The 469768-nt window shown below is 43.1% G+C and overlaps 7 protein-coding genes across 11 annotated transcripts; 3 read left to right on the forward strand and 4 right to left on the reverse strand.

The window, feature by feature from the left end:
* Positions 1-3908: 3908 nt before the first annotated feature.
* LOC127569519 (succinate--CoA ligase [ADP-forming] subunit beta, mitochondrial-like) lies at positions 3909-87137 on the forward strand. Its single transcript, XM_052014242.1, has 11 exons — positions 3909-4040; positions 7049-7232; positions 14570-14669; positions 17606-17768; positions 30041-30169; positions 35145-35283; positions 41317-41478; positions 49800-49942; positions 69954-70074; positions 81732-81820; positions 85861-87137. The coding sequence occupies exons 1-11, from the start codon at positions 3909-3911 to the stop codon at positions 85933-85935; spliced, it is 1437 nt and encodes a 478-aa protein (XP_051870202.1). The 3' UTR covers positions 85936-87137.
* Positions 87138-98988: 11851 nt separating this feature from the next.
* On the forward strand, positions 98989-139150 carry LOC127569811 (uncharacterized). Its single transcript, XM_052014734.1, has 6 exons — positions 98989-99180; positions 105756-105852; positions 117310-117787; positions 127579-127728; positions 133900-134039; positions 138694-139150. Exons 1-6 carry the CDS (start codon positions 99068-99070, stop codon positions 138913-138915), a joined length of 1200 nt encoding a protein of 399 aa, XP_051870694.1. The 5' UTR covers positions 98989-99067; the 3' UTR covers positions 138916-139150.
* Positions 139151-144702: 5552 nt separating this feature from the next.
* On the reverse strand, positions 144703-246702 carry ace2 (angiotensin I converting enzyme 2). The gene is given in 16 exon segments (XM_052014428.1): positions 144703-146974; positions 151913-152107; positions 153171-153287; positions 173348-173470; positions 174795-174893; positions 178470-178614; positions 182541-182599; positions 182601-182768; positions 184035-184207; positions 189172-189269; positions 191533-191641; positions 208418-208530; positions 208616-208759; positions 215101-215194; positions 220879-221037; positions 246511-246702. Coding segments are annotated over 16 exon segments (2124 nt in total). The 5' UTR covers positions 246694-246702; the 3' UTR covers positions 144703-146829.
* A 33711-nt stretch (positions 246703-280413) lies between these two features.
* Positions 280414-294691, reverse strand: cltrn (collectrin, amino acid transport regulator). Its single transcript, XM_052014411.1, has 6 exons — positions 294525-294691; positions 293777-293835; positions 287743-287825; positions 284557-284673; positions 284277-284471; positions 280414-281470 (listed from the first exon to the last, which is right to left on the reverse strand). Exons 1-6 carry the CDS (start codon positions 294616-294618, stop codon positions 281320-281322), a joined length of 699 nt encoding a protein of 232 aa, XP_051870371.1. The 5' UTR covers positions 294619-294691; the 3' UTR covers positions 280414-281319.
* A 14829-nt stretch (positions 294692-309520) lies between these two features.
* On the forward strand, positions 309521-337289 carry zrsr2 (zinc finger (CCCH type), RNA-binding motif and serine/arginine rich 2). Its single transcript, XM_052015310.1, has 12 exons — positions 309521-309606; positions 310343-310419; positions 313492-313561; positions 315432-315540; positions 320384-320470; positions 323006-323044; positions 328110-328225; positions 331945-332158; positions 333377-333432; positions 334923-335032; positions 335660-336536; positions 336918-337289. The coding sequence occupies exons 1-11, from the start codon at positions 309572-309574 to the stop codon at positions 336532-336534; spliced, it is 1788 nt and encodes a 595-aa protein (XP_051871270.1). The 5' UTR covers positions 309521-309571; the 3' UTR covers positions 336535-336536; positions 336918-337289.
* A 145-nt stretch (positions 337290-337434) lies between these two features.
* On the reverse strand, positions 337435-390922 carry ap1s2 (adaptor related protein complex 1 subunit sigma 2). Of its 5 annotated transcripts, none has more exons than XR_007956294.1 (6): positions 390839-390922; positions 377179-377357; positions 373647-373755; positions 371153-371290; positions 352727-352827; positions 337435-344605 (listed from the first exon to the last, which is right to left on the reverse strand). XR_007956294.1 is itself a non-coding variant. In XM_052015311.1 (5 exons), exons 2-5 carry the CDS (start codon positions 377355-377357, stop codon positions 344558-344560), a joined length of 474 nt encoding a protein of 157 aa, XP_051871271.1. In that variant the 5' UTR covers positions 390839-390922; the 3' UTR covers positions 337435-344557. The 5 variants fall into 5 exon arrangements, 3 of the variants coding, with proteins under 3 accessions (XP_051871271.1, XP_051871272.1, XP_051871274.1); XR_007956295.1 differs by lacking the exon at positions 337435-344605 and adding an exon at positions 347026-350189; XM_052015311.1 differs by lacking the exon at positions 352727-352827.
* Positions 390923-396565: 5643 nt separating this feature from the next.
* LOC127569589 (lysosome membrane protein 2-like) lies at positions 396566-458180 on the reverse strand. The gene is made up of 12 exons (XM_052014363.1): positions 457895-458180; positions 452656-452813; positions 450728-450872; positions 440342-440542; positions 433472-433563; positions 428216-428335; positions 424890-425059; positions 414808-414926; positions 410258-410331; positions 403100-403151; positions 397175-397336; positions 396566-397053 (listed from the first exon to the last, which is right to left on the reverse strand). The coding sequence occupies exons 1-12, from the start codon at positions 458015-458017 to the stop codon at positions 397006-397008; spliced, it is 1464 nt and encodes a 487-aa protein (XP_051870323.1). The 5' UTR covers positions 458018-458180; the 3' UTR covers positions 396566-397005.
* Between the last annotated feature and the right edge of the window lie 11588 nt (positions 458181-469768).

The raw sequence follows: 469768 nt of genomic DNA on the forward strand, positions 1-469768 counted from the left end.
ACAGCCCTCCAGTTCTACTGCTTTCGGTGCTCTCAACATGACCACCTCTACATCGTAGACTAGGCAACTGTGTCCACAACGGCCACCTTGAACTTCCAGTTGTGTGTCAATTCAACTCCCTTTCCCATTCCTACACAGACCTGTCTGTCCTCGGCCTTCTCCACTCCCACGGTGAGGCCAAATGCAAACTGGCACCTCATATTCCACTTGGGTAGCAGATAGCCCAATAGTATGGACATTGAATTTTCCAACTTCAGGTAACCCATGCTGCCAGTTTTCCTTTCCTCCTCTTACTGGCCCACCTAAGTTCTCTCTCCCTTTGCTCACCTTTTCCATTCCCACCCTTGTTACATAGATTTGTTACCCACCCCCCTGGTTCCACCAGACCCGAACCCACACACCTATCCACCTGGATTTTTTCTCCCTGGCCTACCCTTCCTAATCCCTCCCCCATCTATTTCTGTTTGCCCATCATAACTCCCCTATCTGTTTCCACTTATCAACTTCCAGCCTCTGTCTCAACACTGCCCCCTCCCCTCCTCCCAACTGGCTCCATCTGCCCATATATTATTTTCCCTTATCTGATTCCAGCTATCATCCATCAATCTCTTGTCTAAACTGCCCCACTTCCTCCCCCACCTGGATCCATCTGCCTATCGACCCCCACTTCACCTACTTCCACCTGTCACCCCTCCCCCTCACCTCTTTATACTGGCTATCTCCCTTTTACACTCTCAGTCCTGATGCAGAATCTCGACCCAAAACATTGACCATATTTTTACCTCCATAGATGCCACTAAGTTTATCCAGCAGTTTGTTTTTTGCTGAGTGGAATAACGTGTACCTGTTTGGCAATGGATGTCACATGTATAACCTGTGGACAGCTGAGTGATTGCAACTTTGTACCTCCCTCCGTACCTCCATCTGCAAATAGATTTTTGACTTCCATATCAGGAGACCACAGTCGGTGCAGATTGGTAATAACGTCTCCTCCTCACAGATAATCAACACAGGTGCACTCAAGGATGCATGCTTAGCCCACTGCTCTACTCTCTCTACACTCATGACTGTGTGGCTAGGCACAGCTCAAACACCATCTATAAATTCGCCGATGACACTACTGTTGTTGGTAGAATCTCAGATGGTGATGAGGAGGCATACAGGAGTGAGATAGATTGTCTGGTTGAGTGGTGTTGCAACACAACCTCGCACTCAACGTCAGCAAGACCAAGAAATTGATTGTGGGCTTCAGGAAGGGGAAGTCGGGAGAACACACACTAGTCGTCATTGAGGGGTCAGCAGTGGAAAGGGTGAGAAGTTTCAAGTTCCTGGGAGCCAACATCTCCGAGGATCTATCCTGGGCCCAACACACTGATGCATTCATGAAGAAGGCATGCCAGTGGCTCTACTTCGTTAAGAGTTTGAGGAGATTTGGTATGTCACCAAAGACTCTTGGAAATTTCTATAGATGTATGGTGGAGAGCATTCTGACTGGTTGCATCACAGCCTAGTATGGAGGCTCCAATGCACAGGATCGCAAGAGGCTGTAGAGGGTTGTAGACTCAGCCAGCTCCATCATGGGCACAACCCTCCCCACCATCAAGGACGTCTTCAAGAGGTGGTGCCTTAAGAAGGTGGCATCCATCACTAAAAACCCTCATTATCCGAGACAAGCCCTCTTCTTGCTACTACCATTGGGGAGGAGGTACAGGAGCCTGAAGACCCACACTCACCAATTTAGAAACAGCTTCTTCCCCTCTGCCATCAGATTTCTGAATGGTCCATGAACTCATGAACACTACTTCAATATTCCTTTATTTGCACTATTTATTTATTCTGTAATTTAATGTAATTTTATGTCTTTGCATTGTACTGCTGTCATAAAACAATAAATTTCACAACGTATAAGTCAGTGATAATAAATCTGATTCTTTGTGCATTTTACCTGGCGTCTTGCTCATCTTGCTTCCACTGAACCATTTCACCACTGGCAGTAAGTAACCTGCAGGCTGGTTTTAAATGGTTATGTTGCACCTGATCTACAATCCTCCTGGGCTTCAGATCGAATGAGTAGGTCATAATATGCTCCATGTTGACCTTCCTGACTTGGATGTCTCTCTGTAAATCATCTGGAAGGGCATTAACTGGAAGTGAGAAACAAATCTCTTGCGACTGACCTCACACATTGCCCAATGGGTTTGACTTATATTGCCTATAATGGGTCTAGTTGAATAGATTTAGAACTGGTCAAGAATAATATGCAGCCAATCTTCACCACTGGAGCCTCTGTGCCTACCCTTTCTCTAGTTCTGACATGATACAAGTAATGTTGTGCATGGTCACTGACTCCTCTAAATAAACCCAGGTGTGGTCCAGCAACATTTGAAGCACTGGTTGAGCAATTCAGTAGTTTCACGGATAGGCATTTGTTAAATGAATTTAATTGTAGATGGCTTATGGGTTGCCCCTGTGTTTTCTTGTTCAACTTTGTTGTCTCTTGGCTGTTATTCTGGGTGGGATACATACCCCTAACTGATCTTGTCAATATTACAGTGTGCAATTCTGCATGCTAAAGATCAGAAAAGATGCTTAGCAAGTATGCTGGAAACTTTTATCAGGGTGTTACCATGGATGAAAGATTTAAGCTGTAGGAGTAGATTGTTAAAGTTTGAATGTCTCTTCTTGGCACATAGAACATATGAACTTGCTTATTAGGAACAGGAGCTGCCTGCCATCACTCATACCCCTCACCATCATACCCTATCCACCTACTACCCACACACTTCACCCACTGGATTCTCTCCTACCTCTCCATCTGGCTTCATCAGCGCATCATTACTCACCCAACCAATTACCCACTGACCTCTGTCTCACTCTTCTCCCTCTCCTCTTTATACTGGCTATCTACCTTCCTGGTCCTGATGCAGGGTTTTGACCCGAAACGTTGACAATTAAAGTCATAGAGTAATACAGCACAGCAACAGGCCATTTGTCCTAACTTGACAATGCTGACCAAGATGCCCATCTAAGCTAGTCCCACTTGCACATGTTTGGCACATATCCCTCTTACACCTTTCCTATCCATGTACCTGTTCAATTGCCTTTTAAATGTCGTTATTGTACCTGCCTTAATCGCTTCCTCTGGCAGCTAATTCCATATACGCACCTCCCTCTGCATGAAGAAGTTGCCCACTCAGGTCCCTGTTAAATCTTTTCTCTCTCATCTTAAACCTATGCCCTATAGCTCTTGATTCCCCAACTCTGGGGAAAAAGACTGTGTGCATTCACCCTATCTATGCCCCTGATGATTTTATACCCCTCTATAAGGTCGTCCCTCAATCTCGTACACTCCAAGCCTGCCCAACTTTTCCCTCGAGTCCTGACAGCATCCTCGTATATCTTGTTTCCCCGTCCTGCAGATACTGCTCAACCTGCTGTTTTCCTCCAGCAAGTTGTGTTTCGAACCAGAGAACCTCTACAGCTTATCCCCATGGTAATCCTGGCCTCAGTCTATCAGAGAAGTTCTCTTTGTCCTATCCATCCTGCCTCCATCTTCTCTGCAAATTAAACCCAACCTGTTTTTCCCCTCTCTTTCCCAGTTTTGACGAAGATTGTTGGCTCTGTTCCTCTCTCCACAGACGCTGCCTGACCTGCTGAGTGTTTCTGGCACTCTGTTTCAAAAGGGAGTCGAACAAGTATTAAGACGAGGGTTTCAGACAAAAAAGAAAGGACCTGGGAGTCCTGCGCAAGAGCTAGCCCGGGGCTGAGGGGCCGAATGGGCTGTGCGCGTCCCCGGCCCACTTCCCGCGTCTCCTTATTGGTTGGCTACAGGTCCCGAGCTCGCCTGCGCAGGAGGAGGGAGGGGGGCAGTTCTGCGCATGTGCCTTGCCGCTGTGTGAGGGTGCGGGATGGCGGTGGCGGTCTGCCGTCAGTTGACAGCTCTGGCTGCCGGCCGTTGTGGCGGCGGCGGCAGCAGCAGCAGCAGCAGCAGCAGCAGCAGCATTTGCTGCACCTGGGCCGGCATCCACCACCGAGCCAGGGTGAGTGTCGGGATCCAGACTCCCGCCGTTGGCGGCAAGGTGAAAGCGCGGCTGATGGACAGCGGGTGACATTGGTGGGCCCTGGGCGACAGGGTCTGAGCCCGTTGTCGTGTCCCAGAGTGGGATGACTGGGGCTGGCTGCAGGGTAAATGGGGCAGAGGGAATGGTGAAGTGTCACTGAGAGCTGGTACTAGGCTTGTTCTCCTGTACTACCGGCGTTCAGCTCAACGCTCTGGTTTTGCTTACCCTAAGAAAGAAAGGATGTACACATATACCTCTTCTGATGCAGGTTCTGCAGTTCTTTTTTGCTGAGCTATGGTAGTTATCATCATGGATTTTCTGCACCTCACACGCTTCTCATTGTGCATCGCAAGTAAAATGTGTAGGTGATTTCGGGTATCACCAGTGTGTTGGTCCTTGAAAGGTGAATGGAATCTTGAGACACCTGAGCTGGACTGTTCCAGTGTTTTCCTTGCTATCCTCTGATCTTCATTACACCTGGTTGGGGAATCAAAAACTAGAGGGCATAGGTTTAAGGTCAGGGGAAAGAACTTGAGGGGCAGCTTTTTCACACAGACGATGGTGTGTATGTTGAATAAGCTGCCAGTGGAAATGGTTGAGGCAGGTATAATAATGATATTTAAAAGATATTTGGTTAAGTACATGGATAGAAAAGGATTAGAGGGATATGGGTCAAATGGAACTAGCTTAGATGAGTATCTTGGTCGGCATGAGTAGTTGGGCTGAAGGACTTGTTTCCATGCTGTATAACACTGACTTTATGAAATTGTCCAGAATTCTGTGGTCTGTGTACTACTTACAGTAAGTCCGGTTTTCCTACTCAGCTCATAGTTGATCAATACCTTTGCATTTAAAATCACGAAATGTGTTAAAATCCCTCCATGGTCTGATCTCCCTCTACCTCTGTTACTGCTGCAGTCCTCTGAATGCAGTGTTTCTGCATCTTTATGTTTTCTAATCGTCCACAAACTCATTCCCTGAATTGTCAACATTTTGGGTCGAAACCCTGCCTCACTGATGCTGCTTGACCTGACGAGTTCCTCCAGCAGATTGTTGTTCCTCTCTTCCCAAACACTTGTTGAAAACCTTCTCAGATGAAGCATTTGGCCATATGTGCTGATGTGATTTGGGCAGGTTAATTGAGTGGGTTAATTTATGGCAGATGCAGTGTAATGTAGGTTATGAAATAGGCAGATTTTTATCTGAATGGTGATAGATTAGGAAAGGGAGAGGTGCACCAAGACTTGTATGACCTTGTAAGCCAGTTGATGAAAGTAAAAACTGAAAGACCTGTTTCTGTGTTGTATGACTCTATGATATGTCATTCACGTTAATGCCTGCTGCATCTGCATGCTTACTTTCATTGAGTACTAGCATTTGTTGTATGTTTTGGTAACAATGGCCTTGACAGTGAGAGAATTTGTGTGTAGGAGCAGGGATGCCTTACTGTAATTGTGGAAAGCTTTGATAAGAGTGCATCTTGAGGATTATGTGCAGTTTTAATCTCCTTTTCTGAAGGAGTTATATTCACCAGACTCATTTCCTGGGATGGATGATCAGGCTTGTATCAACTGGAGTTGAGAAGAATGAGTGGGGGACCTCAGTGAAACTTAAAATCCTGGTAGCATTCAACAGACAAGATGCAGAAAGGATGCTTTGATCGCAGGGGAGTCTGGAGCCAGGGGTCACCTGGTAAGCTATTTAGGACTGGGGTGAGGAGAAATCTCTTCATCAGAGAGTGGTGAACCTGTGACATTCTCTACCACAGAAGGAAATCAAGGCCAAATGATTAATTATATTCTATGAGTTAATGCAGGAACAGGGTACTGAATTTGGATGATCAGCCATGATACTGAATGGCAGAGCAGGCTTGAAAGGCTGAATGGTCTACTGTTTTCTATGTTTGGGATGTTTTATTACATTGAGTTGCTTCGTAAATGCAAACTCTTTATCTAACACAGTGAGATTGATTCCTTTTCTGTGACGCATTAGTTGTTTACTGTTTCAAGAAAACAATGTACCATTTCATGAAGAAAAACTTTAATGTACCTAATTCAGATTGCAACATGCAACTGACTTTTGTAGCTGTTTGAGTTCCTTCATCAGCTGACTAATTTAGTTTTTTCATAACTTTGTTTTTTAGTTTTTCTTTCATAGCTTTTTATTGTGGCCAGCAAAAAATTAAAAGCTGCTTATTAAGTCACAAAATACTCAGAAGGTGTATAGGAAGGCATGTGGGAATGCCACCATTTTCAGGTTTTCCTTAAAGTTCCACACCAGCCTGACAGTATTTTGGGAATACCTTCACCAGAAGGATTACAGCAGTTCAAAAAGTCATTCACCCCCATTCTCAAGGCGATTTCAAATCATGTGTACTGGCCTTGATGTTACCAGATGCCATATTCATGTTCAAATTGCTGTTTTCATCTAATGTAAGGAATTCTTTTTAACCAACCACTTCTAAAATATTGGCTTCAAACTTGTTTTCTCAGGTTTATTTTTCTCCTAAGTTGTAAAGTTGAAAGTACTTTCAATTTACTGAAGTGTTTCCCTTTGGTGCTGCTCCGCGTAATCTAATATCTACCAGTATCCCCTTGTTTTTATTTAATGCTAAAATAACTGAAAATAACAGGTGGCCAGCTATTCTCAAGGTCAGCGGTCATATGATGCAACATTTTGTGATGTGTTAAAGCAGTGCCCTTCTTTTAACTCTAAGTATGACCTGGTGTATAATAGTGCCGTCATCAAGTTCATTTGTGCAAGCTTGAAAGTCAAATTTGTTAAACTAATTTTTTATTCTGAGTTGTACTGTTTAGGTAGGTGCAGTAATAACTGTCAAACTCCCCCAGGCTGCATGTTATACCTGTAAATTGATTTTGATAATGATAAATATCATTTCTGAATATTAGAAGTTTTTAGTTTAAAATTTGTACAAATTATAATTTATGATTTTTTTTATTTCAAATGATTTGGTTCAAATTCTTTAGGGACATGGTGTATCTTCTGGATTGTTTTCAGTCCTTAGCTTGTGGCACAATCAACAGCAGCAAAGGAATCTTTCCTTGCATGAGTACCTAAGCATTCGATTACTGGAGGACGCTGGCATCTCTGTACCCAAGGGGAAAGTTGCCTCTACACCTGAAGAAGCATACAATGCCGCTAAAGCAATTGGTATGTTGGTAACCACTGCATTTAGTTTGAAACTATTTTTGTTTGTTTGTAAAATAGTGGTGTAAATGTGATTGATGTAAATGTGAACCTGAATGACATTTGACAACAGCCTTAAGTCTTTCACTATTGTGGAAATTTTAAAAAATTGTCAGAGAAGGTATTAGGGGTCATTGTACCAACATGTACCATCACAGAGCAATAGAATGCAAATAGTTAAAAACAAAATATTCCACAAAATGCCTACTAGGCTGGTCAACAATTGCAAAAACAAATTTTGTTGCATATTAGTTTGTATATCTCATCAAGAATGTCTAAAAGTCAACTGCACTGATTAGAACTGAATAAAAATATTTAAGTGAGTCCTTCAACCTCAAGTGAACGACTTTGCGGTGTCATGGATTTTGACACTGACAGAAGCGCTACAGAATAAAGTGAAAGTTTCCTAAACTTGATTTCCCCTTCATGATTTTGCAGCAGTAGATTAAATATGATGCTAAATTAACTGCTTTGCTGCTCTTGCCTGATTTGATTTAATTTTATTAAGTTGTCTGAATCCATTTAGAAGGATAATTCTGCATAGTGCTGAGTAAACTTTGTAAATAATTTAGATTTTTGTTGACACCCTAAACGAATTGGGTTAAAATAATCTGTAACAGTTTGAATCTAACTCAAAGTCAGTTAAGATAACGCTGCAAAAAATATGACCTCAACCAGTGTTTGAAGCACAATAACTGGTGATGATTTGGCCCGGAAAATGATAGTTATTAACATATATCTCTGTACCCTCCCCAGAAGTCAAAAAGGCAAAGGCCACCAAAAGAACCTTGAGATAATAGCTTTCTTGTCAAAAGAATTTTATATACATAGAATGCTGCTCAGTGCATTTTCAGTGGAATTTCACTTTTATCCTTATGTTTATACTGATCAAATTATGCATTTCAGAAACATTTGTCATGATTTAGATACCTTCGTACAAAGAGGAACAATATAATAATTTGAATTTATCCATGAAAACATTTAACTTCAGCAAAACTATATTATGCAGATATTTATAAGATGTTTTACTTAGGTTAACAAACAATGGTGCAATGGTTTGTATTATTCTCACCTATGAGAAAACGTAAAATTAAAAAAAATATATTGTTTATGCCAGGTTTTGCAATATACCTGTAACTCCTGTGCTCTCACCTGCTGTTCCCAACCCCCCTGCCCTCCCACAACTAGCTCTGAAAATCAGTCTACCATATGACCTGAGACAGGTGTGTGTCCAGGCAGTTGCAAAGAAGCAGCAGTTGGAGAGAGTAGGGCTGCAATCTGAAACACCTTTCTCTCATCATAGAAGCTACCTGATTTGAGTATTTTCAGGATTGTGTTTTACTTTTAGATTTCCAGCATGTACAGTGCTTTTCTCTTGAAACTTTTTTTTAGGTTGCTTCTCTTCTGGGGATTTAGAGAGGTGATGGGTATGGCGTAGAGGAAATGGGAAAGGTTAGCGAAAGAATAGAAGGGCAATAAAAAAAACATTTTTTGTTCTTCTTGGCTTAGTGCTAGCATCTTATTTTCTGAGTAAGAAGGTGCTGGGTTAAAGTCCCACTGTGGATTCTAGGACATGGATTGGTCTCAGTACTTGGAATGCTTCGTTTTTGGCAGTGTTATCATTGGTGTGAATTAATAAGATTCCTCAACAATATTATAGTAGGAGGAGTGAGGTCACCCAACTGCACAAAGGTTTCTGCTCATTTGAATCCCCTCCCCCTCCCACTGATGATTCGAAATCGATGATCTCTTATTTTTGACTCCCATCCAAATGAAACAGTCTTTCCCTGATAGGTATATCAAAACTCTTAGTTTTGTTTTCTGGGCAAAATGATAGTTGTATTGCCTGGTCAGTATGCACTTTGGGAAGTTGTGAAGACAAGGAAAAACTATTCTGGAAATGCAAATTATTTATCTGTTTCATCACTTGGTGCACATTATGTGTGTTGGATCAATTTCAAGATGTGCAATCAATAACCAAATTTCAATTTAAATTGTAAACAAGATAAAGTAATTCCTGGCTTGGGTCATGGTTATTTTGAACTTGCAAGCAATTTGCTCACAGTACAGTTTTACCTGTGGGAGAGTCGAATTCGTAATGTTAGAGTGAATGACCTTGCATTTATTTACTTTTAGGCTATCCAACTTAATGCCAGTGAGTATAAAGTGCGATAAGAAGTGATTCTTTAGTTAATGTGTATTTTACATATCAACAACTGGACCAATTGCATTGTATTGAAAACAGAAAACCATGATTTTAATGAAAGAACGCACCTGAAAAGTCTTTTCATTCAGGCTTAGTTTGCTGTGTGATTTGGAAAGTTTAGGATTCAACCTTAATTCCAAAGGCTTGAATACTGAATGAACTTGACTGAGTGGTATGCTATTGTACACGTTGTCTGTAAAATTGGACATTAAGTATTGAATTGGGGGTTTGTTTGTACCATCGGATGGATATAAAAAGATGTCCAGTTTGAGGGGCAGGGGAATCTTTCAAGTGCCTTTAAAACTTTTGTCCCTAATCCAACAAAAATCAGTAACTGATCAGTGAATTTATTGTGTACAAACTAGCTGTTGTCTCCATTATAATGGAAGGAAATACGGTAATGGTTCATTATCTTCAAAGTGCTTTGAGGTAATCTTTGAATGTCCAAGTCTGTATTACAGATGATTTTATCCTATGTATTTCCAATCATTTGTTTTTGTTTGTGGCTCTCAGAGAAATTCTAACAATCAGCCTGCTTGGTTGATACAGACTAGAATTTTAATAAGAAATTAACAACCTTAAATGTAACATGAGGAAAAGAAGCAGGAGCTGACCATTGTTGCAGCTCTCCCATTCAATAAGATGATAGCTAATTTTGTGCAACACACAAAATGTTGGAGGAATTCAGCAGGTCAAGCAACAGTTTTGGAGGGAAATAGACAGTCATTGTTTCAGGTTGAGACCCTTCATCAGGACTGGAAAGTATGTAAAGGTGGGGGGAAGGGGTGGAGCAAGAGATAGTGGGTGAAAGATGGATACAGATGAAAGGAGGGTGATAGGCAAGTGAGAGGGGGGAGAGTGGGAATAATGTAAGAAGTTGGGAGGAGATGGGTGGGAAGTGATAAAGGACTGAAGAAGATGGAATCTGATAAGAGAGGACAGTGGACCATGGAATAAAAGGCAGGAGGTGAGGTGGGGGAGGGGAAAGAGAAGGGGTGATGGGGCCGGAGAGATAAGAAAAAAAGGGGGACAGGGGAGTGGTTACTGGAAGTTGAAACGTCAACTGTCCATTTCCCTCCATAGATGCAGCCTGACCCACTGAATTCCTCCAGCATTTTGTGTGTTGCTCTAGATTTCCAGTATCTACAGTCTCACTTGTGTCTTCATGGCAAATTTTGTACCTACATGGCCACTTTCCTACACTGAACTAATATTTAAAGTACAGAACGGATTACCTAGGGGAATCTTTTTTTATTATTTGTGAAGTTACAGCAAGACCAGTCACTTCCAAGTTGCTATTGTAATGATGTCTGCCAGTAGAAAACATTTTTCCTAGTATCTTCTCCATGTTGGTCCAAAACAAAGTTTTGAAGGAATGGCATTTTAGCATCACCCTAGTGTCAGAAATTGTGGGTTCAAGCCACACTGCATAGATTTGAAACCATAATCTAGGTCCACAACAATATTGAGGAAATTCTGAACTGTCAGACTTGCCTTCAAAACTCCAGGTGAACATAAAAGAACCCAAGACACCAAAGAGTAGAGAAGATTTCCCCAAGTCCTGCCCAATATTTATCTCTCAACCAAAATCACAAAGGCAATACCTGACCATTACCACAGTACTGTTGTGGGAGATGGCAGTGTGCATTACTCTTGTATTTCCTAGGTCACAGTATTAGATTCTAAAAGTACAATGCCTAGGAATTGAAGTTTGCCCCTATTTGCTGCACTAATCGTATGCTGCGCATAATATAAGCACTCAGTGGATTTCCAGAGAAACCTTGAGTAATGAATCAAAAATACGTTAATGTAGCAATATGGTATTTTGCACAGATTGATGTGCAAAAATGGAATCTTGGATTCCTGTTGTGAGTTTTGCTGTGCAGACTTAAAAACTTGCTGTGGATGACTATAAAAAGATTAAGAATACTTTTAAGAGGGAAATCAGGTGGGCAAAGAGAGGGTATGAGATGGATCTGGTGTAAGGTTAAGGAAAATCTCAAGAGGTTCTCTACCTATGTTAAAAGTAAAAGGGTGGCCAGGGAGAGAGTACATCCCCTTAGAGATCAGCAGGGCCGCCTGTGTCCCAAGCTGCAGGAGATGGGTGGGATTTTTAATGAATATTTCTCCTCTGAGGAGGAAATCATAGTTGCTCAAGAGATAAGGGAAACTAGTGGAGATATTTTGGAGAGCATTCATATTACCAGGGAGGAGGTATTTGCAGCCTTACAGTGCATTTAGGTGGATAAATCCCCAGGGCCTGACTGAGTACATCCTTGGACTTTGTGGGAGGCTAGAAGAGAAATTGCAAAGGCCCGAGGAGAAATTGCAGAGGCCTTGTGGAGATTTTTGCTTCATCGTTAGCCACTGGTGAAGTTCTCGAAGACTGGAAGGTGACTAATGTTGTTCTGTTCTCTAAGGAAGGTAACAAGGACAAACCAGCGAACTAGAGGCTGGTCAGCCCGACGCCAGTAGTGGGGAATTTACTGGAGAAAATTCTGAGGGACAGGATCTACCAGCATTTGGATAGACAGAGTCTGATTAGGAGGAGTCAGCATGACTTTGTGCGTGGAAAGTCGTGCTTGACAAATCTTTTAGAGTATTTTGAACAGATAACCAAAAATGGTGGATGAGGGTAGGACAGTGGATGAAGTCTATTTGGACTGGAGGCCGGTGACTAGTGGTGTGCCACAGGGGTCAGTGTTGGGACCATTGTTATTTGTTATTTATATAAATGATTTGGATGCAAGTGCACAAGACTTGATCAGTAAGTTTGCGCATGACACAAAGCTAGGATGTGTTGTTGATAGTGAAGAAAGTTTTCATGGATTACAGGGGGCTCTTGATCAGTTAGGGAACTGGGCCGAGGAGTGGCAAATGAATTTTAATACAGATAAATATTGAATTTTGGAAAGTTAAGCCATCGTAGAACTTGTACTATGAATGGTTGGGCACTAGGGAGTGTAATGGAACAGAGGGGTCTAGGAGTAGAAGTGCATAGTTCATTGAAAGCAGTGTCACAAGTAGACAGGGTGGTGAAAAAGGCATTAAGCGTGCTGGCCTTCATCAGTCAGGGTGTTGAGTAAAGGAGTTGGGATGTTATGTTGCAGTTGTCGAAGTAGTTGGTGAGACCGCACTTGGAGTACTGTGTACAGTTTTGGTCACCCTGTTATAGGAAAGATGTAGTTAAACTGGAAAGAGTGCAAAAAGGATTTACAAGGATGTTGCCAGGACTGGAGGGCCTGAGTTACAGCGAGAGGTTAGCCAGGCTAGGTCTTTATTCCTTGGAGAGTAGGAGAATGAGGGGTGATCTTATGGAGGTTTATAAAATCATGAGGGGTGTAGATAAGGTGGATGGTAGCAGTCTTTTCCCTTTGAAACAAAGTTACCATCAGTAAGAATAATAGAAAATGCTGGAAACGCAGCAGCTCAGGCAACAAATGTAGAAAGACAAACTGAGTTGAGCAAACAGGAGGGAGAAACCTATTTAGCCCCTTCTTTGCCATTGTATCATTTGTGTAATTTTTCCATGTCACCATTAGTATGAATGATAGAGAGTAGAAACAGACACTTGCCTTCACACTCTGGGCACTTCTATGCTCAGAGACAGGACTCTGAACACATAAATCAGTGTGGGCAATCGTGCTGACCATCTGAGCTGCAGGAAAATTTTGTTCCACAATAATCAGTAGTCTTGTGGTCAATGATTTGATTAGTCATGCCAGTTATACCTGATGAACTTCAGCAGAGGATAGGATAAGCAGTGGGCAAGAGATGGAGCTAAGCAATCTCATAATAATCAGATCGGAGCTTTGCCATATACATTTGTGGATGAAGTATAACAGTTAAACAGCTAATCACCATGACCAGTCCTCCTTCGTTGATAACAGAGCCCAACACGTGTGCAAGAATAAACGTGAAGATTCAGCAACCATCTTCAGCCAGAAGCGTTTAGTGATCTGTCTCAGTAGCCAGTGTTCATCTAATTTGTTTCACTCAAAGTCCAAGTGCACTGGATACAACTAACGCCATGAGACTAAACAACATCTGACTAGTAAGGCTAAAGATGTGCTTCAAAACAAGCTACTAGGAAGGCTTGAGGAGAATGGTTTTGTGTCCGGATATACAGAGTGTTTTGTATGATCAAATTTAACCTGTAAATCATTGAGTATCCTCATAAACAATCTGATGTGATTAGAAGAGATCAATCGGGGTAGCCCCAAAGTTGGTTAAAAAAAAATTGCATATTTATCTCTTCAACCTCTTTCTGTATCAAATGCCTGATTCTTTTTTGAGTTGTCAGTTGGAATGCTTCTCTTGGTTCCTTGATAATTAGCAACTACTATGTACAACCTTTAAGTCTAACTTATTTATTCCTGCAGAAGCTAAATACTGTAATTCTGGAAATCTGACCCCCACCCACAGGAAATGCCTGCAGTACTTAGCAGGTAAAGAAAAAAGGCTGAAATTCTCCTCAGATGCTGTTTGACCTGCAGAGTATTTGCAGTATTTTCTTTCTATTTTAATTGTGCTTCCTTGTTGCAGTTTGAGTCTGTCCCCCACCACAGAGGGAGTTATTATAAAAATGTTATTAGATTTATTTTTATCAGAGTCTCTTTGAATTTTGAATGCCTCTAAGCTCCAGTAGCCTTATTTCTCCAATATAAATATTTAAAGTTGGCAGCAACCTTCTAGACCTTTTCATGCTTAATCTAAGATATTGATTTAGGTATCCTTCACTGGCCAGTACCTCTGCCTCTACTCTGAAAAGATGGCCAAAACTCTGCAGCATGTTCAAGGTGGGCTGAACTATTGATTCATATGATGGAGATTTGTCTTCACATGCTGCTGTTGCATACTATACCAGTACATTCTCTGATTTTTTTTTTTGTGCTGTTACGTAGCTCAATGTTGGTATTTATCGTCAAAGATGTAGTGCAAGATTTCAGCCTGTATTAATGAGTGAGCTAGATGCATTTTGACACCTGTTGGTCCTCTCTGCCAAGTAGGTAAGCGAATATTCAGCCCAGGGTAGCTTATAAGTAATTCAGCACTTTTTGAGCCTGTACATACAACCTTTTATTCTGTACCACAGGTTCAAGGGATCTTGTTGTAAAGGCACAGGTTTTGGCTGGTGGCAGAGGAAAAGGGACATTTGAAGGAGGTCTGAAAGGAGGAGTTCAAATTGTTTATTCGTAAGTATTTTAAAACAGATCACAGTTGTTTTTTCATCCCTCTAGCATACATTTAAGGTGTTGGGTGTAGAATCTTTTGTTTTTCTATACATGCTAAAAGAGCTGTCTACCTTTAGTGATATTTGGATGAGTTTTAAATGTATGTGATTTGAAAGAAATAGAGACAATTCCTTGCTCCCAACCTAAATATTCTACTAAGTCCATATTGAGCTGTACTGTTGACTTTTGATCAGGTACCTTTTCTGATTCCAATCCTGAATCTTGTTGTGCTGGTAGTTAGTAACATTGCCTTCTATTTTGATTTGCACACATGAAAGCTTCATCTACTGTGCTGTTATCCAAATTGTTAATGAATTTATATATTATGTACATATAATAAATCATAAGTAGCAAATCAAAGGTTTGGTTCCCGATGAACCGATGTTTATCTTTCTTCTAGCCTGGAAATGTTCCATTTAACAATACTTCCTATTCAGTTTTTAAGTTGCCTATTCTGTTATCACCAGACACAGTGTAAATCACACATGATTACTTTCAGAAACCTTGTGTAAGCTGTATTTACATTTTTAAATTAAATTTTAAATTTAAAAAAAAATTATTTACAGCGTAGTTACAGGCCCTTCCGGCCCAACGAGTCCACGCCGCCCATTTTAAACCCCAAATTAACCTACCCATATGTCTTTAGAATGTGGGAGGAAACCGCAGCACCTGGTGGAAACCCACGCAGACACGGGAGAATGTACAAACTCCTTACAGACAGCAACGGGAATCAAACCCCGATCGCTGGCGCTGTAATAGCGTCGTGCTAACCGCTACGCTACTGTGCTGCCCATTCTGATGAGAATTGTATTCTGATGGAATATGTTTATCTTGAGCTTTGATAGCCCTTTTGAACATGGTTCATTGTACTCTGACATTTTTTTCCCTTTTCCCTCCCTTCTATTCTCCTTCCTACACAATTAGCTTTCTTAAATTCATAACTTTGCCTTCCTACTATTTCTGTTGGCTAATTCTAAATATTGTATCACATTCTCTCTTTACTACAAGTTCTCATATCTGCTCTATTTCATTTCCCTTAACTAGATCCAGAAGTATAGCCTCCCTTGTTGGGCATATTAGATCAGAAAGGCATCTGCAAAAATCCCATTTCCTTTCATCCACTAGGTATTATTTGGGGCTACCTGAAATCCCACGTGATTATCGTTTAGCATATTAACTAATTTCACTTCTGTCTATTTTTCTCACTTCTCTTCCTTGCCTCCATTTGGTGATCTGTTATGATGCAGCCCTTCTGAATCTTAACCTCAGTTTTCTGTTTCTTTGTAAATTAATTTCTGCCACAGATTTATATGCTGCCAAGATTTATGAATTGTATTTTGGGTGGTGTTATTATAAGCAATTGGTAAGGATAGGCAGCAACACCTCCGCCACAATTATCCTCAACACTGGTGTCCGCAAGGCTGTGTCCTCAGCCCCCTACATTACGCCTATAAACTCACGACTGTGTGCCCAGATTCTACTCTTGCCTCCATCTACAAGTTTGCAGATGACACCACTCTCGTGGGCTGGATCTTGAACAAGGATGCAACGGATTACAGAAGAGAGATAGAGAGCCTATAGTGGCATGGTTCCCTCAATGGCAACAAAACAAAAAGAGCTGGTCATTGACTTCAGGAAGTGGGGTGGAGTACACGGCTCTTTATGTATGAGATGGTGATAGCTGAGAGCTTCAAGTTCCTTGGTAAATATCACCAAAAGCTTGTCTTGGTCCTACCATATGGACGCTGTGGCCAAGAAAGCACACCAGCACCTCTGCTTCCTCAGAAGGCTAAGGAAATCCTGCATGTCCCTGATGACCATCTCCAGTTTTTATAGATGCACCACAGAGGGCACCCTATCCAGATGTATCACAGCATGGTCTGGCAACTGCTTTGCTCAAGTGAGCAAGAAATTGTAGAGAGTTGTGAACACAGACCAGTCTATCCCCTCCATTGACTCTGTCTACAGTTCCCGCTGCCTTGGGAAAGCAGCCAACGTAATCAAAGACCACTCCCACCCTTCTCATTCTCTCTTCCCCCCCCATTGGGCAGAAGATACAAAAGCTTGAAAACATGCACCACCGGGCTCAAAGGCAGCTTCTATTCCACTGTTATAAAACCCTTGAATGGACCTCTTGTACAATAAAGATGAACTCTTGATCTCTCAATCTACCTCATCATGGCCATTGCACCTTATTGTCTACAGGCACTGCACTTTCTCTGTATCTGTAACACTATATTCTGCATTCTGTTATTGCTTTTCTCAATGTACTTATTTTTGGAATGATCTGTCTAGATCACATAAAAACAACAGGTTTTCACTGTATCTCAGTACATGTGACAATAATTTATCAATTACCAAGTCTGGAATGCATAAATTTTATTAATCATGCTGTTTCTATTGGAGTAAAAGTGATGAAGCAGTCCAGTCTTCATCTTTGAGGATGATGCATTATGTGAATGTTCAGGCTCACCTTTTCTGTAATCCCATACAACTACCCCTCTCTCCCACACCTGTGATCATGCCCTGTTAATTTGTCACCCCAGGCTCTGGCCTTCTGCTGCTAGCCTTCAATTAGTTAATCTGGCTGGTTGCTTGGAAGAAGATTGGATATAAAAGTGAAAAGGAGGGTCTGCTGTTAAAGTCTTCAGCAGCTTTGCATTCTTGGGTTCCTCTGATATCCCAAACCTGCCTTTACCAGAGACTTTTGTTTGAGCAGTGTAGGTATAAAGGAGAAAAATCACTTTGTCAGGTATTCTATTTTAAAAAGAACTACAGAGTTTTTATCTTATTCATTCTGTGGAGTTCTGAAGATATCTTATCAATATTGAGTATGTTTGTACAATCTTCCTGAACATATTGCAATGAAAGATGTTAATTGATGTCTTTCTTCCCAGTCCAGAGCAAGCCCGGGATATTACTTCCCAAATGATTGGAAAGAAGTTATTTACCAAGCAAACAGGTGCAAAAGGAAGAATATGCAACAAGGTATTGATCTGTGAGCGAAGGTACCCCAGAAAAGAATATTACTTTGCAATAACATTGGAAAGGACATTTCAGGTGAGCAGATGGCCAAGACTGTTACAAAAAATCTGGTGAATTTTCTTGCTGTAGTGCTTCATTCACATAAATTTTCTGGTTACGGAATTTATACGGTTATGGAAGCTAGGGAATTCAGGGAAGACAATACTATTGTCTTGGAACATATCCACATTACAAAAGAGGAGGAGCTGCAGGTCTTGAAACACATAAAGGGGGATAAATCCCTGGGGCCTGACCGAGTATATTCTAAGACATTGTGGGAAGGTATGGAAGAAATTGCTGGGGCCCTGGCAGAGATATAAGTATCATCATTAGTCACGGGTGAGGTACCAGAAGATTGGAGGGTGGCTAATGTTGTGCCTTTATTTAAGAAAGGCTGCAAGGACAAGCCAGGAAACTACAGGCTGGTGAGCCTTGCATCTGTGGTGGGAAAGTTACTGGAGCGGATTCTGAGAGACAGGATCTACCTGCGTTTGGAAAGGCAAGGACTGATTAGGGATAGTCAGCATGTCTTTGTGCGCGGGAGATTATGTCTCACAAATTTGATTCAGTTTTTTGAAGAGGTGACCAAGAGGATTGACAAGGGCAGGGCAGTAGACGTTGTCTACATGGAATTTAGCAAGGTCTTTTACCAGATTCCGCATGACAGGGTGGTCAGGAAGATTGGATCACATGGGATCCAGGGTGAGCAAGCCAATTGAGTACAAAATTGGCTTGGTGGAATGTGTCAGAGGATGGTGGTGGAGGTTTGTTTTTCAGATTGGAAGCCTGTGACTAGCAGTGTGCTGCAGGGATTGGTGCTGGGTCCTCTGCTATTTGTCATCCATATTAATGATTTGGATGAGAATGTAGTTGACGTGGTTAGTTTGCAAATGACACCAAAATTGTTGGTATAGCAGACAGTGAAAAAGGTTATTTAAGATTACAACAGGGAAAGTGGGCCCAGAAATGGCAGATGGAATTTAACTGGGACAGATGTGAAGTGATGCATTTTGGTAAATTAAAGTAGGGTAGGACTTGCACCGTAAATGGCAAGACCCTGGAGGGTGTTGTAGAGCAAAATGATCTAGAGGTACAAGTACATAGTTACCTGAAAGTGGAGACACAGACTGGGTTGTGAAGGCATTTGGCACATTGGCCAGGGCATTGAGTACAGGAGTTGGGAAGTCATGTTACAACTGTACAAGTCATTGATGAAACCAAGCTTGGAGTATTGTGTGCAATTCTGGTTGCCTAGCTATACAAAGGATATGATTAAGCAAGAGAGGATGCAGAAACTATTCATGAGAATGTTACCAGGACTGGAGGGCTTGAGTTATATGGAGAGACTGGATAGGCTAAGACTTTTTTTTCCCTGGCATGTAGGAGGTTGAGGGGTGATTTCATAGAGGTTTATAAAATCATGAGGGGCATAGATAAGGTGAATGGTCGCAGTCTTTTTCCTAGGGTAGGGGTGTCTAAAATTAGAAGGCATAGGTTTAAGGTGAGAGGGGAAGAATTTAGAAGGGACCTCAGAGGAAACTTCTTTACACAGAGAATGGTGGGTGTATGGAACAAACTGCCCAAGGAAGTGTTGAGGTGGGTACAGTTACAACATTTAAAAGATATTTGGACAGGTTCATGGATAGGAAAGGTTTAGAGGGATACAGGCCAATGGGACTAGTTCAGGAAGGCACATTTATCACCATGGATGAGTTGTTTCCGTGCTGTATAGCCATAAAGGTGTCGGTTTAACCCATTGGCTCCAATCCCATCAGTCCCATTTTCCTCTCCTTATTTTCCTATACACCAACAACTTTCTACCCCCCCCCCCCCCCCCCCCACTCTCTCATATGCCCAGTTTTATGCTTGCTGACAATCCAATTTCCTGGACACGAAACAGTCTTTGTTATATTCCTCCACCATGGTTGCCTTTCTTTTGAAGGCATTCTTCACTTTCCAACTTTCTCCCTGTGGATTTAGAGAACAATATCTGAAATTGATATTTAACTGTTCCTGATCTGTTATTTCTTGAGGCTAACATTTTTAACAATTTTTTATATAATGAACTTTTTAATGTAAAGGAGGGGGGAAAATACCACAGATACAGGAGAATAAATTGGAAAGCAAGATTATGATTTTGATTGTTTAAAGCACGTTGTCAGTGCTGTGAGGTAGTTGCTGTTTATATTTCCTGACCCATTCAAATGCACTGTAGTTAACTTTGCTTGTTCTGAACATTTTCTATGTTCCTATGATTGCTTTGGTCAAAAAGAATGTGGTTTTGCATAGGTGAGATTTCATAGCTTTAAAATTATTAAAGGTTTTGAGAGAAAATAAGAATAGATTATTGTACCAGCTGGTCATTTGGGAACAAAGATGTTACCCTTCATTAAAAGAATCATGAGAAAAATCAAGCAAAAAATGAAAAGAATCCTGTAATAAAGGAAAAATATTGCAGATACTGTACATCTGAAATTTAAAAACAAACAGAAATTGTAAATGTATGCAATCCTTGACCCAAGAGGTTCAGTTGCTGAGTACATTCAATCATGGATTTTTTAGATATCAAGGGAAAAGAGACACTGAAGTAAAAGATTAAGCATCATCTTGTTGATTGGTGGAGTGGGCTGAGTGGTAGAATGGATTACTTCTATTTCTTATGTTATGTGATGTCCAAGTCCCGATATTGTACCGCTGGAAGGGAACAGCAGATATCCATCTCCTGTGTTGCCCTTTTAGTTGGTCAACATTGTGGATTCGTGAAGTTAATTTGAAGAAGTCTGCTGTACAGTTGCTGCAGTACATTTTGTGGATGGTATATACTGCACTGATGCTCTACCAGTGATGGAGGAGTGAATGTGCAGAGTGGTAGATAGTGTGCCAGTCAAGCAGGCTGTTTGTCCTGAATGGTGTCAAGTTTGACTGTAGGTGCTGTACCTTTTCAGGCAAATGGAATGCATTCTATCACACTTCTAATTGTACCTAGTGGATTACAGAAAAACTTTGGAGAGTCAGGATGTGAGTTACTCATGACAGAATATTCAGACTCTGACTGTCGCCACATTATCTGTAAACTTGTCAACACTGGCACCCACCAGTCCCATAGTATTGATGGTGGGGATCTCCTGAAGTGGTAATACTATTGAATATCAAGGAGAAGTGGTTAAACTGTCTGTTAACAGATGATTATTCTTTAGTATTTAAGTACCACAAATGTTACTTTACACTTGTGCCTCAATATTATCTCGGTTTTTTTGCATGGTCACAGACTGCGTCATTATCTGAGTAGTTCCAACTCTGAACATTGTGCAACCATCAGCAAGCCTCCTCACTTCTGACCCAATGATGGCAAGGAGTCATTGATAAAGAGGGCCCAAGGGACCTGCTTACGGAACTTGTGCGACGTGTCCTAGGGGCTAAGTTGTTGGATCGCCAACTGAAGCTCTCTTTATTTGTGCTACATATGACTCCAACTAATGGAGAATTTTGCCCTTGATTCCCTCTTGCCTTCAATTTTAGCAAGGGTGCATTGATGTTAAACTCAGTGCATTGCTACTTCAGTGTCATATTTACTTCACCTCTGCAATGTAACTTTCATAGAGTCAGCCAGCACAGAAACAGGCCATTCGGCCCACCACATCTACGCTGACAAGTGTTCACTCATCCGTATAAATCCCATCATCCAGCACTTGCCTCGTAGCCTTGTGTGCCTAGACAATTCAAGAGCTCATCTAGGCACCACTTAAATGCTGTCAGCGAATCTGCTTCCACGTCTCTCTGTGGGACTCTTGTGTCTATGAAAGGACAAGGTCTGAAGGCATGTGTATGTGGTCGCACCCAAGTGTAACATGAAGTTACTTACAAGTGCTGTTTGATAGTGATGAAGGAATTGTCAATTGTGCTTTGATGATTTGTAGGTAGACCACCTGAACAATAGTAGGCTGACTTAGTCTTGTGTCATTATAGACAGAACAAACCAATTCAGTTTTTCACTTTGTCAAGCATATGCCATTGTTATAACCACTGCAATAATGTGGCCAGTAGTTTAGTTAATTTTAGATCACATTTTCAGCAATACAGCCAGAATGTTATTGGGCATCCAGCTAATTACACTGGAAAAATAGTTGTTTATTCATCAGATAAAATTAGTTATATGATATTATTACAGCATGGAAACAGGCCCTTTAATCCACCAAGTCCTTGTTGACTATCAAGCACCCCTTTTTTACACTAATGCTATGTGAACCCATTCTATTCTCCCCACAGGAATTAGCTGAATTGACTATCTCTGTTGAAGGTGGGGTCCTGAAGAGGAGCCTGAGATTAATTATTTATCTTATGGGTGAAGACCTTTGCAGATATTTTCAGCTTTTATGATGGGCCCCCAAACCAGAGAGAACAGGGATACTTATGAAGTCGCCTCCTTCAGTTTAATTCAAAGTTGAGTTTATTGTCACATGCACAAGTACGTGTATGCAGATGTGCAATGAAAAACTTGCTTGCAGCAGCATCACAGGCACAAAGCATCGCATAAGCAGCATTCACAAGATAAACATAAATTAAACACAATTTTTACAAGAAAGAACACAATTAGAACAAAAAAAAACAAATTTCATTGTAGTGCCAAGTGATCGAAGTGGTTATCGTGTTGCTAAACTCCTAGTGATTACGGTTGTGCTGGTTGGTTCAAGAACCGAGTTGTTTGTGATTGGCTGTACCAGCACTTGGAGCCATTCCAATGGAGGGGGTCCTGTGCCATCCCTGTGGTGTGCACCCTGAGGTGGGTCTTTTGCGTCAGCTAACTGAATAAGCTCTTTTTAAACTTTATTCTTATACATGTGTCTAGGATCTGGGTGTCACTGGCAAGGTAGTCATTTATTGTCCTTCCCTAATTGCCCTCAGGAAGATGGTGCTGAGCCACTGCCTTGAACTGCTACTGTCCTTCTGGTGAAGGTGCTCCCACAGTGCTATTATGGGGGAGTTCCAAAATTTAGTGACAACTAAGGGCCAACAGTATATTTCCCGGTCTAAGTGGTGTATGATTTGAGGGAAAGCTGCTGGTGGTGGTGTTCCCTTGTGCCTCAAGCCCTTTGTCCATGCTCCAATTAACAGCTTAATGAAGTTCAACACATCCACATCAACAGTGCAGTAGGACACACACCTGGCATTCTACCTTGGATATAGAAACCCATGTGTTCATGCCCAAACCTATAGCCTTGATTCAGAGATACACATTTGACAACTTAGCCAAACTAACAAGAAGGGAATGAATTCGTATGAGTTTAAACATAGTTTATGCTGATCAATTTCATTATCAGTGGGGAAGTATATTTGGGAGTAGAAAAGTGTGTGGTTGTCCCCTTATTCAAAAGAGGTAGTAGGGATAGTCCAGGGAATTACAGACCAGTGAGCCTTACGTCTGTGGTGGGCAAGCTGTTGGAAAGGATTCTTAGAGATAGGATCTATGAGCATTTAGAGAATCATGGACTGATTAGGAACAGCCAGCATGGCTTTGTGAAGGGAAGATCATGTCACACAAGCCTGATAGGATTCTTTGAGGAGGTGACCAGGCAGATTGATGAGGATAGTGCAGTAGATGTGGTCTACATGGATTTTAGTAAGGTGTTTGACAAGGTTCCACGTGGTAGGCTTTTTCAGAAGGTCAGAGGGGATGGGGTCCAGGGAGGCTTGGCCATGTGGATTCAAAATTGGCTTGCCTGTAGAAAGCAGAGGTTAGTGGTGGAGGGAGTGCATTCAGATTAGAGGACTGTGACTAGTGGTGTCCCAGAAGGATCAGTTCTGGGACCTCCACTTTTCGTGTTATTTATTAATGACTTGGATGAGGGGGTAGAAGGGTGGGTTAGCAAGTTTGCAGACGACACAAAGGTCAGTAGTATTGTGGATAGTGTGGAGGACTGTCGAAGATTGCCGAGGGATATTGATAGGATACAGAGCTGGGCTGAGAAATGGCAGATGGAGTTCAATTCGGAGAAGTGTGAGGTGGTACACTTTGGAAGGACGAACTCCAAGGTGGAGTACAAGGTTAATGGCAGGATTCTGGGGAGTGTGGAGGAGCAGAGGGATCTGGGGGTTCATATCCACAGATCACTGAAATTTGCCTCACAGGTGGATAGGGTAGTTAAGAAAGCTTATGGGATGTTAGCTTTCGTAAGTCGTGGGATCGAGTTTAAGAGCCGCAAGGTAATGATGCAGCTCTACAAAGTCTGGTTAGACCACACTTGGAGTACTGTGTCCAGTTCTGGTCATCTCATTATAGGAAGGATGTGGAAGCGTTGGAAAGGGTGCAGAGGAGATTTACCAGGATGCTTCCTGGTTTGGAAGGTATGTATTATGAGGAAAGACTAAGGGAGCTAGGGCCTTACTCTTTGGAAAGAAGGAGGATGAGAGGAGACATGATAGAGGTATACAAAATATTAAGAGGAATAGAAAGAGTAGACAGCCAGCACCTCTTTCCCAGGGCACCAATGCTCAATACAAGAGGGCATGGCTTTAAAGTAATAGGTGGGAAGTTCAAGGAAGATATCAGAGGGAGGTTTTTTACCCAGAGAGTGGTTGGTGCATGGAATGCGCTGCCTGGGGTGGTGGTGGAGGCAGGTACATTGGTCACATTCAAGAGATTGTTAGATAAGCATATGGAGCAATTTAAAATAGGGGGCTATGTGGGAGGAAGGGGTTAGATAGTCTTAGATGTGGTTTAAAGGTTGGCACAACATAGTGGGCTGAAGGGCCTGTATTGTGCTGTACTGTTCTATATTAGCTGGGTTTGTTAGAGATGAGATGTAAACTTAAGAAAAGGAGAATAACTAGTGAAGAAGAGACTGGAAGTCTCTTTGGAACTAAAGTTGTATCATTTTAGGGATACCAATTGTTTGGGCCTCTGTTGTACCATAGCACTTGCAGTGAATACTATAATGACGTTAAGTATAGTTGGGACACAGAATTTATGAACATAGAACATTAGAGCACAGTACAGGCCCTTCACCCCACAATGTTGTGCCGCCATTTTATCCTGCTCTAAGATCTATCTAATCCTTCCCTCCCACATAGCCCCCCATTTCTCTATCATTCCTGTGTCTATGTAAGAGTCTCTTAAATGTCCCTAATATATCTGCCCCCAAAACCTCTGCCAGCAGTACATTCCATGCACCCACCACTCTCTGGGTAAAAAAAAATTACCCCTGACATCCCCCTTGTATCTTCCTCCAATCACCTTAAGATTATGTTCCCTCGTGTTAGCCATTGTTACCCTGGGAAAAAGTCTCTGACTGTCCACTCGATCTATGCCTCTTATCATCTTGTACACCTCTATCAAGTCACAATGCAGAGGTTTTTTTTTCCTATTACTTGCCACTAGGCAGCAGCACAGCACTTTTAAATAGAAAATGTGCAATTTGTGTGTACAGTGTGAAGTTGTTGTTTTGTAAGTGTTGAAAGCAAATGGAAATGCTATACAAAACCACAGAATCTAGAAGCACTCAGCAGGCCACCCGGCATCAGTGAGGATATAAATAGAGTAGGTATTACAACTCGGACTCTTCATTGGGTCCAGAAAAGTGAGTAAGCAAGTGTACCTTAAGCTATGGAGAGGTGGGGGCAAGGAGAGAACTGAGGGAAAGTCTGCAGTAGGTGGAGACCAAAGTTGTGAAGGTAACAATTACTTTAATAAATAGTAGTCACAGACATAAAAATAAAATAGTCGGACAGAAACGTACAGCTAAAGGTTGAACATAGAGAGGTCAGAGTAGGAGGTGGAATGGAGAATGAAAGTGACTGGCCTCCTACCCCTGACCCGAGACACCAAATTTAATGGGGAATTTATTATAATACTGCAGGACTTCATTAAATACTAAGTAAAAGTGTTCTGGGGAATTAATAAGAATAACATCTAATAGTCTGGAAAATCCAGCAGTCCAACACCACCAAAGTCCCAAGCATGCTGAGTGATTGGAGTTTTACTGTATGTTCATGTGATCAGGATAGATTTTAACTTTGGGCAGGTGATGAGCTTATCTACTGAAGATTGGTAATCTTGGTTTTTGCATTACATTGTATAGTTGTCAAGCTTGAGTCTTATGTTCCAAACATGCAGTTCATCTTCTGTTTAAGAACTGATTGCTGCTTGTCTTGCAGTTTGTGCACTAGAATCTAAGCATAGTGGCTTCAGCCCTTAATGGAAATAAAACTTCTCTTGGCTGCTGGACTGAGCTTAACATAAGATACAGTGCTGCCTCTTTCTATTCCTAAAGAAAACCTGCTCACCATTTGATTTACTGGCCCTAAACCTGTCTATCGGAATGCATTTTTCACTACCCAGGTACTTCAGGAAGCTAATTAACTAGGCTAATTTTGAAACCTGCAGATGACTTTTCATTCCTTTGAGCATTCCTTGTCTTGTTTCCAAAGCAAAGTCATCTTTGGCTGCGTCATCAATGACTTTTCCTCCAAAAGGTCAAAATTGTGTTTGTTGCTGATGATTGCAGCATTCAGTTCCCACTGCAATTCCTTGGAGAATTAAGCATTGTCTGCATGCAACAAGGTCTTTCAGGTTTGGGCTAATAAGTGGCAATTAAGTACAAAACTCCATTTAAAGAAATCTGACCACCTTTTCTTGACGTTCATTGCCTTTTCAAATCATCCACCACTACCATTGACCAGAAACTTAACTTGACCAGCCACATAAGTGCAGTACCTTAAAGAGCAAAATCAAGGGCTAGGTATTCTGTATTGAATGGCTTATCACCTAACCACCACCATCCTCCAAATCCTTTGCAAGCTCCTACAAGAAATAGGTCAGGAGTGAGATTGTTTGCAGCTTTAGCATCATTCAAGAGTCTTGACACCATTCAGGACAAAGCAACCTGCTTGATTGGCAGGCCATCCATCACCAATGACTTTTGCACTCTCCATCACTAACACGATGTGGCTGTGGTGTGTAACATTCCAATAGATGCAGTGTAGCAAATTACCAAGGCTCCTTCAAATGCAGCAACCAACCAAGAAACCTTTAACACCTAAAAAGACCAGGAGAGCAGATACATGGACAATGCTAGCGTATTAAGAGTTTCACTCTAAGTCATAAGCCTTATTGATCTGGAAATCAATTGCCTGCCTTCCTTGTTGCCAGGCCAATATCCCAGACATGCCAACCTAATCTAAATCTGAAAATGGCTTACCACTGTCTTAAGCAATTATGCAAGATAAAAGCAGACAATTTTTAAATTTTTAAAAAATTTTTTTAAAATTTTATTTATAGCGTGGTAACAGGCCCTTCCGGCCCAATGAGTCCGTGCCACCCATTTTAAACCCAAATTAACCTACCCGTACGTCTTTGCAATGTGGGAGGAAACCGGAGCACCCGGAGGAAACCCATGTAGACACGGGAGAACGTACAAACTCCTCACAGACGGTGACGGGAATCGAATTCCGATCGCTGGCGCTGTAATAGCGTCACGCTAACTGCTACGCTACCATGCTGCCCCAAATGCTGGAAACACTCAGCAGGTCAGCCAGCATGTGCAGAGAGGGGAAAAAAAAGCAAATGTTTTGGATTTCATCAAAACCAGGAAAAGTTAGAAAGGAGTAATCAATGCTAGCCTTGCTTATGACACAGCATCTTCTGATTAAAAATAAAATCAATACTGCAGTGAAAGAGATTTCACCTGGTCAATAGTTAATCTGTCCCAGAAAAGTGCTTAGTTAACACTTTACAAGAAGAATATTGAACTTGAAATGACAAGGTGTAACTGTGGTTTTGTGTGTATCTATCGTAGAAACATAGAAAAACTACAGCACAATTCAGGCCCTTCAGCCCACAAAGTTGTGCCAAACATGTCCCTACCCTAGAAATTACTAGGCTTACCCATAGCCCTCTATTTTTCTCAGCTCCATGTACCTATCCAACAGTCTCTTAAAAGACCCTATCGTACCCACCTCCACCACTGTTACCGGCAGCCCATTCCACGCACTCACCACTCTCTGAGTAAAAAACTTACCCCTGACATCTCCTCTATACCTACTCCCCAGCACCTTAAACCTATGTCCTCTTGTGGCAACCATTTCAGCCCTGGGGAAAAGCCTCTGACTATCTACCCGATCAATACCTCTCATCATCTTATATACCTCTATCAGGTCCCCCCCCCCCATCCTTCGTCGCTCCAAGGAGAAAAGGCCAAGTTCCCTCAACCTGCTTTCATAAGGCATGCTCCGCATTCCAGGCAGCATCCTTGTAAATCTCCTCTGCACCCTTTCTATGGCTTCCACATCCTTCCTGTAGCAAGGTGACCAGAACTGAGCACAGTACTCCAAGTGGGGTCTGACCAAGGACCTATATAGCTGCAACAATACCTCTCTGCTCCTAAATTCAATTCCCCGATTGATGAAGGACAATACACCATATGCCTTCTTAACCACAGAGTCAACCTGCGCAGCTGCTTTGAGCGTCCTATGGACTCGGACATGTAAATATAAAACTTTGTTATCCCATGCATTACAATAATGAGCCAAGTAACTGATGCCATTCTTACGAAGCTAATGTCAGATTAGCTCAACTTGGGCTGTACTTCTTACCTGATGTATCTATCACTCTCCTGAGGTTTCTGCACAGTTAGCACATTAGAAACAATGAATACCATTAGTCTCTGCTTTTCTGTCAGTAAACTTTGTACTGGTGGCTGGATAATGCCTACCAAGTTTAATGTATAATTTGGTTGTTGCTGTTGGTTTATGATATACATTTCCTGTTCTGTTAGGTATTTTTCCTGCCTCTAATTCCAGATTTGTGTGCAAATACAATGAGGTTCCTCAGAGCACCCCATTATTGTGAATTTTATTCTAGCATCTAGCACAACCATAAATGTTGCAAACAATTGAAATGTTCTTGTACAACAGCTTTTAATTACAAAAGTCATCTGGGCCATCTTGAATATAACTGAATTAATTTGGAATATAGTGGTTATGTTACTGAAGTATTATTCCAGAGGATGTGACTCTAAGCACCCTGCCCTCAATCACAGTTTGAGAATTTGAATCTGGAAGTAATCAAAATCAGGTTTATTATCACTGACATATGTCCTGAAATGTGTTGTTTTGTGGCAGCAGTACAATAAAGACATAAAAATTACTATAAGTTACAAAAATAAATAAATAGTGCAAAAGAGGAATAATGAGGTAGTGTTCATCGGTTCATGTACTGTCAGTAATCTGATGGCAGAGGGGAAGAAGCTGTTCCTGAAACATTGAGTTGTGGGTGCCTGTACAAAATAAAAATGAACTGTAAAAATAACAATGAAGCTGTACAATTGTGGTTAAAAATCTAACATTCACTCGTTTCTTTAGGGAAGGGCACCTGCTCTGGTTAACTGATCTGATCTTTGTGCTTTCATCCACATGCCAATGTGGTTAACGCTTAACTTCCCTCTGAAAGTGACCGATTAAATCAGTGTTTGTGTCAAGCTGCTACAAGTAATATGCATGTGGAATGCAGTCGATCAGGCAAACCCACCATATTGGGGCAACTAGGGATGGAATAATCCAGTAGCAAAATACTGCAGAAGCTGGAATTCTGAAGTGAAACATAAAACGTTGGAAATCCTCAGCAAGTCTGACAGCATCTGTGGAGAAGGAAAAAGACGATGTTTCAGGATGATAATCTTCATTTCTGAAATATTAACTATTTCTCAATAAATGCTTCCTGACATGCTGAGTATTCCAGCATTTTGTGTTTTATTACAGTTGCGAATAAATGTGCTAGAATCACCTTTTTTTATTATTCTTTTGCAGGATTTAATGCCCATCCCTAATTGCCCTTGACTTGAATAGCTTGCTAGGCTTTTTGAGAGGTAAGTTGAGAGTCGACCACATTGCTGTGTTGGTCTGTCATACATGGGTAGGAAAGGAAATCAGTTCATTATTTCCTGAAGGACATTTAACAAGCCAATTGGATTATCATTGTCCTTGTTATCTCACTAGCTTCTTATTCTGTAACTTATTTAATCAACAAAAATTAAATGGTGAAATTTGAACTCAGATCATCAGGCTAATAACTTAACCACAATGACATTGTATCCATTGCAGATTTTGAAGGCAAAGTAACAAGGTGTACTTAATAAGTGAAGTAGCCACTGGTGCTAATTCTGATCGATAAATACCAGATAGTTTGTATATACTCTGCTTTAGAAAGATCCAGCACGATGTTCATGGGCTGCACTTAGTTCCTTGTCCAAATGTAATTCTATATACTTCCATAGTGACTTTTGAGATTTCTGCTAATTTTTTCCCCACTTCTTTAGGGGCCAGTATTAATAGGCAGCGCCCAGGGAGGAGTTAACATAGAAGATGTAGCAGCGGAAAATCCTGAAGCAATTGTGAAAGAGCCTATTGATATAATTGAAGGTGCCAAGAAAAAGCAAGCTGTCAAGGTAATGCACAGAAATTCCAGACATGAAAACCAAATAGATTTCAGATAGCTGATGTTACTTTTGAACCAATAATTGTACTGCTACTTATTTTGAATACAGGGAACCCTATACTAACAGTCACCTATATATAAAAGAAACATTTACAATTCCAAATTATTTGCAATGGGATTGATAGAAACTGCAGCTTCAAACCACAGTTGCCCTTTAATCCTCAAATCCCAGTTACAAGTTTAAAACATTGATATTCAGCGAAACGATGGTGGTTTTAAAAGCAAAACCTTTGTTAACAGTGATCAATGTAGACAGTATGCATAAAGAAAAGGCAGTTCATCTCTAGGATTGAAATATTCTGTGCAGTCATTAGAATAGAGGAATTTTGCTTTGATTAAAAGCAAAAGTTGGTAAATGTGAGGTCATCCACTTTGGAAGGAAAAATAGGAGATCAGTTCATTATTTAAATGGTGAAAGATTGCAGCATGCTGTTGTGCAGGGAGACTTGGTAGTGCTTGTGCATGAATCGCAAAAGGTTGGTTTGCAGGTGCAACATGGAATGTTGGCCTTCATTGCTAGAGGGATTGAGTTTAGGAACAACTGTACAGGGTACCTGGAGCACTGTGTGCAGTTCTGGTCTCCTTACTTGAGGAAAGGTATACTGGTTTTGGAGGTGGCGCAGAGGAGGTTCACCAGGTTGATTCTGGAGATGAGGGGGTTAGCCTATGAGGAGAGATTGAGTCACCTGGGACTATACTCACTGGAATTCAGAAGAATGAGAGGGGATCTAATAGAAACATATACAATTATGAAAGGGATAGATAAGATAGAGGCAGGAAGGTTGTTTCCACTGGTAGGTGAGAGTAGAACTAGGGGACGTAGCCTCAAGATTCGGGGGAATAGATTTAGGTTGGAGATGAGGAGAAACTGTTTTTCCCAGAGAGCAGTGAATCTGTGGAAATCTCTGCCCAGGGAAGTAGTAGAGGCTATCTCATTAAATATATTTAAGGCACAGTTAAATAGATTTTTGCATAGTAAGGGAATTAAGGGTAATGGGGAAAAGGCAGGTAGGTGGATCTGAGTCCATGGCCAGATCAGCCATGATCTTATTGAATGGCAGAGCAGGCACAACGGGCCAGATGGCCTACTCTTTCTGCTATTTCTTATGTTCTTATTACACCTTGTGTAAGGGGATTTTTATTACTCAAAAGTTAGGAACGGGTGGGGGGGGGAGGGAAGGGTTCTGTCATCTGTGGTGGTAATTAGTTTGAAATTGCAGGAGGTGAGTAGAGAATTTAGAGGAAATTGAGGAGTGGGACAGTAGAAGTAGAAGTCGGGTTTGCATAAAGCCAAATCGAAGTTCGGTATGAGCCTCTGCCTATAGAAGGTCTCATTTACTGCAGTGGAAATATCACCATTTGAACAAAAGCCATGTTCCACACTTAACCCAGTACTTGTGGGGAAAGTTAAATCATTCATCACTATGTTACAAAGAAACTAAGATCCCAGTTTTTAGTTCATTGTTTAAAACAACAATGCAGGAAGATAATGTTATGAATTTCACCGACTCATGATCTATTTGTGTATCTGATGTAATATACTCATTAATTAGTATTATAACAATAAAGGGGAGCATACTTTCAAGAGTAAAATGGAAAAATGTTTTTCAAAAGCAGGAAAGACTGCTGAATTTGGGGTTAAGTGATTTATCTAAAAAATCTTAACCAAGCTTTATCTTTATTTACTTTCCCTATCCTGCTCTGTTCTCAATTTTGATTTCTGGGAGTTTGGTGGGGCATGGGGGGGAGGGATACCATCTCATTCATTTTTGGTATGTGGGCATTGCTAAGCAAGGCTGTGATTTATTGCCCTTCAAGTAGTGATGAACAATCTTCTTTAACTGATAAAGGTTGGGAATTCCAGGACAATGAAGCAATATATTTCCTAGAATGGATGGTTCAAAATTGATGTGGAATGGAGGGAGGCAGAGGACTGCAGGTGGTGGATTTTCACAGGAACCCGTCTCCCTTGTCCTTGGGGCTAGAGGATATAGGTTTAGGAGGTAATGTTGGTCTAGTTGAGATGAGTTACTGCATTGTATTTTGTGAATGGTCCACACTGTAGGCACATTGCACTACTGGTAGAAGGAATGAATATTTAGAGTGGTGAGGTTGGGGGAAGGTGTGTTGCCAATGAAATAGGCTACATTGTCAAACTTGTGCTGTAGCAGCTACCCTCATCAAGGTAAGTGGAGAGTATTCCATCACACTCTTGGTTTGTCTTGCAGATGGTGGAAAGGCCTTGGTGTCAGGAGTTGAGTCATTTTTACCACAGGATACTGAGACTTAAACCTGTTCTAGTAGCCACAGCATTTGTGTGCCATACTTTTGACCCTCAGGATGTGGATTGTGGGGACTCAGTGATGATAATGCTATTGAATGTCAATGATAAGTGGTGAGACCTTCTCTCTTGGCAGTGGCTGAATATTACTTGGCATTTATCAGCACATGCCTGAATGTTGCTTAGTACTTTCTATCTGTAGAACTACCTTTTTGCGGAGCTGTCAATGGAATTGAACATTGTTCAGTCAGTGACTATTCCTACATCGGAACTCTGATGAGCAAATGTTTTTCTCCTTTTGCCGTGAACCTCCATATGGACCCTCTCTTGAATATACAACCAAAATGAGGCAATTGCGGAACCTTTTTGGTTTGGAAGAGTCCATTCAGCTAATTGTGTACATGTGCTTGGTTAAAAAAAAACAACTTGATTTTAAAGTACTCATTCTAGTTTTCAAATCTTTCCATGCCAAACCATTTCCCTAACTCTGTAATCTTCTCCAGCTGTGCAATCCTTACAACTTCCCCTTAATTGATTGATTAATTGTGGTTGTCTTCAGTTGCTAAGGTCTGCTTTGTAATTCCCTCCCAATGCCTTTCTGCCCCTCTGGGTCTCTACCCCTCTTTTTTTTTGCCTTTCTGATGCTCCTTAAAACCTACCTCTTTGACTGAGCCATTAGTCACTTGCCCTAATCTCATTTTGGCTCAGCAGCAGTTTTTGTTTGAGAATGTTGCTGCAAGGATTCTTGGGATGTTTTGTTGTATGAAGGTTGGAGCTCAGACCAGTCCTGTTTAGTCCCAAGCTACAACATAACCCTGATTCTTGAGCACCTGTTTAATAAATACTTATGGAATAAGCTTCTTATCAAGTACAGTGCTCCAGATCCCACAAACACTGAGTGGAAAAAAATTCTTCTTGTCTTCCTTTTTTAAATTGTTAACTGATTTTAAATGTTATTAACTGAAGCTATTGACCATCTTATCTTGGGAAAAGAACTGTCCTATTTACTCTATCAAATGCTCTTTTTTTATCTTGGCGATTTCTGTTCAGTCATCTGTCCAAAATTTAACCAACTCTCCTGCCAGTTTGAAGGATATGGTAACATTCTGGTCATCAAATTCTTTCAAAATCCCTTTCTGGCAACTTTCCTGGAGAATGGTTCCCAGAATTGGCAAAGTGGGAAGATGGTCAATGGGAACATCTACAGAAATTGCACATAAAACTAAATTTGCACTGTCTACTGCACACCACCATCCCAATTTCAATAGTTTTTATTTTAGAGAGAATACAGATTTCTATCTCTGCCCTTAATTACCCAAGATGCTTTACAGCCAATGATACACTTTTCAAACTAATTGCTTCAACACAATACCTAACAGCCAGTTTGCATGCACATTGGGTTTTTGCCTCGTATTAGTTGAGAGAGAAATGTTGGTCTTAGCACCAAGAGGCTATCTGTGCTCATTCCCAGACTAATAATTTGGGATCTTTATGCCTACTTGATTTAACATCTCTTCCAACAAGACAGAAGCCTAGAAATTCTTCAGCACCTGGAGAGGTGAGTTAAATGGAGATGAAAGAGACTGCAGATGCTGGAATCTGGAGCAATAAAACAAGCTGCTGGAGGAACTCAGCTGGTCAGACGGCATTTGTGGAGGGAAATGGACTGTCAACATTTCAGGTCGAAACCCTTCATCTGGACTTTCCTTCCACAGGTGCTGTTTGACCTGCTGAGTTCCTCCAGCAGTTTGTTTTTGCTCAAGGTGCATTAAGTGATGGAATGTGGCTTTTGTGAGGCTTTTGTCTGAGTGCTTGGAATAAAGTAGCTATGGCATAGTTCACAGTTGTGGGACAAGGGGATGACTGCATGGAAGAGGCTTGGAGGCTGTGGGGAAAGTCGGGAACAGGGACCTCGAGTGTCAGCTTGGGACATTGGGGGAGGGGCAGGAATGGCTGATGTGTGTGGGGAGTAGACTGGGGAGATGTTTGAAGTTCAGAGGTGGGGTTGTATCAGATTTCATGTTGGGTGGGGGTGCATCCAGATCTGTTCATTCACATAACCCTAGATTCATAGTTATGTATGGGAGGAGGTCCTGACTGAGGGCTTCAGCAGCGAGTATGTCTTTAAAGGGCTCCAGCCTGCACCCAGTCCCGAGTACCAGCCTTGAGTTCATCATCTTTGTTTCGTTGAAGCAAGGTTTGGATGTTGTGAGGGCCTGCATCTGCATAGGGAACCTGCTGTCATGGACCATGTATATGTGAGTGGGTGTCTTCACATGTCTGTCTGTCATGAAGACCTAGAAGCAACATCACAAAAACTTGAATAATTCAGTATTTCTCCTTTCTCAGTTAGCAGTTGAATTTCCTATGAAATTCTCATCATGTGGCATCTCTGATTTCTAAGCCAAAATATTCTCTGAGCTTGGTTTATTTTTCTGAATTAATCTGATATTTGAATGCTTTCTTTTCTTATAAAAGAATTTTCAACTATATAATTAAAATGAAATATTTACTGTGTAAAACACAAACTCAGGTGAGGTGTAGGCCTCGATTGCTGGAGACAGCTCTATCTTGCAGTTGAGATTGCTGTAAAAGTTATACAACTTTAGTACTAAATTCTCCATTTAAAATGTAATCTTTCCAGCTTGCAAAGAAAATGGGTTTTCCTCCTAATGTCGTAGAAGATGCAGCAGAGAACATGATCAAATTATATGAGGTGTTTGTTAAATATGATGCCAGCATGGTAGAGATAAATCCTATGGTGGAGGATGCTTCTGGAATTGGTAATGTATTCTCGGTTGCTTCTATTTTAGCTTTGCTTTACCATTGGGATTTGATGCAAAGAGGCCTTTACACTAAAAATATCTCATTAGTGCTTTAGTGAGGATAAATGGTGTTTCGAAAAGTTGCAGGAAATTTTGGCAAAGCTGCAATTTTGTGCCATGATTTTCTAGGATTTTTGAATTGCAGAATAATGTATTAGCACATTTGTAGGCAATTCTGAATCTTGGGAAGAATTGATACAATAAGATATCCTAAACATTATCATCATCTGCATTCAGAATGTAGTTCCTGATTAATTGCATTCTGCTGAGAAATCCAGCATTTGAAGTGGATTAGCAAAAAAAAAAGTACATTTGACCTCCATTCGATAGGTACTCTTGAACTTGCGCAGGAACAGTGTTACCGACTCTTCTGTCCTTTGAGGTCCTATTTTGCAATTTACAACAAGGCTAATGATTTGGGTCCCTTAACCAAATGACATTATGCAGGTTGTGTGTTATACCCAATACAAATTATATCACTATATTATTGATATTTACAAATAACTTCAACTTTCAAAGCATTTAAATTATTGAAATTTTAAATCCCTATATTAGTTGCTATGTACATGTAGTTTTGCTATAATGCATGTTTCCATATCGCAAACGTTATAATGTGATTGATGGATTAGGGAACGCTATTTGCATTATGTGGGTCACATTGGTTACACTGTGATCAGGAAAACCTATTTAAATCTGTGCTTTGAAGGCAACTTCAGCCTGTTCTGCTTTAATGCGACTTTCTATAATGTGAGGTTTCTTAGGACTGTAACTATTGTGTTATTGCAGAACTACCTGTACGTAGGTTCCTCACATAGTCGGTCTAAGCCAAATATCATAGAACCATAGAACACAGCTCAGAAAACAGGCAATACGGCTCTTCTAGTCTGTGCAGAAACTTTATTCCGCTAGTCCCATTGACCTGCACCCAGTCCATAACCCTCCAGACCTCTCCCATCCATGTATTTATCCAATTTATTCTTAAAACTTAAGAGTGAGCCCGCATTTACCACGTCAGACGGCAGCTCATTCCACACTCCCACCACTCTCCAAGTGAAGAAGTTCCCCCTAAACCTTTTCCACTTTCACCCTAAAGCCATGTCCTCTCGTACTTATCTCTCCTAATCTAGGTGGAAAGAGCCTACTTGTATTTACTCTGTCTATACCCCTCATAATTTTGTAAACCTCTATCAAATCTCCCCTCATTCTTCTGCACTCCAAGGAATAAAGTCCTAACCTGTTCAATCTTTCCCTGTAACTCAACTCCTGAAGACGCAGCAACATTCTAGTAAATCTTCTCTGCACTCTTTCAATCTTACTGATATCCTTCCTATAGTTAGGTGACCAGAACTGCACACAATACTCCAAATTTGGCCTCACCAATGTCTTATACAACCTCACCATAACATCCCAACTCCTATACTCAGTACTTTGATTTATGAATGCCAGGATGCCAAAAGCTTTCTTTACAACCCTGTCTACCTGTGACGCCACTTTCAGGGAATTATGTATCTGAACTCCCAGATCCCTTTGTTCCTCTGCACTCCTCAGTGCCCTACCATTTACTGTGTACGTCCTACCTTGATTTGTCCTTCCAACATGCAACACCTCACACTTGTCTGCATTAAATTCCATCTGCCATTTTCTGGCCCATCTTTCCAGTTGGTCCAGATCCCTCTGCAAGCTTTGAAAGCCTTCCTCGCTGTCCACAACGCCTCCAATCTTAGTGTCACCAGCAAACTTGCTGATCCAATTTACCACATTATCACCTAGATCATTGATATAGACAACAAACAACAATGGCCCCAGCACAGATTCCTGAGGCACACTACTAGTCACAGGCCGCCAGTCTGAGAAACAATCATCCACTACCACTCTCTGTCTTCTCCCACACAGCCAATTTCAAATCCAGTTTACAACCTCTCCATGGGTACCTAGTGTCTGAACCTTCTGAATTAACCTCCCATGTGGGAACTTGTCAAAGGCTTTACTAAAGTCCATGTAGACAACATTCACAGCCTTTCCTTCATCTACTTTCTTGGTAACCTCCTCGAAAAACTCTACAAGATTCGTTAAGCACGATCTACCACGGACAAAGCCATGCTGACTATCCTTAATCAGCCACTGGCTGTCCAAATACTTGTTTATCCGATCTCGCAGAACACCTTCCAATAATTTACCTACTACTGATGTCAGGCTCACCGGCCTGTAATTACTTGGTTTACTTTTAGAGCCTTTTTTAAACAACAGAACAACATGAGCTACCCTCCAGACCTCCAGCACCGCACCCATGGCTAAGGACATTTTAAATATATCTGCCAGGGCCCCTGCAATTTCTCTCAAGGTCCGAGGAAGTATCATGTCAGGCCCGGGGGATTTATCTACCTTTATTCACTATAAGGCAACAAGCACCTCCTCCTCTTTAATCTCTATATGTTCCATGACACTACTGCTTGTTTCCCCTCCTTCCATATACACTATGCCAGTTTCCTGAGTAAATACTGATGCAAAAAAGCTGTTTAAGATCTCCCACATCTCCTGAGGCTCCACACATAGATGACCACACTGATCTTCTAGGGGACCAATTTTGTCTCTTACTATCCTTTTACTCTTGTAGAAACCCTTCAGGTTTACCTTCACATTATCTGCCAGAGAAACCTCACGTCTTCTTTTTGCCTTCCTGATTTCCTTCTTTAGTACTTTCTTACATTTTCTATACTCTTCAGGTACCTCATTTGTTCCTAGTTGCCTATACCTGCTATACACCTCTCTCTTTTCCTTAACCAGGTCGCCAATATCCCTTGAAACCAAAGTTCCCTATGCCCGTTAACTTTGCCTTTAATCCTGGCAGGAACATGCAAACTCTGCACTCTCAAAATTTCGCCTTTGAAGGCCTTCCACTTACTGAACACATCCTTGCCAGAAAACAACTTATCCCAATCCACTCTTCCCAGATCCTTTCTCATTTCCACAAAATTGGCCTTTCTCCAAATTAGAACCTCAACTCGAGGACCAGACCTGTCCTTATCCATAATTAACTTGAAACTAATGACATTATGGGCACTGGACCCAAAATGTTCACCTACACATACTTCTGTCACCTGACCTGTCTGGTTCCCTAACAGGAGATCAAGTATTGCATTCTCTCTCGTTGGTTCCTCTGTATATTGATTTAGAAAACTTTCCTGAACATATTTGACAAACTCCAAGGCATCCAGCCCTTTCACAGTGTGGGAGTCCCAGTTAATGTGTGCAAAGTTAAAATTCCCTACTATTACAACTTTCTGTTTCTTACATCGGTCTGCTATCTCTCAACAGGTTTGCTCCTCCAATTCTCTCTGATATTGGGCAGTCTATAATACAACCCTATTAGTGTGGTCACACCTTTCCCGTTCCTCAGCTTCACCCATATGGCCTCTGTAGACGAGCCCTCCGGGCTGTCCTGTCTATGCACAGCTGTGATATTTCCCCTGACTAGTAATGCCACTCCTCCCCCTTTCATCCCTCCCCCTCTATCACGTCTGAAACAACGGAACCCCGGAAGATTAAGCTGCCAGTCCTGCCCCTCCTGCAACCAAGTCTCACGACTAGCAATAATGTCATAATCCCACATACCAATCCATGCCCTCAGTTCATCTGCCTTACCTACAATACCTTTTGCATTGAAATAGATGCACCTGAGAACATTTCTATCATATACAAACCTTTGATTTCTGTCTGTACGTGCAGTCCTCGCATGACCTTTATCCTCCTCCATCTCACTATCTGCTCTAACGCTCTGGTTCCCCTCCCCCTGCAATCTAGTTTAAACCCCCTGGACCAGCACTAGCAAACCTACCCTTTCTTACATCAACTGTAGCTCATATGCCACTGATTGTGGTACATATTGCCTGCTCTTTATTCTCATTGTCCACTGATGTAGGCAAGTGATCGGTGGCATAATCAATTCCTGTTTGTCCATGTGAACCATGCTGTCCTTGCTGATCTTGTGTGCCATGTTCCTTCATCATTATCTTATGACATAGGTCAAGTCCGCTCGCTTCCAATGCAAACAGTTTGTCTTAGAAGGCAAGATTTATCATTCCCTTCTGAGTTGTAAACTCCCCCTCAAACAGATTCCACCATCCCTCATTTTATCTTGAAAGTTTTCTTCCCACTATTTGTGTTTTGGAGGATAACCCAAAGTCAAAGTTGAGTTTAGTGTCATTTGCACAAGTACATGTATGCACAGGTGCAATGAAAAACTTACTTGCAACAGCATCACAGGCACATAGCATCACATCAGCAGCATTCACAAGAAATAACACAAAATTTTACAAGAAAGAACACAACTAGAACAAAAGTGAGTCTATTTTAGTGCAAAGTGATCCAAGTGGTCATAGTGTTGCTGAACTGTAATGATTAATGTAGTGCTGGTTGGTTCAAACACCAAATGGTTGAAGGGAAGTAGCTGTTCTTGAACCTGGTGGTGGGGGACTTCAGGCTTCTGTACCTCCTGCGCAATGGTAGCTGCAAAAAGATGGCATGGCCCAGATGCTGGGGATCTTTGATGATGGATTCTGCCTTCTTGAGGCAGTGCCTCCTGTAGATACTACCGATGGTGGGGAGGGACATGCCTGTGATGTATTGGGCCGAGTCCACTACTCTCTGCAGTTTCAAGTGTTCCTGCGCATTTGAATTGCCGTACCAGACCATGATGCAACCAGTCAGCACACTTTCAATAGTACCTCTGTAGAAGTTTGTTACTGTTCAGTAACACCCGAATCTCCCTAACCTCCTAAGAAAGTAAAGGCGCTAGCACAATCACAAGGAAAGCACATTTCTCCACACTTGGTTTCATTGTTTTCAGGGAGTGAAGTAAATACTAATCCCGTACAACTAAGTTAGAGTCATGATGAAGGGTCTCAGCCTGAAACGTCAACTTTTTTTCCCTCCATGGATGCTGCCTGACCTGCTGAGTTCCTCCAGCACTTTCGGTGTATTCCTCCAGATTCCAGCATCTGCAGAATTTTTTGTTATGTTACAGTATTTTCTTTGAGCCAGTTTTTTCCTTCACGATCAACAGGATTAAATGCACTGGCAGAGATGTAGTTATAATAGATTTTGATCTTTTGCCATTTGTCTTGATCTTTATCCTCACCTTCTGGGACATGTCTTCTTCACGTTACTATCACCAGGAAGGAGGTACAGGAGCCTGAAGACCCACACTCAATGACTTAGGAACAGCTTCTTCCCATCCACCATCAGCTTTCTGAACAGTCCATGACTACTACCTGGTTATTTTTTTGCACTATTTATATATTTTGTAATTTATCGTAATTCTTCTGTCTTTGCACTGTAATGCTGCCGCAAAACAACAAGTTTCACGTCATACAAGTCAGTGATAACCTGATTCTGACAGGTTGCCCTTTATTGTAAATAACATTTCAAAAGATTGATACCTGTTAAGTGAAGTTGATCTAGGCATATTTATAGCAAACATTGCATTACAACTATCAGCATATTAGAGTGAAATGTTCCTGTTTAATTATTGGAAAAAATGCAGATATTTGAGTTTAAAAGAAACAAACTTTCAAGTGTATTTTCTTTATTTCAGCATCTTGGTCAATAATTCTGTTTCTAATTCTATTGTTCAATTGATATTGGGAAAATGTTGCAGGGGGCTCTATTGAGAGCTGTTAAATTTATTAATGAGGACCAGCACGCATCATACAAAATTGTTTATTCAGACTCTCACTAAAATGGTGATGCTAGTTCTCTGCCTCAGTTCTAAACTTCTGCTTTAAAAGTAAAGTGGTTCCTGTCACTAGACCTATTTTTTTCAGCTAGCCTAGACTAATTGGCTGCAGTTCACTTCTTGGCTAATTGGCTTCTTCCTAGACTAATTGGCTGCAGTTCACTATGCGATGCAAGCAATTTTTAACAATTGAATGTTTGCTCACATACTGCTGTATTAGTGATGTAGTTTCAACCATTGCTGCTTTTTGCTTCTAGTAATGTGCATGGATGCAAAAATCAACTTTGATTCTAATGCTGCCTTCCGGCAGAAGGGTATTTTTGCCCAGCAGGACTGGAGTCAAGAAGATGCACAGGACAAGCAAGCAGCTGATTCAGATCTCAATTACATTGGATTGGATGGAAATATTGGTTGTTTGGGTAAGTGAAGTGGTTTGAATACATTATTAGTATTTATCATTCAAATGGTTTGTGTGTGAAAATCACCTCAGTTTCCATTGATATCATGTAACATGATCAGCATTCAACTCTAAATCCAAACAAATGCAAAACTATTTGCATGGAGTCATGCAGAGCAAATTCTTCATGACTTGCATTTTGATTTATTGCTGCTTTCCCCCTTTTCCAACTGTGGTGTTAGATAAGAGGAAAGGTGTATCTTTATTGTAACCTGGTTAGTCCTCTAAACTGAAAGTAGATGCAACATTTGAAATTGACGTGCTGGCTCTTGCCCCACCCCTTCCCCTCACCTCTTCATACTGGCTATCTCCCCTCTATTCTTTCAGTCCTGATAAAGGGTTGCGACCCGAAATGTTAGTTGTCCGTTTCCCTCAACAGATGCTGCTTGACCCGCTGAGTTTCTCTAACAGTTTGTTTTTTGCTCCAGATTTCAGCATCTGCAGTCTCTTGTGACTCCATTGTTCATAATTTACTGTGAAAATGCATAATGGTGAACTAATGCAGATATTACTGACTGTGGTACACTTCCATTCCATCACTTTAATAGAAGTAGCATTTTGCCAACTAAAACAATATTCAAATATAATGAATATTGTGCAGTTCCTATATCTGCATTATAGCATGGACTAAAAAGTTAGGGCAGTCTAACCAAACTTATAATGGTACAATATCTTAATCACTGCCAAACAATCTCTCTAACATTGAACATTAAATATTACATGTGTAGAATCTCCTTGTGTAGAAGGCATTGAGTATGAGAGTTCAGATGAAAAAACAGACTGCTGGAGGAACAGCGGGTTGAGCAGCATCTGCAAGGAGGAAGGTATTGTCAATGTTTTGGGTCAATACCCTGCATCATGACTGAGAGTGAAGAAGGGAGATGGCTGGTATAAAGAGAGAGGGAAGGGTGAGACACAGTCTGTGAGGTGATAGTTGGACTGGGGAGTGGTGGATGATTATGGGGAGATTGATCCAGGTGAAGGAGGCAGAGGGGTGGAGTTGGGAGGCAGGCAGCTAGGTGATAGGTGCAAGCAGACAAGGAAAAAGCAAAGCAGAAAATAAGCCAAGAATTGTATTTGCATCTCTATTGCTTAAGTAGATTCTGTCATTCCACCATCTTTTAGCACTGCTGTATTCTCCTTAATTAGTGCTCTTGCCTGTCTCTTCATCTTTCCTGAACACCTTGTATCCAAAAATATTTAGCTCCATTCCTGCCCTTTTTATTAAAGCCAGTTCCCTGTTGCTACACACTATCATAACCCTACATGGCTAAGTGCACCTGTATCAACCTTGTTTAATATGCTTTTTGAATTTACGTGCACTGTAAACTTACCTTGGATTGCTTTGTAATTAAAACAGAAAGGTATTGGAAATGCTCAATGACCCAATAGAGGGTCTTTGGCCTGAAACGTTAACTCCATTTTTCTCCAGAAATGCTGCCTAATCTGTTGAGCATTTCCAGCACCTTCTATTACTTCTGTTATTTCAAATTTCTAGTATTTGCATAATTTTGCTTTTCTGTTAGACCTCTGTGTACTGTTTTTGTCTAGTTTGATATAAAAAGAATCTATTTCTCACTCTGCTAAATATCTCTCCCAATCCATTCGGCATCATTTTTTTTCCCTTTTTCAGTGGTACCTTCCCGATAGAATTTTGGATATTAAAGGAATCCAAGGTTATACTGTAGGTAAATAGAGCTGAGGTAAAAGATCAACCATGATCTTATTGAATGACAGAGCAGGCGTGAGGGCCCAAATTCTATTCCTTTTGTTCATAATCAATGGCCATGGCTCAGATTGAGCCATCTGAATGGGGAGCATGGATATCTTATCACACACTAAGCCCAAATCAGAGAGGGAGAATCTGAGTGGGAGATGGACAGGGGGAGGGGTGGTTGATTCAAGAGGTGGGATGGAAGGGGAGGGAATTTCAGGGAGAGAATTCCATGCTCTGTCAGAGGCCTGGATAGGGTTGAGTCCTTGAACTAATTGTGAAGTGCCTCAACTCTCTACTTTTGAGCATCTTTAGTGTTCATATGGGCCTTGCATACACTTGACAACAAATGAGCATTATTCAATGTTTGAGTCACTGAGCATAGGAAGTGCCTCCATGCATTAGTGTAATGTGCACAGAAGTGCAGGGAACAACTTTAGATTGTAGTTTTCCACTCCAATTGGAAATAGCCCTCTGTTGGGCATCCCATTCTGTTACTAACTGAGCCACTGCATGTTTGAAAGCTGATATATCATAATCATACAGCATGGAAATGGACCCTTCGGCCCACTGTCTGTTCTGACCATCAAGCATCCATTTACACTCATCCCATTTTATCCTCCCCATGTTTCCGTCAACTCCCCCCAGATTGTACTCCTCATCTACACACTAGGGATTTTTTACAGTGACTAATGAACCTACCAGCCCACAGGTTTTTGAGATGTGGGAGAAGACCCAAAGTAGCCGAGGTGGTTGCAGGGAGAACACAGATAGTGCCGGAGGTCCAGCTGGAACCTGAATCTCTGGAGGTGTGAGGCAATGGTTCTACTGGCTGTGTCACCCATAGTGCTAGCTTTTAGTTAGTAAAGCTATCCAGATTTACTCGGCAATGTTTCCTTTGCTCTTAAGCCCCACACAAATGAGCATCCCTCTTGGCGGGAAATTAGATTAAGTAAAGGAGAAGGGAGTAGAAAGATGTGTGGAATAGACAAGATGAAGATTGGTGAAGGAGGCTTGTTTGAAGAATAGACTGGTTAGGCTGAAGGGCATGTTTTTGTGCTGCGAGTTCTGTGATCACTTAACTTATGCATTGTGAAAGTGCAGTAGTGCTTGGTGCACATCTGAAAGGAAACTTGCTGACCTTCCTCCAATATTCTTTGTCACTCCTTGCAACGCTTCCACTCAGGTTTACTTCCACAGATTATGATTGTGGGCCAGTACTTCACCCAAGTACCCATATCTCACATCTAAACAACAGATTACTCAAAATCATCCATACGTGTGTTCTTTCTAATGGGGATCCTTTGAGTGGTAGTGACATTTTTTTTGTTGATACATATCTGTCGTAATACCCCCATGACCCAGGTGAGATGCACTAATTTTGCATGGACAAAGAAGCAAACCTGGGGTCATCTGCTCTGTGTTAATTTGGATCAATGGTCATCCAAATGTTTTGCTTTGTTTGAGATTCCCCCCACTGAGAAAACATTCTCTGTGCCAATTGTACTGAATTCTTTTAACACTTATAAAGACTTCGATTAGATTATCTCCCAAGGTGAATGTTTCTAGGGAATCTGTACTGAACACATATTATGGGAAAAACAGTTAAACAACTAAATGTACAGCAATTCTCCAGATTGAGTCTGATTATAGCCAATGTTCTGCCAACCTTTTTGGTTGCTTTTAGTATCTGTTAATTTGAAAGTGTGGCAACTCACCGTCCAAGCAGGCGAACCGGCTCGACGGTCGGGGCGCGCGTCGTCGGAGCGGCAAGGCCCAAGATGGCGCTCAGCTGCCTTCTTCCCCGAGCGACGGGGGAGAACGTGAGCACACGAAAAGACTCTAATGACGTAGCGCGTACGTCATTTCCTCTCTCAGAAGGCGGGAACCGTTTCACTTAAAAGGCCCGTGCATGGTGGGAAATAAATCAGTCTTGTTCTACAGCTCACAGACTCGTGTCTTTATTTTTGCATCGTGGTAGCAGCCGCTACCTTGGTGACCCCAATGGTCCAAACAGATTTTGGACCCTCACAATGACTGACAACGCAGCAGCCAACGCAGTGGCATTCAAGCTGCCCACCTTTTGGATGCCTCGGCCCCGCGTGTGGTTTGACCAGGCCGAAGCCCAGTTCCAACTTCGCCAGATCACCTCCGACTCCACATGGTACTACCACATGGTCAGCTTCCTGGACCAGTCTCCTTCATCCAGTCTCCTCCGGAGGAAAGCAAGTACCCGGCTTTCAAGGACCTTCTCATTCGGACATTCGGCCTCTCCCGTCATGAGCGCGCTGACCACCTGCTTCATCTTGACGGCCTGGGGGACAGATCTCCATCGGCCCTGATGAACGAGATGCTGGCTTTGGCTGAGGGGCACAAGCCCTGCCTGATGTTCGAGCAGGCCTTCCTCGAACAGCTGCCCGACAACATTTGCCTGCTGTTGGCTGACGCCAATTTCAGCAACCCACGTGAGGTAGCTGCCCGGGCAGATGTCCTGTGGAAGGCCAAATGCGTGAGCAGTTCGTCCGTTGGACAAATCGCCAGACCACTTGCCCAACGCCTACCTAAACCAGCAGCCGAGCGACCACACCCCAGAAACACAGACGACAACACTGACGACCAGCTGTGTTTCTAACGTCAGAGGTGGGGCGCGGAGGCCCGTCAATGCCGCCCACCCTGCAAGTTTCAGGGAAACACCAGGGCCAGCCGCCGCTGATGGCTACGGCGGCTGGCCACCAACACAGCCTCCTATTCGTTTGGGACATCATTTCCTCATTGATACTGGAGCAGAGGTCAGTGTTCTACCCCCAACCGGCCGTGACACTCGTAGCAGGCAACAGGGATCCGTCCTCAAAGCCGCAAACGGCACAACGATACGGACTTTCGGTACCCGTACAGTCCAATTACAATTCGACGACAGCCGTTTTACTTGGAACTTTACCCTTGCCACCATCGCCCAGCCACTCCTGAGAGCCGACTTCCTCCGGGCCCACAGCCTGTCAGTTGACCTGCAAGGGAAACGGCTAGTGCACTCCAGAACCTTCCCAAACCTACTCTCTGGGAGAAGCCAGCCTACCAGCCCTGCGCCTGGACTCCGTTTCCCTGTCTAGCAACGAGTTCACCAAGCTCCTAACCGAGTTCCCATCGGTTCTGGCACCTCAGTTCAAGAATTCAATGCCCAAACACGGGGTGCGGCACCACATTACTACGACAGGGCCACCCCTTCACGCCCGAGCACGACGACTACCTCCAGACAAGCTGCACCTGGCGAAGGAGGAGTTTCGCCGCATGGAGGAGCTGGGGATCGTTCGCAGGTCAGACAGCCCCTGGGCCTCCCCCCTGCACATGGTCCCCAAAGCCACCGGCGGGTGGAGGTCCTGCTGCGATTACCGCAGGCTAAATGACACCACCACCCCAGACCGCTACCCTGTCCCTCATATCCAGGACTTCGCGGCAAACCTACACAGGGCCCACACCTTCTCCAAGGTGGACCTTCGTCCGGGGGTACCACCAAGTCCCCGTCCACCCTGACGACGTCCCCAAAACTGCGCTCATCACTCCGTTTGGCCTCTTCAAATTCCTTGGAATGCCGTTCAGCCTTAAGAACGCCGCACAGACCTTCCAGCGGCTGATGGACGCAGTAGGCCGCGACCTGGACTTCGTGTTCAGTTACTTAGATGACATTCTCATCGCCAGCTGTAACCGCCAAGAACACCTTTCCCACCTCCGCCAACTGTACTCCCGCCTCAGTGATTTCGGCCTCACTATCAACCCGGCCAAGTGCCAGTTGGGGCTCGACTCTATTGATTTCCTTGGCCACAGAATCACCAGCGAGGGAGCAACACCCCTACCCGCTAAGGTAGATGCAATCTGCCATTTTGCCCGTCCCAACACGATCAAAGGCCTGCAGGAGTTCGTTGGGATGATCAACTTTTACCATCGTTTCATCCCTGCAGCAGCCCGTATCATGCGCCCCTTGTTCTCGCTGATATCTGGCAAGTCTGGAGGTAGTGGCTGCCTTCATTAAGACCAAAGAAGCCCTAGCAGACGCCGCGATGCTGGTCCACCCCAGAAAAGACGTCCCAACCACCCTCACGGTGGATGCATCCAGCACCGCGGTCGTTGGGGTACTGGAACAACTAATCGAAGGCCGTTGGCAACCCTTGGCATTTTTCAGCAGGCACCTTAGGCCACCTGAACTTAAATACAGTGCTTTTGATCGGGAGCTACTAGCGCTGTACCTGGCAATCTGGCACTTCCAGTACTTTTTAGAAGGTAGGCCTTTCACTGTGTTCACTGACCATAAGCCATTGTCGTTCGCCTTCTCTAAAATCTCTGATCCCTGGTCAGCCCGCCAGCAGCAACATTTGTCCTACATTTCCGAGTTCACAACGGATATCCAGCGTGCCTCCAGAAAGGACAATGTTGTTGCTGACGCGCTCTCCAGACCGAACATCCACAGCCTGTCCCTGGGTGTAGACTACGCGGCCCTGGCTGACACACAGCAAGTCGACGACGAGCTGCCCAGCTACAGAACTGCAGTCCCAGGCCTGCAGCTCCAAGATTTCGTAGTTGGCCCAGGTCAGCAGACCCTCCTGTGCGACGTCACAACTGGTCAGCCCCACCCAATAGTTCCTGCAGCCTGGCGGAAACGCGTTTTCGACTCGGTACATGGGTTGGCGCACCCGTCCATCAGATCGACTGTCCGACTAGTCACCAGCAAGTTTGTCTGGCACGGCCTCTGCAAACAGGTCAGTGAGTGGGCCAAGACCTGTCCGCACTGCCAGACATCAAAAATCCAACGACACACCAGGGTCCTGCCACAGCAGTTCGAGCCTACCTGTAGAAGGTTCGACCACATTCACGTCGACCTCGTTGGTCCCCTGCCAGTTTCAAGAGGAGCATGGTACCTTTTTACCATCGTGGACTGGTTCACGAGGAGGCCAGAGGCAACCCCTCTCTCAGACATCACAACCGATTCCTGCGCCCGGGCGCTGCTCACAATTTGGGTCTTGCGCTTTGGTGTTCCGGCCCACATCACTTCAGACAGAGGCGCCCAGTTTACCTCTAGCCTATGGTCTGCATTAGTGAACATGCTAGGGACTCAGCTGCACACCACCATGGCCTACCACCCTCAGTCAAACAGGTTGGTAGAACGTTTCCATCGCCATCTGAAATCAGCCCTGATGGCCTGCCCTGAAAGGTCCTAACTGGGTCGATGAACTTCCTCGGGTTCTGCTCGGCATATGCACTGCCCCCAAGGAGGATCACGCATCGTCAGCCGAACTCATGTACGGTGCACCCCTGGTCGTCCCAGGGGAGTTCATACCCACCCTTAGGGGGCAAGAGGAACAACCCGCGGCAGTCCTGGGAAGACTACGCGAGAGGCTTGGCAGCTTGGCACCGATCCCCACTTCGTGACATGGTCCATTCCCAAGCTGTGAGCCCAAAGAACTACGAGAGAAGTTCATTTTCGTTCGCAGGGGCACACCCCGGGCACCGTTGCAACAGCCACACGATGGGCCGTTCTGGGTCGTCAGAAACAATGGGTCCACCTTTATTTTGGACATTGGGGGCAAGGCAGAAGTCTTCACAACGGACCGCCTCAAACCAGCTCATTTAGACCTACAACAACCAGTCAAGGTCCCAACACCGTGACGCAGAGGCTAGCACAGCCCGCGAACTTTGGGGACCATATCGCTGGTTCTGGTGGGGGGGGTGGTTTGTGTGGCGACTCACCGTCCGAGCAGGCAAACCGGCTCGACGGTTGGGGCGCACGTCGTCGGAGCGGCGAGACCCAAGATGGCGCTGGGCCTTCATCTTCCCCGAGCGACGGGGAAAGAACCCGTGCGTGCGAAAAGACTCTAATGACGTAGCGGGTACATCATTTCCTCTGTCGGAAGGCGGGAACCATTTCGCTTTAAAGGCCCGTGCACGGTGGGAAATAAATCAGTCTTGTTCTACAACTCACAGACTTGTGTCTTTATTTTCGCATCGTGGCAGCAGCCGCTACTAAAGGATAATTTGTACAATGTAAGTTTTCCTAGGTTAATTGGAACTTGGATAGAAAAGAGACCTTTGGATGTGGATCATGTGTATCTAGAAGGGATTAGTTTAATTTGGCATCATGGTCAGTACAGACATTGTGGGCAGAAGGGCCTATTCCTGTGCTGTACCGTTCTATGCACAGACCAAGAGAGAGCGAGAGAGTGGAAAAAGTGGAAGTGTTGGGCAAATTTGTAACAATACTTTGCCTGGATTGTATTATGGGCCAGTTGGATTGAATGTTCTCCTCCTGCTATGATTTCTGCATCTCATGAATTCAGCAATTGTATGTCACTGTGAATGATACTGGATTGATGAAACAAAATTAATATGGTGGAATCTTTGTTCAAAATTGTGAACAAGAATTCTTTGATTTCTAAGGAAGAGCAATAAGGTGGGTGGAAAGTCTTTATGTTAGCATTGAGTAGTTTATTTTACTTCCATGACTGAGGTTTCCTTTTTGAGTTTTTTTAACAAGCTGTCAGACAGAGAGATTGGTTAGATATCATTGGTGCTTTTTTTTGCAGTAAATGGTGCAGGGCTGGCAATGGCCACAATGGATATCATAAAGCTTCATGGAGGTACACCTGCCAACTTTCTGGATGTAGGTGGTGGGGCCACATCTCAGCAAGTGACAGAGGCATTTAGACTAATTACTTCAAACAAAAAGGTAAGTGGAGGTGAATAATCACCCTTCATCACCACCTTCCATTAACTGATTGAATTTAGCCAGGAGTTTTACTATCTTAAATACTCTCCTGTTCTACAGGCAATCCAAGGAGTCATTTTTTCCTTTCTGGTGTGCAGGTGTCTGAGCATGGCAAGGGGCTAGGGGTATCCAATCTACAAATACTCGCAGAAGTACCGAAGGAGAGTGAAATATGGCCCATTTAACTCGCTCTCCTCTCTCCCCTCCCACTTCAAAGCTTGGTAATATTGTCATTTTATTTAGCAACTAATTTTGGGTGGCTCACAAGAACAGTCCATCACATGGAATTCTTTTGAGGCCTCCATGGCAACCCAATGAAAATAACAACTTGCCAAATGTCAAGATTCCATTGCTTTACTGCTGTACTTTGTAGATTTACTTAAAATATTTACCTGGCTTTGAAATAATTAATTGAAAGATAATGGATGAGCAGTAAAACCAAATAGAATTAAATGGGGTTGGTATTTCTAAATGGAAGTCTCAGCTTTTCTTGTCTAAAGTACTTTGCTCCTTTTTCTACACACAATGATTGAAGGAAGTACAATAATGTAGTTTTCTGATTTGTGCAAAAGGTTTGGTAACTTTCCTTTGATCACAAAGTGCATGTCACTACTATTTCAGAAAGATGAAGATATTCTTGCCAATATTTTCCCCAATGCCCATGACTTGCTGTCTGTGAAAGCGGACAAGAGGCGATTGCCACTTTTTTTTTTGCCACTTCAGGTGTCTGAATATTGCACGAGCCATCTGGGTTAGATTATGCATTTCACGTGATCATATTTTAAACAGGCATCTCAAGCTTAATCACTGGTGACATTGGAAGATTGTCTGGGAAGTTTAGTTAATGAGGTGTTTAATAGTCATTTTATACCATTTGGATAAATTTGTGGAGGTATCCTTTTGCCTGCTATTCAGCTGTCTTGATACTTTCCGTGTGGGGATTCAATTTCTCTGCTCCACAGCTACTACAGGTGTCAGCTTACTTCAGTTGGTCATACCTGTGCCTTGAAGTCAGATGATGAAAGATTCAACCTCCACTTCACAAAGTTGAATGCATAATTTCAGCTAACATTGCACTGTCACTGATGCATTAAACTAAAGGTTCATCTACCTGCTCAGACGTGCACACAAGACTCTTGTCAAGGATGTCTTGGCCAATACTTAAATTTCAACCAACCATTGGTATTATGGGGACATGCTGTGTGCAAGTTAGCTACTGCATTTCCCTCAGTTACTACACTTCAAGAAGTACTTAATTGGCGGTGAAAAGCACGTTGAGACATCCTCTGGAGAAAGGTCCTTTTTCTTTGATACATTTATTTTTGAGCTTTGACGTCTAGGAACTCCTTCCTCATGTTGCCATCCATCCATTAAGAAAGTTGTTGCATATTCTTCACAATCATTTCTGAAGAGATATTAACTTCAGGAACTTCTGATACAGAGTTTGCATTTTGAGGCAGAATCCCTGTGCACTGTGGATTCTGTTAGTAACTAATGGAATGACACCTTATTCTTGCTAATTTACTGTGTGAAATTTTAATCCAGAGTAGTGAACTTGAATTTGTGGCAGATCTGATTTTAATTTTCATTTACCTGTCTTTCTTAACAATGAATATCTTTATATAACCACTATCTGACATTCTTGACCTTAAATTCCAATTGACCCAGCCTGCAAAGGTGGAAAATTTCTGGATTTCATGCACCCTCTATGTTCAAGTAAGGCTTCCAGATTCACTCCAGTTCAGGCATTATATTTATTTATTGAAGGGATATGAATATTACTGGTAAGGCTAGCATCTGATGATCCTTTCTGACAGCCTTCATGAAGATGGTGGTGAGCAAGTTCAAGTGGGTTTACGGTGTCCATGCGTCCAGATTTGGCATGTAATTAGATCTGGAGACGAGTAGCCTTGTGAAGTTCAACTGGGCATTGGTGAGTAAGTGCTGCTGGATAGCACTGATCATGTCAGCCTGCATCACATTGCTGATGACTGACAATAGGTTGATGGACAGTTTAATAGCTGGATTCAATTTGTCCTGCTTTATATGAACAGGGCATACCTGGACAATTTTCCATATTGTTTGCTAGATCCCATATTGTAACTGCAGTGGAACAAATTGCCTCAAGCCACCACTGGTTCTGGAGTGTAAATCTTCAGTATGACAGCTGGGATGTTGTCTGGTTCAGTAACATTTGCTGTATTCAGTGCTGTCAGCTGTTTCTTGATATTCTGTGGTAAAGCAAAAATCTCAGGAGGGAGCTGCAGTAAATCAGTTATTCAACACTTGGCTGAACATGAAGGTTTAAACATTCCAGTTCCCAAATATTCTGATGAAAGGTCATCAACCGGAGGCATTTATTCTGTTTCTCCCTACGCAAATGCTGCATGATTTGATAATTGTTTCCAGTATTTTCTGTTGATTTTCAGTCAGTGCTGAAGTCCTGCAGCTAGTGCTTTACTGAGTAGAAAGTGGCACTAAAGCCTTCACTCAGGAATTGCCTAGTCATGGACATGCCTACTGGCAGGTCAGTGGCGCATTACAGCACATTTGTCCCATTAACTAAATTTATGCCTGCGAGATGCAGAGCGTGCATCTCCAGATCGTTCATCCAGATCTCGGAATTTCCAGTCTGGTAACATATCCAGTATGCTACTTTACAGAAACAAAGGGACAGTGGAGGGTTGAAAACAATAAATGGTCATCAGCACCAAGGCCACATTTTAAAACTCATTTGTGATCGATTTTCATCTGCCCTGCTCCATAAAAGAAACAAAAATCTGTTGAATGCTCTTTACCTGAAGTCTGGGAATTGAAACCCTTGAAGTTGTCCTGAAGTACAACAGAATCAATCTGAACCATTGAGGTATATGGAAGATGAGCTTGCTAGTGCTTTTTATTTAAAGATGGATTGCATTTTGGACGGAAATGGTTCTGTTTTTGACCTCTCTCCATGGTCTGTCAATCTGCTCACAAGACTAAAGGTAGCAAATATAACCCCACTATGTAAGAAAGGAGAGAGAAATGAGGAACTAAAGCCTGAGATCAGTGGGGAAAAATTGTGATATCTATTATTAAAGGAGTGTTTAAGAATGGGGCCAGAACAACATGAGCTTAAGCAAGGGAAATCATGTTTGACAAATCTGGTGGATTTTGATGTTGTACCTAGCAGAACACACAAGGGAAAAGCAGTGAATGTATTATATTTAGACATCAGAAGGTGCCATGCAAAAGTTTATTGAACAAAATTACACTTGGGGTTGAGGTAATATATTGGCATGGATTGAACATTGGCTACAGACAGTATTGGAATAAACCTGTTATTTTTATGTTAGGAGGGTGTAATGAATGAGGATTGGTGCTGGGGCCCCAGCAATGATATGAGTGTGCAGAGTGTAATATATTCAGGTCTGCAAATGATGCAAGGCTGATTGTCAGTGTAAGTTGTGGGAAGGATCTAGAAAGGCTTCAAAGGAAATCTAGACAAGTAAATGAGTAAAGAGATGGCAGGTGGATTGTGGAAATGTGCAAGATCATCCACTTTGGTACAAAAAAAGTTTTGTTTTTAAAATGGTGAGAGATTGAATAGTGTTTAGTGTTCAGAAGGACCTGGGTGTTCTTATGCAGAAACCACTCAAAGTTAAACATCCAGGAAAAACAAGCAATTAAGAAGGCAAATAGTGTGTTGGTCTTTACTCTTCTGCTCAAATCCTCTTGTAATAAAGTTGTCTTAATGCAATTATGTGGGGCCCCAGTGAGACTACACCTGGAGCACTGGAGACATTTAGTCTCCCAGGCTAAGGATGGACATATTTGCAATAGGAGTGCCATATTTGCAATAGGAGTGCCAGTAAGGTTCACCAGATGGATTCCTGGAGCAGGGGAGGTGGGGGAATGTGTTGTACAAGGATAGATGAAACAGATTGGGTCTGTGGTCTCCTGAGTTTAGAAAAATGAGAGGTGATCCATAAAATACATTGTGTACAGCACAATACAGGCCCTTCGGCCCACCATGTTGTGCCGACCTTTAAACCTTGCCTAAGACTATCTAACTCCTTCCTCCCACATAGCCCCCTATTTTAAATTCTTCCATCTGCTTATCTAGTAATCTCTTGAATTTGACCAATGTACCTGCCTCCACCGCCGCCCCAGGCAGCGCATTCCATGCCCCAACCACACTCTGGGTAAAAAACCTTCCTCTAATATCTCCCTTGAACCTCCCACCCATTACTCTAAAGCCATGCCCTCCTGTATTGAGCATTGGTGCCCTGGGAAAGAGGCACTGGCTGTCCACTCTCTATTCCTCTTAATATTTTGTACACCTCTATCATGTCTCCTCTTATCCTCCTTCTCTCCAATGAGTAAAGTCCTCACTCCCTTAGTCTCTCCTCATAATGCATACTCTCTAAACCAGGCAGCATCCTGGTAATTCTCCTCTGCACCCTTTCCATCAGATCCACATCCTTCCTATAATGAGATGACCAGAACTGAACACAGTACTCCAAGTGTGGTCTAACCAGAGTTTTGTAGAGCTGCATCATTACCTCGCGGCTCTTAAACTCGATCCCTTGACTTATGAATGCTAACACCCCATAAGCTTTCTTAACTACCCTATCCCACCTGTGAGGCAACTTTCAGGGATCTGTGGATATGAAACCCCAGATCCCTCTGCTCCTCCACACTACCAAGAATCCTGCCATTAACTTTGTACTCTGCCTTGGAGTTTGTCCTTCCAAAGTTTACCACCTCACACTTCTCCGGATTGAACTCCATCTGCCACTTCTCTGCCCAGCTCTGCATCCTATTGATGTTCCTCTGCAATCTTTGACAATCCTCTACACTATCCACAACACCACCAACCTTTGTGTTGTCTGCAAACTTGCCAACTCACCCTTCTACCCCCCCATCCAGTCATTAATAAAAATCACGAAAAGCAGAGGTCCCAGAACCGATCCTTGTGGGAGACCGCTAGTCACAGCCCTCCAATTTGAATGCATTCCCTCCACCACAACCCTCTGCTTTCTACAGGCAAGCCAATTCTGAATTCACACGGCCAAGCTTCCCTGGATCCCATGCCCTCTGAACTTCTGAAGAAGCCTACCATGTGGAACTGTGTCAAACAAAAAAAATTCTTACAGGATCACTGGTTTGATGCAAGGATGATGCTTCCCCTTACTGGGGTGTCTTGGGGCCAGGTTCTCAAAATAAAGGGGCTGGTCATTCAGGTCACAGATAAAATGAATTTCTTCACTCAGAAGATAATGAACCTTTGAAATTTTCTACCCAAAAGGCTGCAGAGACTCAGTCGCTGAGTATATTTAAGACAGATAGATATTTGGATATTAGGGAATATGGGATTAGTGCAGAAATATGATACCAAGCTGAAAGATCAGCCATGATGATGATTGGCAGAGCAAGCGCATGGGTCCAAATGGCCTATTCCTGATTTTCCTAGGTGTCCTGGTGCATGATTCACAAAAGGTGAGTATGTGGGTACAGCAAGTAATTAGGAAAGCTAACAGAATATTGCTAGGGGTGATGTGCTTCAATTATATAGGACATTGGTGAGACCATATCAGGCACACTGCGCAGTATTGGTCTCCTTATTTATGGAAGAATGCTAATCCATTGGAAGGAGCTCAGTGCAGGTTTACTAGATTAATAGAATCGTAGATACACAGAATAGTTACAGTACACAGAGGCCATTTGGCACATTGTGTCCCTGCTAGAGCTCTACCACGGCAACTCGCCAGTTCCACCTCCAGATCCCTTCTCCATAGCTTCTGAAAATTTTTACTCACCATATACAGTGGCATGCAAAAGTTTGGGCACCCCTGGTCAAAATTTCTGTTCCTGTGAATAGTTCAGTGAGTAGAAGATGAACTGATCTCCAAAAGGCAAAGTTAAAGACGAAATATTCTTTTCAACATTTTAAGCAAGATTAGTGTATTATTTTTGTTTTGTACAATTTTAGAGTGACAAAAGGAAAGGAGCACCATGCAAAAGTTTGGGTATCCCAAGAGATTTGAGTTCTCAGATAACTTTTAACAAGGTCTCAGACCTTCATTAGCTTGTTAGAGCTATGGCTTGTTCACAGTCATCGTTAGGAAAGGCCAGGTGATGCAAATTTCAAAGCTTTATAAATACCCTGACTCCTCAAACCTTGTCCCAACAATCAGCAGCCATGGGCTCCTCTAAGCAGCTGCCTAGCACTCTGAAAATTAAAATAAATGATGCCCACAAAGCAGGAGAAGGTTATAAGAAGATAGAATGGCAGTTAACAGGAACGGTGGAGGTGAAGTTGATGTCTGGAAGACCAAGAAAACTTTGAGAGAACTGCTCGTAGGTTTGCTAGAAAGGCAAATCAAAACCCCCATTTGACTGCAAAATATCTTCAGGAAGATTTAGCAGAGTCTGGAGTGGTGGTGCACTGTTCTACTGTGCAGCGACACCTGCACAAATATGCCCTTCATGGAAGAATCATCAGAAGAAAACCTTTCCTGCGTCCTCACCACAAAATTCAGCGTCAGAAGTTTGCAAAGGAACATCTAAACAAGCCTGATGCATTTTGGAAACCAGGCCTGTGGACTGATGAAGTTAAAATGGAACTTTTTGGCCGCAATGAGCAAAGGTATGTTTGGAGAAAAAAGGGTGCAGAATTTCATGAAAAGAACACCTCTCCAACTGATAAGCATGGGGGTGGATTGATCATGCTTTGGACTTGAGTTGCAGCCAATGGCACAGGGAAGAATGAATTCAATTAAATACCAGCAAATTCTGGAAGAAAACATCACACCGTCTGTAAAAAAAAACTGAAGATGAAAAGAGGATGGCTTCTACAACAGGATAACAATCCTAAACACACCTCAAAATCCACAATGGACTACCTCAAGAGGCACAAGCTGAAGGTTTTGCCATGACCCTCACAGTCCCCCGACCTAAACATCATCAAAAGTCTGTGGATAGACATTAAAAGAGCAGTGCATGCAAGACAGCCCAAGAATCTCACAGAACTAGAAGCCTTTTGCAAGGAAGAATAGGCAAAAATTCCCCCAAACAAGAATTGAAAGAATCTTAGCTGGCTAGAGAAAGCATTTACAAGCTGTGATACTTGCCAAAGGGGGTGTTACTAAGTACTGACCATGCAGAGTGCCCAAACTTTTGCTTTGGGCCCTTTTCCTTTTTTGTTACTTTGAAACTCTAAAAGATGGAAATAAAAAAGTAATCTTGCTTAAAATATTAAAGAAATGTGTCACCTTAACCTGATTTCCAAAAGGCATAAAGTTAATCTTTTACTCGCTTAGCTATTCACAGTGACAGAAATTTTGACCAGGGGTGCCCAAGCTTTTGCAAGCCACTGTATTATTCCAGATCCCTCTTGAAAGCCACAGTAGAACCTATCTCCATCAAATCTGCAGGTAGTGCCTTCTAGATTCCAATCACGTTTCTTAAGAAAATACTCCTCATGTTACTCATAATGCTGTTCCCCTTTACTTTATACCTGTGACCTCTAATCCTCAACCCCTCCACCAACAGGAAAAGCCTACTATTATCCAGTTGCACCAGATGACTCACCATTTTATACATTTCCATCAACTCTTCCCTAATCTTTGTGCTCCAAAGAAAGCTGTCCCAGCCCCTCTAGAATAGCCTTGCAATGGACAGCGTATCTAATAGCATCATGGAGTCAGAGATGTACAGCATGGAAACAGGCTATTTGGCCCACCACGTCCACACCAACCAATGGGCACCAATCCTTACTAGCCCCCATCTCCCAGCACTTTCCTTGTACCCTTCTATGCCAAAGCAATTCAAGTGTTCATTTAGAGTCTTAAATGCTGTCAGCGATCCCACTTCCACCACTCTTTTGGGCAATACATTCCAGATACTTGCCACTCTCTGGGTGAAAAAGGTTCCGCTCACATCTCCTCTGAATCTCTTCCCCCTTATTTTAAATATGCATTCTCTTGTTTTGTCAACCTCTGATACAGGAGAAAAGGTTTCCTGCAGTGTATCCTACCTATACCACTCGTAATGTATACCTCAATCATGACCCCTCTTAATGTCCTTCACTCTAGGGAGAACAGACTCACAGGTTCTAGTGACCATAATGTCATTAGTTTCAAGTTAATTATGGATAAGGATAGGTCTGGTCCTCGAGTTGAGGTTCTAATTTGGAGAAAGGCCAATTTTGTGGAAATGAGAAAGGATCTAGGAAGAGTGGATTGGGATGTTGTTTTCTGGCAAGGATGTGTTCAGTAAGTGGAAGGCCTTCAAAGGTGAAATTTTGAGAGTGCAGAGTTTGCAAGTTCCTGCCAGGATTAAAGGCAAAGTTAACAGGCATAGGGAACCTTGGTTTCGAGGGATATTGGTGATCTGGTTAAGGAAAAGAGAGAGGTGTATAGCAGGTATAGGCAACTAGGAACAATTGAGGTACTTGAAGAGTATAGAAAATGTAAGGAAATCAGGAAGGCAAAAAGAAGACATGAGGTTGCTTTGGCAGATAATGTGAAGGTAAACCCACAGGGTTTCTACAAGTATATTAAAAGGATAGTAAGGGACAAAATTGGTCCCCTAGAAGATCAGAGTGGTCATCTATGTGTGGAGCCTCAGGAGATGGGGGAGATCTTAAACAGTTTTTTTGCATCAGTATTTACTCAGGAAACTGTCATAGTGCATATGGAAGAAAGGGAAACAAGCAGTAGTGTCATGGAACATATAGAGATTAAAGAGGAGGAGGTGCTTGCTGCCTTACAGCAAATAAAGGTAGATAAATCCCCCGGGCCTGACGGGATATTTCCTCGGACCTTGAGAGAGACTAGTGTAGAGATTGCAGGGGCCCTGGCGGATATATTTAAAATGTCCTTAGCCACGGGTGCGGTGCCGGAGGACTGGAGGGTAGCTCATGTTGTTCCGTTGTTTAAAATAGGCTCTAAAAGTAAACCAGGTAATTACAGGCTGGTGGGCCTGACACCAGTAGTGGGTAAGTTATTGGAAGGTGTTCTGAGAGATCGGATATACAAGTATTTGGACAGCCAATGGCTGATTAAGGATAGTCAGCATGGCTTTGTGCGTGGTAGATAGTGTTTAACAAATCTTGTAGAGTTTTTCGAGGAGGTTACCAAGAAAGTAGATGAAGGAAAGGCTGTGGATGTTGTATACATGGACTTCAGTAAAGCCTTTGACAAGGTCCCACATGGGAGGTTAGTTCAGAAGGTTCAGACACTAGGTATCCATAGAGATGTCGTAAACTGGTTTCAAAATTGCCTGTGTGGGAGAAGACAGAGTGGTAGTGGATGATTGTTTCTCAGACTGGCGGCCTGTGACTAGTGGTGTGCCTCAGGAATCTGTGCTGGGTCCATTGTTGTTTGTTGCCTATATCAATGATCTAGATGATAATGTGGTAAATTGGATCAGCAAGTTTGCTGATGACACTAAAATTGGAAGCGTTGTGGACAGCGAGGAAGGATTTCAAAGCTTGCAGAGGGACCTGGACCAACTGGAAAAATGGGCCAGAAAATGGCAGATGGAATTTAATGCGGACATGTGTGAGGTGTTGCATGTTGGAAGGACAAATCAAGGTAGGACATACACAGTAAATGGTAGGGCACTGAGGAGTGCAGAGGAACAAAGGGATCTGGAAGTTCAGATACATAATTCCCTGAAAGTGGCGTCACAGGTAGACAGGGTTGTAAAGAAAGCTTTTGGCATCCTGGCATTCATAAATCAAAGTATTGAGTATAGGAGTTGGGATGTTATGGTGAGGTTGTATAAGACATTGGTGAGGCCAAATTTGGAGTATTGTGTGCAGTTCTGATCACCTAACTATACGAAGGATATCAGTAAGATTGAAAGAGTGCAGAGAAGGTTTACTAGAATTTTACCAGGTCTTCAGGAGTTGAGTTACAGGGAAAGATTGAACAGGTTAGGACTTTATTCCTTGGAGCATAGACGAATGAGGGGAGATTTGATAGAGGTTTACAAAATTGAGAGGTATAGACAGAGTAAATACAAGTAGGCTCTTTCCACCTAGATTAGGAGAGATAAGTACGAGAGGACATGGCTTTAGGGTGAAAGGGGAAAGGTTTAGGGGGAACTTCTTCACTCGGAGAGTGGTGGGAGTGTGGAACAAGCTGCCGTCTGATGTGGTAAATGCAGGCTCACTCTTAAGTTTTAAGAATAAGTTGGATAAGATGGGAGAGGGTTATGGACTGGGTGCAGATCAATGGGACTAGCAGAATAAAGTTTCGGCACAGACTAGAAGGGCCGGATGGCCTGTTTTCTGTGCTGTAGTGTTCTATGGTTAATATAACTTCTCTAGTTTCTCCCTGTAACTGAAACAGTCCATCACAGGTAAGAGTTGTATCTTCTCTACACCCTCTAGTGCTAGCACACCCTTCCTACAGCATGGTGCCCAGACCTGCATGCAGTACTGCTGTTGAGGCCTAACCCAAGTTTTATACAGTCGGCACATAACCTCCCTTCTTTTGTATTCAATACTGCGATTAATGAAAGTCAGTATCTTTTATGCCTTCCTAATCACGTCATCTACTTGTGTTGCCACCTTTAAGGATCTCTGGACTTGTATCCCAAGGTCCTTCTGTTCCTCAATATTCCCTGGGACCCTACCATTCATAATACTCCCAAAATGCATCACCTCTCATTTTTCTGGATTGAACTCAGTCTGTCACTTTCAAATGATTTCACCAACACATTGATATCACCCTGTAGCCTAAAACTACCCTCCAGAGTCAACAGCTCCACTAATCTTCATGTCATCTACAGACTTGCTGATTTTACCTCCTAATTCCATCTCCAAATCATTCATGTATATTACAAACAACAATTGAGGAAAGGTTGGACAGACTATGTTTGTATCCATCAGAGTTTAAAAGAGAGGTGACTTGATTGAAGCATAAGATTGAGGAACCCTAACATGATGCATGTGGCAAGGATGTTTTCTCTTGCAGAAGAACTTGGAACTTGAGGTCAGTGTTTAGAAGTAACTGGTTAGCCACATGAGACAGACAAGGCAATTTTTCTTCTGAGGTGCATGAGTCATTGGAATACTCTTAAAAGTAGAGGAAACAGTTGGTGTATGTTTAAAGCAAAGATAATCAGAGAGGTGAAAGATTCCATGAGTAGACAGGAATGTGGAGTCACTTGCAATCAAATCAGCTACGATCTTATTAAATGGTTGAGACAGGCTTGAGGAGCCATATGGTCTACTGCTACTCCTAATTCTGTGTCTGTATTTCTTATTTTCAGAAGTTCTGAATGAGGAAACATTGATACCCTCCCACAAACAGCAATTGAATTGACTTAATCAGTGTTTAAGTTGATCAGATGAAACAGGGCAGACCATGTTAAATAGAGGTCCAAACATAATAGCAGAACAGCAAATAATATTGTTGATACTGTCTTTATAAGACAGTTTCCCCTGTTTGCCACAAGTAAAGCCATTAATCCTGCAAGTGCTGCTTTAGTTGTAATTTTTACTGTTACCTTCAAAGAAAGTCAGCAGCTGAGTTTTCTTTTGTCAAAGTTCAATGTTCTAAGTCCTCCAAAACATTAGTACGACAAAGCTGTTAACTGTAGCATTTTAATACTGTTGCATTTGAGAAATTCGTGATCAATTCTAGTTTTTAGTCTTGAGAATCCATGTAATATTTTGTGTTTGTATAATTACACAATGATTTATAGCCTAATCCTTTCCCTTTTGATTGATACTGAAGTATTTTTCATTCTGATTAAAAATATTTAAATATTAACAATATTTAAATCAAATGATGTGTTTTTTGTTTCAGGTAAAATATTCCAATTATGATTTTTTTTTACAAAACCAACAAATGTGATCTAGGCATGTCTGATTTACTGTTCAAACCAATCATCTTTTATCAGGAAAATTAATTCTTCTTCAATCCACATAGAACATAGAGCAATACAGCACAATACAGGCCCTTCGGCCCACCATGTTGTGCTGACCTTTAAACCACGCCTAAAACTATCTAACCGCTTCCTCTGACATATCCCCCTATTTTAAATTCCTCCATTTGCTTATCTAACAATCTCTTGAACTTGACCAACATACCTGCCTCCACCACTACCCCAGGCAGCACATTCCATGCACCAACCACTCTCTGGGTAAAAAAATCCTCCCTCTCAAACCTTCCCACCCATTACTTTAAAGCCATGCCCTCTTGTATTGAGCATTGGTGCCCTGGGAAAGAGGCGCTGGCTGTCCACTATTTATTCCTCTTAATATTTTGTATACCTCTATCACGTCTCCCCTCATCCTCCTCCTCTCCAAAGAGTAAAGCCCTAGCTCCCTTAGTCTCTCCTCATAATGCATACTCTCCAAACCAGGCAGCATCCTAGTTATTTCCTCTGCATCCTTTCCAATGCTTCCACATCCTATCTATAATGAGCCGACCAGAACTGGACACAGTACTCCAAGTGTGGTCTAACCAGAGTTTTGTAGAGCTGCATCATTACCTCACGGCTCTTAAACTCGATCCCTCGACTTATGAAAGCTAACATCCCATAAGCTTTCTTAACTACCCTATCCACCTGTGAGGAAACTTTCAGGGATCTGTGGATATGAACCCCCAGATCCTTCTGCTGCTCCACACTACCCAGAATCCTGCCATTAACCTTGTACTCCGCCTTGGAGTTTGTCCTTCCAAAGTTTACCACCTCACACTTCTCCGGATTGAACTCCATCTGCCACTTCTCAGCCCAGCTCTGCATCTTATCCATGTCCCTCTGCAATCTTCGACAGTCCTCCACACTATCCACAACACCACCGACCTTTGTGTCATCTGGAAACTTGCTAACCAACCCTTCTACCCCCTCATCCAAGTCATTAATAAATATTACGAAAAGTAGAGGTCCCAGAACCGATCCTTGTGGGACACCGTTAGTCACAGCCCTCAAATCTGAATGCACTCCCTCCACCACAACCCTCTGCTTTCTACAGGCAAGCCAATTCTGAATCCACACAGCCAAGCCTCCCTAGATCCCATGCTCTCTGACCTTCTGAAGAAGCCTACCATATGGAACCTTGTCAAACGCCTTACTAAAATCCATGTAGACTACATCTACTGCACTACCCTTGTCAATCTGCCTGGTCACCTCCTCAAAGAACCCTATCAGGCTTGTGAGACATTTTCTTCCCTTCACAAAGCCATGCTGGCTGTCCCTAATCAGTCCATGATTCTCTAAATGCTCATATATCCTATCTCTAAGAGTCCTTTCCAACAGCTTGCCCACCACAGACACAAGGCTCACTGGTCTGTAATTCCCTGGACTATCCCTACTACCTTTTTTGAATAAGGGGACAACATTTGCCACCCTCCAATCCTCCAGTACCATTCCCGTGGAGAACGAGGACTCAAATATCTCAGCCAACGGTTCAGCAATCATATGCTGCTAAGAAATTCCAGCATTTTCTATTTTTATTCAATTTAAAAACAGGCTATCTCTGCATAACAAACAGGTTCTGCTTTTACAGACGTCCATAAATTGATTTTATTCCATAGTTCGGAAAATACACAAAAATCACTCAGTATGGTAACAGCATTGTAATGAATGATGTCAAAAGCACAGAAGACTGATAAGAAAGAAAATTGCTAAAAGTAGAGAGAGAGAAAACTAGTTATGCCGTTCATAGAAACGAACGTATGTATGCAAGTCAGACTTTTGAATTTAACAATATTATGGGAACTCAACCATATGTATGAGTGTCTAGAAGTTAGGCATTCTTAACCTGGGGATAGCCTGTAGATCATTGACTTTAAATTTTTACTATCTATTGGTAATTTAGCAGTATCAGGTTATGCCCTGGAAAGCATTGAGGATTTTCTGTTTTTATTTCAGATTTCTGCACTTCCTACTTTTGTGTGATCTATTTACCATCTCACCATGCCTGAGAAATGCAAGAAATTATTTCATGCAAATTGATTTTTTGTTGAAGCACTATCATAGTTGGGCAAATGCAGAAGTCTGGCTGATACTGGGTTAAAGAAAAACCACTAGCCTTGCTTCTAATTCAGCTGCAAACACAGATGGAACCCAGTTTAATGAATCAGCTAAGTTTTACCTGGGTCTTCAATTTTGGTTCTTGTTTGTTTGTTTTTCATAAATATTGTGTTGTACATCTTTAACATGGCTCCGCAGGAAGAGGTATTAACTGGAGAGCCTATCAAGGGTTGTCATCAAGTGTTGATTTGTAAATGACTGAGGTATAACCAGGAAAATGGCAAGGGTAGATTTTTTAAAAAAAGAAAAAACTAAATTAGATTAGGATCTGTATTAAAAAAAATAAAGAGCTCCAACTGCTTTGCTTGGATTGAGGCTATTTTCATACCCTGAATGAATATTTGCAACCAGACAAGGAAATTTTCTGAGGTTTGGGAGCTGAGTCATTGTACAACCCGTGATCACATGCTTAAGCAGGACTGCACATGGGGAAATATTCCCTGATGTGACACCAATTATCCGTTTCTATATTTTTTTTCTCTCGATGACCATTACCATTCAAATAATTGTTCATTTTGAATTAATATTAAACTTTTAATTGTTGGTACTTGATGTAATCAATGCTGAATGTGTATGTTGTTCATATTATAAACTGTCCCTTTTGTCCATTTTATTATTTCTCAGAAGAAATTAGCTCATTAAATTGTATTGATAATGAGCTTTGTGATTCTCCTGAATACCAGTCACTCTCAGCAACTAGCATTAACCAATTTGTTTAAATTACCTTGAGTGGCTGATAGGTAAAATTGCAAATGTTGAAAGATACATTTATCTTAAGTTCCCGCTTGTGTTACTACACAGTGGTTGCTTGCTTCTTGTTCTGACAGCTGTGTAAGATAACTATTGAAGGAGAACCAAGTTCTTGTGCATCTGTTAAATTTTCCAGCACTTTACAATTTTGAGATCAACAGTACAGGGAAGATGCATTTTCCTTGGATCATTGAACGGAACCTGTTAGAAAATATTTCTGGTCCCAATTTTGTAAAAATAATGAAGTGCTCCTTAAGCTAGTATCTCTCAGTGTTGCTGGTGTAGATAGAATCTATTTACTTCTTGGTATGTTTTCTGTGAAACTTAGACTAAGGGTTATTTAATTGTTTCTTGCATAAATAGTGGCCCAATGTTTATACAAAGTAATCCACAGTTCCATGCAAATACATGGAACATAGAAAAACTACAGCACAATTCAGGCCCTTCGGCCCACAAAGCTGTGCCGAACATGTCCCTACCCTAGAAGTTACTAGGCTTACCCATAGCCCTCTATTTTACTCAGCTCCATGTACCTATCTAACAGTCTCTTGAAAGACCCTATTGTATCAGCCTCCACCACTGTTTCCAGCAGCCCATTCCACACACTCTGAGTAAAAAAACTTAACCCTGACATCTCCTCTATATCTACTCCCTAGCACCTTAAACCTATGTCCTCTTGTGGCCACCAATTCAGCCCTGGGGAAAAGCCTCTGACTATCTACCCTATCAATACCTCTCATCATCTTATACACCTCAATCAGGTCCCCCCTCATCCTCTGTCTCTCCAAGGAGAAGAGGCAGAACATGCCAAACAAAGATCCCAAACTGCCACATATCTAATCACTACTGCCAAATTACTACATTCCAGCACTGGACTTATTTCTTGTGCCAACTAGCAATGGAGCTTCCTGCAGATTCTCAACACTCAAGTAAGCAAGTCTTCGCTGAACCTGGCTCAGCAACCCCATCCATTTCAATGGAGATGAATGAGGGAGAAAGATCAAGTTTTACATAATGTACAATTTTTGAATTGAGTTAGTTTAAATCATTTTTTTCATATTTAAAATATTAATTTTAAATGATCTTTAACTGTCAGACATTCATAAGCATTAAAGCAATATGGCAGCTTTTACAGTTTAGCCCAAGGTGAAGCTTAAAGAGACTTGGCCGTCACAAGGGCAGGAGTGGCTGCTTGAGGTTCCAGGGTTTAGATGTTTCAAAAGAGATAGGGAGGGAGGTAGAAGAGGTGAGGGGCTGGTGGCATTGCTAATCAGGGATAGTATCACAGCTGTAGGAAGGGAGGACATCATCGAGGGATCATCTATTGAGTCAGTGTGGGTGGAAGTCAGAAACAGGAAGGGAGCAATCACTCTATTGGGAGTATTCTATAGGCCCCCAAATAGCCACCAGGACACTGAGGAACAGATAAGTAGGCAGATTTTAGGTGCAAAAAATATAACAGGGTTGTTGTCATGGGTGACTTCAACTTTCCTAATATTGATTGGCACCTCCTTACTGCAAAAGGTTTAGATGGGGCAGAATTTGTTAAGTGTGTACAGGAAGGATTCCTGACACAGTATATAAACAGGCCAACTAGAGGAGAGGCCATGCTGGATCTGGTACTAGGCAATGAGGCTGGTCAGGTGACAGACCTCTTAGTGGGCAAGCATTTCGGGAATAGTGACCACACCTCCCCAACTTTTAGCATAGCCATGGACAAGGATAGAAGCAGACATCATGGGGAAATATTTAATTGGGGGAGAGCAAATTACAATGGTATTAGGCAAGAAATTGAGAGTGTAAATTGGGAACAGATGTTCTCTGGTAAATGCACTGCAGAAACGTGGAGATTGTTTAGGGACCACTTGCATAGGGTTCTAAATAGGTTTGTCCCACTGACTCAAGGAAAGGATAGCAGGGTGAAGAGGGTGAAGGAACCATGGTTAACAAGAGAGGTGGAAGGTTTAGAAGAGAGGAAGAAGGAAGCTTATTCAAGGTTTAGGAAGCAAAAAAACAAATCAGGGCTCTTGAGAGTTATAAGGTAGCCAGGAAGGAGCTTAAGAAGGGACTTAGGAGAGCTATAAGCGGGCATGAGAAGGCCTTGGCAAGTAGGGTTAAGGAAAAACCCAAGGCATTCGACATGTATGTGAGGAACAAGAGGATGACTAGGGTGAGGGTAGGACTGCTCAGGGATAAGGGGGGATAAATGTGTCTGGAGGTGAAGGAGGTAAGGGAGGTCCTAAATGAATACTTTGCTTCAGTGTTCACTGAGGAGAGGGACTTAGATGAAGGGGATGTTAGCGAAGAACAGGCAAATGTGTTGGAGCATGTTGACGTTAAGAAAGAAGCAGTTTTGGAGCTACTAAAAACCATTAGGATAGGTAAGTCCCCAGGGTCAGATAGGACATACCGCAGGGTACTATGGGAAGCAACGGAAGAGATTGCTGGAGCTTTAACAATGATCTTTGAGTCCTTCTGGGCCACAGGAGTGGTACTGGAAGATTGGAGGATGGCAAATGTTGTTCCATTGTTCAAGAAAGATAAAAAAGGATAATCCTGGGAATTATAGACCAGTTAGTCTTTTGTCAGTCGTGGGCAAGCTATTGGAGAGGATACTTAGGGACAAGATTTGAGCATTTGGAGATGCATAGGCTTATAAGGGATAGTCAACATGGCTTTGTGAAGGGCAGATCATGCCTCACGAGCCTAATAGAGTTTTTTGAGAAAGTGACAAGACATTGATGAAGGTAGAGTGGTAGGTGTGGTATATATGAATTTTAGCAAGACATTTGACAAGGTTCCCCATGGTAGGCTCATCTAGAAGGTCATGAGGTATGGGATTCATGGAAAAATTGGCTGAGTGGATTTGGTGTTGGCTTGCCCACACAGGCAGAGAGTGGTTGTTGAAGAGGAGTATTCGACTTGGAGGTCAGTGACTAGTGATGTTGCGCAGCGGTCTGTTCTGGGACCCCTGCTCTGTGATTTTTATAAATGACTTGGATGAAGAAGTGGAAGGGTGGGTTGGTAAGTTTGCAGATGACATAGAGGTTGGTGGTGTAGCAGATAATGCAGAAGGTTGTTGTAGGTTGCGATGGGATACTAACAGGATGCAGAGCTAGGCAGAGAAGTGGCAGATGAAGTTTAATCCTGAGAAGTGTTATACTTTGGAAGATCTAACTTGAAGGCAGAGTACATGGTTAATGACCAGATTCTTAGCAGTGTGGAGGAACAGAGATTTTGGGTTCCAAGTACACGGATCCCTCAAAGTTGCCACACAAGTTGATAGGGTGGTTAAAAAGGCATATGGTGTGCTGGCCTTCATTATTTGGGGGATTGAGTTCAAGAGCATAAAGGTAATGTTGCAGCTCTACAAGACCCTGGTTAGACCACATCTGGAATATTGTGTTCAGTTCTGGTTGCCACACTGTAGGAAGGATGTGGAAGCTTTGGAGAGGATGCAGAGGAGATTTACAAGAATGCTGCCTAGATTGGAGAACACATCGTGTAAGGAGAGGCTGAGCAAGTTAGGGCCTTTCTCATTGGAGATATGGAGGACGAGCAGAGGCTAGATAGAGGTGTATAAGATTATGAGGGGCATAGACAGAGTGGACAGCCAGCATCTTTTCCCCAAGGCAGCAATGGCCAATACTAGGGGTCACCTGTTTAAGGTGCGTTGAGGAAAGTTCAGGGTGGATGTCAGAGGTAGTTTTTTTTGTATAAAAAGAGTGGTGGGTGGCCTGGAATACACTGGGGTGGGGGTGTGGTTGGTGGTAGGAGCTGATAGAATAGGGTCATTTAAGAGACTCTCACACATTGAAAGAAAAATAGAGGGTTATTGGAGGTGAAGTAGAGAGGGTGATAGATGGAATGTGGGTAAGGTTTATATAGGTTGGCACAATGTCGTGGGCTGAAGGGCTGTACTGTTCTAAATCATTTCTGTGGGATTTAAGATTGGGATGCCAAGCTTCAATCAGGGCTTTCCTGTGATTTCCTTGAAGTTCAGGCTCTGGTCCAAATAAAGGTAAGAATTGATGTAGCCAGGAGGCAGACATGGGCAGTGAACTGTTTCATGGAAATTCCTGGTCGTTAATTCCTTGAAGAAATTAAATCATTTTTTCAGGAAACATTAATGGATGGTCTATTAAATTTATGAAAGACTTGATTGATTGAGTACAGAGTAGTAGCTTCCATTTGTGAAGGAAATCAAAACTTGGGGCCCTAATACATATGGATGTTCACCAATCAAGCATAGAAGGAATTCAGCTGAAACTTCTTTACCCAAAAGTAGTTAGAATGTGGAAGTAGCTAATACAAAGAGTGCATAATGCAAATAGCAGATGTGTCATATATTTGAAGGATGTGTTTTATACTTGTGTACATGAAGGGGAAGCTAGATACATATATAAAAGGAACATAAGGATTTGCTGACTGGATTAACTGATGTAGTGTGGGCGAATATTCATGTGGACTGTAAAGCCCAGCACAGATTGGTGGATGAAAGGATTATTTCTGTTACACATTTTATATAGGGAAGTGCTCCCTGGAGCACAGACTTGGGAACTATTTATTCTGGCCAGAGACAGATTTGACAATAACATAATGGGGATAAAGTTTCTACTTCCTGTGTGTGTGGATTGTTCTTTAATTTCAGCAGAAATGAAATTTGCCAACAGGTTGCTAATTCTCAATGGCAGTGTTCCTCTCAGGTGTGGAATAATAGTAAATCTACTTCCCAGTTCCTCTTAAAGGTTGCAAGTTGTTTGGACTGTTAATTCAGAACACTTTGTAAATAAAGCATTTCTAGTTTTAGATGTCATGGAATATTAGATTATTAATTAACATGGATAGTAAATGTAGTGAATAATAGTTGCAGCTTGCAATTCAGTAAATTGAGTATTGAATGATGCCATTCAGGCTGAGTATATAGGGATAATTTTAGATTACATTCACATTAGTTTTTGCTCTTGGAGAGCACACATCCATTTTCCAGGCATGCTATTCCAGCAGGTAAAACATAATTCTGGGATGCAAATTAGAAATATATCTTCTGTGTGTTGCCAAAACATGGTGTATAAAAAGGATCATCACCAATGAACAAAGTAGAACTTTTGATATAACTATGCTGAATCACTTTACTCGGGTGATTTCATCATTACTTTAAAAAGGTCCCTTCTTTCTCTAGGTAGTCGCTATTCTGGTAAACATATTTGGTGGCATCATGCGCTGTGATATAATTGCTAAAGGTATTATTCTAGCTGTGGAAGACTTGGATTTGAAGATCCCTATAGTTGTGAGATTACAAGGTGAGCTTGATAGTTTCCACTAGCTGAAAGGGGCACTTGACTTTGAAATAGCTGCTTCCCATTTTTTATTTTCAAAAACATATCTACATAGGTTGACACTTTCATTGGTAAATCAGTGAATGGACACAATTAGAGTTATACAGCAGAGAAATAAGCTCATCAGCCCACCACATTCATGCTGACCTTTTTGCCAATCTATCCCAATCCCATTTGCCCACATTAGGACTGTATCCTTAGTGCCTGTCTAAATTTCTCCTGGACATGCTGATTGTATCTGACTCCAACACCTCATCTGACAGCGAGTTCCAAATATCAACCATCCTGTAAACAAAGAACTTTCCCCTCAAATCCCCTTATACTCCTTCCTCTCACCTTAAACTTCTGCCCTCTTATTTTTGACATAACTAATCACAAGGCAGCAAGATTCTGATGATCTACCCAGTCTATGCATATTATAATGTTATACAAGTCTGTCAGGTCACCCCTCAGCCTCCTTCATTCCAGGGAAAACAAACCCAGGCTATCTACTCTATCCCCATAACTGAAGTCCTCCAATCCAGGCAACATCTAGGTGAAGTCCCTTTGCACGCTCTCAAGTGCAATCACACCCTTCCTATAGTGTGATGACCAGAACTGCACACAATACTCTAACTGCAATCTAACCAGTGTTTTGTAACATTGCAACAGAACATCCCAACTTCTATATCCTCTGCCTTGCCCTGTAAAAGGCAATCATGCCATATACCTTCACCCTGATCACCTGTGTTGCCATTTTCAGGCAACTATGAACTTGAACCCCAAGGTCTCTGTTCATTTACAGTAAATGGTAAGGCATCATCTCCATTTGACTTCCCAGAATGCATCACCTCACACTTGTCGGGATTAAATCCCATCTGCCAGTGCTTCACCCAACTGATGTATATCCTGCTGTAGCCTGGGACAGCCTTCCTCACCATCCATGTCATCAAATTTCGTGTTGCCTGCAAACTTACTAATCATACCTCCTACATTCACATCCATGTCATTAAGTATCACCATCACTGCTCCCTGCAGTACACCACTAGTCACATGCATCCTTTCACCACTACCTTCTGCCTCCTATCACCTAGCCAATTTTGGATCCAATTAGCCAGCTTACCTTTGGATCCCTTGTGTCTTAACCTTCTGGACCAGCCTATCCATGCAAGACCTTGCCAAATGCCTTGAAGTCCATATAGACAACAACTACTGAACTACTGCCCTGTTGCCTTCAATCTGCTTGCTCAACTCCTCAAACGTTGATCAAATTAGTAAGGCAGGATTTCTCGTGCACAAAGCCATGCTGACTACCCTGATCAGCCCCTTCCTTTCCAAATGTACACAAATCCTATTAAATAGGGTTTTCTCTAATAACTTTCCTACCATAAACACAAGGCTCACTAACCTATAGTTACCAGACTTATCCCTGCTGCCCTTCTTAAGGGAAGAACATTAGCTATCCTCCGGTATACTAAAATCAAATTTCATGATATCTTTGCCCACTTTAATCTTTCTTCCCACCCTTGACTTGGCCTTTGACGTTGCTGGTGTTGGGGCCAGTGTTTTATTTGAAAGGAGTAACCTTCTGTTGGAGTCTTAAACGCAAAATTGAAGTGGAAGTTGAAACTTGCACCGTGTTCCAGAGAATCAAAGTAAATTGTCAAAATTGAATCCATTTCCACAAACAAACCTTTGTGATCACAGTGAGGCTGGGTCATATGTTTAAGCAATGTGATGTGATTCATGGTTAAGCTTGTAGTGTAGCAGCTGTTTGCTTGTGTGCATGTGCGTTCTTTTAATATGCACCTTACGAAAAAGTTAATGTTCTGCTGGAAAAGTATTCAGTGGTCATGTTCAAATATGAGAAGTTTTAAAATTCAATACATTTTGTTTTATTCTTCCAAAGAGCTAAAAGATAATTGTAAGTATTTTACCTGAACAATAGAGCTCGTGTATTGCTATTTTAAAATTGCCTCTGAACTTTAATCCCTTCGAGAAATCCACATTTATCAAAGCAATTTCAAATATTTAAAATGTTGTAATATCTTTCCCTGTCCTTTTATCACATTAACTCTTTTGTTCCTGCATCATCTTGCACTAATGCTGCCTTCCATGCATTTTAACTCTTTCTTCTATTCCCCATTCTACTCCCTCCAGCCTGCACTCACCCCCAAATAATCAAATGTGCTAAAGACTGTTAGTTCATTTCCTAATGGGCTTTGGTAGACCATTTTCTAAAACTGTTGACTTACTCCTGGTTCCAGGTCTCCCTTACTTTGTTCAAGCAAATCATATACTCTTTAATATGTTAGCCTGGTTAGTCTACAAATTTATTGACAGCTTGGATAAAAATCACTTCTCAATAACCTTTTACAGGTGCTTGATTGGTATGAAGAACTTACTTCTACCACTGTTCATTGCACTAGCCTGCATTTTTCACTACCAGTATCTTGTAAGAAAACTGAATTGGAGTTACAGCCTTTATACAGCACAGAAAAGGACTCAACTCATCTATGCTTGCTAAAGTACCTATTTAAGTTAGACCCATTTGCCTGAATTTGGCCCATATCCCTCAACCCTTCCTTTCCATACCTGTTCAATTGTCTTTAAAATTTTGTAATAGTACCTGCCTCTCCCACTTCCCCTGGCAACTTGATCCATATACACACTGCCCTCTATATGGAAAAACTTGCCCCTTTAAATCATTCCCCTCACCTTAAACCTATGCCCTCTAGTTTTAGACTCTGCTACTGTGGGGAAAAAAGACTGATCATCTCCCCCATCTATGCCCCTCATGATTATCTAAACCTCTTGTGTCACCCCGTAGCCTCCTTTGCTCTAGGGAAAACAGTCACAGCCTATCCAATATCCTCTTGTACCTCAAGCCCTCCAGTCCAGGCAAAACATTGTTGCGAATCTTTTCTGCATCCTCTACAGATTAATTACATCTTTCCTTTTGCATGACAATCAGAACTGCACACAATACTCCAAGTGTGGTCTAACCAACGTTTTGAATTGTAAAATGATGTCCCTACTCTTGTACTCAGTGCCACAGCCCATGAAGGCAAGCATGCAATACACCATCTTCACCACCGTCTACCTGTGTCACCACTTTTAGGGAGTTATGTACTTGTACCCCTAAATCTCTGTTCAACAACAGTCCTCGGGGACCTGCCTTTCACTGTGTATGTCCTGGCCTTCACTGTGTACCACTTTGCATTTGTCAGAGTTAAATTCCATCTGCTATTCCTCTGCCCACTTCCACAATTGATCAATGTTCCTGTTGTAACCTAGGACAACCTTCTTCACTGTCCACTACATCACCAATTTTGGTGTTAAATGAAAACTTGCTACTCATGCATACTACATTTTTATCCAAATCATTAATATACAGGACAAACAACAGGATCTAGGACTGATTGGGGGTTTTCCTATTGCAGCCAGAAAGTTGAGTCAGAAAGTTGTAACTTCTAACCATTGTTAGAAGTAGCTGAGATATTAAACAGAGGTCCAGTCTGTTCTTTAGCATTGATGTTAAAGTTCCTATGGTATTTTTTGGAGGAAGAACATGCAAGAACAAAAAAGACCCACCTGATGTAATCCCACCTTCCAGTGGTGTAGCCCTGCAGGTCACAATTCTTCAGGTACACTTCCAGGTATTGCTTAAATGTAATGATGGGTCTGCCTCCCCCAACCTTTCAGGAGCCGAGTTCCAGACCCTTGCTGCCCTCTGGGTGGAAGCAATTTTCCTCCATTCCTTTCAATTCATTCTAATACTTTAAACCTGTGCTCCTGATTTTTGACACTTCCACTGAAGGAGATGGGTCTTTGCTGTTTAGAACAAAGGACAGTACAGCACAGGCCCTTCGGCCCATGATGTTGTGCTGAACTAATTAAGCTAATGACACCTAACTAAACTAATCCCTTCTGCCTGCAAGTGATTCCTATCCCTCCATTCTCTGCATATTCATGTCTAGGAGCCCCTTAAATGCATCCATCATATCTGCCTCCACCACCATACCAGCAGCACATGTACCCACCACTGCATAAAGAAACTTGCCCCGCACATCTTCTCTGATCTTTTCCCACCTCACCTGGGGAAAAAAGACTGCCTGAATTTTATAAGTATCTATTAGGTCTCCCCTCAGCTGCTCCAGAGAAGAAAACCCTAGTTTACCTGTACAAACGAGACCTGTACAAATGAGACGGTTTGCATCTAAACTGGAGGGGAACCAATATCCTCACCAGGAGGTTTGCTAGTGCTGCTTGGGGGGGGTTTAAACTAGAGTAGCAGGGTGATGGGAATCACAGCAGCAGGGCAACATGTGGTAGGGTTGAGAACAAGAAAGATGGCATGACAAGTAAGATTGAAAGGAAGGACAGTAGGGGACTGATGGGCCAAGACGTGTTTATTTCAGCGCTAGGAGTATTATGGGTAAGGAGGATGAACTTTAAGAGCCTGGATCAGTACATGGAATTATGCTGTTGTTGCAGTTAGAGACCTGGATATGTGAAGGACAAGACTGGTTCCTGGGTTTCATTGTTTTAGACATGAAGAGGGAGGGGTTGCACTACTGATAGGGAAGAATATCACAGCAGAGGACATATTGGAGGGCTCATCCAGAGGCAATTTGGGTGGAGCTCAGAAATAGGATAGGTGCAATTACGCTGATGAGATTATGCTATAGGCCTCCCAATAGCCACCAAGAGGTGGAGGAACAGATATGTAAACAGATTATGGAAAGGTGCAGAACCAACAGGGTTGTCATATTGGGGGACTTTAACTTCCCCAGTATTGATTGTAACTTCCTTAATACAAGTTTAGATGGGGCAGGATTTCATCAGTGCATGCGAGGGGGTTCTTGAAACAGTATGTGGAGAGTCCAACTAGAGGAGAGAATATACTGGATCTAGTTTTGGGATATAAGCCAGGCCAGGTTTAGGTCCTAAACGTAGTCATGAAGAAAAAGGAAGCATACACAAGGTTTAGGAAGCTAAAAATCAGACTGGGCTCTTGTGGGATATAAAGATAACAGGAAAGTGCTCAAGCAGGCAATTCGAAGCCAAAAGAGGCCATGAAATTTCCTTGGCGAGCAGGGTCAAGGATAATCAAGGCATTTTACACATATTAAAAAGAATAATTAAGGAGGAGAGGGTAGGTCTACTCATGGGTAAAAGAGGGAATTTGTGCTTGGAGTCGCAGCAAATGGCTGAGGTACTAAATGAGTACATTGCATCAGTATTTACTGAGAAGAAATTGGAGGATAGTGAAAACAGAGCGGGACATTTTGAGATTGAGGAGTTAGTGCCAGGTCTTCTGAAAAGCATTAAGGTGGATATGTCCCCAGGGCCTGATGGCATATATCCCAGAATATTGAAAGCTGCAAGTGAGGAGATTGCTGGGGCTTTGACAAGGATCTTTGTATCCTCACTAGCAACAGGCAAGGCCCTGGAGGACTGGAGAGTAGCAAGTGTGCCTTTGTTCAAGAAGGGAAATAGGGATAATCTAGGTAATTTTAGGCCAGTGATCTTCATGTCAGTGGTAGGGAAGCTATTGGAGAGGATACTTAGGGATAGGATTGATGCACATTTGGAAAGGCATGGACTGCTTAGGGACAGTCAGCATGGCTTTGTGCAGGGCAGATCAGGTCTTACAAACTTGATTAGTTTTTTTTTGAGGAGGTGACAAAGGTACTTGATGAGGGTAAGGCAGTGGATGTTATCTGCATGGACTTTAGCAAGGCATTTGACAAGGTCCCTCCTGGTAGGTTGATTCAGAAGATAAAGATGCATGGGATCTAGGGTAAAATGAGAGTTTGGATTCAGAACTGGCTTGTCCATAGAAGACAGTAGGGGTGGAAGGCTGTTATTCTGGCTGGAGGTCAGTGACCAGTGGTGTTCCACAAGGATCAGTGCTGGGACCTCTGTTTATGATATACATCAATGATTTGGATGAAAATGTAGATGGGTGGATTAGCAAGTTTGTGGATGACACCAAGATTGGTGGAGTTGTGGACAGTGTAAAGAATACAGCAGGATATAGATCAGTTACAGATATGGGCAGAGAAGTGACAGGTGGAGTTTAATCTGGGCAAGTGTGAGGTTTTGCATTTTGAGAGGTTAAATGAAAGGAGAAAGTATGCAGTTAATGGTAAGCCCTTAAATAGCATTGAGATTCAGAGGGATCTTGAGATCCAGGTCCATAGTTCACTGAAAGTGGCTATGCCAGTGGATAAAGTGGTAAAGAAGTGTATAGAATGCTTGCCTGCATTGGTAGAGGTATTGAGTACAAGAGCAAGGAAGTCATGCTGCAGCTATACAAAACTTCAGTCAGACCACACCTGGGGTATTGTATGCAGTTCTGGTTGCCCCATTATAGGCAGGATGTGGAGACTGGAAAAGGTGCAGAAGAGGTTTACCAGGGTGCTGCCTGGATTAGAGGGTGTGAGCTGCAAGGACAGGTTGGGCAAACTTGGGATGTTCTCAGAGCATCAGAGGCTGAGGGGAGACCTGAGAGGTTTTTTTAAATAATTGAGGCATCAATAGGGTAGGCAGTCAGAATCTGTTCCCTAGGGTAGAAATGTAAAACACCAGAGAACATGCTTTTAAGGTTAGGGGATGGGGAGTTTAAAGGCAAAGCGAGGGACTGTTTTTTTAAAAATCACAGTGGTGGGTGCCTGGAATGGGTTACCAGAGGTAGTAGTGGGATCAGGCAGTTTGAGGCTTTTTGATAGACATACGAATATGAAAGGAAAGGAGGGGATATGGATGATAAACAGGAGGATGATATTTAGTATAAATCGACATCACAATTGTCATAACATCGTAGGCAGAATGGCCTGTCCAGTGCTGTGCTGTTCCATGTCCTGCCTCTTCTTATAACATGCCGTCTAATCCAGGCAACATCCTGGTAAACCTCTTCTGCCCCCTCTCCGAAGCCTCCACATCCTTCCTATAATGGGGTGACCAGTATTAAATGCAATATTCCAGATGTGGGCTAACCAGAGTTTTATAAAGCTGCAACACTACTCTTGAACGCAATGCCTTGACTAATAAAGGCAAATATGCCATATACCTTATCATCGCATCAACCTGTGCAGCCACTTTCAGGGAACTTGGGAGTTGGACCCCAAGATCCCACTGTACATGAACACTTAAGGGTCCTGCTATTAACTGTGCACTTCCCCTTCACACTTGATCTCCTGAAGTGCAACACCTCACATTTGACTGGATTAAACGCCATCTTCCATTTCTCCACCCATATCTGCAACTGATCTCTCTTCCGCTGTATCCTTTGGCAATCTTCTACACTATCCACAACACCACCAATCTTTGTCATCTGCAAACTTACTAACCCACCCATCCACTTTTTCATCCAAACCATATCACAAACAGAAGAGATCCCAGTATAGATCACTGCAGAACACCACTAATCACAGACCTTCAACCAGAGTAAGACCCGATGACCAATACTCTGTCTTCTATGGGCAAGCCAAATCTGAATCCAAACAGCCAATTTACCATGAATCCCATGCATCTTAATCTTCTGGATGAGCCTACCATGAGGGAACTTGTCAAATGCCTTACTCAAATCCATGTAGACTACATCCACTGCTCTACAATCGCCTTTGTCACCTCCTCAAAAAAACACTCAATCAAGTTTGTAAGATATGACCTGCCCTGCACAAAACAATGCTGACTGTCCTAATTAGGCCATGCTTCTTCAAATGTTCATAAATCCTATCCCTAAGAATCCTCTCCGTTAATTTCCCTACCATTGACGTGAGACTGACCAGTCTATGATTTCCAGAATTATCCCCAGTTCTCTTGAATAATGGAACAACGTTAGCTACTCATCAGTACCTGTACTACCTCAATGCACTCTGTACTAACTCAATGTAACTGCACTGTGTAAAGAATTGACCTGTACGATCGGTATGCAAGACAAGTTCTTCCACTGTGCCTCGATACAAGTGACAATAATAAACCAATACCTCATCTGTGGCTGGAGAGGACACAAAGATCTTGGTCAAGGTCCCAGCAATCTTATCTCTTGCCTCTCAATAACCTGGGGTACATCCCATCAGACCTTGGGGACATCCACCTTAATATTCTTCAAGAGACCCAACGCTCCCTCTTTCCTTATCTCAAAGTACCCTAGCATATTAACATACCCCACACTGATCTTTGTAATCCCATGTCTTTCACCTTGGTGAATACCAATGCAAAGTACTCATTTAGGACCTCACACACATCCTAATCCTTATTCTTCTTGACTAAATTCATAAACTCCCTTGTCATCCAAGGCTCCCTTGCCTTGCCATCCTTGCCCTTCCTTCCTGGAAGATACCCATCCTGTACTCTCTGCTGTTGGTTTTTAAATACCCTCCAAGTCAGATGTGGACTTGCCCAAAAACTGCTGTTCTCAATCAACTCTCCCTAGCTCCAGTCTAACAATCTTGTAATTTGCCCTCCCCCAATTTAATACTTCCTTGAAAAGTCCATGCCTTTCCTTATTCATAGTGATCACAACTCCTTAAGTTTTAAGCTAGCTGTTTCCTAAGTGTTCTCCCACCAAAAGGTCAGACACCTGGCCAGGCTCATTTTCCAACACTAGGTCCAGTTGAAGTCACCCACTGCAACAGCTCTGCTGTTTTTACACCTTTCCTTAATCTGCCTGTATATCTGCATCTTAAATGAGACTTTTTTGTTAAAAAAAACACCTCAATTAATTCTGCCTTCAACCTCTTCTGCAGAAGTTAGGCCCAGCCTGTCCAACCTTTCTTCACAACTACAATTCTTCAGCCTTGGCAACATCCTCGTAAATCTCCTCTAAACCTTCTCTGGTGCAATCACGTCTTTCCTTTAATGTATACAGAAGATCTAATTAGTGGCATAAGCAGTTCAAGCACACTTGTATTCTTTGCTTTGGCTAAGAAAGGAAAACATCCCATATGCCTTTTTAACCACCTTATTGATCTGATTTGAGAATAATGGACATAAGGAACCCAAAGATCTTGGATTTTCACACCATAAGAACATAAGCAATAGGAGCAGTAGTAGGCCAATAGTTCAAAGCCTCAGCCATTTCTGCATTACCCAAGATTAATTCCCCCTTCTCATCTTTCAAGGGCTCTAGATTACTTTAGCCACCCTTTTCCACTTTTATAATTGTATAAACTTTTACTATTTGTTTTTAATTTTGTGCTGGTTTACTTTTACAACCTATCTTCCCTCTGTTGCTTGCTTAGTGGTTCTTTGTTGCTTTTAAGTTTTCCCAATCTTCCAGTTTCCCATTGCTCTTAGTGACTTTGTATGTATGAGCTTTTAGTTTGATGCCTTCCTTTATTTCCTTAATTATCCAAGGCTGGCAATAATCTTCCATTTTATAACTTATAGAGTCAATCACCATTCGGCCCACCACATCCACAGCGACTAATGGGCACCCATCTGTATTAATCCCATCTTCCAGCTCTTGGCCTCTATGTAGCCTTTTGTGCATTGGCAATTCAAGTGCTCATCTTGATGCTGCTTAAATGCTGCCAGAGACTCTGCTTCCAGCACTCCACTCTGTGCATTCCAAGTACTTACCACCCTAGGTAAAAGAGGTCCCCCTCTGAATCCCTTCCCTCTTACCTGAAGGTACATCCTCTAGTTTTATCTGCCTCTGATAAGGGCAACATTTTCCTGCAGTCCATCCTATCTATACCCTTCATTATGTGATCAGTCCCTGCCTTTCTAAAAGATCATTAATCCTGTCCCTCAGCATTTGTTCCAAAACCTTCCCTACTACTGATATTAGGCTCACAGATCTAAATACCAGCCTTTTCCCAACTGCCCTTCTTGAAAAGGAGGACCACACTTGCCATCCTCCAGTCATCTGCTACCTCACGTGGCAGTGAAAATTTAAAAATCTCAGCCAGAGCCCCAGAAATCTCTTCACTTGCCTTCCACATCAGCCTGGGATAAATCTCATCCAGTCCGGGGGATTTATCCACCTGTAAACCCACCAAGGCATAGAGTACCTCCTTACTGATGAAGACTTGCACTAGAATTTCACCTTCCCCTTCACTGAGTTCTCCAACTACAAAATCCATTCCCTTTGTGAAAACTGAAAGTATTAATTTAAGACTTCTCCTCTATAGAACAGTACAGCACAGGAACAAGCCCTTTGGCCCACTATGTGCCAAACACGATGCCACTATTAAAGTAATCTCTTGTCTGTACATGATCCATATCCCTCCATTTCTTTCATGTTCATGTGTCTGTCTAACAGCTTCTTAAATGCCACTATTGTATCTGCTTCCAGCACTACCCCAGACAGCCTGTTCCAGGTGCCTGCTACTGTCTTTTTTAAAGAAAAAACTTCCCCCGCAAATCTATAAACCTTCCCCCTTGTCCTCTAGTACTTGACATTTCTACCCTGGGAAAAAACTTCTGACCACCTACCCTATTTATGCTTCTCATAATTTTTATAAACTTCTGTCAGGTCTCTCCTCAGCCTTCGATGCTCAAAAGAAAACATTTGTCCAACCTCTCCTTATAGCTCATATCCTCTAATCCAGGCAGCATCCCAGTAATCCTCGTCTATACCCTTTTCAAAAATTTTTACATCTTTCCAGTAATGGGGCAACCAGAATTACACACAATACATCTCTTGGTTCCACATACATATTACCCCCATTGCCCATAATGGGCCCTACTCTTTCCCTGGTTATTTTTTTGTCCTTAATATACTCAAAACTCCTTAAGATTTGCTGTCTGCCATTGATACATGAACCCTCTTTGCCTTCCCAATTTCCTTTTTAATTGTCACCCTACACTTTTTATACTCTTGACAGTTTCTATATTTCTGTAGTATAGTTCTCTAAACCTGCTATATCCTCCTTTTTTCTCTTTATCCAACCCTTGATATATAGGGTTCCCTGTACTTTTTACCTTTGGCTTTCACCCTTACTGAAACATATTCCTTTACACTGCAGCATCTCCCCACATGCATTGCCTAGCACTCAGTTAAATTCCATTTGCCCAACTGGCCAGACTACCTCTAACTCCCTCTGGTCTAAGGTTTTATTCCTCACTATCAATCACCTGCCCTGTCATATGCACTCATTGGATGTTGCATTTCCTGCATTACAGTGGAAACCTGTATAGTGGCTAAATTATTGGACTGGTATGCAGTGGCCTAACTTATAGATCTGAGGATATGGATTTGAATTCCATATAACAGATGGGTAATTTAAATTTGTGATTTAGTAAACCTGGAGTAAAAAGCTGCATTGATGGTAACCAGGGTACTGTCAGATTGTAGTTTAAACTAGACTGTACAACAGTTGTCCTTCAAACAAGGAAACCTTTCTTTGCTGACCTGTGTGCTCCTCTGGACTTGCAGCAATGTGATTGACTCAACTGCCCCCAGAAATGGCCTAACAAGCCACTCAGTTTCGGAAGCAGTTAGTGATCAGCCTTCCCAATGACACTTGCATTCTGTGAACTAGTAATAAATATTTCAAAGGTATCTAGCTGACTGTAAAGCATTGTGGGACATCCTGAAGTTGTCAAAAGCTCTATGCAAATGTAAATCAATATTTCTTAGGGAAAAGTGTGGTAATGGTTCAGTGTCCATTATCTTCTCACAGGCACGCGAGTTGATGATGCCAAAGCATTGATTGCTGCCAGCAATCTCAAGATCCTAGGCTGTGATGACTTAGATGAAGCTGCTAAAATGGTAAGCAAGAAATGGGGAAACAAATCATTCCTTGTATCCCAATAGGCAATGGATTGAATGTGTTGAAAGCAGATTCTTTTCACTGACTTGGGATCAGCCTGACCAAATGTTCCACAGCTGATTTGTTCTGCAGTTTTTCTAGCTTGCAGACTGTTCTATTAATATCATAATCAGGACATTCATGCTCTAGGGAATAATTATTTCTGTAATATTAGCAACAATTAAACATCAGGAACACTTTCATTTAAACTTGTGTAGTTTTGAGATTGTCCCCATTTCATCACTGCCTCTTTGCCCATTCCTTCGTTGAGTTTTTAAAATTCCATTTGAATATTAGGTTTCCCAAACCAATTTATTTTCTTTAAAATATGAAACTTTGTATAGCATATAGTCCATTCATTTGTTTAAGTTCAGAATTCAGGAGAGTAATGATTTATGTGACCCCAGCATTATCTTATATGACAAGGAAGATGGCACAGTGCAGTAATTCATGCTGCTGCCTCACAGTTCTAGCGACTTGGGTTTGATCATGACCTTCAGTGCTGTCTGTTAGTTTGCACATTTGCCCTGTGGCTGCATGCATTTCCACTGAGTCTTCCCACATGCTAGATTTGTGCTGGTCAGGAGGTTAATTGGTTACTGTAAATTACCCATGGGTGGGGAAATGTCAGGCATGAGAGACAGGGAGAATAGGTTACAGGGAAATAAATGGGGAACTGGATTGAGTTGCTGCTTTAACAGCCAGGATGGGCTGAATGATCTCTTCCGATGTTGTATGTAAATATGAGAAAGCAAAGAAGAGCTCTCTAAAATAATTAACCAACTTAGAGTCAGAGCAATACAGCACAGATACAGGCCCATCGGTCCAACGAGTCCATGCCAACCATGGTGCCCACCCATCTAGTCCCAATTTTGTGTTCAACCCATAACCCTCTAAGCCCCACCCCTGCATGTACCTATCCAAGAGCTTCTTAAATGATACTATAGTATCTGCCTCAACCACTTCCTCTGGCAGCTCGTTCCATATACTCACCACCCTGTGTGGAAAAAGTTATCCTTTTAAGTCTTTTCCCTCACACCCTAAATCTATGCCTCCTAGTTTTGGACTCCCCTACCTTGGGAAAAGACTGCTACCATCCACCTTATCTATGCTCCTCATGATTTTATAAACCTCTACAAGGTCACCCATCATTCTCCTATGCTCCAAGGAATAAAGACCTAGCCTGGCCAACCTCTCCCTATAACTCAGGCCCTCTAGTGATGCTGCTTTCAATGAACTATGCACTTGTAGGTCCCTTTGTTCCATTACACTCCCTAGTGTCCTCCTATTCATTGTCCTACACTGGTTTGACTTTCCAAGATGCATCACCTCACACTTCCATATTGAAATCCATTTGCTAGTCCTCAGCCCACTTCCCCAACTGATCAAGAACCCCCTGTAATCTACAATAACCTTCTTCACTAACACCACCACCTAATTTCATGTCATCTGCAAACTTACTGATCAAGCCTTGTTCATTTGCATCCAATGCATTTAAAAAAGCTATGCTGACTCTTCCTAATCAGACTGTCTATCCAAATGTTGGTAGATCCTGTCCCTCAGAATTCCCTCCAGTAAATTCCCCACTACTGGCATTAGGCTGACCGGCCTGTAGTTTCCCAGCTTGTTCTTGCTATCTTCCTTAAAGAAGAGGATAACATTAGCCACCTTCCAATCTTTGGGAACTTCAGTGCCCAACGATGAAGCAAAAATCTCCACAAGGGCCTCTGCAATTTCTCCTCTAGCCTCCCACTAAGTCCTAGGTTGCACTCAGTCAGGCCCTGGGGATTTATCCACATTAATGTGCTATGAGGCTGCGATTACCTTCTCCCTGGTGATACAAATGTCCTCCAAAACATATCCACCCGTTTCCCTCATCTCTTGAGCACCCATGATTTTCTCCTCAGTAAACACTGGCTACCCTTTTACTCTTAATATAGCTATAGAACCTGTTGGGATTTTCCTGAACCTTAGCTGCCAGATCCATCTCATACCTGCTCTTTGCCCTCCTGATTGCCCTCTTCAGAGTATTCTTCGTCTCTTTGTAGTCATCAAGGGATTCACTCATCCCCAACCTCCTTAAACCCAATGTATGCTTCCCTTTTCTTGACCATAGCCTCAATATCTCTCATCAGCCAAGGTTCCCTAAACTTGCCAGGTTTACCCTTCACCCCCAACAGGAACATGCTGCTCTTGGACTCTTGCTATCACACTCTTAAAAGTCTCCCACTTGCCATTCATCGTTTTTCCTTCAAACAGGCTCACCCAATCGACCTCTGCTAGATCCTGCCTATAGCATCTGTATCCTGGAATACAGAGCTACCATCCCTTCTCTCAGCCATGTTTCTGTTATGGCTATAACATCCCAGTGTTCAGAGCCAATCCACGCTCTGGGTTTGTCCACCTTACCCGTCAAACCTCGTGCATTGAGATAAATGCAGTTTAACTGGGTATTCCTTTCCCTGCCTTTACTGTGCCCCTGGCTATCCTGATTACTAAACTTGCTCTTGCTGGCTACTGTTTTATCCCATGACTTGCTCCTGCTCAGAGTCTCTCCCCCCCACCCCAATCTAGTTTAAACCCTCTCATGTAACACTAGCAGATTTCCTACAAGGATATTGGTCCCCTTCTGGTTCAAGTGCAACACATCCCTCTTGCACAGGTCACCTCTACCCCAGAAGAGATCACAGTGGTTCAAGAACCTGAATCCCTGCCCCCTGCACTAGCTCCTCAGCCACCAATTCATTTGGTCTATCATTCTATTTCCAACATCACTAGCAGGTGGCACTGGGAGTAATCTGGAGATCACTACCCTCAAGGTTCTGCTTCTTAACTTCTTACCCAACTCCCTGTACTAATTCTGTAAAACCACATCCCTTGTTCTACTCATGCTGTTTGTACCAACACTACAATGACCTCTGGCTGTTCACTCACCTCGCAAGAATTCTCTGTAGCCGCTCAAAGACATCCTTGACCCTGGCACCCAGGAGACAATGCACCATCCTGGCATTTCTGCAGCCACAATCTCCTGTCTGTCCCCCTCACTATTGTGTCTCCTATCACTATATCCCTGTCTGACTGCACCCTTTTCCTCTGATCCTCAGAGCCTACTGAGGATCAGACTACTGCTGCTAGCCTCTGAAAGAACATCCCCCTCAACACTATCCAAAGAGGTATACCTGTTAGTGAAGGGAATGGTCACAAGGGAACCCTGCAGTGTCTGTCTATTGCCCTTACTTTTCCAGGTAGTCACCCATCTATCTGAAGCCTGTACTTTGGGTGTGACCATCTTAGTGAAAGTCTAATCTATGAAGCCCTCAGTTTCCCAGATAATCCCAGTACATCCAACTCCAGCTCCAATTCCTTGACCCAGTCTGTCAGGAGCTGCAGCTGGGTGCACTTGCCACAGATGTTGTCTTCAGGGAGACAGTGAGGTTCCCTGACATCCCATATCTTGCAGGAGGAGCATTCCACTTCCCTAACTGCCATCTTGCCTACAGTGAATCAAGTGCTAAGGATCAACAGCAATATAAAACCTTAGTTGTGCATCCTCACTATAGTATAGTGCTACACTTCCAGTACCTGGGCTACTTACTCAGCCTCTTCACACTGAAGCCTCTTGAGCCTCAGCTCCATTCTTCTGCCCCAATCTCATAATAGCCACTCTGCTTGACCCTACCTTTTTTTATTGGCTGTTGTTAATTAGCTAATTAGCCAATCAATTATTAATTAATAATTAGCAAACTTTTTTAAAAAATTCCTGTAAAGTGAAATTCACAAGCAATCCCCAAGACCGACCTGTTTTAAACTCTCCCGCTCTCATCCCAGGTCCCAACTCCTGTAAGGTTAAACACGCGGTTTGTCGTAGGATTGTTGTTGAGAACTGATTCTTTTTTTTAACTTTATTTTAAGTTTTCCATAATCATTTTCTCTTTGTACTTTGTCCAAAGTAAAATTGTTTATTAGATGAAGCCTTTTAAAGATTCCTCTTTATTTGCAGGTTGTAAAGCTTTCAGAAATCATGTCATTGGCAAAGGAGGTCCAAGTGGATGTCCATTTCCAGCTGCCAGTTTGAGATGCTTATTAAATAAATAAATTCCTGTGGTGTTTCACAAAATTTTGTTTAAATCCCTTGTGTCTTTGTGAAGGGACCCCTCTTAGCCAAGTTTCAATATTGTACACATAAGGTTGACTTATAGCACAATGTTGTTAGGCATTTTGTTTTGTTTGGCATGCTGTGCAGACAGGGGTAAGTCTTTAAATGATTACCTATGTTATTTAAAGTTTGCATGCACATTCAGTTTCACTCCAAACTTCAGCGCTGATATAGAACATGGAAAACCTGCAGCACAATACAGGCCCTTCGGCCCACATAGTTGTGCCGAACATGTCCCTACCTTAGAAATTACTAGGCTTACCCATAGCCCTCTATTTCTCTAAGCTCCATGTACCGATCCAAGAGTCTCCTAAAAGACCTTATTGTATCCGCCTCCACCACCATTGCCAGCAGCTCATTCCACGCACTCACCACTCTCTGAGTAAAAAACTTACCCCTGACATCTCCTCTATACCTACTCCCCAGCACCTTAAACCTATGTCCTCTTGTGGCCACCAATTCAGCCCTGGGAAAAAGTCTCTGACTATCCACACGATCAATGCTTCTCATCATGTTGTACACCTCTATCAGGTCACCTTTCATCCTCTATCGCTCCAAGGAAAAAAGGCCAAGTTCACTCAACCTATTTTCATAAGGCGAGCTCCCCAATCCAGGCAACATCCTTGTAAGTCTCCTCTGCATCCTTTCTATGACTTCCACATCCTTCCTGTAGTGAGGCAACCAGAACTGAGCACAGTACTCCAAGTGGGGTCTGACTGGGTCCTGGATAGCTGCAACATTACCTCTCGGCTCCTAAATTCAATTCCACGATTGATGAATTCCACAATTCCACCGTATGCCTTCTTAACCACAGAGTCAACCTATGCAGCTGCTTTGAGCATCCTATGGACTTGGACCCCAACATCCCTCTGATCCTCCACACTGCCAAGAGTCTTACCATTAATACCGTATTCTGCCATCATATTTCACCTACCAAAATGAACCACTTCACACTTACCTGAGTTGATCTCCATCTGCCACTTCTCAGCCCAGTTTTGCATCCTATCTATGTCCCGCTGTAACCTCTGAAAGCCCTCCACACTATCCACAACACCTCCAACCTTTGTGTCATCAGCAAACTTACTAACCCATCCCTCCACTTCCTCATCCAGGTCGTTTATAAAAATCACAAAGAGTAAGGGTCCCAGAACAGATCCCTGAGGTACACCACTGGTCACCAACCTCCATGCAGAATACAACCTTTCAACAACTACTCTTTGCCTTCTGTGGACCAGCCAGTTCTGGATCCACATTGCAATGTCCCCTTGGATTCCATGCCTCCTTACTTTCTCAATAAGCCTTGCATGGGGTACCTTATCAAATGCCTTGCTGAAATCCATTTACACTACATCTACTGCTCTCCCTTCATCCATGTGTTTAGTCACATGCTCAAAAAATTCAATCAGGCTCGTAAGGCAGGACCTGCCCTTGACAAAGCCATGCTGACTATTCCTAATCATATTATACCTCTCCAAATGTTCATAAATCCTGCTTCTCAGGATCTTCTCCATCAACTTATCAACCAGTGAAGTAAGACTCCCTGGTCTATAATTTCCTGGGCTATCTCTACTCCCTTTCTTGAATAAAGGAACAGCATCCACAACCAGCCAATCCTCCCGAACCTCTCCCGTCCCCATTGATGATGCAAAGATCATCGCTAGAGGCTCAGCAATCTCCTTCCTTGCCTCCCACAGTAGCCTGGGATACATCTCAGCTGGCCCCGGTGACTTATCCAACTCGATGCTTTCCAAAAGCTCCAGGACATCCTCTTTCTTAATATCTACATACTCAAGCTTTTCAGTCTGCTGCAAGTCATCACTACAATCACCAAGATCCTTTTCCATGGTGAATACTGAAGACTTCATTAAATACCGCTGCTATTTCCTCCGGATCCATACACACTTTCCCACTGTTACACTTGGTAGGTCCTATTCTTTCATGTCTTATCCTCTTGCTCTTCACATACTTGTAGAATGCCTTGGCAAGTAGGGTTAAGGAAAACTCCAAGGCATTTTTCACTTATGTGAAGAGCAGAAGGATGATGAGAGTAAAGGTAGGACCGATTAGAGGCAAAGGTGGGAAGATGTGCCCGGAAGCTGTTGAAGTGGGTGAGGTTCTCAATGAATGCTTCTCTTCAGTATTCACCAAGGAGAGGGGCCTTGATGATGCTGAGGACAGTGTTGGTAAGGTTAATGTTCTAGAGCATGTAGATATCAAGAAAGAGGATGTGTTGGAGCTGTTAGAAAATATTAGGACAGATAAATCCCCAGGACCTGATGGAATATTCCCCAGGCTGCTCCGCGAGGCAAGGGAGGAGATTGCTGAACCGTTGGCTAGGATCTTTGAGTCCTCGTTGTCCACGGAAATGGTACCAGAGGATTGGAGGGTGGCAAATGTTGTCCCCTTATTCAAAAAAGGTAATAGGCATAGTCCAGGGAATAAATAGACCAGTGAGCCTTATGTCTGTGGTGGGCAAGCTGTTGGAAAGGATTCTTAGAGATAGGATCTATGGGCATTTAGAGAATCATACTCTGATCAGGGACAGCCAGCATGGCTTTGTGAAGGGCAGATCATGTCTCACAAGCTTGATAGGGTTCTTCGAGGAGGTGACCAGGCAGATTGATGAGGGTAGTGCAGTAGATGTGGTCTACATGGATTTTAGTAAGGCATTTGACAAGGTTCCACATGGTAGACTTCTTCAGAAGGTCAGAGGGCTTGGGATCCAGGGAGACTTAGCGGAGCGGATTCAGAATTGGCTTGCCTGTCGAAAGCAAAGGGTTGTGGTGGAGGGAGTGCATTCAGATTGGAGGGCTGTGGCTAGCGGTGTCCCACAAGGATCGGTTCTGGGACCTCTGCTTTTCGTGATTTTTATTAATGACTTGGATGAGGGGGTAGGATGCAGAGCTGGGCTGACAAGTGGCAGATGGAGTTCAATCCAGAGAAGTGTGATGTGATATACTATGGAATGACAAACTCCAAGGTGGAGTACAAGTTAATGGCAGGATTCTGGGTAGTGTGGAGGAACAGAGGGATCTGGGGGTTCATATCCACAGGTCCCTGAAAGTTGCCTCACAGGTGGATAGGGTAGTTAAGAAAGCTTATGGGATGTTAGCAGTCATAAGCCATGGGATCGATTTTAAGAGCCGCAAGGTAATGATGCAGCTCTACAAAACTCTGGTTAGACCACACTTGGAGTACTGTGTCCAGTTCTGGTCGCCTCATTATAGGAAGGATGTGGAAGCGTTGGAAAGGGTGCAGAGGAAATTTACCAGGATGCGGCCTGGTTTAGAGAGTATGCATTATGAGGAGAAGCTAAGGGAGCTCGGGCTTTACTCTTTGGAGAGAAGGAGGATGAGAACACAAGATCACAAGACAAAGGAGCAGAAGTAGGCCATTTGGCCCATCAAGTCTGCTCCATGAGCCAAGGAAAAGAAAAAAAGAAAGGGAAAAAAAAATGAAATAAAAACTATTCCTTGCTAGCCCCAATTTCTGGCCTTATCCCCATATCCCTTGATACCTTGACTAATTAGATACCTATCTATCTCCTCCTTAAATGCCTCCAATGATCGGGCCTCCACTGCTGTATGTGGCAAAGAATTCCATAATTTCACTACCCTCTGGCTAAAGAAATTTCTCCTCATCTCTGTTTTAAACATGTACCCTCTAATTCTAAGATTGCCCTTTGGTCCTGGACTCACCCACCAAGGGAAACAGCTTGACCACATCTACTCTGTCCAGTCCTTTCAACATTCTAAATGTTTCTATGAGGTCCCCTCTCATTCTTCTGTACTCCAGTGAGTACAGTCCAAGAGCCGACAAACACTCATCATATGTAAGCCCTTTCATTCCGGGAATCATCCTCGTAAATCTCCTCTGAACCCTTTCTAACATCAGCACATCCTTCCTAAGATATGGGGCCCAAAACTGCACACAGTATTCCAAATGAGGCCTCACTAGTGCCCCGTAGAGCCTCATCATGAGGAGACATGATAGAGGTGTACAAAATATTAAAAGGAATAGATAGAGTAGACAACCAGTGCCTCTTTCCCAGGGCACCAATGCTCAATGCAAGAGGGTATGGCTTTAAAGTAATGGGTTGGAAGTTCAAGGGAGATATCAGAGGAAGGTTTTTTACCCAGAGAGTGGTTGGGGCATGGAATGCACTGCCTGGGGTGGTAGTGCAGGCAGGTACATTGGTCAGATTCAAGAGATTGCTAGATAAGCATATGGAGGATTTTAAAATAGGGGTTATGTGGGAGGAAGGGTTTAGATAGTCTTAGGCGAGGCTTAAAGGTCGGCACAACATTATGGGCCGAAGGGCCTGTATTGTGCTGTACTGTGCTATGGTTCTATGGTTTTCCTTAATCCTGCCCGCCAAGGCCTTCTCATGGCCCCTTCTGGCTCTCCTAATTTCCTTCTTAAACTCCTTCCTTTTAGCCTTATAATCTTCCAGATCTCTAACATTACCTAGCTCTCTGAACTTTTTGTAAGCTTTTCTTTTCTTGACTAGATTTATTACAGCCTTTGTACACCACGGTTCCTGTTCAGCTGGTTGATGCTGAAACATAACTGCATCACCAAGTCTGAAATGATCCATGCTTTCCATAACCTGCCATCCAACTCAGTAACCTGTGCTTACTGTTTAAAACCTCACTAACTATGCACATGTACTCATAACAAACACAATTTTTCTTTGGAGGCATTTTATGGAAGCCATTTGAACAGTCAAGCCTTGAGTCTTTACATATTCTTCCTCTGCAAAGCACCAAAATTAATGAACTTTGCTAACATCCTCCTGGACAATTTTTATTAATCAATGATTCATCCATTATTTGGTGATGAAGTGGAAAAATGATCCTTTCTGCAAAAGAGGTTGGTGTTCAACTATGTTGCTGCTGTATTTTTTGACTCAATAAAACAAAATTACTGATATTTGGGAAAAAATGCTTGAAATGTACCCTTGTGTATATTGGAAGATACTTCTGCAATATGATGTTTAAGCCTCGTGGGCTAGAGTTGGAGTATTTATTTGAATATGCATTATCAAACCAGTTATTGCATTCAATAAAGTAGTTCACTTCTGCAAAAACATGCTTGATAACCAAGTTTTTCGATGCAAATTGTTGACATTCAGTACCCATGAATGCATGTTTCTGTTTTGTGGCCAGTCTAATTACCACATTGCCATGTTTCCTTCTGCATGAGGTTTGTGAAGTATAGTTTGTACACCCCAGAAACTGCAGTATATTCTATAGTTTAATTGTCAGTGTCCTTCACAGTCCATATCTTAGCTTATCTAGAATTATTACCTGTACCATTTTCTAAGCTCTGATCACTCACTCCCTGTCCACACCAACTTTTGTCAGTGTCTGGTTACCCAATGCCTCAAAATGTAAAAAAAAAATCCTTCTGCAGTTGGCCATCACAATCCCTCAAGTGTTCGCTGTACTTAAAATGCAGAAATAGAGATTTGGTTGAGACGAAACTGTTCAGATTTTGTACTACTTAAGAAATAGAACCAGGAGCAGTTCACTTAGTCTCTCACACCAGCTCTGACATTCGCTAGGGCCATGGCTGATCTTTTACCTCAGCATCACTTTTCTGTGTGGGCTGCATTTCCCTTGATAGATTTTCAGACATTAAAGGAATCAGTCTCTAAGACAAGATCCCTGAAGGTGGCAGTGCAGGTAGATAATGTGGTTAAGAAGGCATGTGAAATACTGGTCTTCATTAGGTGGGGCATTGAATACAAGAGCAGGGATGCTGTGTGTGCAATTCCAGTCACCACACGATAGGATGGATGTGATAATGCTGCACAAGGTGCAGAGGAGATTCACTGGGATGTTGCCTGTGCTGGAGTGTTTCAGTTATCTGGAGAGGCCAGGTCTGTTTTTCCTGGAGCAGAGGAGATTAAGAGGGGACATGACTGAGGCATATAAAATTATAAGGGGTAATAGGGTAGACTGCATGAAACTTTTCCCCTTATCAATGGTGAATAAAGCTAGCGGACATAGATTTAGAGTAAAGGGGAAGAGATTTAGAGGGGATCTGAGGGGGACCTTCTTCACCCAGAGAGTAGTGAGTACCTGAAATGCACTGCCGGAGAGAGTAGTGGAAGCAGAGTCACTGACAACATTTAAGAAGTGTCTCGACAAGCACTTGAATCGCGTAGGCATAGAAGGTTACGGAGCAAGTGTTAGAAAATGACAACTTTTGTACTTAAATCTTCTTATGATAAAGGCCAACATAACATTTACCTTGCTAATCACTTGCTGTATCTGGATGTTACCCTCCAGTTATTTGTGTACAAGGACAACTAGGCTATATAAATGTCTTCTGTGTAGAAGATGGGCACAGACATCTTCCAGGGCTGTCAGCTGGTGCTTCTGGCAGAAGGTTCCCATGGAGGACTCTTTAAGGACTGGAGTCCAGTCTCTGAATACTTACAATGCCAGCAGCGTAGTCTGCCTGCTCCTCTATTCTGAAAGGGAAGTCTTTGAGTATGGAGTTTGGGTGACCTCCTTAATGACTGTGAGAACATCCCCTAGCAGCAGTCCAGCAATGTCTGAATCTGTATTTCAGCTCACAGGAAGTCACATGTCAGTGAGGCTGTCTTGCTGACATGCAGCCTACGTAGACTTTGTTCTGCAGAGAAATCTTGCTCTGAGCATAGGAGTGAACTCTGGATTACAAGCCTGGCATCCCTGGCATCCATATCACCAGCAACCTCACCTGGTCCCTCCACACTGATGCGGTGATCAAGAAAGCACATTAGAGTATGTGCTTTTCTTAGGCATCTGAGAAGATTCGGTTTGTCCACAAGGATTCTCGTGAACTTCTACAGATGCGCTCTAGAAAGTTTCCTGATGGGTTCCATCTCAGCCTGGTATGGCAACTGCTTTGCTCTGTACTGACAGAACCTGCAGAGAGTGGTAAACACTGCCCAGTCCATCACAGGCTCGTCACTTCCTTCCAACCAGTCCATCTCCACAGTGCATTGCATCAGGAAAACTAACAATATCGTCAAGAACGCCTGCCACCTTGGCCATTCCCTATTCTCTCTTCTACCTTCAGGGAACTTACATACAGGAACTTGAAAGCCTGGACAATCAGACTTAAGAACAGCTTCTTCCCCACTGCAATCAGACTTCTGAACCGATTACCTCTTTCAAATCCCCATATCTCATAAAGATGATGATGGCTTCTGTGTGGTCAGACAGTCAACTTCCCAGAAAAAAAATCATAGAAATTGATGTGTCTTCGGTGGGGGAGGTTGAGGTCAAAAGTACTCTTTCCTTCAGACTCAATGCTCGCCCACCTTCAGTAACACTCCCACAAAGCCAAATAGTTGTTCACATTAACTTACAAACCTTGGAGACACAAGAGACTGCAGATTCTGGAATCTGGAGCAACACACAAAAAGTTGGAGGTACTCAGCGGGTCAGGCAGCACCTTTGGAGCAAAATGGATAGTCGACATTTTGGGTCGACACCCTTCATTTTCATCATCCAACTTACAAACTTTTATCTCGGAAAAATCCTAGAGATTGTCTTTGAAAACACATTCCATGATTTATATATTATTTATAAGTTCTAATAGTAAGAAAAGAGGAAAATAAAGGGAAGTAAACATTTTCATTGTAAGTTTCATAATTTCACAAGAACTCTAGAGTATCAATTTACTCTCTTAGACAATTGTAAATATATATGCAACACCTCTCCAGGGAAGAGAGTTATCTCAACTGGATGGTTACTTAGTAATGAATAGATGAGTGACTAAATACAATTTTGGGAGAAGGTAAGTTGAGAAAACTGGAGGAATGTTTTAAATAATATAAATAAACAATTCCAACCAAATAAATGTGTGTACTTTGCAAAGGAATGTTTAATTTGGAACACACTGGATATTTAAAATCCATGATGAGTTTCTGGAACTGATAAGGGATTTGAAAATGATTTAGAGTCACCAAGTTGTAAAGCACAGAACCAGGCCCTTCAGCTCACCAGGTCTATGCTGACCTTTTTGCCTGTCTATACTAATCGCATTTGCCCACATTAGGACTGTAACCTTCAATACCTTGCCTATTAAAGCCTGTCTAAATGAATATTAAATGCAGTGATTGTATCTGATTCCACCATTTCCTCTGTCAGGCCCTGGGGATTTACCCACCTTGATATGCACCAATATCTTTAACACTTTCTCCGACCTGACAGACATTTTCCAGATATCAGCGTACCTCTCCCCCAACTCTTCATCCTCTATTTCCTTCTCCTTGATGAATACCAGCGAAAAGTATTCAGTCAGGACCCCACTCAGACCCCCATGCTTCACGCATAGATTTCCCTTTTGGTCCTGTAAGGAACTCGCTCTTTCCTTAGCTACCCTCTTGCTTTTAATATATTTATCAAAGGTTTTGGGATTCTCCTTAATCCTGCTTGGCAAGATGATTTCATGTCCACTTTTTGCCCTCCTAATTTCTTTCTTACATTCCTAAAAGCCCTGAAAGCCTCAAAGGGCTCACTCGAAACCAATTGCCTATACCTGACATACACTTCCTTCCTACTTCTGATCAAAGCTTCAATTTCCTTTGTTAACCAAAGTTCCCTAATCTTAGCATTCTTGCTGCTTTCTCTTAAAGGGACATGCTGACTCTGAACTCTTATTATCTCATCTTTGAATGTCTCCCACTGATTGGACATTTTTCCCACTAGAAGCTTCTCCCAATCTACTCTCACTGTTGAAATCAGCCCTCTCCCAATTTAAGACCTTAAACTCTAGTTCTTACATTATCCTTTTCCATGACTACATTGATATTTACTGAACTATGGTCAATGTTTCCAAAGGGTTCCACCATCCTCATTCCCTAAGGTCAAGTACAGCTCCTTCCCTAGTTGGATTTGACAAACTGCTTTAAACTATCCCTTTTAAATGTATTTTATAAACTCCACTCCATCTAAGCCCCTTGCATTAGGGCAATCCCAGTCAATACTGGAAAAGTTAAAAGTCCCCACTCCAGCTCTCTATTCTTTTGTGATCTGTTACATTGAACAGTACAGCACGGGAACAGGCCCTTCAGACCACAATGTCTGTGCTGTTTCTGATGTCAATTTAAACTTCACATCCGCTTTCACATGGTTTATATCCCCCCATTCCCTGTCTGTTCATGTGTCTTTCTAAATGCTTCTTATGTTGCCATCATATCTGTTTCCACCTTCACCCCTGGCAGTCCATTCCAGGTACCTATCACTCTCTGTGTAAAAAAAATTGCCCCATAAAATTTCCTTTAATTTTCTCCCTTCCCACATTTAGTCTATGCCCCTATGCCCTCTAGTATTTAACATTTCTACCCTGGGAAAAAGACTCTGATTGTCTACCCTATCTATGCCTTCCATAACTTTGATCGGGTCTCTCCTCAGCCTCCGACACTCCAGAGGAAACAACCCAAGTTTGTCCACCCTCTCCTTATAGCTGATACTCTAATCCAGGCAACATTCTGGTGAACCTCTTCTCCAGAGCCTCCACACCCTTCCTGTAGTGGGGTGACCAGAACTGCATGCAATACTTCAAATGTGACCTAATCAAAGTTTTATACAGCTATAACCTGACTTCCTGACTCTTACATCCAACACCCCAACCGATGAAGACATCTCGTCAGGAGGAGGGCTCTTGGAGGTTGCTTTCCCTGCTTCCTGTTTTCCAACCAGCATTGTGATTCCCTGGGCAGATCAGTTTCCTCTGTTGGGAATTATCTGGGGATTGTTTGAAGTTGAAATTTCTCATTGGCCTCAAATGTTGCTCTCAGAGTCGGGGGGGTGGGGAGTGGGATGGAAGTGGGAACAACCATGCTTGTTCCATATTAACATGAGATGTTTAGTATCCCACAGGGAAATTGCTGAGGTGTTAGATCAGCATTTTCTTGATGGAGTTATCCCCTTTTCTGGTTTGCTTTTCCAGTGGAAGGTGATGCCGCTGCCTTTGTTCCTTGAACTGGCCATCTCCTGTCTCTTGTGCTAATGTCAGATCACCTGGACTCTGAGCTATGATAGCAGGGAGGAGTTGAGTCCATCACTGTTGTGATTGTCCATGAGGGTCCTGATATTCTGTGGACATGTGGAAGTTCTCTTCTCAACCCCTTCCCCCTCCCCATCCTTCTCCAGGCCTCTGCTCCCCTGCTCTCCCCCCAGCTGCCACCACTCTCTCTCGGCCACGACACCTCCACTGGACAGCTGCTATATTCAAGGTCACTCCATGGCCTATAATTGTCCTCCCACCTCCATCGCAGCAGCTACACCAGCTGAGACCTGCAGTCTGGTGCAGTCTTACCCTACTGAACTTCCCCCAGAAAACCTGAAGAACTTTGGCCACCCACCCAGGACCACGGGGTCAGCTGTGGCAGCTTAGACTACCAACTGGCCAATGGGTGTCCTGCACCTAGAGTACCAACTGGCCAATAGGTGCCCAGCACCCAGAGTACCAAGTGGCCGATGGGTGCACAGCAACCAGAGGACTGACCAGCAAATGGGTGCCCAATACTTAGTCTACCAACTAGTTATTAGGTGCCCAGCAACCAGAGTACAACAAGCCATTGAGTTTCCAGCACCGAGAATACCAGCAGGTTATTGGGTGTGGTCACCCAGAATACCAGCAAGTCAATGGGTGTGGTCATACAGAAAACCAGCAGGTCAATGGTGTGGTCACACAGAAAACCAGTAAATCAATGGGCGTGGTCATGCAGAGTACCAGCAGGTCAATGGGTGTGGTCACACAGAAAACTAGCAGGTCAATGGGTGTGGTCACCCAGAATGCCAGCAGGTCAATGGGCATGGCCATACAGAATACCAGCAGGTCAATGGGTGTGGTGAAACAGAAAACCAGCAGGTCATTGGGTGTGGCCATACAGAATACCAGCAGGTCAATGGGTGTGATCACGCAGAATACTAGCAGGTTGATGGGTATGGTCACATGGAGACCTAGCAGGTCGATATGCCCTGCCACATGTTTTGTCAACAGATATGGCAGTTCATCCTGCAGGAGCTATTGGAATACCTGACAAGGTTGGTTGGTTGTACTTGAGACACAGTCCCAGAACTGAAGTGTTGCAGTATTGCTGAGAGAACCAGGGATGTATAAACTGTGAGGGCAGAGTGACAGGGAGAGGGAGAGTTGAACGTGTATCTGACCCTCCTGTTATAGTAGAGCTAGAATATCCATAATGTTGTGGGGAAATAGGCTCCAGTTAATCAAAATTTACAGGGGTATCTTGATCAGCTGGTTAAGTGGGCCGAGGAATCGCATATGGCTTTTAATCCAGATAAGTGTGAGCTGTTGCACTTTGGGAAGTCAAACCATGATATACAGTGAATGGTAGGGCCCTGGGGAGAGGTGTGAACAGAGGAACCTAGGAGTACAAATACAGAGTTTGCTGAAAGCGACATCACAGGTAGATGGTGGTAAAGAAGGTGTATGGCATGCTGGCCTTCATCAGTCAGGGCATTGAGTATAAGAGATGGGATGTTACATTGCAGTTGTTCAAGACAGAGAGACTGCACTTGGAATATTGTGTACAGTTTTGGTTGCCCTGTTATAGGAAAGACATCATTAAATTGGAAAGAATGCAGAGAAGATTTATGAGGATGGTGCCAGGACTTGAGGGCTTGAATTATAGGGAGAGATTGGGCAGGCTCGGACTTTATTCTTTGGAGTGTCAGAGATTGAGGGGTGACCTTAGAGAGGCGTATAAAATCATGAGGGGCATAGCTAGTGTGAATACACTCAGTCTTTTTCCCAAGGAAAGGGAATTAAAAACTAGAGAGCCTTGGTTTAAGGTGAGAGAGGAAAGATTTAAAAGGGATCTGAGGGGCAATTTCTCCATGCAGAGGGTGGTGTGTATATGGAATGAGCTGTCAGAGGAAGTGGTTGAGACAGGTACAATAATAATATTTAAAAGATATTTGGACAAGAACACAGATAGGAGGGGTTTAGAGGGATTTGGGTCAAATGCAGGCAAATGGGACGAAGTTGGTGGGCACCTTGGTCTGCATGGATGAGTTGGGCTGAAGGACCTGTTTCCGTGCTGTATTATTCTATGACTCTTTGTCTCTCTTGAGCCAGTTGTTGAAATAAAGCCCTCAGAAAGATCAACTCAGTTTTGCTACAAACAAAGCAACCACATTGAGCTGTGTGAAGAGAAAGCAGCTTCACTAAGTCCCATTGTGACTGCGTCGTCCTCTGAAACATATTTTCCACTTGAAACTTTATTGGTGTAATTAAGTATGACTTTCTGAATTAAAAACTGACACAGATACCATTCAGGAGAGGGAAAGAGCTGATCATTTTGTTCAGGTCAGTGTGGGAAGGAAATACCAAACAGCTACTGACCAACAGGGAAACAGCAATAGCTTATGGCACTGGGGTTTTACGTCTCAGCCACAGAGGCACTGCAGTAAGGGTTGGGTGACCTGGTCAGTCAGTGGAAGTCATGCCTCAATGCAATGACCCAGGGATAGGGTACAGAGTAGATGTAGGGTTCAGCGAAGAATGAAAGGGAAACCGGCATATTAAGATTACTGTAATCACGCAACCTCAAGGAAACATATTTCCTCAATCACCACAGAATAAGGAATTCTGGTTTCCTTCATCATTTACCAAAACTCCCCAGTCAGGACTTCCGCAGATCAGCAGTAGTGTGGTGGGAGACACCATCCCACAGAGCAGGAAACACCTCTTGATTGAACGAGGTTCTGCTGATGTTCATTCAGGGGTCAAGAATGTGGTCTTAATCCTTCAAAGAGGTCAAAGAAACAAAGAAATTAAGTTAACAGAAGTATTTTCTTACAAGCAGAAGTGAAATTGCATGACTTTGCTTCTGGCCAATCCCGTGGTAATGACGTGTGGGAGTCCTGGAGAAAAGGGAAGAGTGGGGCTGAACTCTGCCAGATCAGCAAGGGACAAAGTGCTCTGACGAGAGGGAATCAATGCTAAGGCTTGTGGTGTGAGGCAAGGTTCTGCTGCACAGTGGGAACGAGCAGTGATTGCCTCTCATTGAGCAAAGATGTCCCAGTGCCCTAAAGGAGGAGCTGTGATCCACCACAAGGTGGTGGATGGCAAACATCGCTACAGGATTCAAGAAGTCCTACACTGCAAGGGCACACATTCCCCATTCAGGTAAATCATCTGCTAAATCATTAGAAGTGTAAAGCAAAGGATCAGGGACAATTTGCGATTTCTTCTAAGTAAATGTTAAAAGTAATGTCTTAATTGGTAATTGGTCTACTATTGTCACATGTACCAAGGTAAAGTGAAAAGATTTTGTTTGTGTGCCCTCTAGACAGATCATTCCATACATAAGTACATCAAGGTAGTACGAAAGGAAAACAGAATGCAGAATATTGTGTTACAGTCACAGAGGAGATAGAAGCTATCCTTGACCCTCGTGGTTTGTGCTTTCAAGCTTTTGTATCTTCTGCCCGATGGGAGGGGGTAGAAGAGATTATTCTATAGTTGTATACTTGCTTTTAAAATATTAGATGATTTAAAGATAGAGAAATACTCATTCCACATGAACTGGCTAAACTGGGCACGACACCCTTGATTAAAACTTCCCATTGTACAGTGTACACGGTCATTGTAAATCTCCACTCAGTGCCATTCTGCAGCCTTCCTGTTCAATGACTCACAGCCTGGGTCAGCCACAGGAAGCAGTGCTTTAACAGTGTTACCATGGACAGACCTGAACTATTTAGAGAAGTCACCTCACGTCCTTCCAAAGTTCAGCAGCACTCAAAAGTCCTGGGGAGGGCAGGGTTAGGAATTAAACTTGTTACCCGGGGTGCTTCAATGGAGATCGGCTCAGGGAGCGGAGAGTCTGAAGGGAGGCAGAGGGCAGAGATGTGTGACAGAGTTCCAGCCGCTGCTGCTGGTTCGATCGCCGTCACTCAATGTCTCAGTCTCTCAATCATTCCAACAGCACCAGCTGATGTCGGCCAGACATTGTAGTCTTCAGCTCTCCTGCAGTAGGGAGTCCTTAGAGCTCTCTGCTTGGGGAGAGGGGATGGTTTCCTCAAGCAGAGGCCCCAGGGCACCTGGATTTGCTTGCACTGTGGTTCAGGGAGTGCCCATGTGTGGTGTCTCTGGCCCACTTTGTGCAACCTGCCCCTGCATGGGTCACTCCCTCCCTGCACAGAACGGAAGGCTTTGTGGCAGCACCATATTCCCAGGCAGAATGCCACACTGTGCCAACTGGGGCTTCCACTGGGGCAGCTAGCACTGGGCCCAGATGGGATTGCTGATAGGGAAAGGGCAGGCCTGGGGAGGGGTCCCTTCAGTGCAGGCTGGAGCTGCAGGAATCAACCAAAGACCCCCAGCAAACTATCAAGGCCACGGAAGGATTCAGGATGAGGTGCAGTGCATGGGCACTTTTCCTGAGTAAAGTTGGGACCCTTAAAACCAGGTCTTGTTTAATGAGGCAAAATCCTACAGTACAGACGACAGACATTCAGCTCATCATACCTGTACTAACACTTTGAAGGAACCATCCAATGAGTTCCACACTCCAGCTCTTCCCCCAGAGCTCTGCAACGTTTTCCAAATATTTATTCAATTCTTTCTTGAAGTTTTCTCCCCAACAATCTTGATGCTCTCCAGGAATACTACTCACAGCTACAATCAGTATGGATCAATAACAGCATCTCCTTCTTGCTGACCATCAACACAGGTGCATGTCAAGGCTGCGTGCTTAGCCCACTGCTCTACTCTCTTTACAATAATGACCATGTGGCTAAGCACAGATTGAATACCATCCATAAATTTGCCAACAACACCACTGTTGTTGACTGAATCATGTGTGGTGATGAATCAGTGTACAGGAGTGATATGGAACATCTGGTTGAGCGGTGCCACAATAACAACCTCACACTTTACATCAACAAAACCAAGGAGCTAATTGCTGACTTCAGAAAGGGGTAGGAGACCAGAGGGCAGGTGGACAGTGGCTCCTTTCTCATCTACTCTCACCATGACCTTGTCCTAGTGTTTGCTTGTCTTCATTCCAAAGTGGTCATTGACATTGATGCAGTTTCCTGCTCCCTTAATGTACCTGGACTGGAACGTTAGCACATCCACAGTGTATACCTTCCCTCTGCACAGGAAGGTTGAACAGCAGGTTAGCCTTCAGAAGCAACAGTGGTGCTTCACTTCCCTTCTGCTTCAACATTCCCAAAGGAACATCAAAATGCCCATTACCTGGGAAGTCTACAGGAGCAGGCATTAGACCAGTCCCTAGGCAGCACTGAGAGCCACCTTCACCTCAATAAATGGGTCCAACTCATGGTATCAGAAACGATAAAAAGGCCACAGAGCTTTCAGACATAGCCTAGACTGACAAGAAAGCTCAATGAATCCTCTTCAATGTGGTCCAAGAATAGCACCCTTCTGATCATGGTGTCTCCCCGATCTGCAGTGACATACTTCATTTATAACATTTATAGTAAATAAAATTGGTACACAGCTTTCTCTACACTCATTGAACCATTAATTCAATGAATTTCCTTACAATATGTCAACACCACTCACGTTTTGTCCTTAAGCAATGTACCCGTGAGTGTTTGAGAGGTTTTTACACAGGGTCTTAGCCCCTCAGTGTCTAGTGCTGGAAGGACCCTGAACTGCAGTCCTTCCGCACAAAACCTTTGTGTCACCTGCACCAAGCTTCAGCGCATCCCTCAGCACGAACTCCTGCAGCCTGGAATGTGCCAGTTGGCAACATTCCCCTACGGACATCTCACTGTGCTGGAAGACAAATAAGTTTTGGGCAGACCAAAGGGTGTCTTTCACCGAGCTGATGATCTTACAGCAGCTCTTGATGTTTGTGTCTATGTGTGTCCCTGGGAACAGTCCATAGATCAGAAAGTCTTGTGTTACGCAGCTGCTTGGGATGAAACGCTACAAGGCACCTTATATCCTGTTCCAGATCTTCTTTCAAATGCACGGTCCATAAAGAGATGAGTGACCATCTCCTTCTCAATGCAGCAGCCATCCTGAGCAGGGTGCATTGGGGATGATACTTCAACTGTACAGGAAGGATTTGACTGGAGCCAGCCGTGAGATCTTGGTGCTTGATGGTGAGTTCTGGTGATGAGGCATTCTGACAGATGATTTTGACAGTCTTCTCGGAGAACCACCCTTCAAGATCCATCATGTCCTTCTCCCACAGGGCCTGCAGGATATTCCATGTTGACCACAGCCCAGTGGACCTGTGGTCAAAGGTGTTGACGACCAGACGATCTGTATGACGACCAGATAAGTTCTGTCCTTCGCAACACCAGGGACAGGTGTTTGCGGACTTTGGTTTCAATAACAGCTTGATGCAGCCACACACAAAGTGGCCATCATGATAAGGGTGATGTTGGGTATGATTTTCCCCCATTCTCTGGGGACTTTTTGGATGTGATTCATCTTGAATCCCCAGATGAACCAGATGGCTTGAATGATTGACAGGGTGGAAGAGCAGGGAATGGGCCATACCAAGTACACCAATACTGAGAGCACCTTCACACCTGATGACCAAGTTCTTGCCGGTCATTGAGAGGGAACACTGTTCCCAGAGTCTGTGTTTGTTAGACCTTGCTTATCCACTCCAGGCAATCCTTACCACAGTCCCAGCTCCTCTGAATCAAATGCCCAGCAGCTTCAGCTAGTCAGACCTGATGGTGAAGGGGATGATGGATCAGTCAGGCCAGTTGCCAAAGAGCATATTCTCACTCTTCCTGTGGTTGACTCTGGGCCCCGATATCAACTCAAACTGGTCACAGATGTTGATAATCTGCATGCTGACAGTGGATTTGAGCAGAAGCCGGTGACATTTTCTGTGTACCAGGAGGTTTTGTTCTGAGTTCCTCCACTGCCTGGCATTGTCACCCTACTTATGCCCACGTCCTTTCTGATGGATTCAGCAAAGGGTTCTATGCAGCACACAAACAAGACGTGGGAGAGTGGACAACCCTGCCTGACTTGATGGGGAAACTATCTGTCTCCCACCCATTGATTTGGACTGCACTACAGATATCTGTGTAGAGCAGTTGGATCCAATTTCTGATTTCCTCCCCTAAACCCATTTTGGGGAGCACGTCCATCATGTATGTGTGTGATATCCCGTTGAAGTCTTTCTCCTGGTCCAAGCTGACCAGGCCTGTGTCCACCGCCTTGTCCTGCACAGAGGCGATGGTATCTCTGAGCGGTGCAAGGCTATCAGAGATTTTCCTGCCAGGTACATCACAGGTTTGGATCAAACCTGTCCCAGAGCAGACTTGACCCAGTTGGTGATGACCTTGGACAGGATCTTGCAATCTACATTCAGATGGCTCTCCAATTCCTGATGTCCTCCCTCTTCCCCTTCTGCTTGTGGATGAGGGTAATGATGCCCTTCATCTTGGATTCTGAAATGCTGCCAGCCAGAAGCATAGTGTTGTACACTTCCAGCAGGTCTGGGCCCATCCATTCTCACAGAGCCAAGTACAACTCAGCCAGTAGGCCGTCGCTTCTGGGAGTTTTATTTAAGCCAAAGGAATGGATGGAGCCAGTCAGCTCCTCCAGGGACAGTGGCTAATCCAGACTCTCCTGTTTGCTATTGTCTAAGATCTCCATGATAGAGGACAGGAAGTTCTGGGAGGCTGTGCTGTCTGTGGCCTTTGTGTCATACAGATCAGCAGAGAAGGATCTGCAGATCCTCAGTATATCTGTGTGTGAGGATGTTACTGAGCCATCCTCTTCCTTCAGTCTGTGGATCACAGAGCTCCCCCGTGAACCTTTTGGAAGAAGAAGTGAGAGCACATCTCATCTTGCTCCAGGCAGCGGACTCTGGACCCGAAGATGATCTCGGAGGATTCTGAGGTGAAGGGTGATGTGTGGTGAAGGGGTGGAGAGGTGAGAGAGGTGTGGAGAGGTGAAGAATGACTCTTCATCTCTCAGAGTTCCTCTCTCACATCCACCAAAGCACAGCCCACTTATTTTTTAAATTCAAAAATAAACTTTATTCATAAACATATATACAGGTAACACAAAATATACAAAATCAGAGCAAAGGTTTCTTTATGTCCTCAAGGAACTGAATGCAAGGTAAGAGCAAATTGCGATAAATAAAGAGGATCAAAACTGGTGTAATATATGCCTTTAATATGGCAGGAGAACTAGTTGAGGGGAGAAAGATCAGAGAGCTGCGATGAATGAGTGTTGAAGCTCCTATATTTGTGTCTGAGATTTGGAATTATAGAGTAATACAGCATGGAAACAGGCCCTTTGGCCCAACTGGTCCATGCTGACCAGGATGCCTATCTAAGCTCATCCCATTTGCCCGTGTTTGGCCCATAACCTTCTAAACCTTTCCTATCTATGCCCCTCAAGATCACCCCTTAGTCTTGTACACTCCAAGGTATAAAGTCCTGGCCTGCCCAACCTCTCCCTGTAACTCAGGCCTTTGAATTCTGACAGCAACCTTGTAAATCTTCTTTGCACTCTTTCCAGTTTAATGACATCTTTCTTATATCAAGGTGACCAAAACTGTACATAATACTCCAGGTACGGCCTCACCAACATCTTGTACAACTGCAACGTAACATCCCAACTCCTACATTCAATGTCCTGGCACAATGTCCCAACTCCTATACTCAATTTATCCGACTGATGAAGGCCAGTGTGCCAAAAGCCGCCTTCACCACCCTGTCTACCTGCAATGCCACTTTCAGGGAAGGATATACTTGAACTCCTAGGTCCCTCTGTTCTAAAACACTCTCCAGTCCCTGCCATTCTCTGTGGAAGTCCTGCCCCCGAATCCTGGCAACATTCTCATAAATCCTCTTTGCACTCTTTCCAGTTTAACGATGTCCTTCCTATAAAAGAGTCCCCAAAACGGTACACAATACTCCAAGTGCAGCCTCACTAACTCTTGTACAACTGCAATGTAATGTCCCAACTCTTGTACTCAATGTCCAGACTGATGGAATACAATGAGAAAGAAAGCAGTTTGCAGGATAAACTGAGAAGTTCCCACTTGTAATGGCCACCAACATGTAAAATGCAACAAAATAGTTTTGGTTTTTAATTGAGAGTCAGGGCATAGCTTGAACACCTTCCCCACTTCCACGAATTCTGCAATGGGGTATCCCGTACTTGGGGACATGTCAGGCACCAGTGCAATGGGACAGTCTCGTCCTGGGAGAATGGTTCACTTCATTCTTAAAGCACAGTCGGCAAATGCATGCCAGCGATGACTGCACTCACCGAACCCAGAGCCCCACTACTCATTGCATCCTGCCCAACAGCAGCCCTCACAGGCATCCTCTCCATCCTGAGCCCACGATGAGTCCCAGCGGAAGGCAATGATTTGCATCACCCTTCCTGACACACAGCAGCATGCATGGCATGATGTCGCAATAGTATGGGGGCTGTGTCCCTTTGAGTGTTGGGACTGGGTGACCCAGCTTGCTGTCAGACATCAGCACTCCTCAGATCTGTCAATTACATCTGTGTAATCATTTCACAATCTGGAATACTCAGGGTCCAGAGGGGCTGAATGTGTACACTGTCTTGCAAATAAATTTGGAATGTATTTCCTGTATCCAAATCTGTTCTGAAGATATTACCCTGATGAATAAAAGTAACTCATGGTCAGTGCTGAAGTGTAAATCTAGTGTTACTATGTTGTCATTGAAGTGTGAATCTGGTGTTACTGTGTGGTCATATTTCAGGAGAGGTGATCACTTGCTGCAGGTGAACGAGAAGAATGTGTCGGATTTCCCACCTGAGACCCTGGCTGAGTTACTGAGAGAGAAATCCACACTGATGGTGAGTTACGGAGAGAGGGGGAGAGAGGGAGAGAGGGAGAGAGGGAAGGAGAGAGAGAGCACAAAGGAGATAGAGAGAGAAATCCACACTGGTAGTGAGTCACGGGGGGGGGGGGGGGAGAGAGGAAAGGAGAGAGAGAGAGAGAGAAAGATGAGGAGAGAGAGACAGAGGGGGGAGAGATGGGGAGAGGAGCAGAGGGAGAGGGAGAGAGAGAGATGGAGAGAGGGAGAGGAAAGAGTGATAGAGACAGAGAGAGTGAGCACAAAGGAGCTACGGAAATCTACACCACTGGTGAGCAATATATGCTTATATTTAGAGAGAAGAGAGAAAGCGGGAGGTAGCAAAAGAGGAAGGGAGGGGAATCCACATTAGTGGTCAGTAACCGAGAGAACAAGAGAAAAATCCATGTTGTTTGTGCATCATGGAGAAGGAGAAAAAATGTGTCTGGGAGAGAGTGTGGAATACCCACTGCTAGTTTGTTATTGGGTGAGAGAGAGGGGAAGAGAAAGAGCAATCCAAACTGTTGGTCAGTTATTGAAAATAGAGGGAGAGAAACAGAGATAGATAGTTGGATGGAGAGGTAGAGAGACAGACCGATAGACAGAGATTGATAGATAGATGGGGAGAGAGAGAGAGAGAGATAGACAGCAATCCAAACTGTTAGTCAATTATTGAAAATAAAGAGAGATAGAAAGATGGATAGAGAGATAGAGAGAGATAAATGGAAAGAGGGAGCAAGAGCAATCCAAACTGTTTTTGACATTGAGAGAGTACAAGAAATGGAGATTGCATGGGATGGTAGGATGAGCGGAGGGGGCAAGGAAAAATTCACACTGTTGGTGGGAGGGAGGGAGGGAGGGAATCACAGCTGGTGCAGTCCAGAGAGAGTGAGTGAGAGAGAGAGAAGATATGGCTGTGAGCTACTACTCCCACTTCCTCCTCAGATTCACATTGACCAGGTTAGCAGGGCTTCTTGTTGCCACACCCATCGAATGCTGCCTTGTTGTCACAGTCCAACATTCTCCTCTCACCTCTGGGATTCAGCTTATTTGACAATGTTTGGAGCAAGGTTATATCGAGGTCTGGAGCAGAGTTCCTGGCTAAAACCAAACTGAGCATCAGTGAACTTGTTACTCTTAGAGTCATCGAGTCATACATCACATAATAGGCCCTTTGGCCTACCATGTCCATGCTGACCATCTGTCTATACTGAATGAAAAACATGATGATGTTGAGGAACTCAGCATGCCAGGCAGCATCTGTGGAGAAAAGCAAGTTGTCAACGTTTTGGGTCAGGACCCTTCTTCAGGACTGAAGATAGGAAAAGATAGGAAATCCAGTATATAGGAGGAAAAAGTAGAGCAGTCTCATTTACCAGCAGTCCCATTTACTAGCACTAGGTTTGCAGCCTTCTCTGCCTTGGTGATTCAAGTGCTTGTCTAAATACTTCTTAAATGTTGTGAGAGTCTCTGCCTCTACCACTCTCTCACCTCGGAGGGGAAGAAGTTCATCTACATATACCCTCTGAACTTCTTACCCCTTTCCCCAAAACTACGCACTCTGGTTTTAGATCTCTCTGTTCTCTACTACCTACCCTTTCTATGCCCTTCATAAATTTTGTTCACTTATGGCGGAGAGGATGACTGTTGGTGATCCCTTCCCTCACTTTGTTGACAATAGATTATAAACCAGAGGGCTGTAGAGCAGAGGGACCTAGGAGTACAAGTGCATAGCTCCCTGAATGTGATGTCACAGGTAGACAGAGTCATAAAGGGACAGGGTGGTGAAGAAAGAGTTTGGCACGCTGGCCTTCATCTGTCAGGGCATTGGGTATAGAAGTTGGGATGTACAAGACATTGGTGAGGCCACATTTGGAATACTGTGTTCAGTTTTTGTCACCCTCCTACAGGAAAGTTGCCATTAGGCTGGAAAGAGTGCAGAGGAGATTTACGAGGATTGCCAGGGCTCGAGGGAGTGAGTTATAGAGAGAGGTTGAGCAGGCTGGGAGTTTATTCATTGGAGTGTAGTAGAGTGAGGGGTGATGTTATAGAAGTGTATAACATCATGAGGGCCATAGATAGGATAAATTCACACAGTCTTTTTATGAAGATTGGGGAAGCAAGAACTAAAGTGCATAGGTTTAAGGTGAGGGGGAGAGGTTTAATAGGAACCTGAGGGGCATCTTCTTCACCCAAAGGGTGATCCACATATGGAACAAGCTGCCAGAGGAAGTGGTTGATGCAGGTACATTAACAACATTTAAAGGGTACTTAGACGGGTACAGAGACAGGAAAGGTTTAGAGGGATAGGGGCCAAATGCAGGCAAGTGGGACTAGCTTATACGGGAATTGTGGTCAGAATGGACCAGTTCGGTTGAAGGTCTTGTTTCTGTGCTGTATGACTCTATGAGTCATACAACTCTTGTTTCTATGACTCTTTGACCAATCAGAACCAGGCAATCACCTACAATATATCCTCTTCCTCATTATCTGTAACAGTTAATGAAGATCTTTGCTCACCTCTTATTTCAGAGTTACTCATTGTCCTTTGGTGACATTATCCAAAAACATACGGTTCACATTTATGCTGAGGACATCCAGTTGAATCTCATCACTACCTTTCCAATCTGGTGATTGCTTTTAAATAGTCAGACTGTATGTACAATATCAAATACTTCATGAGGCCACATCTTTAGTATTGTGTACCATTCTGGCCTCTTTATCTCATAATAGATATACTTGCCATTGAAGGAGTGTGGTGAAGATTTACCAGACTGGATCCAGGGACGGTGTGCTTGCCATAGGAGGAGAGAATGAGGAAACTGGGCCTGTATTCTCGTGAATTTAGAAAAATAAAAGAGATCTCATCGAAACTTACAACATTCTTAAAGGGCTCAGCAGGCTGGATAAGTGGAAGGTGTTTCCCCTAACTGGCGAGTCAAGGACTGGGGGGACACTGTTTGAGGATAAGAGCTGGATCATTTAGGACTGAGATGAGGGGAGTGGTGAATCCAAGAGGGGTGAACCCTTTACCTCAGAGGCCTGTGGAGGCCCAGTCACTGAGTTCATTCAAAACTGAGATCTGTTGAAAGGTCACTCTGTTCCTCTCTCCACAGTTGCTGCCTGACCTACTGAGTCTTTTCAATATTTTGTTTTTTATTTCAGATTTCCATGGTCTGCATTTCTTTGCTTTGTGACAGTATACTTTATCTCCATTCAACACCAGCATCTTTTGTTTTAGATGTAAAGTGGAGGAAAAAATGTGAGAAGGATAATCAGACAGTTGTCTATAAAGGATCAATAATAGTCAGTACCAAGAGATGTTTTGCATAAAGTATGGACGTTATAAAGGATGGGCCTGTATAGAAGGTCCAACAGTGTAGGGGAAGGGCACTTGTGGTGGGGGCTGTGAAGAGAGAAGGGATAGATAACAGGTGGCTATTTAACTTTGACTAGGGGATTAAATCAGCAATCCCAAACATTGAGCTGGATGAAATCAGTTATCCCACACAGTGAGAAAGGGTGAATCAGTAATCCCACACATCAGCAGGTTGAAATCAGCAATCCTATAGAATCAACAGGGATGGAATCAGCAATCCCATGTGGTCAGCAGGCAAAATAAATAATCCCGCACAATCAACAGTTGAAATCAGTGATTTCACGTAGTCAGCACGGGGAGATCAGTGATCCTACATTTCAGAAAAAAGACATTAGCTGTCCTGGAGATTCAGCAGGGTGAAATCAGCAATCTTATTGAATCAACAGGGCGAAATCAGCAATTCCAAACAGTCAGTAGGTTGAAATCACCGATCATACATGATCGTTAGCATTAGGCAAATCTCTGTGCGTGTGCTTGTGAGTTTCACCTTGCAGGAGTCTAAAAGAGGCACATTTGCAAATTGTTAATAGTTGATTGGCTAATTAATAGCAGCCAATAAAAAGAAGGTAGGGTCAAGGGGCCATTGTTGGAGTGGACCAGTGTTGGAGTGGGGGACTGAGGCTTTGGCTCAAGAGGGTTTGGTGTGGTGGAGCGGAGGCTAAGGTAAGTCTATAGTAAGTTTCCTTCTTTCTTTGATTTTTCCTTTAGTGCCAGGCTAGAGTAGTTAGAATGGCTCCAGGGCTGATAGTGTGTTCATCTTGTGAGATGTGGGGGTTCTGGGAGACCTCCAGTCTCCTTGATAGCTCCTAACACACCATGTTAGGGAACTGGAGCTGCAGCTAGATGACATTTGGCTCCTATGGGAAAAGGAGGAGTTCATAGATAAGAGCTACAGGGAGGCAGTCACTCCTAAGCTGCAGGAGGCAGGTAGCTGGGTGACTGTCAGGAGAAGGACGGAGAATAAGCAGGTAGTGCAGAGTACACCTATGGCAGTTCTGCTCAATAGCATGTATACTGTTTTGGATACTGTTGGGGGGGAACCTACCGGGGGAAAGCCACAATAACCAGATCTCCGGCACTGAGCCCAGTCATGTGGTGCAGAAGGGAAGGGGGGAGAAGAGGAGAGTGGTGGTGACAGGGGATTCAATAGTAAGGGGGGTAGACAGGAGATTCTGGGGACATGAAAGAGACTCCTGGATGGTACGTTGCCTCCCGGGTGCCAGGGTCTGGGATGTTTTGGACTGGGTCCACAGCATTCTGAACGGGGAGGGTGAACAGCCAGAAGTCGCGGTACGTATTGGTACCAATGACATAGATAGGAAAAGAGATGAGATCCTGAACAGGGAATATAGGAAGCTATGTAGGAAGCTGAAAAGCAGGACCTCAAGGGTAGCAACCTCTGGATTGCTGCCTGTGCCACATGCCAGTGAGGGTAGGAATAGATTAATTTGGCAGAGGAGTTGGTGCAGAGGGCAGGGTTTCAGATTTGTGGATCATTAGGATCTCTTCTGGGGAAGGTGTGACCTGTACAAAAGAGATGGGTGACACCTGAACTGGAGGGGGACCAATATTTTTGCGGGCAGGTTTGTTAGAACTGTTGTGGAGGGTTTAAACTAGTTGTCAGAGAGATGGGAACCCAAGTGACAGGTTAGAAGATGGTGCATTTAGTGTACAAATAGATGCAACATGTAGAAAAACTGTGAGGAAGGATAGGCATTTGAAAGGGCAAAATTGCAGTCAGTTGGATGGGCTGAGGTGTGTCTACTTTAATGCAAGAAGTATCGAGAACAAGGCTGATGAACTTAGAGCATGGGTAAGTACATGGAGCTATAATGTTGTGGCCATTACAGAGATTTGGCTGTCACAAGGGCAGGAATGGCTGCTGGATATTCTGGGGTTTAGATGTTTCAAAAGGGACAAGGATGGAGGTAAAAGAGGTGGGGGAGTGGCTTTGCTGATCAGGGACCGTATCACAGCTGTAGAAAGGGAGGACATCCTGGAGGGATTGTCTACTGAGTCAGTGTGGGTAGAAGTCAGAAACAGGAAGGGAGCGATCACTCTATTGGGAGTATTCTACAGACACCCCAATAGCAGCAGAGACACTGAGGAGCAGATCAGGAGGCAGATTTTAGAAAGGTGCAAAAATAACAGGGTAGTTTTCATGGGTGATTTCAACTTCCCTAATATTGATTGGCACCTCCTTTGCGTAAAAGGGATAGATGGGGCAGAGTTTGTTAGGAGTGTTCAGGAAGGATTCCTGACACAGTATGTGGACACACCGACTAGAGGAGAGGCCGCACTGGACCTGGTACTAGACAATGGGCCTGATCAGGTTTCAGATCTCTTAGTGGGAGAGCATTTTGGAGACAGTGACCATAACTCCTTGACCTTTACCATAGCCTTGGAGAGTGATAGGAGCAGATGATATGGGAAAGTATTTAATTGGAGAGGGGGAATTATGATGCTATTAGGCAGGAACTTGGGAGTGTAAATTGGGAACAGATGTTCTTGGGGAAGTGCACAACGGAAATGTGGAGGTTGTTTAGGGAGTACTTGCATGGGGTTCTAGATAGGTTTGTCCCATTTAGGCAGGGTAAGGATGGAAGGGTGAAGGAACCATGGTTGACAGGAGATCTAGAATATCTTGTCAAGAGGAAGAAAGAAACTTACCTCAGGTTTAGAAAGCAAAGATTGGGTAGGCCTCTGGAGACTTACAAGGTAGCCAGGAGGGAGCTTAAGAATGGACTTGGAGAGCTAGAAGCGGGGATGAGAAGGCCTTGGCATGTAGGATTAAGGAAAATCCCAAGGCATTCTACACGGATATGAAGAATAGGAGGATGACTAGAGTGAGGGTAGGAATGATCATGGATAAAAGAGGAAACATGTGCCTGGAGTCAGAAGAGGTAGAGGAGGTCCTTAATGAATACTTTGCTTCAGTATTCACCAGTGAGAGAGACCTTGACGTTTGTGAGGATGGTGTACAACAGGCTGATACACTCAAACATGTTGATGTGAAGAAAGAGGATGTGCTGGAACATTTGAAAAATGTTGGGATAGATAATTCACTGGGGCCAGACAGGATATATCCAAGGTTATTATGGGAAGCAAGGGAAGAGATTGATGTGCTTTTGGCGATGATCTTTGTGTCTTCACTGGCCACGGGAGTAGTGCCAGCTGATTGGAGACTGGCAAATATTCCTTTATTCAAGAAAGGGAGTAGGGATAACCCTGGGAATTACAGACCAGTGAGTCTTACTTCAGTAGTGGGCAAATTACTGGAAAAGATTCTTAGAGGATTTATGAGCATTTGGAGAAGCATAGGCTGGTTAGGGACAGTCAGCATGGCTTTGTGAGGGGTAGGTCATGTCTCACGAGCCTGATTGACTTCTTTGAGTATGTGACAAAGAACATTGATGAAGGTGTGGTGTACATGGATTTTAGTAAGGCATTTAATGAGGTTCCTCATGGAAGGCTCATTCAGAAAGTCAGGAGTCAAGGGATCCGGAGAAACTTGGCTGTGTAGATTCAGAATTCGCATGCCAATAGAAGACACGGTGACTTGGTAGATTGGATTTAAAACTGGCTTAGCCATAGAAGACAGGTAGTGGTGGAGGTGTGTTATTCTGACTGGAGGTCTGTAAACAGTGGTGTTCTGCAAGGATCCATGCTGGGGCCTTTGTGAGTTGCATTGATGATTTGAACAAAAAATGTAGGTGAATTGATTAATCCTTTAACAGACAACAGAAAATCGACAGAGTTGTGCCAGTGAAGAAGATAGTCAAAGGATTCAACAAGATATAGATCAGGTATGGGCAGAGAAATGGTAGATGGAGTTTAATCCAGACAAATGTGAGGTGTTGCACTTCTGGAAGTCAAATGTAAGAGAAAAGTGGCAAGACAGAGGCATCTTGGGCTGGAAGTCCACAACTCCCTGAAAATGCCAACACAAGTAGATAGGGTGTTGAATATAAAAGTTGGGAAGTCATGTTGCAGCTGTATAAAACTTTGGTTAATCCACATTGAGTATTGTGTGCAGTTTTGGCTGCCGCAGTACAGGAAGGATGTGGGGGCTTTGGAGAGTATGCAGAAGAGGTTCACCAGGATATTGCCTGGGTTAGAGAATATTAGCTATAAGGAGAGATCAGAAAAACTGGGATTGTTTTCTCTAGAGTATCGGAGGCTGAGAGGTGACCTAATCGAAGCACATAAAATATAGAGAGGGATAGACAGGGTAGATAGAGTTTTTTTTCCATAGGTGGAAATGTCCCCCCAGGTTGGGTGAGACTAGAAGTAGAGGTCATAGGTTTAGGGTGAAAGGTGAAATATATAAGGGGAATCTGAGGAGAAACTTATTCACTCAGGGTGGTGTGAGTATAGAATGAGCTGCCAGCGGAAGTGGTGGATGCGGGTTCAATTGTAACATTTAAGAGAACTTTGGATAGGTACATGGATGGGAGGAGTTTGGAGGGATATGGTCTGGGTGTACGTTGATGGGACTAGGCAGAAGATCAGGTCAGCATGGACTAGATGGGCCAAAGGGCGTGTTTCTGTGCTGTAGTGCTCTATGACTCTATGACAGAGGGTGGTGGCAGACAGAGCATATTCTGCCTGGAGTTCGGTGACCAGTGTGTTCTGCAGGGATCTGTTCTGGGACCCCTGCTCTTTGTGATTTTTATAAATGACTTGGATGAGGATTTGGAAGGGTGGGTTAGTAAATTTGCTGAGAATACAAAGGTTGGTGGTGTTGTGGATAGTGTACAAGGTTGCTGTAGATTACAACAGGATGTTGATAGGATGCAGAGCTGGGTTGAGAAGTGGCAGATGGAGTTCAACCCAGAGAAGTGTGAAGTGATACATTTTGGAAAATTGAATCTGAAGGCAGAATACAAGGTTAATGGAAGGACTCTTAGCAGTGAGGAGGAACAGAAGGATCATAGAACCCTCAAGGTTGCCACGTTGGTCGATTATTGGTATTGGTTTATTATTGTCATTTGTACTGAGGTACAGTGAAAAGCTTGTCTTACAAACCGATCGTACAGGTCAATTCATTACACAGTGTGGTTACACTGAGTTAGTACAGAGAGTATTGATATAGTACAGGTAAAAACAATAACAGTACAGAGTAAAGTGTCACAACTACAGAGAAAGTGCCATGCAATAAGGTGCAAGGTCACAACAAGGTAGATCGTGAGGTTATAGTCCATTTAAGGGATTTGTTCAATAGTCTTATCACAGTGGGGTAGAAGCTGTCCTTAAGTCTAGTGGTACGTGCCCTCAGGCTCCTGTATCTTCTACCTGATGGAAGAGGAGAGAAGAGAGAATGTCCCGGGAGGGTGGGGTCTTTGATTATGCTGGCTGCTACACCAAGACAACGAGAGGTAAAGACAGAGTCCAAGGAGGGGAGGCTGGTGTCTGTGATGCGCTGGGCTGTGTCCACAACTCTCTGCAGCTTCTTGTGGTGATATATCCAGATAAGATGCTCTCTATAGTGCATTGGTAAAAGTTGGTGAGAGTCAAAGGGGACAAATCAAATTTCTTTAGCCTCCTGAGGAAGTAGAGGCACTGGTGAGCTTTCTTGGCCGTGGCATCTACGTGATTTGACCAGACCAGGCTGTTGGTGATGTTCACTCCCAGGAACTTGAAGCTGTCAACCCTCTCGACCTCAGCACCAGTGATGTAGACAGGTGCCTGTACACCGCCCCCTTTCCTGAAGTCACTGACAAGCTCTTTAGTTTTGTTGACATTGAGGGAAAGGTTGTTGTCATGACACCATTCCACTAAGCTCTCTATCTCCTTCCTGTACTCCGACTCTTCGCTGTTTGAGATACGGCCTGCAACGGTGGTATCATCAGCAAACTTGCAGATGGAGTTAGAGCAGAATCTGGCCACACAGTCATGAGTGTATAGGGAGTAGAGTAGAGGGCTGAGGACGCTGCCTTGTGGGGCACCAATGTTGAGAATAATCGTGCCGGAGGTATGATAGGGTTGTTAAGAAGGTGTATGGAGTGTTGGCCTTCATTAGTCGGGGTATTGAGTTCAAGAGCCATGAGGTAATGTTGCAGCTCTATGAAACTCTGGTTAGACCACACTGGGAGTATTGTGTTCAGTTCTGGTCACCTCATTATAAGAAGGATGTGGAAGCTTTAGAGAGGGTGCATAGGAGATTTACCGGGATGTTGCCTGGATTGGAGAGCATGTCTTATGAGGATAGGTTGAGTGAGCTAGGGCTTTTCTCTTTGGAGAGGAGGAAGATGAGAGGTGACTTGGTAGAGGTGTACAAGATGATAAGAGGCATAAATTGACTGGACAGTCAGAGACTTCTTCCCAGGGTGAAAGTGGCTAACACAAGGGGGCATAATTTTAAGGTGATTGGAGGAAGGTATAGGGGGGATGTCAGAGGTAAATTTTTGCACAGGGAGTGGTGGGTGCATGGAATGCACTGCCAGCAGAGGTAGTGGAGGCAGATACATTAGGGACATTTAAGAGACTCTTAGATAGGCACACAAGTGATAGAAAAATGGAGGGCTATGCGGGAGGGAAGGGTTAGATAGATCTTAGAGCAGGATAAAATGTCAGCACAACATTGGGCTGAAGGGCCTGTACTGTGCTGTAATATTCTATGAAATAGAGATCTTGCATTCAGCCAGGTGAAATCAGTAATCCAATGCAGTGAATTGGGTAAATTGATGATTTCCACATAATAAACAGGATGAAATCAGTGATCCCACAGTCAGATGGACAAAATTGATCCCACATGGTTAGTAACATGATCTTGTAGAGTCAAGAATAAATTCAGCAATCCGACACGGTTAGCAGGTTGTACTTAGAGATGCTAGTCCGTCTACAGGGTGAAATCAGTGATCCCACATGGCCAACCATAACAAAGGCATTCCAATCTGAAACATTAACCCTATACTTCCTTCCACAGATGCTGCCTGACCTGCTGAGTATTTTCAGCATTTTCTATTTCAGATTTCCAGCATCTGTATTTTTTTTTGATTTTCATGAAATCAGTGATCCCATGTAGTCAACAGGATGAACTCAGTGGTCATATGCCGTCAGCAGAGTAAAATCAGTCATCATGTGAAGTTGACAGGGTGAGATTGGTGGTCACAGGCCGTCAGCAGGGTGAAACCAATGGCTACATACAGTAAGCATGGTGAAGTCAATGATCACATGCAGTCAACAGGGTAAAATCGGTGGTCACATGCAGTCAGCAGGATGAAATACTTGCTCACATGCAATCAGAAGGGTGAAATAAGTGAGCCCATGAAGTCAACATGCTGAAATCAGTGGTCATGTTCAGCCAACAGGCTGAAATCAGTGATCCCATACAGTCAGCAGGATGAAATCAGTAGCCATATGCAGAAAGCAGAATGAAATATTTGCTCACATGCACTCAGCAGGGTGAAATCAATGATCCCATGTAGTCAGCAGGATGAAATCTGTGGTCACATGTGGTTAGGAGGGTGGCATCAATGGTCGCTTGCAGTCAGCAGGGTGAAATCAGTGATCCCATGCACACAGGAGGGTGAAATCAGTGGTCATATGTAGTCAACAGAATGAAATATTTGCTCACATGCTTTCAGCAGGGTGAAATCAGTGGTCACATGCAGTCAGAAAGGTGAATTATCTGCCCATGTGCAGTCAGCAGGGTGAAATCAGTGATCATATGCAATCAGAAGGGTGAAGTAAGTGAGTCCATGAAGTCAGCATGATGAAATCAGGTCATGTGCAACCAGCAGGCTGAAATCAGTGATCCCATGTAGTCAGCAGGACAAAACCAATGGTCACATGTAGTCAACAAGGTGAAATCAATGGTCATAGGCAATCAGCATGGTGAAATTGGTGATTACATGTAATCAGCAGGGTGCTGAATGTTAAGCCTATAAGCAGATCGTAAGATTCTACTGGCCTTGCACTCTGACTGCCAGGACAGCAGGGTTTGTGAGTTTAGCCAATGGTGATTACAGACACCCAGAAACTGAAACGTATTCTGATGTCTGAATGCTGATGTTCCAGGCAACCTGAATGGGGAAAGTCATGCATTAACAGCAAACTTTGTTTCTGTAAGTACAGACTGTCCACCGTCCCAATAACAAGGCTGAGTCTGCTGAGCCTGGGGAAGCTGCCGGTGTGGTGTACTGGCCGTATGACAGGCAGAAGATGGAGCTCCAGTTCAGCTTGGACATGGTTCGGATGGACGGAGGCTGTGTGCCCCTGGAGAATTTGGCTGCAGCCCACAGCAATGATAAAGTGCTGCCTGCTGATGTCAGAGGGAAGGACAAGATCTGCCGCCATCCAGAAATACGCTCCAAACTCCCAAATACCCCGCTGCCCAGCAGTGCCAGAGAGAAAAATGGAGGGGTAGTGCATGACAAGGACAAGGCATGGGGATTGTTGGTAGCACTCAATCATGCCACAGTTTCCATCATGCAAGCACGGGGTCCCCATTGCTCCTCGGGAGTAGTGTGCACAGAGTGCAAGAAGAAGGATTGTGAAATACATGCTGTTAATGTCGGCTCCGAGGTCAAACCAGAAGTCTATTGTCTAGAAGGTTGGTGATTCTGTTACGACTAACGTTCCTGCACTAAATGGGAGATACTTGGGCAGGATGATGCAGTGCTAATAAGTCATAACTGGGTGCATCTTCAGTCCTAATTGTTGACTCCAAAACCTGAACAAGCTTGGTGATGTGTAGCACCCCACAGAACACAGATCATTACAGCACAGGAACAGGCTCTTCGGCCCACAATGTCTGCACCGAACACAATGCCGAATTAAACTAAATCTCTTCTGTTTGTACATGATCCGTATCCCTCCATTCTCTGTATATTCAGGTACCTATCTAAAAGCCTCTTGAACACCACTGCTTCCACCACTAACCCTGGCAGCCCATTCCAGGCACCCATCATGCTCTGTGTTTTTTAAAAAAAGAACTTGCCCTGCATATACTCTTTAAACTCCCCCCCTCCCCCCACCCTTCTCACCTTAAATGCACATCCTCTAGTATTTGTCTTTTCTACCCTAGGAAAAAGATTCTGACTGTCTACCCTATCTATGCCACACATAATTTTATAAACTTCTATTAGGTCACCCCTCAGCCTCCAACACTCCAGAGAAAACAATCCAAGTGGGTTGTTCAAATGGTAAATGGGCAGGATGATGCAGTGCTACTAAGGTGTAAATGGCTGAATTTTCAGTCTTAGTTGTTGGCTGCAAAAGTTGAACAAACCTGGTGGTGTGTAGCACTCAGTTCAGGGTAGACCCATGAAGCAGTGTATGGGAGCTCTAGTAAAGATGGAAAGTGGCTGGCTGGTAACAGTAAAAGGTTTCAGATGGACAGGGGTCAAGTGAGAGGGCATGAAACATCTAGGATGCAGCACTGGGGTCCTATGTGGGAGGTTTAGAGCAAGTGTTGACCTCTCAGTCCTGCTCCATCACTTAATGTTCTGATGGCTGATCTGACTGTAAGGTTAACTCTGCATTCTCACCCACCCCAGTAACCTTCCCTCCCCTTGCTTATCATGAATGCAGCTGGAAGTACCATAGGCAAACGGATGTTCTGTAGCGGTGTGGGGGTGGAGTCCACCTTGTTCCCTTGCCCTCACCTCTCCCTGTTGCGGTATTGCTAGCTGCCTGCTTTGTCCTCAAGCCTTCTTTGCATTCCTTGACCATTCTCAGGGGCAGCCCTAAGCAAGCTGTCCGTGAGCCAACACTCTCTTTCTCTTGATGACTCCTATGTTAGAGTCCCAGTCTTATCTGGATAATTGTTGAAATAAGGACTGGTAGCCATATAGTCATACAGCACGAAACCAGACCCTTTGGCCCATTGAGTCCATGCCAACCATCAACCATCCATTGAAATAATCCTACATGAATCCCATTTCATTCTCCTCACAGTCTCATGAACTTCTCAGATTCTACCCCTCCCCTCCATATTTAGGGTTAATTTACAGTGGCCAATTAACCCACAGACCCACACGTCTTTGGGATGTGGGAGGAAACCAGAGCACCCGGGGGAAACCCACACAGTCACAAGGAGAAGGTGCAAACTCCACAAATGCAGCAGCTGAGGCCAGAGTTGAACCGTCACTGAAACTGTGAAGCAGCAGCTCTACCATCTGCTCCACTGTGCTGTGTTGGTGAAGCCTTGACAGTGTGTCCCAAAAAAATGTCTCCTTATATCTTTCAGAAGTTGCCTTCAAATCTCCAACAGCGGGTGAACAGTAAGAGGTGAATTGGCTTTGAACCAGATGCTGAATGGTCTTTGCCAAGTCCAGTTTAGAGACAATATGCTGTTAGAATTATCAGAAGGCTTTTGACAAAGATTCACCACAGCTTCTTTCCCAGTTGAAAATTTAGTGGCAATTAACATCCCAATAATTCTCCGACAACTGCTCCTAAAGAACATCTCAATCCTCTACTGGGATGTGTTTATACGAGGTGCCAGTGGAACTACCAATTCGGCAGGTAACTCCCAGGTTCACCATCCTTGTGACTCCAATGCCTACAGGTGTTAGAACTTGGGTTTAGGTGTAAGATTGTTGTCACTTGACAATTTACAAACTTATTTCACAATAATCAGCAGAATGACCAGGACAGTTATTATGTTGTTCTGATACTTACTTTACTGTTGATGAAAATCACTGGCAACATTAATAACATTTGCAAGTGCATTGTTAAACACAAAGGTGAAAAACTGCAGTGTTTAAAAAAGATCAGATAGTTCAGGATAGGAGAAATGCAATTTCTGTTCAACTGAATGGCCAGAGTTCAAAACTAAATGCTATGTTCTGCATCTCAGATCCCAAATTGTTAGTTTAATTCTTTTTTCTCTCTCCTCTGCCTCATTCATCTCCCTCTATTTACACCTCCTCAGGCAGGTCAGCTGTGATTAATAAGTGTTTGTCTCCCTCTCTTAGATGATACCCACACTATCTGTATCACCTGGACAATCTTGGGCTCCACCCAATCGCAGATATTCCCTTTGTTCTCTTGATCCCTCTTTGCTGCGTAAAGCACACTTGTTTTCTTTCTTTCCCAGTTCTGATGAAGGCTCGTGGACATGAAATGTTAACAGTTTCTCTCTCTCCACAGATGCTGAGTATTTTTAGCATTTATTTTGCTTTTATTTTGTATTTCCAGTGTCTCTCTAAAGTCCAATTTCAGTCAGTTTAACTGAAAGTATGATCTATGTGGTAACTCGGGTTCTGAGGAAAATATAATGAGCGATGTGTGATCATGAAAAGAATGCCACTTGATGGTGCAGAAAATCATTGCTGCCAGTGGAACTGTGCTACATGTCTTTGTGGCATGTTAAAACTTGCCCATTACTATGAGGTTCAGCAGTTCCTGAGTTATCACATTTCTCATTGTACACTGTGTCTGAGGAGCTTGCAAAAGGAAGTATCAATGGAAGTCAAACCAGGGCAGGACTTTCACAATGAACAGTAGGGCACTGGGAAGTGTTGCAGAACAAAGAGTACATGTACATGGTTCCCTGAAAGTGGCATCACAGGTAGACAGGGTGGTCAAGAAAGAATTTAACACACAGGCCTTCATCAGTCAGGGCACTGAGTATAGGACTTGGGTTGTTATGTTACAGTTGTAAGAGACATTGGTGAGGCTGCACTTGGGGTATTGTGTACAGTTTTGGTTGTCCTGTTATAGAAAGGACGTCATTAAGCTGGAAAGAGTGCAAAGAAGATTTATGAGAACGTTGCCAGGACTCGAGCGTCTCAGTTATAGGGAGAGGTTGGGCAGGCTAGGACTTTATTCCTTGGAATGCAGGAGAGTGAGGGGTGACCTTATAGAGGTGTATAAAGTCATGAAGGGCATAGATAGGGTGAATGCGCACAGTTTTTTTTCCCCAAGGAAAGGGGGTTTGCATGTTCCTGCCAGGATTAAAGGCAAAGTTAACAGGCATAGGGAACCCTGGTTTCAAGGGATATTGGCGATATAGTTAAGAAAAAGAGAGAGCTGTATAGCAGGTATAGGCAACTAGGAACAAATGAGGTACATGAAGAGTATAGAAAATGTAAGAAAATACTAAAGAAGGAAATCAGGAAGGCAAAAAGAAGACATGAGGTTGCTTTGGCAGATAATGTGAAGGTAAACCCAAAGGGTTTCTACAAGTATATTAAGAGTAAGAGGATAGTAAGGGACAAAGTTGATCCCCTAGAAGATCAGAGTGGTTGTCTATGTGTGGAGCCTCGGGAGATGGGGGAGATCTTAAACAGTTTTTTTGCATCAGTATTTACTCAGGAAACCAGCATAGTGTATATGGAAGGAAGGGAAACAAGCAGTAGTGTCATGGAACATATAGAGATTAAAGAGAAGGAGGTGCTTGCTGCCTTAAAAATTTTTTTTTAATTTATTTGCAGCGTGGTAACAGGCCCTTCCGGCCCAACGAGTCTGCGCCGCCCATTTTAAGCCCCAAATTAACCTACCCATACGTCTTTGGAATGTGGGAGGAAACCGGAGCACTCAGAGGAAACCCACGCAGACACAGGAGAATGTACAAACTCCTTACAGACAGCGACGGGAATCGAACCCCGATCGCTGGCACTGTAATAGCATCACGCTAATCGCTACACTACCATGCCGCCCATAAACCTTTATTCGTACAGCGAATAAAGGTAGTTAAATCCCCCGGGCCTGACATGATATTTCCTCAGACCTTGAGAGAAATCACAGGGGCCCTGGCAGTTATATTTAAAGTGTTTTTAGCCACGGGTGCGATGCCAGAGGACTGGAGGGTAGCTCATGTTGTTCTGTTGTTTAAAAAAGGCTCTAAAAGTAAACCAGGTAATTACAGGCCAGTGAGCCTGACATCAGTAGTAGGTAAATTATTGGAAGGTGTTCTGAGAGATCGGATATACAAGTATTTGGACAGCCAAGGGTAGTCAGCATGACTTTGTGCGTGGTAGATTGTGTTTAACAAATTTTGTAGAGTTTTCTGAGGTGGTTACCAAGAAAGTAGATGAAGGAAAGGCTGTGGATATTGTCTACATGGACTTTAGTAAGGCCTTTGACAAGTTCCCACATGGGAGGTTAGTTCAGAAGGTTCAGACACTAGGTATCCAATGGAGAGGTTGTAAACTGGATTCGAAATTGACTGTGTAGGAGAAGACAGAGTGGTAGTGGATGATTGTTTCTCAGACTTGGAGGCCTGTGACTAGTGGTGTGCCTCAGGGATCTGTGCTAGGTCCATTGTTGTTTATTTTGTTACATACCAGCAACAAAAGAAACAGACCGAGGCATGTATAGGTGTAGAAACTATTTTATTAATAACTACTTGTAATAATAAGTTAAGTTAAATGTTAGATATCAAATATAATTCCCAAAACTAAACTCAGTGTGTGTGTGGCAAATTCCAGGAATAAGTCTCAAAGTTCAGTTCAGCAAGTAAGGTGAAATGTGAGCAAAGGCTTTTGCAAGACCACCGTTGACTGAAGAGAAAATGTAGAGAGAGAATATAGAGAGAATTTACGAAATCCAAATGTTCCACGATGGAACCCATATGACACCTCAATCACTGATGATCTCCATTGCTCTGTTCCGAAGTACCTGCCACCCCGAGAGGCATTAGAGACATGGACATCCACAGAAATACCTGTTTCCCTCTACAGGTTAACTACAAAGTGGACTCCATTGGATTGCTCCAATAATCCATACGTGGATTGTAGTGACAGACACAGTTATTGTTCTTCATCCATCGATACAGAGACCAGCAGTCAGTGTCTCTCTCTCCCTCTCTCTCCTTCTGACTCACTGAACAGACATCAGCACGTTGTTATCTTCTTACTGTCATGATGACACCACACACACACACACACACACACACACACACACACACACACACACACACACACACACACACACACACACACACTACTCTACTGTACTATATTTAAAAGGACGGTCACCAAATAGCAACTTAATCCTATATCAATTAATTCTATATCAATGATCTAGATGATAATGTGGTAAATTGTGATGACACTAAGATTGGAGGCGCAGTGGACAGCAAGGAAGGCTTTCAAAGCTTGCAGAGGGATCTGGACCAACTGGAAAAATAGGCCAGAAAATGGCAGATGGAATTTAATGCAGACAAGTGTGAGATGTTGCTTTTTTGGAAGGACAAATCAAGGTAGGACATACACAGTAAATGGTAGGGCACTGAGGAGTGCGGAGGAACAAAGGGATCTGGGAGTTCAGATACATAACTCCCTGAAAGTGGTGTCACAGGTAGACGGGGTTGTAAAGAAAGCTTTTGGCATCCTGGCATTCATAAATCAAAGTATTGAGTATAGGAGTTGGGATGTTATGGTGAGGTTGTATAAGACATTGGTGAGGCCAAATTTGGAGTATTGTGTGCAGTTCTGATCACCTAACTATACGAAGGATATCAGTAAGATTGAAGGAGTGCAGAGAAGGTTTACTAGAATTTTACCGGGTCTTCAGGAGTTGAGTTACAGGGAAAGATTGAACAGGTTAGGACTTTATTCCTTGGAACGTAGACGAATGAGGGGAGATTTGATAGAGGTTTACAAAATTATGAGGGGTATAGACAGAGTAAATGCAAGCAGGTTCTTTCCACCTAGATTAGGAGAGATAAGTATGAGAGGACATGGCTTTAGGGTGAAAGGGGAAACATCAGGGGGAACTTCTTCACTCAGAGTGGTGGGAGTGTGGAACGAGCTGCAGTCTGACGTGGTAAATGTGGGCTCACTCTTAAGTTTTAAGAATAAATTGGATAGATACATGGACGGGTGAGGTCTGGAGGATTATGGACTGTTTGTAGGTAAATGGGACTAACGGAATAAAGTTTCAGCACAGACTAGAAGGGCCGAATGGCCTGTTTTCTGTGCTGTAGTGTTCCTTGGTTCTATGGTTCTATGGAATCAAAAACTAGAGGGCATAGGTTTAAGGTGAGAGGGGAGAGATTTAAAGGGGACCTGAGTGGCAACTTTTTCACACAGGATGGTGAGTATATGGAACATGTTGCCAGAGGAAGTGGTCAAGGTGGGAACAATTACAACATATAAAAGACACTTGGATAAGTACATGGATAGGAAAGTTTTATAGCGATATGGGCCAATTGTGGGGAAATGGGATGAGCTTAGTTGGACATCTTGGTTGGCATGGATGAGTTTCTCCGAAGGAGCTCTATGACTCTATCAGCTAAATCCAGGGCCATGCTTATGTTGGGGAGAGTTTGAAGAAGAGGGAGGGAGGGTCAGGCATCATGTCTTGGGTCGAGAAACAGAACAGGGAGTTGGTGTTTGATCATGGAGTTGGTTCAATTGGATGGTCAGGGGTCAGTTGAGAACATTAATTAGGGAGTCAGGGCTGGAGTCAGAGTATTGGGGAGGTGGTGTGGAGTAGAGTCAGGGAGGGACTAAGGAGTTGGGGATACTACATGGAAACAGGCCCTTCAGTCTAGCCTACACTAATCCCATTTTATTCTCCTCACATTCCCATCAACTACCCCCAAGTTCCACAACTCAGCTACATGCTGGGGGCCAACTAACTAAACAACCTGCACGTCTTTGGGATTTGGGAGGAAACTGAAGTACCCGGAGGAAGCCAATGTAGTCACAGTGAGAAAATGCAAATTCCACACAGGCAGCACCTGAGGTCAGGATCGAACCTGGGTCTCCGGTGCTGTGAGACAGTGGCTCTACCAGCTGCACTACTGTGCAGCCCATAAGATTGGTGGGTGAGGGGTGTTCAGTTGCTGCCCAAAGGGGAGAAGTTATGGAAGGGGTTCTTAGAACCATGGAATCATGCGCATAGAATCAGGCCCTTCGGCCCAACTGGTCCTTGCCAACCAAGGAATAAACTCCTAAAAGGTTCTTTCTAAATGAGCTTCCCAGCTTTGGGCTTGGACCTGGTTGGGGAGTGGTGTTATTAAAGCACGATTGTTTTGAGACCTCCAATGAGAGATGGACCTCAGAAACACTTGCCCTAACTTCCCAGTCAGTGCTCGAGAGGAATAATTTCTTCTTGGGCATCTCATGCTGAAATCACATTGTTTGGTCAGCGGAAAGTTCCTAACTTTCCACTGACCAAACGTTCCAGTGCAACTGGAAGTTCCTAACTCAATTTCCCAATTGAACCCAGAAATCCTTACAAACCCACACCACTGAAAATAATAACTGATTTTCACACATGGAATTCAAACAAAAAAACGTGTCAGAAATAGATAAATGCTTTGCAACTGGAATTGCTGTGTAAAGTTGTGTTGTAATGGGGGAGCATAAGAACACAACAGGTACCCTTCATCATGAATTCAAGCTCAGCACAAAAGTTAGTTTGGTCTTGTGGCAGGAATAGGCTTGTCCCTTACTTGAAAAATAACAACCCAACAAAGTGTGGAGGCTGATGAGAAAGAGGAAAGTGTGGGCTCAGTTAAATGAGACAGTTAAGAAGTGTTAATCAGGAGGAGTGCCTCAGGCAGGAACTATTATTGAGGTTAGACGGAAACTTCAGTTTGATGGTTGAGCAGGAATTGGTCTGGGCTCGTACATGACAGGGGTATCTGCTGCATCTCCATGGGTCTCATTACATGACCGCTTGTCTCCACAGCTGCTGTCAGTCACCATCTTCAGGGGTTTTGCTCATTAATTCACCTCATTAATTGGAAAGCACATTGGCTCTTAGTTACAGGATTCAGTGACTGTCAAAAAACTTTTCAAAATATTTTCTAGCTGAGAAATTTTCAAATAAAATTAAAACTATATGTCCCGATGCAGGGCTTTGACCCAAAATGTCAAAAATTGCCTCTCCACTCAACAGCAACCCCCCCCCCACACAGATGCTGCTCAAACTGCTGAGTTTATCTAGCAGATGTTTGTTGCTCTGGATTCCAGCATCTGCATTCTCTGGTGTCTCCTCTCTGAAAACTAAATGTACTGCTGTCAGTGTGACTCGTCTCTCACATTGCCTGCTGCCCACTTCCACTGGGGTCCGTGTCAATCTCTACCCTCTTGTCTTTTACAAGCCAGGGTGTGTGCATGCAGATTTCCCACTCTGCTCCAACTTCTGTGGCTGTGCGCCTTCCATTACTTTAATGAAATACTTTCACAAGATCACAAGAGATCACAAGATCACAAGACAAGGGAGCAGAAGTAGGCCATTCAGCCCATCGAGTCTGCTCCATGAGCTAAGGAAAAGAAAAAAAGATAAAAGAAATGAGAAATGAAATAAAAGCTATTCCTTTCTAGCCCCAATTTCTGGCCTTATCCCCACATCCCTTGATACCTTGACTAATTAGATATCTATCTATCTCCTCCTTAAACGCCTCCAATGATTGGGCCTCCATGCTGTACGTGGCAAAGAATTCCATAATTTCACTACCCTCTGGCTCAAGAAATTTCTCCTCATTTCTGTCTTAAACATATACCCTCTAATTCTCAGATTGTGCCCTCTTGTCCTGGACTCACCCACTAAAGGAAACAGCTTGACCACATCTACTCTGTCCAGTCCTTTCAACATTCTAAATGTTTCTTTGAGGTCCCCTCTCATTCTTCTGTACTCCAGTGAGTACAGTCCAAGAGCCGACAAACGCTCATCATATGTAAGCCCTTTCATTCCGGGAATCATTCTCGTAAATCTCCTCTGAACCCCTTCCAACATCGGCACATCCTTCCTAAGATATGAGGCCCAAAACTGTGCACTGTATTCCAAATGAGGCCTCACTAGTGCCCCGTAGAGCCTCAACATTTCCCTACTTTTATACACTATACCTCTTGAAATGAATGCCAACATAGCATTGGCTTTCCTTACTGCCGATCCGACTTGGTGGTTAATAATGATCTAAAGTGAGCACAGAAGTAAAGGAGGTGAACACCAGTGCCTTTATATAAAAAATGAACATCAGAATTTATACTTTGTTCTTTCAGCACTATAAGGATTTCTTCAGCTCCCAAGGTCATGTGACTCTAGTGGGAAGGAATTCATCTTGCATGTGTTGGGCAGTTTTGTAACCTTAGGCTACACCTTCTGTTCATTTACCAGCATCTCAAAAACAAAAATACCACAGAATTACTGAGCTCTTGTAGAAATCCGAGTGGAGCTATTAAGAAAGCTTACATAGAGAAAGGGCCGCTGTGCACAGAATCGCCCAGAACTGATCAGAGTGCTCAATGCATGTATTAGGTGCATAATGGCTGTTGCATCCCCCAATATTACCTTATGGTTATGTCCGTTTTCAATAAGGAAAAGTCATTTTCATGAAATATTAATCTCCTAGACATGATCAAGTTCTTAGTGCCACAATCCCAGTGCCTCGCAAATATCAAAACCTATTGTTAACAATCATCTCTTTTCTTTCTACAGAAGGGTTATCTCCCACCGAGTGCTGTGGGATGATAATGAAAGTAATGAACAGCGACTATCCATTTTTAATTCATAACGAACGAGATCAGTACCTTCGACCTGGCAGCAACAACAAAAGAATAGTTCTTAGTCGGCAGAATTCTGAGTCTGGTAAGTGGTCTCTTTAAACTGCGTGATAGACAATCCAGCAGGATTACTGTATCTCAACAATGTTATTGGATTTCATAGGTAGAGAAATTTCTCATCTCAGCTCCTAATGGTTGCCCACTTAACTTGAGACCATGCTGTCCATTTCCAGCCTCTCAATCCTTCAGTGCAACTTCTTCTATATCAGTACAGTCACCTTGGCTTTAGGAAACTTCTGAAACCATCCTCGATATTCTTGGAACACCTAATTAATTCCATCTCGGACTACTTTTTTGTTCTGCAGTCTCTTGTGTCTCTACTTTTTAGTTCTATCCATTTCATGGTGAATGCTAAGGACAGTGCTCAGTGACCCCTGAGTATTCCTGCACTCCAGAGGGTAAACCTTCAATCTCCCAATCTACCTCATTGTGGCCCTTGCACTTTATTTGTCTGCCTGCACTGCACTTTCTCTGGAACTGTAACACTTAATTCTGCATTCCGTTTTCTTTATACTACCTTGATGTACTTTTGTAGGGTATGATCTGTCTGGATGGCACACAAAACAAAATTTTTCATTGTATGTCAGTACGCTTGACAATAAACCAATGCCTTACCATACCCAGACAGCAGTGTTGGGAAGTCTGAAGGTTGATGCTCATAGTCACAAAGAAGATTGTACTTCCCAACCTCTGCAGCATTATTCCTGAACGCTTGTTGCCTCCTGATCAATCCACAGCCCCCATCCTCAATGATGATCCTCTCCCCTGCCTTCCTCAGCACCGACCTTCACCCCATCATCATTGCTCACATCCTGCCCAGACAACCAGTGCCCACCCTTGACCTACTGGACATGGTCTCAGGTCCTTGGGCACTAATGGTGAACTATGACCTGAGCCCCTGTGGTGCTTCTCAGTAATACCCAACTACTGCATCCATTCAGCGAGTCCGATATTTGTGACAGCATTTAAATGGCCCTATTCAGACCACATTTGGAAAATCGTGAGCAATTCTGGGGTTCTTATCTAAGGAAAGATGTGCTGCCCCTGGAGAGGGTCCAGAGGAGGTTCATAAGAATGATCCCGAGAATGAAAGGCTTAACATATGAGGAGCATTTGATGCCTCTGAGCCTGTACTTGATGGCATTCAAAAGGATGAGGGGGGATCTCATCGAAATCTAATGGCTGCTGAAAGGCCTGGATAGAGTGGGCGTGGAGAGGATGTTTCTATTAGCAGGAGAGTCTAGGATCCGAGGGCACAGCCTCAGAGAAAAGGGACGTCCCTTTAGAACTGGGAAAAGGAGGAATTTCTTCAGCCAGAGGATGGTGAATCTGTGGAATTCTTTCTCACAGAGGGCTGTGGAGGCCATGTCATTGGGTGTATTTAAGGCAGAATATAATAGGTTCTTGATTGGTAAGGGGGTTAAGGGTTACGGAGAGAAGGCAGGAGAATGGGGTTGAGAAAATAATCAGCCATGATTGAATGGCGGAGCAGACTCAATGGGCCAAATGGCCTAATTTTGCTCCTGCATCTTATGGTTGTATGGTCTTACATCGTGCAACACATCCTGGAGAGATCAGCGTCTGACAGGAATCAGGTGCTGCTGCATAAACGTGGAAGAGAGGTGGCTCCCATGATAGCAGTGGCCATCATGTGCAATGTAATGTGCCCAGTGGGCGGCATGGTAGCATAGCAGTTAGCGCGATGCTATTACGGTGCCAGCGATTGGGGTTCAATTCCCGTCGCTGTCTGTAAGGAGTTTGTACATTCTCCCCTGTCTGCGTGGGTTTCCTCCGGGTGCTCCGGTTTCCTCCCACATTCCAAAGACGTATGGGTAGGTTAATTTGGGTTTAAAATGGGCGGCGCGGACTCCTTGGGACAGAAGGGCCTGTTACCATGCTGTAAATAGAATTTAAATTTAATTTAATGACCAGCAGTGTTTGTGAAGTGATAGGAGGTGATGGTATCTTGTTCCTAATGTTCCACGAGGCTCCATCCATGGTCTATGCTGGCTTAGAGGCTAGAAACCGGATCAACACGAACCTCTGCAGGGTTTCGACTGGAAATATCATCAATTCATTCCCCCCCCCCCCCCCCCACACAGATGCTACCTGACCCACTGAGTTCCTCTGGTATCTTGTTTGCTGCTTTGGGGTTTCTCCAGCAGATTGTTTGTTGCTCCAGATTCCAACATCAGCAGTTTCTTGGATCTCAAGTACATGGTTCCCTGAAAATGGAGTCACAGGTAGACAGGGTGGTGAAGAAGGCTCTTGGTACACTGGCCTTCATCAGTCAGGGCATTAAGCATAGAAGTTGGGATGTTATGTTACAGTTGTACAAGATGTTTGTGAGGCTGCATTTGGAATATTGTGTTCGGTTTTGGTTGTCCTTCTATAGGAAGGATGCTGTTAAGCTGGAAAGAGTGCAGAAAAGATTTAAGAGGATGTTGCCAGGAATTGTGGGACTGAGTTATTGAGGGGTTGAGCAGGCAAGGACTTTATTCATTGGAGTATAGAAGAATGAGGGGTGATCTTACAGAGGCGTATAAAATTATGAGGGCATAGATAGGGTGCACTTAGTGGGAAAAACTGATCATGTTCTGAAATCACAAAATAAACATCAGAGATGGGAATCACAGCAGCCGGGCAACAGGTGGTAGGGTTGAGGCCAAGAAAGATGGTATGACAAGACTGAAAGGAAGGACAGCGAGGGACAGGCTAATAAACGTGGTGGGTCTGATGAGCTACAATGTGTTTATTTCAGCGCTAGTAGTATTATGGGTAAGGAGGATGAACTTGGAGCCTAGACCAGTACATGGAATTATGATATTGTTGCCATTACAGAGACCTGGTTGCATGAGGGACAAGACTGGCTGCTCAAGGTTCCTGGGTTTTATTGTTTTAAACATGATTTGGGAAGGGAGGGGGTGGGGTAAAAGAGATGGAGAGGTTGCACTACTGATAAGGGAGAATGTCACAGCAGCACTCAGAGAGGACATACTGGAGGGCTCATCCACAGAGGCAATTTGGGTGGAGCTTAGAAATAGAATAGGTACAAATACACTGAGTGGATTATACTATAGGCCTCCCAATAGCCACAGAGATAGAGGAACAGACATGTAGACAGATTATGGAAAGGAGCAGAAACAACAGGGTTGTCATAGTAAAGGACTTTAACTTCCCCAGAATTGATTGGAATTTCCTGAATACAAGAAGCTTAGATGGGGCGGGATTTCATCAGTGCATCCAAGAGGGGTTCTTGAAACAGTATGTGGAGAGTCCAACTAGAGGAGAGAACATACTGGACCTGGTTTTGGGGAATGAGCCGGGCCAGGTGACAGACCTGATAGTGGGTGAACATTTTGGGAATAGTGACCACAACTCATTATGTTTTAAAATTGTTATGAGTAAGGATAAAATTGGATCTTGCAGGAAGGTACTAAATTGGGGGAGGGTAAATTATGACACAATAAGATGGGAGCTAAGAGGCACTGACTGGGAGCAGCTGCTGTCAGACAAGTCCATGTCTGACATGTGGAAGTTGTTTAAAGACCAGCTGATCAGAGTTCAGGATCGGCATGTTCCAGTAAGGAGTAAGGACAAGGATGGTAAGGTAAGGGAACCTTGGATGAACCAAAAGATTCTAAACTTAGTCGGGAAGAAAAAGGAAGCGTACCTAAGGTTTAGGAAGCAAAAATCAGACTGGGCCCTTGCAGAATATAAAAATAGCAGGAAAGTGCTGAAGCAGGCGATTAGGAAGGTCACAATGGACCATTAAATGTGCTTGGTAAGCAGGATCAAGGAGAATCCCAAGGTGTTTTATACTCGAAAAGAAAAAGAGGATAACTAAGGAGAGGGTAGGTCCACTGAAGCGTAAAGGAGGGAATTTGTGCTTGGAGTCTGAGCAAGTGGCTGAAGTACTAAGTGAGTACTTTCTGTTGGTATTTATCGAGGGGAAGGATTTGGAGGATAGTGACAGCAGAGTGGATCATGCTAATGTGCTGGAACATATTGAGATTAAGGAGAAGGTAGTGCTGGGTCTTCTGAAAAGCATTAAGGTGGATAAATCCCCAGGGCCTGATGTCCTGAACATCCCAGAATATTGAAAGAAGCAAGTGAGGAGATTGCTGGGGCTTCGACAAGGATCTTTGTGTCCTCAATAGCAACAGACTAGGTCCCAGAGGACTGGAGAGTAGCAAATGTTGTGCCTTTGTTCAAGAAGGGAGATGGGGATAATCCAGGTAATTATAGGCCCATGAGCCTCATGTCAGTGGTAGGGAAGCTATTAGAGAGAATACTGAGTGATAGGATTCATGCACATTTGGAAAGGCATGGCCTGCTTAGGGACAGCCAGCATGGCTTTGTGTGGGGCAGGTCATGCCTTACAAACTTGGTCAAGTTTTTTGAGGAGGTGACAAAGGAGCTTGATGAAGGTAAGGCAGTGGATGTTGTCTACATGGACTTTAGTAAGGCATTTGACAAGGGCCCTCATGGTAGGTTGATTCAGGAGATGAAGGTGCATGGGATCTAGGGTGAATTGCAAGTTTGGATCCAGAACTGGCTTGCCCATAGAAGACAGAGAGTAACCGTGGAAGGTTGTTATTCTGGCTGGAGGTCTGTGACCAGTAATGTTCTGCAAGGGTCAAGTGCTGGGATCTCTGTGATATATATCAATGATTTGGATGAAAATGTAGATGGGTGGATTAGCAAGTCTGCAGGTGACACCAAGATTGGTGGAGTTGTGGACAGTGTAAAGGACTATCAAAGAATACAGCAGGACATAGATCAGTTACAGATATGGGCTGAGAAGTGGCAGATGGAGTTTAATCCGGGCAAGTGTGAGGTGTTGCACTTTGGGAGGTCAAATGAAAGAAGAAAGTATACAATTAATGGTGGGGCCTTAATGACATTGAGTTACAGAGGGATCTTGGGGTCCAGGTCCATAGTTCACTGAAAGTGGCTACGCAAATGGATAAGGTGGTAAAGAAGGTGTATGGCATGCTTGCCTTCATTAGTAGGGGTGTTGCAGCTATATAAAACTTCAGTCAGACTGCACTCAGAGTATTGTGTGCAGTTCTGGTTGCCCCATTATAGGAAGGATGTGGAGACTGTGGAGAGGCTACAGAAGAGGTTTCACAGGATGCTGCCTGGATTAGAGGGTATGAGTTACAAGAACAGGTTGGACAAAATTAGGTTGTTGTCCCTAGAGTGTTGGAGGCTGAGGGGAGACCTGATAGGCTTTTATATGGAGAGTGGTAGGTGCCTGGAATGGGTTACCAGGCGCAGTAGTGGAATCAGGCAGTTTGGTGGAGTTTAAGAGGCATTTTGATAGACATATGAATATGGAGGCATATGGATGATACACAAGAGGAGGACATTTAGTATAAATTGGTGTCAAGATCAGCACAACATCGTGGGCCAAATGACATCTCCAGTGCTGTACTGTTTTATGTTTTATATGGATCAAGTCTGACTGTGATGGACAATCTAGATATACAGTACACTGACAAACACATTTTGGATTTCAGAGATGAAATACAGTGGATTACATAGAACAGAGAACAGGAGAGCACAGAAATAGGGCCTTCAGCCTACCATGTCTGTGTCCAACACAATGCCAAATTAAACTAAATCCCTTCTGCCTGCACATGATCCATATGCTTCCACCACCACCCCTGGCAGCCTGTTCTAGACACCTACCTCTCTCTGGGTAAAAGAAAAACTTGTCCCGCACATCTCCTTTAAACTTTCCCCCCTCATCTTAAATGCCTGTCCTCTAGTATTTGACTTCTCTATCCTTGGAAAAAGAGTCTATCTACCCTATTTATACTTCTCATAATTTTATTAACTTCTATTAGGTTTCTCCTCAGCCTCCAGAGAAAACAACCCAAGTTTGTCCAACCTCTCCTAATAGCTCATACCCTCTAATCCAGGCAGCATCCTGGTAAACCTTTTCTGTACCCTTTCTAAAGCCTCTGCATCCTTCCTGCAATGGGGCGATCGGAAGTGCACGCAATACTCCAAGGCAGCCTAACCAAAGTTTTATACAGCTGTTATTGCACTATTGGTTGTGAGTTAATCTTTTCTTAAATAGTCGTGCCCACTTTGATCTGAAACAAGATGTAGAGACAAAATAGAGGAAATGATCCATTCTTGTGGCAACATTCTGGTTGTGACCAACTTCCATTCCCCTTCACAGCCCAGGTGACTATCTTTTACTACAAGTCCAATAACATTCCAAAGGCATATTGTGGAATACCAGTTGTGCTGAAATTCTCCAAGACCAGCTGTTTCCTGATGTGTCAGAGTGAGGGGTCCAACGTATTGCTCAGAATAGAGGTAAGTGATCATGGAAAAGATTTTAGAAGTGTGCTTTAGCTCACAAGCGACTGCAGATGCTGGAATTTGGAGCAACACATAGAACGCTGGAGGAACTCAACAGGTCAGGTAGCATCTGTGGAGGGAAATGTATGACAGTCCATTTCCCTTCATAGATACTGCCCGACCAGCTGAGTTCCTCCAGCACCTCCAAGCTAACGAGTTCTAAACCAAACCAACATATAAAACTAATATGAAGGGAATTGTCTGCCACATATGGAGGTGGCCAAAGTACTATCATAGAGTCGTGTAGCATGGAAACAAGCCCTTCAGCCCATTGAGCCATTAACCACCCATTTGCATTAATCCTATTCTAATCCATTTCATTTTCTGCACATTCTCATTAACTTCCCTCAAATGCTACTACTCACCTACACTCTTGGGGAGATTTACAGCAGCCAATTAACCTACCAATCAGTACGACTCTGGGATGTGGGAGGAAACTGGAGCACCCAGGGGAAGCCCACACGGTCACAGGGAGAATGTGCAAATTCCATACAGACAGCACCCGAGGTCAGGATTAAACTGGGATCAGAGGAGCTGTGGGGCAGTGATTCTCCTAGCTGCACCACCCTACTGCCAAAATGGACATCCAAATCAACAGATCCATTCTCCGAGAGTCTGAGGTTCCAATGCAAGTTTTTAAATCTTTGAAAAGATTTCTGCACTCTGTACCCCTATAATAACATGACCAGAACTCATTAGAGTATTTTCTGTAGGAAGTGGCATGACATGGTAAGGATTGTTCCATATCTCCATGCACTTGAGAAGGTTGAGGTGAGCCCATTGCAGTACTTCTAGGAGTTGTTAAGGAGGGAGTCCAGGATTTAGACCCACTGACAGTGAAGGAACAGTGATTTTGAAGCCAGAATAGTGGGTAACTTGTAGGTGGTGGGGTCTCCATATGTCCACTGCCCTTGCCCCAGGAAGTTAAGCTGGTAGGTTTGGGATGTAGTATCAGAATAGCTTTGGAAAACAACCATAGTCCACTTTGTAGATGGTACACACTGTGATCCCTTATTTTTAAAATGTTCTGAGGAGACATTGAACAGACTGGGACTGTATTCTGTAATGTTTAGAAGAACGAGACGAAATCTCGTTGAAATTTATAAAATTCTTCCTGGACTTGACAGATTGGGTGCGGGGAGGATGTTTCTCCTGGCTGAGGTGTCTAGAACCAGGGGGGACAGTCTCAGAGAAAGGGACAGGTTGTTAAAGACTGAGGTGATGAGAAATCTTTCCTCAAAGGGCATTCTGTGGTGGTTCAGTCACTGAGTTCATTTAAGACAGGAATCGATTGATTTCTAGATACTCAACTAATCAGGGATGCAGGGATAATGCAGGAATATGGTGTTGAGGTGGATCAGCCATGATCTCAATGCATGGTGGAGCAGACACAAAGGTCCCGATCCCCTACTCCTGCAATTTTTGCTCGTGTGTCTTATACTTATAGAGTGGTAAAGTCATACAGCTCGGAAACAGGCTCTTTGCCCAACTGGTCCATGCCAACCAAGATGATCCATCCAAGCTAGTCCCATTTGCCAGCATTTAGCCCATATCCCTCTAAACTTTTCCTATCCATGTTCCTGTCCAAGTGTCTTTTAAAAGCTGTTATTGTACCTGCCTCAACCACTTCCTCTGGCAGCTCATTCCACATACATATAACCCTTTGGGGAATAAAGTTGCCATTAACTCTCTCCCCTCTCACCTTAAACCTATGCCCTCTAGTTCTTGATTCCCTAACCCTCGGAAAAAGACAGTGCATTCACCCTATCAATGCCCCTCATGATTCAATACACTCTATAAACATAGAACATAGAAAAGCACAGCACTGGACATGCCATTCAGCCCACGACGTTGTGCCGATCTTGATGCCAATTTGTACTAAATGTCCTTTTCCAGTGTATCATCCATATCCCTCCATTCCCTTCATATTCATGAGTCTATCAAAAAGCCTCTTGAATGGCACCAAACTGCCTGATTCCACTACTACCCCCGGTAACCCATTCCAGGCACCTTCCACGCTCCATGAGAAAAAACTTCCTCCATCTAACCTTAAAAGCATGTCCCCTGGTGTTTGATATTTCTACCCTGGGGAATAGATTCTGACTGTCTACCCTATCTTTAAAAATCTCTTTCGGGTCTCCTCTCAGCCTCTGATGCTCTAAGGAGGACAACAGAAGTTTGTCCAACCTCTCCTTGTAGCTCATATCCTCTAATCCAGGCAGCGTCCTGGTAAACCTCTTCTGCAGCCTTTCCACAGTCTCCACATCCTTCCTATAATGGGGTGACCAGAACTGCACACAATACTCCAAGGGCAGTCTGACTAAAGTTTTGTACAGCTGCAGCATGACTCCTACCAATGAGGGCAAGCATGCCATACACCTTCTTTACTACCTTTTCCATTTGCATAGCCACTTTCAGTGAACTATGGACCTGGACCCCAAGATCCCTCTGTATCTCATACTTTCTTCTTTCATTTAACCTCCCAAAGTGCAACACCTCACACTTGCCTGGATTAAACTCCATTTGCCACTTCTCTACCTATATCTGTAACTGATCTATATCCCTCTGTATTCTTTGATAGTCCCATTTGATAATCCGGTATGTATATAGGTATATGAGGTCACATCTCAGTCTCCTATTCCCCAAGGAAAAGAGTCCTAGCCTGTCCAACCTCTCCTTATAATTCAGTCCCTCAAGTCCTGGCAACATCCTTGTAAATCTTTTCTGCACTCTTTCCAGTTTAATAACATCTTTCCTATGGCAGTGTGACCAAAACTGAACACAATACTCCCAGTGCTGCCTCAACATCGTCTTGTACAACTTGCAACATAACCTCCCAACTTCTATACTCAGTGCCCTGATTGATGAAGGCTAGTGTGCCAAAAGCCTTCTTCATCACCCTGTCTACCAGTGACTCCACCTTCAGGGAACTATGTACTTGTACCTCTAGGTCCCTCTGTTCTACAACACTCCGCTGGGCCCTGCTGTTCGCTGTAAAAATGTCCTACTTTGATTTGCCTTTGCAAAATGCAACACCTCACACATCTGAATTAAACTCCATTTGCCATTCCATGGCCCACCTACTCATCTGATCAAGATACCCCTGTAGTTTTTGATAATGTTCATCATTGTCCACTATACCACCTATTTTAGAGTCATAGAGTCATACTGCACAAAAACAAACCCTTTGGCCCAATCCCTCTAAACCTTTCGTATCCATATTATTAATCCAAATGTCTTTTAAATGTTGTTATTGTATCTGCCTCAATTACTTTTAAACTATATCTCCTATGTATTCAATTCTCTAGCAGTTTCTGATTCAGTTATGTGGGCATTGGTGAGACCATATCTGGAGTACTGAGTACAGTGGAGTCATGGTGTGTTACAGCACAGAAACAGGCCCTTCAGCCCATTGAGTCCATGCCAAACACCCAACCATGCTAATCCTACACTAATCCCATTTTATTCTCCCCATATTCTCATCAGCTCCCCCCAGATTCTACCATCTACCTACACACTAGGAGCAATTTAAAGCGACCAATTAACCTACCAACTCACACATCTTTGGGATGTGGGAGGAAATCTGAGCACCTGGAGGAAACCCACCCGGTCACAGGGGGAATGTGCAAACTCCACACAGACAGCTCCCGAGGTCAGGACTGAACCTGGGTCACTGGTGCTCTGAGGCAGTGGCTCTGCCCGCTTCACCCCAGCGCCACCCTTTAGCTAAGATGCAGAACTACCAAGGACCAATTAAGAAGAGGAATGAATAAGCACACTTTGTTCCATTATTGCTAAATCTGTTCAGATTTTCAGACACTCTTCTGCTTTTTAGACCGACAATGTTTCACTTCTTTGGTAAATATCCAAATATTGGTTTTGACTTTGCTCACACGTTCTTGTAACAGTTCAGATGCTGTTGAGTTAGTCCTACCTCCACTGACCAATCCTGCTGTGTCTGTCTGTAGTCTGATGAATCATTCAGAAAGCCTAACTTTAGTCCAGTAGGTCTAAAGGCATTCAAAGGAATTTGACACCAAACCACAAAAAGATTTTAGAGCAAATGACCAAAGTCTTCCTCAAAGACACAGGTTTTATGAATAACTTAGAGGAGCCAGAGGAGGAGGAGGGGAGAGAGATTGGGGGGGGGGGGGGGTGAGAGAGAGAGTGAACGGGGAGAGAGGGGGTGTGAGAGTGAGTGAGGGGGGAAGAGTGAGGTTGGGGGGGCGGGGGAGAGAGAGAGAGATGTAGAGGTTCAGGCAGTGAATTCCAGCATTTAGGGTCTTGGAAAATAAAGGCTCAAGTGGAGCCTCAGTGGAGGCATTACATTAATGGATGATTAAAAGGAGGGCAGAACTGGCACAGGTTGGATATTTAAGGAGGTTGTTGGAGGGGATGACAGAGGGACACATGGATGAGAAGGGGAAACGTGGGGCTGCTGGACACCAGTGAAGGGGAGGGTGGCAGGGTCTGTAAGAACAGAGACGGATTGGGAAATGAGCAACAGAGTTGGAGTGAAGTTAGTAGTTAATGGAAGGTGGCTAGTCATGGATGAGAAAAACTATCGGTTTCAAGAAGTGACTGACGGGCAGATGTCCTTCAATCTCAGGAATGTACCTCCGAGTTGCTGAAGCGGATTCCAGAGGGGAGCCCACAATGGCGCTTCATCTTCTACATGAAGGAACGGCAAGACGGTACTCTAAGCTTTGAGTCAGCACAATACCCAGGCTGGTTCATCAACAACCAGTGGACCCAAAAGAGGGCTGAAATGAAACAAACCATGGAAGAAACATTGAATGCAGATTTCATCTTTATTTTGTTAAAAGTATGAGAGTTAGCACTGGTGAATGTAGATAATAAAATAACATGAATTATCCTGCCAATATACCTTTGTGGACTCATGACAATGGCACTGAATATTCTGTCAGTGGTTCACCGTGGACCTGGTCCACTGCTCAGACATTGCCATGATACCTCCCTACCCCACCAATCCAACAGGTGTCCCAGGAAGCAGAGCGTCTCTGCATGTCAAAAGGGACTCCTGCTGCCCTGCAGAATACCCAATGGTCTCCAAGAGCTCACCAGCTGCCAAAGGTTTTATTACAGTTTTTAAATGTCAACTATTCAAATAGATTTAAATACTTAATAAGTAATATTTATTAAACAGACTTAAAATGTTCATCTAAGTCCAGCATTATTTTAACGTTTTTAAGTAGTTGCCAGTATATTAAAGTAAACAAAACAGCTACAGATCATCCCTAGATAAAGAACCTGCTTTACTTATCAGATTCCAGCACTGCTAGCCCTTAGTGTTACAGAGAATGTGGAATGGGACAGCACTGTTGTGCCACAATGTTGTGCCAATCTTGATACCAATTTTAACTAAATGTTCTTTTCCAGTGTATCATCTATATCCCTCCATTCCCTTCATGTGTCTATCGAAAAGCCTCTTAAACACCAACAAACTGCCTGCTTCCACCACTACCCCTGCTAACTTATTCCAGACACCTACCACTCCCTGTGTAAAAACTTGCCCCTCACGTTGCCTTTAAACTCCTCCCCGCCCCGCTCCCAAACTTAAAAGCATGTCCTCTGGTGTTTGACATTTCTAACCTGGGGAAAAGATTCTGACTGTCTACCCTATCTATGCTTCTCATTGTGTTTAAAAACTTCTATCAGGTCTCCCCTCAGCCTCCGAAGCTCTAGGGAGAACAATCTAATTTTTCTAACTTTTCCTTACAGCTCATAACCTCTAATCCAGGCAGCATCCTGGTATGGTACAGTAGCGTAGCGGTTAGCACGACGCTATTACAGCGCCAGCGATCGGGGTTCGATTCCCGTCGCTGTCTGTAAGGAGTTTGTATGTTCTCCCGTGTCTGTGTGGGTTTCCTCCACGTGCTCTTGTTTCCTCCTACATTGCAAAGCCGTATGGGTAGGTTAATTTGGGTTTAAAATGGGTGGTGTGGACTCGTTGGGCCGGAAGGGCCTGTTACCACGCTGTAAGTAAAATTAAAAAAAAATTTAAACCTCTTCTGCAGCCTCTCCACAGTCTCCTCATCCTTCCTATAATGGGGTGACCAGAACTGCAACTCCAAGTGTGTTGCAGTTTTATATAGCAAAACATGAATTCCTTACTCTTATACTCAACACTCCTACCAATGAAGGCAAGCATGCCATATACCTTCTTTACCATCTTCTCCACTTGCATAGCCACTTTCAATGAACTATGGACCTGGACCCCAACATCCCTCTGTATCACAATTATACCATTAATTGTATACTTTCTCCTTTCATTTGACATCCCAAAGTGCAACACCTTACACTTGCCCGGATTAAACTCCATCTGCCACTTCTCTGCCCATATCTGTAACTGATCTATGTCCCGCTGTACTCTTTGATGGTCCTTTACACTGTCCACAACTCCACCAATCTTGGTGTCATCCACAAACTTGCTAATTCACCCACCTGCATATTCATCCAAATCATTGATATATATCACAAGCAACAGAGGTCCCAGCACTTGACCCTTGCATAACACCACTGGTCACAGACCTCCAGCCAGAATAACAACCTTCCACGGTTACTCTGTCTTCTATGGGCAAGCCAGTTCTGGATCCAAACTTGCAATTCACCCTAGATCCCATGCATCTTCATGTCCTGAATTAACCTACATTGGAGGACCTAGTCAAATGCCTTACTGAAGTCCATGTAGACAACATCCACTGCCTTACCTTCGTCAAGCTCCTTTGTCACCTCCTCAAAAAACTCGATCAAGTTTATAAGGCATGACCTGCCCTGCACAAAGCCATGCTGACTGTCCCTAAGCAGGCCATGCCTTTCCAAATGTGCATGAATTCTATCACTCAGTATTCTCTCCAATAGCTTCCCTACCACTGACATGAAGCTCACTGGCCTATAGTTACCTGGAATGTTGTGCCTTCTTGAATGAAGGCACAACATCTGCTACTCTCCAGTCCTCTGGGACCTCGCCTGTTGCTAGTGAGGACACAAAGATCCTTGTCAAAACCCCAGCAATCTCCTTACTTGCTTCTTTCAGTATTCTGGGTTAAATGCCACCATGCCCTGGGGACTTATCCACCTTTTCAGAAGACCTACAACTACCTGCTCCTTATCCTCAATGTGTCCCAGCACATTAGCATGCCCACCCTGCCTTCATTATTCTCCAAATCCCTCTCCTCAATAAATACTGACACAATGTACTCATTTAGTATCTCAGCCACTGACTCTGACTCCAAGCACAAATTCTCTCCTTTATCCTTGAGTGGACCTACCCTCTTCTTAGTTATCCTCTGTTTCATAATATAAGTATAAAATGCCTTGGGATTATCCTTGACCCTGCTTGCCAAAGACATTTCATAGCCCCTTTTGGCCTTTCTAATCGCCTGCTTGAGCACTTTCCCGCTGTCTTTATATTCTACAAGGGCCCACTCTGATTTTAGCTTTCTAAACCTTAAGTGTTCCTACTTATCTCCCTCCAGCAGCTGTCTCTACCTTCGCCCTCCCCTCCCACCCCTAACCTCACTCCATCTGCCTCTCATTATTATTTTTCTCTCCCTCCATCTATCATTCACTGTCTCCCAACTCCACCCTCTGTCTCTCCTACTTGGCACAACCGGCCCGTCATCTTTTCTCCCTCTTTCATCCAATCCTGTCTCACCACTCCCCTTCTCCTCTTTATACTGGCCATCTCCCCTCTCCACTCTCAGTCCTGATGCAGGGTTTCCACCCAAAACATCAACAATTCCTTTCCTCCCACAAATGCTGCTCGACCTGCTGAGTTCTTCTAGCAGATTGTTCTTTGCTCGAGATTCCAGCATCTGCAGTCTTTGGTGTCTCCAAATATGTAGTTGTCTCCAATGTGCACCATGACCTCACCAACAGCAGGGAGCAACAACCTCCCCATGCCTCAGGAAACCGACTCAGGAGGTGAGGGGCACGAGTCCTGACAGAAAGACCATCACAACCAGGAGCAGTGCAAATCATAAAAATAGAAGCAGGATTCGGTCATGCCTGCTCTGCCATTCAATGGGATCATGGCTGATCCTTTATCTCAGCATCACCTTCCTCCTCATCCCTTGATTTCTGTTGGCCTTTGTCTTTAACATACTCAGCATCTGATCCTCTATTAGAAAGCTGAGGCAAGTCCAGCAGTTAAAGCGAGCAGGTTCAGTAGGCAGGACAGGCAGGGGCAGGACAGGGAGCGAGGAAGGTCTTGTAGACTAAACTGCTTTTATTTTAATACAAGAAGCCTGACATGTAAGGCAGAGGAACTCAGGGCATGGAACTCAGGGCCTCAAACTGGGATATTATAGCTATTACGGAAACATGGTTGAGGGAGGAGAAACACTGACAGCTCAATGTTCCAGAGTACAGAGTACAGATGCTGCAGAGGTAAGAGAGAAGGGGCAGTTGCGTTTTTGATTAGGGAAAACAACATGACAGTACTTAGCGAGGATATTTCTGGGGGAACATCCAGTGAGAACTGTAAGGGTGGAATTTAGGAATAAGGAGGGGGGGGGAATTATACTGATGGGATTTTATTATAGGCCCCCCCAATTGTCAGCAGGAATTAGAGGAGCAAACATGTAGAGAGATCACAGATAGCTGTAAGAAGAATGGGATTGTAATAATAGATGATTGTAATTTCCCTAATATTGACTGGGATTGCCATAGTGCTAAGGGGATTAGATGGGGCAGAATCTGTTAAGTGTATCCAGGAAAGTTTTCTCATGCAATATATAGATGGCCCGATTAGAGAGGAGGCAACACTTGACCTCCACTTGGGAAATGAGGCGGGGCAGGTGACTGAAGTGTCAGTGGGTGAGCACTTTGGGATAGTGACCATAATTCCAATTGGTGGCTTGTAGGTGACTGCCAGGCTGCAGTCACCTACAAGCCATCTATACATTTGTCCAAGGGAAGGGTACCAGGTCATTTATAGACAGGTGCCATGGTTTCCACCTAAGTATTATTTGATTTTGCTCTGTTATAAATAAATCTCAAGGCACTAGCAACATTCAAAGGCATTCTCACTTAAGACATATAACATCTTTCAATGTGTTACCATCAATCACACTGGTGTAGCAGCTGCTGGCATCTGCCTGTGATATATCACATATTAAGGGTGCTGACATCATGCATTACATGTCAATGAACTCAAATAAAATCTTCATCCCCATTAAATCAGTGAGGGATGCTTTTCAATAAAACTTATTGCCACACTACAACAGGCGAGATGATTCTGAAATATTTGACAGATGCCATAGCTACCATATCATTCTGGTGAATGTGACCTCTAATGTGAAGCTGATTTCTATTTTAGGATTTTTCTCCCTGCTTGCTCTTACAATGCTTGTAATGGGAACCTCAATGTCCCATAGAGTGAGGGACTCTATGGGACATTGAAAAATATGAACAAAATGTCATGGTGAGATGAGGCATCTGCTTGGTGTTGCTTGTTCTCTGGGAGCCCTCCTTAAAAATCCTTAGGGGATTAAGAGTGACTGATACAGGTGAAAGTGCATCAGTTGTAAGTGATTGCTTGTGCAGGAAAGTGTGACACTACACAGACCACATGTGAATTGAGGGAAGCATGGTGTGTTCGTCACTGAGACTTCATCACTTCTGCCTCATTATGCACCTTGAAATGGTCAATTGGACCACGGCTCAAAATGAACCTCAGCTGGAATTTCTTGGCTCAAGATGTTAGCTCCTCAGTGCCTCTCTTTCCCCAGTACTGTGCCAAATGGATAACAATATGATGATGTGAATTACTCTCAGCTGCATCAGCTACAGTGGGGATTGGCAACTATCAGTGTGGAACAGCAGTACAAACCATTGAAGTCTCAACCACTTGGAGGTCCTTTGAGGAAAGTCTCTTTTTGTGCAGACTTCTTTAAGCAAGGTGCTCCTCATCAGGGCACACACAGCTGTTGTAGCAACCCAAACATCGCTGAGTTTATCCTGTGCAGGATTCGAGGGAAATTAAGATTTCTTTATTAGTCACATGTACATCGAAACACACAGCAAAATGCTTCTTTTGCATAGAGTGTTCTGTGGGCAGCCTGCAAGTGTCACCATGCTTCTGGTGCCAACATAGCATGCCCACAACTTCCTAACCCGTACATCTTTGAAATGTGGGAGGAAACCGGAGGACCCGGAGGAAACCCACGCAGGCACGGGGAGAACTTACAAACTTCTTACAGACAGCGGCCGGAATTGAACCTGGGTCACTGGCGCTGTAAAACGTTACGCTAACCACTACACTACCATTATGAATCCTCAGGTCTCTCCTAGGTGGCTTCTGGTGTAATATGTTAGTGGTGTGATCAAAATTTGGCCACGGAGCACCTAAGAAACAGGCCCTATGTGTCTGAACTTATCCACCATAAAGTTTTTCAAGTGCTACTTAACAATGGGTGAATGTAATTGGTATATTATTGTCACATGTTCCAAGATACAGTGAAAGTCTTTTGTTTGTTTGCCATCCAGACAGATCATTCCATACATAAGTACATTGAGATAGTACAAAAGAAAAACAGAATGCAGAATATAGAGTCACAGTTACAGAGAAAGTACAGTGCAGGTAGACAAATAAAATGCAAGGGCCATGACGAGGTAGATTGATAGATCAAGAGTTCATCCTTATCATAGAAGAGGTCCATTCAAGAGTCTCATAGCAGTGGAACAGAAGCTGTCCTTGAGCCTGGTGTTCTGAAGCTTTTGTATCTTCTGCTCGATGGGAAGGGGAAAAAGAGAGGATGACCGGAGTTGGAAGAGGTCCTTGATTATGTTAGTTGCTTTCCCGAGGCAGCGAGAAGTGTAGACAGAGTCCATGAGTGGGGGGGGGGGCTGGTTTTCATGATGGACTGAGCTGTGTTCACAACTCTGTAATTTCTTGTGGTCCTGGACAGAGCAGCTGGCATACCAAGCTGTGATGCATCCAGATTGTAAAAGTCGACCTGCGCGTTGTAATAAATCAGACAAAAGCAGGACCAAGGAGCATACAAAGAGTTCTTTATTGTTTCATGTTAGTGGGAGTGGGGGTACATGGAGGAGCAAACAGTCAGTGCTGCTCTTCCCTGCATGTGGCCTGACTCAAGGAATACAGGGTGCTAACAAATTTAAATACATTGTTCTCCAGTGGGTATCCACCTACGCACAGGCATGCCCATATTTGGGTATGCTTGATCAGCTCACACTACCATTGGTCAAGCTGAGGTTGCTGTGCGCAGCTAGACAGGTTAACACACCTTTCACAGTTAGTCTCGAAAACAACCCTGTTCTTGTGGCCTTGAAGCTCAGCACTTCTTACCACACCAAGCAGAGACTTCACGAGCAGACATGTCTCAAGCTGTTTACCAGTAGAGAGAGAGTAACCCTTTGTTCACCAGAGCCCCCTTTCCACTGTCTTCTACAAGATAGGATGCTTTCTATGGTGTATCTGTAAAAATTGGTGATGGTCATACTTAGCCATAAAACAATATATATTCACAAGGACAAACCAAAGATTTGGGACTCTGATATACCTTTATTTGTTTGAAACTATTATTGAATGGTCACAATGAAAGGAATGCACTGGTATAAAGGAGCAGAGCTGAGCACTAGTCATAATCTGTGGTGGGAAAAGTGCTTTTAAACTTTGCTTGGACAATCTCCTTAGGATTTCATGTTATGGCTTCATGTTACTTCATCAACCTCTACAGCACAAATTTGGATCACAGAATCAAATCAAAGGACTCATAGGATATGTCAGCATTTTATCAACAGTCTGAATCTTCTCCAGTTTGCTATAACAAGGAGCTCTCATTGAATGATGGAAGATTTTCAGAAGATTGTGGGAGATGGGTCCAACCCTGGCAAAACTGAGAGCTGAGAGGTTCTGGCACTGTTTTGCCAGGTGTGTGAAGTACAAGCAGACCTCTCAGCCTCAAACTCTTCAAATGCTGCCATTGGTGGTTACATCTACCCCAGGGTCACCAAAAATATCACCAAATTCCACAGTATTTGAACTGCAGTCACAATATCAGATGGCTTTTTGAATAATATAATCAGGGCAGGTATCCTGCCTAATAAGGATCCTTCCTGTTGCTGCAATTCAGAACAGATCTTTTTTTTCCTTCCTTCAAGGTTCAAACGACACTATTGGTAGGATTATTTTACCATTTTTTGGGGGGCTTAGTGTCACTGGCAAGACCAACATCCCTAATTTCCCATGAGAAGGTGGTGGTGAGCTGCTTTCTTGAACCCCTGCTGTCCTTCCGGTGAAGGTGCTCCCACAGTACTGTTGCAGAGGGAGTTCCAACATGTAGGCCGAGTGTTTATGAGGAATCAGTGATATATTTCCAAGTCAAGATGGCGCACAACATGGAGAGGAAGTTTGGATTCTGCTACCTTCTTGGAGGTAGGGGTCATGTGTTTGCGAGGTCCTGTTAGAACGTTCCAGATAAAGGAACAGAATACCTACACTACTTTTCAAATGTGGTCAATCGCTTATAGTTGTTTACATCTAGATTTCTCGGGGGCATGTCTTAGGGATAAACTTCAGCAGCTTGCAACATCTAAATTGATAATTGTGCACTAATTCTGTACTGGAAATAGCAGGTCAATTTGTAATAATCACATCTGTTTAAAAGCTTCAATATAATTTGTATGTGTTCAAAATCTAGTCGAAGGATATTCACCGAGTCTTGGAACGAGAGTGAAATCTAAACAAGTGGTTCTTTTACATCTCTGTATTCACTGGCTCATCTGACTGGAAAGCTTCATTCTTTGTCCCTCCTGCCATCTTGATCTTCTCATCACAATTTTCATCTTTGGTCTCGTGAAGTTCACCGCTCTCTGCTTCTGCATCTTGTGCTTTTGCTTTCCTGTAATCAGAAAACGAAGAGTATATGCTCAGAACAGACATATCCATGTAATACCCAGAAAGTAAGCACCGCCAGTCTGCCTTCGAATTTGAAATGAACCCAATGACCAACAGATTAGATCTGTAATCCAGTATTCAAGAAATACCATTTCAAGGTCTCAACCACAATAATCAGTAATCAGCTGACTGCATCTGTAATGTGTATGTCTGGACTGTGAATATTCACCAGGCAAGTTTGAGCTGTTCATTTGGTGAAGAGTTGTGAATGCCATTAAACATTGTGCAACCCCCACTGCTGATCTTATGCTGATCTCCTACAGAGATCAAATGTTTTCTCATCCTTTGCTGCCCACTTCCACCCTGTTCTCACATTCACACAGTCCACCTCTGACTCTAGCCCTCCCTTTCTTCGCTCCTCTATCTCCATCCTAGGGGACAGCTTCAATTACACGCTTACCAACTCTCCCAGCTATCCTGACAAACTTTCCCCCCACCCTGCCTCCTGGAAGGACTCCAGTTTCTTCAGCTCTGTTATATCTGCTCTGACGATAAAACTTGCAAGACCAGGGCCATCCATTTTTCCTGAACTGTGTATGTTCCCCTACATAGTTGACAGGTCTTCCAACCCCATCTCTTCCGTCTCACACCTTCTCTCCCCACCCAGACCAGGAATAGGGTTCCTCTTTCCCTCCCGTTCCACTCTGCCACTTTCCACATTCATCCTCTACGACTATGCCGTTTTCAACGTGATGCAACACAAGGTGCGTCTCCTGCATTCTGAGGGACCATCTCCTTTGTGACTCTTGGTCCACTCTTCCACCTCCACCAGTACTCACTCTCATTCCCACAGTACTTTCCCATTAACCACAGGAGGCACAACACTTGACTTTTCATCTCTTTCCTTCCCACCTTCCAGGTGAAGCAGACATTCGCATGCACTTCTTCCAATTCAGTGTCCTACATTTGGTGCTCACGATGTGGTCTGCTCTACTTTGGAGAAACTAAGTGCAGGCTCCGAGGAAGAGCATCCGATCTTTTGTTTGGGCAGATTATAGTCCACAGGACTCAAAACCAAATCCACACTTTCAGATAACAAGCCATTCCATTTTGTGTCAGAACTAGCTAGTCCTGAGATAAGGTTATCAAGCAGTAACGTTAACTCTGTCCTCTGCCTCTTGACTTTCTGAGTATGTTCAGAATTCTCTTTCATTTCCGGTATCTGGCAGCTGCAGTGTCCTGTATCTTGGTTCGAGCATTGTGTTTTCTCTCCGTTCTCTTTCATCGCCTTCTTTACATATGTACTTCCAGACAGACCAGCTATAGCTAATAAATCTTCACCACCCTCTCTCAGCTGGCACCACCACCACCGTTTGCCATCTCCTATCACATCTCTTGTTCTCCCCAACCCCTCCCCCTTCTCTACAATTTTCTTTTCTAACCTCTCCTAATTCTGATGAATGGTCATAGAGTCAGAGTCATACAGCACAGAAACAGGCCCTTCAGCCCACTGAGTCTTTGCCTACCATCAAGCTCCATTAACACAGTTCCTACACTAATTCTATTTTATTCTCCCCACACTCCCGTCAACTCCTCCCCACATTCTACCACTCACCTACACATTCGGGGCATTTACAATGGACAATTGACTTATCAACCCACATGCCTTCAATGTATGGGAGGAAACTGGATCAGTCCAGGAGGGATTCCTGACGCAGTATGTTGACAGGCCGACTAGAGGGAATGCCATGTTAGATCTAGTTTTAGGAAATGAACTGGGACAGGTGAAGGATCTATTGGTGGGTGAGCATTTGGGGGACAGTGACCATTGCTCCATAACCTTTAAAATTGTCATGGACAGGGACAGGTGCAGAGAGGACAAGAGGATTTTTAATTGGGGAAGGGCGAACTATGAGGCTATAAGGAGAGAACTTGGGAGTGTAAATTAGGATGTCCTTTTTGAAGGGAAATGTACTATGGAGATGTGGTCGATGTTCAGGGATCTTATGCAGGATGTTAGGGATAAATATGTCCCAATGAGGCAGAGAAGGAATGGCAGGGTGAAGGAACCGTGGGTGGCAAGAGAGGTGGAACGACTAGTTAGGGAGAAGAAGGTAGCATACATAAGGTATAAGCAGCAAGGTTCAGACAGGGCCCGTGAGGAATATAGAGTAGTGAGGAAGGAACTTAAGAAAGGGCTGAGGAGAGCTAGAAGGGGACATGAAAAGGCGTTGGCTAGTAGGGTTAAGGAAAATCCTAAGGCCTTTTTCAAGTACGTGAAGGGTAGGAGGATGGCTAGAGTAAAGGTAGGTCCGATTAAGGACAAAGGTGGGAGAATTTGCCTGGAGGCGGCAGAAGTGGGAGAAGTTCTCAATGAGTACTTCTCTTCGATATTTACCAGGGAGAGGGGTCTTGATGACGCAGAAGGGAGTGCTGGTAGGGGTAATGTTCTCGAGGTTGTAGATATCAAGATAGAGGATGTGTTGAAGTTGTTAAATAATAATAAGACAGATAAATCTCCGGGGCCTGACGGGATTTTCCCCAGGCTGCTTCGAGAGGCTAGGGAGGAGATTGTTGAACCGCTGGTAAGGATCTTTGAGTCCTCATTGTCCACAGGGGTGGTGCCGGAGGATTGGAGGGTTGCAAATGTTGTCCCCTTGTTCAAAAAAGGTAATAGGGATAGGCCAGGGAATTATAGACTGGTGAGTCTCACGTCTGTGGTGGGTAAGCTGTTAGAAAGGATTCTAAGGGATAGGATTTATGAACACCTAGAGAATCATGGACTGATTAGGGACAGCCAGCATGGCTTTGTGAAGGGAAGATCTTGCCTCACAAGCCTGATAGAGTTCTTTGAGGAGGTGACTAGGAAGATTGATGAGGGCAGTGCGGTGGATGTGGTTTACATGGATATTAGTAAGGTGTTTGATAAGGTTCCTCATGGTAGGCTTTTTCAGAAGGTCAGAGGCCAAGGGATCCAGGGAAGCTTGGCTGTGTGGATTAGGAATTGGCTTGCATGTAGAAAGCAGAGGGTTGTGGTGGAAGGAGTGCCCTCGGATTGGAGGGCAGTGACTAGTGGTGTCCTGCAGGGATCGGTTCTGGGACCTCTACTTTTTGTGATATTTATAGATGACTTAGATGAGGGGGTGGAGGGCTGGGTTAGTAAGTTTGCGGACGACACTAAGATCGGCGGTGTTGTAGATAGTGTGGAGGGCTGTCGGAGCTTACAGAGGGATATTGATAGGATGCAGAGCTGGGCTGACAAGTGGCAGATGGAGTTCAATCCGGAGAAGTGTGAGGTGGTACACTTTGGAAGGACAAACTCTAGGGCAGAGTACAGGGTAAATGGCAAGGTACTTGGCAGTGTGGAGGAGCAGAGGGATCTGGGGGTTCATATTCTCGATGGGCCGAATGGCCTGCTTCTGCTCCCTTATCTTGTGATCTTGTGATCTTGTGATATTCACAGTTCATTGAAAGTTGCCTCACAAGTGGAAAGAGCAGTTAAGAAGGCCAAAGGGATGTTGGCTTTCGTAAATCGCGGGATTGAGTTTAAGAGCCGCGAGGTGATGATGCAGCTTTACAAAACTCTAGTTAGGCCACACTTAGAGTACTGTGTTCAGTTCTGGTCGCCTCATTATAGGAAGGATGTGGAGGCGTTGGAGAGGGTGCAGAGGAGATTTACCAGAATGCTGCCTGGATTAGAGCGTATGGAATATGAGGAGAGGCTTAAGGTGCTAGGGCTTTATTCACTGGAAAGGAGGAGGATGAGAGGAGATATGATAGAGGTATATAAAATGTTGAGAGGAATAGATAGAGTAGACAGTCAGCACCTCCTTCCCAGGGCACCAATGCTCAAGACGAGAGGGCATGGCTTTAAGGTTATGGGTGAGAGGTTCAGGGGAGATGTCAGGGGGAGGTTTTTCACCCAGAGAGTGGTTGGTGTATGGAATGCACTGCCTGGGGTGGTGGTGGAGGCAGATACATTGGATAAGTTCAAGAGCTTGTTGGATAGGCATATGGAGGAATGTGAGATGGAGGGATATGCGGGAGGAAGGGGTTAGGTAGTGTGAGAGTGGTTTGATGGACGGCACAACATGGTGGGCCGAAGGGCCTGTTTTGTGCTGTATGGTTCTGTGGTTCTATGGTTCTATGGTATAGTCACAGGAAGAATGCGTAAACTTCACACAGACAGCACCCGAGGTCAGGATTGAATGTGGGTCTCTAGAACTGCAAGACAGCAGCTCTACTAGATGTGCCACTGTGCTGCCTGTCAAAGACAACATTGACTCTCTCTCTTTCTCTCTCTTTTCCCCACAGATGCTGTCTGACCAGCACTGCTACTTCAGATCTCCAGCACCTGTGATGTTTTGCATTAGGATTTCAATACCCCATTAGTCCTTACTGTTACTATGGTTATTACTGTTCCCCAGGGTCCTTGTTTATCCCCAGACTCCTTGCTATTCCCCATCAGTCCTTACTCATTATCCACACTCTTCTCCATCGTCCATATTGTTCCCATAGTCTCCAATGTCTGTAACCATTACAATTTTGCATTACTAATGTTGCAGCAGATTCCTTTGCTCAAATGTCCATGCTTACTATTTATCTACAGTCATTACACCTACTTACTGCAGTACATTTTCATCTTTTGCTACTGACGTTTATAGCACCTACTTAGAAATAAATAAAACCATTTTTACACATTTATATAGGAATGCCCCTTTACTATATATCAGATTCGTTTGTTAATGGTATTTAGTTATTTCCAGGTTATTTTCTGTTATGTAAAAAAGTTAACATCTAATGTAACTCATTTTCTATGGCATTTGCTATTACCAAAACACTCATCATTGGCTTTAGTGCTTACTATCAATAGCATTCATCGTCATTTGGAGTTCTTTCTCTCGCAATTACTTCCAAGAATACTCATTTCCAGGGTACTCACAGTTTCCTAGCTCTGTATCCAGTAACAATCAAGATAACTAGTCCGACGCAAACCAGGCTGATGATAACTCCAAACACGATGAGCCAGATGGTGACGGGGGGCTCACTCCTTGGAGCAAAAGTGGGTGGAATCCCAACAAATTCGAGTGTGTCGTCGCTTAGTAAGAATGCATTGTTGAATCGATTTCTGTTTAGCCTGTGACAGAAAGTAATTTGTGCTCAGTCTCAGGCATTGTGCAATACATTTTCAATATGTGCACCTGGCATAAAAAAGGCAATAACTTACATTCATTTGACAACTTAGCTCACGAAGACACTATAGGTAGTTTAATATCAGTCTGGAAATGAGTGTGCACAATGCTCTCATGCAAAAGTAATTGGTAATGGTTTATTATTGTCATATGTACTGAGATACAGTGAAAAGCTTTTGTTTGCATGCCATCCAGACAGATCGTTCCATACACAAGTACAATGAAGTAGTTAAAAAGGAAAAACTGAATAGAGAATATAGTGTTACAGTTACAGAGAAAGTGCAGTGCAGCTAGACAAATAAAGGGCAAGGGCCACAAGATAGATTGAGAGATCAGGAGTTCATCTTTATCATATGAGAGGTCCATTCAAGAGTCTGATAACAGTGGGACAGAAGCTGTCCTTGAGCCTGGTGGTACATGCTCTCAGGTTTTGTACAATCTGTCCGACAAGAGGGGGGAAGAAGAGAGAATGACCGGGGTGGGAGGGGTCCTTGATTATGCTGGCTGCTTTCCTGAGGCAGCTGGAAGTGTGAACAGAGTCAATGGAGGGGAGGCTGGGCAAATTCCTCACATCATTTTACTTTAGCTATTTATTTGAAATGAGCAAAATGAAGATGTTGGCATGAGCGTCAAACATTTGAACAAACATATCCCCCACAGTTTGATTGTTACACCAGATGTCATTTTGACTTTATTCTGTACTTCCTCCCATTTTTTGTCTCTTTGGCCTATGGGCCATATAATGAGTGAGAAAGCAACCAGGCAATAGGCATGCTCAGTGAGTGGGAGAGAGGGTGCAGAGTGCAGATCATTGATGGATCCATCCTTTCAGTTGGAACCCTGCACTCATATTCAACTTATATATTTTAATGAAAGATACAAGGAAGAGATGCTGTTGTATTAGCCGACCACACTGGTGGACTCTTACTGCGGAACTGGCCTGATATTTTGCAGAACGTGCCATATACGAATAATTATTCAGCCCCAAAGAGGAGCTCCAGAAGGTACCTGATGGCTTGCTCCACTTCAGCCTTTGGAATGATGTCTGTGATGTTCTTTGGGTTGGCAACAAAGAAATAAAATGAGATCCTTTTTGTTTCATGGAATATGTGTACATTTTCTGCCCTGTGATAAAATAAAGAAAAGGACCAATTAAGCAAGTAGGCCATGATTAAAATTAGCAGATGCCTCCACCACATTCTCAATAATACTCACATATTCACACTGGCTAATGTACAAACTGGAGGCAGTAACAAATTGTTAGTGGGACTGACCAATAGCCTGCTCCAATCACAAAATGGATTCAGATTGGTCAGCTGTCTAATTCGTCAGTTCAGGTTAGCTCATTCAGTACTTCACTCAACTTGGTTGCATGTTCCTGTCCCTTTCTGGAGACTTGAGCATAAACTCCAGCCTGACAGTTGAACTTGGCATCACTGGATGAGATGTGAAGGTGGACCAAATTTCCCAAACATCTGAAAACCCAGTGGGATTTCAAGAAGAGGCTGCAGAAATCACAGCCCATCTAAGTGCCAGCTCAGACACTGGGTAGGCAGGAAGAGGAGTCTTCATGTTCTGTGAATCTCTAAGCCAGTGTGTGGGGAGTGAGGGCATTGAAGGTAGGTGGTAACTTGCTAGAGAGCAACACCAGCACTGCTGCAGGTAACCCTAAAGCTGAAATCTCTTCCACTCCCTCCCAGCAGATCTTACTCCCTATGATCTACCTTACTGCTTCCCCTCATCACAATTCTACCAATTACCCATGTCTGTAGTGAACCTATAGCTGGGGGGAAAATGTGCAGCAGCAGTTCAATGTCAGTACATCTTACTCCATGGGAACAGTGAAATCAAGAGTGGTAAAGCACACCAAGAATTGCTTGAATATAGGGATAGAACATAGTCTAAGACCACATCACCAGACATCTTAAAGTGCACCTTGTACTCAGTTGAAAAGTAAAAGAAGGTTAAAGGAATGTTGGGCCAATTAGGGATACCATCTTGTGGAGGCAGAGGGCATGTCTGAGGTCTTGGCTAGATACTTACCTGTGTACACTAAAGAGGACGATGTTACAATGGGAGGGCAAGGAAAAATATTGGATCAGATAAAAGTAGATAGAGTGGATATGCTAAACTGATTGGTGGCATTTAAAATTAACAGGTCACCTGGTCTGGACAGATACATTCTAAGGTACTAAGTAAGGCTGGCATGGAAATAGCACAAAGTCCAACCTCAAGCTCCAGTTTTCCTTGGATGTGGAAGCATGCCAAAGAACTGGAGGTTGCAATCTCATTCATTAAAGGCATGAGCAATAAACTTGATAACTACAGGCTTATGTCTCTGATGGGAAACTACCAAAGACCATTCTGGAGGAGAAAATGAATTCTTGCTTGCAGAAGCATTGATTATGAAGGGACTCATAATGTTAATGGGAAATCACAAATGCCTAACCTTTGAGGAAGTAATATTGATGAAGGTGGTAAATGATACCTTCCAAAGGGCATTTGATTAAGCATAGATTTATTGGGAATATAGTGGATGATATTATTAAAGAGACAACAGTATTTAGGGAATGAATTAATATAGGGAATGGAATCAGATAAGGAGAAAATAGATATGTTTCCCAATGGAAGAGAGTATGGAATGGGATCCCCAGGAACATAAATGACCTTAAATTGGCTACAAAGATCACAATTTTTGAAATTTACAGATGATACAAAACTTGGCAATGTAATAACCAATGAATATATTAGCAGCAGACCATGAGGGAAAAAGACTGAGACATGGACAGACACTTAGGAGAAGCAGTTTAAATTAAACTTTTGGAGAAAAAAGGTGGTATTGTCGATAGTGAAGAAGGTTATCAAAAATTACAAGGGGATCTTGATCAGCTAGGTAAGTGGGCTGAGGAATGGCAAATGGAGTTCAATCCAAAATAATGCAAGGTGTTGCATTTTGGGAAGTCAAACCAGGGTAGTGGTGACTGGTAGGGCCCTGGGGAGTCTTGTGGAACAGAGGGACCTAGGAGTACAGCTAGATAGTTCCCTGAAAGTGGTGTCACAGGTAGAGAGGGTGGGAAAGAATGTGTATGGCACGCTGGCCTTCATCAGTCAGGGCACTGAGTATAGGAGTTGGGATGTTATATTGCTATTGTACAAGATGTTGGTGAGGTTGCACTTGGAGTATTGTGTACAGTTTTGGTTACCCTGTTATAGGAAAGATGTCATTAAGCTGGAAAGAATGCAAAGAAGATTTACGAGAATGTTGCCAGGACTCGAGGCCTGAGTTATAGGGAGAGGTTGGGCAGGCTAGGACTTTATTCATTGGAGTGTAGGAGACTGAGGGGTGACCTTATAGAGGTGTATAAAATTATAAGGGGCAAGGATGGGGTGAATGCGCACAGCCTTTTTCCCAGGGAACGGGAATCAAGAACAAGAAGGTTTAAGGTGAGAGGGGAAAGATTTAAAAGGAACTTGGGGGGGGGGCAACTTTTTCATGCAGAAGGTGGTGCATATGTGGAAAAGCTGCCTGAAGAAATGGTAGAGGCAGGTATAATAACAACATTTAAAAGATACTTGGACAGGTACATGAATAGAAAAGGTTTAGAGGGATATGGGCAAACGCAGGCAAAAGGGACCAGCTGGGACCAGATGGACCAGCGACCACCTTGGTCAGCATGGACAAGTTGGGCTGAAGGGCCTGTTTCTGTGCTGTGTGACTCTATGACTCGAAACAACATGGAGAGAAGGTATAACCTAAACAAGGTGTACTATAACAGGAGGAAGTTTCAAGATCAGAGACAGCTGAGGGTGCATATTGCTGCACATTGCAGGCCATGGTATAATGGGATACTTGCTTTGTAAGTAGGGCCAATGAACCAATTAAAGAGGAAAGCATGCTTAGCCTTGACGAATCACTAGGTAGGCTTCAGCTGGAGTATTGCATCCAACTCCACATACCTCAATGTCAGAGGATATCAGGATCCTGGAGAAGGTGGGGAGCAGCTTTAGCAGAATGGGGCTGGGCTGAGGGGTTTCAATCACATGCTGAGACTGGAGAAGCTAGGATTATACTGCTCGGAGGTAGACCCAATAAAGATGTTCAAATTTACAGGGTTTTTCAGCGAAGAGAAACTGTTTCCTCTGGTGTGGATCAGTAACCAGAGGCAACATGTTTAAATCAATAATTGAGGAGAAACTAATTCACACAGAGGGCTGATGAGATGCAGAATGCAGTAAGGATGGGGAAATCAAATTGAATAGGAACTTTCAGCAGACAACTGAGGAAATAGCTGGCAGGTGAGCTGGTAAATTTACTAACTTGGGAGAACTGCTGTAGGGTCATTTTTACCTGCTGCTGCCAGATTATAAAATAAAATAAGATAAGATAAGATAAGATAAGATATCTTTATTAGTCACATGTACATTGAAACATACAGTGAAATACACCTTTTTTTTGCATAGAGTGTTCTGGGGACAGCCTGCAAGTGTCGCCACACTTCTGGCACCAACAGAGCATGCCCTGACCCATACGTCTTTGGAATGTGGGAGGAAACCGGAGCACCTGGAGGAAACCCACGCAGACACGGGAGAACGTACAAACTCCTTACGGACAGTGGCCGGATTTGAACCCAGGTCGCTGGCGCTGTAAAATGTTATGCTACCCGCTACACTACTGTGCCTGCTGAACAAGTTCAGTATGTGGCCAGAGGAAGCTTAAAGCAGCACAGTGGCACAGCAGGTAGTGCTGCTGTCTCACAGCTCCAGAGACCCAGGTTCAATCTTGACATCCTGGTGCTGTCTGTGTGGAGTTTGCATGTTCCCCCTGTGACTGTGTGGGTCTCCCCCAGGTGTTCCAGTTTCCTCCTACATCCCAAATCTAACCTAGGCTGGTAAGTTCGTTGGTCACTGAAGATTGCCCCTAGTATGGGTGGGTCATTGGTAGGCCCCGGAATTTGCATTGTCCGAACAGTGTAAAATGTTGTTGCAGTAAAAATCCCATTCTGAACTCCACTCTAGCGTCATAGCTGTTGAAAATCTTCATCCTCTGCCATTGCAGGTGTGTTGTGAAACCACAAACTCCCCATCATATTGCACAGCATGGCTATTTTGATCTTGCTCCTTTTACTCTTCCTTTGGCATTTCGTCTCTATATTTTTGCTTCTGATTTACACATCTTCTCCTGTGTAATCTGCAGGTTGATCCATAGGCAGGGCATTTTGTTTCCTGTGTGAACTCATGTCGTTATCCACAGCCCCTGTGCAGCCTTTCTATCAGTTTATCTATCTATCTATCTATCTATCTATCTATCTATCTATCTATCTATCTATCTATCTATCTATCTATCTATCTATCTATCTATCTATCTATCTATCTATCTATCTATCTATCTATCTATCTATCTATCTATCTATCTATCTATCTATCTATTTATTTCTTTTGTGTAATTATGTTAACCCTGCTTCCTTTCCCAGGACTGACTGGGAAGTTGGCCTGGAAGTCAACATCTTCATCTGTCCCTGCATGGTTTTGTATGCTCTGTGAGCACCAAGAGCCAATGTGATAGCGAGTGCTTCCTTCCTAATCAAACTGTCTGAGTACAATGAGCCCCCAAATGAGTTGGGCCACTAACCTCTCATTCATTGGCTTGAATTTACTGCTTCTTTTACTGAATCTTGTAAGGAGATGATCAACAGGTTCACCTGTTTCCTGCATCAGCTTTGGATCTATTGATCCAATGATCTGATTTCACCTTTTGTGAGGCAGCAGCTCCAACTCTACCTTAAGCAGTGTACTTGTGCCTATAACTGTGCAGCTCCCTATTCATTCTTGTAGTAGTAGAACAGCTGCACTTCTTGTATATTATATTATTGTATATATATTATATTATTGTATGTATATATTGATTATCCCAGCACCATTAGCATTCATATTGGTTTATCTTTTTAAATATTGTATATATATTATATTATTGTATATATATATTGATTATCCCAGCACCATTAGCATTCATATAGTTTATTTGTTTAAAATCTACACCATAAGAAAATCTACGGTGTAATAAAGGGCAATGTAAAGAGACAGACAGTAACTTACACAAAGTCGGTAAGCTGATTTTTATATTCTTCCTGGTATTTTCTCATGAAAATGCCACAGTTTGATTGGAAAAAATATTTTTCACTTGAATCCCACGGTATACTGAAATCAAATTACAATACATTGTTAGCATTCTCCCCCCATCCTTTCAAAGGTTGTAGCAAGACAAACAAATATTATTATTGGAACTAAATGTGTCAACTACAGCATAATCTAATAAACTTCTAACAAATAACTTATTACAGAACTAGCGCATCCTATCAAAAAGATAGGCAGGTGGGCAGAGGAGGGGGGTGGCTCTGTTGGTAAAAAAATTAAATTAAATCCTTAGCAAGGAGTGACATAGGATCAGAAAGTGTAGAATCCTTGTGGGTAGAGTTAAGAAACTGCAAAGGTAAAAAGACCCTGATGGCCTCCGATAGTAGCCAGGCTGTGGGGTACAAATTACAACAGGAGATAGAAAAGGCATGGAAAAGAGACAAGGTCATGGGGGAGTTCAATATGCAGGTAGTCTGGGAAATCAGGTTGGCACTAGATCCAAGAAAAGGAATTTGTAGAATGCCTAAGAGATGTTTTTTTTAGAACAGCTTGCAGTCGAGCCCACTAGGGTAAAGACAATTCTGGATTTGGGTGTTGTGCCATGAACCAGATTTGGTTAGGGAACTTAAGGTAAAGGAACCCCTAGGAGGCAGTGATCATAATATGATAGAATTCACCCTGCAGCTTGAGAAAGAGAAGCTAAAAGTGGATGTATCGGTATTACAGTTGAGTAAACTAACAAGAGAGGCATGAGAGTGGAGCTGGCCAAAGTTGATTGGAAGGGGACCCTAGCAGGGATGATGGTAGAGCAGCAATGGCAGGAGGTTCTGGGAGTAACTCAGAAGACACAGGATCATTTCATACCCAAAGTAGAAGAAGCATTCTAAAGGGAGGACAAGGCAACCGTGGCTGACAATGGAAGTCAAAGACAGCATAAAAGCAAAAGAGAGGGCATACAATATTGCAAAAGTTAGTGGGAGCTAGAGGATTGGGAAGCTTTAAAAACCAACAGAAAGGCAACTACAAAAGCAAGAAGATGAAATATGAATTGTAAGCTAGCTAATAATATAAAAAAGCTTTTTCAGATTATAAAGAGTAAAAGAGAGGCGAGAGTGGACATTAGGCCACTGGAAAATGAAACTGGAGTAATGGAAACAAAGAATGGACGGATGAACTGAATAAGTATTTTGCATCATTCTTCACTGTGGAAGCTATCAGCAACATGCTAGAAATTTGAGAGAGTCAGGGGGCAGAAGTGAGGGTAGTCGCTATTACTAAGGAGAAGCTGCTTGGGAAGTTCCTGAAAGGTCTGAAGGTGGACCAGATGAACTACACCCCAGGCTTCTGAAAGAGGTAGTTGAAGAGATTGTGGAGGCATTAGTAGTGATCGTTCAAGAATCACTAGAGTCAGGAATGGTTCCAGAGGACTGGACAATTGCAAATGTCGCTCCACTCATTAAGAAGGGAGGAAGGCAAAAGACAGGAAATTATAGGCTGTTTAGCCTGACTTCAGTGGTTGGTAAGATGTTAGAGTCCATTATTAAGGATGAGGTTTCCGGGTACTTATATGATAAAATAGGCTGAAGTCAGCATAGTTTCCTTAAGGGGAGATCTTGCCTGACAAATCTATTGGAATTCTTTGAGGAAGTAACAGGCAGGATAGACAAAGGAAAGTCAGTGGATGTTGTTTACTTGGATTTTCAGAAGGCCTTTGACAAGGTGCTGCATATGAGGCTGCTAAACAAGATGGTATTACAGGAGCGGTACTAGCATGGATAGAAGATTGGCTGACTGGCAGAATGCAAAGAGTTGGAATAAAGGTGGCCTTTTCGTCAGCTTGTGCTTTTGATGGAAAGGTTAATTGTGAAATGGCTCAGGTGATTTTACTGATAACTATTATGGCAATTAAAGTAATTACACTTGTCAGCAAAATAGGCAACTGCAGATGACTCACATGTAATTCATGTAACCAAGGCCAATATATTCCATCTATAAGTATGTCCGGCTCATAATCAAGTGATGTAAAATGACACTGGTTTTGATGAACTTTCACTGCACTGAGTCACAACGCACTGTGGTGAGCAGGGGTGGGAGAGAACAAGAGTCAATGAGCTTTTACCCTTGGTGGGGTTGAGGAGGCATATTGCTTCAATGTGAAAGAGTGCAAGGGATTCATGTTGGATTTATTCAAAGCTGCAAGGAGCAGACAATAAAACAAAATCTAAGAATTGTGGATGCTGGAAATCTGAAATAAAAACAGAGTAGAGACACAAGAGAATGCAGATGCTGGAATCTGGAGCAATAAACAATTTTCTGGAGGAACTCAGCAGGTTGAGCAGCATCTGTGGAGGGCAAGGAATTGTTGACATTTCAGGTTGAAACCCTGCATCAGGTTTCAACCAGAAATGTTGACAATTCCTTTCCTCCTACAGATGCTGCTCGACTTGCTGAGATCCTTCAACAGATTGTTTGTTGATAAAAACAGAGTATGCTGGAAACAGTCAGAACCAGTTCTGATGGAGGATCATTGACATGAAATATTAACTCTGTTTCTCTCACCACAGATGCTGCCTGACCTGCTGAGTATTTCCAGCATTTTATGGTATGGGTATTGAAGATAAGGTTGCAAATTGTCATTTTCTCATTTTAGTCCATAAATGATTCTTGTTTGCTTTTGTAGCTGAATGCTGGCAAGTAACCCCTTATACACCCAATTCTTTACCATTTATCACTGCCTAAAACAAATAATTTTATTTAACTGTCTGCAGTCCAAATATGCACACAAACCTAAACCCTAGAGAGCCAAAAGCATTATTCATATTTGAACCACAACCTGCAGATGAATGGGGCTAATTTTGGAACTGTTAAGAAAGTAAATCTTACAGCATTTTCTCCGACGGGCGGCCTTCAGACTGATCCTCACTTTAAATGAATCTTTTAGATCTGAAAAAGGAGGGTAGATGTCCAAATAATCTAATTCAGACAATAGAACAAGAACTTAAAAGTTAAAATCTGAAACACACACATGCATTTGCTGCATTTAAATTGTACAGAGTGTTCAGTTCTTCCTCTGAAAGCCTTCTGTTCTGTCCCACATTTCCTGAGCCAGGATTCATCATCCACACAGAATTTCCCATCCATTGTAAGTTCCCATTGCCCCCACACATCCCCTAGATCCTGTCACTACAGCTTACCTCTCAATTTTACCCTCTACTGATCCTCCAGTGTTGAAGTTTGCCCATTCCACTTTCCGCTACTAAACCTATTGACAACAGCTGTTGCTGTTGGGAAAGGCTGAATAGAGTCATACAACATGGAAACAGGCCCTTTGGCCCACTATGTCCATGCTAACCATTGTTCCTCAATGCTGACTCTCCAACAACAACACTCCACCCCTGCTCCCAGTCCACCAAACATTGGGTCATTATTTCCCAGAAGTGGCCAATGGAGATGTTAGAGTAAATATAGCATGGAATCAGGCCCTTCAGCCCAATTTGTCCAACCAAGGTGCCCATCTAAGCTAGTCCTATTTACCTGCATTTGGCCCATATCCCTCTAAACCTCTCCTGTGCATGTAGTTATCCAAATGGCTTTTCATAACCTCCAAATTCACAATCCCCCAAGCTCCAACCATTGCCCCATCTTCTACAAACTTCCCAACATCCAACACTGGACTGATCTGTGCAGGGAATCTTTTCTATTGAGTATGGAGGTCCTGCCCCTGCACTCCCCCCTCCTGCAGCCCATCCCCAACGATCCAGTTTTCACAAGCCCCACATCAGCAATGAAAACTGTAGAGTTAGTAACCACACAGAGCTTGTTGTTTTACTAACCACTTCAACTTACATGGGCTCCAATTGGTGTCCCAACCAACCACTCTCCCATTCTTTATATTATCTTCCTTCAGCCAGGCATATAAGGGTTTGAAATAGTTCAGAAGAGGGCGTGCATTCATTCTGGTCTGCCAGTTACTCCCAAAGAGCTTTGGTCCATGGTTTAGACTTCCCTAGTTTGAGCATGTTACTGGAAGAGACAACAAAGACAACCAGGCCTTTACTTGAGTGAATTCTATAGTTTTATATTCTTTCATATTAAGGTTTCTAATTAAGTAAGCAAAATTTAGGCAAAGCAGTTGAGCAAAGAAGGAGTTGTTAGCAAAGCTGAATGTAGTCATAGTTGTAGAACTAGTTGTAGAACGTACCCTTCGGCACATCATGTCCACATCCTTGGATAAGAATGTACAAGGCATGGTTAGTAAGATTGCAGATGACACTAAAATATGTGGTGTAGGCAGTGAAGATGGTTATCAGGAATTACAGAGGGATCTTGATCAGCTGGGGAAGTGCGCTGAGTAATGGCAAATGGAGTTTAATTCAGATAAGTGTCAGGTGTTTTACATTTTGGGAAGACAAATGAGGGTAGGAGTTTCACAGTGAACAGTAGGGCCCTGGGGAGTGTTGTAGAACAGAGGGTCCTAGGAGAGTGCAAGTATATGGTTCCCTGAAAGTGGGTGTAGCAGGTAGACAGGGTGGTGAAGAAGGCTTTTGGCAGGCTGGCCTTCATCATTTAGGGCATTGAGTATGGAAGTTGGGATGTTGCAGTTGTACAAGACACTGGTGAGGCCACAATTGGAATATTGTGTTCAGTTTTGGTCATCCTGCTATAGGAGAGATGTCATTAAGCTAGAAAGAGTGCAAAAAAGTTTTATGAAAATGTTGCCAGGACTCGAGGGACAGACATAAAGAGAGGTTGAGTAGGCTGGGCTTTATTCATTAGAATGTAGGAGACTGAGGGGTGGTCTTATAGAAGTGCATAAAATCATGAGGGCTATAGATAGGGTCAATGTGCACAGTTGTTCTTCCAGGGTTGGGGAATCAAGACATAGGTTTAACCTGAGAGGGGAGAGATTGAATAGGAACCTGAGGGGCAACTTTTTCAACCAGAGGGCAGTCCGTACATGGAATGAGCTGCCAGAGGAAGTGGTTGAGGCAGGTACATTAACAAGAATTAAAAGACATTGGATAGGTACATGGACAGGAAAAGATTAGAGGGATATGGGTCAAACACAGGCAAGTGGGACTAGCTTAGGTGAGCACCTTGGTCAGCATGGACCAGTTGGGCCAAAGGGCCTATTTCCATGCTGTTTGACTCTATGACTCTATGAGAAACTAATGGTAGGGGAGGAAACACATGCAGAGAGGGTCTTTAAACAAGAGAGTGAAGACTTGAGGCTGAGAGATTCTGGTAAAGAATTCCAAAGCTTAGGGTCTGGTCCTATGAAGATACTGCCACCCATTGTGCAGTGAAGGGCCTGTGGGATACTTAAAAGGCTGGCTGGAAGAACACAAAGTATTTTACAACCAGTGTAGGTTACATGGGAACAATGTGACAATTTGAAAATGAGGAAAAGAAATTTGTGGGAGTTTAGAAAGAGGAGGCCTGATCTTATTGAATCAATCAAGATATTGGTGTTCGCATTGGTTTATTATTGTCACATGTACCAAGATATAGTGAAAAGCTTTTGTTTGTGCACCATCCAGACAGATAATTTAATACATAAGTACAATGAGTTAGTAAAAAGGAAAACAGAACATGGAATAGAGTGTTACAGTTACAGAGAAAGTGTAGTGCAGGTAGACAAATAAAGTGCAAGGGCCATGACGAGGTAGATCAAGAGATCAAAAATTCAGATTTTAGTGTAAGGGAGGTCCGTTCAAGAGTCTTCTAACAGCGGGATAGAAGCTGTCCTTGGGCCTGGTGGTTCACGTTCTCAGCTTTTGTATCTTCTGCTTGATGGGAGAGAGGAGAGAAAATGATTGGGGTGGGAAGTGTCCTTGGTTATGTTTGCTACTTTCCCGAGACAGCAGAGTTTAACAGGATGGATGCTGTGAGGATGTTTCTCATGGTGGGGGTAGTCTAGAATCTCAGGATAGGGAAACACCCACATGACTAGGATGAAGAGGAATTACTTCTGTAAAATGAGTGGGAATCTTTGGAGTTCTCTGCTCCACACAGTTGGGGAAGCTAATTTATTAAGTACAGTCAGGGCTCAGTTCAAAAGGTTTCTGGTCTACAAGGGTTATGGGGACCTGACAAGAAAGTGAAGCCATTGAATGAAGGAGCAGGCTTTGTGGCTGTATGCCCTTCTCCTGCTCCTTTCATATGTTCTTAAATATGAGCAATGTTGATCAGCAAGGAATGAATGTTCCCATTGCTGCCATAGCCAAGAGATGGTCTCACAGACCACCAGCATGTGGGTCAAGACCATTTTCATCAGATGGGAATGGGTGGCAAGCCTAGATGAAGGGTGGTTGAAGGAAGGCCAGTTGGGTGAGCTCTGTTAGAGGATGGAGGTAGGTGTGGATGATCACTTCAGTAACAGAGCACACAGAAAATATGACAGAATTGCAAGGCAACAGTCTCAGTGGGATTGAGGGGAGGAAAGCTCAACGTTAGCTTGTGTAAGATATCAAGGCTGCAAACAGTATGGACCATAGAATGGTTATGGCACAGGAGTCCATTCAACCCATTGAGTCTAATACTGGCTCTGTGTTGGAGCAATCTGCTGGTCTCACTCCTCTGGCCTCTCCTAGAGTCTTGCAAATTCTTTCTCTTCAGGCGTTTTATCCAGCTCTCTCTTGAACACTGCAATGGATCTGCCTCCACTATTGTTCCAATAGTCCATTCCAGAGTCTACTATTCCCTGCTTCACATCACATTTGGTTCCTGCCTCCTCCACCAATGGCACTAGTTACTCTCTCCCTATCTCATCAGCCTATTCTCTTCATAATTCAAAGTATTTCTGCCAGAACCTCTTGTAACCCCTTTGTTCTCAGGAGAATAACTCCAGCTTCTCCAATATCTCCACATGAGTAAATTCCCTCATCCCTAGAAGTATTTTGGTAAGTCTCTTCAGCCCCCTCTACAAAGACTTCACAACTTTCCTAAAGGTATCCAGCCCAAACTAAACATTGTGACTTGCTTGCTGTTATACTCCTTGCCTCTGCTTATAAAGCCTTGGGTCCCATATGCTTTCTTAGCCCCCTTCTCTCCTTGCCCTGACACTTTCAACAAATTGTGCACTTACAAAACCTAGATCTCCTTAATTTTGCACCCCTTTTAGAATTGTTCCCCCTGGTTTATATTGCCTCTTCTAGTTCTTCCTGCCCAAAAGGAAACATTTCACATTTCTCACCATTAAATTTGTGTATGATATATATAAATGATTTGGACGAAAATATAGGTGGGCTGATTAGTAAGTTTTCCAACAACGCAAAAATTGCCGGAGTTGTGGATAGTGAGGAACGTTGTCAAAGATACATCAGGAATAGATCAATCGGAAATGTGGGCAGAGAAATGGCAGATGGAGTTTAATCCGGGTAAGTGTGAGATATTGCAATTTGGGAGGTCAAATGAAACAGTGAATGGCAGGACCCTTAGGAGCATTGAACTATAGAGGGATCTTGGGGTCCAAGTCCATAGCTCCCTGAGAATGATAACACAAGTAGATAGGGTAGGAAAGAAGGCGTATGGCACGCTTGCCTTCATTGCTCAGGATGTTGAGTATAAAAGTTGGGAAGTCATGTTGCAGTTGTATAAAACTTTGGGTTAGGTCACATTTGGAGTATTGTGTGCAGTTCTGGTTGTTGAATCACAGGAAGAATGTAGAGGCTTTGAAGAGGGTGCAGACGTGATTCACTGGGCTATTGTCTGGATTAGAGAGTACGAGCTTTGGATTGTTTTGGATTGTAACAAACTTGGATTGTTTTCTCTGGAGTGTTGGAGGCTGAGAAGAGACCTGTTAGAAATTTATAAAATTATGAGAGGCATAGATAGGGTAGATAGTCAGTCTTTTAATCAGGAGGGAAATATACAATACTAGAGGGCTTGGAACGCACTGCCAGGGAGGTGGTGTGAGCAGATACAATGGCAATGTTTGAGATGACATTTAGACATGAATAGGCAGGGAATGCATTCAGGGAATGGAGGGAGTGCATTCAGATTGGAGGGCTGTGACTAGCTGTGTTCTGCAAGGATCGGTTCTGGGATCTCTGCTTTTCAAGATTTTTATTACTGACTTGGTTGAGGGGATAGAAGGGTGGGTTGGCAAGTTTGCAGATGACACAAAGGTTGCTGGTGTTGTGAATAGTGTGGAGGATTGTCGAAGATTGCAGAGGGACAGTGATAGGATGCAGAGCTGGGCTGAGAAGTGGCAGGTGGAGTTTAATCCGGAGAAGTGTGAGATGGTACACTTTGGAAGGACAAACTCCAAGGCAGAGTACAAAGTTAATGGCAGGATTCTGGGTAGTGTGGAGGAGCAGAGGGATCTGGGGGTTCGTATCCACGAATCACTGAAAGTTGCCTCATAGGTGGATAGGGTAGTTAAGAAAGCATATGGGATGTTAGCATTCATAAGTCGTGGGATCGAATTTAGGAGCCATGAGGTAATGATGCAGCTCTACAAAATTGTGGTTAGACCACACTTAGAGTACTGTGTCCAGTTCTGGTTGCCTCATTATAGGAAGGATGTGGAAACGTTGGAAAGGGTGCAGAGGAGATTTACCAGGATGCTGCCTGGATTAGAGAATATGGATTATGAGGAGAGACTAAAGGAGCTAGGGCTTTACTCTTTGGAGAGAAGGAGGATGGGGGGGGAGACATGACAGAGGTATACAAAATATTACGAGGAATAGATAGAGTGGACAGCCAGCGCCTCTTTCCCAGGGCACCAATGCTCAATACAAAAGGGCATGGCTTTAAGGTAATCGGTGGGAAGTTCAAGGGAGATGTCAGAGGAAGGTTTTTTACTCAGAGAGTGGTTGGTGCATGGACTGCACTGCCTGGGGTGGTGGTGGAGGCAGGTACATTGGTCAAATTCAAGAGATTACTAGATAAGCATATGGAGGAATTTAAAATAGAGGGATATGGGGAGGTGGAGGTTAGATAGTCTTAGGTGAAGTTTAAAGGTCGGAACAACATTGTGGGCTGAAGGGCCTGTATTGTGCTGTACTGTTCTATGATTCTATGATTCTATGAATGGGGGGGGGGGGAGCGTTACAGATCATGTGCAGGCAGATGAAAATTGTTAAAATTGGCATCATATTTGGCACAGGCACTGTCCGTTCCATCAGTCAGCCTATATCTCCTTGATATCTGTCACTATCTTCCTCATAGCTCACTGCACGTCTAAATTTGTATAATCCTCAGTTCTGGTTCAGCTTCAGACTATGGAAAAGGATGGAGTCCATGGGAGAGACTGTGTAAAGGGTGAAGACGTTGGTTGCAGTTTTCCTAATCTTTCACTGGAGAAAATAAAGTTCATGCAAGAGTGGTTGTGCAGGCAGTGTTACTAACCAGAGAAAATGGAAGGGTTCAAGTAAGGTAGAGTTGTGTGGCATCAAGATTCATGTGGCTAATCATGCTTTCAGATGAAATGGCTGAGGGACAGTATGCATTTGGGAGAGAAGAACATGGGGAAAGGATATGCCATGCATTTAGTGGATGTGATCAAGAATGAATTTCTCCCAGGTGTTTGGAAATTGATTCTTTGTCTGCTGTGTTAAGTTCCTGCTTAAGTTGTGATTAGCTGGAGGCATTTTCAACCATTACTATTAGTAATAAAATCAACTGTACAGAGTAATGTCCAAGGTTTAGTTCAGAAGGAGGAAAGATAAAGAATGAGTCAACCTCAAGTGCTCTTGGGAAACCCCCATAATCTATTTAAAAAGGCTTGAAGACAAATGGTTGATACTGAGAGTGCCCAGGGTTCCTGCCTACTGTTGCAAAACCAGAGCAACAAAAAAGAAAGTAAAATTCACAACCAACAACAAATTATGAAGCAAGTTAGTTACATTTACAGAAAAATGAGAAGAAAATAATGCAGAAATAGGCAATTTATAACTCCAAACCTAAATTTCAATTAAATAAGGTGAAAACATATAGATAAAGATTCAAAAACTTAAGAAAAACAAATTCATTTACCTTTCCACCACCCACTAGCATTGACTTTGCTAACTGGGGCTCCATCAGGTTTTATAATATGTTCCACCATGAGTACTAAGAAAGTCCTAGAGTCATACAGCACAGAAGTGGGCCCTTCAGCCCACCACATCCATGCCGACCATTTTGCCCATTTACACTAATCCCATTTGCCCCTATTAAACCACATCCTTCTATGCCTTGTCTATTTAAGTGCCTGTCTAAATGCATTCTGGGATAGATTTCATCCTGCCCTGTGGATTTATTCAACCTTATGCATTCCAAAGACATCTAATACCTCCACGTTCCTAACACTGACATGCTCCAGACTATCAACTCCCTCCCTGAACTCATTATCCTTGATGTCCTTCTGCTTGGTGAATGCAGGTAAGTATTCATTTAGGACCTCGTTGACATCCCCTGGTTCCACACATAGATTACCCCTGTGATCCCTGAGGGAACCCACTCTTTCCCTGACTATCCACCTGTTCCTATTATACTTTACAAAATGACTTAGGATTCTCCTTAATCTTACTTGCCAAGGATATTTCCTGGCCTCTTTCTGCCTCCTAATTTCATTCTTAAGTAATCTTCTACACCCTCAAGGAACTTGCTTGATTGCCTATACCTGTCATTTGCTTCCTTTTTTTTCCAGATCAAACCTTCAATATCCTATGTCACCAAGGTTCCCTAATCTTACCATCTTTTCCTTTCACCCTTACTAGAACATACTGGCACTGAACTCTTACTAACTCTCTTTTAAAAGACTCCCATCTGTCAGATTTTATTTTACCTGCAAGCATCTGCTCCCAGTCTACTTTCACCAGGTCCTCTCTTGTGCTATCACAATAAGCCTTCCCCCAGTTTAGGATTTAACTTGAGGACCAACCATATCCATTTCCATAACTTACGGAATTACTGAATCACTGTTTCCAAAGTGTTTCCCACCTGATACACCAACTGCTCAAGTTCATTTCCTAAGTACAACCCCTTTTCTTGTAGGACTTTCTATATATTGTCTCAAAAAACTATCTTGGATGCACTTATCAAATTCTGCCCCATCTGAGCCCCTAACACTAAGTCAATCCCAGTCAAAATTAGGCAAGTTAAACTCTCCATTAGTATAACCCCAGCAAAGTGATCTCCCCCCCTCTTATTCCTAACTTCTGGGCAGTGATGAGCAGTCACTCTCACCTTATCTTGGGAATTCAGCTCTTTTGTCCATGTATGGATCAAGAGTGAAATGAAGCCTGGAGCCAAGTGGTCCTGGTGGAATCCATCCTGAGCATTGGTGATCATGTTATTTTTGACCTGGTGCTGTTTGATGACCCATTCTGTTGATTAGCTGTTGGTTAAGATTATATCAAAAAATGGGAATTGGCTGGAATATAATAATCCTATTGTTTGGGCAGTGTATACTCAGGCAGTTTTACATTTTGTTGGGTAGATGCTGATGCTGAACCTTTACTGGGATGGTTTGGCTGGGGATTTTATTTAGGCTAATTAGCCACATAAGTGTGTGGAGGTGATATTGCAAAATAAATAACAGGCAATATCACTGCTGATTGCATTAGATCTCAGTTTGGAGTTGTTGGACAATCCCTCCAGGATATCGTCTCCACATACTGCTATGATGGTCTTCCTAATCAGTATGCCACTTCCTCTCCTCTTTTGCACCTACCTCTGTCACCTTGAAACTTCTATACCCCAGAAAATTAAGCTGCCAATCCTGCCCCTTTACTGAATCACATTTCTGTGATTGCAATAACATCATCATCACAAATGTGGATCAATGCTCTAAGCTCATCTGATTTACCTGTGAACCTCCTTACATTAAAGTAAATGTACCTGAGCTTGCCAGTCCTCCCATTCTCTCTAACCTGCCATTGTCTACTCTACCCACTGGACTTCCTTTACTTATCCTCTACATCTGGGTTTATCTCTCCACCTGCCACACTACTACTGAGTTTCCCATCCTCTGCCAAATTAGCTTAAAACCTCCTGAGATCAAACCTCTCTGCAAGGATATTGGTCCCCTTCTAGTGTGGACATAATCTGTCCCCCCCCCCACCCCAAAAGTGATCCCTATCATCCAAGTACCTACAGCCCTCCCTTCTATAACAGCTCTTTAGCTGAACATTCACCTGTCCTATCCTATTTCTACCCTTACTAGCACATGGTGCAGGAAGTAATCCTGAGATTACAACCCGAGAAGTCCTGTTTTGTAACCTTCTGCCAACTCCTAAAATTCACTCTGTAGGTCCTCGTCCCTCTTCCTACCTATGTTGTTAGTACAAACATCTACTATAACCTCTGACTGTCATCCTTCACCCTTCAGAATGTTCTGTCCGCAGTCTGAGACATCCCTGACCCTGGCACCAGGAAGGCAACAGATCATTCAACCGGCTCCTGCTGTGGTCTTGTCACCAATAGTTACAAGCCATTGCATTAATAATAAGACGGCTCCATGATTGCTGGTTCTGTCCTCACAGGCCTATGAAAATGTAAATACCTGTAGGAAAAGCTTATTGACAAGATCTTAGGACACTGATAAACTGAAATTCCACCCCCCCCCCCCCACCAAGCCCTGAAGCAGCTTTGTGGTGCTAATGATTGGATATCAAACGTCCCCATGTTGGACAGTTCATGGTTCTGCAGCAGGCAGAAGGGAAGGCTGTGTTGATCATATCTTCACAGGTATGATTTTTGGATTATAAAATAATGAGGATTCAAGGAAGAGGGAACAGCCTTCAAAGAGCTGCAGATAAAACTGTTCACATTTTAAGAGATTGTCAAGGTGAGTTCTATCCAAAATCTCCTAGATTAAAGAGTGAATAATATGTAGAGTTAAAGAATGGCTTGCAAGGGAACTGCAGACTGCACAGCATTAAAGAGAGGTGTATGTGAGTATATGCCATGAGTTACAATTATAGGTTAAGTCTATGCAAGTTAAAAATGCAGAATACAGAGGCCATATTAGTTTGTAATATTGTACTTCATATCTTCAGTAATTTCATATAACAGTTTAGGTCATATTATTTGTAAAAGTTGTATTTACATTATTTTATTGGCATCATTTGCTCAGTTTTAACAAACTTCTGAAAATAGTTCTGGGTTGAGCTGCTTTATGAACCTCAGCTAGTTTTAATCCACCTACTTGGGTTCAAACTCAGAGGACAGACAGCACAGTGAGCTGCTGCCTCACTGCTCCAGTGACCTCGGTTCGATCCTGACGTCTGGTGCTGTCTGGAGTTTGTATATTCTCTCGTTAGCTCCTCTGGGTGCTCCAGTTTCCTCCCACATCGCAAAGACATGTGGGTTGGTAGGTTAAATGGCTGCTGTAAATAGCCCCTAGTGTGTGGGTAAGTGGTAGAATTGGGGGGGGGGCAATTAATGGGAATGTGGGGAGAATAAAGTAGGATTAGTGTAAATAGTTGACACGAACTTGAGCGTATAAGCTCTGAGCGAGGTTGAACAAACTTGGGTTGTTTTCTCTGGAACGTTGGAGGCTATAAAATTAGATAGAGGTTTATAAAATTAGGAGAAGCATAGATAGGGTAGACCGTCAGAGTCTTTTACTCAGGGTAGAAATGTCAAATACCAGAGGACATGCATTTAAGGTGAGAGGGGGAAAGCTGAAAGGAGATGTGTGGGGCAAGTTTTTTTACACAGAGAGTGGTGGGTGCCTGGAATGGGCTGCCAGGGGTGGAGGTAGAAGCAGATACAATGGTGGCATTTAAAAGGCTGTTAGACACATGAATATGCAGGAAATGGAGGGATATGGATCATGTGCAGGCAGAAGGGATTTAGTTTAATCTGGCAACATACTTGGCACAGACATCATGGTTGAAAGGCCTGTTCCTGTGCTGTGCTGCTCTATGTTCTAACTGCCTCCAGAGCCATAGCATTTTTATAATTCTATGATTGTGTAATCATTCAGTTTGCAGATCCTGAAAGTCTTGCTCGACAGGTCACCTGGAATGTGGTAGAGGGAGAAGGTTTGCAAACACTTAGCACACCTCTGGTTTATAATGAGGGGAGGCATTTTTGCAGTATTTGCCTTGGTGTTGCCTGACAGGTAGAGTTCTGACAAACACACATCGCTGCTCTCTGCCCACATGCGGAGTGTGTGGACCATGGGCAGCAGCAATCCATCCTGAGGAATTCAGCATGTAGTTCTTTGTAAATCCTTTGGTGCTCTCATGTATTCTCAAGTAATTGGCTGAGCTTCATGTTAACAAACTCCATGCAATTTCGTGGACCAATTTAAGATGTCACAGTGGGGCAGCAGGTAGACCCACTGCCTTAGAGCACCAGAGACCTGGGTTCAATTCTGACCTCTGGCACTGTATGTGTAGAGCTTGCATGTTCTCCCTGTGACTATGTGGGTTTCCTCTGGGTGCTTCAGTTTCCTCCCACGTCCCAAAGATGTGCTGGTTGCTAGGCTAATTGGCTACTGTAAGTTACCATTAGTGTGTAGGTAAGTGGTAGAATCTGGGGGGGAAGAACATGGAGAGAGCAAAATGGAATTAGTGTAACTGGGTGATTTAGTGGATGGTGTGGATTCAGTGGGCTGGAGGTCCTGTTTCTGGTCTGTATCTCTCTATGAGGAAAATTATGGCTTCCGATCCTCATTTAAATATTGTAACTAGATGTCCAGCGAGCCTTAGCAAACAGCTGGAAAAATGAGCTAATGAAGTAATAGAGTGTGTTTCTAATCATATGAATTGACATCCATATTTCTGTTTGCTTCTGCCTATTTTGTTTATTGCAACCAATCAGCACTACAATATCACACCAGCAGCATGTGCTTCGCACCAAATGTCACCACTGCAGTGTACCTAGGGGCTTCCGTGCAAGAGCATGTCATAAGCAAGGAAGACTGCAGTGCAACTGCATGTCTGCAGGTGTTAATTGCTGAAAGCAATTCAAAAACAATATCATAGCATATAAAATCCTTGCACTACATGTGAATTTCTAGACAGATTTGTTTTCAGAACTATCATTGATATATTTCTTTGCACTGAAGCATCTAAACACATCTGTCCCAGGACCCACAGTGATTGACAATTTACCTGAGCTTTGTGCCTGCTTCTGTAGCATTGGTGATATCACACTTGTACAGTTCACCAGTATGGTTTGCAGTTTCACACAGTGCTTCCTGGAACTGGAACTGGTAGATGGTCCTGGTGAAATACCTAAACAGAATAGCAGGGGGCATTTTACTTAATGGAGCAAATAAATAGTACAGTACCAACAAGACACCATTCTACATAAGCTTGTTCTTAATAGATTTGCATGTTCATTAATGATCCATCTGGGATAAATCTGGTGCTCGACCTGCTGAGTTCTTCTAGCAGATCATTTGTTGCTCCAGATCCCAGCATTAGGCGGCATGGTAACGTAGCAGTTAGCGCGACGCTATTACAGCGCCAGCAATTGGTGTTCGATTCCTGTCGCTGCCTGTAAGGAGCTTGTACGTTCTCCCGTGTCTGTGTGGGTTTCCTCTGGGTGCTCCGGTTTCCTCCCACATTGCAAAGACGTACGGGTAGGTTAATTTGGGTTTAAAATGGGCGGCGCGGACTCGTTGGGCCGGAAGGGCCTGTTACCATGCTGTAAATAAAATTTAAATTTAAATTTGCAGTCTTTTGTGTCTCTGAACCTGAGCTTATTTGCTCATCAGCAATACATGGCAGTGATGACTTATCACAAGCTATGCAGCGTATGGCTGTATCTCCCAGGAAGCTGATAGACTATTGCTGCAGTAAACATGCTTTTGGGCACTGGGAAGAGAGGAGACATGGAACAGTGAAGAACTGAGAGCGGTGTTCACCGTGGTTCTCCTCAGTCAGATCCTAGGGCCAGGAACAGCTTTGGATGTTATCATCATAATATGGCCATTGCCAAGAAGAATATTTTATAATAGCATTAAAAAGACAATAACAAAATTTAAAATACATTTGGACAGGTACATGGATAGGAAAGGTTTAGAGGGATATGGGCCAAATGTAGGCAAATGGGACTCGGCTTCGATGGGAATCTTGGTCGGCACGGACCAGTTGGGCTGAAGGGCCTGTTTCCATGCTTTATTACTCTGTGACTCTATGACTGGAGCAGACAAGGGGAAGTTACAGCTTGTCAGGAGTGTGTCCCCAAACATTGTTCAAATGGAAAATTTAAGAATCAGATCTTAACTTGCTTTTCCACAAGTGGGAAATTCAAATTATTTCAGTTGGACATCTGTCAATACTCCACCACTGTGAAGTACGTATATCAAGAATCTAGGAATCTCTCATCAAGCACCAAATATCTTGAAAAAAACTCAAATTAACAAATGATGAGAAATATTTGGGCAGGGGTGAATGTGAGCCTGAAATAGTGCAGATGGTAAGGTCATGTCATGGTAAGAAGGTTAGGTGTCATTCAAACAAGATCTTTCACAACTAATTCAAAGACTGGAGACATTAATCAAGGCTCAGTCTGTACCTGGTGCCTGGGAGAACAGCAACCAAGTGCACCTACCTTATGAAGGAGTAGTCATTGGCGATATGGAACAGAGCAGCTGGATCACAATAGGTTTCATCGTGGGGGAGAGGCTCAACAACACCAACAATCTCTCGTCTAAAGGAAGGTGAAAATAATTAGGTTTTTCAGAAGAATAAGAGACAGGGCCACTCCCAGAATGACACAGCAGAGAAAGCCATTCCACCCATCTTACCCAAACTGGCTCCATGGAAGAGTTTTCCAATTAGCCCCACTCTCCTGCCTTTTCCCCAGAGCTTTGTCGCTTCAAGCATTTATTAAATTCCCCTTTGAACATTTTGTTTGAATCTTCTCCCAAAACTCTTTCAAATACTGTATTTAGATTCTAACAGCATGTATAAAATATCGTTCTCTTTGATTGCCTCTATTCTATTGTCAGTCACCATTAAGGTTTAACAGACTGCCCAGGGAATTATCTCATATTTGTTCACTCCATAGACTCCTTCATGTTTCTGAACATCTCTCTCTACCCTAAGCCTTCTCTGCTCTACAGAAACAAACAATCCACATAATGGAGGTTCCTTATCCCAGTGACCGGATCTGGATGCAGTGCTCCAGCTGAGGATTAACAATAGTTTATAAAGCTTTAAAGCAACCCATGCACTTTAGTCTCTGCCTCTGTTCATAGTATGGGGAGCTGTGGCTCAGAGGGTAGAAAGTCATGGGTTCAAGTTCGACTTCAGAGATCTGAGCATTAAAACTGAAGCTGTCACTCTACTGTAATACAGGAGTGCAGCACTGTTGGAGGTGTTGTCTTTCAGGTGAGAGCCTTACTTGCTTTGTGAGGAGAATGTGAAAGATCCCATGGTACTTCTCCAGAGATGACTTGCAGTATACTGGTTGGTCAACATTGGTCCCAGACAGCACATAGTCAAATGTGAAAGTGTGCAGAGTTGTGACTAAAAAATTCACTGGTGCCTTGCAGTGGTTCTGGTCTGTTGCACTGGAACTTCCTGATCATCAGGATTATATTGCTTGTATAAATTAATTGGCATGATTACCCCACTCTACCATGCTGACTACATTTCATAAATGGCTCAGTCCTGTAAAGTACTTTGGGAAGTTTTCAAACTGAAGTGAAAGCTGCTATAAACACATCATAACACATCTTAGTTTTAAAAACTTGGAGCTCATTTATTTTGTTTTAATAGCCTTTTCGATGTCCTGTCACCTTAAAAGACTTTAAAGGCTGGTTTCAGGTACATCAAGTAATCAAGCACCCAAATAGCCTAACAGAACATTATAATTTATTGCTAGGGAAATTGAATACAGAAGTAGGGTAATTATGTTTCACACGAGTAGAGACGCTGCCTCATAGCGTCAGTGATCCATGTTCAATCCTGACCTCAGCTGCTGCCTGTATGGAGTTTGCATGTTCTCCTCATGTCTGCGTGGCTTTCCTCTGGTTTCATCCCACATCCCCAAAACATATGGGTCAGAACCTTCAAAGGGTACTTGGCCACTGTAAATTGCCCCTAATAGACAGATAAGTGGTAGAATCTGAGGATTGATAAGAATGTAGGGAGGATAATTTACAGGGAAAATCAGTGGGGGAATAGAATTGCTTTGTGAGATGGCATAGCCTCGATGGGCCAAATGGCCTCCTTTTTGTTATAAGGAGAGATGGGATATGGAATGTTTCAATTATATAGGGTATTATTAGTGAGACCACATCCAGTGTACTGCCTACAGTATTGGTCTCTTTATTTAAAGAAAGATATTAATGCGGCTGAAGCAGTTCAGGGAAGGTATAAGAACTGATGCCTTGAATGGACAGGTTGTCTTTTGAGGAAAGGTTGGACAGATTAGACTTGTAATTGCTGGAATTCAAAAGAGGTGGGAATTGATTGAAACATATAAGATCCTGACCAGGCGGATGACTGTATAAGTTCCCATGGCACTGTTTTATAGAAGAGCTGTGATATTATCTCACTGCACTGGGCCACATATCAATGATATCCCTAAATCTTTGACAGGTTAAAGATATTACAGTTGTGGTTTAGTCGACATTACCTGGAGCAGACATTATGGCATTGCTCTGTGTGGGAGTCTGTGAGTAAATTGATCGCCACATTTCCTACATTGCATCTGTGATTACTCTTCATTGACAGAAAAAGTGTTTTTAATATCCCACCAATTATTCAACTTCAAAGACCACTAAAAACAATAAGTCCTGCTTTCTATTAAGATGAAAAGTTCTACCCAGAAAGGGGAAAAAAAATCCTGCCACGATGGCACGAATTAGAAAAATATAAGAAAATAAAGATTTGGATGTGAATTTAGATATTTGTAACTTAGTTTGTTTTAAAGGGGTACAAAATTAAATGATTATCAAATGTTGACATGGGAAATATCCCCAGGGTTTCTACAATGGAGAAGGTAAAACAAATAATTAAAAGGGGATGGATATTGAACCAGACTCATTGTGGTAGCTCTGATAAACTCAGATGCATCTAAAATACTTTTTGTTCTGTCCACACATGGTGAGTGCACCCCTGAACATTCCCCAATGTTTTCTGTGTTTATTTCAGCTCAGTAATTGAACCCTTGTTTAAAATACTGGTCTTGAGGAGGTGGTTGGAGGAAGGAGAAGTGGTTCAGGAGGGAAGTTCCAAAATTAGGATTCAGGCAGTTGAGAGCTTTGATACCAAGACTGGTGTGAAGAGAGGAGTGAATGAAGAACAGATCACAGCCAGATACACACAACACCACAAGTTCCAGAGGTGACAGTGGGCCAGGCTTGTAGGTGAGACCACTTTATTCAGCAATAAAGTGAGAGTCAGTACAGGAGAGGTGACAATGCAATGGGGTAAAGAAAGGACTAGAGTTTGTCACCTGAAGAGGTCCCTGGATGTTTTGTAGCCAATTGCATTCACCTTCTGAGTGTGATCACTGTTGTAATTAAGTGTAATGGCTAATGTAAGCAGAGGACAAAGAGCAACACAGCAATGGGCAAATATTTGAAAAGCAAAAAGCTACAGATGCTGGAAATCTGAAATTAAATCAGGAATGGAGATACTCAGCAGGGCAGACAGCATCTGTGAAGAGAAAGACAGATTTAACAGTTCAGGTCATCAGCCTGAAGCATTAACGCTTTTCTCTCTCCACACATGCTGCCTGAGCCATGGAGTATTTCCAGCATTTTTTCTTTCTATTTCAAATGACCAAGTAATATTTCATTAATGATAGTGGTTGAGGGGTAAGTGTTGGTCATATGATGGAGAACTCCCCTAGCCTTCAAAATTGTGCCACATGAACAGTTTCACCTACCCAAGGATTCAACTAGGACCTAGGACTAACATTTCATTGCAAAGACAGCACCTCTGAGTGTACAGCACTCCCTTTTTACTGCACTGGATTGTTAGCTGAGAGTTCGGCTCGAGTCTCTGACTCACTTAGCCGTGGTTGACACTTAAACTAACCATGTTTCCAGCAAGCTGTCTTGAGAGACATTGCATCAGCAACCACTCATGCTTCAAATGTAGGCTTCCCTGCTTGTACCAGACATATTTCTTACTTCATTAGAAAACTCATTCCAGCATGTGCCCATATAAAGCAGAGCCTATTTTTTAAAATTTAAAAAAGAGAGAAATACATATTGACCAAGAGGAATTCAGAAATCAGATTTAAGCATTGAATGGCATTAGAACTCACTTCATTTCCCAAAACTTTTTCATCCACTGATCTTCGGGTATTTCTCCTCTGAACAATTTCCACCTCCACTGCTCCATCATGAAAGTGAAAGGCAAAGTGGCGACTATAGTTAGGGCTTGCTTCAGGAGGAAATTGATGTCAGTTTCTAGAGAAGGAGATACCACAACTGTCACAGTTCTCTGGCAGCTGTCACTCTACACATTAATCCTCACCCTATGTCCCAATTCATATCATAGATATGATTCATATCATAGATATTCTAATTATTTTTTTAAAAAAAGAACATAGGAGAATGAAGGGTGATCTTACAGAGGTGTATAAAATTATAAGGGGCGTAGATAGGGTGAATGCACTCGGTCTTTTTTCTAGGGTTGGTGAATAAAGAACGAGAGGGCATAGGTTTAAGGTGGGAGGAGAGACATTTAATAGGAACCTGATGGGCAACTTTTTCACCCAGAGGGTGGTCTGTATATTGGGATGAGCTGTCAGAGGAAGTAGTTGAGGCAGGTATATTACCAGCATTTAAAGGGCACCTAGACAGGTGCATGGATAGGGAAAAGTTTAGAGGGATATGGGCCAAATGAAGGCACATGGGACTAGCTTGATGGGGATCTTGGTCAGCATGGACCAGTTGGGCCATAGGGCCTGTTTTCTTGCTGTATGAATCTATGATTCTATTCTGTCTACACTTCTCACTGCCTCGGTAAAGCAGCCAACATGATCAAAGACCCAACCCATCCCAGACATTCTCTCTTCTCCCCCCTCCTATCAGGCAGAGGATACAAAAGCCTAAAAGCAAGTACCACCAGGCTCAAGGACGGCTTCTATCCTGCTGTTATAAGACTATTGAATGGTTCCCTAGTATGCTAAGGTGGACTCCTGACCTCACAATCCACCTCGTCATGGCCTTGCACCTTATTGTCTACCTGCATTGCACTCTGTAACTGCAACATTTTATTCTACATTCTGTTATTGTTCTTCCCTTGTACTACCTCGATGTACTGACGTGATGAAATGATGGATAGCATGCAAAACAAAGTTTTTCACTGTATCTCAGTACATGTGACAATAATAAACCAATTTACCAATTTAGATATGAACTGTGATTAACAAGCATTGATCAGCTGTAAGTCTCTGATTGCAAAGAGTGTTTGACTAACTCTAAACAAACATAGAAATCCTATGTACCTTCAAATGTCTCCATTAGGAAGTATATACGTGAGTTGCATGAGGTTTTACAGAGTCATATTCTTCTGGATTCTAGCTTTACACTTTGCTTTGTTCACTCTCTTACAAAATGAATCGGACTATGTGCTGGTGTATGGTAGTGTAGCAGTTCAATTATTGGATCAGCAATCAGGTTCAGAATTCAAATTCTAACATGACATCTGAAGAATTAAATTCTTTTAATTCAGTTATCTAAAATGGAAGGCCACTATCATGAATGGAGGCCTGCAATAAGGCCAATTGACCCTTGGAATATATCTGGGCCCACAACCAAGTGGTTGGCTCTTAACTGGCCAAGCAGGCCACCCAGTTCAAGGATAATTAGGAACAGCAATAACTGTTTTTACTAAATGCTAATGGGGTCCACATCCTGAATGAATAGGGAAACAAATCACGAAGGGAATGATTCAACAGATTCCAGAATCTTGGGTCAGGGTAGTTAATCTTGTAGAGTCTTGTAGCTAAATCTGAGAGACACAAGTATCACTTTCCTGGGGAGATCACTTCATGGAAAAGTGACTGAAGCCACATTGGTGACAAGGTCAAGTGTAACGGTAATATCTGGAGACGGAAAACGGAAATGTCTCTTTGGCTCATTCAGGAATATTGAAACTATTTATATTGACCAACACTGAATTGAGTAAATTTGGAATTCAGGAATACAGTTTGGGATATTTTTGTTAAATACCAGAAGGACTTAACTGAGGCTTCCTTTGGTTTTTATGGAGTCATTTAATCAGTTTCAATGTTTGAAATGTTTGTTTCCTTTATGTTTATCCACCTAGAGTCATGGGGTCATACAGCACGGAAACAGGCCCTTCGGCCCAACTCATCCATGCCGACCAAGGTGCCCACTTGTCTGTGTTTGACCCATATCCCTCTAAACCTTTCCTATCCATGTACCTGTCCAAATGTCTTTTAAATGTTGTTATTGTACCTGCCTCTGGCAGCTTGTTCCTTATACAGATATAACAGTATCCTTATTATATTAATTGGACAGATTGTCCTTCAGGACAGCTGCTGGTATATAAATACCAGAAGGAAAGAGTGCAGAAAAGATGTACAAGGATGTTGCCAGGACTTGAGGGACTATGTTGTAGGGAGAGGTTGGACAGGCTAAGACTTTATTCCTTGGAGCTTTGGACACCGAGGGATGATCTTATAGAAGTGTATAAAATCATGAGGGGCATAGATAGGGTGAATGTCCACAGTCTTTTTCCCAGGAAAAGGCAATCAGAAACTAGAAGTCATAGGTTTAAGGTGAGAGGGGAGTGATTTAAAAGGGACCTGAGGGGTATCTTTTTCAGACAGAGGTTGGTCTGTATAAGGAACAAGCTGCCAGAGGCAGGTACAATAACAACATTTAAAAGACATTTGGACAGGTACACGGATAGGAAAGGTTTAGAGGGATATGGGTCAAACACAGACAAGTGGGCACCTTGGTCGGCATGGATGAGTTGGGCTGAAGGGCTGTTTCCGGCTGTATGACCTATGACTCTATGACTCTAAGTGGATAACTTAAAGGAAACCAAACATTTCAAACATTGAAACTGGTTAAGTGACCCCATAAAACCAAAGGAAGCCTCAGTTAAGTCCTTCTGGTATTTTAAATTTGGGTGTTTGTATATAACAAGTGATATTGATTCCAATTGTCTGATTTTCTGCAATTGACTGCAATGAGAATATCTGGTTGAGTATATACTGAGCAATTTAATTATGAGCCAATATCAAAGCATCCACCTTGGGTGAATTGCTCGGGTGGCAGTGGGTCAGTTCTACTGACCTCATCATCTCATTTGGGAATAGGAAGAGTCCACATCCTGATACTAATTCCAGTTTAAGGGGTTAGCCATTCAAGTCAGAGATGAGGAAAATCTTCTTCAGCCTACAAGTGGTGAACCTTTGAAATTCTCTGCCCAAGAAGGTTGTGGAGGCTCAGTCCTTGAGTATCTTCAAAACTCAGTGACTTAAGTTCGATAGAATTTTGGGTATCAAAGGAATCAGAGGATATGGAGTGGATGTAGGAAAGATCAGTATAGGACATATACAAACATTGAAACTCTTGAACAGGAGTGGAAAACCCAGCAAATTTTTTCTCAAGTCCCCTCAACAAGAATTTCTCAATCATAAAGTTGATCCAAGTTAGACATTTCTTTGTCAGCTTTGCAAAATAATGTGTCTGATCTCCCTCAAGACACTGACAAAAGGGAGCTACATAAATTGTCATTCTCTCTTCTCCCCCCTTCCATCAGGCAGAAGAAACAAAAGCTTGAGAACATGTACTAAGCTGAAGGGCAGCTTCTATCTTGCTGTTATCAGTCTCTTGAATGGACCGCGTATAAGCTTGGTCCCTCAATCTACCTTTTCATGGGAGAGTGATTGAAGAGAAAATGATCAGGGTGGGAGTGGTCTTTGATTATGTTGGTTGCTTTCTTCTGGCAGCAGGAAGTGTAGACAGTCAATGGAGGAGAGGGCAGAAGATACAAAAGGTTCAGAACACATACCACCAGACTCAAGGACAGCTTCTATCCTACTGTTAGTAGATCTCTCACTCTACCTCGCCATGGCCCTTGCACTTTATTTGTCTACCTGCACTGCACTTTCTCTGTAACTGAAACACTATATTTTGCATTCTGTTATTGTTTTTCTTTTGTACTACCTCAATGCACTTATGTATGGAATGGCACACAAACAAAAGCTTTTCACTGTACCTGGGTATATGTGACAATAATAAACCAATTACCCATTACCATTTACAACTCAGCAATATTCGTTTTGAGTATGAAATTACTATAGCTCAAACACAACATCTGGATATAATTTTATAAAGAGTTGGGTACTTACCTTTATTTTCAATAATAAAGAGTCCGGAAGAAGACCGAGAGATTTTCAGATGCTTCGGGTGCTGCGGAGAGTGACATGATCTCCCCAACACCCTCGTGGAAACCCTCATTGGCTCCATCTCGGAATAAGTATGGCTGGTTCGCATACTCCATGTCATATTGAATATGTCCCATTTCATGGTGGACAGTTAGGAAGTCTTCCATGTTAACTTCAGTGCACATTTTAATCCTGCATATTACAAAAATATGTATTTAGTATTTTAGGCTTACATATCTCTCCCCATTTCTTTTCATAGTGGGAGAATCTCCTGTGCGATTCCACTGTTGAGTTCCGGCTTTTATGCACCACTGTCACTTCCCCATCAAGTCATTAATAAGCTCATTTTTGGCACAAAGAGTTTATAATAGTAACCAAGAAGCAAAAAATTGAGGACACTAAATCTGAGGAGAAAAGCAGAAAATGCTGGAAATGCTCAGCAATCAAGCAGCATCTGTGGAAAGAGAAAAACTGGATTAATATTACAGGTTATTTTGTAATATTATGTTCCTGTGCTGTACTGATGAGGTGAATAGGAATGGAACCATGTGAGTGTGGTGTCACACGGCACCATGACCTTGCACCATAATATCTCTCTAATCTCCTCTAGGATTACAACCCTAGATGTCTGCCTTCTTCCAGTTCTATCCTGTTGATCATACCTGCTCCTTCATTGTGGACAGTGAAAGAGTTCTCAGAATGGCTCAGAATTCCCTCCTGAAATCTCTTGATGCTCTCTATCTTTCCTCCTTCCAGACACTCATTAAAATCTATTTCTCTGGTTCTTTTGGTTGATTAGATTTCTTTGTATGATTCAGCATCAGATTTTGTTTAACACGTGAGGTACCTTGGGATGTTTCTGCTATCATAATGTTGCTGACAGTCTGGACAATGCTCAGAGTGTATCCAGGGATAGTGCTGGAGTCAATGGCAAGGAAAGAAGTCCATGGTGATGAACAAACACAATAAATATGAGTTTCCCATTTTTATTTTAAATTTAAATCTTTAAAATTTTATTTACAGGGTGGTAACAGGCCCTTCCGGCCCAACGAGTCCGCACCGCCTATTTTAAACCCATGTTAACTTACCCATACGTCTTTGGAATGTGGGAGGAAACCGGAGCACCCGGAGGAAACCCACGCAGACACTGGAGAACATACAAACTCCTTACAGACAGCGACAGGAATCGAACCCCGATCGCTGGTGCTGTAATAGCATCGTGCTAACCACTACGCTACCATGCCGCACTTTTATCAACCACACTTGCACATGAAAATAAAGGAGCTGTTTCTCTAAATGTGTTACAGCCTAATATAATGTAAATTAGTGATTAGATCTCCCAGAAATGTCAACTACTAAGCTAAGAGAGGGACATTTAAAGGAGATGTGTGGTGCAAGTTTTATTCTGTTTTATGTTCTATGGAGAATCCATTATTTTCCATTCTACACAATCTGTACCTGAAGTCCTCTCCATTGCCCATGTCCCAAGCTGTTGGATGACAGACAACCTTGCGGCCATCAGTAGGTTTCTCGATCATGGAGTAGTTCCAGAAGTTGTCATTCATAGGTTTGAAGCCCAAAGACTGGAAGAATTTATCAGCCTCCTGAAACATTCTTTTTGGTTTCCATCCCTGCAAGGAGAAGGAATCAGGTATCATTAGCTGGCTGGTCTCATTTCTTAGTTCAGCTGGTCATTGGCTATGTTGTTGTCTCAGGGGTGCTCGTTGTAGAAATCTGAACAGTGATATAACCAGTTCTCGAATACCTTAGTACCCCTAGTACAGGAGGAGCATGCTGTAAGTGAATCCATTACCCAAAATCCCACATACTTTAATTTTGGTTAATATCTTCTTCTGTAGCATCTTATTGAAGGTGTTTTGAAAGTCCAAATATACCACATAAATTGGTTCACCTATTTATTCCTTCTCCCTCCTTTCATTAACAGTGTGATTATATTTGCTACATTCCAATCTGTGGGAAGTATTTCAGAATCTACAGAATTTTGGAAAATGATAACCAGAGCATCCACTATCTCCATCACCACCTACTTCAAAACCCTTGCATGCAGGTCAGCTGTCCAGGGGATTTGTCAGCTTTAAGATCCATTAGCTTCTCAAAATCTAGCTTTTTAATCAATGCTTATGTATTTGAGTTCCTTATTTACTCTAGACATGATCCTTCACCATTTCCCAGAATAGTCTGTGTCTTCATCTATGATCATAAGGTATATGTTTAATTTCTCTGCTATTTCCTCTGACTCAGTCTGCAGGGAACCCACATTAAGTTCACTTCATCTTTTTGTTTTCACATATCTATAGAAACTTCCATAATCTGTTTTCATGTTTCTGTCTGGCCAGCTATCATGGTCTACATTCTTTTTACTTATATCAATGCCATGGGTCTCCTTTGCTGAACTTTGAAGTTCTCCCAATCCTCAGGGTTACTGCTTTTTGGAAAGTCTTCTCCTTTGATCTAATACTGCACTTAACCTCTTTAGATAGCCACAAATGGATCACTTTACATGGGCTTAGTTATATTGTGCTGTATTTGATATGATATAATTAAACTCATTAGTGACAGAGAAATTCTGCTGTTTATCAGTGTTATGCTGCTGATCCAATTAATGTTCACAGACTCACCAATCCTCCCCAACGTACTTCTCAACGTACAGAGAAACAGTTTTAGAAACCATGCTTTTAATGTAAACATGTTTAATGTTTAATGTTAACATTAATGTTTAATGTTAACATTAAACATTTACATGTTTAATGTAAACATGTAACCATGCTTTTAATGTCTCATTTATTTCAAATTAAATGTTAATCTTGTTGTAACCCATATGGATGGATTCAATGCATCAGATGTGTCTGGGCAGGACCCCTGCATTCTTTGCCATGTTGTCTAATTTCTTTATTGTGCTCTGGCTTAGGGATGGACAGTGATGCAGCTGGTAAAGTCTGTGTGGAGTTTGTACCTTCACCATATGACCACATGGGTTTACCTCAGGTGCTCTGGTTTCCTCTCATATTCCAGCAACATGAGGGTTGGCCACAGTAAATTGCCCCCAGTGTGTGGGTGAATGGTAGAATCTGGAGGACGTTGATGGGAATGTGGGGAGAATAGAAGGATTAGTGTTGCTTGATGGTCAGCAGCAATTTCATGGGCCAAATGGCCTGTTTCCATGCTGTAAGATTCTATGACTAGTGATCCCCGAATAGGAAGACTATGCTATATTTGATATGGTATAACTAATGACACACCCACATTGGAATGATGTGTCGCATTTGATATAGTAGAGCTAACTCCATTAACAAGTCTAAGAAGGCATTCTGGATTGCATATGGTAATACTAAACCCTGACCTGGACCACCTTAAGGATCTTAAGGAAAAATACCACCACAAAATTCTCCAAAAGCACTGGAAGAACAAACATAGAGTCATAGAGTCAGAGTCCTACAGCAAGGAAACAGCCCTTAGGCCCATCTCGTCCATGCCGACCAAGATGCCCATCTAAGCTGGTCCCATTTACCTGCATTTGGCCCATAGCTTTCTAAACCTTTCTTATCCATGTACCTGTCCAATAGTCTTTTAAATGTTGTTAATGTGCCTGCCTCAACCACTTCCTCTGGCAGCTCGTTCCATATACTCACCACCCTTTGTGGAAAAGTTGGCCGTCAGGTCCCCTTTAAATCTCCTCTCTCACCTTAAACCTATGCTCTATAGTTTTTGATTTCCCTTTCCCTGGGAAAAAGACTGAGTGCATTCACCCTGTCTATGCCCTTCATGACTGTATACACATCTATAAGGTCACCCCTCAGTCTCCTACGTTCCAAGGAAAAACATCCTACCCTGCCAAATCTCAGTGATTGAACATCAATGTCCTCTCCCACACCATACTGAGGCCCTAATTAGATTCAGTCAAGTCGACTGGGTATGCCACATCATTGGCATGGAGACACAAGAGACTGTAGATGCTGGAATCTGGAGGAAAAAAAAACAAACTTCTGGAGGAACTCAGCAAGCCTGGCATCTTCTATGGGGGGGGGGGGGGGATGGAAAGTCAATATTTTGGATTGAGATCCTTCATCAGGACTGGCAGTAGAAATCACAGAGGGGCAGCAGTGAGGGAGGGTCTCACAGGACTCCTGTCAAAGTCAGGAGGATAAGAGAGGAGGATTAGTCTCGATGAAGGGTCTTGAACCAAAACGTCGACTGTCCATTTCCCTCTGCATCATTTTGCATGCTCAACACCAGACTTCTGAGACAGATTTTCTATTCCATGCCCTGGGAAGAGATTACCAGATGGACAAAGTGAAAGATCCAAGATGTTCTCAAAGCCTCCTTGAAAAAATGGATCAGTGCTTCTGGCAACCCTGACCTGTGGCTGCTCCAAGTGGAGGAGGAACATTCAGGAGGCATTGACAGCTTTAAGTCCATGCTTAGGGAGCAGAGAACCACAGAATATATGGCAGAACGAATGCACCACCTCACAGACTTCCCACTCACCCAGCCGATCTGTGGAAGAATCTGTGGTTCCCACATTGGCCTCATCAGTCACTCAAAACCCAATCGCAGAGTTGAAGTAAGTCATTCTCAATCCTGAGAGGTTGGCTAAGAATGAGATAAGTTTAATAGAAGGCAGATGGTCGCTTCTAATCAGGGTGATGGTTTTGGAGGTATTCTTGATGAGGAGGAGATTGATAGCTAAGAGGACATTGTTGCTATGGAGGTTTTTGATGAGGTACAGGAAGTATATATACTACTTGATGATGTTTCTCTAGGTAATATGATGGAGTTAACCCCCTGAAAAGGCTTCTGTTGTTGATAGTTATAGTAACTATAAAATTTCTGTACATCAGCTCCTCATTAAGGTAAATATTTTGTTAATTAGCAATGATCTTGGCACCAAGGGGAGGAGTCATAGAGCACTACAGCGCAGAAACAGGCCCTTCAGCCCATCTAGTCCATGCCGACCTGATTTTCTGCCTAGTCCCATCTACCTGCACCCAGGCCATATCCATCCAAACCCCTCCCATCCATGTACCTATCCAAAGTTCTCTTAAATGTTACAATTGAACCAGCATCGACCACTTCCGCTGGCAGCTCGTTCCACACTCGGACCACCCTCTGATTGAAGAAGTTTCCCCCAGATTCCCCTTAAATATTTCACCTTTCACCCTAAACCTATGACCTCTAGTTCTAGTCTCACCCAACCTGAGGGGAAAAAGCCTGTATGCATTCACTCTATCTATACCCCTCATAATTTTGTATACCTCTATAAGGTCTCCCCTCATTCTCCTGCACTCCAGGGAATAAAGGCCTAACCTATTCAACCTTTCCTTATAACTCAGTTATATCCTTGTAAATTTTCTCTGCACCATTTCAAGCTTATTGAGATTGTTCCTGTAGGTAGGTGGGACCAGAACTGCACACAATACTCTAAATTCAACCTCACCAACATCTTGTACAACTTCAACATAACATCCCAACTCCTGTACTTAATACCCTGATTTATGAAGGCCAAAGTGCCAAAAGTTCTCTTTACGACCCTATCTATCTGTGATGCCACTTTCAAGGAATTATGGATCTGTATTCCCAGGTCCCTTTGTTCTACCGCACACCTCAGAGCCCAACATTTCACTGTGTAAGTCTTATCCTGGTTTGTCCTCCCAAAGTGGAACACCTCACACTTGTCTGCATTAAATTCCACCAGCCCATTTTTCTAGCTGGTCAAGATCACACTGCAAGGTTCGATAGCCTTCCTCGCTGTTCACTATGCCCCCAATCTTGGTGTCATCTGCAAATTTGCTGATCCAGTTTACCACAGTAATATCCAGTTATATCATTAATATAGATGATTAAACAACAAAGGACCTAGCACCAGTCCTGGCAGCACACCACTGGTCACAGGCCTCCAGTCAGAGAGAGACAACCATCTACTACCACTCTCTGGCTTCTCCCACTAAGCCAATGTTGAATCCAATTGCTACTTCCTCCTGAATCCTCTCAGAGTTCTCAGAATCCTCTTAGAATTCCCATTGGAGTATGGGAATTGTTGATAATATTACAAATATTCTTATTTGGACTTGTCAAGGTAAAAGGAATTGAAAGCTAAGTAAATCTGGAAACGATAGTAAGGGCTAGGAAGACTAATGAAATGAATTCTGGCTCCAGGAAATGTCTAGCTGGGAAGAAAGGTGAATTTAAGAGAATGCAATGATTATACCAAAAGGACAAGAAAGGTCTCGCTACAGTTAATGGGAGGTCCAGCAGAGGTGATAACCCTGCTATAGAAAGGATACGTTGCATTTGATTGGGCATAAATAAACCCATTAACAATGTCTGTTTGAGAAGAATATGCTGGATTTAATATGGTGTAACAAAACTATGAATGACCCTGATACGGGAAGAAGAATTCTTTATTAGCTATGGATTAATTGAATCCAATGATATTCCCAACGTAGAAAGGATATTGGATTTAACTAATAACTAAATCCATTCATACCAACAGGATATCAAGGACATGCTATGTTTGAAATAGTTTAACTTAATCCAATGACACCTGGGTCTAGCAAGGACATGGTAACCAACTTACCTGTTCTACCATTGCAGATGTCACATCTATATCTTTCTGTTCTGGGAATGGAATTGACCAACTATATAGGTTTCCCCAAAATCTTCCCCACATGTCACCTGAAGATAAAACAGAATTTAGATCAGATTGTCATTAAGATGGTATGAAACTAATGGTTAAGTACAAAACCCAGAAACAGCCACAGGAAGAGCCTGATAAAGTTCCCCTGTTAACTGATGCCGGGCCTTCACACAACCTGACTGAGTTTTTATTTCATTTTGTGTTTATCCATGGTTCAGAAGGGCACACATTAAAGAAAAAAAGGACCTGCCTTTATGTGTCCCCTTTGATGACCTCAAGCCGTCCCAGCCAAGCCAGCTCAAGCCAGCTACAGGAACTTAATTAATTGTTTTTTTATAAATTTTTTTGCGAGCTGTTGCATGTTGGGAAGTTAAGTGTGAGGTGTTGGAAGTCTTGTACTAATTACAATCAAAATTTTCAAACAAGAAGTATTTTTTTGAAAATGAATTTTTTTCTTTGTAGTCCTTTTAATTTGGAAATTGCTCTGACATTTCACAGGAGCATTATCCTACAGAATTTGACACTGAGCCACAAAAGGAGATATAAAGGCAGAAGCTTATCAGAGCAGTGGACTTTAATGAGACCCTTGCAGGGAGGGAGAGAGTAGAAAGGTTTAGGGAGTGAGTTTCAGAGCTTATAGCCTTAGGCACTGAAGGTATGGTTGCTAACAGTGGGGCAATTAAATTCAGGAATGATTGAGAAACTGAAGTTGGGGGAGTGAAGGTATCTTGGAGGAAATTACAGAGATATAAGGGGGTTAGACCATGGAGGATAAGATCTCTAAGCTCTTGGCATTGCTTAACCAACCATGGATAAAGGATAAACAGTGTTACAGAGGTGAACACGGGCAATAATGGGAAAGATACAGATGGAAGATCAGCTCACCATCAATTATAACAGCAAGGTTGCAAACACTTCTGATAAAAGTCACTGGGTGAAAATGTGAACCATGTTTCACAGCTGCTGAAGGGCATCACATGAATGAGAAATAGACAAGGGCCAAACATGGATCCTTGGGGAACATCAGAGGTAAAGGAGGAGATGTGAGGAGAGAAATCATTGTAGGTAGTACTCTGACTACAACCATGTAGATAAATGTGGGACCAGATAAAGATGATTCCACCACTGAACAATGTGGAGAGGTGATGGAGGAGGATGACATTGTCAAAGAGTGTCATAACCACAAAGGCACGAGTGACTTTGATCAGAGACTTTCAACACTGTGGAGGTCGCCTTAAGTAGAGAGATTCAAACTTGGACTTCTGAGTAAGGTGAGTGTGAATTTGGAAACTTTAGGACATCCAAGGGCTGCAAGAAAGTTTGGAATGTTACCTCAGAAAAGGGGGGGAAGCAGCAGAGTCAGTTGATCAAATAGTCTCAATCCAAGTGAAGCCCAAGGGTTCTTGTACATAGTTTGTGAGGATGGAGAGGACACTGATGAAGAGTTATTTGCATGAACCTGAAACATTGAGTTTCAACATAATATCATAAGCTGCTGTAAGTCAACTATCACTGGCCATTGTACTTTGGGAAATATGACAGTACAATGATGTTCAATGACTGCATAAAAAGATTCTGATGAAACTGTGTACTATACCAGGATAACGTATGAGCAGTGTTGTTTGGAGCAACACTGTCCCAGCAGTCACAGGTTTAGTTAGATCTGTTTCCTCTACCAGTGCCTCCTTGAAAGTCATCATGGAATTGATTTTTATCATCCAATGCTATAACCTATTGTTATCAGAAAGCTGAATTTGGAATCCGCTTTGTACTGTGAACAGTTAATATTTGAGATAAAAAGAATGTGGTAACCTCATGGTTTCAGTTTTAATGGATATTGTTTTACTTCAGTTCTGCTGCTTGCACCAGGCAAAGGTTGTATGGTCAAACACAAAAAGACTCCCGGTTACAGGCCACTTACAGAAACAAATTAAATCAAAGCAGTAAATATAAGTCATCATTTGGAAATTAAAACAGTGGCAGTTCTGCAGCGCTTACTGGTGACAGAATGTTTCAGGTTAACTGCTGGACACCCTTTGATCTTCCAAGCATTAAATAATATTTCACTAACAAGTGGTGGCATATTTCCCCAAGGTGCAATTATATAAACCGAGGCTTGACTTTGGTGTATAATTTTGTTTCACAATCTAATTGTTCATCAAACCTTGGGGCATAAGGAATCCAAAGAAAAATTTTGCAACTCTTTAGAATTTGAACCTACATCTGAATATTACTGTTTTGTCAGGCTGATCTCAAGTAATCGTGTGCTTATTCATTCTTTAAACAACAAAATGATCTTACCCAATAAATGAGCAGGAAGGCATCCTACTGGACTGATATGTTGTGGCCCAAAGGTATCGCTGAGCTTCGCTCTTACATATGCATGCAATTCCTTGTACAGAGGCATTACCTAATGGTGTCAGAGGAGTAGATTGTAGTTATTAGTATGTTAACTGTCACGTGAGTCATTTATTTAAATACACAAAGCTCAGCATGCAGTAACACACACAAAATGCTGGAGGAACTCAGCAGGTCAGGCAGCATGGAGGGAAATGAACAATCAACTTTTCAGGTTGAGACCCTTCATCAGGACTAGAAAGAAAGAGGGCAGAAGCTAGAATAAAAAGGTAGAGGGAGGGGGAGGAGTATGAGCTGGCAGGTGATAGGTGAGTCCAGGTGAGAGGGGGAAGAGGCAGTGGGTATAGAATATATAGAAAGTAGAGGCTATACTTTTTTATTCATAATCTGCTCTGTGCTTCAGATGGCTGCTGATCTCCTTAAGATGGCCGCTGGGCCTCCTTCTTCTTCAGCTCGAGTGCAGGAAACTCTTAGTGCAGGAAACATATAGCTCATTAAAGAAATAGTTAGCCCATTCCTAGGGAGACACTTTTGATTTAGTGTAGTTCATTAAACCGATGGTTAGCTCATTCCTAGGAAGACACTATTGATCTATTGTGTAGCTAATGGTAGTTAGGGTTAGTGCAACTAATGATTCTGTAGCAGTTCTGAAGCTGATAGTTTTTTTTAACTGATAAACCAGATGCCAGCGAGTCTCAGAACTCATAGGTTATAGGGGCACATTGTAATGTTTTATAACCATTAGCCTTGTAGCGAATAAGTCTAGTATTGTTTTATAACTGATAATTCTGTAGCCTAGTACCAGAACTCCCAATGCCCATAAATAATTGGGGCACCCTGTGATTGAGTCATAGTTCTGTAGCCTAGTACCAATACTCCCAATACCCATAAATAATTGGGGCACCCTGCGATTGAGACAGGAAATGACTGTGGCGAAAGACAAATGGTTGTGAGCCAGGAGACAACTGTGAAAGGAGGTAAATGGTGAAGGATGAAACTGTGAAGATAAGAGAGAACATGATGGATTGTAACAATGTAATTGAGCTAAGAAAAAAGATATAAAAAAAGGCCCTCGTGCTTTGCTCGGGGGCAGTCAGAGAGGGCAGTAGTCAGAGGGTGACTAGTAACTGACTGTCTGACTGTCACAACTTTTTTTTGCAAATAAAAGTTTAACTTCCTGAGGAATCTTCTGCTTCTCCTGGTCATCTACTTATTGCGGGTAACCACAACAAATTTGGTGCTGCGAGCAGGGTCGGAGAGAGACTCATAAGAAAAGAACAACAAATCAAGGACACTTCCTAGTCCCTAGAGGACCCCCACGAGACCAGCAGAGTAAAGGGTACGACCCAGAAAAAGATAAGCATTTTCGCTGTGAATTTGGACCAAAACTCTGTTGGGTGTGGGAGGTCTCCGGACGCAGAAGTGTTAAACGATTGTTGAAGGGTCTCTCCGATCCAAAGAATCTGGCATAAATTGGAATTAAAGGAGACTCAGAGGATTGATCAAGAAAACTGCGCAGTGGGGTGAGTAGAATAGAAATTGATTAAAGTAAAAATTCCACGTGGTGTTGGTAAGTCCCTGTGGATACCGCCTTGCAGGGACGAGGGTCTGAACGGGCAGGGCCCCTGTGGATACTGCCTTGCAGGGAGCAAGGGTCTGCATGGACAGGGTAAGAGAAGTCCCTGTGGCTACCACCTCGCAGGAGACAAGGGTCTGAATGGACGAGGTGTAAAGGAAAGTTCTGCGGATACCACCCTAGGAAGAGGTCTGCACGGGCAGAACAGAAGAGGTAAGAATCTTTTGATAAATTGGGTAAGATTAAATAATACAAAAGCTGGCAAATTGGGCAGTAAAAGTTATAGAGTTAGGTGTAGAAGTAGTATAGGAAACAATAGCGCTAACAAGTGAGTTGTGAGATTCTGAGAAACACCCTGTAAAACAACATGATGGGAAAAGGAACTGCAGTTGAAATATTAAGTAAAAAATTTCCAGTATCTAAAAGTGATATCACAAAAATTTCAGAAAAATGGGAAAAGAGAACTAAAGATCTAGTTACGAAATGGCCAAAAGAGGGAATTTTTGACTTAAGTCTGTGTGAGGAAATGGAGGGGTTAATTAAAAACTATAAACCAAAAGACAAATCTGAAAAAAAGAAACCAGAAGAGGGAGCAGGAGGCGGAGGTACTAAAACACTTTAGGATGGGAGGAGAAAGAGTAAGGAAAGCATGTCAGGCACCAATAGTAACTAGACAGGGTGCCAAAGAGTTAGAAAAACAACTCCCTATAGAAGAAGAGGAGGAAGGGTCGACTCTATATCCAGATTTAAGAGGAAGAAAAACCACCTCCCTATCCAGAAGAAGGGAACCTGAAACAATGCCCGGTAGTGAGAGAACTGCTGGAGGTAGAAGGGGGAAGAAAGAAATCTAGGGAGAGAACAAAAAGAGAAGCGAGGGAGAAAAGCAACCTCGGAAAGGCTGACGTGGCAGAAAATACAAATAGAGGCAGAATCAGAGAGTGGCGAGGAGTCAGAGGATGAAATAGAAAGCCAGGGATCGGGAAGAGACAGAGTGGGATTACACCCCCTACTGGTAAAAGGAGGAGGACAGCCACAGTACATTTGGTGGGGTCCCAGGACCGGGAAGGGTTAAAAAGATGCATTACTCAGTATATACGAAGGAGCGGGAAAATGGATTAGAGCCTTTGAAGGCAAGACCACAGGACGTTTACTGGCAATGGGTGACTTGAAGGCACTACTGGTGAAGGTAGTGGGAACCTTGAAACTCAGAGAACTGATGATTTCAGCTGGCTTAATGAATGTGGCGGACAACCCAAAGGTTGATGGAAGCGGTTTTGACCGAGTGAGGCAGAGGGTATGGAGGGCCCTCAGAGACTGCTATCCACCCAAAGTGGCCCCCAAAGCTTTAAAAGGGGATCCACTGGGAGAGACTGAAAACCTGGCAGTGTACCTAGAAAACCAGTTGAAAAAGTGGAGACTGGAAACAGAGCAAGAGGTGGAGGGCAACCAGTTGATGACCACATTGTTTTGGACTGCTATTGTAGATGCAATGCCCCCCCAAGTCAAGTACAGACTCAAGAAGGTGGTAGGGCTGACATCAATGTCCCGCCAAGAATTTAGGGACCATGTAGTCCATGCAGTTGAGAAATACTGAAAAAACAAACAAAAGCCGATTGAGCGGCAGGAGGAGGTGAAAAGAAAGCGGACACAGATGCAGCTCGAGGAACTTAAAAAATAAAAAAAAAGGCAAAATGGTGTTGCCAGCAACAACTGATCTGATTGTGCCGACCGAAATGAACGAAGCGCCAGCTCTTGCAGGAACCTGTTAAACTGCTATACAAGGACCTGAAAGCCCCATGATAGTAACAAACGTCTTTGGGGGAGCTTTTCCGAAAATGCCATATCAGGGACAAAATAAGTTTTGACAACAGGCCAAACAGGACTGGAAATTCCAAGGAAGAGGACAGAGAGGTAATTGGCAAAAAAGGCCAGTGAACAGACAGGTTGAAAGAGGGACAGGAGGATTGTGTTGAGGATGTAATCAGACAGTGTACATCAGGAGAGACTGTCCTTACAAACCTTGACCTGCCACATTTCATCAGGAAGCAATGGGTAGAGTGCAGCAGTTTAATGATAATCCACCCCTAGCAGGTCCTACTGGACCTGTGAACCCCTATGGAAGGTGCTAGGGGTGCCCAGGGAACCCGGGTGGGAAGGGACAGTACCCAATGTTAACACGGGACGCAGAAGAAGAGCTCATTGTTCAGATCATTCTAGAAGGGCATATAACACCAATGATGATAGATACCGGAGCCATGTACACTGGTGTACAGCCACAATATCCTTACCACCTTCCCATGTCAGGAAAGGTTGTTAAAACTTTAGAGTTCTCGGGAAAGCACAGTTAACACGATTTACAGCTCCAGTGAGTTTAAAGATGGGAAATAATGAAATAGTTTTACCGATTTTAGTGTTAAAAGGAACTCCGATCAATTTGTTTGGCAGAGATGCACTGCTAAAACTGGGATTGAAATTAGAATGCACCCGAAGGTGTTAAGCATGGGAAAAGTAAGCACTCAGCTAGTGATGCAGGCAGCTGAAAGAGCGAATGTATATTGGATAGGAGACATAGAAGATCAAGTCTGGAGAATTTGGAGAAAATGGAAAGAGGGAGCTCTGGCAATATTACCTAAGGCCAAGCCACCTAAGACTGAGTTGTATTGTACAGTGATTTTTGATGAGACTCAGTGTAAAGAAATAGAGAGACAATGGCACAATGAAGTAAATACTCAGCAGCATTTAAAAGGTGAGGCAATAATAATAGGGAAACAGGGAGCTGCCTTGCAAATAAAACAAAATGCATTTCTGGAGAAATGGTACAGGGTGCCAGGAGCTGCACCCCATGTAACACTGTTAGTAAATGAGGGATACCAGTCCAAAGATTTGGGGCCCATGGTGAGGCAAGCAGGAACAACTATTGATTGGCAGATAGTGACACCAAGGGTTTGGAAGTCTGGGGACGATAATTATGTCAGAGTAGCAATAAACATAGAGATGGTAGGAAACCCTAAGGAGGTCGAGGTAACCCCTCAACGACACATGACATTGCTGGTAGAAGAAGAGGGCCAGCAGAAGGATAAAAGGCTGGAGGCACTGCCAGTCGTTTTATGGTCCCAACACGATACAGATGTAGGAAGAGTAAAATCAGCAAGCTCAGTAGAAATAAAACTAAAACAGGGAGTGATTCTACCTAAAAGACCACAATATCCCCTGAAACTAGAAGCAGAGGAAGGAATAGCGCTAACAATACAGGGATTGCTTGAGGTAGGAGTGCTTGAAAGCATGAGTAGCCCCTGTAATACTCCACTGTTGCCTGTCTTGAAAGCAGATAAGTCCAAGTGGAGACTGGTACATGATCTGCGAGCAGTGAATGAAGTAGTGGAAGATTGGCCAGCGAAGCAATGCCGGTATTTGTTTGCTTTCACTTACAGAGGTAACCAGTATACTTACACTAGGATGCCACAAGGATTTAAGCATTCACCGCATATTTTTAACCAAGTATTGAAGGCAGACCTAGAGGGTATAACATTGGAAAGTACACTGATACACTATGTGGATGATTTATTGGTTTGCTCCGAAAGCGAGGAACAGTGCGAGCGGGATACTCTGGCCTTGTTAGAAGGATTGGCATGTGGAGGTCATAAAGTATCCAGAAAGAAGCTGCAGTTTTGTAAATGGCAGGTGGAATATTTGGGTAGATTAATATCTAAGGGAGCAAAGTCGATAGTGCCGGATCAAATTGCAGCGATAACTAAAGCTCCTAAACCTCAGACAGTAGGACAGATGATGACATTTTTGGGAATGGCAGGATACAGTTCAGACTGGATTGGAGAATATGCTGAAATTGTGACACCACTGATGAAAATGATGAAGGAAGCTGGACATACAGACTTGAAGGGTGTTCTGCAGTGGAATGAGGAGGCAGAAATAGCTTTTAACACTCTTAAGCAGGAATTGCAGTCAGCCCCAGCGCTAGCTTTGCCTGATTGTGGAAAGGTCTTTCATCTCTATGTGTCAAACAGACAGGAAGGTTATGTTGCAGCAGTGCCGACACAGGAGACGGGTATAGGGAGAACAAAACAGCCAATAGCATATTATAGTGCGAGACTGGATGAGGTGGCACAGGGATATCCACCTTGTTATCAGGGACTAGCAGCATTGTACGATGCTTATGAGAAAGCATCATCTGTGACCATGGGTTATCCTGTGATTCTGTACATGCATCATAAGGTAGCAGAATTATTGGAAAAGGTAAAGTTTGTACTGACACCAGCTAGGATAGTTGCGTTTCGGATGTTATTGACATTTCCAGACATAACTATACAAAGGTGTACCATAAGTAACATAGCTGAGTATGTTCCACTGGGTTATGAAGGAGAGCCTCATGAGTGCGTGAGGGATACGATTATATTTGTCAAATTAAGAGTGGACTTACAGTCAGAACCATTGGATGATGTAGATAAAAAGATTTTGTTTGTGGATGGCCTTACTACAGAGACCACAATGGAAATCATGCAGGGTTTTCAGTGGTGCAACAGGATCAGTCTCAGTTTAAAACAATTAAACTGGAGGCTTGTCCGCAATCCTGTTCAGCTCAATTAGCAGGCTCTGACAGCAGCATGTGAGATGATGGAGGGTGAGAAAGATGATATCTATATGGATTCAGTATATGCTCATGGAGTATGTCATTTGTTTGGAGCAGTATGGAAACAAAGAGGGTTCAAGAAAAGCAGTGGAGACCCTATACAGCATTGTCAGCAAATTTTAGATTTAATAACAGCGATGATGAAACCTAGAGCGTTAGCTATTATAAAGTGTCAGGTGCATAAGAAGGGAAATGACATGGTGACAAAGGGAAATCAGGCTGCAGATGAAGCAGCCAGGAAAGCCCCTGGATGTTGTTTGGCAGTTGTTGCACCTCAGGTGAGTCTGAGTCCAGAACCCGTAATGGAGGACATAATTGAAATGCAAGGTAAGGCAACTCTAGCAGAACAAGCAATGTGGAGACAAAGAGGAGCCAAGCGGAACCAGGAAGGCTTATGGAGCACGGATGACGGTTTGTTGGTAGTACCCACCCCTTTGTTGACTACCCTCATTTCAGAGGCATGTGGGCTAGACCATTGTGCAAGGGGGGAAGTGATGAGAAAGATAAAAAAGGAGGTGTCTGTGTACTGTTTGGGGAACATTGTTGTACTTTCATACCAAATAACACCAGCCCGGAGGGACCCTTTGCTAAGGCAATGAATAAACTGAAAAATTTGAGGGAAGAAGTTAAACAGAATGCAAGGTTTAGACATCAGTTTTTCGACTGGCTGGAAAGTAAGTTAGGTGGTTGGGGAGCCTGGTTAACCAAAATTGCAATGGTTGCGGGTATAGCATTGCTTATGTCTGCACTTATTTTGTGCTGCTTCCTTCCACTCTTTAAGTCCTTTCTAGTGCACGCCACAGCGAAGCAGTTTCCGATACTTCAGGCAATGGCTGAGTCGAACCCCCCGGAGAAGGAAGTTGCAACAACATACCTCTATGATCTGACTCGGGGAGGTGTGCTGAATGATGATGATAACACTGCGGACGACAATTATGTTTATGTTGGAAATAGTCTGTGAGGGCCTCAGGGTCCTTTTCCCCGTCTCTGCTACTGAGGGATGGGTTTTTGGCCCTCTGGCCCAGGAAATAGAGAGTGGATCCATGGGACCCGTGCACAAAAAGTAGAGTATACTTGTTTTTGGGATGATTGGTTTTAGCTTCTAAATACCGTGCCCTTTTGAATTCTCTCTCTATGTGAGACCATTAGGTCTCAAAGGGGGGAATATTTAGAATATATAGAAAGTAGAGGCTATACTTTTTTATTCATAATCTGCTCTGTGCTTAAGATGGCTGCTGATCTCCTTAAGATGGCCGCTGGGCCTCCTTCTTCTTCAGCTCGAGCGCAGGAAACTCTTAGTACGGGAAACACATTGAAGAAATAGTTAGCCTATTCCTAGGGAGACACTTTTGATTTAGTGTAGCTCATTAAACCGATGGTTAGCTCATTCCTAGGAAGACACTGCTGATCTATTGTATAGCTAATGGTCTTTAGGGTTAGTGCAACTAATGATTTTGTAGCAGTTCTGAAGCTGATAGTTTTTTTTTAACTGATAAACCAGATGCCAGCAAGTCTCAGAACTCATAGGTTATAGGGGCACATTGTAATGTTTTATAACCATTAGCCTTGTAGCGAATAAGTCTAGTATTGTTTTATAACTGATAGTTCTGTAGCCTAGTACCAGAACTCCCAATGCCCATAAATAATTGGGGCACCCTGTGATTGAGTCATAGTTCTGTAGCCTAGTACCAATACTCCCAATACCCATAAATAATTGGGGCACCCTGCGATTGAGACAGGAAATGAATGTGGCGAAAGACAGATGGTTGTGAGCCAGGAGACAACTGTGAAAGGAGGTAAATGGTGAAGGATGAAACTGTGAAGATAAGAGAGAACATGATGGATTGTAACAATGTAATTGAGCTAAGAAAAAAGGTACAAAAAAAAGGCCCTCAAGCTTTGCTTGGGGGCAGTCAGAGAGGGCAGTAGTCAGAGGGTGACTAGTAACTGACTGTCTGACTGTCACAACTTTTCTTTGCAAATAAAAGTTTAACTTCTTGAGGAATCTTCTGCTTCTCCTGGTCATCTATTTATTGCGGGTAACCACGACAAGGGCTGAAGAAGATGGAATCTGACAGTAGACCATGGAAAAAGGGGAAGGAGGTGGGGAACCAAAGGGAGAAAGATGTAGGTGATGGACAGGTCTTGAGGGTGGGGAAGGGGGAAAAGGGGCCAGAGGGATAAGGGAAAACAAAGGGGGGGGGGGGAATAGAGGGTTACCAGAAGTTGGAGAAATTGATGTTGATGCCATCAGGTTGGAGACTACCAAGATGGAATATGAGGTGTTTTTCCTCTAATCTGCGCCTGGTCTCAACTTGGCAGTAGAGGAGGCCGTGGACAGACATGTCAGTGTGGGAATGGAAAGTGGAATTAAAATGGCTAGCCACCGGGAGATCCTGGCTTTATGGTGGACAGAGTGAAGGTGCTCAACGAAGTAATCCCCCAATCTGCGTCAGGTCTCACCGATATGGAGGAGGCTGCACCGGGAGCACTGGATGCAATAAGTGAGACTGATGGATTCACATGTGAAGCACTGCCTCAACTGGAAGGGCTGTTTGGGGCCCTGAACGGCAGTGAGGGAGGAGGTATAGGGGCAGGTGTAAAACTTTGCAAGGTTGCAGGGATAGGTGTCAGGAGGGGGAATCGGTGGGGACAAGCAGACAAGAAAGTCGCAGAGAGAGTGATCCCTGTGGAAAGCGGAGAAGGGAGGGGAGGGGAAGATGTACCTGGTGGTGGGATCCCATTGGAAGATGGTAGAAGTTGCAGAGAATGATGAGTTGGATACAGAGGCTTGTGGGGTGGTAGCTGAGGACAAGGGGTACCCTATCCCTGTTATATGGGGATGGGGTGAGGGCAGACGTGCAGGAAATGGAGGAGATGTGGGTGAGCGCTGCATTAATAACAGTGGAGGGGAAACCCTGTTTTCTGAAAAAAGAAGACATCTCGGATGTCCTGGAGTGGAAAGCCTCATCATGAGAACAGATGCAGTGGAGGCGGAGGAACTGGGAGAAGGGGATGGCCGCTTGGCAAGTGACAGGGTGGGAAGAGGTGTAGCCGAGGTAACTGTGGGAGGTCAGTGGGTTTTGTCAAAGATGTCAGTAGATAATCTGTCTCCTGAGAGGAGACAGAGAGATCAAAAAAGGGGAGAGACGTGTCAGAGATGGACCAAGTGAATTTGAGGGCAGGGTGGAAGTTGGTGACGAAGTTGATTAAATTGATGATCTCTGCATGGGTGCAGGAAGCGGCACCAATGCAGTCATCAATGTAGCGGAAAAAGAGCTGGGGAGCGTTAGGGGTATAGGTTTGAAACATGGACTGCTCCATGTAGCCAATGACAAGGCATGGCATGGCTGGGGCCCCATGTGAGTGCCCATGGCTACAGCTTTAGTTGGAGAAAGTGGAAGGAGCCAAAAGAGAAGTTGTTAAGGGTGAGTACCAGTTCTGTCAGACAGAGGAGGGTGGTGGTGGAGGGAAACTAGTTGGTATCAGTATGGCAGTGATATTTTTGTTCTGGACCATGTTTAGAAGGCAGAGCATGTGTTCTTGTAATGGTGCCAGTAAATACAATATTGATATCGATATGGGTGGCCACATGGAACTGTGCTGCTGACAGGAAGTCCAGATTATATTTGAGATCATTAATATATTACAGATTATCATGCCCACCAGCCATTGTAACTTACTCTAAGCATATACAGCCCAGTGCTGTCCAACGGAAATCATTGCCCAGTCATTGACTATGAAGGCGTATGGCATGCTTGCTTTTATTAGTCGAGGCATTGAGTTCAAGAGTCAGGAAGTTATGTTGCATCTTTATAAAACTCTGGTGAGGCTACATCTGGAGTATTGCGTTCAATTCTGGTTGCCCTATTATAGGAAGAATGTGGAGGCTTAGGAGAGGGTGCAGAAGAGGTTTACCAGGATGCTGCCTGGATTAGAGGGCATGTGCTATAATGAGAAGTTGGACAAACTGGAGTTGCTTTCCCTGGAAAAACGAAGGCTGAGGGGACACCTGATAGAAGTTCATAAAATTATGAGAGGTGTAGATAGAGTGCACAGCCGGTATCTTTTTCCCAGGGTCAAAATGTCTAATACTGGAGGGCATGTACATAAGGTGAGAGGGGGAATGTTCAAAGGGGATGAGCAGGGCAAGACTTCTTTACACAGAGAGTGGTGGGTGCCTGGAATGCGCAGACAGGGGTGGTGGTGGAGGCAGATATAATAGAGGCATTTAAAGTGACTCTTAGATAGATACATGAATATACAACGAATGGACGGATATGGACTATGCACAGGTAGAAGGGATTAGGTGCCATTAGCTTAATTAGTTCGGCACAACATTGTGGGCTGAAGGGCCTGTTCCTGCGCTGTATCTTTCTGTGTTCTATAGCTATCATGCAACTGTTTAAATCACTTGCACTAATTTTAGTAAAAATTATTTATTTTTCTTCTTTCAAAAGAGATGGGTATTAACGGCAAGCCCTGTATTTCTTTTCCATCTTTAACTTCCCTTGAGAAGGTGCTAATAAGACTGTGGTACAACTAGTGAAAGCACGTCCACATTGTTGTTGGTGAAGGATTTCTAGGATTTTCACATCAGGATGTTGTGTGCTTGGAATGAAATGTACAGGGACCTGCTGCCCAGTCCATCTATGGAGTTGTCAGGTGTTATTGAAGAAACCTTGCTGAGTTGATGCGATGCATTTTATAGATGGTACACAATGTGACCACAACCTCTAGTGTTGGAGTGAGGCAGTGCTTAGGGTGGTGGAGAAGATGTCGGTCAGGATGTACCAAGGTTGGAGTTGTAACATGTGGGGCATATATAATATCAATCTTTACCTCAGAAATTGGACCATGTAACCAGCTATGATCTCTGCTGTTGAAATATTGTTTAGTGTGGAACTTGCAGAGAGTCTACCTGTCTCTGTGGAAGGCTACATTAAGAAAAATTCTTTTTTTCTTTCAATAGACTACTCTTGTTTGAATTACTGACTATTTTCCAGCATTTTAGAAGGAAAGATATTGAAATATAATGAATTAAATTTAGATGCAACCTCTGAAGTGGAATACCAAACCTTGGTGTGAACCCAGTCTTTGAGATAAGATTAGGATGTGTGCCGAGAGATGTGAGGTTCAAACAAAAGAGGGCCCAGTGGAACACATAAAAGGAAGTAGAATGAGTGCGGAAAGGAAGTAGAATGAGACTACCAATGAGACAGGGAAGTTATGATAGGATAGAAGAACCGTGGTGTACAAGGGCTATAATAAATCGAGTCAAAAGGAAAAGAAAAGCTTATAAAAGGTTCAGAGAGCTAGGTAATGTTAGAGATCTGGAAGAGTATAAGGCTAACAGGAAGGAGCTTAAGAAGGAAATTAGGAGAGCCAGAAGGAGCCATGAGAAGGCCTTGGCAGGCAGGATTAAGGAAATCCCCAAGGCATTCTACAAGTATGTGAAGAGTAAGAGGATAAGACGTGAAAGAATAGGACCTATCAAGTGTAACAGTAGGAAAGTGTGTATGAATCCGGAGGAAATAGCAGAGGTACTTAATGAATACTTTACTTCAGCATTTTCCATAGTATTCACTATGGAAAAGGATCTTAGTGATTGTAGTGATGACTTGCAGCAGACTGAAAAGTTTGAACATGTAGATATTAAGAAAGAGGAGGTGCTGGAGCTTTTGGAAAGTATCAAGTTGGATAAGTCACCGGGACCAGATGAGGTGTACCCCAGGCTGCTGTGGGAGGCGAGGGAGGAGATTGCGGAGCCTCTAGCAATGATCTTTGCATCACCAATGGAGATGGGAGAGGTTCCAGAGGATTGGAGGTTTAAGGATGTTGTTCCCTTATTCAAGAAAGGGAGTAGAGATAGCCCAGGAGATTACAGACCAGTGAGTCTTACTTCAGTAGTTGGTAAGCTGAGGGAGAAGATCCTGAGAGGCAGGATTTATGAACATCTGGAGATGATTAGGAATAGTCAGCATGGCTTTGTCAAGGGCAGATCCTGCCTTACGAGCCTGATTGAATTTTTTGAGCATGTGACTAAACACATGGATGAAGGGAGAGCAGTAGATGTAGTGCATATGCATTTCAGCAAGGGATTTGATAAGGCACCCCATACAAGGCTTATTGAAAAATTAAGGAGACATGGGATCCAAGGGGACGTTGCATTGTGGATCCAGAACTGGCTGGCCCACAGAAGGCAAAGAGTGGTTGTTGAAGGGTCATATTCTGCATGGAGGTCGGTGACCAGTGGTGTACCTCAGGGATCTGTTCCAGGACCCATACTCTTTGTGATTTTTATGAACGACCTGGATGAGGAAGTGGAGGGATAGGTTAGTAAGTTTGCTGATGACAGAAAGGTTGGGGGTGTTGTGGATAGTGTGGAGGGCCGTCAGAGGTTACAGTGGGACATAGATAGGATGCAAAGCTGGGCTGAGAAGTGGCAGATGGAGTTCAACCCAGATAAGTGTGAAGTGGTTCATTTTGGTAGGTCAAATATGATGGCAGAGTATAGTATTAATGGTAGGACTCTTGGCAGTGTGGAGGATCAGAGGGATCTTGGGGTCCGAGTCCATAGGATGCTCAAAGCAGCTGCACAGGTTGACTCTGTGGTTAAGAAGGCATATGGTGTATTGTCCTTCATCAATTGTGGAATTGAATTTAGGAGCTAAGAGGTAATGCTGCAGCTATATAGGACCCTGGTCAGATCACACTTGGAGTACTGTGCTCAGTTCTGGTCACCTCACTACAGGAAGGATGTGTAAGCCATAGAAAGGGTGCAGAGGAGATTTACAAGGATGCTGCCTGGATTGCAGAGCATGCCTTATGAAAGCAGGTTGAGGGAAATCAGCCTTTTCTCCTTGGAGCGAAGGAGGATAAGGAGGGACCTGATAGAGGTATATAAGATGATGAGAGGTATTAATCGGGTAAGATAGTCAGAGACTTTTTCCTAGGGTTGAAATGGTTGCCACAAGAGGACGTAGGTTTATGGTGCTGGGGAGTAGGTATAGGGTAGATGTCAGGGGTAAGTTTTTTACTCAGAGAGTGGTGAGTGTGTGGAATGGGCTACCGGCAACGGTGGTGGAGGTGGATACGATCGGGTCTTTTAAGAGACTTTTGGATAGGTACATGGAGCTGATAAAAATAGAGGGCTATGGGTCTCTAAGTTAGGGACATGTTCGGCACAGCTTTGTGCACCGAAGGGCCTGAATTGTGCTGTAGGTTTTCTATGTTTCTATGTTTCTACATAAATATGTCTGAGCTGCTGGATTTCCAGGCAAGTAACTTGTCTATGGACAATGAAAGAATTTACAATGTGTACTGAGCTGGTTACAGTAGATAAACCAGAGCAAAGTAAGGATGTTACTGTGTCTCAGTGGTCACAAAAGGAGAGAGAATTGTATCATATCATAAAACCCTCAAATGAGATCTTGAAGAATGCATTCCACATATTACAAGCAGATGTCAACTTGTCCAGAGGTGAAACAGCTGACCTTTACTGGCCCATTACAAGGAACCAGGAGCAGGGGGAGTCCATCGATAGTTTAATATAGCTGTGCTTGCTCACAGATAATGGCAGTTATGCAGGTTTAAAGGACTTATTTATCAGATTGAATTGCTTGTGGAAGTCAGGAGTCAGCCCTTTGTTAATGGGGCAAGATATACTCAAATTCTCTTGCACAAAGATCAGCATATCGTTTGCTTTCCCAATTGCCTGCTGTATCTCTATATTGCTTTTCAGTGACACGTGAATAAGGACAACCAGGTCCCTCTAAATACCAACACCTTTCAATTGTCACTATCTAAAAATATTCTACCACTCTATACTTTCTACCAAAATGGATGACCTCACAATTTTCTACACTATATTCCATCCACCATGACCTTAACCTATTCAATTAGACATACCCCTTTCTGCATCCTTCTTACAATCTTACTCTTACACCTAGTTTTGTATCATCAGTAAACTTGAATATATTAGATTTGATCCCTTTACTAAATCATTGATACAAATTGTAAATAGCTGGAACCTGCAGCATGCAAGTAGTCACAGCCTCCCAGCCATAAAATGACCTGTTTATTCTTACTCCCTGTATTCTGTTAACTATTTCTCAAACCTGTAATGTTATTTAAGGATCTCATGTGTGGAACCTTACCAAAGGCTTTCTGAAAATCCAAATACACATCAACTGGTTTACCCTTATCTACTTTTCTGGTTACAATTTCACACAACTAACAGATTTGTAGAATGTATTCCCTTTCATAGATCCATGCAGACTCTGCAAAATCCTATTATTATTTTCTCAGAGTCCTATTACCACTGTCTCAATAATAGGTTCCAGCCTTTTCCCTACTCCTGATGTCAAGTTAAGTGGTCCATGGTCCACTGTTTACTATCTCCTTCTTTATCATGCTCCAATGCACCATTCAGCAGATACCAGGCAAGTAACTTGTCTATGGACAGTGAAAGAATTTACAATGTGTACTGAGCTGGTTACAGTAACCAGAGCAAAGTAAGGATGTTACTGTGTCTCAGAGGTCACTGTTCTACTTGGAATCATCGCAGCAGCAGCGGGATTTCACAAAGGCTGGATGCTGTGCTGGAAGTTCTCAGTGGGTTAAAGACCAAGGTGGATGGTATATTGGTCTTTGGAGACAGAGAAACAGTGGAAGACAGAAAGCTAAGAACCCTGGTGAGATACAGGGAGAGGCAAACATTGAAGTCCATGATGACCTTGCCTCCTTCTTGTATCATGTGATTGCCATATGTTCAATGATGCCAGACCTAGCTAAGCCATGAAGGAGCTGTTGAGTTCAATGGACATTGCAGACTACGACATGATGTAGTGCTGGGAAAAGACACCACTCCTACTGTGGAACCAGAAGTCCCACAGATCTTACTCCTGATCTCAAAGCAGACAGTAATTATTAGTAGCCAGTGTTGCATTTTTCCCAGGACTGAGGAAGGTTGTGATACTTTGCGACTGTGGGCCCTATAGCTTAAAATATAAGACGCAGATTGGTTTGACATGTCCAGTTCTGTGGGTTTTGTGTAATAGAGCTGATAAATGTAAGAATTTAATTTTCTTTAAAATGCATCAGGATATCGCAACCAGCAAGGATATAACTTGTGCAACAGAGGTGTCCAGTCCTAACTCAACCATTCACTGAAAGATAGTTCTTAGGACGAGTTGTAGCATTGAGTGGATGGAAATGAATATCAGTGCAGTACATCATTGCTTCCATCACAGAAAACTTATAAACTGTTTAAGTGGTAAGAGGGGGTTTTAAATATATAGAAACACGAAAAATGTTGGAGGAACTCTGCAGTTCAAGCAACATCTATGGAGGGAAGTGGACAGTCAACGATTCAGGTCGAGACCCTTCATCTGGATTCAGATGAGTACAGATGAAGGGTCTTGACCGAAACATCGACTGTCCACTTAACCGCACAGGAGAGGCCTGCTGATGTCCTCCAGCATTTTGTATGTTGGTCCAGATTATGGCATCTGCAGACTCTTGTGACTTTATTTTAAATGAAGATACTGTTGTTGGACAAATCACAGGTGGTGGTGGATCAGCATACAGCAGCAAGATAGGACATCTGGTTGAATGGTGCCATAACAACAACCTCTCGCTCAATGTCAGTAAAATAAAGAGCTGATTATTGACTTCAGGAAGGGGAAAGAGGATGAACATGCACCAGTCTACGTTGGTGGATTGGCAGTGAAGAGGTTCAGCAGCTTCAAATTCCTGGGTGTTAACATATCAGATGACCTGTCCTGGGCCCAGCACATAGATGCGATCACAAGGAAGACGCACAAGCACTTTTACTTTCTTAGGAGGTTAAGGAGGTTTGGCTTGTCACCAAACACTCTAACAGACTTCTACAGATGTCCTGTTGGAAGTATCCTGACTCGTTGCATCATGGTCTGGTACAGCAATTCCAATGTGCAGGAATTTAAGAAGCTGCAGAAAGTAGTGGACTCAGCCCAATATATCACAGGCACATCCCTCCCCACCATCGGTAGTATCTATAGGAGGTGCTGCCTCAGGAAGGCAACATCCATCATCAAAGATCCCCACGGTCCGGACCGTGCTATCTTCTCGCAGCTACCATCGGGCAGGAAGTCTGAAGTCCCACAACAGAGTGGTGAGTGCATGGAACGCACAGTGAGCAGAGGTTGTGGGGGCAGATACATTAGGGACATTTAAGAGACTCTTAGACAGCCACATAAATGATAGCGAAATGGAGGGCTATGTGGGAGGGAAGGGTTAGATAGATATTACAGCAGGATAAAATGTTGGCACAACATCGGGGGCGAAGGGCCTGTACTGTGCTGCAATGTTCTATGTTCTATGGAATGATCGACAGTATCTTTTCACTGTATCTCGATATGTGACAATAGTAAACTAATTACCAGTTACCCTAGAGTGCAAACTCCTGCGGCTCTACCTGTGCATTCAGTTCATTACTTCAGGAAATGCCAATGCCCAAATAGTTTAATGGCTGGACAGATGCAAGCAGGTGATATAATAACCAGAAGGACACCAGGCAACATGTACAGACAGAACACAGGATCAATACAAGAAGTGAGTTGAACCTCTTTGAGCAGCTGTTCCACATCTGTCATCAGGTCATTGCTGGTGTATGCAAACTGTCCTGTGCCGGTGGTTTCGTAGTTATGCCGCCAGTAGTCACCATAGTCCTCGTAACCTGCACAGAGTAACCAGTTAGGTCATTGAAGCACATTCCTCACATGACACCTCATCATCTCATATGTCATTGTTTGGTTGCTTACCATTCAACTTGGCAGCTTTGTTCTTCAGAACTGCGTATTCCTCATAGAGTGGCCTGAGCTTCTTCCCCACGTTAACTCGCCAACCTTCCCAGGCCCACAGCCTCTCGTTATAATTTCTGCTTTGGGCCATTACATTGGTCAACCCTGAACAGAAGCAAGAGCATTAGGAAGTGTCTAGTCGGTTCATGAAGGAGCCCTCATGATGCAACTAAAGGCACCAGTTTGTCTGTTAGAAGCTCCTCTGTGGCTGCCTTGACTCTATTGCAGACTGTTAGATCGTACACTTCAACACTGCCAAATCATCGGTCGTTAATGTGGAGGATCCCAGAAGATTTTGGCACCTTGAACTGAACACAATGGCTGTCTGCTTCCAGCTGGATCACGAGCGTTCCTTCCGAATCAGAAGGATGTGGTTTCAATCCCTCACTAAGCACATTATCCCTAACTGATCTGAGCTGGTGGTGGGGGGGGGGAGGGGGGCCAGTGTGCACTGTGGTGGGAGAGAATACTTAAATCTGAATCATACAAACATGAGACTGTGTTACCCGTTTGCCTTCAAAAATACCGTGACAGGCATTTAGGTAGCAACTGTGAAAACAAAAAAAAACTTTTGTAGCCAATTGTTAATTTGTTTTAAATTTTTGTTAGTTTAACTTTTTACTTCATTCATCCGGTGAAATATTCTGTGTATAATCTTTCAGATAATCAAGCCTAAACGCAAGTTTTTTGAGAAAATTCACACTAGTTAATCAAGTCATCACAGCCTGTTAGATTGTTGATAAACTCATAGTTCTTCTAGAGCAGTGGTTTTCAACCTTTATCATGCTGCGGCCCCCCAGAACATGTCCTTGTTAGATGGCGGACCCCCAAAGCCCACAAAATCAAACAATCGATAATTCATGCATACAACATTTAAATTACTGCACATAGGCCCTATTGAAATTACCAGTGGTGTCTTTCAGTGTTCAGTTCAATGTGAAGGTTGTGCCTGTTTTGCACTGCAGAGTTTGTCCAAACGTGGTGGTATGTGCGACAAACATATGCGTATGTCATCCTCAATATTCAGTCTTGATCTGTATTTGGTTTTCATAGCATTTTCTGCAGTCACTGCCATTTTGCACAAGTAAGTGGTTGCAGATGGTAACAGAATATTGATGGCTTTGCCAGACAGCAGTGGATACTCCTGGGAACATGCTATCCAGAACGACAACAGTGACATTCGGTTGAACTGCAAGCGCAAAGTCCTGTCAGATGACAGTTCAGCCAATTCTTCTTGTTCACATCCAGTTAAATCAGTAAGCATGCATTCAAATGGATTTCGAATCTAATCAAACATGCTCGTGTCATTGTCGCCGAAATACTCGTGGAAATAATGTGACAGCTGTTGAATATGGTTCAAAATGGTGCTCAAAATGGCCTCTGTCTTTGTCTCGTTCACTGTCAGAAGGTCAGCCAGCAACGGAAACATATCATAGACGCCTTGCTCGCATCTTCCCTTCCAGATACAGCGTTTTTTCTGGAAGGCATTGATTTTGTCATGCGTTTTCAGAACATTTGAGCCAAGACCTTGCAATGTTAGATTTAAGCTGTTCAAAATGTTGAAAATATCTGCAAGATAAGCTAATCTGGCAACCCATGTCTCATCTGTCAAGAACCGTGCCAATGATCCGTTATGCTCATTTAGAAAAAATGAGCAGTTCGTCTCGCAATTCATATACACGCTGCACAACGAGGCCTCATGACAGCCATCTGACTTCTGTATGTAGCAACAAATGCTTATGCTCGGCTTCCATTTCACAGCATATGTTCTCAAACAAACGATGATTGAGCGGCTTGGCTTTGATAAAGTTAACGATTTTAATGCATGTGGAAAACACATCCACCAGATTTTCACCCATATCCTTTGCAGCCAAAGCCTCATCGTGAATCATGCAGTGGGTTGCTGCTACATGTGGAGCTACTTCTTTCACTCGTGCGACTAGACCTGACTTCCGTCCCGTCATTGCGGCAGCACCATCTGTGCATACTCCAATACACTGTGTCCACACCAATGTCGATTGTACAAAAAAAGTGTCAAGCACACGGAAAAGTTTTTCACCGGTTGTACGCCCTGGGAGTGCCTTGCAAAACAAAAAGTCTTCCAAAGCCTCTCCTTCCCAGAAATATCGAACATAAACCAACAACTGCGCAGCACTGACAACATCAGTACTTTCATCGAGTTGAATCGTAAATCTGACTTGCTGAAGACGTGCTATCAGCTGGCTTTGTATATCTTCCACCATATCGCCAATTCTTCTGCTTACTGTGTTATCAGACAGTGGAATGGCTTTCAGTTTTTGACTGGATTCTTCTCCCACTACAACTTTGCCCATATCTACTGCTGCAGGCAGTATAAACTCTTCTCCAATTGTGTGAGGCTTCCTGGAACGTGCTATTCGCAATGCTACCAAATATGATGCGCGTAGAGCCTTCTCATTTACAGTGGCGCAGGCTGTCATTTTGCCTTTCTGCTTGAGGGACAGCTCCTTTTGCAGCTCAAAATATTCCTTCGGCTTTAATATCTGGATGCACTGTTGTTAAGTGGCGCTGGTTTCAATTTCGCTGGTTTCATTGCATTGTTGGACAGTGTTTGCAAACACACAACAGAGAAAGGTTGGTCTGCATTTGTCCGCACTGCGATGAAGCCATATGAAATGTATTCTGGATCGTACTTGCATTGTTTTCTCTTTTGGTCACCCTTATCCCCTTCATCATCAGGATCTTCCGATTTCTGGTCAGCTTTTCTCTTCAGAAATTTCTCCATACTCAGCAATACACACTGGACAGTTTAATTACTATTACTGATAAACAAAATTATCAAAACTAATCTAAAATTTACACATTTGTGCATTTTTCGTTTAACAGTGATGTCACTGTGGCGTAAATGTAAGGTAAGTAAGCAATATTATTAAGGCACACCAGAAGGGAACACCATCTAAGTCTCTAAGATTGTCGCCTATAACAGATAGAATAGATATGGCCGATTTTCTGAATAGTGGAAAACTGGAGCAAGCAAGTAAGCTACGTCTTTGTAACAGGTCGCTTTTCCATTTTTTTCTTGGCTTGCTCGCGGACCCCCTGGCAACCCACCGTGGACCCCCAGGGGTCCACGGACCACAGGTTGAAAACCTCTGTTCTAGAGAGAGTGAGAGAGAGAGAGAGAGAGACAGACAGACAGACAAACAGACAGACACAGACACAGAGAGAGAGAGAGAGAGGTGGGCAGACAGAGATACAGACGGACAGAGAAGAGGAGGGAGAAAAGGGGAGAGAGGCAGAAAGGGGGGGCAGAGGCTAAGAGAGAAAGAGAAAGGGAAATAAAAACCAGGGAGGGAGAGGGAAAAGAAATAAAATCAGCTGGACCACCAAGTCCCCATTTGACTACTGAGTCCCCATTTTAATACAATGGATCTGGGGTTGGGGAGAATGGGGGGAGGGAAATTACAGGAAGGATGCAGGAGAAAAACTCCAACGTGCTAAAAAAATACACGAGATGCGTACACACATCAAGCGTGACTACAAAGATTCTAAAATCACTCCAAGCACCAACAGCTAGCAAAAGACGAGTGTCCAAGAACTCAAAGTGGTTGTGCTGTGTGTTTATGGTGTCCGAAGAGGTAGATGGCAAGAATAAGTAAAAATGAAAATTTTCGCATGATTCTTGTCAATTTTAAAATAAAAAAGCCAAACAGTATTGAGGACACTGGACTGTCAGAGAGACTGTTCCAAGGGAGCTCAACGCTCTTGGATGGTCGGTACTGAGAGATTGTGGCAGGTAGAGAAGCAGTTCTGGAGGCAGTCCTGCAGCACTGCATTGTTGGATGCTCACTAGTGAGTAGTCTCTGCCCTGTGGAAGGGGACAATCTGAAGCCAGGCTTGAAGGAGATTCACACTGAGAGTGAGCTGTAGTGTCAGACAATGCATTAGCACTGCAGCACTGTTAGAGTGGCAGTACATGGGTCCACTGTAGTAGCAAGGGGTTGCTGTTGGTGGCAGTACTGAGAGAGCACTTTACAGTCTGTTGAAGTATTGAGAGGATGCAGCACTGTCTGAAGGGCAGGACTGAAGGACTGCTACACTGATGGAGATGCAGTACTGAGGGCGTGCTGCATTATCAGAGGGTAAGACAAAGGGAGCATGGCATCATTGTGGAAGGGTCATAATACCAAGGGACATACTGAAGAAACTGTACAGTATCAGAGAAGCAGGGCTGAGGGAATGATGCACAACCTGCGGTGCAGGAGAAACTGAAGGCTACACTGTCAGGGAGGCAGAACTGAGGGAGTATCACACAGTTGGAATAGTATGGAGGGCGTGCTGCATTATCAGAGGGTAAGACAAAGGGAGCATGGCATCATTGTGGAAGGGTCATAATACCAAGGGACATACTGAAGAAACTGTACAGTATCAGAGAAGCAGGGCTGAGGGAATGATGCACAACCTGCGGTGCAGGAGAAACTGAAGGCTACACTGTCAGGGAGGCAGAACTGAGGGAGTATCACACAGTTGGAATAGTATGGAGGGCGTGCTACATTGTCAGAGGGGCAGTACTGTGCAAGTGTTACATTGTTAGAGGGAAAATACGGAGGGAAATGTTAGAGGGATACTTCTGAGGGAGTGCAGCACTGTTAGAGGGACAGTACTAAGGGAGTGCTGCACTGTTGGAGGGGAAGTACTGAGGGGGTGCTGCACAAAGGGAGTGAAAAATTGGCTCACTGTCAAAGAAGTGGTACTGAGGGAAAACAGCACTGTCAGAAGGCAGCACAGAGAGAGCATCGCACGGTCAGAAGGGCGGTAGGGTGTCCCACACGGTCAGAGGGGCAATAGGGGGTCCCACATGGTCAGAGGGGCGGTACTGAGGAAGCTGTACAGTTTGAATGAGACGTTACTGAAAGAGTGACACACCTTATCAGAGGGACAGTAGTGAGAGCAGAGGGTGGAGAAAAGGATGCCCAGACGACATGGTGCTTCCAGAGGTGTCCAGTAATAGATGAATGAGGGTAGTTTGAGAGAACGAGCCCAAAACAACATGCTGGGACTGAAATAAAAGAGAATGCTAGAAATACCCAGTAGGTCAGGCAGCATCTGTGGTGAGGGAAAAATGGAGTTAATGTTACAAGTGGATGACCTTTCATCAGAACCTACCAGCTATGACACAAATAGGAAGAGCCCTGTTAGAGTTAGCCAAAATTGTTATATTTATTATTGAGTTCCAAGGGCTACAACTTGACTTAAAGGAAGATGAGATGCTGTCTTAGAGCTCACCTTGGGCATTGATGGAGCAATATAAGAGGACAGAAACTGAGGGGATCACAATGAAGATAGTCAATTGAAGTAAGAGATTTAGAGCTCAGGGTCACAAGTGGACTGAATGGACTTGTTTTACAAAGTAGTCAATCCCAATAAACCCAATCCACTTTTGTTTTTTTGAATGTAGAGGAGACCACACTGAAGACTGAACGCAGTAACCCAGATCGCAAGAAGTACAAGGAAATCACTGATTCACCTTCAGGATCCCTGGATGGTGGGAAGGGAAGAGGTGAAAGGACAGGTGTTGTTTCTCCTGCGGTTATATGAGGAAGTGCCGTGAGAAGGTAAGTGGGTGGTGGAGATGGAAGAGCAGACCAGGGCGTTGCTTAGTTAATTGTACCTATGAAATTCAGAAGGGGAGGGAATAACGCATCTGGTGGTGAGATCCTGTTGGAGGTCATGGGAATTCTGGAGGATGATCTGTTGAACGTGGAAGCTGTGGGGTGGAAGATGGTGGCAAGGGGAATCCAATCCTTGCCCTAGCCATGAGGAGAGAGGGTGAGAGCAGGTACAGGCTGATGATCAATGTCCATTCCTGGCCCATAGACATCCACAGACAGCCCTCCCCACTGCACCTCCTCCCATTGTGCTTCCTGGAAGGACCCAAGTCCATTATCCAAGTTTCACCAAGCCCATCAAACCTGTTATGATGATAAGATTCATCACACCAGTTCCTCTGTGATGTCTTCTTTTTCCCTTATCTGTAGTTTCACCTCCACCCACCATAGAAGATGGGGCTCTCAACCTCGTCTCCTCTTTCTTCTCCCCTCTGAAGGTGTAGCAAACCCTCAGCACTACCCCTCCCATAGTGCAACATTCCCTCAGAACTGTCCATCCAACAACGTGATGCTCCCTCAGTACTGCCCCTCCACAGTGGCACTCCCTCAGTACTGTGTGTGTGTACGCATGCGTGCGTGTGCGCGCGTGTGTGTGTGTGTGTGTGTGTGTTTGTGGTTTGTGTGTGTGTGAGTGCATGTGTGGGAGTGTGTTCATGTGAATTCATGTGCGCCAATGTTTGTGTGTGTGTGCGTGCACGTGTGTGTGCATATGTATGTGTGTGTGTTTGTGTGTGTGTATACACATGTGTAGGAAGGAGCAGTAGTAGATGGAGTTAAAACATGAGAGGCTTTACTTACCTGGGCTCAGTCCCTGGCAGTTGAAAGATTGATCTGGACTGCAGACGGTTCCAGTGCCGTAGATTGTGCTCATTTCATTCTGAATATCATTCAGCTGTAATAAAAATATTAACAAGATGTTTTGCTTTGAACATCAGCTTTTCTGCTGTCTCTCCACAGTCAGAAGCACTTTAAATGGCATTAGTTTAAATGGCTTTTAATGGGGAATGAGTCTCCAGCACTCTGTCTGTTGTCATTTTCCCAGTGCAGTGGTCTTGGGTGTAACTTCCCCCAGTGTAATTGGAAGCGTAATGTTAATGCAACAGGTGCCATGTGGGTTACCTTGTGGTCAGGGAGCAAGCCAGTGATTCTAGGAACTTGTATATAGTGTGTGGTTAGAAGATATAAGTGATGTCATCATGTGTCATGAGCTCCTTGCTGTTAGTTAGAATGTTCAAAGCTCCTGGGTCTCAGTAACAATTAATATAAGTACTCCAATAGTATCCAAGGATGCTTCAAGATACATTACAATTTGCAATGACAATCATGGTTTAAAAAGGGAAAAAAATAAGTAATCAGTGTGTTGTCTTTGAGAGCAGTGTCCTTAACCCCCAGAATCTGAACAACTCATTGGCTGCAACAGGAAAGTGGCTGAAAGCACTCTGTGGAGGGTCAGCCTCCAGAATGCAGGCCCAGTGTGTATCTGTGTAGGTCCCACAGGTCAGACCAGAGGGAGCTGGGAGAGCTGCAGACAGTGCTTCTGACTGGGCAGAACCAGCACCTGTTCTTAAGCTACACCAGCTGAATTTTGCAGCAGAATTGGAGCAAGGAAGAGAGTGTGTCTGTAAATAATGGAACATGCAGAGAGCAGAGAAGGCTGGTGTCCTGCAACACCACTTTGATGGAAAGGAGAATTCTGCCATCCAGTAGTGAGGGGGGTCCTCAGTGGAGCCCCCTCTATGCAGGAGTCCTTCCCCTTTAGAATAGGGACATGAGTGGAGAGTGTTGCACAGAGAAGTGCCACACAACAGGTTTTTAAGCTGGTTCACAGACTCCCAGGACATCTGCTATTTCTGCTGCCTGGAGGTGTCTGTGTTCCACATATACACCCAGTGTGAGAGGTCATAGCCCCTGTTGGCATATTTGCACATCAAGATCGCCTCAAGCCCCACTCTCCTGATCTTTGGGCACTTATGCAGAAAGGGGGCATTGGTCAGGTTGGTCTGCTCCTGGGCCTGGCCAAGGTGGCCATTCGCAGGTCCACAGAGTGAGTCATCAGAGGTTCCACCCGAGCTGACTGCCTGCCCCTCCTCCGAGGAAATGTCCATGCCCATGTGTCCCTGGAGAGAGAACACATGGTGTCCACTGGCTCTCTGGAAGCCTTCTGTGAGTGGTGGGCTCTGCAATGGCTGGAGTTTATCCTGGACAAGGATGGCAGCATTTTAATTTGAATTCGAATTTTGGATATACTATAATGGAAATGTACATATTGTAAATATGTAAATAAACCATTTTTTAGAGAAAACAAGTGGCATCTTGAGGTGTGCCACAGAATGCATGAATGATTCACAGCCTACATGGAGAGGATGGAGGTGTTTCTCAAGCCCAGCGACACTCTGGGCTGGAGATACACAGCTACTGAATAAAGACACCAGAGACTGCAGATGCTGGAATCTGGAGCAACACACAATCTGCTGGAGAAACTCAGTGGGTCAGGCAGTGTCTGTGAGAGGAAAGGAATTGTCGACATTTCAGGTCCTGATGCAGGGTTTGTTAGTATTGTAAACTCAGCAGGGAGAGAGCAGTGGTGTACTGTGTATTACTAGCAGTGACTCCACAGGAAGCTGGTACCTCATTCGTGGATGTAGTTTAGATGTTGGAAGAATACTTCAAACCACAGTTATCTGAGATGGCAGAGAGATATAAACCAGGCACACACACGCAAAATCTGGGAGACACTGGGATTGGTCATGTTGTTGTACTGTATGTCAAAACATCTGTATTGTTGGTTTGTAGAGCTCGGAGATAAATTCATGTGTGGTTTAAGGAACAAAGGGGTCCAATTGAAACAGACAGGTACTAAACACATACTTGATGTGTAGGGTTGTGACTCCCATGGAAGTGGCAGCCAAGAACGACAGTAAATTCTGCCTTGAGCAGCCACAAATTTAACAGGAGCTAATAATCAAATGGCAACTCCCAAAACTTTGGTTTAGAAAGAAGGACAGCACTATGTGACCACAAGTGACATGAATCCCTGTTATTGATCTTACAGGCAGCCACACTCCACACAGCTGTTCTTTTAATTGTCCTTAAACTACTATGTCAGGAAAAAGGACACATAGCGGTGATTTGTAAAATAAAATGGGAGACAACAGACAGGAGTCAACAGATTTCTCATAAGAAGTCACAAAGAGGGAATCTGCTGCAGATGACATAGAAGTTGTTTTGTTTAACATCTATACTGCAAACAACTGTAGTGTGGAACCATAGGACCTTAATGACAGAAAGTTATTAGAGATGCAGACCAATCACACTGTTGACTGTGCTATTATGGCAGAGGACGCATGTGCCAGCCAGTTCAAATGTCTGCCCAGGGCAAGTTTTGAAAATCACAGGTACCGAGGTACATCTTGTCATACGAGGTCCATTCAATAATCCTTCAACAACAGGATAGAAGCTGTCCTTGAGCCTGGTGGTACGTGCTTCTAGGCTTTTGTATCTTCTGCCTGGTGGGGGGGCGAGGGAGAAGAGAGAATGACCAGGATGGGAGGGGTCTTTGATTATGTTGGCTGCTTTACTGAGGCAGCGAGAATTGTATACGGAGACCATGGAGGGGTGGCTGGTGTTTGTGATGTGCTGAGCTGTGTCCACGACTCTCTGCCTAGTGTACTGGACTACACTAGGCAACCAGCAGCAACAGGCGAGGATTGGTTAGCAGAAGTTGTAAGATTATTGAGCAGAAGTGGTTACTGCTGGAACTGATGCACTGTCTAGATCATAACATCAGGAGTGGAAGTTTGATTTTCACACTGCAACTTATAGGTATTTCCCAGTAACAGCCAATGTGATTACTCAGGTGACTCAACAAGACCTTGTACTAAAACAGGCATACAGACACACTCCAAGAATATGAAGCAGCCTGGACAAATATCCAAATATAGCTTTACAAAAATTCAATAATTGCAGGATTGAATTATTGACAAAGCAAGGACAATTGAAATAAGGACAATGAATTGTCTTTCCAAGTGTTCTCAGATAAAGGATTCTCAAAATCACAGAAGAGTCTCAACATTGAGCAAGACCATTTGGCCCATTGTTGAGGCTGCATGATGAACAGGCTGGAATCATTAACATAAAGGTTACTGTTAGAAGCTTTCACTGTTGGCTATATGTTGACAAAGACCTGGAGAAGATGTCCACGTGTACAGTTTGACAACAATGCAGAATAAGTTACACCTTTACAGATAGGTAAAGACCCGACTCGACTATTCCAAAGAGATCACATCAACATTTGCCAAAAAGGTAGCAATAATGTTCTTGAAATGGCTTGTGGAATGTGGTATCACAGTGTTCAGATGTATCTTTGTTATGCATTGAATACCGGCAGAACTAGTACCATTGGGTCATAGAGTTAGTACTTTTGGCCCAACGTGTCCATGCTGACCAAGATTCCCATCTAAGCTAGTCCCATTTGGCCCATGTTCCTCTAAACCATTCCTATCCATGTACCTGTCCAAGTGCCTTTTAAATGCTGTTAATGTACCTGCTTCAACCACTTCCTATAGCAGCTGTGACTGAAACTGAACACAGTATTCCTAATGCAGCCTCACCAATGTTCTGTACAACTGAAACATAACATCCCAACTCCTATACTCAATGCCCTGAGTGATAAAGGCCAGCATACCAATAGGCTTCTTCACCACCCTGTCTAACTATGACGCCACTTTCAGGGAACCATGTACTTGTACTCTTAGGTCCCTCTGTTCTACAACACTCCCCTGGGCCCCACCGTTCACTCTGAAAGTCCTACCCTGGTGTGACTTTGCAAAATGCAACACCTTGCACATCTGAATTAAATTCCATTTGCCATTCCTCGGCCACTTACCCAGCTGATTAAGATCCCTCCATAAATCCTGATAACCATCTTCACTCTCAACAACATCATCTACTCTAGTGTCATCTGCAAACATACCAGTTTGTATTTACTTGATTAAGACTTGCCTTCATTCCTCTTCATTCTCATCAGTGAGGTAGTCTAAACTTATAGTCCAAAAACTTACTTTGTTCATGTTGGAAGTAGTAAGTCCATGTTAATCAAATGATCAGAGAAAGAGACATCGCTGAGGACACTGAGGTAATAGACACTGAGTGTCTATTCTGAATATACAGGAGCCACAGAACAGCAGTATGGCAGGTCATAAGGCTGGGAGGTCCCAAGTTCCAGAAAAAACATGTCAGGAGCAAAGACCCAGCAAAAGAAGGCAGTCAGCAAGATGCACCTGTACTGACTGAGTATAACTGTGGAAAGTCTTCATGCCTTCTTCCAAGAGAATTTCTTAATGTCATGTGACGTCATCATGTGTCTGAGCTCCTTGCTACTAGAGTAGCATGTTTGAACTCTAGTAACTGTTACTGTGAGTAGCACTGACAAGTTGTTTGATTGCTTTGTCCTTTATTTGCCAGTCTCCATGCTGGGAAACATTAGAGGTGAGAGTTGCTACTCCAGGAAATCTCAGCTTCCTCCAATCCCAAACCTCCCTATCCCACCTAGCCCTTCATCTCCTGCAATCACAGAACACTCACCAACCCCAAGCCCCAAGTTTCAACCTCCTGCCAACCTCAAGAGTTGTTCCCTGACCCTGGTTCTCTGCTTCAACTTAGCCACTGCTGGACAGAGAATGGGCATTCAAATCACCAGGATCTCTTCACCCACACTCTCCCTGTTAACATCGGCACCTTTCTCTCCCAATGGAAGATGTTAGAGGCTACTTCAGTGCTGAAAAACTATGATTACCACTGAAGGATGGATGGGAAGAAACATTCCAGTTCAAAAGAAATCCCTCAAATATTGTGTTGAAAATTCAGTCATAGAGTTATACAGCACGGAATCAGGCTATAATGCCCACCAAGTCCACTGACCATTAAGCACCCATTTACATTAGTCCCATTTTTATTCTCCCCCTTTCCTATCAACTCCCCCCAGATTCCACCACACACTAGGGACAATTTACCTACCAATCAAGATGTGGGAGGAAACTGGAGCACCGGAAGAAACCCACAAGCTTACATGGAGAATGTGCAAACTCCACACAGACAGCACCTGAGGTAAGGATTGAGCCTGCATCACTGGAGCTGTGAGGCAGCAGCTCTACTGTCTCCTGCTGTACTCAGACTCTTGAATGGACCTCTTATATGAACTCTAGATCTCCCAATCTACCTTGTCATAGACCTTGCACTTCATTTGTCTACCTGCACTGCACTTTCTCTGTAACTGTAACACATTCTGTTTGTACTGCCTCAATGTAATTATGTATGAAATGATTTGTCTGGATGGCACCCAAACAAAAGCTTTTCACTCTATCTCAGTGACAATAATAAACCAATTACCAATTGCTAGTGGTACCACTGTGCCTTCCTAGCGATGCATTGATGTAGGCTACTAAAAATATCCAAAGGTTATTAATGTAGTAGTCATTTAGTAAACATTGGGGAGTTCATTTCAAGGCAGCCGTATCTGCACATCTGCAAACATTTTCAATAGCATAGCTTACTGCTCTAAAGAGGCTGGTTACTTACGCGGTTATACTCATCTGTGGATAAAATGCCCGACCCTTTGTCTTGAAGCATCTCCAGTTGTTGTTTGATTGCTGTGTCCTTTATCATGGTGAGATTAAACTTTGTGGAATTGTCAGAGGCTTGTTGGTAAAACTGAGACCACTTGGCACCTTCCACATTCTGCAAAATAAAAATTGGGAGCCGACTTAAATCAAAATCAAAGTTATAATACAGTGTGTCTTGTGTCAATTGAGTTTTGCTTTCTAAGGTAGTTCTGATAAAAGATCATTCACCTAACAACAGCTCTGTCCTCTCTCCACAGAAGCTACCTGACTTGCTGAGCATTTCCAGTGGTTTCTGGTTTTGTTTCAGGGTGAGGACTCCAGATGTTGACAATCCTTGTGCTTTCTGACATAACCCAAATTTTAGGATTCTCCCCATCCTTTGTTCTGCTGACATGTGAAGAAATTACTCTTACCGACCATTTGAATCCTTTGATCAATTTGGCTTTGTCAAGGGCAATAGCCCCTAGGGCTCTACCATTCATAGTGCACATTCTACCCTTATTAGTCCTCCAGAACTGCATCACCTTACTCTTACTGGGAGTAAATTCCATCTGCCCACCTCAACAACTCATCAATCTCATTCTGTACCACCGATTTTAATACTATTTGCGAACTCACTGCATTCACATTCAGATTGCTAATGTGTAAAACTAACAGTAAGTGTCCCGGCACCATACCCTGTGACAGACCACTGATCACAGTGCTTCAATCATAAAAACAACCTTCCACCATCACCCTCTCCTTCCTATTACCAAGCCAATTTTGGATCCAATTTTCCAAATTGCCTTGGCTCCCTTTTGGACTAGTTTCCCCTGTCAAAGGCCATACTGTCATCCATCTAGACTACGTCAATGACACTACCCTCATCAACACACTTAGCTCCCTCTTTGATAGATTTAATCAAATAATCAAGACAGGATTGATCCTTAACAAAGATGTGTTGACAACTGTACTCCTAATTAATTGCTGCCTCACCAAGTGCAGATTAATCCTGTCCCTTCTGTAACTTTTCAATAATTTATTGCAGTTTCAGAATTTCAGAATTTATTGCTATGCTGTAATTTTTATGCTCAGTTCTGTCAATGGGAGACTAGCTGTTTTGCAACATTCATTATATGGATTTTTTATGATACTGCATGACACTGTGAAGATTTAATTTTGCTGAGGATAGCTCAATATTTTGCTGACTGAAGTTTCTCTCCTGCCTGAGGGTGGGACAGAGGACATTAGCCTCTTAATCTACTTCCTGGGAACCAGGCCAAAAGCTACAGGGTCAAACAGAGTGAATACTTGGAAGGATTTAGATAAGATAAGATCTGTATTAGTCACATGTACATCAAAACACACAGTGAAATACATCTTTTGCGTAGTGATTTTGGGGGGCAGCCTGCAAGTTTCGCCATGCTTCCGGTGCCAACATAGCATGCCCATAACTTCCTAACCTGTACGTCTTTGGAATGTGGGAGGAAAGCGGAGCATCCGGAGGAAACCCACACAGACACGGGGAGAACATACAAATTCCTTACAGACAGTGGCCGGATTTGAACCCGGGTCGCTGGCGCTGTAAAGCATTGTGCTAACCATGCCGTGCCGTTTATGATCCAGTTACTGGAGCTCAAACATTACCTCCATGTCTCTGCCAACTTAAAGCTTACATTTCCAAATGAAACAGAAGTAAGTTTCTATGTCATCAAGTGTATGCCAGTCCTCAGAGAAATCCTATCAATTCCATTCTCCCTTATTTCCTTTTAACCCATTCTCTCTCACACATGCCCATTAACATCACACCCACCCCCAGTTGTCCTAGCACTCACTTACACTTGACCAATCAACCTTCTGATCAGCATGTCTTTGGGAGGAAAGCAGAGCACCTGGGAGAAACCCATGTGGTCACAGGGAGAATGTGCAAATGCCACACAGACAGCACTGGAGGTCAGGATTAAACCCGGGTCTCAGGAGTTGTGAGGCAGCAGTAGTAGCTGCTGTGCCATCATGCTAACTTGAGGGTCTGAGTTGTTAAGAGAGGTTGGGCAGGCTTGGGCTTTATTCATTGGAGCGCAGCAGACTGAGAGGTGACCTTATAGAGGTATATAATATCATGAGGGTACAGATAGGGTGAATGCACACAGTCTTTTTCCCAGGGTTGGGGAATCAAGAACTAGAGCATACAGTGAAAGGGGTGAGATTCAACAGGAACCTGAGGGGCAACTTTTTCACCCACAGGGTGGTCCATATTTGGAAAGAGCTGCTAGGGGAAGTGGTTGAGGTAGGTACATCAACAACATTTAAAAGGCACTTGCGACAGGTACATGGATAGGAAAGGTTGAGAGGGATATGGGCCAAAGGCGGGCAAGTAAGACTAGCTTCTATGGTCAGCATGGATTGGTTGGGCCGAAGGGCCTGCTTCTGTGCTGTATGACTCTATGACTCTACATTTTGCCTCAATTTGTTTGAGAGTGCAATACTATAAAGGTGGTGTACCTTTAAATACATATCTGGCTCAAAGGTATAGCAAGCTAATAGATGAGGTGACAGTGATCAGTGAGTAGAAAAAAATTATAAATAAATATTACAGCACAGAAACTGGTGTTTCAGCCCAAACAGTCCATAGTGATTTTACACCCTCCAGGTATGCAATAACACAAATGCGTTTAAGTTCCAAGTTCCCACCTTACACTAATTCTAGAAAAGACCTTTGCAGCTGCACAGTTCTTTGTGGGAAGAAATGTTTTTGGCTTTGTTTTATGTCTCTTACACTTAACCTTGTATCAGTCTCACCTTGCTCTCGTTCATCTTTCACTGATCTTTTCATTATATTTCCCTGTAGTCTATGATATTTTGATGTGCTTTCTGATACCAATCACCTACAATCATCTTGTTAATAAGTGACAAGAGAGGCTGTTACAAACAACCGGTATATAGATCATAAAACACCTGTAATCAGATAAGCTGTCAGTGTGACAAGAATAGATTGGGGTAGTACTCTGTCCCCTTGAGTCAGAAAATTATGGGTTCAAGTTTCCACACCAGATACATGAGCAAGAAGCTCTATGTTGGCACAAGGGCATTCTAAAGCAATGCTACACTGTTAGCTACTAATGTATTGGAAATGGAATTGGTTTACTATTGTCACATCTACCGAGAAACAGTGAAAAATTTTGTTTTGCATGCAATCCAGATATATTGTTTCAAATGTAAGTACATCAAGGTAGTACAAAAGGAAAACAGAATGCAGAATATAGTGTTACATTTATAGGGAAAGTGTAGTGCAGGTAGACAAATAAGGTGCAAGGGCCATGCTGAGGTAGACTGAGAGATCAAGAGTACATTTTATTGTACAAAAGGTCTGTTCAAGAGGATGAAAGCTGTCCTTGAGCCTGGTGGTGTGTGTTTTCAAGCTTTTATATCTTCTGCCTGATGGAAGGGGGAAAAAAAGAGAAAATGACCAGGGTGGGAGGGTCTTTATGTTGGCTGCTTTCCCAAGGCAGCAGGAGGTGTAAATAGAGTCAATGGAGGGGAAGGCAAAAGGTACAAAAGCTTGAGAACACATATCACCAGGCTCAAGGACAGTTTCTACCCCACTGTTATAAAACTCCTGAAAGGTCCTCTTGTGTAATAAAGAACTTCTGATCTTTCAATCAACCTCATCATGGCCCTTGCAACTTATAGTCTACCTACACTGCACTTTCTCTGCAACTGTAACACTATATTATGCATTCTGTTATTGTTTTTCCTTCTGTACTACCTCTATATCCTTATGTTTGGAAGCAGAATTCTGGCTGAGCTGTAATGTTAGGCAGAAACCAGACCCAGCAACTTTGCCCTGTTTTTACCTGCCCAGAATATACCAGTCTGGTGGGTAATTCTGTTGTCCACAGATGCCCACAGAGGCTCAGGATTGTGCCTGGGCTCCTCTGGGAAGCTGGCTAAAGGTGTTCCACATGTCTCACCACCTCCAAACAAGACTCAGCCCTACTCTCTGCTTGATTGATTGACATTGCAGAGGGTGTCAGTTGCAGTTTCTGGGGAACATGAAGTTTTCTCTTACTCAAGGGACTGAGTAGCTCTCCTGCTCTTGGTCTCTGGACATGACAGGTCTGAGAATGACTGGGGTGGGAGGAGTCTTTATGATGGCTGCTCTCTCGAGGCAATGGGAAGTGTAGACAGAGTCAATGGAGCAGAGGCTGGTTTTCGTGATAGAATGGTCTGTGTTCACAGCTCTTTGCAATCTCTTGCAGAATTGGGCAGAGCAAGAAATTGCAGAGTTATCAACACACTGGTGTTGAGGGCAAGAGTGGAATATGCCATGCTTGTTCTTCTTCAAGAGACAAACTTCACATGGGTTTAACATCTGAACATGTCTTGGCTCATTCTTGGCCAGTACTTCACTTCACGTGCTCTACGTTTACATATTTCCTCCCAAGGTGCCCTTCATGTATCTTCTGGAGCATCTCCTTGTGTAGTGACACTGGAATCACAAACCTGTTCCTTTTGAAGACCATATCTTTCACTACTGACAGTTCAGCTCTACATGCCCAATAATCCCAAATACACATTGGACAGTCATCCTTTGCTGCTGGCCATCTTTTCCGTATTGTATTATTGAGTACTTTCATAGTTTCATCTGCCTCTGCTGCTTTCCTAATCTGCTCTGTTCTATCCAGAGATACTGGAAGAGAGGTGACAATCATGTCAACATAAGCCTGTATATCTGCATTAACCTGTTGGTCACTCTTTTCTGTATTGTCGACTGCTTGAGACAGAGCATCAGCAGCAAACATATTTTCCCAGTGTGTAGATCATCTTCACATCATATTTCTGCAGCCTTATCAACATGCACTGTATCCTCATGGGACAGTCATTCAGTGGTTTGGACATAATTGAGACCAATGGTTTACGGTCTGTCTCCACTTCAATAGCTTGCCCATAGATGTACTGATGGAATGTTTCACATGCATATGTACTGGCGAGAAGCTCTTTCTCTAGCTGTTCATAGTTGGCTTCCATTCTTGTTAAAGCCCTTGATGTATAGGCCACAGGTTGCCATGTGCCATCATGCTGCTGCAGTAGTACTGATCCAAGGCTGTGCCAGGATGCATCAGCGGATATCCTGATATACCTTTCTGGATCATAAAACTTCAGCACGGGTTCTTCAGTTAGGACCCTTTTCAACATCTGGAAACACTCTTCTTGCTCATGAGACCAAATCCATTCATTTTGTTGCTCAAGGAGTGACCTAAGTGGTGCCGACACAGTTGGCAGTCGAGGGATGAACTTAGCCAGGTAAGTCACCATCCCGAAGAAATGTCTCACCTCCTCTTTGTTTTGGGGCCTCTCCATGTTTTCAATGGCTGACATCTTTCTTGGGTCAGGTTTCACTCCCTCTTCAGATACGACATCTCCTATGAAGATCAGTGTCTTAACACCAAACTCACATATCTCTTTATTTAATTTCAAATTGACATTCCTTGTCACGTCAAACACTTGTCTCAGTCGAGTATCATGTTCCTCCTTGGTGGACTCCCAGATGATGATGTCATTCACCATGGTCTCGACACCAGGTATGCCCTCAAAAATCACGTAGATGATTTTATGGTAGACTTGTGGTGCGGACAGGATCCCATATGGCAGCCGAAGATAGCGATATCTTCCCTGTGGTGTGTTAAATATCACAGTCTTGAACTTGTCTCATCAAGCTTCGTCTGCCAAAACCCAGACAATATGTCGAACTTGCTAAACCATTTGGCACCTGAAAATTGGGACATGATCTCCTCCCGTGTTGGCAATTTAAAATGCTCTCTCTTGATGGCTTTATTGAGATCTCTTGGGTCAAGACATATCCGCAATATTCCATTTTTCTTTAGCACAATGACCAGTGAACTCACCCAATTTGTTGGTTCTTCAATTTTCTGTATGACATTCGTTCATTCCATGTGTGCTAGTCCTTGCTTAAGTTTATCTCTAAGTTGAAACTGAACTTTCCTGCATGCATGGACAACAGGAGCCACTGCCTCATCTATGTGAATTTTGTGTACACCAGGTAAGCAGCCGAGCCCCTCAAAGACATCTGCATACTCTTCCATGAGTGTTGTGTGGTCATCTTTGGTATGTGAAGCTACTATGAAAACTCTTTTCACTAGGTTGAGCTTATCACATGCACTCAGACTTAATATTGGCTGTACTCTCTTTTCTACAATCAGTAGCTGTGATTTTAAGTGCTGCCTCTTGTGCTTAAAGGTCACCATACTTTTACTGGAACTTTCTCTCCAGTGTAGCCTGTCACCTAACTTTTAACTTCACAGGGTAAATATTACTCTTTACTGTGAGAGTCTTATAATCATCCATGGATAACACCTGAGCTCCGGTGTCAAGCTTGAATGGAATTACTGTCTCATTCACAGTTACTGGAATAATCCATTCTGTTTTAGCAGCAGCCACAGTCTGTACAGAATCCACAAAGAATTCCTCCACTTCCTCACCAACTGTGTGCACCTTTCTCTTGTTAGCCCCAGCTTTGCAGCACCTTGCAAAGTGATTCTTCTTCCCACAGCTATTGCAGGACTTCTCATAAGCAGGACACATATTTGGAATGTGTCTACCTCCACATCAGCTGCATTTGCTATTTGAGCCTTCCTCTTTGCTTTGCTTGTTGCTTTCGGAAATGCCTTGTGTGCTGCGCTGTTGTGTCTGCCCTGTGCAGCTCCTTAGCTTGTGCTTGTGTGGTTTCTGCTGACCTACACATATTCACCACCTTTTCCAGGGTCAAATCCTTTTCACACAACAGTCTTTCTCTGAGTCCATTATCTGGATTTCCAGAAACTATTCTGTCTTTAACTAGTGAGTTTCTCAAATCTACAAATTCACAAGACTTACTCAGTGTGTGAAGCTCAGCTAAGTATTGGTTGAAGCTAACACCTTGTTTCTGGTCACAGGAAAAAAAATTCTCTCTCTCAAATGTGATGATTTTACTTGGGATAAAATACTCCTCAAATTTTTTTCATCAAAGTGCCCAACTCAATAGCTGTCTCACCAATTTGAAGGCTGTTATCGATGTCCAAAGCATCTTCGCCAATCACGTGCAGAAAAATAGACGCTTTCAATTTTTCATCATTCCTTCCCACTCCACGAGCATCTAAATATATGTTGAATCGCTGTTTGAAGCGTTTCCAATTATCGGTTAGATTGTCAGTAAACTACATAGGCTTGGGAGGACTTAGCTTATCCATAACGGGAACTCTTGGCCTCTCACCTGAATCTCTCTTAGCAAATCCAGTGACTACTGAACTTCAGAAACAATGTGGTCCCTTGCCACGCTAGCTGGCTTTTTCTCCGTCTTATTACAGCTTTTCTTTTGTAATCACTGAGTCTCTTTCTCAATTGCACACAGCATTCATCTACTCTCCCTGTTCAGACCTCACACCAACTTCTGACACCATGTTATGTTTGTTCTTCATCAAGAGACAAACTTCACGTGGGTTTAAAATCTGAACATTTTTATTAACCAACATCAGACTGCTTTGCTTTCCCTCTCTTTTAACAGCCACTTCCTATTCCCCCATGTGACCCCTTGCATTGCCCACTGGGAACTGTAGTTCTTAATTATAATTGCATAATAACACATAATACAGAATACATAATGCATCTTTCATATTGGTCTTTTACAAAGAAGATGCTGTCAATGTCTCAGCAAAAGCTCAGTAAACATAGTGGGTGGGGTAAAAGTTGGTAGGGAGATGGTACTAGAAAGGTTGGCTATGATTAAAAAATTTCACCAGTACTAGATGGGATGGGTGCCAGGTTGCTGAGGGGATGAGAGGCTGGAGATTACAGAAAGGCTTACTGTAATATTTCAAGCCTCCCCAGATATAGGGAGGGGGCAAGACAAGTGGAAGGACAAGCCAGACAACTGAAGGTACCGGTTCTCGGGAAGCTCTCTGAAACAATTCTTGGGAAACAAGTTAACAGGCAGTTGGTGAAATTTGTGAACAAAAGAGCCAGCACAGATTTGCTAGAGGTGAATCAAGTTTGGCTAACCTGATTGAACTTGTTGCCAAGAGGTGATGGAGAAGGTTAATGAGGGAATGCTGTTGCCATTGTCAATATGTGGACTTACAGAAAGTTCCACGTGGTTAGCAAAATGATGCCTTATTATGAAGGGTCGATGGCAGCATAAGTAAGATATTGTCTTAGTTATATAGCATGGAAGCAGGCCATTCAGCCCACTGGTCCATGCTAGCCATCAACCACCCATTTACACTAATCCCAATTTATTCTCCCCACATTCTTATCACCTCCCCCCAGATTTTACCACTCATCTACACACCAGGGACAATTTACAGCAGCCAATTAACCTACCAACCTGCACGTCTTTGGGATGTGGGAGGAAACCAGAGCATCCCTGGAATAGGTTTAAGGTGAGAGGGGAAAGATTTAATAGGAACCTAAGTGGCAACTTTTTTTTTTACACAGAGGGTGGTCAGCATATGGAACGAGCTGCCAGAGAAAGTGGTTGAGGCAGGTTCGATAATAACATTTGAAAGACATTTGGACAGGTACATGGATAGGAAACGTTTAGAGGAAAATGGGCCAAACACAGGCAAGTGGGACTAGCTTAAATGGGCATCTTAGTCAGCATGGATGATTTGGGCCGAAGGGCCTGTTCCTGTGCTGTAGGACTCTATGGCTCTATGACACCCTGCGGAAACCCAGGGAGTCACAGGGAGAATGTGCAAACTCCACACAGACTGCACCAGAGGTCAGGATTGAACCCGGGTCTCTGCTGCTGTGAGGCAGTGGCTCTACTATCTGTGCCGCCCTGTCTCAGGAGGAAGCACACTGCCATGTTAAGTGGGTACATTTCAAACTAAGGATGGCAGTGGTATAACCAGGGGGTCGTGATGCTTTTTAAATGTGTATTAATATCTTCAATATGGGTGTGTGTGGTAAAATATCAATTTTGCATAAGGCATCAAATTTGGAAGTGCAGCAACCAGTGAGACCATGGTTATACATAGCAAGGGAATGTAGACAGGCAAAGAAAATGGGAAGACAAGTGGCAGAGGAAACTTAATGCACAGCCATGTGAGGTTACACAGACGCTTTGTGTGTACAGGCATTTATGTGTGTCACTCGCAGGATACTGACTATATTTCCTTATGACCAAGAAGGAGGCTATTTGGCCCATTGAGACTACGCTGACTCAGAGCAATCCTATTCTCCCATTTATTTTCCTATAACCTATCCTCTCTCACATGCCCATTAACACCCACTGATTCTCTCACCAACTACCTACACACTAGGGGCAACTTACAGTAGCCCTATGCTACTATCTACTAGCACATATTTGGGACGTGGGAGGAAACTGGAGCACCCAGAGGAAACCCACGTGGTCACAGGGATAACATGCAACTCCACACAAACAGCACCCGAGGTTAGGATCACACCTGGGTCACAGAAGCCGTGAGAAGCCATTGTGCTGCTCATTATGGAGGGTGCAGCTTTTGAATATTATCAAACATAGAACAGTAGAGCACAGGAACAGGCCCATCAGCCCACCACATCTGTGCTGACCATGATGCCAAATTAGTCTAAATTTATCTGCCTGCACATGATCCATGTCCCTCCATTCCCTGTATATTCATGTGTCAGTCTAAAAGCCTCTTAAATGCCACTGTTGTATCTGCTTCCACCACCACCCCTGGAAGCCCGTTCCAGACACCCACCACTCTCTGTGTAAAAAAACTTTCCCTGCACATCTACTTTAAACTTTCCCCTACTCACTTTAAGTGCTTGTCCTCTTGTATTTGACAAATCTAGAACATAGGACATAGAACAGTATAGAACAGACCAGGTCCTTCAGCCCACAATGTTGTGCCGACATAGCTAATCCCTCCTCCCTACAGAATGCCCGTATCCATCCATTTGCCTCTCATTCATGTGCCCATCCAAGCCCCTCTTAAAAGCCCCGAATGAATTTACCTCCACCACCCTATCAGGCAATGCATTCCAGGTATCCACCACTCTGAGTAAAAAACATGCCCTTCACGTCTCTTTTGAATCTACCCTCTCTCACCTTAAATGCATGCCCTCTGGTATTGGATTGCTCAATAATAGGAAAAAGATATTGCTTGTCCACCCTATCTATGCCCCAGAGAAAAGAGCCCAAGTCTGTCCAGCCTCTCCTGAGGCTGGACAAACCTCTAATCTAATGCCCTCTAATCCAGGCAGCATCCTAGTAAACCTCCTCTGTACTATCTCTAAAGCCTCAACATCCTTCCTATAGTGAGATGACCAGAATTTCACGCAATACTCTAAATGCAGCCTAACCAGTATTCTATAGAGATTCATCATAACTTCTTGACTTCTATACTGAATACCTCGATTAATGAAAGCAAGTAGTCCATAAGCCTTCTTAACCAGCCTATCTACCTGTGTAGCCACTTTCAATGAGCCATGGACTTGCACCCCAAGGTCTCTCTGCTCTTCCAAGGTTCCCTTATTTTGCCATTCATGTCCTTCTTATCGGGACATACCTATCCCATACTTTGTGTATTTGATCCTTAAACACTTTCCACGTGTTCGACGTGGACTTGCCAGTAAAAAGCTGTTCTCAGTTCACTCTACCTAGTTCCTGCCTTATGCCTTCATAATTACCCCTGCTCCAATTTAAAACCCTCCCGCTAGCCCCATACCTGTCCTTATCTCTAGCTATCCTGAAAGTTAATGAGCTGTGGTCACTGTTCCCCAATTGCTCACCACTGATAGGTGAGTCACCTGGCCAGGCTCACTACCCAACACCAGGTCTAGAAAAGCCTCTCCCCTTGTTGGACTGTCAACATATTGATTTAAGAACCCCTCCTGGATACACCTAACAAATTCTGCCCCATCTAACTCCCTTGCACTAAAAAGGTCCCAATTTATATTAGGGAAGCTGAGGTCTCCCATGACCACAACCCTGTAATTTTTACACATTTCCCTAATCTGTTTGCATATCTATTCCTCAGTGGTATTGGTATTGGTTTATTATTGTCACTGAAACTCTGTGTCTCTTAGATGTGTCTCTTAGATAGACACATGAATGATAGAAAAATAGGGGGCTATGTGGGAGGGAAGGGTTAGATAGATCTTAGAGCAGGATAAAATGTCAGCACAACATTGTGGGCCGAAGGGCCTGTACTGTGCTGTAGTATTCTATGTTCTATGTTTAAAAACTTGTCTTGCATACTGATTGTACAGGTCAATTCATTACACAGTGCAGTTAGGTTGAGTTAGTACAGAGTGCATTGAGGTAGTACAGGTAAAAACAATAACAGTACAGAGTGAAGTGTCACAGCTACAGAGAAAGTCAGAGGCTTTTCCCCAGGGCTGAATTGGTGGCCACAAGAGTACATAGGTTTAAGGTGCTGGGGAGTAGATATAGAGGAGATCTCAGGGGTAAGTTTTTTACTCAGAGAGTGGTGAGTGCATGGAATGGGCTGCCGGAAATGGTGGTGGAGGCTGATACGATAGGGTCTTTCAAGAGACTGTTAGATCGGTATATGGAGCTGAGTAAAATAGAAGGCTATGGGTAAGCCTAGTAATTTCTAGGGTAGGGACATGTTTGGCACAGCTTTGTGGGCCAAAGGGCCTGAATTGTGCTGTAATTGTTCTATGTTCTCTATGTTCTAAAGTGCAGTGCAGGTAGACAATAAGGTGCAAGGCCACAACAAGGTAGATCGTGACGTCAGAGTCCATCTCATCTTATAAGGGAACCGTTCAATAGTTTTATCACAGTGGGATAGAAGTTGTCCTTAAGCCTGGTGGTAGGTGCCCTCAGACTCTTCTGCCTGATGGAAGAGGAGAGAAGAGAGAATGACCCGGGTGGGTGGGGGGGGGGGGTCTTTGATTATGCTGGCTGCTTCACCAAGGCAGCGAGAGGTAATGTCCTTGTGGCTATTGGGAGTGATTGAACTATTCCCGAGTTCTACCCATATAGACTCCATTTTGTCTCCCTGGAATGCAGCTGATATATTATCTCTAATTAGTATTGCAACTCCTCCCCCTTTTTTGCCCCTCTCTCTATTCTTCCTAAAACTTTGAAACCCTGGTACATCGACCATCCATTCCTTTCCCTCCCTCAACTAAGTCTCTGTAATGGCCACAACATCATAGTTCCATGTACTGATTCATGCTCTAAGTTCATCACTCTTGCCCATAATACTCCTAGCATTAAAGTACAAACACTTCAAACCATTCATCCATTCAACCATCCATGTACAAAATATTAAGAGGAATAGATACAGGGGACAGCCAGCGCCTCTTTCCCAGGGCACCAATGCTCAATACAAGAGGGCATGGCTCTAAAGTAATGGGTGGGAAGTTCAAGGGAGATATCAGAGGAAGATTTTTTACCCAGAGAGTGGCTGGGGCATAGACTGCACTGCCTGGGGCAGTGGTGGAGACAGGTACATCGGTCAAATTCAAGAGATTACTAGATAAGCATATGGAGGAATTTAAAATAGAGGGATATGTGGGATGAAGGGGTTAGATCCTTTCATATCTTATCCTCTTGCTCTTCACATACTTGTAGAATGCCTTGGGGTTTTCCTTAATCCTGCCTGCCAAGGCCTTCTCATGTCCCCTTCTGGCTCCTCTAATTTCCTTCTTAAGCTCCTTCCTGTTAGCCTTATACTCTTCCAGAGCTTTAACATCACCTAGCTCTCTGAACCTTTTGTAAGCTTTTCTTTTCCTTTTGACCAGATTTATTACAGCCTTTGTACACCATGGTTCCTGTATCCCATCATAACTTTCCTGTGTCATTGGAACATGCCTATGCAGAACTCCGCACAAATATCCCCTGAACATTTGCCACATTCTTCTGTACTTTTCCCTGAGAACATCTGTTCCCAATTTAAGCATCCAATTTCCTGCCTGAGAGCCTCATAATTCCCCTTACTCCAATTAAATGCCTTTCTAATCTGTCTGTTCCTCTCTAAGAGAAGCGAGTGGGCGGAATTGGCCGAGGACTTCTGAAAAGCTAAGTATTTTTTCTTCTTCTCACGATTCGGGGATAGAGGAGATAGACTGCGCAGGCTCGTGATGTCAGACAGTAGTGCGTGAACAGTTTAAAAAGAAGACTACCATATCCAGCGTGCAGCGTCGGAGCGGGCAGCTGAGTGAGAGGTAGCAGAGTGATTGGGCTTTGGCTCAATGGACTTTAGGCAGTAATGGGACAAGGTGAGGTAGGTGATAACTGAGGAAAGGAAGTAGTACAAGTGCGGTTTTCTGTGCTTGGTGTCAGATGTGGGAGGTCCTGGAGTCTCCCAGCCTCCTGGACGGCCACATTGCACCCGGTGTGTTGAGCTGCAGCCCCTAAGGGACCGCTTCAGGGAACTGGAGATGCAGCTCGATGACCTTCGTATGGTCAGAGAGAATGAGGAGGTGATAGAAAGGAGTTATAGGCAGCTGGTCACACCGGGGCCACGGGAGACAGGCACGTGGGTCACAGACAAGAGGTAGAAGGGAAAGAGTCAGGTACTAGAGAGTACCCCTGTCACTGTACCCCTTGACAATAAGTGCTCCTGCTTGAGTACTGTTGGAGGAGACAGCCTACCTGGGGAAAGCAACAGTGGCAGTGTCTCTGGCACAGAGTCCGGCACTGTGGCTCAGAAGGATAGGGGAAGAGAGAGGAGGGCAGTAGTGATAGGGGACTCTATAGTTAGGGGGGCAGACAGGCAATTCTGTGGATGCAGGAAGGAAACTCGGATGATAATTTCCTCCCAGGTGCCAGGGTCTGGGATGTTTCAGATCGTGTCCAAGATATCCTGCAGAGGAAGGGAGAACAGCCAGAGGTCGTGGTACATATTGGTACCAATGACATAGGTAAGAAAATGGATGAGGTCCTGAGAAAAGACTATAGGGAGTTAGGAAGGAAGTTGAGAAGCAGGACCACAAAGGTTGTAATTTCAGGATTACTGCCTGTGCCACACGACAGTGAGTATAGGAATAGAATGAGGTGGAGGTTAAATGTGTGGCTGAGGGATTGGAGTAAGGGGCAGGGATTTAGATTTCTGGATCATTGGGGCATCTATTGGGGCAGGTATGACCTGTACAAAGAGGACAGGTTGCACTTGAATCCCAAGGGGACCAATATCCTGGCAGGGAAGTTTGCTAAGGCTACTGGGGAGAGTTTAAACTCGAATTGTTGGGGGGTGGGATCCAAACTGGAGAGACTGGGGAAGAGGCATTTGGCTCTCAAATAGAGAAAGCTTGTAGACAGTACGAGTGGGAGGATAGGCAGGTGATAGAGAAGGGACGTGCTTAGGCTGATGGTTTGTGATGTGTCTATTTTAAAGCAAGGAGTATTGTGAACAAGGCGGATGAGCTTAGAGCTTGGATAAGTACTTGGAGCTATGATATGATGGCCATTACAGAGACTTGGATGGCTCAGGGACAGGAATGGTTACTTCAAGTGCCAGGTTTTAGATGTTTCAGAAAGGACAGGGAGGGAGGCAAAAGAGGTGGGGGAGTGGCACTGTTGATCAGAGATGTGACGGCTGCAGAAAAGGTGGAGGCCATGGAGGGATTGTCTATGAAGTCTCTGTGGGTGGAGGTTAGGAACAGGAAGGGATCAATAACTTTAGAACCATAGAACCATAGAACACCATAGCACAGAAAACAGGCCATTTGGCCCTTCTATTCTGTGCCAAAACGTTATTCTGCTAGTCCCATTTACCTGCACCTAGTCCATAACCCTCCAGACCTCTCCTATCCATGTATCTATCCAATTTATTCTTAAAACTCAAGAGTGAGCCCGCATTTACTATATCAGATGGCAGACTGTTCCATACTCCCACCACGCTTTGAGTGAAGAAGTTCCCCAGCCTTTGTACCGCCTTTGTACACCACAGTTCCTGTATCCTATTGTAACTTACCTGTCTCATTGGAACATGCCTATGCAGAACTCCACACAAATATCCCCTGAACATGGGTTTTACTGGGTGTTTTTTATGGGCCGCCCAATAGTAACAGGGATATTGAGGAGCAGATAGGGAAACAGATCATAGAAAGGTGTGATAATAACAGAGTTTTTGTGATGGGAGATTTTAATTTCCCAAATATCGATTGGCATCTCCATACAGCAAGGGGTTTATATGGGGTGGAGTTTAAGTGTGTTCAGGAAGGTTTCTTGACACAATATATAGATAAGCCTACAAGAGGAGAGGCTGTGCTTGATTTGGTATTGGGAAATGAACCTGGTCAGGTGTCAGATCTCAGTGGGAGAGCATTTTGGAGATAGTGATCATAATTCTATCTCCTTTACAATAACATTGGAGAGAGAGAGAGAGGAACAGACAGATTAGAAAAGTGTTTAATTGGAGTAAGGGGAATTATGAGGCTCTCAGGCAGGAAATTGGAAGCTTAAATTGGGAACAGATGTTCTCAGGAAAAAGTACAGAAGAAATGTGGCAAATGTTCAGGGGATATTTGTGTGGAGTTCTGCATAGGCATATTCCAATGACACAGGAAGGTTACGATAGGATACAGGAGGTTACGATAGGATGCAGAAAGGCTGTAATAAATCTGGTCAAAAGGAAAAGAAAAGCTTACAAAAGGTTCAGAGAGCTAGGTAATGTTAGAGATCTGGAAGAGTATAAGGCTAAAAGGAAAGAGTTTAAGAAGGAAATTAAGAGAGTCAGAAGGGGACATGAGAAGGCCTTGGCAGGCAGGATTAAGGAAAACCGCAAGGCATTCTACAAGTATGTGAAGAGCAAGAGGATAAGACGCGAAAGAATAGCAACAGTGCAAATCAAGTGCAACAGTGGGAAAGTATGTATGGATCCGGAAGAAACAGCAGAGGTACTTATAAATACTTTACATCAGTATTCACTTGGTGATTGTAGTGTGGAGGGCTGAAAAGCTTGGGCATGTAGATATTAGGAAAGAGGAAGTGCTGGAGTTTTTGGAAAGCATCAAGTTGGATAAGTCGCTGGGACAGGATGAGATGTATCCCAGGCTACTGTGGGAGGCGAGGGAGGAGACTGTGGAGCCTCTGGCAATGATCTTTGCATCATCAATGGAGACGGAAGAGGTTCTGGAGGATTGGAGGGTTGCAGATGTTGCTCCCTTGTTCAAGAAAGGGAGCAGAGATAGCCCAGGAAATTATAGACCAGTAAGTCTTACTTCACTGGTTGGTAAATTGATGGAGAAGATCCTGAGAGGCAGGATTTATGAACATTTGGAGAGGTATAATATGATTAGGAATAGTGAGCATGGCTTTGTCAAGGGCAGGTCCTACCTTACGAGCCTGATTGAATTTTTTGAGCATGTGACTAAACACATCGATGAAGGGAGAGCAGTAGATGTAGTGTATATGGATTTCAGCAAGGCATTTGATAAGGTACCCCATGCAAGGCTTATTGAGAAAGTAAGGAGGCATGGGATCCAAGGGGACATTGCTTTGTGGATCTAGAGCTAGCTTGCCCGCAGAAGGTAAAGAGTGGTTGTTGAAGGGTCATATTCTGCATTGAGGTCAGTGACCAGTGGTGTACCTCAGGGATCTGTTCTGGGACCCTTACTCTTTGTGATTTTTATAAATGACCTGGATGAGGAAGTGGAGGGGTGGGTTAGTAAGTTTGCTGATGACACAAAGGTTGGAGGTGTTGTGGATAGTGTCGAGGGCTGTCAGAGGTTACAGCAGGACATAGATAGGATGCAAAACTGGGCTGAGAAGTGGCAGATGGAGTTCAACCCAGATAAGTGTGAAGTGGTTCATTTTGGTAGGTCAAATATGATGGCAGAGTATAGTATTAATGGTAGGACTCTTGGCATTGTGGAGGATCAGAGGGATCTTGGGGTCCGAGTCCATAGGATGCTCAAAGCAGCTGCATAGGTTGACTCTGTGGTTAAGAAGGCATATGGTGTATTGTCCTTCATCAATCATAGAATTGAATTTAGGAGCTGAGAGGTATTGTTGCAACTATATAGGACCCTGGTCAGATCCCACTTGGAGTACTGTGCTCAGTTCTGGTCACCTCACTACAGGAAGTAAGTGGAAGCCGTAGAAAGGGTGCAGAGGAGATTTACAAGGATGCTGCCTGGATTGTGGAGCATGCCTTATGAAAGCGGGTTGACAGAACTCGGCCTTATCTCCTTGGAGCAACAGAGGATGAGGGGGGATCTTGATAGAGGTATATAAGATGATGAGAGGCATTGATCGGGTGGATAGTCAGATGCTTTTCCCCAGGGCTGAAATGGTTGCCACAAGAGGACATAGGTTTAAGGTGCTGGGGAGTAGGTATAGAGGAGATGTCAGGGGTAAGTTTTTTACTCAAAGAGTGGTGAGTGCGTGGAATGAGCTGCTGGCAACGGTGATGGAGGTGGATATGATCGGGTCTTTTAAGAGACTTTTGGATAGGTACATGGAGCTTAGAAAAATGGAGGGCTATGGGTAAGCCTAGTAATCTTTAAGGTAGGGACATGTCCGGCATAGCTTTGTGGGCTGAAGGGCCTGAATTGTGCTGTAGGTTTTCTATGTTTCTATAAGCATATGGAGGAATTTAAACTAGAAGGATATGTGGGAGGAAGGGGTTAGATAATCTTAGGCGAGGTTTGAAGGTCAGCACAACATTGTGGGCCGAAGGGCCTATATTATGCTGTACTGTTCTATGTTCTCTTCCATCACATCTGTTATTAGGAATCTGCCTAATACTACATTCCCTGACATCAGTTCTCCTGCCCATTCCCTCACTTACTGACTGGCTGTTCCAGTACTCAAGGAAAAAGATTCTGGCAGTAGACCCAGTCTACACCTCTCATAATTTTATACACTTCTATCAGATCTCCCCTCAGCATCTACCACTCCAGAGAAAACAATCCAAGTTTGTCCAACTTTTCCTTGTAGCACATAACTTCTAATCCAGGCAGCATCCTGGTAAATTTCCTCTGTGCTCCAAAGCCTTCACATACTTCCTATAGTGAGGTGACCAGAACTGTACATAATACTCAAGGTGCCGCCTAACCAAAGTTTTATGCAGGTGCAACATGACTTCCTTACCCTTATACTCAATGCCCCGACCTATGAAGGTAAACATGCTTTATGCCTTCTTCACCACCCTATCTACTTGCATGGCCACTTTCAGGGAGCTATGGACTTGCACCTCATGTTCTCTCTGTACATCAATGTTTTTAAGGGTCCTGCCATTAACTGTATACTTTCCCCTTACATTTGACCTCCCAAAGTGCAACACCTCACAGTTGTCTGGATTAAACTCTATTTGCTATTTCTCTGCCCATAACTGTAACTGATCCATATCAAATGTAGGTGATTAGATTCTATCCTGTAGGAGATGGTCATTGTTAGGTACTTCTGTAGCATGAATGTTACTCCCCACTTATCAGCCCATGCCTAACTGTTGTCTTGCTGCATGCAGGCATGGGCTGCTTCATTTGCTGAGAAGTTGCAAATGGAATTGAACATTGTGGAATTATCAGCAAATGTCCTCACTTCTGACCCTATGATGGAAGGAAGATCATTGATAATGTAGATGAAGATGATTGGACCCAGGACACTGCCCTGAGGAACGCCTGCAGTGATGTTCTGGGATGGGATAATTGACCTTAGCAACCACAACCCATCTTCCTTTGTGTGAAGAATAACCTCAACCACTTGAATGATGTCCATTGACTTCAATGGAGCAACATGGTGGCGTAGCAGTTAGCGTGACACTATTACAACGCCAGCAATCAGGGTTCAATTCCCGTCGCTGTTCTGTAAGGGGTTTGTACGTTCTCCCTGTGTCTGCATGGGTTTCCTCTGGGTGCTCTGGTTTCCCCCTACATTCCAAAGACGTACAGGTAGGTTAACATGGGTTTAAATGGGCATGTGGACTCGTTAGGCCGGAAGGGCCTGTTACCGTGCTGTAAATAAAGTGTTAAAGTGTTTAAAATTTTACCAGGGCCCTGTTTGCCTTGAAGTCTGCTACAATCAACACCATGAGGAGACTCTTGAATTCTCTCTCAGGAAACATTGAGATGGGTTTGATGAGAGTGATGAGTTAATAACCACATAATTGTGGTTATGCTAAATAACCACATAAATATACTAGGAAAACACGAGGGAAAATTGACAACTTACAAACAGCTGAATGCCAAGGTCCAACAGAAAACCGACAGTGAGCAGAAAATGTGAAGAGGTTCAGCAAGTCACCAAAAGATGTGGGCAGATTTGTCAACATTGTGAAGGCCATCTATGGCCCAAACACCCAAGAGCCCACTGCAAGTAGAACCAACATGGAGGAGATCTCGTGAAAGACAGAGAGGTAGTCAGCACCCACTGACTGGATTGCGACTCGACATGGTCCTTGACGCCAGTATCCTTCACTCCATCCCACACCAGACAACCTCCAGGATCTCAGCTACCAAGGTACCACAAGAGATTGGAAAGGCCATCCAATGTTAAAATAAAACAATCCCTGTGGAGCAGATAAAATCCCTGTCAAAGCTCTAAAGCTGGTGGAAAAGTAATTCTGCTGCGAATTCACGACTTCAACACCCTCAACAAGGCAGAGGAGACCATGCTGAGGACCTCAGGGACCCTGCCAGTGTGATCATCTTCAAACTAGGAGACAAATCCAGTTGTGGTAATTCCCTGTTGTCTGCTGCAGGGAATGTCAGTGCCAACGGCTTGATAGGGTGGAGTGGAGAGGATGTTTTCTCTTGTGGGAGAACCTAGAACAAGAGCTCTCTGTTTAAAAATAAGGGATCCTCATTTAAGGCAGAGATAAGGCAAGTTTTTGTTCTCTCAGAGGGCAGTGGGTGTTTGGAGCTCTCTTCCTCAAAGGGCAGTGGAAGCACTGTCTTTGAATATTTTTAAGACAAAGGCAGATTGCGAGGGGGCGAAGGGTCACCAAAGGGAATGCCGAATTGAGGTTACAATCAAACCAGCCAAGAGCCCGACAAGAGGAGGGCAGCTAGAAGGAAAATTGGAAAAGCACCAACCACTGGTTGCTGCTCTGCACTCCCTCCAACCCCACTAACCCTGGTTTATCACAAATCTACCTTCCTCAGCATTAAAAATATTCAAAGACTTTCCTTCCATTGGAAGAGGGTTCCAAAGACTGAGAAAATATTGCCTTTAAGTGGATGAACCCTTATTTTCAAATCTCAGCTCCAGTGGGCTGGCTAAATCCTCAGCACTCCTGACATCAGACTTCCAAAACCATATTTTTATCATGAGATCTGTTACTGCAAGAGGTCAGATAAAGCATTTCAAGGTAATAGGAAATAGAGGGTGATGGTGGAGGGTTGTTTTGTGACTGGAAGCCAGTGACCAGTGGTGACTGCAAGGATCAGTGCTGGGACCTGGGACCTATTTTAATGATTTCTGATGATATGAATGTGGGAGATATGATTATTAGTAAGTGTGCCACTGACATGAAAATTGGTAGTGTTGTTGATCAGGAAGAAGATAGTTTTAATTTATACAATGATATTGATGAGCTGGTACACTGGGCAGAGTATTAGCTATAAGGAGAGACTGGATTAACTTGGACTGTTTGCTCTGGAGTGTTGGAGGCTGAGGGACGACCTGATAGAAGTATATAAAATTATGAGAGGCATAGATAGGGTAGACAGTCAGACTCTTTCTCCCAAATGTCAAGTACTTGAGAATATAAGGTGATACTTTAAGGTGAGAGGGGGAAAGTTTAAAGGAGATTTACGAGGCACTTTTTTTTTTACACAGAGAGTGGTGGGTGCCTGGACTGCGCTCCCAAAGGTGGAAGCAAATATGACAGCAACATTTAAGAGGCATTTTGACAAGTACATGAACAGACAGTGAATGGAGGGATACAGACCATATACAGGAAGATAGGATTAGTTTGGATTGGAATCATGGTCAGGACAGACATGATGGGACAAAAGGCCTGTTCCTGTGCTGTACTATTGTATGTATCTATGTAATGGCAGATGGAATTTAATCCAAATGTGCTATGTGATGCATTTTGGAAGGTTAAATAGGGTACAGCCCGAGGGTGTATTGAGGAACAGAAAGATCCTAGTGTGCAAGTCCTGGAATCCTGAAAGTGGCAACAGATGGATAAAGTGGTGAAGAAGGCATATGGGACTCCGGCCTTCATTATTCAGGGCACATAATTAATATTATGTCACATTATAGCTTTCCAGCTGATCAATATCACGGTGTAGCCTGACCCAATCCTCCTTGCTATCTACAACACCACAAATTATGTGGATTTTTTTTGACCTTGAGGGTGATTGGGATCTGGAACACACTGCTTGAGAAGGTGGAGGCAGGTACCTTCACAACATGAGGTTAAAATGTACCTGTGTGAGCATTTAGATTGCCAAGCCACAGAAGGCTATAGACCAAGTGCTGGTAATGAGATTAATATAGATAGGAGCAACAAACGATCCATTGGAGGAACTCAGTGGGTCAAGCAGCATCTATGGGGGAAAAGGAATTGTTGATGTTTCAGGTCAAGACCCTGTATCAGGACTGAAAGTGGAGAAGGGAGATGGCCAATATAAAGAGGAGAGGGGGAGAAGTGACACAGGGGCCAGAGGTGATAGAGCCAGGGAGGGGAGGGGAGGAGACGAAGTTTGGGAGACACATGCAGGTGGATGATAGATGGAGGCAGACAGAAAAAACGGCAGATGGAGCAAGTGGGGAGAGGGGAGGGTGAAGATGGAGACAGTGGCTGTAGGGATATAAGGAGGAACACAAAGGGCTGGAATCTGTTGAGTAAGGAAAGTGATAATGGGAACCATTAGGGGAGAGGAGGTGAAGGGCAAATGGAACCAGATGGAGGAGAGGATCCAGTGGGTGAAGTGTGTCAGTAGTAGGTGGATGGAACCCTGAGGGAGAGGGGCTGCAAATGGGTGATGGGGGTGGGGGGGGAGAGTTGTGTGAAAAGGTTCTTTTGGAATCTTAAAGATGGAGGACTCTGGACACAGGCTTTGGATTTTAAAAATAGTCTAATCACAAAGGCAGATGCGGGGACAGAATGAATGGGAACGGATGCACACTCACACACGCACACGCACACACACACACACAGGGGACCGTAAACGTGAGGGGGGATTTGCAATGAGGATGAGATACACACACACACAAACACACAATAAACAAGGTACAGTTTATCAAGAGATAAACACTTCAATGCCTGAATACCTTAACCCAAACAAGTATTGGCTCTAACACTCCCTGGAATCTGACTAAGATGCTCCCAAACCACATGGTGGTACACACTCTTGCCAGTGGTCTCTGCAGCATTGTCTCACTATTCCTGGGGCAGTCGAGAGAGGAAGGACCAAGAATGTGCAGCACTCTTTATAGTGCTGGAAAGCTGGGTGGAGCCCGGCCAGGTAATTTAGACAGGCCAATGACTTGGAGGACAAGGACAAAGGTGTTTACCAAGGCCCATGGTCAGGCAGGTTCAGGAACAAAGGTGCTCTCCAAGGCTAATCCCAATGCCCACACCTGATGGGTGGGGTGGAGCCAAACCTTGATTGACAGTGGTGTCACTTCCGATCCGATTAGCAATGCTGTCCTCCGACCAGAGGGGTCAGTGTTGTTACTGTCACGTGACAGCCATGTACTCTTATACTACAGGGAGTGTATGCAAAAGGGGACAAAAGTAGGAGGACAAAAGGAGGACTAGAAGGAAAGAGAGAGAGAGGGATGGGGAGGGGTGTGTACATTGGAGGTGAGGGCTACCTGAATTTGTAAAATTCAATGCTCACATCATTGGGCTATTGACTATTCAGGTGGAATATGAGGTCTTGTTCCTCTAGTTTGCATTGGGCCCCACCCTGGCAGCAGAGAAGGCTGAAAGTGGACAGGTCAGTGTGGGAATGGGAAGGGAAGTTGAAATGGCGTGTAACTGGGAGCTCAGGATGCCCATTGGGGACTGAGTGTAGGTCCACTGCAAATTGGGGGGATGGGAGCGTATGGGAAAGGGGACAGAAACAGGAGGACTGGAGGAGGATGGTCTTGCTGATGTAGAGGAGGCCACAATGGGAGCACTAAATGCAGCAGACAGGGTTGGAGGAGATGCCTGCTAATCTCTGCCTCACCTGGAAGGGCTGTTTAAGTCCCTGGATGGTGGTGAAGAAGGAGGTGTAAGAAGAAGGGTAGCACCTCCTATAGTTGCAGAGGGAAGTGCCAGGGATTAGGAAGGGGTAGGTGGGAAGGGATGAGCAGACCAGGGAGTCACATAGGGAGTGGTCCCTGTGGAAGGCGGAAAGGGGTGGGGAGGAGAAGATGTGGCTGGTGGTGGGATCTCGTTGTAGCTGGCAAAAATAATGAAGGATGATATCACCTCTATTAGAAGAGAGGTACTTATTGGTTGGCATGGGCACGGTGGGACAAGAGGCTTGTTTCTTGCTGTGATGACAGCACAGGAAGGAATGAAGAGGAACTGCAATGGTTACACATTCCTCTCTGTAGCATAAACACAAAAGAAAAAGTAACTCAACTGTGGTTAGTTAAAGAAGTTTAGGATAGTATTATTTGTAAAGAGAAGGAATATGAAGTTGTCAGAGAATGTAACAGGGCTGAGGAATGGGAACAATTTATAATCAAGCAAAAAGGGAACAAAAGTTTGATCGAAAGAGCAACGCTGGAGTATTGAGGGTAGGTTTGCAAGGAACATGAACACAATCTGTAAAGGAAAGATTAGTGAAGATAAATATAGGTCCTTTACAATCAGAAATGGGAGAATTTCTAATAGGGAACAAATTAATGGAAGAACAATTAAACAAATACTGTTCTGTTTTCATGGAAGACAACACATATAACTTCCCAGAAATGGTAGGGAAGAAGGAACCCAATGAAAAGGAATAATAAAAGGAATAATTAGTGTTCATAAAAAAAGTAGTGCTGAAGAAATTACTGTGACTAAAAGCCGATAAATCTCCAGAGCCTGTTAATCTGCATCCTAGAGTACTAAAGGAGGTAACCATGGAAACACTGGATGCATTGGTGTCACCTTCCACAGTTCTATAGATTATGGAACAACTCCTGCAGAAAGGAGGGTGGCAGATGTAACCCCATTATTTAAAAAGGGAGGGAGAGGGAAAGCAGGGAACTGCAGACTGGTGAGGCTAACATCAGTAGTTGGGAAAATATTGGACTCTATTATAAAGGATGTGATAAGAGGACACCGAGGATGGAATTAGACAAATTCTACGTGGATTATGAAAGGGAAATGGTGTTTGAAAATCCTTTGGTGGATGGGACTTATAGAATAGATAAGGGAGAGCCAGAGGTTGTGGTACATTTGGATTTTCAAAATATCTTTGATAAAGTCCCACATAAGAGTTTAGTGTGAAAAACTAGAGCATGTGGGATTGGGGAATTATACTAGCATGGAGAATTGGATGACAGATAGGAAACAGAGGGTAGGAATAAAAAGCTCCTCTTCCAGGTGGCAGGCAGTGACTAGTGGGATACCACAGACATAAACACTTGGGTCCCAGCTTTGCACAATGTATATCAATGTAAATGTAATACTGCTTCTTTCAGAGGGTGGTGAACCTTTGGAATTCTCAGCTGCAGAAGGCTGTGGAAGGCAAGTTGCTGTGTGGGTGGCATGGTAGTGTAGTGGTTAGCGCGACGCTGTTACAGCGCCAGCAATCGGGATTCAATTCCCATCGCTGTCTGTAAGGAGCTTGTACGTTCTCCCATGTCTGCGTGGGTTTCCTCCCGGTGCTCCGGTTTCCTCCCACATTGCAAAGACGTACGGGTAGGTTAATTTGGGTTTAAAATGGGTGGCGCAGACTCGTTGGGCCGGAAGGGCCTGTTACCACGCTGTAAATAAAATTTAAAAATTAAAATAATTAGGAATGACATAGATAAATATCTGAACACAAAAGGCATCAAGGAGTAGAGAAAGAGAGAGCAGGAATGTGGTTGTAGAGTCATACAGCACAGAAACAGGCCTTCTGATCCACCATATTCCCACTGCCCACTGAGCGCCCATTTACACTAATCTCATTTTTCCTCTTGAAACTCCATCCACTCTCCCCTTATTCCTCTAGCCACTCACTTATACTTGGGGCAATTTACAGCTACCAATTTACCTACCAACCAGCACATCTTTGGGATGTGGGAGGAAACTGGAGCACCCAGAGGAAACGCACACGGTCATAAGGAGAATGTACAAACTCCACACAAACAGGACCCAATGTCAAGATTGAACTTAGGTCTCTGGTGCTGGGAGGCAGCGGCACCAACCATTGCATCACTCTGCTGTCGAAATGGTAATGAGTTAGAATGTCTGCCATAATTGTATTGGATGACAGCCCAGCCTTGAAGCAGTGAATAACTTACTCCTACCCTTATTTGCTCTGTTTCTTTGTAGACGAAGGAGGACCATTGCTTTACCTACTATTGATGGACCAGTAAGATTTGGTGCCTTTATCAAAGAGGGAGAAAAGTAGCATGAGGCATGTAGGTGTCAAAGTTCCTTGGCATTTAACTTCATTGAAACCTCCCAAACCTGCCCCTCCAGTATTAGTGATTAAAGTAGACATCCCAACCTGTTAATCATGACTAAAGCCTAAAGACCATGCTTGTCAGAGTACTCACCATCTTTTCAGCATTTTCATCGGTGATATTTACATTGTAGTTCCATGATGCCAGTGAAGATTGATAGACCAGCTGCTCAGCATCTGCACTAAATTTCTCCAGAAATTCCCTGGCTTCTTTCTCAGTTGACAGAGAGACTACAACTGCGGTAAGGCTCAGAACACACAGCCCTTGAAGAAACATCCTCTCCACAGGTCGAATATCCCTAACTGAGCCTAATCTGTCCAAGCACTATTGCTTAATTAGCTCGTATCACAATGGCCTTTGAACAAGTAAAAAGGGCACAGGAAAATAATCGGTAGCCAAGTGCTGATGTGATAAACTTGATGTGGTTAACTTATTTATGGATTTTAGCACAACTAATTGTGGATAATCTGAAAGGATTCTGAAAGTTCAAAGTCAACGTGGAGTTCATGTGCACAAATACATGTAAGCAGAGGTGCAATGAAAAACTTACTTGCAGTAGCATCACAGGCACGCAGCATTAGAGACACAACATTCACAAGAAAAACATAAATCAAACATAATGTCACGAACCAGCAACAAAAGAAACACACTGAGCATGATTCAGTGTTAAAAACTATTTTATTAATCACTACTTATGATAATACGTAAAATAAAAGTAAAAATGTTAGTATGTTAGAATTCAAGAATGTTAAACCTCGAACGTTAACCCCAAAACTAAACTCTTCATGTGTGTGTGTGACAAAGTCCAAAACTTCCAGTTCCGGAATGGTTCTTAAAGTTCAGTTCCGCAAGCCATAAGGTGAAACATGAGCAAGGGCTTCTTCAACAACCACCGTTGTCTGAAGATAAGATGTAGATGTAGAAAAACATAGAGAGAGTACATACGAAATCCAAATGTTCCACGATGGAACCCAAACGACACTTCAGTGTTTACTCGGTAGTGACTTGCTCACCCCGAAAAGCATCCGAACCGTGGTCGTCCACACACAAATACCTGTTTCCTTCTACAGGTCAGCAACAAAGTGAACTCCACCGGATTACTTCCAACTTCCATACATGGATTTCAGTGGCAAACACAGTTATTGTTTCTCATCCATCGATAGAGAAAACAAGCAGGCTGGTGTCTCTCTCCCTTCTCTCTCTCTCTTTCTCCTTCTTCTAACTTCTTCAACAACGTCATTACGTCCTTTATCTTCTATTGACGTAAGCACGCCCCACACACACATACACACACACTCTCTCTCTTAAAGGGACTTTCACTGAGTCCGTAACAATAAATTATACAAAATTATATAAGAAAGAACACAATTAGATCAAAAAAGAGTCCATTTTAGTGCAATATGGTCAAAGTGGTTCTAGTGTTGTTATATTGAGGTAGTGATTAGGGTTGTGCAGGTTGGTTCAAGAACTAAATGGTTGAAGCGAAGTAACTGTTCTTGAACCTGGTGGTGTAGGACTTCAGGCTCCTGTACCTCCTGCCCGATGGTAGCTGTGGGAAGATGGCATGGCCCGGATGGTGGGGATCTTTGATGATAGATGTTGCCTTCTTGAGGCAGTGCCTCATGTAGGTACTTTCAAGGTGGGGAGGCATGTATTGGGCTGAGTCTACTACTCTCTGCAGCTTCTTACATTCATGTGCATTCAAATTGTCGTACCAGACCATGATGCACCCAATCAGGATACTTTCAACATTACATCTGAACCTCCTTAACATTCTAATAAAGTAGAGATCCTGGCATACATTCATTGTGATTGCATACCTTCTGCAAGACAGTCAATAAATCATATCCCGAAAGGGTAAGAAACTCTCTTGAGTTTAAATGAATGAGAGGTGATCTCATTGAAATATAAAGAATTCTCTAGGACTCCCAAATAGTGAAACTAATTACCACCAGGAGATTCTGAGGTGAATGGAATGGCATCCATGGTGCTGAGGTAGAGAGGGTTGAGAGCTTCAAGTTCCTGGGAGTGAACATCTCCAACAGCCTGATCTGGTCAAATCATGTAGATGCCACGGCCAAGAAAGCTCACCAGCGCCTCTACTTCCTCAGGAGGCTAAAGAAATTTGGTTTGTCCCCTTTGACTCTCACCAACTTCTACCGATGCACCATAGAAAGCATCCTATCTGGATGTATCACGGCTTGGTAGGGCAACTGCTCTGCCCAGGACCGCAAGAAACTGCAGAGAGTTGTGGACACAGCCCAGTGCATCACGGACACCAGCCTTCCCTCCTTGGACTCTTTACCTCTCATTGTCTTGGTGTAGCAGCCAGCATAATCAAAGATGCCTCCCACCTGGGACATGCTCTCTTCTCTCCTCTTCCATCGGGTAGAAGATACGGGAGCCTGATGGCACATACCACCAGACTTAAGGACAGCTTCTACCCCACTGTGATAAGACTATTGAACAGTTCCCTTACACAATGAGATGGACTATGACCCCACGATCTACCTTGTTGTGACATTGCACCTTATTGCACTGCACTTTCTCTGTAGCTGTGACACTTTACTCTGTACTGTTATTGTTTTTACCTGTACTACATCAATGCACTCTGTACTAACTCAATGTAACTGCACTGTGTAATGAATTGACCTGTATGATCAGTTTGTAAGACAAGTTTTTCACTGTACCTCAGTACAAGTGACAATAATAAACTAATACCAATACCAAAGAAGCTGCCAATAGTGAGCAGAAAGACATAAATGGGAGAATGGAATAAAGGAAGATCTGGATAAGGTGCAATGAAGTAGACAGAGGAAGGTCCTGTGGAGATTTAACAGTAACACAGCAGTTGGGCTGAATGGCCTGTACAATGGCTACATGCTGTTTTGTTTTCCATCGCTCCATGCCATTTTCATCTTGAATTTTCAGTCTGTAAACTTATTATTTTCAAAAAGGCCTCAGGAGTTATAGGGAGTAACTGGGTATGCCCTGAGTTAATAGCTTGTTGCCTGATCTGAGGGTTTTGGTGCTTGTCCATGACATATGAAGGGGGAAAGGAAAGAAATTCAGAGCTCCTGAATTATACCCAACAGCTTGTTTTTTGCTCTACTGAATTTCTCCAGCCATTCATTTTACGCTCCACCTAAAGCCTCCCAGCCATTGTCGCTATTTCCACCCTTCCCTCCCCCACTGGATTCCATCTGCCAATGAACCCTTCACCTGGATCCACCTATCATCTGCCAGCGCTTGTCCCACCCCTTCCTCTCACCTCTTTATACTGGCTATATCCCCTCTACACTTTCAGACCTGATGAAGAGTCTTGACCCGAAACGTCAGCTGTCCATTTCCCTCCAGAGATGCAGCCTGACCTGCTGGGTTCTTCTAGTAGCTCATTTTTTGCTTTTGAGTCTGAATTATAACTCTATTTCAGATCCAAACAAAGCCTTGGAGATGTTAACTTTCCACGATACTTCTTGAAGGTTAAGGACCGTTTGGTATCTTGGCCAACATTCCTCCCCCCACCAATGATATCAGAAATATTAACCGGGGACTCACTTAGTTGCTGTTGGTGGGACATTACCTCATGCAGGATTTCCACTTCATTTGCTCGTATAACAGTAGTTGAGACAGTTTGGTGTAAAGCAGAAATGCACTGGAGATGTTTTCAACAACCTGAATGAAAATCAAAAAGCTGCAGGTGCTGGAAATCTGAGACAAAACCAAAATGCTGGAAGCGCTCAACAGGTCAGGCAGCATTCATGGAAAGAGAAAATAAGTTAAAATTTCAGGTCAGAAACATGTCATTGGGACTAGGAAAGAGAGAAAACAACTGAGTTTTAACTTGCAGAAAGGGTGGGGGGAGTGATCAAATGGGACAAAGGGAACACCTCCAATATGCTGTGTGGCTAGGATTGCCATGATGATAAGTCATTGATGAAGTCATTTGGTTGATCAATGGGGGGAGGGAAAAAGAACATGAGAGGGAAGGAACGGGGGGGGGGGAGGGGGTAGGTGAATGAAAACAAATTTAACATGTGAAAGCTGTGAAATGCAGAGTTTTAAATTCCTGGGCTTTAACATATCAGATAACCTGTCCTGGGACTAGTGCATAGGTGCAATTATAAGGAAAGTGCGCCAGCATCTTTACTTTCTTGGAAGGTTAAGGAGGTTCAGCTTGTTACTGAACACTCTAACTTCTACAGATGCACTGTTGAAAGAATCTTGACCGAATCATGGTCTGGTATGGCAATTCAAAGCTGCAAAGAGTAGTGGACCCTGCCCAATACATCACAGGCACATCCCTCCCCACCATCGGACCATCGGTAGTATCTACAAGAGGTGCTGCTTCAAGAAGGCAACATCCATCATCAAAGATCTCCATCATCCAGGCCATGCCATCTTTTTACAGCTACCATCGGGCAGGAGATACAGAAGCCTGAAGTCCCACACCACCAGGTTCAAGAACAGTTACTTCCTTCAACCATTTGATACTTGAACCAACTGGCAAAACCCTAATCACCACCACAGTTTAGCAACACTATGACCATTCTGATCATTTTGCACTAAAATGGACTTTGTTGTTTTTATTCTAATTGTGCTTTTTTGATATTGGTATTGGTTCATTATTGTCACTTTTACCAAGGTACAGCGAAAAACTTGTCTTACATACTGGTTGTACAGATCAATTCATTACACAGTGCATTGAGGTAGTACAGGGTAACAACAATAACAGAATACAGAGTAAACCGTCACAGCTACAGGGAAGTGCATTGCAGGTAGTAATAGTTAGTGACACAGAATTTAAATTTAAAAGAGTAGAACGATTATAGTAAAAGTAATAAGTAGATCTGCAGAGAGCACCACGCTCCAGCGTCATCTTACTTTTTTCTTGTAAAAATTGTAAAACTTATGTCTAATTTATGTTCTTGTGAATGCTGCTTATATGATGCTACTATATGACGCTATGTGCCTGTGATGCTGCTGTGAGTTTTTCATTGCACCTGTGCATACATGTACTTCTGCATTTGACAATAAACTTGACTTTGACTTTAGGAAGTGCCCAGCAGTTGAGGCAGTGGAAAGAAAGAAACTGTCAGTTTTATGGAATGAGAATCCTACTATCTATAGTCTGAAGGAATCTGGTTGCATCCTCTCTGAGGAAGAAAATATCTTACCAGCCATCAAAATAATTGTAAGTCTTATTGCAGAATTGGAGAAGTAAAAAGAGACATTAGATGTGACACCAAAACATTTTATATTTTCTTGCTCTACTCTATTTGTCTGCCCTTTTTCCCCATGGCATTTCTAGTTTTTCCTCTTTCAATTAAATCCATTAGGAGTAGGCATGTATTCGGGTGTAAAATTAAAACTGTGACCACCACCAACTGATCCAAACCTGGACTTGAGAAATGCATTTTTTTCCAGACATCAAGGTAAATGTATCCAATATTACAAAGCAAGTTAACCTGACCTAGGTAATGAACTGGCACAGCATGCTCTGACCTAATTTGAGCAGGATCGAAATGTTGCCTCAACATACACCATATCTGACCAGAGAATGGCATTTATTTGGCTCCATTCAGACTTGAGGGTAGTCTGGCTGTAGATGGGAGGCAAAATTTTGAAAGTACTCAGCAGGTCGGGCAGCATCTGTGAAGAGAGAAACAGATTGATGACCTTTCATCAGAACAGCGTCCATCCTGTCCATGGAGGGGCTAAATGGCTACCGCTTATTCTAAATGCTGTAACATTGAACTCTGAGTGTGATGCAAGTTTTCCCAGAGATTGCTAAATAGGCTGATATATAAAACCAGTCTTAAACTTGCATTGGTGGTTGTAGATTCCTGGCTTAACATCAGTCGGGAAATGCCTGCAGTGGATAAACAGCTGATTGCAGAACCACAGATAAAAGAAGTGGAATGGGGTGAAATAAGAGACATCAGTCTCTGCCAATTCTGTGCTCATCACCATCAATTCATACAACACTCCTTGAGAAACCAGTCCAATAATATTCAATGAAAATAAGGTAATTAAAGAAGCAATAACTTGATGTTGTTCAGCTGCTTTCATTATGGAGGCAGGAGTTGAAGTTATTGTTCAAAGCCACAGTTCCGTGAGCTTTTGATTTATTGGATCCTGTTCCAGAGGCTTGAATGTGAGAACTCAGGCTTTAGTGGAATGCTGAGGGAATGCTGCACTGTCAGAGGTAGCATTTTCCAGGTCCAATGTTAATGGGCACTCTCAGGTAGATGGAAAGAATTCTACAGCACCATCCACCAGAAGAGGGTTCAGCCCATCTTCTGACACATCTATCACAATCAACACCTTTTAAAAACAGATTATCTGGTCATTTTCTTGTACTGTTTATGGGAGCTTGCTGTGTACAAATTGCCCATCCTGTTTCCTACATTACAACAGGGATGACACTTCAAACCTACTTCACTTTCCGTCAAGCTTTGAGGCATTCTGAAGTTGTAAAAGGTACTACTTTAAACCAAATTTATCCAAAATACTTTTCATTATAAGCCTGTGGTATTTGTTTAGTTATCATTTTTCTTTCATGGAATGGGGATGAATTTATTGTCCATGCTTAAGGAGGGAGTTAAGAGACCAAACCAAGGAAGGACAGCAAATTCCCTTGTCTAAAGGACATGAGTGAATTTATACGACGTTTTTCCACAACAATCCAGTACTTTTGATGTCATCTTTATTGATAGTCCAGTTATATTTAATTAGCTAAATTTAAATTTGCTCGCTGCTGTAGTGGGATTTGAACTTGTATTTTGGATGCAGGTCCTGGTCTCTAGATGGTGCCGGAGAGGAGTGACTATTTGTGTGCAGCTCCCCAGGGAATCATCGAATATTCCCATTTGGAACTATTACAGCTGAAATCTGCAGCCACAGAGACTGCAGTAAGTAACATTGTTTCAACCCAGTGAAGTGAACTAGCGATCTCCAGACCTGGCAGACTCGGGGATCCAGACCACCCAGGGAGTGAGTGCAGCAGCAGGAAGCTCAGGGAAGGTCTCCATTGTCTCAGAAAACCTGCTGCCAGGGAGGGCTCCAGGTAAAACTGGAATGCAGGGCCCTCAGGCCCCCCTTCCTCCTCTCCTCCTGGTAAATAAAATTGAAGACCCCAGAGCAAGACTGCAGTACCAGATGGACATCAGCGACTGTTGTGTAGACATGGCTCACACCCAGCACTCCAGACATGGCGCTCCAGCCCGAGGGCTTCACCATCCACCGCATGGACTGGATGGTGGTATCAGGTAAAGGGAAATGTGGCAGCATTTGCTTCATGATTAACTCTTCATAGTGCACAGACGTGGCAGTTCTGTCTCAATCCTGTTCCCTCAATCTGGAACATCTGGTGGTCAAGCTTCATCCATTTTACCTGCCAAGGGAGTTCTCCACCGTCATCCTGGCAGCGGTGTACATTCCACCCCTGGCAGACGTCAAGCTGGCGTGGAGGTGCTGAGCACCATGATCAACAGTCATGAGACAGCACACCCTGATGCCTTCCCGATCATCACGGGGGACTTCAACCAGCCCGGCTTGAAGAAGTCTCTGACCTACTACCAACACGTCACCTGCAGAACCAGAGGAGCCAACACAGTCGATCTTTGTTGCATCACCATCAAGAACGCCTACCGTGCCATCCTGTGTCAACACTTTGGCAAGTCCGATCACCTGGCTGTACTTCTACTCACGACATATAGGCAGAGACTGAGGATGTCAGCACCAGTGGTGAGGACCACGAAGGTATGGTCAAGAGAGGCAGAGGAGGAGTTTACAGGACTGCTTTGAATCGGTGGACTGGACCATATTCAGGGATTCATCTTCGGATCTGAATGAATATGCCACGGCTGTCACTGACTTCATCTAGACCTGCATGGATGAGTGCATGCCTTCAAGCAGGTGCCGAGTCTTCCCAAACCAGAAGCCCTGGATGAACCAGGAGATTTGCAGTCTGCTGAGGGCCAGATCTGTGGTATTCAAGACCAGCGATCCAGAATCCTACAAGGAATCCAGGTACGACCTACAGAAGATCATCATGAGAGCGGAAAGGCAATACCAAGTGAAGCTAGAGACACATCGTGACTGCTGTGGCAGGGTTTGCATGCCATTACTTCCTATAAGGTGAAACCTAACAGCATAAATGGCAGTGATGCTTCATCTCCTGATGAGCTCAATGCCTTTTATGCATTGCTTTCAAAGGGAGAATAACACTACACCTGTGCAAATCCCCACAGCATCTGGCAACCCTGTGATCTCTGTCTCAGAGGCCAATGTCAGAACATCCTTCAAAGAAGGTAAATCTTCACAAGGCATCAGACCCCTCCAGTGTACCTGGCCGGGTACTGAAAATCTGTGCCGACCAACTGGCTGGATTGTTCAAGGATATCTTCCACCTTTCACTGCTGTGGTCTGAAGTTCCCACCTGCTTCAAAAGGGCAGCAATCATATCGGTGCCCAAGAAGAGCAGAGTGAGCTGCATCAATGACTATCACCTGGTAGCACTCACACCTACCGTAATGAAATGCTTCGAGAGCTTGGTTATGGCTAGAACAGATCTGGATCCGTTGCATCTGCTATAGACCTACAACAGGTCTATAGCAGATGCACTCTCACTGGCTCTTCACTCTGCTTTGACAACCAGGTGTCAGGCTGGTCTTTATGGATTACAGCTCATCATTCAACACCATCATCCTCTCAGTACTAATCACCAGGCTCCAAAACCTGGGCCTCTGTACCTCCCTCTGCAGCTGGATCCTTGACTTTCTTATCGGGAGACCACAGTCAGTGCGGGTCAGTAATAACATCTCCTCCTCACTGACAATCAACACAGGAGCACCTCAAGGATGTGTGCTCAGTCCACTGCTCTACTCTTGCATTGTACTGCTGCTGCAAAACAACAAATTTCATGTCATATAAGTCAGTGATAATAAATCTGATTCTGATTCTACCATACTGATTATTATTTGCCTTTAATTTCTACTGTTCATGAAACTGGGACGAAGTGTAAATAGAGACATACAGCATGGAATCAGTCCCTTCGATGCACTGAGTCTATGCTGACTTTCAACCATCTACTTGCCCAAATCCTACATTAATACTTTCTTTAAAATCTCGCTACATTCTCATAATCTCCCCCCAGAGTCTACCGCTCACCCACACACTAGGAGCAATTTACAGCAGCAAATTAACCTACAAACCTCATCTTTGCCCTTTTGCTACATCTGGATTTGTCAATCTCAATGCATTCCTGGCCAGCCTCCATCATTCAGAATCAGAATTATTATCACTGACTTATTTGATGTGAAATTTGTTGTTTTGTGGAAACAGTACAGTGCAAAGACATAAAAATCTATAAATTACAAAAATAAATAAATAGTGCAAAAAAAAAGGAATAATGAGGTGGTGTTCATGGATTCTTCAGAAATCTGATGGCTAAGGGGAAGAAGCCATTCCTGAATCATTGAGTTTCTCCACTCGTGAATATAAGGTCATCCACAATTCAATGGCTTATCTTCTATCTTGCACCAAGTCCCATTCATGAACTCCATATGTGTTTCCTGACCTGCAAAGACATTGATTTTAAAATCAGCACCGTTATACTGATCACCTACAAAGCCTGGAGGGAATGCAGAGGAGATTTGCCAAGATGTTGCTGAGATTGGAGTATTTCAGTTATAAGGCTAGAGGGTTTGTTTTCCCTGTGGTGTAGGAAGCTGAGAGGTGACTTGATAGAGGTGTATAAAATTATGAGGGATAGGATAGATAGCAAAAATATTTTTCCCATGGTGGGGTGTCTAAGATGAGGGCATAGGGTTAAGGTGAGAGGTAGAAGGTTTAGAGGGGATTTGAGGCGAGATTTTTTTCACATAGAGAGTGGTTAGAGTCTGGAATATGCTGCCTGAGAAGGTGGTGGAGGCAGATACTCTCACTACGTTTAAGTATCTAGACAAGCACTTGAATTGTCAAGTCCTAAAAGGCTACAGACCAAATGAAGGTAATGGAACTAGTATAGATAAGTACAATGGTTGGCATGGATATAGTGGTCTGAATGGCCTGTTTCTATGCTGTGTGATTCTATGAATCTGAGTGCTCTCTGAGTCTGTATTATGCTCCAGTACCACATTAGAACCACACTAATTCTGACTTTCTGTTTATCCTTGAATTTAATCCCTCTGCATTTTGGAGGTCGTGCCTTCAAATATTGTGACCCTAAACTCTGGAATTTTGGTCACAAGCCCTTGCATGCCTTGTGTCAATTTTATTTTATTTATTAATATTTCTACAAAGCACTTTGGCTTTGGGATCTTTCTGTACCTTAGAGATGCTACAGAAATGCAGGCTTTACTCACTAGTTCTGAATGGCAAGTAAGCCATTAAACCACATGAGAAGCAGTGAAAAAGCCCAAGAGAGACATGAAAAGGACAGAGAGGGAGGTGGCAATCGCAATTGCATCTTTGAACGTTGTTGTCAAGTGGTGACATTGGGTTACAATTCTAAGCTCACTTATTGGATAAAATGCATTCTGAGGTTGATTGAACAGTGGTTGACCATAGAACCATACAGCACAAAACAGGCCCTTCAGCCCACCATGTTGTGCCGTCCATCAGACCACCCTCACACTACCTAACCCCTTCCTCCCGCATATCCCTCTATCTCACATTCCTCCATATGCCTATCCAACAAGCTCTTGAACCCGTTCAATGTATCTGCCTCCACCACCACCCCAGGCAGTGCATTCCATGCACCAACCACTCTCTGGGTGAAAAACCTCCCTCTGACACCTCCCCTGAACCTCCCACCCATAACCTTAAAGCCATGCCCTCTCGTCTTGAGCATTGGTGCCCTGGGAAGGAGGCGCTGACTGTCTACTCTATCTATTCCTCTCAATATTTTATATATCTCTATCATGTCTCCTCTCATCCTCCTCCTTTCCAGTGAATAAAGCCCTAGCACCTTAAGCCTCTCCTCATATTCAATACTCTCCAATCCTGGCAGCATCCTGGTAAATCTCCTCTGCACCCTCTCCAATGCCTCCACATCCTTCCTATAATGAGGCGACCAGAACTGAACACAGTACTCTAAGTGTGGCCTAACTAGAGTTTTGTAAAGCTGCATCATCACCTCGCGGCTCTTAAACTCAATCCCGCGACTTATGAAAGCCAACATCCCATTGGCCTTCTTAACTGCTCTTTCCACCTGTGAGGCAACTTTCAATGAACTGTGAATATGAACCCCCAGATCCCTCTGCTCCTCCACACTGCCAAGTACCTTGCCATTCACCCAGTACTCTGCCCTGGAGTTTGTCCTTCCAAAGTGTACCACCTCACACTTCTCCGGATTGAACTCCATCTGCCACTTGTCAGCCCAGCTCTGCATCCTATCAATATCCCTCTGTAAGCTCTGACAGCCCTCCACACTATCCACAACACCGCCTATCTTAGTGTCATCTGCAAACTTACTAACCCAGCCCTCCACCCCCTCATCTAAGTCATCTATAAATATCACAAAAAGTAGAGGTCCCAGAACCGATCCCTGCGGGACACCACTAGTCACTGCCTTCCAATCCGAGAGCACTCCTTCCACCACAACCCTCTGCTTTCTACATGCAAGCCAATTTCTAATCCACACAGCCAAGCTTCCTTGGATCCCTTGCCCTCTGACCTTCTGAAGAAGCCTACCATGAGGAACCTTATCAAACGCCTTACTAAAATCCATGTAAACCACATCCACTGCACTGCCCTCATCAATCTTCCTAGTCACCTCCTCAAAGAACTCTATCAGGCTTGTGAGGCAAGATCTTCCCTTCACAAAGCCATGCTGGCTGTCCCTAATCAGTCCATGATTCTCAAGGTGTTCATAAATCCTATCCCTTAGAATCCTTTCTAACAGCTTACCCACCACAGACGTGAGACTCACTGGTCTATAATTCCCTGGCCTATCCCTATTACCTTTTTTGAACAAGGGGACAACATTCGCAACCCTCCAATCCTCCGGCACCACCCCCGTGCACAACGAGGACTCAAAGATTCTTACCAGCGGTTCAGCAATCTCCTCCCTAGCTTCTCGAAGCAGCCTGGGGAAAATCCCGTCAGGCCCCGGAGATTTATCTGACTTAATATTATTTAACAACTTCAACGCATCCTCTCTCTTGATATCAACAACCTCGAGAACATTACCCCTACCAGCACTCCCCTCCGCATCATCAAGACCCCTCTCCCTGGTGAATACCGAAGAGAAGTACTCATTGAGAACTTCTCCCACTTCCGCTGCCTGCAGGCAAATTCTCCCACCTTTGTCCTTAATCGGACCTACCTTCACCCTAGCCATCCTCCTACCCTTCACGTACTTGAAAAAGGCCTTGGGATTTTCCTTAACCCTACTAGCCAACACCTTTTCATGTCCCCTTCTAGCTCTCCTCAGCCCTTTCTTAAGTTCCTTCCTTGCTACCCTATATTCCTCACGGGCCCTGTCTGAACCTTGCTGCTTATACCTCACGTATGTTACCTTCTTCTCCCTAACAAGTCGTTCCACCTCTCTCATCACCCACGGTTCCTTCACCCTGCTATTCCTTCTCTGCCTCACTGGGACATATTTATCCCTAACATCCTGCATAAGATCCCTGAACTTCGACCACATCTCCATGGTACATTTTCCTTCAAAAAGGACATCCCAATTTACACTCCCAAGTTCTCTCCTTATAGCCTCGTAGTTAGCCCTTCCCCAATTGAAAAACCTCTTGTCCTCTCTGCACCTGTCCCTGTCCATGACAATTTTAAAGGTTATGGAGCAATGGTCACTGTCCCCCAAATGCTCACCCACCAATAGATCCTTCACCTGTCCCGGTTCATTTCCTAAAACTAGATCTAACATGGATCTAGTCGGCCTGTCGACATACTGCGTCAGGAATCCCTCCTGGTCACACTTAACAAATTCCGTCCCATCTAAACCTTTGGCACTAAGCAGGTTCCAGTCTATATTTGGGAAGTTGAAGTCTCCCATTATAACAACCCTGTTATTTCTGCTTCTCTCCAAACACTGCCTGCCAATCTGCTCCTCTATATCTCTACTGCTACCGGGGGGCCTATAGAATACTCCTAGTAGAGTAACTGCTCCTTTCTTGTTCCTTAATTCCACCCATACGGACTCTAGAGATGATCCTTCTACAACATCCATCTTTTCCACAGCCGTAACAGTGTCCCTGACCAGTATCGCCACCCCTCCACCTCTTCTCCCCCCTTCCCTATCCCTCTTAAAACACTGAAAGTCTTGTTGAACAAGTGAAGTACACAACATATTGCACATTGATTTGACAATGAGCTCCATGAATAGCAGTGAAAGCTTTTGGTGTCCACGAGAAATGCTGCAGTTGACAACTTCAGAAAAACAAATTGCTCCATAGCCTTTAGGAGATCTGTCTGGCCATAAATAGATTGTTTTGCAAACACTGATTTATGAGTGTTTTTTTAACTTATCTTGCAAACATATTGTATCTCAGCAACTTTTTTGTTCAAACTGCATGTTTTTTAATCATTTTCCTGTGTGAGGAGTAACCTGCCCATTTTGGGTTATTATGGTTGTTAAGGTTGCTATTTCTCAGGTTTATTCTTTCAAAAAATAATTCCCTGTTCACTGGCATTATTGCCTTGCCTTACTTGTCCTGGTAAGATGGTGTTCTGACCAGAGTCCAATTAAATATCTATGCTGGAAAGAGTGCAGAGGGGAGCAGGCACATTAGTGTAGTGATTAGTGTAACACTATTACAGCACCAGTGACCTGGGTTCAATTCTGGCCACTGTCTGAAAGGAGTTTGTATGTTCTCCCCATGTCTGTGTGGGTTTCCTCTGGATCCTCCAGTTTCCTCCCACATTCCAAAGATGTACGACTTAGGAAGTTGTGGGCATGCTACGTTGGCACCGGAAGCATGGCGACATTTGCGGACTGCCCCCAGAACACTCCACACAAAAGTTGCATTTCACTGTGTGTTTCGATGTACATGTGACTAATAAAGATATCTTATCTTATTTATGAGGATGTTGCTGACTCGAGGCACTGATTTATAGAGAGAGGTTGAGCAGATTGGAACATTTTCATTGGAGCATAGGCGAATGAGTGGTGATCTAAAAGAGGTGTATAAAATCATGAGGGGCATAGATAGGGTGAATGCGCACATCTTTTTCCCAGGGTTGAGGAATTAAGAACTGGAGGACATACGTTTAGGGTAAGAGGGGAAAGATTAACTAGGAACCTGAAGGGCAACTTTTCCACCCAGAGCGTGGTACATATATGGAATGAGCTGCCAAAAGAAGTGGTTGAGGCAGATGCATGGACAACATTTAAAAGACACTTGGACAGGTTAGGAAATGGGCCAAACGCAGGCAAATGCTGCTAGCTTAGATGGGAATCTTGGTCGGCATGGACCAGTTGGGTCGAATGGCCTGTTTCCGTGCTGTATAACTCTTTGACTCAATAAGGCAGATGCAGAGATAATGTTTCCCCTCACTGGGCCATCTGGGACAAGGGACCTATCTCAAAATAGGGAGATGGCCTTTCATTACAGAGATAAGAAGATGTTTCTTTTGAGTAATGAATCTTTGGGGTGTTCTATCCAAGTGAGTTGTAGATGTTCAGTCCTGGATATACTCAGGGCAAAAGTGGAACAGATTTCTGGATATTAGAGGATAGTGCAGGGAAGTGGCGCTGAGGTGGAAGATCAGCATAACTAGCAGAGCAGCAATGAGGCAGCAACTGGCCTACGGCTGCCTTCATTTCTTATAATAAGATTTATGAGAATGTTGCTAGGACTCGAGGGACTGAGTTATAGGGAGAGGTTAGGCAAGCCAGGTCTTTATTCATTGGTGCATAGGAGACTGAGGGTTGACCTTACAGAGGTGTATAAAATCACGAGGGGTATAGATAGCTAGTTAGATGCACACAGTCTTTTTCCCTCAAAAACCAGAGGATATTGGTTTAAGGTGAGAGGGGAAAGATTTAAAAGGGACCTGAGGGCAACTTCATCACACAGAGGGTGGTACATAGGTAAAATGAGCTGTCTGAGGAAGTAGTTGAGGCAGGTACAATAACAAATAAAAGACACTTGGACTGGTTGTTGTGTGAAATCGTTCTTTGCTGTCTTAAGGATCAAGGACTCTGAACACGAGCTTTGTAGACCAAAACTAGTTTAATCACAAAGGCAAACGCAGGACAGAATGGATGGGAACAGACACACGCTCACTCACGCACAGGATACCACGAACACGGAAGAGGAAGCACAACTGGGGTAAAATACACTCACACACACACACACACACACACACACACACACACACTAATACACACAAGCACACAGTGACAATGTACAGCTTCAGGATATAACACTTCAATGCCCGTCCCACACTAGCATTGGCCCTTAACGCTCCCTGAGTCTGAGTGAAATGCTCCCTGACCATGTGGTGATGCACTCCTACCAATGATCTCTGTAGCGTTGTCTCACTACTCCTGGAGTCATCAAAAGAGGAAGGGCTAGTGGATGCAGCCCTTTTTATGGTGCTAGGAGGCTGGGTGGAGCCTCACTGTTGTGATTTAAATGAGCCAATGGTGTGGGCGGGTCAAAGACAAAGGTTCCTGCCACAGCCAATGGTCAGGCAGGTTCAGAGACAAAGGGTACTGGTCAGGCAAGTTCAGAGGCAAAAGGTACTCCCACACCTGAGGGGTGGGTGGAGCCGCATCTTGATTGACAGTAGTATCACTTCCAATCAGAGGAGCAATGCTGTCCTCCGGTCAGCGGGTGTCATTGTCGTTACTGTCACGTGACAGCCATGTGGATTTCTCACAACACTGGTACATGGATAGGGAAGGTTTAGAGGGATATGGGCCAAACATGGGCAAATGGGGCTAGCTTGTTTTTTTTTGATTGACAGCATGAACAAGTTGGGCCAAAGGGCCTGGTTCTATACTGTATGACTCTATAACTTATGAAGCTCCCATCTGGTGTGGACCATTTTACAGACAGCTCAGGAAAGGGAGGTGGACCAAGGAAAAGCCTGAGCATCTTTGACATCTGCTCAGTGGCCACAAGTAATACAAAATAGGCTGTGATATTGAGCTGATATGGCAAGACAATCTACACCTTCAATCCATTGATGTGACCACACTTCAAATCCTGTGCAGAGCATCAGAACCTGATTCAGGGCTTCAACCCGAAACATCAACAATTCCTTTCCTCTCACAGATGCTGCTTGACTCCCTGAGTTCCTCCAGCAGATTGTTCATTGCTCCAGATTCCAGCATCTGCAGATCTGCAGTCTTTTGTGTCTTCAAGAGAAACTAGGGAGGGTAATAAATGCTGGCCTTGCCTACTATGCCCAACACCCCCCTTCCAAAAAAATTAATTAAAAATAATACCTGAAAATTCAGATGTCCTGGATCACTATCTCATTCCATTGTTTATTCCCCTGATTAATAACTCAATTTTAGCAAGAAAAACCCCAAATGTATCAATCAAATCGTTACAATGGAGACTGTGCAGAGTGACTACAGGGAACCAGACTTGAGAAAGATGTCAAGTCCTTAGATGGGGTGCAGCAATGAGGAATTTCAGTTTTGTGTGGAGGGTAGAGAAAGTTGGAAAGCAAATTGAAAGCAGAAAAGTTTTATGAGGAGATTTGATAATCACAATTATGAAGAGGTTAGATAGAATAAAAAATAGAGGAAGTGATTCTTTTGGTGATTGACAGAACCAAGGTAAGATTGACATTTTAAGACCTGGAGAGTGCTGCCTGAAAGCAAATTCAACAGTAACTTTTAACAGGGAATTGAATAAAATAGGGTTGGAGGAAAGGAAGATAAGAGTAAATTTGATTAAGGTGTACAAATTAGAGGGAAGCTGAAGCTATCACTGGATGGTGCAAGTCCAGGGGACCAGCAGATCCAAAGTGATAGTGGCACAGCTAATAGAGCTGCTGTTTCACATCTCCAGTGACCTGGGTTCGATCTGCACTTCTGGTGCTGTCTGTGTGGAGTTTGCACATTCTCCCTGTGACTGTTTGGGTTTTCTCCTGCTGTTCTGGTTTCTTTCCACATCCTAAAGATGTGAGAGTTGGCAGGTTAATTGGCTACTGTAAATTTCCCCTAAAGTGTAAGACTGGGGGGAGTTGAGGAGAGTATAATGGGATTAACGTAGGATTAGTGTGAATGGGTGGTTGATGGTCAGCATGAACTTAGTGGGCCAAAGGGCTTGTTTTCGTGCTGCTCATCCCTACTGTCAGAGTATGTTGTACTTAATACAGAAAAGTAGAAGATGATGTTTTTTGGGAGGATAATAAGTGTAGGACTTGCTTTCATTAGCCAGGACATAATAGGGAGTTTATAGTACGACTTGGGCCACAGCTGGAGTAGTGTGCACAGTTCTGATCACACATTACATGAAGGGTCTGATTGCACAGGAGAGGGTGCAGAGAAGGTTCACTAAGACATTACCTGTGATGGAGATTTTACCGTTACGAAGAAAGACTTGATAGACTAACTTTGTTTACCTTGGAGCAGAGAAGACTTTCGGGGAACCTGATAGAAGTATACAAAATTATGAGGGGCATAGATAGGGTAGATGTGTAAACTCCACATAACAGTACCCAAGGTCAGGATTGAACCTGGGTCTCCACTGCTGTGAGACAGCAGCTCTACTAGCTGCATCTATGCTGCCCGTTTTACCAAGTGATCAATATCAGCCTGTAGTTTAAAGCTAACCTCATCACTATCAATCACTAACACCACCAACTTTCATTCATCTGCACCTTTATTAATCATAGCTCCGACATTCAAATCCAAATCGTTAATGTATATAACAAATAGTAAGGACTGCAACACTAACCCTTGTGGTACACCACTGGTCACTGGCTTCCAATCACACAAACAACCACCTATCACTAAATTAATTTTGGATCCAGTTGCCCTGGATTCCATCCTCTCTAACCTTTTCGATCAGTTTCCCAATTGGGACCTTGTCAAAGGCCTTACTTAAATCCATGTGGACTACATCAACCATACTGCTCTCATCAATATGTTTTGTTACCTCTTCAAAATTGATCAGACAGGATCTCCCTCTAACAGAGCCATATTGACCGTCTTTAATTAATCCCTGTCTTTCCAAGTGCAGATTGATCTTGTCCCTCAGATTTTTTTCCCCAATAATTTACCTACCATTGACATTAGACTCACAAGCCAATAATTACTGACTTATCGCTGCTGGTCTTCTTGAATAAAGGTACCACATTTGCTGTCCTCCAGTCATCTCACTTGTGGGCAGTTGGTCCCAGCAATCTCATCTGTCATGAACCAGCAACAAAAGAAACACACTGAGCATGTTTCAGTGTTAAAAACTATTTTATTAATCACTACTATTGATAATACGTAAAATAAAAGTAAAAATGTTAGTATGTTAGAATTCAAGAATGTTAAACCTCGAACGTTAACCCCAAAACTAAACTCTTCGTGTGTGTGTGTGTGACAAAGTCCAAAACTCCCAGTTCCTGAATGGTTCTTAAAGTTCAGTTCCGCAAGCCATAAGGTGAAACATGGGCAAGGGCTTCTTCAACAACCACCGTTGTCTGAAGATAAGATGTAGATGTAGAAAAACATAGAGAGAGAGTACATACGAAATCCAAATGTTCCACGATGGAACCCAAACGACACTTCAGTGTTTACTCGGTAGTGACTTCCTCACCCCGAAAAGCATCCGAACCGTGGTCGTCCACATACAAATACCTGTTTCCTTCTACAGGTCAGCAACAAAGTGAACTCCACCGGATTACTTCCAACTTCCATACATGGATTTCAGTGGCAAACACAGTTATTGTTTCTCATCCATCGATAGAGAAAACAAGCAGGCTGGTGTCTCTCTCCCTTCTCTCTCTCTCCTTCTTCTTCTTCTGACTTCTTCAACGTCATTACGTCCTTTATCTTCTATTGACGTAAGCACGCCCCACACACACATACACACACACTCTCTATCTTAAAGGGACTTTCACTGAGTCCATAACACCTCCCACCAAAAAAAAAATTTTCCCAAGAAAATTTTAACCGCGCATACAGTTAGTAATGTTAATAATTATCATGTTACACAACTACAGACTATCAGATTAGTATAGATACATGTTTCCCATTTAACATCGGGAAAGACAATCAGCAATCACATTATCTTTGCCTTTAATGTGAGTTATCATGAGATCAAACTCTTGCAAAATTAAACTCCAGTTTAACAGCCTTCTGTTCTTGTTTTTGACTCGGCTCAGAAACACCAATGGGTTATGATCTGTATATACAGTCAATGGTTTCTGAGCGGTGCAAACATATACACTGAAATGTTGCAAGGCTAAAACAAGCGACAGTAATTCTTTCTCTATGGTGGAATAATTCTTTTGATGCTCATTAAATTTCTTTGAAAAGTAAGCTACAGGATGGTCAATATCATCAAGGTCACCCTTCTGCAACAACACAGCTCCTGCAGCTTCATCACTGGCATCTACTGCTAATGAAAATGGCTTTTCAAAGTCAGGTGTTCTGAGCACAGGATGGTAGCATAAAATGGCTTTCAGCTTCTCAAATGCTTCTTGACAAGAATCTGTCCAAACAAACTTTACTCCCTTCTTCAGAAGATTAGTTAGGGGAAGAGCAATATCAGCAAAACTTTTACAAAATTTTCGATAATATCCAACCATTCCCAAAAATCTTCTAACAGTCCTCGTACCTGTGGGAATAGGGAACTCAGATATTGCTTGAACTTTTGCCTGAACAGGAGCTTGCTTGCCTTGACCTACAACATAACCAAGATACGTCACAGTGGCATGGCCAAATTCACTTTTAGCCAAGTTAACTGTAAGGTTAGCCTTGGAAAGTCTTTCAAACAACCTTTCTAACGCAGAGATGTGATCTTCCCAAGTATCATTCCCAGTCACTAAGTCGTCAATGTAGGCATCTGTATGTTTTAACCCATGAATCACTGAATTAATCATTCTTTGAAATGTTGCCGGAGCATTTTTCATTCCAAATGGCAAAACATTGTATTCATACAATCCAGAAGGGGTTACAAAGGCTGAAATTTCCCTTCCTCTATCTGTTAATGGAACACACCAGTACCCTTTTAATAGGTCAATCTTTGTAAGAAATTTTGCCTTTCCCACTCTGTCTATGCAATCATCCACCCTAGGAATAGGGTAAGCATCTGACTTTGTTACAGCATTCACTTTCCTGTAATCTGTGCAAAATCTAACAGTTCCATCAGGTTTAGGTACAATAACACAGGGCGAACTCCAATTTGAAGTAGAATGTCTAATAATATCATTTTCCAACATGTATTTTATTTCCTGATCAACAAGTTTACTTTTTTCCACATTCATTCGATATGGGTGTTGTTTGATTGGTTTTGCATCCCCAACATCAACATCATGGGTAATTATCGATGTTCTGTTTGGAACATCTGGGAACAGATTTTTAAATTTTAAAATTAATTCTCTCATCTGTTGTTTTTGTGAAACTTGTAAATGGTCCAACTTCGTTTCAAGGTTCTCCATGATATATTGGTTTTTCAGTTTCGATGGAACAATATTTGGTCTAAATTGGCCTTCCTCAACATCAACATCAGGCATTCTAGAAACAACCTTTTCACCATCCACCAAGGCCACAACTGAATCCCTCTCATAATAAGGTTTTAGCATGTTTACATGACAGAGTTGTGTTTTCTTGCGTCTATCTGGTGTTTTGATTATATATGTTAGATCAGTCACTCGAGATTCAATAACATAGGGTCCAGAAAAGCGAGCTTGCAAGGGATTATTTTGGCTAGGGAAAAATACCAACACCTTTTGCCCCACTGCGAATGTCCTAGGCCGAGCACGTCTATCAAAATATGTCTTCATTCTTATCTGGCTTGTTTTCAAATTCTCTCTCGCTAGCTGGCAGACTCTCTCCAACCGAGTTTTAAATTTTTGGACATAGTCCAACAGACTCAAGTGAACTTCCTCATTAACCCATTGCTCTCTCAACAACTCCAAAGGTCCTCTCACCCTATGTCCAAACACAAGCTCAAACGGACTAAATCCGATTGACTCCTGGATCGATTCTCTAACGGCAAACAAAAGTAAATGGATACCTTCGTCCCAATCCTTGGTGTTTTCAAAGCAATAAGTCTTCAGCATATTTTTGAGAGTAGAATGAAATCTCTCCAGAGCTCCTTGAGATTCTGGGTGATATGCAGATGATACAATCTGCTTTGCTCCCAGCTCATAGACTATTTGTTGAAAAATTTTTGACATAAAATTACTACCTTGATCAGATTGGATTTCTTTTGGCAAACCAAACAAGGTAAAAAATTTTACAAGAGCCTTTGACACCGTCTTGGCCTTAATATTTCTAAGGGGTATTGCCTCTGGAAATCTAGAAGTGGCACACATGATGGTTAACAAATACTGATTTCCAGTCTTAGACTTTGGTAAGGGGCCAACACAGTCCACAATCACCTTCGAAAAGGGTTCACCAAAAGCAGGAATTGGTTTCAAAGGAGCCACAGGGGGTTTTTGATTTGGTTTACCTACCATCTGACATGTGTGGCAGGTTCGACAAAACATCACCACATCTTTTCTCAAACCAGGCCAATAGAATTGTTTCAAGATCTTCCCTACAGTTTTATTCACACCAAAATGACCACCCAAAGGCATACTATGGGCCAGGTTTAAAATCTCATCCCTATAAACTTTTGGAACAACAACCTGATGAATAACTTCCCATTCCTCAGTAACAGGAACATGAGGAGGTCTCCATTTCCTCATTAACACTCCATTTTTGACATAGTATCCAGTTGGCACCTTTTCAATCTCCTCACATGAGAGTGCTTTTTCTTTCAATTCTGTCAACTCAGGGTCCTTTGTTTGTTCCACCATAAAATCCTTCCTCGACAAAGACAAATCTTTAAATTCAGGCTCACTGTAAGGATGTTGATCCTCCAGTGAAGACAGAAAAGTCTCAGATAAGGCATCAAAATTTTCTTCCTGTTTAGGACTGTCACAAGGAACTACATCAGACTGCACCGGACTGTCTGTCTTGGCTAATTCTTTAGCTCTAGCTCGAGTCACCGCACATGATGGGTAAACATCTGAATCATCCTCAGACTCATCAATCCTTGGTTTGGTTGTTAACCGTACCACAGGATCACTTTCTCCATTTGCAAGGTCATTTCCCAATAACAAAGAAACTCCTTCCACTGGCAAACTAGGTCTTATCCCTATCTCGACTGGTCCTTCTACGAACTTTGACTTTAAAATCACCCTGTGAAAAGGGACAGACATGGTCTCACCTGTAACGCCTCGTACTAGATTTACTTCACCAGTGTCACTTTCTTCACCAAAATTTAAAACACTGTCCAGCAAGAGAGATTGACTAGCCCCAGTATCTCTAAGAATTTTCACTGGCACCTGGGGTGACTCATCATTCAGTGAAACAAAACCCTCTGATACATACGAACGGAATTCCTTTCTCACCTCCTCCAACTTTTCCGCTTTTCCCTCTTGCAAGGACTGATCTTTAACAGCATCTCCTAAACCTTTTTGATTTTTAATTGCCTGAAAGCAAGCATTGGGCCCAGCTTCCTTCTTTTTCTTCAAAAAGGCACAATTAGATATCACGTGGCCAGGTTTCCTACAGTAATAACAAGTACGCTCAACAGGTTTCTCCAGCCCTGGCTTCTTTTCATCTTTTCCTTTTTGATTACCTCCCAATTTAATCTCTGGTTTACCTGGATTGTCTTTGTAACTCTTTTGAAAGGTTTTAGGTTGTCCCCATTTGGATTTATGGGTTAAAGCATAATCATCTGCCAACCTAGCAGTTTCTTGTAAAGTTTCCACTGCCTTTTCATTTAAATATGTTGTTAATTCAGCTGGAACACATCTTTTAAAGTCTTCCACCAGTATCAATTCTGTCAATTTATCATAATCCCCATCTACATTTTTAGCCAGGCACCATCGTTCAAAACATATTCTCTTTCCATTGGCAAATTCCATATAAGTCTGATCTGCAGATTTCCTCAAGTCTCTGAATTTTTGTCTATAAGCCTCAGGGACCAATTCATAGGCCTTCAAAATAGCTTGTTTTACCTTGGTATAATCAGCTGCATCCTCAACAGACAAAGCAGAATAAGCTTTTTGAGCTTTACCTTTAATCACACTCTGTACCATAAGAGCCCATCCTTTCCTTGGCCAGTTTGAACTCACAGCAACCTTTTCAAAATGTTGGAAATACTGATCAACCTGATCTTCTTCAAACGGAGGGACTAATCGAACCTCCCTGCTGGCTGAAAAACCATCATCAGAATCAGATTCCGAACTCCTACGCTTCATTTGTAACTCATGCTGCCTCTTTTTCTCCTCGTTATCCAGCTCCATCCTCTTCAATTCCATCTGCTTCATTGCTAGATCAGCCTCTATCTTCATCTGAGTTAGCTTTTGTTCAGTCTCTAATTTCTTTTGTTCGGCCTCTAATCTCTTTTCCTCTCGTTCAGCTTCTATCTTTAACTGGGTTTGCTCTCGTTCAGCTTCTATCTTTAACTGGGTTTGCTCTCGTTCGGCCTCTAATCTCTTTTGCTCTCGTTCAGCTTCTAATTTATTTTGTTCTCGTTCAGCCTCTATCTTTGCCAGCTGCACCTGTGCCTCAGAAATTGCTATTTCACTGCCAGGAAACTGTTTTAACACTTCCTTCTCAAACACCTTCTTTTCCACATAATGGCCAGCTATCAGTCTCTGAATATCTGCCTTTCTCATAGACTGCTTTACTTCTGTAAGGTTTAGCCTTGTAGCAATCTTTATCAAATCATCCTTTTTCGCCACCTCCAATCCCTTTTGGGTTGGTGACTCCAAAAATGCCTTAATATCCATTGCTGCTGGTTTCCACACACACAAGCCAATTAAAAAGAATTTATCAGACCTCCCTCAAAAATCTTTGGATTGAATCTCGAACAAATTTCGTCAATCTGGGGTACAATCCCAGACGACACTCGTTAACCTTGGGAACTATCCCGGACGAGCCCCCAATTTTGTCATGAACCAGCAACAAAAGAAACACACTGAGCATGTTTCAGTGTTAAAAACTATTTTATTAATCACTACTATTGATAATACGTAAAATAAAAGTAAAAATGTTAGTATGTTAGAATTCAAGAATGTTAAACCTCGAACGTTAACCCCAAAACTAAACTCTTCGTGTGTGTGTGTGTGACAAAGTCCAAAACTCCCAGTTCCTGAATGGTTCTTAAAGTTCAGTTCCGCAAGCCATAAGGTGAAACATGGGCAAGGGCTTCTTCAACAACTACCGTTGTCTGAAGATAAGATGTAGATGTAGAAAAACATAGAGAGAGAGTACATACGAAATCCAAATGTTCCACGATGGAACCCAAACGACACTTCAGTGTTTACTCGGTAGTGACTTCCTCACCCCGAAAAGCATCCGAACCGTGGTCGTCCACATACAAATACCTGTTTCCTTCTACAGGTCAGCAACAAAGTGAACTCCACCGGATTACTTCCAACTTCCATACATGGATTTCAGTGGCAAACACAGTTATTGTTTCTCATCCATCGATAGAGAAAACAAGCAGGCTAGTGTCTCTCTCCCTTCTCTCTCTCTCCTTCTTCTTCTTCTGACTTCTTCAACGTCATTACGTCCTTTATCTTCTATTGACGTAAGCACGCCCCACACACACATACACACACACTCTCTATCTTAAAGGGACTTTCACTGAGTCCATAACACATCTCCCATAGCAGCCTGGGATACATCTCATCAGACCCTGGGGATTTATCCACCATTACGCCTGCTAAGGCAGCCATTAGCTCCCCCTTTTAAATAATATGCTCTAGAATTTCACTGCCCCGTTCCCTGAATTCTCCAACCACAATGTCTTTCTCTTTAGTGGATACAGATGAAAAGTATTATTTTAATACCTCATCTGCATCCTCTGGTCCCACATATAGATTCTCCCTTTGGTCCTTAATGTGTCCTACTCTTTTCCTGGTTAACCAGTTGCTCTTATAATAGTGATAAAATGCTTTGGACATTTCAGGTCTCTTATTTTCCCACCTAATTTATACTTTCATGTACTTGTACTCCCTAACAGTTTGTATACACCTGCCTTGTCTCCCCTGTTTTCAGTTCTCTATACCTGCCACGTGCTTCCTTTTGTTCCTTAATCCAAACCATGATATCTCTTGGCATCCATGGTTCTTTGGACTTCCTGACCTTATGTTTTGGTTCTCTCATAGTGATTCTCTGAGTGCAGCAGTGTGTGAGCTTTGGTGAGTCAGAGCGGTAAGTTTATGTTATTTTATTAACTTTATCCTAAATTAAGATTCAAAACTAGAACCTTTTACATTTAAATCTTTGTAGGCTGTTTTTGTTTAGCTGAAGCTTGCAGTTTCAGGTTAGTTGGTAAACAAGGTAACTTGAGAGGAGGTGCCTTTTGTAATTGTGACCTTCTCATTTAAATTCAATTAATTTCAGCTGACTGGGCTACAACTGTTTGAGTGTACAAAAGCACAATGCATTTTGGAGTACAGTAGTCTCAGAGGGTGGGCTTTGCTGAGGAGGGTCTGTGGCATAATCTCAGCTCTGGCCTTTGGTTGGACAGTGTGATATTGGTCCTAGTTAGACAGGTGGCTGCTGAGCATTTTCATTTTTTCAGTTCAACCACTGTGTGGAGCAGAGAATGGGTACATGTTAGAGGGCCCTTTATAAACTAAAAGCATGGCAGTTGATGTCAGTCCCATGTGTTATACAGTTTGCAGCGGGTTGTAATTCTGAGGTGCTCCTTGTGGTCTGGATGACCACCTGCAGGAGGTGCCTCCACCTTGGCCAAGTTGAGTGCATCTGCATTCCTGAAATTTCCATGGATAGAGCATTTTTAGATATAGCCCCCTGCATCTCAAGGCTTTCAGAGAATGAATGACATGCCCAAGAGAGAGGAAAATAGGCAGGCAGGTAGTTAGGGGAAACTGAGTGCCAAATTTTTTCTCCTTATTGGGAAATGGTGTGGGTGAATGTGTCTGTGGAGTCCAACCAGAGCCTAGATCATGGAACTGTGTAGCTCAGCTGTAAATGTGGCAAGAGTCCAAGGGCAACAGTGGTAGATGATAGTGAGGGGAATGGACAGGCTCTTTTAAGGCTGTAAGTGAATCTAGGATGGTGCCTAGGCAGGGTCAAAAATGTCACAGAATGGTTGCAGGGCACTCAAAAGGGCTTCAAGCCAGAAGTTGTAGTTAACCTTGGTACTAGTGATGTAAGTGAAAAGAGGCAGGAGGTCCTGCAACATGAATTTCTGAAGCTTGGTAGCAGATTAAAGAGCAGGACCACTACTGCTGTAACACCTGGATTACTTCTGGTGTCATGTGCTGGTGAATATAGGAATAGGAAAGCAGGTCAGATGAATGTGTGGCTGAGTCATGATACAGGAGGGAGGGCTTTATATTTCTGGATCACTGGGACTGTTTTAGGCGAAGTTGAGACTTGTACAAGATGGATGGGTTTTACCTGAAATGGAATGAGTCCAAATCCTTTGGGGAGATCTGCTAGTGTTTTGGGGAGGATTTAAACTAATTTGGCTGGGACAGAAATGAGATTTACAATGGAGGGTGGGGGAGATGGTTGGTCACAGACCTTTGTTAGGGTCCCATGTAGAAATCGAGTCCAAAAGGTGAGCCCATGGGATCCAAGGCAAGTTGGAAATTGGATACAGAATTGGCTTGGTAGTAGGAGGGAGAGATTGATAGTGGAGGGTTGTTTTGTGATTGGAAGCCTGTGACCACTGGATTGGAGTTAGGACCCTTATTGTTTGCTATATACATCAATGGTTTAGAAATGAATGTAGGAGGCATGATTAGTTAGTTTGAAGGAATGCTAATGCTCAGTGGGAAAGGACCACAGTATAGTCCCTTTCTGCTACCGCACATGGAGGGACAGAGTTCGGTGGGGAAGCACTTCGAACAGTGAAAGGGGTGTCACCTCAGGGAGCCATGTGAGTGGCAATGGTGCTATGTTTGTTTGTCTGGTTTTTGTCCTCTTTAAGGTTTTACACTGCTGAATGTAACAACCATGAATGTTAAGGTTTTTTTTGTTTTTTGCACTGTTCCTTCCTTTGTGTATATATTTTTTACTGTAAATAAAGTTTATTTTGGGGAAAAAAAATCCAAGGATCCCTGAAGGTGGCAGCACTGGTAGATAGGTGGTGAAGGCATATGGGACATTTGGCTTTATTTACCAGCTCATAGCATACAAGAGCAGGGAGACTATGATACAGAATTTATAAAACATTAGTTAGGCCATAGCTGGAGTACTGTGTTCAGTTCTGGTCAACACACAAGGGCAGCATAGTGCCTCAGCTAATAGAGCTGCTACCTCATAAAGCTGATTCTGATCTCTGGTGCTGTCTGTGCAGTTTGCACATTCTTTCTGTGACTGTGGGTTTCCTCCCACATCCCAAAAGATGTGCAGTTTGGTTAATTGGTCACTAAATTGCCCCAGTGTGTAGATGAGTGGCAGTACCTAGGGGGGAGTTAAATATAGGAAGAATAAAAATAATGGGATTGGTGTAAATGAGTGCTTGATGGCTAGTATGGATGGTGAGCTGAAGCGCCTGTTTCTGTTCTGTATGACTGACCATTTCACCTTATGGAACACTTTGGCCCTGTACTCTATTTCACTTTTAAATGATTCCCACTTGTTAGATGCAGATCTAACTGCAAGTAGTTGCTCTCAGTCTATTTTTGCAGGTCCTGTCTTATGATATTGAAATTGGCCTTCCCCAATTCAGGACAGTAACTTCCAGGTTATCCCTTATCCCTTTCCATAACTGCTTAAAGAATATTAGGGAAGTTGATATCCCTTACTACTACAATCCTATTTCTCTTGCAACCCAGAGTTATACAGCACAGAAACAGGCCCTTCTGCCCACCACATCCATGTCAATCTTTTTCTACACTAATCCCATTTGTCTGCATTAGGACCGCATCCTACTATGCCTTCCATATTTGTGTCCATTTAAATATCTCTTAAACATAGCGATTGTATCTGATTCCACCACCTCCTCTGGCAACACATTCCAGACTCTGTGTGTGGTGGGGGTGGGGGAAGAAATCGCCCCTCAGATCTCCTTTAAAACTCTTTCTTGTCACCTTAAACCTATGCCCTCTTGCTTTTGGTTCCCCTCCCATGGGAAAAAGATTTTGTCTATCTACCCTATCTATGCCTTTCATAATCTTATATACTTCTATCAGATTACCCCTCAGCCTCTTTCGCTCCAGGAAAAACAGGCCCAGCCTATCTAACCTCTCCCCATATTAAAAGTCCTCCAAACCAGGTGAATATCCTCTGTACTCTCTCCAGTGTAGTCAGGTACTTTCTATTTCTGCAGTTTATCTACATAACTGTTCCTCTGACTGCTAGCAAAGTGACTGTCCCTCTTTTGTTTCTATAGTCACATTTGAAGATCCTTCTAGGACACCCTCCCTCATTACTGCAGTGATGGACTCCTTAATCAATATTGCAATGCTTCATCCTCTTTTACATCCTCCCCCCATTACGACTGTAGGTTCTGTACCCTGGAATGTTGCATTGCTAGTCCTGTCCTTCTTTCAACCATGTCTCTTTGATTGCAACAATATCATAATCTCAATGCTCACCCAACACCCCCCAACCAATGTAGCTGAGCTACCCACAGTGCCAGATCTAGGCTCTGGCTGGACTCTGCAAAGATAAATTCACCCCCATCATTTTCCAGCACTGAGAAACTGTTCTGGCGTGAGATGCACTCTGGTTTCCCTGACCACCTGCCTGCCTCCCTTCTTCTCCCAGTGGTCACCCATTCCTTCTTTGAATGCTTGCCCTTAAGCTACAGGATGACCACCTCTAAGAGTGTGCTAAACATGTAACTTTTAGCTTTGCAGACATACTGTACTGCTTCCAGCTGATGCTTGAGCTCGCAAACCAGAAGCACCTCTTTATAAATGTGGTCATTCAGCCCTCAGAGTGTCTTAGAATTTCCACAAGCCAAACAACACATGGAATTGAACACCCCTGCCACACTTTCAATTTAGAAAGGGCCCTTTAAAATATGACCTCCCTCTGTGCAATGTATTGAATTATAAAACTGAAAATATTTGCCAACCATCTGCCTGACTGGCAGCAATGTCACACCGTCCAGCTGAAGGCTACAGCTGTCATGGTGCCGCAGATCACATTCACCAAAGCGTATTCCAGTCAACTAAAATTAATTGACCCTAATTAAAAGATCATGCTCATTATTACAAAGGTGGAGAGGGAGAGGTCCTCTCTCAAAGGTACCTCATTTACCTCCTCACTTCAAGCTTCAGCTAAAACCCCAACCTATAAGGATTTAACTGTAAAAGTTACCAGCTTTGACTGTTAGCTTAGGATGAAATTTGAAACAATATACACCTACTCCTTGCTGACCAAAGTTTGCACCTTGAGACTGCTGTGAGAAAACACCAGAATCATCCAAATTCAGTACCCTGTTCCTGTCTTCTCTCCATATACCTCTAGCTCCAAGAACAATATCTATCTTTGAAGGTGATATTACCAGTGTAGAGAATGTGATGAATGTGTAGGAGTCTCTATTTTGCAGTCCTACAATTCTTTTTCTTTTATTGATTCAAGGATTCTTTCTTTGTATACAGATCATAGAGCTACGCAATTGTAGTGCTTGGCCAATGCTCATTGAGAAGACAGTGTACTGCTCAAAGTTGGAAAGTCTGGGTCTCGCCATCAGACATAAGATCCCACAAAATGTCAACGTTTGGGGCAGAAATACACATGCCTTCTTCCATTCCCGAGGGGCATCCTAAGCCATTCAGTATTCCTTGTAAGTCATTTGGACACATCACCGAAAATAGGAGAAAACTTTTCACCCCCTGCATAACCCTTAATTTCTATTCTTGGTAAGGTATGATTTGTTTGTATAAGCCTTCATTTCCTTAGCAGTAGCCTTTTTCCTTCATCACATTTAGCTTGACAGGTGGGGTTGATATAGGGTTTTGGGAAAGTCTAGAGTCCCTCCAGCATTTCCACTGATGTAGTGACAGAAGATCATTGGGTCATAGAGCAATACAGTACAGATACAGGTCTTTTGGCCCAACGAAGCCATGCTAACCATGGTGCCCACCCATCTAGTCCCAATTTCTTGCATCTGGCCCATATCCCTCTAAGCCCTGCCCCTGCATGTACCGATCCAAGCGCTTCTTAAATGATACTACCTGTCTCAACCACTTCCTCTGGTAGCTCGTTCCCTATACTCACCACCCTCTGCATGAAAAAGTTGCCTCTCTTTCCCCTCTCACTTTAAATCTATGGCCCCTAGTTTTGGACTCCCTTGCCCTGGGGAGAAGACTTCTAACCATCCACCATATCTATGCCCCTCATGATTTTATAAACCTTTCTGGGATCACTCCTCATTCCCCTACACTCCAAGCCAACCTTTCCCTGTAACTCAGGCCCTCTAGTCCTGGCAACATCCTTATAAATCTTTTCTGCACTCTTTCCAGTTTAATTACATCTTTCCTATAACAGGGTGACCAAAACTGTACACAGTACTCCAAGTGCGGCCTCACCAATGACTTATACAACTGCAACATAATGTCCCAACTCATATATTCAATGCCCTGACTGATGAAGGCCAGCATACTAAACGTCTTTTTCACCACCCTGTCTACCTGAGGTACCCATTTCAACGAACTGTGCACTTATACTCCTCTGTTCCATTACACTCCCTAGTGCCCTACCATTCATAGTATAAGTCCTACGCTGGCTTGACTTTACAAAATGCATCACCTCACACTTACCTGTATTGAAATCCACTTGCTACTCCTCGGCCCACTTCTCCAACTGATCAAGATCCCCCTGTAATCTACAATAACCTTCTTCACTATCAACAACACTTCCTGAATTCGTGCCATCCGCAAACTTACAGATCAAGCCTTGTGCATTCACATTCAAATCAATTACATAAATAACAAGGGTCCCAACACTGACCACTGCGGCACACTGCCAGTCATTCCTTCAACCACCTCCCTCTGCTTCCTACCTCTGAGTCAATTTCAACTCGACCTAACTAGCTCTCCCTGAATTCCATAGGGCCTAACCTTCCAGACCAGCTTACCAAGTGGGACCTTGTCGAAGGCCTTGCTAAAGCCCAAGATCAGGGAATAAGTTCTCCTTGCATCCCAATATTATGTTAAAAAGCACACTCCCTCCTTCACACCAAAATTTTACAAGAATATTGCAAACTGGGAAGAGAGAAAGAAATAACAACATTAGTTCACGGGCCACTAAACAACATTTGAAGTCTGGTTTTGTAGAATCATTAGGCCTTGCCATCACACTCGATCATTAGCCATCCCTCATCCCCAACTACCACTTGTACAGCGTCTACACATTATCAAAAATACCCTGGTAGTCTGTTGTTCCGTGATATCTCCTCTATAACCAAGGGAGATGAGAGCATTGAAATCATGGCAATACCTTCAGGTTCATCAAGTCAAACATCATCCTAACCTAACTATGCATTCCTACATTGTTACCAGATCCATGCACTAAAATCCCTGATTTTAGCAGCTGCATAGGAAAACCATCACCAGTGGAACTGCACTGTGAGTGATCTCAGAGTAACTAGTTTTTGTCAATAGCACCTGCATCTTACACTCAGACAGCAATGGGAAACTTACCTTAATTATAAAGCCTTGTGTGTACTTACAGCAAGCCTCTTCCTGCCTGAATGCATTCTTTTGATCCTGTGAGAAGCTAAACATTAAGTGAACTGTGAATTATTTATTTATAGGGTTAATATGTCTATTATAAATTAAACCAGAAGCTGGATTATTTACAACAATTTTAAATAGATGTCCAGGTTTCCATCATTTGAAAAATTAGTCTGTAAATATTTCACTGCCAATGACAATCTACTGAAAGTTACTTCCTAGTTCAGTTTTGTCCCTATTGTTTTCTCCTCTCAGTTTTCATTTTAATCTGGTTTCTGCCTTTTCTATCTTTTTTTCCCTACTTAAAAGTAAAATATGAAACTCTTTCCTCACTTTATTTTTGTCTGACAGCAATAGCTCCTAATATTTTAGATGGGGTTGGAGATGCTCCTACCTCCACACATGGTCCAGTACATGTACAAGGATGGTTCTGTAACATTGGAAGTGCTTCTCTAAGAGAAAGAATTGAGCTATATCTGGCAGACAAATCAGAGCTCCTTTGCGCCAAATAGCATTGCAGGTAGTAAGAGCCCAGGATGTACTCTGGGTGTGGAACTTCAAAATGGCCATCACCATTGCACAATGAGTTGGCTGGGTCCTGTAGCACACAGCTGCCAGACTGGGTCTGCTACAGGTAATGAGTGAACCAACAAAAGGGATAAACTTACCTGACCTCATCCTCACCAATCTATCTGTGGAAGATGCATCTGTCCATGACAACATTACTGTAAGTAACCACTGCCTTGTCTTTGTGGAGACAAAATCCCATCCTTACATCAAGGGCACTCTCCATTGTGTTGTGTGGTACTACAATTATGCTACATGGGATAGAATCAGAACAGATCTGGCAGCTCAAAACTGGGTAACCATAAGGTACTGTGGTCCATCAATAGCAGCAGAAATGTTCACCACCACAACCTGTAATCTCAGGACCAACATATCACAGCTGGTGGATATCAGATGTGCAAGGCAAGTTTCTTTACACAGAGACTGGTGTCTGGAACGCGTTGCTAGGGGTGGTAGTGGAAGCAGATATGATACTGGCGTTCAACAGGCTTTTACATAGATGCATGAAAATGCAGAGAATGGAGGGATAGGGATCATGTTCAGGCAGAAGGGATTAGTTTAATTTGGCATCATTCTCAGTACAGACATAATGCGCCGAAGGGCCTGTTTCTGTGCTGTACTGTTCTACGTTCTAATGTAGAGAAGGCCACATTTTGAGCACTCAATACAATACACTTGAATTGCTGCTTCACCTGGAAAGGCTGCTTGAGCCCCTACATAGTGAGCAGGAAGAAGTGAAAGGACAAATGTTGCACCTCCTGCCATTGAGGAGTGGTTGGTGGGAACCAAAGACTGGACTAGGGAGTCGTGAAGGCAACAATCCCTTTGACATGCTGAAAGGGAGGGGAAATAATGTGACCGATGATGGAAATTTGTTGGAGCTGACAGAAGTTGCTAAGGATGATCTGTCAAATGCAAAGGCTGGTGGGGTGGAGGGTGAAGACTAGGGGAACTCTTGTCCTTGCTCTGACTAAGAAAGGGACTGAGAACAAAGGTGCCAGAAATAGATGAGATGGGGTCTAGGGCTACAGTTCAGGAAGAAGGAAGATACATCAGAGGCATCTGTACAAAAAGTCTCATCATCGGAGCAAATACAATAGAGACAGACAAAGAACAGAGGTGCCCTGGGACCATCCAGTTGCCCAGCTTCAATGGCAGAAGGAACGCATCACCTCACAATCTACCCACCCAGCTCATTGATCACCTCAGGACTCAAGAACCAGAGTTGAAGCAAGTCACTCTCGATTCCAAGGGACTACCAAAGAAAGTAAGAGTAAAGTGAGTGAAAATTGTGAATGTATATTCTTCCAGTGAGAAAACAGGGTATACATCCCCATGCAATACCAGATTTTTAGTGTCAGTGATGCTCGATGTTGAAATGCCCTGGAGGTATGTGCAGCTGTTAAGTAACATGGGCAGCAACTAGCGATGACAACTAGCAGGAAGAAGCAGTAGCAAGCAACTGGTGCATGCAGTGAGGAGAAAGGAATACATAATGTAGTGTTAGGAGGATGGGTAGCATTGTTAGTTGTCCCAGTTGATAGAAGCACAAATGGCTGAACTGTCAGTGGAAGCTTTTTCTTCCATTGTACAAGAAGAGAAAAAAAATGCCTGGGTATCAGAATTATTTATTACACAAAATATTTTACAAAACAAATATGAATTTATCTGTTGTCAAGTATATAGATGTATTCCAGTTCCTTAACTGATAAGAATTCTGAATCTAATCACTGCTTTACATCGATAAAAGTTTAGAGCAAAGACAACATCCATTTGGACAAAAGTCAGCTACAGCAGGATAATTAATAACATTATTTGGATGTGCACATTAAGAGCTGTGACCTGCAGGGCTATGGACCTAGTGTTGGAAAATGGGATTATGTTGGATACCTATTGTTTTGACTAGCAGAGACATTAGGCTGAATAACTTCTAATGGTGTAAATTTTCCATGATTCTATGGACATGAGACACTGCAAAGTACTGAAGGATATGTTGTATAAAGTCTTTGTATATGTTTTATGTGTATAACATAGCTTATTTTTCATATAATTCCAATGTGCCTGATTCTTCAGCAAAATCTTATTTTGATCTATTTTGAGCTAAATGAATAAAAAAAGGCATGTCAACGTAAAAATGTTTCTTCATTTGGATGACATTTTTTGAATCCATGTATTTTTATGATCTAATGATGCCAGTGAAGGTCCTTCGAATCTCACACTTTAACAGGACCCCTTAAGTAGTAAATATTCATCATATAAGGAAGATAAACAGGACTCTAACTTTAGACACAATTTAGCATTTACAGATTTGCTGCAACATTTAATATTGCTCCACGTGTTCATTCAATGTGAAGCAAATGAACTCCCTAAAAATGAAAAAAAAAATAAAACTGAACTGATTTAAGGGTTAGCATTTAATTTTTAATAACACTTACTGAGTTAATTCCATTAAAGAACTAAAGGCTGCAATGACCCTCAGAGATGTTTTAGGCAGATGGTAGGGAAGAGCTGATTTTATAGCGTTGTTAAATTATCATCATCTGGATAGAATGCTTCATTTTGACATCCTTCGCTCTCGCACAGCGCTTGGCAGGAGATTCCATTCTCAGCCCCTTTGAAATTTGCCTCTTCATTTTCTTTTTCCTTTTCTGCAGATTTTGCTTTCCTACAACAGTAAAAGCACGTTAGATACATGCAGTTGGAATAAATCCTCTCCAACCTGGATTCATTGCTCTTATTTGTACTCTTGTTAAACACATAATTCCAATGTAGGATTTTTCATCAAACCCAAGCAAATAAACAAAACTTATTTTATTTATTTCCTGTTATGATTTCATCAGAACAATTGGGATGTGATGCAGGAAAGATTTGGGAGGGACAAACTATTTAATTTTTATGGGAGATTTAAGACTGTGTTATGTATTTATATCTTTCCATAACAGCCAACAAACCGAGGGCATGATTGTAAAATGACTTCCTTCTGTGCAATACATTTCTGACTCAAATTATTCTCTCCCTTTTTCCTACTCTAAAACCAACCTTTGACCAAGTTTCTGATCATTTACCCCTTTAATCTTCATATGTAACTTGGTGTTATTTTTGTTTGGTGCTGCTCTTGGGTAGCACTTGGAATACAACGATATATAAATGCAAGTTGTTTTTGCTGTATCATTCTGTGGTTCTGTCATCAACTGTTGAACTCATGGTGATAATAGTCAGTAATCAATAAATAAATACCTAATGCTATCTGCCAGAAGCCAGTTCCTCAATTTCAAAAAGAGAATAATAATGCTTTAAAATAGTAAACAAATGATTTCTTGTTGAATTCTAGCACTTTTTTTTCCATACATTTGCTTTTGAACATTGGACCCACTGATTGCATGTCCAATAAAAGCTATAATACAAATTTCACTCTCATGCAGATCTTAATGACTTATAAACACACAGGTGCAGCCATAATAAAGATCATGGGTTCAGCATTTGTGTCAGCATTACACAAACAGTGGAGATTTGAGTTAATTAAGTAATTTTAATTAAATGTCAAACTGCTACAAAAGTTAGGAAGCCCAGGGGTAGCATCCAGCATTGACCCAGTCAATGGATTCTATTAAATCAAGGACATTTCCAGCCCAGTTAGCTCTGTGAATGTTGTCCATATAAATGTTTCAACATAATTTGAGAGAACTCTCCCACAAACAACTCAAGCAGCAGCAGCAGTAGTTTTGTGATTATATCTTTGAGCTAGAGCCCTCCATCAAATCCTTGGGTACATCCTGTCCACTGGCAGGGCAGAACCACCGGAGATAGCACTAGAGTGCTAAACAGGCTCGGAGTCCTTTACATTGATTCTAGACTCCATGAAGTCTCATTGCACCAGGTCAAATACAGACATGGAAACTTCCTCCTGATTACCACCCGCCATTACCCCTTAACTGATGAATTTGCGTCCTTCATCAATACTTGGAGGAAGCACTCTTTCTAATATGGAGAAGATTCAAACATTAACAATGGTCAACTAAAAAACACTGGAGTGCTATTGTTGTCTGTGGAATTTCAAATATGCAGTGACTTTTGAAAGTGAATAATGTTGAAGAATAAAATTGGCTTTAATTTGGCCTGTTCTGTTTCCAACCAGATTGGACTGAAATATGATCATTGCAACACTATGCAACACCACGAAGCCGCAATCACACTCAGAACATCAATGCATCTGTGGCTCTGTCATTGACTCATTTCGTTCTCATTTCTGGACTCAGAGGGTATGGGTTCAGAGCATCTCCAGGACTGGAGCATGTAGAATACTGCTCAGGACTGAAATAATAGCTAGGGCAATACAGTTTCTGGATCAAAACCTTACATCATGTCTGCCAGTGCTAGAGGTGCTAAAGATTCTGAAGTGCTGTTTGAAGAAAGGGTGAACCACTTTGGTAGGAAATACAGAAACAGGATTGCTTAGAATTTCCTCCCTAACCACAGAGACACATCATTGCAAGGCAGGCCAAATACTTTGGTTGTGGGGCCACTCAGATGTGCTCAAGGATTACTAAATTGGCTTTACAAGATTAAAGACCCTCCTTCACTCCCTGCATTAGAAGAGTGAGCATGTGTCTGGGGTCCCAGCTGGGCCTTGAACTTGCAGGGGATAGAGGACCAGAGATGGTGGGACAAAGGAGGGATGGTTGTGGATCAGAGATGGGTCAAGGGTTTAGTGATTGGTAGGCTTGGGGGTCATGTCAGGAGCCTGAGCAGTGAAGTGATGGGAGGTGATACCTGGATACATATTGTGGTAATGTGTGGCAAAAACACAGCAGAGCCTGGAATGAAAATTGTGAGACCTTATCAGTTGTGTATTTAGCTTTTGTTTCTGCACCTAATGAAGCAGTGCAGCATAGGTTCAATAGATTGAAACTGTCCTTCCAATCTTGAGTAAGATTGGAGAATGAGAAGTGATTGCAAGATTCTCAGAGAGAGCGACAGAGAGGCCTCCTGCTGCCAGAGTGCCTGCAGGCAGATTTCCGAATATCGGGTTGGTTAGTGCTGAGTAGAAATTTCTTTTCATGGAGGGTTGTAAATCTTTAGAAATTTCTACCCCAGGCAGTTGTGAATGGTGGCTTGTTGACCACTTCCAATGATGAGATAGATAGATTTTTTGATCTTAAGTGAATCAGAAAATATAGTAATCGGAAAGTGGAGCTGAAGCACTTGATCAGCCATTGTTTTGACTGGTGGAGCAGGCTTGAGACATGGTTTACTCTTCCCCAGCTCATATTGCTTGTGTTTTTTTTTAATAATTCCTTTAACTATAAGATAAGAGACAAAGACAAGAGATGCTGTCCAGAACATTTCAGAACACAAGGACTCTTACCCTCATCGTTTAACCTCTTAGGAGAAATTTCTTCAAAAATTCTCCTCATTCCCCAACTATTTGATCCTGGATGGAAGAGGGAAAAAATATGCTTTAAGGTACTTACTTCATTTTGTCACGCTGACTGGTCACAATTATCATAATTAAACCAACCACTATCAAGCCCATGATGACACCAAATACGATCAGCCACACAGTGACAGGTTGCTCTGGGGTTGGGGAAAAGGTAGGCTTGATACCCACAAACTCCAGTGTGTGGTCATCCAGGGAAAAGGCATTGTTGAATCTGGCTCTGACCATTCTGAAATGACCAAAACAGAATGTTAAATCAAATATTAATCTCTTTAAAAAAAATTAAGTGGTGCTTTCTTTCCAAACAGGTATACCTGATCGCGTTTTCCACATCTGTCTTGGGAAGAGGTTTCGATCCACTATATGGATCTGTCACCACAAAATAAAATGAGATCCTTTCTGTTTTCTCACATATGTGCACATCGGATACACTGTAAAAACAGTAATGGCCATAATTTCAATGTCTTCTCTCTATTTAACTAAAATTGTTAATTTGTGAGTATCTACTGAAACACCAAACATAATCCAAGACAGTGGTCTATCGATAAGAGAAAGACTTTGCAGGTATTCGAAGAGAATACATGAGAAAGTGTAAGGCATGTTGCAACTTGTGCATTCATATGGATTCACATGGATTCATAATACACATAATGGAAATATTAAAAAATTATACATTTGGAAAGTAAACTACAAGAAATAGTTTGATCTGGAAGGTTCTTCAGATTACACCAAGATCTTGCAATCCTAAAGGCTTAAAAATTGCACTCAGCGACGCTGGAAAAACTGGTACATGGGAAACCGCTTTCATCAACCAATTTTATGCACATTTCTGGGAGGATTAATGCCAGCCATTAATTGCGTAAGGGCCTTATGTACTCTAGACTGTTTTTCTGGCATCCAGCTCACCCAAATGACAAGATCACAAGATCACAAGATCACAAGATAAGGGAGCAGAAGCAGGCCATTCGGCCCATCGAGTCTGCTCCAAGGAAAAGGGAAAAAGAAATGGGGTGGGAAAAAAAGAGAGAGAAAAAAAAACTATTCTAATCCCATTTGCCAGCCTTATCCCCATATCCCTTGATACCCTGACTATTTAGATATCTGTCTATCTCCTCCTTGAATACCCCCACTGATCTGGCCTCCACTGCTGTGCGTGGCAAGGAGTTCCACAATTTCACCACCCTCTGGGTAAAGAAACTTCTCCTCATCTCTGTCTTGAAACTGTACCCTCTAATTCTAAGATTGTGCCCTCTGGTCCTGGACACGCCCACCAAGGGAAACAGCCTAGCCACATCTACTCTATCCTTACCTGTCAACATTTTAAATGTCGCTACGAGGTCCCCTCTCATCCTTCTGTACTCCAGCGAGTACAGTCCAAGAGCCGACAAACGCTCATCATACTTAAGCCCTTTCATTCCTGGAATCATTCTCGTAAATCTCCTCTGAACCCTCTCCAACGTCAGCACATCCTTCCTAAGATGCGGGGCCCAAAACTGCGCACAGTTCACCAACTTGGTGAAGTTCACAAACTTCACCAACCTGCCAGATTCACCAATCATCCATAGAACGTAGAACAGTACAGCACAGGAACAAGGCCTTCAGCCCATGATGTTGTGCCGAACTAATTAAACTAGTAATTAAATGCCTAACTAAAATAATCCCTTCTGCCTACAGAATGTCCATTTACCTCCAATCTCTGCATATTCGTGTGCCTATCTAAGAGCCTCTTACAACATACATTTTCTCTAAATCCACAAATGTTTTATTGCTGCTGTCTTTGTGCCTTGCACTCCCATTACTCTTTGCTTTGATTCCCTTCAACCTAATTCCAGTTCTGTCCATTGATCCTAAATCAATGCTGGTCAATAAATCATAGACAACAATAATTTGCGGAGCCTAACACATACAGAGATGACCTTGACATTTCTTCAGATTAGATTTTGCTAGGTCTCTGGAGAAGGTACAATTGTTGTTTGAAAAGAATCTGAACAATACAGAATGCTATCTGTTTAAGATAAGGCAGACTTGAGAGGAAGTGCCAGTTTAGTGAGCAATCTAGAACAGACTACCAGGTACAGATATGCAAGAAATATACTTACCTAAACTCGATGCCACAAAACAGTATGTCCCTCTTAGATATTTTTAAAGCAGATCTTAAGGCAATCTGGAACTGATTTACAGTTAAAGGAGAGCTATTTTTGGAGAAGCCTTATCATAAAACAAATGAACTTTATTCCCTTATGATAGATACATATAATAATATTCACTGCACATTTCAGATTGTGATTGCTCCAAACATTAATGTGAAAAAAACTACAAGGCTAAAGCCTTAAATGGACTAGATTACTGCCTACTAATAACAGAACATCTTAGGTAAATGTTATTATATTGGCGTTTTCCATATCATGGAAGGAGGCCATTTGGCTCAGTGAGTTTATGACAGTTTCCAGAGCAATCCCATTTCCCCATCTAATTTTCCTGTTATCTTGGAACCATCACTTACAATAGTTGGTCAAATTTTTGGACTTTTCTGCAGAAAGTAAACTCATGCTCAAGGTTACTGCTCACTCCCCTCTGCAAATGTCAAAGCAACTATAATTCAGACATTGTCAAGTTCAGAAAAACATCAAGGTAATTAACAGAGACTGGAATGGAGAACATGAGGATGAAAGGTCAAAAGAGAGTGGGTACAGATTTGGATGTAGGTGGAGTGCTGATCAGTATCAACAAAACCAGCCCTAAACAGAGATGATAAAAAATAAAGCCCGTTGGGAGAGACTGCAACCAATTTGATGTGGTATGGCGTCACTAAATGTCCAAAGAACAGAGAATTACATCAACTACACCCACTCCCTGGACACTGATATTGAGCACAGTCACACCCCAGGGACTGATATCGAGCACGGTCATTCTCCAGGGACTGATATTAAGCACACCTGCTCACCATGGCTTGAGCTGGGTTCAGTGCCTGCTTCAGATTTCTCGTGTTTTAATCTCTGATACAACCCTAGCTCCCTTGTCTTGATTTGCAGAATCAAGCAACATTTGGTCTACTGAGGAAAATGCTTCTGTGAAGATCCTTCTGTCCTGTAACTCAATGTTTTTATGCCCTGTACAATGGAATTTGAGCATTGGAGCAAGCCATAACCTGAAGCATTAGGTAAAGTACACAACCCTACATGGGTAGGCTGAGGCTTCCATCATCCTCCATATATGTACTTTAACTTTTCATTGTTAGTGATCACTCCAACCAACAGCCCACCAATGTCCTCAGGATCCCCTGGATCATCTCCTCAAGCAAACTTCCTTCCCACTGACCATCTCCTGACTGCAGCTGGTTAGTAAACTAACTTGAATTCCTACTGAATCTTCAAAAATTCAGTACACTATAGGTGACTTGATAACAATTAATTGTGTGCCTCTGTTATGATACCAAGATGTACTGGGAGAAATGAGACAATCAAAGCATGGTCCCATGATTCACCTCATGAAATACTCACTTGAATGGTTTGTTCATTGATTTTCTCATACCATATGCCACTGTTGCTTGAAAGTAGAACTGTTCGCTCTCATCCCAATCATACTATCATTGAACAAGAATCAAAATGATCAGGTCAGCATTCAGATGTCTTACTTCCCATCTTAGCCTTCTAAAAGCAAACACGGGCAGTGATGTTTAACATGTTCAGCACTGCCTTGAGTACTGATAGAGATTAACTCACATGATTACCATTATTACTGCTTCAGTGATTATGGTAAAAGCTTTGTAGTGCACAAAATGTGCCAGATCAACAGAACTGTAAAACTCTCACTGGATGCTGTGATGAGGTTAATCTCTGTTTCCAAGGATCATTGAAAATATTCAGAACAATCAGTTACCCAGCTCAGCACTGAGTGGCAACTAAAATTAAATCCCAAAAGACATGTGGCTAGATACATAAACATATTCTGGATTCCTGGGTTAATAAATAAAGCAAAGAAGTTCTGCTAAACCTTTACTAATCACCAGTTACGCAAGAACTATTCAATATCTCAAGCCTGTTCTGCCGTTAAGATACATTGATGTGAATTTTAATTCCATTCACTTGCGTGGGTTCCATTACCCTGAATGTCCTAATAATAACTTATCCTTCTCTGAAATTCTCAGTTGACTTTCAGGTTTAATTACTGTATGCTTTTGTGAAGAGTGTTTCAGATTTCCATTTCTCTCTGCATCTAAAACTGCTTCCTAACATAGCCCCTGAATAACCTACCTCTAAGCTCGGGATCCTCACCAGAGAAAATAATCTCTCCCTATCTACCCAATAAACCGTAATAAGAACATGAGAAATAGGAGCCGGATTTAGCCATTTGGTCCCTGGAGCCTGCTCCATTTGACAACATCATAGCTGACCTACTGCAATAACATATTTCTACCCTATCACCAGGTTCCACATTCCTTCAAAAATCCAGAAATCCATCAACCTGACTGAGACTTCACAGCTCTCCAGGGCAGAGAATTCGAAAGATTTATGAACCTACGAGTGAAGAAATTTCTCCTAACTTTAGTTCTAAATGGTTTACCTCTTTTTCTGAGACTGTGACTCCTGGTTCTAGCCTCGTCACCCAGAGAAGAGATCCACCCCACATCTAACCTGACAAGCCCTTTAACAATTTTGTATATTTTGATGTCAACTTTCACTCTTCTGAGCTCTAAAATGAAGGCCTAGCTTACTCAGTCTTTCCTCAAATGACAGATCTGTCATCCCTAGAACCAATCTGGGGAATCTTTACTGCGATCCCATCATAGCAGGTATATTTCATTTTGGATAAATGTACACAATATTCCAGGTGCTTACGAAAACCCTATATAATTGTTGTAAGACATCTTTACTCTTCTATTCAAATCTTCTTGCATTAAAACCCACATACTACTTGTTTTTCTGTTGCACCTGCATGTTTCAGAGACTTATCTACAAGGACACTCAGGTCCCTTTGAACATCAACGTTTCCCAATCTCTCACCTGCCACATTGTTGCCCATTGACATCTAAACCCTCTTGCTTCTTTGCATCCTCATCACTTCTCACATAGTTTTATGTCATCAGAAAACTTGAAAATGTTATACTTGGTCTCCTCAGCCAAACTGTTGATATACAGATTCACACAGTCACAGAGCAATAGAGCATGGATACAGGCCCTTCAGCCCAACGAGTCCATGCCGACCATGGTGCCCACCCATCAAGTCCCAATTTCCTGCATTCGGCCCATATCCCTCTAAGCCCCACCCTCAATGCTTCTTAAGTGATACTATTGCACCTACCTCAACCACTTCCTCTGGCAGCTTGATCCATATACTCACAACCCTCTGTGTGAAAATGTTGCCCCTCAGGTCCCTTTTAAATCTTTCCCCCTCACCCTAAATCTATGCCTATTAGTTCTGGACTCCCTACCCTGAGGAGAAGACTGCTACCATCCATCTTATCTATGCCCCTCATGATTTTATAATTGTACATCAATGATTTGGATGATGGAATAAATGGTTGTGTGGCTAAGTTTGCGGATGACACCAAGATGACACCAAGATAAGTGGAGGAGTAGGGAGCATAGAGGAAATAGAAAGAATGCAGAGGGACCTAGACAGTTTAGGAGAATGGGCAAGGAAACGGCAGATGAGATTTAATGTTGAGAAATGTGCAGTTGTACACTTTGGAAGCAGAAATAAGCGGGTAGATTATTATCTAGAAGGAGAGAAGATTGATAGTGCGGTAGTACAAAGGGACTTGGGGGTACTCGTACAAGATACCTTAAAAGTTAACCACCAGGTTGGATCGGTGGTTAAGAAAGCGAATGCTATGTTGGCATTCATCTCGAGAGGTATAGTGTATAAAAGTAAGGAAGTGTTGATGAGGCTCTACGGGACGCTAGTGAGGCCTCATTTGGAATACTGTGCGCAGTTTTGGGCCCCACATCTTAGGAAGGATGTGCTGACGTTGGAGAGGGTTCAGAGGAGATTTACGAGAATGATTCCGGGAATGAAAGGGCTTAAGTATGATGAGCGTTTGTCGGCTCTTGGACTGTACTCGCTGGAGTACAGAAGGATGAGAGGGGACCTCGTAGCGACATTTAAAATGTTGACAGGTAAGGATAGAGTAGATGTGGCTAGGCTGTTTCCCTTGGTGGGCGTGTCCAGGACCAGAGGGCACAATCTTAGAATTAGAGGGTACAGTTTCAAGACAGAGATGAGGAGAAATTTCTTTACCCAGAGGGTGGTAAAATTGTGGAATTCCTTGCCACGCACAGCAGTGGAGGCCAGATCAGTGGGGGTATTCAAGGAGGAGATAGACAGATATCTAAATAGTCAGGGTATCAAGGGATATGGGGATAAGGCTGGAAAATGGGATTAGAATAGTTTTTTTTTCTTTTTTTCTTTTTTTCTTTTTCTTTTTCTTTTCTTTTCTCCTTTTTTTTCCCACCCCATTTCTTTTTCCCTTTTCCTTGGAGCAGACTCGATGGGCCGAATGGCCTGCTTCTGCTCCCTTGTCTTGTGATCTTGTGATCTTGTGAAGATCACCCCACAGTCTCCTATGCTCCAAGGAATAAAGACCCAGCCTGGCCAACCTCTCCCTCTAACTCAGGCCCTCTAGTCTGGCAACATCCTCATAACTTTTTTCTGCATCCTTTCCAATTTAACCATGTCTCTCCTATAACAGGATAACAAAAACCATACACAGTACTCTAAGTGCGGCCAATGACTTATACAACTGCAATATAATGTCCCAACTCCTATACTCAATGTGCTGACTGATGAAGGCAGGTGTTCTAAGCGTCTCTTTCACCACCCTGTCTACCTGTGATGCTGCTTTCAACTAACTATGCACTTGTACTCCTACCCACCCATCTCCACAGCTCAAGACATAGGCGGCCCAGCTGATCTCTAAGGGGACCTACTCTCTCCCTAGGCACCCTTTTCCTCTTTATATAGCAATAGAACCTCTTGGGATTTTCCTTAACCTTAAGTGTATTCTTTATCTTCTTATAGTCATCAAGGGATTTACTTGTCCCTAACCTCCTAAACACAATGCATGCTTCCTTCTAGTTCTTGACCAGAGCCTTAATATCTCTTATCAGTCAAAGCTCCCTAAACTTGCTAGGTTTACCCTTCACCCTAACAGGAACATGCTGCTCCTGGACTCTTGATATCACACTGTTAAAAGCCTCCCACTTGTCACTTGCTCCTTTCCCTTCAAACAGGCTCACCCAATCGACCTCTGTTAGATCCTGCCTAATTCCCCCAAAATTAGCCCTGCTCCAGTTTAGGACCCTAACCTGTGGGCCTGTCCTACTCTTTTCCATCACTATCTTGAAACTAATAGAATTATGGTTACTAGTGCCAAAGTGCTCCCTGACTGCCACTTCAGTTACCTGCCCTACCTCGTTCCCTAAGAGAAGTTCCAGTATTGCACCCTCCCGAGTAGGGCCCTCTATATATTGACTCGGGAAACTTTCCTGGACACATTTCACAAATTCCACCTCACCCAGGCCCTTAACACTCTGGGTAGTCCAGTCAATATAGGGGAAATTAAAATCTCCCACTAATACAACCCTATTATTCTTACAACGATGAGCAACTTCTCTCAAGTTCCCACTGACTATTGGGAAGTCTATAATACAGCCCCACTTGAGTGACCCTCGCCTTCTTGTTTCTAAGTTCTACCCATTTGGCGTCACTGGATGATCCCCCAAAAATGTCAACTCTGAGTACTGCTGTTACATCCTCCCTTATCAAAAGGCAACCCCCCCCCCTCCCCTTACATCTGTCATTCCTGTAGCATCTGCATCCAGGAATATTGAGCTGCCAGTCCTGCCCTTCTCTCAGCCATGTTTCTGCTATGGCTGTAATGTCCCAGTCCTCAGAGCCGATCCACGCTCTGAGTTCGTCTGCCTTACCTATTAAACCTTGTGCATTGAAATAAATGCAGTTCAATTGGGTATTCATTAATCTGCCTTTACTGTGCCCCTGACTATCTTGATTACTAAACTTGCTCTTGCTGGCTACTGCTTTATCCCATTACATGCTCCTGCTCAGGAGCAAGTCAAATCTTGATGAATGAAGGAGCAGATTCAAAGAGTTGTATGGCCTACCCCTTCTCCTATTGGTTCTAATAAACTAACCAATCAGCTCCCCTCTGTTTGACTATAATATATTGTAAGTAGTTAGGGTCTAAGCTCTGAACCCTACGTCATCCCTGCCAAGCTGACAAGGAGCTAGTCATTCCTACTCTTTGTTTTCTATCTGCATATCAACTCTCAATATTATAGTACTATATTCCTAATTCTATCTACTCCCAATTTTTTCCCCAACTGTGTGGGGCATTATTGAAAGCCTTCTGAAAATCCAAATACACATTGACTGGTTCCCCCTCATGTACTCAATACATCCTCAAAGGACACAAGCAGGTTAGTCAAACATGAGTTTCCTTTCATAAATCCTTGAAAGGCAGGACCTGATGCAGGGTTTCAACCCGAAACATCAACAGTTCCTTCCCCACCCCCAGATGCTGCTCGACCCACTGAGTTACTCCAGTGGATTCTTGCACCAGAGCATCCACTATCTCTATAGCCACCTCTTTAAAACTTGGGGATGTATATCAACAGGTGCTGGGGATTTCTCAGTTTTCAGACTCATTAACTACAGTAATTTTTTGATAGAATCATGGAATCATAGAATCATGGACCTTGGATCTTTGATTCACTAGTATCTCTGAGGTTGTTTTTTGTGTCTTCTTCCATGAAGACAGACACAGACTACTTACTTGTTTTCTTTGCTATTTCTTGATTCCCATTATAAATTCCCCCTTAAAAATGTCTCTACAACAAGGGATCCACATTCTCCCATCAGTCGTTTACATACCTACAGAAGTTTTTAATGTTTGTCACTAATTGGCTCTCATATTCTATATCGTCCTATCAATTTCTTAGTTATCCTTTGTTGAATTTTCCAATCCCATGGCAACTTTCTAAGTCTTTTACCTAGATTTATAGCTCTTTAATTGTTTCTGTAATCCATAGTTGGACCACCTCTTCTGTTGTAACTTTATGCCTTAAAGGAACGCATTTTTGTTGCAAATTGCATATTTCTTTAAATGCTTGCCATTGCCTCTCCATTATCATACTCTTTAATATTGTCTTGCCAGCCAGCTTGCCCTCATACTTTCATAGTTCCTATTGCTTGGATTGAAAATCCTAGTTTCAGGTTGAACTAACTTACTTTTGAATTTACTGTAAAATTCTTTCATATTATGGTCACTCTTCCCTGTGAGCCTCTGTACAACTAGATTATTAATTAAGCATTTATTATTGCACAGTACAATCTAAAATAGCCTGTTCCCTTGTCGGTTCATTAACATACTGATCTAGAAATTCATCTTGGGTATATTCTGGGAATTCATCCTCTACGTTATTAGCATTAGTTTTCCCAGTTTTTACTCAGATTAAAGTCACCCATGATTACTGCACATGCTGTCATATACATCTCTAATAAGGAAGAACTTACTGCCTCATCTCCAAGAGCTGTCTTCAGGCTGATTCGTACTTTAAAAGCATTAGGTGAATCTGAAATGAATGATAATGAGAAAAATATCAAACACACAGAAAAACAATTGTTTGTTTAAAGGATTTCCTGTGTTGCTATATCAGCTTTCTTCAACTGTAATTATTCTTGTCTAAACCAGAAAGTTGTGGATTGAAATCTCATTCCTGAGATTTAGTCTAACTTTCCATGCAGTACTGTAGAAGCACGACATTGGGGTAGGGAGATGTGAATGAATTGTTAAAACAATGACCTTTTGTTGTTTCAGGAACTTGTAAAGGAACCCATGGCACTGTTCTGAAGAAGATCAAGAGAGTTATCATGAAGCCCTAGCTAATGTTTATTCCTTAAAGCCGCAGGACAGATTATCTAGTCATTATTACACGGGAACTAGCTTGTGCAAATTGGCTCATCCTTAGATCACAAATGATATTATAAGTCTTTCAAGTCATTTTTTTTTTACTGAGTGAGAAGCAACTAAACCATGCCAAGTCTATATAATATTGTGAATTTTCAAGTCATTTCTGAATGGGATTTTAAATCTGATTTGGGATTGTTTAACATGTAATTAGGTCAAAAAATCTGAAATTAAGCAATACCAAAAGTCAAATGATAAGTGTAATTGGTTATGGCAATGGATCATTTAATTACATTGATATAAGCATAGAAGCTGAAAATTCACAAAAAATGGAGCTTCAATAGTGTGACATACCTTTAAAACAGAGCTGACCCAATGCTGTGGCTCCAGACCCTGCAGCCATAAAAGGACTGAAAACAATAAGCAAAAGCATGAAGCACATCTTCATAATGAAGGACACTGTAAGGAAGAACTGGCAGAGAACCCCACCTTATGTTTTCTGTGATACATAAACCTCCACCGAAATTGGTTGGAAAAATGCTTCCTCAAGCTTGTACAAAGTTTAATTATTAAACAAGGATGACCTGGTAAACAGCCTGTGTACCTTCACAAACCTATCACTACTGCAGTTATAATTGATTAAAATGTTGCTATGATCTGTGTTGCAATGGAAAGTCAATCAAAAAACTTGTTGGACAGCCAAATGAAATGTTGTGTTGATCCACAGTCAAATGTAGGTATTAAAATACTTCACAGTTTCCCAAGTGCATTATTCTACAATTCGTAACTCTTTCTAGGAGGGAATTTCTACATAAGGGAAGGTCACTTTCAGTTCGTCTATTTTATTCATTTCCCCCAAAGATCTTCTGAAAGTGATGCATTAACACAGACAGAAATATTACTCTAAATAATCTGTGTGTACAGATAGTTTTCATTTAAAATGAACAAATTTTTTTCTGGGGAAGCTAGCATGTTCATTGTTTATCTTTACAAATATAATTTATTCATAAAAATTGCATTATGTAAGCCAGTACATTCCACAGTAAAAGGCAGAGCATTCACAATTTATCGGCATAACATCAATGTTCCCTTTTCTTACATTTCATGAGTAAACACTTTGAGAAGTTTTTTTTAAACAGATCCCAGCCCCTCATTTTACAGTGGTGGGAGGGCACTAAACTATAGCCTTTCCCCACAGAGTGTTTGTGGTGTCTACTCCAAACTTAAGTGTGTACCTGAGCACATGGTTCTGCAACCTGGAGTATGCTAGTCTATGGCATTCCATTGTGAACAGCTCCTTGCGCTAGAAGAGCAGAAACTTTTGGGCAGACCATGCTCATCTTTCATTGAGTTGATAATCTTCCAGCAGCAGTCAATGTTTGTCTCAGTATGTCCTTGAAGACAGCCTGTACAGCACAGCATGCTGCATTATGCAGCTGCTGAGAATGAATCTCGACAAAGACCACTGCATCACTTTCCAGGCCATCTTGGCAAATACACACTCCAAAGGCAGATGGAGGACAGTCTCATTGCACCACAGCCCCCTTGACATCTGGTAGGATTGAGACTCTGGTCAACTTAGGTCTTGGTGTTTGTTGGGAAGATCTGCTGATGAGCCATTCTGCCAAATGACTTTGACGGTCTGCTCCGGGAACCCTGATCAAGCTGTACCCTCTCCTTTTCTCGAAGGGTTGAGAACATTCCATGCAGACCACAACCTGACTGACTCGTGGTCATGGTCTTCTGCACAAACTTTCTACCAGGGTCAAGTAGTCTAACGGAAAAGAATGGTCTGTGGCAATATGGCCAGAACTGCAACGCTGGGGACAGAATAAACCTCAGCATGTACAGATATTTGGTGTATGCAAATCCAGGGTCTACATACTGCTTAAGGCAGCCATACACAAAGGTGGTTGTTAGGTTGAGAGTCACATTCATTACTTTTTGCACCCCTTTCTCGGAAGAGTGAATCCAGATGAAATGAAAAACTGCTCATTCACTGCTGTGGTGCAGCAGCAGGGTATGGGCCACACTCATGTCACATACAGGAACACTGAGAATACTTCACACCTGATGGTTAGGTTCTTTGCTGCACCTTCACTTTGGATATGCTCTCTGCCCAGTTCTTAGTGAAGGCCCCATATTAATGGTAAGACCCTTGGCAGTGTGGAGGATCAGAGGGATCTTGGGGTCCGAGTCCCTAGCTGCACAGGTTGACTCTGTGGTTAAGAAGGCATGCAGTGTATAGTCCTTCATCAACTGTGGAATTGAATTTAGGAGCCGAGAGGTACTGTTGCAGCTATATAGGACCCTGGTCAGACCCCACTTGGAGTACTGTGCTCAGTTCTGGTCGCCTCACTACAGGAAGGATGTGGAAGCCATAGAGAGGGTGCAGAGGAGATTTACAAGGATGTTGCCTGGATTGGGGAGCATGCCTTATGAAAGCAGGTTGAGTGAACTTGGCCTTTTCTCTTTGGAACAACGGAGGATGAGGGGGGACCTGATAGAGGTGTATAAGATGATGAGAGTCATTGATCCTGTGGATAGTCAGAGGCTTTTTCCCAGGGCTGAATGATTGCCACAAGAGGACACAGGTTTAAGGTGCTGGGGAGTTGGTATAGAGGAGATGTCAGGGGTGAGTTTTTTACTCAGAAAGTGGTGAGTACGTGGAATGGGCTGCCGGCAATGGTGGTAGAGGCAGATACGGTAGGGTCTTTTAAGAGACTTTTGGATAGGTACATGGAGCTTAGAAAAATAGAGGGCTATGGGTAAGCCTAGTAATTTCTAAGGTAGGGACATGTTTGGCACAGCTTTGTGGGCCGAATGGCCTGAATTGTGCTGTAGGTTTTCTATGTTCTATTTCCAGCACTTTCAGGTAATTGGACTTGTCAGTGAACTAAAAGAAAGGATACATTGGACAATCTCCCATTGCTGGCACCCAGGGGTCAGAGGCTCTGTGTTGGTGCACGGGGAGGGGGGAGGTCCGAAGTGCCATGTTGGCATCCAGGGATCAAGTTGATGTTTGTCCAGTCACAGCCAGCATGGAATGGAGATGGAACATACTTATTAGAAAACCACAACGTGTTAATAATTATGCTATCGAGCAAATTGTTCAGCCTTGGAAATGCAGCATATGTCTTTATTACTGGCATAAGATACTGATCAACAGAAGTTACACCAATAAAAGTTTATGTCAAAGCATGTTTGTTGGCATTATCAAATAACTACAACAATAACAAGCAAAAGTACCAATTCAGATTTTAGAATGTGCCAAGCAGGCAAATGGAGACATCATCACTTGAAAAGTCCTTTCCTTGCAGTAATTTTCCAGAGTTAGTGTTAAAGCTGGCGTGCATTTTATGAATCCTCATTAAATCTCTGCTCAGTTCTTCTTAGTTCCAAAGAACCCCAGTCTCTCCTCATAACTATAATTTTCCAGCTATGGCACCATCCTTGTAAATACTCTCTGCATCCTCACTAATGCTATCACACCTTTATCTTTAACATTAAGAAAGTTCTGAGGAACATTGTTAGAAGCCAGTTAAACAAAGCAGTCACCAAGAGATTAAGAGCAATGAGTTTTTTAGTGAGTGGGCCTGCAAGCTTCATTCATGGGTTTCTACTGGTGGAAACAAAGCTGAGGGGCCAACATTAAAAGAGGGAATTCCAGAAAGAGCGATTAAGGTGGTTGATGGCTCTTTTAGAGCATTGAAGTACAGAGATGATTTTCACCTAAGGCATATAAATAGTACTTTTCATGGAGGTCCCAGGATTACAGGAGTATGAAGGCAAGGCGTAGGATAAGAATGCGGTGGGTGAGGTCAAGAATTATATATTTAATGTGTAAGGTGAATGGGTCAACTGTACGTCAGCCAGATACAGGTTCTGTGAAAATGGAACAAGGGCAGGACTCATATAACAGAGTGTGCAGATAGAGTCATAGAGCAATATAGCACAGATACGGGCCCTTCGGCCAACATGTCCATGCCGACCATGAAGCCCACCTAGCTAGTCCCAATTTCCTGCATTTGCCCCATATCCCTCTCAGCTCCATCCCTCCATGTACCTATCCAGGTGTTTTTTAAATTATACTATTGTACCTGCCTCAACCACTTCCTCTGGCAGCTCGTTCCATATACTCACCACCCTCTGCATGAAAAAGTTGCCCCTCAGGTCTCTTTTAAATCTTTCCTCTCTCATCCTAAACCTATGCCCCCTAGTTTTGGATTCCCCTACCATGGGAAAAAGATTTTTTTGCCTCTCACCTTATCTATGCCTCTCATAATTTTAAACATTTCTATAAGGTCCCCCCTCATTCTCCAATGCTCTGAGGAATAAAGACCTAGACTGGCCAACCTCTCCCTATAACTCAGGCCCACTAGTCCCGGCAACATCCTCGTAAATCTTTTCTGCACTCTTTCCAGTTTAACCACGCCTTTCCTATAACAAGAGTGACCAAAACTGTACAGACTACTCCAAGTGCGGTCTCACCAACAACTTATACAACTGCAACATAGTGTCCCAACTCCAATACTCAATGCCCTGACTGATGAAGGCCAGCATGCTAAATGCCTCTTTCACCACCCTATCACCTGTGACACCACTTTCAATGAACTATGCACTGGTACTCCTCATCCCACTTCCCTAACTGATCAAGATCCCCCTGTAATCTATGATAACCTTCTTCACTATCAACTTGTTCTTGATGTTGGCATATCAAGAATAAAGCACAGCAGTCTTGAGATGCAAATGCCCATGTAATGTTTCTGAGGAAAAGTGGGGGGATGGGGGGGAATACAAGTAAAAATAAGTGGTCTTGGTGATTGATATACTTAGAGATTAAAACTCAGTATAGGATCAAACATAAATAAGACAAAATGCTAGAAACCATGTACAGCAATGACCTTCCTTCAATCATAAGGTCAGAAGTAGGGACGTTTGCTGATGATTGCACAATGTTAGAACATAGAACATTACAGCACAGTACAGGCCCTTCGGCCCACTGACATTTTATCCTGCTCTATTATCTATCTAACCTTTCCCTCCCACATGGCCTTCCATTTTTCTGTCATTCATGTGGCTGTCTAAGTGTCTCTTAAATGTCCCTAATGTATCTGACCCCACAACCTCTGCCAGCAGTGCATTCCACGTACCCACCAATCTCTGTCTAAAAAACTTGCCTCTGACATCCCCGTTATACCTTCTTCCAATCACCTTAAAATTACCCCCTCATGTTAGCCATTGTTGCCCTGGGAAAAAGTCTCTGACTGTCCACTCGATCTATGCCTCTTATCTTGTGCACCTCTATCACGTCACCTCTCATCCTCCTCCTCTCCAAAGAGAAAAGCCCTAGCTCACTCAACCTATCCTCATAAGACATGCTCTCCAATCCAGGCAGCATCCTAGTAAATCTCCTCTGCACCCTTTCTAAAGCTTCCACATCCTTCCTATAATGAGGTAACCAGAACTGAACACAATACTCCAAGTGTGGTCTAACCAGAGTTCTACTGAGCTGCAACATTACCTCGCAGCTCTTGAACTCAATACCCCGACTAATGAAGGTCAACACACCATATGCCTTCTTAACGACCCTATCGACCTGCGCGGCAACCTTGAGGGATCTATGGACATGGACCCCAAGATCCCTCTGTTCCTCCACATTGCTAAGAGTCCTGCCATTAACCTTGTATTCTGCCTTCAAATTCAATCTTCCAAAGTATATCTCTTCACACTCTTCCTGACTTGGAAATATATCACTGTTCCTTAACCGTCGCTGGGTCAAGATCCTGGAACTCCCTCCCTAACAGTATTGTCAGTATACCCACACCTCAAGGATTGTTGTAGTTTAAGAAGGCAGCTCACCACTATCTACTCAAGGACAACTAAGGATGGGCAATTAAATGCTGACTCAGCCTGCGAACCTCACATCCTTTGACTGAATAAAAATACATTCAGCAGGTCAGGCAGCGTCTGTGGAATAAAAATCAAAGTCAACTTTTCAGGTTGAAGGCCCTTTGTCAGAACTGGTTCAGTTTCTCTTTCCACAGATGCCCCCTGACCTGCTGGGTGTTTTCAGCATTTTCTAGTTTCTAGAAACTAGATTCGGGAGTAGTAACTGAGGACCCCAGGGGGGATGGCACTGAGGGCAGTGCAAGTATGAGGAGAATTTAGACCACAGAAATGGGTACAGTTTGGAGGGAACAGGAGGATATGAGGTTGGAAGTTGAGAACTGGGAAAGGTTCAGAAAGGCTGAGTTCAGAAGGGAACCCAGTTCATTGAAAGTTGCCTCACAGGTGGAAAGAGCAGTTAAGAAGGCCAATGGGATGTTGGCTTTCATAAATCGCGGGATTGAGTTTAAGAGCCGCGAGGTTATGATGCAGCTTTACAAAACTCTAGTTAGGCCACACTTAGAGTACTGTGTTCAGTTCTGGTCGCCTCATTATAGGAAGAATGTGGAGGCATTGGAGAGGGTGCAGAGGAGATTTACCAGGATGCTGCCAGGATTGGAGAGTATTGAATATGAGGAGAGGCTTAAGGTGCTAGGGCTTTATTCACTGGAAAGGAGGAGGATGAGAGGAGACATGATAGAGGTATATAAAATATTGAGAGGAATAGATAGAGTAGACAGTCAGCACCTCCTTCCCAGGGCACCAATGCTCAAGACGAGAGGTCATGGCTTTAAGGTTATGGGTGGGAGGTTCAGGGGAGATGTCAGAGGGAGGTTTTTCACCCAAAGAGTGGTTGGTGCATGGAATGCACTGCCTGGGGTGGTGGTGGAGGCAGATACATTGAACAGGTTCAAGAGCTTGTTGGATAGGCATATGGAGGAACGTGAGATAGAGGGATATGCAGGAGGAAGGGGTTAGGTAGTGTGAGGGTGGTCTGATGGACGGCACGACACGGTGGGCCGAAGGGCTTGTCTTGTGCTGTATGGTTCTATGGTTCTATGGTTCTGATGTGGAACTTCTGATGTGGAAAAGGTAACATCAAGTAGGGTGAAAATTTAGGGATTTGAGGCCAGAAATCAAGATAGCACAGGTCAAGATTAGAAGAATGGCTGGGGCTTGGGATTCTGTAAGTGATGAGGTTAAAAGTTGACAAGGAACCAAAAGCTGTGGTATCATGAGGGAGAGAGGGCAGGCATTGTGGGAGGGGGTTAGGGTTTGGGAGGACAGAAAGAAAAAAAAGTTGAGAGAAGGAGAGATTTCAGTGGGTTAAAGGGGAGCAGTCAGGAGACAAGAGGAGAGTTAATGTCAACAGGAAGAAAAGAGATTTGTGGTTGAGGGAAGTAGTCAACAATAAATAAATGGAGGAGGGTGTGGGATAGATCAGAGGAGGTCAGGTGAGCCGAGAAGAGAGAGATGTCAAGGGTTGGGGAGATAGGTTAGATGGTTTGGTAGTGGGAGATTGGGAGGGGTGAAAAATCAGGGTTAGAAGGATGGCTGGGGGATGGGATTGGGATTCTGCAAAGGATGAGGTTGAAAGCTGACAAAGAACCAAAATCAAAGCTCTCTGCCTCTATTTCCTCAGGAGCCTAAAGAAATTTGGCATGTCCCCTTTGACCCTCACCAATCTTTATAGAAGTACCATAGAAAACATCCTATCCAGATGCCTCACAGCTTGGTATGGCAACTGCTCTGCCCAAGACTGCAAGAAACTGCAGAGTTGTGGACACAGCTCAGCAGATCATGGAAACCCCACCCCCCTCCATGGACTCTGTCTACACTTCTGTCTTGGTAAAGCAGCCAACATAATCAAAGAGCCCATCCACCCCAGACATTCTCTCTTCTCCCCCCTCTTATCGGGCAGAACATACAAAAGTCTGAAAGCATGTACCACAGGCTCAAGGACACTGTTATAAGACTATTAAATGGTCCCCTAGTATGATAAGATGGACTCCTGACCTCATATGGCCTTGAACCTTATTGTTTGCCTGCACTACACTTTCTCTGTAACTGTAACACTTTATTCTGCATTTGGTTATTGTGTTCCCTTGTACTACCTCAATGCACTGTTGTAATGAAATGATCTGTATGGATGGTATGCAAGTTTTTAACTCTACCCTGGTACATGTGACAATAATAAAATCAATTTACCAAATCATGGGTCAAAAGGGACAGGGTGCTATTAGGAGTGAGAGAGAGGTCAAAATTGCGAAAAGATAGAGGTTACGAGCAGGATAGAGCAAAAGGATGTGAATAAAGGACGGAAAGGACATGGGTGAGGGGAGAGAAGGATCTGTGATCACTGCTGATAATTAGCAAAAACACTAGGAATGAGAAGGAGACAAATTTATGTCTGGAAGTTATTGCCTAAGGGGTTGGATCCAGGTTCAACAGTTACTTTAAAAGAACACAATAAGCAAATAAGCTTCTTGGCCCCTGAAGTCTGCCCCGCCATTCAAAATGATCATGGTTGATCTACCCCAGGAGTCAACTCCTCCTTTGCCTTGGGAAACTCAGGAGTTGAAGATAGTCAAGGAATGTTTAGGAGAGTCTTTGTAGCCTGAGGTCCTCCACAGCACACAAGCAGGAGTGTGTTCTCCCAGACCACCAAGCTTTCTTTTTTTCCCTATAATCAGGCACCTTGTCCACCATCAGACATTCCTGTTATGATCAGTGACCCCCTGCTGGAACTTGACCAACATTTAGGATCCCTCCAAGATGAAGACCACCATCCCACAAATACAGTAATAGGTTCTATACCTGACTCTGACCTGCAGCTTCATCCAGCCAGATCCCCATAGCCCTCAACCCCCTGATCTTTCACAAAATTATCTACCTCCACATTAAATACTTCTAATGAGCTAGCCTGCACAAATCCCTGGGGAAGAGAATTCCAGAAATTTACCACTCTCTGTGAGAAGAAATTTCTCTGCAGTTTGATTTTAAATGACTGCCCCTCATCTTGAAACTACATCCTCTTATTCAAGATTCTCCCATGAGTGAAAACATCTTGACATTTACCTTGCTATGCCCTCTTAGGATCCTATACGTTTCAATAAGATCAGCCCTCATTCTTCTAAATTCCGGAGAATACAGACCCAACCTGTTTAGCCTCTCATGATAGGACAATCCTTTCATTTCCAGCAACAGGATAAATACCTAAAAAGGAGAACGATACAAAGGTATGGAAAATTTGCAGAGGAGAATGAGATTAGCTAATTAGCTTTTCCTGAGATGAGTTGGTGCCAATGTCCTGTGCTGTAACTACAAGAGTTTTCAGCAAGACACTGAAGAACATCTACAGCTCGAGCACCACCATGTGGTGGCATTGATTTCAGACTGATCATGAGATAAAGCAGGAAAATTGACTGTCAGTTCAGGGATAACTCCAATCCGAAAGGTGGGAGGATTGGGATTGTGCAAAAGTAAACTTTTATAATGTCAAACGTGATCATGTCTGGGTTTAAAGGAGGCAGCCAAAGGGCAGAGAGTTCCCAGGCTATTTAAATATTACAATTAGACTGGGAACATAACAATGAACTTTTGCAGGATCTCTGATCAAAGGGATTTCCCAGGCTTTGGGAAACCCAGGAACTGAAGATAGGCAACGAATGCTGAGGAGGGGGTTTATAGCCTAGGTGCACATCTCCCAATCCCCTCCCACAAGTTGCCCTAGTCAATAAGGGTGCCAAAGTGCCTCCTAAACCACAACACCACCTCCTAAATCCACAACCTCTGCCACTTATGAGGTACACAGCTGGCCAGTATAATAAAAGAATACTGAGGAGTGTGGAGGAACAGATCTTGGAGTATACAGTATGTCCATTGATCTTTTTAGATAACAGGACAGGTATATAGGATGGTTACAAATGCATACAGGAAGCTTACCTTTATTAGCTGAGACATACAGTATAAGAGCCAGGAGATGTACAACCCTTGCTAGGCTGTAGTTTGAGTACTGCACACAGTTGTGGTCATCACATCACGGAAAAGATCTCATCACAATGGAGAAGATGCAAAGATATTCAAAAATGTTACCAGGATGAGAAAAGTTTAGCTATGAGGAAAGATTGGATAAACTATTTTTGTTTTCTTTGGAATAGAGAAGGTGTAGGGGAGGCTTAATTGAGGTTTATGAAGTTAAGGGGTGCCTAGGTTGAATAAATAGGAAATATTTGTCACAAGCAATGATGGCCACAAAACTACAAAATTGTTAGAATGCATCTAGTTCACTAATATCCTTCAGGGGAGAAAATCTGCTGTCCTTCCTCAGGACTCTAGACTATCAATGTGGTTAGAACATAGAACAGTAGAATCAGAATCAGGTTTATTATCACTGACTTATATGTCATGAAATTTGTTGTTTTGCAACAGCAGTACAGTGCAAAGACATAAGTACAGAAAATTACTATGTGTAGCACAGACACAGGGGTTTCAGGCCACTAATTGAGCTAATAACACCCAATCCCTTCTGTCTGCACATAGTCCATATCCCTCCATTCTCTGTATATTCACGTGCCTAAGAGTCTCTTAAACACGTCTATCGTATCTGCCTCCACCACCACCCCTGGCAGCTCATTCCAGGTACCCACGACTCTCTGTGTATAAAACTTTCCCCCTCACCTTAAATGTATGCCCTCTAGTATCAGAAATTTTGACCCGAGGAAAAAGATACCGGCTATCTACTCTATCTATGTCTCTCATAATTTTATAAACTTCTACTAGGTCTCCCCTCAGCCTCTGCAGAGAAAACAACCCTAATTTGTCCAATCTGTCATGATTAGAGGCTCATGCCCTCTAATCCAGGCAAGTTGTGCAGCCACTTACAGGGAGCTATGTACTTGAACCCCAAGAGCCCTCCGTACATCATTGCTGTTAAGGGTCCTGCCATTAACTGTGCACTTTCCCTTTACATTTGATCTCCAAAAGTGCAACACCTCACACTTGCCCAGATTAAACTCCATCTGCCATTTCTGCACCAATATCTGCAACTAATCTACACCCCGCTGTATCCTTTGGCCACTTTCTACACTATTCACAACGTCACCAATCTTTGTGTTATCAGCAAACTTACCAACCCACCCTTCCACATTTTCATCCAAGTCATTTATATCACAAACAGCAGGAGTACAGATCCCTGCAGAACACCACTACTCATGGACCTCTAGCCAGAATAAGACCCAATTACTACAACCCTCTGTCTTCTATGGGCAAGGCAATTCTGAGTCCAAACACCATGGATCCTGTGGAGTTGACTCAAATAGCCCCTAAAATGGTGTTGCAAGCCACTTGTCTCAAGGGCAGTTAGTGGTGGGCAATAAATGTTGATTTCAGCAGAAATGACCAGATGTTGAAAACTGAATGAACAAAAAAGCTATTCCCCTGTGCAGAGCTGTCAAACACCAGGGGATGTAGATTTTTAATAATTGGTAGGAGGATGAAAAGGGGAAATGAGGGAATTTTTTCACGCAGATGTTGGGGGAATTTGGAACTCGCTGTTCAAAAGGATGGTCAGGGGAAAGAATCCTCACTGCCTTTAAAAAGTACCAGGATGTGTACTTGAAGAGCCATGACTTGCAAGGCTATGGACCATGTGCTGGAAGTTCAGATTAGACTGAAGAACTCTTTTTTTTGAGTGACACAGACATGAATGCTAAATATTCTTTGATTTATATGTCGGTGCCAACACTTCCAAGTCACACACCATCCTAAATTGTCAATATGACACAATGGATTGCAGAGACACAAGAGACTGCTGGAATCTGGAGCAACAATCTGCTGGAGGAACTCAGCGAGTTGAGCAGCATCTATGGAGGGAAAGGAATTGTTGGTGTTTCAGGTTGGAAACCTGCCTCAGACTGAATTGAATTGAAAAGATTGTTGCTGGATTTAAATCCTGGAACTCCTTACCCAACTCATGAACGGAGTTGAACTAGAACTAGAAGGACTGCAGTACCAAAACACTGCCTCACCACCACTTCTCCAGAGAAATTTAAGGAGGGCATTAAATTCTGGTTTTGCCGGTAACATCCACCTTACTCATATTAATAACAGACAAAATAACTCCTGTGCTTTAAGGATTTAGAGTCTCTAGGAATGAATGCTTTGTGTCAGTGACCACTGTAGGTCTGTTTGTGTCAGTAAACTGTGGGTTCAAATCTCTCTAGAAATGCAAGGGCAAACTCGGAGGTGAAAATGCTAATGACCATTAACACTTCCCAATCTGTCATCAATTAAAAAATAGCTTGTTTTTCTGTTTTGCATACCCAAGTGGATGACCTGAAAATTTTTCCACATTTTTCCATTTGCCATGTTCTTGTCCACTCGCTTTGTTTGTCCTTATCTTCTTGAAGTGGCTTTAGCATCTTCCTCTCTGCTCACAACACCTGCCTGGTTGATAATGATCCGGCAAACTTGGAAATGTCAGTTGAATTGTTAATTTATTTTATGCACAGCTGGGATCCAAGCACCAATTCCCACTTGAAACTATTAGTTGTCACAGTTTCTTGATGCACTTTGAGAGCAATGTCTAAATCATTCCATTAGTGACAATGGATAACAATGTGATAATGCTACAGCGCAAAGTCTAAAGTAGGTGTCATAATTGTATTCTTTGCAGTGAGCTTGCAACATCATGAGTAGGTGCATCTTCTGTGGCCAGTTTCCGTTTTTATGACTACAGCACCATTATAAAGCTGCAACTTGCTTTGCTTTTGCTCAGTGTCATCCTTTGGTTGTTTGTGCTCACAATGACTAGTGTTGGTTATAGGCAAGGGATTCATCAGCAGGATTTAAACTTCCCTGATTATGTGTGACAAAGTAGTCATTTGGTTGGAGGACAGGCATCCAGCACTTGATGCAAGTGGGCATTAAGATTGTTAGATACGATAACTCGCAGCTTCAAGGCACAAGAGACTGTAGATGCTGGAATCTGGAACAACAAACAAGAAGCTGGAGGAACTCAGTAGGTCAAGCAGTATCTGTGGAGGGAAATAGACAGCTGATGTTTTGGGTTGAGACCCTTCATCTGGACTGAAAGAAAGAGGGATGATAGCCAGCATAAGGGGGTGAGGGGAAGGGGTGGGGCAAGAGCTGGCAAATGATAGGTGGATCTATGTGTGGAGGGGTGATAGGCAGATGGAGGAGGGAAGGGTGGAAATAGCAACAGAGGCTGGGAAGTGACAGATGGAGGCAACAAAGAGCTGCAGATGATGGAATTTGATAGGAGAGGAAGGTGGAGCATAGAATCAAATAAGGGAGGTAGGGTGGTCAGAAGGGAACAGTGGGGGGGAGGGTACTTAGTGGGAGGCATGTGTGGATGATGGGCTGATGGAGTGGGTGGAGGAGGGGAAGGAAATTCACAGTTTATGGGCAATCACAGCTTCAAAGCTGTTACTGTACGGGGACACACAAGATGTCCCAAGGGATTGGATGGTGCTTCTCACTCTATGAACAATGCTGCTCTAGGGGTTAGTGATTTACTCACCATCACAGCAAAAGATATTAAATAGACTTTGTCTCTTGTGCAGTAATGGCACTAAAACAAAGTCGGCTTACACCTACATGCAGCTGGGTAGCTTTCTATGGGTTGCAGTAAGCAGTAGTACAGCTATTAGTTAAACCTTGTTTGAGTGATCTACAGATTTAAGAGTATTGGTCCATTTCAGTGATGCTTTGGTTAGATGGCGCAGAGAAGCACATCATATAGCTAAATGTACCTTCTCTTCAAATACCTCCAAGTAAGCTAGCCTCTCAACCCTCCAGGGTAGAGAAGCCCTGACATTTGGCACCCTCTGCTGCAAAAAAAATGATGTTTTAAATGAACTCCCTGATCTTCAAACTATGTCTCCTCAGTTGAGACCCTCCCAATAAAGGAAATATCGCAACATCTACTCAGTCAAACCCCCTTAGGATAAGTGTTTCAATAAGATCACCCTTCATTCTTCTAAACTCCAAAGAATATAGATCAAACTCCAAGAACAATCATCTTATCCCACAAATTAGCCAAGTGAATCTCTTCTGGACCATCTCCAATGCTAGTGCATCCTTTTTTTAAAAGAGGGAACCAAAACTGTACTCAATATTCCAGATGTGTCCTCAGCAATATACTGTACATTTGTAACAATAACTCCAATCTCCTAGCAATAAAGGTCAGTATGCCATTTGCCTTCCTAACGACTTGTTGCATCTCTGTACTAACATTTTATTCATGGAAAAGAACATCTAAACCCTTCTGCAGGCTATTAATTTGCAGTTTCTCTCCTTTATATAAGTCTGCCTTTTGATTCCTCTCACATCTGAGCATAGTAAACTCCATCTGCCAAGTTTTTGCCCAGTCAACCTATTTATAGCCTGTTGCACAATGCAAATATCCTCATCACAGCCTCTCTTTCCATTTATTTTTGTGTCATCAGCAAGCTTCAATACCTCTAATTCTACTCATCTATCCAGGTCATTAGATAGTAAATAATTGAGGGTCAAGAACTGATCCCTGGTGGACTAGTTACATTCTTCTAGCCTGAAGACCCATTTATTCTGACTCTCAGTCTTCTACGTGATAACCAGTCTTTAACCTATATTAACACACTCTCTCCAATACTGTAAGTAGTTATCTAGTGCACCAGCCTCTTATGTGAGTTGAGGGGTTTGGAAAGAAGTGTTGGGGGGAGGTTTGAGGGTGGCAATTATTGAGGAGATGGGGAGGGTGGAGAGGCTGAGGAGGGCAAGAGGGTCAGGGTGAGTGTGGGCTGGGGCATTTGGTAGGTTCAGGATGATGGGTTGAGTAGATGTGGTGGGTTTTGAAGGGATGGGGTGATTGAGAGGGTAGATGGTGTTGGAGGGTGGGGGTTGGGAGAGTGGGTGTTGGGCATTAGGGGATTGGGAGGGTGGGTTGAGTGGTGTTGGGAGGGGTGAGGAGGATGGGCAGGGAGTGGGTGGTTGTGGAAGGGGATGGGAATGGGAATTATGAGGTGTGGATGGGCGGAGAGATTGAGGGGTAGGTGGTGGAGGAGTGGGTAGGATGGGCAGTGAGTTAGAGGGGGTGGGTGGTGTTGGGAGGGGATGGAAGTTTTCGGAGGCGGGGGGGTTTGAGGTACTGGGTGGTGTTGGAGGGGTGAGGGATGGGGATTGAGGGGGTAGGGAGGATGGGCACGGAGTCTGAGGGTGTGGGGCCGATTGAGTGGTGCCGACTGGGTGGTATTGCAGGGGTGGGTGTGGGGAATGAGGGGTAGGGGAGTATGGGTTAGAGTTTGTAGGGGAGGATGGTTGAGTGAAAGGTAGGGGTTATGAAGATAGAGGAAGCCCGCCCCTGCATCAGGGGACAATCCAGTCACGACCATACTGAACGCCCCTCTCACAGCCGGTGAGGGACACCACACGCTCCGCCCGCCCGGCCCCACGTAACCCAAGGACGGCGTCGCCGCCCACGTGACCCACGCCAACAACGAGGCGGCAAGATGGCGGCAGCGGGAGTGCCGATTCAGAAGCTGAGGTGCGGAGCCCGGTTTAAGACTTCGGTCCTGCTGTTGGCGTGGGGTTAGGTAGACGCACTGGTTAGCAGGAGTTTAGTTGTGGCGGTCCGGGTCCGGGATCTGAGGAGCCTCGGGGTGTGGGGATCCTGGGGCTATAGGACCTGGGGACCCCGGGGTGTGGGGATCCTGCGGCTGTGGGACCTGGGGACCCCGGGGTATGGGGATCCTGGGGCTGTGGGACCTGGGGACCCCGGGGTATGGGGATCCTGGGGCTGTGAGACCTGGGGACCCCGGGGTATGGGGATCCTGGGGCTGTGAGACCTGGGGACCCCGGGGTATGGGGATCCTGGGGCTGTGAGACCTGGGGACCCCGGGGTATGGGGATCCTGGGGCTGTGGGACCTGGGGACCCCGGGGTATGGGGATCCTGGGGCTGTGGGACCTGGGGACCCCCGGGTGTGGGGATCCTGGGGCTGTGGGACCTGGGGACCCCGGGGTTTGGGGATCCTGGCGCTGTGAGACTTGGGGACCCCGGGGTGTGGGGATCCTGGGGCTATATGGGACCTGGGGACCCTGGTGATGGTTGTGGTTCTCCGAATTCAACCGGTAGCCAGGGGGGTGACTGGTTACTGGAGGGCTAGTCTGGGAATAGGTGAGGGAAAGTGGAGTCAGTTGGAATGGAGATGTGGGCGGAGTTGGAGATGGATGAGGAGCTTTTGGATCCATTGGCTTTTTTAAAGAAACTTCTTTATTACAGCCACAAGAAGTTAAGGGCCTTGTTGAAGAAAGAAAAGCGTAAGAAAAAGCGGCAAGCAGCAGCCAAACAGAGAGAAGGTTGGTGGTCATCACGCTTGTTTTGGGTTCCAGTGCACCAGAAAATTGGGAAAGAATATAAAATTTCAATCCAAATCAAATCCCCAATGTACACCATTCTTAAAGTCAATTAATATGGGGAGTGGTGGGTGAAATAGTAACAGACACAGTTGCCTCAAAGTGTCAAACAGCTCTCTGTATGAAAGTACAATGTAGGCGTCACCCTTTATTGTGACGCACCATCAAATCGAAAGGAGTATCTCTCGTTGAAATGAGATATTAAAATATATATTCTGATTAGGTACCCTATTGTTGCGGTGAGAATTTACTTGGGCTGGATTGCCACTCTAAGCTATAAATAGTAATAATTGTGATTTATAACTTCCTTGGGTAGATATGTAGATGCAGCATGAATGTAGTTAGTCAGTGCATGAGCAACTCTCCATTTGTTCATCGCTGTGTACACACCACCTATGACTATCAGTAATTACAGGTTTCCTTGTTTTAAATTCTAGATTACCTTTCACTATTCACCTAAAGTAATACAGCACAGATCCGGGCCCATAGGCCCAACAAATCCATGCCGACTACAGTCTGTACCTGTCCAAGTGCTGCTCGAGTGATATTAATGTACCTACCTCAACCACTTCCTTTAGCAGCTCGTTCCATATACTCACCACCCTCTGCGTGGAAAATGTTGCTCCTCGGATCCCTTTTAAATCTTTTCCCCTCTCATTCTAAATCTATGCCACCTTGTTTTGGACTCCCCTACTTTGGGGAAAAGACTGCTACTGTGATTTTATAAACCTCTATAAGATCACCCCTCATTCTCCTACACTCCAAGGAGTAAAGACCTAGCATGGCCAACCTTTCCCTGTAACTCAGGCCCTCTAGTCCTGACAACATCCTCGTAAATCTTTTCTGCATTCTTTCCAGTTTAACTACGTCTTTCTTATAATGGTGACCAAAACTGTACACAGTACACCAACGACTTATACAACTGCAACATAATGTCCCCACTCCTATACTCAATGCCAGCTAGCTAAGCACCTTTTTCATCACCCTGCCTGTGACACTGCTTTCAACTCCTAGGTCCCTCTGTTCCATTACACTCCCTGGTGCCCTACCATTCATAGTGTAAGTCCTACGCTGGTTTGACTTTCCAAAATACGCCTCACTTACCTGTATTGAAATCCATTTGCCGCTCCTCGGCCCACTTCCCTAACTGATCAAGATTCCCCTGCAGATTACAATAACCTTCACTATCAATGACGACACCTAATTTTGTGTCATCTGCAAACTTACAGATCAAGCCTTATGCATTCATTTCAAAATCATTTATTATAAATAATGAGGTTCCCAACACTGACCCCTGCAGCACACCACTAGTTACTGGTCTCCACTCTGAGAAACAACCTTCAACCAACACCCTCTGCTTCCTACCCTCAAGCCAATTTTGAATCCACCTAACTAGCTCTCCCTGGATTCCATGGGACTTAATCTTTCAGACCAGCCTACAATGTGGGACCTTGTTGAAGGCCAAATAGACAACATCCACTGCCCTGCCCTCCCTACCTTTTTGGTTACCCAGTGTCATTAAATTGAGTAACTCCTAATTGAATTTCTCATACCAACTTTTAAGTTTCCCTAGCTTTCCCCTCTCAACTCAAGATGACTGAAATTTGTAATTTGGAGAGTGATACAGGGCTCCACCTAAAACATCGACTATCCCTTTGCCTACACAGATGCTTCTTGACCTGCTGATTTCCTCCAGCAGTTTGTTTCTTTGCTCCAGATTCCAGCATCTGCAGTCTTCTGAAATTTGTAACTAACTTAGTAATATTCTGCACAAGGCTTGGGTGCTTCTGTTTGTCCCTGTGTCTTGGTAACAAGAAACAAGTTTAATGAGCTCCAGTTCATTCAAATTGTTGGATTAATTGGTGCTTCCTTGGAGCCAACAGGTCAGAAGAAACTTGGATGATTCAAGCGTAGAGTTGTATTTTCACAGCATACTGAGGGGAGAACACACTTAGCTTTCAAAATAAAAATAGAAAACACTGGAAACACTCAGCAAGTCAGGCATCTGTGGAAAGAGAAACAGAGTTACTGTTTCAGGTGTCAAAATGTGTATGTTTTTTTTAAACTATATCAAACTTGGAGTTGTAGGGAGGAAGTTACAGGCAAAGAGGAGGGGAGTGGGATAGCTCTTTCAAAGAGCTGCTGTTGACAAATAAGACCTGTGGATCGATCTGTAACAGTGTAAAATTAATTTTTGGTACCAGAATTCTACCTGAAAGTATTTGAGGGAAACAAACTCTGCATTCTGTATTTCGGAATACTGTAAAACTCCAATAATCTGGCACCTTCAGGATTTTGGTGCCAGGTGGGAAAACTTTTCAAACTCTTGGATCTTACTCCTACTAATATGTTAAAACACTTTTAATTCACTTTTTAAAAAATGTTATATAGTATATTGAATTTTCCAGTGAATAAGGTGAATATAAAGGGAGGAGGGCCCCAGTGAATTTAAAAGGAGTGTAGAACGGGATGCCCGTCAGCTTAAAGGGTGTGCTGGAAATGGACTCGGGTGAGATTAAAGGAGCACTGGAAATGGGTTCCCAGCGAGTTTAAAAAGAAATATGGAAAATGGGGCCCTGGCAAGTCTAAAGGGACTGTGGGAAACAGGGCCCAGTGAGTTTAAGGGGAGCACAGGGAAATGGAACCAAGTGAGCCAAATGACAAACCTTCAGGATTTTCTAAAAATCAGATAGCGGATTATTGGAGTTTTACTGTACTTCGGCCATCAAAATGAGTGTGATGTGGCATGTAGCAAAATGTCAGCTTTTTAGTGCCTTTTTGGGAATTACTTATTTTTATTTTTACAATTACAGTAAAATGCCTGATTGGAGATTTATTAGTAACTAGTGTTTTTCTCATAGTGGCCTTGATATATAAAAAAAAAGGAAACGTGATGGACTACTTCTAATAATATGTTCATCAGTTTTTGATTTGATACAAACCAGGGCACTTGAATTTTATACTTGCACCTGTTTGTGAAGTTACAAGAATATAATTATTTTCAACGAATTCCAGAATTAGCTTGTGAAGATGAGGTAGAAGAGGCAGAAGAGCTTGAAGAAGAAAAAGAGTTGGAGGCTGAAAGGTCAGTGGTCCTCTGAGGTGAAGAGGATATTTTCATTTCTTTTAATGCAATAAATGGGTTACAAGTTTCACTTATTGCTAAGGTGAGAGATTCATCAACTAATTGGAAATGTTAGTAGAAAACTACATTTTTTTAAAAGAAAGGTAACTAGTTTCTTTTTTAAAAAGACCTGATGGTCGCAGTTGTCTGTGTTTTGTATTATGGGTTACTGTACTTTGCCAGGGCTGGCCTAATAGTTAAATTGGGGTGATTTTGGTCTTTAAGCTTATATGTGCCAGTGATCTTTGAATATGGACCTGAACTAGGAGTATTATCTGTATCAAGCTTCTAGAAGATTCACTGCCCTAGTTTTATCCTGCTGTCTGTGTACACGATTATACTTGAGGAATAAGGAATCTTGCTGCATTTGTACAAGCCTGAGACCAAATGGAATGGCTGACTGAACATGTTACACGAGAGACTGCAGACGCTGGAATCTGGAGCAACACATAAGATGTTCCAGCATTTTGTATGTTAAGGATGGTATTAGATTAAGATAAAGGCTTATAAAGTGGTGAAATGTGAGGTTATACACTTTGAATAGAAACAATAGAAAAGCAGGAGTGTCATTTAAGTGTTTATGTTCAGAAAATCCTGGAGGTCCTCGTACAAGAAATATAAAGCTGGCTTTCAGGTATTGCAGGTAATATGATGTTGGCACAAAGTTAAGTAATTCATCCCGCAGCTATAAGGTGTTGGAGTACTGGATAGAGTTGTGGTCTCCATATTTAGGGGAGGATTACCTTGCCTTTGAGGCAGTTTTGCAATAGGTTCACCAGATTAGCACTTCCTGGAATAAATGGGATTGTCCCATGAGGATAGGTTGAGTAGAATGGGCACATACTCTGGAGGTTAGGATAAGACATGACCTCTTTGATATATTTGAGATTCTGAGGGAGCATGACAAGATGGGTGTTACAAGAATACTTTTAGTGGAGGAGTTTAGATCTATGAGTGTTGGTGTCAGGATAAGGGATCTGCAATTTAATATTGAGATGAAGCAGAATTTTTGTTTTCTTTTGTGTATTATGAATCTTTGACAACTTGTACCCAGGAGAACTGTTGATGCTATCAATGAGTATATTCAAAGTCACTATAGAATTTTGAACTACAGGGGTTATTGTGGCTTGGACAGCATGGTGAATTTAGTTTTGGTGCTTGGATCCAAGGAAGGATGTGCTTTGAAAGTGGAGTAACAGAATCACTGGGTTGATGACTGGATGATGGTCATCCATATCTGCAAGATTGAGTAGGATTGTATAGCATACTTAGAAGAATGTGAGATGATATCATTGAAACTTGCACAATTCTAAGAAGGTTTTAATGTATAGATGGTGGATAGAGTGTAGAATTAGTTCTACACATTAAGATGTTGAACTTCTTAGAAGCAAGATGAAAAATTACTTTGGTTGGGAGTTGTGAATTTTTGGAATTTCAAAAGATTTCTTGGACTCGAGGGGAATTGAGGGATAAAAGGATTGGGTGGGATGATGGTGTTCCAGGGCCTATTGCCTCCTTTGTCAATATATTCTTGTACTCTTGGCCTTCAAAAATCCTAGCTGAGGGTGCCCACTATCAGTTTTCTTCATCTCCATCACAGTTCTTCCCCTGTCTCTCCTTATTAATGAGTAATTAAGGAATGCTGCACTTAAATTGAGCATTTTCTCTTTTAGTTTGAATTGATGATAAATGAATGAAAAATGAATTGTACTAAAACTACAATTAGTCATAGGATGGAAATTGTATGGGTTTAGTTATATTTTGAGATTCCAATTCAGCACTGTTGTTATGGTCTCGTAGTAAAGTATCACAATACATTTTCCTTTTTTAGGCAACGTTTGCATTTAGAATGGTTGGAAAAAGAAAAGCGGGCACAGGAGGAGTTCCAACTAAAAAAGGAAAAGGAAGCAGCAGCACAGAAAAGGCAGGAAGAGGAGGAGGTAATCTGATTTTAGTTCTTTAGCACCATGAATTAATTATTTTTGTCGAGAGCAGTGGGATTAGAATGGCAGTCTATCCCATTTGCCTTTTGGATAAACTGGGGTGAAACTGGATGCATCTTTAAAAAGGGATGTGTAGTTAGCAATTCAGATACTATTTTATTTGGTGGCATCTGATTGTGCAAACTATCTGCTATTGTATAAAGTATGGGTTAATTAGTAATATAATAAGGGTTTCTCTAGGGAGAACTGATCATAATGTGATACAATTTTGTATGGAATTCAACATATATGAATTAAAGAACGTAAAACTGTTAGTATGAAGAATGCAATGTCTAAAGTAGTTTGGAAAATTAGATTCATAGCTTTGTTTACAGTTAAATATATTTATTTAAATGCTTGCCAAAATTCTAACTAGTATAAATTCCACTGAGAAGTAAGACCTGTCAGAAATAGGATCTATCCATAGCTGAGTAGCATGAGGAAATTTACCAAAATTATTCCAGGGATGAGGGTTTCATTTATGAGGACAAACTGGAGAAGCTGGAGTTACTCTCCTCGGAATTGGGAAGTTGAGAGCAGATCTCATAGAGTAGGTAAAGAGAATATTCCCATTGGCGGAAAGGTCAAGAATTAGGAGACATAGAATGAAGGTGTTTGGCAAGAGAAGTAAAAGTGACATGAGGGCAAACAATTTTTACATAGTGACTGATTAGGGTCTGGAATACACTGCTGAGATAGTAGTTTTGTAGAATCATAAAGTAATACAGCACAGAAACAGGCCCTTCAGCCCAACTTGTCTATGCTGACCAAGATGCCCATCTAAGCTAGTCTCATTTGCCTGCATTTGGCCAATATCCCTCCTATCCATGTACTTGTTGAAGAGCCTTTAAAATATTGTTACTGTATCTGTCTTAACCACTTCCTCTGGCAGCTCATTCCATATATAGTAGCATGCAAAAGTTTGGACACACCTGGTCAAAATTTCTGTTACTGTGAATAGTTAAGTGAGTAGAAGATGAACTGTCATAAAGTTAAAGATGAAATATTCTTTTCAACATTTTAAGCAATTTAGTGTATTATTTTTGTTTTGTACAATGTTAGAGTGAAAAAAGCAAAGGAGCACCATGCAAAAGTTTGGGCACCCCAAGAGATTTGAGCTCTCAGATAATTTTTATCAAGGTCTCAGACCTTCATTAGCTTATTAGGGCTATGGCTTGTTCACGGTCATTGTTAGGAAAGGCCAGGTGATGCAAATTTCAAAGCTTAATAAATACCCTGACTCCTCAAACCTTGTCCCAACAATCAGCAGCCATGGCTCCTCTAAGCAGCTGCCTAGCATTCTGAAAATTAAAATAAATAATGCCCACAAAGCAGGAGAAGGCTATAAGAAGATAGCAAAGCATTTTCAGTTAGCCATTTCCTCAGTTCGTAACATAATTAAGAAACGGCAGTTAACAGGAACGGTGGAAGTCAGGTAGAGGTCTGGAAGACCAAGAAAACTTTCTGACAGAACTGCTCATAGGATTGCTAGAAAGGCAAATCAAAACCCCTGTTTCACTGCAAAAGACCTTCAGGAAGATTTAGCAGACTCTGGGGTGGTGGTGCACTGTTCTACTGTGCAGCGACACCTGCACAAATATGACCTTCATGGAAGAGTCATCAGAAGAAAACCTTTCCTGTGTCCTCACCACAAAATTCAGCATCAGAAGTTTACAAAGGAACATCTAAACAAGACTGATGCATTTTGGAAACGAGTCCTGTGGACTGATGAAGTTAAAATAGAACTTTTTGGCCGCAATGAGCAAAGTTTAGAGAAAAAAGGGTGCAGAGTTTCATGAAAAGAACACCTCTCCAACTGTTAAGCACGGGGCTGGATCGATCATGCTTTGGGCTTGAGTTGCAGCCAGTGGCACGGGGAACATTTCACTGATAGAGGGAAGAATGAATTCAATGAAATACCAGCAAATTCTGGAAGCAAACATCACACTGTCTGTAAAAAAAAAAGCTGAAGATGAAAAGAAGATGGCTTCTACAAAAGGATAACAATCCTAAACACACCTCAAAATCCACAATGGACGATCTCAAGAGGCAAAAGCTGAAGGTTTTGCCATGGCCCTCACAGTCCCCTGACCTAAACATCATGGAAAAATCTGTGGATAGACCTCGAGCAGTGCATGCAAGACGGCCCAAAAATCTCGCAGAACTAGAAGCCTTTTGCAAGGAAGAATGGGCGAAAATCCCCCAAACAAGATTTGAAAGACTCTTAGCTGGCTACAGAAAGTGTTTACAAGCTGTGATACTTGCCAAAGGGGGTGTTACTAAGTACTGATCATGCAGGGTGCCCAAACTTTTGTCTTGGACCCTTTTCCTTTCTTGTTATTTTGAAACTGTAAAAGATGGAAATAAAAAAGTAATCCTGCTTAAAATATTAAATAAATGTGTCATCTTTAACTTTATGCCTTTTGGAAATCAGGTCATCTTTTACTCGCTTAGCTATTCACAGTAACAGAAATTTTGACCAGGGGTGCCCAAACTTTTGCATGCCACTGTATGTACCACCCTCTGGGTGGAAAAAGTTGCCCATTGGGTCCCTTTTAGATCTTTCCCCTCTCACCTTATGCCCTCTAGCTTTTGATTCCCTTTCTCTGAAAAAAGACTAAATTCACCTTATCTACTACCCTCATGATTTTATGCACCTCTATAAGGTCACTCTTCAGTCTCCTTAGCTCCAAGGAATAAAATCTCAGCCTACCTAACCTCTCCTGATACCTCAGGCCCTAGAGTCCTGGCAACATTCTCACAAATCCTTGCACTCTTCCCAGTTAAGTGATGTCTTTGGAGTCAGATTCAATTGTTTCAGTCAAATGGGAACTCAGTAAGTGTCTAAAAGGAAATAATGTGCAGGGCTACTTGGAGGGTGTGGGGTGGAGTTGATGGGACCAGCTGGACTGTAGTTATGTAGAACCAGTTTGGACTTGACAAGCTGAGTAAGCTTGTATACTGTAAACAATTTGTGAACTAAGATAGTTAAGGATGGTATTTGGATTTTGTGGTCTCATTACTCATTGCTAACATTCCCAGCTTTGAGGCTCAGTTGGTTCCACTGGACAGGTAGCATTTGTGTACACAGAGAGACTATAGGGTTTTGACCCAAAAAATTAACCATTCCTTTGCTTCCACAGATATTGCCTGACCTGCTGTTCCTCCAGCAGCTTGATTTTTGCAGCTTGATCCTAGACCCCTGAAGCAAATGTTCTATTCCAAGCTCTGTCATGGGAATAAATTTCAAGAGTAGTTGCAGCAGCACTGTTTCCTTCAGCTGATGAGTCCAGATATAATCTCTGGATAATTGATTAGCTAATTTGGACTGGGATGAGGAGAAACTTATTTGCATAGCTGGCTCTTTAGAATTCAGTACCTCCCAGGGCTATGGATATTTAGTAGCTGAATATATGTGAGGATCAAATTGGTGGATTCTTGGAATCTTAAGGGAATGATTGGATGGTAAAATGGTTTGAGGCTCAGGTTCAGCCATAATATTGATTGATGGAGCAGGTTGAAGGCCACAGAGCCTCGTCTTCCTTCAGTTTCCTATGATTGTAGTGCAGGTGTGTACTTAACATAGCCAAGCCAGTTGAGATGAACAATCTCATTGCACCTGGGAGAGACATCTTGATCTTTGGCCAAACCAAGCAGTAGTACAAAATTAGCTTGCTGTGCAGATGTTTGAAGACAATGAAGATTTTCATTGAAAAATTGGTTGTGTTTAAAAAGATGTAAGAAACTCTCGAAACTTCAGTTTGTATAGCTGCCATTTTACCTAGAGCATTGAAAATCCAGGATCACACTGGATCTACTTTAGTAATTTTGTCTTTTTTAATATTTAAAAAAAAATCAAATCTTGCTGGCTGTGGGGTATTCAGCCATTAATTTATTCCTATGGAAGTAAGTCCCAGAGCTGCTGAGTGACAGAAGCAACTCTGTGTACTCCAGCAGTGGAGCCTGAGATTCCCCAGCATTGTGTCTCTGAATCCTATGTATATGGAATAGGGGATGTAAGTTTTTATTTTTAATTATTTTTAATGTTGTAATGTTTTGTTTTATTTTTTAAAATGTAATTCTTTTTAATTAATTTTCCAGTGCCTCAATGTTAGGCAGCTTTACAGCTTTGACAGAAGCCCAAGCCTTTCCCCCATCCTTGCATTCTAACATGGCATTCTAGGGTGTGACCTCAGGACTATGGTGTCTGGAACCTGCTGGCTGTCTAGATTTGATTACCTTAATCCTGGGCGCAGAAGGCCAGCAAGATTGGCTGTGCTCATCTAGTGCAAGCGAGTGTAGGTAGGCAGGGACTGCTGGCAGCAATTCCAGGCGTCAGGCCAGGTCCAAAAAGATCTGACCATTAATTCATATTTTGGGCTTTCAATTTTCATGAATGGCGTGTCTCCATGAGAGGAAACAATATCTTAATTAAATGAAATAATCATGCTGTCTATACACGGGATAATGCAATATGCATTTAATCATGAGAGGAGATTTTGCTTTTGCGTGTAGATTGATGGTGTAATTTAGCCACTTCTAACTTCATTTACATTGTCACTCCCAGCTTTGTCAGTCTGCTTGCACCATGGGAAAACAAGTATGTTTACATTATTTCTGACACAGTACAAAATATTCTAGAGAATGACAAAATATGATTCTAGTCAAATTCAAAATTCTAATTTGTATTTAGAACATGAAGCTGAAAAGCGAGATTGACATTAAACATGAGATACTTTCAGCATTGGTGTAAGTTTGTGCAATGAGGTATGACAGTGATGTGCTTATTTTCTGTCTCCAGAGAAAAATCCGAGAAGAATGGGAACAGCAGCAGATGCGAGAGAAGGAGGAAGTAGAGCACAAACGTCAGGAGCGGAGAGAACGAGAGGTGATTCCAGCTCTTGGAGGATAAATTCACAACATATATCCTCTTCAAAAAGCATTTTGGGATCTTAAAAATTCTGCATTTAGGCTTGAAATAGAACTTAGTGGACAAAGATAATGCAGTACACATTTTGTTATTAAGCTGGGTCCTGCGAATTTTTTTACTTCATGCATCTGAGGTCAGAATTAAGTACTGTAAGGTCATTTAAGGCATATTTAGTAGCAGGTACATTTCAAGGCCCTGTAGTGGCAGTAATTCTGTTTCTTTATCTCCTAATTTTGCTCCTATACTTTATGGTCTTAAGGCAGGGATTGACAGGTTCTTGATTGGTAAGGGGGGGTTAAATTTTAAATTTTTAAATTTTATTTACAGCGTGGTAACAGGCCCTTCCAGCCCAACGAGTCCACGCCGCCCATTTTAAACCCAATTAACCTACCCGTACATCTTTCCAATGTGGGAGGAAACCGGAGTCTCCGGAGGAAACCCACGCAGACACGGGAGAACATACAAGCGTTATGGGGAGAAGGCAGGAGAATGGGGTTTAAAAAAAAATCAGCCATGATTGAATGGCAGAGCATACTCAATGGGCTGAATGGCCTATATCTTATGATCTTATGGTAGGGTTTCATTTCTCATCACCTATCTTGTGTGAGATTGCCAATTTAAGAGCTATTTTCTGCCACAGGCCTGCAAGCAGTCTACAGTCTAGCAGGCAAACAGGGTTACTTCCTATCAGTTTAAACTGAATTTGGATACAGTTGAGGGAAGTAAAAAAGCCCTCGTTCAGAGCATTGACCTGTGTGGTTCCAAAAAATTTACAAGAACTTTTCCTTTTAAGGTGTACATTTTTCTGAGTCACAGCTTAACAGACCTAGTGGTCGGTAAACTTCTTAGTGATCAGTCTTTTAGCATTTAATGTCAGTGTAATCCTTAATAAAATGCTAAACTGATGTATTTCAAAATCACTTTGAGAACTGAATCCACTTGGTGTTTGCAGTGATTTTGTTTTTATTTCCGCTGCTGAGCTTCAGACCTGCGTGACCTTATCATTTCTGATTGAATTAAAGCTAATTTTATACTTAAAAATGAATTGTTCTGAAATTTTGAGTTGTTAAAGCATATCCATTTCAATCCATTGTTTTGAATTTAATAGAAGCAACAGGTGAATTTGGTAATATAATGGTATCTTCATCATGTCAAAGGCAACAGTGGTAGGAATGTAGAACAGATTGTCTTCGGGATCAAATCCTTGTGCATTATTGTGTGGTTATGAGGTGAGATGATTTGGACAGATCACATTTGAACTCTGTTGTAATTCATATTCATTATGGAATAGTTTTTCTCAATTTTTTTAACTATAATGTTCAAGCTTAGAGCCAAAAAGTGTATTAAGTAAAATATAATGAACTGTTGAATCAGTTTTTCCTTAGTGAAGAGCCAAACTAGTTTTCACTGTAAGGTGTTAGTATGGTTTGGGGGGAATTAAGTATGTCAGCAGCAAGTTTGAGTTGTAATCTGTTAAAACTTGGTTATCTTATTTTAAATTATGCACCAGGAAGTACTTCAGTAAGCTGACATTTTTCTTGTACAATGTGTGATCATAAGATGACTCTATTCCATATTTTCCTATGGGGGAGGATGGTGGGTAGCTCCAGGTCTGTGGGTCAGTTTTGAGAAAATATTATGATTAAAAGTTGCAGAGATTCCAATGTTTTCCAAGGTTAAGCCAACATAGTACAGACTACAAAGAATAAATTGATTGTATAAGAGTAATTTATAAACCTTAGGAATTATACAGAAACTGCAATACTCCTTACCATTTAAATAATGTTTCTTGTTGTGTCAGCACTGTATTTACATAATGAAAATTATCTGGACCTATACAAATGATATTCCTTAACAGTCCTGTACGAAAGAGTTTCCACCGCTCGTCCTTACTGACTAATTCATCAAGACGTATCTTTTTCGAAATACTTAACAGATGCGACTAGCAATTATTTCACAGATTTTTTGTTTAAAAGGTCACCTTGCCCTATGCAAAACGTAAAAGATTTACTAATGGAAACATTTTTGGCTCATGACCTTGGTGTTTAGTCATGACCAGTTTACTCAAATCTTGTAACGTGTATTGAGATCAATTGCTAGAGCCAAATTCATACAGAAGTGGTATCTAGTTTTGTCATCTACACATAAACAAGGAAAAGCACTATCCCTTCTGTGTTTTCAGTACTTTTCAATGGATCTATGCTGCAATCTTGAGCACCTATCAAATAAGGACTGAGCTAGTCACATACCAGGCACTTAATATCTATGTGGCTGTGTACATTTTTTGATTTTCCTGTATTTCACTTTGGTAAATGGATTGAAATGATAGCCTGTATATTTGTGGTTTTCAATGTAGTTGCTTTAGAATAACTTGGATATTTTGACAGTCGGGAATTCACTTTCTAAAACTCTCAATCTTAACAAGTAGAATCAGATATGTAGCAGACATATACTGCAGGATTTTTACCAGTACTATGTTTACACCATTTGTAGGAAGCTGTTCAGAAAATGCTGGATCAGGCGGAAAGTCAGGTACTGTCTGGTTTTTGAACAATTATGCAATTTAAACTGAATTATGTTAAATGGAAACTGTTTGGTAAAGTCTTGTCCGTAGCTGAATAGGTATAAAGGATCTGTTCTGCACTGAACAACTAAATGCTGGTTAGTCACTGAGACGTATGACAAGGAGGGTCCTCAGCCCATGGTGTTTGCATTGATCAAAGACTACGTCAAAAGCTCTGGTTTGCACAACGGCGTATAAGAACTTTGGCTGCTGCTGAACATGTCTATACAATGAGTACAACGCACTGAGCTGTATTTCTCTTGTCCAACTCGGTTTTGCACTAACTCTGCACTAAATTTATATTTTGTATATACCATTTTCTGTACTATTTGTCCTTGCACTATTTTTTTCTTTTTTTTTGTTGTGTTTATTGTATGTCTTCTGTTCTATGTATGTCCTCTGTTGTGTGAGTCTGGGGGAAATGACATTTCGTTCCGCCATGTGTTTTTGTAGCATGGATGAATGACAGTAAAGTAACTTGAACTTGAAGAAGAATCCCACCTTTCAGCTGTGAGATTCATCGTGGCTCTTCAGATACAAGGGTATTGCAGGAAAGATACTAGCATGGATAGAAGATTGGCAGATTCGCAGAGGCAAAGAGTGGGAATAAAGGGGGGCCTTTTCTGGTTGGCTGCCAGTGACTAGTGGTGTCCACAGTGGTTGGTGTTGTGTCAGCTACTTTTCACATTAAAAGTTAATGATCTGGATGATGGAATTGATGGCTTTGGCCAAGTCTGCGGATGATACAAAGATGGGTGATGGAGCAGGTAGTGTTGAGGAAGCAGGGAGTCTGCAGAAGGACTTGGACAGGTTGGGAGAACGGGCAAAGAAGTGGCAGATGGAATAAAGCGTAGGGAAGTGTACGGTCATGCACTTTGGTAGAAGGAATAAAGGAGTAGAATATTTTCTAAACAGGGAGCGAATTCAGAACTCAGAGGTGTAAAGGTTCTTGGGAGTCCTAGTGCAGGACTCCCTCAAGATTAACTTGCAGGTTGAGTTGGTAGTAAGGAGGGCAAATGCAATGTTAGCATTCATTTTGAGAAGACTAGAATATAAAAGCAAGGACGTAATGCTGAGGCTTTATAAGGCGTTGGTCAGACCACATTTGGAGTATTGTGAGCAGTTTTGGGTCCCATATCCTAAGGAAGGATGTGCTGGCATTGGAGAAGGTTCAGAGGAGGTATACAAGATTTGATCCTGGAAATGAAAGGGTTTGATGGAGTGTTTGATGGCTCTGGTCCTGTACTCACTGGAGTTTAGAAGGATGAGGGGGAATCTCATTGAAACCTACCAAATATTGAAAGGCCTGGATATAATGGACATGGAGAGGATGTTTTCGGTAGTGTGAGAGTCTAGGACCAGAGGGTACAGCCTCAGAGTAGAAGGACACCCCTTTAGAACAGAGATGAGAAGGAATTTCTTTAGCCAGAGGGTGGTGAATCTGTGGAATTCATTGGGTGTATTTAAAGCAGATGTTGATAGGTTCTTGATTAGTAAGGGCGTCAGAGGTTACGGGGAGAAGGAAGGTGAATGGGGTTGAGAGGGAAAAATAAATCAGCCATAATGGAATGGCAGAGCAGACTCGATGGGCCAAGTGGCCTAATTCTGCTCCTATGTCTTATGGTAATGGCCATCCTGTCAGGCAGAGACGTGCAGATCTCAACCACCCTCTTCAGATCTCCTTCCACCAGTTGCTTTAAATCTTTGCCCCACGGTTTTTTCACTCCTCTGCCCAGAGAAATCAGTCCTTTATAATTTTATACACTTCAATTAAAATCTCGCCCAGCCTTCTTCCTGTTCTAAATTTTGTTCTCCAACATTCATCATAAAGGCCTTTAATTAAAAGGTTGTTCACAGCACCAGGTTGTCCATAAAGATGAGGTACCTTGAAAGTGTGGATACTTTTGTAATATGGGAAGTGCATGGCAAGCTGTCATTTAACACTTATACAGGCATGATAATCACAAGGATACCAGAAAGTAGCAGGAATAGGCCACTTGGCCTCAAGCCTGGCCAACAATTCAAAGTGATTATGGCTGATCTGCCCCAGGCCTCATCTTCTCTTCATATCGAGTAGTGAATCATACAATATGATAATGGACCCGTGTCCCACTGTGCTGACCATCAAGTACCCATGTTTACTAATCCTACTGTAATCCCATTAATTTGGCCCCATGGACAGTAATGGAAGTCAGGGATGAACCTGGATTGTTGGACCTGTGAAGATGCAGCTGTACCAGCTGACCCACTGTGCTGTTCATTATTCCCGCTCTTTCAAATTGAACCCCACAGCTCTAGAGCATGGAAACGGGCCTTTTGACCATGATACCCGAGCGAATCCCCTTGCATGCATTGGACCTGTATCACCCTACACCTTTCCTATCAAGTACCTGTCCAAATGCCTTTTAACTGTTGTGATTGTGCTTGCCTCTACCACCTCGTTCCATATATCCACCATGCTGTGTGAGGAAATTTACCCCTCAATCTCCTTTAAAGTTCTCTCCTCTCACTTTAAAGTTATGCCCTCTCGTTTTAGACTCCTGTACCCTGGGGAAAAGACTCTGGCTGCTATCTTATCTCTTCCTCTCATAATCTTATAAACATCAGTCAGGCCACCCCTCATCCTCCTACTGTCCAGTAAGAACAACCCCAGCCAATCCAATCTACTCTTATATCTGCAGCCCTCCATTTTAGGCAACATCCTAGCAAATCTCTTCTGCATTTTTTCTAATGCTACCATATCCTACCAGAACTGTGCTCAGTACTCCAGGTGTGGCCTAACCAACATTTTGTGTAACTGTAATGTGATATCCCATTTCTTATACTTAGCCTGGGGCTGTGAAGGCAAGCAAACCTAATGTTATCTTTGCTACCCTATCCACCTTGGTTTCCATTTTCAGGGAACTAAATTTCCTCCCCAAGGTCTTTCTGTACATCAATGCTCCTAAGGTTCCTGCCATTTACTGTACATGTCCACCCAGCATTTGACATCCCAAAAAGCATTACCTCACACTTGTCTGGAATAAATTCCATCTGCTACTGCTCTGCCCAACTTTTCAACTGATCTATGTAAGATAAGATCTTTATTAGTCACATGTACATCGAAACACACAGTGAAATGCATCTTCTGCGTAGAGTGTTCTGGGGGCAGCCCGCAAATGTCGCCATGTTTCCAGTGCCAACATAGCGTGCCCACAATTTCCTAACCCATACGTCTTTGGAATGTGGGAGGAAACCGGAGCAACCGGAGGAAACCCACACAGATGCGGGGAATACGTCCAAACTCCTTACAGATGGTGGCAGGAATTGAACCCTGGTCGCTGGTGCTGTAATAGCGTTACACTAACCGCTACACTACTGTGCCTGCCTTCTGTATCCTTGGACAACCTTCTTCATTATCTACAACTTCAGCAATTTTCATGTCATCTGCAAACTTACTAATCAGACCACCTACATTCTCATCCAAGTCAGGTATATATGTTATAAATAACAAAGGTCCCAACACCGATCCGTGTGGTACAGCACCAGGTAGAGACTTCCAGTCAAAAAGCAATCCTCCACCACGACTCTGTCTCCTATCATCAAGTCAATTTTGGATCCATTTTGCCATCCGATGTGCTTTAACCTTCTGGACTAGCCTAATGTGTGGGACCTTGTCAATAGCTTTTCGCATCTACCACCCTGCTTTCATCAATCTTCTTAATTACCTCCACAAAAAACCCTGAATCAGATTAGTGAGGCAGGATTTCCCCTGCACAAAACCATGCCGACTTCCCCTTTTCCAATTGAACATAAATCATGTCCCTTAGAATTTTTGATAGTAATTTCCCTACTATTGATGTAAGGCTCACTGGCCTGTACTTAAGTTACTAGTATCCTTCCACAACTCTTGTGTTCAGAAAAAAATCAACAATGGCAATACCATCTCTGCAGCTACTTTGTTAGTAAACCCTTGGATGTCATTGGGCCCTGGCAACTTGTCTGCCTTTAATTCTGTTAGTTTTTTCCAATGCGTTGTCCCCTGTGATACGGATTGTTACAAGTCCTTCCACGCCTTTTGAAACTAGCCCATTTGTTATCTTTGGGACATTTGCTGTGTCCTACACCATGACAACTAATGCAGAGCATTGATTTAAATTATCTGCCATTTCCTTGTCTCCTGTTATTAACTCCTCAGTCTCACCCTCCAGGAGTTTCACAAGTGCCTTAGCTACCCTCTTTTTATATATCCATTTGAAACATCGAATAATCTGGAATATTAAGTTTCCAGCCCTGCAATCACATCTCTAGTACCTATTAACTCGTACACATTTGTTTCTGTTTGTGTTATTTGTTCCAAATGCTGCATGTATTTAGGTAAAGAGCCTTAAACTGTGGTATTTTACATTGCTACTTGTCCTGAATTCACTTTCTGCCATACAGTTTTGCTTATATGTTGTGCCCTTACCTGCCATGCTTTTAATTTCATCCTTCCCTTAACTATTTTGAACCACTGCTCTCTCATTTCTTTCTGATTTATTAAACTTCCCATCACTACAACACTCCGCCTTACTAATGAGGTTAAAGCCCTGTCTATAACTCTGTTGACTGGTTGTTGATGAGGGATGTGTTCATTGAAGTTTAAATTCCCTGATTCTTCATAATTGTGCCTAGGGATTGTTTTATGCACTGCAGAAAGCAAACAGGACCTTGATTTAACTGGTGTAGATTTTTGTGATCAAGCCACTGAATTAGGACTTGAACCTGCAACCTTCTGACCTGGGTCAAGAATGCTACCAGACAAGTTTGTCTGTACTCTCATGTGCAAATCATTAATGCTGTGGTCCTAGGATTGAACCTTAGGCATCACTGTGAAGTAAATAAGAACAGTTCAACTCATGGAACTTAACTCACTGTTCCTGTTAGTTCCTGCTCTCAGTCTGGTCACATGCACGCTCATTCTGTCTGTCACTATAATTATCTTTGCTACCTTTCAGTTTTTGAATGATGCTCATCCTTAATCACTTGCATTATTGTTATTTATTTTGCTAAAAGCTTGAGAATGGTGGCACGTGGCATAATCCAGAAGCACCAGAAGATTATGGGACAGAAAAGGATAAGTCATATTGTCCATTCTTTCTTAAGACTGGGTCCTGCAGATTTGGTGATAGGTGAGTAAAACACTACTTGGAATAAGTGCTTCTAAAGTAGGTAGAACTGACCAAAGTCTGGACTGTTATCCTTGTTTAAAGTATCGCTATTGAATATTTTAAACTATACACTTTTTTGAAGTGATGAAGTGTTATCTTTTCGCGTCTCATTCCTTTTGTTATGGACTCAGTGAATGTCCCTTTTAGATAGTGTGTGTGTGGGGCGTGCTTACGTCAATAGAAGATAAAGGACGTAATGACGTTGTTGAAGAAAGCAGAAGATGTAGAGAAACAGAGAGAGAGTAATTACGAAGTCCAAATGTTTCACGATGGAACCCAAACAACACTTCAGTGTTTACTCGGTAGTGACTTCCTCACCCCGAAAAGCATCTGAATCGTGGTCGTCCACACACAGATACCTGTTTCCTTCTACAGGTCAGCAACAAAGTGAACTCCACCAGATTACTTCCAACTTCCATACATGGATTTCAGTGGCAGACACAGTAATTGTTTCTCATCCATCGATAGAGAAAACTAGCAGGCTGGTGTCTCTCTCCCTTCTCTCTCTCTCGCTCTCTTCTTCTGCTTTCTTCAACAATGTCATTATGTCCTTTATCTTCTGTTGACTTAAGCACCACACACACACACACACACACACACACACACACACACACACACACACACACACACACACTCTCTCTCTCTCTCTATCTAAAAGGGACATTCACTGAGTCCGTAACACTTTTCATAGCCATTCTGGCCAAGTCCTTGAAGTGATGTGCTTTTTAGATCTGTAAATTTGGATTAGTCTCAGAATTTATCTGAAGCCAGACTATTCTGGTACAGCAACACAAAAAATGCTGGAGAACCTAGCAGGTAAAGACTTCTATCAATGTGTGCTGCAAATTTACCCAAATCAGGAGAATTTGTGTTACTGAGTACATATGATTACACTTTATATGTGTAGAATCGTAGGAATGTACATCACACAAACAGGCCCTTGCAGCCCCTCTCATCTGTGAGTTATATGATGGTGATCAGAAAACACTGAAAAGACTCAGTAGGTCAGGCAGCATCTGTGGAAAGAGCAACAGTCAATGTTTCAGGTCTGCAATCCTTCATCAGAACTGGGAAAGAGAGAGGTACAACAGTTTTCAGCAGGAGAGAAGGTGGGGAGGAAGTGGGATGTGTAGAACAACAGGAATGTCTGTGATAGGGTGAGTTGAAAAGACTTAATGGTAGCAGCAAAGAGCACATTCAGCTTCTTGGTTTACGTAACGTGTTGTTAGTGGTAAGGTTGTTGGACCTGTCCAGCAAACCAAACTTGCATAAGTAGAATAAGAAAAACAGAGCCAAGCTGAAAATGGAAAATGCTAGAAAAACTCAGATGGTCAGGCAGCATCTGCAGAGAGAGAAATGGTGAAGTTTCAGATGAGGGACCCTTCATCAGAACTGATAAAGAGAAAAAGTTAGTCTGGGTAGCAACTAAAGTGGAGACCCAGGAGACTGCAGGTGCTAGAATCTGCAGCAACACAAGAAGCACTGGAGGAACACAGTGAGTCAGGCAGCATCTCTGGCGGGAAATGGACAGTTGACGTTTTGGGTCAAGACCCTTCATCTGGACTGGCTGAGGTCGAGGGTGAGATTCAGGGCTCACCCTGGGTGAGGACTGAGTAAGCAAAAGTGGGTAAGGGCAATGGATGGGGAAAAAGAGAATTTCTGATCGAGTGAAGTCATGTGACAGGTAGGATTAGATGAAGTACTTTGGCCAAGTAATTTGTTGCTGATGTGGTTCTTGTGTGCTGCTACGTACCTAGCAGGTCAGCCTGTATGTAGAGGAAAAGGAAAAAGATGGCAGGCAGAAATGGTTCCTATGTAGACAGGAAGAAAAAGCATGTTATCTAAAGTTGAAGGATTTGATGTTGAATCTGGATGGTTGCAATGTGCCCAGACAGAGGGTAAGGTGCTGTTCCTCGAGCTTGCTTTGGACCTTTTAACAATGCAGTAGGTCATGGACAGGGATCTGGTGGGAGTCGATGGTGAATTAAAGTGACAGGCAGATGGAAGCTTGGGGTTGTTCCTGCAGACTGAGGGTAGGTGCCACAAAGTGATCAGCCAATCTGCATTTGGTTTCTCCAGCATAGAAATGTTAGGGATAGTTTACTTTTAACTATACATAATCTGCCATTGATTTTTTTTGTTTTTCCTAATTATAACACAAAGAAGCCCTTTGGTGCACGTTGACTCCCAACAGAGCAATCCCATCAGTCATTTCTCATTTCCCAGTAGCCCTGCAACTTATTCATTCTCACATGCCCATCAATTCCACTTTGATCGTTTTGCCACTTAGCTACACTAGTAATAATTTAGGATAGCTAATTATCCTGCCAGAATACCTTTTGGGTGTGGGAGGAAACCAGCGCCCAGGGGAAACCCGTGTGCCGTGAGGAAAATATAAATTCCTCACAAGCAGTACCTGAGGTTTGAATTGAACCCGTTTTAGCAGAGCTGGGAGTCTCTAGGAGCTTCTCTTCCTCTGCAACCTCCTCTACCCTATAATACCTTTCAGTGTATCCAGTGTGATTTATAGAGAATGAAATATGATCAGTGTGCTGACATTCTTACAGGAGATCAGGACACTAGAGAGCACTCCTGCTCCCTTGGATCAGTAAGCTCATAAAAAACATTTGTAGGTATATGCAGCTTTAAACACCTTGCAAAATCTTTAGTCATTACTACTTCTGAGTAGGACACTGGAAAGTTAGCTTGAATCCAAGAAACTTGCTGTTCAGTAGGAGGCTGTTCCTTTCTAAATGCTAATTTATACAGTCCCAGAATTTCTCCAATAAGTTACCCACCACTAATATGCAATAAATCCTGGTAAATCTCCTCTGCACCCTCTTGAGTGTCATCATGTCCTTTTTATTGTGTAGCGTACAGAGATCTCTAGCTGAGCCCTAACCAGTGTTTCATGCATTTTGAGCATGGCCTTGCTGCTCTTTTATTTTATGCCTTAACTAATCAGGCAAATAACCCTGTCTACAAGGAGAAATGGGTTCCAATTCATGGACAACTGGGGAAAGAGAGCTTTTCTTTTGTGATGGTTTTCATTTGGACCATGCTGGAACCATTGTCCTGGCGAATCGCATAACTGGTTTATAGACTTGGCTTTCAACTAATTAGAGGGTGGGAAGATTCAAAGACCCATTTAAGAATCAAAAAGAAATGCATAATGGGATGAATGTACAGGCAGGGGCATAGAATATAAGAGCAGAGGTGTTATGGTACAACTTTATAACACATTGGTAAGGCCACCAGCTTACTGTGTGAAGTTCGGAACACCACAGGAAGCATGTGATTGCACTGAAAAGGGTGCAGAGGAGATTCACCAGGATGTTGCCTGTGATGGAACGTTTCAGTTATGAGGAGATAATGGATAGGATGGGTTAATTTTCCTTGGAGCAGAGGAGGATGAAGGGGGAATTGGCTTGGAGACTCTTTCAAGGGTCTAAAGAGCCTCCAATCTGAAACATTGACAGTTTTTCTTTCCATGAGGCCACCTGACCCGATGAGTGTTTCTCACTTTTTGTTTTTATTTCGGTTTTCCAGTCTCTGCCAATTTTTGTTTTTAACATTTTTGTTTAAGGTGGTACATAGGTCAGAGAGGCAGTTATTTTGAAATTTTCTGATTTTTTTTTAACAGCTCATGTCTAACAATGGTTATGCATTTCTTCATATAGATGTTCTCGTAAACATGTTTATCCAGCATCAAGTCAGACCCTTCTTATCAGAGCCATGTTTATTACTTTTGGCATGGAGGAAAGTAGGCGAGATGACTATGATACTGATTCCGGTCTGGAGCATAGTGAAGAGGACATTTACCAGCAGTTTATGGAATTCTATGAAGATGTGTTGCCTGAATTTAAGAGCATTGGTAAAGTTATACAATTCAAGGTATCTTTTCCATTTATTTCATCATCATATTTAGAATTTATGGTTGGGCCAGCTGAGTAAGGCTGCCATTTATGCTCCATGAGGCAGTTCCCATTCTGTTTAACTTGTCTCTCATCTATTCCTTTAACCATCATATTTATCCAGCTTCCCCTTAAATGTATGGCTGCCTCTGCTGCTATCTATGATAATCATCAGTGCATTCTCACCATTCCCTTTATCTTGAATTTCCTGTTGGATTTATTAGTGATTATTTTAATCTAATGTCCCTAGTTCTGGACACTTTTAATGTTCCCCACTTGTAAACATGGGGAAACAAGAAAATTACATCTACCTGCATCAGAACCCTACAGAATTTTAGACCAGTCGGGTAGTTTTAGCTGCCTTTTCCAAAAAGCCTCATTTCCTGTTGGTTGTTCTGCAATCTTGTAAGCTTTGAATGATTTTCAATGCTTCCATATTTCTATTATAGAGATTAGAATTGCACACGATACTCCAACTACCTAAAGCCCTTGGTGATTCTAAATTATAATCAAATCCATGATTACTTGTGTTCTTTCCTGGTCCAATCCTTTAGATTAATGTAGCTATAATCAGCCCAGAAGCAGTCTGGTTAATCTCCTTTGTACTCTCTGTAAAACCTTCCTTAAGTTTGCTGGACAGAACTGGAAATAATGCTTTAAAATCTGTAAGGTAAAAAAATATAGTATCAAACTTTTAACTTAATTTCTGTCATTAAGTTTCATTCATTGAAATATGGCAATGGTCAATAGTAAAGGTATGCTTGGGTATAAAACTGAAGCTGGACATGACTGCAGCCAATCTGAACCCACCCAGTCCCAAGGGCCTTTTGATTACTAGCCTGAACCTAATGATGTAGTCAGATGGAGTTGGGTGGCCTTGCTTGAGATGGCTCCCTGCCTCACCCCCAGTCACACTCTTTACTTGCTTGTCCGGCCCAAAGCTGGCAGCCTCCCAGCACGTGCTCAGCCCACTACCCTAAGGTAGTGTGCAAACACTGCCCTCTGCAATCAAGTCTGGTCTGATCCAACTGGAGTCTGAGGGCATACTTTTTAATTAAAGTTGACTCAATCCAATGCTTATTTGGGTCCCATCAGGGTTAGGTCATGTAGCCAAACTCCAGTTGATAACGTTAGATGTTGGCAGCCAAAGTGTGAGTTTTTTGTCCATCTAAAGCTATAATCTCCATTCTATTTCCAGGTCAGTTGCAATTATGAGCCACACCTTAGAGGAAATGTGTATGTTCAATATCAAAAGTAAGTCTATGCACTTCTGCATTATACTAAATTTATTTCAGATGTACTAAAATATTTCATTGCCACATTACAAATTGTTTGTAATTTATATAAACAACTTGGATGTGAATGTACGAGGCATGGTTAGTGTGGATGATACTAACATTGGTAATGTTGTAGATAGTGTAGAAAATTATGAAAAATTACAGGGGGATCTTGATCAGCTGAGTATGTGGGCTGAGGAATGGCAGATGGCTTTCAATCCAGAAAAATGTGAGGTACTGCATTTTGAGAGGTCATCTGGGTAGGACTTGCAGTGAATGGTAGGGCCCTGGGTACTGTTATGGAAAAGAGGGACTAGGAGTGCAAGTGCATAGTTCGCTGAAAGCAGCATCACAGGTAGATAGGGTGGTGAAGAGGGTGATGAAGAAAGTGGTTGACACGCTGGGCTTCAGTCGGGGTATTGAGTATGAGTTGGGAAGTTGTGTTGCAGTTTTATAAGACTCTAATGAGGTGGCACTTGGAGTATTGTGTACAGTTTTAGTCACCCTGTTATAGGAGAGATGTTATTAAACTAGAAAGAGTGTGGAAAAGATTTATCAGAATGCTGGCTGGACTTAGGGGCCTGAGTTATAAGGAGAGGTTGCATAGACTAGGACTTTATTTCCTGGAATGTAGAGATTGAGGGGTGACCTGATAGAGGTGTCTAAGATCATGAGGGGCATAGACAGGTGAAAGCATGTAGTCTTTTTCCCAGAGAGCAGGTGCAAGAGGACATAAGTTTAAGATCAGAAGTGAGAGATTTAAAAGGGACATCAGGGGCAGCTTCTTCACACAAAGGGTGCTATGTATTTGGAATGAGCTGCCAGAAATAGTGGTTGAGGTGGGCAAATTAGCAACGTTTAAAAGCCATCTAGATGAGTACGTGGATAGGAGAGGTTTAGAGGGCTATGAGCCAAACACGGGCAGATAAGACTAGCTCGCTGGGCAACAGTCGACATGGACGAGTTGTGCCAAAGGGCCTATTTCTGTGCTGTATGACTCTGACACTGAATATTTTTGGTTAAGCTACTTCTATTCAGTGAGAGAGAACCTGTCACAACCCTGAGTTAAATCACTAGTTCATCAAGTTGCTGATGTTGTCTGAGGAGTTAGGTGACCTCCTTTGTCCTTCAGATGGTTTTTTAGGACACTCATGTTGGCATGAGCAGGCAGATGGCTGTTGCTTTATGCTCTTGTCAGAGATTTCATCCCTTGTTATCGGGGAGAATGTCAGTATCAAGATGGGGGCCTCTGATCAGATGGGAGGCAAACGGACAAACTGTTACTTGGTTCCTCAGTTGATTTTGTTTTCTATTGGGGAGACACACGTTTTTAATCTTGTGTAGATTTTCCCCTTTGCTCACACCCTTGTTCACCTCAAAACCTCATTTTGCCACTCTACTTGTATCCAGTATTCTGCTGTCCTGTGCTACCAGATGTTGCTAACACCGGTTTGTGTTTTGCTGCAGAGAGGAGGAATGTCAACAAGCCTTTGCACTATTCAATGGGCGTTGGTACGCGGGGAAACAGTTGCAGTGTGAATTCTCTCCTGTCACCCGATGGAAAACAGCAATATGTGGTGTGTTCCTTAGTGTTTTTTTTGTAAATGCAGTTTCTGTACATAGCAATTGAGTTGATATAAATGTTTAATGTTCATCTATAATTAGATCTTATCATAAATAATATCATCAGCTACTAATTTCATCTTTTATTGTACAATGATCCAAATGCTTATTAAAGTCTGCCAATCTAATTAATAGCCAGAGTTAACAGTTTATGGTTTCATAGGTTTTCATTAGGCCTATCCATCTGAAATCAATTATAGGTCATCCCCAGGTAATGAACAGGTTCCATTTTTTTTTACAGAAGTACGTAAGTTGGAAAATGCAATAAAAATCACTTGATACGGTAACCATACCTCCACAGTATTGTAATGAATGATATCAGAAGCACAAGACTGATTTTAAAAAAAGAACAATTACTAAAAGTGGAGAAGGAGAAGAAACCAGTTGTCATTTGTAGGAACGAACATATATATGTACATCACACTTTTGAATTTAATGTTATGGGAGCTCGTTTGTATGTATGGGTGTCTGTAGACTGGGTGTTGATAACCTGGGGACAGCTTGTAGTGTTGTTGAATAATGGCATGCTATCAGAAACCAGTTGCATTTTAGAAAAGGTTTTATTATTACTCTCTCAACAGGACTTTACGAAAGGCGCAAGTGCCCTAGAGGGAAACACTGCAACTTCCTCCACGTGTTCAAGAATCCTAACAGCGAATTTTGGGAGGCTGACCGAGATCTTTGCACATCACCAGAGCGCAGGAAGTCCTATTTTAACAAGTACTCTGAGAAGCGAGAACGAATGAGCCATCGTTACGATAACCACGGTCGATCTAGGAGGAAGTATAGTTGTAGTCCAGACAAGAGGAGGTCTGGAGAGCCCGAAAGGAAAAGGAGGAGAAGCAGAGATAGGAGATGGTTACAGAGGTCCAGGAGTAGAAGCCAGGACAGAAAACGGTCACGAAGCAGAGAGAGGTATCACAGAAGCCGAAGTAAAGAAGTTCGCAGATCACAAAGGTCCCGGAGCAGAAGTCAAGACCGAAGGAGGTCTAAAAGCAGAGAGAGATGTCGATATAGGTCAAGGAGCAGGAGCCTAGATCGGTCGCCGAGCAGAAGTCAATCTAGATCCAGGAGCAAAAGCCAAGACCAGTCCAACAGCAAGGACACAGGGACAGAGAGGTCACGGTCTAGAAGTAAAAGTCCTCATCATGGGTGGAACAAAAAAAGTAAGAGGGAATCTGAAAGTAAAGAGAAAAGAAGCAAAAAGAAGGCAAAGAAAGAGAAAAAGGCCAAGAACAGGTCTGAAAACAAATCAAAAGACTCCAAAACAAAAAGACCAGAAAGTGATCCCAGACACTCGCCAGTTAGTTCAATAGGAAAGGATACTCAAGTCACTTTAGACCATCCTGATGTAAGAAGCCTTTCCACTTCCCCTAGTGCTAAGAGCTCTGCAAGTGATACCACAACACCTGTCAAACTGGATGACACAATTGAAGCAGACACTGTTGATGTGTGAAGGTAACTTTTTGTTTAAATATTGAGACTTGTCCAAGGATACAAAACAATGTTATGCAAAATCCTACATTTTGCTCAACTTCAAGGGATGCAAGAGGATTCTGCTGGTGTAATTGGCAGGGAGATGGACGGACGGACGGACGGACGGACGGGGGGGGGGGGGGGGGTGTTCAGCTGATGGATTTTGAGGCTCAGGTGGGTGAAATGGACTTAGGTGAGAAGTCCCTTAGAGGGATGGGGTAAAGGTAGAGATTGAGCAGAGTAGGTAACAGCAAGGAGGTAAGTGGAAATGGCACTAAAGCAGTATGAATACCGTTCAACTTTCTGTACTACAAATGCTAATGTAAAGTGGTTATTCAGTATTCCATTTCTTTATCCTTCCAGGCGAGGTGCTGGAAGATGCACTACAATGGAGTGTTGGTCTTCGGCTGCCCATAAAAGCACTGCGAAGATGAAGAGAAACTCTTTAAGGGACCGCTATCCTGTTGTAGAAGGGGAAAGACTGGTCTGACTTTGCATGCTGTTCACATCTTGAAGGATCCTGAAAGAGTGCAGAATCCTTTGCATATTTTGACAGCTAGGATCAGTGTGGCACTAAGTTATGCCACACATGTCGAGCAGCTGTGATTCCTTATACCTGGAAGCTGTCATCCTACTTCGTTGTTTCAGAACAAGATGACAAATTTACTGCATTTCTACCGTGTGCCATAGTTTTTGGAAAGGCCTGCTGGAACCAGCACTGATGCAGTGGCTGCCAGTGCTATAAATGGAATGTAAATTGAAATACAATTGTTAATCATACAGGTTATACTTTGGTCAGCTCCTTGTACATGTGGATTTATGGAGGAAACAGTTAATGTAAAATCTTAGTATCTTGTTAATAAAGTTAGGACTCTTGCAGTAACTGAAGATGAACTTTATTTCAAACATGAAGTGTCAATGTGGATCATATAGTCAGCATAAACTCTTTACCCATTTCTTCCTCATTCAGTATACACTTTATGAATGTTTACTGGGACAATAGCACCAAACTGATATGCCAAGTAATTACATTGCCTAAGCAGGAGCAGGTTATTGCCAAAATGTTTTATATTTTGACCATAGCCTACTTAGTATATCCAACATGAGATTTTACACCATTCTGTAAATTTGAAATCTAATACCTGAAGTCTGTTTTGCTTCTTTATACAATGGGATTTGCAAAATTTAATGTTATTTATCCCAATGCAATTGTCAGTAGTAAGGCCAATGGCAGTAGTGGGGAAAAGTTGTGGAATCTTAGAAAAGATGCAATTATAGAATATCAGTGAGTTAACAGGAATGGGCAAAGACAGCATAGGTTTATAAGAGGAAAGTCATGCTTATCTATTAACAACATCGTCAATTTGTTAAGAAAGAAAAAACAAGTTAGAGTGGGCAGATGGATGGCAGGTGAAATTTAACATGAAAGGATATGGAGTTATAAACTTTGGTTGTAAAATACAGGAAGACATTATATGAATGATGATGGATTGGAAAGAGGGACGATGCAATGAGATTTGGGTGTTCCTGTATACTAATCACTATAAGCAATTAGGAAGGCCAATCCTCTATTGACTTTTATCACAAGAGGATTTGAATTCAGGAGTAAGGATGTCTTGCTGCAGTTGTCCAAGGCCTTGGTACACGCCATCTGGGAGATGTACGTGCAGTTTTGGTCTTGCCATAAAGGTTCATAAGACTAATACTTGGCATGATGACATGATGAGGGGAAATTGGGCCTATGTGCATTTGAGTATAGAATGAAAGAGGATCTTGTGGAGACCTATAAAATTCCAACAGGATTGGACAGACTAACTAGAGTGTTCCCAATGCAAAGGAAATTTTAGACAAAAGGGAGGAAACCAATTTTAAAGAACTGCCACAGGTACCAGGATAATCTATAAATCCAAACTTATTTGGTGAAATTCTGGAGCATGTCTATATCAGAAAGGAGGAAGTGTTAGAAATATTAGAGCACACGAGGGTGGATAAAAGGGCAGTAGGGATAAGCCTGAAAACTACAGCTCGGTGAGCCCGACATCAGTGGTAGGGAAATTGTTGGAGAAGATTCTGAGGGACAAGATTTATGTTCACTTGGAAAGGCAGGGACTGATTAGGATGAGTCAGCATGGTTTTGTGCAAAGGAGATTATGTCTCTCAAATGAATTTTTTTTAAGGGGGTAACTAAGAAAACTGTTAAAAGCTGTGGTTTATATGGAGCTCAGTAAGGCTTTTGACAAGGTCCTGCATGGTAGGCTGGTCCAGAAGGTTAAGGCACAAGGGATCTGAGGTGTTCTGTGCTGTATGTTTGATTCTATGATTATTAAATCTTTACATGCATATGAAATTATCAATAGCCAATAGAGCTGCTGCCTCAGTTCCAGCAACTCAACTCTGACCTCTGGTGCTGTGTGGAGTTTGCATGTTTGCCTTGCAACAGCTTGTGTTTCCTTCAGGCACTCTGGTTTCCTCTCGCAGCCCAAAGATGTGTAGGTTGCAAGGTTAGTTGGCTCCTATAAATTGTCCCTAGCGTGTAGGTGCATGGTAGAATTTTTTTTGGGAGGGTTGGAAAGATTTTAAGGCAACACAGGGAAAATAAAAATGCATTAGGGAAGGATTGGTGTAAAAAGAAAAAATGGGTGCTTGATGGTTGGCATGGGTGCAGTGGGCCAATGTCTGTGCTGTCTTTCAATGATCATTAGTCGTCCAAGCAATATTCCATTCCAAATAAGTTGTTGATGAATTCCTGCTGTAAAAAAAAATGCAGGAAATACACTTTTACTTCCAATCCTGTGTACTGCATTCTGTGCTCATAATGTGGTCTCCTCAATACAGGAAAAAGCAAGCAGATTGGGTGACCACTTTCCAAAGTATTTGCATTCAGTCCATGGGTGACCCAGAGCTTCCCATTGCTTACCACTTTAATTCCCCATCCCACTCCCACTGACCCACTGGTGATCATAAGGCCCAAAACAAATTAAGAAACAGCATGCAAAGACAGGGAGCAAGGAAGGCCTGATAGTCTAAACTGCATTTATTTTAATGCAAGAACCCTGACAAGTAATGATGGATTGGTATATGGGACTGGGATATTATTGCCATAATAGAAACATGGTTGAGAGGAGCAGGACTGGCAGCTCAGTGTTCCTGGGTACAGAGAAGGTGAGAGAGGAGGCAGATCTGGGAGAAAATCATGACAGTACTTTATTCTTGGGGGATCATCCAGTGAGGCTATATAGGTAGAAATAAGAGGGGAATGATCATTTTAATGGTATTATACAATGAGCCCCCCCAATGGTCCATCAGAAGTAAAGGAACAAATATGTCGGGAGATCATAGATAGCTGTAAGAATAGTAGGGTTGCAATAGTAGGTAATTTTGACCTCCCTCACATTGGCTGGGTCTGCCAAAGGATTAAATAGGGCAGAATTTGTTGTGTCCAGGAAATTCTCTCGAACAATATGTAGATAGCTCTACTGGAGAGGGCAGCACTAGACTTCCTATTGGGCAGTGAGGCAGCTCTTTGGGACCAGTGACCATAATTCTATTGGTTTTAAAATAGTTATGGAAAAAGATAGGACTGGTCCACAAGTTAAACTCCTAAATTATATGGCAAATTTTGATAGCTTTAGTCAGGAATTTGCAAAGGTTGATTGGGAGAGGTTGTTTACAGGTAAAGAGACATCTTGTAACGGAAAGCTTTTAAAAGTTCAGGGTGGCATAATCCTGTTAGAGTAAAGCACAAGGCTGGCAGGATTAGGGGACCTTGGTTGACAAGGGACATTGAAGCTCTGGTCAGGAAAAAGTAGGCATATGTCAGGTATAGGCAGCTAGGATCAAGTGAATTCCTTGAGTATAAGGGATACAAGAGGCCTGTGTGCCACAGGGATAAGCACCAGGTCCCCAGTTTGTCATTTATATTGACGATTTGGAATGCAATGTTCTTAACATGGTTAGTAAGCACGCAGTTGGCACTAAAATTGGTGGTGTCGTGGAAAGTGAAGAAGGATCTAAAACTGGGGCAGTGGGCCAAGGAATGGCAAACAGAATCTCAGACAAGAGAGTGGTGTTGCATTTTGGTCAGTTAAACCAGGGCAGGACTTGCACCCTGGAGTGTGTTGTAGAACAGAAAAGGGGTACAAGTACATTGCTCCCTGAAAGCAACACAGGTAAACAGGATAGGCACACTTGCTTTCAGCGGTGGGCATTGAGTACCAGAGTTGGGATGTCATGTTACAAACATACCAAGTCATTGGTGAGACCACAGTATTGTGTGGGGTTCTGATCACCCAGCTATAGGAAGGACATCATTGGGTGGCTAATGTTGTTCCATTGTTTAAGGGTAGCAAGGACAAGCCAGGGAACTACAGGCTGGTCAGCCTGACATCAGTGGTGGAGGGAATTCCGAGGGACAGGAAATACCAGCATTTGGATTGACAGAGTCTGATTAGGAGCCATCATCATGGTTTTGTGGACGGAAAGTTGTGCTTGAAGAACCCTTCAGGGTTTTTTTTTGAAGAGGTAACCAAAATGGTAGATGAAGGTAGGGCAATGGACATTGTCTATCTGGACTTTAGCAAGGCCCTCACCAAGGTCCCACATGACAGGCTGGTCTGGAAGGTTAGGTCCCAATGGAATGTAGGGAGAGCTAGTTAAGTGGATTCAAAATTGGCTCAGAGGTAGGAACAAGAAGGTGGTGGCTGAAGGTTGTTTCTTGGAATGGAGGCCAGTGACAAGAGGTGTGCTGCAGTGGTCGGTGCTGGGACCCTTGTTAATTGTTACATATATAAATGATTTGTATGCGAATACACAAGGCTTGATCAGTAAGTTTGCGAATGACACGAAATTAGGTGTTGTTGATAGTGAAGGTTATCATAGATTGCAGAGCGATCTTGATCAGTTAGGTAAATGGGCTGAGGAGTGGCAAATGGATTTCAATACATAAGTGTTCTATGACTCTACAAAGCTAGAAAGGGTGCAGAAAAGATTCATGAGTATTTTACCGGGTCTGGAATCCCGAGTTAGAACCTAGAACAGTACAGCACAATACAGGCCCTTCAGCCCACAATGTTGTGCCTCACCTAAGACCTCACCCCTTCCACAATTCTCTTTATTTTAAACTCCTCCATATGCTTATCTAGCAATCTCTTGAATTTGACCAATGTACCTGCCTCCACCACCACCCCAGGCAGTACATCCCATGCCCCAACCACTCTCTGGGTAAAAAACCTTCCTCTGATATCTCCCTTGAACTTCCCACCCATTACTTTAAAGCCATGCCCTCTTGTATTGAGCATTGGTGCCCTGGGAAAGAGGCACTGGCTGTCCACTCTATCTATTCCTCTTAATATTTGTACACCTCTATCATGTCTCCTCTCATCATCCTCCTCTCCAAAGAGTAAAGCCCTAGCTTCCTTAGTCTCTCCTCATAATGCATACTCTCTAATCCAGGCAGCATCCTGGTAAATCTCCTCTGCACCCTTTCAACACTTCCACATCCTTCCTATAATGAGGCGACCAGAACTGGACACAGTACTCTAAGTGTGGTCTAACCTGAATTTTATATAGCTGCATTATTACCTCGCGGCTCTTAAACTCAATCCCTCGACTTATGAAAGCTAACATCCCATAAGCTTTCTTAACTACCCTATCCACCTGTGAGGCAACTTTCAGGGATCTGTGGATATGGACCCCTAGATCCCTCTGCTCCTCCACACTATCCAGAATCCTGCCATTAACGTTGTACTCCGACTTGGAGTTTGTCCTTCCAAAGTGTACCATCTCACACTTATCCGGATTGAACTCCATCTGCCACTTTTCAGCCCAGCTCTGCATCCTATCAATGTCCCACTGCAATCTTCGACAAGCCTCAAGAAGCTGGGACTTTTTCCTCTGGGGAATAGGAGGTTATGGAATAGGGAATATGACCTTATAAAATCATGAGTGGTGTAGATTAAGGTGAATAGTCACAGTTTTAGACTCCCCATGGTAGGAACGATTTAAAAGGGACCAGAGGGGCAACTTTTCCCCCCACACAGCGGGTTGTGGTAAATGGAACAAGCTGCCAGAGGAAGCTGTAGAGGCAGGTACAATTACAATGTTTAAAAGACAATTAGACAAATACATGGATAGAAAAGACCTAGGATATGGGTCAAATGCAGGCAAATGGGACTAGTTCAGATAGACATCTTGGTCAACATGGACAGATTGGGCTGGAAGGCCCACTTCCATATTGTATAACTATGATCATGTTCTTTTGTCTGTGTTCTCACTCTCCGCTCCCATTTCACTCAATGATCAAATAACCTTGTTTACAGTTTATCCCCATGGTCACTCCAGTTATAACCTATCGGGGCATTCTCCCCCACCCCCTCCCCCTGACAGCTTAAGCTTCTTTTCCTCCTTCCCAGTTCTGACAAAAGGTTTTCAACCTGAAATATTAACCTTCTCTCCCCACAGATGCTGCCTGACCTGCTGAGTATTTCTAGCATTTGCTGTTTTTATCCAGCTATCCAGAGTCAGCTTTGCTCATTACTGTCCTTTTGACAAACTGTTGTATCCTTTCACTGTTACCACTGCGCTCCAATGGGATCTGTAATAATTTTTTGGTTAGACGGGTTATACATCAATTACAATAACCGAAGTAGACACATTCTCATAAGAGAATCCGTTAACGACCCAAGTGAATGAATCTGCAAGCCATCTACAATTACAAAGTGCAAATTAATTAGTCTATGTAAAAAACACTAAAAACACTGCTTTGTTTTAATCATAAATCAGTTGCTTAATCTCCAAGGTACAGCAGATTTTTTTGTTATATATATATATAAAAGGACATTTTAATTCAGTGTCTTGTACATTCATTGTAATACTTTCACTCCCATGTTCATTAAGACAAACCACTGGACTATCACACACATTACATTAAAGACTGCCTGAGAGCTCATATTAAACAGCTAAAACCTACTACACTTTTGCACAGTGACCAAAAACATTTAAGCAACTGCAAACCAAGTTGATCGACCTGATTTGACTTGAGGGACAAGACTTTTTGCAAATAGACTAATTGTTGAGTAAATCACAACAAAACCAACATCATTTTATGGATAAAAATGTCTAGGTGAAATAATTACAGGATATTTGATGAAGAACACTTGTAATGGTAATACTACTTACTGAACAGATCCCAACAACACTGATCAGTGTAAAATGAAGCCTCGGCAATTAGATCTGATGTGGGGCAGTGATGCCAGATACTAAACCAGTGATTATTCCACATCATTGAAAATTGTCTTTTAGTCTTACATGATTACAGCACATTGTAGAATTAAATCCCTTTCATATCCCTTGTATTGCATCATGATCACAGTCATCCTTAAAAGGCAATGGTTTTCCAATACTCGAGTTTTAGATTAAAAGTTCAAACAAAATTTAAGTACACAGCTGTATAACTTTGCCAATCTAAAAATAGACTGCATTTTCAAACCAATAGCTGTTGACATTGGCTGCTTTGGTATGGTGAATTTTAGATTTAAAGCACAGAGATTGAAATGTTTGTACTATATACAAAATCCTGACAGTTAACCATACTCCAAGAGGAGATTTTTTCAATTTAGCAGAGAACAAAATATTCATTTACATCAAAAGGGAGTTAAAGTCATCCAATTCCTCAAGCCAGCAAATGAAAAACATTGGGGGAGAAGCCAGCTCATTCGCAGCTTCTCTCATACACATTGTAATTGGTCATACTAAAACTTATCCTGCATTTCATTGCATTTTTGGGAAAAAAAGATTCTGCCAACCTCAACTTAAGCTAAGTCTCCATTCAACTCATATTGACTTCAGTTTTCCCTTGTCTCAAGCATAATAAATGGCATGTTCAACTAAACAAATCACAAAAATCCAAAGGGGCAGCATTGTACAACATTAGCCATACATTAACAATCAAAGCAGTGAAATCTAATTTTGAATATTTGGGGGCATCATTCACTTTAACTGAAGACTTATGTCAGTCCAATTTCTTCAAGTACGCTACGAGGAGTCTCAGCTTCCTGCGGAGGCAAAATTAAACACTTTGGTAATCGAAACTAAAGAATTAGCACTGGAGTCAGTACTCAAGAGGTAAAAGAGAAAGATAAAAATGGCCAAATACAAGAGCAAAACATTAGTCAAAGACTGTGCATTTGAGGAAGCCATGTTTCCAGTTGCAAAAATGTACCCGTCTTCCAATTTCAAGGGTATTTTCTCCCATTTAATGCAATGCAGCACCAACTCCTGAAGTAGATAGGCAGGGAAGTTTCTTATTCATAATCAGGCCTACAGGAACTATAAAACAGCAGTGTGTTGCAATTTCCTATTAGTTTCTCTCCACTGAATCAGGGTCAGGTTTTCGCTTTGCACTTTCCCCACTCATGATCCAGCCAAGATAAATCTAGGTAAATGAGGCTCCAGTGGGCCAGTGTATTCTATATGCTGTAAGATAGATGTGACAAAAGACCAAAAGGTTTTCAAACACAGCAACATTTTACAAAGTTATTCAGAAGGGGCAAGGTGTGATGAATTTACAGGCAATGTATAATTACAACTTACTTTGACATCCTAATTAGGGGTGTGGCAAAAGAAAAAAGAAAAATTGTAAGCTTTCAGCAGATAGATGGAAAGCATCGTTATCAGTTATCTAGACTAATTAGCATCTCAACAGTTAACTTTGTTTCAGTCTGAGGTGGAAGAGATGGTGAACAGCGCGCACACTCACATGCCTAAGGGGGCAGCAAAGAGGAATATTCATAGGATCGCATTCATTGAATGCTCACTGTCTTTTACATCTTCGCGTCTTGAATATAACAGTTATACTATTTCAAAAATGGCCATTGCAATTGCAGTAATTATCCTCAGGGGGAGGGGGGAGAGACGGGGGACATTTCTTTATGACACAGAAGACAATCATTTAGCCCATTCTGTCTTCAAACCAATCCCATTCCCCCATTTCCCTGTGATCACCCACACCATCAACTCTTTTACTATCCACCTTCACCACAGGTAATTTACAGTTGCCAATTAACCAAACAGACTTTGTGGGAGGAAACTCGAGCACCTGGGGGAATCCCATGCAGTCACAGGGAAAACATCCAAACTCCAGACTGCACCCGAGGTTAGGATCGAACCCAAGTCACTGGAGCCGTGAGGCAGCAGCATTACCCATTGCACCACATCAAGACTAGCAAATATTTTTTTTGATGACAATTTAAATAAACAGTTGAGTTTATACACCCAAAATGTTGAGAAAGTGGATTTGCAAATTAACAGTGCAAAACATTAGAGGAAAAGAACACAAGCTTGCAACTCATTATCTACAAAGCACTTCTACAGGGGCAAAGTCAGCCTAGGTTGCTCTGAAGAATGGTTTGGCAGGCAATAACCTTTTTACCCAGTCACCAGATGAATATACAGCTAAAACAGTTTTGCTCCTGTACATTTATGTTAGCCAATTCTTCCTTATGGTGACGAAGGAAGATCATGAATATGGGAACACCAAGTCAAAATTAGAAGATGGGAGTGCAGGTGCTACTAATGAAAACTGGAGGAGTGAGTGGCTAAAGTACATCCACTGCTGAGCAATCTTCCAAATGTCAAGTCAAAATCACCAATATGTTTAGGACACGAACAAATCCACAGTATTAACTACACTGGATATAAACTGCATTAAGAATCATTACCACATTGGATATAAACTGCATTAAGAATGATTACCAAATTGAAATGTAACCAACAGCAGAAGAAATTAAAGATCTTATAGAGAATTGCTTTATTATTATGTCAGTCTTCACAGTTTAGTTATTTTTAACCTTTTGCCAAGTAATCCTGATGTGCAAGTACAGTTAACTTTCCTACACGTATCACCCAAGGTGATTTGTATACTGGAATAGATTGAAATGCTCTTGCTCAATTCATCATGAAATCATACTCCAGCCCAAATTGCAAATTAAGATACCAGAATTTATAATATTGTTGCAATAAATTATAATCCTAATTATTAAAATGGTAGGTCAGATGACAGAATTTAGAGCCAGATGCAGAAATTAAGCAAATGCTGCTTGGAAGACAACACTAAGTAAATAAAGAAAAAAATTGTTTAAAAATCAGTGTGGTATCTAGTCAAAATTGAAGCTGAAATTTAAGGGAGTAAAATAACCAGCTTAAGTCAGAGAAACAACCCGATATTTGTACTGGAGCCAAATCTTGGATGGCCATAAAAAAGTGCAGAATAGATGCAGACATAATGGAAACTGCTAAGTGACTCATTAAACAAGGCTGTTTTTGAACCACTGGCTTTCAAGTTAGTTATTTACCATGACTTCTTTGCAATTTTATTTTTACTAATCAGTAGAACACCTTAAATATACATCAACTATTAGAAGTTTGAATAGATAGGAAATATAGCCACAGGAAACAACATTGATGCATGCAGGAATGTTTTATTTATAATGTGCCAGAAACGTGCACTTTATAGAACACGAGCTCAAAGCAAGCTTTTTTTTTTTACAATCACAAATAAAATCACAATTTCAGTCAGCTTAATGCATAGCAACAAAAGCCATTCAGAGCAGAATGCAAAAGCAAACATCAGTGTAAAATATGCACTAAACTACTGAACTTTGATAAAAGTATTGCTGCCTGAAATATGTGTCTTTGTACATCAGACTGTGTCTACTATTTTCTTTCGCCCCTATCCACCAATATGAACAGCACTACTTGGGTCCAATGTGAAAACACACTGATGCAATCATAATACAAATACTTACTGTTAAATATAACTAGTTTCTGAAGCAGAAAATACAAACTAGGAATAATCAATGCTTCACTGAAGAACAGAATATGGAAGTCTACAGAAAGTCAACTGATGCTTAGCAAACATTATATTTAATGGACATCAGTCACTACTGAAGTGATACGATTTAGTGTTCATTCAATTAGCTGAGGGTTTCATGTGAATAGGCAGTCTATAAATTTATAGAAATAAGATTTCAAGGCCACAAACCACTCCCTTATTTAAAATGGTGGGATTGGAGCCCTCCAAATCATCCATACAAAAACAAGCTGAACTCGACATACTCATAGGAGTGGAATGCAGTAAAATATGCATGAGATTTTCATTTTCATGGGTTACCAGTTGACAGACTTGCCTGAATGACAGCCTGAGAAAGGAAAGCACGTATGGTTGGATTTCCTGAACGGCAGCAGTTGTTAGAACAAAGACAAATTGAAAAGGCAATAATTCCCCTTGAACTAGCTTTAGAGTTAATTTGGGCAAACTCTGTATCCAGATAATTTCTATGCCTGGGTGGCAATTTCAAAGACATGAATGTAGAAGATTTATTCACTGCACATTCCAATTTTTTCAGGTTTCAAAAGATGGGGTTAAGTTTATATTGTAATGACTGTCAAGCTGTCAAAATGAGAAATCTATCTAATTAGTAGATGCACCACCGCTACAATATCCAAGTACCAAGGATATTAGTTAACATAGCTACATAATACAAGATGTGTACAGTAGGCCAGAATGTTTCCTGCCACTTGGATACTGATTCCTTTTTTGGGAAATTGGAATTTAATACTTTTGTTCCATTCAGGTCCAACCTAATGCTACCTTGCACAGAAAAAGTTGAGGAGGGAACGAGGAGGAAAATGGATATCTCCTGTCACAGGACTTCAACTGGAACCTTATTACCAACTTCTTAAACGTGTACAGGTCTATTCTGAAAGACTGGAGATGAAATACAGCCCAAGTTGAGCAACACCAGACTGCCATTCTTACTATTGCAGCTCTAACACTGATCATTCTCTTTACCTTTTGCCTCAGCACTTAGCCCTTCAACTTTTTCCTGACGCTTTAGTCACACCACCTTGTGAACCCCTCTGTGGCAACTCACTGACTACATTAGTTTTCATTGTCCATCCACGTAAGAATATGCACTTCCTCGCCCAACCACATTGGTAAAAGTGGAGAAAGTAGAGGGAAAAATTGTGAAGTATCAGGAACAAAATGTGAATAATACTGCAAAATTAAACAAACACTAAATTGGCTGGCAGTATAATTTATGAAGTCCTCCATTAAAGCAAAATACATTGCCCAGCTTCATATTTCACCCAATAAACATCAAATTGCTTTGGGATTAAAAAGGTCAGAGCATAGTAACTTTATTAAAATTTAAACTGTGTGAAAGCCAATTTGGATAACATCATTCCTAACAACCAAACCCAAAGAATAGAATGCAGGTGGCAAATACTACAGCTGATGTTACACCATTAAGCAGCCTAAACTTGGGTTAACTGGGACTTGTTCTCTCATTCTGAACATACCACATAGACAGTGGTCCAACTTACATACACAATGATGCTCAAGAGGGAAGCAGAACATTGCTCACTGTTAAGCTTTGGTGCTGGTCAAGCAGTTGTTTCAAAAATCTTTTCTCCAACAGAAATAATTTGTACTGCAATGATACATGAAGCACCAAGCACAAAGACTTTGCACTGGGACTGAAGGTGTGAGATGGCCTTGTACTTTTTAAAATGGCACTGGGAAGAATTCCAAAGTTATGACAAGTAGGAAAAAAAGTTCATCTCTAATATTATGATACACCATCACTGGAGGGTAAAAAGAATCCCCAGCATGGCCTTATTTTCCCCCTGAAAAAAACAGATATGGAAAAAACTGTGGTAAAAGTCATCTTTCTGCCCCTCATGATACCCTGAATCTACTCTTAAGTATGTATGGTGTTCATTAACCTCAAGTCAGCAAGCGTCTCATTTGCTGTACAGATGGAAAACAAGTACTGATTGCAAATCATGTACTGATTTATGGAATCAGCAGGTTAGAACTCTACTTCAACATTAACCTCAAATGTAGTCAGTGGTTGTTTACACACATGAAGAAATGATAGGAGTTTGCAATAACTGAACATGTCAGCCCCTTATAATTGCACAGGAGTGAAATGGATTTAAACCAGCCTACATTTTGATCAGCTTTTCTTTACCCAGCTGGTATAATCCTAACAAGGAACGAACCATTACATAATTAACAAAGCTGTAACTAGTTACTTTTGTGGTCTAGGACCACCAGCTCTGATTTCATCTATAACTGAGACCTTTTACAGGCATCATTTACCATATTCTGCATGCTACCATATTGCAATTATTAACTATGCGTGAGCGACAGTTTCCTTCAATAAAATTGGTATTAAATTTAGAGTCTCAGGTTTTCAGAGATGTCCAAATATAGCAGTATCAGACCTGCTTGATGCACATTAAAACAAGTGTTAAACCCAACTGGTACAGACCCAAAGTCCAATTGAGGCATTAAATCCAATGCAATTAATGTAGCATTACAATTAGAAGTAGGATAGCACAGAACAAGGTTAAAATGAACAGAACACAAACATAAATAGGACACCAAGATGCTAGATGACAAAGTGCTGATGTTCCCGTTACATTTAATTATTTGTATAACATTCATGTGAACTTCAGAGCCCAGGAAAACATTCCAACAGCAAGCAGACACGGTCACCTCCTCTGATTCACCACGCAAGATGGGCCAAGGCATTAATATACAGGAACATTAAAATATTCATGGCGTGGCTACAGGGGAAAAAACAAAATGCCAACATCTTCTAGTGGAAAAAGCATGCAGACTTTATTAAAAAAACACTTTAATGACTGTGGGATGAAATTCAGCGTCAGTATAGAAACGTATGGATGTTAAATCCAAATCCATATACAGAATGCTGAAGGCTGTTACCACAATTTCAAATTGGAAAGCAAAATGCAGTGTATTAACTGAGAGCCAACAAACAAGAACATGCTGGAACAAAGGTGCTGCTTTTTTTTACATTCTACAAACACAGCTTACATTGGTTAAATGGGAAGCAAATCATCAACAGAAAGAATGATCAAGCAGTTATTGGCCACATTTACATTTCAAAGACATTGATAAGAAGGTACAAGGCATTTGAATGGCAAAAGGAAGACTGGGGAACAGTAAACAATATCTCAATTTTCTTCACCATCGCAACTTCATACCAATTTCAAATAGTATCACTTTAAAATGCAACTTGTCAATGAGCTACTGAAGAAGGTGCAGGGAAGTTTTACTAGACTGGTACTAGAACACAGAAGGTCATAAATATACGGAGAGACAAGCCAGAATTGAAGTCACTAAACCATGAAGTAGTTTGATAGGATGGACATGCTGACGGTTTTCCCACTGGTAGGAATCCAAAACTAGGTGGCCATAATCACAGGACAGTCAACAGGGCATTCAGGCAAATTTTTAGGTGGGCCTTGCTACAAGGAGTGGTTGAAGGAAGTAACAAACACTTATGGGGAAGCTACATAATTACAAGAGAGAAAAGAATAAATGACTAAGCTGATAACAGCAGGTATTTGGTGTTTGAAAGACCTTGTGAAGCATAATCACCGGCATGGACTTGATGGAATAAACAGTTTGCTTTGGCTCCATCAATTCTTGTAAAAACATTCAGATCATCCAAGGAAGTTATAGAGTTTAGTGTTCTAAGTGGAAACACAAAAGACTACAGATGCCGGAATCTGGAGCAACAAACAATCTGCTGGAGGAACTCAGCAGGTCAGGCAGCATCTGTTGGGGGCAGTGGGTGGGGGTGCAGGGTAGAACTGATGCAGGGTTTCAACTCGAAATGTAGATGATTCCTTTCCTTCCCACAAATGCTGCTCAACCCGAGTTCCTTCAGCTGATTGCTTGTTGCTTAGTGTTCTAACCGTTGTGGACCCAGTCATCTCAGCTCCATTGAAGGAAACAGGAACAGGGTATAAACATCCAGATGCAGAGGCACAAAGACAAACCCAAAGAAATAGTCAAACCTCAAGCAGCTGTTTACCCAACACCACCCAAGTCCTTAAAATGGTTAAACAATAGTGAGAATGGCTCTTACAACTCAAAAGTAAAGAGGTTCTGCAATTTGATGTCCCACTAATAAAAATCTGCAATAAAGAGAATTTGTTCTTTCTGTTACTATAACCCTGGTGCAGGTTGTATAGATAAGTATACCATGGAGCATGCTGCCATTTGTGCTAAACCTGGATTTGATTTTGGTAAATTTTGCCTTGTGGGGAATTTGCTTCTTGAAGAACAAAACTTCTTTAGAGACCAAATAAAATGCAAGATCAGCTAGACTGAAAGACTCCCAGAACAAACAAACTTCGGCAATGAGAATTTTAAACTCTGTGCCTTGTCCTTTTAATCCCACAAATCTACAGTTTAAACAGGATTACAGTGAAAGACTTCCACCACTTGCTCCAGCCACACCTATTCCCACCACAATAAGCCAAAGTATCCTCGTTCAACTTCAAAGGGTTCTTGAAATACGGTCAGGCTTATCAACAAGACCTACATTTTGTTTCGAGACAAGACATCATACACACAAGACAATTCTGAATTAAATAGTAGCAGAAAATATGGGAAAGGTTAGGAAATAACTTCAAATTCTTTACTCTGCCTAACATTAGAGTGCATGTTAACACAAAGGGTACAGAATTACTCTGGAGATATTCCTTTTAAATTAAGGAAACAAGAAGTCAGCAATAGTGATTTTTATCTCCAGCTATCACAATATATCAAAGCCAAGTTCAAGATCACTCTCCAATTCTCCACTTAAATGAGGCGTTTCCTGTTCAACACTCAAAATGGGAAAACGGTTCAAAACTATATTTTACACACAACAACCCAGCCTCTCCTTTTTGCACCAACACTTAAAGAACAAGATCTTCTGTAACTTGTACAGATCCATGTGTAGCCATTTCAGATACTTGAATTTAATATGCTAATGTTACTTTATGATAATGTTAAAAGGATGAGAGCGCTTTTTTTAAACAAAAAGCCTGCAAAGTTAAGCATTGCCTTTTAACAATGTTAGCTTCAAAAAAACAGAAGCAGCACCAAGACACCACATCACTGCAATCATGCAAATTTCAATTAGGACCAACCCCATCACCAGCTATTTTGGTTCAGAGTGGTTTTACTTTCAACTTTTCCCTACATCAGGCAATTTAGCAATTAATGCCACGGCAATTTTGCAAACGTGCATCATTCATTATGCTTCCAAATTATACCCATGCCACTCAAATGGGAAAATAGTTACCAATGGTCTGGATGGGGAGTCATAACAGGCCAATAGCCTAAGATTTCTTTCAATCATAAGATATCGTCAGCTGACAAACTTCCCCAGTCTTCATTTTGGTTCTAAAACACAAAATTAAGCAGCATGTGAGAATTAACAATTTTCCTCTAATACATCTCTGGAACAGGAGTACCATTATCAACACAAGAAAACAATCTCATACAGTTATAGATCATGCAAGACATGGTTTCCTTAATAGCATAGCTGCAACTGAACTAGTCTCCAGCAAGATAAATCAGAAGTCATTATTTCATGTTAGTGCTAGAAGTTATCCTATACATTTTTTATTTCATGGTATACATGTTACAGTACTACCAACTAAAATCAAAACATGAAAAATACATCTGCAATCTGAACAAAAGTAATTCATCAATAATTATTTTTGTAAATTCCAAATTGTGCACATTGATCCGCAGCCTTATGCAAATACCCTGTCATCTAGAAAATAAAAGGCGACAGTACTAGAAGAATGAAAACATGGAACATTGGGTTGGAATCACCACATAACAAACCCAAGGATTTCGTTTCATGCAAACCATCTGACATCAATTCTGCACATTTCATCACAGAAAAATATGGCAAAAATCAGCAAAGATTCAAGACATATCAGGTGGACACACTCAGTTCACAAAGACTGATCAAAAGATAGTTACACTGCAAATTTTAGGCCAAAAAAAGTGATTCCAGGATCCTAAGCAAGTTGCAGCTCATACAGTTTACATAAAATAGCAGCCTTTGTTAGAAAGGCCTCAAGCTCAGAGTAGAAGGCAGAACCACTTGCCAGTGCACTGCTGTGTCACTGAAGCTCAGGTGCAGAGGTTTGACCAGTATGGTCTGACCAGAGTTCTATAGAGCCTCAATATCACGTCGCGGCTCTTGAACTCAATACCCCGATTAATGAAGGCCAACACTCCATATGTCTTCTTAACAACCCTATTGACCTACATGGCAACCTTGAGGGATCTATGGACGTGGACCCCAAGATCCCTCTGTTCCTCCACACTGCTAAGAGTCCTGCCATTAACCTTGTATTCTGCCTTCAAATTCAATCTCCCAAAGTGTATCACTTCACACTTATCTGGGTTGAACTCCATCTGCCACTCCTCAGCCCAGCTCTGCATTCTATCAATATCCTGTTGTAATCTACAGCAACCTTCTACACTATCCACACCACCACCAGCCTACCACAGTCAGAAAACTTACCAACCCACCCTTCCACATTTTCATCCAAGTCAAAAAAAATCACAAAGAGCAGGGGTCCCAGAACAGATCCCTCAAAGTAACCTTTGCTGTACATCAGCCCAAACCACACAGCTTCAAATATTACAGACTACTGTGGCCTTTTGTTTCCTTTAAATTTAATGGGGTAAACAGCACCACTCACACAGACTGTGAGCAAATAATGCAAGTCAACAGAAAATATGTGTGTGATAGTTAGGTATAAATATGATTTAGGAGAAAGTGACCCACAATTATAGGTGTAATGTAACTTTGAAAACGTGGTAGAAAAGGGAAATCACACTTTTACTCAAGAAGAGAACCATTTTCAGACCGTATCACTAGACCCACTGAGCTGGAGGTAGAGTCATAAAGTCATGAAACAATACAGCAGGGATACAGGCCCTTCGGCCCAACGTGTCCATGCTGAACATGGTGCCCACCCATCTAGCCTCAATTTCCTGTGTTTAGCCCATATCCCCCTAAGCTCCAGCCCTGCATGTACCTATCCAAGTGCTTCTTAAATTATACTATTGGACTTGCCTCAACCACTTCCTCTGGCAGCTCGTTCCATTTACTCACCACCCTCTGCATAAAAAAAGTTGCCTTTTTAAATCATCCCCTCTCACGCTTAATCTATGCCCCCTAGTTTTAGACTCAGCTACCTGGGGGAAAGACTGCTACCATCCACCTTATCTATACCCCTCATGATTTTATAAACCTCTAAGATTACCTCTCATTCTCCTACGCTCTAAGGAATAAAGACCTAACCAACTTCTCCATATAACTCAGGCCCTCTTGTCCTGACAACATCTTCGTAAATCTTCTTTGCACTCTTTCCAGTTTAACCACATCTTTCCTATAACAGGGTGACCAAAACTGTACACAGTACTCCAAATGCGGCCTCAACAATGACTTATACAACTTCAACATAATGTGCCAACTCCTATACTCAATGCCCTGACTGAAGGCCAGCAGGCTAAATGCCTTTATCACCGTTGTCTACCTGTGATGCCACTTTCAAGGAACTATGCATTTGCACTGTTCCTTTACACTCCCTAGTGCCCGACCATTCATAGTACAAGTCCTATACCGGTTTGACTTTCCAAAACGCATCACCTCACATTTATCTGTATTGAAATCCATTTGCCACTCCTCGGCACACTTCCCTAACTGATCAAGAACCCCCTGTAATCTACCATAACCTTCCTCACTATCAACAACCTCCTAATTTTGTGTTATTTGCAAACTTACTGATCAAGCCTTGCGCATTTGCATCCAAATCATTTATATAAATAACAAATAAGGTTCCCAACACTGACCCCTGCGGCACACCACTAGTCACCAGCCTCCATTCCGAGAAAAAACCTTTAACCACCTCCCTCTGCTTCCTACCTCCAAACCAATTTTGAATCCATTAACTAGCTCTCCCTGGATTTCATGGGACCTAACCTTCCAGACCAGCCTACCATGGGGGACCTTGTCAAAGGCCTTGCTAAAGTCCAAACAGACGACATCCACAGCCCTACCCTCATCTACCTTTTTGGTTACCCCTTCCAAAAGCTCTGAAAGGTTCACCAAGCACAACTTTCCATACACAAAGCCATACTGAATCCTCCTAATCATATTGAGTCTATCCAAATGCTGGAAGATCCTGTCCCTCAGAAGTCCCTCCAGTAACTTCCCGTCCACTGATGTCAGACTGACAGGCCTGTAGTTCCCTGGATTGTCCTTGTTACCTTTCTTAAACAACAGAACAATATTAGCCACTTTTCAGTCTTCGGGAACTTCACAAGTGGCTAACGATGAAGCAAAAATCTCCCCAAGGGCCTCTGCAATTTCTCCTCTAGCCTCCCACTAAGTCCTAGGATGCACTTGGTCAGGCCCTGGGGATTTACCCACATTAATGTGCTACAAGACTGCAAATACCTTCTCCCTGGCAATACAAATATCCTCTAAAACATCTTGACTAGTTTCACTTATCTCTTGAGCAACCAGAGTAAACAGAGGAGAAATATTCATTAAAAATCCCACCCACCTCCTGCGGCTCAAGACATAGGTGGCTCTGCTGATCTCTAAGGGGACCTACTCTCTCCCTGGTCACCCTTTTACTCTTAATATAGCTATAGAACCCCTTGGGATTTTCCTTAACTTTACCTGCGAGATCCATCTCATACTCTCTCTTTGCCCTCCTGATTTCCCTCAAAGAATATTCTTAATCTCTTTATAGTCATCAAGGGATTCACTCGTCCCCAACCTCCTAAACACAGTGCATGCTCCCTTTTTTTTCTTGACCAGAGGCTCAATATCCCAATGTTTCCTAAACTTGCCAGGTTTACCCTTCACCCTAACAGGAACATGCTGCTCCTGGACACTTGATATCACACTCTTAAAAGTCTCCCACTTGCCATTCGTTCTTTTCCCTTCAAACAGGTTTACCTAATCGACCTCTGCTAGATCCTATCTAATTCCCCCAAAATTAGACCTGCTCCATTTTAGGACCCTAACCTGTGGGCCTGTCCTATCCTTTTCCATCACCATCTTAAAACTAATAGAATTATGGTCACTAGTGCCAAAGTGCTCCCTGACTGCCACTTCTGTTACTTGCCCTACCTCATTCCCTAACAGGAGGTCCAGTATTGCACCCTCCCGAGTAGGGCCCTCTATATATTGCCTCAGGAAACTTTCCTGGACACATTTCACAAATTCCACCCCATCCAGGCCCTTAACACTCTGGGTAGTTTAGTCAATACAGGGGAAATTGAAATGTCCCACAAATACAACCCTATTATTCTTACAACCATCAGCAATTTCTCTACACACCTGTTCCTTGAGTTCCCACTGACCCTCCCTTTCTTGCTTCTAAGTTCTATCCATATAGCCTCACTGAATGATCCCCCAAGAATGTCATCTAAATACTCCTTGCTTACTTGTACCTCAGATCCGTATCCCGGAATATTGAGCTGCCAGTCCTGCCCTTCTTTCAGCCATGTTTCTGTTATGACTATAACATACTAGTCCTCAGAGCCAATCCTGACTCTGAGTTTGTCTGCCTTACTTGTTAAACCTCATGCATTGAAACAAATGCAATTTAACTTGGTATTTCTTTCCCTGCCTTTACTGTGCTCCTGGCTCTCCTGATTACTAAACTTGCTCTTGCTGGCTACTGCTGACTTGCTTCTGCTCAGTGTCCCACCACCCTGCTAATCTAGTTTAATCCTTCCCATGTAGCACTAGCAAATTTCCCTGCAAGGATATTGGTCCCTCTCTGGTAACCCATCCCTCTTGTAAAGGTTGCCTCTACCCCACAAGAGATACCAATGGTCCAAGAACCCGAATCCCTGCCCCAGGTCCTCAGCCACTAATTCATCTGGTCTATCCTTCTATCTGACCTCACTAACACATGGCACTGGGAGTAATCCAGAGATAACTACCATAGAGGTTCTGCTTCTTAACTAACTCCCTATACTCATTCTGCAGAATCTCATCCCTTGTTCTCCCCATGTCGTGCATACTAACATGTACAACGATTTCTGGCTGTTTTCCCTCCCACTCAAGAACTTTCTGCAGCCACTCAGAAACATCCTTAACCCTGGCACCCACAAGGCAACACACCATCCTGGCATCTCTTCTGCGGCCACAGAATCTCCTGCCTGTCTCCTGTCTATTATGAAATAATATAATTTTCTGATTATATTATAATATTATATGGATGCATTTTGAATAAAATAGAATTTATATCAGAATCAATATTCAATTCAATGGCTCACACATGCATAGTATGAAAATAAAGAAGAATGCCACAGGAAAATTTAAGTACAAGGAAATATTAATCAGTATCCAAATATGAAATGGACAGAATAGAATTGCATCTGAAAACAAAATAGTGGATATACAGGAAGTCTGAATTCAACAAATCACTCCACAGATCTGTGAGCATTAGTGGATAGAATCAGCAAATGTTTCACATCCATCACAAAAACTCTTCAGAACTAAAGAGTTTGAAATGACAGGTTTTAAGTTAGTATCCGAGCAAGCCACAGGGCTTTTTTTAAAAAAAAAGAGCAGAAGAACAAACAAATGGGAGGCAGAAAATTGAGGAAGAGGGTGTTGGCAACGAGAAGAAAGAAAAAGGGTAAATGGAATAGCAGAATCAATAACAGTTATCAAAAAATGGGGTTAACTTTGACATTGCTAAACCCCAAAAGTTGAGTCTACTTACATTGATTTCCCAATAGGCCAAGTGACAAATAGTTAGAAGCTTAGTCATGTTCAGAGACTACTAACTGGTCATCTAACCTGCATCATCTCCACAATGTACAGAAGACTCAATTGTCAAGGATTGCAAATTTCAAATACTGTTGGATCCCAATGCTCCAGATCCTTATTCCCCTTCACTTACTCTGACTCAGATCTCCTGCCAAACTAATCATTTGATAACTAATCACTAGCCCTCAGACCCAAATGATCAGCCCTCACTAGAATCTGTTTCATTCCTTTACTTCAATAATTTGAGCTCCATGCAACCCTACTGCCAGAAGACTTCCCCTTCAAGCAGCAGGCTCTTCCTCCCTTCTACGTGGATCTCTCCATGTAGCCTCAACCTCTCTTAACTTTTTCCATTGCAAACTGTTAGCACAGCCTGGTTCACTTCAATCTTTCAGCTCTGCTCACTTCCTCTGACCCATCTCTGGCTGAATTTCCATCATTTTATTCTCTCAGCTCCAACCACAATATTATCTCGAAAATTGCTGGCTTACAGCTTTCTCCTTTTATTTTACTCCATCCGCTCCCCCGGTCTTAATCACTCCCAGTCTACGTTCTCAACTATTCTGCCACATGGCGCTGATGCAAGCTGGCGCCGGAGCGTGGCGACACGTTGCAAACTGGTCTCTACAGATCTACCCATTACTTTTACTATAATCATTCCACACTTTTAAATTTCACTATCCCTTATACAATGAGATGGACTATGACCTCACAATCTACCTTGTTGTGACCTTGCACCTTATTGCCCTGCACTTTCTCTGCAGCTGTGACACTTTGTACTGTTATTGTTCTTACCTGTACTACATCAATGCACTTTGTACTAACTCAATGTAACTACACCGCGTAATGAATTGACCTGTATGATCGGTTTGTAAGACAAGCTTTTCACTGTACCCTGGTACAAGTGACAATAATAAACCAATACGTACTGTAACCATTTCCAAGCCCAACTGTCTGCTTTGACCATGGTCATCTAATCTTTCTGTGCACCCATCCTTCACCACATTCTAATGTTACATTTTCACATTTTGTTATTGCATCAAGGTTTCTTCCCCTTTATTTTACTGCCATCTGTCTTCACCTTCTAACTTCTACAGTGGTTGAATTCAGGCATTTGTACCTCCACTTGGAAAGCCAGAAAATGGCGAGCTTGGGAAGCAAAAAAATTGACAGTGAATCTCATCTCATCCACAGAGTTATGGAGTCATTCAGCATAGAAACAGACCCTTCAGCCTATTGCATCCATGCCAACTGTCAAATACTCACCTATACTAATCCCATTTCCCAGCACTTGGTCCATAACATACTATGCCTTGGTAATTCACCTGCTCATCCAGATGTTTCTTAAATGTCGAGGAGTATTTTTGCCTCCACCACCTGCTCAGGCAGGGTGTTCCAGACTTCACCTAGAGGGCAACTGAATTCTTCCTCAAATCCCCTCTCGACCTCGTACCACTTACCTTAAACTTTTGCCCTCTGGTCTTAGACACTCTGCCAAGCAGAAAAGCTTCCTGTCTACCCCATTTATGCCTCCCATAATTTTGTATACTTCGATCAGGTCCCCCCTTAGCCTATCTAGTCTCTCCTCATAACTGAAACATTCCACTTCAGACAGCATCTTTGTGAATCTCCACTGCACCATCTCCACCTCAAAAAACGTTGGTACTACATGCATAATTTGGAAAACTTGTAAAACTGGCATATATCAAGTTAACGAAAACAAATAATTGTCTCACCATCCAGGGAAAGAGCTAAAAACCTCAGAGCAAGGCAACAGAAGACAGTGGAAGAGATTCAAAGCAAACCTGCTGCCATAGTGATAAAGGGGAAGACTGCCAAATCTAGATCCCCCTGGATGATAAGGTGTATAGGGCAAGAGAAGGCAGAAAGAAAGAAGACTATGTCAGACACCAAGAGCATAATACACCAGTAAGCAGAGTAAAATTAAAAAGAAATTAGGAAACCAAAGAGAGGATATGAGAAAATACCACCAATTAAAGAAAACAAAGATATTTTATGATTCTAAGTACATTAAGAACAAGTTTAAGCAAAGCCTACAACCCTATCAGGGACCAAAAAGGTAATTTAGGCATGAAGGTAGAGGATGTAGTTAAGGCTCTTCATGTCTTCATTAAAGAGGGAGATAATGTTGCTGTTGCAGTAATAGACAGACAGGTGTGAAATATTAGATCAATGCACATGGTTTGAGGGGAAGTATTAAGGATTTAAACATTTGAGAAAGTGGATAAATCACCAGACCCAGATGAAATACATCCAAGTAAAAGCAGCAAGAAGAAATTGCAGAGGCTTCAACTTCAATTTTTCAATCCTCCTCGGCTACAGGAGTGGTGCCAGAGGATTGTTGATGTACTTATTATTTAATGAAAAGAAAAGGGACAAACCAAGTAATTGCACACTAGTTGGTTAATCTTCAGTGTGAGCAGGTCAATGGAACTCTTTCTAAGAGACATTATGAGGGCTCAGATTAAAATCAAACTAGCTTACGTACCAGTGATCCTTTGAGCTATTTTCTAAAAACAAATACTGCAGATGCTGGAAATCTTGTATAAAAACAGAAAATAATGGAAATATTTAGGTCAAGAAGCAGCTGTGCGGAGAGAAACAATTAATGTTTCAGGTCTAATAAAAAGCTGTCAACCTGAAACCTTAAGGCTTCTCTCTACATATGCTGCCTAAGCTGCATTCTGTTTTTATTCGAACTATTCTTGAAGTACATCAAATTATATCTTATCCTTTGTTCCTCATCTCCAAACTGGGCTCAGAATTATTAATAATATTAATGTGATACAAATCACAAACAGTTCCATTGCCAGGGAAAAAAATATACTTTTGCCTTGACTAATTCATAAAAGGATAATGCATGTATCATTTAAAAAAAATGTTACTGCAGTTGTCCAATGTTTCAGTTCACCAAATCCAATGCCTGTAACTAGACAGTTGAGAGACCAGAACTCGCTGTAACTATTGAGTGGATAATGTTGAGAGCATTACTCCAGAGCAACTAAATTGTGATCAGATTAATTTTCTTAGAATAGTGATATTTTGCCAAATTCAGAAACAACATTTCTATTCAGCATATGGAATAGGGTCCTGTGCATAATCAAAATAGAGTCAGAGTTACACAGCAGGGAAACAGGCCCTTTGGCCCAACTCATCCATGCTGACCATGGTGTCTTTCTGACCTAGTCCTATGTGCCTACGTTTGGCCCATATTCCTCTAAACCTTTCCAATTCATCAACCTGTCCAAATATCTTAAACATTGTAACCGTACTCGCCTCTAACACTGTCTGGCAGCAAGTTCCATACACCCAACCACCCTCTGTGTGAAAAAACTTGCCCCTCAGGTCCCTTTTAAATCTTTCCCCTCTCACCTTGAACCTATTGTCCTCTAGTTTTAGAAAACCACACCTTAGGAAAAGAATTGTGACCATCCATCATATCTATGCCCCTCATGATTTTATAACCCTCCATAAGGTCATACCTCAGCCTCCTTTGCTGCAGGGAAAATAGTCCCAGCCTTTTCAGTCTCCTTATTGCTCAAGCCCTCCAGTCCTAGCAACATTCTTGTGAAGCTTTTTCTGCACCCTATCTAGCTTAATCACATCCTTCCTATATTACATCAAACAGAACGGCACACAATTTTCCAGGTGTGGTCTCACCAACATCTTGTACAGTTGTAACATGATGTTCTAACTCTTGTATTCAGTGCCTTGTCCAATGAAACAAGCATGCCAAAGCCTTCTTTACCACTTTGTTCATCTGTGTTGCCACTTTCAGTGAACTATGTGCTTGTACCTCTTGGTGTGTCTGTTCTACAACACTCTCCAGGGCCCTGTCATTTACTATGCATGTCCTTCCCTGGTTTAACTTCCCAAAATGCATCAGTTTGCCCTTGTCCGAGTTAAATTCTATCTGTCATTTCTTGGCCCACTTTCCCAGTTCATCTAGATCCTGCTGTAACCTTAGATAACCTTCTTCACTCACCACCACACCATCAATTTTGGTGTCATCCACAAATTGACTAATCATGGCCAACTCCATTCTTTTCCAAATTGTTAACATTGATGACAAGCAACAGCACCAATACCTGCGGCACACCACTCATCACAGCTGGGATCTCAATTAGGATGAATGTCCCAAAAGGGTATGATTGCTAAATTTGTTGATGACACAGTTGTGAAGAGGACTACAAGGAGGCTAAAAAGGGACAGACAGGTTAAAGGTCAAAGATCCAGCAAATGGGGTACTATGTGGAAAAATGTGAAATTGTTCATTTGGCAGGAAAGTAAGGAACTTAAAAAAAATCTGTATGATAAGAAATGGCAGAGCTTGAGGTTTAGAGAGACCTGGGTGTCGTAGTTCATGATTCACAAAAGGCTAGCATGCAGGTACAACAAATACTTAGGAAGGTTATTCTTTGGTGCTGGGGGAAACTGAATACAAAATTCAGTTGACTGGGGCATTGGTGAGACTACATCGGGAGTAACGCACACATTATCGATCTCCTTATTTAAGGAAGGATAACAATGCATTGAAAACCATCACAAGGTTTAATGGATTACTATCTGGAATGAAAAAACAAATCAAGAACTGCAGAAGCTAGAAATCTGAATAAAAAACAGAAAATATTGGAAACATTCAGCGGGCCAAACAGTGGAAAGAGAAAGTGAAGGAATCCTTTATGGGATCTGGGAAGGAAAAAAAGATTAGTATCAAGCTGCAGATAGGATGGGGGTCAATGTTAACATCTAGTCATCTCTGTCCAAATCTGTCCCTATCTCTCATGGGGAGAGGTCAGGGAAGCCCTGGGGAGAAGCTGTAAATGAGGTCTTTTGGCCAATGGGTTAATAGTGGCCTCTAAGGAGAGAAAACATGGCCCTTTGCTCACAAAAGGAATGACACGAGGGCAGTTAGAGAGTGAGAACACAGACAAAGTACGAGTCACAACAAAGGGCCAAGCCTGGTTCTCTCTCCCTAACAGCTCTACATTAACCATCAACCAGATGGCCTCATTAACTTCTTCTCCCCATGACAACCCTTGCCTCGGTCACCCACAACATTGCGCTTATCCTATTCCACATCCTCACAGCAGCTCGATATCAGCTTATTTTCTGTCATTCCCAGTTCTAACGAAGGGTGCTTGACCTGAAACATTAACCCTGTTTCTCTTTGTTGAGGGTTCCCAGCATTTTTGGTTTCTGAAAAGCTGGAACAGCCAGCGCAATCTTTTCTGCTTAGACAACCTTACCACGCTTATATCCATGAGAGCTGAGGAAAATCAGAGGGGACTTGAATGACCTCAAGAGATGTGATATTTCCTTTTGTGAGAAAATCTAGATCTAGGGATTAATGTTCAAAAATAAGGGGTTGCTGTTTAAGACACAAAGGAAGATAGTACATCTTTGGAACTTCTTCTCAAAGGACAGTGGACAGAGTCTTCAAATATTTTTTAAGGCAGAGGTAGTCAGATTCTTGACAAACAAGGGGTAAATGTGTGTGTGCATGCACATGCGCGGTGTGGGGTGTTTGGCTGGAATGTGGGATTAAGATTACAATCAGCCATGGTGTTATTGAATAGTAGGGCAGGCTCAAGGAGCTGAGCAGCCTACTCTTGCTTCTAATGTCCTCCACACGTCAAAGAGCAACACATTTTTATTTTGACACAGCACTTGAATTTTAAAGTGCTAGTGAGACACTAAATGAAACTGATGTGAACTGACAAAGCAGGGCATGACACTGATGTACAATTTCACTGCATACTGAGTGACATTCCTGAAAACACCCACGCAAACTTCTCAGAGGTCAATCAAAAGGAATCTACACAGGTCACAGACATACCAATGCACATCTTCATGCCTTCACACACCAGTAGACTGACACAACTCATGAGCAGGCTGCTTGCCAACTTCCCAAAAAAAATGGCATATGCATGGGAGAAGAAAGCAATAGAGAGATGGGCTCTGGGAAATGATCAGGAACACCATACAAAACAAATTCTGTTTTCCCCACACGGTACAGTGAAGGTTTCTTTAAGATACAGTAGCTGGCCAAAAACCATTCGTGCAACAAGCAGAAGGGCTTGACGCATGGATCACACTCTCCAGGTGCAAGCCAAGCTTAGATTAAACAATTCTGCCACTGAAGACTTTTGACAATCTTTAAAGATTTAAATTTTGTATTTGGAAGGAATTACAATCAAAGTACTCAAGAGAAGATAACACAGTACCACTCTCAGATTAATATAACAATTAAGCCCAAACAAAATGAGATTGACCTCTGGTACAAATTATTCTTTGGCATTCAAGCATTCAGCATATTTCCTTTATATCCAAGGTAACATGGAAACACTAAGAGGCAGCATGGGCACAGCTGTGTGGCAACAGATTTTTCTGGTGTTCCAACACAATTCATTGAAGAGCTGCAGTTACATTAATCAGAAAACTACACCAAAACAAAAAAAAATTAGAAAGAACAAAGACACTCAGTAATCAACAGTTGCATCTTTGAAAAATATGCTCCCTTCTTACATTCCTTTCAGTGCACTGAAAAGCTCAGTTCTTGTATTCTTCACAACCAATTTTGAAAGCAAACAAGAGATCAATCAGGTTCTCTTGTCTGTTCCAAACTACACTCAGTCCTGATTAAGGGTTAAAGTGTCAAAATCCCACTGCCTCCACAGACACTGCCTGATCCACTGAGTTCCTCCAGCAGTCTGTTTATTTTGCTCTTATATGCATCCTGGTTCTTTTTCTTATAATAGAAATCACAATTCTGCACCCAGAATCTAGAGATGAGGTTACTGAATTAGACCATTAAATTAACCATTAAACAGGTTCTCTTCAAAATAATTTCTTACATTCTCCAGACCTACTCTAGAATTGTTCACCATGTCTAGCCATCAACATTCCACTGCTGTAAAGTACTATGCAATCTATACTTTGTTAAAGGCAAGTATGAATGCATATAGTCCTTGTAGCTCACTGTTGACTTTTCCATATCTTTTCAATCTTGTATAGGTTAGTCTCTGGTCTAAGATCAAAGACTGGCACATCAAAGCAAATGGACAACTTACCTAGACTTGAAAAAGTTTTATCTTCAATTTTTTTTAGGCTTTATGAACGTTGTTGTTGTCCTTCACAAGAATTTGACATCAGAATCTCAAGCAACCTTTATTTATCATGTTAGTAAAAGTGCAAGTACCACAGAACAATACAGCACAATACAGGCCCTTCGGCCCACCATGTTGTGCTGACCTTCAAACCACACCTAAGACGATCTAACCCCTTCCTCCTACATATCCCTCTATTTTAAATTCCTCCATATGCATATCTAACAATCTCATGAAGACCAACGTATCAGTCTCCACCACCACCCCAGGCAGCGCATTCCATGCACCAACCACTCTCTGGGTGAAAAGCTTCCCTCTGACATCTCCCTTGAACTTCCCACCCATTACCTTAAAGCCATGCCCTCTTGTATTGAGCATTGGTGCCTTGGGAAAGAGGCGCTGGCTGTCCACTATCTATTCCTCTTAATATTTTGTATACCTCTATCATGTCTCCCCTCACCCTCCTCCTCTCCAATGAGTAAAGCCCTAGCTCCTTTAGTCTCTCCTCATAATCCATACTCTCTAATCCAGGCAGCATCCTGGTAAGTCTCCTCTGCACCCTTTCCAACGCCGCCACATCCTTCCTATAATGAGGCGACCAGAACCGGACACAGTACTCTAAGTGTGGTCTAACCAGAGTTTTGTAGAGCTGCATCATTACTTCGTGGCTCAAACTCGATCCCGTAACATCCCATAAGCTTTTTTAACTACCCTATCCACCTGTGAGGCAACTTTCAGGGATCTGTGGATATGAACCCCCCAGACCACTCTGCTCCTCCACACTGCCCAGAATCCTGCCATCAACCTTGTACTCCGCCTTGGAGTTAGTCCTTCCAAAGTGTACCACGTCACACTTCTCTGGATTGAACTCCATCTGCCACTTGTCAGCCCAACTCTGCATCCTATCTGTAAGCTTCGACAGCCCTCTACACTATCCACAACACCACCTAACTTTGTGTCATCTGCAAACTTGCTAACCCACCCTTCCACCCCCTCATCTAAGTCATTAATAAATATCACGAAAAGTAGAGGTCCCAGAACCGATCCTTGTGGGACATCACTAGTCACAGCCCTCCAATATGAATGCACTCCCTTCCACCACAACCCTCTGCTTTCTACAGGCAAGCCAATTCTGAATCCACATGGCCAAGCTTCCCTGGATCCCTTGGCCTCTGACCTTCTGAAGAAGCCTACCATGTGGAACCTTGTCAAACGCCTTACTAAAATACATGTAGACCACATCTACTGCACTACCCTCATCAATCTTCCTGGTCACCTCCTCAAAGAATGCTATCAGGCTTGTGAGGCAAGATCTTCCCTTCACAAAGCCATGCTGACTGTCTCTAACCAGTCCATGATTCTCTAAATGCCCATAGATCCTATCTCTTAGGATCCTTTCTAACAGCTTACCCACCACAGACACAAGGCTCACTGGTCTGTAATTCCCTGGACTATCCCTACTACCTTTTTTGAATAAGGGGACAACATTTGCCAATCCACCCTCCAATCCTCCAGTACCATTCCCATGGACAACGAGGACTCAAAGATCCTAGCCAACGGTTCAGCAATCTCCTCCCTCGCCTCACGGAGCAGCCTGGGGAATATTACGTCAGGCCCGGGGGACTTATCTGTCCTAATATTTTCTAACAGCTCCAACACATCCTCTCTCTTGATATCTACATACTCTAGAACATTACCCTGACCAACACTGTCCTCAGCGTCATCAAGATCCCTCTCCTTGATGAATACTGAAGTATTCATTGAGAACCTCACCACAGCTTCCAGGCACATCTTCCCACCTTTGTCTTTAATCGTTCCTACCTTTACTCTAGCTATCCTTCTGCTCTTCATGTACGAGAAAAAAGCCTTGGGATTCTCCCTAACCCTACTCGCCAAAGCCTTTTCATGTCCCCTTCTTAAGTTCCTTCCTTGCTACTCTATATTCCTCACGAGCCCTATCTGATCCTTGCTGCTTACACCTTACATATGCTGCCTTCTTCTTCCTAAATAGTTGTTCCACCTCTCTTGTCACCCATGGTTCCTTCACCCTGCTATTCCTTCTCTGCCTCACTGGGACAAATTTATCCCTAACATCCTGCAAGAGATCCCTGAACATCGACCACATCTCCATAGTACATTTCCCTTCAAAAATGTCATCCCAATTTACACTCTCAAGTTCTCGCCTTAAAGCCTCATAATTCGCCTTTCCCCAATTAAATATCTTCCCGTCCTCTTTGCTCCTATTCCTGTCCATGACAATGCTGAAGGTTATGGAGCAGTGGTCGCTGTCCCCCAACTGCTTGCCCACCAAGAGATCTGTCTCCTGACCCGGTTCATTACCTAAAACTAGATCTAATATGGCATTCCCTCTAGTGGCCTGTCAACATACTGTGACAGGAATCCATCCTGGACACACTTAAACTGCGCCCCGTCTAAACCTTTGGCACTAAGCAGGTGCCAATCAATATTTGGGAAGTTGAAGTCTCCCACGATAATAACCCTGTTATTTTTGCATCTTTCCAAAATCTGCCTCCCAATCTGCTCCTCAGTATCCCGGTTGCTACTGAGGGGCCTATAGAATACTCCCAGTAGAGTAACCACTCCTTTCTTGTTCCTAACTTCCACCCATCTTGACTCTAGAGAGGATCCTTCTACATTATCCACCCTTTCTGCAGCTGTAATAGTGTCTCTGACCAGTATTGCCACCCCTCCTCCTCTTCTCCCCACCACCCCCATCCCTTTTAAAACAGTGAAAACCAGGAATATTCAATATCCATTCCTGCCCTGGTGTCAGCCATGTCTCTGTAATAGCCACAATATCGCAGTCCCATGTGCTTATCCAAGCTCTCAGTTCATCTCCCTTATTCCTGATGCTTCTTGCATTTAAGTAAATGCACTTTAGCCCATCTGCCTTACTACTTTTATAGCCTGTACTCTGCTTCTCCTTCCTCAAAGCCTCTCTACCTGTTAGATCTGACTTTTCCCGATCCCCTTCTTCCTCTGACCTACCCGTCTGGTTTCCACCCCCCTCACAAACTCATAAAACCACACTTAGCAAACCTGGCTGCAAGGATATTGGCCCCCCTTGGGTTCGGGTGTAACCCGTCCTCTCTGTTCAGGTCCCACCTTCCCCAGAAGAGATCCCAATGATCCAAAAATCTAAAACCTTCCCTCCTGCACCAACTTCTCAGCCACGCATTTATTTGCCATCTCCTCCTATTCCTACCTTCACTATCGCGTGGCACTGGCGGCAATCCGGAGATTGCTACCCTTGAGGTCCTGTTCTTCAGCCTTCTGTCTAGCTCCGTAAACTCACTTTTCAGGATCTCATCCCTCTTCCTACCGATGTCGTTGGTACCAACATGAACCACAACTTCTGGCTGTTCTCCATCCCGCTCAAGAATCCTGTGGACCTGATCAGAGACATCCTGGACCCTGGTACCTAGGAGGCAACATACCATCCAGGATTCATGCTCACTGCCACAGAACCTCCTATCTGTTTCCCTGACTATGGACTCCCCTATCACTACTGCCTTCCTCTTCTCCTCCCTTCCCTTCTGAGCAGCAGGACCGGTCCCAGTGCCACAGACCTGGCTACTGCTGCTTGATCCCTGCAAGTCATCCCCCTCAACAGCTTCCAAAGCGGAAAACCTGTTATTGAGGGGAAAGCCTCCGGGGTCCTCTGCGCTGCCTGTTCATTTTCTTTTTCCTTCTCTCCCCTGACAGTCACCCTTCTATCTACTTCCTGGACCCCAGAAGTACCTGCTCTAAGGGGGGGGGGGGGGTGACTGTCTCCTGATGTACAGCATCTACATAACTTTCTCCCTCCCTGATGCTCCGCAGTATTTGAAGCCGCAACTCCAGCTCATCAATTTTCAGCCAAAGTTCCTCCAGCCTCAAGCACATACTGCAGACATGGTCATCGTGCACCACAGCAAGGGCCACGAGCTCCCACATCAAGCAGCTGCAGCACACCACCATGTCCTCCATCTGAACTAATTGTTTCTTTTTCCCTACCTAGTATTTTTCCTACTTAAGAATTTATAACAGATAAACCTTACCTTTACTTACCAGCTACTCTCCCACCTCGCCCCTTTACGCTGAAGCCCCCTTGAGCCAAAGCCCAAAACACTCTGCTCCCACTCACTCTGCTGCCAGCTCCGACGCTGCCCGCTGGTTATGGAGCCTGCGCAGTTACTCCCCGCTATCCCCGAAACTGTTAGAAGAAAAAAACTTCTCTTCGGAACTCCTCGGCTGCTTCCGTTCACTGGCCTCTCACTCCCGATCGAAACACCAAAGACTTCCCTTCTGTTTTTAAACTGCGCGCACGCTACCGACTGACATCATGTGCCTGCGCAGTTACTTCATGCAGTCATGAAGCAAAAAAGTTTAATGTTTGTAATTCAAGTGAGTTGAGAACCTTTTAGATCAAACAGAAACAGTTTCTCCAGAGGGATGCCATAGAAAGCTCACTGATCTAAATTGCTCTTCCCAGATGCTACCTAACCTGCTGAGTATTTCTAGCATCTGTACTATTTTGGTTACCAGTATCAGTCTTTAACAATACTGACTCGAGGTCAGGATTGAGTATTACTTGCATGGCCTTTATTCACTGCCTACCATTATTTTAAAGACTTGCATTTATGAAGTTATATTTTCACATCTTCAACTGCCATACAGCAAAAACCACTTATGTGGGAAACATGTCAGCCACGATAGATATTCACCCAGGCAGAACAGTGACAATGCTCAGATTTGATACAAGAGAAAACCCCCTAGTGCCATGAAGTATTTGCATCACCCCAAGTCAACTAGAGATCAATAATGACCAAAGGATGGGTTAAGGTAGAATATGAGATGAGCAGTAGAATGGAACCCTCTGAGGTCAGCAAGCAGATCTCAGCAAAAGTCATCAAGCCTCTAAGCACTAATCAGGTTACAATGAAGCTGATGCTGCAGAAGAATAACTGATGGACGAGATATGGAACTTGACACTTCGTTCTGAGTCAAGCAGCATATTCACACCTCAACAGGCAAACAGTGAGAAATAATATGTGGAATCCATTTTCCTTATGTTTTCATGTAAAAATCTAGTGGAAATTACCAAGTAATTGCACTTCAGAAGAGTCTGAACTCCTCAGAAAGCATACAGTGATGTTTAGTTACCAAGTTGCCTTGATGACTGATTTGCTCAAAAGTAGTGGCCCAGAATAACACAGAATAAACAATGTCAAAAAATTATAGGAGTCTGGCTCCCAGGTTTCAACACTGGGACAACACAGCAAAGTGAGGTTAATTACAAAAGAACTAAACTAACATGTCTAACACAAAAGACAAAGCCAAGCTCTTCAGGGAAAAGACACTAAAGGAAGGTAGACATACAGAGGCAAAAGTACAATCTACTCTTTGTTCCATAATGAAGACTTTAAAAGTCACTTTACCCCAAAGACAGGGGTCTTTGATGACACCGACACAAACTTAGAACACTAGAATGTGGATTTAATTGAAAAAAAAGCATTCAAGACTCATGCCTCTTTACACCTATACAGACAATTTTAATAAATTCTACTTCTGCCTCCATATTTTGTCACGAGACAAACATGCAACTTCAATCATATACAAATCATAAATCCAAACAGAAGGGATTAACAAAGGTGGTGCTAAGCAATCTAAGTCCTACTTTCAAATTAGGGTTAGTACTAAGGTGACAATTTCTCCTGCCAAAACACAACATGCCAAAGGTCTGGCAAGCACATTCTTTAATTCTTACCTCTTGTAACAAATCAGCTTGTTCAATTGCCTTCAGTACATTCTTCTTTGAAGTCTCCTGAACCTCTCCGCCTAACAGGAACTCATCCAAGATAAAATAAGCCTTTTCAAAGTTAAAGATAATGTCAAGCTCACAGACCTTCAAGAAAGGAAACAAAGACAGATGGTGATTACCGAAATATAAATACTATAAAGTAACTATATTTACAACTCAGTTGAGGTAACTTAATTTCAGCAATTCATTTACCTTTCCCAAACAGTTATCAATTTCATTAAGTAGTTGTGTATGATCACATCACTGACAAAAGTTTCTTATGAAAATATTCAGCAACAAGGAACTTCAGTCAGATAGTTTGCACAGCATAAAATAATGAAAGGAGATGAACTACTAGGATGCATGTAAAAGCAGATTTACACTAAACATTGCCATATTTTATTCACTTCCTTTTTAACATTGTGAGATAGCGAATGTGATAAACAAACATTGCAACTACTTCAAAAAAAAAGTACTTCCATAGAGAAAGTATTAAGGGGTTTGGTATCTTTGAAAGTGGATAAATCAAATGAAATTTCCAGGTAGTTAAAAGCATGGGAGGAAATTGGAGGTTCAGACTAATATTTCAATCTTCCCTGGCTACGAGAGTGATGATGGACAACTGGAAGAATTCCAACTGTGGATGTTCAAGAGAGAAAAGGGACAAGGCAATTATAGGCAATTAGTTTAACTTCAGTGGCCAACAGTGAATAGATTACAGTGGTGAATAACTTATCCTCATGAACAATACAAACCTTCATTTAGAAAAGCATAGACTAATCACAGACAGTCAATGTGGATCTGTTAAAGAAAAGTAATTTGATTCAATTTTGGTTTGGGGTGGGGTGGGGTGGGGGAGAAGAGAAAGTGATAAGGAAGATCAATGAGGGCAACAAATTCAATGTAACTTGCATAAATTTCAGCACTCTGATAAAGTCCCAACTTGACAGGCAAATCAAAAAAGTGCAAGCCATGGGATCCAAGGAACAGTGCTAATGGCAGGAATTCAGAGTATTCATTGGCAAGTATTTGTGAAACTAGAAAGTTATTACTAAGCTATTGACATAGCTCAGTACTCCAAACTTTGCTTTTTTTTTGGGAATAGATATTAATGATTTAGATCAAATGTACGAGGCATGGTCAAGTTTACAGATGATACCAAGACTGATCACATAATTTCAGTGAGGAGGAAAATTTGGGTTACAGGATATAGCAGGAAAGCAGAGCTTTGATCTGACCCATTAGTTGAGCAATCATTTTGACATTTATTATTTTGCTGAAGAGCACACATGTATGAGCACATGTAATAGCCCGAGAGTCTTACTCACAGAATCATACCGTACAGAAATCAATAACAGACTCCACTGTCACAATTCTTGGATATACTGTATTGTCCCCCACTGTCAAGAAAGACCCACCTTCAGCAAATTAAAACTTCATTTTTAGGCACGAAAGATGCAGCACTCCTCATTGTAGATTTGGTTCCCTGGCTTGATTGTAATGGTAGAACGTGAGGAATACAAATGGTGGTAATCATTTCTGATAGTGCTGCCACATTTAGTCAAAGAGGATAGTGTCAGGTAGATTAACCATCTATGTTGGTTTCTTCACCAACTATCACAGACCCAGTCCAGCAGCTACATCTTTCACAGTTCAACCACCTTCACTCAGTGTTGGCACCACCAAGTCACATTGGGCGAGGTACATTTACTACTCACTGTACTTCTTTTAAGCATAGTTCAATAAGGGTTTCTTAGCTGAAGGAGAATGGTCAGTGGAAGTTTCTTTGTCCCTGACTTCATAGGGTTGAGGACACCAAGGGTCATTCCCTCTCACTTGTGCCAACACCTCTGAAGGCTCTTTCCAGCCAGTAGGACACAATATATCCAAGAATTGTGACAGAGAAGTTTGATATGTTGTCTCTACATTGTGATTCTGTGAGCAAGACTGTCAGGCTATTGCTCAACTAGTCTGCAAATCAACTCTTCCACTTTAGATAACTCAATGCAAAGATCTGAGAAGTGGACTTCCATGTTCAACTTGAATAAAGCAAATAGGTCACTAAGTTACATCTTGCTTCAAATGAAGAGTCAACTTAATCTGGCTTGTTGGAAATCCAAAGTAAAGAAATTGCAGGTGTTGGAAATCTGAAATTTAAAAAAAAATCAAAAAATGCATCTAAGGAGAGAAAAAACAGTAATGATTGTTCTGACGAGGGGTCATTGACCAGAAACATGGACTGCTTCTCTCTCCACAGATGCTACCTGACCTGCTGAGTATTCCCAACACCTGTTTTTATTTTAGATTGTTAGAATTTAATTCAAAGCAAGGTTTTGACCAAAGATTTTCCTATTCCAAAGTTACCAGACAATACACATAGGGATAAACTGAACTTAAGGTGCATTTCCTGCACAAGAGGGCTAATGTTAGATGGGCAATGAATTTAAGTATTTCAACTCACACTTCCAAAATACTTGTCTAGGAGTTCAACATAACGATGAATAATCTCAAGTGTTATGAGCTCATTGTCCTGGTCCTCAATAGCACAGCAGAAGTAAAGACTTGCATACCTATGCAAACAAAATAGTTCAATCACTTGTTATTAAAACCATTGCACTATAGCAATAGCCACTACACCAGATCAAATAACTGAAATTTGTTTACCATACTATTTTACATCTTTTGAAGAAAACTCAAAATATTGAATGAAAATGAATGCCATTGATATCTGCAACCAATGTTAAAGTCAATTTTAAACCTTCAAAATGAAATCCTCAATGAATTTAACAAATCAAACATGGCTATTCCCAAGTCATGTGTTTGAAATTTGCCAGTGCAGTGGAAAAGCACTTACAATCATGCAAATTTATATTATGTTTCTTGCTTCAGAGTGTTTAAAGCACATGACCAAGTAACATTCAACTGAAAGACAGGCAACTTCTACGTCTGGCAGATACACTTCATGTACGTAATCCACATGATGAAGAAACAGAAAAACAGCCTGTAGAACTTTGACAAATCAAACTAACCCTGACCTTTCAATCACCTGAACAATATCCTTGCAAGGATTTGAAATCCTGCAATCCAAACCCAAACTTAAAACTGCTTTCTGATGTGTGCCGTACCCAGCTGTAACTTAGAGACAGAGTCTGTGCCAAGTATCAAGCACCCATTTACACCCACCCCATTTTTATTCTCTCACAATCTCAAATTCCTGGAAAGCAGCATGGAGGATATAACTATTTGAAATAATTGTTGAATCTGTGAAGAGGTACTGAATTTCAACCTTCCCAGGAAGGAATGGATATTGAACTAATCTGATTCAGGGAAGAAAGATACCTTTATCACTTGTACAAGTGGAAGATTCAAGAAATTATATTGTGTAAAGTTTAAATTATCCTGTGCATCACATCAGAGGCTCAGAATAAATTTCAAAAGGTGATTTAATTGAACAAGTTTCTGAAAGATCTGTCATTTATCAAAATAAGACTTTGCTTTCTAAATTCAGAATAGAATATCTTGGGTTCCCCCCACCTCCATAAGGTAATAGGAATAGAGCAAACATTTAGAAAAATGAAATAGTTTAGCTGGATATTCCCACTATGTGCCTTCACAGAAATATTGACGTCCTTCTCCAACATCTTGCTGTTTTCAACCTTTACTGAAAGCTGTTCAAGGATTCAACAATCCTGTAGAGGTGGATAAAGTCCAGAACTTCATATAGATTTAGTAACACCTGTCAAACTAAAAACAATTGAGAATCAAGAGTTGCAGTGTGGGCAAACTTGGATGGCAGTCAAAAAGAGTTTAATCAGTTTGACAGAAAAAAAGGGCAAGGGTTTCACAACAGCTGCTTACTGCAGTGCGAGAAGCTGCTGTCTAATTAGCCATTCGTGTCATTTACTTCACAGCCTTAAAAGTGACAACTGCCCTCACTGTAAGACAGATACATAGTTAACTTTTCCTCTTACAACATACTTAACCTCGAGGCTAATCTCAAAAACAAATTGGATTTTTTTTCCAATACCACATTTTTAAAAAGTTTGATGCCACACCTCTATACTTGCTTAGAAATAATTGCCAACAAATATTGAATTTTTTTGAGGATGTGACTAAACACATCAATGAAGTAGATGTAGTGTGTATGGATTTCAGCAAGGCATTTGATAAGGTACCCCATGCAAGGCTTATTGAGAAAGTAAGGAGGCATGGAGGCATGGGATCCAAGGGGACATTGCATTGTGGATCCAGAACTGGCTGGCCTACAGAAGGCAAAGAGTGGTTGTTGAAGGGTCGTATTCTGAGTGGAGGTTGGTGACCAGTGGTGTACCTCAGGGATCTGTTCAGGGACCCTTCCTCTGTGATTTTTATAAACAACCTGGATGAGGAAGTGAAGGGCTGAGTTAGAAAGTTTGCGGATAACACAAAGGTTGGATATGTTGTGGACAGTATAGAGGGCTGTCAGAGGTCACAGAGGGACATAGATAGGATGCAAAATTGGGCTGAGAAGTGGCAGATGCAGTTCAACCCAGATAAGTGTGAAGTGGTTCATTTTGGTAGGTCAAATATGTTGGCGGAATATAGTCTTAATGGTAGGACTCTTGGCAGTGTGGAGGATCAGAGGGATCTTGGGGTCCGAGTCCATAGAACGCTCAAAGCGGCTGCGCAGGTTGACTCTGTGATTAAGAAGGCATATGGTGTATTGTCCTTCATCAATCGGGGAATTGAATTTAGGAGCCATGAGGTATTGTTGCAGCTATATAGGTCCCTGGTCAGACCCCACTTGGAGTATTGTGCTCAGTTCTAGTCACCTCGCTACAGGAAAGATGTGGAAGCTATAGAGAGGGTGCAGGGGAGATTTACAAGGATGCTGCCTAGAATGCAGAGCATGCCTTATGAAAGCAGGTTGAGGCAACTTGGCCTTTCCTCCTTGGAGAGACGAAGGATGAGGGGGGGGACCTGATTGAGGTGTATAAGATGACAAGAGGTATTGATAGGGTAGATAGTCAGAGGCTTTTCCCCAGGATTGAATTGGTGGCCACAAGAGGAGATAGGTTTAAGGTGCTGGGGAGTAGATATAGAGGCGATGTCAGGGGTAAGTTTTTTTTACTCAGAGTGGTGAGTGCGTGGAATGGGCTGCTGGAAACGGTGGTGGAGACAGATACGATAGGGTCTTTTAAGAGACTGTTGGAAAAGTACATGGAGATGAGAAAAATAGAGGGCTACAGGTAAGCCTAGTAATTTCTAGGGTAGGGACATGTTCTGTACAGCTTTGTAGGCCGAAGGGCCTGAATTGTGCTGTAGGTTTTTCTATGTTTCTAATATATTTGATTTCAGATTTTTCAACAGTAAGGCATTAAGAGGCATAGGAGTCTCAGTTTCCTTAACAAAGATGAACCTGGCACCAAGTACATTACCACCAATTTTTGTTAAAATACTCCCTGTTGCCATCCATCCAGTAGCACACAAGTGAGTGAAGCTAAGAATCCATTAGGAATTCTAGCCTAAATATTCAGTATTCCATGTTATACGTAGAATGAAAAAAATTAAATTTACTGTTTATAATTTCAGCAGTTAAAATCAGGAACAAAGCAGAAAAATAATGGGCCTTCTCGGTGACTCTTACTCTATATACAAATCCCCAAGCCCCTCAATTAAACTCTAGCCTGTAACCCTCTGCTGTATTTCTAGTGTGCTATAAGACATAGAAGGAGTCATCCAATTACACTCACTCTTTGTTCCTTCCCCACAATATTACATATTTTTCTCCTTGCATTCATTACTGACATATATACTTACAATTTTTCTTTTAAACAGAAGCTTTTAGCTCCAACTGCACTGCATTTTTAAATTTATCACATATCCCTTTAACAAAGGACAGGTTACTTAATAATTGTGCTCAGGAACATTTTTAGAGAAGTGAAAAAAGCAGCTCACTGCTGTACTGAGTGTAGATCCAAACCAGAGTTAGAACTGAATAACTGTATTCGAACCTTTTATACACAATCTTCAGGTCCCTCCATTCCAAAAAGCTGCACATCTTCGGTTTACGTGCTAGGACCGTCTGCACCAGCTCCCTTGTAATTTTTTTCTTCTCTTTGTCTGAAAGGGGAACATACCACTTTTGCAGTCGAAGTTTCCCCTGACGACTAAACAGCAGCATAAACTGCATCTGTTAAAAGAAAGCGTTAAAAGGTAACATAGCTTTGAACCTTCACTGGTACCAAAATCTTCTGGCTTTAATTAACACTCAGCACAAAACCATTTGACCCAATGGGTCTACATTAGTGCTCAAAGGCACACAAGCCTCCTTCATTCCACTATATCAGACTACCCTTCTTCCTCCCTCATCTTTATCCTTCTCCCCCACCCCCCCTTAAAAATTATCTACCCAATGTGCAATGTGGTCCTCCCACTTACAAACACCTGACTTACGTACAACCCAATAATACAAATGAACATTTGGGAGACTGACAGGATGAATTTGCTGGCTGCTATGGAACTGCAGACATCTTCTGAACATGCGAACTTGGTTTGCAGCCACATTTCCAACTTGCATTACATAAAACAGCATAGCAGTGGACTGGCCATTCAGCCCATGTTGTTATGCCGATTTATACTAAATATCCTCTTCCTGTTTATCATCCATATCCCTCTATTCCTTTCACATTCATGTGTCTATCTAAATACCTCATAGCCACCAAACTGCCTGCTTCCACTACTACCCCGGTAACCCATTGCAGGCATCTACAAATCTGCATTAAAAAAAATGTTAGCCTCACATCGCCTTTAAACTTCCCCTCTCTAACCTTAAAAGCACATCTTCTGGTGTTTGACATTTCTACTGTGGGTAATAGATTCTGACCACCTACCTTGTATAGGCATCTCATAATTTCAAAAACCTCAGTCTCCGATGCTCTAAGGAGAAGTTTGTCCAACCTGTCCTTATAGCTCATACCCTTGAATCCAGGCAGCATCCTGGATTCTTCTGCACCCTCTCCACATCCTTTCTGTAATTGGGCAACCGGATGTGCACACAATAAGTGTGGTCTGACTAAAGTTTTATATAGCTGCAGCATGACTTCCTTACTCTTATACTCAACAACTCCACCAATGAAGGCAAGCATTCCATATGCCATCTTTACCACCTTATTCACTTGAGTAGCCATTTTCAGTGAACCATGGACCTGGACCCCAAGATCCCTCTGTATCTCAATGCTATTAAGGGGCCTATCATTAACTGTATACTTTCACCTTTCATTTGACCTCCTAAAGTGCAATACCTGTACTACATCAATGCACTCTGTACTGACTCAATGTAACTGCACTGTGTAATGAATTGACCTGTATGATCAGTTTGTAAGACAAGCTTTTCACAGTACCTCGGTACAAGTGACAATAATAAACCAATACCTCACATCAACGATATACGTTAACAATTTGGAAGAGGGGACTGAGTGTAGCGTATCTAAGTTTGCTGATAATACTAAATTGAGTGCAAAAGCAAATTGTGCAGAGGATGTGGAGAGTCTGCCGAGAGATATAGATAGGTTAAGTGAGTGGGCAAGGGTCTGGCAGATGGAGTACAATGTTGGTAAATGCGAGGTCATCCACTGTGGAAGGAAAAATGGATCAGATTATTATTTAAATGGTGAAAGATTGCAGCATGCTGTTGTGCAGAGGGACTTGGGAGTGCTTGAGCATGAATCACAAAAGGTTGGTTTGCAGGTGCAACAGGTTATCACGAAGGCAAATGGAATGCTGGCCTTCATTGCTAGAGGGATTGAAGTTAAGAGCAGGGAGGTTATGCTGCAACTGTACAGGGTACTGGTGAGTACTGCGTGCAGTTCTGGTCTTCTTGAGGAAAGTACTGGCTTTGGAGGAAGTGCAGAGGAGGTCCTCCAGGTTGATTCCGGAGATGAGCGGGTTAGCCTATGAGGAGACATTGAGTCACCTGGGACTATACTTGCTGGAATTTAGAAGAATGAGAGGGGATCTTATAGAAACATAGAATTATGAAAGGGATAAATAAAATAGAAGCAGGAAGGTCGTTTTCACTGGTAGGCGAGACTAGAACTAGGGGACAGTCTCAAGATTTGAGGGAATACATTTAGGACGGAGATGAGGAGGAACTGTTTTTCCCAGAGTAGTGAATCAGTGGAATTCTCTGCCCAGGGAAGCAGTAGGGGCTACCTCATTAAGTATATTTAAGACACAGATATATTTTTGCATTGTAGGGGAATTAAGGGTTATTGGGAAAAGGCAGGTAGATGGATCTGAGTCCATGGCCAGATCAGCCATGATCTTATTGAATGGCTGAGCAGGTTTCACGGGTCAGATGGCCTATTCCTGCTCCTGTTTCTTATGTCATGTTCACACTTGCCCAGATTAAACGCTATCTCCCACTTCTCTGCCCATATCTGTAACTGATCTATGTCCCGCTGTACTCTTTGATAGTCCTTTACACTGTCCACAACTCCACCAATCTTGGTGTCATCTGCAGACTTGCTAATCCACCCATCTACATTTTCATCCAAATCATTGATATATATCACAAACAACAGAGGTCCCAGCACCGATCCTTGCAGAACACCACTGGTCACAGACCTCCAACCAGAATAACAGCCTTCCACCCTTGCTCTGTCTTCTATGGGCAAGCCAGTTCCAAATGCAAACTTGCAATTCACCCTGGATTCCATGCATCTTTATCTTCTGAATCAACCTACCATGCGGGACCTTATCAAATGCCTTATTAAAATCCACGTAGATAACATTCACTGCCTTATCCTCATCAACACCTTTGTCACCTCGTCAAAAGACAGTCGCTTATAAGACATGACTTGCCCCACACAAAGCCATGCTGACTGCCCCTAAGCAGTCCATGCCTTTCCAAACATGCATAAATCCTATCCCTATATTCTCTCCAACAGCTCCGATGGGAGGCTCACTGGCTTACTCCCATTTCCTTTCTTAAACAAAGGAACAACATTTGCTACTGTCCAGTCCTCCGGGACCTCACCTGTTGCTAGTGAGGACACAAAGATCCTTGTCAAAGCCCCAGCAATCTCCTCTCTTGCTTCTCTCAATATTCTGGGATATACGCCATCAAGGCCCTGGGGACTTATCCACCTTAATGCTTTTCAGAAGACCCAGCACTTCCTCCTCTTTGATCCTAAAATGTCCCAGTACACTAGCCTGCCCCATTCTGTTTTCACTATCCTCCAATTTCTCCTGAATTGTACTCATTTAGTACCTCAGCCACTTGCTCTGACTCCAACTACAAATTCCCTCCTTTATCCTTAAGTGGACCTACCCTCTCTTTAGTTATCTCCTTTTTCTTAATACAAGTATAAAATGCCTTGGGATTATCCTTGGCCCTGCTTGCTAAGGACATTTCATGGCCCCTTTTGTCCTTCCTAATCGCCTGCTTAAGCACTTTCCTACTATCTTTATATTCCACAAGGGCCCAGTCTGATTTTAGCTTCCTAAACCTTATGTATGCTTCCTTTTCCTTCCTAAGTTTAGGACTTCTTGAGTCATCCAAGGTTTCCTTAACTCCTTACCAGACCATGCCGATCCTAAACTCTGGTCAGTTGTCTTTAGACAACTCCTATATTTGTTTTTAAATTAAATATGTCAGACATGGACTTGTCTGACAGCAGCTGATCCCAGTCAGTGCCTCTTAGCTCCTGTCGTAATTTGCCCTCCCCCAATTTAGTACCTTCCTTCAAGATCCAATTTGATCCATGCTCATAACGATCATAAAACATAATGAGTTGTGGTCACCATTCCAAAAATGTTCACCCACTATCAGGTCTGTCACCTGACCTGGCACATTTTCCACAACTAGGTCCAATATGTTCTCTCTAGTTGGATTCTCCAAATACTGTTTCAAGAACCCCTCTTGGATGCACTGAAGAAATCCCACCTCATCTTGTGATACGAACAGTTCACAGAAGCTGAACCCTGCCATAACCTGGGGAGGACCTGTACAGTCATCCAAAGTTACTGCACACCAAATTTATTCTGGGTAGTTAATTATCTTAAGTCGAACATTGACAGCATTGGAAGAAGTCAGATCATACATTGTGGATCTGTGATCTCTTGGAAAGACTAGAATTGTTAACTCTATTTATCTCTTCACAGATGCTGCATAACCCACATACTTCCAGTATCTAGATCCATTTAGTGTTTGTACTTTGGGCACCCACAAGTGGAGCATGAGGGCAATACACCCACATCTTCCCTTCAACACATTCTGTGCCAGTGTAAAATTACAGACATCGGGAACCCTCTGTGGTACAAATTACAACTGGTTGGCAGTTCTCTAAAGGATTGTCAGTGAACTGTCAGCACATTCCAAACGCATAGTGGCTAAAGAGCCAGTTATTGAGATGTGTCTATATTGAAACATCAAGGAACAGGCCCTATCTCTTCCAACTGAGACAGCACTCGGTGCGCCAAGGGATAGCAAGCTGTGCACTGCAATTGAGAGAAAACAAGACTCCCAAGTTCCGGGTGTCCAGATATCAGTAACTTGTCCAAAGAAAGGAAGGATTTACAATGTAAACTGAGCTGGCTAAGGCAGATAAATCAGAATACAGGAAAAAAACTGCTACTGTGTCTCTTTTGTTATAGGAGGAGGAAATTGTACCATGTCATAAAGCTCACAAATGAGTTCAGGAGAATTTGTTACAAGCTCATTGTTTCCATAAGCAGAGAGCAAACAATTGAGAGTTTTTTTAAACTTGGAGCCAGGCATGGGAGAATCATTTCTAGGCTGAGTAAGAGAATTAGCAAATAATTGCAAATTTGCAGATTTGAAGAACTCAGTTCAGAGATAGTTTATCTGTGAAATCTTAGAGACCAGCGAGAGGGAACAGCTACCATATGGAAAGACCAAAAGCTCAATTTCATTTGTTTCAAAAGGTGTTCATGTACAAGTTACAGAAAGTTAGCAAATGATTTTAGGAGGCAAAAGGTGTGTCAGATTTGAGTACAAGAGTGCATACATTTTGCCCCAATTACATCGGGCCCAAGTGAGACTGCATCTGGAATATTATGTACAAGTCTGGTCTCCCTACCCAGGGAAGGACATACTAGTGATAAAGTGATACTAACATACTAAGCCTATATTCTTGAGGTGAGAAGAATGAGAGGACAACACGCAAAACTCTTAAGGGGAGGTGATGTTTCCTCCGCTGGGATGTTTAGAACCAAGGGTTGTCATCTCAACATTAGGGCCCAGCCATTCAGGGCAAAGGTGAGAAATCTCCTCATTCAAAGGGTAGCGAATTACCTACCCAAGAAGGATGTGTAGGCTAATGTGTCATGTCAGAAATAGTTTTTGTGTTAAACATTAAAGGAATCAAGGGATATGGGATTAGTTCAGGAAGGTCGCACTGATGTAAAAACAAAATCAGCTATAATATGGAAAGGAAAAGCAGTAACAAGGAGCTGAATGGCCTACTCCTGTTTCCGTTTCCTATGTTCTATCTGATCTTTCTTCGTAGCTAGCTTTCCAGTCCTGGCAACATCCTCAAATCTCCTCTGCACCCTCTTCAGTACAATCACATCTTTGCTGTAACATGCTGATTAGAACTTCACAATACAACACCTGTAGCCTAACCAATGTTGTACATAGATTATGCACAACTTTCCAGATCTCATGCTTTAGCTAAGAAAGGAAATCATCCATATGTCCTTTTAACCATCTTCTCTGTCCCACTACCTTTAAGGGATTGTGGACATCCACTCCAAAGGTCCCTCTGTACCGCCACACCTCTGGATGTCCTGCCATTTACTGTATATTCTCTTGCCTTTAGAAGCTGCAACAAAGCATTACTTTAGATTAAATACAATTTATTTTCTGCTGAACAGGCCAGACCATCTACACTCCACTGGCAGAAAGCTGTTCTCCCTCCTGTCAACCAAGACACTGATTATCTACCCCATCTATGCTTCTCATCATTTTATAAATTTCTATCAGCTTCCAACACTCCAGAGAAAACAATCCAAATCTGTTCAACCCTCCTAATATCTAATACTCTCTAATCCTGGCAGCATCGTGGTAAACCTCTTCTGCACCCTCCCCAAAGCCTCCACATCCTTCCTATTGTGTGGTGACCAGTACTGCACATAATGCTCCAAATGTGGCCCAACTAAAGTTTGATACAGCTACAATATGACTTCAAGTTTTATTTTCAATGTCCCAACCAATGAAGACAAGTATGCTGTATTCTGCCTTTACCACCCTATATTCTTCTGGGCTTATAGCTACATTTTGGCATCTGATTTTATCTGACCCTGTATAGACCTCGTTCAGGGGACACTAAATTTGGCTGTTTTTCCATTTTACTTGTCAGAACATGTTACTCCCCTGCTGAATGCGTCGCTTACTTCGAGACTGATTTACCATCAAGTTTCCAGTTCACTTTTGTTAAATCTCTTCTCAGTATCAAAGTTGGTCTTACCCCAATTTATAACAGGTAGGTAGGAGAGAGCAGTAGTTACAAGAGATTTCAAGTTAGGAAGCAACAAGTATTGCTGTGTTCACAAACATGATTCAACTGACTGTGCATACAACTGAAGTTCTGACACATACAGAATTACATCACGGACAAAATGAGAAGGAGCTACTTGACATAATCTTTGGATTGGAAGTTTCTTCAATACACTGTGGGAGAACTGTATGTGCATAGATTGCAAGCTACAACACTGCTGTTAAGTCCCTCCAGAAATCGCAAAAGAATGCAGAGAATTCTTGAGGATGCAGGTATACAAAAAGATTCAATGCTGCACAGGCAAATACATGCATGTAGCTGACACTCCTAGCTCACAGATATGAAGGACCTTCAGATAATCAGCTTGCTGAGGCATATCTTTCAGCCATGAATGCAGAAGATTGAAGATATCACCAGGAGATCCAGTGCCTGGAGTGAATGATTCAGGCAGAATGGAAAATGTTCTCAGACCGTGTATTTACATAAAATGATGTGATCTTAGGTAAATACATGGTTTAAGGGTAACTGTCCCCAAATCACAAAAGCATAACATGATAAAATTCATTCATTCCTCACATCTGGGAGTGAATAGTTGCCTCTTGCAAACAAGCAAAAGCATCTATTGCCCAAGGATGAACAGGGAGATCAGGCAGTATTGCAAACTTTGAAAGGAAAGCAAAGAAAACTCCATTCTCATCAAGTCCATGGATAAAACTTAGATCAGATGTGTTTCACCTAACTGAGATGATGTATTTGATGACTTTTTTTTATAAAAAGACTTAAAAAACATTCTTGTTGATAATCATCCACATGGTCAAAGGCGAGTTTACCGGATGCAGCATCACTGATGCTGAACATAAATATTGGATCACAGCTCACAGCAGACAACTCTGAGGTCCTCACAGGACTGGAAATTTGGTCACCACATAACACCATCTCATTTTCCACAAAGGAACTACTATAAGAAACTAAGTCACCATAATCAGACCCCATTTCAAGTAACACAGGCTTTCTCAGTATCCAAAAGAATGGTCATGTGCAGAGACTCAAATAGATGAGCTAAAACTCTACTCCCAACAACATAGAAACATAGAAAAACTACAGCACAATTCAGGCTCTTCAGCCCACAAAGCTGTGCCGAACATGTCCCTACCCTAGAAATTACTAGGCTTACCAATAGCCCTCTATTTTTCTCAGCTCCATGTACCTATCCAACAGTCTCTTAAAAGACCCTATCATATCCACCTCCACCACCATTGCCGGCGGCCCATTCCACGGACTCACCACTCTCTGAGTAAAAAACTTACCCCTGACATCTCCTCTATATCTACTTCCCAGCACCTTAAACCTATGTCCTCTTGTGGCCACCATTTCAGGCCTGGGGAAAAGCCTCTGACTATCCACCCGATCAATGCCTCTCATCATCTTATATACTTCTATCAGGTCCCCCCTCATCCTCCGTCACTCCAAGAAGAAAAGGCCGAGTTCCCTCAACCTGCTTTCATAAGGCATGCTCCGCATTCCAGGCAGCATCCTTGTAAATCTCCTCTGCACCCTTTCTACGGTTTTCACATCCTTCCTGTAGTGAGGTGACCAGAACTGAGCACAGTACTCCATGGGGTCTGACCAGGGACGTATATAGCTGCAAAAATACCTCTCGGTTCCTAAATTCAATTCCCCGATTGAAGGACACCATATGTCTTCTTAACCACAGAGTCAACCTGCGCAACTGCTTTGAGCGTCCTATGGACTCGGACCCCAAGATCCCTCTGATCCTCCACACTGCCAAAAGTCCTACCATTAATATTATACTCTGCCATCATACCAAAATGAACCACTTCACACTTATCTGGGTTGAACTGCATCTGCCACTTCTCAGCCCAACTCTGCATCCTGTCTATGTCCCTCTGTAACCTCTGACAGCCCTCCACACAATCCACAACACCCCCAACCTTCGTGTCATCCGCAAACTTACTAACCCACCCCTCCACTTCCTCATCCAGGTCGTTTATAAAAATCAAAAAGAGCAAGGGTCCCAGTACAGATCCCGAGGTACAACACTGGTCACTGACCTCCACGCAGAATACGACCCTTCAACAACCACTCTGCCTTCTGTGAGCCAGCCAGTTCTGGATCCACACTGCAATGTCCCCTTGGATCCCATGTCTCCTTACTTTCTCAATAAGCCTTGCATGGGGTACCTTATCAAACGCTTTGCTGAAATCCATATACACTAAATCTACTGCTCTCCCTTCATCCATGTGTTTAGTCACATCCTCAAAAAATTCAATCAGGCTCGTAAGGCAGGACCTACCCTTGACAAAGCTATGCTGACTATTCCTAATCATATTATACCTCTCCAAATGTTCATAAATCCTGCCTCTCAGGATCTTCTCCATTAGCTTACCAACCACTGAGGAGAGACCCACTGGTCTATAATTCCCTGGGCTATGCCTACTCCCTTTCTTGAATAAGGGAACAACATCCGCAACCCTCCAATCTTCCGGGACCTCTCCCGTCTCCATTGACGATGCAAAGATCATCGTCAGAGGGTCCACAATCTCTTCCTTCGCCTCCCATAGCAGCCTGGGGGTACATCTCATCTGGTCCCGGTGACTTATACAACTTGATGCTTTCCAAAAGTTTCAGCATTTCCTCTTTCCTAATATCTACATGTTCAAGCTTTTCAGCCCACTGCAAGTCCCCAATACAATCCCCCAGATCTTTTTCCATAATGAATACTGACGTAAAGTATTAAGTACCTCCGCCATTTCTCCTGGATACATACAAACTTTCCCACTGCTGCACTTGATAGGCCCTATTCTTTCACATCTTATCCTCTTGCCCTTCACATACTTGTAGAATGCCTTGGGGTTTTCCTTAATCCTGCCCACCAAGACATTCTCATGTCGCCTTCTGGCCCTCCTAATTTCCTTCTTAAGCTCCTTCCTATTAGCCTTATACTCTTCCAGATCTCTAACATTACCTAGTTCTCTGTACCTTTTGTAAGCTTTTCTTTTGACTAGATTTATTACAGCCTTTGTACACCACGGTTCCTGTATCCTCTCGTGACTCCCGTTTCATTAGAGCATCCCTGTGCAGCACTCCACACAAATATCCCCTGAATATTTGCCACATTTCTTCCGTACTTTTCCCTGAGAACATCTGTTCCCAATTTAAGCTTCTAACTTCCTGCCTGAGAGCCTCATAATTCCCTTTACTCCAAGTAAATGCCTTTCTCGTCTGTCTGTTCCTATCTCTCTCCAGTGCTAATGTAAAGGAGATAGAATTATGATCACTATCACCAAAATGTTCACCCACCGAGAGATCTGATACCCGACCAGGTTCATTTCCCAATACCAAATAATCAAGCACAGCCTCTCCTCTTGTAGGCCTATCTACATATTGTGTCAAGAATCCTTCCTGAACACACTTAACAAACTCCTCCCCATCTAAACCCCTCACTGTATGGAGATGCCAATCGATATTTGGGAAATTAAAATCCCCCATCACAACAACTCTGTTATTCTCACACCTTTCTAGGATCTGCTTCTCTATCTGCTCCTCAATATCCCTGTTACTATTGGGCGGCCTATAAAAAAAAACAGTAAAGTTATTGACCCCTTCCTGTTCCAAAGGTTACTAGAAAAGATGGGAAGACAAGTAAATGTAGCACATGTAATATCAGTCCCTGGACTATAACTGTTCCTTTAATACTGTCACCACTCTAAGGACTGCTTCATGTGGCTAACTAACTCATGTGACAAAGGGTAGAAAAATCCCCAGGGCCAGCTGAGATCTATCCCAGGTTGCTATGGGAAGCAAGGGAGGAGATAGCAGGGCCCTGACAAGAGATTTTTGCATCTTTGTTAGCCACAGGCAAGATATCAGAAGACTGGAGAATAGCTAATGTTCCTTTATTTGAGGAATGCAGCAGGGTTAAACCACATAACTGCAGGCCAGTGAGCCTTACATTAGTGGGAGGAAAACTACTGGGGAAAATTCTAAGAGACTTGTATATACTTGGAAAGGCAGGGACTGATTAGGGATAGTCAGCATGCCTTTAAGAGGAAATCCTATCTCACTACTTTGAGTTTTTTTTTTGAGATGAAGATTGATGGAAGGCAGTGTAGCAGATGTCATCTATGGATTTAGTAAGGCATTTGACAAAGTACCACCTGTTAGACTGGTCCAGAAGATTAAGGCACATGGGAGACAAGGTGAGCTAGCAAATTGAATCCAAAACTGACTTGGTGATAGGAGGCAGAGGATGGTGGTCGAAGAATGTCTTTCAAATTGGAAGACTGTGACCAGTGATGTCCCGCAATCATTTGCGATGTGAATCTAGGAAGCATGACAAGCCTGCAGCTAAAGTGGAAATTGGTGGTGTGAATCTCAAGGAAGCTTATCTAAGGTGACAGCAGGATATAGATTAGATGGAAAGTTGGGCAGAGTGTTGGCGGATGTAATTTAATCCATATTGGTTGGTAATGCATATTGTGAATTCAAATAGGGGTACTGCATACGCAGTAAATGGTAGGGTGCTAAGGAATGTTGTTGAAGAGACTCCTTGGAGTTCAAGTCCATAGTTTCCTGAAAGTGCAAGACAGGTCAAATGGATAGTGAAGGCAGCATATGTGCCTTCATTGGTTGGCATATTGAATAAAAAAGTTAAAGCGTTATGTTGCAAATTTACAAAACGCTGGTTAGTACGCAGTTGGAGTACCATGTGCAGTTCTGGTTGCTGCACAGTAGGAAGGATGTGATTGCACTGGAGAGAATGCAAAGCAGATTTACCTGGATTGAGGGCTTTCATAACTTATAATGAATTAATGCATAGTTCATAATAAACATACAAGATTATGAGAGGCATAAATAGGATAGGTAGAATCTTTTTCCCATGATAGGGGTATCAGAAACAAGAGGACATTCATTTAAGGAGAGAGGAAGGAGTTAAAGGCTGAGGGGAAAGTTTTTTTAAATTTACACATAGTTGATATCTGGAAAGCACTGCCAAAAGTGGTGATGGAATCTGATGCAATTACTAAGTTTAAGAGGCATTTAGGCAGGCAACTGAATAAGCAAGGCATAGATGGGCAAAATGTCAGCATTCTGTGTTGTACAAATCTATGGCTATGAACTGTTTCCACTGATGCAATGGTGTTAGGGACAAAGTTCCAAAAGAAGGCTGATGGAAAAGAGCAGAACAGCCTTACTTTTGTTAAGCTGCATGAAGTACTTCTTATAGCTTAAATTAGTAACTATTACAAGAGGTCAGCCACAGTTCAAGTAGTTGCCTCACCACTTTCAAGGGCTATTAAGGTTGCACAATATATGCCAACAATACAGCCACATCCAGAAAGATGTATAACTAAAGAACATCAAGAGAATAAGGGAGAAAGCTCCAATGCTTTTACAAAGAACAGGAGAATACCCAACTTGCATATTTTGGATAGTAAACAAATAACTAACTTCATCAATAGAGTCAGCCTATTTATTAACACAATTGTTCACACTTCTTTTGTCCACAGACAACTGACAATCCAGTTTCAAGCCAAGAACAAAAATCAAACTACTGGAGGAACTCAAAAGGTGTGTTGGTGGAATTACAGTAACTTACAAAAATAAATACACAGCATTGGTGGAAGCAAACAGATGATCAACATTTCAGGTCAAGATTCTGCATCAGGATTGAGAATGCAGAGGGAAAATAGCTAGTATAAAGAGGTGAGACATCCACCTTTGGAGCAATCTAACTTTAAACACTTTGGGGAGTGAGAGACCGACTCCAAACTATGCTCAATTATTCTGATACCCCAGTACCAGAAGCAACGAGCTCAGCATCTTTATCCAGCAACAAGATACTGGAGGAACTCAGAAGGCTAGGCAGTATTTGTGGAGGGAAATGGACAGTTGACATTTTAGGTTGAGACCCTTCATCTGGACTGAAGGATAGAGGAGAGATAGTCAGCATAAAGAGGTGAAGAGAAGGGGTGGAGCAAGAGCTAGCAAATGATAGGTGGTCTGTTGCTATTTCCACTCCTCTTTTTCATCTGACCATTATCCCTCCTCACCTGGATCCACCAGTAATAGGTGGATCCAGGTGAGGAGGGGTGATGGGCAGATGGAAGGAGGAAGAGTGGAAATAGCAACAGAGAGGATCCACCTATCACTTGTTAGTTCTTGTTCTACCCCTTCTCTTCACCTCTTTATACTGACTCTCCTCTCTCTGTCCAAAGGGTCTGGACCCAAAACATTCAACTGTCTATTTGCCTCCAGAGATGTCACCCGACCCACTGAATTCCTCCAGCATCTTGTTTGTCCAGATTTCAGCATTCAGTCTCTTGTGCTTCCAGCTTCTTTACAATTCAAAAATCATTGATTAAAAATGGAATTGTGCGCATTAGCCCTCCAGAAAGTCTGTCAGACATATGTCAACAAACAAGCTTACTGTATCATAGACATGAAAAAGCTAAAGTCTGCAAATGCTTCTGACATTCAAACATTGGAAACTCAACGATACAAACAACTCACTTAAGTGTACGATGGTAACAAGGCGATGGAAATACCAGTTTAATCAGAATCAGATTTATTATCACTAACTTATATGACGTGACATTTGTTGTTTTGCGGCAGCAGTACAGTGCAAAGACATAACATTACAGTAACTTACAAAAATAAATAGTGCAAAAAAACATCTGACGTCCCTTCCAGTCTGGGCAGATACAGTGGCCCCTCGTTCCACCAGAGATAGCTGCTGGGAAACTCCTGGAAACTAGGCTCCAATATCAGGGCGTAGTCCTCAGGACAAGGGCCAATCATAGATCCCGAGTCTCATACACACACGTCCCGGGACGTGGGGCCCCTCAGATTGACCCAGGCTGCCCCGCAGCTGCAAACCGGCGGCTTGGGCAAGCACCATTGAAGTACATCCCAGGTTACCGCCCGGCCCACGGTACGCACTCCCCACCCCACCGGCAGAGGCCACAGGTTCCCGGCTGCACGACACTGCTCCCTGAACGGCCGGCTCGCTAGCAATGGCCGCGGATCCTGGGTCTAGCCCCAGCTCAACTGCTAAAACGTGAACAGCCCTTCACACGAAACGCCTGCTAAGCAGTGGGAGCTCTCAGCCACAGCGGCCTAACTTTACCTCACCGTGTTCTCCTGCAGTCGCCCCTCAACCCGACTGCGTCCTCCTCAGCCAGCGTGTACCAGACCCGCCCACGGTTCCATGTCCCTTCACCTCATTGGATCAATAGGGCGACCTGTAGCATTCCAACTTCTGATTGGTTCTTGTGGATGCCCGTCTGGTTCAGCGGTGGGAGGAGTTGATTGGACTATCCGCAGCGAGTTGCAGCTCTTGCCAATGGATTGGTGGAGCGGCCGTCAATCCGGCCTCCACGGGTAGGGTGGACGTTATTGGTCGGATGGTGCGGAGGAGGCGGTGCCGTTTCCCGTCACGTGGTCTGAGCTCGACTGATGGGCAGGTGGGAGCTCGGGCAGGGGTGAATACCGTGGGCTGTGGTTAGTCCTGATCAGTACCGTGTCCTGCTGAGTCAATGGTCCTGCAAGAGTTTGAGTAGCATTCTAACACGGACAAGACGTTCAGATCAACTGTTGCAGCGGAGTCTGTGCTACACGTTACCATGTCAAACTAGCCTCTCCTCCATTGACTCTGTCTACACTTCTCACTGCCTTTGGAAAGCAGCCAACAAAATCAAGCACCCCTCTCACTCTGGTCATTCTTTCTTCTCTCCTGTGCCATCGGTGGGAAGATACAAAGGCTTGAAAACATGTAGAACCAAGCTCAGGGACAGCTGCTATCACACTGTTACCAGACTCTTGGTATGGATCTCTTGTAGGCTAAAGATAAACTCTTGATCTACCTCTTGTCCTTGCACTTTATTTGTCTACCTGCACTGGACTTTCTCTGAAACTGTAACACTATATTCTGCGTTTTGTTTTCCTTTTGATTACCTTGGTATACATGTATCGAATGATCTGTTTGGATGGCACACAAACAAAAGCTTTTCACTGTATCTCGGTACATGTGACAATAATAAACCAATACCATTACATCTGCCCCCATCCCTCCTGATTGAAGGTTCACCCATCTTAATGGCCAATTCCCCATCTCAACAGCTGCTGCCTGACTTGCTGAGCATTTTCTGTCTTTTATTCCTCCAGTTCCCCTGAATGTTTAAATTTGCCCTAAATATCCATTGTGGAAATACACAGAGGCAGGTCAGACAGCATCTGTGGAGAGAGAAACCGAAGATAGTGTTTCTGGTGGGTGGAGTCCAGTTCTATGGAGTGAAGCATATAAAACCGGGATTCTGGTGATTGGAGGATTTTGATGTTGTGCAGAGAAGAGGTGCTGATATGATACTTTATGAAATAAATAGAGGCATGGCAGGGCACCTGAGGTGGAGTGTTTTATGGATAGAATTCAGGAGGTGGACAAACTGCAGATTCAGAGCTGTATGTGGAGAATGAATGGGTGACTTAAAGGTAGACGAAAAGGAGCAAACAGGTAGTTCAGGAGAATCATGATGGCATCTTGCTCTTTAAACATTATTCGATTCAGAGAGTTCCTCCTGTGATTGCCAAGACCACTGTGGGTATTTCAGTTTTCCAAGGTGAAGAGACTATAAGTTAGAAATTATTCTATAGTTAGGCAGTTGGGTGTTTCTGTGATCGTAAGCATTATTCCAGGATGATATATTGCCTCTAGTGTCAAGGTCAAGGCTACCACAAAGTGGCTGCATAACATTCTGAAGGGGATGGGTGAACATAGGTCATAACACGGAGAACAGTACAGCACAGGACCAGACCCTTGGGCCCACCATGTCTGTACTGACTAATCCTATCTGCCTGCACATGGTCCACATCCCTCTGTTCCCTGCCTGCCCACGCGCCTGTCTAAATGTCTCTTATATGTTGCTATTATATCTATCACCTCCCCTGGCAGCGCCTTCCAGATACATTGGTACATTCCAAATGATGGTACATTTTGGTGCAGTAGTATAGGTGGAAAAATTGATGAAGTTCTGCAGGTGGATTTTTCAGTGCTGAAAGCAGAATCTCAAACGTATTTGTCTTGGGGTTACTCCGAATGCCATATGCAGTGTACCTAAATGCAAGGAGGTTACTGGGTAGGGTAATGAACTAAAGATATGTAGAATGTGACATTTTAGCTGTGACTAAATTGCAGCTTAAAGAGGTGCGGGACTGGCAGCTCAACATTCCTTGTAACTAGGTTTTCAAGTGAGAGAGATGGGATAACAAGGGAAGGATTGAATGGGAATGTTGGTTTAAAAAATACAGCTGTGAAAAGGGGCAATACATCAAATGGGGTTCTGTAGGTTAAACAAAAATGGGCAGTCAGGCTATTGGGAGTGTACTATAACCTCACATAGTACAGGGGAGATAGAAGATCAAGTATTTAAGAAAATTTCTGACAAGTTGTTTCCAAATTTCTGGATTGGAGGGCTTGAGTTATTAGGAGAAATCGGATAGGCTGGGTCTGTTCTCCCTGGAGCAAAGGAGGCTGAGAGGGGATAGAGAGGTATATAAAATTATAAGATACACAGATAAGGTAGATAGCCAGAGTCTCTTTCTCATGGTAGGGGTTCTAAAACTAAGTTTAAGGTGAGAGGGAGGAGGTTGAAAGGAGATCGAAGGAGTACATTTTTCACACAACAGGTAGTTGGTATCTGGAATGAGCCACCAGAGGAGGTGGTTGGGGCAGGAACAGCAGTAACATTTAAGAGGCATCTGGACAGGTACTTGAATGAGCAGGTCGTGGAGAAATTTGAAATTAATGCAGGCAAGTGGGAAGAATACAGATAGGCATACTAGTCAGCATAGACATGGTGGGTCAAAGGACATATTTCTAAGCTGTACAACTCTATGATTCCATAACAGGGGGCAGATGGAAGGAGTATCAGTGGGGGAGCATTCTTGTGGTAATGATCACAGTTTAATTTAGAATAGTCATAGGAAAGAATAAAACAAAGCAAAGTTTCTAAATCAGGGTCAGGTGAGTTTTGTAGGATAGAGGATGATTTAGCAAAAGTGATGAGGAAACAGATAGAAAGTAAATCAGTTTCAGAGCAATGGGGACCATTTATTTCAGAGCAATGAAAGACATTCAGGGTTTTCAGATGAACCTGTTCTTGCCAATTCTTGAACCCTTGGACGACAAGGTAGATAAAAAAAGACAAGAAAGGAACCTTATGTGAGACGTTGAGATTAGAAAATGTGGTAAAGAAAGGTGTAAAGAAAATGTATGAGTGAAATTAAAAGGGCGATGATGAAAGCAAAGAGAGAATGTTGAAAATACTGACAAGTAAAATAAAAGAAAAATCCAAAGATGTTTATACGTACCTAAAGAGCAAAAGGATAAGTAAAGAAAGATTAGAACTTGTTGGGATCAAAAAGCTAAACTATGTGTGGAAGTGGAGGATGTGTAAGGTTCTTAATGAATATTTTCTATCTGTTCTCTCAAAAGTTAAGGAGAGTAAGTGTGAAGTATTGGATGGAATGAACAAAGACAGAAATGCACTGCACATAAAGAGGTGGATGATCGTTTCATCCACACCGCTGCTGACTGTCCCAAATCACCCATGCTTTTCCAAATGTCCATAAATCCTATCCCTAAAAATCCTCTCCAACAGCTTTCCTACCATTGTGAGGCTCACCAGCCTATAATTTTCTGGGTTATCCATATTTCCCTTCTTGAACAACAGAACAACATTGGTTCAGTCCTCTGGGGCTTCTCCTGTTGCTATTGAGGATACAAAAATCTTTGTCAAGGCCCTAGCAATCTCCTCTTTTGCCTCTCTTAATAATTAAAAACAAGAGGATGAATAGGGAGAGGGTGGGATCACTCAAGGATAAAGGTGGGAATTTATGCTTGGAGTCAGAGGATGTGGATGAGGTACTAAATGAGTACTTTGCATCGGTATTCACCAAGGAGACGGACATGGAGGATAGTGAGAGCAGTAGCAGGCCTGCTAATGTGCTAGGGTATTCTGAGATCAAGAAGGAGGTGGTGCTGGGTCTTTTGAAGAGCATTAAGGAGGATAAGTTCTGATGGGATCTATCACAGGTATAAAATGCCTTGGGATTCTCATTAATCCAACTTGCCAAGGACATTTCATGGCCCCTTTTGGCCTTCCTTAATAAAAACTAAAATCAATTCAAAAGTTGCCTAAAGGCATAGTACACTACAGACCGATTGTTGGTAAATCGGATTAGTGCAGGTGGTCGGCAAGGAGGAATTAGTAAACGGCAATGAATCAATGAAGAAGATACCCTGAATATCAATATGATAACTAAAAGGCTGTAATCCACTTTGAAGTTGGAGACATCTTTTGAAGAAGTAACCACGACTGGTCAGCACCAGCAAAGAATACCTGCCCAGTAAAGTAGATCATTAAGCGTCGAAGAGACTAGAAAGCTGGTACAAATGTTGAAGGGTGTTAAGGCATTGCAAAGTGGAGTGCAGTTCTAGTGACTGCCAGCAACAGTTAGTCATTTGGGTGAGCCGACAAGATAAAGGATCCTGATTTAATTCCTCCACCATTGTCTAGCTGGATGGATCACACTTACCAAGATCCCGTCTTTATCCTGGTGTTCCCCTTAGTTACATCACCCAAGAGCACAGTGTCCTGCACTACACATACGGTATGCTCATGGCAGCCAGCTTTAACTCACTGCCATCTTAATCAGTCCCTCCACTATCTTTAATACCAACTACTAGATAAGCAGAAGTTTCTTACATCAAATTTTTGGGAGGACCAAAAGTATTGTCTTTATTCTTGTTGCGAACTCTGTTTCCTGACCACTGATTTGATAGATTAACCCTGTTCCTCTCTCTGCAGATACTGCCTGGCCTGCTGAGTATCTGCAGCATTTCTCTGTTTTTATTTCAGATTCTCAGCAGCTGCAGTTTATTGCTTTTGAACTCCATCCCTCACACTGGCAACTGTCTGAAGCTAAACCTTGGCGTCACATTTAAGTTAGAGTCAAGGCCTGGACCTCATTTCCATGCCATCTCTAATCCATCACAGTAATATTAACCATAGAAAGCATCCTATCTGGATGCACCACAGCTTGGTATGGTGGGATGCTGCTGCAAGTAAGTTTTTCATTACACCTGTACCTACATGTACTTGTGCATATGAGAATAAACTCAACTATGGGCTACTACAGTTGCTATGCCCAAGACCACAAGAAATAGCAGAGAGTTGTGAAAACAGCCCAGTCCATCATGAAAACCAGTCTCTCCCTCTCTGGACTCTGTCTACACTTCCTGCTGCCTTGGGAAAGCAGCCAACATAATCAAAGACACCTCCCATCCTGGTCATTCTCTCTTCCCCCATTAGATACAAAAACCTGAGAACACGTACCATCAGGCTTAAGGACAGCTTCTATCCCACTGTTATCACACTCTTGAATGGACCTCTCCTATGCTAAAAGATGAAATCTTGAGCTCCCAGTCTACCTCGTCATGGCCCTTGCAGTTTATTCCTCTGCCAGTACTGCACTTTCTCTGTAACTGTAACACTGTATTCTGCATTCTGTTTTCCTTTTGTACTACCATGATGTACTTATGTGTGGCATGATCTGTCTGGATGGCACACAAAACTATGGAGAGGATCCATGCAATTATAATCTTGTCTCTCCAAAGATAAAGTGAAAAGGATAACAATTTCTGGATTGATTTTAAATTTTAGAAAGTGAATGTGATTTTAAAAAGGAGACTCCAGGTACTCCTGACACTGGTTCAAGAGCAGCATCTTTAGGCCTGTGTCCCCTTCTTGGTGAGCAGTTTGGGTCTCGGGAGAGATGAATACAAAAGCAATTTTTAAATGTCAGAGCATTTACTAACATGCTGAAACCCTGGCAGAATCTATTGCTTCCATTGGATTGATGCTTTAGTGTAAAACATAATACACTTGACACTACAGACAATACTGTGTAAGCTATAGAAAACGTATAAGGAAAACAATTAAAAATGAAAAAATTGAAGTGTTTGTACCAAGCATTCAATCATTAGCAATCATATTTCATTTTGGAAACATGATTGGTTAATTTTAAACTGATATTATTTTAAACTGATACCATTCGTAACTGTACTTGCACTATCTGGAAAACAATACACATAAATATTACTGGTAACTGATTCTATTAATTCACAGTCAGTCTGTTGAATGCTCTGTGTTTGTCCGTTCCAATATAAAGTTACTGCAGCTCCGTAATCAGACTGGACTTCTAGTCATCACGTCTGTGTAATTGCAGCAATACAAGTCAGCGTGTTTCGATATTCGGCAGTTTTAAAGTTACAGGTGTATATTCCTAAAGGGACAAAAGGAAAGGTTATATGTACAGTACCTTTAAGAGCTGAGAGGTACAGTGCAAGGAATAAATTGCCAGTGAGCAAAGTAGTAAATAATTCTGGTAATAGTTATAAAAGTACCTTATTCTCTTTGCACCTGCACATGACAAAGGCAAGTGTAAGAAAGATCAAGAAAAGCAGGATTCCAACCCATAGGATAATGTAAGGAATGTAGACCAGGACCTTTATAATATGAAGCACCCATTTCAATTTAACTGCTGATTTGTCATCGATCACAGCATTCTAAAAAAACAAAGAGGTAAGGTACAACCAGTATCACTAAGACTTTCCGTGCAAAAGGGCAAACGTACATGGTTCCTTTTATCAAATGCTGCCAACTTTATCATCCTTTGATCCCACATGCACAGTTATACTTCTTCATCTGTGCTTGCCATGCCATCTTCTCGCAGCTACCATCGGGCAGGAGGTACAGAAACCTGAAGTCCCACACCACCAGGTTCAAGAATAGTTAGTTCCCTTCAACCATTAAGTTCTTGAACCAACCGGCAAAATTCTAATCACTACAGTTTAGCAACACTATACCCACTTTCATCACTTTGCACTAAAATGGATTTATATTTTTCTGTTTTAATTGTGCTCTTTCTTGTAAAAATTGTGTTTAATTTATGCTTAATTTATGTTTTTCTTGTGAATGCTGCTTATCTGATGCTATGTGCCTGTGATGCCGCTGCAATTAAGTTTTTCATTGCACCTGTGCACACATGTGCTTGTGCATGTGACAATAAACTCAACTTTGACTTTGACAAAGGTCACAGTGATGGTGTCACAGGGAGGGAAGGAGAAAGAAAACAGGGATCTATATTATTGTGTGCAGTTCTGGTCAGCACATGACAGGCAAGATGTGGAGGCTTTGGAGAGGGTGCAGAAGAGCTTTACATGATGGTGCCTCAATTAGAGTGTATTAACTATAAGGAGAGGTTGGACACCTGATAGAAGTATATAAAGTAATATGAGGTACACATAGTGTGGATAGTCAGACTCTTTTCCCAGGGTGGAAATGTCAAATACTAGAAGGGATAGTTTTAAGGTGTGGGGGGTAAGTTTGAAGGAGATTTACGAGACTTTTTTTATACAGAGAGTGGTAGGTGCCCAGAATGCACTGCGAGGGGTAGTGGTGGAAGCAGATATGGTAGCAATGTTTAAGAGGCATTTAGACAGACACATGAACAGGCTGGGAATGGAGAGATATGGACCATGTGCAGGCAGATGGGATTAGTTTAGATTGGCATCATGGTCGGCACAGATGTCATGGGCCAAAAGGCCTGTTGCTGTGCTGTTCTATGTTCATAAACCAGCTGGCCTGATATCAGTAGTTGGCGAAATTCTCAACTTTATTATTAAGGAGGAGATAACAAGCATAATAAGATTAGGCAGAGCCATAATGAATTTATGAAAGGAAGGTCATATTTGACAGTGTTTTGATGGATTATTAAACGAATTTAGGATAAATGAGGTCTGATTAACAGACAGGAGGACAGTAGAAATAAATGGATCATTTTTGGGTTGCAAGGCTGTGGCACCTGGGGTACCATGGGGAATGGTGCTAAGGCACCAGCTGTTCATAATCTGTGTTATTGGTTGGATTGGGGATCATGTGTAAACCATCCAGGTTTTCTGATGATACAGAGCTGACTGGTAGTATGGACAATATGAGGAGCATGCGGAGATCCTTCAGGGGATATAGAAAGGCTAAGTGAATGGGCAAAGACATGGCAAATGGAAAGTAATGTGGAAAAACGTGAGGCCATCCACTTTAGTAGAAAGTACAGAAATGTAGTGTATTTTATAAAGAGTGAGAGATTGAAAAGTGTTGGTGTTCAGAGGGACCTGGGTATCCTTGTAAACAAATAAATGAAAGTTAACGGCAGGTATATCAAGCAATTAAGAAGACAGATAGAAACACAAGAGACTGCAGATGCTGGAATCTGGAGAAAACAAAAACTGCTGGAGGAACCCAATGGGTCAGGCAGCATCTGTGGAGGGAAATGGACAAAGTTTCAGGTTGAGACCCTTCGTCAGGACTGAAAGATCAGAAAAATGGGAGATAGGCAGTATAAAGAGGTGAGGGGAAGGGGTGGGGAAAGAGCTGGCAGGTGATGGTTGGATCCAGGAGAGGAGGGGTAATGGGAAGATGGAGGAGAGAAGGGTGGAAATAGCGACATGGGGTGGGAGGTGATAGGTGGAGGCAACAAAGGGATATAGATGATGGAATCCAATGGGAAAGGAAGGTAGAGCATGGAATCTAATAAGGAAGGTAGGGAGGGTAGGTCAGAACAATGGGGAAGCAGAACCAGTAGGAGGAGTGTGTGGGTGATGGGCAAATGGAGTGGGTGACGGAATGGGAAAGAAACAGGGTGGTCAGGAGGGGTGTGTTGGTAATCGTTAAGATGGCAGAGAGCATGGGAAGGGACTGGACAAGGGGGAACAGAATAGAGTTGAGGTATGAGGAGATAAGTTCAGTGAGGCAAGAGCAGGCTAGATGTTAAAATGGTGGTGGTTGGTGGCATTTACTACCACAGGATTTGAGTATAAGTGTAGAGATGCCTTGCTCCAATTCTATAAAGCTCCAGTGAGATAACTTCTGGAATATTGCATACAATTCTGGTCTTCATCCTAAGGAAGGATACACTTGCAATAGAGGAAGTGCAGTAAAGGATCATCAGATTAAATCCTGGGACTTTGGGTTTGTTATATGACAAGAGGTTAAGTGGACTGGGTCTATAGTCTTGAAAGAAGACCCAGGCCCAGGAAGAAAGAGAGGTAATCTGGTTAGACCACACTGAGAGTACTGTGTCCAGTTCTGGTTGCCTCATTATAGGAAGGATGTGGAGGCGTTGGAAAGGGTGCAGAGGAGATTTACCAGGATGCTGCCTGGATTAGAGAATATGGATTATGAGGAGAGACTAAAGGAGCTAGGGCTTTACTCATTGGAGAGAAGGAGGATGAGGGGAGACATGATAGAGGGATACAAAATATTAAGAGGAATAGATAGAGTGGACAGCCAGTGCCTCTTTCCCAGGGCACCAATGCTTAATACAAGAGGGCATGGCTTTAAGGTAATGGGTGGGAAGTTTAAGGGAGATATCAGAGGGAAGCTTTTCAACTAGAAAGTGGTTGGTGCATGGAATGCGCTGCCTGGGGTGGTGGTGGAGGCTGATACGTTGGTCAAGTTCAAGAGATTGTTAGATAAGCATATGGAGGAATTTAAGATAGAGGGATATGTGGGAGGAAGGAGTTAGATAGTCTTAGGTGTGGTTTGAAGGTCGGCACAGCATTGTGGGCCAAAGGGCCTGTATTGTGCTGTATTGTTCTATGGTTCTATGGTAATCTCATTGAAATGTACAAAGTATAGGGAGAGGCCTTTGACTATTGAACCTACCTTGCCAATCAATATGAACATGGCTGGGCTTCCACATCAAATCCATCTCCCCGCTCAGTCCTACATCCTCCAATCCCCATTATGCCCAAGGTGGCTTAAAGGGTTGTTGCAGGAGTGATGTTTCCCTGACATGTCTAGAGCAATGGTCTCAAAATAAGAGGTCGGCGATTTGGACTGAGATACAAAGAATCTTTGGAATTCTGTATCCAAGAGTACTGTGAAGGCCTGGTCACTGATTATATTCAAGATAGAGAGTTGGTTATACTTGTGAATATTAATGGATTCAAAGAATATGAGGTTATAGTTGGAAAGCGATGCTGAGGTAAAACATGAGCCAATGATCTCAATGAATGGAGGAGCAGATGCAAGGGAATGGACTACTATTCGTTATGATTAAGAGAAAATTGCATTGTTTGAGAGAGACGATGACCTGGGATAATTAAGGGCAGAATCTGTTTATAATTAAGAAAGATGTGGAGATGTGATTACACTACTGGGGCTATTCCGTAGTGGGAAGGATATTGAGGAACAAATGTAGAGGAAAATTGCAGAAACATACAAACCTCATAGTGTAGGTGACTTCAATTATCCAGATACAGACTGGGGTATTAATAACATATGCATAAAGAATTTCAGAAGTTTGTGCAGGGGAACTTTCTTGAACAGTATGCTTCTGCCTTGGAGGGAAGGTGGCAATGCTAGACTTGGTCTGGGAAATGAGCCAGGCTAAGTGCAGTAGGTATCAGTGGGGGAACATCTAGCAAACAGCAATCATTATATCATAAGATTTAGAATGGCTATGGAAATGCAAGTTGACTATGCCATGGTAGCAATAGTCGATAGGAGAAGGAATGGTTTCAGTCAAATTAAAACAGATCTGTCCCCATCAAATTGGAATCAAGCAAATCAATAATTGAACAATGGGCAAGAAGCAGGCACACTCTACAGAGATGGAGACACAGTAAGGTTGAAGCCCAAATCAGACTGATACCAGACATGGCAGAAGAGAACAATGACTCAACACACACCACACCCCAGACCATACAACAGAGGAGGATGGCCCATATTACAGATGGAGATGCACCATCCCAGGAAGACCAGGGCAGAGACTAGCTTGACTGGAGCAGACATACAGATAGGATTGCTAATGCTGTAGAGTGACAACACCACAGCTTGGAAAGAGACCCCAGGAGAACTGCAGCTAGTTAGGGTTCAATCAGGTGGGACAGGTGTTGACCCAAGTATCTCACCGATTTTGTGCTGAAGTAAAGCACACAGTGATTGGGTAGATATTTAAGATGTTTGATACTTTTTTATTTTCATTACTAAAGAAGGGATGTAATGTATGTGGCTCATGTAATGTCAGGTGCATGCTCCTTTAAGCATTGTACCCTGTGACCACCTGCCCTATATACTGCCCTATATCAGAGTCCTGAATCAATGTTTCGACCTGAAACATTGACAATTCCTTTTCTCCCACAGATGCTGCTTGAACCGCTGAGTTCCTCCAGCAGATTCTTTGTTGCTTTATATTGTTAGGTTGTGAGTATTGAAGTGTTGGAACTGGTTGCCTGCCTAGGAATGGATGTGCAGAAATTAAATGCTTCTCCAACTCTGTAGGTTCTTTGATTAGCAAAGCACTCTGCTAGTTTTAACCTCATTTTTCCTAACATCATCTTAGCTTCCTACAAAGGATAATTCCTTTCGTCTTTCTACCTCTGTCCAGTTTTATTCATAGTCCATGGTTTTTCCATCTCGAGTGCTGACTGCTTGAATGCTTTCCCAATACCACATTTCAACTCACCTCCATTCCTCTTGCTGGCTGATGTCCAATGGTTGAATAATTCCCATCGAATTAACTTCAAATCCCTCCGCCACTATTCTACTTGCATAAACTCCTTCCTCCCCTACTGTCCTTATTTTCCACATCCCATTCCTGCCTCCTAAACTATATAACAAAAAACAAACTGCTGGAGGAACTCAGTGGGTCAGGCTGCACCTGTGGAGAGAAATGGACAGTCGATGTTTCCGTTGAGACCCTATATATTGGCTGTCCATTTCCTTCCACAGATTCTGACTGACTGCTAACTTCCTCCAACAGTTTGTTTTTTGCTCCAAATTCCAGATTCCAGCATCTTCAGTCTCTTGTGTCTCCTGGACTATATATCCAGTTGCCTCTGTTTCACCATCATTTTCCCTGTGTTTGAAATCTCTTTCACAGCGATAACTTGAGCTGCCTGATTAAACATATGTGTTTATGTTTTTCTTGTGAATGCTGGTTATCTGATGCTACATGCCTGTGATGCTGTTGCAAGTAAGTTTTTCATTGCACCTGTGCATACATGTACTCCTGCATTTGACAATAAACTTGACTTTTTTCTGCCTTCAACAGCTCTTCCTGATCAGGATTGCTAAATAGCTGCCAAACTCTTAAAGTTGTCCTTCTAACACAAGGAAGAGTTCTGGAACAGTAAACTGTTATAACCTACTTAACACAACTACTCAAATATTGCCATTCTTTCTCAGAAAGAACACTGGATGGCTGGAAATAGTTAATGACATATTAGGGCAATAATAGCAATAATTGTAACAATCATGTAACTCACCTCATTTAAAAAGGTAACTGGTAAGATCATTGTCCTTATTCGACCAGTTTGTCTGTAAACAAATATATTGAAAAGGACTATTAATATAGCTACAGTGAAATATTAATGACAATCTACTGCACATACAGTTTCCTCAACTGAAATTTTCACTCATTACAACAATCTCCAGCTTTGATAATCAAGACGTGTGAATTGATCTCTGATACTGGGTACTGGCGTGGTTGAGAGTAATGTTGAAAGTGGGGTCAGTGTTAATCATTTTTCATTGCTGTTATTTTTTAGCTATAGAAGTCAACTAACAGCTGAAGGGAAGAAGTTTTTACAAGTGGGGCAAGGTTACAATAATCATAAGTGAAAAAGATGGTAACACAGTTCCAACACCCATGAGATATCTGGAATCAAGTGGAGGAATCCCAACAAGCCATCTGTTAAAGTACCTCAATTCTATAGTGGATGACACAAAAATTGGTGGTACAGTGGACAGTGAAGAAGGTTATCTAAGATTACAACAGGATTTAGATCAACTGGGAAAGTGGGCCAAGGAATGGCAGATGGAATTTAACTTGGACAAGTGCAGAGTGCTGCACTTTGGGAAGTTAAACTAGGGCAGGAATTGCACAGTAAATGGCAGAGCCCTAGAGAGTGTTGTAGAACAGAGACACCTAGGGGTACAAGTACATAGTTCACTGAAGGGGTGACACAGGTACAGGTAGACAGGTGAAGAAGGCATTTGGCACACTTGCCTTCATCGGTCAATGCACTGAGTGCAAGAGTTGGGTTGTTATGTTACTGCTGTACAAGTCATTGGTGAGACTGCACCTGGAGTATTGTATGCAGTTCTGGTTGCCAAGCTATAGAAAGGATGTGATTAAGTAGGAAATGGTGCAAAAAAGATTCACAATGATGTTGCCGGGACTGGAGGTCTAAGGAGAGAGGGGATAGGGTGGGGTTGTTTTCCTAGGTGCGAAGGAGGCTGAGTGGTGACCTTATAGAGGTTTATAAAATCATGAGGGGCATAGATAAAGTGGATGGTCATGGTCTTTATCCTAGAGTAGGAGAGTCTAAAACCGGAAGGCATAGTTATAAGGTGAGAAGGGGAAAGAGTTAAAGGGGACCTGAGGTGCAAGTTTTTCATGCAGAGGGTGGTAGGTAGATAGAACAATCTGCCAGAGGAAGTGGTAGAAATGGGTACGATAATAATGTTTAAAAGTCATTTAGACAGGTTAAGAGGGATATGGGCCAAATGCAGGAAAATGGGATTAGCTCATGGAGGCACCATGGTCGGCATGGACAAGTTGGGCTGAAGGGCCTGTTTCCATGCTGTATAACTTTATGACTCAATGACTCTAATGTTATATGGATAAAATGGGTGAGGTTAAGAGAGGACATGATTGAGGTACGTAAAATTATGAGGGGTATGGAAGGTTAGACTTCAGGAAACTTTTCCCCATATCAGAGGTGTGGTCACACAACTCAGGCAGAAGAATCAAAGAGTGGATTATTATCTAAATAGAGAGTGACTGCAACTGAGTGACGTTCAGAGAGATGTAGGTGTTTCTAGTGTATGAATCACAAGATGTTAGCAGGCAAGCCCAACAAGCATGCTTGCGTTTATTGTAGAAGGGTTGGAGTTTAGAAATAGGGAAGTTTTGTTACAGTTGTACAGGGTGCTGATGAAGCCACACCTGGAAAGCTGTACACAGTTTTGGTCCCCTTCCTTAGAAAAAGGATATAGTAGCATTGGCAGCAGTCCAAAGGAGATTCACATGGCTAATTCTAGGGATGAGAGTGTTGTCTTATCATGCGGGGCTAAACAGGTTGGGTCTGTGTTCTTTGGAGTTAAAAAGAATGAGGGGTGATCTTATTGAATCATGTAAGATCCTAAGTGAATTTGACAGGGTAGATCTTGGGATGTTTCCATTAGAGAATTCTTCTCATAAGAGTCAGACAGAATAGAAACAGGCCATTCAGCCCACCACTAGGTGATACGAGTGCTCGTCTTGACACTCCTTAAGTGTTGCCAACTTGTCCCATGGGCCTAAGAACAGGTAAGGTTTTATTTTGCTGTTGATCCTTAGTACTAGATTCAATGTAGGCAGAATGATAATCAGGGCAGTGGAATGCTCCTCCTGCAAGATGTGGGAAGTCAGAGAACCTCACAGTCTCCTTGATGACTACATTGGTGGGAAGTGCACCCAGCTGCAGCTCCTGACTGACTGGGTCAAGGAGCTGGATGTACTTGGGATTATCTGGGAAGTTCAGGGCTTCATAGATAAGACACTTACTGAGATGGTCACACCAAAGATACAGGCTTCAGATAGATGGGTGACCACTGGGAAAAATGAGGGCAGTAGGCAGACAGTGCAGGGTTCCCCTGTGGCCATTCCCCTCACTAACAGGTAAGCCTCTTTGGATAGCGTTGGGGGGGAGGATATTCTTTCAGGGGCTAGCAGCAGGGGTCAGGTCTTTGGCACTGTGACCAGCTCTGAGGATCTGAGGGACAGGGTGTAGTCAGACAGGGTGATAGTGATAGGAGACTCGATAGTGAGTGAGACAGGCAGGAGATTCTGTGGCTGCAGAAGAGACATCAGGATGGTGTGTTGCCTCCTGGGTGCCAGGGTCAAGGATGTCTCTGAGCAGCTGCAGAAAATTCTCGACGGGGAGGGTGAACAGCCAGAAATCATTGTACATGTTGGTACAAATGACATAAGTAGAACAAGGGATGAGGTCCTGCTGAATGAGTATAGGGAGTCAGGTAAGAAGCAGAACCTTGAGGGTAGTGATCTCTGGATTACTCCTGGTGCCATGTGCTAGCAAGGTCAGATAGAAGGATAGACCAGATGAATTTGTGGCTGAGGAATTGGGGCAGGGACCAAGGTTCTTGGACCATTGGGATCTCTTCTGGGGTACTGGTGACCTGTACAAGAGGGTTGGGTCACACTTGAACCAGAGAGAGACCAATATCCTTGCAGGGAAATTTGCTGGTGCTCTACTGGAGGGGTTAAACTAGATTGGCAAGGGGTTGAGACTCTGAGTGCGAGCAAGTCATGGGATAAAGCAGTAGCCAGTGAGAGCAAGTTCAATAATCAGAGTAGCCAGGGGCACGGTAAAGGGAGGGAAAGGAATACTGAATTAAACTGCATTTATTTCAATGCATGAGTTTTAACAGGTAAGGTGGACGAACTCCGTGTGGATTGGCGCTGAGGACTGCAACATTACAGCCATAACAGAAACATGGCTGTGAGAAGGGCAGGACTGGCAGCTGAATATTCCAGGACGCAGATGCTGCAGGTGTGACAGAAGTACAGGTAAGGGAGGAGGGGTGTTGCCTTTTCGATAAAGGAGGATGTAACAGCAGTACTTAGATGACATTCTTGGGGGATTGTCCAGTGAGGCCATATGCGTAGAACTTAAGAACAGGAAGGGGAGGGTCACTGTAGTGTGGCTGTATTGTAGATGCCACAATAGTCAGCAGGAAATTGAGGAGAAGGTGTGTAGAGAAATTGCTGATAGTTTAAGAATAATCGGATCATATTAGTGGGAGATTTTAATTTCCTCATTATTGACTGGGCACCCAGAGTGTTAAGGGCCTGGATGGGGTGGAATCTGTGAAATGTGTCCAGGAAAGTTTCCTGAGGTCAATATATCAGGGGCTCTACTCAGGAGGGTGCAATACTGGACCCCCTGTGGGCAAGTAACTGAAGTAGCAGTCAGGGAAGCACTTTGGCTCTAGTGACCATAATTCTATTAATTTTAAGTTTGTGATGGAAAAGGATAGGACAAATCCACAGGTTAGGGTCCTAAACTGGAGCCGGGCTAATTTTGGGGGAATATACCAGGATCTAACAGAGATCGACTGGGTGTATCTGTTTGTAGGGAAAGGAACAAATGGCAAGTGGGATGCTTTTAAGAGTGTGATATCAAGAGTCCAGGAGCAGCAGGTTCCTGTTAGGGTGAAGGGTAAACCTGGCAAGTTTAGGGAACCTTGGCTGATGAGGGATATTGAGGCTTTTGTCAGCAAAAAGGAAGCATGCATTGGTTTAGGTTGGATGAGTGAATCCCTCTGACTATAAAGATTAAGGATACTCCTAAGAGGGAGATCAATGAAGGCAAAAGGAGGGCATGAGATGGACCTGGTAGCTAAGGATAAGGAAAATCCCAAGAGGTTCTAAAGCTATATTAAGAGTAAAAGGGTGACTAGGGAGAGAGTAGGTCCCCTTAGAGATCAGCAGGACTGCCTATGTCTTGAGCCACAGGAGATGGGTGGGATTTTTAACATATTTCTCCTAGGTGTTTACTGAGGAGAAAAATCATGGTTGCTCAAGAATAAGGGAAACAAATAGATATGTTTTGGAGGACATTCATATTAGCAGGGAGGAGGTACTTACAGTGCATTAAAGTGGATAGATCCCATGTCCTGACCGAGTGCGTCGTCAGACTTTGTGGGAGGCTGGAGAAGAAATTGTGGAGGCCCTTGCAGAGATATTTACTTCATTAGCCATTGGTGAAGTTCCCGAAGTCTGGAAAGTGGCTAATGTTTAAGAAGGGTATCAAGGACAAGCCAGGGAACTACAGGCCAGTCAGCCTAACATCAGTAGTGAGGAAATTATTGGAGGGAATTTTGAGGGATCACCAGCATTTGGACAGACAGAATCTGATTAGGAGGAATCGGTGTGGTTTTGTATGTGGAAAGCCATACTTGATGAACCTTTCAGAGTTTTTTGAAGATGTAACCCAAAAGGTAGATGAGGGCAGTGCATGTTGTCTATTTGGACTTTAGTAAGGCCTTCAACAAGGTCCCACATTGTCAGCTGGTCTGGAAGGTTAGGTCGCATGGACTCCAGGGAGAGTCCATGCGACCTAACCTTCCAGACCAGCTGCTGGATTCAAAATTTTCTCGGAGGTAGAAAGCAGAGGGTGGTGGTTTCTTGGAATGGAGGCCAGTGACTAGTGGTGTGCCGCAGGGGTCAGTGTTGGGAACCTTGTTATTCATTGTTATTCAATACTCATTATGGGAAGGATGTGGAAGTGTTGGAAAGGGTGCAGAGGAGATTTACCAGGATGCTGCCTGGATTGGAGAGTATGGATAATAAGAGACTAAGGGAGCTAGGGCTTCTCTCATTGGAGAGAAGGAGGATGAGGGGAGACATGATAGAGGTATACAAAATATTAAGAGGAATGAATAGTGGACAGCCAGTGCCTCTTTCCCAGGGCACCAATGCTCAATAGAAGAGGGCATGGCTTTAAGGTAATGGGTGGGAAGTTCAAGGGAGATATCAGAGGGAGGTTTTCCACCCAAAGTGGTTGGTGCATGGAATGTGCTGCCTGGGGTGGTGGTGGAGGCTGATACGTTGGCCAACTTCAAGAGATTGTTAGATAAGCATATGGAGGAATTTAAAATAGGGGGATATGTGGGAGAAAGGGGTTAGTTAGTCTTAGGCGTGGTTTAAAGGTCAGCACAACGTTGTGGGCCAAAGGGCCTGTATTGTGCTGTATTGTTCTATGGTTCTATTACTTGTATAAGTGATTTGGATGTGAATGCTCAGGCTTGATCAGTAAATTTGCAGATGATGGGAAATTAGGAAGTGTTGTTGATAGCAAAGAAGGTTATTGTAGATTAGAGGGATCTTGATCTGTTAGGGAAATGGGCTGAGGAGTGGCAAATGAATTTCAATACAGATAAGTGTGAGGTGATGCATTTTGGAAAGTCAAACCAGTGTAGGACTTGTACTATGAATGGTAGGGAACTATCAGTCAGGGCATTGAGTATAGGAGTTGGCACATTATGTTGAAGTTGGATAAGTTGTTAGTGAGGCTGCACTTGGAGTACTGTGTACAGTTTTGGTCACCATCTTATAGGAAAGATGTGGTTAAACTGGAAAGAGTACAGAAAATATTTAAAGATGTTGCCGGGACTGGAGAGCCTGAGTTATAGCAAGAGGTTGGCCAGGTTAGGTCTTTATTCCTTAGAGTGTCGGAGAATGAGGAGTTTATAATCATGGATAAGGTGGATCATAGCAGTCTTGTCCTTAAGGTAGGGGAGTCCAGAACTAGGGCATTGATTTAGGGTGAGAGGAGGAAAGATTTAAAAGGGACTTGAGAAGCCAGAGGGTGGTGAGTATATGGATTGAGCTGCCAGAGGAAGTGGTTGAGGCTGTTCCAATAGCTTCATTTAAGAAGCACTTGATAGGTATGTGGAGGGGCAGGGCTTGGAGGGATATGGGCCAGATGCAGGAAATTGGGACTAGATGGGTGGGCACCATGGTTGGCATGGACTCATTGGGCTGAAGGGCCTGTATCTGTGCTGTATTGTTCTATGACTCTCTGACTCTAGGAGATCATTAATCCTGTCCCTCAACATTTGTTCCAATACCTTCCCTACTACTGATATCAGGCTCGCAGGTCTGTAATTACCAGGCATTTCCCTGCTGCCCTTCTTGAAAAGGGGAACCACATTTGCCATCCTCTGGTCATCTGGTACCTCACTTGTGGCCAGCAAAGAATCTCTGGAATTCTTTACTGACAGCTGGTGGAAGCTATTATTAGGAGTATTTAGAATGCAGAACAGTACAGCGCAGGAACAGACCCTTCAGCCCACAATGTCTGTGCTGGACATGATGCCAAATTAAACTAAATCTCATCTGCCTGCACATGATCCATATCCCTCCATTCCCTGCATATTCATGTGCCTAACACTATTAAATGCCACTATTGTATCTGCTTCCACCACCTCCCCTGACAGCCCATTCCAGGTACCTACCACCCTGTGTAAAGAAAAGAAAGAAACCTGCCCTGCAGGTCCCCTTTTCACTCCACCTTCTCCCCCCCCCCCACCCCACCCCCACACCTTAAACACATGTCCTCTACTATTTGACATTTCTACCCTGGGGAAAAGATTCTGGCTGTCTACCCTATCTATGCCTCATCATTTTATAAACTTCTATAAGGTAAGTGGAGGTAGATAAATATTTGAAAGATTGAGGGCTATGGGGAACTGGCCCAGGAGGAGCTGAAGCCTGGGGCAGATCAGCCTTGATCATATTGAATGGTGGGGCAGGTTTGAGGGACCCAGTGACAACCTACTGCTCCTATTGTGTTCATCCTGAAATAAACAATCCCAGCTCCCATTTATCCCAAAAGGTAAAGACAATAACTTACACTATATAGTCCACAGCCTGGATGTGGATGTTGAGCTGCATTCTCTTGGCCGCTCTGACAGGGATACCAGTCATCTGTTGGATACAGGAAGCTTAAGGTATTTCATGTATTTCATTCCTTACTATTTCTCTTTGCGATGCAATATTTTGGAGGTGGGGGAAGCAGCTGATACAAGGACAAGCAGTCAGAAGGAGATGAAGCAGGAAGCTGCAGGAGTGGCCAAAGATGGTTCAGAAAATACACCAGGAAGGCAGAAGGAGCAGAAAGTGGGCAACAGGGAAGAGCAGCAAGCATCTGCAACTGATGGCCAGGAGAATGACTTCCCAGTCATTGTAAACACAGAAGGGCACACAAGCTGCCATGAAAATATAAATCTTAATAGTCAATAGCAATTTTAAAATGTAGTCACTGGTAAAAAGTAGGAAAGGCATCAGGTTCTGCCAGCAGTAACAAGCCCATCGGTTTTATTCTTATTGACTGAGGGATAATTAATGGCCAGAACACCTTGGAGAACTCTCTGGTTCTTTTTCAATGAATGCCTTAGGCTCGTTAGCAACACACAAGATGCTGGAGTAACTCAGTCAGGCAACATCAATAGAGGGAAATGGACAGTAGATGTTTTGGGTCGAGACCCTTCATCTGGACTGAAAGATAAAGGAGAGTTAGCCAGTATGAAGGGGTGGAGCAAGATCTGGCAAGTGATAGGTGAATCCAGGTGAGGAGGGGTGATAGGCAGATGGAGGAGGGGAGAGTGGAAATAGAACAAAATGGAGACATGAGAGATTGCAGATCCTGGCATCCAATTGGTCCCAAGACTCTAACACCACATCTGAGATAGGACCAAGAACAATACAACACTCCCTCAGTACCACACTATTCATTTAGCTTAGGGTAGATGTGCTAAATGGGGGTTTTGAACTTGAACCCTGACCTTCTGATTGAGAGGCAAGAATGGAACAACCAGGCCAGCATTAATACCAGGGAAGAGAAGCTGGAGGCTGTGAAACATGATGCAGCAAGCAGAAGGTAAGAGATTGCCTGATCTGTGCAGGGAGAGCAGGTTTTCTGCATTCCTCTGTGCAACACAGGAAGTACTGAAGCACACTACTGTACCTGCTTCCAAGAAATCTCCATGATAACTGTTTATGTAACCAATCCAAATATTAAATGGTGATACAAAAACACAACCAGTGGAAAGTAAAGGTATAACCAGAATGTTCATAAAACACTTTTACATAACACTTGTTGATCTGTGGAAAATGAAGACACAAAGTATGATAATCTCTAGGTTATAATCAAAGGACAAAGTAATCCAACTAGTGTGCAGAAATAAATTAGGCCTCACTTTAGTCATTCAGCTTGTCTTCATTTGCACACATTAAAGTAAAACACTTCAAGATGACACAAAGAGGTTAGTAGAAAGATAGGAAGATAGCTGATGCATATTGGATAAAAAATACATGAATATGCAGAGAATATAAGGAATCAATTTTGAGACTGCAGATCAATTTTGAGAGAAGTCCAAAAATACAATGTCTGTTTTGAGTGTAAGTGAACAGATCTGTCGGAAAGGTTGTTGGCAATGTGGGTTTAATTAATAGGGCATCAAGTATCAGTGTAAAGCAATACTGCTTGGGTTTTACAAAATACTCTTCAGAGCACAGTTTGGTGTTATGTACAGGTTCATACCCAAGAGCAAAAACATAGATGCACAGGATAATACCAAAATAGGGAGCTAGAATTATGAAGAGAGACTTGACATCTAAAAGCTGTTTTGGGGCAGCAGAGAAGGCCAAGGGGAGATTTGATGTGGTTTTTCTTTAAGATGTCAAATTTCAGTAAAATTATTTCCAGTGGTTGGGGAGCTACTGACAAGAGCCCTTCAATTTAAAATCTTTCCCAGAAAGATTATTAAGCAAGTGAGGAGAGAGGTTGGAGAAATTTCTTTACAGAAAATTGGTAGTGGTGTGGATAGCAAGGAAGCTTCTCTGTGGTGACGGCAGGATTTGGATCAGATGGAAACTTGGATGGAACATTGGCAGTTGAAATTTTGTCCAATCAAGTATGAGGTGATGCAGTTTGGGAAGTCAGATGGGGTAGGATATATGCAGTAAATGGTAGGTCACTAAGGAATGTTGATGAATAGAGGGACCTTGGGATTCAAGTTCTTAGTTCCCTACTCCACTCTCTATACAGGTGACTGTGGCTAAGCACAGTTCCTATGCCATCTTCAAATTCGCCAATAACACTACTATTGTTGGATGAATCACAGGTGGCAATGAGCCAGCTTACTGGAGTGAGATAGGACACCTGGTTGAATGGTGCCACAACAACCTCTTGCTCAATGTCAGCAAAACTAAAGAGCTGATTCTCTTCAGGAAGGGGAAGGAGGGTGAACATACATCAGTCTACATTGGGGGATCAGCAGTGGAGAGAGTCAGCAGCTTTAAATTCCTGGGTATTAACATATCAGATGACCTGTCCTGGGCCCATAATATAAGGAAAGCACACCAACATCTTCAGCATCAGAATCAGATTTATTATCACTGACATATAACATGAAGTTTGTTGTTTTGCAGCAGCAGTATAGTGCAAAGACATAAAATCTATGCATTTCAAAAATAAATAGTGCAAAAAAAAAGAAATAGTGAGGTAGTGTTCATGGATCATTCAGAAATCTGATGGCAGAAGGGAAGAAGCTGTTCCTGAATTGTTGACTGTGGGTTTTCGGGCTCCTGTACCTCCTCCCTGATGGTAATAATGAGAAGAGGGCATGTCTTGGAAGGTGAGGGTCCTTAATGATAGATGCTGCCTTCTTAAGGCACCGCCTCTTGAAGATGTCCTCGATGGTGGGGAGGGCTGTGTCTGTGATGGAGTTGGCTGAGTCTACCACCCTCTGCAGCCTCTTGCAATCCCATACATTGGAAGCTCCATACCAGGCTGTAATGCAACCCATCAGGATGCTCTCCACTGTACATATATAGAAGTTTGTAAGAGCCTTTGGTGACATACCAAAGCTCTTCAAACTCCTAATGAAGTAGAGTCACTGGCATGCCTTCTTCATGATTGCATCAATGTGTTGGGTCCATGATAGATCCTCTGAGATGTTGACGCCCAGGAACTTGAAGCTGCAGAGAGTAGTGGACTCAGCCCAATGCTTCATGGGCACATCCCTCCCCACCATTGATAATATCTACAGGAGGCGATGCCTCAAGAAGGCAACATCCATAAAAGATCCCCACCATCCGGGCCATGCCATCTTCTCGCAGCTACCATCAGGCAGGAGGTACAGAAACCTGAAGTCCCACACCACCAGCTTCAAGAACAGCTACTTCCCTTCAACCATTCAGTTCTTGAACCAACCAGCAAAACACTAATTGCTACAGTTTAGCAACACTATGATCACTTTGTACTAAAATGGACTTTTTTTTTGTTCTAATTGTGTTCTTTCTTGTAGAAATGGTGTATAATTTGTTTTTCTTGTGAGGCTACTTGTATTATGCTATATGCCTGTGCTGCTGCAAATAAGTTTTTCATTGCACCTGTGCACACATGTACTTGTGCAAATGACAATAAGCTCAAATTTGACTTTGAAAGTGGCAACACAGGTCGATAGGGTGGTGAAGAAGGCATGTGGCATGCTTGTCTTCATTGGTCAGGGCATAGAATTTAAGAGTTGGGATGTTATGTTGCAATATAACAGAACACTGCTTGGGCCACACTTGGTGTGCAGTTCTGGTCACCACACTATGGGAGGGATGTAGTTATGCTGGAGAGAGTGCAGAGATGATTCACCAGGATGTTGACTGGACAACTTTAGTTATGGGGAGAGATTGAATCGGCTGGGCTTGTTTTCCCTGGAGTGAATGAGGCTGAGGGGGGACTTCTAGTATACAAGATCATGACAGGCACAGATAGTGTAGCCTGTCAATCATTTTCCCATGGAAGGGGCACCAAAAACAAGAGGGCATAGGTTTAAGGTGAGAAGGAGGAGCTTTAAATGGGATCTGGGAAGTTAAGTTTTCTTTTACACAGATCACCGCCAGAGGAGATGGTGGAATCAGATACAATCACTACATTTAAGAGACATTTAAATTAATACACTTAAATTGGCAAGGTATAGCAGGATACTGTCTTAATGTGGGCAAATGGGATTAGTGTAGATGGGCAAAAAGGTCAGCATGGACATGATGGGCCAAAGGGGCTGTTTCTCATATGAAGCTATGGGAGGAGGGTTTTTAGAAGCATGATGTTATATCATGGCAAGTGATTGATGCAAAAATCATTGCTTATTCCTGGGAAAGTCTGCATAAACACTTCTCTAAGGAGGGCAGGTGAATTGGTTTAGTTTAGGGTTGTAATCTGGAGCTGGCATGGGCATAATGGATCAAATGGTCTCATTCTATGCTGTGAACTGGGCTTTGTGACTCTATACCTGAGTGATGTGGCATAGTTACATATTTCACTCTGAGGGAGGTGGATTGACTGGCAGTTTTTTTAGAAGGTGTCTGTATATAATCAACAACAAACAGTCCTTCTGTTCCACTCACCGGTTCTAAGTCGAGGAACGTTTGGTGAGTTTCCATGTTAGGTTTCATTCCGACTATGTCACTCACTAACTTCTCATCCCCATTGTAAAAATGAGGAGATGATATGAAGATAGGAACTCCTGAGGTATGAAAACAAAATAAGAGGGTTAGCTTTTCAAAGATATCTCAGAGCAAGAATTTGTTCCATTTCCTGAGAGCCCTAAGTAGTACACAATAACATTTATAACAAGCAGTTGCTCTGAAGGAGTCAGCACTCTGTGGCCCCCTTTCCCGAACAGACTCTGTCCCCAACAGAATGATTTGCACATATCAGGAGTCGGATAATGTTTATACCCATTAGAGCAGACTCTGTTAAAATAGCACAAAACCGATGTAAGAAGCTGAGCAACCTGGTGGCCTTTGGGCAGCAGTACATTGGGAGATCGATCAGCAAGGCAGCAACACTGAAGGAGGCCATCTACAAGAGGTGATGTCTCAGGAAGGTGACATCCATCATCAGGGACACCCACCATCTGGGCCATAACCTCTTCTCGATGCTGCCATCAGGCAGGAGGTACAGGAGCCTGAAGACCCACACTTCAAGGTTCAACAACAGCTTCTTCCCCACTGCCATCAGGTTCTTGAACTGACCTGAAAAACCCTAATACTATCTCCGAATATATTTCTTTTCTCTCTCTCAACTTGCACTTGTATCATTATGCTTATTTTATTGTATAAGTTATGTATAATTTATGTTAATTTAAGTTTATGATAACTTATGTTTGTCATGTCTGTAATGTACTGTGCTACTGCTGCAAAAGGCTAATTTTCATGGCATTTATACCCTGTAAATATATGCCTATGACAATGAACTTGAACTGTGCCTGACTCTATAACCACAATATTCTGAGTTTGAATATATTTACGCAAAATTATAAAACCCCTCATCTTGGACTGGTATTGGCCCATTAACCTGACTACTGGCATGAGCCACTGTAATGTATACAAGTATAATTGTACCTTTCAGAATTGAGTGCACCATATGGGTATGGTTTGTGATACATAGTATGCCAGACACGGCCATTATTGGGAGTTCACTACCTTTTAATAAAGGACATTCTGGTGATTACTCTACCAGCAGGAACATAACAAAACCTGCATACACTACATTGGTGCCAAGTTTGGGTGTTCCTGCCTAAAGGGAGCATAGTTTTTTGAAGAGGTGACCAAGAGGATCCATGAGAACAGGGCAGTAGAAGTCATCTATATGGACTATAACAAGGTCTTTGACAAGGTTCTGCATGGTAGGCTGGCCTGGAAGGTTATATCACATGGGATCAAGGGTGAGCTAGCCAATTGGATACAGAATTGTCTTGGTGGAAAGAGTCAGAGGGTGGTAGTGGAGGGTTGTTTATCAGATTGGAGGCCTGTCATCAGTAGTGTGCCACAAGTCCCATGTTGTTTGTCACATATATTAATGATTTGGATGAGAATGTAGTTGGCATGGTTAGTAAGTTTGCAGATGACACCAAAGTTGGTGGTATAGTGGACAGTGAAGAAAGTTATCTAAGATTACAACAGGATCTGGATCAACTGGGAAAGTGGGCCAAGGAATGGCAGATGGAACATAACTTGGACATTTGGGAAGTGTTGCATTTTGTGAAGTGTTGCATTTTGGGAATTTTGGTGAGACAAACCAGGGCAGGACTTGCACAGTAAATGGCAGAGCTCTGGGGAGCGTTGTAGAACAGAAAGACCTAAGGGTACAAGTACATAGTTCCCTGAAAGAGGCGACACAGGTAGACGGGTGTTGAAGAAGGCTTTTGGCATGCTTGCATTCATCCATCAGGGCATTGAGTACAAGAGTTGGGACGTCATGTTACAGCTGTACAAGGCGTTGGTGAGACTACAGTTGGAGCACTGTATTATGTGCAGTTCTGGTCACCCAGTTCTAGGAAGGATGTCATTAAGCTGGAAAGGGTGCAGAAAAGATTCACAAGGATGTTGTCAGGACTAGAAGGCTTGAGATATAGGGATAGGCTGGGACTGTTTTCTCTGGATCGTAGACTGAGGGGTGACCTTATAGAGGTTATAAAATCATGAGGGGCATAGATAAGGTGGATGGTCACAGTCTTTTTCCAAGGATAGGGGAGTCTAAATCTAAAGGGCATAGATTTATGGTGAGAGGGGAAAGATTTAAGGGCAATCTGAAGGGCAAGTTTTTCACACAGAGGATGATGGGTATATGGAACGAGCTTCTAGAGGAAACGGTAGAGGTGGGTAATGTTTAAAAGGCATTTGGACAGGTACATGGTTTGGAAAGGTTTAGAGGGATATGGGCCAAATGCAGGCAAACAGGACTAGCTCAGGTCAGCACCATAGTCGGCATGGATGAGTTTGGTTGAAGGGCCTGTACCTGTGTTGTGAATCCAGTGTGAAGTGAAAAGATAACTGCCTTCTCTAGGTAGAGCTATGTGACAGCAAGCTGTGTGGAATCCATCAATGAGCTAGAGAGATTTAGTCAGTCTTGGCCATCCACCCTCTATGTGGAATGGGTGGAAATATGTCAGTTTACCTTCACAAACTGCATCTCTGTACATTTGTTTGAGTTAAATTCCATCAACCATTCCTTTGCCCACTTTCCCAGTTGACCTAGATCCTGTTGTAATCTGAGACAACCTTCTTCACTGTCCACTATTCCACCAATTTTGGTACCTTCTGCAAACTTACTAATTATGACAACTACATTCTCATCCAAATCATTAATATATCCTTCACTGTGCAGCTGAGCTACCCATGGTGCTCTTGTCTTGTCCCTGACCTCACTCTCCCAGTGGAAACCTCAGTATCTGGAATAAAATACTGGTTAGGAAGCAGACACCCTCTAGGTTCTCGTGAAACACCTGCCTGCTCCGTGTGGTGGTCACCCAGTCTGCACTATCCTGAGTGATGAGATGACCACTACCTGGTCCGTGCCATCCACAAGACACTCCAAGTCAGGGATGGACCACGGTTATGTCAGCTGCTGAAGCCCAGAGCTCAAGCTCCTCCAGCTAACAGCACTTCCTACCTCTGTGGTTCCTACCTTCCGTAATACCAGCAAAGAATAAGAAGGTGCCTTGCCATTCCTCTATTTATTAGAATAATTCAAAAAATACCAAAACAGCACCCCTTCCCCTCCACTGCTGCATCAGATTCCCCACTCATCAAGATCCCAAGGTTTGTACTCTGTGGAACTGGACTCAATGCCACTTACTGGAGGTGGTTACAAAACCCTCCGTACTTACACCAAAACCTCAGACCCTGCTGATAGTAATTACCTGGTAATTTGCTCTACTTAAGTCTATAAACGCCAACAGCAAACAACTTATTTAGCATGGACTAATAATGTGAAAAAAACCACAAGTCAATGTCAAAGCTAAATGTTAACTGTAAACTTTACTAAACTTTTAAGAGAAGGGACAGTGTTGGGAATCTTTAATATTCCCCACTAACCAAAGATCTAGAGTTGTGTAATCTGTGGAAACAGGACCCATAAAGTTCACAGAATCGGCCCGGGAGCCGTTGGAGCAGCAGGTCCCTCTCAGGTACGGTGAGAGTATTTAAAAAACTCGTGTGTTTCCGCGGGCTTTTCTTTTACAGAATCAGCCTGGGAGCCATTAGAGCAGCAGGTCCCTCACAGGTAGGGACAGAGTATTTAAAAAGCTTATTAAGTGGAGGGCAACTGAAGAGTTAAACAGAGTGTTGTTGTGGTTGATTAGAGGGAGTGTGTACATGAGATAATTGACAGGGACAAACATAAGGAGGGGTAACTGAAGAGGAGCGGCTAGTGAGGAGTGGCCAGTGTGTGAGTGGCTCAGGGTAGGAGTAGAGTTTTGAGGCTTTGGCTCCAGAGGCTTCGGCAAGCAGAGGCTGAGGAAGAGCTTGTTCCCAAAGAGGTAAGGCTGGGTAAATTCCTTTAATTAACTTAATTAATGTAGGAGTAGGTAATGAAGGCAGCAGTTAGGGCAGTTGTGTGCTCTGTATGCAGTATGTGGGAAGTCAGGGACAGCACACTTGTCCCTGATGACTACACCTGTAAAAGGTGCATCCAGCTGTAGCTCCTGACAAACCGAGTTAGGGAGCTGGAGCTGGAGGAACGTCGGAGCATTCGTGAGGCAGAGGCAGAAATAGATAGGAGTTTTAGGGAGATAATCACCCCTAGAAGCCATGAGGCAGGTAGCTGGGTGACTGTCAAGAGAGGGAAGGGGTATAGACAGAAAGAGCAGAGCAACCCTGTGGCCGTTCCCATCAACAATAAGTATACCGTTTTGCATACTGCTGGTGGGGATGACCTACCAGGGACAAGTTGTAGTGGTTGTGTCTCTGGCACCGAGACTGGACCCTCAGCCCAGAAAGGAAAGAGGGAAAAGAGCAGAGCTGTAGTGATAGGGGATTCGATAGTTAGGGGGACAGATCATGAATCCCGGATGGTCTGTTGCCTCCCTGGTGCCAGGGTCTGCAATATCTCTGATCGAGTTCTCGATATTCTCAGGAGGGAGGGTGAGCAGCCAGATGTCGTGGTCCATGTAGGGACCAATGACGTGGATAGGAAGGAGGAGGAGATCCTGCAAAGAGAGTACAGAAAGTTAGGTGCAAAGTTAAAGGACAGGACCTCCAAGGTTGCAATCTCAGGATTGCTACCCGTGCCACGCCTAGTGAGGCTAGAAATAGGAAGATAATGCAGCTAAATACGTGGCTAAGGAGATGGTGCAGGAGGGAGGGCTTCATTTTTCTGGACAGTTGGGCTTTGTTCCAGGGAGGGTGGGACCTGTTCCGACGGGACAGTTTGCACCTGAATTGGAGGGGGACTAACGTACTTGTGGGTAGGTGTGCTAGTGCTGCTCCGGTGGGGTTTAAACTAGATTTTCAGGGGGAGGAGAACCAGAATGTTAGAGCAGATAGTGAGGTGGAGGAGGTTAAAGGTCATGCGAGGACTGCATGTATAGACAAATCAAAGGTTTGACCATGATAGAAATGATCTCAGGTGCATCTATTTTAATACAAGGAGTATTGTAGGTAAGGCAGATGAGCTTATGGTGTGGATTGACACGTGGGATTATGACATTATTGCTATTAGTGAGACTTGGTTGCAGGAGGGGCAGGACTGGCAGCTTAATGTTCTGGGGTTCCATTATTTCAGACGTGATGAAAGGGGGAGGAGTGGCATTGCTAGTCAGGGAAAATATCACAGTTGTGCATAGAGAGGACAGCCCAGAGGGCTCATCTACAGAGGCCATATGGGTGGAGCTGAGGAACAGGAAAGGTGATACCACACTAATAGGGTTGTATTATAGACCGCCCAATAGTCAGAGAGAATTGGAGGATCAAATCTGTAGAGAGATAGCAGACTGATGTAAGAAACAGAAAGCTGTAATAGTAGGGGATTTTAACTTTCCACATATTGATTGGGACTCCCAAACTGTGAAAGGGCTGGATGGCTTGGAGTTTGTCAAATGTGTTCAGGAAAGTTTTCAAAATCAATATATAGAGGTACCAACGAGAGGGAATGCAATACTTGATCTCCTATTAGGGAACCAGACAGGTCAGGTGACAGAAGTATGTGTAGGTGAACATTTTGGGTCTAGTAACCGTAATGTCATTAGTTTCAAGTTAATTATGGATAAGGACAGGTCTGGTCCTCGAGCTGAGGTTCTAAATTGGAGAAAGGCCAATTTTGTGGAAATGAGAAAGGATCTGGGAAGAGTGGATTGGGATAAGTTGTTTTCTGGCAAGGATGTGCTCAGTAAGTGGAAGGCCTTCAAAGGCGAAATTTTGAGAGTGCAGAGTTTGTATGTTCCTGCCAGGATTCAAGGCAAAGTTAACAGGCAGAGGTGTATAGAAGGTATAGGCAACTAGGCACAAATGAGGTACTTGAAGAATATAGAAAATGTAAGAAAATACTAAAGAAGGAAATCAGGAAGGCAAAAAGAAGACATGAGGTTGCTCTGGCAGATAATGTGAAGGTAAACCTGAAGGGTTTCTACAAGTAAGAGGATAATAAGGGACAAAATTGGTCCCCTTGAAGATCAGAGTGGTCATCTATGTGTGGAGCCTCAGGAGATGGGGGAGATCTTAAACAGTTTTTTGCATCAGTATTTACTCAGGAAACTGACAATAGTGGATGTGGAAGGAAGGGAAACAAGCAGTAGTGTCATGGAACATATAGAGATTAAAGAGGAGGAGGTGCTTGCTGCTTTACAGCGAATAAAGGTAGATAAATCCCCTGGGCCTGACATGATATTTCCTCGGACCTTGAAAGAGGCTAGTGTCAGTACAAAACTCTGGTCTGCCCTACAAAACTCTGGTTAGACCACACTTGTAGTACTGTGTCCAGTTCTAGTCGCCTCATTATAGGAAGGATGTAAAAGCACTGGAAAGGGTGCAGAGGAGATTTACCAGGATGCTGCCTGGTTTAGAGAGTATGGCATTCTGAGGAGAGACTGAGGGAGCTGGGGCTTTACTCTTTGGAGAGAAGAAGGATGAGAGGAGACATGATAGAGGTATACAAAATATTAAGAAGAATAGATAGAGTGGACAGCCAGTGCCTCTTTCCCAGGGCACCATTGCCCAATACAAGAGGGCATGGCTTTAAGGTAATGGGTGGGAAGTTCAAGGGAGATATCAGAGGGAGGTTTTGCCCCAGATAGTCATTGGGCCATGGAATGCGCTGCCTGGGGTGGTGGTGGAGGCAGATACACTGGTCAAATTCCAGTGATTGCTAGTTAGGCATATGGAGGAATATAAAATAGAGGGATATGTGGGAGGAAGGGGTTAGATAGTGTTAGCAAAGTTTAAAGGTCGGCACAACATTGTGCTGTACCGTTCTATGATTCTATGAAATATTTAAAATGTCCTTAGCCACAGGTGCGGCGCCAGAGGACTGGAGGGTAGCTCATGTTTTGTTATTTAAAAAAGGCTCTAAAAGTAAACCAGGTAATTACAGGCTGGTGAGCCTGACACCAGTAGTAGGTAAATTATTGGAAGGTGTTCTGAGAGATTGGATATACAAGTATTTGGACAGCCAAGGGCTGATTAAGGATAGTCAGCATGGCTTTGTGCGTGGTAAATCATGTTTAACGAACCTTGTAGAGTTTTTCGAGGAGGTTACCAAGAAAGTAGATGAAGCAAAGGCTGTGGATATTGTCCACATGGACTTTAGTAAGGCCTTTGACAAGGTCCCACATGGGAGGTTAGTTCAGAAGGTTTAGACACTAGGTATCTATGTAGATGTTGTAAACTGGACTTGAAATTGGCTGTGTGGGGAAGACAGAGTGGTAGTGGATGATTGTTTCTCAGACTGGCGGCCTGTGACTAGTGGTGTGCCTCAGGGATCTGTGCTGGGGCCATTGTTGTTTGTTGTCTATATCAATGATCTAGATGATAATGTGGTAAATTGGATCAGCAAGTTTGCTGATGATGATAAGGTTGGAGGCGTAGTGGACAGTGAGGAAGGCTTTCAAAGCTTGCAGAGGGATCTGGACCAACTGGAAGAATGGGCCAGAAAATGGCAGATGGAATTTAATGCAGATAAGTGTGAGGTGTTACATTTTGGAAGGACAAATCAAGGTAGGACATACACAGTAAATGGTAGGGCACTGAGGAGTGCAGAGGAACAAAGGGATCTGGGAGTTCAGATACATAATTGCCTGACAGTGGCGTCACAGGTAGACAGGGTTGTGATGAAAGCTTTTGACATCCTGGCATTCATAAATCAAAGTATTGAGTATAGGAGTTGGGATGTTATGGTGAGGTTGTATAAGACATTGGTGAGGCCAAATTTGGATTATTGTGTGCAGTTCTGGTAACCTAACTATAGGAAGGATATTTGTAAGATTGAAAGAGTGCAGAGGAGATTTGTTAGAATGTTGCCAGGTCTTCAGGAGTTGAGTTACAGGGAAAGATTGAACAGGTTAGGACTTTATTCCTTGGAGCATAGAAGAATGAGGGGAGATTTGATAGAGGTTTACAAAATTATGTGGGGTATAGACAGTTAATGCGAGTAGGTTCTCTCCACCTAGATTGAGAGAAGTAGGAGAGAACATGGCTTTAGGGTGAAAGGGGAAAGGTTTAGGGGGAACTTCTTCATTCAGGGAGTGGTGGGAGTGTGGAACGAGCTGCCATCTGACGTAAATGTGGGCTCACTCTCAAGTTGTAAGAATAAATTGGATAGATACATGGACGGGAGAGGCCTGGAGGGTTATGGACTGGGTGCATGTCAATGGGACTAGCTGAATAATGTTTCGGCACAGACTAGAAGGGCTGAATGGCCTGTTTTCTGTGCTGTAATGTTCTATGGTTCTAATGCTCTGTGGAACTGAATTCTGTGTTACCTGCCATATGCATTATAAAGCCCTGCTGTATTTATATCAGTTAAAATCACTCCACCCTCACTAAAAATAGGTTGGGTGGACAATGGTAGGATTTAACACAACACGCCAAAGAGTCTCTGCACGTGGGTCAGTCTGCAATACTCCATGTGATGAACAATTGTTATCAAGCAAGTTGACACTTTCCACTAAAACCCCAGGCAAATGAAGAACGTTTGTTAATGGGATAAAGGACAGTGTAGAGGTGAGCAATGTCAGTTACTGGGTGTTCATATTATATAAACAAATGCAATACATCATGAAAACTGCAAGCTAGGTCTACTGGGGAATCGGAAGAACACAGGTGCTGTACCCATCGGCATGGAATTAGTGGGCTGGGCTGGGCTCCTTCACCTGAAAGGAGAAGATATTGGGTGGTATCTTTGACAGTGAAGAAGGTTACAAGGGGATCTTGATCAGCTGGCTAAGTGGGCCAAGGAATGGCAAACAGCTTTCAATTCAGATAAGTGTGAGGTGCTGCATTTTGAGAAGTCAAACCAGGGTAGAACTTTCAGTGAACAGTAGGGCCCTGGGGAGTGTTGTACAACAGAGGGACCTAGGAGTACAAGTACATGGTTCCCTGAACGTGGCTTCACAGGTAGACGGTGGTGAAGAAGGCGTTTGGCATGCTGACCTTCATTCAGGGCACCGAGTATAGGAGTTGGGATGTTGCAGTTGCACAAGATGTTGGTGAGGCTGCACCTGGAGTACTGTGCATGGTTTTGGTTACCCTGTTGTAAGACTTCTTTAACCTGGAAAGAGTGCAGCAAAGGTTTCCAAGAATGTTGCCAGGACTCGAGGGCCTGAGTTATAGGGAGAGGTTGGGCAGGTTAGGACTTTATTCCTTCGAGCATAGGAGACTGAGGGGTGACCTTATAGAGGGGTATAAAATCATGGGGGGCATAGATAGGTGAATGTACATTGTTTTTTCCCCAGGGAAAGGGAATCAAAACCTGAGGGGCAACTTTGTTGTGTAGAGGGTGGTGCATACATGGAATGAGCTGCTGGAGGAAGTAATTGAGGTAGGTAGAATAACAACTTTGAAAGGACATTTGAACAGGTACATGATTAGAAAAATTTTAAGAAGGATATAGGTCAAACACGGGCAAATGGGACTAGCTTAGATGGGTGTCTCGGTCGACATGAACGAGTTGGGCCAAAGGGCCTGTTTCTGTGCTGTATGACTCTATTTGATGGAGGTATTTCAGATGACAGAAAGTTCCATGTGGAGATGAGGTTTTCAGAGGGAGATCAGAACAAGTTATTAGTTACAGCTAGTAAAGGAGGGGATTTGTGGGGACTGAGGATTAGAACAGTTGATGGAGAGGGGAAAAGAGTGGAGGGGAAATGGGAGGAGGGGAGGTAGAGGATAGGAGTGGTGGAGGGAGCTAAGGGCAAGGGGAGGGATGGAGAGGAGGGGGAGTAGGAGAGGGGAATGGCAAGCGAGCGACATACATCAGGGAGGAGCAGAGGTGGAGGGTGAACAGAAGAGTGTCATCCTAAATCTCCAGTTGGGAGATCAGAACTCCCTCACCAAGGGAAAGGTGAGGGTGTAGAGTATAAACAACAGGATAAAATACCTGGTTCAAAGTCAAGAGGACAAGCATGTGGTTGTAGACATAAATGATGTGACCTGTCAGTGACAATGTCTGTTGCCCTCTGACTCTGCAGGACCTGGGGACTTAAGTTCCTCACCTTGTTTGCAGATGCTGATGTTCAGGACTCCAGATAGATAGCAGTTCCTCTCTGGGCAAAATCCTTCGATACTGAGATTGTCAATTGCAAAAATCTCTTTGGGAACAGTGAATCGATATGCACTGATTCCTTTTACCTTCACTTCTTTTTCAAACATCAAGTACAGAGACCTGTAAAAGCAGGAAAATTCAACATCATTTGCAAAGAATGTTCATCGTCTTCCCCTTCCCATTCTGTCCTCCTGCCTTTCCTCCATTGGTCCAAACTCCTCTGTTGAGAATCAGAATGCAATATGTGATCTCCTATTAGGGAACCAGACAGGTCAGGTGACAGAAGTATGTGTAGGTGAGCATTTTGTGTCCAGTGACCATAATATCATTAGTTTCAAGTTAATTATGGATAAGGATACCTCTGGTCCTCGAGCTGAGGTTCTAAATCGGAGAAAGGCCTATTTTGTGGAAATGAGAAAGGATCTAGGAAGAGTGGATTGGGATAAGTTGTTTTCTGGCAAGGAAGTGGAAGGCCTTCAAAGGTGAAATTTTGAGAGTGCAAAGTTTGCATGTTCCTGCCACGATTAAAGGCAAAGTTAACAAGCATAAGGAACCTTGGTTTTCAAGGGATATTGGCGATCTGGTTAAGAAAGAGGAGGTGTATAGCAGGTATAGGCAACTAGGAACAAACGAAGTAATTGAAGAGTATAGAAAAAGTAAGAAAATACTTAAAAAAAGAAATCAGCAAGTCAAAAAGAAGACATGAGGTTACTTTGGCAGATAATGTGAAGGTAAACCCAAAGGGTTTCTACAAGTATATTAAGAGTAAAAGGATATTAAGGGACAAAATTGGTCCCCTAGAAGATCAGAGTGGTCATCTATGTGTGGAACCTCAGGAGATGGGGGAGATCTTAAACAGTTTTTTTTGCATCAGTAATTACTCAGGAAACTGGCACAGTGGATATGGAAGGAGGGGAAACAAGCAATAGTGTCATGGAACATATAGAGATTAAGGAGGAGGTGGTGCTTGCTGCCTTACAGCGAAGAAAGGTAGATAAATCCCCCGGGCCTGATAAGATATTTCCTCGGACATTCAGAGAGACTAGTGTAGAAATTGCAGGGGCCCTGGCAGATATATTTAAAATGTCCTTAGCCACTGGTATGGTGCCGGAGGACAAGAGGGTAGCTCATGTTGTTCCATTGTTTAAAAAAGACTCTATAAGTAAACCAGGTAATTACAGGCCAGTGAGCCTGACATCAGTAGTGGGTAAATTATTGGAAGGTGTTCTGAGAGATCGGATATACAAGTATTTGGACAGCCAAGGGCTGATTAAAGATAGTCAGCATGGCTTTGTGTGCGGTAAATCATGTTTAACGAACCTTGTAGAGTTTTTCGAGGAGGTTACCAAGAAAGTAGATGAAGGACAGGCTGTGGATGTTGTATACATGGACTTTAGTAAGGCCTTTGACAAGGTCCCACATGGGAGGTTAGTTCAGAAGGTTTAGACACTAGGTATCCATGTAGATGTTGTAAACTGGATTTGAAATTCTGTGTGGAAGAAGACAGAGTGGTAGTGGATGATTGTTTCTCAGACTGAAGGCCTGTGACTAGTGGTGTGCCTCAGGGATCTGTGCCGGGACCATTGTTGTTTGTTGTCTATATCAATGATCTAGATGATAATGTGGTAAATTGGATCAGCAAGTTTGCTGATGATACTAAGGTTGGAGGCATAGTGGACAGTGAGGAAGGCTTTCAAGGCTTGCAGAGGGATCTGGACCAACTGGAAGAATGGGCCAGAAAATGGCAGATGGAATTTAATGCAGACAAGTATGAGGTGTTGCATTTTAGAAGGACAAATCAAGGTAGGACATACACAGTAAATGGTAGGGCACTGAGGAGTGCAGAGGAACAAAGGGATCTGGGAGTTCAGATACATAATTCCCTGACAGTGGCGTCACAGGGTTGTAAAGAAGGCTTTTGGCATCCTGGCATTCATAAATCAAAGTATTGAGTATAGGAGTTGGGATGTTATGGTGAGGCCATATTTGGAGTATTGTGTGCAGTTCTGGTCACCTAACTATAGGAAGGATATTTGTAAGATTGAAAGAGTGCAGAGGAGATTTACTAGAATGTTGCCAGGTCTTCAGGAGTTGAGTTACAGGGAAAGATTGAACAGGTTAGGACTTTATTCCTTGGAGCATAGAAGAATGAGGGGAGATTTGATAGAGGTTTACAAAATTGAGGGGTATAGACAGAGTTAATGCGAGTATGGTCTTTCCACCTAGATCAGGAGAGATAAGTACGAGAGGACATGGCTTTAGGGGGAACATTAGGGGGAACTTCTTCATTCAGAGTGGTGGGAGTGTGGAACGGGCTGCCATCTGATGTAGTAAATGCAGGCTCACTCGAGTTTTAAGAATAAATTGGAAAGATACATGGATGGGAGAGGTCTGGAGGGTTATGGACTGGGTGCAGGTAAATGGGACTAGTGGAATAATGTTTCTGCACAGACTAGAAGGGCTGAATGACCTGCTTTCTGTGCTGTAGTGTTCTATGGTTCCTCCCTTCTCCCCAAACACCCTCCAATCCTCGGTCCTACCACACCCCTCAGACCCTGTCCATTACTACCTCACTCCTCATTCTCTTCTCCTGCACTCTGTCACTCCTCTTCTGTTCCTACATCGGCCCCTTTTCTCTCATTTTCTTCCCTCTCTACCACCCATTCTCCTCACCCCAACCTTGTGCTCCTTTCCCCTCACTCTGACTCTCTCCTCCCCCTCCATTCCACCTCTGTACTCGCCCCTCCTCTGTTCTCTACCTCCACCACCCCTTTCTCCAGCTCTGATCCTCCCCTGCCCATTCCCCTCAACTACTGCCCCTCCTCTCCTCTCCTCACACTCAGATCTTCCTCCATTTCTTTCCTGCTACAAAATGTCAGATAACCACCCTTTGTAGTTTGTCAGAACTGGCCTGTAACTCTATAGATGGTGAATGTACCTTCTTGGCATGCCCAGCATCTGTCTTATTTCAGATTTCCAACAACTACTGTATATCTCAGTTCCAGAGTGAGTACGTTGCTCTCGCTCTCTCTCGGTCCCATCACACACATTCCTCCTGCCTTCCCCACACCACCTCCTCTCTGCAACTTAAAACACATAAATTTTCTTTTTTTTCAGTTCTGGCAGAGGGTCATTGAATGGAAACATTAACTGTTTCTCTCCCCACAGATGCTATGTGACCTGCTGAGTGTTTCCAGCACTTCCTATTTTCATATTGATCTTGCAATATTGAAATTATCAGTTTACACAGCACTCAGTTTACATTTATTCAATTACCTGCAAATATCAGGAGCAAAAATGTATAGGGCTTCATCTTTTTTTATCAGTGGGTGGAAGGTCGATCCATCTGTTCCATTAATCATGTTGGAGGTATTTGATGCCCACCAGCTAAGTGATCTGTCCAGTAGAAAATGTCAAAGCATTGAAAATATCAGTCCAAGGAAAGTTCTTAATAACTCTTAACATGAGCCACATCCAGGCAAAAGACACTTAGGTCCAGGCCAATATGTTCTTCTTTTAAACAATGTGCTTTCTCCTTAGAAACAGTAGAACAACCTTTATTTCCCAGTTCTCTTGCCATGTGAGAGAACTGATGGGTGCATTCCAACAGTGTCCACACTTTGAATGTACATTATCACTGGTACAGCACTTTGAGTCACCCTGACATCTGGAGAGGTGCAAGACTTTCTGTTTTGGGTCGTGGACTTATTCCCCATGGCAGCTTGTGTTAGCCATTAGTGTTAGCTAATTTTCAATGCGTGGTACTCTGAGCCCCAACATTCTCTCCCATTCCAGACACTTGAGCACAAGGTCTAGCCCATACCTACAAATTTTGGTTGCTGGTGAAGCCTTCTGTGCATCTTAATAGAAGGGTGGGTGTTGGCTGTCAGAGATTGGCACTCTGCTGGGCCATGTGGGGAGAGAGCATGGATTGTGGCCCCTCAGGAAGTCTGGGGTGTGTGGGAAATCATGTCTCATGAAGTTGGTTGAGTTTTTTGAAAAGGTGACCAAGAATGCAGATGAGGAAAGTGCAATAGACATAATCTACATGGACTTTAGCAAGGCCCTTGACAAGGTACTGCATGGTAGGCTAGTCCGTAAAGTAAGATCACATGGGATCCAGGGTGAGCTAGTCAATTGGATATAAAATTGGCTTGGTGGTAAGAGTCAGAATGTGGTAGTGGAGGGCTGTTTATCAGACTAGAGGCCCATGTCCAGTGGTGTGCTGCAGGGACTGGTGCTTCGTCTGCCATTGTTTGTCCTTTATATTAACAATTTGAATGAGGATGTTGGCCACATGGTTAGTAAATTTGCATATGACCCTAAAAGTGATGGTATAGTGAACAGTGAGGAAGGTTGTCTAAGGTCACCATGGGATCTTGATCAACTGGGCCAGTGGGCCAAGGAATGGAAGATGGAGTTTAATTCAGATAAATGCAAGGTTTTGAATTTTGAGACAAACCAGGGCAGGACTTGCACAATGAATGGTGGGGCCCCAGGGAGCATTATAAAACAGAGAAACCTAGGGTGCAGGTAAATGCCTCCTTGAAAGTGGCAACACAGGTACAACAGGGTGATGAAGAAGGCATTTGGCATGCTTGCCTTCATCAGTCAGAATATTGAGTACAGGAGTTGGGACATCATGTTACAGCTGTACAAGGTGTCCGTAAGGCCACATTTGGAGTATTGTGTACAGTTCTGGTTGCCCTGCTGTAGGAAAGATGTCAGTAAACTGAAGAGGGTGTGGAAAAAAGATTTACGAGGATGGAGGGCTTGTTATAAGGAGAGACTGAATAGGCTGGGACTTTTTTCCCTGGAGTGTCCTTGTATATGCCCCTCAATTTTATAAACCTCTATAAGGTGAACAGCCAATGTCTTTTCCCCAGGGCTGGGTATTGGTTTTGTTTTTGGTTTATTATTGTCACTTGTACCAAGGTACAATGAAAAACTTGTCTTGCATACTGTTCGTACCTCAATTCATTACATAGTGCATTGAGGTAGTACAGGGTAAAAACAATAACAGAATACAGTGTAAAGTGTCACAGCTACAGGGAAGTGCATTGCAGGTAGACAATAAGGTGCAAGGTCATAACAAGGTAGATTGAGGTCAAGAGTCCATCTCATCATATTAGGGAACTGTTTAATAGTCTTATCACAGTGGGATAGAAGCTGTCCTTGAGTCTGCTGGCTGCTTCTCCAGGGCAGTGAGAGGTATAGACAGTCCATGGAGGGAAGACTGGTTTCTGTGACGTGCTGGGCTGTGTCCACAACTCTCTGCAGTTTCTTGTGATCCTGGACAGAGCAATTGCCATACCAAGCAGTGATGCATCCAAATAGGATGCTTTCTATGGTGCATCAATAAAAGTTAGTGAGTGTCAAAGGGGTCATGTCAAATTTCTTTAGCCTCCTGAGGAAGTAGAGGTGCCGGTGAGCTTTCTTCTCTGTGGCTTCTATGTGGTTGGACCAGGACAGGCTATTGGTGATGTTCACTCCCAGGAACTTGAAGCTGTCAACCCTTCCGACCTCAACACCATTGATGTAGACAGGTGCACGTACACCGTCCCCTTTCCTGAAGTCAATGACTAACTCTGGGGAATCCAAAACTACAGGGCATAGATTTTAAGGTGTGAGGGGGAAGATTTAAAGGGACCTGAGAGGAAACGTTATTCACACAGAGGGTGGTGGGTATATGGAACAAGTTGCCAGTGTGAGTGGTAGAGGCAGGTACAGGTACAACCTTTAAAAGGCATTTGGAGAGCTTAATGGATAGGAAAGGTTTAAAAGGAGAGGGCCAAATGCAGGCAAATGGGACTAGCTCAGGTAGGCAACTTGATTGCATGGATGAGTTGGTGGGATCTCTGGGTCCAAGTCCATAGCTCCTTGAGAGTGGCAATGCAAGAAGCCAGGATGGTAAAGAAGGCATACAGCACGCTTGACTTCATCAGTCAGGGCACTGAGTATGAGTCAGGAGGTCATGTTGCAGCTGTATAAAACTTTGGTTAAGCTGCACTTGGAGTATTGTGTGCAGTTCTGGTCACCCCATTACAGGAAGGATGTGGAGGCTCTCAAGAGGGTGCAAAATGTGTTCACCAGGATGCTGCCTGGATTAGCTATAAGGAGAGGTTTGACAAACTTGGATTTGTTTTCTCCTTATTCAAAAAAGGTAGTCGGGATAGTCCAGGGAGTTACAGACCAGTGAGCCTTACGTCTGTGGTGGGCAATCTATTAGAAAGGATTCTCATAGATAGGATCTATGAGTATTTAGAGAATCATGGAATAATTAGGGACAGCCAGCATGGCTTTGTGAAGGGAAGATCTTACCTCACAAGCCTGATAGGGTTCTTTGAGGAGGTTAACAGGAATATTGAGGGTAGTGCAGTAGATGTGGTCTACATGGATTTTAGTAAGGCATTTGACAAGGTTTTACATGGTAGGCTTCTTCAGAAGGTCAGAGGCCAAGGGATCCAGGGAGGCTTGGCTGTGTGGATTCAGAATTGGCTTGCCTATAGGAAGCAGAGGGTTGTGGTGGAGGGAGTGCATTCAGATTGGAGGGCTGTGACTAGTGGTGTCCCACAGGGATCGGTTCTGGGACCTCTACTTTTTGTGATATTTATTAACAACTTAGATGAGGGGGTGGAAGGGTGGGTTAGCAAGTTTGCAGATGACACAAAGATCGGTGGTGTAGTGGATAGTGTGGAGGGCTGTCGAAGCTTAGAGGGATATTGATAGGATGCAGAGCTGGGCTGACAAGTGGCAGATGGAGTCCAATCTGGAGAAGTGAGGTGGTACACTTTGGAAGGACAAACTCCAAGGCAGAGTACAAGGTTAATGGCAGGATTCTGGGTAGTGTGGAGGAGCAGAGGGATCTGGGGGTTCATATCCACAGATCACTGAAAGTTGCCTCACAGGTGGATAGGGTAGTTAAGAAAGCTTATGGGATGTTAGCTTTCATAAATCGTGGGATTGAGTTTAAGAGCCACGAGGTAATGATGCAGCTCTACAAAACTCTGGTTAGACCACACTTGGAGTACTGTGTCCAGTTCTGGTCGTCTCATTATAGGAAGGATGTGGAAGCATTGGAAAGGGTGCAGAGGAGATTTACCAGGATGCTGCCTGGTTTAGAGAGTATGGATTATTAGGAGAGACTAAGGGAGCTAGGGCTTTACTCTTTGGAGAGAAGGAGGATGAGGGGAGACATGATAGAGTTATACAAAATATTAAGAGGAATAGTTAGTGGACAGCCAGCACCTCTTTCCCAGGGCACCAATGCTCAATACAAGAGGGCATGACTTTAAAGTGATGGGTGGAAAGTTCAAGGGAGATATCAGAGGAAGGTTTTTACCCAGAGAATGATTAGGGCATGGAATGCACTGCCTGGGATGGTGGTGGAGGCTGATATGTTGGTCAAGTTCAAGAGATTGTTAGATAAGCATATGGAGGAATTTAAAAGAGGGATATGTGGGAGAAAGGGGTTAGATAATCTTAGGTGCGGTTTGAAGGTCGGCACAACATGGTGGGCTGAAGGGCCTGTATTGTGCTGTATTGTTCTATGGAACATTGGAGGCTGAGGGGAAACCTGATATGAGGGAAAATGAGAGGATAGAGCTTTAAGGTGAGAGGTGGAAGTTTAAAGGAGATGTGCGGGGCAAGTTTTTTACACAGTGGTACACACTGCCAGGGGAGGTGGTAGAAGCAGATACAATACTGGTGTTTGAGGCACATGAATATGCAGAGAATGGAGGGATATAGACCACGTACAGGCAAATGGGATTAGTTTAGGTTGCCATCATGGTCAGTGCAGACAAGGGCCTGTTCCTGTGCTGTACTGTTCCATGTTCTATGTAATTATAGCTCTGTCAGATTTTATGTAACTGTATAAAGGGATTTATTTGTGCAATACTTTGGCTATGTTATTTGGATGAAGCAATCCCATCATTCTGTTGACAGATAGAATCAGTGTGCTGATACAGGATGGTTACCAGCAGACAAGAGATCAACCCAGGGTGGTAAACTTATCTCTCCTGGCTTCAGGGCCCACTCTACATTAGTACAGACATGACATGTAGACTGGCACTCAGAGGTGTGCTGCGGTGTCAGAGGAGCTGCTTTCTGTTGAAATGTTAAATGAAGACCCTACTTCCATCTCTGGTGCATCGAGAAGGTCCTGTGGCAATGTTCAGAGTAGAGTGTGTAATTCTCCCTGAAGCCTGCTCCATATTTGTACTTCACCCTCACTGAAGTAGGTCAATTTGATTATTTATTTCATTGATGTTTTGTGGGAACAAATAGCTGCCAGGTTCCTGGTTGCTAACACTGATGGCACTTACAATCTACTTCACTGGGACATTGTGAAAGGAGCTGTGGCAAAGTCAGTCTGCCTAGGGGTCTGGTCACTTGGACTGGATCAAGAACAGTACAGGACCCCAGACTGACAAAAGTTCACTTACACAAACAAGTGCCTCCCCTGTCCATTCCTAAGGAATCAGTACAGGGTTTTAAGACATATAAATGTAATTATGAACTGTTACATACTTTTGTCCTTTCCACATTATTATTTTGGTGAAATCCATGTAATTTTTCTTGCCAGTGCTAAATAAATACACTCCATCATCTGTTCCATTTGCCTGAAAGTGGATTAAATGCCATTAGAATCATGGAAAATTTATAATGCAAAAGGAGGCCAACCTTCCCATTGTTTCTGTGCTGGTTGTAAAAGTGCTCTCCAGCTTGATTTTTTTCCCCCCCTCCCAGCACTGTCAGTCACAACTCTTCACATACACATGCAAGTGTGGAAGGGAGTCACTGTCAGGCAGTGAGTTCCAGACGCCCACCACCCTCTGGCTAAACAATTTCCTCCCCTCCCTTCTAACCTTTCCAATAATTACTTTAAGTCTCTGGCCCCTGGTTTTCAACCATTCTGTTCAGGGTATTAGTCTGTCCTACTTTATCAAGACCACTCATACTTTTATACACCTCAGTTAAGTCTTCCTTCAGCCTCCCCCTTTCCGAAAACAAAAAGCTCCAGCTTATCCAAACTTTCCTCATAGTAACAATTCTCTGATCCTGGTTAATCCATGTGAATCTCTTCTGCCCCTCTCTAGGGCAATATTCTAGTGCTTCATGCAGTGCTTTAGGAACCTCGTATTCCCATGCTTTAGTTAATAAAGGAAAGCTTTGTGTCAGCCTTGTTAACTATCTTATTGACCTGTCCTGCTCCCCTTTAAGGATCAACAGATATACACTCCAATATCCCTCTGTTCCACAGCACTCAATATCCTGCCATTGATTGTATATTCTCATTGCATCTCCCTGAACTCATTAGCTCACCCTTTATTGCATTAGAACCATCTCTCCAACTGACCAAACCATCTCTCTCCTCCATCACTAAGTTCTCCTGCTCATTGTAAACTTCTATATCACATCCCTACAAATCAGTGACATATATCAGAAAAAGCAGGGACCACATACTGAGCCCCTAGGAACCCCACTGGTAACAGTTTCCAGTCACAAAATCACCCAAACATGACCCTTTGCTTCCTGCACTGAGCCAGTGGAGGATCCAATTTTCCACATTCCCTTGAATCCTGCAAGCTTTTACCTTTTGATTAGCCCGCCATGTGAAATCCATCATGTCTATGTAGACGCACTGCCCTCGTTGACCCTCCTTGTTACTTTCTCAAAGTTCTCAAAGTTCTATCGTTATTCAGACAGAACCTTCCCTCAACTAATCTATTCTGACTTTCCCTGATTAATCTGTGTCCTTCCATATGCAGGTCTACACTGTCCCCTACAATGGAATCCAATAATTTGCCTAGCATCGAAATGTAACTAACTGCCCCAAAATTACTTGGTTTATCCCTTCCTCCTTCTTTAAGAAAGGTACAGCACCAGCTGCCCTGCAGTCCTCTGGCACAACTGCTGTAGCTGGGCAGTACTGAAATATTGTAGTACATGCCTCCACAATTTCTCCCCATTTTACCAACTTGGGATCTATTCCAACTGAGCCTGGTGATCTATCCCCTTCTAAAACACTAAACCCCTATATGCTCCCTCACACACTCTGTTTATCTCATCCAATATTTTACACTTGATTAACTACAGTATCAGCATCATCCTCACTCTGTGAAGACAGGTGCAAAGTATTCAATAAAAACCTTACCCCCAACTTCCATCTCCACACACTGGTTACCTTATCAACTGTTAATAAGTTCCACTCTCCTTGGTTATCTTCTGGCTCTGTATTTACATAAAACCTTTGGATTTCCATTGATTTTACTTGCCTGTTGATTTTGGGTCCTGCTCTTTGCTTTCCCAATATCTCTTTTAATCTCACTCCTACACTATTGAGACTACTCCTGACCTCCTGCTGTTGGAAGCTCTCAGTGTCTGATGTCAGCTGCCTTTTTTTGCCTTTTCTTATTCTTAAGGCTTAGAGGCTGGACAAATTTGGGTTGTTTTCTCTGGAGTGCCAAAGGTTGAGGGGAGGCCTGATCGAAGTTTATAAGATTATGGGAAGCATGGATAGGGTGGACTGTCAGAATTTTTTTTCCCAGGGTGGAAATATCAAGTATTAGAGGACATGCATTTAAGGTGAGAGAGGGAAAGGTTACAGGAGATGTGCAGGACAGGTTTTTTTTACACAAAGTGATGGGTGCCTGGAAATGGCTGCCAGGTGTGGTGGGGGAAGCAGATAGGATAGTGATGTTTAAGAGGGTGTTAGATAGACACAGATAGATAGATAGTTGGATGGATAGTCTCTCAGAGCATTCCTGTCAGTCCTATTCCCCCACTTATTTCCCTGTTGTGTGCTTGGAAATCTCTGACCCGTAGTGTACCATAGGGGTTGGTGCTGAGACCTTTGCTGTTTATTATATACACCAACAACTTAGATGTGAATGTAGGAGCTATGATTAGTAAGTTTGCAGATGATACAAACACTGGTGGTGTTGATAATGAGGAAGGTCATGGTAGGCTGCAGAATGATATTGATCAGCTGGTAAGCTGGGCAGGGTGATGGAATGTAATCCTGATAAGTGTGAGGGGATGCATTTTGAGGAGTCAAATAAGGGTAGGACATATAGTAAAAAAAATGATAGGGCCTGAGGGAATATTGAGGAACAGAGAGACCTTGGTGTGCAAGTACAAAGATCTCCTGAAGGTGGCAGCACTGATGGAGAGGGGGCTGAACAAGGCATACAGGATGCCTGCCTTCACTATCTGGGGCATGAAGTATAAGAGCAAGGAGGTTGTGATTCAACTTTATAAAACATCAGTAGGCTACAGCTGAAGTACTGTGTGCAGTTCTGGTCACCACACTGTAGGAAGGACGTGATAGCACAGAGAGGGTGCAGAGGAGATTCACCAGGATCTTGCCTGGGTTGGAACACTTCAGTTATGAGGAGAGACTGGATAGGCTGGGCTTGTTTCCTTTGGAACAGAAGAGGCTGAGGGGTCATACAGTTATGAAGATGTACAAGCCATCTGGCCCAGCTAACCATACTGACTGTGATGCCCATCTACACTAGTCCCATCTGCCTGCTTTAGGCCCATATCCCTCTGCCTTTCCTATCCCAATACCTGTCCAAATGTCCTTAAACACTAATTATACTTCCTCTGGCAGCTCGTTGCATATACCCATCACCTGTATGGAAAAACTTGCCCCTCAGGTCCCCTTTAAATCTTTCCCCTCTCACTTTAAGCCTATTCCCTCTAGTTTTGACTCCCCTACCCTGGGAAAAAGACTCAGACTATGACTATCTAACCTATAATCTTATAATCTCATAATTTTACTCTGAGTTTCACATGAGCAAGGAATTTCATTGCACCCTGGTGTATATGACAATAAACTAATCTGAATCTGATCTAAATCTCTAAGGTCATCCCTTCAGCTGTCTGTTTCCGTGAGAATAAACCCAGCCTTTCGAATCCCTCCATTCCAGGCAACATCTTGATGAATCTCTTCTGCATCCTCTCCATTGCTACAGTATCCTTCCTATAGTGTGGCAACCAGAACTGTGCACAATATTCTAAGTGTGGCCTAACCAGCGGAACCTGAGAGGTATACAAAATTATGAGGAGCATAGGTAGTGTTAATAGTAAGAAACTTTCCCTGATGGACCTGTCCAAGACCAGAGCTATACATTTAAGGTGAGGAGTGAAAGGATTATAGGGATGGTAGCGTAGTGGTTAGCGCGACGCTATTACAGCACCAGCGATCAGGGTTCGATTCCCGTCGCTGTCTGTAAGGAGTTTGTACATTCTCCCATGTCTGCATTGGTTTCCTCCGGGTGCTCTGGTTTCCTCCCATATTCCAAAGATGTACAGGTAAGTTAATTTGGGTTTAAAATGGGCAGTGCGGACTCGTTGGGCTGGAAGGGCTTGTTACCACGCTGTAAATAAAATTTTTTAAAAATTTTAAATTTAGAATTTGAGGAAGAATTTTTTTACCCAGATGCTGGTTGCAATCTGGGACACACTGCCTGAGAAGATGGTGAAGGCAGGTATTCCCATAACATTTAAAAAGTATCTAGACAATCACTTGCATCTCCAAGGCACAGAAGGCAATAAACCGTGCTGGTAAATGGGATTAGCATAGATAGTCTTGATGGTCTGAAGGTCCTGTTTTTGTGCTGTAGGAATGTATCACTCTGATTCTATAACCTCTTCTCTCTCACATTCCCATCAACTCTCCCCAGATTCTACCCCTCACCTACACATAGGGGCAACTTACAGAAGCTAATTAACCAACTGAGAACATGCAAATTCCACACAGACAACAGCAGAGGTCAGGATTGAACCTGGGTCTCTGGAGCTGTGAGGCAGTGGCCCCACTAGCTGTACCAGTGTACTGCCTACATCTTAACCCTGAACCCCTTGAATCACCTTCTTGCCTCCCACTGTTCCAAGCTTGATTTACCTTCAAGCTGGGTTTCTGTCTGCTTTTGAATCAGTCTAGTAAAATTTGGCCCTATCCTGATTTAGAACCTTTATTGCTATTTGATCTTTCTCTTTTTAACAACCATTCCAAATCTAGCTGAGTTATGATCACTACTACACAATGCTCCCCTGCTGATACTTCATACCCCTTTTGTTTCCTCAGACAGTCCGGAATTGTCAACTCCACCCCCTCACCACCCTCACACACACCCTTCCTGAAGAAGGGTCCTGACCCAAAACATTGACCGCCTGCTTTTCTCCACAGATGCTGCCTGGCCTGCTGAGTTCCTCCAGCATCATCGTGTTTTTCATCTAGATTCCAGCATCTGCAGTCCTTTGTTTCTCTCACACCCCTCTTAATGAACGTGCTACATACTGCTTGCAAAAGTTGTTCTAGCTGCAATTCAGAAATGCTGTGTCCTCTGCATCTTTCATTTTCATTTTGTACAACCTAGAACAGGTACAGGCCCTTCTGCCCACAATGTCTGTGCTGAGCATGATGCCAAGTTACATAATCCCTTCAGCCTGCACATGATCCATATCCCTCCATTCCCTGCATATTCATGTGTCTATCTAAAAGCCTCTTAACAGCCATTATCATATCTGGTTGCCCCACACATCTCTTTTAAACTTTCCCCCTCTCACCTTAAATGCATGCCCTCTAGCAGTTGACATTTCTACCCTGGGTAAAAGATTCTGACTGTCTACCTGATCTACGCCTCTCATCATTTTGTAAATTTCTATCAGGTCTCCCCTTAACCTCTGCACTCCAGAGAAAACAACCCAGGTTTGTTCAACCTCTCCTTATAGCTCATACCCTCTAATCCAGGTAGCATCCTGGTGAGCTTCTTCTGCACCCTCTCCAAAGCCTCCACATCCTTCCTATAATGGGCGAGCAGAATTATCAAGGACAGAGAAGCAGTGAACACTCACTGGAAGGAACGAAGAACTCCTCAACTAGGAGTCTGCTCTTGACATGAGTCCCCTTGACTCCATTCTACAGAGGACTATCCAATCCAGCCTCACCACTACCCCTACCAACAATAAGCCAACTGAGCCTTGGGAGCAGACAGCATCCCTGCTGATATACTTGGTGGAGAGAAATCTCAGTCACATATCCACCACCTCTTCTCCCAAAGCCGGGAAGAGGAAGGACATACCAAGGGACCTCAGGCCTTTAAGTACAAAATAACCAAAGCAGGAGCATGAAGACAAGAGACTACAGATGCTGAAATCTGAAGCAACAAACCATTCCTGCTTCACCATTCAATAAATCCTTCACCTCAGGTCCACTTTCCTGCATTCCTGAACTCACATCCACCCCAATTCCCTTGACATCCAGGAATTTCTCTGTACTCAGTGATTCTTTGGGATGGAATTCCACAGATTCACTTTTCCCTGGGTGACGTGTCTTCTCATCACAGTCCTCAAAGGCCACCCCTTATACTGAGACTGTGACCCCTGGCCCTAGAAGCCCCAACCAAAGGAAATATCTCTGCATCTATCCTCTCAAGCCCCAGAATAATTGTGTCCCTTTTAATGAGAACACCCCTCATTCTTTTACAATTAAGTCTGGTTAATCTTTCCCATCCAACAAAGCCATACCTTCTCAATTTATACTCTGGAGGTGTGAACTGTGGGATTGGACACAATGATACTCATCCTCCCATACTCATACCACACTCAAAGACTCAAAGAGCTGGACCCTTCTGGTAGTACTTAGCTGTTAACCAATCTAATTGCTACCTAACTAGTAACCAGCTTGTCTACCACTGACTCAGAATATGAAAGAAAATTTAATGTCAAATTTAAATGCTAATGGCAAAATTAACTATATTCTAGAACAGAATCAACCCACAAAATCCTTAAAATTCCCATTTTGTAGTGTGTTGATCTGTTCTTCTTGCTATGGGAAGCATTTTGTTCTGATTAAGCTTATGTGTGTCCTCTGTGAAACTGCTTATTTTACAAAATTTCAAAAAGCAGGGCCTCTGAACAGAGTAATAAATGCACCTATTTTTAAGGATGTTCTTCAGGTGTGACTGACACCAGAATGTTATTATCCTGAGAATATTCAGACACAACCACATTATGTGTTACAGTGATATAGGTAATTGGGCTGGGCTGCACTTTGGGACATTTTTCTAATGTATCAAGTTAGAGATAAGACCTGCAATCGAAAATAAGGGTTAAAATTAATGGTGAAAAAGGATCCAAACAGAGTTTGGCCAGTGACAGTTTCAAAACTTTTCAAAACTGGTTCAGAGATCATTTTGTTCCAAAGTGTTACAAGATTTTCACCCCAAGTGGGTGAAATGGTGAGGGACAACTGGACCATCACCATTCCACCAGCACCAGACCCTACAATGCACAAAGGATGACTAAACCGCAGAAAAGCCTGTGCCAATAACTTGCTTCATTTCATTGGTTTAATTCCAGACCTGCTCCTGTCATGAGATTACTCACACCATAGAAAAGACCAAATCGGCTGTCGAGGAAAATGCTCGGCAGTAGCTTGTGACCAAGTTTCAGCAGAGGATCCTCATAACCCCACAGCAGATCATCCACGCTGTGAGTCTTAAATATCGTACTGCTCTTCAAGGCAAATAAGAAGGACATGAACATTTTCTGGGCCATACCAATGTGCTTTAGCGATTCCAGCAGAGCCTGGAGAAGGAAACGGGAGAAAGAATGGTCAATCACATTCATACAGGCAAACCTCTTTCAAGCTAAAGTAAACCCTGCCCAGGGGTGATGTTAGTTAGTTAAAGTATGTGTGTGTCACCAGCAAGGTCAACATCCATTGTCTATTCCTAACTGTCTTTGAGAGGTTGGTTGAGAGTGGCCTTCTTGAATTCCTGCATGCCACTGGGTAGGGAGTTCCAGGGTAAACTGGTAAGTTGGTTTATTATTGTCACATGTACAGAGGTACAGTGAAAAACATTGTTTTACATGCTGTCCCTACAGATCATTTCATCACATCAGCACATTGAGGTAGTACAAGGGAAAACAATAACAGAATATATGTTATGGTTACAGAGAACGTGCAGTGCAGGTAGCCATAGCAAGGTAGATTGAGACGTTAAGGTCCATCTTCTCAAACTAGGGGACTGTTCAATAATCTTGTAACAGCGGGATAGAAGTTGTCCTTTAGTTTGGTGATATGTGCTTTCAGGCTTTTGTATCTTCTGCCCGATGTGAGGGGGGAGAAGAGAGAATGTTCAGGGTGGGTAGGGTCTTTGATTATGCTGGCTGCTTTATTGAGGCAGCGAGAAGTGTAGACAGTCCATGGAGGGGAGGCTGGTTTCTGTGATGTGCTGAGCTGTGTCCACAGCTCTCTGCAGTTTCTTGCAGTCCCAGGCCAAGCAGTTGCCATTACCAAGCCGTGATGCATCCAGATAGGATGCTTTCTATGGTGCATCTATGAAGATTTTAGTACTGGTATATGTCCAAGCTGGAATGGGTGTGTGACCTGGAAGGGAACCTGCATGTTGCCATCCCCCTCCTGCTCTTGTAAATCCAAGCAGTGGAGGTTGCAAGTTATTGTTGGATCAGACCAGGAGAGCAACTGCATTTCAATGTACAGAGTAAAGGTTTAGAGTTGCAGATCGGGTGCCCAGAAAATGGGCAACTCTATTCCTGATATTGTTAAACTTCTTGCATACTGATGGAACTGCACACACTACAGAGGTCTTCGAGGATGGGAGGTGGGTCAGGGGGTGAGTTTCTCTCTGCAGGATATCCAGCATCTAGCCTGCGTCAGTGGCCACAGCGTAAGACTATCAGATGTAAGAGCAGAATTAGGCCATTCAGCCCATTGAGTCTATTCCACCATTCAACCATAGCTGAATTTTTTTCTCAACTCTATTCTCTCGCCTTCTCCCCATAACCCTTAAACCCCTTACCAATCAAGAACCTATCAATCTCTGCCTTAAATACACCCAATGACTTGGTCTCCACAGCCCTCCATAGCTATGAATTCCACAGATTCACCACCCACTGGCTGAAGAGGATTCCTCCTCTTCTCAGTTTTAAAGGAACATCCCTTTACTCTGAGGCTGTGCCTTCAGGTTCTAGACTCTCCTGCTAGTGGAAATATTCCTTCCGCGTCCACTCTATCCAAGCCTTTCAGTATCCAGTAGGTTTCAATGAGACCACCCCCCCCCCCCCCCCCGCCCCGTCCTTCTGAACTCCATCGAGTACGGGCCCAGAGATATCAAACGCTCCTCACAGGTTAAGTCTTTCATTCCTGGAATCATTCTTGTGAACCTTTTCTGGACCCTCTTTCAGGGCCAGCACATCTTTCCTTGGGTACAGGGCCCAGAACTGCTCACAGTACTCCAAATGCAGTCTGACCAATGCCTTATAAAGCCTCAACAGTACATCCTTGCTTTTATGCTCTAGTCCTCTCAAAATGAGTGATAAAATTACATTTGCTTTCCTGACTAATGGGTCAACCTGCAAGTTAACCTTGAGGGAATCCTGAACAAGGAATCCCAAGTCCTTTTGTACCTCCAATTTCTGAATTCTCTCCCCATTTAGAAAATAGTCTACACCTTTATTCTTACTACCAAAGTGCATGACCATACACTTCCCTACGCTGTATTCCATCTGCCACTTCTTTGCCCACTCTATCAACCTGTCCAAGTCCTCGTGCAGACTTCCTGCCTCAGCAACACTACTTGTTCTTCCACCTATCTTGGTATTATCTGCAAACTTGGCCACAATGCCATCAATTCCTTCATCCTGATCATTAACGTATGAAGTGAAAAGTTATGGTCCCAACATTGACCTGTGCAGAACTCCACTGGTCACCAGCAGCCATCCTGAAAAGGCCCCCTTTATCCCCACTCTCCAACTTCTGTCAGTCAGCCAATCTTCTATCCATGCCAGTACCTTGCCTCTAATACCATGGGCTCTTATCCTTTTGAGCAGTTACATGGCAGGACTAGTTGAGTTTCTGGTCAAGGTGAGCACCCAGTTGATGCTGGGGCAGTTGGCAGAGGTGATGCCATTGGATGTTTAGGGTAGGCTCTTGTTTGAGATGATCGTTGACCTGTGTGGTGGGTCGTTTACCTGATCACAACATCCTTGATGCAAGGATATCACAACCCATCAGGAACTAGCGATCACAAGATAGCCACAGTTGGAATAAAAAAAAATTAAACATCGTCATTCAAATGATGTTATTTAAATATGTTCATACCAAAATGCTTACATGGAAATCAACATTAAACACATTGTAGCCTTCAAATTCACCTTCATTTTACCAAAACTGTTTCAGTCCCTCCAGTTAGGTTTTCATCCCTCGACTCTACAAAAAAACAAATTTGTTCAAGGCCCCCAATGACAGTCTGTGTGATGAGCACAAAGGTGATCTGGTCATTCTCTCTTCTCTCCCCTCCTATTGGGCAGAAGGTATAAAAGCTTGAAAACATGTACCACCAGGCTCAAGGACATGTTGTTATGATACAGTTCTCATATGCATTGCTCTGTGATAAAATTTGAAATAATTTGATATTAATTAGAAGTAAATTTTAAATGCTCTCAGTCAGGTTGCTCTGGAAGGTTGATACAGGTAGACAGGGAAAAAGTTTTAAGGATGTGGATACAATTGGGGGTACAATTACAATGTTTAAAATACATTTAGACAGGTACATGGATAGGAAAGGTTTGGAGGGATATAGGCCAAACACAGGCAAATGGGGTCAGCTCATTGACAACTTGGTCAGCATGCATGAGTTGGGCTGAAGGGCCTGTTTCCATGCTGAATGACTCTATGGCTATTCGTGGCAGCTTCTATCCTGCTGTTATGAGATTCTTGAATGGAACTCTCATACGATAAAGACAAACTCCTGATCTCCCAATCTACCTCGTTGTGACCATTGCACTTTATTTGTCCACTTGCACTGCACTTTCTCTGTAACTGTAACGTTATATTCTGCATTTTGTTTTCCTTTTGTACTACCTCAATGTACTTATGTATGGAATGACTGTATGGATGGCATGCTAAACAAAAGCTTTTCACTGTATCTCAGTACATGTAACAATAATAAACCGGTTACCAATTACTTAGCCTATTGGTAACCTTGAACAGGATTCACCACCCTGTCCTCCTCCAAACAATCTCTGCTGTCAGCACCTTGGTGGGACTGCTGATATTTGTTTTCTGATTCTTACCCCTCCAGTCTTCAACAGGGACTCGCCAGCAATGGCTTCTCTTCTCACACATGCATCTTCACATCTGATGTCCTAAAGGGTCTATTCCTCACCCTCCTCTTATTTCTGGTAATCGTGCTGTCATATCTGACCCCAAGATGAGCGTTGGACCCCAAGCCGTGTTATCTCTAGTGCCCTTTATTTCCACCACTGTCGCATTGCCCGACTCCTGACTTGCCTTTGCTGTGGAAGCCCACATCCGCATGGCAGTAGCCACTGGACTTCAAAAGTCCAATTCCCCCTTGTTTTACCTCCAATAACCTCAAGGTCATCCTTGCCCTCGCATGATCCTGTTCATCCTGCTGACACTGGTTCGGCTATGCCCTGATTTGATGATTCCCATTCTTGCTGATAAATTTCTCCATCCATGGTCTCTCCCATGCCTACCTCTGCAATCTCTTCCATCTTACGCACTTCCCAAACTCTCTGCCATCCTCCGGTTCTGGTGTCCTGACCAGCCTTAATCCTTCCAGATTCAGCAGCCGCCAGCGCTCTGATCTGGAATGCCTTCCCTGAAGCTCTGTAGAACTTCCTTCTCTGCATCATTATCTCCTTACGTGGCACAGCATCAGATTTTAGGTTTGATAGTCCTCCAGCAAAGAGCAGTGGGGCATTTTAACCAAGTTGAAGGTACTATATAAATGAAAGATGTTGTTGTAAATCAGGCAGTGTTTGATATATGAGGAAACCACAGTCCACAGGCTGCTTCAGAAGGTCAGAGGCCAAGGGATCCAGGAAAGCTTGGCTGTGTGGATTAGGAATTGGCTTGCCTGTAGAAAGCAGAGGGTTGTGGTGGAGGGAGTGCATTCGGATTGGAGGGCAGTGACTAGTGGTGTCCTGCAGGGATCGGTTCTGGGACCTCTACTTCTTGTAATATTTATAGATGACTTAGATGAGGGGGTGGAAGGCTGGGTTAGTAAGTTTGCGGATGACACTAAGATCGGCGGTGTTGTGGATAGTGTGGAGGGCTGTCGGAACTTACAGAAGGATATTGATAGGATGCAGAGCTGGGCTGACAAGTGGCAGATGGAATTCAATCCGGAGAAGTGGGAGGCCGTACACTTTGGGAGGACAAACTCCAGGGCAGAGTACAGGGTAAATGGCAAGGTACTTAGCAGTGTAGAGGAGCAGAGGGATCTGGGGGGTTCATATTCACAGTTCACTGAAAGTTGTCTCACAGGTGGATAGAGCAGTTAAGAAGGCCTATGGGATGTTTGCTTTCATAAGTCGTGGGATTGAGTTTAAGAGCCGCAGAGTGATGATGCAGCTTTACAAAACTCTATTTAGACCACACTTAGAGTACTGTGTTCAGTTTTGGTCGCTGCATTATAGGAAGGATGTGGAGGCATTGGAGAGGGTGCAGAGGAGATTTACCAGGATGCTGCCTGGATTAGAGCGTATGGAATATGAGGAGAGGCTTAAGGTGCTAGGGCTTTATTCACTGGAAAGGAGGAGGATGAGAGGAGACATGATAGAGGTATACAAAATATTGAGAGGAATAGATAGAGTAGACAGCCAGCGCCTCCTTCCCAGGGCACCAATGGTCAAGACGAGAGGGCATGGCTTTAAGGTTATGGGTGGGAGGTTCAAGGGAGATGTCAGGGGGAGGTTTTTCACCCAGAGAGTGGTTGGTGCATGGAATGCACTACCTGGGGTGGTGGTGGAGGCAGATACATTGGACAGATTCAAGAGTTTGTTGGATAGGCACATGGAGGAATGTGAGATAGAGGGATATGCAGGAGGAAAGGGTTAGATAGTGTGAGGGTGGTTTGAAGGTCGGCACAACATGGTGGGCCGAAGGGCCTGTTTTGTGCTGTACGGTTCTATGGTTCTATTGATTGGTGAAGAGAAACCCAAAAATGAGTGCTGTATTACTACTGAGAGATCTCGGTAAGGCAGTCTCCAGGTCACCACAGGGTTCTGTTCCTTAAAACTGTTCATAACCCAAACTGTTTGTAAATTGGAAATAAACAACGGTATGGGAGAGGATCACAGAAACACCTGTGATGGGAGGGCAAGCAGGCACAGGAAGTGTGACCACCAGCTGGCCTCACGGACTCAGTGAGTGAGAGAGTCTGTTTAGTGCTCCCAGCTCCGCTCAGCTCAACCCAGCCCTCAAGTGTTGCAGCTTGGGGTTGCGGTGATAATGCACATGGAAATGCTCCATTCCCACCCGGCAGAAGATGCCTGCAGCCCCGTAGCAGCCAGCAAATCCATCCCGCTGGTCTCCTAAATGCTTATTCATATGGACAGGGTTTGTAACCTGGGGAGGACCTATATTAAGTTTCATCTGCTTCATGTCAGATCGAAGGTTAGATCACAAGGGATCCAGGGTGAACTAGCCAATTGGATACAAAATTGCTTGGTGGGAGGATACAGCGGGTGGTATGGAGGGTTGTTTTTCAGACTGGGGGCCTGTGACCAATAGTATGCTGCAGTGATTAGCACTGGGTCCATTGTTATTATCATCTATGTTAATGATTTGGAGTGTGGATGGCATGGCTAGTAAATTTGCAGATGACATCAAAATTGGTGGTATAATGGTCAGAGAGGAAGGATATCTAAGATTATGGAGATACAAGAGACTGCAGATGCTGGAATCTGGAGCAACACACACAAAATACTGGAGGATCTCAGCAGATCAGGCAGCATCTATGGAGGGAAATGAACAGTTGATGTTTTGGGCTGAGACCCTTCATCAGGACCGTAAAGGAAGTGGGCAGAAGCCAGAATAAAAAGGTGGGGGGAGGGGGAGGAGCACAAGCTGGCAGGTGATAGGTGAGTCCAGGTGAGAGGACGGAGGCAGGTGGGTGGGGGAGGGGGGATGAAAGGGAATGATGTGAGAAGCTGGGAGGTGATGGGTAGAAGAAGCAAAGGGCTGAAGAAGAAGGAATCCGATAAGAGAGGACTGTATACCATAGAGTAAGGGGAAGGAGGTGGGGAACCAGAGGGAGGTGATGGGCAGGTCGTGAGGTTGGAGGAGAGGAAAAAGAAGGGGTGAGGAGGCCACAGGAATGAGGGAAAACAAAGTGAGGGGGGATGGAAAACAGGAGGGGTTACCAGAAGTTAGAGAAATTGATGTTGAGGCCGTCAGGTTGGAGACTACCAAAGCAGAATATGAGGTGTTGCTCCTCCAACCTGCAACTGGCCTCAACGTGACAGTAGAGGAGTGGGAAGTGGAATTGAAGTGGCTGGCCACCGTGAGATCCTTGCTTTTGCAGTGGATGGAACGGTGTCATTTATTGCATCCAGTTCTCCCGGTGCAGCCTCCTCTACATTGGTGAGACCTAATGCAGATTGGGTGACCACTTCATCGAGCACCTTCGCTCTGTCTGCTGCGATCAGGATGAGGGAATGTTGGGGAGGGTAGTGGTAGTTAGGAGGATGGAGATTGTCCACTGCAATTGCAAATAGGAGTACAGAGTATATCCTAGGATAATTCACTTTCAGAAGTGAGAGACAGAATGGAAGAGGAGGTGAGGTAGATTTGATGTTAAAGAAGGAATGAAATAGGTATATGAACCCTCGCTCAGATTATCAAGCAGAATCAGGGACACTAAAAGAGTGGTGATAATATAAAACATAGAAAATTAGAGGTGCATTAAAAAGTACCACAAGGGACTTGAGCAGAAAAGTAAAAGAACTGGAGATGCTGGAAATCTGAAATAAAAGCAGAGAAACCAGAGACACTTGGCAGGTCAGGCACTATCTGTGGAAAGAGAAATAATGTTTCAGGTCAAAGCTCTGACAGTGGGTTTAGGACCTAAAACGTTAACTCAGTTTTCTTTTCAACAGATGCTGCCCAAATTGCTCAACATTTTGTTTTCTGTTTATGGAGAACGTTGAGCTACATAAAGACAGGGCAAACCAAATAAACAGTTACAGTATAGATGTAGTTTTCTAGATCATTGGAGGAACGTGCTAATTTAGATCTCAGACTTTATGATCTAGTAGTTAAGGGTCCTTTAGGGAGACGTGATCATAATACAATTGAATTTTATATAAAAATTAGAAATGATTTAGTTTAAGATGAAACAAGAGTCTTAAATCCAAATAAAGGAAACTACTAAAATGTAAGGCACTTGTTGGCTATGGTAAATTGGGTAACTACTTTAAAACATGTGACAACAAATTAGAGAAGGCAAGAATTTTCAGAATTAATACATAGCTTACAAGTAATGTACAGGCAGTCCCCAGGTTACAATAGGGTTCTGTTCCTGAGAACTGTTTGTAAACTGAATTTTTTGTAAGTCAGAAATGAACAACAACAATATGGAGGAGAGGATCACAGGAGCAACTGTGACAGGAGAATGAGCAGGCATGGGAAGAGTGGCCACCAGCCAGCCTCACTGACTCAGTGAGTGAGTGAGGGAGTGAGTCTGCTCACTGCTCCCAGCTCTGCTCGGCTCGACCCAGTACCCAATTGTTGTGGCTCGGGGAGGGGGGAGAGAAGGCACGCAGAAATGCCCCGCTCCCACCCCGCAGAAGATGCCTGCAGCCCCACAGCAGCTAACAAATCCTTCCCATTCATCCTGCTGGTCTCCCAAACACTCGTTCACATGTACAGGGTGTCTATGTGTCAGGAGAGGACCTGTAGATCCCTTTAAGGCAAAAATAAACAACAACAAAGTTGTTCAGTGATGAATTTAAAACGAGTATTAGACTAAGGGAGAATCTATTTGATGATCTCTTGTGTGGACCTGATTGAAGGCCCTGAGGGTTGGAGATTTCAGCAGAAGACTGAAGCATTGATAAAGAAAGGGAAAATACAACACAAGATAGAAAGTTACAAACAGACTCAGTGCTTCTATGGGTATTCCAAAAATAAAAAGGGTTGCTGAAGTTAAAGTGGGTTCCTTACAGACTGAGATAGAGAAAATTATAATGGTTAAGGAAATGGCGGGGAAGTTACCAAATATTTTGTGTCTGAAGAAGACACAGAAAACCTCCCAGAAACACTGGACTATAGGTCTAGAGCAAGCGAAGCTTGGAGAAATCAGCACTAGTAAAAGAATTGGTATTGGAGAAATGAATGGGATTGAAAGCTGATACATCCCCCAGGACCTGGTCACCTGCATCCTAGGAGTTTGAAGCAGGTGGCTGTGGAGACAACGGCTGTCATATTCCAAAATTCCACAGATTTTAGGATAGTTTCCCCAGATTGGAAAGGAGAAAATTTATGTAAGTTGGGAGAGAGAAAAAACAGGGGAATATAAAGCAGTTAGCCTGGCATCAGTGGTAGGGAAAATGCTGGAACATCTTATTAGAATCCCTTATACCAGAAAATAATAGATTTGGGCAGTCCACATAAATTTATGAAAGGGAAATCATGTTTGACAGGGCTGTTAGAGTTTTTGAGGTTGTAACTAGGTGAATAGGTACATTGAATCAGTTGATGCTGTGTATTTGGGCTTCAATCAGGTCCACACAAGAGATCATCAGTTAGAATCAGAACACAGTTTTGTGGGTAATTTACAGGTGTGGATTGAGGATTTGTTATTGTTATTGGAAAGAAAACAGAGAGTAGGAATAAATGGGTCATCCTGGGATGTGATGGTGCAGTGGTCCAGAATGAAAGTACCATCCAGAATAAATGTGTGAGTTCTGATCCAACAACGAAGCCACAGAAGAGGAATCTGTGGTGGAAATCAGAGTCCTGTTAATTCAACCCAAATTGGACATGGTCGCTGCAGCCACTTGTTACTCAGGTGGTGCATGTGGAGACTATGGCAACTCTGGGGTAACTGTGCACCAACCATCAACTCTGGACATATCGATGCTGCTGACCAACCATACCAAAGACAGAGGAATGGGAACTGGGTTATAGTCATACAGCACAGAAACAGGCCCTTTGGTCCAACTCGTCCATGCTGACCCTGGTGCCTACCTAAGCCAGTCCCATTTGTCTGCATTTGGCCCATAAACCACTAGTCCTTGCCTATCCTTCTACATGTCCAAGTGGCTTTTGAAAGTCATAATTGTATCTGCCTCTACCACTTCCTCTGGCAGCTTATTCCATACACCCACCACCCTCTGTGTGGAAAAAGTTGCCGCTCAACTACCTTTTAAGAATTTCCCCTCTCACCTATTGAACGGTCCTGTTGTACGATTAGATGAACTACCTCGTTATGGCCTTGCACCTGCACTGCACTTTCTCTGTAACTTCTCTGTGACTCTATATTCTGCATTCTGTTATTGCTTTTCCCTTTGTACTACCTCGAGGTACTGATGTGATGAAATGATCTGTATGGATGATAGGCAACACAAAGTTTTTCACTGTACCTCAGTACATCCGACAATAATAAACCAATTATCAATTACTTATGCCCTTGAGATTCCCCTACCCTGAGAAAAGACTGTGAGCATCCACCTTATCTATCCCTCATGGTCTTCTCTTGCTGATGATCAACGTGGAAGGTTTCTACGCTGAGAAGAGCTGTTAGAGTCTGAAACAATGGCAAAACGAACCATGCCTAGAGGACAACAGCAATCATCAGAGACACCGCCTACCACCATCAGTTGACTGGAGCAATCCTTTACAACAGTCACTCTTTAATCCCATTTTTACACTTCACCCTTGAGAAGGTTGCGTGCTGTCTCACATTTATTGTATAAAGAAATGGCATTACTTACGACAAAGGGAATGTTGACTGTTGTAACGAGATCGACTGTGGGGTCACCTACTGACATGTCTGGCTGGAATACAAAGCTTTTCTGAGTAGTAGCAGATATTGTGGCGTTGTCAAATAGTAGCACGTTAGACCTGTGTCTGAGCTCCCTGTTTAAAAGGAGATTGATTGGGAGTTGTTAATAGGCACCAAGTGCTGGAAAATTTGCAATGAAGAGGAATCATAGCACATATACAAAACAGAAGAAGGCCATTTGATCCATCACTTTTATGCTATTTGTCCTTTCCACACTGGGACCTGTAGGTCACAGCTCTTCAAGTTCACGTCTAAGTACTGTTTAAAGGTGATGTGGAATTCTGCCTCTATACCCCCAAGCACCATCTGGATCTGGGTTAAGGAAAACTCGTCATCCCTCTCTGATCCTTCATCCAAAGGGATAATCTATGTGTGGAGCCAGGGGATATGGACAAAGCCCTGGATGAATACCTCTCATCTGTATTCACCAAGGAGAAGGATGAGGGGAATAGTGAGTTCAGGGAGGGATACAGTGATTGTCATGTAAGTATTGGGAAGGTTGAGATATTAGATGTCCTTTAACACACAAGGGTGGATAAATGCCCAGATGAGAGCTGTCCCAGAATGTTTTTCCCAGGATAGGGGAATCTAAAACTAGAGGGCATAGATTTAAGATGAGAGGGGAAATATTTAAAAGGGACCCGAGAGGCAACTTTTTCACCAGAGGGTGATGGGTATATAGAATGAGCTGCCAGAGGAGACTGTAGAGGTGGGTACAATTATGACATTTAAAAGACATTTGGGAAGATACATGGATAGAAATGGGTATGGTAGGCCACTAGGAATGTTGTTGAACAGACAGACCTAGGAGTCCAAGTCTCTGAAAGTGACAACACAGGTGGATAGGGTGATGACAAAGGCATATGGCATTTTTGCCATCATAGGTTGGGGCATAGAATATAAAAGTAGGGATGTCTTTTTGCAACTTTACAAAACATTAGTTTGGCCACACTGGTTGCCACACTATAGGAAGTGTATGGCTGCACTGGAGAGAATGCAAAGGAGGTCAACCAGGATGTTGCTGGATTGGAGAACTTTAGTTATGGAGGGAGATTAGATAGGCTGGATTTTTTCCCACTGGAGCAAAGGCGGCTGAGGGGGTGATCTGATAGAAGTATACAAGAATATGAGAGGCACAGTTAGGATAGATAGTCAGAATCCTTTTCCCGAGGTAGGGGTATCAAAAACAAAAGGGCATAGGTTTAAGGTGAGAGGAAGAAGCTTCAAAGGGGATCTGAGGAGAATGCTTTTTATACAGAGAGGGGTTGATATCTGGAATGCACTGCCAGAGGAGGTGGTGGAATCAGATACAACTCCTGTGTATATGAGACAGTTGACAGATACTTAGATAGGCACGGCAATAAAGGATACAGTCCTAATACGGGTAAATGGGATTAGTGTAGATGGGCAAAAAGGTCAGCATGGACATGGTGAGCTGAAGGGCCTGTTTCTGTGCTGTTTCTGTTTTTATATCACATTGGCTCAGATTTTCTTATCCAATTCATATAAGTCTGGCCTATTGGGCAAGTCCCACCACCTTGCTACCAACAATTCATTACACAGACCAGGAAGCTGAATGTGCTGGCTACTGCTACCATTAAGCCATCTCAACTCATCCTATCACAGACATTCCCCTTGTTTTACACATTTCTCCCCACCTTCCCTCCTCCTGAAAATTAATTTGCTTCTCTCTCTTGCCCACTTCTGATGAAGGGTGACAGGCCCTAAGCATCGACTGTTTCTCTCTCCACAGATGCTGTCTGACCTGCTGAGTTCTATCAGCATTTTCTGTTTTCATTTCAGATTTTTAGCATCTGCAGTTTTATTGATTTTCATCAGCAATGACTGCGGTCTTACATGTATGTGTAGGGTCCAACTTCCCTCACGATGGCTTGGTTGCCCTTAAGTATTTCCTCTGGGTTTTCGATATGGAAGAAGAAGACCTGCATATAGATGGGCACAGGAGGGTCCTTCCAGTTCTTATATACCTCACTGTTCATCTTCAGCTTTGTATGCTGCAGGGACAGGATTAGAAACACAGAACATAACAGCACAGGAACAGACCCTTTGGCCCATCATGTCTGTGCCAAACATGATGCCTAATTAAATTAATCCCTTCTGCCTGCATGTGATCCATATCCCTCCATTCCCTGCACATTCATGTGCCTAACTAAAAGCCTCTTAAACACCATTATCATATTTGCTTCCACCACCACCCCTGGCAGCCTGTTCCAGGCACCCACCACTCTGTGTAAAAAAAAAACGTGTCCTGCACATCTCCTTTAAATGTTCCCCCTCTCACCTTAAATGAATGTCCTCTAGTATTTGACTTTCTACCCTGGAAAATCATTCCGACTGTCTACTCTATCTATGCCTCTCATAATTTTATAAACCTCTATCAGGTCTCCCCTCAGCCTCCGACACTTGAGAGAAAACAACCCAAGTCTGTCCAACCTCTCCTTATAGTTCATACCCTCCACAGAGTTGTCTCTTACACCTAGTGTTCTACAGCACAGATGAAATTTCAGCCCACTAAGTCTGCACCAACCATCAACCACCTATTTGCACTGAGCCTACCCTAATCCCACTTTATTCACCCCACAGTCCCATCAACTGCTCCCAACTCTACCACTCACTCACACACCAGGGGCCATCCACAGAAACATCACTAAACTGAATAACTGTGACCATCAATTGAGGCTTTTAATGCAAGATTCTACCCACTCATCTGATTGAAGCCTGAAATTTCATGACAGTAAGTGGAGTTTTGGCGAGGGGATAGGCCCTTGGCAACACAGTGGTGCACCTAACAAAGCTGCTACCTCACTGTATGTTCAGTCCTGACCTCTGGTGCTGTTTGTGCAGAGTTCAAGTCAAGTCAAGGATCTTATTGCTGTGTGCACAAGTATGGTGAGGTACAGGTACAATGAAAAACTTGCTTGCAGCAGCATCACAGGCACATAGGTACATACAACACACAGGATATAAATTATACATGAATTATAGAAGACAGTGAAAAGAGAGAAAGAAAGCTGTGCAAAAATAAGACCTTAGTGCAAAAAATAGACAAAATCAGAGACAAGTGGATGGAAGTACAAGGGGTAGTCTGTAGTGTTACGTTGCTGAGGAAGGGTTACTGTTGTGCAGTTCTTCCTGTGACTGTGTTGGTTTCCTCCGGGTGCTCTGGTTTCTTCCCACATCCCAAAGGTGTGCTGGTTGGTCGGTAAATTGGCTGCTGTAAATTGCCTCTTGTGTGTAGACATGTGGTAGAATCGGGGAGGAGTTGATAGCAAAGTGGGGAGAATACAAAAATGGGATTAGTGTAGATGGGTGATTGATGGTTGGTGTGGACTTGGTGGAGTGAAAGGCCTCTTTCCGTGCTGTATCTCTCTATGACTCTATAACTCTTTGAACTAAAGGGACAGGATGCTTAAAGCAACAAACATCCCCACAACCAAGTCAATCTCTTCCCACCCTCCAAAGGCATCTAGAGTTGGAAGGCCATATAAATCTTGTACAGCTGCTGATATTGGATTGACACTTGCTATGCATACATCTGAGTTTCCTGACAATATCAATGAATAGGAATGTTGGACCTGGCCTATAACAGGCAGCTGATGGGATCAACCTTGCTGATTTTATGCCCCAGGTTAAAGATACCCATACTGAATTTATTACCTTTCCCCAACTATTTTTACAGCCTCTGCTCAGAATATCAAATGTATTGAGCTTAAAAAGGATTAGTAATTTTATCTATCTGTGATAATGCATTTGAAAACATCTATCATCAAAGATCCCCACCATCTGGGCCATCCCATCTTCTTACAGCTACCATGGGGCAGGAGGTATAGAAGCCTCAAGTTGCACCTGTGTATACGACAATAAATTCAACTTTGACTTTGAAAAATCTAGGGCTGCTTTCTTTTATTTATACGTGGAACATGTTGGGAACTATATAGTGAGGTTACTCCCAGAGTTCTATTTGAAAGGCACTTTGGGATTTTGACTAGTTTCGGGAGTTTCAGGGTGATAATGTCAGTGTTGGAATTACTATGCAAATTAAAACTGCATAACCACACCTTTGATCATTGGAGTTCAGATTTTTGTAATAACAGCTACTGCTGAATTCAGATTACATCTTGTAACATAATAAGAATAGACTGTTGAACAAATTGTAATATTTACAGGGGAGATATGAAAAAAAGAATCTTTGACTGATGTACCAAACTTTAAATTCACTTCCAGCTGGAGTGTGAAATACTTCCAAAGCTAATTAAAAAAAAACTTGTTCTTTATTCACTAGCTTCAAGTTATTGCAAATCTTTTGTTTCAGTAACTTTTCCACTGAGGTCTTTTGAACTTTACATTTACTATCTTTGCTTTACATAATATATTGATTATTAACAAAACCTATTGAGCTTACTCAGTGCAAGGAACCCATAGCAAATTTTCAGAGGAATAAGCGAGAATACTTTCCCATTCAGAACATCGCAAGAGAGTGAGCTGAGAGGAGTCCAGATCTGCGCCAATACCAAAGTGTCAGGTGCTGCTTCTTGGCTCCTAATGAGTACTTCCTGCCTGTTATATTGGTGGTGCTCAAGAACTGGGTGATCCATGGGGGTTGGGACTCCTCCAGAGGTGCTGTACATCAGCAGAGGAGAGGTGAAGAGAGCTCCTGTTCCCCTGTGGGCAGAAAGCCATCTGTCTATACCTCCACCAGTGGTGGGGAAAGGTTAGTGTAGGAGCTGAGGTTACTGAGGGTGGTGCTGTTAGTACGGGAGCTGAGGTTACTGAGGGTGGTGCTGTTAGTACGGGAGCTGAGGTTACTGAGGGTGGTGCTGTTAGTATGGGAACTGAGGTTACTGAGGTTGCTGTTAGATCAGGTTAGTATGTTTACGTTACTAGACTAGTAGCTTGAATTCTGGACTGCTGATCTAGGGACGTCAGTCAAGGTCCCACATGGAAGACTGGTCCGAAAGGTTAGAGCTCATGGGATCCAAGACAGTTTGGCAAATTTGATCCTGAGTTGGCTTGATAATTGGAGGCAGAGTGTGATGGTGGAGGTTGGAGACTGGCTAGACTAGGTTTGTTTTCCTTGGAGCAGATGAGACTAAAGGGGGTGGAGGCTGCTGTAGGTGTACAAAATTATAAGGAGCATAGATAGGAAGGATAATGAGAAACTTCTCCCCAGAACACACATCTGAAACCAGAGGGTGAGAGGGGATCTGAGGAAGATTTTTTTTCACCCAGAGGGTGGTTGCAATCTGAAACGCACTGCCTGAAAGGGTGGTGGATGCAGAGACTCTCACAATATTTAAGTATCTGGATGAGCACTAGAACCACCACAGAAGTCAATGGACCTAGTATTGGTAAATGGGATTAGTATGGATGGGTACGATGGTCAGCATGGATTGGGTGGGCTGAAGGGCTGTGTCTATGCTGGATGACTCCATGACATGAGTTCAAATCCCACCATTGCAGCTGAGGAATTTAAATACAAGGGATTTAAAGACTGTGTAGAATTTTGGTTCCCCTGTTATAGGAAAGACATCATGACACTGGAAAGACTACTAAGAGAATATTGCCACAACTCGAGGGACTGAGTTATAGGGAGAAGTTGGCAGGCTAGGACTTTATTCCTTGGAGTGTAGGAGATTGAGGGGTGACTTTATAGCGATGTATAAAATCATGAGGGGCATAGATAGGGTGAATGCACAGTCTTTTTCCCAGGGAAAGGGAATCAAAAACTAGAGGGCATAGGTTTAAGGTGAGAGGCGAAAGATTTAAAAGGACCTGAGCGGCAACTTCTTCATGCAGTGAGTGGTGGGTATATGAAACAAGCTGCCAGAGGATGTGGTATAGGTGGGTACAATAACAACATTTAAAACACATTTGGACAGGAACATGGATAGGAAAGGTTGAGAGGAATATGGGTCAAATGCGGGGAAATGGGACTAACTTAGAAGGTCATCTTGGTTGGCATGGATGAGTTGGGCCGAAGGTCCCATTTCCGTGCTGTATGACTCTAGGACTTTACATAAATATACCTTGGATTTAAAGAAAGGAAGGCTCAGTCTCAGCAACAGTAACCATGAAGCTACCAGTGCACCTGAAACCAATCTGATTCACCAATGTCCTTCAGAGAAGGAAAGGTGCTGCCTTAACTCGTCTGATCTGCATGTGACTCCAGACCCATCGTTGTTGACCGTACACTGCCCCTTACTCTGGGAGCATTTAGGAATGAAAATACCAGCATTCCTAGTGGAGGCGAATTAAAAAAATTGCTATCGAGGTAAGAATCTCATCTCTGCTTACACCTCAACCTTCTTCCTCATGAAACACAATTCTCCTCTTCCTCCCTCTCTACTCTCCATTCCCCTCACCCCTTCCCCTACCCCTCTCCTCTCTCCTTTATTCCCATCTCTCTCCTTTATTCCCATCAACCCTGTCCTCACCCCTTCCCCTTTTCTCCTTCTCCTTTCCCATTCCCTTCTTCTCCCTCTCCTCTTCTCTTCCCTTCCCCCTCCTTTCTCTTTACCCCTCCTCCTTGCCCCTTCCCCTGTTTTATCTTCACCCATGGCTCTCCTGTAACCCATTGCACTTCCTTTACCTCCCTCTGTTCCACATTCCAAACAGAACTATTGCAGCTCCCACCGTCCCACACCCACCACACACTGCATACAAAGTATTCAGCAGCATCTGCCTTACTCAACCACACACAGCAGCCATGTTCTTGGCTTAACACATCAGACAGTTATCCGTCCCTTCTTTCTTGCAGGAGGCAGCTGGGCTAAACACAAGGCACCAGGCAGATTCAAGGGAAGCCAGGTCACCGTCACAAAGACAGAAGGTTCTATTATGAGCAGAGGGAGCCACAGCTATGTTCATGGGCAAACCTGTAGGATGCTTTCACCAACCACACAGCTCCCTGACTGATCTTGCAGAAGACATCTCTGCTAAACCCACATTGACCAGCAGCATAACACTGAACCAACACACGTTAAATATATTCTCAATTTTACGTCGCTTTATGTAAATTAGGTTTACTTAACTACTGTAAGAAGTCTTAACCATAAGCTATTCTGCTGTTTCTTACCTCTTTGATCTGGTCTTCCACTATATTCTTAAAAACATCTTTAACAGTCAACACCACAAATGTAATGAAGCAGCCCAAAGCAAACACGCCAATCACAGCAACTTTGTTTCGTAAGCCAGTCATAATTTCCACAAATAATAAAAAAAATCAATGAAATGGGGACAACAAGATACTTCAGCTGACTAACTAATCGGGTACATGAAGCTCATTCACTTTCTATGGGAATAGACCACGAGGTAGAGGAACACTCTGCGCACTGCAACTTTTGGGATCTACTCAAAACAAAGTCAAGCTGGCTGCCTAAATGCTACTGGCTGATCAAGGTCCAGTCACAGGCAAATAATACCAAAGGTTAATGTGCACAGACACACAAAAAAGTTCAAACCTCCAATGATTTAACCACATATAAACCATGAGGATTTACCAGCTTTTGGGTGTATGAACCTAGAAATTAAGAGCAGGACTGAGCCATTCAGCCCTTCCAGCCTGCCCTGTCCCCATCCTTACCTTCTCCCCACACCCCTTGATCCTTAAGCCTTGAGTAATATAACTAATTCCTTGGCCTCAATTGCTTTCTGTGGTGGAGAATTCCAGAGATTTACCCACCTCTGGTGAAGAAATTTCTCCTCATCTCAGTCTCAAATGACTTACCCCGTTTCCTTAGGCTGTGGCCTCTGTTTCTGGACTTTCCTGCCAATGGAAAATCATTCCTGCATCTAATCTGTTCAGTCCTGTCAGGATTTTATAAATTCCAATGAGATCCACTCTCATTCTTAGAGTCGTAGATTTATACAACATGGAAACAGGCCCTTTGGCCCAATTCATCCATGCTGATCAAGATACCTAAGTTCCATTTGCCTGCATTCGGCCGATATCCCTCTAAACCTTTTCTATCCGTGTACCTGTCCAAATGTCTTTTAAACATTGTAATTGTACCTGCCCCTAGCACTTCCTCTGCCAGTTCGTTCCATACTCATCACACTCAATGTGAAAAAGTTGCCCCTCAGGCCCCTACTAAATCTTTCACATCTCATCTTAAACCTATGTCCTCTAGTTTTAAATTCCCCTTCCCTGGGGCAAAGACTGTGACCATCCACCTTATCTACTCCCCTCATGACTTTAAAAGGCCTCAGCCTCCTATGCTTCAGGGAAAAAAGTCCCAGCCTATCGGGCATCTCCTTATAACTCAAGCCCTCCAGTCCTAGGAACATCCTTGTGAATCTTTTCTGCACCCTTTCCAGTTTAATAACATCCTCCTTACAGTTGGACAACCAGAACTGCACACAATACTCCAAGTGTGGTCTCACCAATGACTTGTACAGTTGTAACATGATGTCCCATCTCCCATACTCTTCTCGCAAATATTAGCTCAATTATCCCAATCTCTCCTCACATGCCAGTTCTGCCATTCCAGAAATGGGTCCAGTGAACCATTGCTGCAGTCCCTCCATTGCAAGACCACCCTTCCTCAGATAACGAGAACAAAACTGCATGCAATATTCAAAGTGTGGTCTCACCAGGGTCCTGTGGAACTGCAGAGGTGGACCTTGGTTGATTAGTAGATGAGATCTCCAACAGGAGAGAGGTTCTGTGGCAGGGAGCACAAAGACTATTTAAGACCACAGGCAGGAAGGTCCAGCAGGAGGCCAGGGAATGACATACTGAGACAGGTGAGTCCCAGTCACCAGGTCACCAGGTAACACAGTCCACCGCCAGGTATGAATTCATTTCATGCTCAGTCAGCATGGCAGATACTGAGGGGGAGGGGGTGGAAATAGTGAAAGGGTAACAATATGGTGATGGTGTACAGATCCAAGGATCCCTGAATTTGGCAGCATAGGTAGATAAGGTCATGAAGAAGCCATATGGGATATTTACCTTCTTTAATGGGGCACAAAATATAAGAGCAGGGAGGTTATGCTATAACTTTATAGAACATTGGTTGGGCTACAGCTGAAGTACTGTGTGCAGTTCTGGTCACCACACTGTAGGAAGGATGTGACTGCACTGGAGAGGGTGCAGAGGAGATTCACCAGGATTTTGCCTGGGATGGAACGTTTCAATTATGGGAAGGGACTGGATAGGCTGGGCTTGTTTTTCTTGGAGTGGGGGAGGCTGATGGGAAACAAAATTATGAGGACCATAGACAGGGTAAATAGTTGGAAACATTTCCCAGTAGCAGAGATGCCTAGAACTAGGGAGCAAAGGTTTAGGGTAAGGAATAAAAGGTTTAGAGGATGGTTCCATATACCTACTGCCCTCTGTGTGAAAAAGTTGCCACTCAGATCCCCTTTAAAACTTTCCCCTCTTACCTTAAACCTATGCCCTCTAGTTTTAGACTCCCCTACCCTGGGATAAAGATGGTGACCATCCACCTATCTATGTCTCTCATGAATTTTATAAACCTCTATAAGGTCAGCCTTCAGCCTCCTTCACTCCAGGGAAAACTACCAGCCTATCCAGTCTCTAAGAAGCCATTTAGAAAGGCACTGAAATAGGCAAGGCATAGGAGGATCCTAGTGTGGGCAAATGGGATTAGAGTAGATGGGCAAAAAGGTTGGCATGGACCTGGTGGGCTGAAGGGCCTGTTTTGGCGCTGTACAACTCTATGATTTGATTACAAGATTACAGAAGTCTCACTGCAACTCTATAGGGCCTTGGTGACACCACACCTGGAGTATCGTGTACAGTTTTGGTCTCCTCACCTAAGAAAGCAGATACTTGCCACAGAATGAGCGTAGCGAAGGTTCACCACACTGGTTCCAGGGGCGGTAGGTTTGTCCTATAACAAAAGATTGAACAGACTGGGACTGTATTCTCTAGAGTTTTAAAGAATAAGAGAAGATTGGTATGGGGAGTCCACAGGGAATGAAGTATCTAGCCTGTCTGAATGATTGCAAGCTGATTCAGAGAATGGAGGAATCCATAGCAGATGCCCCTTGTTAGGCCTCCTGGAGAATATCAGCTTTGCTCAAGGGGGTGATCTATCACAGATAGATCAAGGGAAGAGATTGCTGGGGCTCTGACAGAGGTTTTTGCTTCTGCATTAGCCTCGGGTGAGGTACCAAGAAACTGGAGGATAGCAATGCCTTTCCCTTATCCAAAGAGGGCAATAGGAATAAGCCTGGAAATTACAGCCCAGAGCCCATCAGTAGAAAGGAAATTCTAAGGTTTTATTTTCACATGAAAAGGCACAGACTGATTATGAGGAGTCAGCAAGCTTTTGTGCAGGGGAAATCCTGCCTCACAAATCTGACTAAATTTTCTTGAGCAGGCAATTAAGAAAATTGATGAATGTAGGGTGGTACATGTGATTTACACGGACTTTAGCAAGATCCCACACATTAGGCTGGTCTGGAATGTTAAAGAACATGTTGGCAAACTGGATCCAAAACGGACTTGGTGCTAGGGTAGTGGTGGAACTGACTGGAACTCTGTAACGAGTGGGGTACTGCAGGGATCAGTGCTGGGACCATTGCTGTTTGTCATATATATATGACTTGCATGAGAATGTAGGTGATCTGATTAGCAAATTTGCAGATGAAATAAAAATTAGCAGAGTTGTAGATAATGAAGAGGGTTGTCTATGGATACATGGATCAGCTGGAAAGTTGGGCAGGGTGGTGGTGAATGAGTTTTAATCCAGACAACAGTGAGAGAATGCTTTTTGGGATGTCAAATGCTGGCTGGACACACAGAGTAAATGGCAGGAAACTTAGGATTGTTGATGTACAGAAAGACTTTGGGTGCAAGTTCATAGTTCCCTGAAAATGGTGACACAGGTGGATGGGGTATTGAAGAAAGCATTTGGTATGCTTGCCTTCATAGGCTGAGGCATTGAGTATCATTTGTACAAAATGTTGGTTAGACCTCACATGGAGTATTGTGTACAGTTCTGGTCACCACACTACAAGAAGGATGTGGCAGCAATAGAGAGAGTGTAGAAGAGTTTCACCAGGATGTTACCTGGAATGGAGGGCTGTAGTTATAACAAGAAATTGGACAGGCTGGGTTTATTCTCACTGGAGCATAGGAGGCTGGGGGGTGACCTCATAGAGGTTAGTAAAATTATGAGCATAGATATGGTAGATAGTTGGAGTCATTTTCCCAGGGTAGGGAAGTCTAAAACTGGAGGGCACAGGTGTAAGGTGAAAGGTGAAAGATTTAAAGGGACCTGAGGGACAAGTTTTTTCACACAGAAGGTGGTGGGTACATGGAATGAGCTGCCAGCGTGAGTGGTAGAGATAGGTACAGTTACAGCGTTTGACGTTTGGACAGGTATTTGGATGGGAAATGAGTAGAAGCACATGGATCTAATGTAGGCAAATAGGATTGACATGGATAGGCATCATGGTTGGCATGGACAGGTTAGGTTGAAAGGCTGGTTCTGTGCCATATGACTCTATGAGAAACTGGGGGGAGGTTCCCGTGTTGTCCCATAATTCAATTCTCACTGCTGTCCGAAGTAAAGTTACACAGTGCCACGAGGTCGATCTGATAAAACACATTTATTAGCAGTGCACCGCTAAGGAGAAGGCTCTTCAGCACTCATCAAGAGTCGCTTCCCGAGTTCTCCCAGTACAAAGGGGTAGACAGAGATTTATACAGGTATTGTCACGAACACTTAATGCATACGGCACCGTGAGTTTCGGTCAACCCGAGACAGACATCGCACCTATTGTTTATTATAATTGAGTTATAATCAAGAAATTCAAAGGCAGGTATCACCCCTCATTGTTTAGACCAAGCTTCCACCTCGATGTTTATTGCACCCAGTATCACTACAGTCTAGCAGATCGGGACAGATCAATATCCGGAACAAAGTATTTAACACTCCATCTAGTGAGTCAGCAGCTTGCTTGCTCTTGCTGGGGAGGTTTTTTTCAATCAGCTTTAGGTATGGTCACAATTCTTAACCCTGTTCTTCCTCATTCCCTCCTTTTTAAGATTACATGATAAACTAGAGCGGTGCAGAGAACGGGGCCGAGAGCTTATTAATAAGGACTTTGCAACAGGTATTTAGACAGGCCAGCACCACACAGCATACTATTATAATAAGGATTAGTCCCACCGCTCCATGCAGCAGGTATGATGCCCACGATCCTCCTAGTAGCCACCCCAACCAACCTGTCCCTCCTGAAAATCCCTGCCTAAAACTATCTACTTGTCTCTGAATGTCCTGAATGGCATGGGAGATGTTGTAGGACTCATCTCTCACATTAGTGACACATTTGTCCCCTACTATGGCACATACTCCTCCTTGCTGAGCCAACTGGTAGTCCACAGCATACCGGGTCTGCTGGGCATAAAGTCGAAGCTCCGCCAGTTCCTGGTTCACTGCCTTCAGGCCCTCCATAGTACTGTTTCCCAGTGCGGCCAGTCCACAAATAAGGTAGTTCCGGTTTTTTGTGGCTATAGTTCCTGCTGAACCCCCCAGAGAGAGAGTACTCAGGAATCCATAGCCTAACGATGATAAGGGAGACCCCAATGACATAGGATCCCTCCAATCCTCACAGAGCTCCTCACTAACTGACTGCACCACAAGTCTTCGTCGGACATGAGCCTTCTGGAGGCAGGGGACCATGACCAGCCCGATCGTTCCCATTGCAAACCAGGCTGGTAGAGTGGGGGTGGCGGTGGTATAAGTGCCCTTCCTTGGCCTGGTAACAGGTTACATTACCCGATTGCCGTGGACTGGGCATTTGAGAATACCAAGAGATCCCAGCAACATCTCTCTCATGATCCCTTAGGTAATTCTCCCTGGTTAGCCATTCTAAAGAGACATTAGAAAATCTCACATGGGTCCCGTTCCCTTCCCCACAAACCCATCGCTCTCCTGCAAGTAACCTAACACACCTAGTGGCAGCGCACTCACACCTAAACCATCCCCCCCTTAAACCCGCAATTCTTCTCTGTACAAGTGGTGGTGGCACATGATATCGTGTGCTGTACGATCGCTATCCCACAACCCCATCCTTTGCTGGTGAAGCAGCAAGAGAAGGACTGATGGTGGGTAGTACTACTAGGACCTGTTACTGTTCTTTGCAAGCATTTACCTGGTAGCACCCTCCCGTAAGTTCCCGTCTGCCCAATACACTTTGTTTTTGAGTATTCATACTTTAAGGGGGCCCTGGGGCTCCAGATTGGTGTGGCTACAAAAAGACCTTCCACTGACTTCTGCCAAGGGGTAGCAAACAGTGCGATTCCCATGTAGCTGCATATGTACTTTGTAAAACAGATTATCTTCTAATGCCCACACAAGAGTACTAGTAATGGTAAGGAGTCCGAATTTAAGAAATATCATCTTTCTTCCGGCGGCCATTGTTTACAGTCGCTCAGATGAATCCAGCATTCCTGGCCCTTTACTTTCACAGCTGTTGGAGTTTGGAGTGGTATCTGGAAGAGGCCCTTCCACCGAAGTCCCAGTTTAGGGCGCTCCCAATCTCGTATCAGTACCGAGTCTCCGATTTCCAGGTCAGGCAGTTCCGCGTTCTGTCCTTCAAGTGGTTTAAAGGCACTCTCCACCTGTGAATGAAGAAACTTTAAAGAGGACGTAAGTTGTCTGAAATACCTTTGTAGTTCATCCCCCATGATATTAAGGTCAACCTGGGTGGGGGGCTGGGTGTCGGCGTCCCATGGGGTTCTTCCCAGACGTCCATAGACGATTTCAGCAGCCGATACCCTGGTGGCTGAGTGGGGGGTAATTCTCATGTGGTATAATGCCAAAGGGAGAACCTTCAGCCAGTTTAGACCTGTCTCTGACACTAATTTGGTTAGTTTATTCTTAAGGGTGCCGTTAGCTCGTTCTACTACACCCACTGATTGAGGGTGGTAGGTGCAGTGGAACCTAAACAATTCCTTATTTATTTTCCCTATGAAGTGGGGGCCATTGTCTGAACTTATCTGTCGGGGTACCCCAAACCTTGGTATAACCTCTGTAAGCAATAACTTCACCACCGTTGAGGCCTTATTGTTGGTGGTTGGAAAAGCTTCAATCCATCTAGCAAATACATCAACGATAACGAGACAGTACTTGTAACAATGTACACGTGGTAATTCAATAAAGTCGAGTCGTGTACATTCAAAAGGACCACCTGGCAAGGGGGTTTTGTCTGGGGTGCACCTCACCCCTTTCCCAGCATTGGTTTGTTGGCATATCAAACACGATCTTGTCTTGCTTTGTGCTGCTTCCCCGAATCTGGGGTGCCACCAGGTACGCAGTAAAATGTTACTCATTCCCTCCTTGCCAAGGTGGGTGTCAGAGTGTAGGCAGTCAATAAGCATTGGTAACAAAGAATCAGGTATACATACTTGACCGACTGGAGTGATCCAGAGGTCGTGTGGCGCAGAGTGCGTGCACCCGTGCGCCTTCCCCCTGGAAGTGCTGCACAGTGACCATGTCTGGGGTGCCCTGCGTTGTTATCTTTGGCTTGCAAAGAACTGCCTGTTTTTCCACAGTCGAAACGATTTTAGACCCATGGTGTGCTGCCAATTTAGCCTCTGCGTCTGCCCTGTTATTGCCCTGTGTTACTAGGGAGGTGTCTGAAAGGTGAGCCGTGCATTTAATGATGGCCAATTTGTTAGGGAGGAGGATGGCCTGGAGGAGGTTCTTTACATAAGCCGCATTCTGTATGGGGCTACCTGTAGAGGTCAAAAATCCTCTGTGCGGCCAGAGTTGGCCAAAATCATGGGCAACTCCAAAATCATAGCGGGAATCAGTGAAGATGTTAGCTACTTTGTCCTTGGCTAAAATACAAGCTCTGGTCAGGACAAAGGATTCTGCTTTTTGGGCAGAGACTGGGGGCTGCAAAGATGCTGACTCCACAACCTGGCAGTCGTTGACTATGGCATAGCCGCAAAGGCGGGTTCCCTGTTCGGAGACGTAGGAACTGCCGTCGACATACAGGTTTAAGTCAGCTGACTGGATGGCTTTATCCGAAAGGTCCGGACGGGGTGCAGTCAAAAAGTGGTTACACATTAAACAGTCATGTGGTGGATCTGCAAGATCCTCAGGTGGGGCCTCTAGGAAGGTGGCAGGATTAATGGTGGGGCAGTATGCAAAAGTGAGGAGTGGGTTATTCAGGAGTGCTACCTCGTACCTGTTTAAGCAGGCTTGGGTGAGGTGTTGCGTCTGGTGAGAGGTTAAGAGTGCTGTTACGGTATGGGAGGAATAAATAACTACTGACTGTTGCACGGTTTTACTGGAGGCTGCTGTTACTCGGGAATAGATGGCTGGAAGCATTTGAGAGCATGGTGGAAGCCCCCTAGCCACTGAGTCCAGCTGGGTGGAGTAGTATGCCACTGGTCTTTTCCTATCCCCATGGGTCTGAGTAAGGACGGCTGTAGCGCAGTCCTCTAGGACATTCACGGAAAGCTGAAATGGGCGATCATATAGAGGGCGTCCCAGGGCCAGGGCGCTGGCAAGGGCCTGCTTGAGCTTATCAAAGGCCTCCTTTTGTTCTTTCGTAAGTTCGAAAGGTCCCAGGGACTGGCTTGAGGCCAGGGGTGTGAGGTGCTTAGTAAGGAGGGCTACGTTAGGTAGCCACTGCCTGCAGAAATTTACTAGACCTAAGAATGCGCGCATACCCTTCAGGGTAGCGGGCGGTGGGGTAACAATGATGGGAACAATACGTTCAGGAGTGAGCCGCCGCTCAGTAGCACTTAAGAGGGTGCCCAGAAATTTCGCCTGACGCTGGGTTCGTTTTACTTCCTGTGGAGGTATTACGTATCCCCAAGAGTGGAGTGCGTTAAGTAGTCTATTCGTGTCCGCGATGTTGGCAGGCTCCGAGGGGCTTGCCAATAAAAGGTCGTCAACATACTGGACAACGGTGGATTTGTCATAAAGGTGCAACCCTTGGAGTTGTTTATGCAAAACTTGGGAAAAAATAGTCGGGGAGTGTATAAAACCTTGCAGGAGGCACGTCCAAGTGTATTGCTGACCTTGGAAGGTGAAAGCAAACAGGTACTGCGAGTTGGGAGATAGGGGAGTTGCAAAAAATGCATGCTGCAGGTCCACAATAGTAAAAACACAGGAGTCGGCAGGGATGCTGCTGAGAATGGTGGCTGGATTCGGGACCATGGGATGTAGTGGCTCCACTATCTTATTGACCTTATGCAGGTCTTGTACAAGGCGCCATTCCGTCCGTCCGGGTTTGGGGACGGGTAAAATGGGGGTGTTGAAAAGTGATTGGCAAGGAACCAGGATTCCCTGTTTGCAGAATGAATCTATTAAATGGGTTATTCCGTCAACTGCCTCTCTCCGAAGGGGGTACTGTGGGACGGAAGGCAGTTGTGCCCCAGTTCTTACACGGACTTGGACTGGGGTCACTGGAGTGATTCCTACCTCAGACTTCGACGCGGCCCATAAATCGGGAGTTGGCTCATCCGAAGGGAGTCGGTGGGGATGGTGGTGGCGTAAACGGCCCGTCACCGAGAAAGGGATGAGGTAGTAAGTCAGGGTCCCTTCCGGCAGAGTCTAGGGAAGCCCGAAAAGGCCTTTGTCTGCCTGTACCTGAAGCTGGTGGGCGAGGAATCCCAGCTCCTTCGTTTTATGACCCTCGTTAACTGACAGCTTAATGTGAGGGGACACCAAGCCTGACTGATTCCACAATTCATTAAGCACTTGGACAAAAAGTGCTGCCTCCTCCTTACCCATTACTTCCCCTAGAATAGTGATAGTCACCGTACTACCCAGGAGAGGAGCATACAGCCATTATAGCTCTCTTGACGCCCCTGTGGAGTCATAAGCTAGCATCACATGCGAGTCAGGGCTATTCAAAAGTGGGTAAAAAGCTCTGTTCGTGAAGTCCGCCGTCCACCACTGAGGAGGCTAGTGAATCCAGAGGGTCCTATGGGGTATAGGGCCAGTAATGGTAATTCCTTCATGAAGGTATTGTATTTTGAGTCGGAGGGAACAGAGCAGGTCCCTCCCGGCTAAGTTAACTCCTAGGTTTGGGATTACTGCAAATTGGATCAGGCATTCCCGATCTTCAAATTTCACTTGTAAGGGTTCAGTTAAGGGATAGGATCTTTCCTGTCCCTTCAGCTCACTCAGTGGAACTGAAGTAGTAGACAGTTTTGAATTATGCTGGGCGATATAAGGAGCTTCGGGGGTCGAAGTATTTGTGCCGTGTTTATCATAAAGGGGATTGATTTCCCCTCAGCTAAGAAATTGGCGATAGGTTCATCGTCTGGGTTATCGGTGAGGGCAGGGTACATGGAATGGCTACTGTCCACAGCTAGTCAGGCAGAAAATGGGTTGTCAGTTGAGAAAGATCGTCGTCTAGAGTTTCGTCTGCTGATGGAGGTAGTGGGGGCAGTCCCGTCGCCAATGGTCAGATGCCCCACAAATGTCGCATCCTGTCCACCTGGCACTCGCTGGTGCGGGTTGTTGGGGTTCCCTGTGTCCTAGGTAAATACAAGAGGGCGGTGGTGGCTCACACAGGGGCCCGTAGGCTGGGGCTCCTAAGTTATTGGGGTGCAGTGGATATCCTTTACCGGGCCGGTCAACCCCTCCTGGAACGCAAAATTGCTGTTCCATTTGATAGCCCGCATTATCAGTGTAGGGAGGTCGGGGCCGAGGGGGTCTCTTAACCATTTCCTGTTTTACCCTTGTGGCTTTCGAATCGCGCCCGTTACTCCAGAAGTGGACTAGGGCCCTCCTCATGGCTTGTGGTGTGTGGTCAGGCCAGTTCATGTTATTAGTGCGGATAGCTGACACCACTCCCTCAGGGATACATTGTAGTAGGAGGGCGTTAAACTGGGGGGAGGCATTGCCTCTGTTGTAGGTGTCATCCCCTGCATAGGTACCGTAAAGTGAACAGAAGCGGTCCCAAAAATCCAGCCATCCTCACCCTGTTTCGGTCGGCATTCTATAACCTTAGTTATGTCAATAGGCTGTTGGAGGGTTTTGCGAAGGGCAGTTCTAATGGTGGTTACCTGGTCCTGAGGTCGGACAGCCGCCTGAAAGGCTGTCCAGTCTGCATGGTTACCCAGGTGTTCTTTCCACCTTTCCGCCTCATTTGTTGTAAGGGCCATGCAACAAAGACTGAAAAGGTCCTGGGGGGTGGCTTGGTACATCTGAATTGTTCCGATCACATAATCTTTGAAATCCTCCGGGTTGGTTTTACGGTTGGGTGCCTGACTCATGATTAGGCACATCTCCTGAGGCTTCCAAGGGGTGTAGATTTGGATTGTAGGATGAGCACTCGCTTGGGTTGGATCAGGATTGGGAACGCTCCTGTTGGGGAATTGTTTCTTAACCTTGGCTCCCTTAACCCCATTCAACATAGATGGTGGGTTGGGATCTGTAGGGTTGCCATAATCAGCGGCAGAATCGGAGTCATAATCGGTGTCTGTCTGAGAATCTATTGAAGGACTGTCCCCTACCAAAAAGTTCCATCGCTTGTCTGTGGCCTTAGAGCCGCTCGTATGTGGGCTTTCTCTTCGTCTACACTGATTCCTAGTTCGGGACGCAATAGGGCCATGGAATTATCCTTGGGGCGGGACTTGGCTAGCAGTCGCTGGTGATGAGGGCGGAACGGCTTGCGGACTAGTCGCATTATATGGGGGTGGCAGTGAAACGGGGGGAGGTTAGGTAGGGGCTGTGGGTCGGACAATCCAATCCTCCTCATTTTCATCCATATCATTACTTTGGAACAACAGGGGCATGCCAGACATGTCAGGAGGTACCTCCACTTTATCCTTAATTCTTTTACTTTTATTCCTGCATTTCTCCCTATTCTCCTCACCTACCCCTTCTGTCTCCCTTCTGTTCCTTTAAGCATCGTGGTCTCCGCACTGAGACCTCAGGACTTCCCAACTCTTAGGATTTCCCTTTTCATCACACAGACTAATTCCCCTTCTGCGCGCATT

Source organism: Pristis pectinata, chromosome 4, assembly GCF_009764475.1.
Source record: "Pristis pectinata isolate sPriPec2 chromosome 4, sPriPec2.1.pri, whole genome shotgun sequence".
In the NCBI taxonomy this organism is placed as follows: Eukaryota; Metazoa; Chordata; class Chondrichthyes; order Rhinopristiformes; family Pristidae; genus Pristis; species Pristis pectinata.

Excerpts from the sequence above, each read along its gene's own strand:
- LOC127569519 (XM_052014242.1), top strand. The coding sequence starts at position 3,909 with ATGGCGGTGGCGGTCTGCCGTCAGTTGACAGCTCTGGCTGCCGGCCGT. Across the intron at positions 35,284-41,316 it reads GGAGGATGCTTCTGGAATTG|TAATGTGCATGGATGCAAAA; the intron begins GTAATGTATTCT and ends TTTTGCTTCTAG. Across the intron at positions 41,479-49,799 it reads TGGAAATATTGGTTGTTTGG|TAAATGGTGCAGGGCTGGCA; the intron begins GTAAGTGAAGTG and ends TTTTTTTTGCAG.
- LOC127569811 (XM_052014734.1), top strand. The coding sequence starts at position 99,068 with ATGTCCCAGTGCCCTAAAGGAGGAGCTGTGATCCACCACAAGGTGGTG. Across the intron at positions 127,729-133,899 it reads TCGGCAGAATTCTGAGTCTG|CCCAGGTGACTATCTTTTAC; the intron begins GTAAGTGGTCTC and ends TCCCCTTCACAG. Across the intron at positions 134,040-138,693 it reads ACGTATTGCTCAGAATAGAG|GAATGTACCTCCGAGTTGCT; the intron begins GTAAGTGATCAT and ends CTTCAATCTCAG.
- cltrn (XM_052014411.1), bottom strand. The coding sequence starts at position 294,618 with ATGAAGATGTGCTTCATGCTTTTGCTTATTGTTTTCAGTCCTTTTATG. Across the intron at positions 284,472-284,556 it reads GATGTGGAAAACGCGATCAG|AATGGTCAGAGCCAGATTCA; the intron begins GTATACCTGTTT and ends TGGTCATTTCAG. Across the intron at positions 281,471-284,276 it reads AGTCAGCGTGACAAAATGAA|GAAAGCAAAATCTGCAGAAA; the intron begins GTAAGTACCTTA and ends TTACTGTTGTAG.
- zrsr2 (XM_052015310.1), top strand. The coding sequence starts at position 309,572 with ATGGCGGCAGCGGGAGTGCCGATTCAGAAGCTGAG. Across the intron at positions 310,420-313,491 it reads AGCAGCCAAACAGAGAGAAG|AATTAGCTTGTGAAGATGAG; the intron begins GTTGGTGGTCAT and ends AACGAATTCCAG. Across the intron at positions 335,033-335,659 it reads ATGGAAAACAGCAATATGTG|GACTTTACGAAAGGCGCAAG; the intron begins GTGTGTTCCTTA and ends CTCTCTCAACAG.
- ap1s2 (XM_052015311.1), bottom strand. The coding sequence starts at position 377,357 with ATGCAGTTTATGCTGCTGTTTAGTCGTCAGGGGAAACTTCGACTGCAA. Across the intron at positions 373,756-377,178 it reads CTGAAGATTGTGTATAAAAG|GTATGCAAGTCTTTACTTCT; the intron begins GTTCGAATACAG and ends TTGTTTGCATAG. Across the intron at positions 344,606-371,152 it reads AAGCTGATTTGTTACAAGAG|GAAGCTGAGACTCCTCGTAG; the intron begins GTAAGAATTAAA and ends TTGCCTCCGCAG.
- LOC127569589 (XM_052014363.1), bottom strand. The coding sequence starts at position 458,017 with ATGACTGGCTTACGAAACAAAGTTGCTGTGATTGGCGTGTTTGCTTTG. Across the intron at positions 433,564-440,341 it reads GATTTGGTCTTTTCTATGGT|GCAAATGGAACAGATGATGG; the intron begins GTGAGTAATCTC and ends ATCCACTTTCAG. Across the intron at positions 410,332-414,807 it reads CGTTCCTCGACTTAGAACCG|ATGACTGGTATCCCTGTCAG; the intron begins GTGAGTGGAACA and ends TGTATCCAACAG.